Here is a 505,895-nt window from a genome sequence, read left to right on the forward strand (position 1 = left end):
ATAGCACCCCCACAACTGAAAGGGCAAGCATGTTTGGCGTGACGGGGATTCGAGCCTCCGACCACTCAGATTATGAGTGGAGCGCCCTAACTACCTGGTCTTGTCGGGTCCCCTAGGGGAGTGAATTTTCATCCGGTAACGTTTGAGTTTCGTAGATCAAAGGATTAATGAAATAATTCTGCGCATGCGCATATTCGTACTTAGTGATTGAAATCAAAATAGTCCATGTTCACCAAGAGATCCAATTTTTGTCTATATGTCAACTTTGATGGTAATTGGCCGAATAGTTTGTTCTTTTTTCTTCTTTTAAAAATATTCCTTCACATTTAGTTTGTTATAAAGTGGTGTATTTGAATAGCATAGTGAGCGTTAAACTGAACTTATCTGGCTTACGCTTAGCTTACGTTACTTTTTTCTAGAACTGACAGAATGATAAGACCCGTTTATGATACGAACGTTTTAAAGAATACAAGTTATCCCGTAGAATACGTTCCTGATATAACTAATCGTTGGGTTTTAGAAACATCGTGGTTAGGATGAGTTTACATAAAAAAAGGTCACAGATAAATTTATGTAAAAATAAAATAAATACTTTTGTAGGATAGCATATTATTCACACTAGCATACGAAACGTCATATATATACACTACCTGACCAAAACTATGTGTACACCTGACCATCACACCCGCATGTGCTTGTTGAACATCTCATTCCAAAACCATTGGCTTTAAATATGGAGTTGGTCTTCCCTGTGCTACTATAACGGCCTCCACTTTTCTGGGAAGGCTTTTTACTAGATTTTGGAATATGGCTGCGGGGATTGGCTCCCATTCAGCCACAAGTGCATTAGTGAGGTCGGGCACTGATGTGGGACGAGAAAGCCTGGCTCGCAGTCGGCGTTCCAATTCATCCCAAAGGTGTTCGATGGGGTTGAGGTCAGGGCTCTGTGCAGGCCAGTGAAGTTCTTCCACGTCATCCTCGGCAAACCATATCTTTATGGTCCTTGCTTTGTTCACGAGAGCATTGTCATGCTGAAACAAAAAGGGGCATTCCTCAAACTGTTGCCACAAAGTTGGAAGCATACATTCTCTGGAATGTCGTTGTACACTGTATCACTGGAACTAAAAAGTCTAGCCTAAACCATGAAAAACAGCCCCAGACCATTATTTCTCCTCCACAAAAACTTTACAGTTGGCATTATGCATTCAGACAGGTAGCGTTCTCCTGGACAAATTCAGATTCATCTGTGAGACTTCCAGATAGTGAAGTGTGATTCATCAGTCCAGAGTTCAATGGCTGTGTGCTTTACACCACTCCAGCCCATGCTTGGCATTGCGCATGGTGATCTTAAGCTTGTGTGCAGCTGCTCGGCCATATAAACCTATTTCTGAAGCTCCAGACGAATAGTTCTTGTGCTGACGTTGCTACCAGAGGCTGTTTGGAACTCGGTAGTGAGTGTTGCAACTGTGGACAAACAGAATCTACGCGCTTCAGCTCTCGGCGGTCCCGTTCTGTACGCTTGTGTGGCCTACCGCTTTGTGGCTGAGCTGTTGTTGCTCCTAAACGCTTTCACTTCATAATAATAGCATTTACAGTTGACCGAGACAGCTCTAGCAGGGCAGAAATTTGATGAACTGACTTGTTGGAAAAGTGGCATCCTGTGACAGTGCCACGTTGAAAGTTACTGAGCTCTTCAGTACGACCCATTCTACTGCCAGTGTTTGTCTATGGAGATTGCATGGCTGTATGCTTGATTTTATGCACCTGTTAGCAATGGATGTGACTGAAATAGCCGAACCCACCAGTTAGAAGGGGTGTCCACATACTTTTTGCCGTATAGTGTGTGTGTGTGTATATATATATATAAATATAACTAACATATTCTACAAACTGCACTAAGCCTGCATCATAGCATAATAACCTGGTTTAAAACATTATGCGGCTCTAGTTTCAGTCTTAGAAACACCTCAAGACTAAAATGTAGCAACATGTTGGCAAAACTATCTACTACTGCTCAATATATGAAACTAATCACTGACAGTCAGTACAAATTAAATTGACAAATAAGTATATTCATGTAAACTGATTTGGAAATAGAATCATATGACATGCGAAATAGGATTGCCAAGTTTTAATAAGTTATAACTACTAGCCTAATTTAAGCTGATTTTAGTTAGTTCGTATTTCTTTACTATTCATTAAACATACCAACAATTTCTTTACTGTATAAATGATGTACAAAGAAAATTCAATATTCTATTCAAAACTTTCTTTCTTGATGCTAAACTTGTATATTTATTTAGAAACCTAAATTTATGGTAAGTCCACTGGAGAAGTTTTTGAAGAGTAGTTGAGTACTTCCAATACCTTTCTCAGGCTCCTTATTCCTGTCATCTCTAAAATATTCTACTTCTTCTCAGAGTTGGTATTCTAATTCGGGGTTCGATTCCTCGTGGTGGTTAGAGCGTAAGTAGCCTGTGTATCTTTGCGCCGAAACAAAATTTAATATATTACATTAAAAATAATTATTACCATCAGCTTTAAGATATTTTATTAAATACTTCTATAGATGGATAGTGTTTTTTGTTTTTAGTCCCAAGGACAGATTTAGCTGCTGGCAGCCATCTCTTTCCTAGGATTGAAAGTCTAACTCTTTACTAACGAATAATGAGATTGCCCATCATATTATAACTCCATCACGGCTGAAAAGGCGAGCATGGTTGACAACGGGAAGATTCGAAAGTAGGACCCCAGATTGGAAGTCGAGCACTCTAACCACCAGGCCATACCACACCTTCAAATATATTTCATTAAGCCTTTCAGAGATTGATAATTCCTATCAACTGATGAAACTTTTTTTCTATCATTAAGTCCAAACTCTAAGATATGCTGTAACCTTTCCTAGAGATTTAGGACTACTTTTATATTTAAGGTACTCCATAAAATTATCCAATAAATCAATAATTATTGTGCATTTTAAAAGCATTAAAACCTCTTGCCGGTTTATGGCTGTCACCAACTAAAAATGCTTTATTAAACCATTCGTAAGATTTATAACTAATTTCAAGCTCTATGATACATAATTAAATCTCACTACACACTGATAACGATCAGTTCAAGTTTACCTTATTAATATCTCTTATATATATTTATAATTACTGACAACCCTAAGGCATTTCATTAAGTCATCACAACGATTTATAATTACTTTAAAATCCTGCATATGAATCATTACCATTATCTTGATCTTGCTGTAGAGTAATTGTCGTTTTAAATTTTCAAATGTAATCAGCTTGAAATTCCTCGAATGCAATGTACACAGTCACTTTAACAAAACGTTCCACAGAATTATGCTGTAAATTTCAAGTCACTCAGTACTGATATTCACTCCATTAAAACTCTCTGCAGTTTTATTATTGATAGTGAAATATATCTGATATAGCTCATTAGATTCTTTTGAAGATTTGATATTACAATAAGCCGAAGTATTTTAAACCCACAAGTGAAGATATAATGAACAGATTAGTATATTTTCCCTAAGTTATATTAATTTTCATATTTACAGTTACTGTGGAAGATAAGTTGCAATGTATATGTATATATGTTAAAGCACACACGCATAAAAATAAACAAACGAACAATAAATACCACTACAGACCAATAAACAAGCCTACTGTAGGAAGGTTTGATACAAAATCTATTATACACATAATATATTTAACAATTTGTAAAAATATGGTATTTGAATATACTAGGTTAGATTGAATATTAGATGATTAATAAACAAAGTATCTGTTGCTATCTGTCCTGAACTATAACTTTATATCATTAATAAACAAGGTATCTTGTTGCTATCTGTCCTGAACTAAAACTTTTGCTCATTCTAACAGTTTAGAAATAACAAAGTTTTCAACTTTCCTTGTACCTTAAAATAGTTGTAAGTCCATGGATTTACAACATTAAAATCAAGGGTTCGATTCCTCTAGGTGGACACAGCCGATAGCCCGATGTGACTTTGCTATAAGGAAAACGCACACATAAACACACATATAGCTTTAAAAAAAGGTTAAACTTTATTCAAAATCACTCAGCCGACCCTCAATGACTAGCACGTGCGCGAGCGCTATCTATTGTCATTTTTATTTGATAACATTTAAAAAAAACGTTTTATTTGAACTGAGGAATAGCAAACTGCTTAGGACAAAATTTAGTATTGAATTTCTAAAGGTTTAACATAATTACGCTTCTAATTTATTGAATGTTAAGTTTGATACATCTACGAGAATTATCATTTACTATTCTATAATTTCTGTTCAGTTTGTTTTTGGCGCCAAACATGCTCGCCCTCTCAGCCGTGGGGGCGTTATAATGTGACGGTCAATCCCACTATTCGTTGGTAAAAGAGTAGCCCAAGAGTTGGCGGTGGGTGGTGATGACTAGCTGCCTTCCCTCTAGTCTTACACTGCTAAATTAGGGACGGCTAGCACAGATAGCCCTCGAGTAGCTTTGTGCGAAATTCCAAAAAACAAACAAACAAACAGTTTGTTTTTGAATTTCGCGCAAAGCTACTCGAAGGCTATCTGCGCTAGCCGTCCCTAATTTAGCAGTTATCACCATCCACCGCCACATCTGGAGTTACTCTTTTACCATTATAACGCCCCCACGGCTGAAAGGGCAAGCATGTTAGGTTTGACGGGGATTCGAACCCAAGACCCTTAGATCACGAGCGCCTTAACCATCTGGCCATGCCGGTCCTTCTATTCAGATGTAAGTGCTATAAAAATGAGTATAAGTCGTGTGAAATGTGACATTATGCTCAGTGTCTTAAGCTGTTTTTAATAAATGTTATCTGGTACATACTATCATTGCGAGTTCATTAATTTATTTTGTACGATCATCATGTTCATTAAAATTTCGTAGACAAGGGATTTTATTGGTTGCCGCTTCTTATATATTAAAAAAGTATGTTTATTCCATTGATTAAACTGGTTGCTCTGACACTGGAAATTGGTTTGCATTTCTCTCATAACGATTGCTGTATCTCTAAGCCATTCTAAAAGCCAAGAACTGAGTTTTTAAAAAAATAGATGTTTTGGTAGAAATTTTGCCTTGAGGAATACACTAATCGATTCTATATGGAATATTTCTTTCGAATGAAAGAAGTCAGCTGGTGAATAACAAGAAATCTTCCACAGATCCAGACGTTATTGAAACGTTACGGTATCATAAAAAAGATTGGTTTCATTTTTTTTTACATGAAATAAAAATTGATAGGATAAAATAACAAATTTATCTTTTGCTTTCTCGTGATAAACGCATTTTATTTTAATAACATAATACTGGTTTGTTTGTCAAAATAATTTTAAAACTTCTTTTGAAATGTTTTCAGTTAAATAATAAAACGACTAAACGTTTCTTCATACTTTTAACTTCATTTTAAGATAATGTTTGAACCTAAAATATTATTTTTTAAATTATATTTAAAGTATAATCGCAAACCTGTCATTTATTATCACTATACCTCGTTTAATGTCAAAGTTATAATTTTAATATAGTGGTGCTACTAATGAAACTTTAAATAAAAACTGCGAAATTCATCAAACAAACACTGAGTGATTTAGAACTTAAAGCTTTAAAGAAAGCTGATATTATAGTTTTAAGGGGCCAGAGGGATTTATGAAAACCATATTATGTGATGAAAAATAACGTAACTCATGTGCATCACTTTGAGGACATTAGAGCAAGGGCTATAAACTGTCGATTTACCCGAGTAACTCATCATTTGATAAAGACCTGTGTTGGAATATCTTTCATTAGAAAGCAAGACCTGTATGACGTTCAATACAATGACAGGGTTAGTAGAAAATTCAGCGAATATTATTGTTATAAGTCACGCTTACAAGTTCGTTGTTGTTTGCTCCTGGACGTATCGAGTGAGTATAATTTTTAAAGTTCGGTTCCCCTCGGTGGGCTGAACAGATAGCCCGATGTGGCTTTGCTATAAGAAAAACACACAAAATACACTCATTATTTTAAAAATAAATAACGCATAATGAAAGCTGAAACCTTCAAGCTGTTGGATCAAAAACTACCTCTATCTTTTAATTAAGAATGATTTGTGTTTATTTGCTTTAAAGAATCGCTTAACTTACTCGAAAGAAATTAAAGCTAAAGAAAAAATAATTCAAAATTAAAATTTTCCAACTATTCGTTTTGAGTTCTTTAGCCTTTATTGTTTATGTTGTTTTGAAAAGACCGAGAAAAGTGCTCGAAAAAATTCAGATTAAACGCAGTAGAAAATATTAGACTGTGATTAACGTCTGTTGTGATAATATCAGGAAGGGTAAAAGTTTTACAGTTAATTTCAAACCGTATAATTTCTTTCTTCCATGATAATAATTTTTCTTCGTAATTTATTTTCTTCTGGCTTTCATTCCACGCTCTAATAATCCATACGGTCAATTTCGGAACTACATTTTAATTTTCCAATAACTTCATACTTTTTCCTCGGAAGACAGTTATTTCTTCTATTAATCCTTAAAGAAATTAACTCTTCTGTCTTGGAGAGAAAATACAAGCGAACTTTCTTTATTTGTATAATGTCTGGACTTTGTTTTTTATTAGTTAGTTTGGGACAAACTGTAGCCTATACATGTAATTAAACAGTTGTTATATAAGTTCCCATTAACAAATTCGAATGATTTCTCGCATTCAAAAGTGGCGTATATTATCAGAGCACGGAAAAATAAATATTAACTAAGCAGCCCCCAGTGGCACAGCGGCATGTCTGCGGACTAAGAACGCTAGAAACCGGGTTTCGATACTTGTGGTAGGTAGAGCACAGATAGCCTACTGTGTAACTTTATGCTTACTTGCAAACTTTTGAAAAGGAACAGTAACAAGGCTGAAAAACAATTACCTATAGATGTAATTTATTTTTTGTATATAAAGTTTGCTAGACGCTAGCTGGTGCATCGGCGGTAAGTTTACGGATTTAGATGCTAATATCCTGGGTTTGATTCCTTGCGATGGACAAAGTGCAAATAGCTCATTATGTAGCTCTTCGCTAGAACGAAACAAACAAACAAAAAACCGAATAAAATTTTCATAACAAATTTGATGAATTGTTAATATCTTAATATTTAAGAACTATTTTTCCAGAAAATAAAATTTTAAATAACATACGTTTTAACTGATCGGGCTGCGTTTGGTCTAGTAGTTAGCGTTACCATGATGTAAAGTTCGCGTCCTTTTGCCGTAATAACGAGCTTCGGGAACGAAAATACATTATAAGAATGATAATCAAATCCCACTATTTGGTCAGATAAGAGTAGCCCAGGAGTTTCGGTGGACGCTGTTAAACAGCTGCCTTCCCTGTTAGCTATCAGTTCATAAATGTGCATATATCCCATTGAATAACTTTGCTCAAAAACATTCCGACAAAAATAAACTGAAGTGATTATAAAGTTGTCGATTTACAACAACACGCGCACTTCTTCGTCTTCAGGTGGGATAGTGGTAAATCTTCAGATTTAAAACGCTGAAATCAGGGAATTTGAATCCCTTCGGTGGACACAGCTAATAGCCAGCCCGCTATGGTTTTACTATAAGAAAATATACAAACGCACGCGTTTTACTTCAAATGGCCCGGCATGGCCAGGTGGGTTAAAGCGTTCGAATCGAAATTTGAGGGTCGCGGGTTCGAATCTCCATCGGACCAAACATGCTCGCCCTTTCAGCCGTGGGGGTGTTATAATGTGACAGTCAATCCCACTATTCGTTGGTAAAAGAGTAGCCCAAGAGTTGGCGGTGGGTGGTGATGACTAGTTACCTTCCCTCTAGTCTTACACTGCTAAATTAGGGACGGCTAGCACAGATAGCCCTCGTGTAGCTTTGCGCGAAATTCAAAAAAACAAACATACATAAGCCAGTAGTTTTGGATACGTTCGGACAAAGGAGTATCACTCGAATGTTCTTAAAGAACGAATGTAACTTGAAGTATGAAAGTAGCTTCTCGTTGTTTATAAATTAATATTTGTTACACTTATTTTTCTATCACTTGTTTCTTTGAAGAAAAGTTCGTTTGTTTGTTTTTGAATTTCGCGCAAACCTACACGGCTTATGTAAGTAACATAAGTTTACCGTTTCTCTAGTGCTTTAAAATATGATCCACCTAATGGTTGCTCAACACATACAAGAAATGTGTGTATATTGATACTGTTAAGAAATAATTCTCCAGGCTGAAGGAATTTACAGCAAAAATGGGGTATAATCAGTGTTTAAGGAAATCAAAGTTGAGGTGGAATTGTTGGTATTTGGGGAAATGTTCTAACATCACTACTTAGAGAGACTGATCGTACGTGTTAAAATATTGCAAACTGTTTATTTTTTGAGAAAATATTTAGTATCGCCATCAAGTACCAAAGAGATAAAATTACCCATGCTTGAATAATGTCCAAACAACTGTGGTTTAACACTTTTTATCTGTTCTGTTACTCGCACCTTTGTGTACGAAAAAAAAATGTTTCAAATAACAACTCGAAAATTCGATGAAGCAACTTTTGTTTGTACATATATGAATTTGTATTTGACTTTTTTAAAGAAAGTGTAACCAATTTATATAAAATTCAATTTCGAGACTTTTTTCATAAATTGAAAAAAGTAACAATAAAAATGTGAAAAATTATTTTATTTTGTTTCTAAAAAGGACATCGCAATTGAAAACTATTCATAAAATATGAGGAATTTGAGGAATAGCTAACCAAGCTAAGAAAATTATAAACAAAATGTTTTATAACAAGTTTTTGGAACCGAAAATAAATCATAATCGCTATTCGTTTGCTACGTTGAATGGTAAGTGAAATGTCTAACAAACACTTAAGAGAACGAGAAACCAATTCCGAGAAATTCTCTTGGGATTTATAATGCTTGAGGAATCATCCATTTGAAATACTGTTGGATTTCGATTTACTTTTGGAGAAGACGTTTTGCAATTAAAACCAAGGAGTTTACAGAAATTTTCTGGGGCCGATATGCAGGAGATGAAATGTTTTCCACTGATTATAGTGGTTCATGCTATGCCTATGCATATAATATATTTACAATCAATTATTTCTAATAAAACTATAGGCAGACGTAAAAAGTTTATTTTTTTTAAAAATCACGAAATGGTGAGGAACACGTGCAAAAAAAAAAGAAGAGGAAACAGCACACGGTGAGGTGCAAACATGAAATTGCAAAAGTTGAATTTTTTACGAATTTCGCGCAAAGCTACTCGAGGGCTATCTGTGCTAGCCGTCCCTAATTTAGCAGTGTAAGTCTAAAGACTAGAGAGAAGGCAGCTAGTCATCACCAGCCAGCGCCAACTCTTGGGCTACTCTTTTACCAACGAATAGTGGGGTTGATCGTCACATTATAACGCTTTCACGGCTGAGAGGGCGAGCATGTTTGGTGCGACGGGGATTCGAGCCCGCGACCCTTAAATTACGTGTCGAGTACCTTAACCACCTAGCCATGCCGGGCCAAATTGCGAAAGAACGCACTCTGTTGTACTCGTTTTCAATAAATATTTTATAGTACATGTGTATAAATAAAAGAAAAGCGACAGTATTTTTGGATGTTCTATTAACGAACTAGCGAAAAACTCATGATCTGAATAAGATAATCCGTTAAAAATTGCATATAACTACTAATAAAATAGAAGAAACTTAAAACTACTCATACTGTTAAAAATTAAAAAAAATGAAATATTAATGTAGATAGGAACATTTATTTTAAAACTAATTTTGATAATAAAGTATATATTTAATGGTAGAATGATAGATGATTCTGATCCTTTCATTTCGATTTCATTTTCGACCAACATTAAATTCTTTTTCTTTTTTTATGAAATGCATCTTCAATACTAAAACGGAAACTTCATTAAAACTTTTAAAGGAGCAGAACGTGTTTTAACCGAGATGATCAATATTCCGTGTTCCGTGATTATAAACGTTTATTTTTTTCCGTCGTTTGCTTGACCAACAGCCATTTAATATACTTAACTAACTTGTATATCAAAGCACACGAATTAAGTTTACTCTAGGACATCTCCGAATATCACTAATCTTGTTCGTGATTTTGTAAGGACTTGAGTAAAATTTGTGTTGTGAAAACTAACCCTCCTGGCATTATTAATAGTTTAGACAATAATAATATACATACATAACGACATTAAATTATTGTTTATTACAATGTTTATTATTATCTCGCATCATTAGTTCAACATTACTCAGTCTGCTTTCTTAGCGCTAAACTACATACTGGGTTATTTGCGCTCTGTACACCAAGGGGAATCGAAACCTAGGTTCTAACGCTGTAAGTCCATAAAACTACCGCTGATTCAGAAGCAACATAAGATGAGAACTTCAGTTTTTATTACAATCTTAAACTTTTTTTTATACAAAACTGATTAAAAAATTATTCTTAGGACTGCAAATGTCGAAGATACTTAAACTTTAATCTTAAACTTTTTTTTATACAAAACTGATTAAAAAATTATTCTTAGGACTGCAAATGTCGAAGATACTTTAGATTTGTCCATGTCACGTGGCCCATTAGAGCCAGGTGATTAAAGCGATCGACTCATGTTCTTAGGGTCGCGGGCTTGAATCCCGTCACACTAAACGTGTTTGCCTTTTCAGCCGTGGGGGCGACATAAAGTAAAGATCAATTCCACTATTCATTGGTAGAAGAGTAGCCCAAGAGTTGGCGATGGGTGGCGAAGAATAAATGCCTTCCCTCTATTCTTACATTGCTAAATTAGGGATGGCTAGCGCAGATAGCTCTCTTGCAGCTTTGTGTGAAATTCACAAAACGAACAAGCAAACCATGCTACGTTTACGGGCTTCAGAAACTTTGAAAATATTAACATGTTTCTTAACATTGTAAACAGCAAGTATATTATTATTATATTATAATCTATTTTTAATTACATGGTTTACAGCTTAGAAACGAAACTGACAGTTAAATATTACGGCTTACTTACGTTTTCTGGACATTTTATAGTTTGTCCAGATTATCTTCAAAACAAACCTGCTGAGTTAATGATATCATAAATTTTTGCGTGTAATGTATTAAGGAAAATGGAAATTGCACTATATCAGATTGTGATTGAATTATACGATATTAAATATGAGATTACCCTTATAGTTCAGTCTAGTTACTTTTAGAAAGTAAAGTTGCTTAATAAACAGTACGTTACAAGATTAAATATGCAGAGAATATGGAAGTACTCGGACATACTTATTCCTAAGGGTCCGGCATGGCCAGGTGGGTTAAGGCGTTTAACTCTTAATCCGAAGGTCGCGGGTTCGAATCCCCGTCGCACCAAACATGCTCCCCTTTCAGCCGTGGAGGCGTTATAATGTGACGGTCAGTTCCACTATTCGTTGGTAAAATAGTAGCCCGAGAGTTGGTGGTGGTTGGTGATGACCTTCCCTCTAGTCTTACACTGCAAAATTAGGGTCGGCTAGCGCAGATAACTCTCGAATAGCTTTGTGCGAAATTCAAAAACCAAACCAAAACATATTCTTAAACAGTGGCGTATTTAGGTAGGAGTTAGAGGGGGCTCAGCCTCAAGATGCATGATCATAATGGGACTCATTGACAATTTTATTCTATGTAAAATCGCATGCAGGGCCCACAAAAATGATTAGCCCCTAGGGTCACACAACTTTAAATCCGCCACTGTCCTCAAATGGGTTAATGCATTACGAATTTTTAAAATAATATTAAGAACTGTAATAACTATAGCTGTCATAGTTAGTCGCATATACGATTTATTTGATTTGTTTTGAATTTTGTGCAAAGCTACACAAGGGCTATCTGCGTTAGCCGACCCTAATTTAGCAGTGTAAAGCTAGAGAGAAGAGAGCTAACTGTCACCACACACCGCCAACCCTTGGACTACTCTTCTTTCAACGGATTGACTAACACTTTATAACGCCCCCCACGGCTGAAAGGGCGAGCATGTTTGGTGTGACGGGGATTCGAATCCGCGACCGTCAGATTACAATTCGAGCGCCCTAACTACCTGTCTATGCCTACTGGATCCTCTCACTTTAATTAGTAAGTAGTAGTTATTTTTCAGATAATTTTTATTTTACCTTTCGATATCTAACAAGCTCCTGTCTTCAGGCAAATCCTAAGAGAGACTATTTCTGTGTTGATAGAAGCCGAGATTCGATCCTGGAGCTTCTTAATGGAAAGTTTGATGTGTTGTTTACTCGATTTGCGTCTTATCGATTAGAACTACAATCAACTAACTGTATTTGTGTGTTTTCAAGAAGGGATCTAGGTTTTACTGACTTCCATGCTAGACTTATCGAGTATTTTATTCGATGGTTAGAGGTACAATATTGCTTTTCTTATTCTTTTCTTCCTATTGTTTTACCACTGTTCGATTTTATTGTATGGTATACATTTCTGGCATGATGGGCTATATATTACAATATTTTTATGTTGTGGTTTCTGAACAATATTCTAATCTTATTGTTTTGTGGTTGGTTTCTGAACGTTATTCTAATCTTACTGTGTTGTGGTTTCTGAACGTTATTCTAATCTTACTTTTTGTGTTTTCTGAACAATATTCTAATTTTACTTTTTGTGTTTTCTGAACACTATTCTAATCTTACTTTTTGTGTTTTCTGAACAATATTCTAATTTTACTTTTTGTGTTTTCTGAACACTATTCTAATCTTACTTTTTGTGGTTTCTGAACACTATTCTAATCTTACTGTGTTGTAGTTTCTGAACAATATTCTAACCTCAATGCGTTATAGCTGAACATTGTTCTGACTTTATGTTGTTCCATATCTTCGGACATAAAGAACTGCGACAGGGTGTCTAATTTTCTTCGTGTTTATTCGTGATCTTCACTTTCGTTGTTTTATTTTTTATTAACTGTTCTAAGTTGTTACTGTTGTACTCATATTTTCTTCCTTCTTAGCTTTATCGGTATTATAATAATTGCTCATTATGGAAACTTGAAAGTTTATGACCCTTGTTTTTTCACTGTTGGAGTGACCTGACTTATACCCAAAGTGTATACCCGTATTAGTTGTTTTCCCTGTAAACACATGTGGTATATGTGCCCTGGTAACCATCACGTCAAAGGATGAGAATTTGTGGTCGTTTTCTATTTTCATTGTGAATTTTATGATAAGATATCTGTTCAGATGGTTCATGAATTATTAAATATCGTATGTAGTTTGTGGCCATCTTATGAATGTATTTCCAACATTTCCAAGCCAAATCATGGGGCGTAGAATGATAGTTTTGAGGGCGTTAACTTGAAAATGTCCCATGTACAGATAACTGATAACAGGGCTGAGTCTGCGTTTATGTCATGTTGTTAATAATCCTTGTATTAATGTTGTAAGAAAGTGTTGCATTGATACAAAACGTTAAGGTTTTTGTTGCTGTGTAGAATGTCCTTTGCGTGCGTTTCTTAAGAGCTACACGACTGGCAAGCTGCTGGCTGAGTATTCGTAGAGTGTGCGTAGGTTATAACAAGCTAGTGAAGAGTTGGATACAACAAAGGTAATACCGACATGTTCGGAAATTATTTTGACGTGGTTACTTTTATAATTTATGTAGAACGGAGTGAGTTCTTTCTTCTGTGTTACGTATTATAATTTATCTCGGACGAGTTTCCTGTTTATTGTGTTACATATTACGATTTCCAATAACCGGAAATTTGGATTTGAAATGGGAAGTTAATTGAATTTCGATATCAAATTTATGATATTTACCAACAAGTTTAAATCACAAAATTTTCTTTCCTAACGCAAATATATTTTAATGTACAAATGACAATATAATTTATAATAACGGTTACTACAAATAGTCATTACAAATATTGGTTTATGCAAAAATTGTACAAACAAACAAAGAGTACTGAGTCTTATATCCGGTATAGAACTGATTATTTTATCGACGGTCTAGATCCACGAAGAGCGAATTAATTCTGAGTTGATATATATATTGTTACATCTCGCTTAAGCCAGCTAGTTGTCTTTTCTTGGCTGGCCTGACACCGCTTTCAAACTGATTATTTTTAATGATGAAAATATTTAATGTTTTCGTAGAAATATTAACGTCCGAAGTTAATTCACTGAAGTTAAGCGGTTTGTAATATTGGAAATCTATAAATATTACTGGTCAAATTCTGTAGTTTTCCGATTAATAAGAGTTTATCACAATTATGGCTTCCAAGATTTATGGTATTCTATGTAACAGATGTGCTGTTGTGCATTTATTTTAATATCTGCTTTTGTTTCAGTTTTATGCATTGTTGGATGTGTATTGCCTAATTCACGACTGTTCTATAAACCTGTAGAAGATTCTCAAGTATCCCAAACATCTTTAATAACGTTCGTGCGAGTGTACGGGGTGGGTGAATGTCCTTTTCCTAATCGAAAAAAAAACTTTTAGAGGGAGAGGTGTCATTCTGTGTGAAATATTACATTTCATTAAGAATAATTTTATTAAGATCGTTTAAAATGTTCATCTCTGGGCTGTTCTGGTGGAACGTATTACTAGTAATTACATTAAAACAATGGGCGGAGCTGTAGTGAATGTATTGAGTCACGCACTTCCCGTCAGTCCCATGCTGGTGAAGTTTCCCCATGAGGTAAAGATGAGATCAGATGGTTCCGATGGGCGCTGAAATGGACATCGCAGAACAACAAAGTGTACAGGCTTGAACAACAGTCGTGTAACAAGCTTCCTAAAACGAGCAGACAACAAGAGAAGCCATATCGCTCATTAGTTTTTAATTTGCTACATATTTCAGTAATTGCTAACTCCTGCATTTTTTTCAGTGATCTCCAAGTTAATTATTTCTACATCTGTTTTAAGTTTAGATTAATGTTTTTTATTCAAGAAGAATGCCGTCCTTCAAAAAACTGAGCAGTTGTCTAAGGTACGTGACATTAACACGTACATTTTTATCACTTTTTTAAAGATAAATATCACGCGCACATGTATCACATTTTAATTAGTTAGTTTGTTTGTTTGTTTTGGAATTTCGCACAAAGATACTCGAGGGCTATCTGTGCTAGCCGTCCCTAATTTAGCAGTGTAAGACAAGAAGGAAGGCAGCTAGTCATCACCACCCACCGCCTACTCTTGGGCTACTCTTTTACCGACGAATAGTGGGATTGACCATCACATTATAACGCCCCCACGGCTGAAAGGGCGAGCATGTTTGGCGTGACGGGGATGCGAACCCGCGAGCCTCAGATTCCGAGTCTCACGCCTTAACACGCTTGGCCATGCCGGGCCTTAATTGGTTAGATAAATAAACAACGAAATTGGAAAATGAAAACAATACAGATGGTGGACGTACAAATTGGAATGTTTAGTGGTACAGAAATAAAGTGATGAACAGATGGATATAATAAAGTAAAAAAAGTTCATATATAATTATCATTTCTGTTTGACTATTAAAGAATTAACAATATCATTGTTCACAAATTGTAAACTTTCCTCTTTGAATAAACTTAAAGGTAGTACATAGTTTATCACGAACTGAAATATGTTTGTGTTATATCTATTTTGTTATTCGGTATTTCTATTTACCTCTCTACTAGACATCTTATAAAATTTAAAATTCAATTATCATAGAAAGAGTTACATAACTTCAATTTAACTCTTTCGTAGAAAGCTACCATGGGCACATATATATGGAACATACCATACAACCGTTCTTAGTCTGAAAAATCTGACATTAATCACAAGTGACTACATGGTTTCTTACCACCATTCTTTAAATCTCCAAGAGTTTACCTGTTTTAACTTCGAGATGACTAATGAAATTTTAAAACACGCCTTTTTTTTTTAATCATACGTCGAAATGTAAGCACGACAAGAAGAAACCTAGCGGGAAAATATTAAATATTTATTAAAAGATCACTTATATGTTTGTTGTTTCTCTGTTTTAAACTACAATGTTCGAGGAAGGTATGTGTTTCATAACGAGCTATTTGACACTATTAAGTAAGTGACGGCTGAGCAAGCCGTTTCTTTGTATTAGCTATAGTTATTAAATTTCCTGTAATTTCTTCTCTCTCGTAAGATATACCTGGCCAACCTTTTAGTGATCTTAACAGAATGCAGCTTTATACCAATTATTGCTTCTAAATTACGTGTAGGATTTACTACTTATGAACTCAGATGAAATCTTACGATCAATATGAAAGCACTGTTATTATTCTCCAGATAAACTGTTTAAATGTGTCGGGTCGTAATTTCTCTCAGTGTGTTCAGTACTTTAAACTTTGAAAGTGTTATGAAATACATACTCTTGTCATTAGGAAACCCCCCCTGTGACTGAGGGTACTGCAGTCTACTAGATATCACGTTTAACTCAATTAATTAACAGTTTTTGCTTGCAAAGCAGAAATGTGGATTACAAAATATCTAAGTTTAATCGGACGTGATATATTCTTGTTTTTGTAATTGTAATACTTGATGCGATGTTGTTTTTTTTTCGTTTCGTAATCAATCTCTTACGTTTTGAAAAAACAAAAAAGACGCCACAAAAGTAACCTAAAAGTTACCCCTTTTATCAACAACAATAACAAAATATATTTTTTTAAATAATCGCCCCACCAATTGAATATAATATCATTAAACTATTAATGTTAGAAAATCTTCCTCTAACATTATGCTAGTGATTCATAAGATTCATCAAATTTTAATTTTCAGATGTGTTTATTTACCAATGCATGCGGATTTTCTTGCCTATCATTCTAAAATACTTCAATACGTTAGTTTAACTGCGCGAGAAAACGCCACACTGAAGAATATTTTCAGTTAATGTGTGATACCGATTTTAAGATTCTGTTTTCAGTGTGCACTAAATGCATCAACTGTTGTATTTCTTACAGAAAAACCAAATTCAAACACCTTTTCGCAGCAGTTTTACTGCTTGAAACTATAACTAGCAAGTTTATAAATTATTTTGTTTGTATTTCGCACAAAGCTACTCGAGGGCTATCTGTGCTAGCCGTCCCTAATTTTGCAGTGTAAGACTAGAGGGAAGGCAGTTAGTCATCACCACCCACCGCCAACTCTTGGGCTACTCTTTTACCAACGAAAAGTGGGATTGACCGTCACATTATAACGCCCTCACGGCTGGGAGGGCGAGCATGTTTGGCGCGACTCGGGCGCGAACCTGCGACCCTCAGATTACGAAGCGCACGCCTTAATGCGCTAGGCCATGCCGGGCCCGTTTGTAAATTATACGAGTCTTATTACGGCTAATAACTGACCTGTATAGTACATCCCTTGAATATATAATAGTCATTTTCAACCAATTATAACTAGGTACTCAGTGGACATGAATAAAGAAACGTAGTAAACATATAGATTACGACAATGAAGTGTACCAGGTGCTAAAACAACGCGAATAACACGAGCCCCAGAGAAAAAATATAGGCAGCTAGAAGTACAGGTAGTTGGTATGTAAAAAAGCACCAATTTTTGGTCATGCGCAGTCTACTAAGATCACTCAACAGTGTTTAGAAAACACTCTTCAGGCTACCCAAAAGTGTTGTAGAAGTGCGCGAAACTCAGCGTGTTAGAATTATGAAAATATATTTGCAAAAGATTCACAGTGACTCTACGTGAGTGTGTATTTAATTTAAAAGAGATAGGATGTACTAATCCTTGTCACCCTAAGAATAATCTGCTTGGTGATATATTCCAAAAGTACCAAAACAATGACACTTAATTGACCTGGATTTCGCAGTGTAATTAAATGTGTCTAATTCAGTTTAATTTACAATAGATTCGCAGAGGAAGGAATAAGGAAATTTACTATAGATCTGGAGAGAAAAGGATGGGGAACTTGAGTAATCAGCTCAACAGTCATAATGTTGTGCTAGTTGTGAAGAATTGTCGTGAGTGGAGTGTTATGGTGTGGGTTGAACTGGTTGTGATGGTGTGGGTTGAACTGGTTGTGATGGTGTGGGTTGAACTGTGTTCACTACTCCTACGTGTGAAACGTCTGCTTCTTTAACGTGCTCAGTTCTGTAGACGAGGTAACTCGTCCAAGCCGATCGGTAACAAAGTGCCACGGGCGAGTTAGTTCGTTCTTAATAGTGTCTAACTTCAACGCTAGCTGCCAGCACCATGCATGCATTTGACCTACTTACAAAATGTTTCACTTTCGATCCAAAATGGCGTCACGAAAAAGTTAGAAAATGAAGAAGCATTAGAGTTGTATTGAAGCAGCTGAAACACTTGGCAGTCAACAGGTTAAATGCTTACATCAAAAGAGCTTAACTGGTTACGTTTCAGGAGAAATGGTTAGTAAACCTAAGAAATTACGTTTCAGGGAACATGGTAGAGTTCTTAGGATAGTAGACCAATTAACTTATGCTTCAGGAAACGCCATAGAGTTTTTAGGTTATAGACCAATGAACATATGCAGATCCAATAGAACTATGCTATGTATTAGGATGTATTCTCAGCCTTTGCTAGTTTCCGAATAACAGTTAAAAAACGTGGGAAGTTTCTTCCGCGAACTAGCAAAGGCTGATAATGTATCTTAATACAAAGCATAGTTCTTAAAAAAAAAGCTTTAGGACCATCTAGGACTGTGAATTAGAAAAACGTCGAGCAAACCTTTCAGCCATTACTAATTCGCTGAGCCTTGAAATAATATGGAGCTGTATCGTAACATATTCATGTTGAAGCTTAAATTACAAGCATATGTAATATATTAATAGTACTTATTCAGCCAAAGAACGGGCTATACTGGAGTTAGTTTTTGTATTATTTGGTTAAGTCGTATAATCGGCGACCCAGAGTTTGAACTTAACACATAATATAATTTCAGTTATAAAAACTGTTTCAAAACACTCCTGTTTTTATTACTCCAATAAAGTCATTAAAGGTGCTCGGTGGACTCAGCAGATAGCCCGATGTGGCTCTGCTGTAAGAAAAACACACACTCACACACATTAGTGGTGTCTTTGATAGAAATGTGTAATCAAAGAAAATTAGATGTCGCTACACCTAAAAATCATGTTCGAAGTAACCATCAGGTCATAAAATAATGGGTTAAATTTTTTGTGCTTCAGGAAATAATGCTTTAGGAAAAATCAATTTGCGATAATTCTTTGTCTGCAGTTATATTTCATGTCATCAATGTGTGGCCGAGTTTATCACTACACGAAGAAAAGATTTTTGTCCTTCAACTATAAAACTCATCGACCGCGCCATATTCACATGACGTCATTAATTATCAGGAGTTACAAAATGTCCGCTTGCCGACGCCTAAAGGAAAGTATATCATTGTACTTTCAGGTGGACTTCTGTCTTCTGTGCTGTTGCAAACGCACATCAGTTAATACATTACAAAGACAACACAAATAAAAATGTTTAAAGTTTGATTTCAGCTACAAATAGATTTTGAACACATCAACGAAATAAAGTCCATCATAGCAAAAGTAAAAAGGATAACATATTGGTAAATTATATCTAATAAAACAAAGAAACTCATCTTATGTGCCTTCTTTTTCTCCAAAGATGTAATGATCCAATTTTGATTAATTGAAACAAATTCCATTCAACAAGTTTTATGTTGCAAGTAATGTTCTAGTAAACATTGTTAAAGATATAAAACGTGTCAGCATTTCTGAAAAATTTCTGTAAAATAAAAAAAACTTAAACTCTAACAAGTGTACAATTTAAGTAAATACGAAAACTTGGTTGTCTCATGTTGAAACAAACAACAACAATGTTAACTAAGGTTTATTTTACAAAATTTAGAGCAGCTATAGCTTTTTAGTTAACGTGCTCGAACTCCGAATCATAGGAAAAAAGGCTCGTGACCCATTGTGATATAAAACACGCCTCACACTGTGGGTTCGTGGTTTTGTTTGTTTGTTTTTTTGTAATTTCGCGCAAAGCTACTCGAGGGCTATCTGCGCTAGCCGTCCCCAATTTAGCAGTCTAAGATCAGAGGGAAGGCAGCTAGTCATCACCACTTACCACTAACTCTTGAGCTGCTCTTTTACCAACGAATAGTGGGATTGACCGTAACATTATAACACCCCCACAGCTGAAAGGGCGAGCATGTTTGGTGCCGTGGGAGAGCATCAAATCCCACTAGTTAATTAGAGAAGAGTAGTTCAAGAGCTGGCGGAGGGCATTGCTAGCTAGCTGCCTTCTCTTTTGTTTATACATTTAAAATTAGAGACGGTTTTGGTAACCTATTGTTAACTTACGAAATTCTGAAACGAAAGAAAAAATTATGAAGTCGGTTGAAAGCTAAAAGAAATAAAGAAAATGACTGTTTTCTTTAAATATTAAAATTCAGTTTTGAAACCATAACCATTTTCAGATTACAACATGGTTGTATAATTTTTTAGTTCTTAAATGTATGTTACTTGAGAAATTTTGGTCTAAACCCAATAGTTTTGTTTTGTATAGTTTGTCAAAAAACACATTTGCTCACTTATGTATAAAATTTATCATTCAAAGTTCTAATAACCTTCTGAGTTATTGGGCAACACAATAGGTAGAGCGAACTTCATTGCTGAAAATAAAACACCAAAAAATAAGTGAATTGAAAAAACATTCAGAAGAAATAGACAAGATAATATTTGTGTATGTAGTACATAATACGTATTTTCACAGCTACAAAATATACGTTTAAAAGTTTCTTATGTTCCAAGAGGAATTGATAGAAGCAACTCTTTTTAGTTCAGGTTGGCTCTGCGGGACATGTTCTTACAATTTTATCGTCTACACTTATTAGAGATCAAAATGGTTGAATTTCAAATAATTACCTTTAAGATATTCATACCTTAGTGTTTGGTTTATCCAAAGAGTGTAAAATATTTGCTTGTATTACATATGTTTAATATACATTCAGTTTAAATTTAAATTGAATTTTTACTTAAACTCACACCTCTTGAGCTTTGGTTAAGTGTCAACATTAATATTACAGCTCTACGAAATGAAACTGAAATTAGAGGAGTCATTGTGCTGGATGTTTCAAGACTAATGTAATATGAGTTAAAATGAACGTGACTCGGATTAAAAAACAGGGTTAAACGTATTTTACTAAATATTAGATCGCTATGGCTTGGTGGTGAGGGCGCTCGAATCACAATATGCGAGTTTGAATCCCCGTCGCTAAAGATGCTCGCCTTTTTAGACATGGAGTTTCTGTAATATGACTGCCAATCCTGCTATTTATTGGTAAAAATAGTAGTCCAAAAAGTGGCTGCGGATTGTGTTGATTAGCTGCCTTCCTTTTACTACTAAGTTAGGGTCGGCTAGCCCAAATAAACTTTGAGTGGCTTTGTGCGAAGTTATAAAACAAACAAACAAAGAAATACTAAATAACATAACAACTATTGAAAGTTAATAACATTTTATAAAATCGAAGCTATAAATCTCACTCTGAGTTTTGAAGTATTTCTTTCACTGTTAATTACACTTTGGAGATAACGTATTGTTGCCCGAAATTGCAATTTCTGTTACAACAAGCTTCTGTGTAAAACGGTGAGATTGATTTAAGCCACACATTTTTTACACATTTTCTATACATCTGCAATAGTACATGGATGTCGGCTTCAAAATTCACCTTTTATCGGAACAAAATCACAAACACTAATTGCAGTTGCATCAGAGAACTTGAAAGGTCAAGTGTGATTTCAGTTTCATCTGTTGCCTTTCTAATAAAAAAACACTCATTAATTATGAGGTGTGACTGCAGTTTATGAACTTTAATTTGTAAACCTTCTCTTACAAACACTAGTTCTTCTTTCAACTAGTATCAGGATATATTATCAACTTTATCGCAATGACTTTTTGGGCTGGAAGGTCCTCTTTCGTATAGGTAGTGTAACTTTTCAGATGAAATTGTGTTGTTTCGAATTAGGTTGAAAGGTAGTTGCGGAGACCTTTACTGTGATAAACATTCAGCATTGAAGGTTTTCTTCTTCAAACGTACAGCGGTATGTCTCCGGATTTACAACGCTAAAATCAGGGGTTCGATTCCCCTCGGTGGGCTGAGCAGATAGCCCGATGTGGCTTTGCTATAAGAAAACACACAAACACACTTTCGTAGTTTTTTGGCCCGGCGTGGCCAAGCGTGTTAAGGCGTGCGACTTGTAATCTGAGGGTCGCGAGTTCGCATCCCCGTCGCGCCAAACATGCTCACCCTTTCAGCCGTGGGGGCGTTATAATGTGACGATTAATTTCACTATTCGTTGGTAAAAGAGTAGCCCAAGAGTTGGCGGTGGGTGGTGATGACTAGATGCCTTAGCTCTAGTCTTACACTGCTAAATTAGGGACGGCTAGCACAGATAGCCCTCGAGTAGCTTTGTGCGAAATTCAAAACAAACAAACAAACAAACAAACAAACCTTCAAAATGCTGTACTTTGGAACCATATTGTTGGAGATATTTATACAATGATATATATTTTCAGGAAGAACTAATGTATGTGTGTGCGTGCATAAATACAATAGTGTATAACCGGAGCGCTTTCTAAAGAAGGACATTTTGAAACCGCTGGGATTATGGAGTATCGTATTTTTCTGTTAAATTGGTTTCTTGAAACTACGTGTTTTCCTGATATCATGAACGTATATATATATATATATATATTTATATAATCACATGTCTTGCCGAGGAGGTATTTCATTCCTTTATGGTTGAGAACTTGACATGAATATATAAGTAGTAAATTCCTATCGCCTACGGTTACATGTCGTTCCACTAACTTGCCTCAACTATTTTTATACCAGGACCGGCATGGCCAGGAGGTTAGGGCTCTTGACTCGAAATTTAAGAGTCAAGGTTTCGAATCCTCGTCACACCAATATGCTCGCCCTTTGTAGCTTTGAGGGCGTTATAATGTGACTGTCAATCCCATTATTCTTTGTTAGAAGAGTAACCCAAGAGTTGTAGTTGGATGGTGATGACTTACTGCCTTACATTAGGGACGGCTAGCGCAGATAGCCTTCTTGTAGCTTGACGTGAAATTCAAAACAAACTTTTTTTTTATTAAGTGAAAGCCTTCAAGGGCTTGTAGTAAGTTAAAATCCAAAACAAATTCTGTTATGTACATGACAGATTTTATTCTAACTTTTCGTAATGAAATAAATTTTACGTAATATTTTGTGAAATGAAAATACATATTGGCTAAATCTCTCTTTCTTTTTCTTTCTTCTAGCCTCGACATGGCCAAGCGTGTTAAGGCGTTCAACTCTTAATCTAAGGGTTGCGGGATCGAATCCCCGTCGCACCAAACATGCTCGCCCTCCCAGCCGTGGGGGTGTATAATGTTACGGTCAATCCCACTATTCGTTGGTAAAAGAGTAGCCCAAGAGTTGGCGGTGGGTGGTGATGACTAGCTGCCTTCCCTCTAGTCTTACACTGCTAAATTAGGGACGGCTAGCACAGATAGCCCTCGTGTAGCTTTGCGCGAAATTCAAAACAAACAATTCTTTCTTCTACTAAGCTCTAGTTCAAGTATTTCAAAATGTACGAAAGGAGGCTTTATTCTGCTTTTGGTTTCTACAAACCTATAAAACCGAAGCCTTCAGCAAACAAAGAATAAAAAAACTAATTCAAACTGGTAAACTTGAATAGCTCATGTAAAATAGAATTTCCGAAGATATTGGAAAATATTCAAAATTAGAAATACAGACAAAACACTGTTCTTGATTGAGTCTGCCAGAAGACAATCATCATTTAAACTATACGCTTAAGAAAAGTGACTGACTAACTCGATCAACTCGAAGATAAGGATGACAAAAGTTGGCCAACGTTAGAGATGGGTGATGCAAAATAAATCTGTTCAGTTGTTTCGAAACTAACTAAAGTTAGAGGTACAAAATTAAAGTTTAGATGTTGCTAGACACCCTAAATGCCATAAAGTGTTGGCAGGTCTCAAATTAGGGGACTCTATAAGCCGATGTAGCCTAGAAGTGTAAAAACAAAACGCTGCGTTGCCAAACGCTGATAGTGGTGTACAGCATGGATAAAACTGGCCAATTACAGAAATGAATACTAATCGAACATTGAGAGAAAGGCAGTAAAAATAAACTTAAACACTGGTCGTTAAGACTAAACTGTAAATAACAAATGTTAACATGACATTTTGTACAGTATAAGCTGTTACTGTAGTAGATTTCAGCAGTAGTCGTTAAAACTAATCTTCAAATTTACTGGACACGAGAACATAAGTAAAAAAAAAACTCGACAAAATAACATTGTAAATGTGCATCTAAACATCGTATAAAGTTCAAGTATACTTAAAAATGTCATCCACTAGCATCACTGTTAGAAACAAAACTGTGACTGTTATCTTTTATGTAACCTTTAAGCTTGAGAAATAAGGAGAACATTTTTAAAAAATTGAAAACTAATTAACAAAAACGAAGCTGAAAACTATGTCACCGACCATAAACAAAACAAAGAAAAGTTTCTTGTCTTTCTCGGGTGCTTGATTCACTTGTTGGTTTCAAATTTATATCTTAACTCCTGATTGGTCCAGAAAAAAATATTCATACTTTTAAAGGATGTGTTGTACAGCACATTGGTATGTTTTTACTAGCCCTTAGCTGAGAAGTATTTTTTTTCAAAATTATTGTATTTGTTTTAATATTTCTTTGTTTGGATACATAAATTCACTCATTTAGTGCTATAATTTTTCGTGCTTTCAAATCATGCAATATATATGGGTTTGCTTACGGCAGATTAACCGGCTTTCTTGCATTGAAGATAGCATGTGAAGTACAAAAATAGAAAGCTTTCTTTTCTGATAGCTAATCGGGAAAGGGTCTTGGACAGTCACTCCTTATAATTCAACTTTCAGTGGACAGAGACCTTAAATATCTCCCAGTGGCACAGCAGCTTGTCTGCGGACTCACACAGCTAGAATCCGGGTTTCGATACTCGTGGTGGGCAGAGCACAGATAGCGCAATGTGTAACTCGATGCTTAATTCCAAACATACACATAGACCTTGAATGTTTTGTGTGTAAACTTGGCTTTATTTGTGTCTATTAGTTTTGCACAAAGAGACAGATTTATCACTAAAAAAGGTTTAATTCGTAAACTTGATTTGCTTTTTTCTTGTCTAAAAATTACTTTTTAACTTGGACTATTTTTTAAAGATAAGTGTGTAACTGCTGTAATTTTGGTAAGTGTAACCTTTGTTTGCAGTAGCTTTTGGAATAAAACTGACTCGTGAGTTTTAATTAGACTGGTTTTATTTAGATGAAATACCCCAAGCTTAATTCGAATGTTACTTTGTTTTAGTTCAACATCAATGTTTTTATTTCTATAGGGTTTAACATACACTTTAAGAAACAAAGAGCCAATAACTGATGTTATATAATTTTTTCTAATTTTTTTCCGTCTACCAAGCACCACTGAACACTAACCCTTGATTTTTTAATTGCATAGTGTTGTAATTGTATTTGCTATTATGAATACTTTTTTCTGTTCATTGTAAAATTATAATGTCTAGTCTCTCTCAATCCGGTATTTTCTAATCTTTCAGTAAGTAGGCCTAACTGACTGCTCTGCAGGAAAACAGTTTTACGGGGAATACCACAGACACAATCAACCATTTTCTTCTTTGTACGATTTATATTCATTGATTACTACTAACGGGAATCACGTAGTTTATAATAAAACAAAATGTTGTGAAACGTTAATTTTCTGATAGTTTAGCAGGGATTTCTTTGTTTGTTTTGAACTTCGCGCAATGTTACACAAGGGCTATCTGAGCTAGCCGTCCCTAATTTAGCAGTGAAAGACTAGAGGGAAAGCAGCTAGTCATCACCACCCACTGCTAACTTTTGGGCTAATATTTTACCAACGAATAGTGGGATTGGCCGTCACGGCTAAAAGAGCGATTATGTTTGATGTGACGCGGATTCGAACCCGCGATCTTTAGATCGTGAGTTGAACTCCCTAACCACCTGGTCATGCTGGGCCAATTTAACATGAAATAGAATTTTATCAATATCGCTTATAAACTAATAAATAAACAAATGAGGCACAGTTGTCAAGAAAATAATGCCGCCCTTTTTGTTCCAAGGACCGAAAAGAGGGTGGAGACCACCTGGAGGAGGTCATTTGTTTTAACCACTCGCACCACTACACAGTAGTGTTGTCTGTCAGTCAGTTAGTAGACTCTAAAATAACTAATGAACGCTTAAAGTTGCAATTTGTGCTGTCGTGGGTCCATGCCATTAATCACGAAATTAATTATGCATTTTATAGGTACAACATTGCAAGACATGTGAACTTCAAAAGCAAGAAAGAAAAAATTTTTGTTACTCTAAATTTTGGTTTTATTTACTTTTGAAATATAACATTTTCGGAGACCACACTGAAATAAATTTAGTACATATTTTAATACCAAGGTGCTTACTTGTTCGTAACATCACGAAAATGTAAAGAAATATCCATCAAGTGTAATTGCTAACCAGCAGCCAAGCAACCAGCATAATTCCAAACAACATAAACTTCATGTAGTAACTTAGAAACTATCACAATGAATTTCGGTTGAGTAAGGTTTGGCAACCACAAACTGTTGAATTCTAAATTGATCTCAGTCTTTATTTATATATTTTTATCTGTCAGTATTCAATTATTGTGTCGCTACCTGGCGGAGCTATAAACATCCTTTCAGCCTATCAAGAAATTTTTTTTTGCATCATCCACTATCTTTCTGAATATAAACACAACTTAAAATCTCATGAACTTACTATAGTTTTTTTTTCCGTGGGGAGAAAAAAGCGAGTCAGTTTTATTGTTGACTGACTTTATCTTCAGCTAGAATTTATAGCAAGAACTAAATCGTAAAATATATGTATTCTAGTTTTAGAAATACAAGTCACATATACACATGATAGAGATATGGCCGTTTGCTTCCTCTATTGGATTGCAACCACCACGAGCTTTCACACATACTCTGCCAAATACAGCAATCTTCAAATGCATTATTAAGCACGTGAAAATAGAAGTTTTTGAACAGAGAGACAGGAAAATAACTTGGTCTATAATAATAACAAAATTCTGTACTAGTTTGGTGCCATTTTAAAATTTTCGTCAGAGAGAATTATCAAACTCGCATAGCTTTATACTTGTAATCCCTGGTGTTACATTGTAGACTTACAACTGATGATGTCCTCGTCATAAAAGTAAGCTTTGAATTGCATTCTTTCTAGTTAGGTTTATTTTCACAAACACTGCTAAAACAACTTGGTACGTAGTTGTAATTATTTTTATTCACACCCGAGGAAACAAATATACATTTATGAACTTGCCAACCATTATTCAAAACGGAGAGGACTGTGGACTTTTTCTTCAAATTACGCTGTTATGTTTTTGCATTTCTGTGTGTATTCGTGCACATTTTGTGTATGCGGGGGAAGTGGTTTTTGTAATGACATCAGCACTCGCTTTTCAGTGTTGCAACATTACTACAGAGCCCAAGAGCCAACTTTTGTATCTTATTAGCTGCCTCCATTGTCACATCAGCAGCCCTGTTACGTATGAGTTAGTGAGTATAGTACATACATATTGTTTAAACCATAGCCTATAATTCTGAATTAAGTGACTTTTAAATAGTTAAATGGTAATAAAGGGCAGTAAACGTGGTCCAAATTAATTTTTCTCGGAGGATCCATGACATCCTATGTACATCATGTACATCATTGCGCTGTTAATTATAATAAAGCTGCAAATTACGTTTGTTTTCTTACTATTGGATCAATGCTCTTCAATCAAAGTTATGAAATGATGAAGCAATTCGAATGTTTTGCAGTTACTGTATATTTCAAAGTTATCTTTTCTTATTCTCACGAGCTAAAACCCGTTAAAATATCTCCTACTTTGTGCGCTACTCATATTTTGTAGTACAAGAATTTAGGATTCTCCTTTGAAGTAATTAAACCAAATTAGAAGTACAAATTAATCACAGTTATGTTTGTTTGTTTTTCATTTGTGAACCACATTTTACGATAATGCTGATTTTGTTGTTGTTGTTGAATTAAGCACAAAGCTACACAATGGGCTATCTGTGCTCTGCCCCCATGGGTATCAAAACCCGGTTTTTAGCGTTGTAAGTCCGCATACATACCGCTGAGCCACTGGGGGGGGGCAATGCTGATTTTAAATAACAACTTGTTTTTAATTCTTACTATATTGTTTGTTTGTTTTGGAATTTCGCACAAAGCTACTCGAGGGCCTGATTTTAAATAACAACTTGTTTTTAATTCTTACTATATTGTTTGTTTGTTTTGGAATTTCGCACAAAGCTACTCGAGGGCTATCTGTGCTAGCTGTCCCTAATTTAGCAGTGTAAGACTAGAGGGAAGGCAGCTAGTCATCACCACTCACCGCCAACTCTTGGGCTACTCTTTTACCAACGAATAGTGGGATTGACCGTCACATTATAACGCCCCCACGGCTGGAAGGGCGAGCATGTTTGGCGCGACTCGGGCGCGAACCCGCGACCCTCAGATTACGAGTCGCACGCCTTAACGCGCTAGGCCATGCCAGGCCCCTCTTACTATATCAATATGATCTGAAGCGAAAAAAGGCTTACTTGAGAAAAATGTGACTCCTTGATATTTGAAAAAAAACATATATATGTATACAAGTACATTCAAAAACAACGTGCAGGATTGAAAAACGCCATCTTGCTCTAATGGGTGACTGATGCACACTTATCAGTCATCTTCAGCTGCTAATCGTAGACGGTTTATTTAACAATGACTTTAACGCAATGAGCAGGCTAGAAATTTCTATTTTGATGAAGTTGACAAATATTAACAAGTTATTTTTCTTCGATTAGAAGGAAAGTTTGAAATAATCGATTCTTCCCCTTCCTCAGAAAACAATGGAAATGTCATACAGTTTACTATTGAGACAGGCTTAAGCTTACAACGAACAAGAATACCATTAAAACGGATCATATAATTCAATATGTAAATTTTCCTTTTGCATAATACATGATGCTTTTCTTAGATTAGTTTCTTCATGTTTTACATAGGAAAGTCAAAACGAACATCACTCCCATTTTTCTTATATTACATTTGTTGCCACTTATTTTTACTTCATTCCCTTTAACTGCTTACATATTCTACAACTCTACTGTAATGTTTCCGCCACACTTTGAGTTTGTATACACGTCACTGTGAACACAATAGTGAGTTCCTGATTGGTTAGTTTATTTCTTTTGTTTGAAATTTCGCGCAAATCTGACGAGGACTATCCGCGTTAGCCATCTCTAATTTAGCAGTAAAAGACTAGAGAGAAACCATCTAGTCATCACCACCCTCTAGTCTTTTACCAACGAATAGTGGGATTGATCGTGCATAATAACGTCTCCATGAATACAAAGGCGAGCATTTTTGTATTCAAACCTTGGACCCACAAACTGCGATTCGAGCACCCTAATCATTTGATCATCTGGCCATGCCAGAACTTGGTCGGTTTATCTTACTGTCATCACTGCTATTTCCAGTCTTGAAAAATATATCAGTTTTGTTATACATCTTTCAGTTCGCTAGTAAGGATTTGGTAGTTTGTTTCAGAATTTCAGCAAAGCTACACACATGAACTATCAGACCAGATTGAGAAGGAGAGAGTCAACCACACTGACCGCCAACTCTTAGGTTACTCTTGTCTTATTGAATAACGGGATTCGACTGTCGTTCTTATAGCGTTTGTACGACTTTAACGTAAGTAGCGTTTTCTTAATGACATAAAAGGCCTTGTATTTCATTGTTTTAATCAATTCAAGATCCAAAGTAACAGAAAATTTAATGAATATTTGCCAGTTCTCTGCGTGTTAACCAAGTATAACTATTGTTACTTTCTCTTCATGTGGAAACTATAATACTATACTTAGCTTATTCTTAAATGTATATTATTGTCTGAAAATGGTTCAGTCAATCTGAAAGCGATACCCATTTTAATGAGATGACCCGATTAATCATATTAACTCACTATTCTACGTTTCATATAACTTGGTCATTCGAACTTTATTTAATACTTTTGTTTGCTTATTCCACTTCGAGCAAAAATAGCAGTTCCACCTTTTGTTTGTTTTTGGAATTTCGCGCAAAGCTACATGAGGGCTATCTGCACTAGCCGTCCCTAATTTTGCAGTGCAAGACTAGAGGGAAGGCAGCTAGTCATCACCACCCATCGCCAACTCTTGGGCTACCCTTTTACCAACGAATAGTGAGATTGACCGTCACATTATAACGTCCCTACGGCTGAATGGGCGAACATGTTTGGTGCGATGGGGATTTTAAATCGCGACCCACCTGTCCATGCCGCCCCTCTCCCCTTAGAAAAGACATTTTAGTGGAAAGGCAGATATTCAAAACGACCCACCGTCATCTCTTGGGCTACCATTTACCAACAAAAAATAGGATTGACCTTCAAATAGTAACGCCCCCACGGCCAAAAGGGTAAGCATGTTCGTGTTTTATAATTAGTTTACCTTTATTTAGGGGCCTGGCATGGCCTAGCGCGTTAAGGCGTGTGCTTCGTAATCTGAGGGTCGCGGGTTCGCGTCCGAGTCGCGCCAAACATGCTCGCCCTCCCAGCCGTGGGGGCGTTATAATGTGACGGTCAAACACACTATTCTTTGGTAAAAGAGTAGCTCAAGAGTTGGCGGGGGGTGGTGATGACTAGCTGCCTTCCCTCTAGTCTTACACTGCTAAATTAGGGACGGCTAGCACAGATAGCCCTCGAATAGCTTTGTGCGAAATTCCAAAACAAACAAACAAACCTTTATTTAGGTGTCCGCCACTTAAAACATGCGTACGCGCATAGTTAGTTTTAAAGTGAAACATTACATTTTGACTTATCGAAGCCAGAGCTTTACGGAAAGTATATAAGTAAACCACTTTAACCTTCATCAGTACACTTGGGGTCCATAAGGACCCCTCATATATTTAATTATCATAATGTTGAAGCTAGGATATAGATGTTGAAAAGTTAGCATACTGGCTTCTCATAGCATTGTGCAGATAAACTGTAAGAAAGACTGAATACCATACGTATATAATACATGATTAATTATTAACAACATGAAATTTACTTATACAGTGGCACCTCGGTTCTCGGTTCTCCGTTCCAGAAGTCTGTTCGAAAAGCGATTTGTTCGAAAACCAAATCAATTTTTCCCATAAGAATTGCTGTAAATTAAATTAATCCGTTACAGATATCTTAAAATTACTCATTATGAAGCATTTTAAGTAAAAATATTGCTTATTTATACCTGTATAATAATACTTACATGCATAAAGCCAACCACAAAAACTATAAACACAACAAGAAACAATAAATGAAAATGCACTTTACCTGTGCTGAGGAGAGCTGATGGCGTAAGTGAAAGGTGGTGAGGAACGTGGAGAGTAGGAGGGTTATTATTGTTTGTAAGGGGAGTCACATTCCATAAAAACGTCAGGTAACTCTCCTTCTGGTGTTCTTTCTCTTTTCTGTCTCTTTGCACCGCTACAACCTGCTTGAAACTCACTGGACCTATTTCACACTAAAAACTTGTCTAATGAGGTTTGTTTCTGCCTGCATTTTAAAATGTTTCTGAAGTAAGACATGACATTGTCATTGAAAAGGTTTATGCTGCGGTTTGCTACAGCTTTGTCAGGGTGAAATTTTCCCACAAATCTTTGTAACTCTCCCCATTTTCCACACATTTTCTTGATTAGTGAACTAGGAACATCCTCCCTTCCCTCCTCCTCATCTGAAGACACTTCCTCAGTTGCCTTCTGTTGCTGCTCCTTCTGAAGGTCTTGAAGTTCTTCCGTGGTGATCTCAGTGTTGTGGTCTTCCACCAGCTCCTCCACATCATCACCACTCACATTCAAGCCCATGCACTTGCCTAGTGAGACAATATCCTCGACAACAGGCTCAGCCTCAAAGCCTTCAAAGTCTCTATCTGCTACTGAGTCTGGCCACAATTTTTTCCAGGCTGAGTTCATGATCCTCAAAGACACTTCCCTCCAGGCTTTGTCTATGATCCTCAAGCAATGGAGGATATTAAAGTGATTTTTCAAGAACTCTCTGAGGGTTAACTCTGTGTCAGAGATCACTTCAAAACACCTTTGAAACAGTGCTTTGGTGTAGAGTTTCTTAAAGTTCCATATGACCTGTTGGTCCATGGGCTGAATGAGAGGAGTCGTGTTAGGGGGCAAGAGCTTCACCGTAATGAAACTGTACTCCTTCACCAACTCGTCCTCCAAGCCTGGTGGGTGAGCAAGTGCATTGTCCATCACAAGAAGGGCCTTGAGTGGCGACTGTTTTTCCGTGAGGTAATTCTTTACACTTGGGGCAAACACTTCATAGACCCACTCCATAAAAAATTGCCTGGTTACCCATGCTTTACTATTAGTTCTCCACATGACATTTAGTTAACTTTTCAGGACATTATTTTTCTTAAAAACCCTCGGGTTCTTAGAATGGTACACAAGCAAAGGCTTAAGTTTTAAGTCTCCACTTGCATTACTACATAACAGTAGAGTTAGCCTGTCCTTCATTGGCTTGTGTCCCAGCAGTGACTTCTCCTCCTTGGTGATGTAGGTCCTCTTTGGCATTTTATTCCAAAAGAGGCCTGTCTTATCACAGTTGAACACATGTTGGGGAACAAAACTTTCAGCTTCTACATAGTCCTTAAATTCCCTAACAAGTTTATCAGCAGCATCTTTGTTAGAACTGGCACCCTCTCCATGTCTCACCACACTATGTATGCCACTTCTCTTCCTAAATTTTTCAAACCACCCCTACTAGCCTTAAAGGCATCACTTGTATCAGCACTCATTCCAGGGGTGTTCTTCAGGAGGTCAGCATGCAACTGCTTTCTCACAAATGATGGTCTCAGAAATGCTATCACCAGCTAACTGTTTTTCGTTTACCCAAATCAACAACAGTTTTTCTACCTCTTCCATTGTTTGTGATCTTTGTTTCGTAAACACTATCACTTCTTTTGCAACATCAGTTCCTTTGATGACCTCTTTATTTTTCAGTATGGTGCAGACTGTAGACTTCACCATACCAAACTGTGTAGTTAGGTCAGACACGCGAACACCACTCTCATACTTCGCTATGAGATCTTTTTTCACCTCTATTGTGGCTCTAACAACTTTTGTTTTTGGTTTGCTGCTTTCATTATTCTTCTTTGACCCCATGGTGGCTTATTTAATCAGAATATTTAGCAAAACAAAAAAAATCAAAAAGAAAAATGAGAACGTTCACAGCAGATTTTAGCGGGGGTGTGGAATGAGCGACAGGTGCGGGTAAAATGTTTTGGGCAAGCTTGGCGTGGGCCAAAAATGGTCAAAGGGTCATTTGGGTCATCAGTCTGGTTATGTCGGGGGTTCGGGTTACGACAGCTTGGTCCGGGAACCGAGTTTATGTTCGAAAACCGAATTGTTCGATAAGGAGCCGTTTGAGAACCGAGGTACCACTGTACATCTATTTTCTCATATTTAGACAAAAAAACTGTCATCATGGATATATATTTCGATGATATATGGCCACATCTTTTCTAATTGCTATCACACAATTAAAACTAATAAAATACTAAATGAGTGTGTGTTTTTCTTATAGCAAAGCCACATCGGGCTATCTGCTCAGCCCACCGAGGGGAATCGAACCCCTGATTTTAGCGTTGTAAGTCCGGTGACATATTGCTGTACTAGCGGGGAGCAATACTAAATGAAGAAACAGATTTCTCGAATATGTAACAAAAAGCACAAATTTGTATGAAAATATGTTTGGACTCCGAACGGACCCATGGGTGTCGAACTACATCAAACTTTGTTTCAGTGCTAAACTACTACCAAATATTGGATAACATGTAAACAAACTTTATTTTACAAACATTCATCACATCGTACACTGAGTGTGGAGTGATCAGCGCAGACATGGTTTCCATATGCTGTACAGGTTTGACGCAATTTCCTTTCTGCGATTCTTGGGCAAAGATAACATCCTGTGTCTGTTGTTGTTGCTGGAACACCTTGACCAGCATGCTGTCTTATGTCAAGTAATCCTAGATCTACGGAACACCTTAACCAGCATGCTGTCTTATGTCAAGTAATCCTAGATCTACGGAACACCTTGACCAGCATGCTGTCTTATGTCAAGTAATCCTAGATCTACGGAACACCTTGACCAGCATGCTGTCTTATGTCAAGTAATCCTAGATCTACGGAACACCTTAACCAGCATGCTGTCTTATGTCAAGTAATCCTAGATCTACGGAACACCTTGACCAGCATGCTGTCTTATGTCAAGTAATCCTAAATCTACAAAGTCAGATTTGACGCCTTTCTGCATTGTATGGGGTTTCTGAAGACGTCTCTGAAGTAGGTTGTGCGAATTACTTCACTTCAGAAGAGATCTAAATACGTAATCACCCCTTATCACAATGGATAACCTTTTTGAGTCAATACGCACAATGCCTAATGAAGACACAGAGCTCCAAATCTGTATATTATTTGGGGCCCGCACGAACCCCATGCAACTTTTTATTCACAAAAACTATTCAACTGGAAAACATGGAAAGGTTTACTGTTTTTGTGTCACAGGATGATCATGTGACAATTACATGAAAATATAACTGGTCAATGAAAAAATATTTATCGCCGGGGTCCACGTGGACCCTTGGTGTACTGACAAAGGTTAATAAGTATACGTTATCAACTGATAGTGTCTTCGTTGAAAACTTTTATTGTGAAGTACCGTGATTCTGGACTTGCTTAGTGCGGTGACAGAAACTTAAAAATATGTTGTTGTTTTTACGTATAAATACTTCTGAACGTTTTTGTAAAACTGAACCAGTCTCTGGAGTTATCTCTAGCTGACTTAGCTTCGAAACATTACATAATAAAAATTATGTACGGTTTATGACAAATGTTTAAGCGAATTGGCGATTTTTATTGACATATTTCACCGTACTAAACCCATTTGCAATTATCGAATCAAGATTATAGAAACATTTAATAACCGTATGAATTACGCTTCTGAACATCTTATAAAAGAACCATAGAGATTAAACCATACGACGACGCAAAATCTGAAACACATGATAAGATTTGGATAGCACATGTGGAATAAAAATGTAACGCCCACAATAAACAACTTTATACAGTTAAAGCCGTATGCCTTAGCAAAATAATGAAATATTTATCAAGGGCACTGTTATAATAAGTGTATTTATTAAAGAAAAAACGCCCCCTTTCGAAATTCAGGGTGCATATGCACATCCACTGTGGTGTGTAGTTTATTCTATAAATATAGCATCGAGCCTTTTTAATATTATTACTTATAAAGATGTGTATAGATATGTGGCTGTATATTATGATCCTCATTCGTGCACATGTAGTTTTCAATAATCAGTCTCAATACCAGGACTGCGCTTTCAACCTATAAATAATATAAATATCTATATATATACATTCATAGTGCACATGCAAGAAATATGCCAATAATCTTTGAGAACATAATGTTGTTGAGAGCTTAAAATACTTTGTTTCGCGTGACATTTAAAGGATATCATCAAAGTGTTACTAGGGGCCTCGAGCATAATCATTTGTCACGAGCATATATGAAGAAGAACAGTTTCAGAAGGATATCATCAGGTTCACGAGTTTAAAGGTCAATAAAGTTTAGAAGGAATTACTTCAAGCAAAACACATCATCGGTGTGTATCCTCGAATGTCGTCCAACCATCTACTAAATGTAAGAACGAGGGGAGTTTCAAAATAGAGAGAATAAAGCTAAAAGGCAACGTGTTTATTGATTATATAGCAGCAGTTAAAAATGTTCTTACTAGTCAAGTTCTCTATTACACAACTTAGGATATGTGACACTTATCTCCTGATCGACAGTTAAGTATGAAATAGAAGAAGAATGGTACATTGAACTGGAGAGGAATTCCAAAAGGCCCGACATGGCCAGTTGGTTAAGGCGATCGAGTCGTAACCATAGGGTCGCGGGTTCGAGTCTTTGTCACACCAAACATGCTCGCCCATGTAAAAGAGTTGGTGATGGGTGGTGATGACAAGCTGCCTTCTCTCTAATCTTCCACTGCTAAATTAGAGACAGCTAGCGCAAATAGCCCTTGTGTAGCTTTGCGCGAAATTCGAACCAAACTAGATTCTAAAAATCTAACTTAACAAAAATTAGTTTGAACTGTTTTCAAGAATCTAAATTATTTTTCTTCTTCTTTTTCCTAAATCTAAAAAAAAAATGCATTGTTTGTGGAAAACCGAACCACAGTGTTGCAAATCCTGATACTTATCGCTCAATCACGTGATATGTCGCTGTTAAATGTAAGCTTATTATGTCCTAGTGAAGTTTTAAAAACGCATTTAAACACTAAATAAAAACCTATAATGAGCTATAATGACTTTCCCAGATTTCAGAAAAACTGAAATTAAATAAGCGAACGAAAAAAGTTTTCGTTTACTTGTCACACATAGACATGAGAAAGTACGAGTTTAAAAGTGGCTATAATTTTACGAACGTATTCTCCTATGCATTTCAAGTTAATTATAGCACAATACAGCCTATTGATTGTTAAAAACCAATTATACATATGCCCATTTTTTAAACTAATATATGCATTAACTGATGTACCGGTTTAACGCGCAAGGATGATAGAGGGCCTCCCGAAAAGAACACTGAAGAGTCAGATTCGAACATCGCCAACCTTATGACACTCTTAGGGTATGATAACAATCGGTCCAGCGGTTTGCCAGTTATAAACGGAAACATTTTCAACTATTCATTTGCATTTTGTGTCAGTTGGCCAACATTAGTTTTACCTTAAATGTGTTTCTGGGTTTTCATTTACACAAACCAGCACCCTGAAACAATATGATCCCTTTTGTTTAAGCGTTTTAGAGGTTTATTGTAAATGGTTCTAACAGTAAGTAATTCCAGGAAATATTACTTAAAATAACAGCAACCTCACTTAGTAGTTCTACCTTCTTTATTAATGTCAGTTATACCTCCATGAAATACAATACTCTTTTAATGTATAATTTCTCTTTTTTGAAACATTTAAAGATTATTGTAGATGACTCAAACCCCGACTCTATTTATGAGATAGAAACAACAACACCTTTTGCTCATTCAATTTTATATATATAAATGTTACAGAGATAAGCAAAGGGTCGAGCAAGTTTTCGAGGCTTATCTTCAAACTTTCACTGGTTATAGTTACAGATGTTATGCGTTGGTTATCAAACTGCAAAATTTTATCCGCAAATACAAATACCAGAGCACCATTTTTGGTTAGTGTTTTTCCTGTTTCGACGTTTATGGAGAGTCTGGAACCGTAACGTCATTTTTCCATTAACCATCTTACTTTTTTCCGTCCGGTTGACACGTTTGTCATAATTGTTTCCTTTAACCTTTTCACGTTGGACAGGTCCTTCAGATGTTTAAGTAGCGAGATTCGATAAGCTGAGTCCTTTTCCTTGATGTAACACGAACTTTTGTTATACAATTGCCATGGCAGCCAATCCTACTAAGCGTAAACATCCTCACTATTTGAATTTATCTGTCTCTGTAGGGAAGAATATTCAATCACATGTAAGGTGAGAAACTTCATTTTAAAAGAAAAAAATCTTTCAATAAGTATGATTTTTAACAATTCCCTTAGAAAATTCAAATTATCCAAAGTTGATGAAACCTTAGATCTCGATTTAGCTAACACGACAACTGATTTTATCGTAAAATATAACGAAATTAACGAGTTAGAGGAAATAACAGTTTCATTGAGTATTTAAAAAAAAATAATAACAATCAAATGCTAAGAGTAAATTACTCAATATAAACCCTCGCAGTCAGACTAATGACCCACAAAAATTACGAAGATTATTCCAATCAAAGTAATCAAAAGCACAGCCAATTCATTTCATTTTATATACAAGTTTATAATATATGACTACGCATACGTGTTGATCATTACATAGTGGACGTTCTTGTATGTTGTGTTCCTCAAATCTCATACGACGTTGATCAGAAACTTCTAGTAAAGTTTTATTCTGATTTTGTTTCAAGGACGATATGGAACTTTTAGGACTCTCAGAACAAGCGAAAACAGTATCTTGTATCGCTATGTTCGGGCGATCGTTTTTAGATTCTTCAATTTGCTGACCTTCGGGCTCATTCATCGACGAATGGTTAATATCTTGAGTAGTATTCTCTTCCGAGATGTAACTGAGTTCACTACAAACATTCGACCTGGAAGGAGATCCCTCCCTCCAAGAAACATTTGGACATAGGTGGTTGGAGGAAGTTGTTGTCACCTGTACTTTTCCTGGAGCTATGATAAACTTGGAAATTTCTTGTTCCTGAGATAACGTATGGAGACGTATGCTAGGAACTGTCTACATGGAAATAAGAAACGTAAGCGTTGTTACTTGCCGTGTTATAAGATTAAACAAAATTTCGTTTCACATATTTACATACACATTATTGGAAGCAAAGAGTAACTGTTCGGTGGAGGGCTGGGAGTTAAACTTTCAGTATACGCATGTGATTCTATTGATAAATGGGTTTACAATTGATTCGACAAATTTTTATTTAACCATATTTGTGTTAGTGAGTGAATGACGTATGTGATTTATAGCTATTGGAAGTTGTGAGTGATGCTTTTGTGAAGAAAAATAATGCAAAGTTTCTTCTAATATCAAAGTAATTATCTGTTTTTAGTTCTACCTTATTTTTCATTGAAATTATTTTGCCATAGATTCATCTCAAAAGATAGTTTGATTTGTTTTGAATTTTGCGCAAAGCTACACAAGGGATATCTGCACTAGTCATGCATAATTTTGCAGTGTAAGACTAGAGGGAAGGCAGCTAGTCATCACTACACACTGCCAACTCTTGGGCTACTCTTTTATCAACGAAAATAGGGATTGACCTAAACTTATAACACCCCCACGGCTGAAAAGGCGAGCATGTTTGGTGTGATGGGGAGTCGAACCCGTGACCCTCAGATTACTAGTCGACCGCTCTAACTACTTGGCAATGCTGGGCCAAGGTGGAAGAAAACAGAGAATTCTTGATTGTGTTCGGTACTTTCTTTCTAACTTTGCTCAACCAAAATTTCCAGAAAAGTAAAACGTATTTTGTTTGTTTATTGTAGGTAAATTAAAGTTGAGTTCGCGAAGAAAAGGCCTTTCAATTTTGCTTATCATATAGATTAACTAAATGTATACTAAAACAGTTGTTATTTTACGTAAAATAATGTAAGATTGGTTTTTGCTTACCTGCGTGTGTATTATTATTATTATTATTTTCATGTTTAATTATTGTTTAGTCTTCGTGGTTTTATGACGTGTTTCTGTTATTCTTCCCTTTTCACCCCCCCCCCATGTTCTGTTTCCACCCCTTTTTGCCCTTGTATATACGCCACTCTGAACACGATTATGAGTTCCTAATTGGTCAGTTCATCTCATTGTCATGACCACAATGCTTATTCTTCCTCTTATAACATTATATAGATTTTTAAACGTTTAAAATTCATACTACTATTTGTTACGCCAAGCTCTGGGTAGTTTATATGATAAAACTGTTTTATCAGTGAAAACAGACGTAGTGCTACTGATTTGAATACATATTTGATTCACGTTTTAAAATTCTTGCATTTGTTGCAGGTACGCCATTTTGGTAGCATGTGATTTAGATGATCCCGTTGTAATAATATTTTTTTCCCATTTGTTTGTAGTCAAGCACAAAGTTGCACAATGGGCTATCTGTGCTCTGCTTTCCATGGGTATCGAAACCCAGTTTCTAGCGTTGTAAGTCCGCAGACATTTCGCTGTGATACTGGGGGGGGGCATTTTTTCTTTCATTTTCAGAACAATAAGCACGTATACACACAAATTTATAATGTATACTTTGCATTATTTCAAAGTTTATTAAAATTGTAGGAAATGATCAGAGCAAACACTATTAATCTTTAAAACTCCATGATCACCCAGAGGCCTAACTTTCCTGGATCTCCAGTAAGAGTTACTCTTCCTTTGAAACCTGAAATAGCGGTCATGATCAGTCATAATAAAAAATTCTTACCTTTGTTCTCCTTTCACCACAGAATACCTTCTGTCTTCGCATTGTTGAGTGAGTATTTGAAAAATGAAACAATTTATACAGTATATAGTAAGAGGAGTTCTGTAGTCTTTTCTGTGTATGTTTTGGTAATTAGTATTTACATACAATTGTTTTTTGTTTATACGGGTTAGAAAATTGGGTAACTTACGTATTGTTGCTTAGATTCTTCATCAATATTTAGCAAGAAATTGATCAGATATTATTAAACGTATATTATCCATATAAAGTTCTTGTTAGTTGCATTAGTTTGATGTGTTTTATCTATTCTATTTTTAGTAAACATTTCATGCTAAAAGTACCTAATTATACGTCTTTAGGCATTTGCGAAATAGTGTAGCATGTTTAATTTCAGTGAGAAAAACGTTAAATAGCATAGAATTACGGATCTAGGAAATCGTCGCTTGAAAACCCATGATCGGATACCTTCATTATATACGTACTGATGTTTACTTCCGTTTGGTTGAAAGAGTTTGAACCCTCGAAAAAACAAACTAAAAATCTCCCACTACTTGGAAAATTATTTCTAAAGTAATTTTCCAGTGATTTTAGAATAATATTCCGAAATAATTCTAACCTTATTTTAAATATAATTATTCGTAATTCATATATTCAAATAAAGGCTTACCCGACTGACTGTCGTCTGTCCAGGATTACCTCTTCCAGCCAAATATTCTTGATACTGGGACACCACACACAGAATGCAATATACCTGTTACAAGGGCTAAAATTTATTATGTATTTGAAACAAACGAATATCGAATCAAGGCATCTTATGATGTGCTATTGAAATGTGTACACCTGTTTTAGCGTTACTGCTGCATTGTAGTTTATTTTATGTTACAACTTGGGATATTCATTCCACTAACTCCCCACGATTTGTACGGTAGTAAAATCTGGTTCGTGGGTGTGAAAAATACAGATAAAGTTATGAGAAATTGAATAGTATCATTTTTTACATCTATTCATATATAGAATTTCTGTCTCTGACTAACTTTTTAACAATCTAATTAAGAAATAAGCTATTTTGCATAAGTAATGAAACACTCGTGATAAATTGACAAACAACAGTTTATAAGCATAATAAAGTAATTTATTTTTGGGGGAACATACTACGCATTTCGACGTAACAAGTTTCCTTCATAGCTGGATGCAAATCATTGTTTTATCGAAACATGTAGCATATTTCTCCCAGAATAAACTACTTCGTTATGCTTATAAAGTGTTGTTTGTCAGTTTAATGTTATATTTGCATGACATGCTTCCAATACACAAGTACTAAAACAATAGTTTTATTTGATAAAGTTTTTTTTGTAGTAGCTGATAAACATGTTTAAAATGTAAATACTCACATTTAAAGCACAGATTAAAAAGTCCATCAGCAAAAACAGTGGCAATAATGAGTGGAATTTCTGTACAAAAAGACAAATAGAAAAATAAATGAAGTTGTATTTTATTAGCTATTAGGTCTTCATATTTACCTAAGTGTCTTATTAGGAAATGGTATAGTTAACACGACGATATTTCATCTTTTGTAAACTACGAAATCAAACAATTCTTCATTTTTTTCTTTTAGAAACAAACAAAACTGTAAGTTTATCATTGTACTTACGTTAATTGTTACTTTTCATTTGTAAAATACAACATTAAAACAATTTCTTTATTTCTTAACATCTCCAATATATCGGTGTTAAATAAATGTATTGTTACTCAATATTTTAAAATACATGTTTTATAACTGAAATGAAAGGAATGTTATGCTATTAAATGGTTCAACGATAAACACCATTTTGTAACCCTTTATTGCGTGAAAATAGAGTGGAAAATGTTTTTTTCTTTGAATTTATTGTTTAAATAGATATATAATGCGTAATAACTGGTTTTCCAAATATATTTTAGTGAGTTATAAATGGTTACATTGCCTAGAAGTAATATTATATTCATTTGAGGATCCAACAGAAATAACATCTTGGTTTATTTAAGCTGTTAACTGGAAGTAAGAGCATCCATCTACAAACTGAAATATTTGTATGTGTATTAAGCAACAAAGATATATTTGTTATTTGTACGTTACAATGTGCAATAGAGGATTAAGTGATCCATCTTCTTCTTTTAATTATAAGTTACGTACTTTTAAAGCAACAAAATATTTAAAAAAAATACGTCAACCAATCTTAGGTAACAAATGATTTCGTAACATAAATACTTACAGCATCACAAAATAGATATAAAGAAATGACGGCGTGGATTAGTGTTGTTACTGTGGTGCATAGTATCCATGGTAAGAGAAGTAACCTGCTATCCTAGAAGAAAGTACTGTTGTTAGAACTTGTTCTATAACTTTTTTTGTTTAGTAAGAATTTTAGCTGTTCCTTAAAAACTTTCTTGTGTCAAGATCTTTCACAAAATGAATATTAACAATCATTTTTCCGTTTTGATAGAGACCAAACACATCAAAACCGCATTAAGTCCAAAGTGGTTGTGTAACAGTTTATGTGTGATAAATAAAATACTTACAACAATATTTATTTTTTAATCGATATCTGTAAATTGACATGTTGTTTCTAAGTATTGGAAGGCTATGCGAGTATTTCAACCGTCAAAAAAAAATTCGCTTATTATTCTCTGCAAATGTTAGACCGCGTCGAAACACTATTTTTCAGGGCTTTATCTGTATTGAAAACCACATCTTAAACCAGCAAATTCCCAAGTTCTTCCTATACGATCCTACTTGCACGACCACAAACAGCAGTTATGAACCATCATAATTACAGAGCGATTTTCAAAGCTTTTAAAATCATAACAAGATTAAGCTTAATTGTAATCGTATTCTCGTAACCCCATTAACAATTTGTAGCTTCTTGCTAGAAGATTAAGTTAGGGTATTTTAAAAAGTCATAGGGGTTTCTGACTGAACCGTAATTATCAGTAAAGAAGTAATAGCAGGAAGGGTATTTTAAGTGAATCATATTTGTAAATAAAGAAAGAATTGACCAAAAACTGTCAGTAAAAACATAATGATATGAGGCTTTGACTTCTGATTGAATTTTAATTGGACACTAGAAAGTATTAACTAAGATACTCACTTTAAAAGTTTTGCATAATCTGTTGAGTTTAACTTGATGTAAATTATTATTAAAAATATTTAATGCTGATCTCTGTCTAAAATGGTCAGTTACGTCACATATTATTCCAAACCTTATGTTCTATTAACGTGGCTCTGTATCTCACTTGTCACGATAGCATCAAGTATTGTTACTTTTACATTGGCTGCACAATGCTCTAGTCTAGTTTCTTTGTAAATTTTAAACCAATGGATTGTCTTCGTGAGTTTAAGGAGAACAAAGATGACAGTGCAAGATAAGGATTCTATTCTCTGCTTCTAAGCCTGTTTTTTCTTTAAATCTCTATTAACTTGAATTTAATCAACTATTAAGAAAATCAAAGAAGGAAGCTATGAATTATATGAGCTTCCTTTTCTCTCAGCATTCATTCCTCTTTCGCTCAGTCTATTATTCTGAAGTGTTATTCTGTTCAGCTTTTCGTTATAGTATTTGCTTAAGTGGTTGCAAATTCCAGAGTTACTGACAGGGCTATTGTGCCCATGTTTCCTGATTCTGGTAGCTAAGGCTCGAATCGTTGACCCAATATAAACAATAGCTAAAGGATACCTGAGAGTCACAAGGAGGGAATAAACTGACCTAAAGAAGATCCCATCTCACATGAAATAAGAGCTTTGATTCATTACAAGCAGAGGAGAAAGAAGGATATGAGACAAGGTATAGCTTGCTACACATGAGACAAAATATAATTAACCAGATTCTTATAAGAAAGTATAACACTATCCATATGGGAAGCAAATTTGACTCACGAGAAAAATAAAAATAGTAAACTGTCTTCTACTAAACGTAAATAATTTGGCATGAAAGAAACACGGAGGAACATAACACAGAGGAAACAGAAACGAATCTTAAGAACATGAAACAAGGAGAAACTTAGTCATGTGATAGATATCATGTACATGAAAGAGCAAGGTACTCGACTCACATAATTCAAAGGGAAACATGATAGACATAAAACAGGTACTACACCATTATCATCCAATAAGAGTAAACATATGGAACGGGAAGAAACTTGATAGACACGAAACAGGCAGTTAAGAAAAACAAACAAACGAGTCCATGAAGAAAAGATATGCAGGAAGTAAAAGGGTTAATGACGGCGAATGGAAAGTAAGAAAGAACTGCAGTTAAAGGAGGTTTGTTTTGAGAATTTCGCGCAAAACTACTCGAGGGCTATCCGCGCTAGCTGTCCCTAATTTAGTAGTGTAAGACGAGAGGGAAGACAACTGGTCATCACCACCCACCGCCAACTCTTAGGCTACTCTTTTATCAACGAATAGTAGGATTGACCGTCACATTATAATGCCCCCACGGCTGAAAGGACGAGCAGATTTGATGCGACCCAGATTCGAACCCCAAATTACGAGTCGAACGCCTTAACAAACATGGCCATGCCGGGCCTATTTAAAGTAGGATACGATGAACATTAGTAAAGAGAAAAGAGCTATACTGTATAAAAAGGAATGCTGTAATGAATAATTAAGTGGTATGGTTAGAGATGGGCAGGAAAAAGAACATACCATTTTTAGGATTAATTTTTAAAAAAATGTTTCATTATTTTATACAGTAATAAAATTCCGTTTTCATAACAAATATCTCAATCTTGATCTTAGCTATTCTTTCCTGTTATATTCTTAGGGGAATACAATTAATATACACGTTTTTACAATGACATAGAACAATCACCATTTCAAAATACATTTATATTAGCCTACAGTATGAATTATGTTCGTTCGAGTATCAAGTTCTCATTAATCATAAAATAATAATTTGTTAGTTAGCTATGAAAATACTATACTTACCACACACAATCCAATCAACAGTAACACAGATGATGGAACACAAAGCCCGGAACAAACGAGTAACATTATATTCAACCCGAACAATACTATAACGACAATATATTAATTTACGTCAAAAATATAAAAACATTTCAACAAATAATTAGTATCACGTCAGAAATAATTATTAAAATAATAAGAATATTTGGTGGCAGAAAAATAAAAAAAAATTATCGAAGGAAACTAATCTACAAAATATTGTATTTATTTGTTTTTCGAATTTTGCGCAAAGCTACACGAGAGCTATATGCATTATTCATCCCTAATTTAACAATATAAGACTAGAGGGAAGGCAGCTACTCATCACCACCCGCCACCAACTCTTTTACCAAGGAATAGTAGAATTGATCGTATCATTATAACACTCCCATAGCTGAAACATGTTTGGTGTGACGAAGATTCAAGCGTCCTAACCTTCTGGCTATGCCGAGAGGACTGTTGTACTTACAACTTTTAATCTATATAATCTGTTACTAGAATTGATATGTTTCACTGTCAAGAGAAAAATATTGTGGTTTTCATAACTACAGGTGTTATAGTTTCAACTGAGATATTAAGTTGATGCTTTATCAAAAAAAAATCATTTACGAGTTCGTTATGTAAATTAGATCATCAGCTTAAACCAAGAATTGCTTTTGAGACACGTGAAACTGGTGTTTAATGTAACTGTTGTAAATTTATCATTTCAGTTCCCGATCAGTTTAAAACGAAACGAAAATAGCTTTCGCCATACCTTGTATTTATTAACAACATCCTACCTTCGTTATTAGTTTATGCACTCGTTTTATACAAAACAGAAGAATTCTAATCAAGCTAATTACCAGGTACTAAGTAGTTGTCGTACGTGTTCAGTTGCAACACATGGTATATGTGAAATAAAAGTGTCTGTCATACTCAGACTACCTAAACGGTACTAAGTAGGTGTTGCACGTGTTCAGTTTCAGTACATGGTAAGTGTGAAAGATAAATACCTTCTGGTATACTTTACACAATTACTGAGTTGCCAATGCGTTTTTCTTTGCAAAAATAGACTCGGAGGTTTGTTTGTCTAACGTTTGTTTTCGTACCTCGACTTTCGTCACTGTGAAATGTACAGTATTACAAGTTATCGACTTATACTCACATAGGAATCAAAACTGCTCATTAATTACAACAAAATAGTAAACTGGTTATTAGTACAATACATTAATACGTTGAATACTAAAGAAAAACTACAATGTTTTGCAATTTAAAATACTTTGTACTTGCTTTAAGCAACTCAATGCATATTGAGAATCCGGCATAAGATAGTCATGTTGTGAACCTTTATACCTATAACACATTGTTTGACAAAAACGCTAAGAAACGAGACTAAATTTGAAGAAGGCGATAATTTTAAGTTCGAATTATAGACCAACAAATAAAATTAAGTTTAGAAAACCTTAATATATATTTCAACTTTATTAGAAAGAAGACTGTGAATAGTTTTCTCAATTTGTAGATACCAGCCGTTTCGGTTTTTCTACTTTTTATTACAAATCAATGATACGCAAAAAGGAAAATCTTTCATTAAAACCGTATAACAGATCTTGAAGCCTTTGTAACGTATATAAACAATTTACGTTTGAAGTGAAGAAAAATGTGATCTGTATTTGTTACCATCTCTCAACTAATAAGCCAATTTTACTTTTTCACTAATATGATTACTTCAATAATTTATCGCAGGAGGTACTGAATTCTATGACAGCTCGGCTCGGCATGGCCAGGTGCGTTAAAGTGTTCGACTCGTAACTTGAGGGTCGCAGGTTCGAATCCCCGTCACACCAAACATGCTATCCTTTCAGCCGTGGGAACGCTATACTATGACGGTCATTCTCACTATTCGTTGGTAACAGAGTAGCCCAATAGTTGGCGGGGGGTGGTGATGACTAGCTTCATTCCGTCTCGTATTACACTGCTAAATTAGAGACGGCTAGCTTAGATAGTCCTCGAGTAATTTTGCGCGAAATTCAAAAAACAAACAAAGAATCTTTGACAGCATTTTACATACGAAAAGTGCCTTCTCGAAACCTATTTTGCGTGTGGAGAGGTGGGGGGAACTGCAGTAATCCTCAGAATGTACATAACCTCATACGGTAATTTTCTACATACACTGATATGTTTATAATTATCATTTTATATTTGACACTCAAATTCAATATTATCATATTGTCTCCATGGTACTATAAACATGAGGGACTTTTCTTACTCCTGTTGTCAGCATTTCAATGATTAATGTTTTGTTTTGTACACTGCTTACACTTTGTTGTCTATAAAACTCTAGATGCTTGTTTACGATAATACACTACAATATGTTTCAAGTCTTTATACGTTAATGTGTAGTTTTGTTTAATTTTTATGTTTCCGATAAACATTTTTTATCTTTACTTAAAATTACAATTCTTACTTATGTCAAAAGTATAATGAAACATTTTTAAAAATTTTCTGTCAGATTTTCCAACCCACTGGTAACCATGGCAACATGGCTATACTCGTTTCGCATGTGAAAGACAATATTCTATAAGTAATTATACAAAACATTTCATTTACCGATCTAATCATCCGGGCATTATAAACGAACAAGACTAAATAAACACACACACATATACGGTATTAGTTTGTCCGTGAAATAAATGTTGATGCACAGCTCTAATAATTGTAATACATTATTTTTTCATTGCTTTCCAATGTTAGGCAAAGTTTATGTAACATTATTACTGCTTTACTACTCTTTTGTTTTTTAATTTTTACTTCACATATCGATAGAATACTCTAACGATTACCGTAATTAAAGCTAATAAAATTACATACTACAAGTGAGTTCAAACGAGCCCCAGGTTTAGATTAGTTTAGGAAATTGTTATACGTTCGTACAAGTTCTAGAGTTCAGCTAAGCACACTTATCTGATATTGTTAACATTAATTCTAGATTTTGAGTAAGTAGACTTACCTGGGTTACGTAAGACTAGTATTACGTGTTAACACTAATCCAAGAGTTTAGCTATTGAGATTTACATGAGTCACCTGAGACTGTTATTACGTTAGCGTTAATTCTCGATTTTATAGAAGTAGAGTTACTTGGGTCACATAAAAAAAAAAAAAAAACTGGTATTACGTGTTAACACTAATCAAAGGTTCAGCTATGGCGACTTACCTGTGTCATCCAAGACTGTTATTAGGTGGAAAGTAGCAAGGGTAATCGCAAGAGTGTATAATCCCTGGAAAGAAAAGAAGGAATATCTGTTATTTTGTCCAATAAAAATGTATATTTATTTGTTATCCATTACGGATGTTTGTACTATACTATCTCACATCTTTGCTTGTACAATACAGTTATCATACGTTATTTATAATACCCGTAATTTTGATTCGTGATGAAATTAAAAATCACCTGAAATATAAGACCTCGGGGAGAAATATCCTTAGCATATTTTTCGTACAAAGGCAATATAAACCACCGTAATTGATTTATTAAGGCATAGTTGTACTACTGAAAATGGCTCATTAGCTTTTATCATTTTTAATTTTGCGATTACGGTATATGTGAATATAATTTTACTGGTACACCCTGGTAGTGATGGTACTCCTCTTCGTAGTCGGGCGTGGTTATGAAAATAATTATAATTATAGTCTGGTGATTGAGGCACCCCAGGCATGCAAAACGCTACCTCTATATAACTGCTTTTCCTTTGTACATTAAAGCAGTGAAAACAAAATACACCAACGCCATTTTAATTGCAACCCCAAAAGAGTTGAAGAAATCGGAATAATCAGGAAATAAGATATTCTTCAAGAATTTCTCACATTTTAAAAGAATGAGTATTGCAGAACTTAAATAGATTAAAAGCTATAGAATATAAATTATAAAATATCATTTATGAAAGGATGTTGATAAGTTTGGTTAGTTTTTAATTTCGCTAGTCGTCCCTAGTTTAGCAGTGTAAGACTAGAGGAAAGGCAACTAGTCATTACCATCCACTGCCAACTATTGGGATTGACCGTAACTTTAAAAGGCCCCCACGACTGAACGGGCAAACATGTTTGGTGACAGAGCATATTTGGCGTGCATGTAAGCCTTTTGTAGAAACATAAAATGTCTTTCATTTTAAATATGAGACACTTAAGATTAAAATGATGTTTGCCAACTACAAATTTCCATGCACCTAATGAGAAGAGGAATGTGTGGGCTCTACTAGTAGGTGGCTATCGACTCGTAGAAAATAGGATATTCTAGAGAAATATGAGAATTCCTCAAACATTACGTTGATGAGAGCTGAGAGGGAAGAGCAATTAACAATTCGAGAGAATTTCCTCATTGTTGTATAAAACCAACAGAAGTCGATGACACCACTTCTTCTCCAATGTAAGCTTCAAATTATAATTTTCTCGTTAATTTTTGCTTATATTCAAGAGTTGAAACATTGCAGACGAAGTAAAGAGAAACTATACAATGAGATGAATCGTAGTACTTATGTACTCAAGTTGGTTTACATTAAAACTGTATTATATAAAACTACTTTAAAATTTCCGTAATAGCTTAGTTTGTATATTTATGCGATTCACCTATTTGTTTGTGCGTGTTTGCTTGTTATAGAATCCTGATTTATACATAACTCACATAAAAGCGACAAATATTAGAGCTCACCAATATAACATTGCTCATTTAACAAGTAATTGGGGATAAATACAGCGTCTCAACCACTGCAGTGCTTGCTGTATCCTGGGTGACCTGATGAGGTCTGATATTGGGCGAATACCTTCGTTGGCACTGGATATAGGAGACAAGTGGTAGCTGACATATTGTTATATGTTTTTCTGTATTTTCACTCAGGAGTTCTTAGCACTACTATTAGCCGAAAGCATATTAACAATGAATATTTTTATTCTTTGAGAAATCAACAGCCAAATACCACAGTTACTATATTGCAGAAGTACTAATAATACTTAATTTGCTTTAATTTGTTCTTCTAACAATATGTTTCAGATACTCAGGAGTAGTGAGATGTGTCAAAAGATGAAGAAATATTCAATATTAACTTTGCCATTTCAACCTTACAAAGTAAAAATATCTATATATTCATCTACTTATTTGTTACAGTTTTATATTTTCATCAGAATATCTAAATCATTTTTTTAATTTTACAATTTCTTCATAATTCGCTTCTTTAACAATGATTTGAATTTTTCATTCAAAAGCTACCTAATAATAGAAAATATGATAAGAAACATTTAGTAAATCTACTTTAAAGAGTTGTATTAAACATCTATTTAATAAGTTTGATCTTATTGTTTGCTATTTTAGTATTCTTTTTCATTTCCGTTAGGGCCCGGCATGACCAGGTGGTTTAAGGCGTTCAACTCGTAATCTGAGGGTCGCGGGTTCGAATCCCCGTCGCACCAAATATGCTCGCCCTTTCAGCCGTGGGGGCGTTATAATGTGACAGTCAATCCCACTATACGTTGGTAAAAGAGTAGCCCAATAGTTGGCGGTGGGTGGTGATGACTAGCTGTCGTCCCTCTAATTTTACACTGCTAAATTAGGGACGGCTAGCGCAGATAGCCCTCGAGTAGCTTTGCGCGAAATTCAATAACAAATAAACAGACAATCATTTCCGTTTGATAAAAATTTTGTTTCTTTTAAAATTTTATCCTTTATTTGGACTTATTTGTTAATCAAAACATTACACCATTGAACTGCAGAACTGTTCTGCAAACATGACTTACACGAAAAGAAGTATCGAGAAAACTCTTATTTTCTGGTAATGTTGATTACACTGGTCAGGTCATTTAACTCATAACCTGATTTGCATGTAGAAAATATGAAAACTCAAACACATTTCCATTAACTGAATGTGAGTGAATGGTACAAATGAACTTCCTTTGATAGTTAATATGTATAAATTCCATGTTAAACATACTGTTCTTAATATAAACGACATACAGCTAAATATGTTGTTATGTAGGGGAAGCACAGTCTGAAAATGAATTACTGTTCTTACCAATGATGGATTAATAATAATAATTAGTTTGGTACATTTTACGTTTCACATTATTAACCTACTTCTATTTTTTTGACCTAATGATTGATTTCCAAAATAGAAAATATTTTGACTGTGTGTGTGTTTCTGTTTCTTGTAGGAAAGCCACAGCGGGCTATTTTCTGCGTCCACCGAGGGGAATCGAACGCCTGATTTTAGAGTTGTAAATCCGAAGACTCATCGCTGTCTCAGCGGGAGACAAATATTTTGAACACATTTAATCAGCTGTTTATACACGGATTTGGAATTATTCAATTAGGGCGTGGAAAGCATTTGGTAGCCTACGAACACGACACAGTTGGATCTTGTATAAAAACGGGGTTGTATATTATTTTCTGAGTGTTTACTACAAAATTTTGGATAAATTAAGCTTTCTTGACTTTTTAGGTTTTGAATGAAGGTGGATAAGAAAATATTTTCCATTGAATTATTGTTTTGTCAACTTTACATATACTCAAGTTCTGTTCACAGTATACAGTAGGTTAAGCTAAATCTTAGTTAAATATACGTTGTTGCAACAGATATGATCGATTAGAGCGCGTCTAGACTGGATGTGACATCTTCCAAGTTATAACACGTTTCACTTTCGAGTACCTTTATGATATTTTAGTCTTATGTGATTTTATAAGTTTGTAATTTGTAAGTGTTTATATTGTAAACTTTACTTTCCTTCATTGGGCTACAAGTGGTACTATAAACCACAAAGTCGTTTCGCCTTTCATTGACGTTAAACATTATTGTTCTTATAACATTTGGAATGTTCGGTTGTGTTCTTTTAAAACTTTTTTATTAAAAACGACGTTGTTCAAAAGGTTTGTTATGTTTCTCGCAAATTCGTTACCGGTATTAAACTAACACGACTTGCTCCCAGAATTAAAACTAACTCAATGATATAGAAACACGAGCTATGATATTGTTGGTGACTGTAATTGTAGTTTGCCTACTTATAACCGCTCTAATTATGAACTGATGGACAAGAAGAAAGGCGTCTTGTCAACTGTACCCACCACTAACATTTGGCCTTCTCTTCTTTGATAGAATAGTTGGATTTGTTCTTCACTCTTCTAATGTAATTACTTGTTAAAGTACCGGCTTTATGATTTGACCCTCTGTGTACAATGAGAATCGGACATAAATATTAAGTCAATTTAGAGATAGGTCATATGTTTTACTCCTCTTACCAATGTTGTTGTTGAGAAACTAAGAATAAAGCAGAGGATAATAATGATTAGTAACTGAAACGTTTGAATTATTATAAATGTGTACTGCTACTGGAATGACATTTTATAAATAAGACATAACGACATTGAATGAAACTACACAAAATACAAGCAAAAAAAAAAAAACCCAAAATATTTTAATTTGACAAATCTTGAAAATCTACCCATTTCATTTAAACCAGAAATTATTTTTGTTCAACACCGTAGTTTATTCCTTTTCTTTATGTGCTGTTACAACGTTAAAATCTGATGTTCGATGCCTCGAGATGATCACAGTGAAAAGAGTCGCTGTGAAGCATTCTTCCATTTTCAATAAGTTTTACAAACTTAGAAAAACATTTAAGAAAATTCATTTGTTTTTAAAATTTGAAAATAAAAATAGATCCACAAAATAATATGATTATCGTTTAGTAAACTTCTTTACAAAAACAAATGTTGTGGTTCCAGACAGCTGTACGTCTGTGGACTTACAACGCTAAAAACTGGGTTCCGATACCCGTGGTGGGCAGAGCACAGATAACCTATTGTATAAACTTTGTGCTTAACTTAAAACAAGCAAACCAGACATACAATGAATATTTTTCAAGATTAAGAGTAAGGCAATTTCTTAGATAATTATTTTTAGGAAGGACTCTTTTAATGTGTCTTGTTTAATCATATAAATGTTTTAATGTGTCTTGTTTAGTAGTATAAATGTTTAATGTGTCTTGTTTAGTCGTATAATGTTTTAATGTCATACTCAATCGTATAAATGTTTTAATGTCATGCTCAATCGTATAAATGTTTTAATATGTCTTGTTTAGTCGTATAATGTTTTAATGTCTTGCTCAATCGTATAAATGTTTTAATATGTCTTGTTTAGTCTATAATGTTTTATATTTGTTTGTTTAGTAAGTATAAATTTTTCGTATAAATGTTTAATGTGTCTTGTTTAGTCGTATAATGTTTTAATGTCTTGCTCAATCGTATAAATGCCTTAATATATCTTGTTTAGTCGTATAAATGTTTTAATTTGTCTTGTTTAGTTCTATAAGTGACCATTTTGATGTTACCAAACTTCAACAATATTACGGAATTATAGCACGAAAATATGTGATGACGTGTCTTTACCTTATATTGCTTTCTCGTTTCATTATCCACAGGAAAAAAATATTAACTTCTAATCCTACAGTTAATACCGAAAACCCGACTGCGAGTTAGCCAATGATTACTCAGTCTTTAAACTACTGTAAGTATCCGTGAACACGATCTTGGATAGGAATGTTACATTTTACATTTAAGTGCATTTATTTGAATCCATTTCAAAGGTTATCCCGTTATAAATCGATTACTACATAAAAAATATACATTATCACTCTTTGCGTGGAAGAGTTCGAAGCTTCCTTCAAACATATTACTTTTGTTCTTGAGCTGGACAATTTAGTCGAAGAATTTAAGTCTTTTCGACTGTATAATGGATAATGGGTATCTCTAATGAAGTGCATCCCATCTTGGGGGCGTGTCATCATTGTGATATGCATATACAACAAAACACGAGAGTGTAGCGTTAACCTTATATGACTTTATGACTGATTAACTTGTTTCCATTGCTTTTAATTTATATATTAGCTAGACATCAAAAGCAGAAATAAAATGTCGTAGTGACGCTATCTATTAAGTTTATTATATTTGCCAAAAGTATTAATACACACAATTTTCATTCTTAACACAAATATATTTTAATATACAAACTAATGCAATTTATAATAACGGTTATTACAAACAATTATTTATATGCAAAAAATTTACAAACTTACAAACGATACTAAGTGTGTTATCTTGTCTGGAACTGAATATTTTATCGACGGTTCACGTGAAGCATATTAATTCTATGTTGATACACAGGTACACTTCACTTGACTTCTTCACACGTTAGTTTATTTTTCCTAACGAAAATATTTAATGTCCTTGTGGAAATACTAACGTTCGAAGTTAATTCACTGAAGATCAACGGTTTGTAATATTCGAAATCTGTAAACGTTTCTGGTCAAATATCTCTATTCTCCGATTAATAAGCGTTTATCACCAATACAGCTTCCAAGGTTTGTAGTATACTAACTGTAGCAAACTAATAATATTAAACTGCCTCTTGGCTTGTTGATGTATAATCTTTTAGGGTGAGGTTTTCGAAGTTCATTTGGCAACAATATTCAAAAATACGCTAGTGCTTTCGTTAAACATATATTGTTGATTCTTTAGCTTGAGAATCTTCTACAAATTTAGAGAATAGGCGGGATTTTCTCAGTAAACATTTAGCAATATAAGTTACATGTATTTTTAAATAAATATTTAACTAAAATTAGCATTAATATTAAAATAAATATATAATAATAAATCCGTTACAATTTATTTTATTACTTGTTTTGAGTTTACATTTAATTTTTATTTTATTTTATGTCAGTTAATGCTATGCAAAATGTTAGAGGTTATTCTATAGATAAATGAAATTACAATATAATCATTCATACGCTATACAGCAGCATGAGTTTTGTTTATTGATAGGTTTCCATTATTCATCTGAAAATGGGAAATTATACTTACATATGAGACTTGCTCTCGACCAGATCGATACTTTTGTGGTAATATACATGTCATGCGTGTTATTATAAATCTCACAAGCTAAAATAACGAAATTTTAGCTATTTTAAATTTAGATGTTGAAAATATTTGTTTGTTTGTTTTTGAATTTCGCTCAAAGCTACTCGAGGGCTATATGGGCTAGCCGTCACTAATTTAGCAGTTTAAGACTAGAGGAAAGGCAGCTAGTCATCACCACCCACCCACCGCCAACTCTTGGGCTACTCTTTCACCAACGAATAGTGGGATTGACCGTCACATTATAACGCCCCACGGCTGAAAGGGCGAGCATGTTGTGTGAGACTGGGATTCGAACCCGCGACCCTCGGATGAAAAGCATAGGAATGTTTGACACAATGTGTAAAACGAAATTACCTTTTATGTAGTTCATGAGCCGGTTTCAACTTCAGTTATTCTTTTCGAGAGATGTACGAAAGAGATATAATATATATATACATACATTTTTATCGACTTTAACTATACAACCATTTCTGTATTTAAGAAATAAAATTTGTTTTTTAGGACCGATATTAATTTTTGTGTTCTTTGAAGACTTATCTCAGTATATAAATATTTACATTAGACACGAGAAATAATGTAATGTTATTGAAAATACAATGAAGAGAATTGAAGAACACTGAATAAAAGCTCAGTGAAAACAAGTTTATGGTCTGGATCGCGAAAAACATTGTTAGAAATTTAATAAGGGTATCCATAGTCGAATCTTAGAATTACAGTATTTTGAGTTTAGTTATAAAAGTATCTTATATAGATTGAAAGAAATGGGATGAATTGAAAAAGAAAGAACCGTCGTAAGCTTGTTGCAGTGAAAAATATTCATTTTTAATCAAATTGTCACTAATATTATTATGCGGCATATATTTCAATTATTAGGATCTCCTAAGATATTGATAGATAATTTCCGAAATGCTTTTACACAATTTGTTTGGAGAAAAGTTTACTGTACGAAGAAGAAACGCTTTATCTTGATCTTTCGAAGAAAGTGGGTTGAATTTTATGTCTCTGAGAGATAAATAAAACATTTTTAGGTTTCGGTATTACATAACAATCTTCTTCGACCATTCGAATTACAGTCGAAAACTATTTTTATGCGAGAATATCAGCTCTTAGGATTTCTTTACAGTTCATGTAGAATCATGAAAAGATCTTGGAACACTTTATAAAAAATAACTTGAAAATCACTCAGTTTGTTTGTTATTCAGCACAAAACCAAACAAAAAGCTAACGGTGCACTCACTGCCCACCGTGGGTTTCAAAAGCAGGTTTCTAGTAGTATCAGTCTGCAGACGTACTGCTGCGCCACTAGGGGTGGGAGGGCACGCAAACCATGCACTCTCTTTTTCTAAATGTGTATATGCTATATCTTACAGGGCATCTGTTTTGTTATTTTTCGTGGTTGATAAATAATAAAATAATAGTATCCAAGTTAAGTAACTTGTAGAAAAATATTAGGTTAACCTTTCCATCGCTTACAGAATTACGAAATGAAGGACGTTTGAACCAGTTGATAGCTGTGATAATAACACAATTTAAACATATTATTAATATTGTCGTAATAATCAGTAGTAACGAAAATGTATATAAAAATGAACATATTCAGCACTAACAAGGTAGTATTCTAAAACTTTTCACAAAGAAAGAAAAGTAAACATATTTTGGATAGACTGTTGTTCTAAATTTCAAGAAAATAAAGACACATGGAAAACAATGTGTAAAGGCCTAGCCGAAAAACGTGACGTAGACAGTGAAGACTCATACGTGATGCACCACCTTTCACACTGTGATTAAAGTAAAAAAAAAAATGTAACTGAAAATCAATCGTGTTTGTAAAGCAACACAATGATTGGTAACAGATGGCATATGTATTTTTAGTTGAGTTACAAATTAACTTTTATCAAACATTCTTTAACAATTACATTTAACTACTTTACCAAGAACAGGTAAATCGTATATTATTAGTAATTATATCCATATAAGAAACGAAAATAATTTTAAATTAGTTGGCTTATCTAATAATATTATTAGCTTAGGCAAAAGTATTTTATAATGTTGTTGACTCAAAATACAAAAAGTAACAAAAGTATTGCATATTTCGCAGCTTAGAACAATTAAAGAAACAATGGTGTGTGAGTTAGCTAATAGACAAAAGTGACAGATTATATTAACATGTATGTATATATGGACTAAACAAAATAGGTGATTAGAATTTTTTAACGAAAGTTGGGGCCTGGTATGGCCGAGCGCGTTAAGGCATGCGCTCGTAAACTGAGGGTCGCGGGTTCGCATCCGAGTCGAGCTAAACATGCTCGCCCTCCCAGCCGTGGTGGCGTTATAATGTATACAGTCAATCCCTCTTTTCGTTGGTAAAAGAGTAGCCCAAGATTTGGCGGTGAGTGGTGATGACTAGCTGCCTTCCCTTTAGTCTTACACTGCTAAATTAGGGACGGCTAGGTGCAGTGGGCTAACAACCTACTCACTTAAACACCTGTTACGGAAACCGCAGTGATTGCGGCCCTATGTTCCTTAGAAAAAGGAATTGAGTGGCAAAAAAAAAGCTGGAATAAAGAATGCCGATGGTTCATCATAAATTAATATATTGTAAAATTTCAGAATTCTGTATGTGTGATATGTACACAATTTAGTTTAAAATTATTTGTCTTTTGACAAAATAAATAATGATTATGTTATTATATTGCATATGAGGAAACTGATTGCTTGAATAAAACTTGAAACAAATAGTTTCGTTGTTTTACCAAAACTATTTAAACTATTCTCCTAACAAGACGCTGGGACAGCAGTAAGTCTACAGATTTACAACGCTAAGATCAGGGGTTCGATTCACCTCGATAGACACAGCAGATTGGGTTGTGCTCTGAGAAATCACACACACATCTAACAGAGCGTTCAACTCGCAGTCTGATAGTTGTAGATTAGAATACTCGTCACCGAACATGCTCACCCTTTTAGGCATGGGAGCATTATAGTGATCGGTTAGATGCACTATTCGTTGGTAAAAGAGTAGCCCAAGAGTTAGCGATGGGTAGTGTGGACTAATTGCCTTTCCTCTATGCTAACACTGCTAAGTTATGGACGGCGAGTACAGATAATCCTCATGGAACTTTGCGTGAATTTCAAAATAAACCAAATCATCTACTATTTTGCAATTATCAGTTTGAGGTTGATGACTAGGGACAAAAGAAATATTGACTTTACTTCGTAAGAAACGCATAAAAACAGCATCTTCTGTCGTCCGTTTTTAACATGTAAGTATGTAATATTTCCTTCTAGGTATTTATTTAATGTGGGTATAATTGTCACCAGTAATAGTTTAACGATTAATAGTATTTATCTATACACCTTCTTCTGTTACAAAATGATCCCCTAATTATACAGTTGTATTTCTGAGGAATTATAATGCGAAAATTTGGGTTTTGATACCCGTGTAGCTTTGTACTTAATTACGAACAACAACAATGAAACATTTTTGAAGTTGGTATATTACTCTGATTTTATTTTCTGTACATTTTTCATTTTAAAACGAAGTCGCTACGTGTTTTTTTTTCTGTTGTTGGTTATAGCTTCAAAATATTTTATGATATTGAATAAACACTTCTGAACTTGCAGCTTAAAAAGCGAAATCGATCAAACTCGATAACAAATGCTGAGCAACAGTTAATTGGTCTGATTTAATTGTTAGGTTACATCATAAGTCACAGAAACGCCATCAGGGGACAATCATATAGATTATATGTATCTTAAATATATCGGTCCGTCAACCGGTATGTTAAAAGAAAATTCCAATGTATTGTCTGAATGTTTCACATGATAATATTTTATGATAATTTCCATCATCTACGGCGATGTTTAAAACATACATTATCATAGAAGTTTCTTTACAAATTATTTGCGTGTAAGAGTTATGGCTCGTTGTGTGTTATAGTATCAAGTTATTCATTTTGAAAGATCTTAGCCAACTGATAGCAAAAGTCTATAACGTTGTTTTTTTTCACAAATGGTCCCTGTCTCATTACTGTGATATTTGTATCATTATTATTATAACGAAAGTAATTACTGAAAATCTCATGACGTAATCAAATATCTTTAAAAGTTTATTTCGATAAATTTCGTCTCGATTTACAAAACGGCTGAACTAACAGTCATGTCTGATAAAAATCGAAATCGAAGACGTAAAGATAAGCAAGCGAAACGAATATTTCGTTTATATATTTTTATAATGTATTTCAATGTCTTTAGAATGTCAATCATTGTGAATATGCTTCAACACACATTCCATGGTTTCATTCCTAAGCTTCCACTAGTCAAAGCATTTAAAAAACTTAACAATATATAATTGATGCCATTTCACTCTTAATGTGAGCTATAATATATCGTATAGATAGGCCTTAGTTCTGGAAAATGACGTGTTAATACAAATTTAAGAATTAATAATTTAATAAGGCATTTAAAAGTTAATTAACCTTTCAGTTGTTTTGAAGTAAAATGTTAATTATGTCATACAGTATATTTAATACCAGGCATGGCCAGGTGGTTAGGGCGCTCGACTCGTAATCTGACTCGTCACACTAAACATGCTCATCCTTTCAGCCGTGGGAACGCTCTAATGTGACGGTCAATCCCATTATTCGTTGGTAAAAGAGTAGCCCAAGCGTTGGTGGTGAGTGGTGATGACTAGCTGCCTTCTCTCTGGTCTTAAACTGTTAAATTATGGATGGCTAGCGCAAATAGCCCTTGTGTAGCTTTGCGCGAAATTAAAAAACAAACAAACAATACCATGCTATCTAAATCTACTAAAACTTTGTGATATAGCCCAAAGCTAGTTAATAAAAATCTTGCTTATAATGAACCTAGTCACTGTTTTTTGTTTTGTTTTTACAACGAAAAATCGAATTTCAACTTAAATTTTACTACTTATTTATGCCCCCCTCAGTATCACAGCGGATTATCTGCGGACACACACCGTTAGAAATCGAGTTTCGATATCCATGATAGGCACAGCATAGATAGCTCATTGTGTAGCTTTGTACTTAACTGTAAACAAAAAAACTTATTTGTTATTAGATGTTTAATAAAATATATTTTGATCAGAACAATGTAAGCATATTGCATTGTTTAAGTCAAATTTTTCATTTTATGGAGATATTTTCATAAAAGAATATTTCAAAATCATTGTAAATTTACTTCCAGTAGGTGTATACGTCACTTTAAAGGAATAATAGAAAAAAAGAGTAGTTAACACAACAAGGAGTAGTGTGTATCTTCGTTTTAACACTGGAAGTGCTAAAGCTGCTTACAAGACAGTACATAAAGTCAACATATGTCGCTTCCGTTATAAATAGTCGGAAACGATGAAAGTCTGTTTTTTTCAAATTTTCGCACTAAGTTTCACTAGAGTTGCATGCTCTAGATATCCCTAATTTAGCAGAGGGAAGACACCCAGTCAACACCACCCATCGCCAAGGACACCTCTTTTACCAAAGAATAGTAGGATTGACCCTCACTTTATAACCCTCATAGCGAGAATATTCTGTGACAAGGAGTCGAACCTGCGATCCAAAGATTGTGAATCGAGCATCCTAACCACCAGGTCATGCTAAGCCTACTGCAGAGGGCTGTCTGCATATAGAAGTCCCCAGTTTTAACTTACAGACTGGACAAAAGGTAGCTTGTCAACAGCATTTACCCATAACCCATGAAACCGACCGAATAAAGGGGTTTCACCGTCACTCTCGTATCATTTTTATGGCCCTAAAGTGCGGAAGTAAGGGGACGCGAACCACGAACCTTCGGATGCAAACACCCTAACTACTAAGTCACACCAGTGTCCTTGATGAAAGTGTGTAAGCTCACGAAATTTAATTAGTTCAAGCTACAAGACGATGCAAATGTTTCTATAAAATATAAAAATCTCTATATAAATAAACATTATAACTTATCATATATTCACATTCTTCCTGGTGCCTTAACCACCTGGTCATGCCGAGCCTTAAACGTTGTTAGCTGCACTAACTGAGATAGAATTGTCAGCTAGCAACATTAATTTTGTCGGGAATTTGCTGAGTTAGACTAATCAGGTTCCCAAGTTTCATTAGGGTATGCTTCCTTAGATGAGTAGAAAATCACCTGGTGGTGGATTTTACACACCATCTTTTCCCGTAACGAACTCGTAAACAACGAATGATTGTTTGTTGGTGGGATTCATATCGTTAAAACAAGATATACTTTCCATTTAAAAAAAGTTTTTATATTAACATATGATTAGAGCCTTGCAGAAATTCTGTTCGAAAGAGGTATCGAAGAGGTATCGTGAATTTTTATCACATTAACTTGATCATAAATAAAGTCATTAAACATAAAACGCAAAAGATCAATTTATAAGAAACGTGTTTATATAACGAAAACGTTAATATATTCGAAGAAATTTCTAAGTTAAAACTGTCTTACAGAGTTTCAACATGGAAACCAGTTGTAAACACGTCGCCACGAAATTTATATATTTTAAATGTGTGACACTGAACAAATTTTATTAAGAAACCCGAAAATATGTTATTATAAATACTAACATTTGATACTACTAGCCTTGTGTGACAGCCTGATGGAAGATTGTAAACATGGTAGACATACTTCCAATATCGAGTCCAACTGAGTCAAAGTTTTCTCTGACATATTTCTATCGTTCCTGTCTGAATCTACGTTACCATATTTTAAACTTATTGTGTTTCCATTCTCTTTACTTGTACTCTATAACTTAACTAACGTAGAGGCTATTTGATGTAGAAAACTGTCAGAGTTTAAACCTGTCTCTATCTAAGTCAAGATATGTTAAAATTACTGTATTTGTCATCTAATTCTTCGTTCAGTTAGCTCATCCATTGTTTTAAGTCCATTACACTTGCTTCGCACGCGCTTTTTCATCAGCTGGTTTACAACGATCTAGTGTTTTTTTAATTAAATGAATGTCTTCACAACTGTATTTTTCTTGCATGAAATAACACAAGGACTATAAAACTGTTAATCTTAACGAACGACACTAAGTCACGTGCTAGAGTAAACTTTTCATACATTTGTTTCTTTCGTCCTCAGATCCATTTTACATTTAATATAAAAATCAACGTAGTAATAACTCCAGTACTTTTACTGTCAACCTTACAAAGTTTAATGTTCTGCCCACCATTTCTACCATACTTCACTACTGATAACGCATGACATCAGTTACAGTTGTGTAAAATCCAATCAACTAGTTTTATAGTTAGATTTTACGTTTCGACCTTTAAATGTAAAAACTGCTAACAATGGGAACTTTAGAATTTTCCATTTACACGGCATGGCCAAGTGTGTTAAGGCGTTAACTTGTAATCTGAGGGTCGAATCCCCGTCGCACTAAACATGCTCTCTCTTTCAGCCGTGGGAGCGTTATAAAGTTACGGTCAATCCCACTATTCGTTAGTAAAAGAGTAGCCCAAGAGTTGGCGGTGGGTGTTGATGACTAGCTGCCTTTCCTCTAGTCGTATACTGCTAAATTAGGGACGGCTAGCGCAGATAGCCCTCGAGTAGCTTCACGCGAAATTTAAAAACAAACAAAGAACCATGCAGCTTTATCAAGAAACTACATATTATAATGATATTTCAGATAAAAGCCTAAAGTATCGTTTTAAAATCTTACATAAACTTATGAAATTGTTATTATGTGAGTAAAAGAACAAAATCAATCACAAGAAAGTCGGCCTTTTATATGTATCTCTCCCCATCCTTGTTAAATCATTTACAGTACCTATGTATATTAGATTTTCCTAGCTTTTTTAACTCAACAGATCACAGAAATACAAGCTAAACTTTATTTTCCAGTTGAGGCTTAATGGCTATTTGTTGTTCAACACACACACACACAGATATATATATGCACACACAAAAGTTTTCCAAACGTTTGTGTAAATATACGGAAGACATAATTTAGTTTCATCTATACTGTACGTTAAACTGTATATTTTTTTCCGTCAAGCCTCCTGAAGGCTTAGCAGTAACTCTGACGGCTTGTAACGCTAAAAATTGGTTTTCCATAACCGAGGTGGGCATACAACAGATTGCCTATTGCGAAGCTTTGTGCTTGACATCAAACAAACATCTCCGACAAGTTCTACTACGAAATATATACATATAATCATTATTGTACCTTCTCAAGTGTTTTATTTCTTAAGTTACGACATAATTGAATTAGATTTACCCATGATGAATTTGTCATTGTTTACGTTTACTAAAACCGTAACAAACTCACTGTTCATAATTTCTTTCTTAGAGTGAACCGCAAAAACGATAATCTGTATTTGTTGTTGTAATTATATTCTAGAACGTTAAAACATTATCTAACTTAATTTAAGTGTGGAAGGTTAACCACAGTCATATTATTATATTTTAAGACAACTTTTTGTAACTAGGCATTCGTTGAGAACACATGCACGGAGTGGAATTCAGTTTTGTTTCTTTTAATTTTTTGCTTAAGAAGAAAAATTGATATCAACGCGTTGAAGTAATAACAAGACGCAGTTCAACATGGGAAATCTATAATTTTTTTCCAGTAGCTAGAGATTTGAGCTACACCACTATGTAAATACAACAATGTTAGAATATATGAGCGAAACTGCTTATTTAGAATAAATATTTTCATCGTTTCTTTTCTAACTTGTGACATACTACTGTGTTGAAAATAGAAGTTTTTCTACTTAACCGTATTATGAATTAATAATATATAAGTGTATAAGCTAGTTTGTCTAAGGAAACTTAAATAACCGCGTTTTTTCGTTATCATACACGACAGTACCACGTATTAGCTTATCATACACGACAGTACCATGTATTAGCTTATCATACACGACAGTACCACGTATTAGCTTATCATACACGACAGTACCATGTATTAGCTTATCATACACGACAATACCACGTATTAGCTTATTATACACGACAGTACCATGTATTAGCTTATTATACACGACAGTACCACGTATTAGCTTATCATACACGATAGTACCACGTATTAGCTTATCATACACGACAGTACCATGTATTAGCTTATCATACACGACAGTACCATGTATTAGCTTATCATACACGACAGTACCACGTATTAGCTTATCATACACGACAGTACCATGTATTAGCTTATCATACACGACAATACCACGTATTAGCTTATCATACACGACAGTACCACGTATTAGCTTATCATACACGACAATACCACGTATTAGCTTATCATACACGACAATACCACGTATTAGCTTATCATACACGACAGTACCACGTATTAGCTTATCATACACAACAGTACCATGTATTAGCTTATCATACACGACAGTACCATGTATTAGCTTATCATACACGACAGTACCACGTATTAGCTTATCATACACGACAGTACCATGTATTAGCTTATCATACACGACAATACCACGTATTAGCTTATCATACACGACAGTACCACGTATTAGCTTATCATACACGACAATACCACGTATTAGCTTATCATACACGACAGTACCACGTATTAGCTTATCATACACGACAATACCACGTATTAGCTTATCATACACGACAGTACCATGTATTAGCTTATTATACACGACAGTACCACGTATTAGCTTATCATACACGATAGTACCACGTATTAGCTTATCATACACGACAGTACCATGTATTAGCTTATCATACACGACAGTACCATGTATTAGCTTATCATACACGACAGTACCACGTATTAGCTTATCATACACGACAATACCACGTATTAGCTTATCATACACGACAGTACCATGTATTAGCTTATCATACACGACAGTACCACGTATTAGCTTATCATACACGACAATACCACGTATTAGCTTATCATACACGACAGTACCACGTATTAGCTACTTTCTCAGTAATCCGTAACTTTTTTCTAAGTTGTTCTTTCTCCCAGCTTTATTTGAAATCAGTGCGTCACTTTCATAAACTTTAGCCCAATCGAGACCTAAGTCCACTAACTGTCCATTAAGCTTGTTCTCTTCCAAAAAGGATAGCTGAGACTTGAATGTGATGTTCCAACATAGACGTTTCGGTCGTATATGATAGTAGCGTGATGTTTGTTACTTCGCTTTGTTATTATGTTTTATAGTTAAGCCGAGGTTCTACCCTTTGAAGCATCTTTCTCGACTTTTAACAAACATTTCATATTGATTTATATTGTCTAGCTTTAGGTAAGTTACTTAACTTAGAGTCTCTTTGGTTAACTTTAAAATGTTTCTTTATTTCACTTTAACTTCAAAGGTTTTTGTTTTAACATTTTCATTTAACTCTTCTTTTAGCTCACAAGGTAGAGCTCCCTCTGGACTGGTAAGAAAGATCCAATAAAGCTTTATTTTCACATCTCTCGCCAGCTCACTACATCCCTCACACAAACCCTTTGTTTTGTGACAGTATATTATGTTTTTTCTCCTGATTGTTTGTAAATAAATACTGTTGTACTGTGCATATTGTGTATTACATCTTTTATGTTGACGAAATCAGTCAGGGTTTTGAGATAGACAAAAACCCATACACTGTGAGGTGACCTCTTTCGAGCCTCCAGTTAATGTACCTTAAACCACTGTTATATACTGAACGTTATCACAATATAGAGGTCCACTGTGTACTATATTTTAATTTTTCCTCATGTTATATGACAAGTGTCATTCTAGATCATGTTGCGCAGAATATGCTCATTGTAAAATATTGTTTATACAATTAGCTCAACGACAAGTAATATAATGCAAGTTGGTTAACTTCACCTATACTTCTTATGGCTTAGGATTCGTTACGACTTTATACATAAAGATTTGGGAGCTTATACAATAGACAATTTTACCACCAGGCGTCGTCACGGACCAAAGATTACTTGAAAATACATCTTTAATGTTTACTAATGGCGTGTCGTGATTTTTTTTCTAGCAAGACATTAAACAACTTTATAGATGAAAAATAAAAAAAACATTTTATTCTAATAAGCACTTTTACATGCAACACGACGTATACACATGCCTCATTCGAGCTTTCAAGGGTAACAATGGTTGGATTAATATATTTCAGGACGGCTGGTATGGGTATTAACACTTTTATTAAAATATAGCAGAGAACAACGTTTCGACCTTCTTAGGTCATCTAGTTAACCTAAAGATGACCTACGAAGGTCGAAACGTTGTTCTCTACTTTATTTTAATAAAAGTTTTAATACCCATACCAGCCGTCCTGAGATATATTTTTACTTCAAGTGAGTTTCTCGTCATCATGAATGGTTGGATCAATACTGTTATTATAAAGTGCATCTTGATCTTGCTTCGTAATTCTTTAAAGTTAGGAGGAAAGGATACCCTCACATATACTTATGATATCATATGCTTTTTAATCATCTTTAGTTATGTGAAAGTTTGGAAATTTTAGTGCAGTTTGTTTCTACTCAGTTTTGACTTCAAAACGCAGGTACAGAACAAATCAGCTGGATGTAATCGGTTCGAGCGTGACCTTGTGACTATTCCTCGTATCATATATTATCCTCTCTATCTGCGTAAATGTACAGACATTCTTTGGTTGGCAAGTAGACGAAATTGGTATGTACCAGGTAGCATAATAAGGAAACCAAGGTTTTCAGTATTGGTACAGAGCATTTCTGAGAAGAAGTTCTCCATTGTGTCTGATTCTACAGTGATACATCTGCAGAGAAAAATAATTAAAGAAATGATCGCTGATCCAGTAGAAACAGACGTGCACACACTTTTTGATTTTGTCTATAACGTAGATTGTTTTCATTGTGCCCAGAATGTAGTTAATATGTTTATTTTTCACGCAACTTTAAAACTCAGTCTTGTTTTTAAATTCAAATAACTTAATAAATTTCCTCTTGGACACAACTGTTATTAGTAAACCCTTATTCTATAACCTCCCTAGCGTTACAGCGGTATGTCTGCGGACTTACAATGCCAGAAACCGGGTTTCGATACTCGTGGTGGGCAGACCACAGATAGTCCATTGTGTAGCTTTGTGCTTAATTTCGAACAAGCAAACAAACAAATCTATTCTACATTTTCACAGAGATCAGTTTATCTGAGAATACACATAAACTTATATAACTCCTCAAATGTTTCCCATTTTTGAGTTTAGACATTTTATTTTGAAAAAAAAAAAGGTTTGTCTTGACAGTGTTCAAATAATCTTGATTATTCTGTGTGGTCAGCGATAAGTTTATAGACTTATGATCCTAAAATACGGGGTTCGATTCAGCATGGAATACAAAGCACACATAACCTATTGAGTATCGTTGTACTAAACAAACAAATAACGCCTTAAAGCTTTTTTTTTTTCTGTCTGTAAACCACACTTGGTTCGGTTGAAACGGTGGCGTGACGTATGGTCTGCAGACAATTAGGCACAAGTTGATGTGATGTCTTTAACTGCTTTTCTTCACGAACAATTCATTTTCATAGTTGCATTCCTTAGGTGTGTTTTTTTCCACCACACGGCTGATCAGGAAGTCAGCTAACGCGTTGTCATGTTTGCTAGGTGACATGATGCAATTTGGATCATTATATGTGTTGACAAACCAAAAGACGACAAACATGGTCAGCTTTCTGTATGAAGGCCAGCGTACATTTTACATTATTAAAAAAAGACATTGTGTTTTTTGTTGTTGTTTCTGAATTGTGGGGCATGCAGCATATGCGATACACCATAGACAATGTTATAGAATCTTCGGGCAAAAGTTACACAAGGGATATGAACGCATTATCGTTTCTTTCTTTTAGAAGGTTAAATAGAGGGAAGGTAACTAGTCAACAATACTTACTCCCAACTCTTGAACTACTGTTTTGAAACTGAATAATGGTATTTCACCTCCACTCTTATAACGCACTTGCAGTCCCCAAGTGTTGAATCAGTTTTTGGGTCAACAGTACACAAACCACGAAACTTTGGTTTCACAGTCTGTATGTGCTAACTATTTGACCACGGAAGGCCCTAGACCAAGATAGAGTACAATAAAATTTGTTGTTGGCTGCAATTAACCAGGTGCCTTTCTTTTTGCCTGTCAGTTCAAAATTAGGGACTGCTTGGCACAGACAGTCCTATGTGCTGCTTTGCACGAAATTCCAAAAGCAAAGTAAATAAACTGATTTGATGTGTTGGATAACAATACTGTAAAAGAAGTATATTAAACATAGAGTATTTTTTTCTATCTTAATCTAAGCGTTTTCTAAATTATATGATAAAAAGCTTACGTCTAAGCTACCTCATGATATAATGTATAATAAAACATTCAATAGTCTTAAACAGATACGATCCTAAAAGTATTAAATTTGGTGAAAAATCGAGTATGGAAGCTGACAGAAACTTTGTGTAACAGGAAATATAGCGCTAATAAAAACTGATTTTCACGAGATTTTATTAATAGTTAAAAGATTCATTTCAACTGATTGTTATAGATCGTCATGCTGACGGTTTCATTGCGTCCCGGTGGGACATCAGATAGTCTAATGTGAATTTGCTATCAAACAAACACACACGATTTCATAAAATGAAATTTTCCTGTAGACGTTGTTGTTCTCCTAGAAATTTCATAAGTAGAAGTTCGAAATAACATCAGTTTGAATAACTTCTAATCTTAAATATGAACAAAGTTAATTGCTCGTTGTTTTGTTTGTTTTGAATTTCGCGCAGAGCTTCACGAGGGCTATCTGCGCTAGTCGTCCCTAATTTAGCAGTGTAAGACTAGAAGGAAGACAGTTAGTCACCACCACCCACCGTAAACTTTTGAGTTACTTTTTCACCAACGAATAGTGGGATTGATCGTCACATAATAACGCCCTCACGACTGAAAGGACGAGCATGTTTGGTGTGACAGGGATTTCCTCGTTGTTATACTCTATTGTAGCATAAAATTCTGAAGTTCACATTTAAGATATACTTGTGAATTCGTATCTTCATAGCTTTTCGTGTATTTTATTTTTTTAAATCGGAAAACAAAATATAATGACGAGAGGAGTTAAAGTAACTGTCGCACGAGTTAACTTCAAACAATCTAATATTTCAGAAACTAGAATGAAATACAGATATAAAAAAACAGAGGTAATACTTACTAATATACCTAAGTAAAACGAGATAAAATATCACCTAAACTGCAGATACACCTCCACACGTGCAAACATGCTTGTCCTTTTAGCTGTAGAGGCGTTATAAAGTTAAGGACAATCTCGCTACACGTTGGTGAAAGTGTAGAGTTGTTAGTTTATGTTGGTGGTAACTAGCTCTCTTCCCTCTAATCTTTCACTGCTAAATTAGGGACAGCTAGCTCAGACAGTCCTCGTACGAAATTCGAAACAAGTCTCAGCTAACTCAGACAGTCCTCGTGTGAAATTCAAAACAAGTCTCACACATTCTTCTTGTTTTGCCAGTCTCAGACAATTTACAATTTTGATTTCGAAGTCAAGATGCGCAACTGAATAGAAAAATACACTGCGGACGTTTGAAAACTGACAAATCACGAGGGCCATCTGCGTTAACCGTCCCTAATTCAGCAGTGTAATACTAGAGGGAAGGCAGCTAACCACCGCCAACTCTTGAGCTACTCTTTTACAAACGAATAGTGGGATTGACCGTCCCATTATAACGCCCCTCAGATTACGAGTCGAACACCTTAACCCACCTGGCCATGCCGGGGCCTCTTATTTAGTTAAAAGATTAATTGCCAATGTAAGGTTGTGCATGAAACAAAGAAGTTCTTAAACTGCTTGAAAGGTGAATATCAAACTTAAAGAAACACAGAAAATGTATCAAGGCTGTAGATATTCCACGTAGTTCACCCGCAATGTGGTAATGAAGTCTGTTCACGTAATATGAAGTCTTTTTTTGTTGTAAATAAGATAAAAGTTACAATAGCACACTTGCCGCGGCCCGGCACGGCCAGGTGGGTTAAGGCGTTCGGCTTGTAATCTTAAGGTCGCGGGTTCGAATCCCCGTCGCACCAAATACGCTCGTCCTTTCAGCCGTCGTTGGTAAAAGAGTAGCCCAAGAGTTGGCTGTGGATGGTGATGACTAGCTGCCTTCCCTCTAGTCTTACACTACTAAATTAGGGACGGCTAGCTCAGATAGCCCTTGAATAGCTTTGCGCGAAATTCAAAACCAAACCAAAGCCATGCTGTAAGATGATATTTATATTATTCGGTTGAGTCCGACAAAGAAAAATCTAAAAAAATTCGTACGTCGCGAGTTTCCATTTCCATTCGTTGATGTTAGATATATTTTCCTCTTTTCTGTCGTATTATTTGACTTTTTTTGTGTGTGCGAAAATAAGTTTCCGTAGTTCTGTCGTCAAGTCAGACTAGATGCTCCGCATTTCGGGCCTTATAAAACGCGCTTACTGTCAGTATCTCTTGAAACTTTAGACGTTAATACCTTGCGAGCTCAACAACAATAATAAAGTACGCTGAAGTTAATCTTTAAAATAACAATTTTAGACCCGAATTATGATTTCTTTCAAAAGTACTATATTAAATGCAGAGATTTAAAAAATGGTGAATACTTCAATCTTTTTACAGATATACTCCCGAGTAAATTGGTTATATGAAAAGTGAAATTGGTTAATAAAAAGAAATCAAAATTAATCACAAAGCTTATGGACCTGCGTTGAGCCCAATAAACTGGCTGTTGACTTATACAGTACTGTGGAAATGTGTTTGGACAAAGTCAAAAAATAGATTTCAAGCTACTTTCAGAGAACAATTGAAGTTAAATCACATCAACGTTTTATTAATCTTCATATTTAGTACAATTGTGTGTCTCCCTTTTGCTTCAATAACAACAGACAGCCTTCAGGTATTGTTGTAACATATTTAATCAAAGTGCCCTTTGGGATTTTACTCCACTAATACCCTCAAATAAAGTTTCTTTGGAAGTAACTTTTGATTTGTCAAGCTTTTCATCTGTAAAATCCCAGATCTGATCATTTGGGTTGAGATCAGGGATCTGTGGGGACCATTGGAATGATTCCAGCAGCTTCTTTCTTAACTAAGTAATTTCTGCTAAGATTGGATAAGTGTTTGTGATAATTATCTTCTTGGTAGTAGAATCCTTTATCAATAATACGCAAACCATTGGGTATACCATGACGGATCAGTATCTGATGGTAGTAGCACTAGTTCATTACTCCATCTATTTTGCAATTTTTTTGCTATCGTATCAACTGAGAAACACCATTTAATCATCAAACTGCTTTTCCCATGCTTCGTGGTAGGTGCTATTGTACTGAGGTAAGTATCTTTCAGCTTTATTCCGCCTGACTTATAACCTACACTTTGAACCAAATATTTCAAACTTGGACTCATCCGTCCATAACACCCTTTTCTAATCATCAACAGTCCAGTTTTTGCACTTTTTTAGAAAGTTTCAGTTTCTTGACGATATTTGAAGATCGAAGTAAAGGTTTCTAACTGTTAATGACTCCATTTTTTATACCGTAGATCTGGACACTTGTGTCATTTGGTACATGGTTGTTTATCTCAGTGGCAGTTTTCCTTTTGTCTTGAAGGCTGCATAAACGAAGACACTTAACATCAGTATCATTGAGTTTAAATGTTGTGTCTGTTTCTTTGCTATTTTCAAAATTACATGTCTCGGTTTCACGATCTAGAACGAACTTGACAATGTTTAGTGAGCATTTCAAGTCTGAGCAATTTGTTGGAAGGTCCAAATTGCATAACGTAAAGCTTTTATGCGAACTCTCTGTTCTACTGACAATTCTCTGTGCTCTTTTGGGTTATGGCATGACAACAACACGTACTATATATATATCTTTTATACATATACATATATATATTTAAATAATACTAATAATAAATAAATCACAATATTAATGTACTTATTACAGTTTTGTAATTATCGATGTAAATTACACTCGTTTATAACTTCTTTATTATTGATAATTACAAGAATATAAAATAATGAAATTGTAAGTGGTATTTTACTTGCTATTTAATATTATTCACAAATGTAGGTTTGGTGTAATATGCAAGTGTAAGTAAGCCGAAAACAAATGAAATATTGCTGAAGTATTAGCAAAGATAAGTTTGTTTTTTTCTGGAATATGATAAATAATGATTCACGAGGGTTGTACTTCATAGAAGTATGTTATAGTTTGGGGGAGAAAAACAGAAGCGGAGCTGTTATTTTCAAATATATATATGTATACTAGCTGCAGTACCTATCCCCTGGTCGGAAGTTATGTAAATTCGTGACTAACTAAAAGTTATCTTAAGACATGAAAAGTTGTTTCCCTTACATGTAATTGTAAAAATGCCCATAAAAACCGCAAAACACAAAATATTAAAACCGAAAATTAATACGTATATCTCCATGGACCCAACAAACTTTCATGACAAATTCGTGTAGATCCATCTACAAGGGGCGAAGTAGTGGTAAAACACGCCCACAAAAAAACACAAAACTGAAATTTTCAAAACAAAAATAAACATTGACAAGTTTGGAGGCCGCAAAAAAAATTAAAATGGATCCTAGGGTTAATAAAGTTTGATAACTGCAGGACTAGAGGGAAGACACAAGAAATAAAGGAGCTCCGAGTGCCAACTCTTGGGCTGCTCTTCTTTGAACTAATAGTGGGACATGACTGTCACTCTTATAACGTACCAAACGTTCTAAAGCGCAAAACAAGTTTTTGGTAACAACAGGGAGTGAATCTTTAACTCTCTGATTCACATTCAGAGCACATTAAACACTTGGCCACGTTATAACAGTCACGGTAATATAAAAGCCATGTACTCATATTTTACATTTCTATGACAGAAAAGCTTTGTATTATTATAGGCTACAGGGATTCTTTCACTTTTAAATTCTCCAATAAGCGAATTACCTTCATTTTTTTAATGTTTTCTGTTTTTTATAATAAATGTTACAACTGTTCAACGTTGTTATACCTCTTCAGTAGTTCTTCACTACTTTTGTGGCAATATTTTTTTTTTTGCGTTACGTATTATAATTTCCTTCGCACTAGTCTCCAATTTATTTTGTTACGTATTACAATTTCAGATAACCGGAAATTGGAAGTTAATCAAATATCAATGTGTATCAAATTTATGATATTTGATACACACATTTTCTTTCTCAACACAACTATATTTTACTATACAAACAACAATACAGTGTATAATAATGGTTATTACAAATAATAATTCATACACAGAGCTTTACAAACTTACAAACAATACTGAGTCTTATATCCGTTCTGGTATAAAACTGAATATTTTATTGACAGTCCAGGTTTACGACGAGCGAATTAATTCTGAGTTGATATTGTTACACCTCGCTTAAGCTACTTAGCTGTCTGTTCTTGGTTGGCCTTACGCCGCTTACAAGCTGACGTTTTACCGACGAAGATATTTAATGTCATCGTAGAAATAATAGCGTCCGAGTTAATTCACTGAAGTTAATCGGTTTGCAACGTTCCAGGTCAAATATCTGTAGTTTTCTGGTTAATAAGCGTTTATCACAATTATAGCTACCAAGGTTTATAGTATACTGATTATGACAAACCAACAATATTATTTAAATGTTTCACCGCTTGTTGCGATGGCTCTCTTTCATACTCATTAGGTGAGATTCTCGAAAATGCAGTTGACCCAACAATATTGGTATTTACGTAGATATATACATTGTTGATTTTTACGCTAGAGATTTTCTCTACAAATTTAGAGAAAATAAGTATACAATAAAAAATCCTTTAGAATTTATACTTCTTATACTCAGCTGTCGAGAAATTAAACAAGAGGGAGTCCTCAATCGCGGCACATAATATTTTTTAGGCAGAAATAGAGTAAATTAATCTATGAAACCTCGTTTTTTATTGTATTAGCCACATTTTCATGTGCCAGCAACATCAAGAGTAGGACAAGCATATACGCGATTCAATATTATAACTCATTCTGATCTCTACCAGCCTACTCTCAAATTGAAATTCGTTTAGGCAGGTTTAGAGTAAATTAATTTATGAGACCTTGGGTGCGGTCAAATACGGCAATTGAATGGGTTTGGCTTCCTGAGTCCAAAACTGTATTTATATCTCAAATCAGTCAACATATGACGTAACTAAAAGCTAAAGGTTTGTACTTGAAAAAAAAAAAAAACCAACACAGAGCAGTCATATGAGCCGCCATACCGCAACTAAAAATTGTATGTAATATATCTGACGATCAACAATGTTATAACCAAGTCATACTTAGTTTTGTTTCTATTCTTATAATATTGTATTTGTGTAAGTTTGTTACTAACAAACGTATCGTTCTGATTCTTGTTGAACTCTACACGTTTATCTAAACATGAAAGTCGAGTCTCTATCAAGAAGCCTCAAACTTTCACCGAGGAATGAATGAAAAAAATGGGTTATTTGTATAAAAATATTAGTGCAATTACATCTTTCATCATTAAAAAAACATTCTTCAGTGTAATACGAAAAACCACATTCTCTAGACTAACCAAATCTACTGAATTTGAAACAGTAAAGATGTAATTTGAGTAATGATATACTAATTGACCAAACATTTCTCTATGTATCTCACAGAACTAACAGTTATGCCCTTATTAATTAATATACGATCTTTTTACTCTGGGAAGGTTTAACGCCAACATTGTTCATTATTATTATATTTAGATTCAGTAATAAAAGGTGTGAAAATATCTACTTCGATACATTTAATTGTAAAATAATTAAATTCTCAAAAATTGTATACTTTTTCTTACGAGCATGCGTTTAACGTTAGTAAATCATTGTGCAATGATTAGTTAAACTGCTCTAAATGCTGTATATATGTGAAAATAAATTAATTTTCAAAGAAACTAGGTGAATGTAGTTGCGAACTGAGTGATTTTAGGATATTTTTTCAACCTTATGTACATATAGGGAAGTAATAAGGTCAGGAACTCCTTGGGCTCAGATATTGACCGTCCTAATTTGTTGAACTGCTGACCAGAGAGGAAACAGCCAGTCAGCAGTACTCGCCGCTACAAAGGTTCTTTAGACCAAATCGTGGAGGTTGATTAACCTCACTTTCGTATCTCATCCATGTGTCGCTAAAAGTGTAGACAGCCCGGCAAGACCAGGTGTTTAGGACATTCAATTCGTAATCTGAGGTTCGAATCGCTATCACACCAAACATGCTCGCCTTTTCAACCATAAGGGCATTATAATGGTACAGTCAATCCCATTATTAGTTGGTAAAAACGTTACCTAATAATTGGCGGTGAGTGGTGATGACCAGCTGCCTTCTATCTAGCCTTTCACTGCTAAATCAGGGACGACTAGCGTAAATAGCCCTTGTGTAGCTTTGCGCGAAATTTAAGACAAACAACGTTAAATATCTTTATGACTCGAAACTTTGACCATTAAATCTGCAGCCTTGAAAGTTAAATACTAAATATAGAAGATGCCAGACCTAATGCTCTAGGGAGTAACTATTTTCTACACGACGTGCACTGATGTTTTATTTACATATGTTTGGATTTTTTTAACGTCCCAACCTACTAGCAGTGTCTAAGGTGTGTTATTTATATCTTACTGTATTATATGATAAGGTTCCTCATCGCAGTATTACTTTTGAAAATTTGCTAACACAGCGTTATCTCTCAAAAATTTTGTCCTTCAATTATTTACTTTCAAGTTCTGATCCAGTCATATCAATACTAGCTATTTGTAGAACTACTTCATAGCTCTTCCGTCTTCGGTCTGCTAAAACCACACATATAAGAAACTAAATTCTTCTCAGACATCTATATTTAATTTTGTTTCAGATTTCCACAAACTACAGGTATTTTGAGAGTTTATTAAATTTTTGACATCAACAAGCTAAAACTATATGGTCAAAACCACACCATGCAACTTTCCACCGCATCTTACGGCCTTCAACAGATTTTTTTTTCCTCTTAAAGGACAAATATATTCTATTCTGTCACACAAAATTTTTTTACCTAAACGACTGTTGTCAAGGTGTAACTGTTGGCGTTCTCAAACTGAATTATAAGGTTCATGATTTGTAGATTTTTTAAAACAAAAACATGTTTTTTTAGACCTTAGGCTGATCTGTAAGGATGGAAGTCAAGTCTCACAATTCGATCAAATAAAAGTTGGTGGTGATTGCTATTTTCTCTCTCGTATATAATCTGAAGGGCAGATTTTGTTTGTTATGAAGTCGAGTCGTTAGCGAACTACAAGATTAAAAACACTATGCTTAGATATTCTAATCTGTAGCTTTGCGTGAACAAATTTGGAACAAAAGCAAGTCAAATCACAAAACATTGTCATCAATGTAAGAGTTGCTTTGTAGTTTTCAACGTGTTGTGTTCCTCATAGAAAATGCATTTGAACGCTTCGCAACTTTAGGCAAGGCATTTAACACTAGGAGGAAAAGAAATTATTTACATATCACTTTTGATTTGACTTTATAATATAAAACTTAAATATAAGCTTATGACTATTGTAGGGGTTGCGCCTGCAGGTGCTGGTCCGCCATAAGGAAGCCAGATGCTACGTCGAAGATATAGAAGATAGTTCATTTACTGATGCAACCAATGGTCTTCTAGATGTGTCCTATCCTGTTCATTCCACATCTTGTCTTATACATTTCCTATCTAAAGCATAAGGTACTTTGTTTTCCAGCAGTCTCATTTCCTCTTGATGTCTTCGAAAACCTTCCATAGCTGCCATTTTCTTCTTAGTTGTACAGAGAAGGTAGATATCATGTTATGATGTACATGATACAGGGACTAATCTTAGAAGTTTGCTAACTTCTTCTTCGTTTCTCTCTACATCTGCATGGGCACATGTTCATGTTATGGTCTTATTACGATGTTGCTTTGCTATGTGAAGCCTAAATACTTTGAATTGTACACAGTACAGACTGCAAATCAGTCTAAGTCGTAAGTATTATGTTAACGCCACTGTCTATTCCTTCCTTTAAACAGTATGATGGAGAGGTTGCTTTATGACTTCCAGCTCCAATGCTTTTTAGAACCAAGAATTCTCAATCAGTCTTTGCAGGATGTGCCCGGCATGACCAGGTTGGTTAAAGCGTTCGACTCGTAGTCCGAGGGTCGCGGGTTCGAATCCCGGTGGCACCAAACATGCTCGCCGTGGGGGCGTTATAATGGTCGGTCAATCCCACTATTCGTTGGTAAAAGAGTAGTCCAAGAGTTGGCGGTGGGTGGTGATGATTAGCTGTCTTCCCTCTAGTCTTACACTGCTAAATTAAAGAGGGCTAGCGCAGATAGCCCTCGAGTAGCTTTGCACGAAATTTAAAAACAAACAAACAAACAAAAAACCAATTTGCAGAATGTTGGTGCACTGCGAAAAGATGAATGCCCCACCGGCTCCCTCAGTGACTGTGGTTTAAGAGCAATCTGTGGCTGTGATGACAGATGATTATTCATCATCCTGTTTAATTGGGTGTTGACGAGCTTTTTCTGCTTTACCTTCTCTTCAGTCTACAGACGTGTCAAAAACATCAGATGTGCTGGTGTTTAGCAGGAACGGCACTAGTAGTTAGTTGGTGGATGTGGTGAATGAATTTACATGTATCTTCTCGACTATGTATGCTGAATTATATCAGTAACTGAAAGTTACAAATAATGCTTAAATATTACCGTATTCAGGGATTCCAAAATGTTTATTTCCTTCCCATCAAACAATGAAATCCTAGATCCGTTCCTAATATTGGGGATTATACAGGCTTGTAAGTAAAGTATTTGAAAGGAAGTTTCTAATTTGTGAGATAGAAAGTCAAAACATATTTTGCGAAGGCCAATCAACATGCAAATCATTCTGATGCTTAGGAGACCGGGAACATGCCCTCCAGAAAATTCGTAAAAGAATAGATGATATGAGATTAAATCTGGAAGTACGTTTGCGTAAAATATAGCTTAAATAAATGTATGGCTGTTCACACAAAGTCCACAAACATCCAATGAAAACTCAACAAATCAGCATTCTGTTGTTATACCGCTTGGATAGGTAGATTTAAATTACCATAAATATGTATATGTTATTATAGTAAAGTACTGTACTATTTACATACAAAGTAGTTATTAATTGTTAAAGTATATTACTTATTTAAACAACTGTGTACAACAACAGTATATCAGCTTCTTCATTATTGGCTATCATATACATACGTGTGATATGCTACTGAAATAATTTATAAGCATGCTCCATTTTTCTGGTGGTCATATTCCATAAATAACGTATATAGTATATACAGTTTGGGAGCCGCTAGGAGTGCCATAATGATTACGAATTATGCTAGACCACTCAGTCTTTGATTTGTGTACAACTCAGGTAATTATTCAACCGGCGGAGCGCAGATCCCGAACGTTCACATAAATTTAGTTGCAGTGTGGCAAAGACTTTCAGTAACATAAAGGCACAGTGTATATGGTACACTGAAACACGCTTTTAAGCAGTCAGCCAGTATGCGGGAACGGTCCTGGAAAGTAATAGAAATATATCTTGTTTTTACCGATAAAGTTTTTCATAAAAAGTATCAAGATTTCATAAAACTTTCCAGTAAAAATCTATGGCCTGTCTGATACCAGAGATATAAACTCTTGGGTGAATTTTGATGACCTAAGTTTCTCAATTGATGCCGCTTGGCTTACATGTACATTAAATCTGTAGGAAAAATGACTGATTATATGGTCAACAAGAGGAATGTTTAGTGATTTCTTCAAGTAATCTGCCGCGGAACTATATTCTGCATTTGCACTTTGGGTTTGTTGTTGACTAACTACTGACATGCTAATATTAATATTAGATTTGTTTTCAATATTTCTGCTATGCTTGAATATACGTTCTCACTTTGTGAAATCAGTGTTTTAGAGCATTGTTCTACTGGGGAAACATCAGAAACAATGGTACATGTAACTTTGTCGTCACGATCCAATCATTTTCTTTTGCTTACAAAAAATATTCATACGTTGCTGCAATCAGGCTCAGTACGCATTCCATTGTGTTCAATAAGAAGTGTCGAAAGTCTAGCTTATATATGCTGTGAAATCTAACATGACAGACTCTTTTACGTATAGCAAGTAACTTTCAAATGAGGTTAGTGCAATTCTCAGCTCCTCCTTCTACTAAAACAACAACTTTCAAAAATGCTTAAATCTCAAACCACCTTAAATTTATATTTCCGTCACATAACGAAACTTGCCTGTGCTCAAAACCACGTGTAGCTGTTAGTTATACACGACTGTTTATGTTTAATGTTAGCATTATGATTTGGATAGTTTTTATAGTGTAGGTGTCATACTTAGATACTTTTAGAAGAAGAATTTATGGTGAGTTTAAATTGTATGACGTGTAAGTTCGATTGTTATATTACTGCATCATATTACTTAAACTTTCTGAATTTTTATTGGTGTTTTAATTGAGTATTATTGCGCCAGAAATTATAGTATTTCATAGAATGTTGTAAACTTTTGTCAGGGTATAAATATGCATCGAAAGATTATTATCTAGATCTATACTGCATGACTATCCATTTAGTATAGTGATAAAGAATGTATAGTGGCGATTTTTTAAAGTGAAGTTATCACAGACTGTTTTGCAATAACAAAGAAGATAAAAATAATTCGTCTTGTGAGTTGTGTTTTAAAATAATTGAACAAGCCTGTGTGGCCTTTGACGAAAGAGAGACATTTATTTAAAGCTCTGAACACAACTGTGATAACCAAGAAGTCCACGCATATTTGTATGTACACTCAGTGGTCACTTTATTAGGTACACTTCCTCTTTAACAAAAATATCCAAACAGCGTGTCATGTATCTGCAACTCAATATATAAAGCATGCAGATATGGTCAAAAGGTTCAATTGTTTTTCGATCAAACATTAGAATAGGGAGGTGCGTTATCTAAGAGGCTTTGACCGTGGAACGATTGTTGGTACCAGACGCGATGGTTCCAGCATCTCAGAAACTACTGTCCTTCTAACTACTCTAGAGTTTACAGAGACTGGTGTGAAAAACAAAAGCAAAAAACATCCAGTGAGCGATGGTTCTATGGGCGAAAATACCTTGTTAATGAGAGATGTCAGAGGAAAATGGCCAGACTCGTTCAAACTGATAGGAAGACCACAAATGCTCAAATAACCATTCTTTATAACAGTGGTGTGCAGAAAAGCATCTCTGAACGCACAGTGCGTCGAACCTTGAAAGGGATGGGTTACAGCAGCAGAAGACCACGCCGGTTTCCTCTCCTGTCAGCTAAAAACAGGAAGATAAAGTTACAGTAGGCACAGGATCGCCAAAACTGGACGATTGAATATTAGAAAAACGTTACATGGTCTAACGAATCTCGATTTTTTTCTGCGACATACAGATAGTAGGGTCAGAATTTGCTATAAACAGCATGAATTCATCCTGTCATGTGTCAACGGTATAGGTTGGTGGTGGTAATATAATGGTGTGTAGAATGTTTTCTTGGCTTATATTAGGTCCCTTAGACATCGTTTGAATGCCATAGCCTACTTGAGCATTGTTGTTGACCATGTGCATCTCTTCATGGCTACAGACTATCCCTTTTCCAATGGCTACTTCCATCAGGATAATGCGCCATGTCATACAGCGTCATCATCTCAATCTGGTTCTACGAACATTACAGTGACTTTACTGTACTCCAATGGCCTACACTGAAGTACAATAGAGCGAGCACCTTTGGGATGAAGTGGAACGGGAGGTTCAAAGTATGAATGTGTGGCTGACAAACCTGCAGGACCTGTGTGATGCTATCGAATCAGCATGGACTAAGATCTCTAAGGAATGTTTCCAACACCTTGTTGAATCCACGCGGTGAAGAATTCAGGCTGCTCTGAAGGCAAAAGGGGGTCCTACCCGGTACTAGATAGGTATACCTAATAAAGTGGACATTGAGAGCACTTTGACGACTTTTGACATATTGTTTGAAAAATTAAATGGACTATGTTACTGTTTATATAATGTTGAAATTTATCGCCAACAAGCCACAGACATCTACTGTAAATAATCCGGCCTACAAAACTTTACAATAGCAATACGGCTTTGGACTTTCGATTACAAAGTGTCAACAAAAACTATTACATGTGACTATTTCCAGCCAAAAAATGCTAATACTTAATCAAAAGGATTTAAACGATGTGGAAAACGTTAAATACCATTAGCAGCTGCGCTATAACTATATAAACATAATTTTCACATCACAAAAATGAGAGGTTCGGCTGAATCCTTCCTCCCCCTGCGTACATATGTGTTATGGTAACTAAAACGTCTGCTTTAATACAAAACGCGTCCATTATTAGTATGCTGGAACACGTTGTCGAACAAACAGTGAACTAGAAAGTATAGAGCCAGTTTACTACGTCATTAATACAGCAAACACTATATAATAAGATATATCTCAGAATTTGAGTTATCACAGAAGTGTGTTTTGTAACACAATGAAAAATGAGCTGTTAGTTTTAAGGGGTGTAAATCAGCTTACTTGAAATTAGTGCCAGTAATATGAAACCTTACGTACATACGTATGTGTTTGCATTAGAGCACAATATAAACAAATTAATAAGAATTTGAATGGAACATTGTTCTTCTTTACAGATTTTTAGGTTTATTGGGCTACGCAGCTTTGCCAGCATCAAGTGCTCTCATAATATTTTTTTAAATTTACACAATAAATGTAATAATATTATAAATTTGGTATTTTAACTACGCTTAACAAAATTTATTTTGTTAACGTGAAAGAAATATCTTTAGCATTTCTTTTGTAGCACAAACAGAAGGAAATCAATGATGAATCTTTGGTTTGTTTGTTATTAAGTGTAAAGTTACACAACGAGATATCTATGGTGTGTCTTACACAAGTATCGAACCCAGAATTTTAGACTTATAAGTTCTCAAAGTTACTACTCGCCCACCGACAACGCGGTGAAACAACTTATATCTGTTTAATTATTTCGAATTAAAGGACTTGTTTGTTTGTTTGTTTTGAATTTCGCACAAAGTCACACGAGGGCTATCTGCGCTAGCCATCTCTAATTTAGCAGTGTAAGACTAGAGGGAAGGCAGCTGCTAGTCATCACCACCCACCGCGAGCTCTTGGGCTACTCTTTTACCAACGAATAGTGGGATTGAACGTTACATAATAACGCCCTTACGGCTGAAATGGCGGGCATGTTTGGTGTGACGGGGACTTTAACCCGCGACCCTCAGGTGCGAATTAAAGGAATGAAAAACTGTAGCACAAAAAATACTTATTCGTGACTATCTTGTTCACATTAATAATTTGTTTTAAGATTGTTAAAATAGTCGTATATAAACTGTTTCATGTAAAATTATTTTTTCGTTAATTGTTTATTTTAAGTTTTTGAGAGTAGTTTGCTATGAGCTGTTTTACGCGGAATCATTTTTTTCATTAAACTTTTATTTAATGTTTTGAGATTATTTGACTCTAAGCTTCTTCTATGGAAAATTTTATAGCGCTAAACTAAGTCTTCCTACGTTATTCAATTTTTATTACATATTTTGTTTTCAATAGGTTTTGTTTGTTGATTTGTCTTAGCGCAAAGTTAAAAAATAAGCTATCTGCCTCTATCCACCAAAGTGAATTGAACCATAGATTTTCGAAGTTTAACATCCGCAGACTTGCCCTTGATCCATTGGGGGTTCTTTTCACTTAGAGAAAGTAAATTTCTTCTTATACTGTGATAGTTCATCTGCAGAGTAAAAATACTTGAAGAACTTTATCGGAAACACGATAGCCAATTAATAAATAACAATTTCTATTGCTCTGTATTAATAAATGCTAACACTGATGAGAAATATCAAATTGTTCTGAAATATTCCATAAAGTAAACGTTCACACGTTCAAATCTCCTCACTGGTTTAAAAGATAATTTCACAAAAACAAAAACATTATTAAAAATAAAACTTATAAGTAAGAGTTACTAAGTTCTCGAGAGGGTCAGTGGTGAGTTTAAACCTGGGGCTCGATCCCAGGTTTTATGTGCATAAAACGCAAACAGTCCATTTCGTAGCAGAGAATGATGAATCGGAAGCTTAATGTAAACATAATCAAATTTATAATTGAATATACGAATTGTTGAATTTAAAGACGCAAATGAATTTTGGTGAGTTTGGGTTTTATAAACTTTCAATATAATGGGAATCCTAGAACATGTTTCTTTTTTAAGTTAAGTCTCTCTTCGGCTGAAAAGCAGTTTTCCACAAAAGTGCTCCATATTTGTTGTCAAATTTGGCTACTCTATGGTTCTGTACAAACATAAATCTATTTGATATATTTGACAAAGCAACTGTCTTTAGGTCTTTTTTTTAAGATATGTAGGACAGAAATGGAACGTGTATTGTAAAGAGTAAACAATGTTTACATCAATCAGTAATTGCTGTTATATTTGTTAGATTTTTGAAATCCTCGTGAGAACGTAAATTATATAAAAAGAAAGAGATCAAATATAGCAATAAACCGTTTATTGTCATAAGACATGTTCCTTAAACAAAGAAAAACTCCAACCAATCGCCTTCAATCATATCTTGTTTTCGAAAGACCACCTAGATATACGTAACAAACAATATTTACTTGACACCTTTGAACGTTTCAGTAATCTAATTTTAAAAAATTATCCCGCAGTGTGAAAAGTAAGAAAAAATAATAACTTAAATCCTTGAACGTGTTTTACTCGTATGAATATAAAGCTAGGGGGAATTGTTTTGTTTGTTTGTTTTTTAAATTTCGCGCAAAGCTACTCGAGGGCTATCTGCGCTAGCCGTCCCTAATTTAGCAGTGTAAGACCAGAAGGAAGACACATAGTCATCACCACCCACCGCCAACTCTTGGGCTATTCTTTTATCAATGAATAGTGGGACTGATCATCACATTATAACGCCCCCACGGCTGAAAGGTCGAGCATATTTGGTGCGATGGGAATTCGAACCCGCGACACTCAGATTACGAGTCAAACGCCTTAACCCACCTGGCCATGCCGGGCCCTCTAGAGGAAAACGAATGGTTGTTTATTTTTGAATTTCGCGCAAAGCTACTGAAGGGCTATCTACGCTAGCCCTCCCTAATTTACCAGTGTAAGACTAGAGGGAAAGCAGCTAGTCATCACCACCCACCGCAAACTCTTAGGCTACTCTTTTACTAACAAATAGTGGGAGTGACCGTCACATTATAACATCTTCACGGCTGAGAGGACGAGCATGTTTGGTGTGACGGGGATTGGAACCTGCGACCCTCGGATTACGAGTTGAGTACCTTAATCCATCTGGCCATGCCGGACAGGAGGAAAAGGGAATTTTGTACAGTATCGTGTAATTTTTTATAGTCTCGTAATGCGCTTTGAACGACAATTTCAACAAAATGCTTTTTTCGTAATTTTGTCATACAGTGATTTCATTATATTAAATAACTGTACTATAATTTTGCTGAATGTGTTAAGTTTTGATGTACTGTTTGAATATTATAAGAAATTAATAAAGCCTAATCTTCAAGATAATTGATACATAATGTCGTATAACACTATAAAACATAATTTTTTTCCTGGATAGTTTGTGTTATTTCTTAACTTCTTATGTTGTAAAAGTACAGAAAATGGCCATTATTCTCTTCAAACTTTGCTTTTGTGATCTGGATAATGAAATTTAAAAATTAACCTATTTTCTACGTAAAAACAAGCAAATTTGCACACTTTCATTTACGTAAGGTCTAAATAAAACAACATATGAATCAAGATTTACTTGTATTTATACTAAAGTTTATACAAAACTGTTTAGAAGTAAGTAGTTTTTCGAGATTTGCGACTGTAATGTAAATCACTTTCACGTATCAGCCCCCAAATATAGTCTCACATCATGTTTTTGTTATGTACTTCCAGGTTACAAAAGTAAAGTTTGAAGTCATAAGCATTTGGGAAGTAACACTTTCTGCCCGGGAACAAGAAAAGCAAACATTTTGTTGCATAGTGTAATTAGTCTTATAATGGGAACGGTTGGGTTCAGTTACTGAACAGGGGTTCACTTCCCCTGAGTGGGCTCAGCAGATAGCCCAATGTGGCTTTGCTATAAGAAAACACACATATTATATCAAGATGACCAAAACACACAGTTAGTGAATACCTTACGTAAAAGACAGTGTTTGTAAATTCAACTTGTAATTTTTTAATTTAATTCATAGTGTCTATTCTATTTTGCGCTTTTCGTGAAGTCTTTCGTGGACGGCGTTTCAGACTTTATTCTTTAGTTTAATAGAAAGCGAAACGCTACTTATCACAAGACTTGAGGCCGACGGAGTCCAATGGAGATGAATCTAGCTCAATAAAACTGCCTTGAAACAACAGTTTAGGTAGCGTTGTTATCTCTGTGGTCAACAAGGTCATTTCATCCGTGCCGAAACAAATTACTTCAGGATCACTCAAAACGTAGAAATCAGAAGAAAATCTAATAACTTACAATTTGGAAACACAGAAAGGGCAACATATACGTATTATAAATACAACTGCTTCATTCCTTGTAAGCGTTGACATCGGAAAAATCTTTCAGGAAAATAAACGGAATAATTGTCAGAAATCTATGTCAGATGCAAGTTGGCTCTGAATCAACTGCTACTATAACTCAGCTTAGGCAGTTATTGCTGGACTGATGTAAATTTAAAAATGACAACATAATTTTAGCTCTAACAAATCTTACGACCGATAATGATTTGTACAACATAATGTTTGCGGGACAGATACGGCGTAATATGTTTATTTTCGCGGAATTGCGCGAAGCTACTGAAATCGTATTTGCTCTAAACGATCCTAATTTTGCATTGATAGATAAGAGGAACTCTATCAATCAAGAACACTAACCGATAAATCTCAGGCTACTGAATAACGAAATTCGACTGTCATCTTTTTTAAAAAATCTGTGGCCTCGAGTTGCGGAGTGCTGTGTATTGTTTTATAGTAACAAAACGTGAATGTTGGACAAACAGGTTCATAACTCATCTTAATGCTGAAGTTTATGGTGAAGTATGGCTTTGTGTTAACGTCATTTTACATTTAAAATTAGATTTTAAAATCAAGTATGATATAGAATATTTTCCCATTCGTGTACGGGCTTACATAACAGCTGTTGCAGTGGAGGGCCTACTTTTAGGTTGCCAAGATATCTTTTATTGTTAACTTAATAAAGTGTGCAACAAAACTAGATCCACAACTTTGGCATAAATCCGTCAGCTTTTCAGATATTTAAACCTGGGGGGAGGGAGGTTGAGACGTGCTTCATAGTTTCAGTTGAGGGTGTGTAATAAGAGTGTCTGTCACTCTCGCTATTTCGTTAAAAGTAGTTGATTTGAACAACAGTTGCTGCCAGTTGGTTGTCTTTTTTTCGCAGTTAGAAATCAGGGAATGTTTACGCCCAAGCAACAGGGAACTCTGACCAGATAATTTAAAACACTGTGTGCATAAGATAACAAACAACCAGAAAACTGAATGGCTGATGATGTCACAAAGATTATGCTTTTATTTTCAACCAAATTACAAAGTTTGTATGGCTACACTTATATTTTAACCTTAGCTCTAAAAAACGAGAGTTCTGTGGTTCAAATACAAATTCACTTATTCTACCAATAAGTGCTGCTCTGATGTGAAGAACGTGGATCTCTTCAAATTCCTATTGATTATGAATCTTATCTGAAATGTGAATGGCTAGAAGAATTGAAATTTTGTAAATTAGAATGATAACAATGACGTCTTAAAATAATTATTTGAAATAAACAAAATGGCTATCAACACAAATTTCCAATCGTTTTAACTGTATAAAGGCTAAAGTATATTTGGTAGTAATAAAAATTTATTTTTCATTATGTTTAAACGATATGTAGATAACATATATGTAAAAATACCAAAATAATATTTAATAATTAACTCCATTTTTACAGTGCTCCACTTGAAGTCCTTAACTAAAGATATATGATACTTACAACGTGAAGTATAACTAAAAATACCACCCTAAAAATTAATAGCATTATACTACTAAACAAAACTCCATATAGCGAATGACATAGTAGTTTGACTTATAACGTGCGAATCCTCGTCACACCAAACATGCTCACCCTTTCAGCCGTGGGGGTGTTATAATGTGATTGTCAATCCCACTATTTGTTGATAAAAGAATAGCACAAGAGTTAGCGGTCGGTTGTGATGACTAGCTGCCTTCCCTCTAGTCTTACACTGGTAAATTACGGAAGACTAGCGCAGATAGCCCTCGAGTAGCTTTGGGAGAAATTCAAACCAAACCAAACAAAACTTATTACGTGATTAAGCTTTGAAAACAACAGAAGGTTATATCACAGAAAGTTTACGTATACACACTGCTGGCCAGAACCTTAAGGCCAATGAACATAAAGAAAAAATATGCATTTTGCGTTGTTAGACTCAACCACTTGTTTGAGTAGAGCTTTGAAAGATGACAATAAGAAAAGTGAAAATAAAAATAAAAACCTTTTTCAGCATTTAATAGGGAAAATGTGAACACTATGAAATTAGCCTAAATACTAGCAGGTCAAAAGTTTAAGACCATACCAAAAAGAAGTCCTAAACAGGGTAGGAAATGTCCAACAAGAGGTCTCAATAGTGAGTTGCACGGCCGTCATTACGAATAACTTCAAACATTCGCTTTGGCATGGTCGATATAAGCGTTTCTAGAAGGCTGGCTGGAATGTTATTCCAAGTGGTGAAGGTGGCTTCACGAACATAATGCACTGTTTGAATTGACGTACATTTCTGTAGTCTTTCCTTGCCATCCACTCCTAAACATTTTCAATCGGGTTCAGTTCGGGCGAACACGCTGGATGGTCCAAAAGAATCACGTTATTCGCCATGAAAAAGTCCTTTGTCCTGCGAGCATTGTGGATTGCAGGGTTTTCCTGCTGAAAGATCCAGTCATTTCCACACAAGCGAGGGCCTTCAGTCAATAAGGATGCTCTCTCCAACATACCAATGTAGCCAGCTGCTGTTTGACGCCCCTGTATAACCTGCAGCTCCATTGTTTCATGGAAGGAGAAAGCACCCCAGATCATGATGGAACCTCCTCCCCTGTGTCGTGCAGAAAATGTCTCAGGTGGGATATCCTTATCGTGCCAATAACGTTTGAAGCCATCTGGATCATGCAGGTTAAGTTTTTCTCATCAGAGAACAAAACTTTCGTTCACATTTTTTACGTGCCATGTTTGTTGCTTCTCAGCAAAGTTTAGCCGAGCTGTTTTGAGGTGTGGAAGGAGGCGTGGCCTTTGAAAACGTTTACGGTTTTTAAAGTCTTTCTCTCGTAGATGCCGCCTTATTGTTTTTAAGCTGCATTTTGCATCCGTAAGGGCCTTAATCTGGTTCGACGATCGGTTGGTGTCTTGCCGGACATACCATCGAATCTTTCTGATCAACGCCGGCAAAATTTTCTTGGACCTACCACTTGAAATTCTCGTTCCGTATCCCTCAGGGTCTTTTAAGAAATTTGCAACAGCAGTTTTACTAGACCCAATCTCACCAGCGATGGTACGTTGAGAGAGACCTTGCTTTTGCATCTCGACAATTCTGCCATGTTCAAACTCTGTCAACTTTTTAGCCTTTGCCATGTTTGTGCCCAATGTAACACAGGAGATGTTGCCAACATTAATGCTTGAACACAAATGACTAAATTTCGTTACGTGTTTACCAATTAACGTTTCGTTTCAGTATGGTCTTAAACTTTTAACCAGCTAGCATTTAGACTAATTTCATAGTATTTACATTTTTCCTATTAAATGCTAAAAGAGTTTTTTTTTTATTTTTATTTTCCCTTTTCTTATTTTCATCTTTCAAAGCTCTACTAAAATAAGTGATTGAGTCTAACAACGCAAAATGCATATTTTTTTCTTTATGTTCATTGGCCTTAAGATTTTGGGCACCAGTGTGTGTGTATATATATATATACACATTATATCTATATATATTATAGAATGTATTCTGCGATCCTGCGAATTAGTGCAGCGTTTTTATAAATATATATATAAAACTTTGTAACAAATCAATATGAATATTAAGCATTCAATGTCAGCACCATTATGAGCTTAATGATAATCAGTGATAGTTTTGTTGCTAAGCGACGAAGTATATTGTTGAGTATTGCCAAAAAAGGAGGTGGAATCGTCCTCGGTAGAGTGTCCAAGGGAATAAGCCTTTATTATTACTTCAAAGCAATATTAATGATGAAATAACTGCATGAGTAACTTGTATAAAAGTCCGTCAATGAGTGATTGCACAGTGTTATAAGTATGACAGTCAACTGATGAAATTTACAGTTATTATTCAGGGTTATTCTCTAACTAGAGCACTTTTAATTCAGTTGATTAAGCATTGCAAAATAACAAATAATATGAAGCAGCCTAGATATTTACATACACAGTGATGCGATTTATTTGGACTCATCGTGTAATATACACGTTGTGTGAGATGGTTCTTTGCCAGCTAGTAATACTCTCGGGAATTAGTATATTTCGTTCTGTTTATGGTTCGGCTCACCCGTAATATGTTATATGTTATCAGTAAACTCGGTTACCAAGGTAACTACATTTTAAAGCAGCAAGTTAATGGATAGTCAGATTTTCTGATAATCATCACATTTTTTTACTGCTCACAAAAAATGTTTTAAATGAAAATGGGAAGCTCTCATCAAAACCATTACTGATTTGTTTCTTTTTTAATTTTGCATAAACCTAAGTGGTAGCTATTTGCGCCAGCCATCCCTAATTTAGCAGTGTAAGACTAGAGGGAAAGCAGTTTGTCATCCCGACCCAAAAGTAACCCAACTCTTGGGCTACTATTTTACTCAAGAATAGTGGGATTAACCGTCACATTATAATGCTTTTGGGGCTGAAAGAGCGAGCATGTTTGATGTGACGGGGATTCGAACCCGCGACTCTCAGCTTTAGCTTGAAGCATCATAGTCACGTAACAATGCCGGACGTTTACCAATTTGTACGAAATATTCACGTATTCACTTTGCGTTATCAACGGAAAATGTGTCAAATAAATCAGTCCCTATATTGTTTAGCTAATTTGGAAAAAAAATTAGTTTATTTAATCAATATACATTGATCCTTATATGACCATTCAAATAATACTAACGGTTACTTACGTGCCAAATTGCTCGAAACTTTAAAAAAATAAGTCGACCCAAAACAGGTTGTTTGAAACGATTCAAAATGAATAAAATACAAACGAAGTTTTGATTCTGTGCATTGCACATGTACGTGTTTGTTTTCCATTTAAATAATCTCAACTATAACTTTCCACTCATATGTTTATGCCTGCGAAATATTTTGAACAATGTTACTTTATATGATTGTCAATGGCTCTGTGCGCTGTATCAATCTCACGGATAGAGCTTTGAATGTTATTGTTGAAACCTTACCTTCATAAATACTCACTTCTGATTATTGATTCTGGATAGCTTCAGAACATTTTAAGAAACCTTATGCACGTTTTTATAGTCGTAATTTCGCTTTATCGCTTTTGATCTGTTACATTTTGAGCCAGTGTGTACACCCTGTAAAAGTTGTGAAATGAGCTGTAGTGTAATAACAAAATGGATGTTCTTAAATATTTATTATAAGGTAATCTTTGAATTAAGTCTTCCACAGATCCATCAGTTAAATGAGGATAGGGGTTTCTATACTAGTTTGTTGTCTGATTCATAACATGCTTTGAAAACAGAGCAGAATTTGAAGTGTTAGATATTCAAAAGTGGTGTAAAAAGCTAGAAGTTAAATCTATCATCATAGCACATTAATACCCTACGACAAAGGAAAAGAAATGTATTTATACCTGTAACATATATACGAACTGGTGATAAAGATTTAATTGTGTTGATTTTCGTTGTGTATTTCCAAGAATTCGAGAGTGAAAGCAAAGGAAAATGTGTCATGCGTCAACCACACATACTCTGCCATACAGCTGTTCGCGCACCACGATATCCTTTGTCAGCATTTGTTACGTTACAAATGAAGAACGGGAAATTCTTTCTGTTGATATGAAAACCTACAAGGATTAATTTTATGTAAGAAGAAAGGAAATAATGGCGACAGTATTCTATAATGTTTAAGTGTGTCTCACGTATACGCAAAACAAACCTGCTAAGCCTCATCACTTTTTATTTCTATTTATGGCACTCTCATACAGTCGAAAAATTGTCTTTAATCGTCTGTTTCAGTTTTTTCCAACCAATTTGTTCTGAAACAAACCGCGCATTTTAACATATAGATGTTACTTCTGTTATATATAAGTGAAGGATTAAAAGGTGTACGTTTAACTTTTACGAAACTCTACAATCAGGTATATTAGTTTCATATAAGGTTATTTAGACAAATAATCTAGTTTGCTGCTTTTTATGTATATTTTTTGTGTGTGACAAAATGAAAAACTCAGTAATCCTAATACAACGTAATCGCGAGTTGAGAACTTGTCAGACTCACAACAGTTAAAAGCGTACACACTGTCAATTAAGGACGTTTTCGAACAGTTTGATCTTTGTTCTGTCGAGGTTAGTTCACATTAATTAACCGTTGGTCAAGTGACAGTATTCCGATTCTATCTGCAGGTCTGAGGATTCTAAGACCGTGTTGAAATTTAAACAAGTTGTTGCATTTACTCAGGTTTAAAGAACGAATAACTAGAGGAATATAGAAGGAGTTGTAATGTGGAAAGCACATGTCAAAGGGGTAGTAACGTTGAGGAGCACACGTTAAAGGGGTAGTAATGTTGGGGAGCACACTTTAAAGGAGTAGTAATGTTGAGAAGCACACGTTAAAGGGTGGTATGTTGGGGAGCACACGTTAAAGGGGTAATGATGTTCAGGAACACACGTTAAAGGGGTTGTAATCTTGAGGAACACATACCAATAACTACACGGATCAAGGAGCTTCAGTAGTCTAGTAAATACAAGCTAAAAAGCTAACGAACTTTGACAAGTACATGGTCATGACATACAAAGTCTTCAACCTTTTAACTACTGTTGAAGTGATGACAGTTTTTTCGTTGTTGTGTGGTTTATTTAGTATCTATACATGTTCACAATGTTTACCGAGAAACTTAATGGCTGGACAACTTTAGGGAAAAAGAAGTGATAAGAGTTTGTTTTTATTGTTGAGGGTAAGAGTAAAAAATCCTCACAGGAGTGATAAAGTTTAATATCTGAGGAAATTTGGAAAGTGGTAAGTGGATGAAATGTGAGAGCCACTGTACTAGTCGATAGTTTGTATGTGTGTGTTCGTGCGTGCTTGGTAAATATCAGTTTTGGTAGTAATTTAAGTACACTTAGAAATCTAAAATGTGATAAATGATGACGAATCAATAAAATTGAATCAAAATCTATCATTACATTCAGAAATACCTTCTTTATGAAACGTCATAGTAAACCAAAATGATCCATTATAAAGGTGTAGAAACAAATAAAACTATGAATCTCACACGATACCTTTCAGTTCTAAACATTTTTTTGTTTTTCAAATATATAATTTTCTTTCGTTCGTGTTTTAAGAAGCGCGATATAACGTGGGTTTAATTTCTAATGGACTACCACTACTGTTTCCAGTGGCTAAGTAAGTCTGATGACTAATAACACTAAAAGCCGAGTTTCGATACCTGTATTACGCTGAGACAGCTGTAGGTCTACGGTTTTAGAATGCTACATTCAGGTGCCCAGTTTCCCTAGGTGAACACAGCAATTAGTTCGATGTGACTTTGCTATAAGGAAAACACACAGACACACACACAGTACCTGTAGTGAGCGTAGTAGGGGTAGCCCATCGTGTAGCTTTGTGCTTAACAACAGATAAACTGCTAGCTTTTTTTCGCTGAATGGAACGACACATTTATCTACGATTAGTCCTCGCTAAGTTCAATGACTTTTATCTTTATATGGTTCTTAATAATTTCACATACATACCAATAAGATCACCTCATTACTGATCCTTTTAATTTTTCCATACAGAATGTTAAATATAAAACGTTAGAGTTATGACTATTATCTAAATGATCTGGATACTTTCCGAAAATATTTTACGCAGTGGACTGTGTACTGAAGAAAAAGTTGAGGCCATTAAAATCTAATGCTATCATACATCGCTTGAGCTATTTCTTTAATGCTTAGGCAGTCTATTGTCTATAGACAAGAGTACCTCATACTGCCTTGAATCGAATCTCCATTAAAACAGTTTTTCAGTAAGTGATCTAAAGTTATCAATTTGTGTGTGAAACGTCCATCTGAGAAGCGGAAAGTGGCATTTCTTTCTTATTATTTTCCTTATCCAGACGTGACTTGCTGCTCGGTCTCGAACAATTGTTCAATTAAATGTTTTACTTTTTCTTTTCAAATATTTGTTCGTTGTTGAGCATTGCACAATGGGCTGTTCATTCTCTGCCCAACACGAGTATCAAAACCCGATTTTTAGCCTTGTTAGCCATCAGATATATTCTAATCCACCGATATTATTCTACATTTTCATATATATTTTTTATCCTATATTGCTGTTAAATTCTATCAGCCATTTGTGTAATACATGAATGTGACTTAAAACTTAAAACCAGCATGGCCAGGTGAATAAGGCACTCGACATCCGAGGGTCGCGGGTTCGAATTTTCGTCACACCAAATATGCCTGCCCTTTCAGCCGTAGGGACGTTATAATGTGACGCTCAGTCACACTATTTGTTGCTAAAAGAGTAGCCCAAGAGTTGGTGGTGGGTGGTGATGACTAGCTGTCTTCCCTCTAATCTTACACTGCTAAATTAGGGACGGCTAGCGCAGATAGCTCTCATGTAGCTTTTCGCGAAATTCAAAACAAACTTATAACTAAAATCAATATTTTGACCAGTAATATAATATTTCTAATAACATACTTCCCTTATGAGTAACTGCAAAGTACATTACCAATAACCTAGAGATAACATGAGATAACTTTACGACGTTGAATTATCAGCGAATGCAATTTTTAAATAGAAACACTACATTAATGGTGTGAAATGTACATTTCACCTAACTATTTATGCGGATGTGCAGATGTGTTGGAAAACTTTACACTTGTTACTCGCGCTGAAAAGACATTCCCTTATTTCGAGTTCATATTTGATCATTTTTCAATTACGAGTATTATTTGTCCATAAATGCGTGAAAATGTTATTTTCTGGAGTTAGGCCTAGGTGGAAGTACAAACTGTAACCGCGGTTAAAAAGCTAGAACAAGAAAAATCTTCTGGACAGATGTCGCTAATTTTGCTGTAACCAGTTTTGTAACTGAAATATTATGGACTGTGAAAGGTCAAACATTTCATCTATTATGTTTTATATATCTTTGCCCAGTATAGCCATTATAAATCACTAATTCAAAGTCCATGAACTTCCTTATATACTTTGTAACACCACATTAAATGATTATCGGTAAGAATATTAGGAACGAACTTCATGAACCTGGCTCAAGGATTCAATGTTGATGTTCGTTAAACAACTGATCGTACTGTTCATCTGTAACTCTCCCTACATAAGCTTATCCACCACTGTTTGAAATCATGACTTAACTGTTAAGCCTAAAAATGCATAGCGATATAACTGCCAGTTCAGGTATCTAAATGAGGTGTCTTTTTGTAACGAGTCATTTACTGTACAGAATTTGTCTCATAAGGTTCTAGCAGAGTTACCCAAAAACTCTCTGCACAAAACCCTTTAAAATTTGGAAATGAAAGACTAGAAGTGAAGAAGATAGTTAACTCCACCCACATAAGTAACTCTTCGGTTACCCCTATTTAACTGAATTGTGAGGATTGATCTTCACTCTTATAGAATTTCCACACCTTCAATATGCGACCTGCGTTTTTCTGCGACATAAATATTTACACATTTTGAGCGTTTATGAGTGCATCCATTTAACGAATTGAATTACTGCGAATTATATATTTTGTTGTAATAAAAGCTACTTTTGACTGTTGTTTTAACCATTTTCCTTGTAATTGGACAATTACAATGCCACATGAAACTGCCCAGGAATCTTTTATTGCTTAACATCAGAACTTATTGGTTGGGTTGGACCAATACAACTAAATATTCATTTGAAATACTATTTGGTGAAGAAACAAGGATGTTTTATTGTAATTGATGGAAGTAAATTTTAACTGCAAATATTCCCTTTTATCAAACATTATGAATCTCAAATGAAAACTTTATAAGATAGCATTTTAAGTGGGGTTGGACTAATGCTATTCATATATCGAAAAAGAAATTACGTATTATGTAATGCATCTCAGATACCATTTAACGGCACTCTACGTACTTTATAGATAACACAAACACTATTGAAAGTTGGTGTTGAAATGAAGGACCAACCTAAGGAACTGATGATGAGACGACGTTTCGGTTCACTTCTATATAGGTTCAGTATGGTGTATTAGATCAAGACGAGAGGTATCAATTTCTACAACAGCGTAAGACTATGTACTAATTGCTAATTATAACCAAACAACAAGAAAAAGAACCCCGATTTCTATCTTCTTTTAAAGACGACCTTGTATGACCTGATAGTTAAAGCGATTGGCTTGCATATTGCTAGTTGAGAATTCGAATTCCATCACTAAACATTCTCACCTTTTAAGTCCTGTAGGCTTCATCATATGGTGGCCAATCTCACTATTCAATTAGAGTAGTTTTAGAGTTGATAGTGGGTGGTGTTATCTAGCTGTCTCCCTTCTAGTCCATGACTTCTAATCTAGAAACGTCTAGAGCGGATAGGCTTACAGTAGCTTTCCACAATATTCAACAAGAGAAATTAATAAAACTCTTGCAGGTAAAATTTAGTATGACAAATTCTTCATTACTTCAGTGATATGATAAGAAGAGGTAAATAGTTCATCATTCTCAATATTCTGTTTCAGCTATTTTCACTGATAACTAGGACTAACAAAATATAATTTAAAGTTGTTTTGTAAAGTACTTTTAGGTTTTTATCCTGTTCGTTGCTAATCTATCAAGTAGAGCGAATTAAATAAAGTTTCACCGAAAATGCACAAGAAACTAAACAAATATGATTTAGTTCTACAAGAAATATGAAGCCACAGATAAGATAGGGAAAATATAACGATTTCTTATCCACCAAATGATGTTTGTAGATGCAAGAAATTAAATAATTGTTTCCTAAAAGTCACTACCATTAACACTCTTTCACTAAACATCTTGTTACCGCACGTAACACCATGAGAAATTTCTAACACTATTTCACGCTGAGACTAGTAGATCTTTAGAACATCGTCGAAGGAAATATATGTTAATTAAATATTTTATTTTCAGTAATCAAAACTGAATTAGCACAGAGGTAGAGTGATTAAATGAATAAGAAAGAGCATTAGAATCTACTGTGCACTGTTCACATGATATACATGAAACATAATTATAGTTACAGCTGTAGTGGAGGACTGTTACATGAATTACCAGAATACTTATTTTAAAACCATGATGTGTGATATATCGGTTAGAGAGCACTTGATATTTTGAACCTAAACAGCACTTCACATGGCACATAGGCAAAACGGTCAAGTCTGAGGCCCAAGGTTCATGCATACTAACAACTAATTTAGGATTGCAGAACAAACCGCCCACCAAACATGAGGTATTCGTATTCGAATGCATTCGAATACAACTTTAGAAATATTCGTACTTGTATTTTAATACTTTCATAGGGAAAATTTAGCTATTCGCATTCTGAATGATTTAGTGAATATTTGATATCGTAAGTCAACTTTTCTCACTATTACATCCGCAGCACGTTAATTTATCTTTCAGTACAGGCTTTGTCCCCATGGGAAAGTTTCCCGTAGGGACGAAGCTTCTACAGAAATTTAAATTAATAGTTTTATATACAGAGAAGAGTATCGTACGTCATTTGATAGATGAAAAACCTTTTCTTTCTATTAGTTATAAATAATATAATTTAATGGATTTAGTATTGTATATCTATTTTGATATCTATGTTTGTTTCACTTTAATATATATTTATAAATGCATGGAATTTATATTGTTAAATGTGTATTGCGAAAGTGCCACTTGTTCTCTAAATTTGTATAAGGTGCCCGAGTATAAGAATCAACAATGTACGATGTGTGTTTATGTAAAATAACAGTATTGTTGCCTTAGCTGAAATTTCTAGAAAATCTCCTCTCAAGTTTATAAAACGTAACAAACGCAATGTAGGAAGACGGTTTAATAATATTGTTGGTCTACTACAGTCAGTATACTATAAACCTCGGAAACTATAATTGTGATAAACGCTTATTAATAGGAAAACTACAGATTTCTGACCAGGAACATTTATGGATTTCGAACATTATAAACCGTTCAACTTCAGAGAATTAACTGTGGACGTTATTATTTCTACTAGGATATTAGATATCATCCTCAGTAAAAAAGTAAGCTTATAAACCGCGTAAGGCCAGTCAAGAATAGACCTGGCTAGCCTTCCTGTCAAGAAAAGTGTATTTGTGTATCAACATAGGATTAAAATACTCTCCATGAACCGTCAATAAAAGATTCAGTTCCAAACCAGATAAAAGACTCGGTATAGTCATGAGGCAGAAATCTACATGTGGCTCTTGTACTTCGGCCCAGATGCACCAGTTTACAAAAGCAATGTACTGTATACAATCAACTGAACATAAGTCTACACACTCTTCTCAGAAGAACATCATTAACAAAACTATCAGTTTTATTGTTGGTATTTTACAATTCTTATCAATGGTGAAGTCGAAATATTTCCAAAATATAATAGCGTCCACGGTTCTCGGTATATTCTTCCCAGTGACAAGCATAACTCCACAACGGTGATCGAAAGTTTGATGAAGTACAATAAAACGATATATCCTTAATGCATCTTGTATCCAACATCAATGTCATTGTTGATATCTGGAGTAGCAGACAAATGCTCAGCTTTCTTGGAGTTACTGGTCATTTCATACTTGACTGGAAAATGCAAACAGTCATGCTGGCACCTGATAACATTGTATCTCGGTACTATAAAATAAGAACACTTTTTAACATCAGTAACAGGATGTCCTATGTGGCATCTGATAATGCATCCAACATGACCAAGGCTTTCTTCTTGCCTGGATTTGAACCACGAACACTACCTAGTAGAAGATATGGTGATAGCTCATCTACAGATAGTGACTCAAAAGATGAAAATTTTGATGAATCTAAATCAGCAGATAATTTACCCGAATTTCTTTCTAAACATGACTCCTTCTTTAACTGCACGTTATATCTTGCTCTCAGGGATGGCGTGAAAAAAGCTGAACCACTGCTGAAAGTAACTTCCAAAGCATTAGTCACGTATTCTACATTCAAAAATCAACGCAAGCAACTGACCAACTTGAGAGAAAGGCCGGAGGTCAGTCGGTAACACCAACAGGATGAAACACTGAAGTTACGATGATTAAGTCTTTATTGAAGATTTACCAGGAGAAATTGGATAATCTAGATACTGGTACATCAAAATTCACTTTTCATGATAGAACTATGTTTGCAGATTTGGTGACAATTTTGACAGCTTTTGAAGAGATAAAAGATTTCACATAGGTGCAGAACATTGCTACCACCAGCTATGTAGTGCCATATGTTTACGGGCTGATGGCTGTGATTGACAGCATGCAGTCCAGATATAATTTCAATCATGTCTCTACACTGAAGAAATCTGTTCACGTCTAGTTGAGTAGATATTATCATAACAAATGTATTGAAATGTTTTTATATGTCCAAATTTTGTTTGTTTATGTCTATAAAGTTTTTTCATAAATTTAAAATTATTGAAATCTTACCGTCTGCTGTTTATAATATCATTGCAAGTTATCTGACAAAGCATTCTTGAATACATTCCAATATATTCGTATTCGAATACTTAGTATTTTTTATTGTATTCATTTTTATAAAAATATAAAATATCCTTATTTTTATTCGACTGCTGACATTCACTATTTGCCCCGTCTCTGCTGTCAATATGACTGGTCTTAATCTAGTTGTAAGGTTTGACTGTTACGTCTCTAATACACCCATAACTACAAGTGCAGAGCATTGTCAGCGTTACATCATGTTCTGATTCTTGGATCTTCGGAGTGCAGACACTAACCACTAGGCCACGTCCAACCCGATTAAAATATATAACGCAATTGAAACAAAAACTAGCATAGAGTATACGACGTGCTAAAACTCTATTGTATTTGACTGTTCCAGAAAGAACGCGTAAGTGAAGCCAGTCAGTATCTCAAAAATTTCGTATTTAACAGGAAACGTTTTTTTTTTATTAAGTTAGTAGCGATAATATTACATTTGTCTGTTGTGGCATTTTTTTCACTGTATGTTTGTTTGTTTGTTTTTTAATTTCGCACAAAGCTACTCCAGGGCTATCTGTGCTAGCCGTCCCTAATTTAGCAGTGTAAGACTAGAGACTAGAAGGAAGGCAGCTAGTCATCACCAGCCAGCGTCAACTCTTGGGCTACTCTTTTACCAACGAATAATGGGATTGATCGTCACATTATAACGCCTCCATGGCTGAAAGGGCGAGCATGTATGGCGCGACGGGGATGCGAACCCGCGACCCTCAGATTACGAGTCGCACTCCTTAACACGCTTGGCCATGCCGGGCCTTCACTGTATGTAATGCATAAGTTCGTGTATAAGAAAGAGATGCGTAGATATATTAGACAGAGGGATTTGTTTCAGTCATCTTAAGCGAAATTTAGCCAAGCCAAGCATTTGCTATGCATCACAAGCTACGACACATTACATATATTTAAATAAATACGTTTTAGAATGGGAAGTAGGAAGCAAAGTATACATGAGTACCTCAGTTCATTATGTATTGGTTACTCCAGGGGCACCGTTTTAAACTTGCTTACCAAACTATGTATCTGATTATTATATAAAAAAATAAAATGGAAATTTTAACGTAATAATACGGAACTGGTGCCATACATATGGAACTGGTGCCATACATATGAATATCTTTTTTTAATTTTTCATAAAAATAAACTGGATCTATTTGCGGTAATATTTTATTTTTGAATATATTCAATAAGCGAACAATTTGAGGGTGAGTACAGAAACACCACTGCTTTTGATTTGCACCAAACTTTTTTATGTCCAGATAGAAACTAAAGTGTACGTTCATGTCTCTATTTTGACACTTCCAAAAATTGCAGTATTGGCAGCCAAACTGAGATAAAAAAAAAACTTCAAAATTACCTGTACCTTCAAAATTTGTCTGAAACGTGATAGTCACCGAGTAAATTACACAAAAACAACCAATGTATCAGAACCTATGACTTTAGTACTAAGTAAATACATAAAAACAACTGATGTATTAGGACTTATGGCTTTAATACTTAGTAAATTGCATGAAAACAATGTATCAGAACGTATGGCTTTAGTACTAAGTAAATACATAAAAACAACTGATGTATCAGGACTTACGGCTTTAATACTTTGTAAATTGCATCAAAACAATCAATGCGTCATAACTTATGGCTTTAATATTAACTTTTACACTATATGGTTAAATGTCTACAGATTAAAGTTGCTAATAGGGTTAGATGCTATTACTTATGGAAAGATAATTTTTGTACATACGCATCTCTCTCACACTATTTTTTGCTTGTTCTAGACATGGAAAAATACGTTCAGTTAATTAAGAGAGAACAATTAACTTTTAAGCATGTTAGATCACACTGTTGGTAATGTTATATATGACACACTTAGTTTGGATTGTGTGAGTACACACTATATTGAATAATTTGACATGTCACAAAGTGTCATTCGGTATAAATTAACACGGAATCTTTAGTTTCTATAAATAACATTTCGGCTCTATTGAACTGTTAAATCATCGTTTTGTTTTCTATCTATGAGGTAATCATTCATGGAAGAAAACAAAAAACTGGCTAACAATTAAAGGTTAGCTCACCAAGCTATAAATTCCCGCAGCGAAACAACCGTTCCTCAACGACTGACCGCAGCAACAAGAATTAACGATGGCCATGTTTTGAAGTTACCAACACCGCTCTCGTTGGACTTACTCACTTACACCCGCGAAGAGCCACGATGTTTTCATCGCTGTTGTCTGTGTGAAAGTTACCTCCGCAGGTAGCTAGCTCGGATGATAACGGTACCAAGAGCAGCTGTCGTGAGACAGACGTTTGGAAACATCAGTTTCACGCGTTCTTACTGGTCGATCACCTTCGATACTCTCGTACGCAGCTGTCGTAAAGCTTTCACCACACCGAAAAACAAAAAAAGAATATGTAAACAGACTATTCAGGATCAGAGAAGGATTAGCAGTTGATGCTGTGATCCGTCTGATGACTGTTTCACTACGTTAGATTTCAGTCAGTGTGTAGTGAAGTGGTGTTAAGAATTTGGATGTTTCTTACGTACTATGTCTCTCCCATCTTTTCCGACCAGTTACAATCAGTGATTATAAGTATACGGAAGCTTATCAGAGCTTATGTACATTCACATACATATTCAAGACTTAAAAGGCTGATGAATAATAGTTTTTGCAGCTAATATTCAGAAAGCCAGTAAAGAACAGCTATGATACCAAGGATTTGGAGAGTTAGTAAGAAACAATACATTTAAGCAGCAGTCAAAAACAAAATAAAGGAGTCGCGATACTCAGAGGTCAGAAAACTTGTAAGAATAAATTGAGATAAGCAGTCAGAAACTTAGTAAGAATAAATTAAGATAAGCAGTCAGAAACTTAGTAAGAATAAATTAAGATAAGCAGTCAGAAACTTAGTAAGAATAAATTAAGATAAGCAGTCAGAAACTTAGTAAGAATAAATTAAGATAAGCAGTCAGAAACGTAGTAAGAATAAATTAAGATAAGCAGTCAGAAACTTAATAAGAATAAATTAAGATAAGCAGTCAGAAACGTAGTAAGAATAAATTAAGATAAGCAGTCAGAAACTTAGTAAGAATAAATTAAGATAAGCAGTCAGAAACTTAGTAAGAATAAATTAAGATAAGCAGTCAGAAACTTAGTAAGAATAAATTAAGATAAGCAGTCAGAAACTTAGTAAGAATAAATTAAGATAAGCAGTCAGAAACTTAGTAAGAATAAATTAAGATAAGCAGTCAGAAACGTAGTAAGAATAAATTAAGATAAGCAGTCAGAAACTTAATAAGAATAAATTAAGATAAGCAGTCAGAAACGTAGTAAGAATAAATTAAGATAAGCAGTCAGAAACTTAGTAAGAATAAACTAAGATAAGCAGTCAGAAACTTAGTAAGAATAAATTAAGCTACGCAGTCAGAAACGTAGTAAGAATAAATTAAGATAAGCAGTCAGAAACTTAGTAAGAATAAATTAAGATAAGCAGTCAGAAACGTAGTAAGAATACATTAAGATAAGCAGTCAGAAACTTAGTAAGAATAAATTAAGATAAGCAGTCAGAAACTTAGTAAGATCAACTAAGATATCCAATAATCAGGAATCTATTAAGAAATAATAAAGATATCCAACATTCAGAAACTAAGTAAGAATAAAAATAGGAATATCCAATAGTTAGAAAACTGGAAAGGATAAATTAGGATTTTAGGAGTTAAAAATTAGAAAGAATAAATTAGAACATAAGAAAATAATCACGGAAAGGTGAGGAAGAAAAATACACAAACAATACTCATTTAGCGTTCAGGAAGTTTGAAAAGAAAATCATAGTAATCAGTATATAAAGCAACGATATCCTGTAGTTAGGGTTAGTAAAGCTCATAACAAAGGACATTTGAAATAAGCACTTTAGTCAGAAAGCTAGTAAAGAGCACTTGTGATATCCAGAAATCATTGATCAGGTTTTTTTGTTTCTTGAATTTCGCGCAAAGCTACATGAGAGCTTTCTGCGCTAACCGTTCCGAATTTAGCAGTGTAAGGCTAGAGGGAAGGCAGCTAGTCATCACCACCCACTGCCAACTCCTAGGCTACTCTTTTACCAATTAATAGTGGGATTGGTCGTCACCTTATAAGGCCTTCTCGGCTGAAAGGGCAAGCACGTTTGGTGTGATGGGGATTCGAACTCGCGACCCTCAGATTGAAAGTTAAATGCCCTAACCACCTGGCCATACCACTGATGAATCTAGTAAGGTGTATGAAAACCGTGAGTAGTCTTGCTCTGATTAAAATAGCTTGCACCTGATCTTTTTTCCTGAAGATGTTTTAAAACAGGGCTGTACTTGAAAAGTTTAAAAGATGTTACTTCTGCTTCTGGCATAAACATATAAAAATAAAATAATAGTTTATAACCACGAAATTGTTATGTGGTTATCGGTATATCTTGGAAACAGATAAAAAAACAACAACAGCGGAACCTGCTAATTCAAGGTGTGTTCCTCATTCGTGTAGTGGAACTGACAACTTCCATTTTCTTGTCAACTTGAGTTTCAGCTGATGTTAATAAGTGCAGCTCCCCAGTAGCTCAGCAGTATGTCTGTGGACTTACAACGCTAAAAACCGAGTTTCGATACCCGTGGTGGGCAGAGCACAGATAGCCTATTGTGTAGCTTTGTGCTTAATTTAAAACAACAACAACAACAATAAGTGCAATTCTTTTTGTTTCTCAATTAAATATTAGTGCTATTTTTTGCGTAAAATATATCATTTTTGTGTACCGAAGACTAAAGGAATTATGACTGTTTTGAAAATATTAAGTCTATTCTGTATGCAAAACGACTCACGTATTTGATAGGAATTGAAATGACTCCTATGAGGCCCAGCATGGCCAAGCCTGTTAAGGCGTGCGACTCGTAATCCGAGGGTCGCGGGTTCGCATCCCCGTCGCGCCAAACATGCTCGCCTTCCCAGCCGTGGGGGCGTTATAATGTGACGGTCAATCCCACTATTCGTTGGTAAAAGAAATGCCCAAGAGTTGGCGGTGGGTGGTGATGACTAGCTGCCTTCCCTCTAGTCTTACACTGCAAAATTAGGGACGGCTAGCACAGATAGCCCTCGAGTAGCTTTGTGCGAAATTAAAAAACAACAACAAACAAAACAAACAAAAAGACTCCTATGAATTTTCGTGAATATTATTGAATCCTGAAGAAACACAATATGTGTATTGTTAATATAAAATCCATGCACTTATATCTTTATTGAGGTAACTGCCAAGTTAAATACAGTTTTAAGTACATATTCAACATTTTACCATTGTTATTACTACCGATATTCTTATATGTTATAATTGTTATTGTTCAGTTTATATTTATGAAAGCTAAACTAGCGAGAAACTGGGTGATACAGTTCGCATAAAAGATCGATAGATGAGTGTTTCTTTGTTATTTACTCTTAGAAATTCAAATATTTGAACATTTATTTAAGTTCGTCTTAACTAGCTGAAAATGGACCTCTCAAACTGAAGTAAATTTCCTGATATATTGATTTATTAGTTTTAGTTCTAATTTGTAAAATAATAAAGCTTTAGCTTTATGGGATTAAATATTCTTTAAATTTTCAAAATGATCTATTATTTAATGACAGTTGTTGAGAAATACACGATTTTTTTAAAATGCGGAATACGTTAGCAAACCTGTTTTCAGTACATTATTCTTGTAAATAACTTGGACGACTGACTGAATGTACTACGTGGAAAACATTGCATAAATTAAATACAGGGACGCTCACTTGATGATATTCAGCTCTCAAGAAATATGAAAATATGTTCTTTGTTTTCAACGCACACGGACCACTTTCGGCAGGACAATGAGCAACAATATATCACGTTTCATCAAAATTTGGTCATTTTTAACTGAGCTATACAGCAAAAATAGTATAAAAATTAGTCTACATATTACATGTTAACAAATAGGGATTTTTTTTATTTTTGTGACCTTGCTGTAACCTTTACCTTTGATCTTGACCCTCCTAAGACTAACCACTTAGAAGCTGTATCCTAGTCCAAATGTATACCAACTTTCGTCCAAATCCCTGCAGCCGGTTTTTTAGAGAAATCATGCTGACAAACACGTAAACTAGCATACACACACACTAAAGAATGTAAACGTAACCTTCGTCCACTTTCGGTGACGGAGGTAATTAATAAGCACATTATAGGTCGTAAAGGTTTATTTGTAGCTAAATGAGTTGTGTTTGTTTATTTCGTTTTAGCGCAAGGCTACTCAATGAGCCACCTAAATTCTGTCCACCACTGGGAATTAAATCCCAGATTTTAATGTTACAAGTACATAATCTTTTTCCTGACTCATCAGGAAACAAAGAGATGAGAATTGTTATTTTAACGACCATTTTATTTTAGTTACTGATATATATATTTATATGTGTCTGTAAAAAATAGTGATTGGAACGTTGCTCAGTTGTTATGTGCCAGACATTTTAATCCGAAGATTTAAAGTTCGTAAACTTTTACAGCAAAAACATACTTTGCTCAGCAATTGGATCGTGGATGCATTATGGACGACTATAAGCAGATATCTCTTGTGCATAAATATACAGTTTTACCTAAATATCTGAACCAGACAAATTGTAAAAACAACAAAAACACGAAATCAAATGTAAATATTTGGGTTTAAAAATGTCATTTTCTAAAGGGTTAGAGACTGACTAATTCATAAAAAGAGGCTTTGACTGGATTCAATACTCATCGTTTATTTTAATTAAACAAAGAAGGATCAACATAAACTATTATTAAATACGGTATTATATAAACAACATATCGATCTAATAAGCTACTGCGTGTTCCACCTCATTAAATACAAGAGTACCTAATTAAATCTCTTAACTATCATTCTTTCTGTTTTGCTGGTTGTGAAAAAAGAGGTTTAAGGTTTTATCTCTATCTCCAATTTTGCATAGTTGTTTGCCATTGCATAATTAAATAAATATTGTTTGTTACATATTGTCAAAGGCCCGACATAGCCAGGTGGTTAAGACACTCGACTCGTAATCTGAGAGCCGCGGGTTCGAATCCCTCATCACACCAAACATGCTCGCCCTTTCAGCCGTGGGAGCATTATAATGTTATGGTCAATCCCATTATTCGTTGGTAAAAGAATAGCCCAAGAGTTGGCGGTGAGTGATGATGACTCGCTGCCTTCCCTCTAGTCTTACACTGCTAAATTAGGGACGGCTAGCGCAAATAGCCCTCGTGTAGTTTTGAGCGAAATTCCAAACAAACGAAACTATTTTGTCAAATAATCATAAAATTTTATATTTTTGGAGTGAAAATGTTGAATCTGCTCTGGAGGTATTATTATTGCAATTAATTGGCACCGAAAGGAAAGTGAAATAGATGTAAAATATTTGTTAATGTCTTTTTTAGCACCTGACTTTTATAAAGCAAAAGTTAAGAAGTGCTTTGAGAAAGTCTTGTCATATTAATTTTGTTACATACCGAAAGTCTGCTTAGGTTAGAAAAACGTATTATACATCTCTGAGATCAATGAAAAAAAACAACTCATTCTAATAAAAAACAACTAATGATATCATTATATAGAACTGGGAAATTTCTCTCCCTGTGGATCAGCGGTAAGCTTACATACATATAAGGCTAAAGTCCGGAGTTTGATTCCCCATGGTAGACAGAGCTATGCACTAAAATCATAAAGCGAAGAGGAAGACATGCAGTAAAATGTCTTTATTAGAAACGGTACAATGAGTATTAGTATTACAGTTTATACTAGTGAAAACACCTATTATGCATTATAATAAAACTTCGTGAAAGATAAATGAAATCGAAAGGTTTAACAAGTTACGGACTTAAAATTACTTAACTTCCTTTTGTAAGACCTATTGTTCAGGGTTATTTAATTTCAAAATGTATTAAGTTTACGAGGACAGAATGTTGAAACATCATTTCCATGTGTTCTATAATTCAATGTGGTAGAGAAACATGATTTTGTAGTCAATAACTTAATATGGTGGAGATACATACATTCTTGTACTCCGTAATACAATGCGGTAAACGTACATTAATTCTTGTATTCACTATCCTTACAAGTACTCACAAGTACGCATAGACTAATTGTTAGGGGTACTTGACTCGCAATTTGAAGGTGCGGGATCGAACCTTACTACTGAAATTGTTCGCACACCAGTACGGCCGTCATATATGGCAGTCATTACCACTATTTGTTGATGAAGAAAAGGCTACATTTTGTGGTGAGTGGTGTTGACTATTTCGCTTCCTATTAGTTTATCACTAGAAAATTAGCTACGGATAGCGTAAGTAGTCATCAATTAGCTTTCTGCGCAATTCAGCAAACAAACAAGTATTTATGCTGCTTAGAATTACACATATTCTCTGTTTACATAACCATAGACTTGGTTTATAATGGGAAAAATGTTTTAAGGCGCATTTAAAAAACGTGAATAGAGAGTTAAATGTACTTGATAAGAAAAATTTGTATGCGTTAATGCAGTGGGGTGTCGTCGCACGTGCCAGCCGTGGCGCCAAGGGCGACATGTTTAGTACCCATATATTTGGTTCATTGCGATTTCATATTTGTTATATGCAGTTCCACTTGGGAAACAGCCTCATCTTCAAGGTGAGGCCTTTTCACACAGAAACGTAGTGGTGAAGCTGGACATATCTCCTGGTAGTGTTAACGAGATATTGAAAAGTGATTCGAAGTTAAGAAAAGTTAACAGTTCTTACACTTCTGACCACATTCAGAAATCAATGAGGGAAAAGAAGGTAAAAAAAACCACGTGCTTGTAAAGTCTCCCACAATTACCTGGTGGTTAGTGTACTCGACTCATGAGCTGTGAATTGCGGGTTCAAATCCTGTTACCAAACATGCTCTTTTTTTTCAGACATGCAAGCGTTATTATGTGATGAACAATCTCACCTTTCGTTGGTAAAATATATTCCAAGAGTTAGTGGTGTTAAATAGTTGTCTTCCCTCTAATAATTCCCTCTAATATATTATATTATCTTTAAATTAGAGAAATCTAAAGAAGATAACCCTTAAGTAGCTTTACGCGAAATTTAACAAGTTTGTTGTTGTTTTTTTAATTTCGCTCAAAGCTATCTGCGCTAACCGTCCTTAATTTAGCAATGTAAGACTAGAGGGAAAGCAGCTAGTCACTACTACCCACCGCCAACTGTTGGGCTACTCTTTTACCAACGAATAGCAAGATTTACCGTCACATTATAACGCCCCGACGGTTGAAAGGGTGAGCATGTTTGGTGTGACGGGAATTCGAACCCGCGACCCTCGGATTACGAGTCGAGTGCCTTAACCAACTGGCCATGCCGGGCCGAAATTTAACAAACAAATAAATAAACAAGGGGTGTTTAAAGTAGATAGAACAACATTTTTAAGGTGTGAACTGCTTATGCTTTTGAATATTAAAATTATGAAAAAGACATTCTGTTATATAGCAGCACTAGTAAAGTGATATTGTTTTGTAGTTTAGCGCAATAACCTATTAACTTAGAACATGCATAATCCACCTATACTAGTGTTTATCAGTGGACTGTGGTATAAGCATAATAATATAACATATTAAAGTGTTTATCAATGTATGAACCAGGCGTGTCTTAATGGAAGCGTGTTGGGACTGTGAATCCGAGGGTACATAGTTTACATCCAGTTGCAACAAATAAATGATCGGAACGTTGTGGCTATTGGTGTGTTATAAGAGTGATAGTCAAATTACACTATTTGGCCAGATAAAGTATCTCAAGAGTTGGTGGTAGGTGCTGTTGACTAGCTGCTTTCCTACTAATGTATCAGCTCAAATTTTTTAGAAACAGCTATGCAGAGATAGAGTTCTGCGTAACTGTACGAGAAAGTTATGTTGTTGTTTTTTAATTTAGCGCAAAACTACACGAGAGCTATCTGCGCTAGCCGTCCCTAATTTAGCAGTGTAAGACTAGAGGGAAGGCAGCTAGTCATCACCACCCACTGCCAACTCTTGGGCTACTCTTTTACCTACGAATAATGCGAATGACAGTCACATTATAACGTCCCCACTGCTGAAAGGGCCAGCACGTTTGGTGTGACGGAGATTCGAACCTGCAACCCTGGGACATTTTAACAGAACAACAAAAAACCCTCTAACAAAAGTTGGTAGCGAAATGCATTACGAAGAAGCTTTAAACAACCAGTCATTTTATTGAGTTCATAAAAAGTGTTGTATGTATATTTATCTAGCATTGAGCGAATTTTATAGTCTTTATATTCGTATTTGAAAAAAAAAAATGCTCGAAGACTTGTTTGGTCTTCTCGACGATAAATATTTGTTGTTTTTTCATATACGAATGTGTAAGAGTCTAAGGTGCCATTATATATAAAAAATGAAATTGTCTCTGATCTTCTAAAGTGAGAAAAATGCCATAAGCTGTTTTGACAAGAACATTTTTGAGAGGTTTCGACGTGCTCGTACATGAGATCATTGACTGAAAATAAGAGATGTTTTATTTTTGTTTTAGCGTCTTTCCTTGCCAATTATTTTAGGATGTCCTGAATTGATGACCCGTAAGCCTTCTTTTATCGCTATGATGATTTTATTCAAACCAGATGCTACTTGTACAGTCTTTCAGATGATGAAGAACGAACTTCGGTTCGTTGGATAGACACGATAAACGTTGTTCAAAACAACTTCTATGAAGGTTCACGTATGTCTGTTCCTTGAATTTAGGACCTCTGGATGACAGTTATGTTTAAAGTTCCCATCACTCTAAGAAGAAGGCGTTTCAGAAGCCATAGTAGTTGATTTTTATCTGTCTATCTGTCGTATCTGTCGCTTTAGAAATTTCATGAATTCTTTCAGAACCTATAAAACAGCACCACATATGATTAAAAATTGGTCTGTTTAGTTCGTCTAACCTGTCGAAAGCTGTGTTTTTTATAGCTTTTATTCTTTCTCATATGGCTTCTCGCGCTTATTTGATGCATTGAGAAAACAAGGAAACGTTATTTTACATCTATTGAAATCATTTGTTGCGGTTTGTTGTTTTATGAGTTGGTTACGTTTGTGATCTCGAAAAAACTGGTACTAATTATGAAAACGATGACCAAACAAACTGTAGGGAAAAGACATGATTCACCGTGAATAAAAACATAAAGAAAAAATAACTTCGTTCAAGGAGAATCTCTGTGACAGTTGATCAAAATCATTTTTTTTTATTTACTTATGCCTAGCATAGGTAGAAAAGTTAACGTTTAGTCTTCACTGTAAAATATTCAGGCATAATTGTAATGTTACGTGTTTACTTCCAAAAGTATCATTAGTTACAGGGAATGCAAAAGAAAACAAAAGATTTCATTCCAATATGTTTTGTTTAAAAATTATAGATAGAAGTACTGACATTGACTTTGATATTCAAATTAATTTGTCAATCAAGTATGCTTAAAACTGATAACAGATGTATTCAAACATGTAATTAGTTTAATGGTAGATGATGTAATATAACGCATACGAATTTCGTTATTACCGAAAAGAAAAAGTTAAATGTATGTTGAAGTTAGCGCAAATCTCCACGCTAAGCTGTCTTTACTCTGACAACCGCAAGTATCGAAACTCGAAACGGGAGGACTACAGGTGATAAAGTGCAGCTTTTTGTGTTATTTGTTTAATGTTCGTGATATAAAACCGGAAACGCCCTTTCTTTGGAAAGACTATCTACACAGGATGCTAAAAGATGCTAGTAGCTGGTCACTTGTAGTTCATCATTACTCAGATATGTGTTTCATAGTATTTAGTTAGTTTTAAATAAACTCATACAGCGATTATGTTTAGCTTTATATCTCACACCAGAAACAGGAGAGAAAAAAGCTACACTGGAGTGATGGATTATTGAATTTCTTTTCAGCAAAAAAAAAAAAAAAAGACTGAAATTGACTTGATTTATGAACTTATTTTTGTCGCTGATTTTCTTGTTACCATAAATTCATATGAAAACTAAATTTTTACGCGTATACATTTAATTAATGGTCTCGCTTCTCTACATTTGTGCCAGTTAACAGCACGTAACCGTTGGGTTTCCCAGTTATCGTATTTCAAGTCAGTACGTAATAGCAATTGTTAAGAACGAACATCCACCATAAAATGGAGCTAATCTCTATGACAGTTCATCACTCGTTTTGAAATCACGTTGTTTTCTCTGAATGCTTCTCATAATGTTTAAGCATTGAGATATATGATGACCAGGATTTATTTTAACAGTAACATAGTTCGAGAACAAGCTGACCTGTTGGCTATTCCACTGTGTAACATTTCAGTATCCGTTATTAAGATTCTCAGTTTCACTGCCTTATAAGTACACATGGATACCGAGTGCGAAACATAAAACATAAAATGTATTTTAAAGAGACCCGTTATTCAATTGGATCTCCAAAATAAATGCGTCTTTACTTTTTAAGAGTGCAATATGAAGCTCGATCCTTTCATAATAGTGCCACTGGAGTGGCTCATCGGTAGGTCTGTAGGCTTAAAGTAAAAATATTGGGTTTCGATACCCGTAGTGAGTAGAGCACAAATATTCCCTCATATGGAATTTCACCTAACAACAAACAAATATACATCAATAATCGTGATTAACCTGACAGTAAAACTTTTCTATCTCTTTCTTTCTATTTACCTTCAGTATTAATCTTACTAGTACCCTACTAGTACAGCGGTATGTCTTCGGATTTACAACGCTAAAATCAGCGGTTCGATTCCCCTCGGTAAGCTCAGAAGATAGCCCGATGTAGCTTTGCTGTAAGGAAACACCCACCCACCCATATTGTTCAGCTCCAGATAGCCCTGGAGTAGCTTTGTGCGAAATTAAAAAAAAACAAATCACTCTTATTATTCGAAGTGAATTCTTATAACAAGTTCGTGTTTCTCACTGTCTATTTCGATAATTTATTATAATTTTAATATCCTAGTCGACAGAATCTAACAAATGAATTTCAAACGTTATTGTTAAACATGTTCCCTAGTGGTTCAGCGGTAAATCGGAAGGCTAATAACAAAGCATTTCGGAAATTGATACATTTGGTGGGCAGAACACAGATAGCCTATCGTGTAGTTTTGTATTAAACAACAAGGACAAGAAAAACAAATATACCCTATAAACAATAGACTAAACATACGTCAAATAACAGTAATTTACACAAACTGTATTTTTTATCAATCCTAATTTTTAAACTCGTAATATTATCGAGTCAAAATATAAATCACTCTTAATAAGTTAATTTAATGTTATGTATTTGCTAACCTATTCATGTAGTTTGCCTAGTTGTCCGTTTATGTGCCTTTATAACTATATTTTATTCTATATAACTTTTTTTCTCTCTCTATTTAGATGTATTTCTGTCCTTCTCTTTCTCTCTCTTTCGGTTAAAATGATTTTTCTTATGTCTCTTTGTTTATGTCTTCTTCTACCTATATAGATCCATGTCTGTCTATTTTAATGTGCCTTCTTTTCTCTCTTCTTATTTGTTTAAATCTTTCTGTAGTTTTCTGTCTATATATGCCTTTCAATCCATCTTTCTACCTATAAATATGCCTCCTTCTCTCTCTCTCTGTGTTTGTGTATATCTTTTATATCGTGAATTGTTTTGTACAAATAAAGTTTCAAAGTATAGTTAAATTTAGAAAATTAAAGCAAGTCCTTCCCTTGTGTTGTATTATTCATGAACTTTGTTTAGAGGCTTTTAGTGAATTAAGCATGTGGGAAACTGAAACTTTTCGTGGTTAGAAACGATCTCAGATCGTGAAAAATTGTACTTCAGAGAAGTTAAGACAAATTTCTTTTTTGTTTTTTATTCTTTTTTTCCTACAAGGAACAAGATTTGTAAGTTTCCCTTGGATCTTGGCAATAAATTTTGGACACAAATCACAGTGATGATGTATAACTGCTGTCGTCATCGTCTTCTAGTTGTCTTCGTCGTTTTTCTTATATCAGACAAAAGCAAGAAACAAAAACCTTCAGAAAAACATTTACACTTCAAAAATATTAGTTTTTATTTATCTAGTTTATGAAAATGAATTTAGAACAAGAAAATAATTTGTTGTTTTTTTTAAACTAAAATGTTTGTAAACAAAGTTATACCTAAATCTTAAAATATTGAAATGTTCTACAACGTTAGATATTTCTAATTAGTGTGAAAGAGAGAGTAATTTATATGGATATATTTTAGATAATTGAAAGTTATTTATTTGAAAGACATCAGACATTACGTTGTTTAACGTTGATAAATATTACTTCTGGGGTTTTGAAAAAAAAAATCTAAAATAATAAAAAATAATTGCTCAGAAGCTATTACTTAAATTAAAGATTCTTGGTAAAATCAATCTCAATTCCCTGGTGCTACTCCTGAATTTATCTTTCACAAATAAACGAAACTTCTTTGCGAGCAAATACATTAAAAAATTAGCATTAAAAATGAAATATGTATGACTGATAGTAGCGAATGTCTCGAGTGACATCGACGAAGCCTACTGAGCGATAATAAATATTTAACAACTTTCATGTTTTCTCTAAGGGCTTAAAGTCCGCTAAATTTTATAAGTGGATGAATGTTTTATTATCTTTTCTTGATGAAATTACACGTATTGCTTTTGGACCTAGCCTAGTGGTTAACGTGTCAGACTATATATGAAAGGTCTAAAGTTCAAACCGTGTTATGCATCCGGTAAACAATTCAAAATTATGGATGGATGAGTCTTAGGGGGTCTCGTACCTGGTCATCTAGATCATATTTTACTTAAAGTGTAGTTCAGGTACACAAAACTGTTGTTTGTTTGTTTTGAACTTCGTGAAAGCTACACGAGGGCTATCTGCACTAGCCGTCCCTAATTTTGCAGTGTAAGACTAGAGGGAAGGCAGCTAGTCATCACCACCCACCGCCAACTCTTGGGCTACTATTTTACCGAGAAATAGTGAGATTGACCACCATATAATGATGCTCCCATAGCTGAAAGGGCGAGCAAGTTTGGTGTGATGGGGATTCGAACCCGCGACCCTCAGATTACGAGTTGAATGCTCGGTTCTAACCACTTGGCCATGCCGGGCCCAAAGCTGTTGTTATCTTGCGATGGATGCGAGTTACGTATCTTAAATTGTCTTTAGGGAATTCAGTCACTGTTTATCCTCTTATAAAATATTAGATAAAAAGTCCATTTCTTTTAGTTGTTGCTCTTTAAAGTATGAATAATCATTAATGTTATTTAATTTACGTTTAATGTTGTCTTATGAATACTATGTCATAAAATACGTAAATTAATATAACGATGATTCATTATATTATTTAAGTATTTTATGGCAGATAGATACACAATATGGACTTTACAAAATTAGCCCTGTTTTTACACGTATTTATAAGTGAGGTGTTTTATATATATATAAGACTTATTCCATGTTTCACTACACTGATGGTTTGTTAGTCTAAATGTTGTAAGAGGTAATTATTAATGCGAAGTACACGCACCTAGTATTAACTTTGCTCTGTACGAGGCTACTTTTTAAAATGAAATTCAACACAGCAGGGAAGAGGAATATTTTGCATCACGTGAAGTGAAAGCAGTTCTTCCATGTAAAATGCTGAAACATTAGATTCAGACGTTTGAGTAACCAAGATTTCTTGATGTTGTTTTGGCTCGAGTTTCAACGTTTACTGAAAGAGTTTGATAAAACGGTCAAGACCCACCCTTTCTATCTTAGCAAACTCTGCTTACGTAGATGTTTATGAAACATATCCTTAGAAAGAAGGCTGATCAATTCGACTGATCACCAGTGTTTTAGGTTTTCTGGTTCATCAATGGCACAATACGTTGGCGTATGTCCGTTCGTCTGTCGACATGCGTAGGTGGCCTTCCCTTTATGATACTGCTGTTCACTGAAACATTAAAAAAAACAAGAAGCCTGGTTCAAAGAACATTATCGTCTCTTTATACTCATAATAAGTTTGTTCAACATACTTTGCTTATAGCGTCTGTATGGACTTTAATTCGATTTTGTTTACAATCTGAACACAAATGGAAGAGGTTTAACTCTGCTGTAGAGAAAACAGTGTGTTTAATTCCCTTGGTAAAATTGCACTTCAGACGGTGCTTCTGTCTTACCTCGGTTTACTTCAAGACGTAAAACAACTTAAGTAGTTTAACAAAGTACTTAGTTGAAAGGTTTGTAAAGAGTATCGTAAAGTTTCCAGAGGAAGTTTGACGAATACTTAGGTTGAACGAAGGAAACTAATGAATTTATCTCTCCAAAGCTGATGGCTTCCAACTGAGTCAATCTTACACCTAACTAGATACTGGTAGCATATACTTTAAGTATTTACATTATCCTTGTTTACTGTATGTTGGTAATACTAATAATATAAGAAAAACATAACAAATAGTCCACTGTTGTTTCTTTCCATCACCATAAAAGAGAATTGCATATGGAAGAAACGTTTCCAGTTTTGATATATGAAATACTAAAATTATTCAGAAAATCTGAGTTTTAAGGTTGCTACACAAGTAATTTTTACTCTTGTAATCGATTGTAACTATTGATGTGATTGTTTGTTATAGACTACTTTAAAAGACTTTTATGATTAGCGCCATTTGCCCCTCGCCTTCACGTGGATGTTTGGGTTCCTCTGCTTGTTCGTATAGAATCTCTGTTCGTTATTTTTTTTTTCGCCTTATTTTTCTTAACTGATAAGAAAATGATTTACTCGGGCATCCGAAATACAAGTCTTGTTATATTTAGTGCGCATTTCCAAATTAGTCTTTGTATAAAACGACAAAACATATGTTCACATTTATCACGTGTTAAAAACGTCACATCATAACACACACCTCACCACTAACTTTAGAGGTTCTTTGACACAGTAAATGATATATTGGATAATTAAAGGTCGCCATATAAAGATCGTTTAAAATAACAGTATCAACGATTTATCGAAGAGTTGGTAGAGAATTGTAAAAGTTGTTTCTTTGCATTTTACCATACAGAAATAATGTGGTAACGGACAAATGTAAACTTACACATTTTGCCGAATGGATTCGTTTTCTGACACGTGTTGAGATTTGGATAATCATAAAGGTAATAAAATTGAAAGGTGTTGAGATTTGGATAATCATAAAGGTAAGAGAATTGAAAGGTTCAGCCTGAATGGCTGAACATCTTTGGCTTTATGCGCATGACAGCCAAATGGCTGAATGAAAGATTTCTCAGATTCACATATGGCTGTGTCGTTCCTTATTTTAAACTACTAACCAGAAGAAAGGCAAGTGACCAACTCAGCCAATCAGAACAAAGGCGTGGTTTGTTCTTTTAACCGAATAACGGGGTTGACTGCCATTATTATAAGGCGACCAGATCTGAAAGTGAGAAGTGTCTTAAACAGTTCCATGAATCGACCCATTGGACCTCCAAACATTTACATCCGGACAATAACCACTTGGCTACGCCTTGCCTGGTGTTATAGAAATCAGTGTCATGAACAATTAAAAACATAATGACCCTCGTAGGCTCAAGAATTGATTTTGACTAATCACACATTAAGGACACTAAAGGGGTCTTAAAGATTAAATTTGCCAGCCTGATTTAGTACCATTCAGTACCAGTGGGATCCCTATATTGACTAAGTTTATGTGTTTCATCTTTCATACCACTCAACGCAATCAAATATCAGTTGAGCTCACTCACTCTATGTGCAAACTATACAGAAAGACTCAGTAGTAATTACTGGGATTGATTGAAATAGTGATAACACTTTTGTTTAATATTTCTATGTGGCTTATATGTTATTAAGGATTCTGTAATTACCGTGGTTCACAAGTAGTTTGGTGCGTAAACAGTTCATAAAAATGGGTTTAAAAGTAGATAGACCTCATCAGATAGAATTTGTGTGTTTGAAATAGTACAAATATTTGCCAAACCCTTCATGTGTCGTTACAACTTCTTAGTTCTTTGTATCATTCTTTGTTTAAAATTTAAAGGATTTATTGAATTAGAGAACATTATATGTACAATTTAATTTCTATGTGATTATTATTTACTTTCATAAACCTAACGTAATGCTTAGAAACGGTTTGTTAAACTCAAGTGGAATTGAAAAAAAAAAGGTAAAACCGCTTAAGTTATTTTGTGTCCCCGAATCCTGGTTCTAATCTGGTTCGCGGTAATTTAGGTTTTAAATCTCTCGAAACAACCTGAGGTGCTCAGAATCTTTTGTTTCTCTTCAACCCCGCAGACGTTTAGTGGTTGGGCGTTATGATAGTAATAATGATTTAGTTTCAGGCGAGCTTAAAGTAAGTCGTGTGGAACGGGAAGAGCCGTGAAAGCCGTGTACATGGAAGGGCAGTTTGGGTTTGACACACAAATGCTCGAATCATTCTTATAATGACACTGTGCCATAGAATCAACTTTCACTCTGTCTCATTGAGAAAAGGTTACGTATTGATTTCAAGCATGTTCGCTGTCTCAGCTTCCACGTTGTTTATAGCGTATACATAAAGCACATGCTACTATCTTTTTAGTTTGTGATTAATAGTTCTAATAAAAGGAAAATACAAAAGGGTAAGAGTTTCATTATTTCAGACCCCCTAATAATTCATCAAGCACTGAAAGTGTAAAATGAACTTTAATTAATCTGTAATTACTGTCTGTAAAGACAGGTGTGACCATGTGGATAGCGTGCCCGAACTGTAAATGCGAACATTCTTGGTCTGCGTCCCATTACCACACAAACTTGCTCTCTTCTCACTGCGGCTCGGCATGGCCAGGTGGTTTAAGGTATTCGACGGGTAATGTGAGGGTCGCGGGTTCGAATCCCTGTCACACAAAACATGCTCGTCCTTTCAGCCATCGGGGGGGGTTACAATGTGACAGTCAATCCCACTATTCGTTGGTAAAAGAGTAGCCCAAGAGTTGGCGGTGGGTGTGATGACTAGCTGCCTTCCCTCTAGTCTTACACTGCTAAATTAGGGATGGATAGTGCAGATAGCCTTGGAGTAGCTTTGCGCGAAATTAAAAAAACAAACAAACAAGACTCTTCTCACTTTGGGGTTTTGTGCACATTGTAAAAATGACAATAAAACCTCACTATTTAGTCAGACATACGTGACCCAAGAGCTGGGGTATAGGTAGTGTTGTCTAACTGCTTTCCTTGTAGTCCATCAGTTCAAAATAAAGAACAACTAGTCACACATACCCTGCGTGTATCTTTTAGCGAAAGTTTTAAAAATCAACTGTTAAGGGAAAAAATATATATAAAATTAGATGTCTTCAATTGAGTGATTCTTAGTGTAGAAGTTGGATGGCTCTTCAACTGTTGGTAATATAAGATATAACGTCTCTTCAGTCAATGTTTGTTTGTTTGTTTTTGAATTTGGCTTAAAGCTACACGAGGACTATCTGCGCTAACCATCCCTAATTCAGCAGTGTAAGACTAGAGGGAAGACAGCTAGTCATCACTATCCACCGCCAACTCTTGGGCTACTCTTTTATCAACGAATAGTGGGATTGGCTGTCAATTTATAACGCGTCCACCGCTGAAAGGGTGAGCATGTTTGGTGCGACGGGGATTTGGACCCGCGACTCTCAGATTACTATTCGAACGCCTTAAACCACCTGGCCATGCCGGGCCTTCAGTCAATGAAAACATAAGGTAGAAGTTGAAAGACTGCCTCATTGATGTAAGTATAGCATATAAATTCATAAACTTTCATCTACCAATGATAATACGAGACCGATTCTAAATTCTTCATTCTACATATAGAATATTGTCACTAATGACAGAGTCTCTCTATTCATGCTTTCTACAGTTACTTGTTTTAAATTTTCTTTTAAAAAAGTAGAGAGATAATCATTTCAGTTGTTTTCTGGACCGTGTTTATATATATTTAAATTATGGTTCAATATCTACTGTTTTATGTAGAAAATGGACTATCACATTTAAAGGTTTTGCCTTTAAGTTAAGATCATGTTAAGTTCCATTTATATACAGAAACACAGTTGTTTTTTATTCCATTGACATTTTTCTCAAGTATTTCAAACAGTAATATTATATATATACATATACATCTTAGCAAATAATGTAATTTCATTAAAGTGTCAAATACCAATGTTATCTGCAATTAACATTTACAATATCTTCTACACTAAACAGAATGTTTGTGGAATTCACAAACAGTATATACGAGGCAACATAAATAGTATTTGTGAATATCACAGACAGTATCTATAACGTTAGACGAGGAATACTTGGGTATATCACAGACAGTATCTACAACGTTACCCGAGGAATATTTGGGTATATCACAGACAGTATCTACAACGTTACCCGAGGAATATTTGGGTATATCACAGACAGTATCTACAACGTTGCACGAGAAATATTTGGGTATATCACAGACAGTATCTACAACGTTACACGAGAAATATTTGGGTATATCACAGACAGTATCTACAACGTTGCACGAGGAATATTTGTGAATATCACAGACAGTATCTACAACGTTACACGAGGAATATTTGTGAATATCACAGACAGTATCAACAACGTTATACGAGGAATATTTGGGTATATCACAGACAGTATCTACAACGTTACACGAGGAATATTTGGGTATATCACAGACAGTATCTACAACGTTATACGAGGAATATTTGGGTATATCACAGACAGTATCTACAACTTTACACGAGGAGTATTTGTGAATATCACAGACAGTATCCACAACGTTATACGAGGAATATTTGTGTATATCACAGACAGTATCCACAACGTTATACGAGGAATATTTGGATATATCACAGACAGTATCCACAACGTTATACGAGGGATATTTGGGTATATCACAGACAGTATCTACAACGTTACACGAGGAATATTTGTGAATATCACAGACAGTAATCACAACGTTATACGAGGAATATTTGTGTATATCACACACAGTATCCACAACGTTATACGAGGAATATTTGGGTATATCACAGACAGTATCTACAACGTTACACGAGGAATATTTGGGTATATCACAGACAGTATCTACAACGTTACACGAGGAATATTTGGGTATATCACAGACAGTATCTACAACGTTACACGAGGAATATTTGTGAATATCACAGACAGTAATCACAACATTATACGAGGAATATTTGTGTATATCACACACAGTATCCACAACGTTATACGAGGAATATTTGGGTATATCACAGACAGTATCCACAACGTTATACGAGGAATATTTGTGAATATCACAAACAGTATCCACAACGTTATACGAGGAATATTTGGGTATATCACAGACAGTATCTACAACGTTGCACGAGGAATATTTGGGTATATCACAGACAGTATCTAGAACGTTGCACAAGGAATATTTTGGCATATCACAGACAGTATCTAGAACGTTGCACAAGGAATATTTTGGCATATCACAGACAGTATCTACAACGAAATACAGAAAATATCTATGAAGATAAAAAATAAAGATCTACCAATATCATTCTTTTAAAACAAATATAACTTTGTGAGGTTTACAGTGCCAATATTTTTTTTAAATTTGAAATATATGAGTTGTGATAAATAAGGACCTTTTTGTTATATAAAAATCCATATATTTTTCCGAATAATTATTTATATGCTTTGAGTAACCTTTATCACATGACAAACCAACTTCTCTCTAATAATGTTAGTTTTAAATGTGAGGTCTAAAAAATAACTGTCTACATTCAGTTTGACAGCAATTATATGAGCCTAAATCCATATCTCCCTTCAGTTGTACATTTCTCTCCTCCAAGTTAATCCACATTTCCCTTCTGTTGAAAATTTCATCTATACAGCTAGATTTACACCTTGCTTCAAAAGTACACTTCTTGTCAATTAATTAAACTCACTTTTCTAATCAATTATATACATTTTATCAAATAATTAAAGTCGTTTATCGTTTAATACGTGCTCTTCCTCTAAAATAACTAAACCCTCACCTCTGTTTTTTTATGTCAAATGAACATTTCATATCTTATCGATGACGAGAAACCTATTTGAAATAAAAATGTATCTTAGAACGGTTGGTATGGGTATTAACACTTTTATTGATAAGGAGAGAACCCAGGAAGGTCGAAACGTTGTTCTTTCCTAATTAATAAAAGTGTTAATACCCATACCAGCCGTTCTCAAATACATTTCATATCTGTTGTAATGAAAGAACTAACCAAATTTTAAACTAATGATTTCACCATAGAATACAGAATTACAAACTTAAGTCATAAGTGCGTGAGAAATACAATGTCAAGTCTCGCCCTTTCTTAAAGCACTCTTTTAACGTAATAACCGAATAAAAGTAGAAACTGTAGTTTGTGTTGATTACAAAGAGCAACAAGCAACCAACTGGTTCAGCCTTTCTCTTTTCTCAGCACAAAAATTAACCTGAAATACTATTTACCCTACTTTTTTTATGAAGCTAAATATCACTCTTTAGAATAAAATGAAAACTTTTTATGATTGCACCAAGGAATCGTGTCAACAAGTAAGTGGTGTGAAAGAAACTTAATTTATTAACATTGTTAAGTTACTCTATCATTTACTTACCTTGTATTCAATGTAACTTTGACTATTTCATTTATCAACGTCTGGCTCCAGATCAGACCCTGTATATTAGGAACGATATTCACGTTCTACTTGGAGATTTGATCTACGATAGCAGTAACTGAAACCGTAACGTAGATCTAGATTAGGCTTTTGGTGGTGGGAACTGAAATTGTATTCTGGCCTTTGGTATGGCTTTTGATAGTGGCGATGTGAATCTTAGGTCTGCTGTAGAACAGAGAGATTTGTTTGTTTGCTTAGAATTAGGCACAAAGTTACACAATAGGTTATCTGTTCTCTGCCCACCACGGGTATAAAAACCCGGTATCTAGCGATGTAATTCAACAAACATACCGTTTTATCATTTAGTGGCATAGGGCAGAGGATTCATCTAGTTGAAAAGGAATCGTTTGGGCGTCATTTCTTCTGTACTCGTAGTTAGGTGGTTTCATTTTTCCTTTATGACCATAAAGTTTACTGGAACTACAATGGTTATTGTTTGAGTAACTACAATATTCTGCTAGATTTAAAATGTGAATGTTTGCCTAATTTCATTGTGCTAAATTTGGTTTTAGTGTGGTGTTGGTAGATGGTGCATCATATAATTAGTCTTGTGGGAAAAATAGTGCATAAAACTTGTAAAATCTGCACAAATTATTCACTGACTCGACAAAGAAACTAACAGACTTACTAAATAAATTCAGGTTAATATGAGGAACAAAAGTTTATAGTATAGGTATTAATGTAACTTATTTTTTCACCATTATCTTTATTAAAACAATGTATATGTATAACACAAAACTGTTATTTAAATTCATGGTTTTTCGAGATATTCAATGAATTTTCAAAATCATTCATTACTCATCTGTAAATCCTGACAATTGAATATATACATTCCGGAATTGTACAAAATCACTTCTGAAGATTGTGCTCCGAAATCTGTAGAGCACAATATTTTAGTAAAATTTGGTGTTAAAATCCATTCTATCGTACGGAAGACAACATACATAACTATAGTTACACTACATTGTATCTAGAGTAATAGAAAACAGCATATCGTACTAAATCATATCAAAGCAGTTTTGAACAAGCCAGTGCAATACGTACGTTGTTTTCTACAAAGCCAAATCGATCTGCTCACTGAGTATCACAACACTGTATCCATCGGATTTCCCGGAAGCACTAGTCTAATTCGTAGAAGTGACTTTTGAAACACCCAGAACATTATCTGTTTATTACCATATCACTTATGGTGTTACTTTGTGTTATTATTGTGTCCAGGACCCTTAATTTCTTCAAACGTTAGTTTTAGTATGTAATCGTTGTAGAATAGCCAGACGATAAGTAAGATCTTATACAGTGCTTCTCAAATTGTTTTTTTAATTAAGGGCGGATACATCAAAGGTAACCAAAATAAGTTAATTGTAGTTTTTTACCTGTACGTTTTGTCTACTTGTGTGTTCCTTTAGGTTTAAACTATCGAATCACATGAGCAAGTTCCAAGAACAAAGCAAAAAAGTACTTTTTGATAATCGTAATTAATGCCAGAAATGTGTTAATTGTTCAAAATTTGATCTAAGGGTCAATTAAGGAAAAACAATATAAAAATTCAGAAACGTATCCACTTTTTGATTACGTTTCGCTACGTGAGCTCTAAATACTTATAAGATACTGGAATGTGTTACTTATTTGGGACAGTCATCATGATTTTTTGTAAAACAATGCTAATGTTCCAAATGTTAGTCCTACGTACCTGTAAGATAGTGGAACGTGTTACTTATTTGAGACACTCATCATGACTTTTGTAAAACAATGCAAATGTTCCCAATGTTAGTCCTACGTACTACAGGTACAGATAGTGGAATGTGTTACTTATTTTAGAAAGTTATCATAACATTTTAGAGACATGACGAAGCTTGATCATTTAGGAATGTCTAATCACTGATAACAAAAATATATTATCTAATTTGTTTTTCGATGAAAAATCCTGGAACATGGTAATGGTCTGCAATAAGTACAATACATTACGAGATTAAAAATTACTTTTTTTAGTAAAAACATCGCTGATGACGTTTTATGTAAGTTTTGTTTTTGTGAACTTAAATCGTTAAAGTTTTATGATGAGTGAGTAGATTTCATGTTATGATAAATGAGTGAATTTATATAAAAAACAAACATATTTGGTTACTTACGTTGTATTTTCGCAGAGCTGAAAAAGAGCCAGTGAACATACATGGAGTTCATACAATTCCAAAGGTTCATGGTTCACGGTCTGTTGCCGTAAGCATGCGTTTCGCGCTTTGGGGCTGTGAGTGCCATATAGTGTGACGGTTCATACCATTGTTGGTTTATATGAGAGAAACCGAATCACAGCTGGCGATGGATGCTGTTAATTAATTGCGTTTTCTCTTGTCTGTCAGTCCCAAGCTAGGAAAACTCATCGACTGAAAATGTTAAGATTTGTTAGGCAAGAAGTGATAAAGACAGTGCTAATTAATTTCCTAATCATCTATCAAGTCATTGTTATTTTAAGTGTTTCAGAACCTCTTAGCCATATCTTCGGTAAAGATAGTTCTTGAGTAGCCATAAACCCACTGAGAGTTAACAAGAGATATTTTATTTCATTTTGTTGGTTAAATTATTAAATAATGTTTAAAGACTGTTGTTCATTGTACGTGTAATAATTGTAATAAATTTATATAAGTCAGTCACATAGAAATTTGGAAAAAACAATTCAAAAGTAAACGGAAGTTTTGAAGTGAGGCCACATATTTCATTCAAAAGATGTTTATAATTAAGATCATGATATTAGTCTAGCGTGCTTTCTTCACTCCATGAAAAAAATTAAATTTATAGCCTAACGTATTGTTAAAAAACAAACTTAAATCACAGTTAAATTATCCATTGTCTCCTTAAATAAAATTATTGGAGTCACTTCCAGTAAGGGGCCGGCATGACCAGATGAGTAAGGCCTCGACTCATAATATGAGGATTGCGGGTTCGATTCTTCGTCGCACCAAATATTTTCGTCCTTTCAGCCGTGAGGGCGTTATTTTGTGACGGCCAATCCCACTATTCGTTGGTTAAAGAGGATCCCAAGAGTTAGCGGTGGGTGGTGATAACTAGCTGCCTCCCCTCTTTATGAACCTGACGATGACCAAAGAAGGTCGAAACGTTGTTCGCTCCTCTACATAAAAAAATTTTCTCAACCCAAACCAGCCGTTTTTAGATGTATATTTTTCTCTTACACTATTAAATTAGGGACGGCATGCGCAGATAGCCTTCAAGCAGCTTCGTGCGAAATTCAAAACAAACCACTTTCAATATAACCTATAACTTAACCTATAGAATGAATAATTTCTTGGAGTATCCCTTAAGAGAAGAAACAGCAAACTAGATCCTAGTTAAGTTTTACGTTGGCATTTTAATTTAGATGTTATAATTTTTATAAAAACAACGTTTGGATTTTAAACTTGCCTTAATAATTATCAATATTAAATCACTATATCTTTATCCTTTGTCGAGTTTGTTCATGTATTTGCTCTATGAATAACAAGACATTCAAGGCTTAGGGATTTCTTAAGTCCTATAGAGAAACTTAATTAAACAAATAACTGAATTAACTTGTTTCTTTTTTATTAATTTGTCCGATTAGTTTTTCTCTATCTGTGTTATGTGTTCACCACCAATACAGCGAAAGAGATCTAAAAACATTAATAACTATGACTGTATATGTGACTATTTTCCACTAACTACCTGTACAACACGTGATTTATTTATTAGAAAGTTTCGAACAGGCTAAATAAATTATTTAAAAACCTAAAATGGACACTTATTAATCTATAACCATAATAAAAATGTGATCAAAGTATGTACTGAATGGTAAATTAATATTAAACGCTAGTCGAATCAAAATTTCTTCATCACAAAATACTGGTAAAAATAGTTTGTTATAAACAAAAGCAAGCCTAAACAAAAATAAAAAAACGATGTACCAATTGAAAGGATCTCCAGAGGACAGGCTACAATGTGAAATACAAAATATAGCCTAAGATTTGGAGGTGACTGCGGAAGTAGGATCCACATTGCGATGGGGATACATCGTTTAGCAGTCTTAACTTTCGTTGGCTAGTCTCACATGAAGAATAATCATATAATAATATAATTAAAGGAATATAACTAGAAATTAGGAACGAGATGTGGGCGCTCAACCCCACATCGCCCTACATTTATATCACTCTTCACTGGGAAGGTGACTGCTCTTCAAAGTAAAGAATAAGAAAGAAAACAATAAAAAATGAAGAAAAATTAACTAATAATAATAAGGTACTATTACTTGGGGTTAAGTAAGTTAAATAAATAAACTTACCTCCTGAAGTTGGTATTCCAGTCCTCTTTACGGTGGTAAGGTCCCAAGTAATAACCAAGTAGACGAATTACACTAATATGAAGGGTCTCAACCAGTTATCTAAACTAAGTAGTATAACTCTCCCAACCATCACCCATTAAGTCCACTGCAACTACTAATTTTCAGACTCTAAACAAACCTTTAAATGCGATAAGGTGTTCATCCGCATAAAAGTAGTGCCAAGTTGTTTAAATGACCTCATTAACAACTAAAGATACTTATCAGAAACTTTCAGTAACATTTATTTAATTTCTTTACTTTTCTTTATGTGCCTCTCAGTGGCACAGCGGTATGTCTGCTGACTCACACCACTAAAAACTAGGTTTCAATACCCATCGTGGGTAGAGCACAAAGAGCCCCGTGTGTAGCGTCGTGCTTGTTTTCAAAACAAACTTATTTAACGCTTATTTATTGAATCCATCAGATATTAAAACCTCTATCAATATTTCAACATTAATAATAAAATATTGTAATCCATCACAAAATTTACAAAATATGAATAACAGTGAAGTTATAACGCTTGTAGAAGAGTATGGTACATTAGTATTAAAAGAGGGTAGAAGTATTGGTAAAAAAATATAGATATATATACTTACATCATAATACATAGACATGTGTATTTGGTTGTAAAATTATATTCCATTTTGGTAATAACACCTTTAGTACTGAGATTTTTATTTTTATAAATATCCAAGTTTCTTTTGAACTGAATATAGTGGACGAGAAAAGTATATGACCACAATATTTTCCCAAATATATCTTTCGCTTTGATTGGTAAAAAAAAAAAATAATTTTAGCCAGTAAAATCTTAATACCTAATATTTTTTTATTTACCGAAGGGATTTCCGATACACAAACTAAGTTATAAGATATGCAGTCAAGAAGATACACACATACAAGCACTTAACAAAATATATATAACCAGTATGTGAATAATGTAAACAAAAATTCGTTTTCGACAAACTTGATAGTTAATCTTCTTACCTTTCTTAATAATAACCTCAAGACACCTTTTTTCATACTTTCAGTAAGTTTTCTAAGGTAAGTCACATCAACATCATTCCGTGCCTTCAAAATGGCGTTTTTGATAAATACAACATCTTGATATTGCTTCCCATTTGCATAAACATGCTAGGACATCCACCCCCAAACATTCTCAATTGGATTTAAGTCCGGAGAATTGGCAGACCAGTCCATAACGTCAACATTCCATTCTTGAAACCAACCGTTAGTTGCCTTGGAAGAATGTATAGATGCATTGTCTTGCTGAAATATGAACCCAGTCCCATAATGCAGGTGCAAAAACGGTAAGAGATAGTCCTCGAAATTCTGGTTCTCCTTCAGAAACACCAACTTGCTCTTTCCAACGTATGAGAATGTACCCCATATCATAACGGATTTTCCACCGAAACGTCTTCTTGTATAGCGCTGCCTTGCTGCACCTTTTCAATACCAATACTTCTGCAAGCCATCCAGCCCATCAAGATTCCATTTTTTCTCGTCTGAAATGATAACTGACTTTCTTTTATCTCCCAAACCGACGTTCTTGGTCGCATATTCCAACCGCTTCAACATGTGACTTTTGGAGAAGGACGGGGTACTGTCTCGTTTGATGTAGTTTAATTCTGTATCATTCTGAAGGATTTGCTGGACTCTTCTGACCGAAACATCAACATTCACGTTGTCTTTGATCTGTCTGGCCGTATATTTCCCTGAGGATGCTTCTTTGATGATGCGCCTCTTGGTTCTTCTGGTGACCGTCCAGATCTTTTCTTCGTCCCATATGATTTCATATCACTCAAAAACGCATTTATAACACCAGGAGATCGATTTAATTGGTCAGCAATCTTTCTGTTACTCATTCCTGTGCTTTTATTTGACCTTTTTTTTCTTCCTTCAGTTTTTTTACCCCAAGGTATAGCTAGACCTCCCGAAAAAGCAAAATATATCATAAATTAAGAGAGGATAAGCAATAAATAAAGCGTATAAACGTATTTAATGAGGGAAGTCAGATCAAAAATAAAAATACAGCGCCATACTTTAATTAACTTCATACTTTTTTCACTTATTCTTTGAATGAGGATGGAAATTAATGAATGATATATAAGGTAGGAAATTTGTCCTTGCGACAAAAACTACAGTCATAGAAAAACAAGTGTCGAATTTTTATTGGCTAATATTCTTAATTTCTCAACATCTAATTGGTAAATATTATAACGATTTAAGACGTGACTTTATACTTTTTTACGCGGACTGTATAAACAACGAAGTTGCAATTTAGTTTTAATATCTTAGCACATAGTAATAGCTCCATTCTAGCTTTATCATTACTATACCATAAGATATCCAACTTAAAAAGCAGCTTCAATATTCATATTCAGCTCATAGAAAAACTTAGACATTCATGAAAAAAACACAAGTCAAATACCAATGAGTAATCAATAGTAATTATCAATTACGAAAACTTAATAACATTCTGCAATGTTATAAAACAATTAATAAAGCTAGGTCTTTTGGGTTAGAAAGCGAGGTCTGCAGATGTAATGTTATTTGTATTTATTTCTCGAGTGGGTTTAACATCTTTAGGTATTCTCATACCAATGTGCATATTCTAACTACTAAAGTGTATCTTTGGAGTACCTTTTAGCTACAGTCGCTGCTTCTTTCTTTCGTGTCTGCCGATGGTAAAGCGTTAAGTCTTCGGATTTAGATAGCCTAATGTGGCTTTGCTATAAGAAAACACACAAACACACACTCTTTCTCTCGATTCCCCTCGGTGGACTTAGCAGATTACCCAATGTAACTTTGCCACACTTTTTCTCTCGTACACTCCAGCTTGTGTCTGTCTATAAACCGTGCACACACATCAATCTCTCTATTTCTCTTTGAACTATAGATGTACATGTATGTAGGAGCAGTACAGAGGTCTTGCTGAAACAGGATTAATGCGTATGTGAACAAACTTCAACGATAATATACGAATGCGTATCTCTTAGCTACCTATATGTTATAGAGTTATTTGAAGTTGCAGTTCGAGACATTTATGTATGTTTTATTCGCGTCTAAACATGCATTAGTGTGTCGCCTTATAACTCCCAAAACATGTCAATACTTTAAATAAAACTAAAGTGCAATGTGTATGTCAAAATGGCTCGTTTGGGTTGAGAAAATATTTTACGTAGAGGAGCGAACAACGTTCCTACCTTCTTCGGTCATCACTAAAATAACTAAATGAATATAGATATATACGTAACACAGGATTTCTTTAATATCCACTACAAAATATGCATGATGTCTGTTCTGGCTAAGTGATTTCTTCTAACCATAAGATTTTGTTATGTTCTGTGTTTGTCATAAGCAGTTCTTTGTATAGTTTCACCTGATATTCTGAAATAAACGAATAGACTAACTTTTCTACCAAAGCAGTCTAGTACACCATCTTTTAGGATTATTACAGAGGTCTTAACAAAACAGAACTAAAAATGCATGTATGAACAAAATTAAATGACATTAAATATCTGTTTGTTTCATAATTTTTGTCCAAAGCTAGTTACTTACGCACAGCCGCCCCTAATTTTGGGTTGATAGACGAAAGATTAGACAGTTAGGGACCAGCACTCACCGCCAACGTTTGTATTTCTCTTTTCTGACCAACTAGTGATATTTAAATGTATCTTTGAAAGCACATCCACAGCTTATAGCGCGAAACGAGCTTTGTAACAACGAAGCACGAACGATTAATAATCGTATCTACAGTCCAGCCATTATAAGCCTCTTTGTCACCTCACTCCATCATGGTAAATAAAAACGTATAACATATTCAAATCTGATACGTATAATTACTTTAAATTTGAAACTTCTTCAAATTACTTTAATAACGTTTGATCCATGCAACATTTATTAAACATGGTAATAAAACTATTGATTGTTTTCCTTTTTACGGAAGGTTTGGGTAGTTTTATTTAGTGTTAAACGTTTCGAAAGTTTCTCGGTAACCATAGAAATGAACAGTGTGATTTTTTCAAGAGTTAAATAACATATTTTAATAATATGGGAATGATTCATATATAACATCTGTGTATTTCTTTGCCTTTTTAGCTGAAATTTGTGCAAAGCTAACCGAGAAATATCTGCTCTAGACTTTCCTAATTTTGAAATGATAGTCTACAGAGAAAATAGCTATTTAAAAAAAAACTCAACAGGAAACGGAACAAAGTGTCAGAAGTCTGGTATCACACTTTTCTCTCTGACAGTTTCCCTCGCTAGTACAACGGTATGTCTCTGGATTTATAACGCTAAAATCAGCGGTTCGATTCCCCTCGGTGGGCTCAGCAGATAGCACGATGTAGCTTTGCTATGAGAAAACACACACTTTCTGACAGTTTGTTCCGCTTACGATGGTTCTTCACTAATTACTGGACACGATATTATGTTCTTTTATTATTATAGCTATTAAATTACCCATTCCAAACTCTCAAGCTTTTCAGAGAGATTAGTAGGATTTAACAGGTACTCTCATTACGCACCCATGGTTCCAAAATGCAAAGCAGATTCTTTGTTGGTAACGGGACATAATTTGACACGCTAATCACCAGGCTGCACTCAGTTCGATATTAGTGCATCATTTAAATGAGTTTGATAATTTGTTAGCTGTTATTAAAATAAAATAGTTCTGATTTTGTTTCGATGAAAATTAGGAAATATACCGAGGCTATTGAAACATAAACTTACCATGACTATTAAAGCGGGAATAATCTTGTGTTTTCCCAGTATCAGAGTCATAAATAAAAATTTTATAGTGTTTCCAGTCGAAAGTACTGACGAGTTTATATTTGGAGTTTTATGGGGATTTTTTCGAGTTTAAAGGTTAATGATTCTGATCTAAGTGTTAAAAGGTACCGATATATCATGATTTACATAGGTTCTTGATATCCCAGAGAACAGTTTTGTTTAAAACTCATATAATGATATCAACTTGTGATAACTTTTATAACAATTCATAACATATATTTTGAGCAAAATCTGAATATAAATCGTATGTGTTCCATTTACATTTCGTGGAAGTTAACTTTAACATATAACTACATTTACATTAAATGTAGTTATTCACATTTTGTTTACAAAATCTTTGATGTTCAGTATCGTTCTTGTTTAAAAAATTATATTGGCATGGTTTTCGATAACTAACGACCTCAGTGAAGATTTATTTATACGTAGGTCTCAGAATAAATAAATAGGACTTTTAGACTGTTTTGCGACACTTGTAATTTATTATTGTGGAATGTTCGTACTGCTTGAGGAAGAACTGTACGAATTGTTGTGATAAACTTTGGTTGATTACGATATATACCTAAACATGTGAGTTATGGGCTAATTACGATGCTTAATTTATTAAATATTCTTTCTTCAAAACATTACACTTGTTAAATATTTCTTCTTCAACACAGTACACCTGTTAAACGTTTCTTCTTCAAAACAGTACACCTGTTAAATGTTCTTTCTTCAACTCAGTACACCTGTTAAATGTTCTTTCTTTAACACATTACATCTTTCAAATGTTCTTTAATACCTTTCAAGAAACGTAAAACGTATTAAACATTATTTATTTCCATAATTGTTCCTTATTTCGTACTAAAGTATTAATAAACAAGTCTTATTTTGCTTATGTTTTTCATAATTTGAAAATCCATACGTAGTGAGTCCCTAATTATTCTGTCAAATAGTTTTCAAAGTATTTTCGTTTACAGAGATTAATAAAATGGATAAGATAAAACGTTGCTCTATCAGAATAATAGTTGATAAAATGTTCACACCTACAACCTAAATCCATAGTATCAACACAACTAGCAAAGTTGTTGAGAATGATTATATATTTACATTAGCAATAAAGCCTTACGTTACGTCTGAAACAAAATGATTACAAAATTTAAAAATGTTTTGTGATACTACTAAAAAATAAATAAACAAATGAAAACATGTGCTAATGATAATACGTAATATTTAAAATTCAGTTCCAGTTTTACTTAAATATTACTTTTTATGCAATTAGTCCATTATATTGAAATATAGTAATTATCTATAACGTGAGAATAGAGCATTAGGAAACAACTGTTGCTGAAATCATCACTCGTTTTAATCTTGCCTCTTACATTATAAGCTATGAGCCGTATGAAGATAATGATTTTAGAACAGCTGATCGTTAATAATTTTGCTCAACCTACGGTCAATAATTTCAAAACTGTATGAAAAAGAAAAAAAAAAATTATTTTGATATTTTTACTTGTTGCAAGCCGATCGCACAGAAAACTATAAAGATCCTTTCGTAATAAAGCAAAAAGAACGTAGACGTCGCCGAATAAATGTTTTTTATCTATTATTACAGACATGATAAATGTTTCGAGAATTGTGGTAGTGTGTTTTTATCCAATAACAAAAAGCACCAATTGCATCTGCATGAAACAGGGCAAAATATTTTTATACATTGATTTCCTCGAAAACCCCATAGAGAAGTCACCTATTTTAGCCACTCCCACCAGTAGCGTGTTGCCTGTCAGTCAGTCAGTAGACACTAAAGTTATGTCACATAATGGACGCCTAGCGTTGCAATTTGTATTGTTGTAACGTCAGCAAAACTTGCGAATGTTATGAATCACGAGAAGAATTATGCACTTTGTAAGGCAGAACACAGCACGACATATGAATTTCAAAGTAAGAAAAAATATTTATTGCTCTTAATTTAGATTTGATCCGTTCTTGAGAGCATTTTCAGGGACCTTGCGGAATTATTTGATGTTTGTATAAAAGTCAAAATCATTTCATCCAAAGTTTGAATATAAATATTTGTAATAATAAAAGTTTTATTTTAATTAACTCGCTAAATTTAGATTTACATGTATATGAAAATATCATGTAAGGTAACACAAAGAAGGAAACTATATTTCTTTAAATTTAGTGGAAGTAATGTATTTTTAGAAATTTGTTAAAATATAACATATAGTCAGAGGTTAGAGTTGTTTTTACGCTCATCGGCCAGAAGATGGCGTTAAGAGATGAAAGCTAAGTGAAAAATGTAAGCTGTCATTCGTCTTATACTAGTTCTTCGGTAGGACAGCGTAAATCTTTAGACTTAGAACTCTAAAAATAGGTGTTTCATTTCCTTGGTGGACACAACAGATAACCTGATGTGGTTTTGCTATAAGAAAATACACGCACACGTCTTCTCCCACACCACCCCCAAGAGGCACAGCGAAATGTCTGCTGACTTATTACAACACTAGAAACCGGGTTTCGATACTTATGGTGGACAGAGCAGAGTTAGTCTATTGTGTAGCTTTGTGCTTAATTACAATGATTTTTTTATCTCGTTATAAATAACACATAAAGTAACTGCTGTATTTACGAATTTCAGATGGCGCCACTCAAAAACATTTCTTAACGTACTAAAAGTGCTCTCCGTCTTGGTTGTACTTTTTTATTCCATTTTCGGTAAACCTAAAAGGCGAATAATATATTTTGATAGATGAACTGAAAGTTAACGGTAAAAATTAATAAATTAAAACAACTTCAGAATAATAGTTTGTTTGCTTGTTTTGAATTTTGCTCAAAGCTACTCGAGGGCTATCTACACTCGCCGTCCCTAATTTAGTAGTGTAAGACTAGAAGGAAGGCAGCTTGTCATCACTATTCAACACCAGCTCTTGGGCTGCTCTTTTACCAAAGGATAGTGGAATTGACCGTCACATTATAACGTCCCTACGGCTGAAAGGGAATGCATGTTTGGTGTAAAGGGGATTCGAACCTATGACCCTCAGATTGCGAGTCGAGCGCCTTAGCCACGTGGCCATCGGCATGGCCGGGTTCACATTATTTAATATTAAATATTATGTAACTGTCAAAAAGCAGGAGTACAGCACCCAGAAGCCACAAGCTGTAAAGTATTACAGCTGCGATAATAATGCCATTGTCCAAAAAGAAGTTTATTGTATATGTAAGCGACAAGTTACTGTCCACTTGCCCCTACGCCCCATACGCCCAATGAGGCAGGTAGACAGCGACGGGTCAGTGCCTGTTACCTAGGGACTGCCTGGGTTAGGCAGGCGGCGACTCACCAATGGCGCTAAATAGCACATCCATCGTCGTAGACGACCTCTGGCGAGTATCCTTACGCCGATATGGACACCCTTAAAACCGGTGACTGCTACCTACCGTGTTGTGTCTGCTGGTAGCAGCATCAGCAGCTGGAGTGTCCTCTCCAGGACTCAAGTTGAGCCGTTAGTCGTCTTGAAGACTTCTCATCCTCCTTTCTGTCAGGGCCAGTCCTCTTTAGATACAAATCCTAATCTGCAAGACAGCAAAACTATTTAACCCATAGTTGGGACTTGAATGTCGGATGTCAGGGCGTGTCCACACACCGATGGGCCATGCACATCGCACCTCTGGAGCTCAAGATGCTCCGAGATCCCTTGCAATTTAGCTTGGGGCTGTGAGGTGCCCAGCTACTGTGTGTTGCCACGGAGAGGCGCTGCAAGAGTCCTGGTGAAGAAGAGGCTCTGTACTGACAGGGGGAAACTTACAAATTTTCATCTGTAGGCTAGCCAGCGGAGGCAGCTGAAAGCGAGAATGTAGACGCACTACACTACGCCCATTACCCCACTAGTCGCATCACTACACTCTGTAGTAACACCACCAACCACATTCAGCCTCAGAACCCCTTTTGGCATCTTTCGTGACAGCCACAACAAGGGCCGAAACAGATGCCACAGGATTCAGCTAATCACGGGCAACATTAGCAGAAGTACGCGCAACCTCCTTTTGACCGGAAGGATCAAGGCGGAGAGGATTTGTGACCCGCTGGATCCACTGACCAACCAAGTAACCCAAGTCCAACAAAAAGCTACAAGAAAATAATATATTAAATCAGTGTAAATAAAATATATTGTATTGAATATAATCATGCATATAATTGTAAGTTGTTGAATAGATAAAAGCTAATATGTTAATATTACCTAGAAATCAATCACTCAACTCTCAAAGATTTTATCAGTTTGTAAAGAAAATTCTTTCAAATTAGGCTTAGATTTACCCTGTTCTAACGCTTTTCATACATTTAAAATAAAAATATTATGTAGAGATTAGACAAATACATTTGCTAATAGATAGTCGCTAAAGCTCGGCATGGCCAGATGATTGAGGCACTGACTCCTAATCTGAGGGTCGAGGGTTCGAATCGCATTCACACCGAAATTCTCTCCCTTTCAGCCGACGGGACGTTGTAATGAGACAGTCAATCCCACTATTCTTTGGTAAAGAGTAGCCCAAGAGTTCGGGGTTGGTGGTGATGACCAACTGCCTTCCTTCTAGTCTTACACTACTAAACTAGGGACGGCTAGCGTAGGTAACGTTTACATTACAGAAAATGAGTGATTCTTGACGAATGGGTGATTTTTGAGTTGAAACATATCGCCTGAAAAATATGGATTGTGGTTCTTTTTGTTTGTTTGTTTGTTTTTTCAATTTCGCGCAAAGTTGCACGAGGGCTCTGTGCGATAGCCGTCCCTAATTCAGCAGTGTAAGTCTAGAAGGTAGGCAATTCTTAGGCTACTCTTTTACTAACGAATAGTGGGATCGCCCATAACATTATAATGTCCCCACGGCTGTTTAGTGTGACGTGAATTCGAACCAGCGACCTTCAAATTACGAGTCGAACACCCTAACCACCTGGGATGACGGCCCGGATCGTATCACTTCATTCTTTAAAACATTAGTGCATTATGTTTTTCGGCAGCGTTATTACACTAAAAAAGAAAATCACAAATAGTTTTTGACATGCTGTAAACTTGCATCTATTTTCTCTGTGAAGAACACAATTCAAGGTAATTTTTGTTAGAATAATAATTGTTTACAGAGCATTATGAGAAAGAAAAACATGCATACCAGGAAAATGCATCATCAGACATAAAAACTTTTTCTGCTGTAAAATAGTTCCCCTGGTGGTTGAGCGTTAAGCCTAATAAATTTGAAAATCGAACTTCCATACTACTTATAGGTAGAGCAAAAATAGCCCAATATATAATTTTATATATATAGTTAACGAGCGAACAAACATCTCCAATTATGACGCCATCTAATAACTTGTGATTTAAATTTCCATTGTTTTTAGAAGTACTTTTTCGAGTATTCCTTTCTTACTTTTTTCCATTGTTTTTAGCGTCTCTAGAACTAACAGTATATCTGTATGATCAATGAAGGTAAAGTGTAGGTTTACAAATGTCCACTAGGAGTTTTGAAAGTCGTCTAATCCACTTTTAATAGGACGAGAAAACATCGTATTCCCCTCACTGATTGTTATATGTCTGACTTACTTTGTTTTTCATTATCTGTTCTATTTTGTGTGAAGACGAATAAAAACATTCCGTAATGTTATTTGATGTTGTCTTTATACCCTCTGTGGGTAAAAGTTCTAAGACATTGCTACTCCAGGATATCTCAGATATTGGTTCAAGCTTTTAGAAAATAGAAGTGTCTTCAAGTGTCATTTTTACATAAAGTTGTTTTGTTGGTAGAGGAAAAATAATATTTTCAGTTTATATGTTTTTAATTAAAAAGAACATTTTATCATGTTCGATAGATCAAGGGAACAAATGTGTATATATATATCAAATATCGATATAAAACGTCAACGCAATCGAAATGTTTGTTTGTTTTCAATTTCGCGCAAAGCTGCACGAGGACTATCTGCTCTAGTCGTCCCAAATTTTGGGACTGTATCGAGATGACTAATATAAAAGGAAGCCCTCTTTGGTTGTAATCTCATTTCCCTGATGAGTTTTGATATTGGGAAATAGCGTCGTCGACAGGAGCTTATAGAAAAAAAACGGGTTTGAACTTCTGTTCTATATTCTTACTGAAGGCTCGCGCTATACAACAAAGAGCGATATGAATTAGGTTGCTATCAGACGTTCTGTGATGTTACATCACATACACGTTACTACTGAAAGTTAAGGCGTTATACTCTTTAGTCTTTGTATCTCGTGAACGACCGATGTAGAAAACCTTGCATCTAAAACCTAAGCATGTATGTACATATATTAACATCCAGCCGACCTTATAAGCTATTGTCTATAATCAGTGATGACGCTATTAAAAAGCTATTGTCTATGTTTTTGCATGGTTATATTCTTTCTACTAGAAACTGAGCTAATGAACAGAAACTGTACAACTCATAGAGCCGTGATATAAAAGTTAACGTAATAGGTTAAGAGTTATAAGCTGAACCACACTGTAAATGTAATTTCAAAAGTATGGAAGATAATAAATACATAAGTAACAATCTTTCTGATTATATGTTTATTAACAGTTATAATATCTTTGATGGAGATATTTCACGTCCTTAAAAGTCATCAGTCTCAGTCTTAAATTAGAAAATAAGTATATACACACATACACACAAATATATGTATGCGAAAAACAGATAAACGAAATTTTAAATGTTCATAAACAGATAAACAACATATTAAGTGTTCATAAATAGATAAACAACACTTTAAGCGTTCATAAACAGATAAACAACATTTTAAATGTTCATTAACAGATTAACATTTTAAGTGTTTATTTTAGATTATTCAATGTTCTAGAAATGATTACTTCTGTAAAACTATTTTATTAATGTTCATACTAATATCCTTATTTACGAGTTATTTTTTTGTTACACTAATGACCGTACTTTTATTAACGGCATACAGTTTCGTCATACTTTAACCACTGGTATTTCTTGTCGTTTAAAAATACATTAGTGTGCAGGAAGGAACATTATTAAAGTAAACTGTTGTTTTAAACAGTAATAATTTATACTGTTATACTAACAGGTGTGGGAATCAAATACGTTTTTACCAGTTGTAAACAGTTATTATGACAAATCACTTTAATATAAATATTTCAAAAGCTATCCACATCATTTACAACAGTTTGAGTGCCCAACATTAAAAGGATTTTGAATATGACATTAAGTACCACAAAATACAATCACAGGAGAAAACTAATAGCCTTTGAGAAAAATATATAACAGTTCTTTCTGACGTAAAATATTCATACACTCAGGTCATAAAGACGTGTTCAAATAGGAGATCTAAAAATTTCAATGTTATCGGGAAACAAAGGAATGTGGATCAACTTTAGAAAAAAGGACGGTCCAGAGAAGAGACCTGCAAGAAGTCGTTCTATAGCTGTGACGACAAAGTTTGGCGTTTTGTAACGGAGGAAAATCTACAAACCCAATCAATTTTCAGTAACAAAACCTTGTCTACAAGTTCCGAGCAAGAGAACATAGCATAGCCAAAAGGATATCAGTTTATAAAAGCTATACAAGCCATGCGTAAACAAGTTGCTTCACTACATATCCAATTAACCGTCACATTCGTCAAGTAACTGAGACGTGGAATGCGTATTCATCGTATTAAATACACAGACTAGATATCAGGTCGAAAGACAAATCACCTATTAATTTCTGTGCAATCGGAGTGTTGAAACAGACAATATTCTAAAATGAAAGTCTCGCAGGAATCAGTGGTATTCTTTGTACATAACAGCCATACAACGGAGCGTTTCTATAACGGAACTACGTTGTAGAACTATTGTCCAGATATAAGGTTGTCAGACAGAGTATGCTGACTTTGCGACATGAATTTTTTCAACATGATGAAGATCAACATCGTTTTAATACAGTACTCAACCACGTATCGGATGATAATATCTTTATATGTTTACTAATTACACTGCACAACAATTTTTTTGAAAAGTTTTGCTTCCTAAAAAGATTTTGCTGATTGTGACAGGTACCTGGTGGGTATGTACAAATATAGTTTTGGTTTTGCTTCATCATGAAGGAACTCTGAGAAATAGACCGTTAACTGTTTACCGGAAATAACGTATTTAATTGCGTTTATGTTTCTAATACGCTATTAAGTTCAACATAATTAAAAGTGTTTTGCTCCTGATTTTCGTTTGTATTTAATGTCCGGTGCATCACGTTACAGTGTCCAACAGTAGTCAGCAAGCATTGACGGATTCCAGTTACCCTGATATCGTTTTCCCATTGTAGCAATGTCTTGGTGAAACTGGAGATTTCGGTGAAACGGTACGCGATGGGCAAATTTGGATGTGATTTTCGTAATCAGCAGCCAAAAATGTATAAGGAACACCCAACAGTGTACAAGAAGCAAAAACTTTGTTATGCAGTGTTATTGATAGTAGTAGCAGGCTATAATGCCCTAAGTATTGTTTCAGGCATTTTCAAATATTTCAAACTTTGATTAATGACAGTTTCGAAGAAATGGTTTAAAATGCGTAAATCAAATAACAGTTTTGGCAAACTTGGTAATGAAAAAACACACATTATATTATAATAAGAATATATATTATAGCACATTTTATTCATATACATTATCGGTGTATCGCACATTTTAATCAGTATGTACTGCAAAATTAGAAACGATACGATTGACGAAAGCAAACAGAAGAAACGAATATTTCCGACGCTAACTAGTCAAGATCATTTTTACGAGTAACTAAGTGAATTTAAAATTGTCCCTGTTTGTGTGATAATAAAAACGTTAGTGCAAAGTATCCCAGGTCAAGGTTGTCTGTGAAATCCGTCGTTTCGAGATGTGTAAAAATTCTCAACTTATGTGGGAAAAGATACATACAAATTATATTTTTTAAATTACTGTTTGTTGTTAAGGGGATAACTGTGCTTTTGCCCATATCGAGATATCGAAACCTGAATTCTAGCATTATAAACTCCTAGACTTACCGTTGAGCTAAAGGTTTTGTTTGTTTTTTTGAATTTCGCACAAAGCTACTCGAGGGCTATCTGTGCTAGACGTCCCTAATTTAGCAGTGTAAGACTAGAGGGAAGGCAGCTAGTCATCACCACCCACCGCCAACTCTTGGGATACTCTTTTACCAACGAATAGTGGGATTGACCGTTACTTTATAACCCCCCCCCCCCACGGCTGAAAGGGCGAGCGTGTTCAGCGCGACGGGGGATGCGAACCAGCGACCCTCAGATTACGAGTCGCACGCCTTAACACGCTTGGCCATGTCAGGCCCTGAGCTAAAGGAAGGCAAATAATGTGTTATAATATTTTTTTTAATTAACAAAATTCACATTTTAGTTTAAGAAGTTGAAAGTGAATGATCTTATATTGGTTGCGGTGTAGTTCTAAAATGTTACAAAAATAAACTAGTGGTGAAAAGATGTTGCTTGTTTAACAGTTCCAGAACTAAAGCAGATGAAAGAGAATATTGTAATTTATATTTATGTAAAACCAACAATAAATAAAAAGGTTTCTTTCAATATTTTTCATTTTTATCAACATTTATCAAAGGTATGTTAGAAATAATTGACCGAGTTCCTTGCGCGATAAAATCACGATAGGAATACTATTAATGTTAACAAACCTAATATATTTAACCAATGTCAGTTCTTACTGATAAAACTGATTGAACACACCCATAATTACTTTGTGCAGGCAGAATTTAAAGAAAATTCGTGATTACAAGAACTATTATTAGAAATCCACTTTCCAATACGTCAATAAAAATCGTAATTTAACTCGAGAGAAATCATGAATGCATATCTATTAAAAATATTGATTCCATAATTTCGAGTGAAAAGGTCATGTTTTCTCATCTAAGCGTTTTAGGCTTACAAGTTAAAGTGGTACGGCTCTTTAGGGAGTCGTTTGTCGTTGTTTTCCACGTATATGTATGGACCCTGTTGAACACTAAAAACTCTTGAAAGCTAAATATGATGATATTTTAATTTCAATTATACTTATGCTAAACATATACAGTAATTTCGGAATGCACATGAACTTTAAAAATGGCAAATGTGGACGCTTATTAAAATTTTAAAAAGCACAGTTTTCTTGACGAGTATTAACATCTTAGAAGCTTCATTTTTAGGCTTTAAAATATTTGTATTAATTTGTAATAGGTAATAATCAGTTCATATGTTAAAAGTTATAATCTTGAAAATACTGAAACTGCAAGTGGCTTATTGTTCTCAGAATACCAAAATATTATTATATGCAATAATTGTTTGTATAGTGTTGTGTGTATGGTTTTAAATCAAAACACTGTATTATGTTTACTTATAGTTTCACTGTGGGAGTAAGAAAAAGGGTATATTTTTACCAATATTGGAAATACACTAAGTGTACTTCCGCAGGGTACCAGAAAGTATTCTGTTTCAAGAGTAAATAAAACTCGCACCAATAGTAAAAAATATTTTTATTTCTTGCATATCAAATTCATATATCACGCTGTTCGATAGTTTACATAGTGCACACTTCGTCTCGTGATTCCTGGCATGCTCACGTTTTACTGACATCATAACAGTACAAATTGCAACGTTAATCATTTCTTATGTGACTTCATTTTAGTGTCTACTGATTGACAGACAGGCAACACACTAATGTATTATAGTGCGAGTGGTTAAAACAGGTGATTCCTCCGGGCATCGGTCCCCTTTCAGAGAAACTAGCTCACACTAAGCAACAATGTCCACAGCAATATTAACTGAAACGTGTAGAGCATTATTATTCTCAAATCCATAGATGGATGTATAACCTAGTATTTTACCTGAAGGTGTTAAGTATGGGTGTATAACCTAATATCTTACCTGAAGGTGTTAAGTATGGGTGTATAACCTAATATCTTACCTGAAGGTGTTAAGTATGGGTGTATAACCTAATATCTTACCTGAAAGTGTTAAGTATGGGTGTATAACCTAATATCTTACCTGAAGGTGTTATGTATGGGTGTATAACCTAATATCTTACCTGAAGGTGTTAACTATAGTTTCAGATGAGAATGTTCTCAAAACCCAGATAGGTCTATTACACTGCAAAACAAAGGTTTTGCTTCTTGAACACTGTTGGGTGTTTTTTATAGATTCTTGGCTGCTGATCACGAAAATCACATCCAAATTTGCTCATCACGTACCGTTTCATCGAAATCTTCAGTTTTACCAGGACATTGCTACAATGGAAAAACGATATCAGGGCAACTGGAATCCGTCAATGCTTGCTGACTACTGTTGGACAGTGCAACGTGATGTACCGGACATTGAATACAAACGAAAATCGGGAGCAAAACACTTTTAATTATGTTGAACTTAATAGCGTATTAGAAACATAAACGCAATTAAATACGTTATTTCCGGTAAACAGTTAACTGTCTATTTCTCAGAGTTCCTACGTGATGAAGCAAAACCAAAACTATATTTGTGCATACCCACCAGGTATCTGACACAATTAGCAAAAACTTTTTAAAAATATTGTTGTGTAGTGTTATTTGATATCTTATACGAAGGTGATAAGTGTGGTTTCAGATGGGAAAGTTAGCAATTCTAAATAAGTAAATGACTAAAACTTCTTGTATTTCAGAAACATGAATGTGTATATCTTCTTAGGACGTGTTTTTCAAAATGTGGGCGTCCCCATTTGGCGCGAGGGATTAGGGAAGAATCAGTAGTGTAATAATGTAAAATAAAGCTTTTAATATATATTTTATCAGTGAAAGTAATACTCAATTACTACAACACATATAGCATTTTAATGTGTATCCGTATATTATATGTCGTTACTTTAAGAAAAGAGGGAGAGCAGATGGCAGTAGTTTAGGGAACGTTGTCTTAGGGAATTAGTTATATTACTTTAAAACATTGAATTATAAGGTCTACCTCCATAAGACACACATACCTTTCAGTTTTTCTAAAATCGTCGTTTGTTTTTTTAATTTCGCGCAAAACTACACGAGGGCTATATGCTCTAGTCGTCCCTAATTTAGCAGTGTAAGACTAGAGGGAAGGCAGTTAGTCGTCACCACCCACAGCTAATTCTTGGACCACTCTTTCAGCGACAAATAGTGGGATTTACCGTCACATTATAACACCTCCACGGGCTGAAAGTGGGAGCATGTTTGGTGCGATGGGGATTCGAACCCGCAACTCTCGGAAAAATTGTCGTTTCATAAGGTAAATTGAAGGTGAGAAAAATGTTTTTTTTTTCTTCTTAAGGCTGTGCTGTTCATTATTTAATATTAAATAGCTGGTCGATATTGCATAGAATAATATATTAGTGTGGCAAATGTTCTGCTTTTAAGCTATCTCGTAGATTTAATTAACACAACTAATCTTAGTTTTTGAAATATTGTAACTTAGATAGCCTTTATTGAAATTGATAACTCGTAAGTCTTTAAAAGTGATACCATAAAAATGCTTCATAATAAGGATTCATGAATTCATTTAATTAACTCAAGTCAATAGTTTGTTTGCTTTTATAATGGCTATACATAGTATATTTTTAGTCTTAATGGGTTTATGGCTACTTAATATCGAGTGTTGTTGACTAGCTAGCTATACGTCTTTTATTTAGGCTTATCAGCTCGAAACTGGAGACGAGTATGCGCAGATAATAATTATTGCGTCTCTTTGCACGATCATTCTAGAAACAAATAAACGAACTTTTAATAGTACGCTAATAAATCGATATTTGTCTGTGTAAGACCGACGAGGGTTGATAATAAAAAAGTGAATAATATTATATTTTTCATGCTGCTGTTTTACCAGTTGTAAAAACAATGTGTTTTTTTTCAGTTAATCTATTAAAACGTTCTATCTAAACTTACGTTGAACAGTGAAACTTGTAAGTTCTTCTTTTTGGCGTAATTGTATTTATTGTGAAGTATGGTATTTTAAAGTCCACAATTGGATCTTTTGATACCCATAAAGTGTGTGATGCGTGATTGCTCCAAGTAAGTACATTTGTGTCCATTTATTTGACATAATTTTCACAATTTCTTTAATTACTATAGTTATAAAAGAGGAAAAAAATATATTTCCATGGGATCGTATATCGCCAATATGCTTTATACTGCTGCTCAGATAACAGTCTGTTACACAGTAAGTAATTAGCTACTAATGGTATTTGTTACTGGTTGGTTTGTAAATAAAATATACCTATCGTTGTTGTGGATATGATTGATCCGACAGGTAAGCATGACGTGTTTCTATATTCTTCCAAATTCTTTAACAAACACAACGTGGAAGCAAATTATGTGTCGTGTTTTTTTTTCTCTCTCTCTCTCGCTGTTAATTTTCATTTGTTACTAAAACATTAAGTACGTTTAAATGCAATACCTAAGTTCTTTTGTGAGTGATAACTGGACTAAAATGCATAAGACACAATACTCGTAATTTGATGTGGCCAGTATTTCAGGCGTAAATCTATCGTTCTTCCTATGTGTTTATAGCGGCATCTGTCGGTATGCTTTAGAACTATGTGGTTTATTGATACTTTCAATTACTTATCGGGCCCGGCATGGCCAGGTGGTTAAGGCACTCGACTCGTAATCCGAGGGTCGTGGGTTCGAATCCCTATCACACTAAACATGCTCGCCCTTTCAGCCGTGGGGGCGTTATAATGTGACGGTCAATCCCACTATTCGTTGGCAAAAGAGTAGCCCAAGAGGTGGCGATGGGTGGTGATGACTAGCTGCCTTCCCTCTCGTATTACACTGCTAAATTATGGATGGCTAGCGCAGATAGCCCTCGTGTAGTTTTGCGCGAAATTCAAAACAAATAAACCAAACCAATCAAATACTTATTTTGTGCATTTAAAGTAATTGTATATTACACTAGTAATTTATTACGGAGTTATAAAACGATAATAAACTTTTTTAAATAAAATTTTGATATATTCAAGTAATTTAAATGTAAGACGATAAACGATATCCAATTATTAATCTTTTTTATTAGAATTCTCAGAATTAAGCAAAAACGATATCTTACCAAACCAATCTGAGGACCAATGTTATGAAAATATTTGTAGTGGTTTTTCTGATCGGGCAAACCATCAAGTAATTTTATTTCTCAACATAATTCGATCAAATTTTAAAACTTAAAATAATCAAAACTTTTAATCTCAAGGGTGAAACACTAAAAAGCCTAATTTATATATATATAATTCCTTTATAGTAAAACTTATGTATCATGTAGTGAGATAAAGGCGAAGCTGTCCATAATAAAATGTCTAATTTTACAATTCGACGAGTTTTTCTCAAGAGCCTCCAAAAAGGAGAGAACGAATAAAAACACGTGTTTTTATCAGTTGGGGGAAAAAGAAAACTCTTGATATTAAGTGTTAACTACGAACGGTTTACTGCTTGATAAAAAAAAATGACTTATTTTTGTGTAATGAAGACATGTTGCATATTTACATTTCAACTATCACGTGAGGAAAATAAAACTTGTTTTGTTTACTGAATTGTTTGTTTGTTTTTATTTTCGTCCCTAATTTAGCAGTTTAAGATTAGAGGGCCATTCTTTCACCACCAAAAATAATCGGATTGACAGTCACATTATAACGCGTCAACAGCTGAAAGGGCTAGCATGTTTGGTGCGATGGGGGTTTGAACTTGCAACCCTCCCTTTATACTGCATTAAAAGAAAACATTCCGATCTGATCATTCATATTTTTTTAAAAGATTTATTCATTTTTTTATACAGTGCAGCCAATGGTATTGACCTAAATACGAGATGACAAGTTAAATATTTTTGTAACAATTTATTGACTCTGGCTTTCTGAACATCTTTTCAACTACTTTTCAAATCCACACCTTTGTTTGGACAATATATAAGAGGCTCGGCATGGCCAGGTGGTTAAGACATTCGACTCGTAATCTGAGGGTCGTGAGGGTGGAACACCCGTCACGCTAAACGTGTCGCCATTTCAGCCGTGGGGGAGTTATAATGTAACGGGCAATCCCACTATTCGTTGGTAAAATAGTAACCCAAGAGTTGGCGGTGGGTGGGGATGACCAGCTACCTTCCCTCTAGTCTTACACTGCAAAATTAGGGAGGACTAGCGCAGATAGCCCTCGAGTAGGTTTGCGCGAAATTCAAAACAAACAAACAAACAATACATGGTGTTTTGCTGTTTCTCCATTTTCCTATTATGTAATGTCTGTCCAGGTCCAAGTGCATAGTTCTCTTGGTTATCCAGCAACATTTAAAACATTGATGCATAGCATCATTCGATAATTGCATCATCTAAAACAGTTACATATGAATATTAGATCAGTATGAACACGTGGATCACTGCATTTTTACATTAATTTGAAGTGCAAGTTCCAACTTTACTTATTTCCTATTTCCTTTCATTCCATTCCTTGCTCATACTAATCATTATTAATTCTAAGAAGTAACTGATTTATGCGAACGAAAATGTAGTAATTTTTTAAGGTTTCCTTTCCTTCACGTCCACAAAATTTTATGCCGGGGCCTTATAAGACCTGCCCATTTAAATCACGTATAACACATGATGCTGAAATACAAAATATAAAAATAGCATACTTTGACAATTACATTTATTTAAATTGATAAACGACAACTCAGTTTTTCGACTGACATATTGGCTCAACAGCCCAATAAAGTCAACTTCCTGATCGCTAAAAGACAATAATGTAATGAAAAAATAGAGATATTAGAATTGGTTACAGCTATAAATGTATGAAATCTCTAAGTGTATCGCTGCAAGTCATTAATGGCGGACACCATCTACAAAAGCAATACTATTTCTAAAACAAACAATGAGTAAGAACAAAAGAGAATGTGTTGTGTGCCAACCACTTTACATCTATCATATCCAGTGTCGACGATGCCTTTTGCTCTTTATCAGAGCTCATTAAGACGTCTGGAATACACTGACAACATATATATATATTTCGTCATCGAACAACGTTAATTAAGCAAGTGACTTATCATAATTTTGAATCAGTTCATATACGGTATTAAACACATCAATACAATTGACAAATTTAGTGAGAAAGGATATAGAAGATACACTGGGTTAAACCATCGATAACAAGTTTAAATGAAAGAAAAAACGTTAGCCCTAATCGCATAGTGTTCAATGAGTTTTTTTCATACAGAAAATATGTCGTTTTTTCATGTGTCAATGAGATTTAAATATTGTTAAAATATCAATGAGGTAGTAATCTAATAACTACAATTAAGTTAGTTTTCAATTTAATCCAATGTTATTTACCCACTAGATACCACAACCTGTGTTAAATATGCAAGAATTTCAACTAAAAATACCCTGAAGCATAAGAAAACGATACGAAAAAAGGAAGAAACGAAAGTTTACACACAGTGCAGTCCCTGTCACAGAAAAGACATATTTTTATAAAATATAGAAATAAACATACACACACACACACAGCATGTAGTATATTTTATACCACTGACTGACAATGGTATCGTAATTTATGAAGTGCTTATTTTTAATTTATCTCTTTTTGGCTGTGATCCTGTGATATAATTGAATAATATGCACCGTTACTGGATAGTGTAAGCTTTACATGGTATTTTGGCGGGTTCGAATCCCGATCGCACCAAACATGCTCGCCCTTTCAACCGTGGTGTCGTTATAATGTGACGATCAATCCCACTATTCGTTGGTAAAAGAGTAACCCAAGAGTTGGCAGTGGGTGGTTATTACTAGCTGCCTTTCCTCTAGTCTTACACTGCTAAATTAGGGACAGCTAGCGCAGATAGCCCTGGTGTAGCTTTGTGCGAAATTCAAAATAAACCAAACCAAAGATCTTATACTGTTTGATGAGCTTTCCTACAATGTGTGGCTCAGGGTGTTTTGGACTTGAAACTATCAAGAGATTTCCTTTTTCGAGGACCAAACTGATATGTTGTTCAACAAAAGTACCAACATATTCATTAACTATTTTACCAAGCACTACTGATAAAACATTTTAGTTTATTTATTGGACAAATAAAGGAAGCTACTGAAAGTTAACTGAAATTATTCGTTAAATTATTTTAGCTTTATTTGTATTCCAAGGAGAAATAGAAATAAGTATTGATGCTAGTCGAAGCGGTGATTATTATTTTAAACTTACAAACATAATTCTTTTTTTGTGTGAAAAGAATATATATATATATATATTTCCAATTGAAATAAAGATGGACTTTTGAAAAAAGTTAGTGAACTGTCCTTAATCCAACGGTACCTCGGCGGCAACCGTGAGAGATTATAATGTTTTAATTAGAGCTCGAGTCCAACGACGAACAACACTGATAGCCCTTTGAAAAACGTTGCACTAAAAGAAACATAGGATTGTGCTTAAGTTTTTGTTGTGTTCCTTCTTTCAGTGTCGGACTGAATAAGAAAGATTTAGATAAACACCAAGAAAATTGATGGATTGTCGATTGTATGAAACGTTTACGCGTAACTACAAAAAGGCTATCTGCGCTAGTTGTTCCTAATTTTATTCTGCAGGCAGGCTGTTAGCCAATAGGAGCTACTGCAGATTTTTGGGATACTATAAGCGAATAGCGGAATTTGAGCGTCCATTTTGTAACGCAACAACCGTTTCCTTGTTTGGAGCTTAATTTTAAGGGAACAGGTTGCGAACCATGAATCACTGAGCGTACGATCCGAGCACCTTGGTTTTTCGGCCAATGTGACATGTAACGCTGTATTTATTGTAGATTTTACACCCTTTACTTTTCACAGCAAATGGTATTCAAACGAGCATTAAAATAAGGTGTAGATAATATAACTAATAACTCACTGGGTGTAAAAAATATCATGTTTTACGAAAAATTCATACAATGTACAAAGTAGTCTTGTATTAATAACTGACATGAAAATGTAACACAGAAACACAGAATGTATTTCAAAAATACTGTTATTGTTTAAAACATGTTACTCGCTTAAAGGTGCCATGACACAATATAACTTGGAAGGTAGAAGAACCTTCACAGTTCAGTTTAAAACGGTAAATTTCCTTTTTTTTACTCTTTTAAAGTTACTAAAGAAACCAAAGAAATAAAAAAATGTGTTAAACATTATTCAAGTTGTCTAATGACAGAAGATATTTTGAGAAACCAGTTCTCTTCGCTGTCGTTATGTGTGTGTGTGTTTTATAGCAAAGCCACGTCGGGCTATCTACTGACCCCACTGAGAGGAATCGAACTGCTGATTTTAGCGTTGTAAGTCCGTAGACATACCGCTGTATTAAGTGGGTGGGCTCTTCGACCTCTTGAAATAAAATTTGTTTCTCTGTTTTTGCGTAAAACTACACATTAGGGTAACTATGCTCTGTTCACAAACTACACATTAGGGTAACTATGCTCTGTTCACCAACTACACATTAGGGTAACTATGCTCTGTTCACCAACTACACATTAGGGTAACTATGCTCTGTTCAACACGGGAAATCGATTCCTAAATTTTAGCATTACAAGTCCATAATATTACCACTGACCCTCTGGAGGACTTTGAAGTAAATAAAAGTATAATATTTTTTATTTTTTGCAAAAGATTATGGAACAATTTTATTTAGTTTATCCCAACAACGATTTGAATATCTTTATTTGTTTTTCCCTCACTATTTCCCAGTTGGTCAGGAGTAAAATTTTACAGACTAAAAAGATTAAAACCTGAGGCTTGATTTCCCTCTGGCGGAAAGAGCAAATGGAAATTTATTATATAACATTGTGGTTAAGAATAAACAAACAAGAAGACCTTATTTCAGTAGCTGATTCTGGAAGAGGTGACTAGCCACTCCTTTTTATGTTGTTTAAAAATTATGTCACATTTTTTAAAACGTTAATGTGTTATTTAATAACACGTTTTCAAAAGTGTGACAATTTTTTAAGCAATACAAAAAGAGGCGTAGTCAATCACCTCCTCAATCCGCCACTGCGTTTGTATAAAGCCTCGTGTAAAAACAGACCATATACGTAGCACATATTAAAACTCCAGCTAGACATGATAGCTCAAACCAAGCTATTTCTACATTGTATGTTGCAAGCTGCTTGCAAAAATAAAACACAATAACTGGTGAAAGCTTAAAACACATTTGAAAGTAAAAAGAAACAGCTAAATATATCGTCCAAATTTAATACTTTATAATTGTTTTTAGCATAATAAAATTAGTGTATGAATGCACTGTACTCATATCCCTATAGTGTTATGAAGTACAAATCTATTTAACTTCACAATTCACTTGTTCAAAACACCAGGTAGATCCTACTTTGGCTCAAAATGGCCAAGCGTGTTAAGCCGTTCGACTCGTAATCCGAGGGTCGCGGGTTCGAATCCCGGTCGCACCAAACATGCTCGCCCTCCCAGCCGTGGGGGCGTTATAATGTGATAATGTGACGGTCAATCCCACTATTCGTTGGCAAAAGAGTATTCCAAGAGTTGGCGGTGGGTGGTGATGACTAGCTGCCTTCCCTCTATTCTTACACTGCTAAATTAGGAACGGCTAGCACAGATAGCCCTCGAGTAGCTTTGCGCGAAATTCAAAACAAACAATCAGATCCTACTTTAAATTATGGTATTGCGAACTTAAAGAGAGAGTTTTCAGTTTGAATACAAACTCAAATCTCTGATAATAATTGATCATGATAAGGACTCAAGGTTGTTTTAATATTAATAAATTTTATTCTTGTGAGAAAATTAGCCACGGTACAGGAGTTCATAGAATGTTTCCGAATTAATTAAGTACAAATTTCTAGCTCATGACTTTCTCATCTCTTGATCGATTTGATATATAATTACAGTTTTAAACTCAGGACGTCAAACCCTTTCGATTGATGTATTCGACCACACCAAGGTCTCATACATAGATTAGTTTGCTCTAATCCTGCTTAAAAGAATTCCAGTTGCAGAGTAGGCTTGTAGAGATCCTGACAAGAAATGAAATCGAATCAGGTATATGCGTATCCCACGCCTTTTATTGCTACACTCAAGAGTATAATTAATGAAAAAGAAACAAATAGCTCATAGATTAATTTACTTTAATCATTGCTTAAGAATTTCAAGTGCTGCGACTATTGAAGATTCCCTATTGTTTTTAGTGGCAGAATTTATTATCAATACTAATTGTAGATGACAACTTTTAACAGTGCTTTCACGCTTCCGCTTGTTTATTTGGTATTAAGCACAAAACTACATAATAGGCTAAATGTGCTCTGCCCATCACGTATATCGACAGCCGGTTTCTAGAGGTGTGAGTCCGCAGACACACTAGGGAACTCTTACTTCAGTGTTTTACAGATATATGGAAATTTATTTCTAACGCGCTATGGAAACTGAAAGAATTACATCTCCACTGCTGCCCAAAATCTTAAGGTCAATGAACATAAAGACAAAATATACATTTTGCGTTGTTAGACTCAACCACTTAGTGAGATTGGGCGTAGTGAAACTGCTGTTGCAAATTTCTTAAAAGACCCCCAGGGATACGGAACGAGAATTTCAAGTGGTCGGCTCAAGAAAATTTCGCCGGTGTTGAGCAGGAGGATTCCACGGGTTGTCCGGCGAGACGTCAGCCAATCGTCGAACCAGATTAAGGCCCTTAAAAAACCGCAAACGTCTTCAAAGGCCACACCTCCTTTCACACCACGAAACAGCTTGGTTAAACTCTGCTGAGAAGCACCAAACATGGAGCGTAGAAAAGTGGAAGACGGTTTCGTTCTCCGATGAGAAACAATTTAACTTGGATGGTCCAGATGGCTTCCAACGTTACTGGCACGATAAGGATATCCAACCGGAGACATTTTCTACACGACACAGTGGAGGAGGTTCCATTATGATCGGGGGTGCTTTCTCCTTCCATGGAACAATGGAGCTTCAGGTTATACAAGGGCGTCAAACAGCGGCTGGCTACATTGGCATCTACTGTGTGATGCTTGTTTTTGTTTTGAATGTCGCGCAAAGCTACACAAGAGCTATCTGCGCTAGCCGTCTCTAATTTAGCAGTCAAAGACTAGGTAGAAGGCAGCTAGACATCACCACCCTCTGCCAACTCTGGGACTACTCTTTTACCAACAAACAGTGAGATATGCTGCAACATTATAACGCCCTAAGGGCTGAATGAGCGAACATGGTTGATGGAACCGGGATTCGAACCCTCGAATCTGAGCTTTAGCGTCCTAATCACTTGGTCCTGCCCAGTGCAATTCAATTGTGAAAACAAAGTGTCGAAAATTTCCTCAATAAATAATGAATGTGAAAAGAGAGACGTCCAAAAATAAATATGCTTTTTATGTTTAATTACGGAGATTGTATCAGGAAATAAAAATTATTGTACTGTTGTAATTATGAGGAGAGGACTAATGGGTAGAATGAAAGATTATAGACAAATCTTGGCAGGACTTTTCTTACCTTTAGTACGCCACTAATGAGTACTTAAACAACCAGTTTAAAAGTGAAAGATTGTTTGTTGATAATTAACTACAAATTTACATAATGGCTTATTCTGTGCGCCGCTCACCACGGGTATTAAAACCCGGTTTCTAATGTTGTAAGTCCAAATACATACTGGGGGGGGAGCTAAAATTGAAAGATTAGCACATTAGTCAAATTCTTAATTTTGCGATTCACTTTATTCAAAATTTTCGTTCAAAACTCAAAATTCCAGTCGTTCATATTTGGTTAATATCCCCCCCTGATATTTATACAAGAGGATGACTAATAGTATCACACATGCGGGGACACTTTAAGACCCACTTTAACGTATCTGCTTCTGTTTTCCATGGGTTTTGTTGTTGTTGTTAACTTTCTAAGGGATTATATGTGTCAAATAAATGTGATATACTGAGTTCATAAGTGGTTTCATTCGAACCGTTTTAAACTGCTTATTTCAGTGAACTATCATTCTCTTCCCAAAATTATCTTCCTCTTCACGGAACTTGGATTTATTCATAGAACTTTACAGCTTGTTCCACGAACTCGTTGCTCTGTTCAACGAACTTTGTTTCCTTCTAATCGGTCAAGAGATGAGGGAGCAGTGAGCTAAAGGGGTGTACTTGAAAATAAAAACAACAAAAAATCGGAACCATTCTATGAGCCGTTATGCCGCCACTAAAAACATTATATAATCAGAGTGAGAAGTGAAAAAAAAACTTATCTTGCGATTTCCAATATATCAGTTTGGACTTTAAAACACAGATAAAATAAGCTACTTATTTAAGTAAATATGACAACTATGTAATTTTCTTTTTGTATACTCACAGTAACTGACCACGATCCTTTTCACCCCCAGAATGGCATTTCAAAAGTTTTTATGACAACTATCACTAAACATTCCATACTGTAAGATAGACCTTTGGTATGAGAGTGTATATATTATATCACAACAAAGGTTAAACTGAAAATAAAGTATAAAAAGGCTTACGAGTTTAAGTTCCTATTCTCTAAATAATAATAACGTATAAAACACATTTTGTCAAATTTGTGAAGATAATTTTGTATTATTCTTTATTCACTTAGAAATTTATATAATGTGTTTCGTTTCATAGTACAGCATCATTTTGCAGTATTCAAACTGATTACAAGGAGTGGTACAAATAAACGGAAGCTTGTTTACGGTAACCTAAATACGAGAGATTACATTCAACAATCTTCATCAAAAGCCGAATTGTCGAAGATTTTTTTATGTATTACTACGTAAACTTTTATTTCATTGATGTTAAAGTTAATACAACGTTAATACTTTATATTAATTCCAAGCATAATACTACTTTATTTGTTTTACCGTCCGATTTCTTTTAAAAATATCTATCTTCCTGTTTGTTAAAATACGTTAGTTTCTCAGATATTATTTTTAAAAGTACAATGCAGTCCTTCCACGTATCGCTTCAGTCCGACAACATGCTGGTGGAGTAACACAATCTCGATTCATTACAGCTACTTCAAGAATATCAGTTGTCTGGAAGTGTTGTCAATACGATCTTTCCTTGAGAAAAGCGAAAAAAGGGAATCAAAGGATGGAGAAATTCTGTTCTTTTTAATTCCAGTTATTATACTTTATTTCAGGTACAAAGAGTAGATATCTCTGATAAAAGCTGCATGCCCACCACCGTATGGACTCTACATCCTCAGATACGTTTCTTAATAGAGTATACTTTAACCTTTCACTTTTCAGTTTGTGCACTAGTTTTGTGTGCTTGATATTTGTATGCGACGCTGTTTGTTTGTAGCCCAGTTATGATTAAATGCACATAAAACAAACTTGCACAAATATAATTCATTTAACATAGATTATAAGACATCTTATGGAGAAAACAAAACTGTATAGCAAATAAAGCGTTAACAATTTTTATTCGATAATTTTTAATAAACAGAATTCGTGATACCAAAAAAACAAAACAACGTAGGGCCCTGAAAAAGAAATATCCACATTTCTAAAGCGCTCGTGTTATAGGATCTTTATAATGAACGGGATTTACGAATAGTGAATTCAATTTCGCGCAAACCTACACAACGGCTATTTGGGCTCTGTACACCACAGGTATCAAAATCCATTATATATCGTTGTAAGCCCGCAGACATGCTGCTGTGCTACAGGGGAGACGACTATAGGGAAGGCAGTTAGTCTTCACTACCAACGAATAGCGGGATTGAAAGGCTGAAAGGGCGATCACGTTTAGTTGGAGGAGGATTCAAACCAACGACCCTCAGATTACGAGTCAAAGCCCTAACTACCTGACCATGCCGTGGTACTTTCAAAGTTAACAAAGCTATCTACGATACCCGTCCATAATTTAGCAAAGACTAGAGGGAAGGCAGCTAGTAATCACCACCCACCGCCAACGTATAGTGGAATTGACCGTCACATTATAACGCCCCCTCGGCTGAAAGGGCGAACATGTTTGGTGTGTGACGAGGAGTCGAACCCGCGACCCTCGGATTATGAGTCGAGTGTCATAATCACCTGGCCATGCTGGGCGCACAAAATTAGAGGAACCAAGGTGTTTTAACAATGAGGAAAGACAGGCTTGTATAAATAATTCAGGCAAGACGACAAATAAGGAACATCATGTCTGAAATTAGTATGACGTGTTACCGTTGTAGTAAATATAACAACAATTAAACAGATATTAAAATATAACAAAGAAATGGAGAAATTCTGGTGATCTACATCATGTGCTATATCAGGCTTTCCTGAATATATATTTTATGATCATAGATCAAATTTAGTTCCTTCAGGACAGGTCATTTTCAATCAACTTTAAATAATGGGAATTATTTATAATTACCTTTAATAATTAATGCTAGACTATTTAATCTAAATCACTATTGATTTTTAGTTTTGTTGAGCGACAAAAGTAAAATGTTTTGTTTTATTATTAATTTTGAATACACTGACATCTCTTTAGTTGACCTTACTGGTTATTAACATGCTGTATTAGGTCGTCGTATTCGATATTACCAGTTGAAATAGCTATAAATGTTCCATTAGCCTGGTATACTCAAGGCTTTCTCTTTCACAAAATATGTCACAGGTTGCATTTCATTCAATGCTTTACGTGTACAATTTTCTATTTCAATCTGATACGAGATGGAGACTTAATAACTGAATAAATTACTTGCGATTTTAAAGATTGCTAAAGAATTTCGATCATTTTCATAGGAAAGCCAGAATGTTTAACTGTTTCACTGATTTGATTCAAAACTTTCCAGTTGAAAATGACATTTTAAATAAAGAGTCGCTTCTGGATTCGCTCTGTTACCGAAGTTTCAATTGATTGTTAAGCGCAAGTCGCATGAAAGTTATAGAGCAAGAATATTTTTCAACTATACTGTTAGAGTATCCATTACCATATAAGAATACAGCAAGACGGTTCCTAGCTTGGGCTTAGTTTAATTTGTATGCAAATATTTTCAAATCAACAAATCTTGCATATTCTTGCATTCCTTTTCATTGGAGACAAGTGATGCGACTCGTAATGCAAAAGCTCAAGTTGAAAACAAGGTGAAATGGTTAGGAGCATGCGTCGTGACGTCCGGATCTTGTGTTTGGTGGTGAAAGTGAAGCATACTCGAAGATTCTGGTGAGAGTTATTTTATTTATCGAGGGATGTATTGCAGACAAATGGCGTGTGAAACCATCTTTTTTATTTATTAACGATAGTGTACATGTTTAAAAACTTGGAGAGTGTATACGCGTATATTTATTTAGCTCTAGCCAACGATAATTGATTGAATAGAGGGCTTGGCTATATAAAAGGAATATTGTGTTGCTATCTTGATAAGTGATATGCAAATGTAAAGTTTCTTAAGATTACAGGAAATATTTTAGAATTAGAATTTCTTTTTAAAAAACAAAAAAAAACAACCACAAATAACTGTATCAATGCAAAGGAATTTCTTCTATTCGAAATATTCTTTTTATCCATACATGGCTGTCACAAAATCATGAGCAAAGAAACCTAAAACAGTTTGGAAGTTAATATTCAGTTGCTGCTTGTAAGAGTACTGTCTGATCCACATAACCTCACTCTTCAGTTGTTACTTGTAAGAGTACTGTCTAATCCATATAACCTCACTGTTCTGTTGTTACTTGTAAGAGCACTGTCTAATCCACATAACCTCACTCTTCAGTTGTTACTTGTAATATCACTGCCTAATCCACATAACCTCACTGTTTAGTTGTTACTTTTAAGAGCATTGTTTAATCCACATAACCTCACTCTTCAGTTGTTACTTGTAAGTAAGAGTACTGTCTAATCCACATAACCTCAGTGTTCAGTTGTTACTTGTAAGTAAGAGTACTGTCTAATCTACATAACCTCACTCTTCAATTGTTACTTGTAAGAGTACTGTCTAATCCATATAACCTCACTGTTCTGTTGTTACTTGTAAGAGCACTGTCTAATACACATAACCTCACTCTTCAGTTGTTACTTGTAAGAGTACTGTCTAATCCATATAACCTCACTGTTCTGTTGTTACTTGTTAAATCACTGTCTAATCCATATAACCTCACTGTTCTGTTGTTACTTGTAAGAGCATTGTTTAATCCACATAACCTCACTCTTCAGTTGTTACTTATAAGTAAGAGTACTGTCTAATCCACATAACCTCAGTGTTCAGTTGTTACTTGTAAGTAAGAGTACTGTCTAATCCACATAACCTCAGTGTTCAGTTGTTACTTGTAAGTAAGAGTACTGTCTAATCCACATAACCTCACTCTTCAATTGTTACTTGTAAGAGTACTGTCTAATCCATATAACCTCACTGTTCTGTTGTTACTTGTAAGAGTACTGTCTGATCCACATAACCTCACTCTTCAGTTGTTACTTGTAAGAGTACTGTCTAATCCATATAACCTCACTGTTCTGTTGTTACTTGTAAGAGCACTGTCTAATCCACATAACCTCACTGTTTAGTTGTTACTTGTAAGTAAGAGTACTGTCTAATCCACATAACCTCACTGTTTAGTTGTTACTTGTAAGAGTACTGTCTAATCCATATAACCTCACTGTTCTGTTGTTACTTGTAAGAGCACTGTCTAATCCACATAACCTCACTCTTCAGTTGTTACTTGTAAGATCACTGTCTAATCCACATAACCTCACTGTTTAGTTGTTATTTGTAAGTAAGAGTACTGTCTAATCCACATAACCTCACTGTTTAGTTGTTACTTGTAAGTAAGAGTACTGTCTAGTCCACATAACCTCACTGTTTAGTTGTTACTTTTAAGAGTACTGTCTGATCCACATAACCTCACTGTTCAGTTGTTACTTTTAAGAGTACTGTCTGATCCACATAACCTCACTGTTCAGTTGTTACTTTTAAGAGTACTGTCTAATCCACATAACTTCACTGTTTAGTTGTTACTTTAAGAGTACTGTCTAATACAAATAACCTCACAGTTCAGTTGTTACTTGTAAGTAAGAGTACTATCTAATCCACATAACCTCGATGTTCAGTTGTTACTTGTAAGATCACTGTCTGATCCATATAACCTCACTGTTCTGTTGTTACTTGTAAGATCACTGTCTAATCCATATAACCTCACTGTTCTGTTGTTACTTGTAAGAGTACTGTCTAATCCATATAACCTCACTGTTCTGTTGTTACTTGTAAGAGCATTGTTTAATCCACATAACCTCACTCTTCAGTTGTTACTTGTAAGTAAGAGTACTGTCTAATCCACATAACCTCAGTGTTCAGTTGTTACTTGTAAGTAAGAGTACTGTCTAATCTACATAACCTCACTCTTCAATTGTTACTTGTAAGAGTACTGTCTAATCCATATAACCTCACTGTTCTGTTGTTACTTGTAAGAGCACTGTCTAATCCACATAACCTCACTCTTCAGTTGTTACTTGTAAGAGTACTGTCTAATCCATATAACCTCACTGTTCTGTTGTTACTTGTAAGAGCATTGTTTAATCCACATAACCTCACTCTTCAGTTGTTACTTATAAGTAAGAGTACTGTCTAATCCACATAACCTCAGTGTTCAGTTGTTACTTGTAAGTAAGAGTACTGTCTAATCCACATAACCTCAGTGTTCAGTTGTTACTTGTAAGTAAGAGTACTGTCTAATCCACATAACCTCACTCTTCAATTGTTACTTGTAAGAGTACTGTCTAATCCATATAACCTCACTGTTCTGTTGTTACTTGTAAGAGTACTGTCTGATCCACATAACCTCACTCTTCAGTTGTTACTTGTAAGAGTACTGTCTAATCCATATAACCTCACTGTTCTGTTGTTACTTGTAAGAGCACTGTCTAATCCACATAACCTCACTCTTCAGTTGTTACTTGTAAGATCACTGTCTAATCCACATAACCTCACTGTTTAGTTGTTACTTGTAAGTAAGAGTACTGTCTAATCCACATAACCTCACTGTTTAATTGTTACTTGTAAGAGTACTGTCTAATCCATATAACCTCACTGTTCTGTTGTTACTTGTAAGAGCACTGTCTAATCCACATAACCTCACTCTTCAGTTGTTACTTGTAAGATCACTGTCTAATCCACATAACCTCACTGTTTAGTTGTTATTTGTAAGTAAGAGTACTGTCTAATCCACATAACCTCACTGTTTAGTTGTTACTTGTAAGTAAGAGTACTGTCTAGTCCACATAACCTCACTGTTTAGTTGTTACTTTTAAGAGTACTGTCTGATCCACATAACCTCACTGTTCAGTTGTTACTTTTAAGAGTACTGTCTGATCCACATAACCTCACAGTTCAGTTGTTACTTGTAAGTAAGAGTACTATCTAATCCACATAACCTCGATGTTCAGTTGTTACTTGTAAGATCACTGTCTAATCCATATAACCTCACAGTTCAGTTGTTACTTGTAAGTAAGAGTACTATCTAATCCACATAACCTCGATGTTCAGTTGTTACTTGTAAGATCACTGTCTAATCCATATAACCTCACTGTTCAGTTGTTACTTGTAAGATCACTGTCTGATCCATATAACCTCACTGTTCTGTTGTTACTTGTAAGAGCATTGTTTAATCCACATAACCTCACTCTTCAGTTGTTACTTGTAAGTAAGAGTACTGTCTAATCCACATAACCTCACTGTTCTGTTGTTACTTGTAAGAGCATTGTTTAATCCACATAACCTCACTCTTCAGTTGTTACTTGTAAGTAAGAGTACTGTCTAATCCACATAACCTCAGTGTTCAGTTGTTACTTGTAAGTAAGAGTACTGTCTAATCTACATAACCTCACTCTTCAATTGTTACTTGTAAGAGTACTGTCTAATCCATATAACCTCACTGTTCTGTTGTTACTTGTAAGAGCACTGTCTAATCCACATAACCTCACTCTTCAGTTGTTACTTGTAAGAGTACTGTCTAATCCATATAACCTCACTGTTCTGTTGTTACTTGTAAGAGCATTGTTTAATCCACATAACCTCACTCTTCAGTTGTTACTTATAAGTAAGAGTACTGTCTAATCCACATAACCTCAGTGTTCAGTTGTTACTTGTAAGTAAGAGTACTGTCTAATCCACATAACCTCAGTGTTCAGTTGTTACTTGTAAGTAAGAGTACTGTCTAATCCACATAACCTCACTCTTCAATTGTTACTTGTAAGAGTACTGTCTAATCCATATAACCTCACTGTTCTGTTGTTACTTGTAAGAGTACTGTCTGATCCACATAACCTCACTCTTCAGTTGTTACTTGTAAGAGTACTGTCTAATCCATATAACCTCACTGTTCTGTTGTTACTTGTAAGAGCACTGTCTAATCCACATAACCTCACTCTTCAGTTGTTACTTGTAAGATCACTGTCTAATCCACATAACCTCACTGTTTAGTTGTTACTTGTAAGTAAGAGTACTGTCTAATCCACATAACCTCACTGTTTAGTTGTTACTTGTAAGAGTACTGTCTAATCCATATAACCTCACTGTTCTGTTGTTACTTGTAAGAGCACTGTCTAATCCACATAACCTCACTCTTCAGTTGTTACTTGTAAGATCACTGTCTAATCCACATAACCTCACTGTTTAGTTGTTATTTGTAAGTAAGAGTACTGTCTAATCCACATAACCTCACTGTTTAGTTGTTACTTGTAAGTAAGAGTACTGTCTAGTCCACATAACCTCACTGTTTAGTTGTTACTTTTAAGAGTACTGTCTGATCCACATAACCTCACTGTTCAGTTGTTACTTTTAAGAGTACTGTCTGATCCACATAACCTCACTGTTCAGTTGTTACTTTTAAGAGTACTGTCTAATCCACATAACTTCACTGTTTAGTTGTTACTTTTAAGAGTACTGTCTAATACAAATAACCTCACAGTTCAGTTGTTACTTGTAAGTAAGAGTACTATCTAATCCACATAACCTCGATGTTCAGTTGTTACTTGTAAGATCACTGTCTAATCCATATAACCTCACTGTTCAGTTCTTACTTGTAAGATCACTGTCTGATCCATATAACCTCACTGTTCTGTTGTTACTTGTAAGATCACTGTCTAATCCATATAACCTCACTGTTCTGTTGTTACTTGTAAGAGTACTGTCTAATCCATATAACCTCACTGTTCTGTTGTTACTTGTAAGAGCATTGTTTAATCCACATAACCTCACTCTTCAGTTGTTACTTGTAAGTAAGAGTACTGTCTAATCCACATAACCTCAGTGTTCAGTTGTTACTTGTAAGTAAGAGTACTGTCTAATCCACATAACCTCAGTGTTCAGTTGTTACTTGTAAGTAAGAGTACTGTCTAATCCACATAACCTCACTCTTCAATTGTTACTTGTAAGAGTACTGTCTAATCCATATAACCTCACTGTTCTGTTGTTACTTGTAAGAGTACTGTCTGATCCACATAACCTCACTCTTCAGTTGTTACTTGTAAGAGTACTGTCTAATCCATATAACCTCACTGTTCTGTTGTTACTTGTAAGAGCACTGTCTAATCCACATAACCTCACTCTTCAGTTGTTACTTGTAAGATCACTGTCTAATCCACATAACCTCACTGTTTAGTTGTTACTTGTAAGTAAGAGTACTGTCTAATCCACATAACCTCACTGTTTAGTTGTTACTTGTAAGAGTACTGTCTAATCCATATAACCTCACTGTTCTGTTGTTACTTGTAAGAGCACTGTCTAATCCACATAACCTCACTCTTCAGTTGTTACTTGTAAGATCACTGTCTAATCCACATAACCTCACTGTTTAGTTGTTATTTGTAAGTAAGAGTACTGTCTAATCCACATAACCTCACTGTTTAGTTGTTACTTGTAAGTAAGAGTACTGTCTAGTCCACATAACCTCACTGTTTAGTTGTTACTTTTAAGAGTACTGTCTGATCCACATAACCTCACTGTTCAGTTGTTACTTTTAAGAGTACTGTCTGATCCACATAACCTCACTCTTCAGTTGTTACTTGTAAGAGTACTGTCTAATCCATATAACCTCACTGTTCTGTTGTTACTTGTAAGAGCACTGTCTAATCCACATAACCTCACTCTTCAGTTGTTACTTGTAAGATCACTGTCTAATCCACATAACCTCACTGTTTAGTTGTTACTTGTAAGTAAGAGTACTGTCTAATCCACATAACCTCACTGTTTAGTTGTTACTTGTAAGAGTACTGTCTAATCCATATAACCTCACTGTTCTGTTGTTACTTGTAAGAGCACTGTCTAATCCACATAACCTCACTCTTCAGTTGTTACTTGTAAGATCACTGTCTAATCCACATAACCTCACTGTTCAGTTGTTACTTTTAAGAGTACTGTCTGATCCACATAACCTCACTGTTCAGTTGTTACTTTTAAGAGTACTGTCTAATCCACATAACTTCACTGTTTAGTTGTTACTTTTAAGAGTACTGTCTAATACAAATAACCTCACAGTTCAGTTGTTACTTGTAAGTAAGAGTACTATCTAATCCACATAACCTCGATGTTCAGTTGTTACTTGTAAGATCACTGTCTAATCCATATAACCTCACTGTTCAGTTGTTACTTGTAAGATCACTGTCTGATCCATATAACCTCACTGTTCTGTTGTTACTTGTAAGATCACTGTCTAATCCATATAACCTCACTGTTCTGTTGTTACTTGTAAGAGTACTGTCTAATCCATATAACCTCACTGTTCTGTTGTTACTTGTAAGAGCATTGTTTAATCCACATAACCTCACTCTTCAGTTGTTACTTGTAAGTAAGAGTACTGTCTAATCCACATAACCTCAGTGTTCAGTTGTTACTTGTAAGTAAGAGTACTGTCTAATCTACATAACCTCACTCTTCAATTGTTACTTGTAAGAGTACTGTCTAATCCATATAACCTCACTGTTCTGTTGTTACTTGTAAGAGCACTGTCTAATCCACATAACCTCACTCTTCAGTTGTTACTTGTAAGAGTACTGTCTAATCCATATAACCTCACTGTTCTGTTGTTACTTGTAAGAGCATTGTTTAATCCACATAACCTCACTCTTCAGTTGTTACTTATAAGTAAGAGTACTGTCTAATCCACATAACCTCAGTGTTCAGTTGTTACTTGTAAGTAAGAGTACTGTCTAATCCACATAACCTCAGTGTTCAGTTGTTACTTGTAAGTAAGAGTACTGTCTAATCCACATAACCTCACTCTTCAATTGTTACTTGTAAGAGTACTGTCTAATCCATATAACCTCACTGTTCTGTTGTTACTTGTAAGAGTACTGTCTGATCCACATAACCTCACTGTTCTGTTGTTACTTGTAAGAGTACTGTCTAATCCATATAACCTCACTGTTCTGTTGTTACTTGTAAGAGCATTGTTTAATCCACATAACCTCACTCTTCAGTTGTTACTTGTAAGTAAGAGTACTGTCTAATCCACATAACCTCAGTGTTCAGTTGTTACTTGTAAGTAAGAGTACTGTCTAATCTACATAACCTCACTCTTCAATTGTTACTTGTAAGAGTACTGTCTAATCCATATAACCTCACTGTTCTGTTGTTACTTGTAAGAGCACTGTCTAATCCACATAACCTCACTCTTCAGTTGTTACTTGTAAGAGTACTGTCTAATCCATATAACCTCACTGTTCTGTTGTTACTTGTAAGAGCATTGTTTAATCCACATAACCTCACTCTTCAGTTGTTACTTATAAGTAAGAGTACTGTCTAATCCACATAACCTCAGTGTTCAGTTGTTACTTGTAAGTAAGAGTACTGTCTAATCCACATAACCTCAGTGTTCAGTTGTTACTTGTAAGTAAGAGTACTGTCTAATCCACATAACCTCACTCTTCAATTGTTACTTGTAAGAGTACTGTCTAATCCATATAACCTCACTGTTCTGTTGTTACTTGTAAGAGTACTGTCTGATCCACATAACCTCACTCTTCAGTTGTTACTTGTAAGAGTACTGTCTAATCCATATAACCTCACTGTTCTGTTGTTACTTGTAAGAGCACTGTCTAATCCACATAACCTCACTCTTCAGTTGTTACTTGTAAGATCACTGTCTAATCCACATAACCTCACTGTTTAGTTGTTACTTGTAAGTAAGAGTACTGTCTAATCCACATAACCTCACTGTTTAGTTGTTACTTGTAAGAGTACTGTCTAATCCATATAACCTCACTGTTCTGTTGTTACTTGTAAGAGCACTGTCTAATCCACATAACCTCACTCTTCAGTTGTTACTTGTAAGATCACTGTCTAATCCACATAACCTCACTGTTTAGTTGTTATTTGTAAGTAAGAGTACTGTCTAATCCACATAACCTCACTGTTTAGTTGTTACTTGTAAGTAAGAGTACTGTCTAGTCCAAATAACCTCACTGTTTAGTTGTTACTTTTAAGAGTACTGTCTGATCCACATAACCTCACTGTTCAGTTGTTACTTTTAAGAGTACTGTCTGATCCACATAACCTCACTGTTCAGTTGTTACTTTTAAGAGTACTGTCTAATCCACATAACTTCACTGTTTAGTTGTTACTTTTAAGAGTACTGTCTAATACAAATAACCTCACAGTTCAGTTGTTACTTGTAAGTAAGAGTACTATCTAATCCACATAACCTCGATGTTCAGTTGTTACTTGTAAGATCACTGTCTAATCCATATAACCTCACTGTTCAGTTGTTACTTGTAAGATCACTGTCTGATCCATATAACCTCACTGTTCTGTTGTTACTTGTAAGATCACTGTCTAATCCATATAACCTCACTGTTCTGTTGTTACTTGTAAGAGTACTGTCTAATCCATATAACCTCACTGTTCTGTTGTTACTTGTAAGAGCATTGTTTAATCCACATAACCTCACTCTTCAGTTGTTACTTGTAAGTAAGAGTACTGTCTAATCCACATAACCTCAGTGTTCAGTTGTTACTTGTAAGTAAGAGTACTGTCTAATCTACATAACCTCACTCTTCAATTGTTACTTGTAAGAGTACTGTCTAATCCATATAACCTCACTGTTCTGTTGTTACTTGTAAGAGCACTGTCTAATCCACATAACCTCACTCTTCAGTTGTTACTTGTAAGAGTACTGTCTAATCCATATAACCTCACTGTTCTGTTGTTACTTGTAAGAGCATTGTTTAATCCACATAACCTCACTCTTCAGTTGTTACTTATAAGTAAGAGTACTGTCTAATCCACATAACCTCAGTGTTCAGTTGTTACTTGTAAGTAAGAGTACTGTCTAATCCACATAACCTCAGTGTTCAGTTGTTACTTGTAAGTAAGAGTACTGTCTAATCCACATAACCTCACTCTTCAATTGTTACTTGTAAGAGTACTGTCTAATCCATATAACCTCACTGTTCTGTTGTTACTTGTAAGAGTACTGTCTGATCCACATAACCTCACTCTTCAGTTGTTACTTGTAAGAGTACTGTCTAATCCATATAACCTCACTGTTCTGTTGTTACTTGTAAGAGCACTGTCTAATCCACATAACCTCACTCTTCAGTTGTTACTTGTAAGATCACTGTCTAATCCACATAACCTCACTGTTTAGTTGTTACTTGTAAGTAAGAGTACTGTCTAATCCACATAACCTCACTGTTTAGTTGTTACTTGTAAGAGTACTGTCTAATCCATATAACCTCACTGTTCTGTTGTTACTTGTAAGAGCACTGTCTAATCCACATAACCTCACTCTTCAGTTGTTACTTGTAAGATCACTGTCTAATCCACATAACCTCACTGTTTAGTTGTTATTTGTAAGTAAGAGTACTGTCTAATCCACATAACCTCACTGTTTAGTTGTTACTTGTAAGTAAGAGTACTGTCTAGTCCACATAACCTCACTGTTTAGTTGTTACTTTTAAGAGTACTGTCTGATCCACATAACCTCACTGTTCAGTTGTTACTTTTAAGAGTACTGTCTGATCCACATAACCTCACTGTTCAGTTGTTACTTTTAAGAGTACTGTCTAATCCACATAACTTCACTGTTTAGTTGTTACTTTTAAGAGTACTGTCTAATACAAATAACCTCACAGTTCAGTTGTTACTTGTAAGTAAGAGTACTATCTAATCCACATAACCTCGATGTTCAGTTGTTACTTGTAAGATCACTGTCTAATCCATATAACCTCACTGTTCAGTTCTTACTTGTAAGATCACTGTCTGATCCATATAACCTCACTGTTCTGTTGTTACTTCTAAGATCACTGTCTAATCCATATAACCTCACTGTTCTGTTGTTACTTGTAAGAGTACTGTCTAATCCATATAACCTCACTGTTCTGTTGTTACTTGTAAGAGCATTGTTTAATCCACATAACCTCACTCTTCAGTTGTTACTTGTAAGTAAGAGTACTGTCTAATCCACATAACCTCAGTGTTCAGTTGTTACTTGTAAGTAAGAGTACTGTCTAATCCACATAACCTCAGTGTTCAGTTGTTACTTGTAGTAAGAGTACTGTCTAATCCACATAACCTCACTCTTCAATTGTTACTTGTAAGAGTACTGTCTAATCCATATAACCTCACTGTTCTGTTGTTACTTGTAAGAGTACTGTCTGATCCACATAACCTCACTCTTCAGTTGTTACTTGTAAGAGTACTGTCTAATCCATATAACCTCACTGTTCTGTTGTTACTTGTAAGAGCACTGTCTAATCCACATAACCTCACTCTTCAGTTGTTACTTGTAAGATCACTGTCTAATCCACATAACCTCACTGTTTAGTTGTTACTTGTAAGTAAGAGTACTGTCTAATCCACATAACCTCACTGTTTAGTTGTTACTTGTAAGAGTACTGTCTAATCCATATAACCTCACTGTTCTGTTGTTACTTGTAAGAGCACTGTCTAATCCACATAACCTCACTCTTCAGTTGTTACTTGTAAGATCACTGTCTAATCCACATAACCTCACTGTTTAGTTGTTATTTGTAAGTAAGAGTACTGACTAATCCACATAACCTCACTGTTTAGTTGTTACTTGTAAGTAAGAGTACTGTCTAGTCCACATAACCTCACTGTTTAGTTGTTACTTTTAAGAGTACTGTCTGATCCACATAACCTCACTGTTCAGTTGTTACTTTTAAGAGTACTGTCTGATCCACATAACCTCACTGTTCAGTTGTTACTTTTAAGAGTACTGTCTAATCCACATAACTTCACTGTTTAGTTGTTACTTTTAAGAGTACTGTCTAATACAAATAACCTCACAGTTCAGTTGTTACTTGTAAGTAAGAGTACTATCTAATCCACATAACCTCGATGTTCAGTTGTTACTTGTAAGATCACTGTCTAATCCATATAACCTCACTGTTCAGTTGTTACTTGTAAGATCACTGTCTAATCCATATAACCTCACTGTTCTGTTGTTACTTGTAAGAGTACTGTCTAATCCATATAACCTCACTGTTCTGTTGTTACTTGTAAGAGCATTGTTTAATCCACATAACCTCACTCTTCAGTTGTTACTTGTAAGTAAGAGTACTGTCTAATCCACATAACCTCAGTGTTCAGTTGTTACTTGTAAGTAAGAGTACTGTCTAATCTACATAACCTCACTCTTCAATTGTTACTTGTAAGAGTACTGTCTAATCCATATAACCTCACTGTTCTGTTGTTACTTGTAAGAGCACTGTCTAATCCACATAACCTCACTCTTCAGTTGTTACTTGTAAGAGTACTGTCTAATCCATATAACCTCACTGTTCTGTTGTTACTTGTAAGAGCACTGTCTAATCCACATAACCTCACTCTTCAGTTGTTACTTGAAAGAGTACTGTCTAATCCACATAACTTCACTGTTTAGTTGTTACTTTTAAGAGTACTATCTAATCCACATAACCTCGATGTTCAGTTGTTACTTGTAAGATCACTGTCTAATCCATATAACCTCACTGTTCAGTTGTTACTTGTAAGATCACTGTCTGATCCATATAACCTCACTGTTCTGTTGTTACTTGTAAGATCACTGTCTAATCCATATAACCTCACTGTTCTGTTGTTACTTGTAAGAGTACTGTCTAATCCACATAACCTCACTGTTCTGTTGTTACTTGTAAGAGTACTGTCTAATCCACATAACCTCACTCTTCAGTTGTTACTTGTAAGTAAGAGTACTGTCTAATCCACATAACCTCACTGTTCTGTTGTTACTTGTAAGAGCACTGTCTAATCCACATAACCTCACTCTTCAGTTGTTACTTGTAAGATCACTGTCTAATCCACATAACCTCAGTGTTCAGTTGTTACTTGTAAGAGTACTGTCTAATCCATTATATTAATTTTCTACAAATTGGTTTTGATGCATTTCATTTGCAGTGAATACGACACTAAATGAATAATAAATAACCAATTTCTATTGATTAATTCCTGATATAACACTCTTTACAATTCATATTAGAAAAGGTAATTTATTTGTAAATACAACTGGTGTTTAGAGCTTTAGTTAGAATTATTTTTTTCATTTTGCCGTTAGCTTAGTTAGTTTATAACAATGCAATGTGTTGTCAAATCTATCTTAAGTACTGAGTTAATTATAACACCCACAAGCTAACAAACACAGAAATATATTATTTCATATATTCACAACGTAAAACCTGCCTGAAAAGCAAAGATCTTACACTACAAAACATAGTAGATTAGTTATGGTTTCAGTAACTTCAGAAAATTAAATATTTAAGGTTTCAGTTGGTTAAACGAGTACATTAGACATGTTTTCAGCAGTGTTATAAAGAAGAATAGTCATAATTTCAATAACTTAACCAAATAATGTAGTCATGGTTTTATTAGCTTAAACAAGCAGAGTAGTAATATCCTCATTAGCTTTTGAAAGATGAATAGTCATGTTTCAGAAACTTGCTTAGATATATATTTAGTTACACCATTAGACAATCTAGTTTCTAAAAATTATTAAAAAGGGTGTTTCTTATGATTAATCTTATGTGTGGAATAAGTGTATAAAGAAAACCTTTGAAGTAACTTAAGGACACCTTAAAGGTGAATTTTACAGAAAAAAGAAAACTTTACAGTCAAAAGAACTACTGATACTGATTAATTTTGCAGGTTCACATTTTTGATAAAAAATATGTGCTAATAAATGAAACGTATAACTTGGTGCAGAAAGAGCCCTTTCCGAGCGGCAATCCGAAGTTTTTAGTTTTTACGTTTGCCGCTAAGAAAAGTAATGTGACGTAATAGTTGCCAAACAAACCGCCAACGCCAGTGCGTTGAATGTAAATAAACATGGCCAGTGCATACGGAGAAACAGAGACGGAGTCTGTTTTGACTTTGTTTTCTGAACAGTGTCGAGTAGCACCATGATCTACCAGCTTTTAAACTTAGAATATACTCTATTTGGGATAGATTTGTCCACTGTCTAGACTAGGAAATCAAGGTTTCACTGACTTTCATGTGCCACAAATATAAAACACGCTCATGAATGTGAATTGTGTATGTCTAGTTACATTCTACAAAAAACTTGTACTTTTTATATTATTATATTATACTAGTTATTGTTTATCGCTTTATACTGCACACATACCTTTAATTTTGTTCATTTCGTGATGGCAAGGGATAGCTTTAGAGGGGAGGAATCTGTACGCAGCAGGCTGAGATCAGTCCTCAGCCCTACACGAGGAAAGATGGTGGGGGCGATCCTGTCTACTGCTGATGGATTTTTTCAATCTTAACCTGCCTGGCTTGAAACCCACGGAATCCAAAACAGTGGAATCCGACACAAAACATGAGCGTTCAAAGTGATCTAGACAAAGCTATACATGGTGTGAAGGAGTCCAGTTCTTCCTACTGACCATCCGCACCCACTGTTGCCACCTTGCCGGTTTCTTCTCCTTGCACGGAAACGAAAAGAAACTTTTGCCCAATGCCGAACCGTTTTTACAACCATAAGCAACGCAGTAAACCATGTTATCATAAAACAAACATAAAGTAACAATATCAAGGCAAAAAAATAGTCTCACAAGGTATGTAATCCGAAAAAAGCACCAATAGATTTACATAAAACACCAGCACTGAAAGGAACAAAATGGTCGGCGCGCAAAGCGTGTTTGGCAACTATTACATCATAGTTGTAAAACGTCATGGAAACAGCCGAACGACCGAGAGGAACTTGAGTTCGCGGACCCCCGCATATTTTGTTTCATTTTTTTCCTCAAAAACTAAAGTGTTTAAAAATATAGCAAACCACACAGGAATTATACCTAACCAAAGCACAGTTTCTAAGGCAATCATTAAATTTATTGAAAATTCACTTTTAAAGTGTGGTTTTCGCGTAAAACATTTTTTCTTAAAATTGGAAGTCAATAAATTAAGAAGAAACAATTAAAACGTAACATTTATGCATATTACCAAAGGCAACACGATTTACAAGTTTAGGGTAGTCAGGTGTTTGTTTCTTTAGAGAACATTTAAACAAAAAAAAAAGAAGGTCCTGTATTACCCCTCTCTATTTATTTATTTTTTAAATAAACTAGAAACCGTTAGGATTAGCAGAAAACGACTTTAAAGTATTCTTCCGCAAAAAATAATTGAGGGGCTACTTGTTACACAATCGTAGTTTGTGGTGTAAGATGATATACGTGTGCTGAAGTTGAGGCCAATTTCTATAAGGTAAGTTGAATAGTGAGGATAGCAACAACAATAGGAACAGTTGACTTCAGTACATTGTATTAAATTAGCTGAAATTGCTCTCACTAGCAAAAATTCCTTTGCTAATAGAATCAACGATGATAAATAACAGGTATCTTGGAGTCCCCTAAAGAACAAGATATAATTAGTTCACTGGTAAATGTAACAAACAGCATTTGTTATATCATCAAACGATATCCCAGCTGTATCGAGTTGAAGTTTATTTTTAAGTAATACTTTCGAAAATTTAAAACTGTGATGTTAATTGTGTATATTTTTGGCGTAAAATATTGGTTTATTGCTAAAATGATTTCACAACTTTGTTTTAGAGTTTTAATTATTCAGATACTTATAGAATTTGGAACAATTTCAGGATCCAGCCATGGGTATGGAAAGTCCATGGTTTGGTTTCGAGCTTTTATTTTTGCACTGATTATTTTCAGTTCCGCGCAGAATCTAAAAAGAAAAAATAAATAAATGTTAGAAATTAGAAAAATATACAAAGCAGACACAGATTTAGGATCTGGGTAGAAAATGTGTAAAACAAATATATTTATTATTATATTATATGATATTTTAAGTTAGTTTTTTACCCTAACCTAAAGATAATTTCTTCTAATAAAAATATTTTATTGAGTCAAATTAAGTCTTATGAATATTTATCTATGAAAAACGATTATTCATTTATGTTCCCCTCGGTGTGCTCAGCAGATAGCTCGATGTGGCTTTGGTATAAGAAAACACTCACACACACACACACACACACTTTCATTTATGTTTCCAACTAGAAATATATTTATAACGCTAACATTCAATTCTAATTTGTATGTCCATTTAAATATTTGACAAATGCTAACACTAGTAATTCATCACGCTGTTTGGAAGTCACCAATAAGAGTTGGCTTGTTCCACTCTGTAATACCGACCAGTTTTTAGCGGGTTCCTATCTGACACATCAGTCAGGTTGGATTTTGCTTTAAATTTCTACGTCCGAAAATATTAATTTCTAACCAGTCCTGTTACTTCATATGTTCCTAATATAGCAACTAGTTGTATTATACAGAGTTAACTCGGTATTTTTGAAGAGAGCTGAACGAGCTACAGTACACTCATCTAACTGAACAGACTTTCAAGTCTACATGGAGTAACACCCTCATCAAGTTAACTTAATCTAGACACCAGTAACACAATAAAAAAATATTAACATTACGTAAATTATTTTAGGCCTTACGTGCGATATGAAACTAAAGATTTTTTTCTGTCTTTACAAAAAGGTTTAGTTTGTTTGTAGTTAAAGACAAAGCTACAAAATGCGCCATCTCTCCTTTGCCCACCACGGGTATCGAAACCTGGTTTCTAGCGTTCTAAGTCCGCAAACACGTCGCCGTTACAAAAAGGTTGGGTTAGTAATTTAAATAGCATCGTTTAATGCATTGTCGTGAGGCCATAACAGTGCTAGTGTGTTTTAAGGCATCTTTAATATCTAGCTAACTTTGAAAGCATGTTGTGAAAAACAACGTATTATGTGCCCAAGGTGAAGAGTTTCTCTATAGAGTTTCAGTTTTACTCAACTTATTGGAATAACAAGAAGTTTGTTTGCATATCAGCGTTTTACCAAAACGGACGATGTCATTCGCTTCAGGCCTACTTTATAGAGAACAAAGTAAGCGCTAGAGCGATTTCAAAATCAGAACTCTCTTAAAAGACTAGAACGAAAATACAATTCGGAAGCCATTCCTCAAAAAAATCTTCTCTTTGATTTCATTTTTACTATAATAATTTTTAAAAGGTTTTTCATAATAAATCACGAATAGTTTGCAAATATTTCACAATTATGATACTGTTTCTTAACGGCATTTTATTATGAATGCTAATTAAAGACTTTAACAAGTATAATCTATTGATATATTCAAACAAATATTTGTTTAATAAAGTAACAAGTTCAACTTGTCAACAGTAGGCCCTAAACTAAAGGAATTTCACTAAGATATATAACAAAGGTGTTGGTCCTTTGATCCTTAATTTAGTTCATAGGAGTTCGTATGTAAGATTTCCCCATATTTTACATAATTACATTTGTAATCACAAATTACACGTGTTTCCTATGTTAGAAGTATTAAGAACATCCGGGTAACTTACTCTTCTGCGGCTTTGAAACACGCTGGGTGATACAAGTACTTCACCTCAAAATCTCCGAGAGACTTCGTTCCCCGAGCACTAAGTAATTTGGTGATAACCATTATATCCAAAGTTATTTCCTTGTTTGGCAGCGTCTTCAATACATCCTTGAGAGTTCGTGGTTTCTAGAATTAGAGAATTGGCAGCAATGTTGGCAGTTTAAAATACCAGTTCATAGCCTTTTGTACTTATACTATACAGAAATCTTTAACAAGCAATGTTTGATTCATTTAAATAATATATAGCTATCTTGGTAGGTGACAGGGTATCCACACAGATACGGAAACCTAAGAATACGGTGCATGACTGTGCTGGACATGATTCAGGGATCATTTTGATTCCTTTGATCCACATTTGTAACACCTCGGACATTTTGTTCCTTTACATTTATTGATTAGCTTTGAATCCAATATCATTTCCATCTCGACAAGAACAAACAATCAGTGATTCTGATTCGTTGTCTCAACAGTTCCTCGTAGACTCACTCCACAAAGAGTTCAAGAATGGTAATTATTCCTTAGATAAAACAGTAAAATAATGCAGTGACCATTGCTTAAGTTATGATAAACAAATCATCCCAAACTCTGCAAAAAACCATTCGTATCTCCGTCGGATATCATCCTATCATAGATCGACATTCATCTCTGGATTTCTTACAAAATAATTCATGTTTATATTTTTTTTTCAGGAAGAAAAGACTAAATGCAGTAAGCATATGGTTCTTACAAAGTCTCTCACCATTTCTGATGCCACTGAATTAGAGTGTTTTTTAATTAACATGTTTAATGTGATGGGCTACTAAATGACATTAGTTTGTTTGTTTGTTTTTGAATTTCGCACAAAGCTACACGAGGGCTATCTGCGCTAGCCATCCCTAATTTAGCAGTGTAAGACTAGAGGGAAGGCAGTTAGTCGTCACCACCCACCGCCAACTCTTGGGCTACTGTTTTACCAACGAATGGTGAGATTGATCGTCACATTATAACGCCCCCACGGCTGAAAGGGCAAGCATGTTTGGCGCGACAGGGATACGAACCCGCGACCCTCAGATTATGAGTCGCACGCCTTAACACGCAAATGACATTGGGATTGCAAAATATCTTCACATAATACAATTAATCCAATATCTCAGATTCTTAAAACCCAGAACTTCAGTTATGAACATCAATATATTTCACCATTTGCTATTTTTAATCTGATTCGATTGAGTTAAAGGTTTCAAACGTAGCCATGCCCAACTTACAAGAGTGACTCGAAGGAAGGCAACTAGTAATTAGTACCTACTGCCTATATCTTAACTGCATAATTAACATAATTAATTAATTAATAAGCGTAATTAACTGTCATCGTTATAGCGCTCTCAATACATGTTTGGCGGTGTACCGTAGTTCGAGCCTTAAACTTTCTTATCTGCAAGCTACCACACTACTACCCGATCACGTTAGATCTCAATCGATTCCATATTTTAAATTTTTAATACTCTCAAACCACACTCACTGTAATTTGTTATTACTGGCTAGGAAAATAAGTATACAAATCACATGGTTTTTCAACCTTCACGTCCCCCCCCAACTGGATATGATAGTCTTAACCTAAAACATAACAAATTCAGCTTCTTCGAAATATCTGTTTAAAATTTTAAAATATTTTATGTTATAACGATGCATACCCTCCTGTCGACTATGGGCAAGAATAAAACGGCAAAACATTCAATTAATAAGTCGTCATAAATCGTAATTACTCTACATCGTACAACAATGCTTTCCTCGACCTATCTTTAAAGGTCAAAGTATTGTATTGTCATCAAACGTTGACAAGTCTCACATATGTATTATAGCATCGTTTTTAACACAAGCTATTTTGCACACAAACTTTTAGTTTGCGTTTTTTTCTCTTGTAAAAAACAAACAATATTTCACCAAGTTTTGAAATTGGTGTATTAAGATCTCAATTTATTTATATTTACTTATTGTATCGCAAGTTAACGTAATATGAATTTCACAACTAATACTCTACAGAAAAAAAAAACAATTTGTTTTTCTAAGCTGAACACTGATATTACGTGTATTAACATAACGTTGACCTGCACTATAAGCAAACGGATGAAGAACTCATACAGAGTGAATATAAACTTGCTAAAGACACTCACCTTGTCTCGAGGAATTTCCCCACATACTATTCCGGGATAATTTGGCGGGAAACCATATTCTGCATATTGCTGAAAATTTGCTGAAGCGTGGCCGATGCTGCATATTGAAATAATTACGCTCACTACATCAATAACCTGATCGACTGTAGTGAATTTTCCATTTTCACCTGGAACACCCTAATGTTAAGGTTTAATAAAACACATGTAAAAACATTAATACATAATAGCTAACAGGTGGCAGCAGCGTGAGAGATATTTTTGGAAATAATGTGTTACACAAACAGTTACTATGGCCTCTTGGAAATAATATGCTTAAAACATAAATGAACAATTACAATGATACCAACCAAAAACACCCTAAACGTACTTAAAAAAAAAAGATTCACTGTGCCACGTGAAAGAATGAAATAAAAATTGACGGCCAAAATGGTAATTATAATTGCAGCATTTATAAAAAAATTATTTGCAGCAAATATTGATTAACAGTTAGCCAGGTCGCATGTTTTTGTTTAACTTTGGGCATGATGGTGGGTAAACTAAAATACACAGCCTACTTAACTACCGTGTATCTTGGCTTTACAATGATGGGAGAGATACTCTTGGAGACAATATACTTAAAGTATAAATGAATGATTAGGATAATCTTTAATTGGTGCAAGGGATACTTATGGAGACAATATGTTTAAAAGGGATAGTTATGGAGACAATATGTTTAAAAGGGATAGTTATGGAGATAATATTTTAAAAGGGATAGTTATGGAGACAATATGTTTAACAGGGATAGTTATGGAGATAAAATGTTTAAAAGGGATAGTTATGGAGACAATATGTTTAAAAGGGATAGTTATGGAGATAATATTTTAAAAGGGATAGTTATGGAGACAATATGCTTAAAAGGGATAGTTATGGAGACAATATGTTTAACAGGGATAGTTATGGAGACAATATGTTTAAAAGGAACACTGAGATTCGATATGACCGGGTGGTTATGGCGGTCGACTCGTAATCAGAAGGTCATGGGTTCGAATTCCCATCACACCAAACATGCTCGCCCTTTCAGCAGTAGAGGCGTTATAATGTTACGGTCAATCCAACTATTCGGTGGTAAAAGAGTAGCCCAAGAGTTGGCAGTGGGTGGTGATGACTAGTTCCCTTCACTCTAACTCACACTGGCAAATTAGGGACGGCTAGCGCAGGTAACACTCGTGTAGCTTTGCGCAAAATTCAAAACAAAACAAGGTTATTTATATATTAAATATTAACTTTTAGAATATATAAATTGGAAAAGCTTTATTTTGGGAAGCCTCCTGACACCCTTCTTGGTCGTGTTCATTTATCCAATCGTAATAACCTTTTTTACATTTTCTAAGAGTATTTACCCAATAAGTTATGCAGTTATTGAATATACACTGCTTATAATAATGTTCTGAAAATTTAAAAGTCATCTCTATCGAAATGTAGTCAAAGCAAAATAGTTTGGTTTGTTTTGAATTTCGCGCATAGCTACACGTGGGCTATCTGCGCTAGCTGTCCCTAATTTAGCAGCGTAAGACTAGAGGCAAGGCAGCTACTCACCACCACCCACAGCCAACTCTTTGGCTACTCTTTCACCAACCAATAGTGGGATTGACCGTAACGTTATAACGCCCCACGGCTGAAAGAGCGAACATGTTTAGTGTGACGAGGAATCGAACTCGCGACCCTCGGATTAGGAGTAAAGTGCCTTAATCACCTGGCCATATCCCAAAATAGCCTAATATTAAAATTCCTCCTTAGAAAGTAATTATACCGTTGATTACGATATGTTAAGAAATAATTAGTTATTTTGCACGCTATGATTTAAACAGGTATTCTTATTAGCTGTATTCCCTTATTCAATCAAACAACAAAATAAAATCTAGAAACCTTCCACTTAGTTTATTAAACTTATATTTATTTTCAGCTGATCATAGTATCTGGTATTCGTCAGCTAATGTTATTTTATGGTGTCTTCCAGTGAAAATGTATTCTCAAGACCTTCTTAGATCATTTAGGTCATTTAACCTAAAGATGACCAAATATTTGTTTGTTTGTTTTTGAATTTCGCGCAAAGGTACACGAGGACTATCTGCGCTAGCCGTCCCTAATTTAGCAGTGTAAGACTAGAGGGAAGGCAACTAGTTATCATCACCCACCGCCAACTCTTGGGCTACTCTTTTACCAACGAATAGTGGGATTAACCGTAACATTATAACGCCCATACGGCTGAAAGGGCGAGCATGTTTTGGTGCGACCGGGATTCGAACCCACAACAATCAGATTACGAGTCGAACGCCTTAACACACTTGGCCATGCCGGGCTGTGACCAAAGAAGGGCGAAACGTTGTTCTGTACTTTATTTTAATTAAAGTTCCAATACCCATACCAACCGTCTTGAGAATGCATTTTTACTTCAAGTGTGTCTCTCGTAATTACGAATGTCTTCCAGTTAATAAATTTGTCTCTAAATAATCACTTATTCAACATTTTAATTAAAACCAAACCACTGAAGTTACACGTACCATTAAACCAACGCCACCCTCGTCTCTACTTAGAACTAATTCATCTCGCCAGCACTGGAGTTCTTCATCATTAATAACCTTTTCTGAACTGTCTGAAAATGATTGAAAGTATTAAAAATTGGTCAGAAATGGCTAAACGTTTAACTGTGTACAGTTATAAAACAAAAACAACATGTTATTAAGTGTAGCTTTTAAACTACGTCATGTTAATCTAATTTTAAATTTAAAATCTACAACAATATTAGTATATAAAAATATTGAATTATCAATGCACCAAACCTTCTTAAATTAAGAAAATAATTCACGATATTGTGAATTATGTTAATATAACCATAAAATTTTGCTAAGCCTACATGAACATCAACAGATCCTATTGCCATATTTTTAACGCAATCAACAATAACAATTAAGTTATACACAGCAAAGAATACATATATAAATAGTAATACAATTCTTTATATCAACTGAAGCGAAACTGTACCATAGTAAAACTGAACAACATTGGTGACATAGTTGTTGATGGCTTTGTAAATAGCAACAGCATCATCTCTGTATGGGTAGTTTGGCAGGACATTCGGATCGTCAACCTGCCAATAAAGGTAACGTTTTTAGAATCTAACTCAAGCAATGTGAAAAAAAAAAATTAAACCAGAACATGTGTCGAATACGCAACGTACGAAGTAAGAACATGTGATTTTTTTATCAACATTCACAACTTTTAGAGGAAGTTGTAGCTGCAATAAACGTCATATTTACCATGATGTAAATTATAGCTGTTCATCAAAGTAATCCCTACCTCCATCCCAATTATTGCGTAATTTACTTCTATACATAATCAGGAACACTGAATACAGGGCTATTGGAATTTTGAAATATACTAGAGGAAATATACTAAAGGAAAGCAACTAATGACAAGGGTATACACCCAACCTACGGGATGTAAAAAAGGTCACCGATATTCATATAATAATAATAATAAACTATTTTATAATACCGACAAAAGGTTTATTGAGCAAAATTATTTTAACTGGTTTAAAAACTGAGAGATTGTTTGGTTTCAGTTAAGCACAAAGCTATACAAAAGGGTATCTGTGCTCCTGCCCACCATGGATATCAAATCCCGCTTTCTAGCGTTACAGCTCTACAGACATGCCGCTGTGCCACTGTAAATTGTAAGATATTCGTAAGGAATAGTGAAGATCATAAGTTGATACTTATAACGAACTTCTAGACTATATTTAGTTATGCATATAATCTAGCACTGTAAAACACAGGGTGTATCTGTTTCTCGGTCACGCAGTGATGTCTTTGCAACTTACCAAGTTTCGTTTGTTTGTTTGTTTTTGAATTTCGCGCAAAGCTACACGGGAGCTATCTGCGCTAGCTGTCCATAATTTAGCACTGTAAGACTAGATGGAAGGCAGCTAGTCATCGCCACCCACCGTCAACTCTTGGGTTGACTATCACGTTATAACGCCCCCACGGCTGAAAGGGCGAGCATGTTTGGTGCAACTGGGATTCGCACCCGCGACCCTCAGATTACGAGTCGAACGCCTTAATCCATCTGGCCATGCCGGGCCAACTTATTAAGTAGTTTGACTTCCTGTCCATTAGAAACCAGAAGTCTACGATTGAAAAATTAAAAACATTTGGATCAAAATGCACAAAAGATTGCGACATTATGAAAACAGAAATTTTGTTATTATAACTTACGAGTGTAGTCAAACAACATTCCACAAAGACCTAACCCTTATTTTAACACCATAAGTTTTAATCTCTCCTCTGTTTTAGTTATTTTAATAATAGTGTGTTGACGAAACTACGCCACACGTGTTAACGTCCGAAATCTAATATTCGGTTACTTAATTATACTGGCAAATCGATCGATAGACACGCACTTACGTGCGCATCTTTTTAAATAAAGCATTCTAGCGAAAAAAATAAGTGGCACGTCATGTAACATCTTTTAATATACAGATTTGTTTTGCTTGGAATTAAGCACAAAGCTTCACAATGGGCTATCTGTGCTCTGCCTACCGAGGGTATTGAAACGCGGTTTCTAGCGGAGTGAGTATGCAGACACCGCTGTGCCACTGGGGGGCTAATTTATAGAAAAGCCAGTGCGTTTTGAACACAATGGGTTCCAACAATTACTTTGTTTATATATATTTGTTTAGCAGTGAAAATGGGCCCGGCATAGCCTAGCGCGATAAGGCGTGCGCTTCGTAATCTGAGGGTCGCGGGTTCGCGCCCGAATCGCGCCAAACATGCTCGCCCTCCCAGCCGTGGGGCGTTATAATGTGACGATCAATTCCACTATTCATTGGTAGAAGAGTAGCCTAAGAGTTGGCGGTGGGTGGTGATGACTAGCTGCCTTCCCTCTAGTCTTACACTGCTAAATTAGGGACGGCTAGCACAGATAGCTCTCGAGTAGCTTTGTGCGAAATTCCAAAACAAACAAACAAGCAGTGAAAATATAAGATTTAATGTATGAACATCGACAAAAATTGAAAAAAGGTAATAAAAAACGACCTTTACACCATTGATAAATATGAAAAAATATTTATTTAATCAAACGTTTCGCCTTTGCGACTTCTTCAGGGTTAATATACATATTAAGCTACACAATCGGCTATCTGCGCTCTGTCAACTACGGATTTCGAAACCTTGTTTCCAGCGTTTTAATTCCACCAACATACCACTATTCCAGTAGGAAACCTCGACAGTGACTCAAGTTTGATAATTGAGGGCTGGCTAGCTCACCGTTAAATGAACTGTACCGATAATCAACTCGAAATTAATTCACTCGTCGTGAACTCTTCGGTAAAATATCAAAGAATTTCCGGATTAGATGGAAGTCTCAGAGTTGTTTACAAGTTTGTAAATCTTATGTATATAAGTAGTTATTATTTATATTAACCGTTGTTATGAATCGTATCATTGTTTGAATATTAAAACATATTTGTTTTGAGAAAGAGAATTGTGTGTAGCGATCTTATTGGCAGACTGGTTTGGTTTACTTTAAATTTCGCGCAAAGCTATTTGAGGGCCATCTTTGCTAGCCGTCTCTAATTTCGCAGTGTAAGACTAGAGGGAAGGAAACTAGTCATCACTACCCACCGCCAACTCTTGGGCTACTTTTTTTACCAATGAATAGTGGGATTGACCACTATTGTTGGCAGATATCACAAACTTGATACACATCGAAGGTTAATTAACTTCTAAACCTAAATTACAATTTTGCTCATTTTTAGGTTATTTCAAATCGTAATACCTAACATAATACACTGGAGGTTCGTCCGAAATAAATTATAATACGTAACAGTGTAAATATTTTTTAAACTAAAAGAAAAAAATATCTTCAATAAACAGCTATTGAAATATATATTACATTCTTTTCTACACCACTACACATTAGTAAAACGTTTGATGAATGTCAACAGTAAACAAAATTGAATAAATGAAATTTATTAAAACCGATCGGCATAGCCAGTTGGGTTAAGGCGTTCGACTCCTAGTCCGAGGGTCGCGAGTTCAAATCCCAGTCGCATTAAACATGCTCGCCCTTTCAGCCGTGGGAGCATTGTATTGTGACGACCAATCACAGTATTCGTTGGTAAAAGAGCAGCCCAAGAGTTAACGGTGGGTGGTGATGACTAGCTGCCTTCCCTCTAGTCTTACACTGCTAAATTAGGGACAGCTAGCGCAGATAGCTCTCGTGTAGCTTTGCGCGAAATTTAAAAAGACATTCAAACCAGATCATTTTTCAAGTTGTTTTATTCAACGTTTCGGCTTTAAACTTTTATCAAAAGCATAAAAATTCTATAATGGACTCTCACTCAAAGTAAGTCCATTCTATTCTATCTTGCAAAGGACTCTCACTCAAAGTAAGTCTATTCTATTCTATCTTGCAAATACTTTTAAGGTTGTTGTTTTTTTTCTGGAAGAAAGATTCAGTCATTTGTGAACGTGTACCCTGTCGAAATGTTTCCAAGCGCTTGAGTTTTTTCTTGTTTAAAATTAAGCACATGGGCGTGGTTGAAGAATGTTGAGTACCGAATGGAACAACACCCTGATTTTTTGTAAGTTTTTTTTCTTAGAAATCCCATCGGTACCAGAGTTCTTGGCATTTTATATTTTTAATCAGCATTTCGATTCAACTGCTTGATGACAGAAAATATCTTCGCTATTTTTTAATTTACGAAACGCTCACTAGAGCATAGCACACGAGATTATGAATAAATAAGACGAGTGTGTTTGTTTTTGAATATCACGCAAAACTACGCGAGGGCTATCTGCGCTAGCCATTTCCAACTTAGCAGTGTAAGATTAGAGGGAAGGCAACTGGTCATCACCACCCACCGTCAACTCTTGGACTACTGTTTCACCAACGAATAGTAGGATTGACCGTAACATTATAACGCCCCCACGGCTGAAAGGGCAAGCATGCTTGATGTTACGGGGATTCGAACCCGTAATCCTCGAATTACGAGTCGAGCGCCTTAGCCACCTGGCGGTCGTGTCGGGTCTTAAGACGAGTGAGAATCCAGGGAATATTATAAATTTTTTTTTGCTCAACATTTCGGTCCTACTCCTTCATTAGGAGTATGTAACTTCTGTAATTAAGACTGAACTTCATGAATAAATGCTCCAATGCTATTTATTAACTACAGTCTGAGCAACACAAGAACATAGATGATGAATAGATCATACCAAAAAATACTAATACTAATAATCAGAATATATATACAAAGTAATTATAACAATTGTTTTTATTAAATGGCCAAACAAATATTTATGAAAAAAACAAGCAAGTAAGCGCACGTTAATGAAAATTACAAAATTAGTGGTTTGTGTGAAACGACTAAATTTGCTCTTGTCATCGAGATATAATCCAGTCTTTTTTTTCATTGAAACGACCAGTTTTGGTTAATATTAATTAACTTTTCTTTCAGTCAGATTCCCCAGTGGATCAGCGGTAAGTTTGCGTACTTACGATGCAAACTAACCTTAGTTTGAATCCCCGGTGGACAGAGTTTAGGTTGCCTTTGTGTGACTTTTAACTAAGAACAAAGCAAAAACATTTAGTTGGAGGGTTCCTTCGATCAGGAGGACATGGGGTGATTCCACCTACTTGATTTCCCCTTAGAAGGCTTAGACCATCCCTGGATAAATGTATTGGTTATCTTCAGGATAAAAACTTAACATATACATTTAGACAACTAAAAGTAATACTCAATTCAAACATATTAAAGATAAAATTTGTGTGCGTTTATTCAATTGATCTATAATATGGTATACTCCTACGATTATATTGAAATGAGTTGAAAATTTCGATAAAAACACAAAACATTGGTATTAAAATTATTGTACATCGTTCTTTAAATTGTCCTTAAAATCTTCTCATCAGAATTGAAGTTACAGGACTATTAGACAACGATATTCAAAAGTTGTGCTCATTTATACAGAGTGCTTAATAATCAGCGTGCGATAAAACATATTTTTTGTTCATTATGAACATTATGAATGATTTAAATCTGATAAATAATCCATTGGAAAGTAAGAAAATTCCTCAGAGAAATTCAAAGAACTTTGTTCCAAAACTTTGACATCTACTCCCGATGTATATGTAAAACTTAAATGATTAACATTAAATTTTGAAGTAAAATTAAACGACTGAAATTAATTATTTTGAGATTTGTCGGATAGTTTATTATTGCGTTTAAGAGTAGCATACAATAATTTTGTAATTGCATGTGTATCATTGTTCTTATTTGTTTATTGACTGATGGTCATAATGTCCGCGCACAAATACTTGTGTGCAGTAATTATACTTCAGAATGTTTTACATTTTAGTTGATGTATTTTTGTACAATAAATAAGTAATAACAAAAGAACAACAATCAAACGTAGTCATATCAAAGCTATTTAACAGAATAAATAAAAGTGCAAAATATAAGCTCGGTTGAAATCTGTTTTGTTTGTTTTTGAATTTCGCGCAAAGCTACACGAGGGTTATCTGCGCTAGCCGTCTCTAATTTAGCAGTGTAAGACTAGAGGGAAGGCAGCTAGTCATCACCACCGCCAACTCTTGGGCTACTCTTTACCAACGAATAGTGGGATTGACCGTCACATTATAACGCTCCCATGGCTGAAAGGGCAAGTATGTTTGGTGCGACGGGATGCGAACCCGCGACCCTCAGATTACGAGTCGCGTACCTTAACACACTTGGCCATGCCTAAAATATGTTTTGAACTTTTAATTGGTTTAATACTCTCACATAGTGCGCCCCCTAGTGACATAACAACATGTCTGTGGATTTACAACACTAAAAACCGGGTTTCGATACCCGTGGGCAGAACACAGATAGCCCTTTGTATGACTTTGTTCTTAATTACAAACAACAACTCAAACAATGCAACTTAGATTGGGCCATGTTTACCAGGCTTTTAGTTTAAGGTACGCAATGTTTTGTTATACGTAAATAGCTACAGTTCTCATCCAGACGATACCCAGTTGTGAACTAAGTAAGCATCCTATCCTTTCTGCAACTTTGTAGCTATTGTTCTCTAGTACTAATTTGGTAATTAGAGTTGTATCGAATTTATTAACGTAACCAAAGTTCATTGATTTGACTACTTCTAAGCTATTTAAAATATTTTACAATTAAACTCACCTCTCTCGCCTTAAAGTCGTTAGGTATTATACCATGGACATTCATTCGCCACTGCTTGAAGCTATCGAAATCAAAATTCAGATGTTTACGATCAGAAAAGATGCCATCTAATATTTCTAAGAAACTTAGATCATAATTTCTTTAAGACTTAATCTGGTTACAAAATACTGTAAGTTATTCTCGGGTTTCTTACATCATGGAAAGACAATACTTAAAGAATATCCAGTATTTCCCTTATGGTAGTTAGCCAATAATGTATAAGTTGTCAGAGTTTTAAACTTGTTAAAATACATCTTTGACTTTAAACAACCTATAAAAATATAAATTATAAGTAGTTCTAATAGCGTGTATGTTGTCATAAACACATTTTACTTCAACTTTTTATTTTTAATATTTTTTGTTTAGTTTGATGCTAGTCGAACTGAATAAGGGAAATGAATGAGCAGAATAGGTTTATAGGTTCGTCATAAATATATTTGGTTATTCACATTTTAAGACCTCAATCATTGTAAGTCGAACTGAAATAAGGGAAATGAGCGAGCAGAATAGGTTTATAGGTTCGTCATAAATATATTTGGTTATTCACATTTTAAGACCTCAATCATTGTAAGTCGAACTGAAATAAGGGAAATGAGCGAGCAGAATAGGTTTATAGGTTCGTCATAAATATATTTGACTATTCACATGTTAAAGACCTCAATCATTGTATTTAAAGTGGATTTTGTCATACACCCAGTAAGAAAATGTTCATTTTTCAACAATAATTAATATTGTTTTAATCTTTTATCATTTTCTAGCCAGTACATTTACATCTTTTACGATAATGAAGAAAAGCCCTTCCATGGGTGATAAAGGGTTAACTAAAGATCTTGGCTCGGGTGTTATAAAAATCAAATATTAAAAATCTTCCTGTTTTAGCCTTTGAATAACGATCTATATTGACACTATGTTCGAAACTGAGATGGCGCTGAAGGGTATAATAGTATGTTTATGTAAATATATTGTTTTGTATGTGATAAGTATTGCAGTTGTACTCTGATGATGGCGTCGTAATGCATAGACGAAACATGTTGACTCTTTTGGGGGACTGCTTCCCCTTTTAAAGAAATATTTCATTGTGCAATAAATCAACTTCTAGACGTTGTATGAAAATATAACATGAGTTGTGTAGGATCTGTTTCAAAGAAGTTTTTGCTTTGTATTGACATGTAAATGGAATGGACTTTGCAATTTGTGATGTAACTTACGTTTTTTGTGACCATGATAACTAAACAGTTTTATCTTTCTTGAACGTGTGCGTATTCCATATTGAGCAACAATTCATGATTTTTAAACAATGATAAAATATCATAAAGTTTGTTTTATGAACATGTCACAAAATAGTTTTAATTCAAACATATTTACACGTAAATAGGCTTAATAGCTTCATGAATTTCATTTACACGTTCGTGATTTATCTACATGTATACTTATAATGAATGAATGCCTGGCTAACCATAATTCTAAGTAAGTTCGTACAGCGTTGAAGCTCGAAAATCTTACAATTATAGGCAATAAAAATGATCTTCAACCTACGAGGTTATAGTAGTTATTAACAAACGACTGTAGATTTTTGCCTTTAGTTATCTTCATATAATTTCCATCTTAAAATCTAAGCAATTGAGTTTATAACCGTTTTTTTAGCATTGTAAAATTAATATCTTATGAGTATAAAGTTAATATGGTCTTACCCTCTTTAAACATTTTAAAACTAAGCAACTAAGTTTATAGCCTGTATTTAACATTGTAAGACTATAATTTTATGGATAAGAAGTTGATGTGGGCTCACCCTCTTTTAATAAGATCAAACATTCCACAACGACCAACAGTCATGGTGAGGTCGACCCATCCATTCTCATTAATCAGTTTCTGCAACCCTCGTCTGTATGCAGAGATAAAAATGGAAATTGAAACAGGATTGTGGTTATATGTTATGTTAATAAACTGTAATATTTTGTTTTTTAATTGTTAAAATTTAAAGCTCTTTCTTAAATCTTAAGATATCACTTAGCCCACTGGTGACATATTTTAAAACCAGTGATAAAACATTCGTTTATGTACTTTGAAAACCGGTGATAAAACATACGTCTATGTACTTTGAATATCCTAAGAGTGATTCTACTTATTTAACATTGTTCTTCTATAAAAGTTGGTGTTTTTATTAACTAAAACAAAATCAAATATTACATGTAACACTTGTATCATCAATAGAAAAACCTTGAAAATGGTTAAAATGCAAATAAATTTAATCGTTTTTGCCTTGTGTTAGCATGTTCAGACTAGAAACATTTCATAGTTTTTGCCTTGTGTTCGCATGTACAGACTAGAAACATTTCATAGTTTTTGCCTTGTGTTCGCATGTACAGACTAGAAACATTTCATAGTTTTTGCCTTGTGTTAGCATGTTCAGACTAGAAACATGTCGTAGTTTTTGCCTTGTGTTCGCATGTACAGACTAGAAAATGTTATATACGTCAATCAGGCGCATGGATCACGACTAGAGCAATATATTGAACTTGTAGACACGTGAAAGAGAGAAAGATGGCGCAAGTTTATTTAAACCTCAGATACAACTTCCTGCACCGTTGCACCAGAGTTGCATTGTCCACATGTCTCATTTTAACATTCTCTTCTTTTAAGGCAAAAGAGTGATGAAACTCAGTCTCAGGTTCAGAAAATACTAATAAATGTCTCTTATTTAACATACGGGATTTTCTTGTTACGATAAAATATACTGACATTGTTGTTTAAAAACAGGATTTTCTAGTTATGATGAAATATATTACATCCTCATTGTTGTTTAAAATACAGAACTTTATAGTGAGAACAAAGTACAACACAACCTTGTTGGTGTTATTACCACAGTCGATATAAATGTAAAACAGTAAAATAAATTTTTCAACACTGTGAATGAAAAAGAAAACCATGTGACATGTTTTAAATTGTTATTTTAGTGTTAGCGCTAAACTGAAAACACTGAGCTTTCTGAGCATCAGCTGTCTATTGTTATAACACTACGTTTGTGAGAGACATAATGAAAAATTAAATAGCTCGGACATCAGACTAAATGTTTCAAATAAACCGATTGTATTAAAATTTGTCATCATTTACCAAATCATTCAATATGAAGAAATAAAAGAAGACTAAGCATTGACCAAATGACCTAATAACCGTGGCAGAGAAATATTATCGAAATTCCTCAAAATGTTATTGCAAGAGGGCGCTGCATTCAGATATATTTAAAATTGGTTTAACACTAAAGGTATCAAATTCTACAACTTACGCATTAATAGCTAGAAGGTACAAGAAATGAGGTGCCATGAGTTTGAAAAGAGGGTGAGAGGGCGACATATTCCTGTGTGTACACACCACAACGCCCTCCATCAGCAAGTGGGTGAAACCTAAAATATTTCAACATCAGAAATGATTTACTAACTTCATATAGCGTTGAATCAGTCTCATTCATTAACATAAAGAAACTATAAATACTTTTTGATAATCGTTCCTTAAACAATTGTACAAAAACAACGATAATAAAATCGCGACTTCTGCTATAAATACAGAATATTCAATATGAAATACCATGAAACCTATACTCATAAACGACAGCTAACTGTAATAAAAATCACAAAAAGTGTATTTCATCAAAGATAGTAAAAATACATATTATTTACAGGTTTTCTGTGTTATCAAGCACAGATACAGGGATAACTACTTTTACATTTGTTAGATAATTTCGTAGCAGAGTTGAATCCAAAGAGGTTAAACGGTAATCTAGGCACAATAATGAACTAAAGGCGAAGCAACTGAGAATAAAAAACAGCAAAACAAAACAGATAATGTCCTTTATATCAATGACAATCCAGTTTTTTGTATATAAATGTTCTTACAGTCATTGTATCATGACTAACAAATACAACCAAGATAATACAAATAAGAATAACTTTTCCACTACAAAGTTTGTTCTTAATTTTAAAATAGAATAATTTTAAGCTACTGACTTGACTTTCATGGCCATTATTCACTTTATGACGAACATAAACCAATATTTAATACATATTTATCCCACCCACAAGAAAGTATTTTTTCGTAAAATACAAATAAAATAGCAAAGTAAGCTGTATTGGAATTAAAAATTAATTGTAAGCTATTTTACCAAAATAGTGATTTAAAAATTAATTTGATTAATAATTAATTTAATAATTAAAAATTAATTGTAAGATATTTTACCAAAATGTCGATTTTTCAATTTATTCTTCATAAATCTACCGAGTACGTTTTTTTTTTTTTTGTCTTGGTTCTCTGCTGGTGAGGAACAGCATGAAATGTCTGTCGTTATGAGGAATAACAGTATAAGGCACATCGACATTTGTGACTGAGTACATGAAGCTGGTGAAATTCAACGTATCAGCACTTGGTATCTGGACATGTAAGGTTATTTACTGTCGTCAAAAAGTGGCTTTGCACTTAACAAACCAGCCTTTTGTAACCTTTAGTTTCCAAAGGAGACTCATACAACTTCGTATCTTGTATCTATGTGTTTTATTTGATAATCTCACAAGATTTGTATTGCTGACATACATTCCTGTTCTTGCATATAATTCTTTTCACATTTAATACAAAAATCATCGATTTTGCTTTAAGTATTTATGTTTCGATGAATGGACAAGTCTAAATAACTTATAAAGCAACCAGTAAATTATTGATTGAAGACATGCTCATTGAATTCTAGTTACTGTACACTCTAAAATCGTTATAATATTATTTAAGACGTAATTACAAACATAAATAGAGAATATTAGAAAATAAAGAACAAAAGGACATTGAGAGATATATCCAGACTTACCTAAATGAGTGCATGACTGATGATATGTGGCATCAGCGTTATTATAGAATATCTTAGCCAACAGCCAGGTATACTGAGGGTCACTTGGTAAGAAAACCTACTCCCAAAAACGATAAAGTGTCATCTATTAAAACATTACTTATTTACAAACTACTTTTATTTGTGAATTTACAGCAATCATTGATATCAAACAGGATGTATGTCTTAGAACAACTTGAAAGTTCTGAATTCATTTTTATGTTTATTTGTACAAATGTAAGAGTATTGTCTGTTGTATGTCCATGTAATAACTTCGCAGGGTGTAAACAAATCTTCAACAAATTTGATAAGGAGGTTCATTGAGTTCATGGGAAGGTGCATACGAAGTTTCAGTTTTGCGACTTTTTTTTACCACTACCCTTTCCTCTCTTGATGAACCTTCACCGAATTTGACATGAAAGTTTGGTGTTTCATGTGGAGACACGATGAAGATTGCGGTTTCACAATTTGCGTTTTGCAAGTTTTTATGAGCGTTGTTACTTTTTTCAATAATTACGTATAAGGGAAATAAATTTTCAAGTTCTAAAATAACCTTTCATTAATTACCAATTTATATAACTTCCGACCAGGGTACGGGTACTCCACCTAGCGTTTTATAGAGAATTAAATAAAAGTAAGTTAGAATTACCGTTACTGCTATACAGTGGCACATGTTATCCCAAGAGCTTATTCCACAAATGGACAAAAATGGAGGCAATGGAAAATCATAAATTAGAAAACATTACGTTTGTTTAAACACATCCGACAAACAGTTTGATAAATATACTATAGAGTTATATAATTAACAATAAATAATACCTGTTTGTAATTACGCTCAACCATACCAACCATTTTTCATTTATAGTCCTCTTTGTTAGTCTAATATGTTGCATTATAATTTTAGTGGCCTGGCATGGCCAGGTGGGTTAAGGCACTCGACTCGTAATCTGAGGGTCACGGGTTCGAATCTCCGTCGCACCAAAAAAGTAGCCCAAGAGTTGGCGGTGGGTGGTGATGATTAGTTGCCTTCCCTCTAGTCTTACACTGCTAAATTAGGGACGGCTAGCGCAAATAGCCCTTGAGTAGCTTTGCGCGAAATTAAAAACAAACAAACAACAAATTTTAGTATTCTGAAACTCGGTGTAGTATTTATATGAAATAGCGTTTAATTATTAACCCATTCTGCGCAATATTGCGTAAGAGATTCACAAGACACCTACTAAACCTTACATGTAATAATAGCATTAAGTAAACAAATCGTTAGGTAAATTGGTTAATCAATCTTTTGATGGAGAGAAATGTTATTATAAATATATATATTGCATAAGGTTCAAGAAGTGATTCAGAAGGAACTAAATAATTTTAAGCTTACACATTAGTAATTAACCGTTGTAATATAGTTATAGAGTTTCTTCCCAAGCTTTTCCTCTTGTTGTCACCTTATACAGACTTTCTTTTTACCTTTGCGCTCTTTGGAAGAGAATAAAGATTCCATTGCCTAAGTAATATGAGCTTTATTCATCTTCGCACTGTTGAGGGCGACACAAAGTTTGGTTTGGTTTGAATTTCGCGCAAAGCAACACGAGGGTTATCTGCGTTAGCCGTCCTTAATTTAGCAGTGTAAGACTAGAGGGAAGGCAGCTAGTCATTACCATCCACCGCCAACTCTTGGGCTACTCTTTACCAACGAATAGTAGGATTGACCGTCACATTATAACGCCCCCACGACTGGAAGGGCTAGTATGTTTGGTGTGACGGGGGTTCGAATCTGCGACCCTCGGATTACGAGTCAAGGGCCTTAACAACCTGGCCATGCCGGGCCGTTTTAAGCATGGTAAAGACTCAAACTAATAAAAACAAAACTATAGAACTTTACATTATGACAAATGTATTAAACACTTCAAACCTTATAGAATAAACTGTTTGATTACCAATCTTGCCGAACGACATAAATGATTGGATAAAATGATGTTTTACAGACTTACATTAACATGGAACTATAAGTTTATAAAACAAGACTGACGCTACACACATATTATTCTACAAACTAAACGAGTAGGAGCTAAAACTCAAAAAATGTGTATCATTATTATTTTTAAATTACGTTAATACATCACAGTTTTGAAATAGTTTAAAAACTCACAGGGTTATCATTGGCCTTGTCTTGAAACAGTTGTATGGCAATGGGCATTAATTCTTTTTTCTCATTGAGGAAAAAGAGGGCGATTGGAGATACAATCTGGATAAAAAGTAGCTTGTTATTAAAATTAGAGGTAAAAAAATTGCTTCAATTCACAAAAATAATGTTTTGAAATGGCGAGTTGATAGCTTATTGAAAATGAATTTAAACAAAAAAATGTTAATTCCGAAACAAAAACTTCAGTGTCTCCCCTTTAACTGTTTTTTTAAACAGATGTGTCATATTTCTATGTATATAAAAAAAATTAATGTGTCATGTGACTATGTCTGTTAACTTTATCCATTGCTTTTATTTAGTCTCAACACATTTGTATGATGACTACCCCTGTTGTGTTATACTGCGTCATTTGTGATGGCCGCTCCTGTTGTTTTATACTGCAACATTTATGATGACTGCTCCTGTTGCGTTATACTGCAACATTTATGATGACCGTTCCTGTTGCGTTATACTGCAACATTTATGATGACCGTTCCTGTTGCGTTATACTGCAACATTTATGATGACCGCTCCTGTTGCATTATACTGCAACATTTATGATGACCGCTCCTGTTGTGTTATACTGCCACATTTATGATGACCGTTCCTGTTGTGTTATACTGCCACATTTATGATGACCGTTCCTGTTTTGTTATACTGCAACATTTATGATGACCGCTCCTGTTGCATTATACTGCAACATTTATGATGACCGTTCCTGTTGTGTTATACTGCAACATTTATGATGACCGCTCCTGTTGCATTATACTGCAACATTTATGATGACCGCCCCTGTTGCATTATACTGCAACATTTGTATGATGACCGCTCCTGTTGTGTTGTACTGCAACATTTATGATGACCGCTCCTGTTGTGTTATACTGAGACATTTAAAAAATGCCATGCTTTTTTCTTTCTATCTCTATTGGAATAGAATAGTTGTTAGATTTAGTTTATCAGACTTTAAGAACAAAGTTATACTTATAAAGCATTTAGCACATGTATTATGATTAACGGGTAGTTATATTATGGTACTTCCTGACCTTTTTCTAGAGCTAATAGCGCAACGGCACGTGCTTTTATACTCTACCATGGAACATGTCAACAGAAAGAAGGCTTGTTAATTTTAAACTTCTACACATGTAGAGTTTTAGAAATACCTGGAAGCTGAGTTTCCCTTTATTTAACTTATGAAATGACCAACAGATCCGGTGACCATGATCTGGAAAAACTAGTTTTATTATAATAAACACATGGAGATCAGTTCTCTTAGTCTAGACAAAATTTCTTCAGATCTTCCACTAGCTAGATCTTTCTCTCTCAATTTGAAATGCTGAACAGAGATTCACTACTTCAACTGAGAAAATCAGATGAATGAGTTTGAAAATGTCAAAACTCATTGACATATTCCTCGAAGAAGAGAGGATTGAACGACTGGAGTAACCAGCTGCTACTTCATTTGGATAGCAGACACTCTCTTGATACCTGAATGCTTTTAGTGTTACAAAATTGAAAAGAAATGGCATTAAATATATAATTGTAAAGCCTCTTCTACCATGTATTCATGAAAGACTGTAAGCATAATTACCAATAACTTGCATTTCAGATCACGTGATGGACCATGAGATATCTGATTTACGCATAAATGAACCCAGAGAATAATTGATATTATTTTCTAACATTAAGGTTTTCCCTAAAACATTATAAATCTATACTATTGTTTAATCCTTTTGTACAGTGTAGTAACTACAATATATGATACCATTTCCTGAATTATTCAAAGTTAATTTTAACAAGAATATCGAGTGTAGAAACAGGAGAAAAACAGATTTAAGTTAAAACATTCCTATGGGGGATCCAAACAACAGCAACATTTCCATTTAATGATTTTAAACTTCGTTTGTCAAAGTTTTTCAAAAACAACTCGCACGTTATGTAGTCTCACTAGTTTGTCAGTAGATATTCGGTAAGAATACTCTTCGTTTGTAGGTGATATCAGCCATTTTCTGTCTTGTTGAAAGTCACTCACCCTGACAAAAAAGGACTCCAACGCTAATGAACGAAGGCTGTATATATTAATTATAGGAACACATTTTATTAATACGTAGTATAATTTGTAGTATGATAAAAATATTAAAATAACACAATATATATTGTTTTAAAGTGATTCTGATTTCCTCAGAACATTGACAGGCAACACTTACTAAGCGAGTATTTTTGCAACGATTTCCTCAGACCATTGATCGAGAACACTTACCAAGCGAGCATTTTTACAATGATTTAATCAGAACACTGACTGATAACACTTACCAAGCGAGCATTTTTACAATGATTTAGTTAGAACACTGACTGATAACACTTACCAAGCGAGCATTTTTACAATGATTTAATCAGAACACTGACTGACAACACTTACCAAGCGAGCATTTTTACAATGATTTAGTCAGAACACTGACTGATAACACTTACCAAGCGAGCATTTTTACAATGATTTAATCAGAACACTGACTGATAACACTTACCAAGCGAGCATTTTTACAATGATTTAATCAGAACACTGACTGATAACACTTACCAAGCGAGTATTTTTACAATGATTTAGTCAGAACACTGACTGATAATACTTACCAAGCGAGCATTTTTACAATGATTTAATCAGAACACTGACTGACAACACTTACCAAGCGAGCATTTTTACAATGATTTAATCAGAACACTGACTGATAACACTTACCAAGCGAGCATTTTTACAATGATTTAGTCAGAACACTGACTGATAACACTTACCAAGCGAGCATTTTTACAATGATTTAATCAGAACACTGACTGATAACACTTACCAAACGAGCATTTTTACAATGATTTAATCAGAACACTGACTGATAATACTTACCGAACGAGCATTTTTACAATGATTTAATCAGAACACTGACTGATAACACTTACCCTACGAGCATTTTTGCAAGGCAAGTCTTTGAGAATCTCCAGATCAACTAAAAACACCCGTTTAGCAGCTATAGCTTCTTCTAAGGTCAAACCTTCCAGAAAAGGTTCTAGCATACCATCTTCCACACCAAGCCTATCGGTTTAGATAAACAAAAACATAGAAACAGGATTTAAATAGCGATTGCTAAATATAAATAAACATTACAGTTATATATCCCACGGGAATAGAATGTGGACAATCCAATTAAGAAAATCGACAAAACTTTAAGTTGTACTTAAAATGAAGCCATGATTTTTACCTTTAATTTTAGTAAAGGATAACAACACTTTGAGATTCTTCTTCACGAATGAACACTTATTTTTTTAATGTTTATATATTGTACAGCTTGAGGTCAAACTCACTTTATTTTTCTCTCATAGGGGATTGCTCAAATTTGGGCACAGTTTTGTAACAATTTGTAACGTCCCTTCCTATTGGTTTAAAACGATAATATAGAGCATGACGTAACTGAGGCTTATTATGTATCGTTGTTAACGTTCTCGATTAAAATAAAACAGTTACTATCTACATATGGTAGCCAACTTATTATAGTAATAATGTATCGTTCTATCTCAATGTTGCATTGGCCAAATTAATTATCTTAGAAACTGTGATATTGCTTTTAATTATATGATATCAATATAAGCTGGAAAACTCTGGAAATACTCTGGAAAACAAAACGCGTTAAGTTCTAAGCCTGATTTTTGCCATATTTTCTCATTGTTACATTTTATAGCATCCAGGAATACTTAAAGTTTATTACTTTTTCACTAAGTTTAAACTAGCTAGATCAGTTACGAAGAGTTTAATAAGATATTAGAGGTAGGGATAGTTCAAGTCAACATTGTTCAATTAAAAATTTGGAGAAACAGAAAATCATTATAAGGCAGAAAAGTTAAGTAGGTCTGTTATGAAACTAACAGTAACTATGAAAGTATGAACATTCCATTGTATTCCTTAAAATATTCAGAAACCTATCTTACTTTGAGGGAATTTCCTTGCAAAGTGAGATAAGAACAGAGTTGGCCCCTTGGACACGTTGCAAGCCAAACCACCTGTCTTCTGTCCAGTACTTCACACACTGGTCAAGGAATAACATGACGTCAAATAAATATCTCCTCACTTTAGTAGCATCATTTTAAATTTTAGAAACGCGAATACGCAATAAGTTCACGTATCTCCAAAGTATACCAATACTCAATAGTCTTGCATTTTTTTGAGATATATCAGTACTATAAGTTTTTACCTTCATACTGTCACCAACAGTCTTATTTATTGTTTTATTTTAATTTCACGCAAAGTTACACAGGAGCTATTTGCGCTAGCCATCCCTAATTAAGCAGTGTAAGACAAAAGCAAGAGAAGGCAGCTAGTCATCACCACCAACCGCCAACTCTTGGGCTACTCTTTTACCAACGAATAGTTGGATTGACCGCACGTCATAACGCCCCCATCATAACGCTGAAAGGGCAAGCATGTTTGGTATAACGGAGATTCGAACCCGCGACCCTCGGATTACGAGTCGAGTGCTTTAACCACCTGGCCATGCCGGGCCTCTAACAAAGTGTATCAACATACAATAATTAAGGCACTCACATTATATATATATATATACATTTCAGTAATGTGATAACTTTATATATCTGTGGCCTGCCATCAACAAAGTACATCAGTATACAATACTCAAAGTACTTATAAGTTTTTAGATATATATGTATGAGCGGTGTGCTGAATATTTTCAAAGTTCACTTTTTCGATTTCTTAATCTGTTTGATGGAAGTGTATTAAGTTACGAAAAAACTGTATTTGAAGTTTAAGTTAATTGGTGACGTTTCTGTTTTATATAAAAAATAACAACTCAAGTGATTTGTGAATTTTAAACAATTCTTTACTAAATACTGGATTCAGATTCCTAAACAGAATAGTTCGTTATAAATCTCTCGCTTTTCTGCGCTTACGTTTATATTAATGAGAAGCTTAATACAGTAATAGAGTAGATATTGCATTATATGGAAATGTCTTCCTAACAGAGCACTGCTTTAGCAAAACTGCTTAAGCATACAATTAATGTTGCCTGCAAATATACATTAAACCATTTCCATCCATTTATGAAGTTCAAAATTCCAGAAATAAAAATTAATTGTTTTAACAAGTTCGAATTTCGTGGCATTTAATAACATAAGACTAGAACACACATACACACACACTGTTTGGTTTACCAACTTTATGATAGAATCGTCAGATTTTTTTTCAAACCATAACTAAATTGTTTGAATTTTCACGTGATATAGCAGTGCCACCTACCTCCGGTTCTTCGAGGTTTAATCTGTATACAGTTCTAAGGTCGTCCAATGATTTCCATTTGTCTTTTGAAGACAGGTTGATGAGGCTAGTGGCTAGAAGGAGACTTCCTTTGTTCTTAATTATGTCCCACTACAATACAAAGGAACTGGTTACGATCTACTGTATATGTTTTATACCATTTGCTAGTTTACAACAGTCATAAGTGGACATAACTCGTGTTAAAGAATTAAACAGTATCGCATATTGAAACACTTGAAAAACAGGGAGACATTGATCAAAAGAGAACATATATATATATATTTGTGCTTTGGTGAAAACGTGTTACATTATGAAATATCCTTTTTAAAATGTCATTTTTTAAAATGATTCTCCTGTAGTATACGTTTGTAAAGTTCCCCTTTCTTCTGTAAATAAAACATCTCATTAAATAAGCACTCGAAAAATGGTTAAAGTCTTTAGAATAAACACAAGTGTTAATACAGTATTTTGAAACTGTAAAAGTACAGACAAAGCACCTAATGGTTACTTTATACTAGGTGAAACAGAATATCGTATTATCATTACGCTTAAGAAATATATTTTTACAAATGTACATTATAACAAAAAAATTCTGCAGAATTTATCTATAGATACAAGTTTTTTAATTAATAACTATTTAAGTGCTTAGTTTAGAACCCTCACTATTCGACCGTGTTTTTCCTAATGAAATGCATCATGTGAAGAACAGACCTTATGCTAAACATGGAATCCCCTGGTAGATCAGAAGTGGGTGTGTGGGTGTTTTTTTTCTTACGACAAAGATACATCGAGCTCTCTACTGAGTCTGTCGTAGGGAATCGAACCCCTCATTTTAGCGTTATAAATCCGTAGATTTACCGCTGTACCAGCGGGTGACGAGATCAGAAGTAGGTTGGTGGAATTAAGTTGCACAAATACATGGCTCGATTGCACGCAATAAAGTGCAAGATACAACATAAGAGTTCGAACAAATCACCAGGGAGATAATAAAACGGAACCTGCCGCCTATTATGGGATTACTCGTAGCCCAGTAACGGTAATGTTTTTTAATTGAAATATTAAATAAAAATAATACACATTATGAAATATAATCCACAATATATTGTTAATTATAACAAATGTTATCTATAATAGACAAATACAAGGTGGCCCGTAAGTCCCTACCCGTGGCCCGGCATGGCCAAGCGCGTTAAGGCGTGCGACTCGTAATCTGAGGGTCGTGGGTTCGCATCCCCGTCGCGCCAAACATGCTCGCCCTCTCAGCCGTGGGGGCATTATAATGTGACGGTCAATCCCACTATTCGTTGGTAAAAGAGTAGTCCAAGAGTTGGCGGTGGATGGTGATGACTAGCTGCCTTCCCTCTAGTCTTACACTGCTAAATTAGGGACGACTAGCACAGATAGCCCTCGAGTAGCTTTGTGCGAAATTCCAAAACAAACAAAAGTCCCTACCCATCCATATACTGTGTCTAAACAACGTTATAATACTAATGATGAGTTGAAGGCAGTTGTTACCGCGGCATTTGGAACAATAACCCCTGCTATGTTGAGGAAGATGTCTCACAGAATATGGCGTCGCATAATATTATGCAGCGTGAATGAGGGACAGCACATAGATACACTGGATACATAAAATATATGGATGGGTAGGGACTTGCGGGCTACCCTGTACATTAATAATTTTGCACAAATAAATACTGTATATACAAAACCTTGAAACACAATAACGATACAATAGCTTAGATATATTTATAATATTTTATTTCAACTTCGTATACATGTTATAAATAGCAGGAACGTAGGAGCTGGGGACACGTATCTCCCAATAATTTCTAAGGCTATGTAAAACTTATGATTACTGTGTTGGTGTTTTAAAGCCAAAAAAACATATTAGGTATTACCATCTATAGATGGTAGCGTTACATTTTGTTGGAAAAGCTTTTACTTTGACTATTATATTATTCATGTAGGCCTCATGACCGAGGAAGAAGTTAAAATACCGTAACATGTTATTTGTTGTTATTTTTTAAAATTTATACAGATAATTATATCACTTTGAAACATACATGTATAAATCCTAAGTACGTAAACTAATTTATATATTATACTAATCGCTTAGATGTTTTTACCAATATGTCAAATATAACCTATGCTTGTCACCTTCTTGGTTGCCTTCAAATATGGTGGTATAAGTATAACAAATGACGCTTTGACAACATTAACTGAAAAATGGCCTTACATGGTTGAGAAACGATAAAGTTGCAACACGTTCTCAAAAGGTTTCACTCTAACTTGCAATTCTCCACGTTCTGAAGTTTCCTGAGAATTGCAGTTAGACCGTTTTGTTCTTGGTCAGTGATATCCCTCTACCGGCTCAGGTTTAGAAAGGGTAAAATGATTTGTTTCGTTTTTACAAAAAGTGGTTTACAACAAGATAAAAACAAAGAAATTATAAAATTAATCTGTATAATACCTACTGTTTTAAGTTTATGTGAATTAGATAATACAAATAAATAAATAAACACATTTTTTCTTAGACAAATATTTAAAAAGACGGATATTTTATTGTATACTGAAGTTTTAAAAGATGTAAACATGCAATATTCTAAAGTTTAAAATGTCACAAAGTTCTACTGGACGTTCGGTAGTTTATACTGGACTAAACAAGAAATTTCATTTTTCTCAGTGTAGGAGGCCTAACGTAATGTGTTTACTTTTCCGAGCCTGAAAGTTAATAAGAAAATTTGTTTGAGTAATTTATTTAAAAATGTATAAGAAAATCAAAGTATTGAAATATAAATGACGAAATTTGGTTCGTATATTTATTTGTGTGTGTGTGTTTTCTTATAGCAAAGCCACATCGATCTTTCTGCTGAACCCACCAAGGGGAATCGAACCCCTAATTTTAACGTTGTAAAACCGTAGACATACAGCTGTACTAGCGGAGGTTGGTTTATATAAATAAACCATAATCAGTCGGAGCATTGCATTCAAACTCCAAGGCAAATTAATGGCTTACGCTCTGCGATAGCTTACCTGCCACCCTCACACACACAAACACACACACGCGCACCTGGAATTTAATTTTGGGGACGTTCGTGCTGTTTACAATTTTATAATTTGTACTTTTTTGGGCCGGCATGGTTTAGAGATTATCATAGTTGAGTTTTTATTCGAGCCGTGATACGTCTCCAAACATACTCCGCACTTTAGATATGGTGGCAATACGACTGTGGCAAGCATAAACTCATGTTAAACATAGCTTTGTAGATGACGCTCCAGTTGATTGGTTGATATTCTGTTCAGTAATTCAAAATTAGAGACAGCTAGTCTGAACCAAAGGGCTGTGCAGTTCACGTGTTGCATGAGATGCCACTTAGATAGAAAACAGATATCCTTCTGCAACTTAGTGTTAAGTTTAATGATTTTAGGTCTAGAATATTGCTTAAATTAGCTACGTTTAGTACGGGCAAATGTTTTTAATAACATTTACTATAACATTTAGTCTTATAAAATATATTAACGTAAACATAGGAGGAGACTATCGATTTAGTTACTTCTAACACTAGTAGTTAGGAAACTTTTTATTCGCTTTTGTCATCTCATCTTTTGTACATCTCTGTATTTAATGGTTTGTTTACTTTGGGTATTCGCGCAAAGCTACACAAAGGCAATCTGCGCTATCCTTTCCTATATCTTGAATTTATAAAAGGAAGACAGTCAACAGTACTCATTACCAATTCTGGCGGTAGTCTTATCTAATGAAATAGTGTGGTTTAGCCATCACACTTATAACACACCCACGACCCCATGGAATAATGTTCTTATAACACACCCACGACCCCATAGAATAATGTTCTTATAACACACCCACGACCCCATGGAATAATGTTCTTATAACACACCCACGACCCCATAGAATAATGTTCTTATAACACACCCACGACCCCATGGAATAATGTTCTTATAACACACCCACGACCCCATGGAATAATGTTCTTATAACACACCCACGACCCCATAGAATAATGTTCTTATAACACACCCACGACCCCATAGAATAATGTTTTATAACACACCCACGACCCCATAGAATAATGTTCTTATAACACACCCACGACCCCATAGAATAATGTTGTTTTTTTTGTTTTTAAAAGAAAAATGTCTATATATTTTATCTGTAGTTATATAGATGCAATGGCGAAGTTCAATACTACTACTCAAAAGTTCTAATGTATAGAATAATTTTATATTTCCAATACCATATGGCGTCTTCCATAGCACACCAAACCGAGGAAGTTTGTCATATGATTTCTTAAAAGTTTCTTGTCACTGTCGGTGTTATTACTGTTCTGTTTTACGTTTGATGGATCAAAGTTCCATGAAATAGTTATTATAAATTTAACTCAAGTATTTGAAATGTCCATAAGCAGTTTATAGATTTTTAGGACCACAATTATGTAATACTCTTCTGGAAATTACGTAAAACTGCTCAATTGTTAACAGGGATCAGTGAAGCATTACCATAATGTTTCAAGTTACATTCTGTAATGACATAGAAGAATGTAAATTTGAACACTATGGTAACGCTTCACTGTTCCCCGTTTTCAATTATTGGGCCAAGATGACAATACTTATTCTTTAGTATAACTATATACTTCTACTAAGAATATATCATAAGGGTTGTGCTTGAATAAACATACTGATCAAATTTATGGTCTGAAATAACTATCATGCGTATCTTAACTATGTAGAAAGACGTTACCATATGGTACGGGTGCATACTAGGAGATATCAATTTAATACCACTCTACAAATAAACTTTGACAAAAAACAGTGTTTACTACTATATATTAAATGTATTGGTGTTATGCAACTGCCAAAAAAAGCGCAGATAATTGTCAATAGAGCAGCAAGTTCATATAAAAGCTTCACGTGACGCTGGTTGGACTTTCCGATAAATTGCTGCACACTTGAAACGCTTTCCAAATACCGTAACCCTAAATCGTGAGACCAAGAAAGGTGAATTTGAAAATAAGAAAGGAAAAGGCAGAACACTTAAACTCAATAATACTGAATTTACATTCTATAAGGGCATGGAAGAATTAGCCCATAACATGGAAAGTATGATAAAATATTCTCCTATCTTCGTATTTTGCACAGTACAGTATTTTTTAATAATTAAACTAAAAATAAACAAATATGTTTAATCTTTTCTCTTACCTTATAATCTCCAAGGAATTTCTCGTCGCACGGCAATTTCCAGCTCTGTAAAAAATTAATAACATTTTCTTTTAAAATCTTCAACCGGATGCTTCAAATCAACCTTTGGAAGGCTACTGGTATATAGAATTAGTATCACAAAGTTATTCACACTGCGTCTCGAAACAAGATCAGATATTTATTCTACCGTTTATATGTAATATAACTGCGCAATAATATACCTCAGACTAGGAATTTAATAGTTTATTATAGAATAACGGAAATTAAGCTGGATTTTAGTTTGGACATTGAATTCTAATTGAAGTAATTATTCTGATTTAGTTTGGACACTGGACTCTAATTTAAGTAACTATTCCGTTTCACTTAGGACACCGGATTCTAATTGAAGTAATTACTCCAATTTATGATTAAAGTTGCGTAAACTGAACATTTTTTTACGTTCTATTTCTTATTTTGTTTGTTTGTTTTTTGAATTTCGCACAAAGCTACTCCAGGGCTATCTGTGCTAGCCGTCCCTAATTTAGCAGTGTTAGACTAGAGGGAAGGAGGCAACTAGTCATCACCACCCACCGCCAATTCTTGGGCCACTCTTTTACCAACGAATAGTGGGATTGACCTTCACATTATAACGCCCCCACGGCTGCAAGGGCGAACATGTTTGGCGCGACGGGGATGCAAACCCGCGACCTTCAGATTACGAGTCGCACGCCTTAACACGCTTGGCCATGCCGCGCCATTTCTTATTTTACATTTGGAATTTCAACTCATAGCTTTGTAAAAAAAATATCATTTTTTATCTATCTTTTGTCACTATTTGAAAGGTCCTTCGTTCAACACCATAACTGGTGAGTTGGGCTGCGATCAGAGACAAAAAGTTTTCTGAAACCTTAATTATTGGTGCAGTATATGACTTTAAATGTTGCAGGTGGAACCGTCATCTCTTTTTTTTTTTTCTTATGAAATTTGATGCTAAGTTTGCTTCCACAAAATATGTGATGACTCATCAAACAATAAACTGTTCTATAGTAAACAAATTATTCAGTCCTTCAAAGTTTACCTTTCTAATTTCAATATTATTCCATCTTTCAGAAAAGGGTAAACACGTATTAAGTAGGAAACATTTAGGGAAAATGTTTTTCAAATTATTAAAATAACTTAAACATTTTGGTATCTGTAGTAATAAAAGGGTTTTTCTGTGGGTCTGTGTGTGCACGACCGCCGTAACTTCAATAGATTTGATTTGATTTGTTTTTGAATTTCGCACAAAGCTACTCGAGGGCTATCTGCGCTAACCGTCCCTAATTTATCAGTGTAAGACTAGATGGAAGGCAGCTAGTCATCACCACCCACCGCCAACTCTTGGGCTACTCTTTTACCAACGAATAGTGGGATTGACCTTCACTTTATAACGCCCCCACGGCTGAAAGGGCGAGCATGTTTGATGCGATGGGGATTGGAACCCACGACCCTCAATAGAAAAGAACCTTGAAATCTGAAATTTTAAACACGTTTTCAATGAATGCTGAGGGTCTACACCTGTGTATTATTAGTTATTCATTACAAAAATAAATGAATCTAAAATGTCTTAAGAGCGAGAGGTTTTCTAAATGAACACTTGACATATTGAACTAGTTCTCTTTGAAGTCTTGTTGGTAGGGCATTAACACTATTAGCTAGATGTTTTGAGTTCAAGTAGCGGACTCCGATTCTTTCGTCCACTTATCTGTTTTTATTTATTTAAATCTGATATTAAACATTGAATTTAAGAAGTATTATATAAGAACCATTGCTTAACAATCTAAAAGCACCTTTAGAAAATATGTATATAAAACAAAGCCTAAACATCCAGTACGAAAAAAATAAATTGTATAAAACAGCTTTATTTTGTAACAGTTAAATACAATTATACATCTGTAGAAAAGCGCAAAATGTTCAATTTTCACCAACAAAGTCATCAAATGTTGACACTGCAGTTTAAATTGTATTTGCAAGAAAAATCTTTGACGCTAATTACATTTTACCTGATGTGACCCTTCAACGCACGAAAATAACAAAACAACACCGATATCCCTAGAATAGCATAGGTAGCCAGATACAACAATCACTGTGGGGGATCCCTAGAATAACATAGGTAGCCAGATACAACAATCACTGTGGAGGATCCCTAGAATAGCATAGGTAGCCAGATACAACAATCACTATGGGGATCCCTAGAATAACATAGGTAGCCAGATACAAAAATCACTGTGGGGGATCCCTAGAATAACATAGGTAGCCAGATACAACAATCACTGTGGGGGATCCCTAGAATAGCATAGGTAGCCAGATACAACAATCACTGTGGGGAAGGGGGGATAAAGATACATTCCAAGTTCAGGCTTTTGTAAAAATAATGGCTTAAACATGTTTGTGTAATAAAATAAATGAATATTATTCATGATTGTTTGTGTAATTTTAGACACAGATCTACGCAATGGGCTATTTATGCTCTGTCTACTACAAATATAGAACCTCTATTTTTAGAATTATTAGCCCTCAGATTTATCGCTGAGGTACCAGGGGGTATTTCTTCGAGTTAAGTATGTTTAACGTATAGTTATCGTGTGTAACTAAGCTTATGAATTTACTTTATAAACAATCTGCTTTACGTTGGATCATACAAATGTATAGCTACTTTTAGTATTACAAGGTCTACAGACAAACGCCATGATATCTTATATGCGTTCTTGGTTCAGTTTTTAATAAGTTCCATAATAATCCTCTATCGTTCTTTGATGTATTATCCTTACATCAAGCTTTCTGCAATACAATAAATTTACTTATTCATAATCATATCCTACGAAACAATTATCCCATTCTAATTTTTTTTTTCTGTCTTGGTATATATACGCAATATATCATCAATATTTCTGATGTTGATCTGCAAAACGGGCAGCGACTGCTTCCTCCGCTAACTGACACATAAACAAAAATATGAAAACTTAAGTTTGTGAAATATCATATTGTATGTTAATAAGGAATGTGAAAGGTGAGCCTTCAGTGTAACCATTATGAGAGACAAAACTGGCATTGTTTTCGTTCGGCTATCTTGTCTGAGAAGGCAGGCGGTTTTTGTTTTTTGCTTGGATTTTGGTTTACATAACTGAAAAATGTTCCTTTAATAAGCACTTCAAGTCTTCTCTAGTTACTGTTATATGTTTTGAAGTACTTGGACTTCAACATCGTATTCAATGTTATTTTAATTGGATATGTCTTTGTAAGAATTGAACCTATCTATCACTCAAGCCCAAAGTTCAAGGTCTGAGCATGCTAGTAAACACGTGTTTGATTTCTTACAATGAACAATTGCCATAGGCCTATACGACAGTTCAAAAGTATATTTTTGTGTTATGCAAAGTGTTTTCATAACTTTCTCTTTCTATGTTATGAATACGTTTCATGTTAGTACAGTTCAAAAGTTTATATATATACAATGTGTTTGTATTTTCTACAGTGACATTCAACTTACATTTAAAGATTTTAAGTAGCCACTTAAGATAAACTTACTGGTCAGAAAGCAATGGAAGTGACAGTTAAAGACTATAAAGAAAATTTGTTTATAGTGCAAGCTAAAATTAAGGATCAATTTGAAGATAAATATTGAAGCACACTCTTAAATATATGGGAAATATCCATTGTTTAGAATGTAGCTAATCTTAAGATAATTTGCGATTTAATTAACTCTAAAAGAAACTTTGAAATAACCTTTCTATGTCTAATACATTACGACAAAATACATTGATTCGTGTTCATGATTGATTGGACTAGTTTATATAAAATCCATGATCTGAAATGTTTCCTTATCCGAACCCACGTTCCATTATCTTAGAAAGTCCAGTCGTCCACTAATGTTCCATAAGTTCAAGCACCCAGTGTGGCATAAGATTTTGTCACATTTCCTGTATATTCATGTTGTTGCGTGATTAAACGGTTCTAACAGCTGAACCAAAATAATCTCGTTCACGCCTAAAACAATTACACGTACAGATGACATGAGATGGTTTTCACAGCAGGAATTCTGTTCTTAACCCTAAAACATTACTCTGAATTCTTAGCTGTGGTCTGAAAACAATTTTAATTTCAACCTACGGACTTCCTTGTTACCCTTCACATAGCTTTCAACAGGAAGTCGTTCTTCAGTAACCACGTGCTTTTGATAGATTGTGTAGGCGGAGTATACATGATGAAACTTGTAGAATGGACGACAACTGCCTGTTGCGGAGACACAGGTGTAGAGAATGACGTTTCGAAAGTCTTCCGCCTTTCGTCTTCAGGTGGAAGATTTTCGAAATGTCGTCTTCTACAGTTGTGTTTCTACAACAGGCAGTTGCCGTCCATTCTACAAAGTTTCAACCCTGTACCCATAATTACTATTGTCCCCAGGGCACGTGATTAATAACAGTCACATTTTCAAAATTCATTCTTAATCTAAGGAGATCGGTTCTTCTGCGCCGTTAGAAAATATATAAAATATCACGAGCTTTAGGCCTTCCATTGAACTTTTGAACACAATTCAGTATCTTTTCAGATAGGTTTATACAAATGCTAAATCCTTTAACGAAATAGCCTTACAATTTTCTCTGGAATAGTTCAATGAGTGGAACTACTTTTCGAAAACAAACAGTATCCTTGGGAATGGACATACTGAAAATATTAAGCCTTTAGCTAATTCAAAATTATGAATGACTTTATGTCGATCATGCCAGCAGGCATTAAAGTTACTCTGTCTTCGTTTGGATTTAGGCCCGGCATGGCCAAGCGTGTTCGAATCCCGGTCGCACCAAACATGCTCGTCCTTTCAGCCGTGGGGTGTTATAATGTGACGGTGAATCCCACTATTCGTTGGCAAAAGAGTAGCCCAAAAGTTGGCGGTGAGTACTGATGACTAGCTGCCTTCCCTCTAGTCGTACACTGTTAAATTAGAAACGGCTAGCGCATATAGCCCTCGAGTAGCTTTGCGCCAAATTCAAAAACAAACAATCGTTTGGTAGGATTTGTTTAATTTCTTTAATTAACTGAGTAAAACTAATTTTAACCAATTTTGTTCGAATTAAATTTATTTGTTTAAACATACTGATAATTTCGGATACTAAAACAATGGCGTTTGTAAGATTGTTTGATTTGCTTTGATTTTAACTTTCAATAATTTAATTTGAGTTTTACAAAAACTAACTTAAGCATTTTACATTGTAATGCTGAATAAAATCTTTCGGGATGAATTCCTTTTATCTCACCTTGTACAGTTCTGTGCAAAAGTGTTAGGAGAATATTTTGTAATTCTTACTATTTAATGTGGCTAATTCTTCTATGCCGCTGTAGAATTTAAATTTGAACAGTATGGTAATGCTTCACTGAACCCTGTTAACAACTGAATGAGTCATGTTGAGAATACATGTCATTATTTAGAATTCCCATATACTAGTACCAAGAGGTGCCATAAGGGTTCTGCTTGAATTAAAGTTAGGGTGAGAAGTAACTTTGGCAGCGTCTTAACTTCATGGAAAAAAAGATGCTAACAAGGAGCTAACATATGGTACTAGTAAATGCTAGAAGAAATCGGTTTAATGCTACTTCACAAATAAACCTTGATAAAAACAATGTTTAACACTATATATTATGTATTTTAGTGTTGGGCTACTGCTCACACAAATCGCAGAGAATTGTCGATAGAGCAGGGATCGCATAAAAGATTTGCGTGATGCTGATTGGACTCTCCGATAAATTGCTGCAGGCTTGAAATGCTTTCCAAATATCGACACCCTAGATCGTGAAACCGAGAAAGGTGAATTTGAAAATCGGAAAGAAAAAGGCAGAACACTTAAACTCAGTGATACTGGTGTTAAGTGTTTTGTTTATGTAGCCTTCGAGACAGAAGGAAGACTGCCACTCTTCTCAATCGTGAAATAAACAACCATGTAACACATGAAAGAAAAGTGTTAAAATCTACAGTATCAAGAGGATTCAACAAAAATGGGATATTTGATCGGGTAGCAGTTTAAAAACCTTTACTTCGATTTCCAAATATTATCAATGGATTTAAATTTGCTAAAAAGTGCAAAACTGGACTGCTGATGGTTGAAAAAGGATGTTGTAGACGGATGAGTTGAAGCTTGAAATATTTGATTCAAAGTGTAGGTTGTACGTCTAGCGGGAGAATGTCATAAAATGTTTGTCTTAATGCATAGCATCAGATATGGATCTGTTATGATATATACATTGGTTTACGTATTATTAGTAAAGGATTCTACTACCAAGAAGATAATGACTGCAAACACTCTTCCAACCAGTGCAGAAATTATTTAGCTAAGAGAGAAGCTTCTGGAGTCATTCAAATGATATAGTGATTCCCACAGAGCCCTGACCTCAATCCAATTGAGCATATCTGGGATTTGACAGATTAAAAACTTGACTAAACAAAAGTTACTTCCAAAGAAACTTTATGGAAGGATATTAAAAACATTTGGAGTAAACTATCTTGAACACTTTGATTAAACATGTCGCAACAATGCCTGAAAGACTGTCTGCAGTTATTAAAACAAGAGAGGGACACACAAAATATAAACTGTTTGTTGAACTCAAGCACTTCCACTAAGTTTCTGTTGTACTAAGTATGAAGATTAATAAAGTTTTGATGTTTTATCAGTGATTTATCTTCCATTTTTCATTAAAATTAGTCTGAAATCTAATTTCTGACTTCGTCCTAACGCTTTTCCACAATAGTGTATATACAGAATTCTATGACGTGTTTACAGTTTTATTTTGTGTTTCTAAAGTGGTAATGAGAGACGACACAAGCATTAATATTCAATAATAGCAAAGATTACCGAGTTTAGGGTAAGTTTTGTTAGATACATATATATATCACTGTGTGTTTATAATAATCTCCTTGCAGTCAATTGTGATCACACACCCTGTGATTGAGTTAAGTTACCTTCAAGTGAAACTTGTTCAAACTACTGTTTATAAAGAGTATTCCAAAAATGGACTGCCATTGTAACATTTTCCTTTTACGGAGTTTTTAATCAATGGAGTTAAGCTTTATGGAGGTGCGGAAGTAATCCAGATCGAACGTCTTCGGTATTAGCTCGATACTGACGTGTTGAGCGCATTCTTTAGACTTTTACAGATACTCTGCTTAAAGCAGCCGATCTCTGGGAAACCCTGTAAAACATGACCACAAACATGCACACGTAGATAGACAAGTATTATAAAGACATATTTAAATATTACTAACCTGTGCTGGCCCACCTGGCACGTGCACCTTAATCTGGTAATCTTTCCTGATCCGACTGAGCTCAGCCACGCGCTGTTCTTTACAGTAATCTTCATAAGGAAGAGTACAGTCAAACTCGTGAACCACATAGTGGATATTGGCGTCCACCCAACGGTGTATGGGGAAGTAGAACACCTTCCCTGAAGCTAGATCATGAACTTCAATTCTGTCTACGAACCAAGCATGGCCCACACCGAAAGAATCTCGCCAGAACTCAATCTTATGAACTTTACCGAACCCCTCTATTGGATGAATAGGGTATTTGCTCGTCGAATCTCGTTCGTGGTCATTCTTCCAAGGGTGATTCAACTTGACCACAGGAGACTTTTTACCATGCTCATCGTAAATTGTCAGCCACACATTTGCATCTGTCCCTGCTCCACGGCGATTTCCAGTCACCACATGCACCTCGAATTGTGGTGTACTGAAAAAACTGAAAGTAGAGCCCATTTCAGCCCACCTGGTTAACAATGTACCTAAATATTAGTTGTGGGAGCTTTTTAAGGACAAACAGGGGCTTCAAAACACTCAAAATCCAAGCTCAGTGTGTCAACTTTCAAGTTTAACTTTGAACAGGTAAAAACCAATCTAACAAAATCCTAACAGTTTTTTTTCGTAGAGCACTTTTATAGTGAACGAACGCGCTTTCTTATAAACGGATTTCCCCCAAGAACGGAAGCAACAGTACCCTACCCTTTAAGAACTACCGGATCTGGGACTATATCTACTTTCCACGCGTTAGTTGCACTGCACTAAATTCACCTTGCAGTTGCGCAACCTAGCTTCTCTTGGAAATACTTTTATCCACAACAGAGTTGCTGGTGTCCTGGCTCTCCTAGTAAACGGAGAAAAAGCAAGTTACGAATGTCTCTTTCTACAGTATTAAGAATCTCTGATGAATAATAACCAACAACATAACCCGCAATGCACTGACTCCAAAATTAAAGACCTGGGAAATAAATTATTGATCAATCAATTCGTAGGTGGAAAATAACCCTTCCTTCTTCATCATAATTAAATTGTTACATCCATACGTAAAGTAAAACAACTGCATACACACATTAACAATATCTTAAACATATTAGTCACAAATACAGCTAAAAAGGTAAAACTTCACTTATCTTATCGTAATAATTATAATTATTTTACTACAAGTGAAAGTGATACTTAAAAAATAAACAAAATGAAAATTTTATTAAACTATTACTATATTTTAATCCCGTTAGTGCTGACATCTATCGACATGTTTGTAAAAAGGATTTTAGAAGAATTTTGGTTTTAAAAATACTGAAGCTTTAAGTTCTGTATTATAACGAATAATTACACCATTTATTATATGAAATTGTCTTTATAAGACATAAGTAGAAAAGTTTATTTAAAGTTATTTAATAACTTGGATGCAGTAAAAGAAAAAAAAACGAGTAATGGTACTTCGCTTAGACGATTAGAATAAACAACTTAAGGTGACAAATTATAAACTTATAAATATATGTAACTTCGAAAGGACTGATAACACCAGAACCATGTTGTTTTCCAAAAGCACAAAATCGTCTCAAGTATATACATAATATTAGGCCACAGAAACTGCAAAAGCATAAAGTACCTGCTTATATTTCAAAATCTAAACGTATTTCTTAAAATTCTGTGAAACATTCTGACAATATCACAATTCTAATTTAACAATCTTATTTGCGAAATGACAATGCCAAAATATTGCATAAGTGCAGAAACGAGTTTATATACATGCTAACACACCACACAACACGTTAATGTAGAGAGAGAGAGAGAGAGCGAAGCAGGAGTTTCGGTTATCTGTCCTCGAGCCTAACACTCAGGATCAGATAAAACCGGGTGCGCTCAGATATTTCCTCTCTCTTCGCCCCGCACTTGGCAGTGGTTTTCCAGCAATTTGAATATATCGAACTCGCGACAAAAACAACAAACTAATTTGGTTAGATTACATTAAATTTAAATGTACAGGCAAGCAAGAAACAACAGAAAAACTGACTGCCAAATTAGTGTAGCCTGAAGAAAGGGTTTTACGTAGTGCAATAAACACTTCTCTAAACAACAGCTCCTGGTGACACCTAAACAGTAGTATCACACTGCAGTTTTGTGTTCCCTTGATGAAGAGGTTTGTGGTGCACGACACACTCTGTCAACTAGTAGTTACAACTGACACCTATAAATAACGTAAAAATTTATTTGTTTGATTATTAATCTTGTTTTTATAACTGTTCGTGAATGTTATGATTTCACACTGAAAGTTGGCGAAATAAGAGAATTCAATAGGCCTAAAATGTCTGATAAAAATCACATGAACTTAAGATACTGTGTTTCACGTTCCTTGAAGCTTGTCTGTTTCGAACTCAAAATCAGAAGCGCGTAAGAATAGCATTTGAAATCAGTATTTGTCTTCCACAAGTCACTTCTCAGGAGTTCTTTCATATAATGCCAGAACTCGTCAGTTATAATTTAATTTTTAAATTAAAAGTCGGTACAGCTCAGAAAGCGGTTTTTGATTATGTCGAATTATTATTGGAAAATAAAATCTGTGATTGTGCAGGTTATTAACTCATTGATTATACGTGTGTATCACGTATTGTGCTGTATCAGCGAGGGACTTCACTGATTAACATCAGAAGCACAGAATGCAATTTTTCCTTTAGGCCCTATTCTTTTCATTAACATGGATATACATTGTGGTCTAAGATCTTATAACAATTCATTAAAAAGTTTGTAACCAAACTCACAAGAGACATATGTATATAAACCGTGGTGGTCATGTACCGTTTAATATTCTGCTTATAAAAAGAATTCAAGCAGTAAGTCAAAAAATATGTTATTTTACATTAAAATTTTATTTTAAAAAACAAAGTGAGAAAATTCATAACTGTACGTCAAAACCAAAAGTTTACTTTCACATAAGTATGCGATCTACACTTTAGTATGTTAAAAAGTTCCTCCAACATCAACCCAGTCTTGGTTGTTGCATTCGTAATTGTAACAGTTTGCTCATTTAATTATTTTAATAAACATATTTTCAATGATAATGTCACATCTCACAGTGAAAACTGATATTTTATATTATTTGATAAAACATTAATAAAAACAGATATTGTCAGGTGTTGCTCAGTGTTTAGCGTGGCGGATAATGGATCCGCATCTCTCAACTGCAAAAGAAAAAAAGAGAAATCGGACTCTGTACTTTCAGCACGTGGATGTATTATAAGAGTAATGATCAAATATCACTATTCCATTAAAATAGCTCACAAGCTGGTGTTGGATATATTACACCAGCTGCATTCCCTCTAGTGAAGTTCAAACTTAAGGACAGCTAACACAGGTAATTATCCAAAACAAGCTAGGAACAAAATATAGTACTTAACTTCAGGACAACTAATCATAAATTACTTGCGAAGTTTGGTAACTAATTAATGATTAAAGTTAAGTAACCATATGACTAACCTGTGATTAGTTGTTTTGGTGATTAGTTGTTTCACTAGTCATGAAAACGGCTGCCAAGTCCTTACAGTATATTCGTAAGTTTGAATAAGTCTCAAAGAGTTTGTAACGTTATATTTCAAAAAGCTTTTCAATTGCTGACACGCGATTCAACCAATTAAGTCGCTAGTTTATAAAATGAGTCTTGATATTCAACATCTGGTTGGGTTAAATTATAAAAATGAAATAACCCTTTCCTAATGAGTATGGTGCTTGGATTAAATATGTATGTGAACAAAGATTTTTTTTTTGTAAATTCGCGCAAAGCCACACGAGGGCTATCTTCCCTAGCCGTCCCTAATTTAGCAGTGTAAGACTAGAAGGAAGGCAGCTAGTCATCACCACCCACCGCCAAATCTCGGGCTACTCTTTTACCAACAAATAGTGGGATTGACCGTCACATATAACGCTCCAACGGCTGAAAGGGCGAGCATGTTTGGTGTGACGAGTATTCGAACCCACGACCTTCGGATTACGAGTCGAACGCCTTAGCATACTTGGCCATGCCGGGCCGTGACCAAAGAAGGTCTGTCTGCATATGTAACGTGTAGTGTTTCTGACAAGCCCACACATCGACAGATTGTCCGGATATATCAGTGGTCCTTAACCTGGGGTCGTGACTCCCTGGGGGGTCGTTTGAAGTTTGGGAATTATTGGAGAAATCACTGAGCAGTTTGTAGTTTTTTGTGGCAAGTGCCTTTATCTGCTCACCAATGAGAAACACGCTAAAGTGCGGCAGTTGAATCGCGTCGAGATGCTTGTTGCGCAACCACCTGTCTAATTTTGAGTAAAAATTTTCATATATTGCAACGTTTTGAATTGCCTAAATTTTTTAACTATATAATATTAATACATCGAACTTAAAACTTAAATATCAAAGTTTCCATCGTATTTAGTATATTTTCTCATTATACATATATTAACCCTCACACTGAGTGAATATGTAGGTTTTGTATGATGTCCAGTAATTCCATGGATTTTGCATTTGTTTAGTACTTATAGCATTTCTCATGGTCATTTATTTTCAACATTTTCAATAAATTAGGATCTTTATATAGTTTTGTTTTATTCTACCTTTACGCAAAGTTCACCATTACAAAAATTATTATAGGGGTCACGGTAATATCCTGGAGAGTTTCAGGGGGTAAGACGATGAAAGAGGTTGAGAACCACTGGGATAGATAATATGAAGTGTTTTTGCAAACTCACGTTCCAGTTTACCACGAATGTGTTTTTTCGGATAATTTTTGACGTGATCTAAACCAAGCGAGTTCATGCATGTAATAAGTCTAGATGTGTCATAGGTAGATACTTTCTCTAAAATAACTTATTTTTTATTATTTTCATATGTGTTGTTTTTTTCACAATCTTAGGCATTAGATGCAATGTTCAGAATGTATCTTCACAATCTCAGGCATCAGATGTTATGTCCAGAATATATCTTCACAATCTTAGGCATCAGATGTAATGCCCAGAATATATCTTCACAATCTTAGGCATCAGATGTAATGCCCAGAATATATCTTCACAATCTTAGGCATCAGATGTAATGCCCAGAATATATCTTCACAATCTTAGGCATCAGATGTAATGTCCAGAATATAATATCTACTTTTCTTCATAATACACTTCAAAAAACAAAAACGATTAATCATAGCTTGTAACGTTTTAGTTGCAGTAAGGTAAAACCATTATTATAAAACAATGTCAATCGTATTCTTAGTTTATTGTTATGTCAGGCATCTGATGCTCTGTTCTGTTGTCTGAAGTCAAATGACTGGACATTCAATTTATACTATACGTAATTGTTCCACATAGTTTTATCTCAATTTTTCACTGTGAACGAAATAACAGAATTAAAAGTACTCCAAAATCTCTGATAAAATATTAGGATGATTTACTTATCAGACGAGTCGAAGTCAGCCAATCATAGTAGACTGTTGTGAAATGAATGCAAGCATTTATAACAGAACATGGAACTACCTCCAATCTCAAGTTGCAATTGCTTGGGCATCTGGTCAAGGCTGGTTATCATCTACAGCACAACCATAAGTTAGTATTTGTCAATTCTGGTGCATTGGAGTTGAAGAGTATCTTTTGTGAGACTAAATTATACATTCGCAGCCACAACTGGATGCCATTGCATGTATTAAACACTAAGTGAGACGTATTCTACTCAGAGTAAGGTCAAAATAGCTCGCCTGCATTGATGCTAAGAAGAGTCAAGTGGACCAAAGACGTTTGAAACAACATTCTTTTTACACTCAAGGAGAAAATATATTGAGGATATATGTTGTGGATGTTTGTTATAGGAATTTTTAAAATGTGAAATTCTGTTGTTTTATTCCAGATTATTTTAACTATTTATTCCCTAGCATAAGAATTTGAAAATTAAAATGTATATCTTTATAACTTTACTTTCAGAACTTTGGCAAAAACTTTCCACAGTCCTTATAAAAATTCACACAAGTAAAATTGGACTATTTGAAAAGTACAAAACCATGCTAGATTTTAAGTGTTTATATTTTTCCCATAATTTTGTTTTCATTGCAGCACCAATGGAACGTATAAAAATGTTGCATTTAAAAGTTCATCCTTTTTGTCTTTCGGTGATAGTTTTTAGTTTAATATCTACTTTGTTGTTGTATCTTTATGCTTTCATTCAAGTTTTAAATTTTCTACGCAAGTAATGATTGGAAATATATATATATATTTACCACTTCATTAAAATATATTCAGTTAAATTTTCGTACATACATGTGTTTTCTAAGTAGTTATGCCATTCTTGTACGTGAAACGTGGGAAGTCGTATACTTTGCATGAATCATTTATTTTAAAGATTACATATTACAAGCCTTGTTCCAAAGGTTTATAGTTTCCTGCTACGTTTCTGTGTCACACTCTTCTAGATGGGTGTCATACTCATAGAAAGGGTAGTACAGAGACTTGTACAAATTAGTAAAAGTTGGGGTCATATTTCTTTCTTAAGTAAGTGTAACGGAAATAGCTGTTGACGTAGGTAATTCAAAGACTGTGAATAGAACATTAGGACCTTAGGATTCTATTTCACTCTCTCTCTTTTAACATCTCTTATTATGGTTTTTGTTTTCATCGCATACAGACATGCATTTTTTCCCTACTCTATTTGAAGTTATATAATGAATTACAAAATAGCCAATAAGCTCAAACGTAACACTCCTTTTGGTGAAAAAATTATTTATTTGTGTTGTTTGGTTTTCTTTCTTGACCATGTCCAAAATTATGTTCTGCTTAACACTTACAAACCTACGTCTTGCAACTATTTGTACTTGAATACCATAGAAATAAGTCACAATGTCTATACATAAAACTAATACAATTAAAAATTATTAGTAAAAAATAACATGCTATCCTGTACATACGAATAAATATTAATCTATATACGAATTGCTGTATTTACTAGGTTAAATTTACTACAATAAATGAGGCTACACAATCATAATGAATTATCTGGAGAAAGATAAAGTGTCTTGGAAACAATGATATGATTCCAAGATATCTGACAATATGGTTTCTGAAAGGCTAATTCTGCAACAACTAACGATTAGTTCAAGAAAGAAAGGCACTTCTGAGCGCTCATTTATGACAGATAACAGATGAATATAATATCTACCGTTAAGCATGTGTCCATTGTCTGTTAAGCAATACGCCTGAGAGTGTGAGATATGAGCATATACAAATAAATCCTAGTCAGCTGTAATAAAAACAAGTACAAATTTAATGTAGGCTTTACGGTTGACATACCCATTTTATTATTACGTTTCTTATTTAGGTGTAACGCAATCAGTCATCAAAAAACATGTTACTTAAAGGTATTCAAGTTCAAAACCACTAGTTTATTGTGCACATGGTTTTCATACAAATAAGCAAATAAGTAGCTTTATTGTATCTAAGTTTTGTTTTTTTACAAAGACTTTCTATAAATGCTTAGCTTTAAAAACTCGCCTTTTTTTTTCAAGTCATTAATTTACATTTACAAAACAAAAAAGGAAGGGGGCAGTGCTTCAACTATCCTGTTAATGGAAGCCACAATCACCAAATCTAGTGTGCGATAAAAGTATTAACTGCTGAACTCTTGGTAGTTCAAGGATGTGAAGTACGAAACTAAATCGAAAGTGTTTAAGTTCCAAAACCTGATTAAATAGGACATTCACACATAGAAGGCAACAACCATTGATAAATTATCCACAGAAATGATACACCAATATGTTTAGTAATGGTCTGGTTAAAACAACAACAAAATTAAAACCCTCTCCAAGTTATTTATTAAATAAGTTTATTTTTCTGATGCTTTGATAAACACATAAATCTGCGTAAACTTAAGAAAAAAAATTAAAACAGGGTTTGTTTTTTTTAAGAAAACCATGTCAATTCTTGGACAATCTGCTCTCGCTCGTCACAACTTAGTTGGCATTACGAGGGGAAAAAGTTACAGTTTAACCACCAGTATAAAAAAAAACAAAACAAATAAAATAACGTTCAGTAATGTCAAAGATATTTTTCTTTCCTTGACAAGATTCATTGAAATGACAAATAGGAGACAGGAACCCGCAGCCAAAGGATTTTAATCACATACTTTAACTATTCTCTGACGTAACAACTTCGTTTTCTTAAGACTAAACATCGAGCAATTGACAGTCTTGAGGTAGAACAGCTAATATCGACTGTCACGAGTGCACAATTAGTTAAACATCACAGCTTTAGTTTAACTGAGCCTTCTGAGAGAAGAGCGGAACCACAGGCCTAGTTTTTAGTTGTGTCTTTCTCAATATAGGGTATGCTGACTCCTTTCGTAACAGACAGAACTCAATTCTGGGTCTCTCTCCCTCAATTCAAGCCCGTGGGACGGAGAAACTTATAAATAATCAAACCTGAAATACGTTCTCATCGAAACGTCAACGTCTGTTATTAAAATACAAAGATTCACCTAATATTTTAGCAAGAGTTGGAATATTAGTAAACCTTCATCTAATCATTGTCGTGATTTCACACGGATACTCCATATTAAAGTATAAATATGTTAACCTTGGGGGACTAGAAAGTTGTACATTCTCAGTTACCACTTAAAACACCGTATCATGCACATTTTTATATTAAAAAACGTATATAAACTAAATTAACCATTCTCGATAAAAGTGTGAAAAGTTGCGAGTTATTAATCATAATAACAATAAATTAATTAAAAGACAGAAATGTGGAACATTTTAATAGAAAACTCATTAAAATGCTTTATAGGAATGGGCTCTTCACGTTTAAGATAAGTCATTGTTTCTCCAATAGCAATAGATAAAGGGAAAACATGACGAAACTCTCATAATTTATTTGAATTACTCCTGTGTATTTAAAGTATTCTTTTACCTTGGGGCATTAGTAAAACAACTACAAAAATACTAAATGTACACTTTAAAACATAAACAAAGAACACAATAAAAAATCATAAACAATAATTGATCCACAAAGAAAGAAAAACTATCTACCAATCCAATAGACAGGCTGGTTACAAATCGAGTCAAGGTTTTAGTTTCTACGTCTGAAGGAACATTATCAGTTTAGTATCTTGACGTTCATTGAGTTAATGATACACTAATGTTTATCTATAAAACTATATAAAAAAATCATTGTTTAATAAAGATTGCTATAATTGATAATAATACAAAGAAAATATTTTCTGTTTCTTTTAGTTTAATAGTATAAAATTATCAAATAATTCTAATACTGTTAAGAAAAACATTCATCCGAAATAAAAAAAAACATATAAAAAAGATTACAGCAAAAACATTTAATAAAAAACAATTACCCTAATAAAGAGAGAACTACAATTTTGAGGAAAAATATTCACAAAGTTACTTTCATACACTCAATCAATATTATACAAACAATAAGTGTAACTGCAAAAAAAGGGAGTGAAATAAGTTCCTTTGCTACTTCCATCTTGTGTAACAAAATATAAAGCAAATTTTGTAATATAAGATTAGTCAGAATTCAACTATAAGATTGCATTTAGACATTGAAATGTTATCTGTTACTATATAGAAACAGATCCCTGCAAAGTATTTGGCCATTTCTGATTGCCACTGATAAAAAGTTTTATACATATATAATTTAGTCACAGACTTAAAACAAATTCAGGGATCTTAACAAAATAAGGTATAGAATAAATATTTGTTACAAAGCTTAAGAAATTCATGAAATCAAGCATGTTTCAGTTGAAAAATTAAGCCTGCAGTTTAGATCAAATTATAATGATTTCTGGTTAAAAAATTAAATATCACAGCAAACCAAACCCCTCTGCCAGAAATAATATTCTTAGATCCGTTTGAACTTTAAAACAAGGATACATTTAGGTCACTATCAAACATTGCAAGATTTAAAAAAAATGTATAAACTATATTATACTTTGTCAACTTCAAATAATTCTTGATTTCATTGTTTATTGTATCTTTATCAATTAAAATAAAAAGCCTTTAAACTATATTTTAAAGAATAATGTCAGCAACTGTTTCATTTTGTACCCAAAAATTATTTAACACTATGTACAAAAATGCTTGTTTTGAACTCAGTATGTGAAAACTGACTGACTGTTCTTTACTAACTTTTGTCCATAAAAACTCTCAAGTTTCTTTTAACTGACAGAATAAAAGAAAGAATGAACATGGTTTATTAATAACTGTAACAAAAATGTAAACAAATTAATTATAGTTAATCTACTATCACTGTGTGATTCACAGCATGGTGTGTTTGATGAACTACCCAATTTGAGTGAATTAATAACACCTTTTGGCACAGTGCAAATCTTTCTCAAATATTTTGGAAAGTTGCCCAGCAAAACTTTTCCCTTCATGTTCTTTTGGTGTTGCAGGACTTCTGCGAGAGTGTGTCTTTTTGTAACTTAATTGATAAGAAATCAAGGCTGAGGGTAATCCTTTATACAAAAAAAAACAATAAGAGTGACAGACATATAATAACATTAGATAACGGCTCCAATTGTTCGGCTTCCTGTCCCATTAGATATATTCCTGTTGCTAAAGTCCATTTCTACATCACTATTCACTTCACTGTCTTCTATCTCACACACATTAGCAGATAGGTCAGAACAGGAAGCATTTGTGGAAGTGTAGCCTCCTGCTGACATTGATAAACAGTCTAGTCTAGAGCTCTGAGGCAGATCTCCAGCTGCATCAACCATGAATCCTCTGCCTCCTTGTGGTGGAAACCCATAAGCTATGATGTCTTCTGACTGGTCACAGGTAGTTGGCCTACGATTTCTAGGCCTATTCCAAAGTTTTTCATGAATTGGCAAATATTGGTTAGGGTGACAAGTGTACTTAAATGGTGAGGAAGAAGCACATTCTTCTCCATCAACAAACTCCATATCACTTAATTCTAATATGGCCTGAAGATGACCATCATCCACTTGACTGTCATTGTACTCTGACCCACCAATAATGTCAGATATGGCAAAGTCCACATCTTCACTTTCATTAGTATCTTGAACTCTAAAAAGCCCATGTTTATTCTCACTTGGGAGTAACTCTATCTGACTATTTTGGCTATTAGTATCTGCACTCTGAACACTGGATGAATCTGGAACTTCTTTCAAAGATATTTCAGTGATGTTATCAAGAGGTTTCTGATTAGTAGCCCAATCAGAACAATCCCAGTGGTAACCTACAATAAAATAAGTATAACTGTTAACAAAATAAATGCTTATTTCAGTGGGTTTTCAGTCCAGTTCCAGCTATTGTAGTAAGGGGTTGCTTTTAAAATTTTGTTCCTATACTTAAGTCTCATGGATGGCTTCAAGTGAAAGAAATTTAACAAGCATGTAAAATTAGAATTTATATTTTAGTGAACATCAAACTAAAAAAAGTTATCTTGTTTTTTGAAAAAGTAAATTGCACAATAATGTCTTTTCCACTAATTTTTTCTAATTAAGTCAAATATTGCTTATACTAAAAAAATTAGTCTTTTGTAATAATTTTCCTTTTTATGGTAACAATTATAAATCTTACTCTTAAAAACAAGAACAACACATCAATACAAGTGCAAGAAAAATTTTTCTCTTTTGTTTCATCTTTTAAGAGTCCTTAAGAATATCATGATAATTGACGAATAATAGATAGTTACTTCAATGAATTATCAGTATAGGTTGAGTTAGAAAACCCAAAAATTAGCCACTGAAATGAAGAAATGTTTTTATTTATAAAATATGCCACTGTTGAGAAAATAAAATTCTGAGTTTGCTACTTACAATTAATAAGTAGTAATACCAAATTTGTACTCAAATATTTTTATTGAGTAAAGTAGGGCTAAAGAAATTACATGTACTGGTTTCATGGCTTATGAATTATGCAAAAAATGTTCCCAAAATTATTCTTTTTAGCCTCAATAATTAACAAAGGGTTTTGAAACTTATCTTTTCTTGGGGAGGGACTAAAACAAATGAATCCATAACATGTAGTTCTGTGTATGTTTGTTTTAAATTTTTCTTTAAAATTAAACTCAAGTTTATTTTTGTGAACTTCTTATTCCAAGGTAAATTTTTTTTAGGTGTGGCATATGAATTACTGATTAGAAATAAATAAATTGTCTAACTAAAAGATCAAAGGTCAGAAACATTTTTTTTCAATTACCTTTTGTTTAACAGGAGTCTTTTTATGGTTTTAACTTTCCTAACTAGAAACAAGTCTATATTTTACAATTGATTATTTTAAAGATGAGTATGGTTGTGACATGGGTTTTGTACTCTCGACACATTTCTGTGACATTTGAGAAAGACATCAATAAGTCACAGCTTTAGAAATGATCAAATCTGTGTATTTTTTATAACTAATATCCTTCCTGCTGGACTATTTTGTGCCAAATATAACATGTTCTTCAGGTCCGTAAAATACACTGATTGGTGCATCTTGTACAAGAAAATATGCTTTCAGGTTGACTTGAGCTAAAGTGATTTTGAAACTCCTTATCAATTTTTTAAGTTATATAAGTTTAACAATAATTACTCCTACTTAGTGCCACCATATCCACAAAGACAAAAAAATAAATGTCAGTAATGGGTCAGGTATCTTTTCTAATTAATATTAAAAAGGATCTGTTTTTCATGTAGCTCATTTTTTTCTGCAACATGCTATAAAATTTGTCAGTGATTTGGTGTTTAATTAGTGAGCTATTTTTCTGATGTTAGTCATGATTGAAAATCACTATTAATTAGCACAATTTTGTAGGTTACACTACAGCTGTTATTGCTATATGAAATTATACATGAAAAAGTGAGTTATTGTTTCAGATCATAAGGTTTATTTATAGCACACTATTATTTATAGAAATAATTATTCACAAGTTTTCTAAAGCAGATGATTAACAATAATCTAATTTTTTTATTATCAGAAAATTGCATTCTGAGGATAAATAATGCACACACATTTTAAGCCATGACATGTTTCAGCCAGTTATTTTTTTAATATCTGTAACTGTAAACAAACAAATTAACTCCCTAATTATATTCCAGCAGGCAAAGCTGATTGAAGTCAATTGGACTATTTTTAAAGATCAAGTACAATAGGTTATACTTAACACATGCAGGTAAGCATATAGGAGGAAAGGTTGAATAGAAAGAATTTTAAAATGTAACTAAGAGTTCACTTGCTTCTTTCTGAAAGGAGAAAGAAAAGATTCCAGCCTATTATCATGCAACAATAGCCACACAAACAAGACGTTCTAAAGTTGTAGCTGTTTAGGTTTAAAAGCTTTTTGAAAAACCTCTACCTTCTTTAGAATCCTTATCTTTCCTCTCCTCAGCCTGGTCTGAAGTGAATGAAAAACAGGACATAGCTAGTTAATAGTTGAAAATCAGAGTAACAACACAGAAAGAAAACGAGGATATACCATCACCAAGGTAAAAAAAAAGTTTTTAAACTGTAGATTTATTTTTATAACATACAGAACATAAAGTGATTTATCTGATAAGAGATACTATATTTGAAAGTTAATAGGTTACAAAGATTAATTTCTAAGTTTCCTTGTTGTTTAATATTTGAGTTTCATCTTAGATATTTTTCAGAAATTATTTCAAGCATCAGGTTAATTACAAAAGATACAGTATTGATTCAGTTCACTAAGTTTATGTAAAGGGAGGGTTTTTCCTATATGAAATACTCTAAAAATATTTTCTATATGTAGTCATTACTCAATTTAAAAAATCTATAAATTAACAGAAAATGTAACTCATGATTACTTTTCAAAACTTCTGTTAATCATTATATGCTAACTGTCACTCCAGTGTCCTGGTGGTTTCTTACTTTGAAAGAGTATTAAATGGAATTTGAGACAGAGAGTTAACTGCTTTGGAAGTAAAGACCAGCTAGTTAAACATGCAGAGAAACAATTAGAACTTTAGTGTGTTCCAAGAGTCTGAAATTCAAATTTTATTTTAAGTCAGATAACCTGAGCTATAAAGATAATGAAACAAACCATCTAAACACTGATTATTCATTGGTCTGGTTTCAAATAACATGGTTAAAAATATTTCTCAGTTGCTCCAAATATATTCTTAACTGCCAACAATTTTTATTTCAGGCTGTCTGAGATCAGATAACAGATGGCATACACAAATGTCTCTCACAAAATTTTGGAAGAAAAAAAAAGGCTAAATTAATTAATACCAGAATAATTCTCACATTAAAAATATAAATTCAAGAAATTTACATCTGCTTAATACATAGCCTGATTTTGTTAATATTGTTGATGAATTTACATTTAATTAATCAACTCTCAAATGTGAAATGAATAAATGTACAAATAACTAAAATGTTTAAAGTTCTGTAAGTGTTTTGAGGTAGAAGACAAAACAAATTATATTTCATCAAAGGTTGCTTTATCACATTGGGTAATTTTCTGTAAAATCACTGTCATTCCATTACAAAAAAAAATCAATTGAGTTAAGATGTTATTAGTTAATACTAGGACATATTACTGGTAAAACCATGTGCAGCTTCAACTGAAATGGTATACATCTGATCCTAAGCCTGCTTTTAAACTTCCTAATGTGATGTCTCATTACCACGGCTTATATGATTAGCAGTGTCTTCTATGCATAGCCTATTCTGATGACGAAAAAACAAAATGTTCATTAACATTTTCAATATCAGAAGGGTACATTCATGAAGTGTGTTAATATGGTAAAATTAATGACTGGTGGAGTTAAAAAAAAATTTAAATGCTTTTTAGAGATACTTCCCCTAACAGCAGTGACAGTACTTGTACAAATAAAATTCACAATTATTTAACACTGAAAAGTAAAGATATAGAAAATGTAATCTATATACCTTATACTAAATTTTATAACAGGTTTCTATATACTGTATGATTTTAAAATAATAACCAGTACTTTCTTAGGTATGTGTCTCACATTCAGTAAATGAACAATAGTTGGATCAATACTTCTAATGCATTTTTGTTATTCTCTTTTTATACAATAACACATTATCACTTACAAGTTATGTTGCTAAGTAAAATCATAATTAAATAAATTTGATTTAGAGAATAAGTCTCTAATGCAACTTAAAAACCTCAAAGAAATTTCTGAAAGGTGACTAACCAGTGAATTGGGATCAGTAATAACTTACCTAGAGTAATTCTTACTGAAGTTTTAAAAACAAAATTTGAGAAAAAGCCTTACTTCAGGATAACATTCCCTTTCTAAATCTAATTTTACTAATTTCATGGCAAGTCATTTCAAAATATAGACCCATTTTATCCATAGCTTTTATGATGTTTAATATTAAACTTACCTAACAAATCTTCCATCGAACTTGGCTCTGATGACACTCCAAGACTTGAGGGTCCCCTGGAAGGTAGAACTGGAACTACCACAGGAAGTGGAGGAAGATCTAATACTTTTTGAGATTTAAGATCTATTGAAGTAACAAAAATAAAATGTTTGTATGACTAATGTATAATCGTATTTTTTAACTTTGTTACTGGGCAGTGAATTATTCAGTTGTTTCTTGCATTAGCTATTTAACACTGCTTATTATAAAAAATAATACTTTAAAATATTATAAAATACAAAACATTTCTTTCCAATAACATAGTACATCTTTCATTGTTGATTCAAAATTACAACTAGTATATACAGTTAATGTTAACTTCTGATCAGAGCAAACTACCTATTTAAATTAAAACTAAAAACTTGTAATGAGCATAGCTAAACACATATACTTTTCTTACGTTTTTACTTATAAAGATTTGAATGTATTATTAACCTCATCATGTGAGAATATTGCAATTAAGCCCATGTGTGTATGTGTGTGTTTCCATGCACATATCTCAAAAAATAATAAACCATTGTAAGCAAACGTTTTATAGAAGATGGGAAATCAGTATGGAACAGTTCTCCCCAAATGTAGTCCACATCAAAATCCAAATCATGGATTGCTTTAAAATGTTTTTTTAATAATTGGGAGATACAGCATTTTTGTGGTTTTGGGTTAATAACTCTGTGAAGTGTGATCAGATTTGTACTAAATATCATGGGCACTTTAAGGTCGAGACTCCTCATCACACCATAAAAATTATTTGGATCACTGATAATTCTGAATCTGAGAAGAATTCTGAGCTTTCAAAGGTGACATTTTATATTATCTAATATAAATACATTCAATCTCCAAAAAGAGAGGCAGAGTGAGGGTATGCAACCTCTCTGATCACCCTTGTTTCATTAGATTGTACCTTGTTGTTAACAATATTTTGAGTCATAAACCAAGTAACAACTGTTAGGATTAACTTATCTCTTTTCTTAATCAGCTTGTAAGCAGATTAACTATGGCATATGTTAGGGGTACATGCTATTTTCCTCATGACTTCTGACACAAATAGTTATTTCTAAGTAGTCAGTCTAAAAGAATCCCAATAACCATTCCCTCAAATTGGAAACTTAAAAAACAAAGAAAGTAAAGAAACACTCATCACAGAGGTCAGTTATAAGGTAAACAAGTTGAATTTAAAAATATATTTATTACAGTGTGACAAACTTTCACCAATGTATGTTGTTGGTGACAATGGTGGCATATGCATCTCCAATGTTTTTAATGAAGTAAAGATTACTCTCTAGTTACTCAGCTTGCACTGATAAACCTTTATGAATTTATGTATAAAACAAACAAAATAAGAGTCATTAGGGGTTAGATTAAAGTTTCACCACTGCAGAATATTATAACATTTCAATAAACTGACAAACTTGTGAAAATCCTCAGAACAATTTACTACGCCTTCAACAGTGCTTGAGGATAACAGCTAGTGCTTCATTGTGTTCCATAAGTCACTTTCATTAACAGCATTATTGGTTAAAATGTTGAATGTATCTAATTCTATTATTTTTAAATTTAATCTTTATTAGCATCATTTATATCAATGCTTAATTCCAAGCTATTTCAAAAACATGAACCTACAAAAATGTATGCAAAATTTCTACTTCAATTACTTTCAGTTAAGGAAACAAAACTCTGCTAAATCCTTTGAGCTCATCTTACATTATTTCAAGTTATAACACTTAACCATGATTGGGTTACTTTCTACTTTGTTCCTTCTTATAGAAAGAAAAAAAAATTCAAAATTGACTTAAATTAGTAGTAGTAATAGTAATGCCTGAAATGCATTTTCAAAGTTAATTGGTTAAAATTATCATCATAAAGTTAAACTCTTTTTTTTTTTTATCTATAAACATGCCACACGTTTTTCTTTTTTAAGTAGGATCAATACACAAACCAGATATTATTTCTTTTTTCAATTAAATAATACTTATATACTTACCATTTTGAATCTTGTTTTCATACATAATTTCTTTTGCCTTCTCCTTCTCATGTTCCCATCCTTCTTTGACTATTGAATCAGAGTCAGATGCAGAATTGGATGGTGGAGGAGGAGGAAGATTGGGTGCAACACTCACAACTGGCTTGCTAATGTTTTGTAAGTACTCATGGCTATAACGTGGAATACTCTCAAGATCATCAGCAGCACTTCCATAGCTGCGAACCGTATCAAAATTGTTCATGACATTCAAAGCTTCCTGGGTACTGGGTGTATACGAAGCAGGGCGAGGAGGAACGGTGGGTCTTATAAAAGGCGTTACTTCCAAGTTACTCACTTTACTCATTCTGCTGAACTTGTCTTTTCCTACTGCATTTTTAAGTATCATTTCATTAGCTGAATCTTCCTGCAAGGTATTATTCTGAGGTCTTCGGTGACGTTTACGGTGATAGAAACGACAGCAAAAAACAAGTATTATAACAGTTATGATAATGAAAGCAAGCACGGCGACAATGCCAATTATTTCTTCCCTGGTAATGTTCATACTAGTTGATGTTATAGAGGTGGTATAATGAAATTCTGTGCATAAAGGTCCTGTCATATTTGGTTGGCAATGGCACTGGAAGCCTCCTTGAAAGTTAATACATGTAGAACCCACAGCACATGGATGTGTTTGGCATTCATCAATATCAAACTGACAAAATTTTCCATGAAAACCATGACACTTGCAAACAGGACCAGAAATACCTTCTTCACAAATGCCACCATTTTGACAAGGATTAGGGTTACAATAACGACCGTAGCTACACCTCTTACCAGTAAGACCTGGAGTACACTTACAATGGAAGTCATTGTTGTCATTATAACACCTTCCCCCATAGAGACAAGGATTTGAGGCACATGGATTGCTATCATACTCACATCGAGAACCAGAGAATCGATGCGGACACTGACAGGAGAATATATCTCCTAAATCCTTGCATGTTCCACCATTATGACAAGGCTGACTTCCACACACTCCTGGATCGACCAAAACACCACAAAAGAAATCCACACGAACAAATCTAGAGTAATCATGTCAATAATCAAGTTAATTAGTACTTTGTGCTCTCAACAAATGTAAAAATTAACAATTTTATAAGCACAAATTACGTAATGAAAAACAAACACTATTTCAGTAAGTACTGTTAATAATTATTCAAAATGCTTTATAAAAAAAGCAACTAAAGTGAACATATATGGAGCTCATAAAATATTACATGGAATTGAACATATTTTATAACTCATTTTAGATAAAAACTTACAAGTTACTGTTTAAAATAAAAACAAATATAGAAATTAAGCTTCACAACCACTGTCTAGTTTAATTCACAAACACAAAATTAAAGAATGTTTGATCCTGCATAACAGTATTTTGATGGTCTATAATGCACTTCATTTCAATTTACTTGGAAGACTACAAAATAACCTTCATATTTGCACATAATTTAGTACAATCAAAATTTAATATTATAACAAAGTGTGAAATTCACTCTAAGCCAATAAAGGTAATAAGCAATTTGTTTTTGAATTTCGTGCAAAGCTACTCGAGGGCTATCTGTGCTAGCTGTCCCTAATTTAGCAGTGTAAGACTAGAGGGAAGGCAGCTAGTCATCACCACCCACCGTTAACTCTTGGGCTACTCTTTTACCAATGAATAGTGGGATTGATCGTCACGTTATAATGCCCCCACGACTGAAAGAGTAGGTATGTTTGGTGCGATCGGGATTCGAACCTGCGACCCTCAGATTAAGAGTTAAACGCCTTAACACACTTCGCCATGCCGGGCTAAAAAGCAGGTAATAAAACTGTATAATTGCAATGGAATCTTAGTTTCTTTTGTAATAACTTTGCTTATTTTTTATGACAGTATCCATGCCATTCTTGAAAAATTATACAAACACAATATAATTTTATTTTATTGACGTCTTCACTCATTTCTGAAGCAAAAATAGAGAATTATAGCTAAAATATGATAAACTTAAAATTTAGCTTTACAGATACCATAATTTCTACATTGAAGATATAAATTCTACTGAGCTTCTTCATTCTAATCTAAGTAATTACACTCTGTGTGATAATCACCATACTTCAGAATTAGGAAACGATTAGTGAAATTTAATATTCAAGTTATCAAGTGATATCATAATCCTTCTATTAAAACACATGTGAATGATAGCACAAAACAAAGTACTACAATATTTAAGTATGAAATATTAGGTTCTTTGAAAAATAATGGTGGGTTTTAAATTATAACTTTAATAAGAAATAAGAAGTTCAAAAGCAACTTTATTAATTAAAATGGAAATCTAGTGAATCTACACGCTTTTGCCAACGTGAAACAAGATTATTTATGCCATGATGATAAAACTTCTAGAACAAAAATATTCTTTAAGGCCATTCTCTGGTACTGCTCTGTTGTTGAATCTTTTGTCCTGTAAAAAGTTGTTCAAGTGCTTAAAAAAGAGGCAGTCAATGGGCAACAGGTCTGGGGAGTTAGGATGAGGAGGCAATGTTTCATGGCCCAGTTCGTTAAGCTTCTGGAGCATCATTTAATCAACATGTGGCTAAGTATTATCATGAAGCAAGATTGGTCCTCTTTGATTGACTAATGCTGGCATGTTTTTATTCAACTTTATATGCATTACTTCCAATTCTTGACAGTAAACCTCTTTAGTGATATTTTGGTCCTGGTTGAGCAAGCTGTAATGGATAATACTGGTCACAGACCACCATACAATAACCATTATCTTCTGTTGGTGATACTTTAGTTTTGAGAAGTGTTTAGGAGCCTCATCACTGCTGAGCCATTGCACAGATTGCTTTCTATTGTTGTAAAGGATGCACTTTTCATTGCAAGTAACAATTCATTCAAGAAATAAATCATTTCTGTTGAGCAAAATCAGCGTAAAACACAGTTCAAAAGGGTGATTTTTCTGATTCACACTAAGTTAGTGTGGAATTCCCTTGTTGAGCTTTCTCACTTTTTAAATTTGCTTGAGATGGTCTGAAATTATGAAAATGCCAACACCCAATCCTTGTGCCATTTCTGAAACAGTTTGGCATGAGTTTCTTTCCACTAACGCTGTCAATTGGTAATATTCAACAACAGAAGGATGTCCTCTAACCGCCTTATCTTCAAGACTCACATTTCCATTATGAAACTTTAGGAACCAATGCTGCTATGTATGCTCAAACATGGTTCCTTTACACCACACTTCATTAATATTGCAAGCTGTTAGCAATGCATTAGACCAAGTTTGAATTCATGTAAAAAAATGATGTGCAACTTTTCTTCCATCAGTAATTGTAAGGGTCTGAAATACTGGAAATAAAGTTTTAGAAAAAAATAAGAGCACTAATGAGTAGAATCAATGGTATATATGAAGTAATAACTAGACAGGTTTCTTATCTGTATAAATTACTAAAATTTTAATTTAAATCTCCACCTTCCTTCAAACAACCTAATATGTAGAGTTGCTTATAAGTGAAAAATATCTACAGATAAGCCATATAAAGTACAAATAATGTTTTGAAGTTATTTATAAGTTCTTAATGAGTTGTAATTCTTCTACTCTGACAGCTTAAGTATACTAAATAGTTGAAAAAAGATTACAAATGAGTATTTGTCGGTTACTCCTACCTTCGTAGAGTAGCAACAGAGTTGCTTACTGCTGAATGCAGTGGAAGTGAAACACCTGCTACACGGATATCATCCATACACCCAATGAATCCCATTCTCACATCATCCAGAGCTATGCTTTGTACTTCAGCACCAAAAAAAATATCATTTCGCTCCAAGTTTAGGAGTTCATGAACACCTGGAGCTTTTCCTGATATCCGAAATTGTCTATCAACAACTATTTCTGCAGAATTGTCACGTCGATCTAGATTTATTTCATGCCACAGGCCATCATTCACACTTACATTTTCAACCCGAATCAGTCCTTCACCACTGCCAAAGTCGAACCGGTACTGAATAAAACCATTTACCATCTGTATGAAAACAGAATAAATAATTCAATAAAGCTTCACATTTCAATGTAAAATATTTTAAATACTAATTTCTCATTAGCATAAGTTATATTTTATCAATGCACTTCAAAACAAATACAATGCAATAATATCATTAAATAAAAGTAGATGTCAGCATGAAAGTGGCATTTGTAATCTTTAAGGTTTAAGAAAATGATTATAAAAGTGCCCAATTATTTAAAAGTATAATTTACAATTGTTAGTTCAAATTTAACATTATTTATTAAAGTAGCAAGATGATTTAATGATAACTAACAGAAGTGTTCATGGTCTCATTAGTAGGAAATTGCATGATATTTTAAACATATAGTAGGAAATTGCATGATATTTTAAACATATACAAATTAGATTTTAATTCCAAATTTTATTACAACATAAGGCACTACAAAATAAAATAATCTTTTTATAAAACTTTAGGAGATATTTCATGTTATAGATTATTTTAGTAGAAGGATAGAGCTGAGGTGAAAACACTTTTCAGTTTTATATAGTTGCACCAAGCCACACATGAGCTATCTGTGATAGTCGTCAGTAAGTGTGAACTGACAGACAAGAGAGAAAGCAACTATTCAACAGTACCCAGAACCAACTCTCTTGGGCTACTTCAGTCAGACAATGGAAATACACTTATAACTTATCCACAGACTCAAAGTGAAGAATATGATATTTTTGCAATAGGATGAGAACCATGGATTCTTGAATTGAAAAACCCACACCCTAAGCTACATCCAGCTCTAGATAATAGAAATATTTACTAGAGAATAAACTGTTACCATAAAATACAAACACCTAATAAGCAGAATTCTTACCTCTAAAATGCTATAGTCTCTCAGTCCAACAGCATACATCAAGTTTCCAGTAGCTAATTTTGTTCTGATTTGTAAAGCAACACTTAAGTGTCGATTCAAGGGGATGTTCAGCTGATATTGAGTATAACTCTTTCCATTGAAGTAAATTGGATGTTTTTCTAATGTAAAAAATTTTTCATAATTTTAAATTTTGTTAAAAGAAACAAAGAATTAAAAAAAAATTAAATTTTATTTTCTTTATTGAATAATAATCTGTATACACTTAAAGACTGGATGTACATATGCATATTTGTCAAACATTCCAGAAGAAAAGCTACTCAACCAACTAACTTGAACATTTATTGCAACAGATGCTTATTTATATGCTACATTTATCTCACACTTCCTCACAAAACAAAGAAATTACAATAGGCATTTACACATTTAAATTCATTTTTAAGCTAATTAAAATGTTTAATAAATATTTACAGTGAAATTGTTAGAATATTAAATAACTTGTAAACAACAACATCTAGAGTACATGTAATAATTAATATAATTTTGCAAATTTCAAATATAATAGAAAAATTCTTATAATTTAAGTGATACATAGGAGGTTCAAAAATATAAAACCTTGAAATATCACCTTTATTACAATAAATGATAACACTGATTAAAGGTTACAAGTGCATGAAACTTCTGAATATGCATACAAAGGTTATTAAATTGTACTTTTAAAGTTCTCAGTCCACACATAAGGTTAGATGTAGTTTAGTTACTATGAATTCTAATGTTTGCAGCTGATATTATTGGCCTTACACTTTTATGTAAGATCATTTTACCTCATTTACCACATTATGACAGTAAAATATCATCTTTAAAGTGTTTTAAAAATAAATTAAATGAAAGTGTGTCCTTCTCTCTTATATCAGATTTACACTGAAATAACTAGAAGCTAAGAGCACTACAAGTATCTATTAGGAAAATTATAAATGTGTGTTTTGTGGTATACCTTTTAAACTATTTAGCCCTTACATTATTATTCATTGCTATGTGTGAAAATTTAAAATGTCACAAAGAATTAGAAACTGATCAGAATTTCTTATAACAAAATAACCTCAAATCAAACAACTCTGTAAAATATATTACTGGTGCTATGTCTACAACCTGCATCAACAGTATACATTTTGAGTGATTCTACCAAGAGATCAATTTAACTTGTTCAAAATCTACAATGGCAATAGCCATATTTTTGCAACTGGAAAATAAAATAATTATTATTATTTTCATTCTGCAGTATTATTTCTTGTGATACTCTAGAGGAAATGCTTTATTATAATAACAAATTGACAAGGTACTGAATAAAAAAAAACTTTCATGTATCAGCTCATATTTGTAGAGGTTTCACTTGATATATTATGTACTAAAGTTCAGTCCATCAAAAGTGGTTTCTTATATTTTCTGTATTTAATAACATGGAAGACAATTTTTAGTGAAGTGGTAAATGATATCCAAAATTTTCAAATAATCTGTTTATAAAAATTAGCAATTAGTAAAACGTAACAACTGAAATAAAACTTACAGTTAAAAAGTCCTAAGAAGAAAGTATGTTCAAGTTGGGGTTTATTTTTGTAATACATATTTTAATCACAACTTAATAATCATCACAAGATATAATCCTTTCTAACTGAAGACTTATCATAGAATCAACTTCCACAAAATAATCTAAAACATGTAAACCACAACTTTTCTTGTTTATAATTTAATATATTTTAGTACTTAACAAGTGCTAATAAGCTCTCAGAGATATGTGCAACTTGTTAGTGTTTCATCAGTAAATTTAAAAGTATTGAACTTCATTTTCTATCTATGTTATGGAAAACAAACTGTGTATTTTGAAGCTAACCTTCATAACATGAAGGACCTTGACAAGGAGATCCTCTTTCTATGTCACAAAAGGTACCCGTTTTCCCACCTGGACATTTACATGTATAACCCAATAGAGACCCAAATGGAACACAGATGCGATACTGTGGACAAGGTCGGCGAGCACATTCATTCACTTCAAGGTCACAGTGGTTTCCTTGTGAGAAAAAAAAGGTTATATTCCCTTGAACTTTCAAAGCACTGCATTGTCCAGTTCATTTTTTCTTTTCAAATTAAATAATAAATATAAAAAATGTATATACTTTTTGTTTAGCATTTTTCTTTACTTTGCTAAAATATTCCTGAATCAAAATTTATATGCAATAATTGCATGTCTGGATTGAAAAGAATAATTGCTTAACATGCAACAAAAATCCATAAACGTTGAAAAAATATTCCTTCTAATAATTATTTTATAATTATTTGGGTTTTGTGTGAAATAAAATTGCAGTAAGCCTAGAATTCACAATATATTTAACATTTTAAAAAAATGTAAGTATTGATCTTGAAAAATTCAAATACAAATCCTCCTTACTAAAAGAAGTAATAAAAAGTTAGAATATTTTAATTTGTGCTTGAAAAATAAAAATTAATATTTCTGCATCCTTACATAAGTCATTTTCATCTGAAAATGAAAAGGAAGACATACCACCATAACCAGGTTCACAGAGACACTCTAAGTTCCTGTAATGTTGTGGAGAAACATAACTCAAGGAATCAGTTGTGATGCTAATAACATGGACTTTGTCTAGTATAATTCTGTCAACACATTCTCCATGGTCACAATAACGTTTAGTGCACCTGTCTTCTGTAACCTGAATAAATGCATGTTAAGCTCTGATTTCAAAATAAATTAAATAATGACTTCAAGTTAATAAATCTTTTAATATAACACTAAATAAACTAGAGGTAAAATTTGTCCATTAAATAAAACTAAATTCAACATTCTTCCTAATGTCTTTAAAATACGTCTTGTTTATTATAAACAGAAAATTGTCATACAAATTGCCTATTCTTGTATCTATTCAAATGAATGAGTATATAGCTAGGAAGGAAGAGAAAAGAAAAGTACTTGAAGTGAAAAATAAAAATGAGCAATAAAAAGCTTATGGAAAGTCTTTTGTTGTTTTTTTTACCTTTACAACCAGGAGTCCAATGGTTGACTCAAAAGATGCCTTCTCTTCTTTTAGTTTCTCTAAAATTATACTTGGTTGATAAAATCTTTGCACTCCTTTCCTTACTGCAAACAAGACATCTAAATCTTGTCTCATGCTTCTACGATGTCTGACTGATTCTTCTAAGGATGGTTGCATGCTAATAATTTCTATATCTTGGAAGCGTACATTTAAAATGTTTCTAACTGCCCTCAGAAACCTTTTCCTGTAAGAAAGCAAAAAATCCTCTGGAGTAATATCATCCAAACTTATTCCAACACTATTCTTAACAGCCTCTTCTGTGACTGCAGATACCTCCACCAATGAAGTTCCATATGTGGTAAATTTCCCATCACTGACACTTACATTAATTTTGTAGCTCCCTACATCCAATCCTTCATATGCAACTAAAGTGCCGTCTTCTGGATCAATTTTAAATAAATGTTTATGAGGTGTTACAATGTCATAAAACAGCTTATCATAGGGATCACTGTCGGTGGCATGAACTCGTCCCATCACTCCGCCAGGGAATTCATCCAAGTATGAACTGACAGCAACTTCCAAAGAACTCACCAAAGGAGGAAACTGACTTTCTTCAATTATATGGATTGTTACCCAAGTATCACTACTAAGTGGTGGTATGCCACCATCTGAAACCCTGATGCAGAGGATATATTCATTCTTGTACTTATGGTTGAACATTGTTGCAGTACGTAGGGAAGCATCTTGCTGGACTAAACGGAAGGATTTATCTGCATTTCCAGAGATAATGTCAAATGTAAATGGAGTTGTATTTGGAAGATTATCAGCATCAGTGACTGAAAACTTTAGTATGGTAAAACCACGTTGCTTTCCCTCCTGAAATAATAAAATAATTACTTCAAAATAATATTAACTCATTTCTCACAAATAAATGGATTACTAACCTCTTAAATGTATAGATACATTCATTTAATGACATAAAATCAACATATATGTGTCAATAAAAAAAAAAAAAATCAAGATCCCAGCACAATCTAGAGTCTCAGAAAAAAAAGCCATGAGTCAAGCAGCTCCTAGAATAAAAAAAAATACAAAAACAGTGTTCATAATAATAAAGTTACATACAAAGTCCACCAGCCCTTTTCACATATATTGGTATTCTAGTAGTAACAACAGATGCAACGGCTGCAACAATTACTTAAAGCTTGTAATAAAGCTAAAACACAATTTGTTTAAAAGTGTCATAATTATTGACTTTGGAAAATCCATCACAGTACTTACAAAATTACAAAACACTAAGAGGACAGTGTAGCCAATCAGGTAAGGGTAGTGCAGCCATCCCACCTAAGCCTTAATTTTTTTTTTTTTTTTGAGAAGTGTAAAACCTCCAGTTAATGGAATTAATTATAAATGCCAATATACATAAAGTACAAAGCCAATTTTTGTTGTTTCTCATCATAACACTATGGCTCTTATTAGTTATTACAATTTACATATGAACTATGATGAAACATCATAATCAATTCATATACATTGTAGAAATTAAGAATTAATCCCTCCAAAAGATTCTGCAAAATGGCATCACTTTTAAAGGAAAGACAGTGAAAATAAATATAAAATTTTATTTAATGCTGTAGTCAAATTGAGTATATAAGAGTGGAACAAAAAGGTCATCGTAATAAAAGGTAAATAAAAAATTGAATTCCAGGTTGATAAAGTAGTTCATTATTATTTGAACTGTTTTTTTAAATTTTGATTCAACGTTAAATTTTTTTCTTTCTATGAACATAGGAAAAAATAAGAAACATAATCAATCATAATGAAAGAATTGATATATAACTGAAGAAAGAAAATATTAATAAAAGATAATGATTGATATACAGCAACATTAAACAATATTATCATCATTCTAGATTCCTATTATTTTAAAGAGTTTAAAATAATCAGAATAAACAAATATTATTTATTATTTACTTTTGAATTGTGTAGTTGTAATCATTGAAATTAGAACTTGCCAAGACAAGGTTAGCCTTGAAATCTGAGGACATTAAAGATCAACAAGCATTTACAAAGAAACACCTTTAATTTTTCTTTGTTGTTATAGTTCAATTTCAAAGCAACATGTACAAAGTTGCCACACAAATGTTTATTTCTTTCATTAACTTTACCCAGCAACATTACCAAATATTTATATATGTTGTTTTCTATTTCTTCTACAAAGCCACCATTCCCTTTCCAGCATAACTAAATGATGCTTTTGTAAATTGCAAAATATTTGAATTTTCAGGATACGCTTACTTTTAAAGTGAAAACTGTAATAAATATAGTACATTTTCTAATGAGTGCTTCTTTCATGTGGTTGCAAGAAACAATTCACATCCCACAGGCCTTTCACTTCCATGCACCCTCTTGTTTCACGTAGTTTAACTGATTCTTCATGCAAATTATTATATAAAAAACATCCACCAGTAGTAGTGCTACATTCATATGACTCATGTTACTCCATTATTGTTATTCTACCTGACTACTACTTTAAGTTTAAGCAGAAATGTAAGCACTGATTGACAGCAGGAAGGATGGGTGGAAAGTGTGAGCAGGAGTAAGTACCTGTTGGAAATACATTTTCAGTGTAGAAAAAATGATAACTTCCAACAAGGTACCTTACTTCTGCTCACATACACAGCTAAAATCCCACATTGAATAGGTGGAGGTGCTGGTGTGAGGGAAAAAATAGAGGCATCTTTCAAAAAAAGGATACCCTAATGAGAGAACCCTTTAATGAGAGATACCACTTCACCATCAAAATGTGTCACAGAACTGGGTGTAAGATTGTGAGAAGCATTTACCAATAGGAGAGAAAATGGTTGGACAGTTATCCTAACCACAAAATAAATTCATTTCCACTGATGAACAAAATGTTGGTGAAATAAGTGTTCTAAAGGTTTAGAGTAGCTAGGATGTGAAGTCAACTGCATACAAAATTCAACCATCTAAAATAGATATCCATGTAGAGATAGAACATGGATTCTACCATTGGTAAGTCAACTGCAATCAAAAGTTTAATCACTGAAAACTGACATCCATGCAGGGGTAGGAAAGAAGATTATACTTTCTTCACCTTAAGTTTAGCCAGTGGAAGGAAGAAATCCCATCATTAATCTTTGAACTGGGCACATATGAGCAGAATCAAATACGAACATATTTCACACAAGTCAAAGAGACTGGAACCACTTTGGATTCAGTAATTTCTCAGCATGAAAACATAAAGGGATAATACACTGTGACCTACAGCACTGAGTGAGTACACTCAAGGCAAATTGATTGAGGGACCAAGAACACCTTGATCACATGTGTGAGGACTAATGTTGAGTAGTTCAGCTCTAAATCCAAAACTCAATAGCTAGGAGCTGATGTCCATATGGAAGCAGAATGAGGAATCCCAGTTAGAAAAACGTGAGGGTGGAGAATATATTCTTGGCAGAAGTGGGTGTTTAGAAAGACATTCTCCAAATACACAACATTTTTAGGTAGGTAACAGGAGAAAGTTATCCAACTGGAAAATTCAGTCACACAAGTTGCTTTACTAAGAAGCAGGTGATTATGTTATGATCATTCTCTATTTGTAAGGAGATAGACATCTAAGTAGTGGTGTTATTAAAATCTCCCAAAATGTGGAAGGTGGCTGAAATGCTAAAATGGCATATGAACCAAAACAAGTCTGAATGGCAAGGCTGAAACTGGTACTGAATCATGCAAGAAAAATTCTGAGATAGCATTCAGGAAATTGAGAAATATATACAAGAATATGTACTGTGGGAATTTTTAGTCCTGCACAAAATGACAATCTGACTGTAATCAAAGATGATATATTAAAATGGGGAAGAACCATGAAGTGACTGAGGTGGAACACATCAATCTGTGACCCCAATCAGCATTGAGCACACACGATGAATGGAAAAATATGCAAGTAGGAGAGGTAAACAATAGGAAGGTGCCAGATCTGGAATGTGAATAAAGATGGTAATGGTTCAAAATGAAACAAAAGAGAAATATAAAAACAAAAAAAAAACAACAAATACAGAATATAGCATTTCAGTTACCCCACATGATATTGAATGCAGATGGTCCTCAGAAAATGGTCAAGTGAAGAAAAAGATCTAACCATAGGTACCCATTAGATGTGAGTAGTAAACAAACAGTGTCTCCAGAAGTTCACACAAACAAAGTTCATATGAAGTATAAAAAAAAAACAAAAAACAACAAATATGACATAGATGTTACAATTATCTAAATATTGACAATACCATACATATGAGATGCAATGTTTTGGAGAAAAACAATATAATTAACATAATTTATGATGTACCAGTAAGATGAAGTACAGTTAATCCTAAAATAACAAAAACCCATGTTAAGTATAGCCTAATGTTATAGAACAAGGATACAACAAGCTCTAATTTCAAAGATGAACCTGGCCAGTCAAACTAAACTTGTGTTACTGAACACAAATAACTACATATAATAATATTAACAGTAAAAATAATCAAATACCATATAAAATATCATAATATCTTATCTTTACCAAATCAGTGGACCACACTTGAAAATTTGTGGCTCCCCAAACTTGGGTTGAGGCCCAAAAGAGAAGATAGTAAAGCCAACAATTCTCCAGTCATAGACTGCTACTTGAAACCTGTGTAAATGTACTGATAGAAGATATAACTTTTGAAGTAGTAACTCAGAATTTGGAATTTATAATTTAAAAAGGAATAAACAAACACAACAGTGTTTGCAGAAATAAATAAAAAGTAAAAAAAAATTGTATTGAAGTATTAAGTTCCATAAATGGCTAGAGATATAATATAATTCTACTTCAGAATAACTTACAAATATTACTATTGTATAATAAATAGTAAAGTTGTCGATAAAAATTGATGCACAAATACAAAAAAATTAAAGAGGGCAAAAATTAAATGTCTAAACACAAGCACTGCCAAACAAGAACTGATAGTCAGGTAGAATAGCATAGAGGGAGTAACATTGATGTGTAGCATTAATATTGGTGGAGGTTTGTTACATGATAATTTGCATCCAAAAAATGGTTAAATTATGTGAATTATCTTGTTGGAAAATAAATGTATAATATGAAAGCTCATACAATACCCATTTAATGATATCCAGTAGTCAAAATGTAAGTCTGTTATGACAACAGCAGTCATCAGTTAATTTTATTGCATTAACAAAACAATATGTTCATCTAAGCCTCACATGTGCAAGAAAAGAAAGACAGTATTAATACTTCACTAAACCCAGACTTATGATTGGTACTCCATTTTATATATATATATGCATGTGTGTGTGTGTGTGTGTGTGTGTGTGTGCATGTAACATCCTATACATTATGCTTTTTATGTCTGATTTCTTATCACTTTTAGTAGTACCAACCAGGAAAATCAAACTTTATTGTAATAATCATGTTTTTGTCACTTAAGAAATAATATGATTGAAACATGTTAAATTTCTTTACTTACTAATATGTCCAGTTTATCAAGGTGGTTAAAAAAATGCAGTAATAAAAGAACATGCAAAAGAATTGGTTTTCTGTAACACTTTCAGTGATTTATGCAAGGTATAAAACTTGTGTTGTTAGAGAAAAACAAAAAAGACATACTGTACGTTACAAAGATACTGTATGAAAATCATAACTTAAAGAGGCTAAAATGCATTTCTATATCTTAGTATATAAAAAATGCACTAATGTTGGTAATATATATACTTAACTTTCACACAAACCAAACACTCTTCTACTATTAGTATAATTTTAAGAACAATTTTCAAATATTATTTCATTTTTTTGCATGTTTGCATTACACACTTGAATTCTTTCCTTTGTTAATGTGGCTACACATGCTTGCACACACTTTATACAGATTAAAGAAAAATAATGAAAGTTAAATGGCTGACCCCAGAAATGCTTTTTTTAAATTTCAAAAACACCTTAAAAAATCAGTTACAGTCCATTCAATCTTAAAAATAGTTACGTTGTTTTGTCATACCTATAAAACTATTTTTTACAGATGGTCTAGAATAAAAAAATAATGATTGCTAAAATTTCATACCTGCACAATGGCTGTATAATTTGCTTGTGAAAACATAGGAGGATTATCATTGACATCAGAGACCTCAATGTTAACCAGGACAACAGAGGATAATGAAGGAGTCCCACTGTCCTTACATTCAACTTCCAAAACATAAGTTGAAATCTAGGGTGATAGAGAAAAATGAGGAAATATAGATAAACACATTTTTTAAAGAAGAAACTGCAAATATTAACCCATTGACTGTGACTAGCCTAATTATTAAGTGTACCAGCCATGTACTGTATGTGGCACACTCACATTCAACAGCCAAAGGCAGGCTGTACCTTATATGGCAAATCAGCAGTCAATGGGTTAAATCATAAATGAAAAATAATTACAAACAACAAAAGTCAAAGATTGTTTATTTTGATGTTTTGCACAATGGGCTATATGGGCTTGACCCACCACATGTATCAAAACTTGGTTTCTAGAATTGCAAGTCCATAGACATGAACTTATCACTAGGAGACAGAAGTCAAAAACGGAAATGTCCAGTATAAGAACAAATTATAACTTAATTATAACACAGAATAAGAATAAAAAAAAACACATGTGGAGACTCAGAACAGAAAAATAATATCTTAACTAGAAGTGTATAATAGAAAAATGATAGGTTAAGAAGATGTCTAGAATAATAGAATGAGACATTAAATAGACATCTAGAATAAGACATTTTATGTTAATTCACTCTCTCCAACCTTTGATTTTGATGTGTCAATGTATGCATGTCACAACCTTTAACAGTGTTGCATTCAAAACTTAAATAACTATTGCCAATGTATATCAAAACACTGCAATAAAACATAGTGCATAATTCAACTTTTTAAATTATCACAGCTTTAATTACTTAATTTCAAAACAAATATTTAAAATCATCTCAATATTCATTATTCTCCTGTCATATGATATGATATTATCAATATCACAGTTAGTTCACCTAATTAATGCTGGTGATTACTTGTCCATTTCACATACAACTGAATAAATTCACCCAGTTCTTTATTCTGAGTGTTACAGCAGGCAAAAGCAAAATCACTTAGTATAATGAAATGTGTAAAATAGAGAGTTCATAATAAATCTGAAGTAGAATAATGAAATATTTAGCAGACATTTAATAAAGTATTTTTGATTGGTAACCACCAAACTCAAAATACATAAAACCCATTAAATTTTCGATTTATGTCTACAAAATAGAAGCATGTATAACAAGGATGATTTTGAAAGGATAAAAAGTGTACTTATATTTGATAATTTTTATATTTTTTACCATTTCTCTGTCCAACAGAGAAGCCACTATGATGTAGCCATTCTCTTTGTCAATTACAAATTGTCCATGCTTGTCACCACCAATGATCGAATAGGACAATCGTGAATTTGGAGAACTGTCAATATCACTTGCTTTCACCTGAGGGTAAAAAAAGGGGAAAAAATGTAAAAATATCAAGATTTTAAGTAAAAACACAAAAGATTTAGCAAAAAACTTACTGGTGCGCATATAATGAGTTCTTAATAGATCTTACTGGCTATTTGCCAGAAATTTTTTGATAACCAAACTTACAATATCATAATTATGCCAAATCAAACAGACAAGGGAATAATGAAGTTTGAAAAAAGTGAAATAACAACAATAAAGACTCTATTGTTAGTTTGAAACATGATCCTGCAATTGTTTGTCTTTAATTCAGGAGAAAAGATGTTTTATGTGTGTTATTCAGGGTTAAGATGTTTATTTATATAAAATAATATTCTTCTTAATGTGTCATAGTACATGTATAAAATGAACCAGGGTTGTTCATTTTTTTATATTGGGTTTTGATATGATATAAAAGATTTTATGTTAATTAAATTATATATCTTGCAAGAAATTTAAAAGGTTTTATTTTTAAACTAATGAACACACCTGTATAATTTTATCACCTGGAGATGCATCTTCTCTCATAACAGCTCGGTAAGAAGGCTGGTTAAAAGCAGGGGGATTGTCATTAGCATCAATAACAGATATGTTAATAGTGGCATGATTATTAAGTGGTGGTGTTCCACCATCCTTGGCTTCAATGGTCAGGAAATATTCTTTGACTTCTTCATAATCTAATAGTTTTGCCACTGAGATGACTCCTAGAAAATCATTTTAAGTGAAAAAACACTATATACAAATTTAAAACAGTAATTATAATAAATATTACAACATATGATTCTTATAGTTCTTGCAATATTTTAATTATATATCCTTTTGTCTTTGTAGAAACAACAGAGAAAAGAAATCTAAAATATATTGCTTCAGATGTCTAAATACATGCTGAAAACTAAAAATCATTATCACAATAAGTACAATCACAAATTTCAGATAAATAAAACATTAAAAGTTTTCTTTACCTCAAATTTACAAAATGCCTATTTGTATGTTTAGTTTGTTGTTTAGCACAAAGTTACACAACAGGCTATGTGTACATGGGTATCAAAACTTGGTTTTTAGTATCATAAGCCGTCAGACCTACCTCTGGGCCACAGAGGGCTTATTGAACCCAGCAAAGGCTTGAACTTAATTTAATGCTACCATTGATTGTTCCTGCAGTGTACAGTGTTTGTAACTCATCCTTTCTAGAGATTCTCTTTTTAATCAAAGTTATATGCTAAAAGAAATTTTTATTAAATTCAAGATGTTACCTTAATTAAAAGAAACAGAACTACCATCCTCCATGAACAATGCAATGTTCATATATCATTACTACAAATCACAATAATGATAATTAGGAAGAGACCATACAGTAATTTTTGTGATACTTATCTATTTTTGATACAATTGTTAATACTCATATATCAAATTAAGTGTCATAAAACATAATATCAACCAATAACACGTCTCAACCATAAAGCTACTGCTCACAAAAGAAGAGATATCATGTGACTAATTTTTTCAGATCCTTGTCATATTTAAATTTCTTAGTAAATTAGTTGTGATCTAAGTTTTTCATATTTATATTCCTATTATACATTTACTTTTTCTTCCCTCTAAGCATTTTCACAATAAAAAATAAATTTAATATTTCAACTATTCATCAGTTGAAATGAGAAATGTTGAGCATTTATACAAAGAAAGAACTATGTACAGTATGAGATTCTGCATAGAGCTACTAAATGGAAGTTCTGAAAAGAATTGGGAAAAAAAAAAACATTTATAGGAAACACATTTAAGCAATCATAAGACATTTCCAACATTAATACAATAAAGAAAAATATCTTTGAAGAGATTTGAATCTTTCTTATGTTAATTGTTACTTTCTTAGCATATCTTTTTTGAGTTACAGAAGAATTTGCTTGCATTTTACAGGCACACCCCTTATTCAGGGTTATTATCTAATAATGCCATATATACTTTATATACGGTTCAGTGGAAACTGGGCGATAGCCAACTTGGTGACAGGACAATTCGGCAACTCAAGATTGAGAAACAGTAAATTATGTCGAAAGTTGTTGAAATACAACTCATTTGTTATTATATTTATGTTTACTTATGGGAATGCATGCATGTTTACATGTACTACATATATGAGTAATTTGTTGCATTTTGAATAGATAAATACAAAATACAGTTATTTCATACAGACAAAACACTATTATGCCAACAGAACAAAATTATACCCCATGTTCCTTATATATAAAGAAATATATATACAATATAGAGTAAAATCTGAGCATTGCCCTAGAATTCTTGATAGCATGTAACCTCAATTCCATATTCAATCATTTCTTGTCACAGCCTTTTTGCACAAGTTTTGCCAGATGTTTTGCTCTCCGGTATTTTTCTAGCAGCTTCAATGTCATGCTTCATTTAGCAATGGAAACACTGACATTTTTTTCTCTTGTTCACCATTTTCTTAAATTTGTTATGGCATCCCTCTACAACATTATTAGTCCTAATAATGGTTTATACAGTAGGAAAAGTTACAGTTTTTTCAAAATGTTGAGCTAATTATGTTACTTTGATAGCCATAAGCACTTGCTTAGAATAGTATCAGCAATTCTACTGGTACGTTTGAAATATTTGTATGTCAATGAGCCTATTGGTAAGTGATAATATTGTCAGTAAATGGGCTGTCAATGAGTTGTCTATTGACTTGTAATACTCTCGGATTGAGTGTCACCAAGTTGTCCTGTTGAGCTGTTGGCTATCGCCAAGTGATCCTGAACCTTTATATATATAGTAAAATTTCATAAAAACATATGTGCAATAATAAAAAATAAATTCTGATTAATGAATTAGCACATGGAATCATCCACAAAAGTTGTAATGTTTTCAGATGAGACTCAAAACTAGAGTGCTTTCAAATACTTGATTGTTCATCCTAAAGAGAATAAAGGGTTATGTTTAATGAGTGTAATGAAATATATAGTCACAGATGTCAGTGTCAAGTGAATTGGATGTTCAATACGAGTTGAATTGCAAAACTAGCTAATCATATCCTAGAATTATTTGTGTCAGATTTAGTTTGTGTCAAAGAAGTGTATAAAGTACATAAAAGACTTAAGTTGGATAACAGTTATAAGAACTGTAAACTGGATTTTACAAATAAAAAATACACAGACAATAAAAAATACAATAATAGCAAAAGGTGTTGAGAAATGGAGGAAATAATAATATGACAATATATACATATATATAAAATCATACCTATATGAAGACATTTATGATTTGTGATGACAAGAAATCCACTTGAAGTAAAAATGTATTCTCAAGATGGCTGGTATGGGTATTAAAACTTTAATTAAAATAAAGTACAGTTGCAAATTCACTTTGTTAACATGAAGATGCTTTATGGAGGTCAAAACATTATTTGCTACTTCATTTTAATTAAAGTTTTAATACCCATACCAGCCATCTTGAGAATACATAAAGAAATTTATGCCACATTATTATTTTCTCTATTTTCCACCACCTTTTGTTGTTCTTTTATATTCACTGTTTATTCCATTTTTTATTTTATCTTTATATAAATTAGTTAACAATTAATATAACTATTATTCCATTTAATTTTTTTTATGTACTTTATACACCACTTTAGATAATGAAATAAACCTGGCACAAACAACTGTAGGATATGACAGTTCTCAAGGTCAACTCATGTTAAACATTTGGTTTATGTTACATCAACAGCCATGCCTACGTATTTCATTACACCTGTTACATAATCCTGTATTCTCCTGATGAAGAACAGTAAACTATTCAAAAGCACTCAAATCTTGGGTCTCGTTTTGAAAACAGTAAAGAGTAAAGTTATACCTGATTTTGGATGAATGATAAAAGCACTGAAATCATTTCCACTGACAACAGAATATGTGATTTCTGCATTCACTCCAGTATCTTTACTTGTAGCAAGGACATGAATAATTTCTGTACCAACTTCATCTCTTTCAGAGATATTAGCATGATAGAACTTTTGGGCAAATTCTGGTGGATTATCATTTATATCTTGTACTCTGATTAGAATAGTAGCAACAGAAGAGAGTTGAGGAGTTCCATAGTCACTAGCTTGAACTGTCAAGTTGTAAAATGCTATCTGTTCACGATCCAAGGGTTTGTGAAGGCGAACAATTCCTGTCTGATTATCAATGGTGAAGTTACCATTGGCAGAATCAACAAAGGAATAACTTATCTTACGGTTTATTCCTGGAAATTAAATAAAACATTACATATTACATTTCAAATTTCTTCACAACATCATGACACTAACAAACATCAAACAACATTATAAAAAAAAAATTCATATGTAAACTTGCTTCACATAATATAAAATGGTATTGAATCTATAACAAGGAACATATTTTACAAATGATAAAAAAGATACAAGAATTCTTTAATTATTATATGCTTTTTTTCTTTTTAGACATATTATGCATCATTTTGCAATAGGCTCTCAACTTTTTATAAGATTAACAGATGACTTGCAGCTAATTGAGAAACAAGAACTTGAGATTTTGCAAGGTAAACTAAAAATTAAATAGTATGAAATCTCTTACTGAATGTTTCAAAATTCATAAGAAAACTTACCAAGCAAGTAATCAGTGATGTCGAGAAACCCACTTGTTGAGAAATATATATGCAAAAATGGCTCGTTTGAGTTGAGAAAATATTTTACATAGATGTGTAAAATTGTGTGTTTTTTTTCAGTGTATTTGTACTTACCTGTTACCATTATGTCTGAACTAGCAGACCATACACCACTATTAACAGTACACGCTCACACGATCGTTAAGAAACTAAGAAATTTAAACCAACGAATTATTAATAGAAGAAATGACATTTATTTTATTCAACAATGTAGAAAGGAACAACTAACCCCTAATTTTGTAAAGGTAAAACTTTCAAAAAATTTTAATACATACACAAACATTATCCAAAATTTACAGAAAAAAACTACTGAAAGCCATGTTGAACACAAAATACAAAGAACTCCATGACTTACAAAAACAAAAAATGAACCTAGACCATCAACTGGCATGCTGCATTAAACCAGAGAATTACGGACTTATACAACGAAACATAAACCAAATCAATACTAAGAACGACAGAGACAAAAAGATCTGCCACAACAAAAAACTAGAAAAACTAAGATGCAAACAACAGAAAAGACACTAAAACGACAAACCGTTGACTAACCTCATAATTAACAGATCCGACCGACAATTAAACACAGACGAGATACATCTACTTAACAAAGGACTCAACTTCGTAATAGCACCTAGGTACATTCCAACCATAGAAATCAAAACATGTTTAGAAGACCTAGCCAGGAGACTTGTGATACTTTCTACAGAGAACAACAACAAGGAAATAACAAAACAACAACAGAAAGAAGACAACTAAGATAATTTTATTGACATCCAACAGCCAAACTTCCCAGGTAAAATTACAAATTTATATTTTCCAGAAACACCTAAAAACAACATCTTAAACGATATTTTCAAAGACTTTTCTCACAAAACCATCAACATAATTTCACAAAACAGAAATCTAAAAAACAACCTTACAAAAAGAGACATTAATTCCATTAAAAACCTAAAACAAGACAAAAACATAAAAATTCTAAAACCAGATAAAAGAAACGCTATAGTCATAATGAACACGAATGAATACATCCAAAAAATGAATAACATCCTATCAGACACGAACAAATTTAAACCAATACACACAAATCCAACAAAGACACACGAGACGCAACTGAACAAATTACTACTACAAATGAAAAAAGCCAACACAATTTCACAAACACTTTATTCCTACCTACGTAAAACCGACTCACGCACACCACAAATATACGGCATCCCCAAACTTCATAAACCAGATTGTCCATTACGACCGATAATGTCAACATATGAATCGTTTAATTACAATCTTTGAAAATACATAGCATGGGCATTCTCCAAATATGTAACATCAGCCAGCTCATTCATCAAAGACTCTTTTAATTTCAAGTCTAATCTAAATCAACTTAATCATAAAGCCTTAATGGCCAGTTTCTATGTTATATCCCTCTTTACAGAAGTTCCAACCACTGAAGCCTGCAAGATAGCCTTAGAACTCTATATCCGAGACCCTAACCCAACCATAGAAATTCCCAGTAACCAGTTAGCAACCCTAATAGAATTCACCACGATAAAGACAAACTTCATGTTCAACAACCAAAACTATATACAAACAAATGGCCTAAGCATGGGCAACCCAGTATCACCAGTTCTAGCCAATATTTTTATGACACAAGTTGAAACACAAGCAATTAACACAGCATTACATCCACCACTATACTGGTACAGATATGTAGATGACACGGTTGCAGGATTCAAATCTACAGAACACATACTTAAATTTTTCAATCACATTAACTCTATACATTCCAACATTAACTTCACATGTGAACAGGAAGAAAGCAATCAAATATCATTTCTTAACCTCAAAATTACAAGAACCGACACACAATTCAAAACAGAAATCCACCGAAAAATCACCCATACTGGACTATACATTCCTTGGGACTCAGCACATGAAACAAAACAAAAACTCAACATACTAAGAAACCAAATAAACACAGCCATAAAACTATGCTCACCAGATAAAATTAACGATGAATTAGACAAAATAAAACAATACTTCATCAACATCAATAAGTTTCTCCACAAACCGTAGAAAACATTATACGCAAACACCAAGACAGAAAGCAAAATCGACTAACTAAAGTAAATATATCTACGAATTAAAAAATCACAAAATCATATACTGCTGCATACCATATATTCCCGACATCAACAGAAAAATAACCAACATTTGGCAAAAATTAGTAACAAAATATGGCATTCCAGTTAATACCACATTTATTCAAAAACCAGGCACAAAACTGAGGTCTATACTATGTAAAAACTACACTGACAAACACCACACCAACATTATTTACAAAATACAATGTGATAACTGCCACGACTTCTATATTGAGAAACAAGTAGAAAAATGGAAACCAGATTCAAAGAACATAAAAAGTCACCTTCACACGTTTTCGAACACTGCAAGTCAAATAAACACAACATAACCATAGAAAACACTAATAAAGAAACAAACATAAACAAATGCAAAATTAAAGAAGCCTTACTTATACAACAACTTAAACCCAAAATAAACCAATATAAAGGAAAGCCTTTATACCTATATTAATATAATAAAATAAATAAAATTATATATTCAAACATCTAACACCACCCTCTACATTCCGACACTCAGTTACACAACCCCTTTCAAACATGTGGTCAGCTTCCGGTCAGTTACCTCTTTCTTTGTGTACCTGACGATGACCAAAGAAGGTCGAAACGTTGTTCGCTCTTCTATGTAAAATATTTTCTCAACCCAAACGAGCCGTTTTTGCATATATATTACCAAGCAAGAAATTAAAATAGGTTATTAATCTCAAACTAACTACAATATATTTATCTACTTTCTGTTTCACATCATCTAAGTAGGTTAAACCAAAAACAACATCTAAGAATCATTAACTGAGCAGTTAGCCTACAAAGTATATGAACACTGTAAACCTATCCACACTAACTACCCACTTTAAGCATGGATAAGTTACGTTTAATTGTGAGTCGTTAAATCAATACACTTTGGTTCTAAATCATCCTGCTAACACTCTATACCACTTACATAGTTGCACAGTCTAAACTGATTATATGTAAAGTTATTCTATTATGGATTACATTTTTCAAAATCATTGTTTAATTAATGTTTCTGTAAAAAAAAAAAATCTACAAAAAGAATGTCATATTGATTAACTTTGTAACATATTTAAAATAAAAAATGAGAAATAGTTAAATTAGAGAATAACAATTTTTGTTAAAAAATACATAGCATCATGTACACAATCCATAACAACGTTTGGTGTAAAACCAAACATCAGAAGATTAATACACTTAAAAGCAATTTCCAACAACCTGATTTATCACAGACTAATCACATAGCAACCAGAATTACAGGTTCTGTATCATTCAAACAGGAAAAAAATCCCCATTAAAACACTTAAATATTTTTGAATGTCTACATAAATTAAAACTTTAGTGAACAAGCATAAGATAGATGCTTAATTACTAATCTTTTTAAAGTTTGTAGTGCAGACTGGCAAGTAGTATTTATAGTTTAAAAAATCAGCCTAACATTCCAGAAAACAGAGTCGTTTTCATTTAAATCAACATTTTGCTATTACAGCTTCATTGGTGCAAAGACATAATGGCAAAACATTGGAGTAATCGTCATGTTTTTTTTTTAAGTGATTAATTACGAAAAACGCATTATACACAAAAAATTACTATCATTTTTACCCAAGTCTTTATCCATAGCATGTACTTTTGTGACTAATGTGCCAACTTTGGAATCTTCTGGGATTGTTACAGTGTAAACTTCTGCTGCAAAGTCTGGAGGGTTATCATTCACATCACTCAGGAAAATTTCAACTGCACTAGTGCATTCCCAATCTAACTTGTTTTTGTCTTGCACATGAGCCACAAGAAAGTATCGAGGTTGATGCTCTCTGTCAAGTGGCTTATTAGTTTTCAAAATACCTAATTAGAAAGACTGTTTGATTAATCAGCTTGCTAATTAAAATAGAAATTCATTATGAGATTCATCTGTTTCAAAGGTTTAGAAAAGCAAACCTTACTTGATATCAGTAAGTTATCTGAACTAAAAATAAATAAATAAATACACTACTTGTCCCACTTGAAATTAAACATAATGTGGAATAAAATGAGAAAATGTCATACTTAATATATTTTAAGCTGATAAACAGTCACTTCCTCTACTAATTTCTACTGTTTTGAGAGCTAAACACATTATTAGGAATACAAAAGTTTTCTTGAAGTGCAATTAATGTAGTTTGAAGAAATAATTTAAAACTTTCAGTTGCCACATGGTAACTCTAGCAAAGAGGTTTTCTGTTATCATTAAAACAATTTTGCTAAAATTTCTGTTTTTCAGAATAATAACTTAAACTCTGATATACCATTCCTTTCTTAATTGAGGGAGACATCTAACATGGAAATTTCAAAACCCATTTATATTTAAGACTGTACATACAACCTTCATTGTTTTGAGTTTTTGACAAAATAAACAATTAAGATAAATGTATTATTTGATAATCTACAATGGTAAAAATTACCAACAATTTGCTACACTCACTTGCTACATTTATTAAAATTTAAATTTTGTTACATTTATTCTGACATTCATAAATATTATGTTAAAAATACACTAAAAAGTAAACAAAATACAGTATAGATAAAATCATATTTTTTTTCTTTATCAATAAAAAAAATCATTTCAGAGAGTTATCTTTGTTTAAGTAATTCCTTTAGAATAATTTCTTTCAAAATTATTTCTTTACCAGATGTTGGGTCAATAGAAAAATCCTTGCTCCCTTTCCCAGTAAGGAAATAATATAGTTGAGAGTTTCTCTCTTCATCTTTATCTGTTGCTTTCACTGTCAAGATGTAGGTCTCAGGTTCAATGCTTTCTGATACCAGTTCTGTATACTTAGACTTAACACAAAAAATAAACCTTATTTTAAATTCTTTTTTTTATATTTTAGAAGTTATAGTCTTAGTAAAAAAATTTCTAAATGTTTTAGATTAAAATAAACTTAAATACCATCATGTAGAATGAAAATTATGTACATGTTTTAAAAAAATCAGTGACAAAATTTTATACCTAAAACGTCTTTCACACATTACGAGCTCTATATTATGGATAAGAAAAATGGAAAGTGTATAAGTAAAATCTATATATTAAGAAATACTACCTGTATATAAAACTCTTGCAAAACGACTGATTAATCTTTGGGATATAATTACAATAAACTAAATAAAATAATGAAATCATTTGAAATTAATATATAATATAGAGAGGAGTAGAACTAAACAGGTATTTCTTTGGAGACTGAAAAATTATACAGCCTAGTGACCCAAAAATGAATATATAAGCTGGCCAAGCTTTTACCTAACAAAGATTTTACTTTAGTGTATTTAGTTAGACTTTTCATTTACATAATAACATATGCACAAAATTTTTCAAATTGCAATTATGAAGTCTAGTTTCAAGTAAAAAATAAGAAACTTCAATCTGATGAGTTTTTATTTCTACCTTCTTGGGTATCTGTTTGCTAATAAATGACTTAATACAACTGTTAATAAAATAATAAGTTAAATGTGGCATTTCTTTACACAAGTAACCCGAAGTTGAATTCGATATCATACAGTATAAGGTACGACAACCATAGAAATCAAGTCACTGAATAAGTAGCTTAAAAAATGAAGATTCAAAATATCCCCAAAGCTAAATGTCATAACAATGGATGTACATCAGTGGCATACCTATTGGAAGGTGGTTGCAATGTTAGTAATGAGCTACCTAGAAGAGATGCAGCTAAAGACTAAATACAGTTTACTGAGTACCATAATAACTGAAAATATGAATATAACAATGCAATGTAAAATAAACAAATGGAAACTCTAGAAAAGTTTTTATCTGAGGAATTGACTGTTAGAAAGTCAAGCATGAATGTGGAAACAAAACAGTGAAGCAAAAACGGGTGATATTGTGAAAAACAATGGTATTATGAATAAGAGTACCACAGGATCCTGGTTTATCATGCAATGACAAATGGAGAATGATGTTTAAATGTCCCTAGCTTTGAATTTCAAAGGGAAAATTATGCAAAAATATTGCCCTGCTGAATATGAGGTATGCATGAAAAGAAAGTGCTTGTAATTTAAATGTTACAAAATAACAACTCAAAGGACTCAATGTTAATTTAACCAAAGATTTATAGAATGAGCTAATATAGAAACTTTAGTAAAGTAGCAAAAAGAAGGAAATACCACTTGATAGTCTGAAAAATAACTAGTAACATTACAGTTAAAGCTAGAGATGAATCTGCTAAACATTGATTACTCAGTTTTTCATGTTCCAGACTAAACTCCTTATATCTGCTACTATAATACTGAGTATAAATATAGCACTAAGGCCAAAACAGTTTTCTTGTTGATCCCATTGATTCAAACTTATAATGGATGCTGTATTAACATTCTAAAGTTTGTGAAAAAGATTCAGCATAGAGTATATTATACATATTAGCAGTGTACAAAGGTAAGTACTTCTATCATTTCATTTTGCTTGTGATAGAGAAATTAAATTTATAACGAATTATAAAATTGAAGCTTCAATCAAACCTAAGTCTGAAATTGTTTTAAATATCATAAAATGCCATAATAAAGTAAAATGTGAAAACGTGACTGAATGTGGTTTAGCAAGCATAACACAGGTTATTGTTTTTCATTAAGGAAGTATGATAATTCTGGTACAGGACATAACATACATAAAAAGGGAATGAAGTTTGTAGATCATACAAATGATGTTTATGTAAAATCAGGATAACAGTTATGGTAGATAGATGTAAGGTGTCATTTTAATATCTAAAATAACTCATAATAAAATGAATATCTTTCACTTCTTTTCCAACAGTAAATGTACTGGAATAAATAAAAGCATTCATACTAGTTCTGCATATCATAGCTAACTAAATCAAACAAATTTCTTACATACTTTCATTAATACTTACTGTATGACAAACAGGGGGATTATCGTTGGCATCTAAAACCTCAACAGCAACAGCAGAAGTTGACACGAATCTTCCATCAGTAACAGTGACTGTTAACTTGTAGTTTGGTGTTTGTTCTCTGTCCAGAGGTTTGTTCACGTATATTTCACCAACCATACTGACTTGAAAGCAATTCTGTGGATTACCACTGGTGATATAAAACTGAAGGTCATCACTGTCTGGATCATCGACTTCTAATACAATTATAATAGTCCCTGCCAATGCATCTTCAAAGATGGAGCTTTCATAGTAGCTACGTTTAAACACTGGTGGGTTATCGTTGTAGTCTTTAACATCAATATAAACCATCGTCTGTGAAGACAGCTGTGGAGAACCATTGTCATGTACAACCACAGAAAAGTTGTACCATGGCACACTTTCATAATCCAGGGGTGCTTTAGTGGTAATCCAGCCCTCATTAGGATCCAAGTCAAAAAACTTAGTAATATCCTCAGTATTAGTACCAAATGAAAATACGATTTCAGCACTGTCAGATATATCAAGGTCATAAGCTACCACTCTAGTCACAGTATACCCTTTTTCAACATTCTCTGCAGCCATTACGTGGTAAGGACTTGACTCAAACACTGGATTGTTATCATTTTCATCCATCAAAATAATACTCACATCAGTATATGATGCCAGCTGGGGCTGAGATTTAGATTCCACTCGAATAGTTAGATTATAAGTGTCTCTATCTTCTCTGTCTAAACTTGCAACCTGCATAATATGACCTTGGTTGTCAATACTAAAACTTGATAAGTAGAGATGAGCATCTGACTCTTCATTTGTTGGTGCAAAAGAATAAGTAACCTCTTCAGGATAAGCAATACTTAGTGTTGCAATTATTTTACCAATTTCTGATTTCTCATTTAGGAAAAATTCATAGTTAAGTTCCTCAAATTGTGGAGCTTCTTGACTTGGACTTTTAATGTGAATACTAACTGGAACTTCAGTCTGTTGTTGTGGAGAACCTCTATCTTGGGCTTGGACAAAAAACTGATATACCCTGTTTTCTGTAATATTAAATAAAACAAAACGTTCATAGAGCTGAATTTTTTCTCTGAACCTCACACTAATTCAAAGAAGTTTATTTATAATTTATACTTAAAAAAACAGGACTTTATGATCAATTGTATAAAATATGCACCTTTTTCAAAGGACTATTGTATAGAGGCTCTTCTGAACAAGCCAAAAATACTTCAAGTTGTACAATCACCATTCATAAAAATAGAGACAAATATTTTCTCATTTCATCCTGAATATAGATCCATATTATTCTTAACATAGAAACATGATTGTAAATTTAAAAAAAAACAACAACAACATTAACCTCCAAACACAAGCATACAATTTAACAAATTAATTTAATTAATGAAACTGAAGAGAATTTTTAGCATTGACATGATAAAAGTTGCTTCATTGAACTTTCTTTTAACAAATAAATGTTATTTTTATGGCTATTCAAAGAAATTCCCCCAAAAAATTAGCTGTCTAATAACTCTTTGTGACAAGACCAATCTAACTTCTTGTACAATTCTCTGAGGTTTTTGCTAATTGGAAAGGAGTATTTCAACACATCTTTACTAAAACTGAAGATGTGCTATACTCTCAAGTCTTTTAGAAATTTACTAAAAAGACTATCTTTGTCATCTTACGAATGTAGTTTTTTCACATTTACTATTATAAAATTTTGTCAAGACAAAATAAGGAACCAAGTATAGCCATATGTTTTTCACCCATCACTGAGCTAGACTGAACTGAAAATATCTATACCTTGTCAGTAATTCTGGACAAAGCAAATAAACCTAAGCTACCAGGTTTCTTTGTAATGGAGAATCTACATTGATATAGTTTAATCTTGGTGAATAAAAGAAAACTTGCACACCATACCTTTGTCCTTATCACATACTTATTTCTAGTTAAATCAAACTCTTGAAAATGTTAAAAATGTTATTGAATATTCATTAAAATAAATCCTGAAAAAATTGTTAAAAAACAGGAAATCAAACTAATAATTTGGGAAAAAGTATTGTTACAAAAGATGCATAGTAATTGTTTGTTTGTTTTTTGAATTTCGCACAAAGCTACTCGAGGGCTATCTGTGCTAGCCGTCCCTAATTTTGCAGTGTAAGACTAGAGGGAAGACAGCTAGTCATCACCACCCATTGTCAACTCTTGGGCTACTCTTTTACCAACGAATAGTGGGATTGACCGTAACATTATAACGCTCCCATGGCTGAAAGGGCGAGCATGTTTGGCTCGACGGGGATGCAAACCCGCGTGCCTCGGATTACGAGTCGCACGCCTTAACGTGCTTGGCCATGCCAGGCCACTGGTAATTGTAAAGAAGCCAAAGTTTGTCTCATCAAGGATACTCAAGAATATCAAGGAATATATAAAACTCAGGATATGTTAATTATGAGACAGAAGATAATTTAGCATTGCTCTTGCCATTTACCTTCTGTGAATAAAGATGTGAATGATACTTCAATAACAGTAATGTACACATTAATATAAAGTTGTTTCAGTGGATATGCAGTTATTTGAAATTTTCCACTGAAAAGAGGTAACCAAACATTGAATAAGGCATTGAACGTAAAACAGTGAAATGACAAAAGATAAAAACACAATCTCTTTAGAGATAAAAGTAATTTTGAGTTGTTTGACAACAATCAGTAATAGAGATGTTAGCATTTTCTTAATCTGAAAATGTGTTTCTAATAGATACCTTCACACACAAGTCCTGGCATGGCCAGATGGTTAGGACAGTCAGCTTGCAATGTGAAGGTTGCAGGCTCAAATCACTGTCACACCAAATATGCTTACCTATACAGCAATGGGGTGTTATAATGTGATGGTTAATCCCACTATTTGTTGTTAAAAGAGTAGCCCAAGAGTTGGCAGTAGGTAGTGATGACTAGCTAACTTCCCTTTAGTCTTAAACTGCTAAATTAGAAATGGCTAGTGCAGGTAGCCCTTGTGTGTCTTTGCATGAAATTCAAAAACAAAACCTTCAAACACAGAAACATGTTTTTGTTTAAACACAAAACTTCACAAAGGGCTAGGTGTACAATAACCACCATGGGTAGTGAAACCCAGTTTCTAGTGTTGCAAGTCCACAGACATACTGCTGTGCCACTAAGTGGCCACACAGAAAAGACAAGAAAGGATTAACCAAGTTCTTTATTCAATTAGCATCCATAAAAAAAAATGCAGGAGTGAGAGGAGTTCTCCTGAGAAAAGATAAGTAGCTAATTATGCATAGCAATAAAAACACAATGAAAGATATAAACAGACATACGGGCCCCTACAAGGTTAGATCCACCAGGACGGTCACCAACAAGACAAGTGATGGCCTTGATACTAGAAAAGGGAGAATAGGAAGCAAATAAAAGCTGGGGAAGGTTTGTTTGTGTTTGAGCATAATGGGTATTGAAACCCAGTTTTGCTTCTAACATTGTAAACCTTTAAACTTACTGCTTTGAGCACTTGGGAAAGGAGGATGGAGATTTTGCAAGCCTAGAAACAAGAACAGAAAGGTGAAGTCATGAAGGATGAGAAATCATAATGTACAACAAGGACAGGTGTTGGACTATCTTTGTTTGGATATCCAGTGAGACAGGAACAACCCCAAAGATTTTTAAACAAAGAAACAGAGCCCACTGAAAACCATGGTTAGAAGTATGAAAAAGGCACACATTAGGAAGGAGAGCATCCTATCCAAACAGCAGAGAAACTGAGTAAGAAGTGGTAAATAAGAACTATTACTGTTCAATACAGTGAAAAGAAGGAACCTCTCCAAAAACACTTTTATGAGTAGGATCAAGTAATGAGAAATAATGTAGGAAGATGGTTAAAAAAAAAGAAAAGAGACAAAAATGTGAAAACTGAACAGCAAAAAAGGAATTAGACTCTCTTTTGCAAAGAATGGTATGCCTAGAAATAATCCCTATGGGAGAAATAGGCCCAGGAAATCATTATCATCAAGCCCAATAAGGAAGAAGGGCCATCAGCCAAATGGACAGGAGGAAAAGACCCAGCATCCATGAAGGAACCTACATGTCAAGCAATGGTCTTCATGTCTTCCAAAGACATTGAGCTCCCCAGCAGCCACAATACAGAGAGGTCCTACATTAAGTGTATAATCACTAATGCTGGACAAAGCAGAAGTTTTTATCATTTAAGAATTAAAAGTCAATTTTTATTTAGTAATAAAGGAAGTCAGTACAACTTGAATGAAATTAAAGTTTCATAAATCATCACAAATCTCCTGTAATTGATTAATACATTTTAAAGCATGTCTAGTGCTGAGGAAAAGAATCAAGTTATCTCAAGTGCCAATTGAAATGGGCTTACAAGGAAAGTGAGAGGGTTAAAAGGCAACTAAACAAATTACTTGAACTATGGGGAATATGGCAAGACATTTGAAACAATATTTTAAAATTCATACAATAATAAACTGTATGGCAGCATGAACACATGGTTTAATGCAAGGGGCTAACATAAAAATAGAAGTATAATGCACAAAGTTTATTTATTTTAATTTTACGTAACAAAGTTTTTAACGCTAATAACTTTAACATTTAGATGCCATTACTCATTATTTGCAACTCTGAATGTGTATCAGTTGTTCCTGTAATTATTTCCAGTACTATCTGTACATATAATTATTCACCAGAAAAACATTGTTTAGTCTTAGGAGATATGGTTGCACTTTACATACCAAACATATATATACCCATATATATAAAAAGTTAATATATAGAGAAGAGGAGAGAAAATAATGTTTCAAATTTACTTCCAGTGTTATAATATAAATCAATATTTATGCAAATATACAAAGCCAACTGAGAATGACAGAGGATATATACCCAGGGATATTCATAACTGTTATTTCTCTATAAACTAATGCTTGGAATATGTAAGTTGTTGAGTAATATTTTTAATAAACACCCATAGACATGCACATACAACTTTCAACTAATCAAGCATAGATATGTAAAGTGAAAATGACAATATCACAAAATGCCAACCTTGTCCTTTAGCTGAACTCTTTAAATAAATTTCTCCCTGGTCATAAGTAATGTGAAACATTTTTTGAATTTCAGAATTGTTTTTTTCATATATACTGTACTCCAAAGATGCAGCTTCCCCTAAGTCTAAGTCCAATGCATGTATCTAAGAAAATAGCAAAAAATGATATCACTAAAATATATTTAAATTTTTAAAAAGATATATATTACTTTATATATTTGTTGCTTTTTACTTGGTGAAGCAAAACATAAGAAAATGTAAGAAAGACAACACTGAACTACAAATATTTTCAGCTATCTAAATACAATGTAATTGCAGTTTTAGTAGTATACTGAAACCAGTACTTTTACATCTTTCAACTCATAAAATTACTAAGAATTAATAACATACTGAGAGTGCACTATAGCTCAGGTTTCAAGGTGATATAGCACATATTTATAATTAATGTTACTTGAAAAAAATATTAATCAAGTGATAGGAAACAACATTTGAATTAAGATAGTAATTTTAAGATAAACAATATGAACGATAAAACTGACAAACACTTCGCTTATAATTTTCCAAAACACTTTTTAAAATATTAATTAACGGATGTTCTTTTTGTGATACCAAATGTGTAAGTCTACAGACTGTTTTTTTCATTGTTCTAAATAGCAAGTAAAACAAGTTATTGATGGTACAACATATCAGAGAAGTAAAAATCAAGTGTGTGTAGAAAATAACAAATGCAAAAATCGTTTTTTGAAAACCACTCCTCAGAAATCTTCAAAAAAGATGATTCATAGTGTTTAACTTAATTTTTGTAGTTTATTCACTTTTTTTATGAATTGTGTTTTCATTGCCCATTTCTTCAAAAAAAAAAACTCAGTGTTTAACAATAATAAAATAGTATTTAATAATTATTGTGGAACTAAATAAACAGAAATATAAGAATTGTTTATAAAAAATACAACTCTAATTTTTGAAATATTTTAAACTTTCTCATGTAACCTTTGCATTTAAATAGCTATTGTTACTACTTAATAATATTTTAGGAAAGAGCCTACATGATAATGTGTAAAAGTACAAAAGATCTATGTTTTCTGAACAATACAAAGAAACTTTGTGAAATATTCAAATATGTATATTCTTGAATATTTCACAAGCCACCCTGCACATTGCTACAAATGCAACACACTATTGTACCTTTATTATTATACATTTTTTTTAAGGAGTGAGAGTGAAATTGAGCTACTCCTATACCACCAAAACAAAATTTGTTCAAACATTTGCTTTTAAGATTTTTCTGGTTAGATGATAAATTTAAGGTAATACTGTACCATATATTAAGAGCTGTACATGATTTCTATTTTAATCTATATCTCTTATTAATCCTTCAGTCTTTGGTATTATTAAAATTAAAAAAAAAAAAGACTTCTAACCAACCCAAAACAAAATAATATGATAGACATTACTTTAAAGGTTCTAATCACACTTAAAATGGATCATTCCCAAACATATTTTACATTAAATTTTACATTTTTCCAGCAAAAAAAAGTTTAGAATGTTGATTTCTACCAATTAAAATCGGAGAACGTTTTTTACCTCTAACTCAGAAGTGGTTACAAAAAATGTTCACCTTCTAAATTCCCATGTATGAAAAAAAAATTACATTTATATTATACTTGCTAAAATTTAATATTTTTAAACATGCAATTTTATTTCAAAATCAGCATATTTAAAAATAGTATAAGGTGCAAAATTAACTAAAAGTAACTTTTAAACTATTTTCAGAGTATAATTTATGTTTGTTGTAACATAATTTGTTCTTACTTTTAAAATGGTTGTGCCAACAGTCATATTTGAATGAATGCTAACTTGGTATTCTGCAACTAAAAATTGAGGAGCATTGTCATTGATATCTGTGATAGTAAGTCTAACTGTGCTGTAGCCTGAACGCCCCCCACCATCTATAGCTACTACAGGAATCTCATATAACTGTTTATTCTCTCTGTCAAATGATGTTTTGGTGTAGATCTCACCTATTGGTAAAAAAAAAAGTTAACTTTTCATGTCATAGAAATATTATACATCCATACATTTTAATAAACATGCTAAAATAACCTAACAAGTACTACAAGATTAAAAAATACATCAAAATGATAAAAATAGCAAAAAACATGATTGCACACACACTAATAAATCACCAACACAACCAAAATTCATTAACTACAGAATATGAAGCCATATTGCTTCTCAACAAAACATTTTTTTCTATCCTACTACTACTTGAAATGTTTAATTGTTTTAACGAGAAACAAGTTGTATACTAAATATACTTCTGTTAAGTCTGCTGTGAGAAATTTTAATAAATATTTTTCTTTAAAGTATAGTAGTCCAGAAGAAATTTTTCTCATTAAAAACGTGTAAGCATTTCACTACAAATCTTGTGGATTAATACACAAAAATATATAAGAATGAAACTATCACAATGTTAACAGATATTTTACTTTAGGACCCAATAAAAGATATTTGATAAACCTCAGCATTTTTCGATTTAAAAAATTATTAAAATCAAAGTGTATTAAAACACTGTACAATATGTATTTAAATAACAAGACATTCAAAACTCACACTATCATACTTAATTCAATGTTAAAGGTTACATCACAGGAACATTTATATTACCTTAATAGTTGATTTTGCTGCCAATGCAAGTAACAATATTATACATATATTAGCTTAATAACAATCTATATTATTAACTAGTGTGTTAAGTCCATCATTAGTTAATCTGTCTTAACATCACACACTTTGCTTACATTATCTTAATAATAATACATATTGTACATAATTACTATACTTAATAGTTTAAGTTGTTCTTATTATCTTGTATTTAAGTAGCCACACCATCCAAATTTATATTACCATAACAGTTTTGGTGGTCATGGTAATATTACTTTGGTAGCATTGCCTTTTATATCTATATTAATGTAAAAACATTAGTAGTAACGCTTATATTATCTTCTGTGACTGTGTTACCATAACAACATAATGCTGGTGGTTATGTTTCCATAGTAACTTTACTGTTCACACATGGTATTACTTTGGTAGAATCTCTTTTTGTGCTTATATTATTTAAAAGGGTTTTCGTTCATCTTGGATTACCTTCTCATAAATAGCAAGCATGATTTTATTACATCAACAGAACTAACAACCACTGTTAACAAAAACAAAATCACCATCTGATTTCATACCAGATGGATCACCCATTATACTGTTTACAATATTTCTACATTGCTACTGTCAATAAAAACACTACACTTCTAACACATCTACTTGAGCAAAAAACTTTGTTTTTTAAGTTAATAATTAGTATAATTAACCTGAAAAAAATTATAACTTTATTTATTTTACTTTTTTACCTGAGCTATGGTTTATGCTGAATAATTTCATACATTCTTCACTGTGTATATAATAACGAACTATTCCATAACTTCCCCTATCTTTATCTGTGGCACTAATGGTTGCTGCTTTGGTGCCTGGAGATAAATTTTCTCGCAAAGCAACTTCATACTTTGTGCGACTAAATAGAGGTGTATGCTTGTTAGCACTCACTATGTCAATCAAAGCTCGAGTATAACTGGAGTAGACACCATCAGTGACCGAGATGTTTAAGTTGTAAGTGGACTGTTTCAAAAGCTGGTGAGCATTAAATAAGGAAACAACACCTAGTAGAAATAATAGCTGTATCAACAAAGACTTTTAGTAGATCTAACAAGTTTATGAAATGATAGAAAAAGGTCTTGAAGCCACAATATATACTTTAAAAATCAAGACTATAAACAAGAAAAAATTTTAATTTTAATGGAAAAATATGGATTGTTTGTTATTTGTAAAACTTCTATAAGAAGCATCAAAGACAAAATAAGGCTACAATGAAACGTACAAAAACAAGCAATGTAATATTCATTGAATATATCTTAAACTAGAAAGGTTAGTGGCCTTTATAGCATATTATTAGTATATATGTGCATAATATACAGCAAGCAATGCTTTGAATGGTATTTTTTTTCACTTAAGAAATCAATATAGTACATTTTCAGTACGTGAATTATTTGGTAACCTTTAGAAGACAAACAAACATTAAATAATACATACTGTAACAAATTTACTGTTATATATTTAAGTTTCTTTTAATTAAATATATTGATGGTTTACTTTAATTAGCACACAATAAATCTTGGAAGTTATAACTGTGACAAACGATAATCAATTGGGAAACTACAAATATTTAATCAGAAGCATTTAGAGATTTTGTTAAGTTCAGATAATTAACTACAGATGTCAGTGTTTCTATAAGGGCATTAGATATCTTCACTGGTGAAAAGTCAGCCTGTAAATGATATGAGACAAGTGAATTGTACAGATATCAACTCGAATCTAATTCATTCATCATGAACCACTGATAAAATACTCAGTTCTAGACCAGACAGAAGACTTAATATTGTTTGTAAGTTTGTGAAACTTTTTTATGCAAATCATTATTTGTAACAACCATTATTGTAAATGGTATTGTTGTTTGTATATTAAATACATTTGTGTTAAGAAAGATAATTGTGTGTATTAATCTAGTCGACAGATATCATAAATTAGATACATACCAACATCCAATTAACTTATAAACTAAAATATCTGGCTATTTGAAAATGTAATACATAATATAATAAATCTGAGATAAATTATAATACACAATGTATGTAACATAATAAACTGGGGACTCAACCAGAACAAATTGTAGCATGTAACATAATAACATGGGGGCTTATTCAGGATAAATTATAGCACCTAACAGAGTAAATTGTGGCTCATGTCCAAGATCAGAATCAGAGATAAAATTTCTGCAAAATTGAAATTCAAATTATATTTATTGAAGCCAACAATATTTGATCATGTCTAATTATCAAAGTTTTCTTCAATTGCCCTCTCTCTCTCTCTCTCTCAAAGAACCAGAAATATATAAGAAAAGTGAATTGCTCAATATTGCCACAAATTTAGAATTAGAAATTAAAAAATCAATGAGAAAAAATGAGCTAAAAATTGTATTTTTTAAATATTACTTGATGATGATTTATTGTCTGAGGAATCACCAGAGGAATACTCTAGTGTCCCGACTATCGAATCAGCATTCTGTGATAAAGTTAGAGATTCAGCTTAAACTGAAACAAATTGAGCTTCAAAAAGCTGAACTAAAGAAAGAACAAGCTCATATTGAAGCTGAAAAAATAAATGTCTCAAGGTCAAGCAAGCTTGTATCAAAATCAAGAAAGAAATTAGGCTGAAAGAAATGGAAATTAGACTCAACTCTAATCAATCAAGACAAAATGACAACTTTGGAATTAATCAATATATTAAAGTGTCATCATTTAATTAAAATGAAGTTGATAAATATTTTCACCATTTGGAGAAGGTTGCCCAAACCATGGATTGATCTACCAAATAATGGTCGTTATTACACTATGTAACACAGGTTTTGTTCCTGGATAGTATGTATTATTTTGTAACTGCTCATGTTGTAAAAGTATAGAAATTGGCCATTATTCCCTTCAAACTTTGGTTTTGTGATCTGGAAAATGAAATTTAGAAATTAACCTATTTTTTATGTAAAAACAGGCAACATATGAATCAAGATTTACATGTATTTATACTAAAGTTATAAAAAAATGTTTAGAAGTGAGAAGTTTTTCGAGATTTGCGACTGTAATGTAAATAACTTTCATGTATGAGCCCCCAAATATAGTCTCCCATCTTGTTTTCGTTATACGCTACTTGGTAGTGGCATTCAAAGTCCAGTATATCTTGACCACATGTTCTCCTTGAATTTATCAAGATGAGCATCAAGGATATGGACTTTCAGGGACATCCTGCAGCCCATTTTCCTGTAGTTCTTCACCAGAGCCTCAATTAGCTCCATATAATTTTCGACCTTGTGATTGCCAAAGAAGCCATGTACCACTTTTTTTTTCCCTTTCCACTGAACTTCTTGGGGAATTCTGTGCACTCCAGGATCTTCTTTATTTGTGATACAATGAAGACACCAGCTTTGACCTTTGCCTCAAAAAGCTTAGGGAAGAAGTTTCAAAGGTACTTGAAGGCTGCAGACTTCTTACCAAGAGCTGTGAAACATTGTTTCATAAGACCCAATTTTATGTGCAATTGTGGGAATAACACCTTCTGGAGGCCTACTAGCAGCTCACACTTGACATTGTGCCTCTCCACAGAAAACTTGGTCTGTTGTGGCCAGTGCTTCCTGTTGTAGTGCACTGCTGTGTCCCTGCCATCCAAAAGACAAAAATAACAGGGAAACTTGGTAAAGCCTCCTTGGAGAACCATCAGGAATGCCACTATTTTGAAGTCTCCAATAACCTCCCAACCATACTCATCATACTTCAAGGCTTCGAGCAAGGTCTTGACGCTGTTGTATTCCTCTTTGAGGTGCACTAAATTTTAAAATGTCTAAAATTTGAATAATATAAAATCTTACTGTTCAAGCAAGCAAAAATTGTCCATCTCACCTTCTAGAGTTTTTTTCAGTGCTCACAGGTAAAATGAGGTGCCCAGAGTTTGTTTTGATCCCCGACAGGCATGCTGAAATATACCTTCTAGGCTTCACACATTTTAGCAGATGCTGTCACAGAGTACTTTTTTGCTCTAGTCTTGATAAATTGACGACATATGTAGCAGAATGTGTTTGGAGAATTCTCACAACTTCTTGATGCCATCTCTGATAAAATCAGATAGGTCTGTGTGTTCACTTAGGCAGCTAGAACTAAACTGAAGTGGTGAGTGGTAAGCCTCTGTATATATATTACTTTGGAAAGTTCTTGAAAATTCTCGTAAGTTCTATGACATTCTAGAAAATTCTTGAAAATTCTCATAAGTTCGAGAAAATTCTCTATCAGCTACTCAGCACTGAATCTACCTGGAATGTTCTGGACAATGAGTAAATATGAAAATTTCATTACCTGGGTCACAAAAGCAAAGTTTGAAGATAAAAATAGGTCTTTTCCATTTACTTTAGGCACAAACAATTGGAAAATAACACTTTCTGCCCAGAAACAAGAAAAGGTAAAAATTTTGTTACATAGTGTTATATGTACAAATTATGATAAATTTAAAGCAGTTATTCCCAAGGCATACAAATTAGTACTGTAGATTTATTATCAACATTTTTGAGATTATCACAAGCAAAATTATCAGACTTATATGCAATGTGCCCACAAAAAAGAAGTTTATTTTGCTTGATAGTATATTGGCAACAGTTTTGACCAACTAAGACAAAAATGTTTAATTGAAGAATTTAAACAACATACAAGTGACGACCTCAAAAATTACTTGGATGAAAACAAAGTTAAAAGACTACAGGAAGCAATGGCTCTTTCTGATAATTACATATTAACACACAAAACTACTTTTCATAAAAAGAAATTCCTGCCATCTCAGCAAAAGTGTGTATTATCTTTTCAATCCACTAGAGTTGGGGATTCTTTTAAAAAATCGTGCTCTTGTTTGAAATCTTCTAACAGTCAAGATAAACTTCATCAAAACAATCCATGACTGTCTGCTAATTTTGTAAAAAAAAACAAAAAACTTGGTAATGTTATGTCCCATTGCTGGTGTTTGAAAAGGAAAAAGAGGCAACATCCAGTGCATTTGTATCCAACATATGGATGTAGTTTTATCAGATCACCCATTGTTGGTTATTTGATCTGATAAAAAGGCTGATGTAATTAGGAAGGAATTTAGACCTTTTGTGTCTGTTAGTTCTGCTAATCCCAAACCCATACATATTCTAAGTAATAAACTGGAAGCCCATCCAGGATAAACTATAATATTACCAATACATTAAATGCAAAAATAATTTAAAATCACACAAAACATTTAATAGTGCAGTAAGACCAAATTACTTACTGTAATACTCAATGGTACCATGTTTGCTACTCCTCTAGTTGATATATAAAATTTTTCTATTTTCTTCAGTTTGGTTTCAATATAGAAAGTTAAGCAAGTGAACAGTTTCTTCTTACTCTATATGCTCATGTAGATAGAGTCACTCAGAATCCCTCGTATTGATCACTAAGCATGTTTTCGTGTGGGAAAGATAAGTTTAAATTCATTCAGAATGTTTCTTTTCTTGGCAAATCAGATAATGCTTCAAGACTTCCTTGCTCCTGTGCTAAAGTGAGAGCAGGTGTAGGTCACTTAAATGAGATGCAAGGTGTGAGCAGCCTGGTTTTGTTTTTGTATACTTTGGTTGTGTATTTAAAGACCACACTTAACCCTATTATTCTAATTATCTAAATGTTTTCTCAGAGATTTGAGACTTATGTAAACTATCCAACCTTTTGGAAATTAAGAGATACTTGCACTATATGGGTTGATATTTTAACTTTCAGTTTACTTTATTTTTAGCTTACAGGGAGATTACACTGATCTGGTCAGGGAAAACTTATTAAAGTTCCTTTCATTTCCTCTCCAGTTCCACAAACATATATTGTAAACTCTTTCACTTGTTTCATGTAACCTTTGATTACATTTATGATTAAGATTGTGATTTGTATATATTTCTTGTATACCATATTTTTCTTTGCACTGAACTCATTCATAGTTAAGGAAGTTAAGGAGAAAACAATCCACCTCCAAGATACATTATTAGTCAGATCTCCTAACTTTGTGAACACTACACATTTACTCAGTATAACTGACAATACCACACTAGCTTGTGCATTACATGCTAGACCATTATGATAACTAGCAGAAAGACCCACTCTCCCAGTAGGTATAACTGTCAGTTCCTGCATAAGGCTATTAGGCCTTTCCCCCCTCTTTCTGGAATTGTCTGATAGTTAGAGGGCAAAGGTTTTAATTTGTTGACTTAACCAATGACATTCACTCCACATCTACAAAGGAAATAAGCATGACAGCCTTATTTGCCCACTGAACCACTATGACAGTGACAACAAAAACAGTCAACTGACAGTGCATTAGATGTTGCACTGTTTGACAATGTACACATTAATTAATTATTAGTTAACTCTAGGAAGAGCAAAAAAAGCACAATATAAAATTGGCAGCCAAGACATATCAGAATGTAGAATGGTAGGCTATCCTATGATACAGGAAAATTCAAGGAACTACAAATGGAAAAAGCACATAATTTAGGAGCATGTTGTGACTACAAAGAGAAGGTGGACAAGCACAGATACTACACATGATATGTAGGAGAAGAGAAATTATATGAGTAAGGTGGGGAACTCCTTAAACCTAAAGATAACATCAGGACAGTTAACAAATTCAATCCTGGCCAAGATTTCAAATAAAGATTTAAAAAAATCATCCAAGTAGAATGGAATGCAAAAGTGAGTGAAGATGCACAGTTATATAGTTTGGAAAGAGATGATAGGAAACTACATCATGGACCAAAAAAACTAATTGTGATTATGGCTGCAGGAATTTGCAAAACAACCAGTTTGTTGTACCCTCACAAACTACTGAAAAGAATAATCTGAATTTATTTAACTGGGAGACCAAAAATTAAACTGAAAGCACTGTGATGACAATATGCTTTCAGAACAGGACAGACAAATTTAAAACCTGCACTTACCTTGTGTACATTATAACAAATGTCAAACTAAAAGTCAATAGATCAAAATAAGAATTAAACCCTGGAATAAAATATGACTCAAGTCCTCTGTGAATGTAAACCATGAACTATGACATGTGAAACAGAGAAAAGGCTGTAGTCATTTGAGAAAAGATGCTATAAAAGGTTGCATCACACCCCACACATTGCCAGGAAACAGAAGCTGCCAACAGGGACTACAAACCTCTTATTGCTATCAGGAAGAAACGAAAACGTATGTGGTGTAGCCATTTCATTCATTGCAACAGTTTGGCTAACACTACCATGAAAGTAATAGTTGAAAACAAAAGAACAAAAAGTCAGTCAAGAACAACATACAAGATAATACAAATACATGGACAGGGAGAACTAAAAAAACAACAGCAAAGTGCTGAAAATACAGAGACAGGTAGAGGAAGACAGATGTTGAGATATCCAAAGCTCTTTGGCACAAGCGAAAGGGGCAAGGATGATAATAAACACTATATATGATTAATAAGAGAATGCAAATAGACATAAAATAAAGAATACATAGAAACAATATCTAATAAACAAGACAGATAAAAATAGCTGGCATGCACAACAAATAATAAATGGACAGTCTTATAAAATGTACATGTTAAAAAGTGATAAAATATTTAGTAAACAAACAACATAGATTAAATAAGCAAACAACACCTAATTTTACGAGGACATAATATCCAACATATAAGCAAGATATAAATAGCAGAGAGATTATAAAGATGCAACATAATACTATATAAAGAGACAACTTAAAAAACAGCATGTAAAATAAGGTAATTACAGCTAATACATAAAAAGCATGTTACAAAGAAGTTGTCTTGAGAGTTGTTGGAAAAACCATTGCCTCTTACTTGACAAGTAGCCCATAAGTGAGCTTGGAAGCTTGAACTCAATAAGTGCATTACAGTCCTTGTGAAGTTAGCCTGAATATTTGTTATTTTATCTTATTCTTGATGTAAAATAATTTTTCAATGTATAATGCAATAATAAAATGAATCTTTTACTAATATATTAATTTGAAGTCCTATTAATCATTCAAATATAAAAATATATGATCTTAGATTATAATGTTAAATTTAAGAAAAGTGATATATATGTATAACTTATAATCACAGTTGCTTTTGTAATTTAAAATTAATTCTTTGGTTAAAACTAGTAGTTTAGTAGTATTGGTACATTTTATTTAATAGCACAGAAGAGTAAAAACCTATCACAGAATATACATGAAATCCCAGTAACACCCACCTGTGGTGCTGTTAACAACAAAGGCTTGATTTTCATTACCATCTACAATAGAGTAGATCAGTTTTGGTTGGTCTGTGATGTCAAGATCAGATGCCATAACCATAGTAACAAACTGGCCACGTTCAGCATGCTCACTAAGAACACACCTATAAGATGAATATCCAAAAGATGGAGGGTTGTCATTCATGTCTGAAACAATGACCCAAACGTTTGCTGTGGAGCTTAAAGATGGAGAACCTCCATCTGTTGCCATGACAACAAAATGATGAACAGGCTGAGTTTCATGATCTAATGAATGTTTGATGAAGACTATACCATCAGCAGGATCTATGTGAAAATAAGCTGTTGCATTTCCTAGGATACTATACTGAACATCCTGATTAGGCCCTGTGTCCCTGTCAGTGGCATGAACCTTCATGATGGACGTTCCAAATGGTGTAGCTTCAGAAACTGACCCATTGTAAACTGGCTGAGTAAACATAGGAGCATTGTCATTTACATCTTCTACATGGATGTCAACTAAGACATCTGCATAATCTCCAGACACAGAATCAGTGGCTCGTAGAGTGATGTGGTGTTGTTGACAAGTCTCAAAGTCAAGATCTTCCACCACAAAAATTATGCCTAGTCATTGAAAATAACAACAAAATATTTTATATATACATACAGAAAAAAAAATTCAACATCAGTAAATGTTTATTTACTAGTATTAAAAAGTTAAAAAATATTCTTATTTTTGTGAAGTATAACTAGTGTAAAATTATTAGCAAACTGAAGCATATCAACTGAGAAAACTAAATATAAATTATATTCAAAAGCTCCTTTAAAAAATAAATAAACATAAAAAATTAAAAAAAGAGCTGATAGACAACATACAGTATTTATGTGCAGTAGTTATCAGTGCATAAGGTAGGTGATACTGACAGATGCAATACAAAAATTCTAAAACCATAACTATTAACAGTGCATAGAAGTATTAAAATCATAAACATAACGTTAAGCCAAATTCACAAGTCTTTCCATCAATATTAAAATACACAACAGTACTACGGTAGCTACACTTTTCATGCATTCAGGCTTTGCAGAAGAAAGACATTAAAATAGCATACTACTACTGTCCCATAAACATGCATTTAGTATATTAACAGAAGAAATATTTCAAATAAAAAAACAGGTAATTAAAAAGAGATTTTAACAGTGGTAAAAATAAAACTTATCATCAAAACTTAATGTGGAAAACACTGAAAACAAAGTCTACTGTTAAACAGCATATTTGAAAGTAAAATCCAAACAAAGATTGAATAACAATTTGAATCACAGATGTCTCTAGAAAGCTTTGTTTCATTACACATCCATTTAAAACAGCTAAGCCTAAAACTATCACATACATTGTCTTTTACTACAATACTTGGAAAAACAATCATATTGTTTATGGAATACAATTAATAAGCTTTTTTCGTGTGCTAATATGACAAATCACATTGGCAGAAAGAATAATGAATTTCTACTTAAGAATCTCAACACATAACAAGGTTGTAGAGAAGTATAATTTTACCCATAATATCTACAAATGTTCCCTATAATGTAAGTTCAAGATTTTACAGAAAATTCTTCTATCAAGAGCTTTTGAAACAAAAAATTTAACTTTAACCTTCCTTCTAAAACTTCTTTAACAGCCAAATGGAGCTAAATAATTATTTAAATGAAAACGTTGAGAGCCTTCATTCCAATTCACCTAAAAACACAAATATTTGTGACTTAATATAAAGGAAATTAGTGAACATATTGTTTCATTCACTCTTTACTAAATATGATTTAAAATAATAAGTTTTATACTATTTCTCTTGTCAGCAACTTAACTACACTAAACGTTTACTTGCATATATATATATATTCAGGATGCTTCTGCTTCATCACAGACTAGAATGATAAGTGCATGGTATTCAAAAGCAATTTTAGTAAAAGAAAAAAGAAGAACATGCAGAAAGAAGTGGATTTTCAAAAAAAAGACAGAGAATGTTAAGTAGAACAAAAACAACACAAAAGGAAACAAAAAATTAAAACCTTGTTATATACTCACATGGACCATTATTATGCCCTGGGTCTAAAAAAAAGGGACCAAAAAAAAGAAATGTTGTAAAAAGCATAAATAAATTTAAAAAAATAAGGGTGAAATTAATAGTTTTTCAAGAAGACCTTTTTATCTAACTTGTGATTATATTGTATTGTAACACAGATTAGTAAATTAATAAAATAAATACAGATAATAACCAGTTGAAGGAACTTTTAAATGCTTTTACTTTTAGCAAATTTTTGACATATTTTAATTGTTCAAGTATGCAAGAAATAAATTTATTAAGACAAATTCACTCATCAAATTTCTCTGTCATTTGTTTCATGAGATTTACAATTTTATTAAAATGTTAGTGTATTAGTTTTCCTACAAGTTTCCAATGTTACCAAAATTGTTACTATTTACTGAAGTTAAATTTAGAAACCATTAAACCATATCTATGAGAAGATTAGTTATTTCTGAATATACATAAATATATGTTAAAGAAAAAATATAAAAACAATGTACCATGGACACTTAAAGACCCATCAGTAAGATCTTGGCTAATTTATGCTTGCTTATGTGGTATTACATTCTTAATGTACACTTACATTGGACTTATCATCATCATTATATTCCATACCCCATAACAATTCATCACTTTAAACATTACTGATAAAAATTAACTGAAAAGTTCTATATTCAATAACCTTAAGCAATTTTAATAACTATAATAATAAAATTAATAATTGGTTTAGGACCAATTTAATCTCTAGGGTGTAACTGTTCATTACACATGTAAAATGTCTGTTTCTGTTTCTAGCAAAGCTATAAGGATATCTGCCACTGTCCTAATTTTAAACTGCCACTAGAGGGAAGACACCAGCATCAACTATCAACTTATGGGCTATAAATTTACCCTCGAATTATGAAAATAACATTACTCTGCCTCCACAGGTGAAAAGGTAAGCTTGTTTGGTTTCTTCTGAATTTCATACAAAATTACGTGAAGACTATTTGCACTAGCCATCCCTTATTTAGCAGTGAAAAACTAGAGGAAAGGCAGCTACTCATTGCCAACTCTTTAGCTACTCTTTTATCAATGAATTGTTGGATTGACCATCACATTCTAAACACCCCCATAGCTGAAAGGGTAAGCATGTTTGATGGAACAGAGTTATGAGCCCATGATTCACAGATTGCGAGTCAAGTGCCCTAGCTACTTGGCCACACCATGTTCGAAAAGGTAAGCATGTTCAGTGCCAGGTTTCAATATTGCACACAGTAAGTTGAGCAACCTAAAAACTAGGTCATCAATGCATAATGGAACAGGTCTGAAGAAAGAAAAAAAACTAAGTATCAAATTAATAGATGACCACAACAGAAATATTAATAAGAGATTGCTTTTTAATTCATATGAATTTTTTTTTTAATTTTGGCACTGCTACAATGTGCATAGTCTTTGTAGCCTGATAATAACCTCTGCTTTCCTCTGTGAACTTTCCAAGTTTGTTTCAATAAGTGATGCAAAACAGTTATAAAAAAATATAAGTTTTATTTGAATAATGCACAGAAAAAAATAACTTTATAGTTAAGTTTTGGAGGTGGAAATAAGATCTTTTGTATGTGCATACAATGATTTAACTTTCAAAACTTCCTCTTCCCTCTATTATAATTTACTTTTTTTGGAGTCACAGAACTGCAATTAGTTGAGTATCAAATTTTGATGATAATCAAATTTTTGCAGATTTAAACTTGGTACCTTTCAGATGCCACAAAATGCTCTCTCTACCAAATGATGTTAATAAGGATTTTTTTTAAAATCAAAGTACATCTTTATTACAGGGAAACTGTCAACTTACACTTTTCAGACAAAAAAAATTACACATTTCAAATTGAATAAAAAAATGAAATATAGATGCCTTGTTAATAAAAATGTAATATAAAATATATATAAGGTAAATTTTATAAAAATATATAACCAAGTTGAAATGGTGAAAGACCCACTGTTTAAAATGAATATGTTTTAGAGCAATCACTTAGTAAGTCCAGATGAAACACAAAACATAAGTAGTACGTAAGTATATAAGTTGAATAAAAATTGTTAAATAATGAACAGTAATTTCCAAATACTAGTATCTACATATTATATATTATCTAAATAGGAAAACACAGTATTGAAGTATTTTTGCATTGGTGTTGTTGTTTAATCTTGTTTTTAATACAATATTTTCTTCCATAGTCATAGTTCTTGCACCTGTTTAACTTTTAAATTTGTCTAAAACTTAAATTAATTATTCTAATAATTTTTCTAGAGAAAATCCAAGAAACAGATTTTACTACCTGAAAGTGTGTTATCAGAAGTACACAAAAAGGGGTGAGCATGAGTCACACTTGAACCATCATCAATATGTTAATATAATAAAAATGTCATTTAGAAGTCTGTAATGACAGTTATGGTTACTCTATACCAAAAAGTACATAAGAGCTGGACAGTCAATGAAATTTGGCTCATTAATCAGTTACATTAACTGATTATTCTCACATGGTACTTGGACATTTGGAATAATCAAAAACAGTAATAATTTGAAACACTGATTTTGGATAGCCAATGACTTTATTACTAACCAATTACGCTGAACAATCTTTTTTATTACTTGTGTACCTGAAATAACTAAAAAACAGTAACAGTGAAAAAAAAACAATTTCTATTAGTCATTGTTTTCATGGTATTAACTGATTTAATCATAACTTCAACTAACTGATAACTTAATGGGACAATAATTAATGTTATCAATCTCATTGGTAATAAGTTATACTGGTTTATTGAATCAACCAACCATCCCTAAACCACATACAAACTGGTATTTTGTTAACTATACATCATTATATATTTTTATTATCAGACAGAATGAGTTTTAATAAACCAAATCGTTTTCAATGCAAGACAATTTTAAATTCATCAAGGTAAGAATATTATTAGTGCACAGTTTTAATCATCCACATAAGATCTGCTTCCAAAATTTATGTAACATTTCTTTTTATAAATTATGTTGCACAGATAAATATATTCATTAAAAAGATTTATAATATTAAGGTTTCCATTATCAGTCTATTTATATCCGTTTACACTTACCTAAGAAATTTTGTAAATGACATATTCTCCAATAGTAAGTATAAGAATGATACTTATATAAAAAATAAAGTTATGAGAAACATGTTAACACCTTTATGTACCTTGTTAATTGTTTACATTATTCTGCTTTTTTTAATATTTTGAAAACTGAAACTGTTTTTCAAGAATCAACAAAATGTTCTTTTATTACCAAAACTTAAACAATAATTTTTCTTAACAAGATAATTTAAATATTTGAAATATAAAAACAAATACTTATTTAACACAAGTTTTACTGACATTTTAAATTTTTGTGTTTGTATAACTGTAAAAAAACTTCTGTTTTGATAATAATATTGGAACTTTCAATCTAAATGGCACTGTAAGTACATGTGGTCTAAGTGACCACCTCAGTAATCTCAGGATTCAGGTACAGCCACCCCTACTTTTGAACTACTGACAATAATGAAGGCAATAATGTCACAATAAGGAATTTATCTGGCTCTTAGAACTGAATAATTGGATTAATTTCACATATATAATGAATTTATAACTAAAAGAATGCAAGCCTTTCAAGAGCATCACACCTCAAATGTCAAGCATTTCAATCTGCAGTTAGTTTGTTAATATTGGAACTTTCAATCTAAATGGCACTGTAAGTACATGTGGTCTAAGTAAGGTACAGCCACCCCTACTTTTGAACTACTGACAATAATGAAGGCAATAATGTCACAATAAGGAATTTATCTGGCTCTTTGAACTGAATAATTGGATTAATTTCACATATATAATGAATTTATAACTAAAAGAATGCAAGCCTTTCAACAGCATCACACCTCAAATGTCAAGCATTTCAATCTGCAGTCCAGAAAGCTAATTACTAGGTCTAATCTGATTTCTCCCCCAACTTTAAAATAAAAGAATATTAAATAATTGTTAAGTCAGTGGTTCAAAATGTCTCTCTGAAGTGTTTTGATGATTTTATAACTAAGTTTGGTTTTCTTTTCTTTCTCCTAAAACATTTGTTAACATTAATCAGCGATGTCAAGAAAACCCACTTGTAGAGAAATATATATGTAAAAATGGCTCGTTTCGGTTGAGAAACTTTGTGAACCTGATGATGACCGAAGAAGGTCGAAACGTTGTTTGCTCCTCATCATAAAATATTTTCTCAACCCAAATGAGCCGTTTTTACATATACATTTGTTAACATTTATCACAAATGCTGAAATTTACAAATGTTAATTTCTTATGTAAATAAGTATTACAAGGCTGTCTTTTCATGCCTGTTCCTCAAATAAAAATATTTTAATCTAAGTGTTGTATAGTTGCAACTAGTACCAGAAATACCCTTGCACTTAAGGGTGGTCTGAGCTAAAAGGGGTCTGAATCAGGCAGAATTGTAACTAAAATTATAGGAAAATAAACATAGGGGACAATTACTTTTTATGTTGGAATGGTATGTTTTGTAATTATCACACTGGCTAACTAGACTATTGTAAAAGTAATTAACATACTTTTATTATAATAGTTAAAGATGGAAAACCCTTGATACCTTTATAATTTATTTCCAAACCTTTCTTTCTCTTTTTATTAACATTAAACTAAATATTAAGGTATCCCTTCATTTTATATGAGTATTGAGAGAATGTTCAATGTGTGTTTTTCGAGATTGGTAAATAAAATGTTCTAAAAATAACAACATCTTGGAAAAGTCAAGATTTAATTACAGGTTGAAATTAGGCCACTTATGTAAGTTTTTTTAATTAAATGAATTTTTAAAAAGTTACTTTGTAAACATGAAATCCAGTTACTGCATGAAAGTTATGCAGTTAAAAAGTTCAATCTTTTATACACAATTACTCTTTTTTATATCTGAATGGTCAACATTTTTTGATTTTGGTTTAAAATGTAATATTTTAAATACGTTTTAGGCATAACAATGTATAGATAAAATACTTCATTGATGATCTATATTTAAAACAATATTAATCTAGTTTTTCAGTAAGTTTGTGAAATAATGCACATATTCATGTATGAAATATTTCTTCACTATTCCAGAACTAAAATCATTCTGGAAAAATATGCACAGCTAATGAACCACAACATACACATACCAGTGTTGAAATCAACTCCAAATTCTTCATCTATATTCCCCTGAACAATACTGTATATCAGCTGGCGACCTTGGGGGCTTTCAGCAGCAACAGACAAAATTGGTGATCTAGGTTGTACATTTTCAGGAACAGAAACTTTGTAGAACTGTTTTTCAAATGTTGGCATGTTTTTATTGATGACTTTAATGGGGACAGCTACCTCACTATGCAGAGAGACATTTCCTATATAATAAGCATAAGCTAAAGTACATTAGTATCAAGCCACATATCAACATAAACTTGTGTTGATCACTTAATGATGTTTTTTTTTCTATCAATTAGAACTAAAACAAAAATCTGTATCTTATGAAGTCTATCTTTAAAAAACAAGCATAATTTAACTTTTTTTAAGTACTCTAAAACAGTTTGTACACTATTTCCAAAGCTTTATTTTTTGTGGCTTTTTGAGGTAACTCTCAGCTTTATATTCATTCATTTGTATTAAATGTAAAGAAATTAAGAAACAACTGAGGATTTCTTTCAAAGTTTGACAATCAACAAATCTACAAAATGACTGAAGAAAAACAAATGCATGAATTATCTTGAAAATGAAATAGGAATTCAGGTAGGTTTGTTTTCCCATCCACAACCTCAAAAACTGTACTCTTAGAAATTATAAACTGCTAGAAATAAGAAGACTTAAAGTACAGTGGAGCGCCATTAAGCCACGGACCAGTAAACCGCGAAATCGCTTAAGCCGCTGTATCAAGTCTTGTCCCAAAATTTTTGATGTATTAAATCTACTACCTGGCTTTTTAAAGTTTCTCACACTCTCCTTGTCGTTGACACTGACATGACAAATGTGAGCGAGGATTATCGCGGCTCACCGCTAATTTAAGAACGTGTAAAAACGCGGCTTACAAATTTAATCCTGGCTTTATAACTTCAAGGGGATATTTAAAAGGATTTGCTTTAATTTGGGAAATAAATAAAATATATTACAAAAGAAATCGACCGTTAATCTACCTTATCCTCTCTCTATGTCAGCTTTATAGAGGCCGCCATTGTTACCGAATCACACCTCTCCATACATTAAAGTTAATCCGCGGTAAATTCTACAGGGAAAAGCGAACCATCGCAATGCATTGGTTGTTTGTGTTAAAACGGCACTTGTCAATTGTATCTGAAGAGTCTATACATTAATATTATAATGATCACGCAATGGCCCGGATGAGGCTCCTCGGCGGAGCTGTTGGCGACTTCGGCTTTTCAGTCACAAAGGTTTAAGCCGCGGTTAAGCAGGTTGACCCCCCAAATACCGCGGCTTAACGGCGCTCCACTGTACAAAGGAGAAACATCATACCATTATCATACGCTACAACAACAACATTGTATGCAGCTATTTGGGGTTTTAAATGATGCTGTAGCCGAACTTCTCCAGACCTACTGTCGATGCTAAACAAATCTTTTCCACCCTTCACAAGCTTATAACGTATGTATCCGTTCAAGCCCATGTCCAAGTCAATAGCTTGCACCTGTATGCAAAATAATGTTAATATTATTACCACTTGAAACCTTTTTCTCTCTTATTAACTGTTACATTATATTATGTCAAAAACTTAAACAAAGGTTCATGTTGTAATGTACAGTACCAGGATATGCTTCATATGTCAATTGTAACACTAAATACAGCTCTAAACTTTTTACTTTTTACTCTAAGAGTATTTTTTGTTGTTTTTTTCATAATAATATCCTATATTTATTAAAGTATCTCATCTAAGCAAAATATTTTACTAATAAGTATTTACTGTATTAAAAACAATTCTGTATTGTTAATTCTGCATATCTACTTCAAATTATTACCTGTTTATTAAAGCATACTGACTTATAAGCTTATTTGGTCATTAAATGAAACAAAAAATAAATATTTCAAACACTTGCATCTTTTACCTTGCAAATTAAATCCCCTGGTTGAGCTTCAATAGGTACCACAGAATAATAAGGAAGGTTAACAAAGATTGGGGCATTGTCATTTACGTCTAAAATGGTTATTTCTACAAGCACATGGGCTACACGAGGAATGCCAGTAGCTGTGCTTCGTGCTTCTACAACAAGTGTATAATGATTATCTGTCTCCCGATCAAAAGCTCTGCCTGTTGTTTCTATTATTCCAGATGTCTTCCCAATCTTAAACATGCCAGAAGGATTCAGGATGCTAAAAGTCACATGTTCATTTAAGCCACTTCCAATAACAGTAACAATAGTAACTCTCAATACATCTGTTGTGTTTTCCACAATTGAAGCCCTGTAAACGTTTTCAGAAAATCTTAACCCACTGTTCTTAGCCTTCTCCACAGTAATTTCAACTTTAGTGCTATTTTCAAACACCCCATCTTTTGCTGCTACAATCATTTTGTACTTGTTTTCTAAATCAACCGGGTCTCTTACAGAGATTTGTCCTGTGATCTGATCGATGAAAAACTTAGCACCACGATTACCAGAAACAATTGCGTATTTAATCCCAGTGTGAACATCAGCATCAAGATCAAAAGCTTTGACAGAAGTCACAGTAACACCTTTGTATGTTGGCAAAAGCAAGGTAAATTCATACATTTCTTTTTCAAACTGAGGAGAGCAATCATTTACATCCAGAATTTGGATAAAAACTTCAGCAGTTCTTTCAGCACTAAGCTGAGGTCTACCTTTATCTGAAACCTGGACATTGAAATGAAAAGATGGTATTTTCTCATAATCCAAGGCCTTAATTATGTGTAAGGAACCTGCAAAATACATAACATTTTCCAAATATATTATACCAATAAAGAAACTTAACATGCATATTGAAATACAAAACATGCAATGCATAAAGTATGGTATTTTGAAAAGAAAAATTATGATTTTGGGAATTTGTAGTTTGCTTTTTCTGGTTGAAAGTATGTAATATTTATTAGTAGGAAATATTTTCACAAAAAATAAAATCTAAAAAATCCAGTTTCAGAAAAATCTCATGTTGGTTAACATTTGCCAATTTAAAAAATTCTAATAACATTTCTATAGTTTGTCAGTATAAATAAACACAACAAAACTTTTATGACAAACATAATAAGAACAATTTACCAATGAACTTAGATTAGCTTTAGCATTTCTGACTATTTAGAAAAAGGAAATTAATTTTTTATCGAATAAATTTACAAAATGATAATGGTAAATTTCCAACACTGATTTACTTGAAGCAAATTTACCATTCAGTAGTCCAATACATATAATGCTAATGTACATACATTTCAGAATAATTCACTCAGATTAGGTGTACACTATTCAAGATAATTTATAATTAAATTTCTCAGAAAGTAAAATAAGATAGTTGTGTCAATAAAACAAAAAATTACATTTGTTTTTAAGAAAACCTAACTTTTAACAGTTTTTTAATTAAATTATACTTAATTTCCTGATTAAGAAAAAATCGATTTTGAAATGAGTTGATCAATCTTTTTTTTTTAATCAACTGATATTATAGCAATATTTTGATTGAATTATTAAACAATAGAATTTTTTTTACTCATGTTATCTTCATATTCTATTACTGTAAAAACAGAAAACAAACATAAATGCTAACCTGAATATATTTTAAGTAGAATCAAAAAGAGAGCAAACAGTGTGTCTCAAAGTAAACATAAGTTAAGATATCCAGTTAAATTATTTTTTATTTTTATCTTTTCAAATTAAAACATTATAATAAACTTAAAAAGTAACATGCATGTTTCATTACATCAACATTTCAACCATATAATACATGAGTAAACAGAAAAAAATATTTTAAATGTGTCAGAATTGATAATAATCTGTAACATGTGAAAATATTTTCTCAACAAGAGATAAGTTAACAAATGTTACAAAGCTGTAACTGTATTTTACAAAAAGTACAATTACTTTAGCTTGTTGACTTCATGATATGAAGAAATACTGCCTTATAACAACTTATTCTTAAAATCCATTTCAAGTCTATTAAAACTGAACAAAAACGAATTTTTCTTAACATTAAATGTTTATCCTATCAATAAGAGAGTGAACCTTAGCTTTCTAGCTAACAAAAATGATAATACATTAATTGGTTTATACTAAAGAAAATCTTCCTTTACACATTCTTTTTTACACCAAATGTAACAACTCTGGTATTTCAAGTATTGTAATTTACAACTTGCATTAGCAATACATATAATGAAAAAGGTAGATTTTCTGCAAAGTGCATGTGTACAAATTCTTAGAAATACAGCTTAAAGAGCTATTTCAATATTATTTTCACTTTTGGTGAGTCATTAATGTGAAGAAAATTAACCAGTACTAACACTTTAACTTAAAGAAAATTGGTGTACTTTCAAAATATTTTGAATAAGTTTTATGTATCTTATAATAATCAAAAGTTTAATATCTAATAAGATTAGTTAACTTATTCCTTCATTAGTGAACAAGAAAAAATCAAAGTTATTGAGCTAATAATACAGGTTTGTAACTGGAGTCCTCAGGAAAGAGTTTCATTATGTAATGTATTTTACTTATAATAATTTCATGAAGTGATGTGTATTGTCATAGACATTTTACTTTTGAAACTCATTTTAAAATTTAACTTTTCCTGCTTTAAAAAAATGAAAAGACGTAATATAACTCTAATTAATGTACTAAAGTGTTTTTAGAAATACTTTATAAAGAAAAAAACAGGTGAAAGTTTGACTTTTAATCATGCAGCTTACCTGTGCTTGAATCTATCTGGAAATAGGTTTGTGCCAATTTCTCTACAATCTCATACACCAAGTAAGAGTTTAAACCAGAGTCTTTATCCACAGCACTAACCACAAGGGGGACATTTTTATTGGTCAAAATTAAGGTTCCAATTTGTGCTGATTCACTTATTTCTCCATAATAGGTAGACCTAAGAAATTTGGGGGCATTATCATTTCTGTCAACTACATGAATTGTTACTACAGTACTGGCATTCATATTAATTAGATTTGTTGCATTAATAGTTAGATTGTACAGCTTTGTTTCTTCATAATCCAACCCTGTTACTGTACATAGTTCACCTGAATGAGGATTAATAGTGAATTTTGCTTCTTTGTTTCCAGAAACTATTTCATAATACACAATGGATTGACTGAAGGCTACCACAGTTGTGACAACAGCACCAGGATTTTCATTTTCAAACATTTCTGTAATATATTCCTTTTTCTCAAACTTTGGAGCAGAATTGTCGGGTATTGTCAGAACGATGTGAACAGTAGCAGTGCTGACTTTGGGAACAGTCCCCCCATCAGTGGCTTTGATGGTGAGATAATATTCTCGCATAACTTTTTGACTAAGCTCCTTGGCTACTGAAATAATGCCGATTCTGGTGTCCATGGAAAAACTATTTCCTTCATTCCCTAAAAAAAAAATAAACGGACTTAATCCACTGAAATTGTGAGTTTGAAAGGTAAACCACAGAAGCCATTAAACAAAAATAATTTTAAAGTGCACTTAATATATTCTTTATAAACAAACTTGTTTTATAAACCAAACAACAGAATGAATTAGTAAAATAATTGAAATTATGACCAGTGATATCAAGAAAGTTAAAATGATAACGGAGCATGAAATATCAAGACACTATACAAGATGATAGCTTTAGTATTAGTTAGTTAACTATCAAATGGATTTAATTACTGCATATCTTACTTAATTTTGCAGAATCATTTGTGTGACTGTATCTGGGTAAAAGAAAAACACATGCTTATAGCTATTTGAAGCACAAATTATCAATAAAGAAAAATACATTAAAGTTAATAGTTATTTATTTTCAATATTTTATTTAATACAAAAAATTGGCATAGTAATTTTACAACAGAAAATTTGTTATATTTGCGAAACTACTGAAGTGGCAACTTTACAAAGTTAATGATAGTTTTGGAAGTGTTGAAGTGTTATCATAAAAGTGGTAAAAAATTAAATTACTTAAGTCATATCTCCAGTATAAATTTATTGTTATTATATATAATAACTATCTTTCTCTCTCTCTCTATGTGTATGTATATACACACACACATACACAAACAGTGTTTTGAACATTACCTTTGACAATAGCAAAGTTGATTTGTGCATTTTTACCCTTGTCCCGATCTATAGCAAACACTTGAACTACAGAAGTGCCAACAGCAGCTGTCTCATGCACCTGCCCTTCAAACTGTGTGGACAAAAACTCAGGTGCATAATCATTATGATCCTGAACATCAATTTGCACTCGAGCAAAGTTACGATTAGCTGGAGTTCCTCGATCTTTGACCATAATGGTTAGAATGTGCTGAGGACATACTTCATGGTCAAGGGCCTTAACAACAGAGAGTATGCCTTTATTTGGATCCATATGAAAATTTTCAAGGCTTGATGGACTTGCACTACAAATTAGAGATAATACTTTACTCTGTAATAAATGTTTCTTGTCTTTTTGTTTGTCCTTTTAAACAAAGCCTCAACAAAGTAAGAATATAGCTTGACCACCACCAGTGTTTGAAAGAAAAAACTTTTTTTAAAAGTAAAAGTTTCATCACTGCTTCAATTGAAATGTAAAGTTTGATTAAAATAATTACCAAGTATTTATTTATAATTACATTTTACAAGCTAGATTACTATCTGATAGTTTTAAACTCTATTCTTCAACAATTCACCATAATGGATTTTTATAAGTTTTTACTTACTTTATTACATCATTAAAGAAATAATACAGCACAAAACAAATTAAAAGTTACTTTTTATCTTAATAAAACACAGAGCAATTAATTTTTAAATTCATCAAAATAATCTACATGGTTAAAAATGGTGTTTTTAAAAAAAAACACAATTGAGATTAACTAAATCTGAACCTTGCTTCTTCTAAATGTATGCTCGTATTTTGGTTAAATTCAATACATTACAGTTTCAATTGGTTTTATAGTATTATTTATTTGTGCAATATATAAATGTACATGCATATATAATGGCAAATTTACCTATTATAAATTGAGTAGAAAAGTTGTTCTTCTTTGTCATGGTCTTTTGCTGACACATGTAAAATTTCCATCCCTTGGGCAACACTTTCATTAACGCTTACCATATACTTGAATTCGGTAAAAACTGGTCTATGATCATTTATATCTTTCACATCCACTTTCCTCTGTAGAGATTTGTCCAAAATTTAATACATTTAAGCTTAATAGAGCCACAAACCATAACCAAAGAGATTATTTAAATAAAAATTATATCTACTAAGAGCAAAAACAATTAAATTACACTTACACTTTTAAGATGAAATTTAAATATTTTAAATTAGAATAATACAGGAAAGAAAAGGAAACAAAGGCAGAAGCTATAATTTTCTGACAAAACAATGTTGGAAACTCAGTGATGTCGAGATGTGAAAACTGTTTTATATAAACTAAGCAATACGTTTGCATGACTAATTCTAATGCATCATATCTTACATTCATCAAATTAGAATAATTAATCTATCATGTTCTAAAAAAGAAGAATTCAACACAATAGCTGTAAACGTTAGGTTATTTTAAACATAAGACTTTAGAAATTAATATAGGTTTTATTTTATTTCTTGTACTGATTATTATTCTCTGTTTATATAAAAATTAACATATATTTATTTTAGATTGAGCCTTCTATATTAGGTTAAAAGTTTCTTCTTCATAAAAAAATTACATCTTATAATGAAGGTTCTTGTTTTTTTACTCTTTTTGGATGAATGTTGTTTCTCCTTCATTGAATTTGAGCAAACTTATTCAAATAAATGTATCTTTCAAAAGTAAAGCTCTTTTAAACCATTGGTAGGTAATTTTTTCAGAAATACCTTTATTAAACAACAGTGTTTTATCTTTGACTAAAATAACAAGTTACTTCTTACAAGACATTTGCTCAAGTAACAAATAATGTACGATTGCTTTTTTACATAAAAAGTAAACACAATCTAACTTTAATTGATTATTTATTCTCTAGCATAAAATTCTGAACAAATAATTAATCATGTCTGTTAAAAATGTACAGAATATCATGAACTGAACATTACTATATATAAATATGGAATGAATTTCTAAGTTAAACACCTACTCAATTGGAAATATTATTAATTTATTTTCATTAAAATTAACTAGACCAGTGTTTTGAGATCTCAGTGTTCTTTGCATATGTTACACTTTAATTTGATTACTTTATAGTCTTCTGAGCCTCAAATTGATGTATTTATAAACATTATTACAACTAACAACTCTTAACGATGAAACCTACTTACAAGTTTTATTGTAATAATCACTATAAATATTTTATAACTGGTTAAGAACAGGTATAATAATATTTATTTACAGACAGTTTATAAGTTTCATACACGTGTAAATCAAACAGTATTGGTGTGAAATTGGTTTTTAAGTATAAAATTATTACTACAATACTCCAAAACTAAAACTGCTTGTCAAAAATCTCTAAATATATTCTAATAGATGTGCATCACATACTATTATGAAAAATATATATGAAGCATTACAATTTCAGTAGCTAAGTGTTTTTATATTAGGGTAATGGTTCCTTCTGCATAAAAATTAATTTTTTTTTTATTCTGAATTAAATATATATTATTGAGTATACAAACCATTGTGTATACAGTATAGATTCCATCTGTAACACTAATGTTCAACTCATACTGGCTGCACACTTCACCATCTACTGGCTCTGCTAGAAGAACTGCACCACCATCATTTTTCATCATAAATTTTTCATCTTTATTACCACCTACCAAAAACACAACATAAGTCTGACAGTGCTGATAATGAAACCATAATGGGATCACATACAAACTTATTATGAACACCTTTGCTTCTCAAATTCATTTAACTACTTTATAACATAATGAAATGTATAACTTACTTCAGAAAATTTAACTAAAAAAAGAATTAGAATCTTACCAACAATTGAGAACCACAGCCTGTCTCCATCTTTATCCTCTGCTTCAATTAATGTAACCATTTGTTGTACTGGATCACTTGCAGTAACCACATTGTATGATTCTGAGTTCTTAATAACAGGAGAGTGCTGAGATTTCTTAGGCCCTTTAAAAGCTTCAATTAAAACACGTACTGTTACAGTGTGTTTTGGTTCACCATGATCACTAGCCTGTACCTTAAAAAAAAGTGACATCCCATTAATTAGAAATTCAGAAACTAAATTAAATTTTTAATGCAATTAATAAACATATATAATTAATTCAGTAAATTATCACCACTAATACTAATATTCTCAATTGTTTCCTAATATTTATCACATTTTAATCACTCAATCACATTACAATAAACTATATAAACACTAAGAAAGATGGTTCATAACTTTTCAAACTAAACAATTATAGAGAAGGTTATTAAATAAGTACACCTCACTCCAAACACACATACATTTTCAATATTACAGTTGTTTTATATAGTAAATATTGTTAAATTCTATGCAGGTTGCTAATAGGTCTCTAGAATTTCAATTATAATGTTACTTAAAACTTTTAAATCCAAATAATATTACTCCTACAAGTCTTATACTTACAATAAGTTCATATTCTGCACTAGTCTTAAGGATTTTATCTGATGTGATAACTCCAGTTTTGGGATTAATATAAAAATAATTTTCAGTGCTTGATTTCAATATACTGTACTCTACATCACCATTAGGTCCATCATCATGATCAACTGCAATGACCTATGGAAATAAGTTTTCAATGAATTACAGATACCATTATGTTAAAACTTCATACTTTACTAGATAAGAACACACAACACAAGAAGTTGCAGATGCTTGAATAGCATGAGGATTTATTAAGCAAATGCTATTGATAAACAATAGCAAATAGATATAAAAGACCATCAAAACTGTGTAGTTATCTAAAAAGTTAATAAAAGTTATGTAGAAAATGACCGAAACATAATTATAATATACTTAGTACTTGATTAAAGTAAGCTAGATGTTACATTGAATTATAATTTGTAAATATATCTGTAAATAAAGAAACAAAATGTTTATATCATCCAAAGACATTCAATTTCAGTAAAGTTTTAACTACAAACACACATAATTTACAAAGTTACAACTTACTATTTATTACAAGTATGCAGTTTTATTTAAGTATTATTCACAAATTAGTTTATTATCATATACTAAAAAAGTGCAGAATCTTTTCTTGCTCACAATAAATTACATATTAATTGATTTGTGTGTGTGTAAATGCTGTAAGTTATCTACTTCTAAGTTTTACAGTTTGGTCTTTGAAAACACAGTATATCTGTAAACCTAAGCTCATAAATAATTGTATTTAAATTTTGAAATGAATACCAATTACAAAGCACAAAAATATAGCTAATGGAATAAATTTTACACATTAAGAAGATTTCATATACTTATTTATTTTCTAGTAAGTAAACTCAAAATTAATTATTAACAAAATATAAAAGATAATCCATAGACACAAATACTGCTTCTAAAATGTTTTTTTATATTATAACTAACTGGCCTTCTTTTTCCAACCTACTTTTTTAATGTCACGTTTTAAAGAACAAGAATGCACTTAAAAAGGTGTTTCTTTAAAGTAATATCAGTAGTTTTTAACCTTACCCTACAAAGAAGCTTTCCAGTCATCTCGTTGGATGCCAGAACAGGACATCGATATAGTGATTCCGTGAATCTTGGTTCATGATCATTTATGTCTTCTACAGTCACTATCACACGTGTTGTGGATGACAAGGGGGGTACACCTGAATCGCTAACTTTGACCTTATGAAACAATATTTACAACAAATAATTTTATGTGATGTTTAACATCAATCTCCCTACTATGTTGTATATTTACTAGCTCAAGATTAATAGCAGTACTATATCACTATCTTACAAAATAATCAATATTGCAGTGATTTACGTTTGATAAAATTTGCAGGTAAATTATGTTGTGTTAAATAAATATTTCTTGAAAATAATAAGAATATTCATTCATGATATTCAACATTGAGCAATTGAACTTATTTCATCAACCAAAATTTTCGTCTTCATGAACTTTGTTCTCAGTATTAAATTTGTAGTAATAACACACCATCATACATTCATTAAGGATAATTTTCCTACGCTGAAAATGTAGTTCAAACAGGTACTTACTTCTGCTCACATATACAGCTATTCTTAATCAGTACTTCCCTCTATTTGCTAAAGTTTTTTGCATGCCACAAGCCTTTCACTCCACTTTATACCCTCGATTCACAAGTTTTTACTGATTCTTGCTTGCAAATAATCATTCCACAAACATCCATCAAGTGATGTGACATAGGTCAGTATAGTTTAAAATGAGCATATTTATGAAGAAAATATATTGTGAGAATTAACCTGTGAGTGCTCTCTTGAAACACCCCTTCTCTAGTGTATGAAATAGGACAGAACAGTTTGCATTTAGACGTCATAGAAAATATGAAATGAATTCAATATGGCACTACAGAACAAATCTAAATATATGAAGTAAACCTGGTTAGGCATCACTCACCACAGAATGGGATCCAGATCACAACATGGGATAAGCCACTGTTAAAGGTATATAATGAAAAAAGGAAAAAACTTAAACAGTTGAAGCCACACTGAAGTATGAAGCATGGCAGTAGGTGGAAGAAGATAATTAGATGAGGAATAAACAGCAACATTGTACAAACAGTGAGAGATGAAAATATGTCCATATGCTCACTTGAAGAATTTCCTCCAAAATATGACGCTGATGAGACGCTATGAAAAAAATAAGATATCTAATCTAATGAGAACACACTCAGAATAATTGACAGAAAAAAGAAAACAAAGAAAAATAAGTCAATTGAATTAAAAGTTGATCTCATTTAATAAGAGTAGAAAAAGAGATATTAAACAGAAAAGAGTTGCCAAATGATGTATAGAGGGGAAGGGTTATGACAACTAAGAACACAAACAGGACATAGAAGTCTAATCAGAACAGACATGGAACAGAGGTGGGCAATGGAGGAAAGGAAAATCTGTGAGATGGAGAAATCACTATCCTCAGTTGCTGAGATGTAAGGAAGTAAAGTTCAATCTAAGTAAAGGAGAAGGCAAATGATACAGAATATGTGAAATGTCAACAGCAAACAAATCTAACCAAAGATATCCAGAGGCTAAAAGAAGGAAATATGTCCTTTTGGATAAATGAAGCATAGAACAAGCAGACAAAAGTACAGATGGAGGTAAAGTAAGGTAGTGGTTTGGTTTGTTTGTTATGAATTTTATTCAAGGCTACATGAAGGCTGCCTTGACTAGCTGTCTACAATTTAGCAGTGAAAGACTACTGCTAACTCTTGAGCTACTCTTTTACCAACAAATATATAGTAAGATTGATCATCACATTATAATTCCCACATGGCTGAAAGGGCTAGCATGTTTGGTGGGAAAAGGATACAGAACCCATGACCTTCAAGCTGTGAGATGAGTACCATAACCACATGGCCATACCAGGTCAGTAAGGCAGTGAAGCACTACATTGAGATCCCAATCTAAAAGAGTCACATATCATGGATGGCAACTAATCAGGGAAGAACATAACAAAAGTGGCAAGGCATGGGAAGCAAAAACTTTATGGCACTGGGAAAAATGAAAACTGTTGGACAAAGCTGCTTGATAATCTGTGATTGAATAGACCAGACTTTTGATCTCCATGGAAGAAGTTTGATTTGAATGTGCCAACAAATAAGCTACATGCTGCAATAAAATGGATCTCCTCACCAAGGATTTTATGATAAAACAAAACATGAGTCATGAAGAAAGGCAGGGATGGCAGGATGAATTAACTGAGACCAAGGTGACCACAGAAGGACTGGAGTACTGAAAAAGAGAAATGATGCAGCAGATTGGATCTGAAGTAGCTGTGGAAACCATAGCTGTGCTGGCCAATAGAACAATCAGAAGGACTTGACATGTAGTGGAGTAGATGATGGAAATCACCCAGAGAAGGAATATACACATAAAGGAATTTGTCTGTCCAATCCTGACTGAATTTATTAATAACTACAACAGGTGAATTAGGCACTGGAAACCAAATCTGAGGTCAGTTGGTATTGAGGATAGTGACAAATGCATCCAGGTGCAAGATACTCGCCCAATTGCATAAAAAGACAGACCCTGAAGATCTACAGACTAAATATAGGATAAATTTTGTTTGAGTGGAAAAGATGGTCAACAATAAGGTAGAAAGCACATAACATGTAAGTCGATGAATACTGTAGGAAGGGAGGGCACAAAAAAGGATTATCCAATATTCAACAAGAAAGGGAACAAGATCAGATGCCTTCCTTGTGATTCAGATACACAACTACCAAAGAATCAATTACCTACATGGATTATAAACAGATGATTGCAGGCAAGAAAGAGAAAGTGAGGAATAGGAACCTGCACTGACATGTGAGTTTCATCTAACCAATAATGCAGATTGTCAACAAGGGAAGGTGGAAAGGTAATAGGAATATCCAACTGATCCCACACAAGGTTCCATTGATCATGAAGAGTACTTTGTAAGAATTTTATATGTGTTCAAACCATGGGAATAAGGGCCATCATAGAGGACCATCTCTCCAAAAGAGATTGACCTTTACAACCAATGAGGGTGTTGATGGCTACCAGATCCATTGAACGAAGTCAAAGAGAAGCTTTGGCCCAACTGAGATGAGTGTTGAATAAACACCCAAATGGATGAGATAATGGGTAGGAGCAAGGAAGGATTTCTTCAACCAATAAACCAACTGACCTGAGCCATCTCCAAAAGAAGCAGACAAGTGTGTCAGGAGGACTCCATTTCAGAATAATCCAACAGAAGCAAGTTGTCCATATATTGGTGGAAAGCCAACCCTCAAGTGTGCATAAGTCTGACAAAAGCCTTAACCATCTGAAGAAAAGACGTATGGTGCAATTGTAAACTTAGAAGAAAGAGCACAAAATTGATAAACAACCCTTTGATGAACAAACCAAAGGTAGTGTTTTGAGTACTGAAATATGGGAATATAGAGATAAGCATTCGAGAGATTGATCTTAATCATTCATAAATCCACAGAAAAATCCTACCTGAGAGTAAGAAACAATTCCAATGTAAAAAAAAGTTAGACTGTGATAGATCTGTGACACCTCTGTCTCTTTTTGGTGCTACCTTATTTTACCACCAAGAAGTGATTGAGGCATGACAGATTAACCACAGGCCTTCAGTCTCCAGTTTTTCTCAGAGACAACAAACAGCCAAGAATAAAACCCTGAAGAAGTGTGAATTACAGGTTCGATAGGATTCTGAGAGAAATCTTGTACTGTGTAGAACAGATGCTAATATGTAGGATCTTGGGACAACAAAAATAAAACAGCTATGTGAGACAATGGAGGAGGGAAAAGGAAATTGATAATGAGTCCCAGATAAAAACCTGAAGGACCCATATATCCATGGCGAAATCTTGCCATTAATGAACAAACTGAGATAAACAAATCACCAATGGACCAGAACCCAAATGGTAGTCATTGAGACTGTTGATGGTGTGACAATTAATATCAAATAAAACTATGGGAAGAAAAACCTTGTGTGAAAGAAACAGATATAGATTAGGAAGAATTGGGATGAAGAACAGAAACGGGAGACTGTCGAGAGAAAACAATTAACTGATGAGAAGAAGTCGATTGGTACCTCACAGATTACACTCAAAATTCCAAGGCCGCTGGAATACCTCCAAACACCAACCAATGGAAAAAAGGGATGAAATGCAAGAACCAAAGATAAGTAAATGGAAATATATATGTATAACAAGACTGCATCTCTCCCCAAAAAATTCCAACAACAGAGGAAATACGTGTGTAGAAAAAAGATGAAGTCAACAAGGATGTAGCTAGAGCAAAATCCCTCGGAATTTCAATTGATTGCCTTGAAGAGGAAGTGTATGGTGGACAAGTACTGTAAAGTAGAAGTGAGGGTAAGATAAATGGAAGAAAATGGAACATGGGATGAAAGAACAAAATAATCAGGGTTTGTCCCAAACCTGTAAAATAGGTTCCAGTTGCTGAAAATTAAAGAAAGGAAAATCGGCTTGATGGCAAGCTAAAGCAAACTCATCCAAAGCCAGTAAAGAGATAGAAACATGCCCGCGCCGTCACGTAACTGAGATACAAAATGCTCAGCATGATCCCCACTATCAGGATAAAGTATAAACACAAATCACTGAGAAGGAGGGTTATCATGTAAGAAGGAAGGTAGAGCATTAGAGGAAACCAGTGAAAGAGGAATCAAACAGAAAACACCTGGGAAATCATGTCCAAAAAAGCTGCATTAGACTTAACAGAACCTACAGTAGGAACTTGGGAAGACACAGCAAATTGAGGCTGAGGAAAGAGGCTGTCAAATGCTTTGTCACACCGAACAGATTCAGCTTGTTCAGGTTGAAGTTGGGCAATATCAGGAGAAGTAGTTTGGTTCAAATAACTATCAATCTATTAACGAATAATTGCCAATAAGTCCAAAGTCGAATTTATTAAATTCCGTAACAGGGTTGAAATGAAATAATACCACTAGTAAATTAGTTTATTTTAAAAAAATAGGTAATTAAAAAATAAACGCTACGAAAATTCAAAATGTAAGGATAGCACTGAATAAAACGTCAAAACACTAGTACTGCCAAACAGTTGTTTTGTTTTTAATTTCGCGCAAAGCTACCAGACGAAAGTTTCGTCTATTTTGTATCATCAATTGAAGACCTCTGCATTAAATTACAGAAATAACTACATTGTGTAGCTTTGTGCTCAATTCCAAACAAACAAACTTGTCAAAATTAGTAGTTTGTCATGACACTAAAACAAAAACCTATTAACAAGTTAACAAACATGGAAGAAACTTTATTCCAAAGATCGCTTTAAAGTAAGAACATTATTTTCATTTAACAAAGTTTAGAATTTTATTGGACAGTCAAAATGGTTTCACTATGGGAAAATCTTATTAACAAATCTTTTGATTTATTAACGTTATATGGAAGAATTGTCATACGAGAAAATGTTAAGATCTCAGAAATTATTTTATCTTGAAAAAAGAAGATATAAAGGGGATCTGATTGATTTTTTTAAGATTGTAAAGGGAATTGATAGTGTTAATACATTCTTTCTTTTTCCAAGGACTAGGAGTCGAAAATATAAATGTTAGCAAAGTAAGAGTCATCTTCAGCTAAGGCAATTTTATTTTTATAACAGGGTGGTTGGCCTCTGGAATTAGTTGTCTTCAGATGTTATGCAGTACGTTTAAGACAAAAGCTTGATAACTATATGAATGATAGGCACTGACCTTAAGAGTTTATTTTTATTATTTACTTATTTAATAGTTTAATTATGTGGATGGGACAGCCAAAAAACCAATATATTCTTTGTTGTTCCTAAACCTTATGTTATGTTAAAAGTTTCTCATAGAATAAATACCATTAATGCTATGAATATGTAGATAATATAATGCCAATAACAACATAAGTTAACACGTGGCCTTAATATATATACAAGTTTTTAATATAAAAGTTTTTGAAAGATGAGAAGTGACCGAGGTGTAAATAAAGTTATTTTTTGCATTATTTTTAGTGTACTTAATAGTCAGCACCTCTTAAACTAAATATGAGAGCTCCCTCTATTTGGTATTATAAATTGAAGACCTCTGCATTAAATTACAGAAATAACTGCATTAACTCGTACTAATATTGTTTAATGCGAACAAAATAAACTTACATTAAATACCAAGCATGATGTTTAATAATTTTTAATATTCAAAGGTTATAAGTTTAATAAGAAGGATCTCCGCTCCACACTAATTCTACAGTAAAAGCATCAGAGTTCTAACGAATTTTTGACCCCCTCTCTACCCTGGTGGGTTAACAGTAAATTTACGGGCTTACAATATTCACATTCGGGGTTCTTCCTGGTAAGGACATACAACAGAGAGGTTATAGTTGAAATGCTATTATGCACACTTTTTGCAGAAAATCCACACTGGGTCAGTAAAAAACTATTTAAATTACAGCAATCTTAATGGCATATATCAACTGTCATGCATCGCTAACTATATTTTTCCACACACTAATATAACTAACATATGTTTTATCTCACATCATATTCATAGTATATGTATTAACTATACTTCTTATTACCACATTATTCGCATGCATTCACTACAGTATGTTTTCATAACCAATTAATAATTTTTATACATTTTTATAACTATTTGTTTGTTTTGAATTTCGCGCAAAGCTACTCGAGGGCTATCTGTGCTAGCTGTCCCTTATTTAGCAGTGTAAGACTAGAGGAAAGGCAGCTAGTCATTACCACCCACCGCCAACTCTTGGGCTACTCTTTTACCAACGAATAGTGGGATTGATCGTCGTATTATAACGTCCCCAAGGCTGAAAGGGCGAACATGTTTGGTACGATCGGGATTTGAACCCGCGACCCTCGGATTACTAGAGAAAGTTACTCGAATGCCCGGGGTCGAATAATTATCAAATATTACCCATGCATTACAGTTGAAAAATGTATTTAAAAAATCGATTCTATTCACATTACAACAGCAATCAGTTGTTCATTAAAATAGGTGAATGAAACGTGTACACGTGCAATATAGGTTGATCAGTTTGATTCATGAATATTCGTTCCTTGGGCAGTATGTCAATTTTAGTACACACATTTGCCTTCGAGGATGTTGACAAATCTACATTTAACAATAACAAAGGTCAACCACCTAACGTAATTTTATTTGTTTTACATGGTTGACTAAAAAACAATCGGTTATGTTCTTAAAGTAAGAAATGTTTAATTCTCATTAAAAGTTACACCAAAGACCACAACGTATTTCACTACCAATTATTTTACTTCACAGTTTTGACCAGTAATTTGTTGTACCAAATGGTATAAGGAATTGACACAAAAAGTGAGTGATATCCCATTAATAACTTTCTCTACAACTGTAACACAAGTTTATATTAATGTTTATTTCTTATGTACTTTCTTCGATAACTAAGCCATTAATAGTGTAAGTAAATTTATTAATACACTTTATTTTTTAATTGGAGCATACAATTCACGGGGTGTATATGGACATGGTTATTTAAAAAAAAATCATGAATAAAAACGTTTTATTTTTATTTTCTCCGTTGGCTTTTTGGTAAAGATTTCATATGCAAATAACCAGAAGAGGTACAGGATTATTCCAAGTTGAGTGAAGGAGCAGAGGTGGGTTAGACAACAAATTGAGAGACCTGCTGGGTACATACTGTCGTGTTTAGGAAATGAGCCACCTTTAGGCATTGATAATTGAATGCGGATGCTATTGGGAAAACTAAAGCCCATATCGGATAACTTTAGTTCCTACTTACCGCCGCCCTAATTACTATCAGTCATGCCCCTAATGCAATGCTATTAAATAAATATTATCATTTTACCTTAATTAACACTCCTACGAAAAGACGTTTCTAGTCCTGATTTCTCCAAGCCCGTTCCCCTGGCTGTGGTTTCGCTAGATAGTAGATAGGGACAGTGGGAATCTCGTTAATCCATTCATTAGTGGATTTAAATGGCAATTTCATTTAAATACAAAATTATTAGCCTAATATTAATAACCTTTCAAGTTGCTCTGGGGCCTATTAGGCCCCACTTTTCGTAGGAGTGTTAAGCATGGAAGCAGTTTGTTTCTGAATAATTGAGAACGTTTCGTATTATTAGCTAAATTAGGTAGAATATCCTGAACAGCATAAAAAAAAAAAAGACATTTCGTTTCCTCAGTACGTGTATAACTGTATTCTACTTACGTGCAAAATTGTATTCTAATATTTAATTACAGTGTCATTATATTCATATAACATTCATCACATTTTGCTTGTTTTATTATTATTAGTTTTTAAAAAAATAGAGTACAGGGTTGTTGTTGTTTTCCACAAGTTTCCACATAAATCAGCTACTGAAAAATTTTAATTATTAAAAAATGGTGTTCTGAAAGTAAAAAAAAAAAAAAATCATTTAACACTTTCGTTCGGTAAAAATATATTTGGTTAAATGGTGAACTTGTTTTATGTTCAAATATTTTTTCTTTAACCGAATCACAAAACTGTTTTCTAAGTTTATATTGTAACATGTTAAAACTTGCGATTCATTACTCTTCTATATCTTTTTCCATCGTAGCAAACAAAATTATCATAGATGCTGAAAATTTTCAAATTTGCATCCTTACAACTTCAATCGCTTGACTGAACTGTATGTCTAATATAGAATAAATCACGTTCCTCTATAAGTTTAAAGCCATCATAATTATGCAAAGCAATACCTACCTCAAGCACGTGCTCTGACTGGCTTTCCCGGTCCAAACGACGGGTGGTCGTATTAATAATACCTGTTAGTGTTTAAAAATGAAGAAATATATAGTAACACGCATTTTACAGTGTCAATAAAAATCTTATAACGGAACAATAAAGTCATCTCGAGCTTTTGATAACACTCTTAAAATGCATATCCAAATCACGTGAAAACCTCTCAACGCACAAAATAATTAGAACTTGTGATAACAGTTTTACAAATGATTATCCAAATCACGTGAAAACATATCAACATACAAAATAATTAGAGCTTCTGAAATCAGTCTTGAAATGGATAACCAAATCATATGATTGGAGCTTGTGATAGCAGTCTTAAAATGGATAACCAAATCATATGATTGGAGCTTGTGATAGCAGTCTTAAAATGGATAACCAAATCATATGACTGGAGCTTGTGATAGCAGTCTTAAAATGGATAACCAAATCAAATGATTGGAGCTTGTGATAGCAGTCTTAATAAATGTACTTGAAATACCGTTTACACGTTTTACAAACCAATAAAGTGACATACATCTTAAAGAAAGACTAACAGTATAGGCCTGAGATAGTTTCATTGACTTGAAATTTTTACAGGTTCTTCAAAAATTCTTCTACGCTGATTCCGAAAATCATATTCATTATTTCCATAATGTACAACTTTTTCAAAAAACATTAGGCGTACTTTTACATGAGTGAATTATTTTCACTGAAATCGGGTCATATTTGGTTATGTTTAAAATATTGACAACCACCGGCTATAGATTTCTCTAAACTAACGGCGACATGACAATCTTATTGATCGTTCTAGAACCCAAATATAATAAATGTTATGATAAAAATGTTCATTGTGGTAAATGAAATAATAAGTAAGCTTTTCTTTTCTTTCCGATTTGTAAACAATCCTTATGTGATAGAAAAAAAAGAATATAATTTTCGAAATATGTATAGCTGAATTATGGAAAATTCGTTATTAAAACTAAAACAACTTTTAAAAAGTTTAAATTTATAGGCCTTTATTGTTTAAATTATATTTGTTCGTAAAATCGTCTCTGTCAAACCTTTTATACGTGGTTTTACGAACGCTAATTGCATACTTTTAATGTTACAATGGTAAACAATAAATTGTTCTTTATTATGACATGACCGTACTGTTTTATATTACCAACCTTTCATATTATCTACCACAGACAAAATTCTGTAAAATAAAATCTAAAATATTGCTTACTTTATTTTAGTATTACAACAAAATATATTTTGAACGATAGCAAATTTTCCCACCACAACAAATTCTAATGACTTTGCTAATTAAATTCAAGTTACTTTCTACTATATCAAAAGTGAAATACAAAAGAAAAAAAACTAAAAACTGAAAAAGAAATTATAAATATATTCTTCTATAAAATAGCAGAAAAGTTATATATTTGTTTCAAACATTACTTTATACACGTTTCCTTATCGCTAATAACCTAATCACTTACGAACAATTTATTCATAAGAGATCATCAAACTGAAATGTGCGTCGTAAAATATCAAGTCTCACTGTAGCCTGCCACTTACGGACGTAATTAAATTTCTAACTAGCAAGCACTGAAACAAAGTATGAATCTACAAACTCATTACACTTATTAGGTTTGGGATTTACGGTTGGTATGCGAGATTTTCTAAAACAAAAGTTGCTTAATTGGTCAGTGATATGAACGATCACAATAACATATTGGAAAACGAGATGTAATGACTGTTGTTTACGTCAATAGCGTTCATTAATTAAACAGCTAATACAAGCTTCTTCAACAATGAAAGTCAGTACGAAAAGGAAACTAGTGTAGCCACTACTAACAAAATATGTAGGTACTGTAGTTAATGACCTCAGGTAGAGCGATTAACTCTACTAATAAATATATATTTTGCCAGCAGTACTTAACCAACTTGTCTCGCTCGTGTTAACTAGTCTAAGAAAATTGCTTGAATCTGTTGAATTATGAAATGTATTTTTCATTAGGCTTAGTTTCTAAGGCTAAACATTCTTAAATAAAATACACAATGTTTGTTTGTTTGTTTGTTTTGAATTTCGCGCAAAGCTACTCGAGGGCTATCTGCGCTAGCCATCCCTAATTTAGCAGTGTAAGACTAGAGGAAAGGCAGCTAGTCATCACCACCCACCGCCAACTCTTGGGCTACTCTTTTACTAACGAATAGTGGGATTGACCGTCACATTATAACGCCCCCACGGCTGAAAGGGCCAGCATGTTTGGTGCGACCGAGATTCGAACCCGCGACCTTCGGATTACGAGTCGAACGCCTTAACAATGATTTAACAATATATAGAATTTATTATTAGGCATTATTTGTCCTGAGATAAATACAACACCATCCATATCTTTAAAAATATTTGATTATAACTCTAATTCCTGAACAAGCCGTAAATATAAAAATTCAGTTTAACGTATTATCAACCATATATATTTTCAAAATCACATAGTTGCAGAGCCGACTATCCGTTAACTACAAAGCTTTTTTTGTATTCCGCGCCAATTTTCATCGATCCTCCAATTTTCTTAAGACACTAGAAAGATGTCATTCAGTTCTGTATACTAGCAGATTTAGGGGGGCAGTCCTCCTTTCCCATAATTTTTTTTGCGCCCTTACACTCTAAAGTTCGCTCTTTTTTTAAAATAAATAATTTCAATCACATAGTTTATTTTCTGACCCTCCAAGCTACAGGCCAATAATTTATATTATTATATTTAAGTTTGATGTATCATCTGGCTGTATCATATAAATGGTGTACGCAGAAATTACACTGCATGATCCAGTCGACTGTTCTTCCTCATAAAAATCCTGGGCCTGACATGGCCTAGCGCGTTAAGGCGTGCGCTTCGTAATCTGAGGGTCGCGGGTTCGCGCCCGAGTCGCGTCAAACATGCTCGCCCTCCCAGCCGTGGGGGCGTTATAATGTGACGGTCAATCCCACTATTCGTTGGTAAAAGAGTAGCCCGAGAGTTGGCGGTGGGTGGTGATGACTAGCTGCCTTCCCTCTAGTCTTACACTGCTAAATTAGGGACGGCTAGCACAGATAGCCCTCGAGTAGCTTTGTGCGAAATTCCAAACACCAAACCAAAACCAACCATAAAAATCCTAGATCTGCTACTGGTTATGTATTTATAGTGCTTCGTATAGTTTTGTTAACCCACATAGAAGTTGTGAGGGAATGTATGAACTTCTTACACAACGACAACGTACTTCAGTCTCAATATTTCTACAGTGTAAATTGTTGTCACATCTCAAAGTCGTCAACAAAAATACCTATGAAGGAGTTGAAATTCCGGCCAACGTTTGGCAAAGTATAAAAAAATTAATTACTCTAAGAATAAATGGTTAAACATGACGTCAGTAGTGATATCTCTTGGGACATACATTATCTTAAATAATATTCCTACGTAAGTGTCCAATGATCTCATGAATTCACTCTGAACCATTTCAGTAAAAATGTTAAATTCTATAAAATGTTTGAATAATCATTTAAAATCTCAATTTTCTTTTGTTTGTTTGTTTTTGAATTTCGCACAAAGGTACTCGAGGGCTATCTGTGCTAGCCGTCCCTAATTTAGTAGTGTAAGACTAGATGGAAGGCAGCTAGTCATCACCACCCACCGCCAACTCTTGGGCTACTCTTTTACCAACGAATAGTGGGATTGACCGTCACATTATAACGCCCCCACGGCTAAAAGTGACGAGCATGTTTGGCGCAACGGGGATGCGAACCCGAGACCCTCAGATTACGAGTCGCACGCCTTAACACGCTTGGCCATGCCGGGTCTCTTTTGTTTTAATCACCTGTCTGCATTAATACTTTTCCCCCTCTAAATAAAAATAAACAACTAAATTACCGTTAACTTTAAACTCGTTAGCTTTTTACTGGTCTCACTATCTCAGATTAATAAAACTTTATTCAATTTGTAATGTTATGCAAACTAAAATTACGCTGCGTCAATTCTAATAAATTTAGTTACTCTTATATTGTCATTGATTAAACTCTTTTCAAAAGATGGCGCTACAAAAGATACGGAAACGATCTAATTGCGTTTCAGATTTTATAAACCTAAAATCAAATAAAGGCATCAGCAGATAACATTATTTTCACTTCAATGGTAAAATAATTACCTCTCAAGTTTAGAAGGAGAAAGTTTAATTGGGTTTCTGTTAAGCACAAAGTTACACGATGTAGCATTTGAGCTCTGCCTATCACTGGTATTGAAACTCAATGTTTTAGCGTCTTAACCCTATAGGCTTCCCGTACAAAGCTACTGTATCAACTAGAAGAAACTGTTATGTGGTTTAAAACGAACTGATATAATAGTTCCTTCAAAAGTTTAACTTGTGCACACAAACAAACTATAATAACAACAAAGTATAAGCCCAAAACTACAGTTTTATCCTTATTTTTACGGGTGTCTATATCATTTTTATCTTTATTTGTTATTTCTTACATTTAAGTAACAAATATGATTTAATTTATCAAACCAGTAATTACCTTCAACAATTCTGCTTTACCTTAGTGTGATTAAAATGAATGCAGAACCTTTGTATAACCTCCAGGGTTTCCAGTATCTTTCATTATAATTCATGAATAGTCTCTAAAGGATTTTCAGTATTGTTCTATACTATTTGTAAATGGTCCCAAACATGCAGGATATATCCGTTCAACCGTGAAAGGTGTTGGCCAGCGTGACATATGCTGTCCCGGAGGATCTGCATGATTGAACTGGGACATGTGCATCGGTAGACTGAGCCTTTGCAAGAACTATTATTAACACAGATGTATACGTATCGGAAATATTATCTGATACTCCTCATATCCGATGAGCTATGCATACCAGAGATAAATAAAGTACAGGCGAGTTTACGAAAACAAGAAATTATCTCCTGCACCAGTTTTAAAGAGAAATTTGGTATCATCTAAAGTGTAGACAATACCTAAAGTGTCCTTACTCACTCACTGCTGTCACGAGCACGAAATAAACTTTTGGACACTCACGACCTTGTATTAAATTGTTTGGATTTGTGTACGTTATTTTCGTAATTACATAATCACGTGCCCCCCGATAGTACAGCGGAATGTCTCCGGATTTACAACGCTAAAATCAGGGATTCGATTCCCCTCGGTGGGCTGAGCATATAGCCCGATGTGGCTTTGCTATAAGAAAAACTCACACACACATAATCACGTTGACAATGTATAATATAATGTTATTGTCTAACAATAGATTTTATTTGATAATGCATTCTAGCTTAATCCACTTGTTTTTTCGATTACAGCGTAGTTTAACTTACAAAATTTAAAGAAGGTGAATTTCCTGGACTTCAGGAAGTAGAACAAAGCCTACCATTTTAAGCATGCGCATTGAATAATTTCCAGAAGATTGAAGGAAATCGGAAAAAAAAAAAGGGTCCGACACAAAAATGTTTGTCTACTTTTCTTTTGTGCACGTGTCTTTCTCATAGTCGTCTTCCTAGGCTTTTACTTATTTCTATGTTGTTTATTTTTTCTTCTGTGCTGGAACACTGTCGTTATGTCAAATTCTATCTAACTTTATATATTTTTTCTACTATAACCTGAGATACAATTACAGAATTTCAACTTCACCGAATTTGTCGAAGGCTAAAGTAAAATGAGAAAAAGCTGAACAAATATGTTCAAAGTCGCTAAAGCGACTGCTTTCGTTGATAAATTTTGTTTTTCATGGGAAACTTCTGAACAAAAAAAGAAACTTAAAAATATTTAATGTACATTAAAATATACATTCATTAAAGTACATTAAAATATAAATTAATAAAGAGCACCAACTAGCTAAATAAAATACATTTTACGTTAATTTGTTACTACGCCATTTGATAAAAGTAATCACGCAAAGGGATATTTAATGTTTATTGTTAAACACGAAACCACATAATGAGTATTCGTGCTTTATTCAAGGGACACTAAACCTGATTTTTAATGTTACAAGCACTCAGACACTCCATCGAGACACCAGAGGATGCCAGGTAGAAGAATGGTTATTACCTGAGGTTGTTTGTTTGTTTTCGGAATTTCACGCAAAGCTACACGAGGGGCTTTCTGCGCTAGCCGTCCCTAATTTAGCAATGTAAGATTAGAGGGAAGGCAACTAGTTATCACCACCCACCGCCAACTCTTGAGATACTCTTTTATCAACGAACAATGGGATTGGCCGTTACGTTATAACGCCCAACGGTAGAAAGGAAGAGCATATTTGATGTGATGGGGATTCGAACCCGGGGCCCTCAGATTACGACTCAAGCGCCTTAACCGCCTGGCCATGCCAGACCTTATTACTTAAGAAGCTGTTTACTATGCACGTGAAAAATAAATTGCCGGTGCTTTAAAAACAAAGTGATTTTGACGTGTATCCACTTGGCAGATCAAAAGATCAAAAATAGAGATCATTATACTTAACTGAATGAAACATAATATAAATGATACTGGTGTTTTTTAAGGCAAAGTATACTCACTACAATAGCAAAAAATTGCGCGCGCACCAATAGTTCAACGACAAGTCTGTAAGCTCGCCCGCTAAAAAATATTGTTTCTGTACTCGTGGTGGGCACAACACAGATAACTTATTGTGTTGCTTTGTACTTTACAATAAACAAACAGTTAAAACTGTAGAAAAAATAGGAATATTTTGCAATATTCGCAGTTCTGTAATTGGTGGTAAATGACTTGTTTGTTTTAAAATATTCGCACAAAATTATATAATGGTTTACCTGCATATTGCCACTTCTAATTTTGGGTAAAAGGACTAAGGAAGAGCAAGATATCTTGGACTTTTACTGTCCGATTGAATTATGAAACTTACTATCACTCTTATAACTCACTTATGGCCTTAACCTACGGAGGGCATTTTTTTTCGGCAACAAAGTCTAGAAGCGTAAATGTTCGGACTCATAGTGCGATTGCGCTGGTAGTCAATGAAGTGTTGCGTTCATGACGTAAAACATTCGAGATAACGGTATTTTTGAGTCATGTCTGCTAAGTGAAGCTCGTTTGTACCAAAAATAATAATAAGTAGAGCAATACATTTGAAAAGCAGCATAATAAAAACGTAACAAATAATATACATTACGGGGTATTTAGAATAAAATGAGGTTTGTCTATTTTTCGGTAAGCTGACCAGATCAGAATATAAGCAACAACAGTACCTTTATGGTGCTGAGGGCGTTGATGATCAGACATCACATATGAACATAGTTTCCTATCTTTACCATGAAACTTCTCCATCTCTTCCTCAGCTTCATCACGTCAGCTGGGTAACATCCAAATACGGTAATTCAAATCAAATTAAGTGCGGATGCTTAAAAGAATTATCACTTGTGCAGAAGTATTGTCTACATGCACTGTTTTTCACGGGACCAATACAATGGAAATAACAGTATGCTTAAATAACTATAATATACGTAATGGAAAAAAAAAAGTCCATTAGGAATCCTCATTAACACTGATTAAAGGACTAGACCTATGGAACCTTACCATGTCATATTGCAGGAGTACATATTATATATATATTGATATCGAAACACTTAGTATAAACACGACGAACAAACTTTGTCAGTGTTGTTGTGTAAAGTCAACAATGATAATGGTATACGAACGAAATATTTGTTATTCAAAATATAATGTCATTTGGAAATACCATTTCGGTGTTGTGCAGCCTTCCATTTATGGCAGAAGCATATAAGATGACAAGTTTGTTTGTTTGAAATTAAGCACAAAGATACACGATGGGCTATCTGTACTCTGCCCAACACTGGTATCGAAACCAGTTTCCTAGTGTTGTAACTCCGCAAATATACCATAAGATAGCAGTAGCAGTGTACGAATATTAGTTATTGGTCTACTGTAATTAACTTTCTTTCAGTCTAGGGTTTTATTTCTTTCCTTAATTATACCTATCTACCCGTTTAACTACTGAAATTGAAGTTTTTGATGTTTTGGTTATCAAAGTCAAATATGGCAAATGAGATAATAAAAAGAAAATCATAAAAGAAAGTAATTCTCGTTGCTCCTGATTCAAACTCTGAGTAAACATTTTAAGACGTGAACATTTACATTCCTGTGTTACCCAAGGAACAATGTATATTAAGATATACTTACTGTGAACTCATCAGTACGATTACCATATATGTTTCTGTGAAGAACAAACTCTTGAACAAATAGTTTAGAAAACACCTCACTGAACTAATATATCTAATTGAATTTGTTGCACGTGGACGAAGTTGCCCAAACTTTGCAGACATGGATTGCAAGAAAGATATTTTTTTTTTTGTTTGTTGAATTTCGTGCAAAGCTACACGAGGGTAATCTGTAGGACGTCCCTAATTTAACAACGTAAGAGTAGAGAGTTTCGTTTGGTTTGATTTTCGCGCTAAGCTACACGAGGGCTATCTGCGCTAGCCGTCCCTAATTTAGCAGTGTAAGACTAAAGAGAAGTCAGCTAGTAATCACCACCCACCGCTAACTCTTGGGCTACTATTTTACCAACGAATAGTGGGTTTGACCGTGACTTTATGACGTCCCTACAGCTGAAAGGGCGAACATGTTTGGTGTGATGGAGGTTCGAGCCTGCTACCCTCGAATTACGAGTCGAGTGCCTTAACCACCTGGCCTTGCCAGGCCTAGAGTAGAGGGAAGTTAGCTAGTAATCACCACCAACGAATAGTGATATTGATCGTCACATTATAACGTCCCTATGACTGAAAGGCCGGGCATGTTTGGTGTGACGGGGATTCGAACCCGCAACCCTCACATTGCGAACAGAGCGCCCTAACCATCTGACCATGCTGGGCTTCCTCGAAAAAGAGAGAGGAACATGTCTTTTTAAGTTTAATATGAATAATTTACAAAGTGGCGAAAGGAAATACTGTTGTTGTTGTTTGTTTTTTTTTGCTTATTTACGGTTTTGTTTGTATTTTAATACAAAGCTATACAATGTTTTATCTGTGCTCTCTGAAAATAAACCCAAAAATTTAGTATTGTAATTTCGTAAACATATTGCTGACCCATCGAGGAGTCTCATCGAAAAACGAAATTCGTTGAATAAATAAATCTTGACGAAACTAAATGAATTGCCTCCATATCGGAACTTTACGTAAACTATCACTTTATCTGCCGCAGTCGATGTTCGATGTACCTTTATTGAAATAATATGTGTTTTGTGTTATATCTTTCAGATTAGTTCCTTGAAGGTCGTCGTTCGCGCGTACAGTAATGTGCAAATTGGTTGCAGCACCTTATTTGTCCGGCCAGTGCGATTTACTGTGCTTATGAAATAAAACCATAGCAGTTCAAAATGTTTGAAAGGCACAAAAAAAAAAGGCAAATTGCTAATTTTCTCATTTTATACACAATATTAATGTGTTACACAATTTATTCAAGTGTTTAAGGCCAAAACAACACACCACCACAACTTACTAAGTCAAGTAGGTTTTCTAAAAGTAGCTCAAAATGTCTAAATATTTCGCGGTAAAGCAATGTGTCACATAAGTGCCTTTAGTTCCTGTAACAGTTGTTACCAACAAACAGTTCAGATCTTCGCATTATGAGCTTTCTATGACAGTAACTGTTGGTAAACAGAAGATGATTGTTTTTGTATTGTACAGCTAATATAGTGTGGCGTTGTCTTTAAAACACCAAAACAGAAAGAACTAGCATACTGTGGCAGAGTCAGAGTCAAATGTTTAGACGATGCTGGTTGTAGTTTAAGAAAAAAAAAAAAGCCTAGGATCTCCACCAGGTACTGTGGCGTGTATTGTGACTGATACAAGATTGTTGTTTTTGAATTTCGCGCAAAGCTACTAGAGGGCTATCTGCACTAGCCGTCCTAATTTAGCAGTGTAAAACTAGAGGGATGGCAGCTAGTCATCACCACCCACCGCCAACTCTTAGGCTATTCTTTTATCAACGAATAGTTGGATTGACCGTCACATTATAACGCCCCCACGGCTGAAAGGGCGAGCATGTTTGGCCCGAAGGGGATGCAAACCCGCGACCCTCAGATTACGAGTCGCACGCCTTAACACGCTTGGTCATGCCAGGCCCGAAAGCAAAAGGCCCTGTGATGGTTTGGGGTACAATATTTGGGAATGCTGTTGCCCATTGTCACACAGTTGTATATCTGTATAAGCTCCACAGTATATTAGTCCATCATTCTAACTGGACATAATTTAATATTTCAAGAAGATAGTAACCCTAAACACGCTCCAAGATACGTTGAGCTTATGTAATAAATATGAATGTTCAGATCTCCAACAAATGGAATGGCCACCAGAAAGTTCAGATCTTAACCCATTGAAAAAAAAATTGTATTTGCTTGACCCAATGCTTGACAAATAAATAAATCGTGTAAAAATGCCTCTGGATAAAGCTTTAAAAAGTAATCAAATTACATCTAAGACTGAAAAATATATATATTTATGTATGTATGTATAGACATAATGACACAAATATACCAAGCTATTATTGATGTGAAAGGTAGCAATATTAAATATCTAAATATTATAGTCAAAGAAACGTAAAGACATCTGTATATATAAAGACAAAATATGTGTTTGTTTGCATCCTAACTTCTTCTATCATACTGAGCCAATCACAACCAAAATTTGTCTGTAAACATCATGAACTATGGGAAATGCCCTAAGGGGGTCATTTGCACTTAATCGTTTTTCTATTTTGTAAACCCTATTGGTTAATTATTCCCAGTCTCATTGAGTCAATTTCAAACGTTCTTGTCGGGTTGACGCTTTAGACAATGTTGAATATTCTAAAGGGATTCAAGGTCCAAGTATATGTGAAAATTGCTGGACTGTTTTTCAAACAACCATGTATTTCTTATGGTCAGTGAGATGTAGACTGTTCAAGGATGGCATCATCTCAAAATCTTTGCTTGTTGGTAGGTGGAAAGCAAACTGAATAAATTTTATTTATGAAGATGTTTTGTTATAATTTTAAAATAACGTTTATGAACAAGTTATTACTTTGATATACATGTTTGCTATTAAACTTACGTTGTTTTAATTAAGTTTAAACATTCCTTGTCAGTTGACGGGTATTTCAGCTTATATACAAGTATATAGATTCTGTAAGTTATTCGCGATACTTACAAAATAAAGACTTTATAATAACTCAGTTATCAGTTCTTCCGCAAAGCTCATACAAATGCAAATTGCAACCCTTGAGATGTTTTTCCTCTCACCCTGTGATGAGTTTGTAAATATTCACTCTTGATTTCCGAATACGTGACTGGCTTTCAACAAACGCCGATGTTGCTAACACTAATAAAGTTCTAGAGAAATTGGTTTTGCTATCATTAACTACACCATAACTATGTTTGTACCGTGTTAATGTGGTTTTCAGTGCTTACTGGTGAAATGACCAAGTTGTGTTTCCTTAAAGCTACACGTTATGAAACTAAGCGTATTAATACGCTATACTCCTAAAATGACTCAAAATTACGTCACTAAAATATAAATGTCCAGCATAATCAGACCTTTGAAAAGTAAAAAAAAAAAAAAATGTATATAGAACACGTTTCTTGTGCTGATTTACTTTGATTTTAATGTACTTTTGATTTGTTGTGCTGCTCACGTAAAAACCTTACAGCCATTGTACTTATTTTTCAAACTCCAGGAAGAACTGTTCTAAATTTGGCAGCGAGCTAAACGATAAAAACATTCAAACCTTCCGCAAGCAAATAACCCTCAAATATTAAACACGTATCTATTCATTAATTGAAAACTTTGGTTGTGAGTGGAGTTTGGTTAAATATAGAAATAAGAGACCGAGCGCCTAGTAAAAATTGATTATTTCATATCCAATGAGATGTTTCTAACTGCGTAAGGAACTTAGCAAATAGAAGTTAAGAGTGGGCGTGAAAGCCTCTTGCTTTTCTATAGTAAGAGTATTATTCGAGTCCCCAGTCGTATTATTTACTTTGTCACCTAACCATAGCATCTGCTTGCTGGTGATATAAGGAATAACTCATGCTAAGGGAGCGTCACAGGTGAAACTGTTGTTTTTTACCTCCAAGATATCCACTCTTTATCAGACATAATTTAAAGATTTCTTTATATCTCTCTGTCTGAGGTCTTTAGTTACATGTAGTTAAATAAATACAAGTTCCATAAAAGTGAAAAATGTTGCGCGTTCTTTATTTTCTTTTGACGTACAGAAATATTTTAAAATGTAAACAAACAACAATAACAGAAAACAATATTACAATGGAATCTTACAAACATTAACTACATTTGGTTCCGGTTGCTATGAAACGTAAAATGTGAACATCTCAAGAAAAAACATTGTTTGGTTACGAGCTTTATTTTATTTTTAAAAATGGAAACAGATAACAGATCAAAAACTGAGAGGCAATGGAAAGAGTGAACCAGGGCGGGCAAACATTTGAATGTTCTAAGACCGTTCGACAAGAAATTAGATTTCTTTGTCCCTTCTATAAATTGTTTGCAAAGTTTTGTTATATGTGTGTGTATATACATACATCAATTTTTGTGTCATTTTATTTAACATTATTGTTTTTAATGTTATAATTTCTTATTTAACTTTTAGTGCATTGCATATCATTATACCCGTCTCGCAAAATTCACAGAACCAAAAACACTTCAAAACGGGCTGAAAAAACAAACAAAAACTAAAAACTTGAAGATAACATTGATGGACTTAAATTGCTCTTTTAAGTTATGAGCTTTAAACTAATTAATTTAACAATAGTCTACCAAACACTGATTTGTTTTCTTTTTTTTTTTCTAATTTTATTATATCTACCTTAAATGAGAACAGATGCTCACGAAAAAACATACAAAATTACTTCCCGAGTAAGACTTTAATGTTTTAGGTGACGCCTTTTTTGGTTTTGGTTTTGATTGTAGCACTACATATGACTATGATATACAAAAGGGTGTGGCCATACATCTCTAGTCATATTCATTGGTTTTTTTGTAGATATCTACTGATAGAATCATCAAATATTCACGGAATGGGTTGGGCTGTTATTCGTACTTTCAAAACGTTTTACACTAATCCACGAACTTCGAACACATGCAATAACGTTATTGAATTATTTGATTACGATAGACTTTATATAGGCTTTCACTGCATTTGTTTAGAAAGTCCTCTTACAGTATTTAATCGTTTAATATTTTGGTGTGGTTAAAACTTACGACTTTTAATATTTTGGTGCGGTTAAAACTCACGACACACAGTTATGTTGTTGTTTTTAAATTAAAAACCACTGTGACTTTAAACCGAAACTTCATTAGTTTGACCCCAAAGATAAAAAAGAAGGAACAGTTGTAATACAAATAGTCGTAAATAAAAACAATAGAGAATCAAAGCTGGAGAAGATATACTAAATATATTCTTAGCCTTATCACTTGAAATAGTTATTTTCGTTTAGCGGTTGTTTTCAGAAATCAAGGTTTTATACAGCTACATACAATATTCGTTTTAAGTTAGCAAACTAGTTGAAACTACTCGTTCAAAACGTAGGAAACGATATAGGTGCTTGTCGAACCAAATGTTAACCCTCTACGTCACTCTCTGTGGAGCTCTAAGAGTACATGCCAGGTCTGCTGACAATCGGTCAAGTGTTTCGTTATTAAAAGTAAAAATACAAGTGGGCTTTCATCAAATAACGATTCAGAAGTTTTTTGTATACCAAGCAACTCCTTTTTTTAATCATTGGTTTGAAACACTGAAAAAAAATTGCACGCTTTGATATCATTCATAAATTTAAAAAAATAATTACGTACTGAAACGCGTTTCCATCAAATCTGTTGAAGACTGTTGTTTCTATGTTTTTCGTATACGTATTTAGAATAAAATGAAATAAGGATAAATATGTACCCTTTAGAATTCAAAACAAAAAAGTTTAAGAGTTGCAGTGGGAGACAATGTTTCGGGGAAACATTCCTTATTTTATTTTGTGTTTTCATTTCACAGTTTTGTTTTACCCCTGCGATCCTTTTAGGGTACGCGGTACCATCAAATAGCATTAGTACTAACATATAAAAACAACATGCAAAACACCATAGGTTCGCGAAAAAAAATAACAAAACGCGGCTTAAGGCTGTTTGACGGGTAATTTAAGCAGTCTGAAGATGAAAGGGTTTCCGCTTTAATGAACTTCAACCATAAGAAATCTAAGTATGGTAGTTAAAACTTTGTCCCTCTTTAAAAAAACACAGAAAAAATCGAAATTCTGCATCTCGTGATACCTGAACATAATGTGATAATCATGCTGACAACACCCCTGAGCATGTGAACACAATGTGATAAGAACGCTAAGAACACCCCTTAACACATAAACACAATGAGATAACATCCCTAAACACGTAAACACAAAGATGACAACAATGTTGACAACAGCTGCGCAACATGATACTGCTAATACATCTTCAAGTTTGTAGATGGTATCACACCAAACCGTAGACATAATTAGAAGAATAACAAAGCAGTGTAATTGATATTCGGAAGTGGTTATGTATTCACCAGACCTCTGCTTAACTCATTAGACACAAACCTGTGCACAGAACAGTTTAACTCTTACACTAGTGTTTGATATACGTGGTAATTACTACATATTCAGAATGCTCCTAACGGAGCTTGGTTTACCTGTCTTTTCGTTGATGGTAAAAAATCCTTGAGGATCGCCACTGATGAGCTGGTAACGTACATCTTCCGGTGTTGGAGAATCCCGGTCAAATGAGTCCAGCTTGACCACAAAAGTTCCTGGCTTGGTGTTTTCCACAACCGTGGTGTAGTATGTAGGTTCATTCGTAAGAGGAATGTTATCATTTTCGTTCAATACTTCAATGTAGACATCAACTCGGCCATAAAGGGGCACTGTTCCCCAGTCTTTAGCGTATACAGACAGCCAGTAGTTTGAAGTGCTTTCATAGTCTAAGGGGACACGAGTTCGTATGATACCTAAAAGATATACAAGACAAATTTAGCGCTGACGTAAAAAGAGGATGCGAGTCCACATAATTAATTCAAAGTAACTTAGTATGGAACAAAAAATAATAATTTAAACCCAGAAGAAAACAAACAACAACTTAGCTATAATGGTATAACACAAAGATGCAATTTCAATTAAATCGTGGTTAACTTCCATGGTTCAATAAAAGTACTACATTTTAACACTTAGACAAATAATTAATCCCGATTAACAGTACCAGCAAAACTCGCACATTACATCACGATGACCTAAACAGATTGATCGTGTTTTAGCTTAGTTCATTATTATTGTGGGATAACTTGTAGCAATCTGTGATTCAAGGTAATAACAAAGCAATTTATAAAATTTTGAGGTACAATGACAAATATTTTATAAATGTATTTACGAAATTATAAAAATATATATAATATTAATCTAAAAAGCGCAATAATAATATTCGTAAATGCAACTTGATAGAGTAAAAAGTTCAGAAAAAAAAGGCATATATAATCAAAATCTTATGTAATTACATTTAAGCAAACTCCCGTTTGGTCAGCGGTAATTTTGCAGTCTTATAACCTTAAGATCCGGGTTTCAATACTCGTGATTAGCACAGCTTTGCACTTAAGAACAAAAAATAACTCTTTAAAGGAACATCACTGTTTCCAAAACTACCCGATATTTTATACAATATCATGTAATTATTCTAGCTAGTTAAAACACGCTATTTTTTACAAAAATAAACAATGATTTTTTTAACTTCTATGTAGCATTTCATCGTGTACATTTCAGTTACTTTTTTCATTTGGAAAGAGGTGAACAAAAATCCCTGAAAGACCATTAGACGTCAAGTTTCATGTGTGTGAGCGTTGATGGAAAGGGAAGAGACAAACAACTAATAATTGTTTGATTTTTGAATTTCGCGCAAAACTACACGAGGGCGATCTGTGCTCTGCCAATCACAGGTATGGTTTGTTTGGGTTTGGTTTGTTTTGAATTTCGCGCAAGGCTACTCGGGGGCTATCTGCGCTAGCCGTTCCTAATTTAGCAGTGTAAGACTAAAGGGAAGGCAGCTAGTCATCACCACTCACTGCCGACTCTTGGGCTATTCTTTTTCTAACGAATAGTGGGATTGACTGTCACAAAATAACGCCCCCACGGCTGAAAGGGCGAGTATGTTTGGTGCGATAGGGATTCGAACCCGCGACCCTAATATTACGCCTTAACCCACCTGGCCATGCTGGGCCCCTAATAATAGTAAGAATAATAATAATAGGATTGGTCGAATTTAGGGGTTTATTGTTAGGAAGAGCCCAATACATTACGTTTTCGTAAAAACGACAACTAATATTATAAAATCAAAAACTTTAGGATTTAATCCTGAAATATCATGTTATCTCTTGACCATTCTGTTGGGTCCTCACTATAGTTTTGTGCTTTAAGATTAACTTTTTTGCAATGAAAAGCAACTTAATTCCAACTATACGTACCAAATCGCTTGATTTAATACACTCTACAAAATGCCTCTTACGCTTTACTGTGTTCCTCGCTGGTACAGCGGTAAATCTAAGGATTTACAACGCTAAAATTAGGGGTTCGATTCCCTTTGGTGGACTCAACAAATAGCCCGATGTGGCTTTGCAATAAGAAAACACACACGTCTTACTACACTTCTTAAAATCATTACATAAGCAGCAAAAGATATTTTTGGATGTCAAAGTGTTAAAGGTTAATTTCAAATGTTGTTAATCACGAGGTATGGATCAGCAATTCTAATAAACGCCATTTTGTTTGTCAGTAATTTTTTTCCAACTTTGATTCACTTCGACTTTAGTTTCTGAAAGTCGTTCTTCGAGAGAATAATATCTTCCTGTTTCGATTTTCTTTTCATTTTTTAGGTAAATTCAATAATATTCTCTTAGAAAACACATATTTGCAACCTTTGCCCTTACTGTTTGTTTGTTTTTGAATTTCGCACAAAGCTACTCGAGGGCTATCTGTGCTAGCCGTCCCTAATTTAGCAGTGTAAAACTAGAGGAAAGGCAGCTAGTCATCACCACCCACCGTCAACTGTTGGGCTACTCTTTTACCAACAAATAGTGGGATTGACCGTCACATTATAACGCCCCCACGGCTGGGAGGGCGAGCATGTTTGGCGCGACTCGGGCGCGAACCCGCGACCCTCGGATTACGAAGCACACGCCTTAACGCGCTTGGCCATGCCGAGCCCTACCCTTACTGTAAGAATCCTTTAAAATCTGACACATTTCGGATGATGTCTCTCGGTCAAAGCATTAAAAACAAGGACTTGGGGTGAAACAGAAACAGCAGGCTGTTATACATTAACCCTACTGCCATCTTACTTAAAAGTGTTGTTATACAGTAATTACACAAAATAACGTAAATATTTGTAAGAATAACAATTATGACACTTGTAGAGCATGTAATATTAAAATAAACGTTGATAAATCAAATTCCTTGAAATACAATAACCTTAATGTTTTCGGAAATTAGACCTTTCCTCTTTAAAGGTGAAAGGTTTCTTGAACTGCGATAATTATAATATGTTTATCATACATTACAAATTGTTTGTATTGTCAAGCTGTGGTTGTATTAAGAGTTGTTACTTCCCGTTCTTATGCGAAGTGTGTAAATATGACATACTACAAACAAGGTCATTAGCCTCTACCCTTAATAGCATGGTATCTGTGGCAATGCAACCTTCTTATACAATATTACTACTTTGAGAGTTCGTACTCAAACTACTGAAATCAAATTACAACTACTTTTTTTTTACAGAACAATTATTAGTTTGATAATTAAAACAATCAGAAAAAAAATAATGGTTCCTAATCAGTTTTTTCCCCATAAAGTGTTAATTCGTACTCTACCCAAAACACTCCATAAATATTACTTGATTTGTAACACCCCTACACAGAGATTTTTTATTCGATGTTATTGTAGTAAATGTAGTGTCACATCTTAAAATTAGATGTTTTTATCTCAAAAGTATAGTTAATCAACTATAAACATGTTAAATTTTTTTTCGTCTCATGGTCCGTATCTGAAATGCTTCCAAACAAGCATAACAAAAATTACAACTAGCAAATTCTTAAGTAATTATGCAAATATTTGATTAAACGATTAAAAATCGCCATAAAAAATAACAATGAGACGTAACAGAAGTAATCGATCATCAGCAAAACACCTAATGACGTAAGTTGTGTGCTTCGGTTATTTTGTTCTCGTCAAGTGAAACAAAAAACAGCTAGATTACTAACACAACAATTGACTAAAACAATTAGGCTTAGTTCTAACGAAATAAATCAAGCGAAGTGAGGAATAACTTTTCTTACTTCCCACTGTATTTGAGCTCAGTCAAATGATCGGTACATAATTTAATACCCCACTTTGTGCTACAGTCTTAACAAGCTAGCTTCTTGGGTTCCGGCCACTTGGTATACACAAAACAGCCTTTCATAGCAGAATCCACAAACATGTTACTGAAGATCTAGGGAGCGCTCTTTTCTCTCTCTCGCTCATAAAGTTTAGCAAGTTAGACAGTATTGAAGCTAAACGTTCTTAACTTTATGTACTAGCCCAAAATAAACTAATTCAAATAAAGATTTTATTGCTGCTCGTGGCGGTTGTTAGAATCTTTAATTTGTTTTAGTTCTGAATTTATTTTGTTTGCACGTCTTTTAAACGTCAAATTGTATTGTAAATCATAAGCTACTCATTGTTAGATTTTGTTTGTTTTTAATTTCGCAAAGCTACTCGAGGGCTATCTGCGCTACCCGTCCATAATTTAGCGGTGTAAGATTAGAGGGAAGAGGGTGTTTGTGTTTTTCTGATGGCAAAGCCACATCGGGCTATCTGCTGAGCCCACCGAGGGGAATCGAACCCATGATTTTAGCATTGTAAATCATTAGACTTACCACTATACTAGCGGGGGGCTGAGGGTAGAGAGCTGGTGATCACCACCCACCACCAAGTCTTGGGCTACTCTTTTACCAACGAATAGCGAGATTGATCGTAACATTATAACGCCATCACGACTGAAAGGGCGACCATGTTAGGCGTGACGAGGATTTGAACCTGCGACCTTCAGTGCTTTAACCACTTGGGCATGCCTGGCCCTCATTGTTAGAAGACATTATATTTGTCCAGTGTTTATATTTAAATTAAAATTTTGTTTGATTACTTGTTTGTTTGATTCTTCTGTTACAGAATCGCATACCCATAGCGAATACATCCTCAAAAATGTCCTCCATCTATAACTGGTAAAGTCAAGATACAAACAAGAACCTAATATCCAAGAACACAAAGCGCTTTTTATTATTATTTTTCCAAAAACAGATTCTTGTCTTTCGTTAAATATAAATATTTTAAAATTTAATTCAACAACACCGGGAATATAAAGAAAACTAATAATAATAATGAAGTACTACAGATAACATTTTCTTGCGACTTCGCAGCCCCTTGTGGAGACACTATTTTTCCATGCGTGCAACTACGAACATTCATTTCCGAAACACACACACAAAACAACAACATAAAACATAAAAACATTTATGGTATTATATCAGGTACATTCGCAATGACGTTTAGGTTTCTATCAGTGATAAGTAGATTGTGATTCGTGAATTAAAATCGTTGATTTTGTTTTAAACTCTATGTAGAACGATTCGTTTATATTACCTTTCTGTTGAGGTTTGTAACAACACTATACAAATGGGCGAGTATAATGTTTTATTAAATAAATCGTGGTACTAGATTACAAGAACAATGTTTCTACAATGGCCTATGCTACTATGAAAAATCTTAGCAGTTGACGTTACACACGAAACTTGTGACAAACAATGGAATAGATCTAGATATAAGTACCACAACTCTCAAGTTAGCAGAGGTTAATTAAACGTAAATTCATGATAAGTTGCTTAAATCAAGCATTACTTAGAGCTATTTAATGTTATTGTTCTGTACAACTACACGTGGAGCAGCCTTCTGGTAAACACTCTACTGGGAGGTAGACATCAACGGGGTTATAATGGCTAGAAGACCAACAAGGTGTGGCGAATAATATATTCACTGTTAATCTTTATTTTTAAAATTCAATGGATGGTGGAAGACAGTAGGGAGCGGTTTTAGTGATCGTGAATCATTTTAAAACAAATGAACGTAAGACACAGTAACAAGTAATGTCATCAATCACCAATGTTTTTTTATAAGGCGATAAAAGACAATATTCAGAGATATAAAACAGAAAATAATGTAGAATTTTAAATCCTGCTTTCAAAGGTATGTGAGTAACATGCAACATTGTGAAACGGATACATAGTTGTATGTGAATAACATGCAACGTTATAAAACGGATACATAGTTGTATGTGAATAACATGCAACATTATAAAACGGATACATAGTTGTATGTGAGTAAAATCGCAACTATTAAGTATCACAATCTTTACAAAAACATAACCTATGTGTCATGATTAACTACGCTGTCCAACATTATACGGCAGTAAAGAATATTTAAACCTTTTGTAGGCTCTTCTCTTTTCCCCCGAAGGTGAGGGCGTAGTTCTTCCGATTGGCAACACCACAATCAGGAGTTCGATTCTCCTTAATGAACGCAGCAGGCAGTCTAATATAGCTTTGCTGTAAGAAACACATACTCCTTTGTTTGCAGTAAAGTACAAAGCTAAACAATGAAATGTCTCTGCTCTGCTCTGCTCAGTTCAGGTGTCGAAACCCGATTTCTAGAGTTGTAAGTACCGTTGGTAGGCTACGCATTCTTTAAACTCTACGCACGAAAATGTAAAACGTGCAGTACAATTGAATAACTGAACATAAGAGTTGGGTGTTTTTCGCGTTTGATGTCTACATTGAGTAGCAAACTTCATTAGGACAACAGACACACATTTCTAGAACAATCCATTTATTTACATATGCAGAATCGATTGATTAAATTATTAGTTTGCAAGGTAACAAGTAAGTGCAGTGATCTCTACGACTTTCAAAGGCGCTTAAAAGAGTCAGTTTTGCAGGAATGTCACCACCAGAAGCCGTTTTTTTTATTTGGTCTTCCTTGACATGCATCAGTCACAGTACATTAACAACGATAAATCATATTAGAAAAAGTCCGGTAATACTAACTCAGGGGAAAAGCGATATGAAAGTCTTATACACTTTAACAGACATCAGACTTTGTACCAGTTAACCTGATCAGAATTTACCTAACTGAAAATCATAACAAAAGCGCTTAAATCACAAATTATAAACAATATTCGATTAGGAGCGCATTATGTTTTCTAATGAGTCGCATTTCACCCTCTTTTAAAACTGGTGGTAGATTTAAAATGGGAATAATAACCATACGACAGATTTGCCCCCTTTTGTGTTGCTCCGATATTTAAGCTACAAGAGGTGGAATAAAGATGTAAATAACGTTCTTGTGGTCGTTCTTCTGACGGGTGAAAAACGTCTCGAATGTTGTTGTCAACTACGTCTAAATAACTACATGCTAAAGTTCCATCCTAGTAGACAAATTCGCTGCTATTCACCAAAATTGGTTCAAAGAGTATAAAAGGTACACCTCAGGTATCTCTCCTGGTCAGTACAACCGGTGGGTCTCAACATGCCCGGGTAGTGTGTTTGTAATGAATGTATGTATTTACTTATAGCAATTCCATATTGGGCTACCTGCTGAGCCCACCGAGGGGAATCGAATCCCTGATTTTAGCATTGAAAATCCGTAGACTTACCGCTGCACTAGCGGGGGGCCTAAAAGAGGGAGCATGTTTGGTGTTACGGGGATGCGAACCCGCGACCCTCGGATTACAAGTCGAGTGTCTTAACCACCTGGCCATGCAGGGCCAATAATGAATGTGAGTATTGCATTTGTTACACATATATGTGCCGAATTTTGGAAATCAAGTGCAGACTATATATACTTCAACTAAACAAAAGAACTTTCGGCATTGGATGTCGATACCACACACGTCGACTTCAAGGTGAAGATGTTCCACCCTAATAATAGCCTGGGTCATAATAAAGTAATTATTTAGTGTAAAAAATTAAATAATTTAATTTACATTTTAATTTGGTTTACTTTAAAAATTAAAAAGTAAATAGACCATCCATATAATTTTAAAACAAACAAATATTTTGCTCTATCTTATGACTAGGGCCTGGCATGGCCAGGTGGGTTAAGGCGTTCGACTCGTAATCCGAGGGTCGCGGGTTCGAATCCCCATCGCACCAAACTTGTCCGCCTTTTCACCCGTGGGAGCGTTATAATGTGACGGTCAATCCCACTATTCGTTGGTAAAAGAGTAGCCCAAGAGTTGGCGGTGGGCGGTGATGACTAGCTGCCTTCCCACTGCTAAATTAGGGACGACTAGCGCAGATAACCCTCGAGTAGCTTTGCGTAAAATAAAAAAAAAAAAATTATGATTCGTCATTTTGCCCAGTAAATTTTGTTTGAATAAATCTAAGAAGGAAGTTATAACTAGAAAAAAAACACTAAGATTTTGTAATGTAGTAACTGAAAAGTGAAAGTCAGTGACTTTATGCTAATGTAACGTTGTCAAAGATTTCATTTATAAATTTTCAAAACTTTCTGAAGACAGCAGGAGAAATGTTCATGTTTATACTCAATGAAAACCTATAGAAATGATATGGAGTAAATATAGGACATATTAGAAAAATTCAGTCTTCTCTTTTTGAACTAATGCTGTTATGCAAATATGCTGTTTACTATAAAGGCAATCCATAAATCTCATAAAGTCTCACACTGTAACACGCACTGACCGAATTTGCTGGTACAAAACAAAAGTTATACTCGCTCGTTTATCTCAACTTGTATTAACAATAAACATATCCCAATGACGTAAATGCTTTATTCTAGGAATGGAGTACTCCATAGTTTCCTACGTCACATCTCTTCTATAAAATGGTGGACTTTAAGAGTACTTGCAACCCAGTTAGATAGATAGTTATTGTTTTATTGGAATTCTCTCTTCACTCCAGAACAAGTAGAAAATCCCGATATTAAAAGATTTTACTGCATACATAAGTTTAGTTTTTACTCAACTTTTATTGCTGCAGGAAGTAATAAAGAGCCGGGTTAAGTTTCGATTTTCACTTTGATAAATGAATTCATGCAGAACTCTAACAGGGTTTCAACTGAAAGCATTTCGCTAGAGCGTAAGTTTCACCTCGGATCTGATGTATGTTACACTCTTAAAGTGATACTTTTAAATGGACCTTTTTTGCATGATCAAAATAAAAATGAAAATAATTTTATAGCAGATAAATTTCCATTCTTTTATCTCGAAAATACGTCACACTGTGATTCTCCTTGTGCACCATCTATTGCGTATACGTCAGTTAAAACTCAAGTGTAATAAATCTCCAAGAGTTTCGTGTGAATATTCAACATTTTTAGTTACATATTTCGTAAAGATCATTATTTTATTCAAATACAAATAAAAGAACGACTGTAAATATTTTTGCTTGTAAATGAAGAACGGCAAAACCTTAATATTAATTATATTAAAAAAAAACATTCAAGGAACAAGTTATACCTAAACCCCACCTGGTGTACAGATAAGTAAATTATCATCTTGACCCGAACCCCCGTCACACCAAACATGCTCGCCATTTAAACCGTGGGTGTGTTATAATGTACGATCAATCTCACTATTCGTTGGTAAAACACATCCAAAAAGTTGGCGGTGGGCGGTGACTAGTTGTGACTAGTAGATTTGATACGGCTATCGCAGATAGCTCTCGTGTAGCTTTACGTGAAATTAAACAAAAATAAATCTCAAACAATTTAAGGCTTCTTTTATCTTTTCTTCCACTTTAGGCCTTAATCCTCAGTCCCAGTTATGACCCCAAATTCTGTGGATTATCTAAAATTCATAAAACAAAATAATTCCTCAGAACAAGATTATTACAAATTTTGATTCAACAGCCAACTGCGTTGAGTACGTAACTTTGTAGCATAACTTTCCTAATCCCTCCGATCAACTGACGGTCATTAACTCAAAGAATGTGACCTCTATATTTTATATTTACTGACTTCAGGGCATCTTAAGATAATACAATGGAACAATGCTACGTTTTTCATTTTTTATTTTTCCGTAGGAATATTAAAAACATGCGACTCAAAAGCAGTGGCAACACTTTAAAAGGAAGAACAGTTTGAGAAAGGCTTTTATATGTAGACTAAAAGAATATCAATGGAACAGAATATGTCAATAACACAATCTACAGTCTCCACGCACCATATAGAAACAAAAGCCAGATTATGGAATGGATAAAACAACAATGAGAAGTCGCCCGAAGTTTTGAACAGCCTCTTATACAATACACGTGGAATCTGAAATGAAATTTTTCACGGTCTCTTGGTTTTCAGGTTTTCAGTGGAAAAGAAAAGAAAAAAAGGTCTGTTGTGAAACTCGTTCTAAATAAACTTTGCTTGTATTGAAATCAGGAAAGTAAAGACAAGATTAACAAGAAACTATCTAATCCAGTTCTGCTTCTTTTTTGCATTACAATTACCACCATATACTATGAGATAAGGAAGTTCCATATGACTTAAAACCGACGTGATGTGAAACGGTGATGATACAAAATCCTTTGATGGAACTAAAATTAAAAATAACTAGTTTAAAAACGGTTACCCTACAATCTAAAATCCTTCCGTTGATTTTATATATTATATAAATACATATTATAACCATAAATGTTTAAGCCATAAACAAAACACATTAAAATAAAACAAAATATGTTGCATATTTTTAAAAAGATCCTAAGGTACAAGCTAAAACGTGAGATTCTGAAATGTATCCTAGGTAGACGGTGTATCCCCACCGCAATGCGGGTCCTACTTCTTCAGTCACCTCAAAAACCCAGAATACATTTTATAATCCCACGTGGTAGCTTGTACCCTAAAATTCTTTTAAAAATATGTAACGCAATTTGTTTAATTTTAATGTGTTTGTTTATGGCTTAAAAATTTATGATTATAATATAATTAATCAGAGGTTGGGATTTGTTGTTTTTAACGCAGTCCTTCCTCATGATTTTGTTTACTCGTTTGGTTTCATTTGGATGTAATTATTTAATTTCACTATATATACACATTTAAACGCAAAACAGAGTTTCTGTCAGGTGCCTTGACGACACAAGTTGTTTTTGAGAAACGACTGAATAAATTTCGACGAAACATTACAAGGAATTTCACTTCCCTGAAATTAGATACACCATGAACAAAGCCTGTCTAAAATGTATTATTTTTCGAGTGAATATCGTTGCATAGAGGTAGCAGTACGTTTATAGGTGAACTGAGACGAATAATTACGCTTTAGGCTTCGGAAACTCAACTAATGGAGTGAAAATAAGTTAGAGCCTGGAGTAAAGGAAGCGAATCGTTTAAATCTGATATTTAGACCTCTAAATGATTCCACTGGTTTGCTTCAACACATTCATATGTTATTCACTCTGTTGTAACAATGATATAATTGAGGCATTGTGTCATAAGGTCGTATCGGCCACATACAACGTCACAGTGACAATGTCTTCTTTGAATTGGTGAAGGTCGACTCTTTTTTGTGAACGGAGAAATATCACATTAGAGAAAAAAAACAATCCCTGATATACCATATGATACTTTTGGTAATAATAAAACAGTATACAATTACTTACGCATAAATAAACGAAATAAATAATTCCAATAATCAAAAAACACTACACAAATCTTTATAGATAGATATAGTTAAAACCGCATAGGTGACGAAAGTATTTAAATTAAATAAAAGGTTGGTTGTTTGTGTGTTTTCTGAATTTCGCACAAGGCTATAAGAGGGCTATCTGCGCTAGTCGTTCCTAATTTAGCAGTGTTAGACTAGAGGGAAGGCAGCTAGTCATCACCACTCACCACCAACTCTTGGGCTACTCTTTTACCAACGAATAGTGGGAGTGACCATAACATTATAAATAACACCCCCACGGCTGAAAGGGCGAGCATGTTTGGTGCGACGGGGATTCGAACCTGCGACCCTCAGCTTACGAGTCGAACGCCTTAATCCACCTAGCGGACCTCTCTTGAATGAAAGGAGTACTTATGTTACAAATTACGTTTTTATGTCAAATTTTGTTTACGATATAAAAGTAATTTATAGCATGGTAGAAATGCTTATGTCAGTTGATTTGAATTTTCTCCTTCTTTCGGTGTGCGCGCGTGTGTGTGCAAATGCGCATGTGCATCAGTATACCGAGTGTTAAGTGGCAGATGTAAAAGAACAGCAAAATATAAACATCAAAAAAGAAATAATGCAAATTTTGCTGTTTGTGCTTAAGCGTGCTTATAAATGGGTGGACGAATACAACATATTAGTTGTACAATGAACATATATAAGGTAGCAAAACCCATAAAATGTCCAGCCGAGAACAGTGATTCTGAGAAAAATTATCCCTCGCAGTCTATTTACAGGTCAATAACGGTGAAACTAATGAAAATTGATACAGAATTAGATGTGGAAGATGGCTTGGCACATTTCTTGTATATACACCGATGCACCTTTATATATCAAACACATTAATAAAAATTGTTTTCGGCTCTTCTTTGCTTTTTGATAAACTGTCAAAGGTAATTACGCGAATTAACGTCACCTAGCAACAATACCAAACTAACGTTGTATAATAACAATACCCATACTGCAAATGCAGTTTCCTCCACCTGCAGTTTTTATCAGCTCATCGAAGTTGATAGTGAGGAAACTGATGGAGAACTCCGTGTGAAAGAAGGCTTAAAGTGTTTCAATCTTCCAAAAGAGAGTTTGAAGCTGTTGAGATTTGAATTTGGGTTTACCAGTTTTACCTTTGCTAATAACCTTCCGTAAAGCGAATCTCCGTCTTCACACTTAGCACTCGACCCCATACAAAGTCTTACTCGTGAATATTTGAAACACGGGCTGCGAATAGGAAGTTTTGCTTGAACTATATCAACCAACCTTTAATTCACACAATTTACAACGGTTATTATTCGGTCATTCACATGAATTAAAATAGGGTAATACGCAGTTACACAACGATTCTAAATTATTCTTAGCAATGGTTGATCGTAACATTCTCATAAACGAAACCTAATTTTGCACTTAATTGATTTATTCTCAAGTCCTATACGAACGGACGTGTACATCAAGTTAGGATTAACTGACTATAGGCCGTTATTGCAGCGAAGAAACGTAAGACGTGGGAAGAACAAACTGTCGATCTAAATCACTAACTCAAACCAAAAAGAAATCTATATCCTAACAATACAGATGTGCGTCAACTGAGACGAACTTTTAATATACTCGAGACCTACTTAGGTAATGAAGGACCTACCATCTAATCACTTCTCTCCCCTATATTTGAAGCCATATAGTAAACATGAAAGTTTCTTGTCTTATCTCTACCCTATCCTCCAAAACTTCTGACGTGAATCCTGACAGTTAAGTAGATCACATTGTATGTTCCTGTTTACGCAGAATCCAGAACAGTTATTTTAAGCCTAACCACTTGACACAAGTGGAGGTTTAAACCAGAGAAGACCGACCACAAGAAAAGATTTCCTCCAAGAATATTACGTGAGCGACAGCAGTTTATAGATAAATATATAATCATTACGTTTGCTCAGAAGTTCTAGAAAAGTAACTTGTGCGATGAAAATTGTTTTCAACCTTAAGTTGATTACGTCACAGAAAATGTTCGCAACACCATCCAATCAGAGTTAGCTTATATACATCCATTAACTCTTTTAGCTTCTACAGACTGTGTCAAACAACATTGAGAGTTACTGTCTCTACTAAGACAGCGACTGAAAAGAAAATCAATCAAATATTCATTAATACAGTATATTTTCAATGATTGCAAAGCAAGTTACTTAATACAAAGTTTTAAATGAGAAAATAATAATGCCTCTCCTACATTGAGGAAAACATATTTCTTACGTCTCTTTCTTCTTTCCAACAAAGCGCAGATAGCCCTCGTGTAGCTCTGCGCGAAATTAAAAAAACAAACAATTTGTTTTTTTTTTTTTTTTGGAATTTCGCACAAAGCTACTCGAGGGCTATCTGTGCTAGCCGTCCCTAATTTAGCAGTGTAAGACTAGAGGGAAGGCAGCTAGTCATCATCACCCACCGCCAACTCTTGGGCTACTCTTTTACCAACGAATAGTGGGATTGACCGTCACATTATAACGCCCCCACGGCTGGGAGGGCGAGCATGTTTAGCGCGACGCGGGCGCGAACCCGCGACCCTCGGATTACGAGTCGCACGCCTTACGCGCTAGGCCATGCCGGGCCTTAAACAAACAAACTTTACAACAATTTCAACAGTGCGCTTCTCTTTTGTTTCTCAGCAGATCGTTTTGGTTAAATACGTCTAGAATATTTTTTCTTTCTTTTTTTTTGTATTTAGTTACCCATGCTGACTATGTGTGGGGGCTAAAAGTTTAACATTACAAAACACATATTTTGGACCTGCAGTTCCTTTATACGTACTTCCACCAAAATGAGGTTTGAAAAAAAAAAAAAAAAAAGAATATTTGCGACAACCCCTGCAGAAGGTAGCAGGTTTAAGCTGTTACGATTTTGAAGTTGTCAAAATCAATAAATATTGCAAAGTTAGGGCTTTAAGCCTAACATTCCTTTATATCTCGGCTAATCTACATCAACGAGATGTTGCGAAAATATACCTTGTAACAAACACAACACAGGGCTAAAAGTCTGTATCTTTCTTGAAATTTTAAAGAGGTCAAAGGTAAGAAGAAAACTGCAAGGTATGTAATACAAAGATCAGAACATAAAGAAACATTGTCTGTCTATGAAAATAAACGCCACAATGGGTTGTTATTACTAGTATTTAATACAAGACACAAGATAAAAGAAATTGCACATATCGTACACAAAAAGGTTTTTACACACAATATATTTTGTCCATTATAAATACATCTATTTACGAAAAGATTGTTGTCCTACGTATAATAAGGCCATAACTGAGTGCGTTCCAATATACTTTTTTCACAGAAGACAAACTGCAAAATACATAATTCAAAGGAATAGTCACGTAACAGAGCAACAACTTGAGTCTAAGTACATTATTAAATAAGGTGGATCAAGAGAACAGACTGTGTTCGTATGAGAATGTTGTCCTATGTTTCGTTAAAAAGTGCCTGAAAACTAGAAACTCCAATCTTTTAACAAACATAATGTTGGGTTTTACAGATTCTGTAGCAATTCAAAGCGATACTATTCACATGGAAGTAAAATATAATCACAGACTTGTTACAATATTCCAAGACGACTCAGTGATTCAGTTTTTTCTCTCTCTTCTGAAAAAACAAAATAAAAAGTCTAACTCTTCACTTAATATCTTCTTCGAAAGGAACTTTAATTATTTTCAAGCTGCATCTATAAAACAATGAAATTATGAGAAGCTCGTCTTCATTAACAACGTTTTGGTTTTGTTACGCTTCGCACTACCAGACACATTCTTGGCAGCTTCGATGGTTATACTACATCGTAGACCAGGTGGTTAGGGACCTTGACTCGTAATGTAAAGGTCGCAGGTTCGAACCTCCGTAACACTAAATATGCTTGTTCTTTCAGCCCTAACGGTGTTATAATCTGACGCTCAATCCCACTACTCGTTAGTGAAAGAGTAGCTCCACAATTGGTGGTGATGACTGGCTACGTTTCTTCTAATCTTTCATTGCTAAATTAGAGACGACTAGCGCAGATAGCCCTCGTGTCGCTTTTAGCCAAATTCAAAACAAACAGAACAATTCTACGTACCATTGACTTTGACCGAGTTGTCTTATAATAATCGTGTCCAAATCCTTGTTCCGCGGAATCGCAGGCTTCTTCTAAAGGTTATCTAGGTTCCCTGAAATACTACAAGTAGTGGCGAGTTTTCTTGTTTATTTTTCTTTCATATATTGGATGTTAACCCGTCAGAGGAAACAAATATATATTTTTTTAAAATCATAAGCCAGTTGATATTCATTCCTCTTTGCTCTCTTACATAAATAGTTGGGTTTCCGTGACAGAAGGAATGATATAAGAAAGTTCCATGGATTCGTGGAGTTTGAAAACAGTTGTCTTATAACAAACACCAGATTGTTATAAGTCACCCAGAGTTACAAAGGGTATTAAAATTTTCCCATACTTCATATTCTGTGTCTAACTACATCCTCTTTTATTATTATTAATATTAAGCTATCTTCTGTTTCAAACTTATCCGAAGTCACTCCTGATTAACACCCATAACAAACACGTTTACACGCGCACACACACAGATTTATCGCAACTAATTTAGATGCAGTCACGCGTTTAATTTCCGTTTTAGAGTGACGAAATATACACACGTGTGTGAATCAGTTAATAACTGCATCTATGGTATCATCTAAAAAGAACACTTTTTTTAAAACATAGATTATAGTGAAATCACGCGTTTGCATAATGTTTGTTAACAAACGGAACTTGAAAAATGTATTACTTGGAAAATAAAATATTTTTCAGAGACAAGTAAAGAGGTATGCAGTTTTGATATACACTGCACTTTTATTTGTTCAAACAGCTTGCTCCCAAAACATCTCACGAACAGCACAAGTGACTCTCATAAAATACTTGTAATAATTAACCAATTTGTAAAACACAGCGTAAGAAATGTTTTTCATAACAATCACATTTTTTACACACAGTAGTTTGGTTTCTATGTTTTGTTTTGAATTTCACGCAGAGCTACACGAGAGGTATTTGCGCTGGCCATCCCTAATTTAGCAGTGTAAGACTAGAGGGAAGACAGCTAGTCATCACCACTCGCCGCCAACTCTTGGGCTACTCGTTTAGTGGGATTCATCGTCACATTATAACACCCCACGAGTGAAAGGGCGAGGATGTTTGGGTGTGATGGAGATTCGAACTCGACCCTCGGATTACGAGTCGAATGCCTCAACTACTTAGCCATGCCGGACCACTAGACGAGAGAGAAAGCAGCTCGAAACATCACCGACAGCTTCATATTTGATTACCCTTGTCCGAACAAAAAATTGGTATTTCACTGCCACTTCTAACACGCACCCAAAGCTCCGAGATGTAGAGCGTGTTTGTTCGACAACAGGTCGAAAATAAAGAATCCTCAGATTCGAGGCCCGAGCATGCTAACCACCAATCTCATATATTATTATTAAAGATAAAATGTAGAACTAAAAATGAGAAGAAAATAATATCGTAGATTTATTGAAGTTTCTGATCAAAGAAAGCATAAACATACACGTAGTGAATAAATGTTTCACGTATATTTATATTTAACTGTGTGATTTGCCAAACGATGTTAAAGACGTTAAAAAATTCGTGAATTTGAAGATGAGCATAGCAATATAACTTCTGTGGTTTGATAGGAATAGGATGTAAAACTGATGAAACTGCGGGGGGAGGGGGTATATTATAGTATAAATTCAGTGGAAGTGCAAGCAAAATATATGTACAGGGTGGCTCGTAAGTCCCTACCCATCCATATGTTATGTTATATTCAATTACGCATGTATTATAAATTTGTTTCTATTCTTTCAGAGAAATATGGCCGATGTAAGTCCATTTACACTTGAAGAGCATGTTTTGACAAGTACGTGGGTACATGAGCGCAAGAATACTGGTGACAGCACACAGATACACTGGATACATAAGATATATGGATGGGTAGGGACTTACGGGCCACCCTGTATAATACTACTTTTGGAGGTGAAAAAGAAAGAAATGAGAAGCGAAGTTATATATGTTTGGGGGAAATGCTTATCGAAAATTACTAAATTTGTAATTAATAACTGAAAATGGTGCATTTTAATGGTATCCGAATTTGTTTTTACATTGTTTCAATACGTTGTATACACAAGTGTGTGTTATCAAACACGAAACGCTTCCTCTACCTACGCTTTTGTACAGCACAGTATAACTTAGAATATACATATATCTTTAAACACTTGACACAAAAATCGGAAGTCATGCTGTCAAAGTTTTCTGCTTATTATTTCCTTGTTGAATACAAACATAACTGGAAAAAAATTCATTTATCTGTAATAATAATGACTGACTTCTCATAACAGCTGTATACTAACAGATGAAAAAAAATGTCGATTTGACTAGTCTGGTGGCATTTCTAAGCAAAGAACTATTTAGACAGTCGTTAACATGTCAATAAGGGTTAGCAGTATTTGTAAACACCTGATCGCGCACACACACAAACGAATAAAAATTTCTTGAAAGTTATACGTCCAACTCAATAGTTTTTTTTTTAATACAAAGCTGCACAATGGCCTATCTGTGCTTAGCCCACAACACTGGATATTTAAAACCGGTTTTTAGAGTTATAAGTCTTCAAATCTTATTACCACTTGGAGATAGAGTTGTTACAAATACCTTACGTTGTAAAAATGAAAACTGCTAACTTAGTTAAAGAATTTACGGCTACAAAATGAAAAATGGCAAAATAAGACCTCCATGTGTTGGACATATTTGTAGGAACAAAAGATCATTGTAATATACACTGAGTTTTCCCACAGAGATACATCTATGAATATCGATGAAAGAAATGTTCCTTACCCTATCCACTCAGTTTAACGTCATCTGACATAAGTCATAACGTGTAAGTTTATGTTACAATCGGATCATTTTTGTCATTTATCAGGTCCATATATCACGCATGAACCCAGTATGCAAACATCAGAAACATCTGATATTGGCCATGAACTTGTCAAGTTAAGTTAAAGCCGGATGTTTAAAGTAAGGCGATTCCAACCTGAAAACTCAACACCGATAATTCTGATTATCCTTACATGTGTATGACGTAGTCGGGGTCAGTATCCTATGATGCCTTGCATTTTGGCGTTTGTAATTCTAGATTTTCTCTCTGATTTCGTCAGTAAAAGCCCTCTTAACATCTACTATAAAATGTAACTTATTTATCGCTAACCCTATTTTCACGTCCTGTCTTGACCACTTTGCTGGTACACTAAATATATTAGTTAGTTGTTGCTGTGTGATTACCGCATAATTTACATAACATCGTTATTTCGCTGTCCAATCCTGTTTTCGACACACGTACACAATCTTATGGCCTATTGACTGACGATGTGACATTGTAGCTAATTGTATATTTGATCGTTACAATGTACATACATTTCACACACGTGTATGTTCGTATTCAGAGCCATTTTATTACCCGTTCTTGAATGTTGAATCGTTTTACTTGTCACATTATATTGCAGACTGTTGTTCATTGTTACCTCATTTCCCACAATTCCTCAGTACTAATGACCGACTAAGAATAATCATAGAGTTCACATTAACATTCACATTAAAGTCTAATTGACTGCAAGGGTAAATAGAGGTAGTGAACTAAATCATCTTGTAAAAATGTTCTTAAAATATCTTACCACAGCCCACACTTGATGCCTAAAGGATAATTTCATTATGATGATACATGGACGAAACGCAGTCTTATAAAATGAAATCTTCGAAGTTTATTGACCACATACTTAAACGGTGTTTAGGAATTCAATGTTAATTAACTGTTCAGTTGTCCGATTCATGGGCACCACAAGCTATGAGAAGATGAATTACAAACTATTGTCACACATGATTTATATCAGTGTTTCTCAATCCTTTGAAACTCATGAAAATCCTAGCAAACTGAGATATCTATATCTACGGAAACTTAACAACATTTATGTATATATTTTTTTTTTCAAAATTTGAAAACTGTAACATAAATGAAGAGAAAATGGTCAGTTTTTACAAATGTAACAATTGATAAAGCATTATCCAGTAATGTATAAAGCTAGCACTAGCAGAATAATTTTGGGCTGAAGAAATTTCAAAATACAAAACTATTTCCATTTAAACAGACATGATATCGTTAGTTTTGCCCTTTTGTTTTCTGAAAACTATAATGTGAAAACTCAATATTTATGATCACGAAATCCCTTAACGACATTCCTGGATTTGGATCAACAACTTCACTGTGCAGTTGGTCCTACCTAAACTAACTTTAAAATAATTTTCAAAATCACTTAGATACGTTCTGAAAACATCTTATTTTCTAATTCTTTCCTTCTGACCGTATCGCAAATCGAACCAGGTAATTCTCTTCCTCTAAACGATGCTCTAACATCTAAACTAGAAGAGTTACCCGTTTTCGTAATTGTAAGTAATGCGAGTGTTGTTTGTTAAAACTATTAGGCAACCATGCCTGTAGACAAAATGCGTTTACAACCAGTAAATACTTTCATAAACTGAGCACACAGTTATACACTTGTTGGTATAATTGTGCCTAATTCTAATGTTTTATTTCGACAGATATTTTGAAAACACATCTGTTGGTATGGTAAAAGCTGAAGGAACATTTCAGTCAGTACATTTGGACAAAAACACCGTTATTTTAGGCTCCCTACCAAGCATTGAGGAAACCCATAATTTTTACAAAATGATACTTCACTTTGTAAATATTGTGCATAATTACTTGTTTTTTTTACCAGTAATACTATTTATCGCTAACCCTATTTTCATAACTTGTCTTGAATACTTTGGTATTACAGTAAATACATTACATTCCTATGGTCTACGTTGCTTGTTGTTACACGATTATTGCGCCACTAATATATAGTTTACAATACATCAATACCTTGCTGTCTCATCGTTACACGCACTGTACATACACTACACACACAGAATATTCAAATTCTTGATTACTTAACTTTGTACTACTTATTTACGTTGGCAAACGCACATACATATAGAAAGGCAGTCAATCAAACACATACACACAAATATAAAAACTCAGTCAGATACACATAAAGGAAAATATCAACACACGTACATACAGATTAACGCACACACACATATCTATATAAAGACAGTCAGATATACATATAAACACAGACAGATATACATAGCCAGATACACACATACACAGATAAGAAAACAGACACACATACACTGATATAGAAAAACGTTCAAACACGCACAGACAACACGTACTATTCGTTAGTTTAATTTCGTGCAAAACTACTAGAGGCCTATCTGTATTGTCACCCCTAATTTTAAAGTAAGAGATTTGAGAGTAAGCAGCTAGTAAACACCACTTACTTCCAACTTTGATCGAATAGTTGGATTTGTCTGTCACTCTTATAACGCACCCAGAGTTCCACAGGACGTAAATCGCGAATCTCGGAGTCACATTCCGCCATACTAATCAAAGGGGCACGCTTAGCCTAACAATCAGAGTGAGCCACGTGCATTGAAACACAAGACGTACAGGTAGAGAAACGAGCACAAGTGAAATAAGTAAATATACGTCTTACATCGGAACAAAAACACAATTTTAAATTTACATGTACAAAACACGTAAAATTAAATCAGATGCTCAGTCTATAATTGCAATGCAAATATAAATGTTACATTATATGGCTGGCTTAACCTTTCCACATTCTACTGATAACTTATAATTCATGAGTACATTATGGATTATTAAAATGGACAGCCAGGCCTATGAAGCTTATCAAATGTCCGTTGTAATCATGAGTATCGTGCCTATCGAGCCTGTATGCACACTCTCTAATGGAAGTGCACTCGAGTCTTAAGCTTTTGCTAAATGCTAATGTTTCCAATGATAGAAAAGACTCCAGGTCAACAATAAGCACTATACTTGTTTCAAAATACGAGAATAAATTTCAAGTGTGTGTCTGTACAATACTTTTTGTGATCGCTTTATAATGCCCTCAACGTTCTGAAGAGTATGAATACACTTAAAGATAATTAACTAAACTGTAAAAATTTGAAAAGATTTGGTTTGAATTCCGCGCAAAGCTACACAAGAGCTGCCTTTCCTAATTTAGCAGTGATAAGCTAGGAGAAAGTGATCTAGTCAACACCACCCACCGCCAACTATTGGGATGTTTTGTTTTTTTACCAACGAACAGTGGACTGACATTTACATTAAAACTACCTCACAGCTGAAAGGTCGTCGAGCGTGTTCTATGAAGGAGATTCTAACTCATAACCCTCAAACTGCGAGTCGAGCACCTTAACCACCAGATCACGCCAGGCCACTCTGAAAAGGTAATCGGATTATATTATTTGTTCAAACAAGAAACCTTCACGTGAAAATAGTATGGCTTTCTTTTTTCTGACCAAACGTAAGATAAAAAATTACAAAAAGACTTGATTTTAGGAATATTATACTTCCTTAAAAATTGTGTTGAAAACTAGCCTTTTGCTGCTGTTCAGTGGACGCTTGATAAACAGATTATCGGTTGGTGAGTTCAAATGCCTTGTTTCATCTGTTTAGTTCTTATGAAATTCGACCTTAGTATTTGTTTGTTTATTTGTTTTGAATTTTGCGCAAAGCTACACGAGAGCTATCTGCGCTAGCCGTCCCAAATTTAGCAGTGTGAGACGAGATGAAGGTTGCTAGTCATCACCACCTATCACCAACCCTTGGGCTACTGTTTTACCAACGAATAATGGGATTGACCGTCACGTAATAACGCCCCCCACGGCTGAAAGGGCGAGCATGTTTGGTGCAAAGGGGATTCGAATCCGCGACTCTCGGATTATGAGTCGAACGCCTTAGCCCACCTGGCCATGCCGGGCCAAACTTTATAAGTCATCACACTTACTTTTCGCCGCCTGGTGGATAAGCAATCATCACACTTTCTGCTAAGCCACCAGGGGCCAAAAAGTAGAGAAAAGAAACGAAGCTTAAAACTTTTTTTTTTTCAGTCATGTTCTTAAGTGGAGATGATGAAAATATGACAATATTTATTATCTTTAATAACTGGAATAACATCCCGAGTTTCATAATATTCATATAATTATCTTTTGGAAAAAGTTAAGTTTAGGTTTTAAGCTTGAAACGTGAACACGGAGATTTATAGTTGGATGTTACACAACTTACTCGAAAACTTGTTTATTTAACTTGTTTATTGACAAAATGGACAAAAGATACAACTGAAGTACTAGTAGTATGTTATAAAAAATATGTGATTACTGATTCGAGAATGAAATCTAACATAAGAATAAAAAACAAAGAGAAGCAATACGCTTTAACATAAAACTAAACTGAAACAGTTTGTTTCAAAATATCGCACATATTTTCTCAAGGACTGCCTGAACATAACTGTCTCCAATTTCAAACGAATGGACAAATTAGAAGGCAGTGAGTCGATGCTGTTTAGCTACTTTTGTTTGATTAAATAACGAACATGGCTGTCATTCTTATAAAGCACGCATAATTTGAAGGTGCGACACTGGGTGGCGGGTTTTTTTTTTGAAATTTCGCACAAAGCTACTCGAGGGCTATCTGTGCTAGCCGTCCCTAATTTAGCAGTGTAAGACTAGAGGGAAGGCAGCTAGTCATCACCACCCACCGCCAACTGTTGGGCTACTCTTTACCAACGAATAGTGGGATTGACCGTCACATTATAACGCCCCCACGGCTGGGAGGGCGAGCATGTTTGGCGCGACTCAGGCGCAAAAACGCGACCCTCAGATTACGAAGCGCACGCCTTAACGCGCTAGGCCATGCCAGGCCCATGGGTGGCGGACCATGAACTTTCGGATTTACATTTCAATCACGACAGCCACTAAGCTACGCCTAGCCCATAAACAGAAATTCAGGTAATGTGCGAATTGGACGAACACCAGTGCCTTCAGAAATTCTCTGTAAAACATAACACAACTATAATTTTATTAAGAACTACGGCCCAGCATGGTCAGGTGGGTTGAGGCGTTCGACTCGTAATCTGAGGGTTGCGGGTTCGAATCCCGGTCGCACCAAACATGCTTGCCCTCTCAGCCGTGGGGACGTTATAAAATTACCGTCAATCCCACTATTAGTTGGTAAAAGAGTAGTCCAAGAGTTGGTGGTGGGTGGTGATGACTAGCTGCCTTCCCTCTTGTCTTACACTGTACAATTCGGGACGGCTAGCGCAGATAGCTTTTGAGGAGCTTTGCACGAAATTCAAAAAACAAACAAAACATTAAGAACTACAGCAACTGTGGGGGGGGGGGACAGAGGGAAAATGTAACAGGAATAAAAATAACAGAGAAAGAGTAACAGGAAACAGTAAAAGTTAACAGGAATTCATATCTTATTGGCTGTACAAGTTGAAACATCTGTTCCACTGAACATGGATAACAAAGTAAGATAAAATGAGGAAGTCAGATCTAAATATCTGCGTCTGTGTGTACATAAGGGTACATGCCAGTGGAAATCGGTCCCCCAGTTAGCTAGATATAAGCGAATATCCACAGAATTTTGTCGCATAATTTATTCCCTCCATTCTCGCTCAATTATCAAAACCTATTCTTCTTCCGTTATGTTATACTTAATATTCAGAATAATAAAAACTAATAAATAATGATTTTATTACGAAGAATGATCCACGTTGAAAGAACTTAAAGATTATTTGTTGTTAAGTAACTGCTACACAAATTGCAATATTATATACTGTGCCCACTACCGGTACTGAAAACAGACTTGAAACCGTTATAGCCACAATATGTGTAAAATATCCTACTAGTAGTTTACTTTTCTGAGCACGATTATGGTTCATCCGAGTTGATTAAACTATCGTTGTTGCTTTGCTAGGAGGGTACTTAGTGTCCAGCCATGTTCTTAACTGAAATAAACTTGAAGTTAGGCTTTCAAACAATGCTGAAAAAAATCTCTTCTCCAAATGTCGTCCATAATTTACTTCACCGTTCTGTTTCAGAAGGATTCTTTTGTTGTTGTCATTATCACATTCATAAGCATCACAAAGACAATATCAACCACATATACTACCCTATTCTTGATAATGTACTACAAGTATGACAATGTTCAATTCAAAGATAATATCAACCAGGTATACGACCCTATTCTTGATAATGTACTACAAGTATGACAATGTTCAATTCAAAGACAATATCAACCAGGTATACTACCCTATTCTTGATAATGTACAAGTATGACAATGTTCAATTCAAGGATAATATCAACCAGGTATACTACCCTATTCTTGATAATGTGCTACAAGTATGACAATGTTCAATTCAAAGATAATATCAACCAGGTATACTACCCTATTCTTGATAATGTACTACAAGTATGACAATGTTCAATTCAAAGACAATATCAACCAGGTATACTACCCTATTCTTGATAATGTACTACAAGTATGACAATGTTCAATTTAAGGATAATATCAATCAGGTATACTACCCTATTCTTGATAATGTACTACAAGTATGACAATGTTCAATTTAAGGATAATATCAATCAGGTATACTCCCCTATTCTTTATAAAGTACTACAAATATGACAATGTTCAATTTTTTTCTTCTCCTTACAGTTTGGCGCCATTGCGAGTTTTAGTGTTAGCTGTGACACGCTCTGGAAGCTTTACGATATAATGATTTTTGTCTAACAGCGACACTACTGTGCTTCAAGTGCCATTATACCATTCTGTATGACTGAACATGACTATTGATTTCGCTTCACTTGAATAACAGCCCAAACATTCTTCATCCTCGCTGATTTACTACTACGGAGAATTTATTATTTCTGTTAGGAATTAATCGATCAAGTCAAATGTATAAAAAATAAACTGGCATTGAGAAGTTAAACGGACAAACAGATGGATGTTTTGCCACGTTATCACGTTCATCTTTACTTTCAAGTTAGGGCGTAAAAGAAAAAGGGGAGGATCAGAAACACTTCACTCTTTCTACTATGATGTAATCACACTTACATGAATGTAATGCGTAAAATCTAAAGTAAACGGAACGTTAACGTTATAGTAAGTTCAATGAAAGCTACCACGCTACCATTATTACAAGTTCTTTATATATAAGTAGGGCTATGAAGATCGCCCATTTTCCACAATCTAACATTTGATGTTATTATGTACTATACAATAGTAGTAGTGCTCGTGCCACTTGATTTGAAAACCACACCTCTTTTCTCTCGTCACACACTTCGACTTAAATGTAACACAAAGGGTGGTTATGGCTGTCTAGCAGCACATTTTTGTCACTGTCAGTTCTCTATTACTTCACATTACTGGCTTCTATGTTACACTACCTTTTTTGTTTGTTTTTTATTTTGAATGCTTGCGCAATGCTATCTCAGAGTGGTATGCGTTACTAGTTGTAAACTGATATACTGTAGGGTAGGAAGGTAGTAACTAACACCCACCGCCAACTTTTGGTTTACTATAATTGAACAGTGGCCGAAAAGTGCAGAGCACGCTTTTGAAGCAACTGCCCGAATTCACAGTATCACACGCTAACCACTCGGTCTTCCATTATGTTTAGCTCAGGTTCGATTAATTGACTAGTAACGTGTACTATAATAGTGACATGAGTAATACTTAAAAACGTCATAAAATAATATTGATAATAATGGCACCAGTAGAGTACAAAGTAGGAAAAATCATGAATATGTAATTTTACCTCAGTTTTTTTATGTTGCGGGTAGGAAAAAAAATATCTGCCATATTTTTTTCAGTTCTATTTAATAGTGGACCCCTGGATTTTTTGCCCAAGCGACGAAGTTTTGTAAAGTCTAGTTCATGCCTACTATGATTTCTTACAAAATTACTAAAATAACAAAGCGAGTAGAAACAGCACCCTAAACACAACTGTCAGACGTTTTCATTACTTTTATAAAACGAAGGAATTACTGCGCTGTCTGTCAGTCAGTCAGTAGACATGAAAATCACGTCACAGGAACTCTCAACTTTGGAATTTTTACTGTTGTGACGTCAGTAAAACGTACACTTGCCACGAATCACAAGCAGAACTGTGCACTTTGTAGCTAGATACAACCGAGCATAATATACAAACCTGAAAAACAAAAAAAATGAGAGAAAAAAAAAACGTACGCTTGCCGCGAATCACAAGCAGAACTATGCACTCTCTAGCTACATCCGAGCATAATATACGAACCTGAAAAACAAAAAATAAAAAATGTTATTTACTCTTGAAACAGAACAACTGTCTAGTTCTCTACACCCAACAGTCATAACAACCTATAACATCATCAGCTCCAAGCTACAGAACCCCATGGGACGGTGAGGATCTTGGTTATAACAATAAGATTAAGATCTGGCTGATAGCGTAGTTCGAATTTTCTAGAAAACTACGGTGTAGATAATGGGTAGAATTGTCATATAGCCTAAAGAAATCTCGGTCTTACGAATTTGCAGAACAACTAATATATATATCAAGAAGTATACGAAATTTATTATTTCTTGTTAGTCCCTGCTGGGTAAATTCAAGTCCTAACGGATATCCTGGTTAATTAGGCGGCTGTCATGGCAACATGTCTCAAGGGATTTATCACCATTGAATATTTTCTACAAATAGGGCACAGAGTGAAAAGCTCACAAAGAGAAAAATATGGTAACTGTCCCATCTAGTGATTAGTGTGGCTCAGCTCTTTAGCGGGGGCTTTCATTTAGGTTGCAAAAGCAAGGGTAACTGAAGATACACGCGATAACGTACGAATGTTGAACTATTTTTATGTCCAAAGGCACTTCAAAACCGTAAGTGTGAGGCGTATCTATATCAAATTAACGCCCAGTGCTGTACGTTCATCAACCCACGCCTTCATTTTCGTCAACCCTATTTTTATTCTGTCTTAAGTTTTCACAAAGTCGATAGAACCCAATAGAAAGGCCTCTAAATTAAACAACATGAACGCGTGCAACATGAAAGCGTGAGGTTGGGTCATTGTACCTCAAACTCATTTATCTCTTACTGATTGTGAACAATAAATTCGCACACTAAACTTCCCGAAAGGAGACCCCATGAAAGGCTAACTTACTAAGAGATCTCTTGATGAAAATCTTCTATATTATTCTATTCCGTGACGTCAGCGAAGTGTGACCTCTAACGAACATGTACGTAATTACTACTTCAAGCTTTTGATGTTTATCCTCGCAACAAGGCAGAAAATATAGTTAACTACGGCAATGTCTTTTCACAATAGACCAACATGTAAGCTTCATAATTTAGCCCACAGGTATACTTAAATCGCGGTACACCATCAATACTATTCTTAAGAATGGTTGGTTATCTTGACTACAGATAAAGTATCTTTAATTCTATACAGTGACGGAAAGGCACGGGTATTACCAATTATAATATATTACTCTACATATAATCAATTTACATGTTATTTCATTTTCTTTCTCGTATTCATTCTTACTTACAGACACGGATAAGCCAATAAAAACCTTCAGAAAACAATAATTATTTTTACAATATAGTACGGCTAATTACGAGAAATTCTAAATTAAAATTTACGTACTTGAGAAACGTAATTTCAACGGAATGATTATTAAAAAGTAACGGACTCTTATTATCTAATAAAAGTTCAGGAAACAAGTAAGAAAATTGTTTTAAGATGTGTAATATATTTGTTTTAGGAAGTTCAATTTTTTATTTTATTTTTTATAAATTAGAGCAACACACTGAGCCCCAAAAAATATTAAAATGTTTCAACTATGCCAAACTATACGTGTTAATTTTAGTTGTTTTTATTTTTTATTTCTATTGGGAATCTTATACGCAAATAAATAAATATGTTAATTAAGCCTGAAAATCTTTTTTAGAAGTTCATTTGATAACATTTAAAATATTTTGACGTGCTCTTCTAAGTCCGTGGTAGCCCACAATTTTTCGATACATGTACAACGAAATAAAATTGTTTGTTTCTGAATTTCGCAAAAAGCTACTCGAGGGCTATCTGCGCTAGCCGTCCCTAATTTAGCAGTGTAAGACTAGAGGGAAGGCAGCTAGTCATCACCACCCACCGCCAACTCGTGGGCTACTCCTTTACCAACGAATAGTGGGATTGACCGTCACATTATAACGCTCTACGGCTGAAAGGGCGAGCATGTTTGGCGCGACAGGGATGCGAACCCGCGACCCTCAGATTACGAGTCGCACGCCTTAACGCGCTTGGCCATGCCGGGCCGTATGAAATAAAAGAACTAAGTCTTTCGAGGTGTTTTGTTAACTTTTAAACACAATAAATATCCCTTTCTAACCAGCGTGGCACGTTTATCTGAATCGTAGTTTCTGTACACTTGGATTATAACATGTTCTGTGTCTGGTACCTTTTAAATGTTTCCTTTGTTGCTTTCTAATATTTTAACATTCCAGAATCGAGGCTGGTACAGTACATGCCCAAACTACCTGATTATTAGATTGTCTTGTAAGATCTCGTGAAGTATTTTGTCAAAAGACGTGGATTTTTATGTTCTTTCATAAGCTTCTTTAGTACATTTATTCCTAACGTGATACTTATAGGATATTTCGTAGTATCTCCTCAAATAGGTTCTTACCTAATTTTTTTAAATAATTATATTGAATTATGTATTTGTGACAAAATTACAAAAGCTATCAGTCTTTGTCCATTATTTTGGACTACCATAGACAAAAATGAACTCATTGTTACTGTCACTTTTATAACGTACATAAAGCTTAGAGTTCAGTGGGGGTGGGAGAGATCTGTGGTATCGCTTGCCGAAAACCAAAGCCCAATCTAGGGCTAACCATCGCTCCTTTTCCAACTAGCATCTTATTGGTCCTTTCATAAAACTATTAAGTACGTTGTGCGTGTTTCTTCATGCTTTGTTTTTACATGAAGTACTTTAGTTTCTTTATTTCGTCAAGCACTATACTGGTTTTTAGTTCTTTTGTACAACCTCTTCGGCTGTATAGTAAGATCTTATCATATGGGTTCTTTCTCAAAGAGATATTTCAAATTCTTAAACTGTACATACAAATAGCCCTTCAAATAATAGTGATAATAAAAACTCTTTTACTAGCTCACCACAATGATCAGGTAAACAAGGGGTTGGATAAAACAATCATTCTTGTCACATTGTTTGGGATGGAAATAACAACACAGATATAGCTTTGGCGCGATCCATTCACAGAGGCAGATAAAAGTACCTCAAATATAATACAATTTCGAGCTTTGAAAAAATAAGAAAGAAATCTCATCAAGGTTTCTATTATCATTATAGGGAACATTTTATATTTTCATTTTAAACACACAGACGTAAGGCACTGTTTTGTGAAGGTAGTGTGCAAATACTGAAATTACATATGGAATTGTATTGAAAACATTCTATTGGGTTGAGGAATAATTCGTGAGCGTTTTCTCAAGTTAAAAAAATATATTCATAAATGAAACGCTTTCGCAAAATATTTAATGTCATTTTGTAGATAATTTTATGCTCTAATAGATGGTGTGTTTGATTTTCATATGTCTTTAATTTTTGCTTTCATTTTCAGCTCATTAAATGGAATGTCAAGTGGACAAAATCGAGCATTTTCGACACCATCTGCTTTTCGCATTTAATTTCTTGCAATTTCGTTTCAAACAATGCATACTATATACCTAGGTATTACATGAAATAAAGTATCATAATAAATGTTTTGGGTGTAATGTGTTCATGCATTGAAGTATTGTATAGTCTTGCATGTAATGCTTGAATGAAATTATTTAAAAACGCTCACGAATTATTTCTCAACCTAATATATAGAAGACAAAATATCTAATTACTTCCAGTAGCAGTTTTGGCGGCAAGATGAACCCTATTATAACGTGTATAACATACAGTAAGGATGTATTTCACACGCTTTTCAATTAGGTTTAAAATTCTATTTTTTTAAATGCGTTATCTAATACTAGTAAACATATTTCATACTTTAATTTCAACCTATTAGAAAACACAAACGGTTTATGAAGGAGTACTTAAGTCTATATCAAGATGTTTCCTATATCTAAATACACACCATTTGAATAATACTCTTAACCCAACCGTTGAAAGATGATATAGTTCGCAAACGATGTTCTCTGTTGTGGAATTTGTTATCCAATATGAGAAATGTTTCATATTTCAGTATTAAATGCATGTTTATTCGTTGTAAACTTTATTGTTGTTGTTGTTTTTATAAGTTATTTCTTGAAACTGCACAATTATCGTATGTATAATTTTTGAAAACATGTCGATCACAATCTGAAAGTTATCGACTCATCCGCGGTTCTCGTCTCAGAAAAACCAGTCGCAACGTGAACACTTAATGATATTAGTGAGTGGTTTCGTTAAATCTGACGTACTTTGTATCGTTGCTGTGTGTTTGTGTTATAGCAAAGCCACATGGAGCTATCTGCTGAGCCCACCGAGGGGAATCGAACCCCTGATTTTAGAGTTGTAAATCCGTAGACTAGCGGGGGCCTGTATCGTTGCTATGCTACCAAATACTCATTTGTTGATTTCGTTACTTTGCATTTTCGTAAATAAACTGTTGTTGAAATACTAGAACCAATTATACTTTGCTTGATTTTACTTTTTCAGGGTAAAGTTCTCGAATGTTAGTGATATATTTATACCCCCACCTACTCAATGCTTGAAGCTATTGTAATCTCTCTGATAATTGTGTTTCTGAAAACGCTAGGTTGGAGGTCTTAACTGTACCAATTTTATGTATAAGCTCTCAAACTGTCAAGGTCGTTATGTTTCTCAAAATGGATCCCTTTTCAAACGACACACTACTTAACACCTAGACAAATCAATGCTGTCGTAAGTTGACGAGAGTACATGAAGTCATAAAGTGAGACTGCAATGTTTAATTACCTAAATATATGTTAAGACAAGAGAGTTTCTCAATATATATGAAAATAAAATTATTAATTAATCATTTTTCTTGCAGACTTCAACATTTCTCGTTTTCTTGAATGTGCTTTGTCCTTGTAGCTCTAATAACATCATGTAACACAAATGTTGTTCCTGGATCGTATGCGTTATTTCTTAATTGCTTGTGTTGTAAAAGTACAGAAAATGGCCATTATTCCCTTCAAACTTTGCTTTTGTGACCTGAATAATGAAATTTAGAAATTAACCTATTTTCTATGTGAAAACGGACAAATTTGCACAATTTGCGTTTACATAAGGTCTGAATAAAACAACATATGAATCAAGATTTACATGTATTTATACTAAAGTTATACAAAAGTGTTTAGAAGTCAGTAGTTTTTCGAGATTTGCGACTGTAATGTAAATCACTTTCACATATCAGCCCCCAAATACAGTCTCGGCATTCGACTTTGTTAGACCAAGATCTCTGATCAAGTCATTGAGGTCTCTTTGGTTGGGATAGTATGGGTTTCTCTCACCATCTGCACCTCTGAAATTGTAATCTGGATCTTCAAAGTCTACCTCCTCTTCTGATTTGTTGTTCTCTTCTGAGGATGGCTGCTTTCTCTCTGGTGGAGTGGGTACAGGGTGCTCAGGGCAGTGTGGCACTGGGGCGATAGGTGAGAGCAGATTTACATGTATTTATACTGAAGTTATACAAAAATGAACAAAAATGTTTAGAAGTGAGTAGTTTTACGAGATTTGCGACTGTAATGTAAATCACTTTCACGTATCACCAAATATTGTCTCCCATCATATTTTCGTTATACGTTCCCACGTTACAAAAGCAAAGTTTGAAGAGAAAAATAGGTCTTTTTCCATTTACTTTAGGCATAAGTAATTGGGAAATAACACTTTCTGCCCAGCGACAAGAAAAAGTAAAAATTTTGTTACATAGCGTAATCACTTCTAATTAATTAGGACATCACACTTATAAGCTATCACATTTGTAGCTCATTTTATACGTTTTTTGGATATTAGATTGTAAATCGGCTTATTTGTCATTTAATCTTCCGACATAAATCAGAGAAAAAAATCATTTAACTGTATTTGATTAGTAAATTACTAGTGTGTTTTATTAAAATTATCCCCGAATCTAAAAAGAGAAGATTTGTTGGTTTGTTTGTTTTTTGGGATTGACTGTCACATTATAACGCTCTCTCGGCTGAAAGGGTTAGCATGTTTGCTGTGACAGGGATTTGAACCCACAACCCTCAGATTACGAGTAGAACGCCTTAACGCACCTGGCCATGCCGGGCCCCTACAAAAAGCCATCCTTAATTTTGTACTTACAGACAAGAAGGAAGACAGTTAGTGAGTTAATAACACTAACTGCCAACTCTTGTTTTACTAGATAGTGGGATTTGACCGTCACTCGTATAGCGCACCCTTGATCCCACAGACGGCGTTTTTACAAAAACGGGAGACGAGCCATGAATATGCTGAACACTAAGCCACAACCGACCAGATGTTTCGTATACCGATCAAAAATCTTTTGTAGGTCGATAACTACAACTACGAATCATTTTCCGAAGTTAATGCCCAAATATTTGTAAAAAATATATATATTTAACACTCATTTTATTAAACTACGATTAAACAATAGATGTACCCACTCCAGAGATCTGAGAACATAAAATTAGCAATAAAAGGTTAACGTCTGAATGCAATTTTGTAAGCTAGATTAAAACATTATTTTCTTCCGGACAAAGCACAAGAAGTATTACCATATAAATTTGTTTTGGAAACTTAAGGTATTGTACAATGGAGGTGTCCTTTTATTTTACCTTTTGTACATATAGGACACTGCTTCTGTATTATTCTGTGAATAATGGGATTTCGAAATACGTGATTAGGGCAATCTGTCTCACTATATATATGACGTGACTAGCTTTAACACTAGACGGTGAACTTTATAAGCTATACGTTTCTTCACGCTGTCTCTATTTTTTCACCCTAGAAAGGCTGAATCCAATCCCTTTAACAAAAGCTTCCATTTATTACAGTCGCCAGCGCTCATATGTTATAAATGCGTGGACGGAAAGACGTACAAAGAACAATGGAATTGGAACCAACCCCTCTGATTTTAGACAGCGTTTAAATGTCTTCCTCAGTTTTTCAGATTATGAAGTTTTATCTTCAACCAAACCAGCTAGCGAAATATATAGGGACATGAAACTTCTGGGTTTCTGGTATTATGATCTTCACGTGTTCGTAAACTTCACACATAATTACATCAACCAGCTTGTACAAGTGTTTCATGTCTTCTGAAAAACAACATAAGTGACAAACAGTTTTAATGTGATAAAATCTTAATATACAGTCCTAATTAATCCAGTCCACCTTCCGGGTGAAATGGTAACTACTTCATCCTTCTATTACCTAATAATTATACAAGATATATAAAAATAATATAAAACTAAGAATTAAACGGTGTTTTGTGTGGGAAAACATATTTTTGGATAGGTAGTAAAGTAACTAGTTTTTATTATTTTCGCCACACATAAATTATACTCTCTTCTCCATACCAACTATAAAATTTCCGTTTTAAATCCATTGAAAATAGTAAAATTGTTTCAATTTAACTATTAAATGTTAATAAGACGTGTTGGTGTTTAGGGCGCTCGAATCGCACGCAATCTGCTGGTTGTGAATTTGACTCCCCGTCCGCCAAGCATCCTCGCCCTTTCTGATGTGGGGGTGTTATAAAGCAACGGTCAATCTAACTATCCGTTGGTAAACGAGTAGCCCAAGAGTTGGAGTTGGGTGGTGAAGACTAACTGGCTTTCCTCTAGTCTTTTATTGCGAAATTAGGGACATCTAGCGCAAATAGCTCGTGTATCTTTACGCGAAATTCAAAATAAACCCAAAACCAAACCAATAAGACGTGTATTTGTCCGAGTTGTTAACTCACCGTTAACAACCTATCTCTGGATGCAAAAATATTCAGTTTTATATTTAATTTTGGTGACATTTAGACAGAAGAGTAATTTTCATAGCATTTTCAATTACGTCTTGAATTTAGAATTCAAATTGTCCTTAAAGACAAAGATAATGAAAACAAGCTTAATTTACTGTTTGGTCCAAAAATTAGTTACCACAGAATAGTAAAAAGCTTATTTGTAACAAATGTAATAGAACAGAACGTAGGTATAGAGAACAAATATGGCAAAACAAAGGATTAGTTTGTTCTGGTGTTTCAGTGTGAGTGTTATCCATACAGAGGAGCTTTAAGTTTGGAAAACTAACACTCCAATCACCCAGTACATCACAATTAAAATATGTGTTAAGTTTTGCAAAGTGGGAAGCAACTTAAATATATCTATAAATAAAAGTTAAGGAGATATCAGTGCAATATAAGTAATGTCATTACACAAGAGAAATCAAGTAATAAAATCTCCAGAAAAACTTCATAGCCATATAATGTTTCTGTAACGCATTTACCAAACATTTCAAGAGATGAAGATAGACACACCAGCAGAAGTAGCTGTCCTTTAGAGTTTACTTGTTCAAATCCATCAAGCAAGAACACTGACAGGAAATGAACATATGACACAGGAAGTGGTCAATGGAAGGAAATAGAACAATGGGAGCTTTTATTTGATCTCGACTAAAAGGCAAGGAATTTGTTGTCAAAGAAAGGTCCCCAACCTCAGTGATGCCCATAACAGGTTTATTTCTTACTCGCTACACATAGTAACGAGTCTTAACAACTTTCTGCAACTTTATGAAAATGGCTCGAAGTAGAAATAATCTCCTTCACTGGTAGTAAGTATAATTATTTATTCCCTCTTCTTAGAACTCTTATTAAACTATTTCACAGAAAGCAAATATTCTGACGTCAGATTTTAAATATGTTATTGAAAAGTGCAACTACTTAGACAAATCAACCATTATTCAGTTAAACATTTAGAACAAAAATGAAGAGACAGAAAAAAAAAGTATTATTTTAAAATTGTCCACGGTAATTTAGGTGGTATTTAACTTATTTTTTCTATCGAAAATGTTCTAAGTGTAACGTAACAGCACCTAAAGTAACTGTGCAAATGCTTTAAGAACCCAGTCGTTTTTGTATCTATTTTAAAATCCCATTTTCTCAAGTACTCCCAATTGTTACCCCTTCGATGCTTCTCCAAGTAATCATAATAAAGTTTTATTAGTTGTAATAAGGACAAAACCTAATATTTATTTACGAACAGATAACAAAAAGTTTTAACAGTCTTTTTTATAATAATTTAACAAACTTCCACGATTAATCTGGAAATTTTACTATGTTTACAATTAAGTTTTAAACTTTGCTTACGCATTGAAATTAAAGCACACATTTAAAATATAGTGTTCTTTGAAGAGGTGAGTGTTATTTGGTGAATTCTGTGCAAGGATACTCGAGAGCTATCTGCGTTGGCTGTCCGTAATTTAGAAACGATAAATTAGAGAGAAGGCAGCAAGCGAACACCACCCATCAGCAGCTCTTGTTCAAACTCATCGTGGGATTTGACTGCCACGCTTACAAGCCCCCACGGCCCCAAAGTGTGGTTTTATTTCTTTCTTTTTTTTTCGGTAACGGGGTTAAAGATGTGCATTTTGTTTGTAATTCATTTATATTTTGGAGACTAGAGATAAAATGAAGCTAAAATAATGGACAAGTTTCAGAGTACATAAAAAGGAAGTAGTTAAAATCATATTAGTGTCCATCCACTTTTCTCAATTGGATTCTGCTAAGTTAATAAGAATGAGAGTAACACCTGATCCAAGGAACGATCCGTTCAGGAGTCTATTATTCAATTGACAGTGAGGTTCTTTCAGCGCGTTATTAAAATAACGGGGTTTTTCTTTTCAGCAAATAAAATACTATGGGAGAGTCAAACTTATAGCACTTTTAATCAAAATGATAGAATGATCTGATATATAGTTTGATGACACATAAACGTGACAGGTCAGAGGTTACGATATCCACCGAGGGGCTGTACTACATAATACATAAGAAAATGTGATGTGTTGTTTAGTTTTTGGCCTGTACGTAGATTTAAATGTTGTTTAGTTTTTCCCCTAAATAACAGCAAAATATGCAAAATTGAGACATTCTTACATAACGAGCGTCCACATACTCAAACATAAATACGAACTCACGTAGATGTCTTTAAAAAAGAGAATACTTTTCTTTTTATGTTTCTTTTTTTTTTCTGTGAGTTTACTGGGGATTTGTTTGTGTGCGCGCTCGCGCTATGCATTTCTACCATTGTAGTGCACAATTTACCAAACACCTGCCTCTTTACATTCGGGTGTCTCACATTATAATTCACTAAGCCTACTAAATCAAAATAAAACCTTTAAATGAATGCAAAATAATTTAATTCTGCAAACTGCGTAAATGTATTTTCGGACAAACTTGAATAATTCAAAAACCAATAGTTTTTTTGTTTTTTTCTTAATTTTGCGCAAAACTACAGGAGGGCTATCAGCGCTAGCCGTCCCTAATTTAGTAGTGTAAGACTAGAGGGAAAGCAGTTAGTCATCGCCACCCACCGTCAACTCTTGGTCTACTCTTTTACTAATGAATAGTAGGATTGACCGTCACATAATAACGCCCTTATGGCTGAAAGGGCGAGTATGTTCGGTGTGATGGTGTTTCAAACCGAGACCCTCAGCTAACGAATCGAGTGCCTTTACCACTTGGCCATGCCGGGCCCTCACAAACCAACAGAAAGAAAAAAAGAAAATCCAAACATTTATTCATACACCAACCGTTAACAATAGTGGCCAAAAAAAAAAATAAAAAAATGCGACAACAAATTTTAAACACTGTTTATAATAAACCTTCAAGAATTATTTGCCAAATTGCCAATATCTATGTGTTATGGAGTGAAATAAAAGACATTTGTTGTGGCACCTAATTTTCAAAATACCTCAACCGATCTGCTAAACTTGAAATCTGATTCTTCATACAGTGCGCGCTCCCAGTGGCACAGCGGCATGTCTCCGGACTTATAACGCTAGAAACGAGCTTTCGATACCCGTGGTGGGCATAGCCCGTTGTGAAGTTTTGCGCCTCACTACAAATAAACAAAACTAAAGTAAACCTGTACAATGTAATAGAAAACTCATTAATGAATTGTCTAACAAATATTTTTACACTAAATGTTCTTTCGCAAAATCTGTTTCAAGAGTATACTAAACTAAAATTAAGAGTAACAGATATTTGTTTCTTCCTTTTCGGGGTTTATATCTTATGCTGTGTTGTAATCTACAAAACGCATAATTCTTCTCATGATTCATGGAATGCGCACGTTTTACTGATGTCATGACAGTTCAACTTGCAACGTTAAGGGTTCCTTATGTGACGTGATTTTAGTGTCTACTGAGTGACGGGCAGACAACACAATACTGTAGAGTGGTGGGAATGGTTAAAACAGGTGGCCCCCTCGGAGAAATGACTATGGATGTTCATGAAGTTTCCTCTCCCCTCCAGGATGAGTACAAATTTGCAAACCACCTTAACTCGTTAGTACTTGTCTGTAGTGTCATCAAATTTTATTTGTATTCCTTTCCATTATTGAGCAAATAAACAAAGTTTGCTGTAAAGGGAATTATGAAAAAAGAAGAATACAAACATTTGATTATAACTGATATAATACCAAAATGTACTAATATTAAAGTTGTTTATTTTTTCAACAGTCAGATGCATACAAAGTTGGTCCCCTCTCCAAAATTTACTCAACAACGAGATGAAAGCAATGGTGGCACAATGGAGTAGAAACGCAGTACTAACTACTGGCAGTATCAAAATTATTAATTTAGATTTTGTGATGTAGGGAAGAGATGTCCCCCCCCAAAAAAAAATCTAAATTTATCATTCTCACCCCTGGAGAGGGGTATTTCAGTCGGGTCCGTGTGAGTGTTTCCGTGGGGCTATCTGAAAAACTAATAGGCCAATGTACAAAATTATTTGTTGTATTTTTTACAAAAGATGGGAAGTCAGCCTGGGACAGTCCTCCTCAAAATTGGTCCACATCCAAATCTGGATCACTTTGAGCATTTTTAATGGAAAGATAGGCCATTTTGCGGTTTTGGGTTAATAACTCTGTAAAGTTTGATTGGCTTTGTATCAAATTTCATGGGCAGGTTAAAAGATGAGACTTTTCATCATACTACAAACAATGATCCAGATCCAAGAAGGATTTTTCTTTGTGTTCGGAGCTGAAATCTGACGTTATCCAATATAAACATACGTTATCTCGAAAATGAGAGTTGAGGAAACGATGTGGAATGTCACTGATTGCTCTCGTTTCCCTTCCGAAATAAATAAGTGTAAAACTAAGGACAGAACAAACGAGTACTGGTGAGGTACTAACGATATGGAATAGTTTACGAGCTGGCTTGGCGGGAGACAGCTTCAAGGACACTTATTAACAGTTGTGTCAAAGTACTGTAAAACATCAGGCAGTAAGATTTTATAGGTAATACTTATGAGTGTAAACCCGCTATACTATTATTGATAAGGAAATAATCTATACCTCAGAAGATTTGAAACAATCAATAATTTATGCTTCAAGATTTAACCAAATTTTATTCATGAGTTATTGAAACAAGAAATCCAGAAAGACCAGAAAAGTTTGATTAATGTTACGGGGTAGGGGGGGGAGTATTTAACGTTTTCGAATATCTTAACTAGTTTGGGCAATTTTACTTACGTAATAATATTTTAGTAATAATAAGATTAATTACATGACATCAAATTCTTCAGAAATTGAAGAAAATGCTTATTTTAAAGCATTGAATTATTTCGTAATCGCTTTAATACCTCTATGTACAGAATTGTTCTAGCAGGAGTCGCCCACCATCTAATCTGATGACAGTGTATAACTAAGGAGATGCTATCGTGTTCCTCTGTAGCTTTTCAGACCAATCAATTAAAATGGCGAGAGAAAACGAGATTGGTTTCTCCGATATTCATACACGAATCAAGGTGTCACCACCCGATATGATCCACCCTTTGATTAAATCCATGGCAGAAAGTTTTAGTAGCCCTTATCCACCCCTTCCAAAAGTTAACCGAAGTCAAGGATGACGCCTTTATTTTACATTTTTTGTGTATACACTCACACCTTGCACGTATACTTATCATTCAGATGAAAGGACCAACTTCTAGGTGTGTCTTTTCTCCTAGACAACCTAGAGAGTTAATCTTCGAAGTAAAATCAGGCGAGCTATACGTGTTACATCATTTTGGTTTGTTTGTTTGTTTCGAATTTCACGCAAAGCTACACGAGGGCTACCTGCGCTAGTCGTCCCTAATTTAGCAGTGCAAGACTAGAGGAAAGGCAGCTAGTCATCACCACCCACCACCAACTCTTAGGCTACTCTTTTACCAACGAATAGTGGGATTGACTGTCACATATAACGCCCCCACGGCTGAAAGGGCGAGAATATTTGATGTGACAGGGATTTGAACTCGCGACTTTTGTTTAGTACAAAAGCAGAAGTATAAGAAGGATTATTAGTGGCGTATGGAAATTCGACGAAAAACTATAAATGTCATACGTTTACATATATAAACACACATCAGTCTTACGCTTAATACTGGTAAGACATTTTGGCAGAGAATTTAACAACTTCAAAGCATTAACAGCAAACAAAAGAGGAAATCAGTAATGGAATCTAAAATCGTTTGAAGGACGAACGGGTAACATACGTACTTGCATAACAAATCATCGGATACACAGAACCAGAAATCCAGATGATATTAATCTGCTTTATTTCATTTACCATATCTTTAATCAATGCTAAGTTCTTTTCAAATAAATTGGTACAATTACAATCACTACAAAAAACAACAACAAAACATTATGATATTCAAGATATAGTTTGTTTATTTTTGTATATCGCGCAAAGCTACGCAAGAACTATTTGCGCTAACCGTCCCTAATTTCAATTAGCGGGAAGACATCATCATCCATCGCTTACTCTTTCATCAACGAATATTGGATTTACTGTAACGTTATAACGCCCCACAGCTGAAAGGGCAGGCATGTTTGGTGAGACGGGAACTCGAACCCGCAACCCTCAGACTGCAAATTGATTTGTTTGTTGTGAACTTCGCGCAAAGATACACGAAGGCTATCTGCGCTAGCTGTCAAAAATTTAGTAGTGTAATACTAGAGGGAAGAGAGCTAGTCATCATCATCCACAGCAAACTTTTGGACTAATCTTTTACTGACGAGTAGTGGGATTACCCCTCACCTTATAACGTCCCCACGGCTAAAAGGGCGAGCATATTTGGTGTGATATGGATTCGAACCCGCGACTCTCAGGTTACGGGTCGAACGCTTTAACCCATCCGGCCATGCCGGGCGTCCTAACGAAAGTCACTGCATATGTTATTTTCTGCGACACAATTTCGTTTTATGCGTTATAATTAGTTGTAAACACTTTCGTCACTTTCTTTGCCGTTTCACTTAAGTTTGCGAGAACGAAGCAATGAAGTTTCTCGCCGAATAAAAGAAAAAAAAAAACCAATTATCCGAACAATCCATCTAATCCCCAATCTCCTCATGAATCTCATGCAGCTGGCTCGGACAAGTACAAAGTAACTCTAACGAAGAAGTGTGTGCGGAATGTGACGGCTCTTAGTAAGACCCGCCTTTCTTCTCCCGGAGCTCAGGGATTTGAACTAGATCTGAGAAGCCATAAAGTAAACAAAACGTAACTGGATGACCCGATTACTTTACAGCTATCCCCGGAGACTATTCATCTGGAGATGAGAAGAAAGTAGAATGTTGTACAAGAATACTTCGACCATTATGTGTCTACATATGATCCAATAGGTAACAGGATGGGGCTAGACAGACAAATAGATAACGGACAGTTAAATCGACTACAATACATTAAAAATATGAAAACGTAGAGTAACAGTAATAATTTTTTCCTGGCATACAATTAAGAAATGTTATATCTGGGACATCAACTTTGTACTTTCATATTTAATGTCAGAGTTTTAAAAATGGTATTTGTTTCTTCCAATATATTTTCAGGATGGCCACTTATATACTTGACTTTAAGTGTACCACCTATATAACTATGGTAATTTTGCATGTCTCGGTCTTTTTTGTTTTTAAGTCTCGTGGACACTGCTGACCATCAAAGTTAAATTTATAAATTATTATGATTCGCTTTGCCAGCAGAGGTGATGATGATTCTTAAAGAAAATTGTTTGTTTGTTTGTTGGGCACAGTTTTTATGTAATCTACTCCTGCATGGACTTTTACTTTCATTTCTGGTGCTTTTTCGTCTGATACCATTTGTACTTAAGTTGTTTGTGCTGTGGATAAAGTGAAATCGGTTAAGTATCAGGTACCAGTTAGGGTTATCCCATATGTTGCTAAATACCCACAATAGCTGGTCAAGTCAACCCTCATTCACCTCGGATTTGTTCATTTGCCTCGCTAGGTTATAAAATTATACCTTGCATTTATTGTATATTGCTTCCTATAGTTATAAGCAGTTAAAGTCAATATCAACGAACCTTTCTGTGTACAATTCTCTCAGCAATCTTATATGATAACAAATTGGCCACGTGCGCTCCTACCTCCACATGGAATCGAATCCAAGATCTTAGCAATGTAAATCCCTAAGCTTACCGCTCACAGTCATGCGATTATTTAAAAAAAATGCAGCGTCTTTACATGGCTGTTTTTAAGTTGCACACAACACGAGTCTGTTAACCACGTTTAATGAATGTTCAACTTCAGAATATTAATCATTGCATCAAGAGATTACAAATCATTAAATAAAACTAGACACGTCTCAAACACTTAATGCTAAATTTTATAATCACAAAACGGTTTCTGTGCCAGAATAATAGTTTCATTAGGCTAAGCTGCTTTATTGCTTAATAACGGTTATGATAATTTCGTATTCACGTTATCATCGTCAGAAATAAAAGAAGAATATTTATTCACTACATCACGTGTAATGGTACTGCTCTTTCACAACAAGAACTTCGAAGAAATGAGGCTGGTCAATAAAACACCCATTACTACATTACATACACTATACGAGCCGAGCTGAAAAGATGAACTTACATTTTTAACAGCAGAAATTCCCTACGTACTGACCTAAAATATAACTCGTTTATAGCAGTATGAAGCTGTATTTTATTTGAGAAATAAAATACCGTTATTTGTAAAAGACTTCTTAGATATACCTTCGGTAACGCCTAAGAAAATCCACAATTTCACCTGGTTTGCTTCTTCAGTGTTTGGCTGGGTATAGCCAGATGGTTAGGAGGCTCTACGCGCACGCAATATGAGGGTTGTGGGCTGGAATCCCCGTTACGCCAAACATGCTCGCCCTTTCAGCCGTTGGCTGAATCCCACGGTATCATGGACTGTTGTTACTCCCGTTCCCCCATGTACAACAGCCAGATATGACGTAGGACAAGAACTGCTGTACTCCCATGTACAACAGCCAGGTATGACGTAGGACAAGAACTGCTGTACCCCCATCTACAACAGCCAGATGTCATGGCAGAACAGAACTGTTGTCCGCCTTAGTTACAATTAACCAGATATCATGAAGAAAAAAGGCTGTTGCTTCCCCATGTACGACAATAAAATATAATGGATGAGCAGAGCTATTTTTTTCCCACCTGACAACAACTAACAGATATCAAGGACGAACAGATTTGTTTTTCCTCCCTGTACGACAACTGGCAGACTTCAGAGACGAACAGCATTGTTGTTTTCCTTCTTTACAACAACTGACAGGTATCATGGAGAACTAAGTAACACGGTCTGCCCAGCTTATGAAGCGTCTTGACTAGAGGACCTGCCTTCAGTTGTCAAGGGTAAAACTCTAGTCAACACAAGCAACAGTATGATCGTCACTGAATTAATATTCTCTGAATATCCTATTACAATGAAGTCTGAAGAAATATCCCACACCCGAGGTCCAGTCCACGAAGTGTTACTTTAAAACGTAATAAAAACACACCAAAATCATTAAACGAAATGAATGAAAGCCTGTATCGTATCTGTTTAAATAGAGTAACACATTTATACGCTAATTATCATTTTCAATTGCGAAAGTAAACTCATTTTATTGCAAATGTTTTAACATATCAAGATGATATTAAATAATAAAAAATGACAAAATTATTGTGCTGTTGTTTTGAATTAAGCACAAAGCTACACAATGGGCTATCTGTGCTCTGCCCACCACGGGTATCGAAGCCCGATTTTTAACGTGCAAGTCCGCAGACATACCGCTGAGCCACTGGGGGGCACAAAATTATTGTGATTTATTTTAGTAGTTATGTAACAAATAAGAGAAAAAGACGTTTAAAGCAGTTTCTTCACTCCCCAACTGTTATATTTCTTTTACTAAAGTTGTTTATGTACGATACAGAGAAATAGCCAATACCCATAATTTACTGCATGCTAACACTTTAAAACAATAATCCTTTTTCCAACCATAAACTAGAAAATGTTTCCACTTTTGTGTGTAAAAGATAATAGATCTTACTTTGAAAGGTGTAAAAAAATGTTATCACCACCCACAGTGAAACCTACAACAATCAATATTAGTAAAACCTTTAACAACCAATGTTAACTCTTGCACTTAGATTCGAGCTGTGTTTTTTTTCTCATAACAAAGCTATATCTGGCTATCTGTTGTGTCCACCGAAGGGAATCAAGCTCCTGATTTTATCATTGTAAGTCCGAAGACTCACCACTGTCCTACCGAAAGACACATTTGGGAATGTTCTTCGAAATTGTGAATTACCAAGAAATCGAGTTAGTCCTAACTGACCCACGTAAAAAGAGGAGCAGTGAAATCGGCCCTGAAGAAAGAATGTGTTTCTGTAATCAGCATCACCCACATTACCAATGGGACGGAAGTGACATTGGATGTAAGTAATGAAGACAATCTCTGACAAGCACAGCTCCAACCAAACTGATACGCCAACACTATGTCAAAATGAGTTCGCTGCAACCTGAACACGTGAACGCTTGTGCGGTGCCCGCCTTAATCAATTTCATTTTATTTTTGAGATGTTTACATCGATTGTCATTGAACTTGGCAGTGGATTTGCTAGTGTCTGTGTTGTGAGTGAGTGACTGACTGAAACAGAGAGTTAAGCCTTACTTCTTAGAAGGATCCACGTATTTAATACTGCAATAGGTTAATGAAAGCTTAAAAAAATCAGAGCATACGAACACCATTTGATACTCATCTCCAGTCTTTAACCCTCATTCATCATTTGAATAAAGAAATGATAGGAAATTTGTTTTTCAAGCTTTATAGGAAACAAAAATAATTACAGAGGATGATAAACATAGTAGTAACATCTTTAAGAAAGGCTTGTATTTAGACAGAAAAAGTGCCCATACTTGGCACTGTGTATAGGTATACATAAATAAACTGAACTCGTAAATAAAGTTACAAAAATTCTAAATATTGAAACAAAAATTCAAACTTAAACTGCCTTAAGAACAAATGTATAGATCTAGTAAAAATTCGGGATCCTACGGTTTTCTATAAATCTTATGGCAATCGATGCATTTAGTAGAAAACGAAGCTTGATAATAAATGGTAGAGCAACAGAAGAACTGAAACCATCTTTAACGAAGTTTCAGTTACACGTTTTCCATCTTCTAAAGACAGAACACGTGTAATTTCTAAGCATTCGTTAAAAATTTTACAAATTTTATACTAGGTTTCTATTAATTTAAGATATATAGCTACATTATTAACAGCAAAATATGTGAAATCTCCATTTTACTGTGTGAACTAAATAAATGAGAGGTTTCACTGCCAAACATGTTATCCTTTGGTTCATTTACTTAAAGTTTAAAACTGAGAGGAACTTTTGTTTTCTGAACATAGAATATTATACTGACCATTCACTGATTTTATCTTTCCTTAATGAATCCCAGTTGAATTAATTTTTGTCTGTATAATAAAATTTATATATTCACCGAAGCCACTGAAGTATACAAGTGTATTTTGGCTGTGCTCTTCTCTACCCAGCTATACGGCTGTACGAATAAACCTGAGAGCTTTCAAACCATTACAACAGCCTGAGCGAGTCTTCTCTGATTTAAGAAAACCGTATATTTGATCATGGTTGTTTTTCACTTGATTTACTAAGTACAACACTTGTCAAAAACTATCTGAATCTCAGCCGCACTTCTATCGAACTCCATATTTATTATCAACACATTATTCAATATGGTAGCCTGGCGCCTAGGTACAAGACGTCTGTCCTAAGCTCAAGTAAACATAACGGTCCTGGATTCGTCGTTTTACTTACCAAACGAAGCTCGTGACTGTCGCAGACTAACAGATAAGAGTGAAGTATATTTGCCAGAAGAAATAAAAGTTTGGAGGAAACCTGAGATTAATTTAATATAAAAATGTGTATGTAGCAATAAAATAAAACTCTCGAGTGAAAAACATCACTACTGTGCGTATATAATATCGTGGATGATAAGTCCTAGCTTAGAATTTGTTACTGCATCAGACGTTGTGCTATAACTTAAAAACTGGTTGAAGTGCCAACTGTTAAGATTTTTATTAGATCAAGAACTTTTGAAAAGCGAAAAGATTCTTCACACAGCTGACACTAACGATCATTTTGAAGCAGAATGTAAGTCTTGAATCCAGTTCTGAAAACTACACACTCTTCAACCTTTGGATCAAGTCGTCATACACAGCGAAGAATTAAACTCCAGAGGTTGATTCTTTCAAGATATTTTAAATCGAACTTTCCAATTGCCACGAATGAACTGTTACTGTATGCTAAATTGAAACAGTAACCTGAATTTACTGAATGGGTTTACTTAATTAATCGCACGTACAGTCGATTCATGTGAAAGAATTTACTTTATTGATAAATTGTATCTTACTTTCCTTATGATGCCAAATAGCATACCGTTAACTTTTCCAGAATTTGTTTATATCTCAATAGCATAATATATATAGTAGATACATTGAAAATGTAGTTATGTTGTTCTTGTCACGCAACAAGAAACTAAAGGGTTTCCAAACTTACTACAGAACATAGAGTAAAAACCCGATTTTTTCTTATTCTCTATCATGTAGAAAATTTTTTATATTCTATTCTTCTGAAATGTTATTTATTAATACCTTTCAACCAGATTAAACTTTTTTTTTTTTTTTGGTACAACATTCAAATGAACAGAACCAAAGTCAAGTTTTTCGTTCGTATCTCTGAAATAAAAGACGAAAAAATAATACTTCTTCCTTTGTATTGTAACAACATAAAGCTAGAAAAAATTCATTCATTCTTTCTTTGAATTGTAACACTTTAAAAGACAGAGAAGTCACATTTCTTCCTTGGTATCGTATAAAACCACAGAGGTAGAAATGTCGTATTTCTTCCTTGGATTGTTTCCTTAAAGGAACTCTTAACATACCAGTATAAATTATTCGAGCAGGATTAGGCTTATATGAGGTACATTACAGCACGCCCTTTTATATTTAACTCTCAATGATTTAGTTAGAAAGTTAAATAATGAAGTTTTCCTTCAGTGTATTCTATACAAAGAGTGCATCATTAAAAAACACATTAAAAAACCATAAAATTACTCTTTTGATTCAAATGACGTGATAAATTAAGTGATATCACATACTATATGTCTAACTGAAATGGGGCTAACATACAATAAATTGTTAAACTACACCAGCGTGTATGTGTGTAACTAAAGTGAACTAATTCTCACAAAGGAGCATCCAACACTTTACTAAAATTTACCTTTTTCGTAAATATACGGAAACTCGTCGTTATTAGAGACCAAGTACGCTATTTATACGTTTCAAAGTAAAACTATGTATAAAAATCCAAATAGGTACTTTATTTCAAATATACTCCACCTTAGGAAATAGCTATCAGTTATGTCTTACTTCTACATATTTTGGGTAACCTGGCATGACCGAGTGGCTAGGGCGCTCGACTCGCAATCTGAGGATGCGGAATCGAATCCCCATCACAGCAAACATGATCGTCCTTTCAGTCGTAGGGACGTTATAATATAACGGTCATTCCCACTATTCACTGGTAAAAGAGTAGCCCAAGAGCTGGCGGTGGATTGTAATGACCAGCTGCCTTACTTCTAATCTTACATTGCTAAATTAAGGACGGCTATCGCACATAGCCCTCACGTAGCTTTGCGCGAAAAATTCAAAACAAATAAACATTAAAGTGTCACAAAAGTATGGCTCGCACTTTAGCTAGAGGCTCATAAATGAAGTCTTATTTGCACTGTTACTTAAATATATTGACAAAACATTGCACTTCACTAACTTAATTTATTTCACACAGAAACAGTTAGTCCAGCATGGTCTGAGGTTAAAGTGCTCGACTCTTATACTGCTAAATTAGGGACGGCTAGCGCAGACAGTCCTCGTGCAGCTTTGCGGGAAATTCAAACACAAACAAATGTTTTAGTTACAACAAAATGAAATTGTGTAAACCTCATGCTACAAAAATACTTCAGCTATTTGAGACAATGTAGAATTGTATGGTTACTAAATTCATATGTTGGAGCTTGTGTATCTTTTCTCTTTAGAACCCAAAGGCACCAACTCCAACATCTTCAAATTAAAAGATTAAAGTAAAAACCTATTTACACTATGTGAGAGTAGGCTCTCCTTGTAATCTTCTAACAAGTGTAGCAGCAGCTGTTTATGTGGAAGGAAATTCCCCAAAACTAAAAGCATTTTTAGTGGTTAGATACGCCAACTATCGAGAACTAAAATCGTGCCAACAACAACAAAAAATATATATCAACAAACTACAGGTGTAATTGTTTAAGAAAGTTGTATTTTAAACGTTTTTATAAAAAGCAACTTTTGAAAATATTGTTCTGTTTCGCATACAATATACGCGTTAAATTATCTATTGCAGTTCATTTTTATTTATAAAACATTTATTTTTAATAATACAGATATACGATAAGTAGTTTCTTGATGCAGTTTATAATTGCATACGGTAAATAGTTTTCATTTTTTTATTTTTATAGCCTTAACTAAAGTGCATCCTTTATTTTGTTAAAAATTTAAAAACAGTTTTTACTGTCAGGGAGGTATCTACTGTTTTTGTAAAAATCTTGATCTGTAAGGTTCAAAAAATAAGGAAAACGTCTTGATGAAAATAAAGTATTAATTTCAAGTGACTGGAAGGTAAACTACGGTGTTAAATTACAAACGTTTTCGTTCACCCATTAAAGTGAACTGCAATTCAAACTTCTGTCCATGTTCCAGGCTTTAAAATATTGCCCCTTTTAAAGGGTATGGTTTACAATGCAGGTGATTCCATAAATCTTAAAAGTTAAAATTTACTCCCATATTTTTAAGTGTGTGAAAACAGCACCGTTGCGAACAAGATTCGTATCCAATCCAAGTATTTTATGTCATACACAAACACTAATCATTTTGGTGTCTCTTACACTTCTGTATTTCAGTTGCGTTTTCTTTCTTTCTGTTCACTATCATACAGTGCTTAATACTTTAGTCAAAGCCCAGATCTTAATCCCATTGAGATGCTGTGGGGTGACTTAAAACGGGCTGTACATGCAAGAAACCCCTCAAACATCACACAGCTGACAGAATTCTGCATTGAGGAGTGATGCAAACTTTCTTCAGACCGATGTCAAAGATTGGTACAAGAAGCGTCTCATTGCAGTTATTTCAGCCAAAGGAGGTAACACTAGCTATTAGGGGTAGGGTGTCCTAACTTTTTCCTCAGTTAGAATATGTATTGTTGTAGAATTACATTTTACAGAAGATCTTGGAAAGTCTTTTCTTTAGTTTTAATTGTTTAGTTATATTCCTTTAATCTCTCAGCATTGTTAAAATTGAGATTAAATATCTATATATTCAAAAATGTTACAGAAATACACAGGTTTTCATAGGGTGTCCTAATTTCTTCACATAACTGTATGTCTATTTTACGTAAACTACGGTTCCTATATTTTGTCATATTTCCATTGTAGATCGATAATGTTGAAATTTGTAAATTCTAAAACGATCAATTTCAGAAATGTTTGTTACTATAGCCGTGATATTTTTGTTTATTAAAATCAGAGGTTCGATTACCCTCGGTGGACTCAGCAGATAGTACCTTTGCTATACGAAAAAAACACAAACAAACATTGTTGTTTATTATTAAATTTCAGAAGTATTTAGATGGTAAACGTTTTATACTCCCCCTAAAAATCAAGAGTTGAATTATTAGTTCTCTTTGTTTTTATCTTCCTCCCAACTTCAGAAATACATGCACGAGCTATTTTTAACCCTATGAATAATCTTCATGTAAACTGTGCAATAAAATAAAAATATTAAAGTGAGTACAACAAGAATTGCCTCATTCACATTCAATGTCTTCTACAAACCTTCCATTCAATTTTGGGAAATACTGAACAAAGAATAAGTAACATGATAAAACACTGAAAACAAACACTTTTGATGTGAATGCTGAACGAAGCATTTTGTTTGTCAGGGCATAAATACTAGTTGTATAGGCGATTTTTGTCCTTGTTTTAAAACTGAAATAATGTGAACCCATACCTGACTTTTAGGGAGTTGTTGTTAAAAAATAAAAGGTGTTATTGCCCTAATCAGCAGTGGCATTCTCTGTGTAATTCATGAAAAACGCCAAGACTCGCTGACTGTTAAGCTGCATTCCAAAATAGCAACTAATACAAAACTAGTAGAAGGTAGAGATTTCAATGTGAACAATTCTGGAATAAATGGTTCAAAATCCCCTTTTCACATGTATTGGTTATCATTGAACGCTACATCTAGTCGCCTATTTATCAGAGTTTTTTGCCAAGACAGCAGTAATTTTTTATACGAACCAAATTTTTGCTAGCAAAGCACAACTAATCATTTAGCTCGAGTGGAAGGTTTGGGGACCACCTCCAATCATGCTATGATTACACATTATTTACCAGATAAAACATATTACTTGTTGGAGAGTGTAGGCTATTATCTTGAATCCGCGCAATTTATCATCTACAGAGAAAATCAAAACGAAAATGACTTTGGATGTCAGCTTCCTTGGGCTAACACAAGAGGTAAATTAATTAAGATCAGGCTTTAACCTGCTGCTCCCCTGTTTCACTACATAATTTATGATTTAATGAAATTGTTACCGACGCTCAGTCGAAACTGAAGTGTTCTGCTAATATCGCTAATAAATATTCAAATAGTATTAAATGTCCTGCCTAAAATTGGATATTCCGAAAGTCATTTGGAACCTGCAGTGAAAATACTTTTCCATGTAACGCCTTGTGTTAGGTAAATTTAACGTCGTGTTAGATTAAAGACAAATTCTTTTTTTTTAACATCGTTAGGCGATGTGTGTTTTGTTTCTAGTATATTTCATTTAATCAACAATACGTTTACTTTACTTTTACAAAATCAAAGCGGACGCAAAAGTTTTACTCCTAGAAAAATGTAAATATTGATTTCGACGATTTTTTTTTCATCATCACGAGAACAGTTTTTCTTCTCACTACTAAAATTCGTCATACATCATTTCTCAAAGTGACATTTGTAACATACCCCTAACTTTTTAAAAGTTTTTTTAAGTTTGTTTTATTTGCATCTGCAAAGTGTTTCTTCTCTCTTTGCGTGTGTATTTCTACTTTACTTTTTTTATTTTATCTTTTCTACGTTTAAACGTAATTGAATTTAACAGAATTTCTACACTCATGTTTTTATTGTTACATGTTTTACGTAAGCATATCTCCGACTTCGCTGGATGTGTCACTTACAGAATTACAGTGTATGATATATTCTAACTATTTAGGTACGTATTCCACCTTTAACGAATGATACTGTTACAGTTGATAAGTATCTTTAAGAACACTAATATATCATAGAGTTTTTGTTTTAACGAAAAGCATTACAGTAGACGATACGCCATCTGTCCATCACGGTAAAGAAAACTCTACATTTTAGCATTGTAAATCCATAATTATACCGCTGCACCACTGTAGAGACCACGTAAAAAATAAAGTTAATATTAAAATATTAAAATTACTTAGGAATATTTTATCCTATATATTCTCGTCCCATTATCGCATAAAAAAAATCGAACTCTAAACATTATGGTTACAAGAGTAAAAGTAAAGTCAAAATATTTGATCACATCAGCCCACGAGTTGGAGGTCAGCACTGTTGACTAGCTTACTTCTTTCCACGTTATCAGTTTAAAGTTAAGAACTAGTATGTATGGTCTTTGACTAGTTTTGCGCCAATATCCGAAAAAAACAATCCTTTCGTAAAAAGAACATAGCATATTGTTAATGGTTTGGTTTCTGAATTTCGCGCAAAGCTACACGAGGGCAATCTGCGCTAGCCGTCCCTAATTTAGCAGTGTAAAACTAGAGAGAAGGCAACTAGTCATCACCAACCACCGCCAACTCTTGAGCTACTCTTTTACCAACGAATAGTGGGATTGGCCGTCACGTTATTACGCCCCCACGACTGATAGGGCGAGCATGTTTGGTGTGACGGGGATTCGAACCCACGACCCTCGAATTACAAGTCGAGTGCCTTAATCACCTGGCCATGCCGGACCAGCATATTGTTAATAATGTTACGTTCGAAGTTTACCAAAGCAAGTGATAAACAACGTTAGAGTATCAGATAAAGAATTATATTATTAAAGTTCTGCCGCCCTTATGACGTTCCGAAATACGCACCATTGTAATCACGATACAGTGTCACAACAGTCACTTCCACATAGCCTCATTTAAAATAAGAATAAACAGTTTGTGATAAAAAAAACACGAAACATGTTTTAGTAAAGTCAAAACGAGGGTGGAGCTTTTCAATCACTTCTTTCCGCTATACTGAAAACAACACTTTATTAAATTTGAACACATTAATTAATTCGTTAGAAATTCAATCGTAAGCACTGCAGTGAAGTTTACCGCGTTATACATTCGAAAGTGAAAGTATTTCGGATAATAGACTGTATCTATCTGGCAAACTTTTTAATTAGTCCTAACTTACTATTTAGGTAAAAATAACGTACGCTTTGAAATGAAACAAACAAGAATAACAAAAGACGATTCGGTATAAGTGCTAGAATTTCTGCATCACCCCGCCATCTTTTAGCTCTTTACCACTATTCCTAACTCTGCGCTATCTTTATCTACATAAATATGGAATAACTGAAGGAAAAAAAAAAGACAGTTTAAATCGGCAATAATGACTGTCAGTTATAGTCCTGATTATCGCTTTACGAAACAGATCTCTTGAAATCAGGAGTCTTGTATGATAGGAGGGTAAAAAGTTTTATCTGTTTCCGGTGGTCCAGCTGTCATATCAGGATAAAACATTACACGTTCGTTGCTCACTGAACTGAGGGGAGAACACTGTTATCATTTATAGAAATGGGAGACATTTTAACTCACATAAAATGAACTTACAGGAATGTTCAATTTGGAAGAGAAACGAAACAAAAACTTCTTAAGTTACAAGCTTGTATAGATATCGCTATTACTCTCCCTAACAAAACAAAGTAAAATATTATATGAAAAGCTCAGATACAAAACATTGCATTATATATCCAATATAATTACTTAGGGAAAAACAACAACAAACTTTTATTCTGTAGCTATCGTTAAAATATACTACAAAATAAAATTATTGCGTGGAAGTCTAAATATCTACTTCTATTTATATAAAATTTCACAAATCGATTTTTATGTTTGGACAAAGCATTTTGTATCCATAGGCATTTTTGTTATGAAAAATGTTGCATATCCATGAACGGAAATACAAGTTGAATTAATTTAAATATGTGAGTGTTTGTGCGACAGAGGGCCTCACGAATCAGCAACGAGATTATCTTCGTCGAAAATGAACGACATGAGGGAGTAGCAGCTTTAAAAACAAGGAAATTTATTGTGATAATAAAGAAATAGTTAAGATATTTAGAAATTTTATAATTGTAATAGGCCATATTTTAATAATTATATTTGGATCTTACTAAATAACGTCCATAAAAAAAATAACAGCCCATTGAGCAGATAACCTTTATTATTGTTATTATTGACAGACTTATTTATCACATGGATTATAATTCATCAGTACAAGACACACATGACACGGCGGAAGTAAGATACCAACACAAAATATTAAGTTTTGAATATCTTCTTTCATCTGTAATATCTCACTCCAAGTGTGCTTTACAACAATATTACGTCGTACCCTTCAACATTAGTCATTTGATGCTAGTTCTTATGAACAGTAAACCCAAGGGAGGGCAACCCATGGTTGGTAATTAAAAAGTCTAAACCCCTTAATACCCTCCCTGCGTCTAGTTCACTGTCTGTCATGGCCAGTTTCGGTTATGCTTGGGCCAGAAGCTTGAAAAAAAGATAGAGAGCAGACCAACAGACAACACCGCCTGCATTGTAATAATATTATATAAAAACTATATATAACTTGTCCTAAAAGTATATGACGAACTGCAGCCTTAAACCACGAGAAGATACTAACAGTTATGAACTTGTTTGTGGTGCATGAAAGTCACGTGTATAAAGGTTGTTGTTTTTTATATACTAACAAGAGTAATCGCGTGCAACGCATGCGTGGTCACCAAATGTGTTATTAATAAACATGGACACAGATACGATTATGTGCGTCCTGTAGCTTAAACTTCAGACTATCAGAGTTGGTTTTGCCTCTTCAAATGCTAAAACGTTATAATAATATATGAAACAGATCCACTGATTATGAATACTCTCAAGAAGTGTTTCAGACAGTTTCAAAAATAAGTGATTTTTTTACACAAAAAGAGTTGGTATGGGTTGATCCTCTGGTCATCACAGCCCTCAAACACCATTTCTCTGGGTTTACGTGAATGTCATCGTCTACAAGACAAAGGTGGCTGATCTGGGAACACTACGTGAACAAGTCGTCCATGTTATGACTACTATGACAATCGAAATTGGCCAACACATGAAACAAAATATTGAGTCAATATCGTGAAGGCCACAGAGGGAGCACATGTCGATGAAGACAAATGAATATGTGGTTAAGAAACAAAACAAAAATGGATACTGTGTTTTCGCACTTTAAGTTTGCAACATGTCACAAAATTTTTGAACAATCTATATTGTATTTTCGCGTATTCTACAGCTTTCGTAAACTGTTTTTTTTTAAAGCACCGATGACCCATGTAACTATGGAAGTTAATATTAAAGTATAATGCGAAGCCAACGACTAAAAAAATCAGGAGAAAACTTCGATTTCAGCAAACAGATGCTAACATTACAAAAGTGCAATAATTGTTTCTCACTTCTCATTGCCAGTAAATCTTAGATGAACAAATTTCCTCACAAATGTAGGACAGAAACACTCGTAATAATAACACGGTCCGATATAAAATTTGCCAATTAATTCGAATCTGAAAACTCGCCTGAGGTTTTGAGTTACATGATAAATTAACAGACTGTACACGTTTTAAAAGTAGTTGAAGCATCTTTGTCACAAACACAACAAAAAAAAAAGTGTATTCAGTGTATACAACTGGATGGTCGTATCCACTGGATTAATGACTAGTTATTTCTTCGGTTTTTCTTACCTTGCGCTGAATCTCTCTAGAACTAAAGAGAAAAGAGGCAAAACTCTTGGTTTCTTGCTCGCACGAAACTGCCAATTTCTTTGACTTTTTGGCACTATCACGTGGCCTATCACTTTCTCTTAACATTTACAACATTAGACATTCCAGGTCCTTCTTCTAAGCCAACAAACTAACGTGTCTATCTTTTTTCCAGGACAGAAGGTGACGCTTGATCCGGAAAACAGAAAGAGAAACAAAATCACGCTTGAACGGAGAAACTACAAAGGTCCTGGACCAAATGTTCTTATGATAAAGCCTGCATAAAAACAAACTATGCTCGGCATGGCCAGGTGGGTTAAGGCGTGCGACTCGTAATCTGAGGATTGCAGGTTCGAATCCCCATCACACCAAACATGCTTCCATTTCAGCGTGGGAGCGTTATAATATCATGATCAATCCCACTATTCATTGGTAAAAGAGTAGCCCAAGAGTTGGCGGTGGGTGGTGATGACTAGCTGCCTTCCCTCTAGTCTTACCCTGCTAAATTAGGGACGGCTAGCACAGATAGCCCTCGAGTAGCTTTGCGCGAAATTCAAAAACAAACAAGAAGCAAATTACACGAAGATTTCAAAAATGTTCTACATCACTCTAACATCATTCACTTGATCGATTTGAAGGTTTATTTGTTTTCGAATTTCACACAAAGCCACACGTGCTAGTTAATTTAGCAGTGAAAGACTAAAAGGTTTGGTTTGGTTTTTGAATTTCGAGCAAAGCTACACAAGGGCTAGCTGAGTTAGCCGTCCCTAATTTAGCAGTGTAAGACTAGAGGGAAGACAGCTAGTCATCACCACCCACCGCCAACTCTTAAGTTACTCTTTTACCAACGAATAGTGGGATTGACCGTCAAATTATATCTATCGCCCACACGGCTGAAAGTGCGAGCATGTTTGGTGTGATGGGGATTCGAACCCTCGACCCTCAGTTTACGAGTCAAGTGCCTTAACCACTTGATCATGCCGGGTTCATATGGAGGTCGTGTATTTTGACGCTTTTGTTTGCTCCCGTTTCTGAATATGTTAAGTATTTCAGATGTTTTTCAGTGAAAAATTTTTTGTAAAGCTAGTATTCTCTCACATGTCACGTTTTACTAAAATAACTATCCTCATGCTTCTTGTCACTTATAATTAGTGTGACTGGAGATTTATACGTTAAAGGGCTACGTTTCTGTCCCTCAGACAGTTATTCCGAGTGTCGGGCGACAACCCCGACTGATAACAACAGTAGTTTAAAGAATTTAGTTCCAGCCATAAAACCCGGATAAAGCTGGTTAACGAAGTTCATAAACCTACTTGTATTTGTACTGCTGAATTAGACTCACAGTAAGGTTTCCTTGAAACAAGAACGACGGATTTTTCATACAAAACAGTTCCGGATGTTTCGGGTTTTTTTTCTAACGTACCTAAAAGGTATTGCACTATTCAAAACACATTACTTTTTAGTGTTCGTGTGTTCGTTAACGACGAGATTTCATAAACTTGGGAGAAAACAATAGCTAATCAAATTAAAATCTCATAAGATGATTTGTAAGCACTGTTTTGAAAGCTTTAACCGATTGCATGAGAGGTTTTTAAAAAATGAACAGAAATATGTTCTTATTTTTGTCAGCAATGATTTGGTTTATGCTCTTTTGTGGGTGGATAGCCTTCGACAATCACCTACACATATATCAGTTGGCTAAAACAAATGCCTTAGCCTAAACATGCCATCCTCCGTTTTCTAAGCAGAGGTATAAATACGTAATACACGAGGTGATTTTAAATTAAATTCCCGAATATTTAACAAGTCTATTAATCTCACCGGCGTATGTTAACTTATATGGAATTATCTCTTATTAACTAACATTACACACAATCAGGCCGGTAATAATGGGGAAGCTGCTATATTTTTATTACGGCTAACCAATAACGCAATACGTGCCTGAAACAGTGTACATTACCTTAAAATAAGTAATCCCAGAAATGTGTAATAAATGGGAAAATAAAGACCGTTTTCATGAGCGTAACAGAAAGTTGGGAATAAGTAATACGGATGTTTGAGTCACAAACATGTTGTTGGAAAATATTCTGTATAAATACATTTTAATTTGACCTTAAACATGGAAAGTTTTGCAGCCTTAACTAATTCAACCTGATTATCGAATAGAAAGTAAACATCGAATATGTGTGTGCGTGTTGTTGTTGATTTTTGCGGAGAACTTTGTTTTTGCTGTTTTTTGAATTTCGCGCGAAGCTACACCAGGGCTATCTGCGCTAGCCGTTCCTAATTTCGCAGTGTTAGACTAGTCATCACTACCCACCGCCAGCTCTTGGGCTGCTCAGGGCTGCCACATTATAACGCCCCCACGGCTGAAAGGGGGAGCATGTTTGGTGCGACGGGGATTCGAACCCGCGACCCTCAGAATACGAGTCGAACGCCTTAACTCACATTTCTATGCCGGGCTTACGAGAACTTTGTAGAAGAAGAAAATATATTTATTAATGTTTTGTCGCTTAAAACACAAGAAAAGATGGAGTTACATAAAATAGCACACTGAAAAAATTCATATCCGTAATGAATTTCATGTTCATTGGTGAAATATCGGGTCAACGCTTTTCCAAGGTTAAACATCGGAAGTTCTCTGTCATTAGACATTAACATTCATTGTTATCACCCGCTATTGCCACATTCTGGAACTTGTCGTTATCATTCTATTGGAACTGGATTAGGTTTGTTTTTGTACAGCAATTAAAACACAAAACAAAAACCTAACGAAGTTTTTCGTTCTTATTTTTTTTTCCCCATTTAATAAAATGACATTTAAAAGCACCAGAGCACGCGATATCAAAATTGATAATGACTTAAACTGCATTTATCTGGACCCCCCTCTTCTTGTCAACGCCTACTTGTACTTATGTAATGGTCATACACTCCATAACAAAACGGAGACATTTCCAAACAAATTTCATACTGTATAAAAATAACACACAAAACCAGACCAATCATCGTGCAAAATCACAAAGTAAATGCTAGACATACATTCAACAGTCACAACTTAAGGTCATGATGCTTTCGCAAACTTAACTGATCATCAGGAAGAGAAAGACATTACTTAATATATTCCACTTGACAGTGAGGCCACGCCTAAATTTCATTCCACATGACAAGCAATTGACGCCAAAGAGAAATGGGTCAAGACAAACAGAACTGGTTATTTCCTTCGTAAATGATATCCAAGAAATGGCTATTTATCTTGTACCACAAACGTTGCAATCCTATAGCCAACTACCCAATGATCAATAAGCTACCATTTATGACGCACTATCAATGAGTTTTCTTGGACAACATGACTGTTAAGGGGTTAAATAATACGGTTTATATGTAATGCTACATCAGTGTTTTTGCATGTACACTAACCGACTTTTTATGAAGTAGAAATTTTTAAAAAGAGATCATGTTTTTTTCTCTTCGTGTGTTTGAATAAAAATAAAAACATGGAATTTCTCAGTCAGCAACGAATCATTTACAAGCAAGTGAAGCGTTATATTCTAATATTAACCGTGTAGTTACCAATCACCCTTATTGACATATCCTTAATAAAAACCTTATGACTCGTTAATTCCGGAGTGTGATAAAAAATATTTTGCTAGTTTTAAAGCATGTTTTAATTTTGTCTTTAGTTTTGTTTTGTTTTTACAAATGGTAAAAAATGTTTTACCGCAAATTCCCCCGAATACATGTATATGTAAAAACGACTCGTTTGGTTTGAGAAATTTTTTTACGTAGAGGAGTGAACAACGTTTCCACCTTCTTCAGTCATCGTCAGGTTCACAAAGAAAGGAAGAAGTGACTGACCGGAAGCTTACCATATATTTTATATTTAAGTAATATAAAATCATATATTCAAACATCTAAACACACCCTCTACATTCCGACACTTAGTTACACAACCCCTTTCAAACATGTGGTCAGCTTCCGATCAGTTACCTCTTCCTTTCTTTGTGAACCTGACGATGACCGAAGAAGGTCGAAACATTGTTCGCTCCTCTACGTAAAAAATTTTCTCAACCTAAACGAGCCGTTTATACATATATATTTTTCTCTACAAGTGGGTTTCCTCGACATCACTGATTATTATTTCATCCTCCAAATGCAATTCCAATTTTCAAAAATTACTTTAAGAAAGATAGAATGACCACTAACTTCGATATTTAAACCTGATATAAACACTGCAACTCGGATATGGTCCTTTTGCCAAGAATAACAGATGTAATCTTATTAAATAGCGACAGAATATCTGGCAAATATATCTTTAATCACTGCAGTACTTGAACGTTCGAACAATTTCACGTCTATTTTCAAATGATCCCTCTATGTCTAAAAAAAAAAAACGTAAAAAAGAACTGCCAGGACCAATAGCCGATTGATTTCAGTAAGTACCTACCGCCTATAAAACAAATGTGGCTACAAATGTTCGTTGTCAAACAGGTTTATCATGCAGTGGGGTCCACCCTTTTCTCAGGGTCGATCAACTCCATTAGATCGCCCGTCACATTAACCACAAGTTTTAACTGAGTTAAAACTACAGAATCTAAACATCGATCAATAGGTGATCCTTGGCACATTCCCTCAGGGCAAACAACTATTACAGACCGTTGCGAAGTTTGAATCCATGAGCGTCCGTAGGGAGGCACTTGCCCCCCCCCCTATGAAAATGAGCATTATAATTCTTTCTTTATTAGTTCAGCGTAAGTATATGAATTTTCTATTCAATTCAGAATTTCACACTACACTGCCCCCTTCCGGAAAACTTTGCCCCTCCCTGGAATTATTTCTATAGACGCCCATGTTTCAACCAAAACGCCATTGTAACTCTCCGACCGCAACATAAGTACTGTGATGTAATACCTTTTAACGTTTTAAGTACTTGTACTTTAGGGAACACCTTCATATTTTAAAACTAAAGGTAACTTTTTCTTATCATATCACTTTCTGTTAAATGTTTAATAAAGTTTAATAAAATATGTTGCACAACTTCGAGAGTGCCGAAAGGTACAGAACGTCGCGGAAGTCGTTGTTGTTGTTGTTGTTTGGAATTTCGCACAAAGCTACTCGAGGGCTATCTGTGCTAGCCGTCCCTAATTTAGCAGTGTAAGACTAGAGGGAAGGCAGCTAGTCATCACCACCCACCGCCAACTCTTGGGCTACTCTTTTACCAACGAATAGTGGGATTGACCGTCACATTATAACGCCCCCACGGCTGGGAGGGCGAGCATGTTTGGCGCGACTCGGGCGCGAACCCGCGACCCTCGTATTACGAAGCGCACGCCTTAACACGCTAGGCCATGCCAGGCCCGCGGAAGTCAGTCGCAATAAAAAAAAAAATATTTGACAATCAGTAAAAATGACCTTGAATATTACGAAACAATTTCAAGCAATAACAAGTACCATATTTTACATATGAAATACAAGTTAAACTGTTTGTTGTGTACTGCACATTCGTAATCCATATAAATCATAGTGGTATTTCAGATCATGATCAGCAAATACATTGCACAGATACATGATTTGTTATTAATAGTTTGACGTTTTAGGGTTTATCAAAAAATTGTACCTTCCATGCATTTCTGGGGGTAAAATTAGCCAACTGCAAATAAAAAGTTGTCAAAAAAGTATTGGGGGAGCAATGATATTTAAGCACTCATTTTAATTATTGGGGCATGTGTCCCCTTCCCGGTTTCGATGTCTGGGCACTTCACATATCATATGTTTAATTATATCTTACTGCACCGCCTTGTGACATGTTATAGTTACATAGCGTTTTTGCCAATATATACTAAAAACCTAACGAATAATATTTATATCACGTTTAACGATAGTCGAATTAATGGCGCCATGTCATTTATACCAGCTGTTTAATTACGGCCGAATCTTACAGCATCGTATACCACGTTTCATCAGATCTTTCGCTACAGCTTTATCAGATGTGCAACAATTAACTTGGCTTACCCGTACATTTATATCCTAACATGGTATGTTTCACATAATCTTACTGTACAGTTCCGTAACACACGTTTAAATCATGCGAATTTCGTTTCTGTTGAATTTCGAGCAAAGATACTCGAGGCCTACTGAACTGGCCGTCCCTAATTTTGAAGTCATAGGGCAGAGGGAAGGTAGATATTCAATCATATTCACCAGCATTTCTAGGGCTACTCTTTATCAACGAATAGTGGGGTTTACCGCACATAATGACGCCCCTACGGCAGTTAGGGCGAGCACGTTAGGTGATTGGCATCGTATGTGTTACGGGTCTAAGGAAAAAAAAAAAAAAGAGAGAGAGAGAGAAAGAAACCCGGTTGCTTTCGTATCATTAAAAATTGTAACTTCGTAACAAATTTTTTTGAAAGACTAGTGACGTTTCAGCGTGATAGACAGAACAAGCTTCGAAACTAATAAGCTTCCTTTAATTCTTACCTATCGGAGTTGGATTGTTTATTTGTAATGAAGCACAAAGCTAAACAATGTGCTATTTTTTGCTCTGCCTTCCACGGGTATCGAAAGCCGAGTTTTAGCGTTGTACCACTGGTGAGCTTAGTTGGACCTGATTTGTTTGTTTTAAGGTAAAATCTACACATTCGACTGTCTGTGCTGGCCACCGCAAAAAATAGAACCCTCAAATTTAAGTGTTGTAAATCCATAAACTTATAGTCGACCAACTATTTGTTAAACAACTAATTTCCGTACTTTATTTTGTTTGTTTTTCAATTTCGCGCAAAGCTTCACGAGGGCTATCTGCGCTAGCCGTCCCTAATTTAGCAGTATAAGACTACAGGGAAGGCAGCTAGTCATCACCACCCATCGCCACCTCTTGGGCTACTCTTTTACCAACGAATAATGGGATTGACAGTTACGTTATAACGCCCCCACGGTTGAAAGGGCAAGCATGTTTGGTGCGACGGGGATTCGAACCCTCGACCCTTAGCTTATGAGTCGAATGCTTTAACCCATCTGGCGATGCCAGGAACTCCGTACTTTATAATATGAATATATTTCCATAATTTTCCGTAAGCTAGTTGGTTTCATATTTCTTATAAAATACCTCTGGTATGTATATATGACCCGATCAAACATCCCTCTAGGACCAAATAGTTAATAAATCTCTGTATTATCATCATGTTCCACACTATATATCAGTATAAATCACGAGTTAAACTACTGAAGACAGAAAAACACCAAGTGCATTTATTGTGATACCATAACAGATCGTAAGACCAGAAAAAGTGAATCGTTTTCAGAAAGGAAAAAAACAAAAAAACAAACATTTTATTTAACAAGATTTCTGGGTTAATGTAATGTTTTAAATACAGATTCAAATTCCATAAATACAATTAATAAAAATTGAAAGAGGTAAAATATACTGTTCTAGCGACCTCTCGCTTCTAGGAAGTTTTTAACTTGACCTAAAAACAATGCACACGAATTTATCATATATCTTTGAATCAATAATAGGAAAGCGTAAGTGTACTTCTCTACCCACAAAACCTCCACCCATATTACTTAGCAATGAATTCATCATTCGATCAAATGGCCGAGCTCACCCACTCCTAAATAAATCATATAAACAGCTACATACTACAACTCTATCGTTATGTCCCAGAATTCAACTCAAAGGCTGTGCTGATCCCGTGTATTTGGAACAGTGCCAGTGACAACCATTAGGCTCTGGATTGCGTTTCGACTGATGAACCTCCGTAACTCCCATTACATATTATCTCCCCCCCCCCACTTCACGTATCACTGAATTCACTTTAGAAACATACGGATGTACGTGTCCCAGAAGACAGTTATTGAGGAAATGGGAAAACATATGCAAAGTATTTATTTCTCATAAGTGAAGATGATGAACTTCTAATAAATAAACAATCATTTAAGCCTAAAAATTTGTTGTCGTTTACTAAGTGTCTTTGTAACAATCGCGATTTCTGAACTTAGGTGTAAAGATTATTCATATAATTGAAACTTGTCTATCATTTATATATATTATACCTCATTATTCATTGTAAAAACAATTATACAAACCTATACACTTACAGTGTCCTCGTCCATGGCTAAAATAAAATAACAAGCACAATGTACTAGAAATTCTAGGCTTTCTGGTTGACGAGACATACCCGAATTAACGAAAACTCTAAAAGCCTAATATTCAAAACAATCGTTTCTAACGCCTCACACTAAGTTATAGGCCCGGCATAGCCAGGTGGGTTAGGGCGTTCGATTCGTAATCTGAGGGCCGCGGGTTCGAATCGCGGTCGCACCAAACATGCTCACCCTTTCAGGCGTGGAGCGTTATAATATGACGGTCAATCCCACTATTCGTTGGTAAAAGAGTAGCCCCAGAGTTGGCAGTGGGTGGTTATGACTAGCTGCCTTCCCTCTAATCTAGTCTTACACTGCTAAATTAGGGACGGCTAGCGCAGATAGCCCTCGAGTAGCTTTGCGCAAAATTAAAAAACAAACACTAAGTTAAAGGTTTTGTCTTTTTCTCACCACTCACACAGTGAACCTAGTTTTATACAGTATTTGAAAGACGTGTATTGTTTGTTTGTTTGTTTTCAATTTTGTGCAAAGCTACACGAGGGCTATCTACGCTAGCCATCCCTAATTTAGCAGTGTAAGACTAGAAGGAAGGCCACTAGTCATCACCACTCACCACCAACTCTTGGGCTACTCTTTTACCAAAGAACAGTGGGATTGACCGAATTATTATGACGCCTCCACGGCTGAAAGGGCAAGCATGTTTAATGTGACGGGAATTCGAACCTGTGACCATCGAATTACGAATAGAACGCCTTAACCCACTTGGCCATGTCGAGCCAATCGACTACGATATGTGGGTTTACCACTGAGCTAAGACCCTCATACAATATTTTCACTTTCTTGCCAGATGTTTAATAACTATAAATATTTACACGACCTCTCTCAGGAACGAAGGTTTACACCTTAGAACTGTTAGGTTTTTATTTCGGGAAACTTGAGCAAGTGCACCCACTGCACCACAATGACCACGAATTACTCTCTTGTGATTTACCAACTTTTTAATTTATTTTACATATTGTTTTAATATTACGAGAGTACAGAATGTTAATTAATTCGTGTTTAATGTAAAATGAGATTTTTAGAGCTTAGTCCTGCTGATGACATGACAAGACTTTGGTTGAAGACTGCACTTTAAATCAGTAGTTTCCCTCTTCCAACCTATATAAATGCCTTAAAATATGATTTTTCAATTTAAAACAAATACTAAAAAACTTTAATGGTATCTATGAAGTACTTTTTACATTAACATGTGTATTTGTTATTTAATGTGGTCTTTTTCTTTAACAAAGTTATAAAGTGAATTGTAACTAGACTATTAGCAATTTATTATTTTGAGGTTAAATGTTTTAAAACGTAAAATAATCATAAACTTTAATTAAATCAGCAATTTTTTATCAGCTTTTTTGTTTATTTAGAATCCAAACTAATTCAGCATCTTTGTTTTCGGCCAATGTTTTGGAAGAGCCTAGAAAAACCTTCATGTTCTCCAGGGGGTCACGGTCCCCTCTTTGGGAAACACTAACTTAGATGAAAATGATATGGAAAGTTGAGATACCAGGTGAATTTCAGGCTTCTTTTGCTCTCCGGGTGTCTGTAGATACGTCACGAATTTTTAATCCAATAGGACCGGCAGAGTGAAGTGTTTAAGGCACTCGACTCGTAATCTGAGGGTCTCGGGTTCGAATCCCCGTCGCACCAAACATGCTCGCCCTTTCAGCCATGAGGGCGTTATAATGTTACGGTCAATCCCACTATTCGTTGGTAAAAGTGTAGCCCAAGAGGTGGCGGTGGGTGGTGATGACTAGCTGCCTTCCTTCTAGTATTGCACTGCTAAATTAGGGACGGCTAGCGCAGATAGCCCTCGAGTAGCTTTGCGCGAAATTTAAAACAAACAAACCTAACTATAATCCAATAATAAATTATTTAAATTTCACACATATCCTTTAAAAGCTATGATTTTAAACCCACTTTGACGCTACAGCTAGTAATGGAAATACGCTAAGTAAATATATCTGTAAATACAGACATAAAATGTATTTTCTACCTTCTTAGTTTAGCACAGAACGTTTCATAAAATCTCATATTTTGTGTCTCACGTTCTGAAGAAAGTTGTTAAATTGATCTTCTATCCCAGTCATTACTTTCAGGTCACACCTATTCTAACCATACGTGTTCAAAAATTTTAACATTCAGTGTACCCTGGTGGTAGTCAAGATTATATCTAGAGGTTTCAACCAAGCTTATATTTGAACGAAATTATCCAATAATTTGGGTAACATTAGTATCAAAAAATAAGTTCAATTTTCCCGTAAAAAATAAGTACATTTAAATATTCATGTATAGAGTACTGAGCGAACTGAATGGAAAGAATATCTCTGGAGAAAACGCTAGTTTAACCAACTCTTGAATCCAGAGAAAGTCAACCATCCAACATCCATAAGCAAACATATAAACTGCGTTTTGGGTCTCAGATTAATAAACAGTGTTTTCATTCTTTGTTGCTCATTGTGTCTACTCTATATTTGTATAAAGCTGTTATTTTTAAATAATTTCATTGACACTCTATAACATATCCTTCCGTTATATGGCGGTTGTAAGTGGTGCTCTGTGGAAATCAACCAGCATCACCAGAAAACACTACATATTTATCTAAGCATTCAAGTTTTAGAATAAATACTAACTGAGCTTGGAGTTAATTAGTTTCACTTGGTCTTGGAAGAAGTTTTTCTTGAAGGTTAATAACTTATCGATTTATCATATATGATAAAACTGCCTGGATCACTCATGTGCTCATTTTTATTTGAGTATGGTGTACACACAGTAGAGATGCAAAGAGAATTTGAAATTTTGACTCGTCCTGAGTCATACCCCATAAAAGCCGAGGGCCATCTTATATCCTTGGAAGCCATAAGGGTCTCTGGTCTAAGCCATTTTAAAGCACTCTACTTACTGCTGAGATAACCATTAAATATTCAACTATTGCTACTTTTACTCATGCTTCAAGTGATCGGAATCACAAACTGGAATACTGAAGCAATACTTGTGTAGATTAGTTTCCACTAGGGTGAATAATTGACCAATCATTCATAAAATCGAGTCGTTTAAAAGGAAAATATGGAACATTATGTCTGTTCGTGTATCAGTCTCTGCCTATCCGATTTGGACTTTGTTATAAATTCTGAAACAAACCGATTTGTGCTGGAATTTGTATGCATTATGAGAGCTACTTGATCAGTAAAGATAATAAGAAGAGATGATAATGTAATGGCAAATTAAATTAAATCAGTTAGACTTGATAATTTAACGGCTAATGTTGCATTAGATCAACAAGATTTATAACATCATGGTAAATAATCTATTAGATCAATATAACTTGATAATGTAACTGAAAATAATCAATTTCGCACAAAGCTACAAGAAGGCAATCTGCACTAGCCGTCCCTAATTTAGCAGTGTAACACCAGAAGGAAGGCAACTAGTCATCACCACCCACCGCTAACTCTTGGGCCACTCTTTTACCAACGAATAGTGGGACTGGCCGTCACATTATAACGTTCCCGCGGCTGAAAGGATGAGTATGTTTGGTATGACAGGGAGTGGAACCCGCGACTCTCAGATTACGAGTCGAGAGTTCTAACCACCTGGCCGTCATGCTGGACTAACTGTTTCTGTGTGAAATAGATTAAGTTAGCGAAGTGCAGTGTTTTATGAATATATTTAAGTAACAATACAAATAAATCTTCATTTATGAACCTCTTGCCTATTGTAGCTATTTTTGTTAAATGTGTTTATAACAATTAAGCCGAACATTTTACTGTTACAATCTGTTGTTGCCACCAGCAACATCTAAACGACGGGAAAAATAAAACTCAATACAGCGTTTAAATTTTCTTATTGTAATTTAAAACAATAGGGATTTTCAGTACTGGGGCAAATGTCAATGCCAAGCCAAGTAGAGTAACATGCCAAAACCTGTGATTGTTTAGGTATGATGAAATTTAATTGAAAGGCAGCTTCCTATTGTAGAAATACGAGTGCAGAGGACAATGTTTCAAAAGTCTTCCGCCTTTTGTCATCAGTTCTCTTTACTTGTGTTTCTACAACCGGAAGTTGCCGTCCTTTCAACTAACATCATGTCGAAACCTGCTTCTGTTGAGCGCTGTGACAAAATAACTTTATTATTTCATAAAAATAATTTTATGAAAAATAACGTTATCAGCAGTATCCTGATAAACGCATTAGAACCCACAGGTTGTTATGGGAAAACAAAATCATTTTCATTTTTGGTCTAAACTGCGATCAGTAGTGGGATAGTTGTGTCACCTATGAACGTGTATAATTTCTACACTATTTTAAGGGCAAATGTGCATTCGTAAAAAATGACAATTAAAAAGAAATGACAAGAACAAAACAAACAAGGCAGAGCTACATGAGAAACAACGCTCAGTAAATGAGATTCCTCACAAGAGTTCACGAATTAGCACTTATACTGTTAGAACTTTAAAGACCAGCTAGGGAAATTCGTTCAAGAAAGAACGAGACACCAGTAAAATTCTATAAACATTGCTTTAACTACATCTACAGATTTTATGTTCGTATTAAAAGTGACATTTATATCTCTTGAACCTGTTTCACAAAACACTAAACAATAAAAAGAGTTGTTTCTACCAGAAAACTAAACAGCATATTTATATCGCGTCTCCTACACACATACATGACGTAGTTAAGGCAGATCAAACATCATTCCGACATTTCCTTCTACCCTAATACGAAACGGCGCTTGAAACCGTACCTTTCCCAAAGGCCAGTCAAATAGTAGTCATGGATTCCTTTCCCAAGCCTCTCAAAGCTTCAGACACGTCAATCTTTCTAATTATGGCACTTCGCCGATAATGTTAGTGACAACTCAGCACCGCGAAAGAGCCACTGGCGTAGGTCACGGTCAAAGTAATTATGGATAATGGCTTTCGTTCAGTAACCTTATTTTATAATAACTGTCTGATAATCTGTGTGAGAGAGAAAAAAGTCGGTCTGTATAACCTAACCCACGGTATCGATTTTCCTAATAAGGCATAAACCACTGTTCACTATGATCACTCTCACTAACTGGTATGGGAAACATTTTTATCTTCTGCTGACTTGCAACCTACCTTTGCAACATTATAAAAGTGGAGAAGAGAGAAATAGACAAAAGATTTGACTATACTGAAAAGCAAACATGATTATACAAGAACTTTAAACGTGGTTATGGAGACATGTGAACATAAAATGTACAGGGCGTAAAACACGCCACTTTTAATGAAGCTGTAATATATCAAATTGTTATTCCTAGTTGGCATCTGCTGTTATAACTTCAGTATGTATTTGACAAGTGTCATGTGTTGAATAAATTACCACCAATGATCCAGACGATCTGGGTAGCCGTTGCTTAGTGAACGTAAATATACTCGTAGCCACCATTTTGCAAGTTAAAAAGCTTCCACATACTGCGACACCTAAGTCTTTGGATTAACAACAATAAAATCAGGGGGTTTATTACCCTCGGTGAACAGAGAGGATAACACACACTCTGAAACTTGTAATGCTTTTCGATAATAGGCAAACTGTTTTGAAGACTACAAAATATCATAGAACTGTAGAATAGAATCAAAACTCTACCTCACTCTAATAGTTTTTTTTTTTAATTTTGCGAAACGTTACACGAGGAATATGTGCGCTAGCCGTCCCTAATCTAGCAGTGTAAGACTAGAGGGAAGACAGATAGCCATCACCACCCACCGCCAACTCTTGGGCTACTCTTTTACTAACGAATAGTGGGATTGACGGAAACATTATAACGACCCTATGCCTGAAAGGGTAAGCATGTTTGGTGTGAAGGAGATTCGAACTCGCGATCCTCAGATGACGAGTCGAGAGCCTTCATCACGTGACTATGTCGGACCGGTCACTTTAATTATATCACATGCTTGCTCAATAGTAATGGATCCCCCCTCTCACCTTACTCTCCTTCCGGTATACACTGGTATATAGATCCCCGTTTAATTGGTCAGTATAGACAGCACATGTAAAAGTTTGGGTATTCCAAATACTTGTTCATCTAAGCTGTTAACCAAATACTTTAAAAAAAGGCAGCAAAAGAATACTCAGAAACATCAGAGAACTTTTAGTACAAACTAAAAATAAAACTATGTTATAATTTATCAGATCGAAACGGCACAAACACAGTACCAAAATTACCAACGTTATTTCCACATGTTAAGGCCTCCTCATACTTGATGCTGAATAACACTACGTTAACAACGATATTAGCCTCAACGATAAGTCTCGAACTTTTATTTTAAAGACAAAACTAGATTTTATTTGGTTTTTTGAAATTTCGCGCATAGCTACTTGAGGGCTATTTGCACCAGCCGTCCCTAATTTGACAGTGTAAGACAAGAGAGAAGGCAGCTAGTCATCACCACCCACCGCCAACTCTTGGGTCACTCTTTTACCAACAAATAGTGGGATTGATCGTCACATAATAACGCTCTCGCGGCTGAAAGGGCGAGCATGTTTAATGCGACTGGGATTCGAACCCGCGACCCTCGGATTACAAGTCGAACGCCTTAACACACTTGGTCATGCCGGGCCTGAAATACGCATAGTGGGCAGAGCACAGATATCCCATCGTGTAGCTTTGTGCTTAATTCAAAAATAAACAAACAGGTTCGAAATGAAAGTATATTATCAATGGTAATTTATGAAACAATTGTATAAACATATTACGTTAGAGTAACTTTTATGTAATATAATATAATCAATGAAATTAAATGGCGAAAATGAAGTACAACTGGCAACTGGTAAACAGCTGCTCCACTCTATTAATGATTATAGCCTACACAAAGTTAGTCAACTCCTACTCTAATAACAGGTGTAAAGAACTTCAGTCACGAAAGGGTGACAGCGAACCCAGCAACATATAGTCAATTAGAAATTTCCTTACTTCACTATCTCAATGGTTATTACGCGCATAATCGTGAAAAAGGTCGTTTCCACGTGATTATTACGCAACATTCAAATACAATGATTTCATGTGACCTACATTACTAATCTACTCAAAGCTCTCAATGTGTAGAGTCCCTAACAGACCGATATATATAAACACCACTAATGTTTCTTTGTTTCTGATGTATCGTTAAATACGTTTAAGTGGAAACACATTAAGATGATATGTTCAGTTTGAATGTTTTTCGTTACACATGAGTAGCATTTAGAGCTGTTGTACATACACCGTTTTTCAGTCGACACCTACCATTAACATAAAAAATTGTTTTTATATTATATATACATACCACACACACACACACTCCAGGTGGTTAAAGCACTCGACTCGTAATCCGAGGGTCACTTGTTCGAATCTCCGTCACACCTAACATGCTCACCCTTTCAGCTGTGGGGGCATTATTTTGTGACGGTCTATCCCACTATTTGTTGGTAAAGAGTAGCCTAAGAGTTAGCAGTGGGTGATGATGACTAGCTGCCTTCCCTCTAGTCTTACGCTGCTAAATTAAGGACGGATAGCGCAGGTAGCCCTCGTATATCTTTGCGCGTAATTCAAAACAAACCGAATACAACCTACATAATATACACTTCGCCATGTAGGAAGCCTTGTTCATCCAATTTACCCTTTCTTGTTTAAGATTACCAATGAGGGATGGAGTTCCCCGAAACCGGTAATAACTCAGTTATATGTAATAAACCGCATAGTAGCTGGGCTTCACGTGTATTTTGGCATTAAAAAAATATCATACTATCTAAACAATTGATTATCGGAATATTTTTTAACTCTTGGTTGATTATTATTTGTTAACTGTGTATGGTTTACCCTTCACATCATTTTACGGAACAAAAAAATGATCATTTCGTGCAACTTTATCTAAATGAGCAAGTAACCAACACATAACACTATCAAATTTCCTCCTGCACCGCGTGAAAAACGCAGCGTCGTGCAACAAGATACTGTCGTTTACGTTTAAAGTTTAAATCCAACGTAAAGACTCAATAAACCTAGAATCTTGAGCATAACTTTGAAAGTCCCTAATTACTACTGCATTTCATAACACCACCTACCGAAAGAAATCGATACGTATCTCTCAAAAAAGTTGAGATAATCGTTTATTTTTTCGATTCATTATACGTGGTCATCAAAAAAACATTTTTCTGATAATTTGTAAGTCGTATACGCTTAGATTTCTTTTTGAGTTCGTTTTTGGAGCTTTCGCGTAGACCTACTCAAAGGTTTGTTGTTTTTTTCTGCATGGGTGTTTTATTTTTTAACTGACTGACAAGAGGTGCTGGAAGGAAGGCAACTAGTCATCACCACTCACCACCAACTCTTGGGCTACTCTTTTACCAACAAATAGTGGGACTGACCGTTACGTTATAACGTCTTTACGGCTGAAAGGACGAGCATATTTGACGGAACGGGTATTTAAACTCGCTATGCGCAAATTGCCAGTCAAACACCCTCACCGTTTATTTTACTTCTGAATAATTATCTTTGTGAATAACACACTGTACACGCTCAAGTCTGAATTCACGAGAAATATAAAAGACATGCAAAGTAAACCGTTATCAACTATGTATCCACCAGCCACTAAATATTATATATATTTAAATATAAAAAGAACGAAATCATGCAACTTTGACAACACAACACACTGATATACTGCGTCATTTTGCTTATCTACTTTGTTTGTTTTTAGAACTTCTGTCAAAACAAAGATGCATAACTGTAATTCAGGATGATTTAACCACACACACACACACACATATTTTTACTTCGCTTTTGTCAATTAACTATCACGTAAACTGCCGTTTAAGTGATCTTACATCTGCAGTTAATAAAAATAGATCCCAAATGCTAGTGACCAAACTCAGTTTTCTAGCTAATTTCAATACAGGGAAAAAATTTGTTCGTCTCAGTAAACCACATTGCGTTGAAAGTTCAAATTCAATTTACTGGCACGTTTACACGCGGGTCGCTCGAGATGCACCGAACGGCACTTCAGTCTGAATTTGCATCGCTCATTTTGATTGTTTTTGTAAAGGAAGATGCAACCCCTTCATAGCCACAACAGACAGAACGTTAAGTAGGAAGAGGTAAGAAGATAGGGTAAGCATACCTTATAAATAACAGGTCAGTCTGTAAACAACGACAAAATAATTATTCTTGACACAAACAAACTTCACGTTCAGCGGTGTTAGTAAGAAGATATCTACAATGTTTAATCTGTTGTGTTTTTTCTTTTAAAAAGACGGTTCACCGTGGGAACGTGCATACAAGCTAGAGAGACGGGGAAAGGGGGAGATATGACTGACAAGAAGTGACCTGTAAGAATTAAAGCCAGCTGGACAGCTAAGGATAATTTAAGTTTCAACTGCTCTACTGCAGCCCATTCGAGTCTTCAAGTCAATGTATTTTGCTTGATCCGAGGTCATTAATAAACAGACGTGACACTGATGCAAATTACAACAGTCAAGTTCATTAAGAAAGTTAAGTGGCTGTTGATTAGAGGTTAAAGATTAAATTGGCAGTTAAGCAACACCGTAGTGAAACTGTTAGATCACAAAACTGGACGCACGATGTAAGGAACAATGACTTTTCTAGGGAATAAAACAGTGCTAACATCGAGTTCGTACAGTAAAATCATGATTGATTTTTCCTCTTGCAGTTTTCTCGGAATCACAGACATAAAAACGTCCTTCTAAAGGTAGCATTGTTTCAGTCGTAATTTTAACACAAGTATTAACACTTGAAGATTCGAAGAGAAGCTCGTGGTAACACGTAGGAAAAAAAAACTGACATGCAATGAAAGTTGTGATAATTTACTTGTTTGTGATTAAGTACAAGGCCTCACAATGGACGGTCTGTGCTGAGCCTATTACAGGTATCGATACCAGATTTCTAGCGTTATAAGTCCATAGACTTCCCTCTGTGCCGCTTGGAGAGACTAACGAGGAGCGTTTAAAAAAAACAAAAATCACTTTGGAAACAAATTCGTTATCAAAACCTCATATAAAAGGAACTCACCGATCTTCTGTATACACCTTAGTACCCAGGAATGAAACAAAATTCCAGGTTGTCATTACATAGCATTATATTCATTATAATTAATTTCGTTGGGAAGAAACTTGAGCTCTTGGGGATTTATTTAATAACGATAAAAACATGGCGATGCAAATATAGCAGTTTAAAAAAAATCTATGGTCCTTATTATTCCTGTAAAATACGAGTATGCCTTCAGCTATGTTGATGCTCCCTAGTGGCACAGCGGGATGTCTATGAACTTGCAACGCTAGAAACCGAATTTCGATACCTGTGGTGGGCAGAGCACAGATGGCCCATCTTGTAGCTTCGTGCTTAGCTTTAAACAAACAAACAGAGCTTTGTTGACTTCAGTGTAGCAACGTTGCCATAGAATCACTTTAAAAATATATTATCGTAATCGCTCTGAAGTACACTAAGCTAGAGATCTCATCTTTTACATTATTAGTATATCAACATTTTGGAACTGGTTATTAGGTAAGGGTTGACAGAATTATTGCAAAACTAATTAATGTTATTTCTTGTTAGATTTGGATATGTTCCGTTTTACACTGGACAATTTCACTTTCTGAAAACCAATAAACTATTAAGGTGGAAGCTAGTCTTCTATTAACTTATTCAAATTCAATATCTAAAAGACATTTATAGTCTGCCCATTTTGAATCTTGTCGCTTATTAATTTCAAATAATGTGACTGATGCGATAACGATATAGGTAGAATCTTATTTCAGTCTGAAGCAACTTAGTCATTTATGTTATACTTGGTGATAAAAGGTTACTCCAGGATTCCGCGTGTTAATCAAAGATTTTGAAAGCATAATTTTTAATCTGTTTGTGAGAAATATGCTGTTAGCTAATATCTATAAATATCACGAGTTACATTTTATTCAAACAATAAAGTGAACAGTGGTGAAAATAATAATGCAGTGAACAAAAAAAAATGTTCTACTTACCACTATCATCAATTGAGAACATACCCATTCCATCATCCCCTTTAATAAAGTAAGTAACTTTGCTGTTCAGTCCTTCTGCATCCTCGTCTTGAGCACTCAGTTGGATCACAAAGGTTCCTGCTGGTTGGTTCTCTCGTACTCTTCCTTCTTCCGCAAAATTTGGAAACATTGGTGCGTGTTCGTTTTCATTGACGTCTTCTACTTCGACCAGTAACGAAACGCTAGATGACAACGGGGGATCTCCCTTGTCACGTGCTGTGACTGTTAAATTAAAAATTGGTCGGCTCTCGAAATCCAACATTCCTGCTAGTCTAACTGCGCCCATTTCTGGATCAATTTGAAAAATGCTAGTGACGTTGTCTTCTAATTCATAATGGACTTCTCCGCCCGCGTTCAGATCAGAATCATGTGCTGAAAGAATCATGACCACAGACCCCATTGGCTGGTCCTCTCTAATCTTGGCCACATACTGTCGTCGACTGAACTCTGGATAATTATCATTCACGTCCAACACCCAAATGTTAACCACAGCAGTAGACGACAGCGGTTGATCAATTCCCGAGTCAAATACGCGTACTTTGAGACGATAATGTTCAACATTTTCTCTGTCAAGTGTTCCATTTACAGTAAGGAGACCAGTGTGAGGATCAATGAGAAAGTCGTGAGTATCTGTAGCCATTGAAAAATGAAGTTTAGCATTTAAACCTTTGTCCTTATCTGATGCACGAAGCCGAACAATGCTGGTGCCGTTTTTAGAATTTTCCTTGATGTAAAAATCATACGAGGCTTTCTCAAACATTGGAACATTGTCATTAACATCTTGTACATAAATAACTAGCGTCCTAGAAGCCGTTTTTGGAGGTTGACCGAGATCAAAAACCGTAACGTTTAATACAAATTTTGACCTCCTTTCTCTGTCTATATCCCCTATTACCTCAAGATTTCCTGAATGGATATTAATTTTAAAACAGCTATCTTCATTTCCGCTTGCAATAACGTATACTAATTTTCCATTATATCCATGGTCGCCATCTTCTGCAGTTAATGTCATGACATTAGTGCCTAAAGGTATACCCTCATTTACTTCTATCTCGGTAGGTAACGCATTTGAAAACTGTGGTGTGTGTAGATTCTCTACATATCTGACAGGTGTGGGTTCGGTAACGTCATTTTCGCCTTGTTGTTTGTTATTTCGTTTTCCAAGTTCCATCTGTTTCTTCATCCTATCGATAACGTCCATGTCTCGGCATTCTACAAGAGCATCTTTATTGGCCAGTCTCAGCCCTTGAATACCTCCTATTGGATGACTGCGAGATTCGCTTATAATTTTGATATGTATAGACATAATGTCAGCAAAATGCTGTCCGTCTGTAGCTGAAACATTCACGTACTTTTCCAAAAACTTCTGTTGCGTCAGGTCACAGGTTAGAGTCAGGACTCCAGTAACAGTATTCAACTGAAAACAAGAGTTATCATCTGGATGTACCAAGCGATAGCTGACAATGCTTCCTGCATCAAAGTCCAGCGCTGAAAGTGTTAGAACCTCTGTCCCCACTGCAGCCTGCCTCGATACATACCCCTCGCAGTCAACCTTTTCAAACTGAGGCCTATGATCATTCACATCCTTCAGGCGGACCCTCACGGAAATTTCGGATTGACGTGCAAATGGGGATCCCCAATCAGATGCACGAACTTTCAATAAGTATTTCCTCCTCATCGTTTCGTAATCCAGCACATCTGAAGTCTTAATCTGGCCCGAGAAATGATCAATATTAAATGGGACTGGATTCATGTTCGCTAAACTGTAAGAAACATAACCATTATCTCCCTCATCTAAATCTAATGCATTAACGGTGTACACCACACTTCCAATAGGTCTGTTTTCATCAAAGTGAACAGTCACGACCGAAGAAGAGTTGAAGACTGGGTTGTTGTCATTATTGTCTAAAACTTTAATGTTTACCGTAGCGATTCCCTTCTTTCTGTTAATCTCCAAACCCTGTCCGTTTGCACTAACAATAAGCGAGTACTTAGACTTCTTTTCCCGATCTAATGGTTTCACAGTTGCTATCAGTCCTGTTATAGGGTTAATATTAAATACTTCTTGCTCATTTCCACTGTCAATGTTATACATAATTCTAACCGGCTTAACCACACTATTAGCTTTAACGATCAGAACTGGAGTGTTCACTGGAGCTACCTCTTCTACTTCTACATTGTAGCTGTTCTTCTCAAACACGGGAGGATAATAATTGGTGTTAGTCACCTGAACAGAAATGACCTCAGTGGATGATTTTGGAGGAGTACCCCTATCGGTGGCTTTCAGAGTTAGATTGAAATGAGTTGGGTCCCTTGATCGGTCAAAAAGTCTTGAACTCTTAATGTAGAAATCATTTGGGGCGTCCCCCCTGGTGACATGAAAATACCCATATGGATCCCCATCAGAAATTTCCAATCCTTTGATTTTTCCATGATTACCACTGTCAGTATCACTAACTCGAATAATGGCATAGATATTAGGAATGCTGTTTTCCATCACCGTAGAGAAGTGCCTTGCAAAAATCTTAGGAGCGTGATAATTTGCTGGCGTTACGGACACTTTTAACGCAGCTGAGCTAACTCCAATTATTCTTCCAGTGCGCGGCTTGGGTCCCCGATCCTGGGAAATGATGGTCAATTCATATTCCTTTTGCTTTTCATAATTTAAGGAACGGGTTAAAGACACGGTGCCCATAGTTGGATGAATTGCAAACTGAAAGGTGGGATTCTTGAAACTAAAATAAACCTCACCATTAACACCAATGTCTGAATCATAGACACTAACTTTCGCAATAGTCTGGTACAGCGCAGTGTCCTCTGAGACTGTCACGTGATACACGTCACCATCAGGAGGAAATAACGGATTTAAGTCGTTCTTATCCAATATTTTAACGTGCACTTCAGTTTTAGTTTTTCGTTTAAAATACCGAGATTTTGATTTTATCCTAATTATTGCTTTGACTTTTAGAATATAATGGTCAATGTTTTCCCTATTGAGGACGTCGCTACCAGTTCTGGTTCTAATACGTAAGAACCAAAAGTTCCCAACACGAGCTTCCTCAGCTTTAAAAAAATTCTTTTCATTTCCATCTACGATCTTGTAGTTTACAGTTAATAACGGATCCGAAATGAATAATCCCATTTTCTCGGAAGAAGTAACATAAACCTTTCCAACCACATTTTCAGGAATTGTCGCATTGTACACTAGTTGGGTAAATCTATATACATCAGTACTTTTTACAACCTCAGCACTTGTGAGTACAAAACAGAGCAACGAAAAGTAAGTGCATATGGAAAACATCATGAGAATGGACTGAAGCAGTTGTACAATGATATAGCTAAGCTAATACTGGACCAACATACGAATCATCTTCAAGCAAACCTGGAACGAAGAATGGACATTCAGATACGATGTACATCTTTAAAACTACATCGTTTAAGAGCTTAGTACTATAACTTTAATAATAATAAGAAACCAGTAACAAAATGAAAATGAAGTATTTGTAACGTTTCTATAATCTCGTTGATTTCAGAAGATATTCAAATAAAAACAATGTTATAAAAAGAAAAAAACCTAAGCTTTAGTCTGGTGGAACTGTTTTGTTTAATCTAATTTTATTTTTCCTTTCTTTATTATTTTTATATCATTCGTTTATTTATTTGTTTTTATAAAAAACATCAACTGATCACCCTACTTATTAAATTAAATCTACCTCAAAATGCTTACTATTTTTGGATAGTGTAATGTTACAGTTATGACTTACGATAAAATCTTCATTCTGGAAAATAAAGCATATATACAATTTAAAAAAAAATATATTATAATACAATAATCATACTCAAATGTATAATAGCTATAAAATCATTCAATGAAGACACCAAATTTCCCCATACATTATATTATATCTGTAATATGTTTAACGTATACAAATAACCATTATAAAAACAAAATTTCAAAGCTAATTCTGAAGTTACCTTAATGAATTATTTCTTAATGGTTGTTCTCTGTAATATTTTGAACACAAGTTTTGTTCGTATGAAAAATAAATTGGTAAAAATACGTGCAAAGAAAGATACAGGTAATGAATAATCAAAAAGTTTCATTCGTGAATAACTTAGAAAATCTATAAGAATTTCATAACAGATACTATAACGTGAGTGTTAATTATAAATCAGAATTATAAATTGTTTCTTCTTATGTAGTACATCTGCTTTCGTACATCAAGTCTGTTTAAGTGAATTTTTTCTGGGAAATAAAAGAACATTAAACAAAGCACTATAATTTTTAATTACTGTTGTTGTTTTTCATTATAAATGATAGTTCAATTATGTTTTACGTTTTTCCTTCTAAATCTATTACTTTTGTTGCCCCGACGTAGTTCTGCGACACACACACACACAATTCTGGCAGTTGTTTAGAAATAAGATTAATATTTGTAAGGAATATTAATCTCCCGGGATGCTCGAAGACTAAGCAGTCCTCCTTCAACCCCGCACTTGGTAGAAATTAAGAATTTTGAGTAAATGTTTATTAATAATTTGGGTCAAAGAGATTGATAGGTTTAAACATGGATCTAGTCTGCACGAGTCTAGTAGGCGTGGCAGCTGCCAAAGTGAAGGCGAAGTCGACGCCCGATTGAAGAAGAATTGTTTTTTGTTATTTTTTTTAATTTCACGCAAAGCTACTCGAGGGCTATCTGCGCTAGCCGTCCTTAATTTAGCAGTGTGGTGCGATCGAAATTCGAACCCGCGACACTCGGATTACGAGTCGAACTCCTTTACACACTTGGCCATGCTTGAAGAAAAAGCAAGCAGGTCTGCGACACACACCAAAATATTTATGTTAATTTTGATCTTACTAACTCATTTTTACACTTAGAAGATAGAAGTTAGTGTAATAAATAACGTCATAATTTTTTCCACCTAAGTGAATAATTCATGAACAAGGACCACTGAAACTATCACGTTTTGTAAATTATCAGGTAAAATGAAAAAATGGTTCTTTAAAAAAAACAAAGAAACAGAGGGCGATATGGAAATATTTGTTTCAAGCGTTAACATGTGCAGAAAGAAAAACCTTTTCAGAATCGATAATGAACGTACATTAACGATGTGTCTCTGCGTATTAACTAATTGGACACAGAACCATTCCGCAATGTGGTTTTACGATAACCAAACAAAACTCGAATGCCAACACAACCTGGCTTTACCTTTTCTCAAATTTTCACATTTTATCTAATGTTAACAAACAACCTTATTCAGATAAAACACAACCAAGCGGTAAATAGGTAATTTACAGATATTTTTAAAATAAAAGCAAACAAATATATAAAAACCACTCATTACACGTTGCGACCATCATAGTGACCTTCGAACCTAAAAACTGACGTGTTTTTTTGTTTTTTTTATAAAAATGCGAAATTTATCAAAAACAAAAATCATTAGCGAGAACTACTCAAAGTAGGGTTTTACATCAGAGCCCGCTATACGTTTCCTGAAAGGTCCTAAAAAGTTTAACACTTATGACTTAATGTGTCTTTAAGTAATCATTAGACAAGCTGTTGTTAGGGTGACAGGAGGGCTTTCAGTTATCATCACACTATTGCATAAACGTTGTAACTCTTACAATTTTTATGTTTGAAAACACGGACAACGAGAACTTTAATTAAACTTTTGTGATGGACGTCAAGACTTGTTCCGGTAAAATAAGATAAAAGAACGTTCACACAATCAATCAATTTCAAAATCAAGAATTATGTCTGTCAAAGAAGTCTCTCAGTTTTCACTTAAAACATTTTGGAATTTCAAGTACTATTGCCAAACTTTGTTAGTATAAACATATATAATTATTTATTCACATATTAGATAAAATGTATGATCTTCCAGAAAAATATTTTTTTAATCAGGTTTTGAACCAATATCCAACTGTACGTTTCGGCTGGACCACTGATTCGTTTATGTTAAGGTCAATATAGTCCGGTAACTCCTTACATTGAAGTACAAACCACTAAGTATTAAATATTTCATAGATCGAAACATTTATCACTCACTAAATACAAATGTTTTTTCTGACTGTATGACGTAAAGTCTAAACGCCTGTTACTTTTAGCATAGCATCATCAATATTTACCAGCTTATTAGGCTTAACTTTACATACACACACACAAGTCTATATGATAGATAGGTAGGATATATTCTTGTGTTATTTGTTATTTGGTACTGGCTAAATAATTCATCTTTTTTTATCAACATTATTATTTCTTGTTCAATCTGAACGAAAAACAAATAATATACCTGATTTAAGATATTTAAATTGATCAGAAACTAACTACTTCTCTGTTATGATCTGTTATGGAGGTTCCTTAATAAAATAACGCACCAGCTTATCGCGAATAACACGAATGAATACACGTTCTCATAGCCGAATGCGACAAATTTAATCTGGTTCTTAATGGCCTAGTCACCAACCGGTCTGAACAGAAAGTTTTTTACGTGAAGGCATGACTAATGTTCCAAGTTACCTAATGCTAGTGCTGTGACTTAATACACTTAGTTCTGGTTTGTTTGGAATTTCGCGCAAAGCTACACGAGGGCTACCTGCGCTAGCTGTCCCTAATTTAGCAGTGCAAGACTAGAGGGAAGGCAGCTAGTCTTCATCACTCACCGCAAACTCTTGGACTACTCTTTTACCGACGAATAGTGAGATTGACCGTCACATTATAACGCCCCCACGGCTGAAAGGGCAAGCATGTTTAGTTTGACAGGGATTCGAACCCGTGACCCTCAGATTACAAGTCGAGTGCCTTAAATACGTGGTCATGCCAGGCCTAATACAATTAGAAAAAGTTAAAAGAAATATCCTGCGAGATCTTTTAAAGAAACTTGCAGATTTGACCTCATCTTCTGACGTTTTTTTTTATTTATTTGCGTCACATTTTTAAACAGTTGTTACAGTAAATGTTCGTAAACTATGGCAGGAAGGATTTTGTCTTGGAGTTAATTTTTGCCATATATAATTCGAGTAATGATTTTTCAGGTCAAATATCGAGTCTCTTGTTGGGGCATCAAAGCTAAGCATCGAAGTCGACATGTTAACTACTTTCTAAAACAGAAAAGTAAATAAAAAAGCGTTAGCCAACACAAATATCAGGCTTAACGCGACTCTGTTGAGTTTACTCGTTTCACTGTTCTAGGGCCCTCAAGGTTCGTTATCATTAATGAAAAGACAAACGTGTTAGGGATTTCTGGTTCCTTGGTGATCAACAGATACGAACATTTGTTAGCTACCAAACTGCATTGTCATTATCACTAGAGATCTCCTAAACAAATTATCTGACAGACAACACATAACAACGTGACGCCAAGATAAATATGAAACGTGTTCCGTAAGACGTTTCGCGAGGCGTAATAAGTCATTAGAGCGACGTCAATGGATAAAAGAGGGTTGAAAGAACTTGATAGATTAAGACGTATATTTAGACTGATGGCCCATGTTACACATGCTACACAAACGCGTATGTTGCTGAGCGGTTATATGTACTATAGATGCAATCTGCTCATCTTAGACTTAAATAACTTTTGGATGAAAAGGCTTATTTGATGTTAATATTTTCGAATTAATTAGTTTTAAACAACAAGAAATAGAGGTATGACGATGGTGTTTTTATGATAACTTTATTTACTCAGAATATTACATTAGGTTTCATTTCTACGTTTCAATTGCTTGAAATTTTGGAAAATTAAATTTTAGAAACACTGAAGGGTTTAGTTTGCACGAGTTGAGTGTATTTGTATATAAATCATAACTTTGAAAAGGTCTTTTTTTTTCTTTCAGCCCCTGACCACAACAGGTCGAATTCAAAATTCACTACATGAGCTTCAAGAAATTGTAAGGTAGCTGACAGGTGTATCAGAAATGAAAAATAAACCCCTTACATTTCAAGTAGTTTGGGTTCAAATAGCGTGTTACGATTGTTTCTTGTTAACCACTAAGTTACACAATAGGTTATCTGAATTCTGCCCACCACTGGCATCGAAATTATATTTGCTAGCATTATAAGTATCTAGTCTTACTGTATATAGGTTAAGAAAACGTTACCATAATGCTCATATTATCACTAGCTTGGTTCTGTACTAGATTTCGTCAGAGTTTCGAGGCACAAAAATATGAGTTGTTTTCACTAATTAACGAATAATGTGGAGAGTTACGTGCTAGGTTTTCAGTTAGTGTTAGAGTATATACGGTTTAGTTTACAACCCAAAACTTAACTATAACAAGAAGTGATAAGATATATAAATTGAAGAATGAATTTGTTTTTAAAACAAAGCCACATTAAGCTACTATTTTCTGTGAAAATTTATCCCCAGATTTTAGTGTTTAAATCCGAAAACCTACCGCTGTCCCGTTGTGGACATATATAAAAAAAGTGAGCCTAATTGTGTTTTGGTTTGTTTTTTTTAATTTCGCGGAAAGCTACACGAGGGCTATCTGGGCTAGCCGTTCCTAATTTTGCAGTATAAGACTAGAGGGAAGGCAACTAGTCATCACCATCCACCGCCAACTCTTTTGCAAACGAATAGTGGGATTAACCGTCACATTATAACGCCCCTACGGCTGAAAAGGCGAGCATGTTTGGTGCGACGAGGATTCTAACCCGTAACCCTCGGATTACGAGTCGAATGTCTTAACCCACCTGGCCATGCCGGGCCGTGTGTGTACATCCATATTATTTTATACGTTTGTTTACACTGGTTAACATCGAATTGCAAATTCATCAAACAGCTATTTTAACATAATTTCAGTAAGTCTTATATTAAGAAATGACATGCGCTTCATAAAAACAGTTTACAAACAATAGGTCTATACGATTCATACAAACATCGTAGCACTATTAATAATACAATAGTATTAGTATTACCAGGTATAATATTGATATGTATTAATAACTATGAAGACTAAATGTAAGTTCTATAAAACAAAGCTAAGTTACCTTACATACAATCGTTTTGTATAATGTCCTTTTAATCTCATAATACTAAAGTTCTTCGGGTTTGTCTGTTTTAAACACACAATTCAGTAAGTTTTCCCTTAATTTGTTTAACATTCTCCTTTTACGAAAAAGAAGTGAAATTGTGCATCTACTGAACATTTCCGAATTACACTGCGGTACACAGCAATATTTATTCGAATTTCTTTGTTTGGAAATTCCATTATTAAAGAGTATAACTAATAACAATAGATCTCTCTCTCTTACTACTTTACAACAATCGAGTCTTCCCGCGTCTATCCTCTATTTCAATTACAAAATTCGCCACTAGAGCTAGTCAACTGAAATAGAATTTGTAATGGCGCCCTGCCTTCCAAACGCCAAATCTCGCATTGTTTCAACTCTGCGTCGTCAGGTGGTCCCTTGATTGATGCATCAGTTAACATCACTATCAATAGAGAAAAAAAGAAAGGGAGTAATTGTTTAGTTACAACCAATGATAAATGGTTTTCATTCCGCTAGAAAATAATTCAATACTGTCAGTAGTTTTGAACTAACATGCGCGTGAAGTTAAAAAAAAAAACACACAAAAAAACAGAATTTTCCTATAGATTAATCATTAATTTCTATTTATACGGAACTGTGAATACAAACGCCCAGCTATCGTGTGAAACAAAAGTAACTTACCCAAAATGTTTTATTTAGTATTACTATACAATGATAAATTATTAACGGTTAATCTTATTTTACTGGTAAAGATTATAATGATAAAATACGTTAATATTCATTGGGAAGCTCTTAATGGGTTAAAATAAATATTATTTCTCAAGACGGCCCGGCATGGCCAAGTGGTTAAGGCTCTCGACTCGTAATCCGAGGGTCGCGGGTTCAAATCTCTATCACACCAAACATGCTCGCCCTTTCAGCCGTAGGGGCGTTATAATGTTACGGTCAATCCCACTATTCGTTGGTAAAAGGGTAGCCCAAGAGTTGGCGATGGGTGGTGATGACTAGCTGCCTTCCCTCTAGTCTTGCACTGCAAAATTAGAGACGGCTAGCGCAGGTTGCCCTCGTGCAGCTTTGCGCGAAATTCAAAAATCAGAAACATTTCTCAAGACAGGAGGCAAGCTATTTTTGATCAGATGTTAAATCGTTATTTTAATTTTCAAATTATGAATAAGTTTTGGCTTTTAAAAATTCAGTACATTTTATACGGACTGAGAAAAATATGTATTATTAATAATGCTTAATACATTAGCAATGACGTAGCACATTTTTAAACACTATACTTTCTCCAACCCCTCAGAGTTTCGAGAATTAAAAGAGAATTAATAGCATTCCAGCCTCCCCTGCTGATGAAACGTTTCGCTCAATTTAGAGCTCTTGACATCGGTTGAAACACAACAAACACTGTTCGGGTTGGAATGTTTTTTACATAGATAGATCCGAATTGAGTGAAACGCCTCGTCAGCAATGGATATGACAAGTATGGTGTGGTTGGAATGCCATGTATTAATATACTCTTTTGGTTTTATTTGTTTTGAATTTCGCGTAAAGCTACACGAGGGCTATTCACGCTAGCTGTCCCTAATTTAGCAGTGTAAGGCTAGAGAAAAAGGCTGCTAGTCATCACCACTCACCGCCAACTCTTGTACTACTCTTTTACCAACGAATAGTGGGATTTGACCAGAACATTATGACGCCCCCACAGCTGAAAGAGCGAGCTTGTTTGGTGTGACGGGGATTCGAACCCGCGACCCCTCATATTACGAGATGATTACCTGGCCATGCCGTGTCTAAGTTAGTGTGTAACTGCATACTATATCAAGGGGTTAGCACATAGAGAAAAACAATCCCTTTAAAAGAAAGAAAGATAATTAATATTCAAACACTAAAAGATATATTATAAAAACACGTGCTTAATCACATTTATACAATAAACCTAACATTGCCATTATTGGGCGTGTCCTTCACTCATTTTCAGAATTAATTAAATATCTTTATTAATTCTCATTAAGTATCCCGGTGGGGCAGCGGAAAGTCTATGGATTTTCAACGCTGAAATAAGGGGTTCGAAATCCCTTGCTGAAAAGAGCAGATAGTCCATGTGGCTTTGCAAAAAAACAAAAACGTATACACGCAAGACAGCACTGAGTGGACCACTGTCTGTCTGATCTTATCATTTCTCGGACAACTTTATTTTTATTTGGATCATTTAACGTTTCCCAAATATTAGCCCATTAATTCATAAATTTGCATATTCTATCTGTAGCTCCCTCACCACTACATGAGAAGAAATTTCCATAAACGTCCTAAAACTATCACAGACTATTATTATCAGCCAAATACATGTCCAAATTCTGAGAACGAATGTAAGTGGAAGAGGGGAGGAGATATGGCAGAATACAAAGTAAACAGTGATAATATATCTGAAAGCTAAAGCGCTTGTACTTTTTGGTAACAAAGCTATTGCCTACAATTTGTTTCTATCTTTGCTTATCAAGAAGTTCTGTATTGTTTTTGTTGTTGTTTTGGTCTGTGTGTATCCATTACATGCAGAAGTGAGAATGAAATAAGGTTTAGCTTGTTTTGGCTGTTCTGTGAAAAACTGTTTACTTGCTTAGCTACTTACAGTTCTTCCTCGATAATTTGTTCCACTGAATTCATTTTAAACATTTTTTTAAATAAAATTATTTGTAATTCTGTAAGAAATTACAAAGTTCTTCATTTCTCTGAAAGTCAAACAATCAGCTATTTATTACAACAAACAGAATAGAGACACGTACATAAAATACTATAATACTCCCAGTAAATGCTTTGCATAACTATCGTTCACATTAGATCTCAGCCACATGTGATCTGACAAGGATAAAATACTAGATTTTAAATAAGACTTCATTCAGCAAAGTTCGTCTTTGTTAGAAGTCTCGAAGAAATATATTTAACCTTAAACCGAAATTATGATTTAATAATTCATGTTATAGGCGTGGACATGTAGATAAACCATACTTCTATATGTAAGGGCAGACTGGAGATAAACGCGAAGAGCAAGCAGATCCCCCTCACAGATTATCTTAAGATACAAACTTTATAAAATCACAAATGTACTTGATGGTTTTTATTAGAAGGTAACAAGGAAAATAAGTGAACGAAGAATCAAGTATAATAAAAGCTTTTAACTCGCAGGTACTTTTCAGTGATGAATATTAATTACGTCACACAAAACGCGCACGCGCATTACATTCCTCATTCAGGAAGCATTTTTGCGAGTACACTAAAGTTATTGCTATTTGTAATATTTAACTTCGCCAAACTCAAAGAATGTGAAAAATTAACTTCATCGCCGTAATCCCAGTATGAAAATATTAAATTTCTCATAAAAATAGTTTTGACGTAATAGAATTTCTTGTTTTAACGCAGTGTACACTGATCTATATTGAGCGTATCGAGAACAGATTTAACCATGCAGCACGAGCTTTTTATGGTTATGATATTCAAGCCCGAGATGTGTCACCCTTTTGACCATGCGCAAGAGGTCGAGATGATTAATTATCTCGTGCGTTGTTTCTTTGTTTACTTCTTCTAGGCCTGGCATGGCCGAGCGCGTAAGGCGTGCGACTCGTAATCCGAGGGTCGCGGGTTCGCGCCCGCGTCGCGCTAAACATGCTCGCCCTCCCAGCCGTGGGGGTGTATAATGTGACGGTCAATCCCACTATTCGTTGGTAAAAGAGTAGCCCAAGAGTTGGCGGTGGGTGGTGATGACTAGCTGCCTTCCCTCTAGTCTTACACTGCTAAATTAGGGACGGCTAGCACAGATAGCCCTCGAGTAGCTTTGTGCGAAATTCCAAAACAAACAAACAAAAGCTTACTTCTTCTAGAGCGACATATCAAATACTTGGGGCACCGATCATCGGAAGGTCATTAACTGGGATCAAATTCTGTAAAATGTTCCAAACAGAAACGTCCACAAAGTCACCGAGATTATTTCTATTTGTATGTGGTCACATACTGCCCATACACATGAGAGTCGTGCAGCGCCTTCCTTTAAAACACAATTTTTCACGTCACTTTCTCTCATCTTATTTTTGGAGGGTGCTCAGCTGAAACTTATAAACCAATCTATCTTCCGACATGAGAAACGGGGTTTTCCTTAGTTTCAACGACTGATTATTTGATATCACTAAATATATTTCCTTCTGTTAAAACCTGCTCATAAAAGAATGCAAACAGAAAAGTAGTAAAAACAAATTTTACTTTTGTCCAGATGTTAACACCGTTCCCTCTACAAGCTTATCTTCATTGTTCCGAGTGAAATACAGACTATGTGTATGAGGTAATGCTTTTTTTTTTGTGGGTAAGCACGAAAAGCTATCTGTTTTTGTGCCCACTACAGATATTAAAACCCAATATTTAGCGTTACAAGTCTTTAGACTTAATGTTGAGCCACTGAGGGAGGGGGCTGGATTAATGCTTTTTAAATCTTGGGTATACGCATTTTATTCGTGACCTCAGAAAGAAGCGTCTTAACTCATTCAAACAATAATGAGAGAGTAAGTGGCTAACTGAACACTTGCCAGGAAATATCAAAATGGTATGATACGAAACGCTCAGTAACGTAATATAGAATCAACATTATGAGCCCGAACACTCACTACCGATTGTTTCTTTGTTTTTAATTTCGTGCAAAGATGCACGAGAGCTATGTCCTCTGGTCGTCCCTAACTTAGTAGTGTAAGACTAGAAAGAAGGCAGCTAGTCATCACCGCCCATCGCCAGCTCTTAGGCTTCTCTTTTACCAACGAATAGTGGGATTGACCATTAGATTATGATGCCCCACGGCTGAAAGGGCGAGCACGTTTGATGGGGTGGAGAAACCCCTCACTACTCTCAAGATAATGTCCTCGTGCATACAAGAAGTTCAATTTTCATCATGTTATGCAAACGTGTTAAATTAATTATCACAAAAAAGTAAACAAAAAAACGCTGAAAATATCTAAATTGAATGTTTACGCAATGGGCACCAAAATCACGTTGACAGCTGAATCACCAAATAAGTGACGACAAAAGCTAAAGTAAATGCTAGCTCAGACTTAAACATAATTTCCTTAAGCTATAATACCCCAAAATATTAATTATCTAAGTGTTCTTTCCAATTTGGATACTTGTTGATTATGCTATCAGGTTTTCTTGTTATTACTACAATATTCCTTGTATGCTTGCAGTAAATTACACTTTAATACTTTTCATTCTGCTATTTAAATGTCTTTCGCAATGTGTACACACACACACACAAACAATCTTCATTTACTTGTTTGAAATCCTTTATCAGTTTGTTTGTTTTGTTTTTTAATTTCGCGCAAAGCAACTCAGTAAAGGAAATAAACAAACTGATTACCGAAAACTTCTCAAATACAAAGCACACGATATTAAACTACAGTTTAAACTTCACAAACAGATGGCATATGAAGCGAAACAGATATTCAGCCCATATCAAAGTTAATATAGTTAAAAAACATGAAAAAAACCCTCTAAGAATTGAAATTGACATTCGATAGAAACCTTTGCAAGTGAAACAGCAAAGAATGCTCATTGTGTAGCTTTGTAAACCAAATAAATGAAATCGACACGATATAATAATTTGAATTTTAAAAACAACATGCCTACATCGTGTAACATCTAACAACTATACAGGGTGTTCGGAAAGTCACTGTGCACTTGTATATTTATTAACGAGACATGTTTCAATATATAATACAGGAGGTAAATATGAATGACAGTTATAAACAATGTTGAAAGTGACCCCCGTTGGCATCAATACAGGCCTGGATCCTTCTTATTTTGTTTCTAAACACTGCTATCAGTTGCTGGCTTGAAATAGACTGAATAGACGTATGATTACAAAACTGCAGTGACTTTCCGAACACCCTGTACATTAATTTAACCCGACAGAGAGAAAAAGACATCAGCAATCAGAACAAAAAAGGAAAAAAAAACACACATGTATTTCGCAGTGTACACCTAGTGCCTTACGTCTTCCTATACCTAATCCTTCAATACATTATATTTACCACACGAGATTTTGTTTTTTAGTTTTTAACATAACCCTAATTTTAGTTCCACAATCCTAACCGAATCAAGAATCGAAACATTCCATTAAATCTTACAGTTTCCCATTAATCTTATCAAAATCTGGAAGTTTTATTTAAATGCATCATAATTTAACAAAAGACGTAGAAACACACTCACGACCAACATTAATTAGGACATTAAGCGTTATTCTTTTATACGATAAACACACGTTTCAAACACGAAACATTTAGTTTTTAGCGAGTATTCAAATATTGTGTATGATTATTTTTTAAATATTTATATGGGCGTGTTCACGTTCCAATTTCGTTTTGTCTTAATTGTCCAAAATACATTAGACGGTCTGCCACTGTCTTGCATGGCCAGGTGGTCAGGGCACTTGACTAACATCTGAGTGTACGAGTTCGAATCCCCATCCGCCAAACACGCTCGCCCTTTCAACCGTTGAAGCATTATAATGTGACAATTAATTCCATTATTCGTTGGTAAACTAATAGCCCAAAGAGTTGGCGGTAAGTAATGAAGACTAGCTGCCTTCCCTCTAGTCTTTTCACTGCTAAAGTAGGGATGGCTAATGCAGATAGCCCTCGTGTAGCTTTGCGCGAAATTAAAACCAAAAGAAAAACGTCCGTCAAAAATGCCCAACATTTCAGTTTAAAATAATTCTAATTTCCCACAAAAATAACTTTACTGAATCCTGCTTTCAACGACTAGAGTATTTATGGTGCAGATATATAGAAGAAAGCACAGGATATGTTGATGTTACTGCTGTTGATTCAAATCACAGTAAAACCACTCCGATTGTTTACAAAGCGTTTTTTTACATTTGCAACACTTAGTAAGGACTGGAATTTTAAGCAATTCAAGTTCTTTGGAGATATATACATATTTTATATACAGTTTATAAACGAGCAGAGACTCTGGCTTTTTCAGCGCAAAGCTTTGTATAAGTGTCCCTGACAAACAAACTGGGATAATTAAGCTGCTCTGTAGTTTTGGAAACGGTAAGTTTATAAAGTCAGACACACATAATCAAATAAAGAAGGAATCACCTTTGAAGAAAAGAAATCCATAGTAATTTGAGGTGTTTAGTTAGCTTCTATTTATCAACAGCGTGTTTGGCCTCTGGTATTTTATTTCTGGGTAAAAGTAAATCTTTAACGAAGATTAATGGTCAATAGCTTCAAGAAATATATGTTACTTCCCTCTACAAATTTCCCTCTATATCTCGGTTTTTAAAAAAAATACGATGAATAATAATTCTATAACAATGGTGGTTAGTCGCTTAACAATTAACGATTCAGTCTGAGGTACAAGAAAAATTAATTAAATATGCTTTATCAAATAGCCCGGAGTTGTATACTGCACAAGCCATCAATAAAATTTTTTTGTAATACAAAGGCAAAACGCAGCTAATTAGATAAATGAAGGTCACATGAGCAAGCGCATGGTTAAGCCTTTTCCTTTTGAACATTTTATGTATTATAGATTCTTGGTTATTTTAAAAATTCAGAAAAAGCACGAACTATATTAAGGTGAACATAGCTAGCCTGGTGCTAGGTACCCCACCCCCTTGAAATATAGTTGGCTCCCCAAGGTGATGCTGGTCATTAATGTAATTTTATTCATGGTGAAGAGAAACCCATTTGAAATAAAAATATATCTCAAGACGGCTGGTATAGGTATTAAAACCTTTATTAAAATCTTATAATTAAATCTTATTTTAATTTTGTTTTGGATGTGGCACACATTTAAAAAAGTTTGAGACAGGAATGAAGATGAACGTATGAAATTCAATAATTGATATAAGACAGCTGCCATAAAAAAAAAAAAAAATATCTGGAAAGGAGCTGACGAACTTGAACCTCGACTCTGTATATACATCATACACATGTACAGATACTGTTCTTTGTTCACGCAGGTTCATATAAAGCACACCTGGATTATGTTTACACTGTTGAAACTTCCATTCGTGGTTCACGTTGGGTGGCACCGCGAGGAGGCCTTCCACCCACGCTGTTATGATAAGCGTGATAGCAAGTTCGTATATACAAAAGAAATTATTACAACAAACAATGTCGTCAGCATCTGGAATAGTGTGCATACAATACGATCAAAATATGGTTTTTACATACAGACCTACATAGCTGTATTCCGCATGGTTGAACTTAGAAAATGATAAGTTAGTAAAAATAAATGGTTTTAATTATCGGTAGATGTGGCACGAAATTTTCTTTAAACTAGAGCAAAAACACTCAATTTTGTATTTTTGTTGTGCAAGAATAAACCTAATTTTAAAAGAATAAGTAAAAATAAAACGCACCGAAGTTCTACAGCGGCCACCAGGTTACGTTAATGTCAACAATAAAATTATAACATTGAACAATCAACGTTTGCACTCGCTATGAAAAGTACGGGATGTTCGGAAAGTCACTGTGCACTTGTATATTTATTAACAGACATGTTTCAATACAGAATACAGGAGGTAAATATGAATGATAATTATAAACAATGTTGAAAGTGACCCCCGTTGGCATCAATATAGGTCTGGATCCTTCTTATTTTGTTTCTAAACACCGCTATCAGTTGCTGGCTTGAAATAGACTGAATAAAATATGATTACAAAACTGCACGGTGACTTTCCGAACACCTTGTAGTAGGCACGGCTTCTTATTTTCTAGCCTAACTGATGTTACACCGATAAAAACCCTTTGACCTTTTGTACCATTACAACTTCTATTCACGAGAACACTGTCGACATCTTCTTCCCATTGTTCTTCATATTTGTTATAACTTTATCAGATGCTGTTATTATTCTGACTTGTGATTCTTACAACTTTTCCTCTTCTTTTTCATACGCTTCACTCGCTATTTCTACATATTTAAAACGGTCACTATATTTTATTTTGCAGACTTCAGAAAGATCGGTAAATTTTTAGAAAAAAAAAAAGGCTTGCATTTATATGTTTCTTCCTTTTAATTGATTATTTCATACCAAGTTTGTTTGGTTTGTTTCGAATTCGCGCAAAGCTACACGAGAGCTATCTCTGCTAGCCGTCCCTAATTTAGCAGTGTAAGACTAGAGGGAAGGCAGCTAGTCATCACCACCAACCGCCAACTCTTGGGCTACTATTTAACCAACGAATAGTGGAATTGAATGTAACATTATAACATCCCCACAACTGAAAGGGCGAGCATGTTTGGTGCGACGGGGATTCGAACCCGTGACCTTCAGATTACGATTCGAATCTTAACCTATCTGGCCATGCCGGGCCTATTTCATACCAATTTATTTGTTTGTTTTCGAAATAAACAGGAAGAGAGGGCCTAAAGTAATCGAGCGTTTTTCTTTATTTCTCTGTCTATTTTTAAGTTTCCCTATATCCTTCACATCAAATTTTTTTACCACTGTTTCTCTGCGTTTTTTTCTCTCTCTATGCTTCACGTTTTCTTCCTGTCTTGTTCCCCTCGGTGTGGATTCCTGTACGTGGTAAGGGGACCTCCCAGGAAGGTCTCTGGGATCTAAACATCCACCCACGTGTTTGCCGTGCGTGGCGACCCGTGAAGGGGAGGAGAAGATCCTGGTGGTTGAGGGTCCAACCCTAACACACCACTTTGGCCTCACGTTTTCTTCCATGGTGGGTGGGGTCAGTGGGTACCGAAATTTTTTCCTTTTCCTATGGATCCTCAAAAAATTTAAATAAAATTGTAAAAAAACAGTCAATGGGTAAGCGACCACGTCTTGAATACTCAGAACAGCAATCTTCAACATCAGTAACACATGTACCTCATTTTCTTATATTACATTCTCTTTTGGAAAAACCTTTAGGGCAAATGTCCTGTCTTGTTTTCCTTATGTGCTCGTTGTGGAGGCAAGGACCACGATGCCTATGACTGTGACATGAACCCACATTGCGTAAACTGCAATGGTTCTCACCCTCATACTTTCATTCTTGGGGAAAAGAGGTGCAGCGTTTGAAAACGACACATAACATTAGTTATCCTGAGGCTCGGAAATTGCTGTCCACAACTCCATCTCGGACATATGCTGCTGCACTTCATTCCACAACTACAGTGGAAGTGCAGACAGATCTCTCTGTGCCTCCAAAGAATCGTTTTCAAAACAAATGAAAAGCCTTTTGACCTCCGTGGTTAAAAGGTTGATGAATCAACTACCACACCTATCTCTGTCCCTCCCATACCTTCCAACACACCTCAAGATCCACGTCCTTCAGTTTCAAATACAGGCATTTCTTCTGATACATCTTTTCTCCCACCACAAGAGACAACACAATTATTCGTTCGCGTCCTCAGTCACTAGATTCCCCTTCTAATAACAAAACCTGCCCACCCGACACAGAGCAGGATCCATGGAGGTTGATAGACCTCTTCCAACTAAAGACAGTAAAGAAAAAGACGTGGTCGTAAACCGAAGGGTTCTCCAGCCACTTCACCTATCCGTTCTTAAAATGGCCACCTTGATACAATGGAACTGTCGAGGTTAACGTTCTAATCTGGATGATATCAAAACGCTGATTGCTTCCTACCATCCTGTTTGTCTTTCTTTACAAGAAACATTTCTCAAAACTGCTGATACTGTCTCCATTCGGCAGTTTTCTCCTAAAACCTCGACACGTTTTCCACGATATCCTCGTCCGTGGTGGAATCCTGCTTGCCACTTAGCACGGAAGGCTCAAAAGCAGGCCTGGGATACTTTTCGTAGATATCCCACACTTTCAAACCGGGTTGCTTTCCAACGGGCCCGTGCACATGCTAGGTGGGTAAGACGTCACAGCCAGAAGGAATCTTGGATTAAGTTCACAACCAGTATATCTTCTACCACCAGTTCCAAGATCATATGGGACAGCATTCGAAAGGTTAATGGACACTACAATTCTATCCCCCTCTCGATCTTACTCTCTGATGGTCAGGAGGTGACTGATGTTCGGAACATCGATAACACTCTAGGTGAAAGCTTTTGCCGGGTATCTAGCATTTCTGCTTGTTTCTCCACCTTCCTGGCCATCAAGACTCGGGCGGAGCGATCACCTCTTTCCTTTCGGACTAACTGCTTTGACTATTCTTACTTTTACCCTGGTGGAACTAAAATGGCCCTTCATCGGTCTGCCAGTACGTCTGTTGGACCTGATGATATTCATTATGACATGCTGCACCATTTATCTCCTGCTTCTCTTAATGTCCTTCTGATTGTTTTCAACCGGATCTGGCAGAAGAATGTTTTTCCTGATGCTTGGCGCCAGGCATTATTTTACCTTTCTCTAAGCCAGGGAAAGATCCCAAGATTCCTTCAAACTACCGTCCAATTGCTTTGACGAGCTGTCTCTGTAAGACATTAGAAAGGATGGTTAATGCTCGTCTTGTTTGGCTTCTTGAATCAAACAACCTCCTCTCGCCCACCCAGTGTGGGTTCCGTCGACAGCACTCCACCACAGACCACCTAATTCGTCTTGAAACATCTATCAGAGAAGCCTTTCTCAACCGCCAACATCTTGTATCAATATTCTTTGACATAGAGAAGGCTTACGACACAACATGGAGGTATGGCGTTTTGCGAGACCTCCATACATATGGGTTACGTGGCCATCTACCCATGTAAGTCTTTTATCCCAATCCTTCTTCGCTTAGCGCTTATGAAAATGTTATTTCATCGTCATTTTTAACTTAAATCTTTTCGTGCGTTTTTTTTTCATACATCGAAATTTTTCTCTGTTCTTCTAGAAACTGTCACTGTCTCCACTTTCTTTCATTATTTTGAATAAAGCCTGCTTCTAAAAAAATGTTAGAAGACAAAATACATAAAGTATCACTCAGTTCCTTTCACTGATGATCATTTTCATGTGCACTCTAAACTTGAAAGAACAATTTTTAACATAAACTTTACAAGCCTGATGAATAGAAAGAGATTCCGAGACTTGAACCTGGACCACTAGCTAACACGGCAGGTGTTCTATAATTGAATACCAGGCTTGCCTTAGTCTTAAAGTTCATTAAGAATGAATGAAAGGATAACATGTTACATAAACTTTTACATGGAAAACCTGAAAAGTCTATATTCATTCCGGGAGTAAGACTTAACCAAAAGCAAGTTTTAATATTGAGCTGTATGACATATACAAAGTCAGTAATGCTTTTATTTATTTCGCAACAAATCATATGGTTAAGAAATACAAAACAATATATAGTTATATGTTAAAAAGGATGGTTTGTACTTCTTGCGTGTCTTTTCACTTATCAGCCTTATTGCCATATACTTTATATTATTTTTAGTTCCAGCCTAAAATTTGTCGGTAACTTCCCTCACCATTAACAACATGGTAACTAAGTTTCATATCACCTACCGTTCGTTTGGAGATAATACTTTCGTTACCTTGTGGAAGGGAAGTATTTTACGGTTGCTATTCTATAGAGACTGTAGTGGCCACATCGAACCTGCCAAAACCCACATGTCGTTGTGTGCGTGTGTGTGTGTGTAGACAGACAGACAGACATTACTACACTCGTTTTTATTTCGCTTAACAGATATTTGGAAAATTCCCAACATACCCAGGTGTGTAGACAGCCTTTTCAACTGATGGTACGTAACGAAAGAAACTATAAACATTGATGAACAAAATGTCCTACATGAAGACTCATTAAAAAAAAAATAAAGAAATAAGTTTAACAAAAAATTATAAGTGAAAGAAGCGAATGGTAAAGTATAGTACAAGTATATAAAGATTTTATACGGAATAGAGGTCTCTAACAGCAATGCGAGTATAGAAGAACGAAGTAAGATACACGTTGAGGAATTACAAGTTGTGAAAAGTTTCAATGGAGTAAATCAATACGCGCTATACTGGAGAACCTTCAGGGAATCTGTTCGTCTTCTAGTGATAGAAGCCTACGTAATCATAAAGACAAGATAAGTCACAAACTTTAGGTTTCGTTTGACAATGTGATGGGGATCTGAATGTCAAAGCTGATGAGCAAAGTTCAAATCCATGCGCTACCATGAAATATTCCTTGCAATTTAAGCTGTGGGCACGTTACAGTAGTGACAATCCCTTCTCACCTAAAATAGGTAGCAGAGTGATACAAACTGGCTGCCTTCCCTGTGGTCAGTAGTTTAAAAGTATCAACGATGGCAGATAACCTTAAATATATAGTTGGTGTCGCGTAAATACGCTACACTTGTTTTGTGGTTGTCGGCGTAGCAGTGAATTACTTTTGAGCTACAACTAGGCTAACGCCGATTCGCTTTACGTTCGTCACAACTTGTTGCACAACTCACGTGCCACAGAGTGCGCAACATATGGAAAGCGCGCATCGTACCGCTGTTTGCACCTTATTGCGTAAATCAGGCACGTGATCACGCTCTTCACTATTACACATTTCACGCGTGTAGGTCAAAAGCCTGAAGCGTGCGACACATTTATCTACGACAGAGAAATATAAAAACTTGCATGGTTATAAGTTCACTTTTTTTTTTATAGCATGCAATTTATCTTATCTGCGTTTAAACGCTTAGAAAACGCGACCCTGTTATTTTTTATTTATATTTCCTAACGCGATGAATGTTGCAAACTAAAATAAAACCTTGCTTTGTTGTATATTAACATAAAATCAGTATTAATATGGAAGTACTTACAGACATTTCTTATGTTACTGTAATATTGTTATTCCCTGTTTAATCAATTTATATTACTGATTTAATGTATTACTAAAACTATTATCTTACGGAACCGAAAAATCAAACATTTTCATTACCTTTGACCTCATTGTGACCTCGTGTCATAACTACTCTTTGCCTATTTCAATGTGTGAAAAACATTATTCACTATACCTTTCTCAGTATAAGAAGATATACATTGTCCTACGGACAATAAAGATTATAACTATACGATATCGAATCTTTTTATCCAATAAATCATAGAACTAACGTAGTAGTGACAAACACACCAGAGAGAAAGTCAGATGGTTGGACATTCTATTGAACTATAGTATTATATCAGCACGGAAAAGAAGTAATTGCATCTTTAAATCTTGGTGTATACATGTATGTGTAATCTATGTGTTAAGCGCAAAGCTTCACAATGTGCTCTGTTACCCGCCGGAAATCTCACCGTGGATTTTAGTTTTGTTAGTTTAGAAACTTGTTGCTTATAGGTCGAAGTGGAATCCACAAATCCACTGCTAATTACTTCGGTACGATAGGCAAAATTTAAAATCTGCTGACCATTCCCTTTGAGATTCACTTGTGCAATAAAACCATAGAAACACATCAAAATTTTGCTTATACTAAAACCTGGGAAAAGGCACAGTAAAAATTAATATGAGAAAACCGCGACAGTTCTAAAGTTTATAAATCGTAGAAATTCTCTCTTCACTGGGGCGAAACTGCACGCTGGTTACGTCAGTGTAATTTTTGTGTAATATAATGGCCAATTTAATTGTTACCATTAGTAACAAGTCTTGTTCGTTTTTGGTTTGATTTTTATAGCATAGTCCTTAGGTGTTTGAATAGCATGCAACTTACTAGTCTTCTGCGAATCGGACAGATGATAAAGTCTCTACGTCATCGTTTCTTGACTGGAATTCAAGTTTTGCTGAGGAATAGTGTGTGTGTGTGTGTGTGTGTGTGTGTGTGTTTCCTATAGCAAAGCCACATAGGGCTATCTGCTCAGCCCACCGAGGGGAATCGAACCCCTGATTTTAGCGTTGTAAATCCGGAGACATACCGCTGTACTAGCGGAGGGCGCTGAGGAAATGAAATCCACTAATAAAAATATTATTTATGCTATGATTCACTTCAAGAGATTTTTAGTCGATTTGAGTTTGGAAAAGTTTTTCTTCTTCGTAAACGGTAATGACGATGTTCAGCAAAGTTCTTAGTGCCACGAAAATAGTGTAAAATAATTCAAATAATTTTAGTCACGCTCCGTCAGAGGATCTATAGTTCATCACATAACTGACGAGATTTAGAGATCCACGGATTATTTCAAACAAGTTCTTTTTAGCTCAGTTTCGACAACTTGGCATGTAATATAGGTAACCGAAACCTAGTTGCTGAAACCTAAAACCAATTTTAAAAAAGGAACTTTGAAATTTTGCTAGCGGTGGTCAAATGCAAATTCATCACAACTTTCCTATGAAAACTGCTTTCCTTTTCTGTGAACACATGTGCTGTTCTCGTTTTCATTTCTTTACAAGCTCTGTCGTGTGTCTACCAATGTTTTTACAAAGTCTTCACCAGTCCTTTACTGATTAAGATTTTTTATATGTTAAAATCACTACATTGTAATTGATTGTTGGATTCAACTGATCTAATACCACAAGACTAACCATGACATTGAAAATTAGAATTTTCGCAGCAATTGCTTTCGCTTAGCAACGTGACTTTATTCCATTGGGTCCTGTAAGGGTGTTTGGAAACATGCACCTGTACTTCTCAACAATTTGTTTGAGTTTGTTTTGAATTTCGAGCAAAGCTACATGAGTGCTATCTGCGCTAGCCGTCCCTAATTTAGTAAAGAAAGATTAGAAGGAAGAATAGCTAGTCATCATCACCCATCATCAACTCTTTTATCAATGAATAGTGGGATGGATCATAACATTATAACGCCGCCCCAACGGCCGAAATGGTGATCATGTTTGATGATTTCTAATTGTCGTAGACATCTCTATCTCAAGATTCGAATCCGCGATTCTGAGACTGCGAGACAAACGCTCTAATCAGATGGCCATGCTGGGCCATTTCCCAACTAGGAGCCGAGGCTGAAAAGTATATGTATATGCCTTAGTTCGACTTTAAGAACGTCAATGTTAAGGTCCAACAGGTAGGGGTGCATAGTTCAACAAGAAATTCGCTGCCTAATAAAAGAAAAACAAACACTGGATTCAAGAACCATGACTCTTATCTCTCACGTTGGCCCCCATTGGCATCCTCTTGACCTTGGAGCATCGTCTAAAGATAGCGCCATTTCCTAAAGTTTCCACTTCAGTCTTATCAGCACTACTTGTCTTAAAGCGTTATATATCCGGAAAAACGTTTGTTGATACTGATATCCTAATCTTTAGTTGCAAATGTCTCGGGTGTTCTGACAAGACATTATCACCTGCTCAGAATCACTTATGTCTGGAGTAAAGCCCTGCACAACCAAATAATATTTTTCGTTTTTAACAGCAGTCAACCTGAATAATTGCTGAAAAGCAATCAAACCTACTTACTTGTTATGAATGTCTATTCCACAGAAGGTCCCTATATTTCCATTTCAAATGTAAAGACCTCACAACTTCCACAAAGAACTGTGTTTTCCGAGTATGAATCCTTAGCCAGAAAATAAGTATTTTTAGGTGCACACTGACAATAGTCCGTTTCTTACACTAAACGGGCACAGATTTCCGCATCCATTATTTGGTTCATTTTCAATAGAGTTTCCAACTCTTTTTACTGTTAAAATCCTTCAGATAACTCATTAATTTTGAAGTTACCTTAAAAGATCTGACGAATTGCTTCAGTCCTTTGTTTCGCTTAATAACAGTAAAAGAGTAATCTCTGCCGAATCTCTGGCGGCAGAAATAAAATACTTGATTACTGTTGACCAAACATTGTAGCCACTGCTTTAGTACTTCTTCTCCATTGACAAGTGTCACGTGCAATAACTTGATGCGAATTTTTTTTCAATTGATGTCTACAAGAAAGTCAAATGTACGGGAATAATGCGATTGAAAAGAGGTCGGACCATTGAAACAATTGTTGGCCATTTGGTTGGATCGGTCATTCAAATGAAATGTATAAATATCTCCTCTCATCTGTTTTTACTCATTAGAACTGCCTTTGTCAAAAACATGTAGACTCTTATTTTCAAAAGTCATCAAGAAGTTATAACAATGCTATTCTGCACAGTTCCCGAAAAACAAAATTTTCTACTGAATGAAGAAGAGAGCCTTCCTTCCCTGCTCTCGCATTGGCTATTCACAGCAGACCGGTCAATTTGGTCGTGAAAAAGAATAAAAATGATATTATAAACATCCAGAAACCTTCACTAGTTAAATTATTTTCTATGTTCTTGTCAGAGTAAAGACTAGATTTTGCCACATTACACGTAGTTTGAAGATTCCACCACGGCCTCGAGGTATGGAATGGACAGTGGTGTCAGTGTTGTTAACAAAACAAAGTGTTGTCATGTAGATGTTATCCACTGTTATTCCATATCTGCAGATATTGATTAATTAACAATCGGCTGGTTGTGCGTATAATGAACTCGTAACCACTAGCAATTTCATTTAGGCCGTGAAGGAGTTATGAATTATCTACCAATGCCTTTAAGCGAATAGTTTCTCGTTCTCATCTATATTTAAATCAACAAAAATGCTTGCAGTTCCTGTCTGTATGTAGGTCGTGATGTATCTTGTCGCAGCCACATATGCAAACTTGCACGCCTTAGAGAGAAAGAGAAAACGTGGCAGGTATTTCGGTTTAAGATTTAACTGGCCACTAGCCGGAGCTCTGGATCCGGATCAACCGGAGGCGCTCAGAAAGTTACTTTTTTTTCACACGTCAGAACAGTATTCGATATTTTTAAATTTTGTTTAAGTGTTATCCCCTTCTCCAGCTACTACAAATACGATACACCTTAACATCTTAAACCACCTGGATACCACGCTCCTACCTTTTCACAAATAGCACTGTCCTTGGATCTGATCTCAGAGTTGTAGAACACTGGCTTCTTTGAACTAATTTACCAAATTTGGCACTATCACTTGAACTGACAGCTTTGTTTGTTTGTTTTTTTGAATTTCGCACAAAGCTACTCGAGGACTATCTGTGCTTGCCGTTCCTAATTTAGCAGTGTAAGACTAGAAGGAAGGCAGCTAGTCACTACTACCCTCCGCCAAATCTTGGGCTACTCTTTTACCAACGAATAGTGGGATTGACCGTCACATTATAACGCCCTCATGGCTGATAGGGCGAGCATGTTTGGCGCGACGGGGAAGCGAACCCGCGACCTTCAGATTACGAGTCGCACGCCTTAACACGCTTGGCCATGCCGGGCCTAACTGACAGCTAATTAACAGTGTTGTCCGGCGACTACGGTATGCTCATACTATGTCTTCTGTTATAATTCATGTAATAATTTTTTTATTTGATCGCAGGAATTGTTTCAACATTTTAAGACATTTAGTAAGAGTTAAATATATCAAAAGTGCAAATCTCACTATTTCATGAAATGTAAAACGAACGCAAGAGAAAATAGAAACTACGGTATTTTCTCATACATAATTTTAAAAATGAAATATTTCTACGAGATTTAATACCAGGAATATAACAGCCCGTGGCAATCTGTTGTACAAAAGGTGTATTTTTTTTAATCAGTGGCGCAAATATTTATGTTTTTTTTTTCCTTTTGCGTCTTTGCGATCTCTACAAATTCGTATATTTTAAGCAATAATAAAAAAAAACAACTTATCCTAATATCCCCACTGACTGTTAACGGTAATTAGAGACTTGCTTCATACTAGGAAACAAGTTTCTTTTCAGTAATCCTGTGATATTTAACACGATTTTAACATTTCATTTGTAGACGTAGTACAACGCAATAATCGGTATACAGCTGAACTCTATCTTCAAGTTAACTTACCCTCGAGGTAAGCTTAACACGTTAAAATGTTAGTGACCTAATACGACATCATGAAGGTGGACCCAAAAACAGGTAGATGGATAAGACCAACTGCTTCTTACAGCCGCCAGTCAAGTTACTGATAAAAACACGTGAAGTAACATTCGAGGGCGAGTGTTTTTACCATCTATTTATGCACTTTGTAACTCAAGACAAATTGAAGAGAATAGCAGTGTACTCTAAATACTCAAGCGGTATTTTCAGGACATATCAGCATTATTTTAGGTATATTTTTACATAAACCAAAATACTTTCAACATAGCTGTACAGAAGTAAAACACGATTAACAAGCGAGGTTTATGTTTTTATCGTGAAAAAGACGCATGAGGACACTATTATTACACTATCTGTCGTATTACTTTCATTAATAATAACATATTCAGTGCTCTCGTATTTCCACCACTGGCATTGTGGCAACGCGTCAATATTCAGGTATTCAATACACGGAGGGTAAGAAATTACTGTGCTTAACTACAAAAAATTGAAGGACTTGAGGGGTTGGCTGGAAAGTTACAACACACTACAACACAGTTTAATTTATAATAGTTCAGTTAATAAATTATTTTAATTGGTTGTCTGGACGGTTGTAATACATTACTGAACGTTTTAATTTATAATAGTTCAGTTAAGAAATTATTTTAAGGGGTTGTCTGGACAGTTGTAATACATTACAGGACGTTTTAATTTATAATAGTTCAGTTAAGAAATTATTTTAATTGGTTGTCTGGACAGTTAAAATATAGTAGAGCATGTTTTAACTTTAAATACTTCAGTCAATAATCAGCACGTACACGAATTTGTGGTTTTGTTATCGCCCGCGTCTCTAACATGTAACAAAAAATTAGATCTATTGTCTACTTCTATATTCTAAAGAAAGGCGCTCACATATAATTAAACGGCACGATTGTATGATATTAAAACGCAATAAAAAACGACACAACTTCTCATGCGATCATTAAGTTATGGCGTTAATTTGACCACTTTGATCATTACATAGTGATGGCAATATATTGACTTTCTTTAAAAGCCTCGTAACTTGTAAACACATAAAAACCGCCTTTCCGTTCACTTGTTTCTGTTCGGTCACTGTTAAATACCGTCTACAATATTAAAACAAATGTGTTCTTCACAAGCGATCTAATTTATGGAACAATGGTTAACTGAATAACGTATCTGCTTCAAGATTTATAATAATAAAAAAAATAGTCACAAAATACACAAATAACAACTTGCATGTTTAATGAAAATATTAACCATAATCAATAATACTCTATACTAAAGTAAAGCATCAGGTGGGCAAGAGAAAACTATGAATTAAAAAACAAGAAACCCGATAACCTGAGTGTTATCGGAAGGCTGAAAGAATTATTTGGGTATGAATTAGAGTTTTACACATGCGCAAAGTGCATTAACAACTGTAATCTACAAAACTCGGAATGATAAAAGTCTGGTGATTCAAAAGTTATAAGAGAACTAAGTACGTGACAAAGTGATGTCAGTTTACGCTAAATAATCAGAAAATCGTCGGTGACGTCATGACACGAACTGCACCTAGAAAATAGTTAGATTATTTTAAACACTTGTAACGAAACGTCTACTTCGTTTTCTAAGAACGAAATGTTGTTCGGAACATAAGCTAAGCTTCTGAATAAATGTGTAATCCTTTTAACTCTGATCACACACGTGACCAAACCATATTCTTCCTCAACTATCTGTCAATCAGGGGAACAGATAATTATTCTACCAATGATTAATGTACGTTATTAAAGTATTCTATTAACAATTAAGTGTATTAACGTATATATACACTGATAAACGTATTTCTGAATTATGACGAATAACGTATTTTAACTTAATACTTGTTTTCTGAACTGACGCTTCCCGTTAACTCAACAGAAAGTCTCACGGCTTACGATGCTAAAATTCGGGTTTCGATACCTGCAATAGATAAAGAACAGGTAGCTAACTGTGCAGCTTTTTGTTTAGCAAGTAACAAACAACGAAGTAATATCCGACATCAGCAACAATATGCAAGAACAATAAAAGAATAGTGAAAATAATAATGATAAACATTTCCAAGAGGATTACTTTGTTCTAAATTATTTATCACAATAATGTTAAATGCTAAGTACAGTATCTAAAATCTGTTTTAAGCTGACCAACTAATATTTCATACTTTAAGTATTTCCGGCTTGTATAAACATACCGATTCTTAAAGCTTCGCTAATACTTTTGTGACCTCGTTTAAATAAAATATTTTTAGGCTTGAATAATAAGTAGATTTAGCATGAGCGGCGTGAGAGATAATCCCAAATCAAATATAAAACGAATCAATAATCGATAATAATATTAAAAAATACATACAAGAGAAGAGGGTGATTAGCTGAACTGACACTGGTCGTAAGTAGATATTTGAGATTCTAGGTTTCCTCGACTAATACTGACTTGATTTGCAATACAAAGTCATGATAGATAGCACAATAAGTATGCAAAGCGGTTATGCGTAGAGTTTGAATAAATAAATGAAATGCATTAGCATATAATTGAATAAAACCAGCATAAGTGTAGTTAACTTAATTTTGGTTTATAAAGGACGGCCCCGTATTTAGTTGAACGTATTGAATACCTACCTTAAGACCTTGCAAGGGTTGAAATGCACATTTCTGGAATGTTATTCACCATGCACTTGAGCAGAGTCCAACACGAAACACCTTGTATCCAACGCTTTCTCCTCGTACTGAATGAAAATATTTCATTACTGTTGTCATGTTTATATCACATCTTATTAAGGTGAAGTTTGAAATGCATGTCAACTGAAAACTTTCTTCAGAGATTGTAAAGTGGCTAAAAATGTGTGACATATCGTAAAGTACGACCATATCACGCCAAGCGACATCCTATTACATGCGTGACAACAAAGTACTTTATTAAATATTTTTAATACACTGTAATTTTCCTTAACTGCTGTTTATTTATATTCATAAGACGGATCTTCAAAAATACAATTTCGGAACACCTACTATCATTTCATAATCTTAACAATCGCACTTTACATTTCAGTAAACATAGGTTCATCGAAGTGGTGAACCAGACAAAAAAAGATGGTATTCGGGTTTTTAGTTGGAAACACAACATGGCGCCGAAACAGAACAAATACGAGTCGCCTTGGATGAAGGAATCCATATGTAATATCCCCAATTAACAAATTTTGGCTTTCGTTAACTTTTTATTTATGTTGTCTTGTAACAACAACATATTTACAAAATATCCACCAATGCTATTGACTTGTTTTAGCTGTCCCTAGAACAGCTGGATATGTGACAGTTTGCTACACAAATCTTATGATTATTATTTCACAGTGTGGAGCCAAAACCAATACAGGCTCGTTATTCCTCAACCTCGGAATCTAAGCTATTACCAGTATTACAAATTTAAATAATAGCCACATAATACTTGTGGTATAAATTCAGAACAATACGAACGTGTTCGTGAAGTATTAGATACCAACTACCTTCAAAACAGTTTATGAAGCTTGTGTTTAAAGAATTGAAAACAATAACTATAAGAAACTTATACAATTTTATATATCGTAACCTAGTAGTTAGAAAGCTCGATTATCAGTCTGTGAGTCGTGGTATCGAAACCTGTCGTTAAACATGCTCGTGGGGGCGTTATAACGTTACAGTAAACCCCACTATTCGTTAATAAAGAGAACCTAAGAGTTGAATTTTGTGTTAACTAGTTGCCTTCTTTTTAATTCATCTCTCTGAGAACAACGGATGGCTGACGTTTCATGTAATCTTCTCGAACTTCATCCTAACAACATACCCCTCATAGAAGTACAATATTCAATGGAGGTTTACCAGAATGACATACTTCTTTATTATGTATGGTCTACTGCTTGATTATAGTCGTTCTTTTAGTCAGTTTTTGAATAATTATTTGGGCCGGGCATGGCCTAGCGTGTTAAAGCGTTCGACTCGTAATCCGGGAGTCGCGGGTTCGAATCCCGGTCGCACCAAACATGCCCGTCCTTTCAGCCGTGGGGTATTATATATATGTGACGGTCAATCCCACTATTCTTTGGTAAAAGAGCCGCCCAAAGTTGACGGTGGGTGGTGATGACTAGCTGCCTTTCTTCTAGTCTTACACTGCTCAATTAATTATCGGCTAGCGCAGATAGCCCTCGAGTAGTTTTACGTGAAATTAAAAAAAAAAAAGAATGATTATTTATGCCACTGCAGCATATCTCTTACGTTGGCATTAGAGGAATATCCTTCCGCTGCCATGCCAGAGATGTGTGATGACGTCATTACATTAATCTCTGCAATATACAGTGTCTTTAACGGTACACATCTTGTAATGTTTTTCATAGCTCCTCCATTGGCTGGGTAGTTTGCATTTAAACTGCTGTCCTCTAGGGACACGTTTAAGAACGAACAGTTTCTTTACCTTCTGCATCGACGCGTATAGCTTTAGAAGAAAAAAAGAAAACAAAGAAAAAAAACACACGGGACGAGGGGGGATTATTTCCACACCGTATGTTGTCATAAGGGTCCCAGTAGCTACACATACATGTGTTTCAGTGAAACAAACAAAACGCTTTTCACATGAACAAGCTCGTGATCCTACACTATTTTTGAGGTGTATCCACCCAAAGTGTATGGGCAAATACCAAAGTGTACAGGTATGTTCGTGGTGACTTGTTTGTATCACTGTTTAAACAACAAGCTCGTTTTTAGACGTTTAACCATGAACCATTACATCTAATATTTTTTTAAAACCGGGCATACTGAAATATTAAAAATAGTGACGCGAGATACTTTACTTTCAGCGTTAAGAAGAAACAGAAATACTCGTTTAAACGATAAAAACACTTTAAAACAGCAATAAAAACAAGATAACGGAAAGCAAAACACGTTTAGAATATTTAAATAATTTTAATATTTTTTGGTGGTTTCTTTATTATTGTGATAAAGTATCGCTGACTAACAATCGTATATTTTAGAAAATAGTGACAAATACAACCATTTTTCGATACTTACAAAAGGTTTTCAATGGCACTCTGTATAGTGATTTCACTAAAATGTAAGTTGTTGGCTTCTTGTCGTTACAGTAATGCACATGTCGCGTGCGAAACCTGACTTGTTTTATATATATATATATATATATATGTCACTGACTAGGGAAATCTCTTTTAAGCCTCAGAATGTAAATTGTGTGTTGCATCACTCTGCACACTCACTATTTTATCGGGCGTTTTCTTTTATCGTTGTTATACAGTTATATTGTAAAATAATTATGTCGTGACTTTTGTCTCTAGCCTTGCTAACATGGTTATCATACAGCACGTGCAATTGGACAACTATGCCCGTAACATCCAGTAATCATGTCTATGGGTTTGTACATGTTTTCTTATAGCAAAGCCACATAAGGCTATCTGCTGAGCCCACCGAGGGGAATCAAACCCCTGATTTTAGCGTTGTAAATACGTTGTACCAGCTGGGGACGTCTACGGGAGTGATTCATCAGTTTCATCCGAAACATTTGGTACTGAGAAATGCAACGCTCAGAGCCACTTTTAGAACAAACGGTAATAGAAATGTATACCTGATAAAGGGAATATAAACTGTAGACTTCGCGAAAATATTCTGGTAACACAAACGTGCTTTTGCGCACGTGCTTTCGTAAGGTCTTAACGAAATACCCCAAGGCTTGGTTTTGATTTATCTAGTGTTAAATCCAAACAAATGTCAAAAAACGAAAGAACTAAAATTTGAGAAATATTGTATACGAAACGAAATACAAACAGACGCATAAATTATGGGTTTAAACTTCGGCTGATCAGCTTAAAGAATATTCGAAAATGAGCGTAGCTATTTGAATTTTTGTTTGTTTGTTTTTGAATTTCGCAAAAAGCTACTTGAGGGCTATCTGTGCTATCCGTCCCTAATTTAGCAGTGTAAGACTAGAGGGAAGGCAGCTAGTCATCACCACCCACCGCCAACTCTTGAGCCACACTTTTATCAACGAATAGTGGGATTGACCGTAACATTATAATGCCCCCACGGCTGGGAGGGCGAGCATGTTTGACGCGACGGGAAAGCGAACCCGCGACCCTCAGATTACGAGTCGCACGCCCTAACACGCTTGGCCATGCCGGGCTTACTGATGAAAAGAAACCTAAAGTACACGTTTCACGTTAACCCACTGGGTACTTAATGTACATATTCCTTTCTAACAGCTATGCCAGGGACACGTAAATAGGCGGCATATTAATTTGAACCTTGTAGTTAACCCTGATAACGGCGAGCTTTAGTTATTAAAATGTATATATAATACGTATGTTCAACCTTTCGGTTAATAACAGGTTTGAATATTTCGCACAGAATATGCGCTACCGAACGTTCAAGAATTTATTGGAACGTTAATAAAATGATATTAACTTTTAGCATTGTTTATACAGGATTTAATTTCCGAGTTTAAGAATAAAACTGATAAAGGAGGGTTGAGTTCAAGCCACGCAACACATATAAACTCCTCTATATACTGGGTTTTTATCCCCAACACAAAAAAAATTCCCCCCTTGAACGTCCTCACAACAATCTTTGTTTGACGAGTTTTTACAAAACTGTAACGTTAGGCGTATTAATTTAGTCACGTGATTGAATAATACTATAATCTGTAAGTTTTCTTTTGTAACATATAACATACAAGCAAGTAAAATACAACTGGCATTTATAGTGATAATAGAACGAGACAGTTATTTCGTTACCCGAGTTCTTAAGTTGTAATGATACATCAATTACCGTTTTTTACATTATCGTGAATAACACATTTATCTGTATGAAACTAACATCGTTTATTTCAGATTCACGGTTTTCTGTGTATCTTCTATCAACTTCGAAACAGCTTAGAAATAAATCACCCACAAGAAAAATGCAATAATAATTATAATTACTCTAGTCACGTACGTTGTTTGATAAAAGTTGAACTCCTTCCATGTACATTTAAAGAGTACGCGATAATAAAAAGAAAGAAATGTAAAATACTAAAAGAATTAACCCTAACTTGCTTATTTAATAAATGTTAAATTTGTAAATAAACCAATATCGAATCTTCGTCACTTAGCTATAGTTGAGACCCGGCATAGCCAGGTGGGTTAAGGCGTTCGAATCGTAATCCACGGGTTCGAATCCCCGTCGCAAACATGTACGCCCTTTCAGCCGTGAGGGCGTTATAATGTGACGGTCAATCCCACTATTCGTTGGTAAAAGAGTAGCCCAAGAGTTGACGGTCGGTAGTGATGACTAGCTGTCGTCCCTCTAGTCTTATACTGCTAAATGAGGGACGGCTAGCGCAGATAACTCTCGTGTAACTTTGCGCGAAATTAAAAAAAAACAAAACAGAAGCTATAGTTGTAATATTACGACTTTGTGTCCATAAAGACACCATCATATAATTTTTAACAAAGTGAACTGACCTTTATATTTATAAACGTTAAAAGGCATTTGTATACAAGTTACATAAATATAATATTAAATTTACTCTTTCTTTGAAACCGTGTTTGTAGCATTAGGAAAATTATTAAATAAAGTACAAGTGTGAAAAATTAACACTTGATATTAAGATCTGACTGTGTCAACACCAGCGTGAAAGATTACAACCAGCATGATCGTGTAAGTATTAGGATTTGGCCTTAAGGCATGGTTGTGGCAATAATAATTCCGTCGTTGAAACCGTGACTATAAATGCAAACTTTACTTAGTTACGTTTTAATATCTAAGTTGTTGTTTTTTCACTCAAATATGGTCGTTGTTGCGTAAACGTGTGCTCTGCCACAACTGAAATCTCTTACCCATAGAGGCCTACGCTGGTACAGCGGTAAGTCTACGGAGTTGCAACGCTAAAATCAGGGGTTCGATTCCTCTCGGTGGGCTCTGCAGATAGTCCGATGTGACTTTGCTATAAGAAAACACAAACACACTTACCCATACAATAGGTAGATTTATTTTATTGGTGTCAAGCATATGTGCTTACATCTCAACATACTGAGCCCTCTTGCAGTAAAACTTGTTACTAATATTGCTTATGTATAATAATCTCAGATAGGCCTAATGGAGGTTCACATGCACTGAGATCACTTACGCAGTATTTTGAGAAGGTACGAGGGGAAAAAAAGATATTTAAAAATGAAGAATATTAAAACCAAGAATGATGTTTTAAAAATCAATATTACATTATTTATTTTATCTTGAGTTAACACTAAGACATTATAAATTAATGTTGGAGCAAGATAAAATAAATATATTTCAGAAGGCAAACTTCAAAGACATCCTAAATACTAGTCAATAAAAATATGCCAAAAGTGAAAATAACCAAGTTTAAATTTAGATGAATCTCATCCACACACAGCAGCAAATTTTTAACTTTCACATTTGCAGGTCATTTTCTAATTTAATTTTGTCAAAAACTTTCTGCTGCCTAGATATAATTTGTTTCATAATTAATAAAACTTGTCTTTTAAAAAAGTAATATTCTACCACGGTCAACACCACCGTTTAGACCTGTACTACTCAACTAGGAGCCCCTTACTGTGAAAAACCAGATCACACATACCTCATCAATACATCTCTGTAGATACAGCCCTACTACGGGATAATAAATTACTGTATGTAGAAGGATATTTCTAAGTGAGTAGTCAACTATAAAGCATCAACTACGTTTACAACTGTACGAAAACGTAGTTCTTGCAGCTTAAAACACTTTCACAACAGCTAAGAAATCACTAACGTTTACTATCAGACTCGAGATTAGTCACGCCTTATATTCGAACGTGTTACTTGCTCGAGTTCAACAAGTTCCTTGTTGTCAAAATGAACTATTCAACCATATTTTGGTTCATATTAAAGTGAACCACAAGTCATCCACGTGTAAATACTATATCATTGATAATAATCAAGATGACTCTACTAAACCTTCTCGATCACTTCCAAAAGGCCTGGTATGGGCAGGTGGTTAGTGCGCTAGACTCGTATTCTGTGGGTTCCACCAAACAGTAACCTGACAGCTGTCCTCCTGGATGACTGCTTCCTGCAGCCAGATATTACGATACTAATTTTACCGACTAAAATATGGGAGAAAACACCAGTTTCTTGTATTTCATAGTGTGTGTGTTTTTTATAGCAAAGCTACATCAAACTATCTGCTGAGTCCACCGAAGGAAATCAAACCTCTGATTTTAGCGTTGTAAATCCATAGGCTTACCGCTGTACCAGCAGGGAACTGTATTTCATAGAAGAATGAACTATCTAAAGCTGTTTACGTAGGATAAAATAACACAGATTTCATGTTAAATTTTGTTATTTATTTTGTAATAAAATAAAATTGTTAAACTATACAAACGTACATAACACAAATACACAGAACTGTAAGTTATGAGCTATTCCTGTAAATAAAAACAAATGCAACAAGTTGCGGTTTTAGAGAAAATTCAGTTTTTTTTCCTTTTTAATATTGTTGTATAAAATTAGGAACTTAACGCTTACATACTTTTAAAATATGGATTAGTTGGCTACTATTTTATACTATACTAACTGTTATAATATAAACGGGAAAGTACAATAATTAGAATATGAATGTTTGCTTGCTAGTAATTAAGCAGCAAGATATACAATGGGCTATCTGTACTCTGCCAACTACGGGTATCGAAACCGGTTTTTAGCGTTGTAAGTCCGAGGACGTGCCACTATGCAAATGGGGGGAGGTGACTAAATTTGAATGCAAGTCACTAAAACCTCGTGACATGCGCAATAAAAGGTAAACTGGTTCAATAAGGTTAAGTAGTTTTAGATAATTTGCAGAAATGTGTTATTTTCCTGTTGTAATCAGTTATACTAATAGAAGAAGATATGGCTGCGGAGGGTGGGACAGTGTCTGAGAACAGTTGTCCTATAACCCCACCAAACAAACTCGCACTTAGAGCCTTCAGGTATTTATAAAGTTACGGTTAATCACACTGTTCGTTAGTAAAAGAGTAGCCCAACTAGGTGTCATTCCTAGGTGTTTCATTCCTAAATTAGGGACGGCTAGCGCAAAATTCGAAACAAACCAAACACCCACATTTAAAACAACTGGAACTCTGCATTCTATCTCCAACAGTAGTTTTAATAAACTTTCAGTTAGTCTGTCAAACGTCTTGCGTCAAAATTCAATCAAGACAAAAATTTTGTTTTTAAAAAGTTTCTTATTTTTGTTCATTGTTTCGATTAAATTATAAACATGTTTTGTGTCAAACTTCAATAAATAATTACATTATGTTTCATAAAAACAGTATTCTTATTTCTGCTCATTGTTTGGATTTTCATTAAACTATAAACAGGAGTCTCGTGTCAAAATTCGAACAGGAGCCCAAACTGAATCAAATTTTTGGTAAAGTCGAGCCCTACATAATTATGTATAATTGCAGCATTCTTCATTAGAGATGTACAAGCATTAAACATTGTCAGACACTAGAATTGTACATCTAAGGTCTATGAGCCCAAAAAATTCCTAATTCAAGATGTTAAAGCCCAACACCCTGTACCTAAGATATATGACCTCTGAACTCTGTATCTAAGCCTACCTGGAATATATTTTTTTCTTACAATGGGACAGGCATAACAAATCGCTGTTCCTTCAACACGCCGTCGTCACAGCGCTGTAGAAAAAGTAATATTATGTTACGTAGGCTTTCTTTTCTTTTTTCAATGTCGACCGGTGTGTTAAACATAATCACGTGCTATCCGCATAAAAACACAACAGAGTTAGAGCAGCAACATGCAAGCTTCGGGCATCCTCACCTTCGTGGGCGTAACAGAATTCTGTGAATAGTTCGTTGATGTACAGAGGTCAACAGAAATTCACGTATTTGTACGTTACGATTCAAAAGCAAGTGATAATTTCGTGACCCGGACGGTGTTCGGAATGGATGGATGTACAAAGTTCATATCCCTATACGTTAAACGAGTCGATACAAAACTTAAAACAAAAAAGAAATGTCTATATCCTGAAAACACTTATAGTCCTAATAGTGCTTTTGTTTTTGCATTTCTTTATTTGGATGTAGAAAAATAGCATTTATATTAAAAGACTTATTTAAAATTAAACAGTTGTTAAAGTAAGGAGAGACATATAAAAAATTGAAATAGAATACACAACGTAAGTAGACTGAAAAAAAAACAACATAACTCTGACTGTTGAGTTTATACGTATATCCTCCCAATCTGGACTCCTTAATGGCTGCTTACAGGCCCGGCATGACCAGGTGTTTAAGGCACTCGACTCGTAATCCGAGGGTCGCGGGTTCGAATCACCGTCGAACCAAACATGCTCGCCCTTTCAGCCGTGGAAGCGTTATAATGTGACGGTCAATCCCACTATTCGTTGTCAAAAGAGTAGCCCAAGAGTTGGTGGTGGGTGGAGATGACTAGTTGTCTTCCCTCTAATCTTACATTGCTAAATTAAGGACGGCTAGTGCAGACAGCCCTCGTGTAACTTTGCGCGAAATTCAAAAAACAAACAACAACAAAAATGGTTGCTTACAAGTGAGAGTACGTACCAACAGAATACATTTCCGAATACGTCATATCCTAAATGTTTAGTAATAACAACCAAGAGCCGTATCACAGGTCCCAACATTCCACATATGTTTCTACACTCCGTACGTTATGAGCCCGTAGAGTTGTTTGATTCTCAATTTTCAGGGTTCTTGTTGCAATGATATGGCTTCAATGATAATTTTTGTTTTGCTATATGGTATCATGTGACGTAAGAAATTTCTAGGTCTTTTTTTGCTTCATATACTTAGTACCTTCAAGCCAGTTTTATTATATTATCATCTCAGTAAACTCCAACTGATCACCACATATAATAATGTCAGTAGCTCTGAAAGTTAAACTACCTTCATCATCACGATTCATAAGTCAAGTTATTGTCACAAAGTATCCACCATCCCTAATTCGATCCTAAATTCACTCAGCTCTCCAGTCTTATTTAAAATTCAAACTGAAAAGTATCCGCTGATGATGTAATTTCAGTTTCTGAGTTCCTTATCTCCATGTCTGGTGAAATTTACTCTGTTTAGTCTTTTGTTTGTTTGTTTTTTTTGTTTTTGACGGGCCTAATACTTGAAGCAAATCTGTCTTCTGGCGTCTTTCCATTAATTACTAAAATTGGTAACAGTGGTAAGTTTTACAAGATGAATAAAAACTAGTAAGTCCAACATGCGTGCTTTCTTGCTTGTGCATTTATATATAATATACACACCTTTAACAGTCAATAGTAGATATTCTCAAATATTGTTTGAACTGAATCTTTACTGTTTAAGGCCTTCTTTGCTTGTACGTTCTATCAGAATTTTGTGCATTTCTTTGCGATCCTGTTATGAACCACTATTATGGTTTATGATAACGCCAAAAATTGGGTTTTTATGTATATGGCTGGCAAAGCACAGATAACCAATTAAGTAGCTTTCCTTACCAACAATAATAACAAACATCCTATACTATTGTAATTCTTTCTGTGGGTTTATGAACTATTCATAGTTTCGGAACTAGGAGGAACAAAAGTGGCAGGCGGACTAGAGCGGCCCAGGGGCTGTACTTAAGTGTATGGCGTAACCCGTGCTAATGGGAACCAAAACACCCGGAAAGTCACTCGGGCATAATGAAGGTCCAGCAGTAGGTCTTTGGGTCGCTGAACCCGAATTTGACATTGGATTTTGTGTTCATGTCTTTCCTCGATATTCTGGATGTATCTTGTTTTAAACTGTTCTTATACTAATTTTTGAAACTAGCGGGTGCCCTAAGGAGGTATGTTAGTTTTCAGGTATGGACCATTTTGGAGTAGCTGTAAAAGTAATTGAAAATAATGGAGGACCATATTTGTTATGTTGGGGCCTCTGAGTCTCGCAGCGGAGCGAGGGTATTTTATGCTGTTTTTTTGTAGTTGTAAGCAACGTGTTGACAATTTCTTTACAACATAACCTGGAAATTTCCGTGTATTAAATTTTGCGATTCTATGACAAATCCACTTTTGTTTTTCTAATTTTTGTCGATCGCTAAAAGAACTCTAACCTAGATGTTTGTTTGTTTGTTCATTATCATTCACGATTTTCGACAATTGAGGTCTTAGATAAACGTTCAAAACTTTTCTTCGCTCTCTCTCTCTCTCTCATTTCGGTTTAACAGGAAGGACTAAACAAGGCCCGCCATGGCCAGATGGGTTAAGGCGTGCTACTCGTAATCTGAGGGTCGCGGGTTTGAATCCCCCTCGCACCAAACATGCTCATCCTTTCAGTCGTGGGGGCGTTATAATGTTATGGTCAGTCGCATTATTTGTTGATAAAAGAGTAGCCTAAGAGTTGGCGGTGGGCGGTGATGACTAGCTGCCTTCCCTCTAGTTTTACACTGCAAAATTAGGGACGGCTAGCGCAGATAGCCCTCGAGTAGCTTTGCGCAAAATTCAAAATTTCATCAGTTGTACTTTATTTGAATTTCATTTCTGGTTAACACATGCCACATATTTCTGTCAAAGCTTTACTCTCAAATTAACTTACATTATCAACTGTACTTTACCTTCAAACTGACCATCAGTGTTCCAGGGCCACGTGATCAAATGACTATGCAGACATTATAATATTTCACTGTTATGAATTAATAACTTGGTTAAACAAAACGAACCTGTTAATGACAGTTACTCACACCTTGTACAAAATTACTGTGAAACAACATTATCTGTATATTATACACCATTGATATTAATTACCACTGTAATATGACATTTTACTAATTTCCATGATGCGCGTGGCTCCTCAGGGACCTTGTAAAGTTTACCGTAACAATTTAGTTAGCATAAGCAGTTGTTTTTTTCCAACAAATCAAATTTTAGGTAAAAATAAAATAAAAATACTTATTATGTGAAACACCTTGTTTTTGACTTTGGGCATTTGTCTGTTCCATCTATAGTTCTTGAACTAGAGTTCCGTCACTACAACAAAGTTTAACCCAGGTATAACAAGCACTCTATACAAAGTACATTTTCACAACATGGAATTCATTACCGCGTCAGTGACAAAATATAAAATAAGGAAAGTGTTCATGCCCTCCGATCGCTACAACCAGGTGGGCTCTAGGCGAAGGGGAAATCAGGTCATTTCAGACGGGTAACCCAGCCAAGTAAACAGTACAAGTACAATAACATTACCGGCGGCAAAAACCTGAATACTACTGTACTCCAGACCGTTGCGTTGGTTATGTACGAATGTTAGAACGAAAAAGGGACTAGACAAATCGGCTTCACTATGTCAGGTAACGTGACAATTACTAAGACGTCTAGTTAAAAATAATAATAATCGACTCTATACAGAAATCTCGTGACAATAAAAGAAAATGACTATGACAGTTCCTGATCAATTCACTGAAACAAGACAAAAAGCTTTGAAGTATTTTATTAAAATGCATCTGTATATACAGAGCTGTGAAATATTATTCTATCACAATTTGAAATATAATAAGGACATCTGTGACAATCCAGCAGCTTGGCCTACACTTATCGAATCCAGTTAAAAAAGTCACTGGTATATTTAAAAAAGGCGGGAAATTTTGTGAAAACATTGTTATAAATTCATTTTTTTCAATTTTTTGCACACCTACAATTAATAAATTAGATCTACAATAACTGGTAACAAATGAGGTATTAAAAAACATTATATTGTTGAAGTTATGTGATAAAATAAATTATTCAAACAAGCCATTAAAATACGTTTTTTTTTAATTTTCCATTTTCTTCCACACTGGGGTATATATGATGCCATAACACATAATTTGTGTTGTTGATGTGTAGAAATCGCGTATTGTCAGTTAATAACTGATTTAAAATAGTTTATTTTGTGTTATTACTTTAATTCTTTATGGTATTTAAATAGAATGTGTTTTCTTCTTACGACCTTTTTCCTAGTCAAAATTGTGACTTTTATTTTATGTTAAATTATTATTTCATTTCGCACACTTGATCAACGCTAGCAGAATTATGAGATCACATACACCCTTCAGGCGATAGCACTGTGGTGAGTGTTTAAATGTGAACGTACTGAAATGAGCAATTAAAGTTGTTGCCGTACACATGTGCTTACGATGTGGTACGAGTGCAACAAGGATGTCAGAAGGCGTATTGCAATAGCACGCTCGTCAGAAAGAGATATTCCAGAAACACACAGACGTTTCCAAAGAAAGAAAGTATTCAAAACATTAAGAAAGAAAGAAAATATTCAATTTGAATTCCATAAAAACCAGACAGACGAATTGGATTTATAAAAGCTCATACATGCAAATAACTAGTGAATAATAGTTGGAAGTTAGAAACCTAAAATGCTATCTTTGTACACAATATGATAATTAAAGAATCCAGCAATTTTTAACCTCACCAGTAAGCTCTTGAGTAACGAACTGAAAGGATTTGTCACACCTCAAACTTAAAAACGAAAATGCAAATTAACTGAGTATGTTGAAAAATAAATAATCCTAAAGTTAGACACAATTTGTTTTTCATGATATATATCAAGTCGAGACGAAACTAGACTTTTAACGGATGAATAAGAATTGACATTCAATGGCCAGCTCTACAACGAGAAACAAAATCGTATGTAAGCATAAATCTTCAAAACACGAAAGTTTGCAAGATCTATTTAACAATTTATGTAAAAAAAATTATAATAATAAAACTGAACATCACAGAAATGTTTTGCCTGCAGTAATATGCTCTTCGTGGTAACTTTTAATTCAGGTTTTTTTGTTTGTTTTTTAATTTCGCGCAAAGCTACACGAGGGCTATCTGCGCTAGCCGTCCATAATTTAGCAGTGTAAGACTAGAGGGAAAGCAGCTAGTCATCACCACCCACCGCCAACTCTTGGGCTACTCTTTTACAAGCGAATAGTGAGATTCAACTTTACATTATAACGTCCCACGACTGAAAGAGCGAACATGTTTGATGTGACGAGGATTCGAACCCGCGACCCTCGATTACGAATCGAATGCCTTAATCACCAGGCCATGTTAGACCCTCTAATTCATGAACCTTAAACTTGTAAACCTAAATGAAACTCAATTCAATAAATTAGGGGTACTAGAAGATTTTTTTTGTAATAGGTTTGTGCATTGCATGTAGAAAAAACTTTTATTGCACTAAACCCTCGGGGTTTATTACCTATTGTTGATTAAAAAAATGCTTCATATTAATTGAAGGCTAAACAAAAAATGTGCATTTTATATTAAACATTTATATGGAACTGTTACATAGACTGCAACTATATTCGGTACATTCATTTAACAGTTGAGATAAGCACTGTCTCTGTTTAAAAATATAATAGATATGAATCAAAAAATCAAATTGCAAGATACACATTTTACAAACCTTTTTTTTCTAAACGGTTCTTAAAGCACGTGATGTTATTCAATGCTATATTACTTGCACTGCAAGCACATTCTTATCACACAAGTATATAAAAGAGATGTAACGTGAAACAATGGCAGATGTGAAGTGAAACTCACGTGGTGGTATCTTGTATCAAGTACATCACATGTACGTCTACTTTCCTCTCTTTAACCAACAGGGCGTCAGCGTTTTCTCGCCTTACCACTGCCTGCAGGTTGAAATATCCCGTCTACAGCAACAGTGGTCAGACGAGTTTGAGCCGATATAACACGGGGAAGGCACTGCATGGTGACCTTGAATACCAGCCAAACAGTACCAGTTACGCTCCAGTCGCTTCATTCACCTGAAAAATAAAACGAAGCTGTTTTCGTTCGTTCGGTATAATCCCCTTCAGTACACAATAGGTTGCCCTTGGACGGAAGCCGGTCAGTGGACATACTTTGATGTGCTTCGTTGGAGATTGTAGTCGACTAACGATAATTTACCTTTAAATCGTCGAATTAAAATTTCAAAATCATTTTCCTACTGTTTAGACTTAAAACAAAGGTGTATATTGTTTTAAAAAATATCAAGTTCCCGTGATGTTCTAAAGTAACACCCAAGACTGAAGTATTAAGAGGACATGTCATCAGGCTATTATTTCATGGACAAGGTCTGTTGAATTTACACTTTCTCTTGGGAAAGAATGTGGCTGATATATCACTTCTAAGCAGTGATATGTTCGGCAGTGATAGAGAGTACAATCAGTTAATGTAAAAAATATAATTTAAAAATTACAAAAAAACAGAAAAATTACGAAAGTTAGCAACGCTGGCCACACTGTTAGTAGATAAACCAATCACGTTTTGCATACTTTCGTACATAAACTTATGCTCTGTAATTTTCGGTTGATTGAAAATGGTTGATTTATACAAGTTAGTCTAACAAAAAAAATTCTACTTTATGTTCGTTATTAATATTATATTATTATTATATTATATTATTAATTTTTTTGGGGGGAATAGCAAGGATAGACATGCACGTATGCTACGATTAAAAAAAATGATACGTTGTGGGCAGTGTTTTAAAATTAGTAAAACAAATATTTAGAAAATAATGTAATTCACACCATACCACTTGTTCACGAAACTGACGTAAACAGCACACACAGACCACTACGTTTGTAGTATTCCGCCGGCCAGATGAGCTCCAATAATATGCGAAAGGCTTCGTCGGCACTGGATACTGGAGGTTTCGTGCGGTTAACATATTTCTTGCTTTCACTCGTAAGTTTCTTTTTTGGAATTTAATGATTAGTACATAAGTGATAAATAGATAATCCGCAATAGTCCAGTATTCAGTATGAATACAGTAATGTTTTTGTTTGTTTTTGAATTTCGCGCAAAGTTACACGAGAACTATCTGCACTAGCCGTCCCTAATTTTGCAGTGTAAAACTGAAAGGAAGGCAGCTAGTCATCAACACCAACCGCCAACTCTTGGGCTACTCTTTTACCAATGAATAGAGAGATTGACCGTAACATTATAACGCCCCCACAGCTGAAAGGGCGAGCATGTTTGGTATGACGGGGATTCGAACCCACGACCTTCAGATTTCGACTCGGGTGCCTTAACCATCTGGCCATGTCAGGCCAAATAAAACAGAAAAAGGAGCCTTCGTTGAGTCGTTATCCATTAGAGATACTACAGAGAGTTTAGAGTTTTGTATGTTTTTGTCTAATTTGTGAACAAGTAATACAAAAAATATATATCATTCTGACACATATCCAGATAATACGTCACTTCGTATATTTATGAGCCTGCGCTGGTCTTGCGCTCTATAAAAAAAAAAAAAATAAACAGGTTAACCTGTAACTTCCTGACCTCATTTTCTGAAGTCCACTGTATACCCGTGGGGTACACATAGAGCACTATATCGAATAATTGTGTTTTGCACCTGTAACAGTACAGCGTAAAGAGTACATAAAACTATAAAAAAGTAGAACTTTCCCGTGTTAAAACATCTAGGGTATCCCCAACAGCACTCAGTAGGGTTAATTGCAACATATATGGTATTTCTACTCACACTTTTTTAATGTGATCGTTTATTTATTAGTGCTTCTGCACCAAACAAAATCGTGAATCAACAAGCAATTTAAAAAACGACAATATTAAAAAATGTTCGGAGACTCTTCAGGTCGATATTATTACTAATACTGGCGGACAAACAGTGAACTAGGGCTACTTGTACTCAGAACAACTGGAAATCGATTACCTTCCTACACGATAATTCATTTTGAAAATTCTGAGAAAAAGAAAGTGTTGCTCATTTTGTTTCACTGAGGAATTTCAAATTACGTTAAAATGTAGGTAGCTAAAGACTCGAGGTAATCGAGTAATTTAGGACTTTTAAGCCCTTCAACTAGTTTACGTTATACATTATTATTGAACATAATTTGAGTTTTCGACTCTGATAAACTAGACGTTTTTTCAATCTACACTCAACATTTAATTAACCCTATATTACACACACGTGGCAAATTACTACTGGCGAATCAGCAGCTTTAAAAATATATTTATATTTTGTCAATTTCAATTAGTGTTAACTTTCACATGCTCAAAAATAGTTAAAATATTCTATTATAAAAATATAGTTCCCCCTCCCAGTAGTTCAGTGGCAAGTCTGAAGACTTAAAAGGCTAAAAACTGGTTTTTCATACTGGTAGCACAGCACAGATAGCCTATTTGGAGTTTTGGCTCAATGAGAAAGAAACAAATAAAATATAACGAAAACGTGTACAAAAGTCCTTCCTATTATAGTGAAATAGAAGATAATTTTCAGATTCAGAAAAATCCTGGAAAATCATATATCACTCAAACGACGCTCAGTTAAACCAGTTTTTGATAATAATGCAGAAAAAAACAACCAAACAATTACAGGACGAACAACCTCACATCACAGCAATATTCTCTGAATAGGTGGCCTGTCAGAAACTCAAAGTTATTGTATGCTTTCTGTCTTTTCTTATACATTTACAGAAAATAGAATATCTATGAATATACTCTATTTCATGTACTTATACTTAAATAAGCATGACCAAATATGTATTTACAAAGTGCTCGAGATCAGAATCAAATTGTTTTTATGCGAGAACAAATTCCTCGTTTTTTCAAATACCAATATGTTTCTTAACCACAGTAAAGTAGCATTTATTTAAGAAGGGCTTTAAAAACAAATATAAATGTAATTGAAAATAAAGAATAAGAGAAAATATACAGAACAAATTAATTGAATATTGATACCATCAATTCGTAAAGCATTAGAGTTATCAGTAGATCAAATCCAGAGTGACGTATCTAAAAGAGATTTTCGTTCGAAGACGTAAAACATACTTTCATGTTGTAGAACAGTGTTAAAAAAAACTGATATATAAAGGTTATTTGAATTCAATATGTTCTCATATCAATCGTTGAATTCTATCTCCTTTGTAAAAGTATCAAATACACTTACACACAGTAATTCAATATTGCATATCACGTGTAGTTAAATAAAATAGTGTACATGATTTTTTTTTTAAAATAAAAGCACCATTTTTCCTTTTACATTATTCTACAGGATGACCCAACTTATCTTTCCCATTTTATATTTTAATAAACAAATAACTAAGAAAATACAACCATGCAGTTTTAGACATCTTGTGGCCAAACTCAAGACTTTTTATTGTCTTTTTTTTCTTTAATCTAGTGAGTAGTTTTACCCTGTAAGATGGCAATCGTACAAGGAGAGTCTCGATGCACCGTTTGGCTTGTAAAGACAAAGTCAGTGAATTTGTGGTGCAGTGTAATTAGAGACGGCAATGCAGGAAACAAGTATGAGGGTATGTTAAGGATATCGTGTATCTCACACCTACAGCAAACATCGCGAAGTTAAAGGCTAGGACAACAGACGCCATCGCCACTGTAACTGTGGATATGTCGCAGAGAACGCGAACTGAAATCGAATATGGGTTAGACGAGCTCCGAGCCACTAACGGTGCACAGGTAGAAGTCTATTGGGATGTCAATAAAAACCTTTTTTTTTCCTATTTAGTAATTATTAAATTTTAAAATAGGAAAGTTAATTTTTAGACCACCCTGTACTATATGCGCTTCGTTAAATAACTCATTCAGGATTTCACTCTCCAAAGCTGGTCACTTTATCCAAAATATATACTTCAGACAATTGGGGAAGAGCGCTATAACCTTACTATCGTATTTAACAATGATAAATATATACATTGATCGAGTCATTTTTATTGTAGATTGTAGTCGTAAAGTCAGTTATTAGTCAGCCACAATAATCTCTGAAGTAGGAGTGAATTTATCTCTCCACTCTTCTTTAACACGTGTCCTTCTTCCCTATCTGGCTCAACAAAAATAAAAACACAACTACATGTACTTATGCAGGGTCCCCGAACGTGTTCTGTTACAAGAGTAAATAAAATCAAAATTAAGACTAACATAAACATACAGTTTTATTTCTTGCTTTTCAACTTCATCGTCATGCTGTGTTATAGCCTATATAGTGCATAATTCTTCTCGTGATTCATGGCATGCGCACGTTTTTCTGACATCACGACAATACAAACTGCAACTATAAATGTCCCTTATATGACGTGATTTTAGTGTACACTGACTAACAGACAACATACTACTGTATAGTGGTGCGAATAATTAGAACAGAAGAAGATAAAAAATGGTCAGACAGATGGTAAAAAAAGGTTCATCAGTTAGTTGCGTTGCATTCGTATTTCTAAATCAGTTCTTAAATTAGTAAAACAAAGTCAGCTTAGGGTCATAAGCTTTACTTAGTTCACATGCCATTACTTGGAGTGAGGACAGTAAAAATTAAACCTAAACTTTATTTAGGGTGCAATTATTTCACTAATAAATAAATTGTTAAGGTCATCTAATTTCTCTATTTTTAAAATTCAAAGTATCTTCAACATATTCATCTTTTTTTCCTCTGCCCTCTATATATTATTTAATACCACTCCTTACGCCTCGAAAATAAAGGTCTATAAATATTCACATATATTTTGTACGGTGGATTACAAACACAACAATGACGTTACGTTGTTTTCGGACAGTATACACCTCAACCTAGTTCTAAAACTTCACAGGCTAAGCTCAGCGTTTGTAATACAAACCTAGTATGTGAAGTACGTCGATATACATCTTTTAACAAAATACGACGTGACAGACATGGATGTATAATCAATTTTATATCCCAGTTTCGTAATTTTATGGTTTGTTTTTATCTATTCGTTCGACCATACAAATGTACGAATCACATACACCACCTAGTAATTTTTATTTTATTTCTCAAAACGTAACCTTGAGGGTGAAGTTCGATGCTTATCTTCGGATTCCCAATTTCACTTCCTATCTTTCCACAAACTTTATATATTCGAAATAATAAACGATAATAAAGTATAATCACAAGAGATATCCGAAAATAAAAACAAACACAGAAAACATCTAGAGAACAGATGAAGGTTGGAATCGTAACTCCCAGATTCAATCCTATAAATCAAATGGTTAACTATTATATGTCAAGAGGCTAATAAGTCTAAGAAAGCACTCTGCTTTACACAATAAGAAACAAATATTTGGTTTGTTTCGAATTTCGCGCAAAGCTACTCAAGGACTGTCTGCGCTAGCCGTCCCTAATTTAGTGGTGTAAGACTAGAGGGAAGGCAGCTAGTCATCACCACCCACCGCCAACTCTTGGGCTACTCTTTTACCAACGAATAGTGGGATTGACCGTACTTTATGACGCCCCCACGGCTGAAAGGGCGACCATGTTTGGTGTAACGGGGAGGAAACAAAGACTAAAAACAAACAAAAAGGCCCAGCATGGCTAGGTGGTTAAGGAACTCGACTCGTAACCCGCGGGTTCGATTCCCCGTCACACACACCAAACATGTTCGCCCTTTCAGCCGTGGGTACGTTATAATGTTACGGTCAATCCCACTATTCGTTGGTAAAATAGTAGCCCAAGAGTTGGCGGTGGATGGTAATGACTAGCTGCTTTCCCTCTAGTCTTACACCACTAAATTATGGACGGTTAGCGCAGACAGCCATTGTGCAGCTTTGCACGAAATTCAAAACAAAACCAAAACAAACAAAAACAAATGCTGCCAGAGTTATGTAAAATATTACGAAATGGAAGAGATGTTATAGAGTAGTTCAAATATTAAACGTCAGAAAGAGCCACAACAGGTTTGCTGTATTGTACAGGCAGAGCCGTAAGCAAGAATTAAATATTGATGAGCTATAGCATTTCAGTATCTTAGCAACAGCTGATGTTTTTTCCACAAACCAATCCTTGATCTATGATCAAACCGCAATAACAGATCTTGATAAATCATTTAACTACACAATTTATCGTGTTGCTTGTAGGCCCGGCATGGCCAAGCGTGTTAAGGCTTGCGACTCGTAATCTGAGGGTCGCGGGTTCGCATCCCTGTGCTCGCCCTTTCAGTCGTGGGGGCATTATAATGTGACGGTCAATCCCACTATTCGTTGGTAAAAGAGTAGTCCAAGAGTTGGCGGTGGATGGTGATGACTAGCTGTCTTCCCTCTAGTCTTACACTACTAAATTAGGGACGGCTAGCGCAGATAGCCCTCGCGTAGCTTTGTGCGAAATTCAAAAACAAAGATATGTTTCTTGTAAACGCGCTGGAATTATGAAACTACAATCATTCAAGATGTAATTTTGTCAAAGCACCAAGTTACTCATAAACAGGAAGTTTGTGCCATTCACACTCTAGTATTTAAGGAGAGTCAAGGGCGACGTCTCGTTTGTAATCGAAACTCTAAGTTTTTCATAAGTAAATAACGTACAATACTTGAAGCAAAATAAATTATACCCTATAGTCGTTTGTTGAATTTTGCACAAAGGTATTAAAAGGTGTCTGTGCTAGCTTCTCTAATTCTAAAGTGATAAACTAACGAGAAAACACCTGGGCAACACCACCGTGAGCTACTCTAAACGAACATTGCGCGATTTTTGTTATATTTTTTGCGGTAATGGTGCGGTGGATGCGAAATCTCAATTATACAATCCGAAACGTTGACCAAAAGTCCGCAAAGAGCTCGAGCTTCAAGTTTATGACAAATTAATTTATATTCAAGAGGAAATGATGTCATTCTTATGGTAATAAAGGAAGGTAAGTAACCAAACTCCTGTATGTCACACGAACGTTTTGATCTATACTGTTACAACTCAGAACGCAGACAGAAATAATAATAGTTTTAAAAGGTTCCTTGAAATAATGATTTATTTGTGTACATCATGTAACCAACAGCGATATTAATACGTGTGAAACTGATAGGAATCTTGCGTCACTATCTAAAAAAGATGAAATCAAAATCAATGCCAAACTTATACACGTTTGACACGACTGTTGCAATGTTTCAAATCTGCCGAGTGGATGCTTAGCCTTCAACAGTAACAAATCTGCTCGAACTACGATTCTGAGGGCACATGGTTCGAATTTCGTTTAGAGGAAATCGTGCTTTGCACTTAGGAACCACTAGTGCATTGTAAAAGTCAAATATTTCTATTCTGCTATTGTAGCTCAAGAGTGTGCGGCGAGTTCTGTTGCCTAGCTTCCTTCTCTATCAGTTCCGTGACCGTAATCGGAAATTACCGAAGCATTTCATTTTGTATGAGTCATCGCGAGGGAGTGTATAGTAACTTAGAGATAGAAAGCTTTCGCAAAATGAAGCAATTTGATTCGTTTCAGAGGTTTGCTTACTAATTACACACGTAGTCCCATGTGTTCGTTTACAAAAAACCTAACATCCATGATAAAACTAAGTGGGGCAGAATTCAGAAGTGAATGTCTCTAAATGTATTTTAGTTTTAAGCTTACTATCTTAATTTCAGGTGTAGATAAAGTAACAAATACGGTAAAATAGATTAACTTCATCTTAGCAACAACTGATACTGAGAAAAAAAAAAGCTTCTCTTGAAATTGAAGAAGAAACTCTATTTTCTGGTATACATAGATACATACTACAGGGTGTTCGGAAAGTCACTGTGCAGTTTTGTAATCATATGTTTATTCAGTCTATTTCAAGCCAGCAACTGATAGCAGTGTTTAGAAACAAAATAAGAAGGATCCAGGCCTGTATTGATGCCAACGGGGATCACTTTCAATATTGTTTATAATTATCATTCATATTTACCTCCTGTATTCTATATCGAAACATATCTGTTAATAAATATATAAAAGTGCACAGTGACTTTCCGAACATCCTGTAGTTAAAGGTTTTACATCCAGTTAACTACTATTGTCAAAATACTTCCTTAATTAACAACCATTCCACCGGATCTACACTTTGTGCTATTTCAGATATTGTATCTCAATTTTACGAAATTACCAATAATAAATAACTTATTATTAGCAACTCCCATTACAACGAACAGTAACACGTGAATCTCCAAAATCAAAACAGGTCTACGTAGGTTAATTGTTTTGGAATAAATGGATGACTCTTGTCTGTTACTGAAGTTTATTCAGTTATACCCGTGTTGAAAAGCTAAGCCCACAATTCTGTGCCCTCTAGAATGTCAGCTCTTCAATGTCGCTTGTGTTTCTCTAACTTCAATAATATTCCCTGTGGACATATGCCATCGCCTAGCCTGAAACATGTAACTTGTTATCCTTTTAAATAATTTATCGGAGAAAAGGATCTTTTAGGTATGCACAAAGCAACAGGAATAGTTACAAATAAAAGGAAACACGTGGGTCAGCTTACACTTACATCTTTCTCTATTGTATTTAGTACTTACTCCATAATTAGATCTTTGAATTTAATTAGTACTATAAAAAAATTAACTGTAAGGTATCCGACTAATCAAGTAGTCATATTAAGTTCATAAACAATTTGGCCCGGCATGGTCAAGTGAGTTAAAGGCGTTCGACTCGTAATCCGAGGGTCGCGGGTTTGAATCCCGGTCGCACCAAACATGTTCGCCCTTCCAGCCGTGGGGGTATTATAATGCGACAGTCAAACCCACTATTCGTTGGTAAAAAAGTAGCCCAAGAATTGGCGGTGGGCGGTGATGACTAGCTTCCTTCCCTCTAGTCTTACACTGCTAAATTAGGGACGGCTAGCTTTGCGCAAAATTAAAAACAAACAAACAATCGTATACAATTTGCGAAGGTATAGATGTGTCTTCAAATACAGAGTAAAGAGAAACAATAAAGTTATGTAAGTTTCCGTTAATTTTGCACAAGAAACCAGTACCAGTTTCTGAAGAAACAGCATTAAGTGAAATGAGACGGCGACGGTGGCACCACATACTCCAAAATATTCTGAGAATTCTATATTGCCTCACGACAATTCTAATTCCACTATTCAATTTTAATCATTTTGAAGTAAGTGGTTCCCACAGCGTATCGCATTCCGAGGCTATGGAACTTCTGAATACAGGATTATTAAGACCCTGGATTAATTCACTTTGAACTAGCTAATTATTTGAGTATCACGTGAAATTTCCCATTTCTGCTCGTTCACTCAACACCAAAGTAATTCGCTGACAGTATGTATTTTAACTATTGTTTGTTATTAACCCTTCTCTTTCGCAACATTCTAGTTGCCAGATGTAACAGTTTCCCATTCCAAACGAAGTTCAATAAAAAATAACCATAAACCAGTGTGCGCTTCATTTAATTTGTATATGTTTACGTAAAGTAGCAACAAACTACACTGCTTACTAAAGTAAACATGATTCATACGTTGTACTGTTTCATAGCTTCTACATTTGCAATATAGTCAAAAATCTAAAAAAAAAAAGAACACTTCACTTAAACTTCTGTGTTGTTGTTAAAAAACCGAGTATCAAAACAATTTTGTTCCGATAGAAAAATTACTAGCTATCTTGAAACGCACTCTTATAAGAGCATACTTCTGTTCTGAAAAATAGAATACTAGCTATCTTGAAACATACTCTTAGAGACACTGAGGTATCAATGAAGAGAGATACAAAACACATTGGAACAAATATTAGATTCTTGTTTGAGTGAGTCGTAGATAGATACAGAGATGATGAATTCTGTCAACCATTCATTCACAAGGCAATGATTAACTCTGATCACATACGAAGTTCTTGCAAAGGTAACAATGTTGATTTTGTTAGGTAACCACCCACAGAACTGGCCAATTGCCTGGGACAACTTATCTTCGTAGAATATAATTGAACTTTCACACTTAGCCCGGATGCACTCAAAAGTCTCGTTTACGTAATGCAGATTGCTATTACAAGTACGGATAACTAATTTAATTAACCACATGGAAGAGTTTTACAGAACTAAAGTTATTGGATCACGCCGAATTAATTAAAACAAGTGGAATGTACGACATTAGGCACTAACATAGGTCTCCAAGCGTCGATAAAGTCGTTTGCAATCAACGTCACGAACCGAATCTATTTGTATCTAATAACGTTTAATAATTTAATGTGTTTAAGAGGCAATTAAAGTAAATAACTTTAATCAACAGTAACTTGTATTTTATTTTCAAAACAATATTGAATCAAAGAGTTGTATAGAAAGAATTTAACAAACTTTAAATTTTTCTCAGTTTTCATTTTTATGCAAAAAATATGCTAGTTATTCATTACAGTTAAAAGTTGCATTTCTGTGATTTTATGGCAAGAAATGCATTTGCTATAGTTATGGAAATACAAAATCTGAATCTTAAAATATCTAATTACAGACATGACTTACTTTTGTGATCACAATTCATGAGTTGCATGGTATTCGGTAAAGAAGGTACGTAATAAAAAGAAAATTATAAACATAGTTCCATTAAAAAAAATCCTGTAATACCCCTCTCCCCACGACAAAGCTTTATTCAAAAATTAATATTTATGCTTTTTATTAATTATTGGTTCACGAACTTGTCACCCGGTGAAACATAGGTAAGTTTATGAACTCAAAACGCTAAACTTCGATGTTCGATTCCCAGCAGCGGACACAGCAAATAACTCAGTGTAGGCTTTGCTCTCAAACAATCAAAAATCAATTTTTGATAGTGTTTTAATCTTCACCGTACTATACGGAAAATAGCGGTAACAGCAAGACTACCCAACTGATAAATCGATATAAGTACGGTAGTTTGAACAGTATATGCATTTGATATCTCATTACTGGGGTATATGTACGACAGTAAAATATGAAGGTTACTTTTATCTGAAGTTACTACAGTGCATTAATATGAAAGCAATGATTTTTTTTATAAATGTCTGAATCTATAAAATAAAACAATTTTTTCACGTCATAATATAATTAAAACGTCAATAATGGATGTTGGCTTGTGTGCTCTATTACTTCAGCAGCGTAATAATACACTTGATTGGGAAGTTATTTGTGTATAATTTTATCATTGCAGTATATTTAACATGGAGTAAACCTTTCGTAAGTTTTCGAAAACTCAACTGAAAGGGTTCTGAGAATGATTACTCGAATAGAGGAATTGTTATACGAGGTGAGGCTGAAATCTCACAAATCGTTTTCTCTTGAAAAAAATCGTGCCCATGTATCATCATTTTGTTTTCTCATATTTTACAGTGAGAAAAGTAGGACTATGAGACACAAGTATAAAAACTTTATCAGGGTATGACTCATCTTCAGCCAAGACCGTTTTATTTCTCTAACAGGGTGGTTGGCCTTTGGAATGGGTTGCCTTCGGATATTGTAGAGGTAATAAATTTAACCGGGTTTAGAAAAAAACTTGATAAGAACATAAATGATTAGGGCTCGCTTTAAGGGCTTGTTGTCTTCTTGTTGTTGTTTTTAAGTAAATTTAGTTTAGAGTGTGGAACACGCGAAATGGACCAATACTTCTAATGTTGTCCCATAACGTTATGGTATTTCATGTTAAATTCAGGCAAAGTATTTACACTGTTCACGGGTAAAAATACTAAACAGGACATTACTGGAAGTAATAAATTCCTCTAATTAATACAATTCCCTCCTTGAATAATCCCCGGAAATTACAGAATTTCCCAAACAGGATCGTTTTAAATCCCAAATCGAGTTGCAATACTAACTAGAGTGTGTAAAAGTATTATGGGGCAAAAAAAAACTGTAACCATCAACATTTTGTAAAGACTTCGATTTTTAAAAATTAAAAACACATAACTGACCTGATATGTCATGAAAGTTAAAGTATACCTATTTTCCGTGTCTATTGTGATGGATCTACTATTATGCTTTTTTTTAAAAATATCGATATTTGTTTAGGTTTAATATATATATTTAAAAATACATGTAACTTATATCGTTATATGTGTATTGCAAAAGTCCCTCCTGTTCTTTAACTTTGTAGAATGTCGAGTGTAAGAATTAAAGATGTAGTGTGTGTGTGTGTGTGTGTGTGTGTGTGTGTGTGTGTGTGTGTGTAATACTAGTGATTGCTGGCATTGTTGCCAAACGAACTTTTGAGAACCTCGTTTTAAAGTCTATAAAAAGGTAACACCAACCAAACGGAGAGAGACAGTTTTATATATATAGTGCTGGCTTGCTAAGTCAGTATACTATAAACCTCGGAACCTATAATTGTGGCAAACGCTTATTAATCGAAAGACTACAAATATTTTACCATGAACGTTTATTGATTTTGAACATTACAAACCATTTAACTTCAAAGAATTAACTTTGGGCGTTAGTATATCTACGAGAAGTTTAGATCTTCCTCGATGAAAATTCAGCTTATAAACCGTGTGATGCCAGCCAAGAGTAAAGCTAGCTGGTATTCCCGTGAAGTGTATCTGTGTATCAACATAAAATTAATTCGCTCATCGTGAACCATCGATAAAAGATTCAGTTCCATCCCGGCTTGACAGACGTCTCAGTACTTTTTGCAAGTTTGTAAAACTGTTGCATATAAATTATTATTTGTAATAGCCGTTATTATAAATTGTATTATTGTTCATACTATTAAAATATATTTGCGTTAAGAAAGAAAATTCTGTGTATCAATATTGTTGGCAAATATAACAAGTTTGATACATATTGACATTCAATTAACGTTTAAATTAAAATTAAAATTTCCAGCTACTTGAAAGGGTAATACATAACATAATAAATCAGAAACTCGTCCGAGATAAATTATAATACGTAACACTAGAAACTTTTCAACTCGATTATTTACTGCAAAGATAATCAAAAACTTGTAGAAAATTGACAAAATCTAGGCTAAACAATTCCTTACTCAAACGCGTAACTACAAAGGCGGGAAATTTCGGTGATAAATACTACTTTAAACGAATAACCGTGACAATGGAGAGACGTGGACTTTCATTAATTTAAATATCTTACAGTCTACTTAAAAATAAAATATTTTAATTAATTTCCACCGCACAGATTAATTTATTTTCAAATGAAATGGATCAGGAAATTGCTTGTCGATCACGTGTTCTAAACTCGGGTGACTAATAGAGAAACTTTGTTTTGAGGCGTTAAGCAGAGAAGTTTTTCACTTTTGCTTCTCAGAAATACATTAGCAATAGCTCCTGTTTTGTAACAAAATGGTTGTATTTCAGAATGATAAAAGTACAAGTTACACAGTTCATAAGTATTCTTATTTTTATATATATTCCTGAAAACTTTATTCGTATTTTAACGTTATAAAGAATTCCATTGATTCACCAGTTTTTATTTTCAGAAAATATCAAAAAATCTGTAGTATATCAATATGAAGGTTATGTTTTCTAATTTTATATCAGACACAACAGGCCCAACTGGCGGCCTTCTCTAGAGCACAAGAGACACAACAGGCCCAACTGGAGGCTTTCTCTACGGCACAAGAGACACAACAGGCCCAACTGGCGGCTTTCCCTGCGGCACAAAAGACACAACAGGCCTAACTGGCGGCTTTCACAGGCCCAACTGGAGGCTTTCTCTACGGCACAAGAGACACAACAGGCCCAACTGGCGGCTTTCCCTGCGGCACAAAAGACACAACAGGCCTAACTGGCGGCTTTCCCTGCGGCACAAAAGACACAACAGGCCTAACTGGCGGCTTTCCCTGCGGCACAAGATACATAACAGGCCCAACTGGAGGCTTTCTCTACGGCACAAGAGACACAACAGGCCCAACTGGCGGCTTTCCCTGCGGCACAAGAGACACAACAGGCCTAACTGGCGGCTTTCCCTGCGGCACAAGAGACATAACAGGCCCAACTGGCGGCTTTCCCTGCGGCACAAGAGAAACAACAGGCCCAACTGGCGGCTTTCAATACGGCATAAGAGACACAACAGGCTCAACTGACGGCCTTTCCTACACACGTTACAAATACAGTAGGGACGTTAACAGCCTTCCCATGACACTAAAGACACTACAGGCACTTTGCTAGCCTTCCTTACCGCACTTAGACACAACGAGCAATTTTGTCAGCCTTTTCTACGGTACCACGTACGCAACAGGCCCGTTATCTTTCCTATGTACGATAAGGATTCCGTCACAAACCGTCCTAATACGATAATAGTATTAACATAACAAGCTTGTAAGACAGCCCATCCAAGCAGAAAAACAAATTACGAGTTTGTTTATTGACAAAGTACACTTCTGAACATACCAGCATACGAAATGAACTATATTATCGATCAAGCTAATTAGTAATGGTGATATATGCCTTTTGGAGGTAGTTTCCGCGCTTTAAGCAACAGGCCTGTCGTGGGTCTTCCTAAAAGTAATACAAATACCCCAGGCTTGGGCATGAAAGCGATTCTCTTTGCATCATACATAGATTTCTATAACAACCTTGTATTTTTAACCACACAGAGTCACAAGAAATACTACAGAAAATACAAAACTTTATTTCGAGAACTTTTCTGAAGTATTTTCTTAACATCATAACAAATTACAAGTTAATACTTAACTTATTATCTATACGGGTAAAAACTGTCTACTGTTAATCACCAAGTCATTTGGACATTAATTTCCCGACTATTGAATAAGACCATTTTTTTTAATGAGCGCAAACTTTAACTTTCAAGGTTTTTAAGAGACATCACGAACTATTTGTGCTTGACTTACGACCTTAGTCGTAAAAGACAGGAAAGACAACGTTGTGATAACAAATATATCTAAATTCGGAGATTTACATTTAAATGAGATATCTGTTACGTACATCATTAAAAAAAACAAGTTTTTACCTAAATAATTTGCGCTTATGCAAACCGCCATCTTTCTTAAAACTGAAGTGTTATGAAAAAGAGAATACAGGTAAAGGTAATATACCTGAGTTCCACTTCTTGGTACATACCGTACTCGAGCTTCTGACGAAATGCTGAATTGACACACAAACTAAAACCGTAGAAATAGTCAAATCTCACTTCAAAACTCCGATTCAAACCGTAATATTTTGGTCTAAAATAAATTCGAACTTCGTTTGGCAGAACAATGGTGCACGTCACGAAGGCTCGCCAAGTGTTCAAGGACAAATACACGCGCTTAATTCATTCCAAGCTTGGACGAGCCAGCACTCGTCACATTGGAAATCCGCGAACACTGTCTTACAGGCCGAGAATGATTAGGGGTAGTACGGGACTACCACGTTAAGTCTTGTCTGTTGACCGCAATGCATCATGGGAAATGTAGAGTTTGGGCACGCTGTTGACTGGACGAGTTCATCAAGAGTGCAATTCGAGGGACAAGGAAGTGAAAGAACTTATTGCTGTTAATTAAGTGCCTTAATTTAAGAGCATAACTGGGAACTTAAATCAACGAGTAACAAAAATATTCGTTGTGTAATACCACAGTGAAACCAGATTCTGGTACCCACATGCTGTACATAGTGCCAATAGGATCGAGAAGTCGACCAAAAGGGTAATTCAACATGTGTTTATCTTATGCAGCCTGTTGCCGTTTCCTTATTAAATGCCTGGAATACAGATTGTTCAACATATGAAATTAAATGTAAAACTATGCATAAGTTAATACAATTATTCCTAATAACAGATTTCAAACAAATAATCAAATGGACTTGTCTGGGTTTAATCGTATATACTGTGTATTGTTTTACTTAACTAGTGCTCAGACGTTATTTGAATTTAATGTATAATATATATATGTATATGAATTACTGCAAAAAGTGAATTGTTTCATCCAAAGACACCAGTATTTTTGTTTGGAGTGAATGGGTTAAGTTATTAGAATAATAAAACAGTCAGACTATTGTTTTAATTATTATAAAAATAGGTTAGTTTGTGTAAAAATTAGTCTAGAAGATTCGTAAGCTACTCTAGGAATTAAAATGAAACACAACTTAAATAAGGTACCCCCCAGCAGCTCAGCAATAAACTTAGAGACTTATTACGTCAAAAATCGGATTTCATTGCCACTGGTGGGCAGAGCACAAATAGCCCCTCCTTGCAGCTTTATGCTTAACGGCAACCAAACTTAAACATTACCACCTAGTGACTCTCTGGTAAGTAGTCTATGGTTGTTTTATTCGGACATTCACGTAAAACTCACACAAGGAACGAAAGTACTGAGGTCTATACTATGTAAAAACTGCACTGACAAACATCACACCAACATTATTTACAAAATACAATGTGATAACTGCCACGACTTCTATGTTGGAGAAACAAGTAGAAAAATGGAAACCAGATTTAAAAAACATAAAAAGTCACCTTCACACGTTTGCGAACACTGCAAGTAAAATAAACACAACATAACCATAGAATACACTCAAATACTAAATAAAGAAACAAACATCAACAAACGCAAAATTAAAGAAGCCTTACTTATACAACAACTTAAGCCCAAAATAAACCAATACAAAGGAACACCTTTATATCTATATTAAAAAATAATATAATAAATGATAAAAATTATATATTCAAACATCTAATACCGCCCTCTACATTCCGACACTCAGTTACACAACCCTCACAAACTTGTGGTCAGCTTCCGGTCAGTTACCTCTCTCTTTCTTTGTGAACCTGACGATGTCCGAAGAATGTCGAAACGTTGTTCACTCCTCTACGTAAAAAAATTTTCTCAACCCAAACGAGCCGTTTTTACATATATATTCCTTTACAAGTGGGTTTTCTCGACATCACTAGCATGCTGAACATTGGCCTTCGCTCAGTCGTCATGATATTACTTAATCATTTATCTATGTGGTTTGTAAGTAAGGTAAAATTGAAAATACTGTTATAAACCATGTTTCAATTCTTTAGTTCAAATATTAGTTAGAGGGTACAAAACTTTTTTTTTTAAGATCGATGTTGTTTTGTATTTAAGCACAAAGCTACACTATGGGCTATTTGTGCTATGCCCACTACGGGTATCGAAACCCAAATTCTAGCGTTGTAAGTCAGTAGACATACCGCTGTGTCACTTGGGGGCTTTTTAGATCGACAAGTTTATTACACTAGGTCTAGAATAACTGGAATGTTCTAACGATGATATTAAAAATTTATTAACTTCGACAAATATTTGGAAGTAAGACATTAAATACAAATACTACCGAGGCAGTCAGAAAGCTATTGGTGAATCAGTAAGAGTTGTTTCCAATTGGTAGAGTGCCGGCCATTCAGTGAAACCTTTAGTGTCAGAGAAATATTTAAATCAATGTCACGTACTTTTAGTGTGAACTTGTGCTAAAGAGTTTACTTTTACGTTAGTCTTAGTACCGTTAAGAAGGTATTTCGATTTGATTGCTGTTTGTAAACTTAGGCCTACAAGTTACAATAATGTAAGAATATTAAGGAAGAAACAAACTAATTTGCTGTCATTACTAGCTGGAGTATCAGTCCCTTGGATGGAAGTTATGTAAATTCATGATTAATGAAAGGTTATCTTAAGACATGAAAAATTGTTTTATATATATATATATATATATAATTTAAAAAAAAGAAACGCACGAAAAAACAGAAAAACACAAAATGTGAAACCCATAAATTTGCATGTGTCCCCTCATGGACCCAACAAACCTTCATGCCATCAACAGGGACAAAGTAGCGGTAAAAAACTCCCCCAAAACATTTATAAAAATCACAAAATGCAAAATTGAAATTTTTTGTGTTATTTCCCATGCACCAATTGAACCACATTACCAAGTTTGGTGAAGATCCTTCCACATCCTGCTAAGAATTTACTTGGACATACAACAGACAGTACTATTATATTCATATAGGTGTCGCCAGTGTATTTGATCCCCGTGTGACGAGCTAATGATGTCATATATGCACCGTGAGAATGGAGAAAAATAAAGTTATCCGTGACGTGAAACACAGGCAAAACGGAAAAATCGTAACCCCTATTACATATCTACATGTACAGATGATAAAAATGTCCGACGTTGGGGGTTGCACATGGTGTAATAAGAAAAATGTTTGCAGTATCATATAAGCTAGAGTTCCATTATATCTTAACGTGTACTGGGCTTCGAATTATTGTCACCAAATGACTTAAAAGAATAAGAGAACAATATTACATCAATCTTTTTTAATAGAAACAGGCTTTTTCTTTTCATATTTCAAAATATTAATTTTTACACCGATATCAAATCAAAGGTACATAAAATAAATCGAAACAAACACACCTATAGGTAATGACTGTAGAAATTTATCCTCAGAGACAACCATAACCATGCATATTAGCCTTATAGGACAATATCCCCATGCTTAAAGTGCTTGATGGTACATTATTCTCAAGTTAAAAGGTTTTATAACTGTTATTTAGTTTTGCTTTTTATAGTGTTTGTTTGTTTAGAATTAAGCACAAAGCTACACAATGACTATGTGTGTTCTGCCCACCACGGGAATCAAAACCCAGTTTTTAGTGGTGAGAGTCCACAGACATGCCGCTGTGCCACTGTGCCGCTGGGCATGGCCAGGTGGGTCCAGGCCTGGACTGCAGGATACGAGGCTTTGTACCTTACCTTATTTGGGCTCAGCTTGATTTGTGGTCCCTGCTTTGTCCTGTGTTCCTTATTTTTTTAGATTTCAATAAACCTTATTTTCATACTTTCATAACTTTCTGTTGCAGTACCTTGGAGATCTCATTATACAAGAAAATGGAACACAAACCACGGTGTTCGCACGCGGAGTATATTGCAGAGATGTTCACCCCTACGAATAATATCACATTTTGATGAAATACAAATAATGTGAAAAAAAATTAATGAACTTGTTTTTGTGCAAAACTTTAATGATGTTTTTGTTTTTTATAATTTCGCGCAAAGCTACTCGATGGCTATCTGCACTAGCTGTCCCTAATTTTGCAGTGTAGGACTAGAGAGAAGGCTGCTAGTCATCACCATCCACCGCTAACTCTTGGGCTACTCTCTTACCAACGAATAGTGGGATTGACCGTCACATTATAACACCCCCCACGGCTGAAAGGGCGAGCATGTTTGGTGCGACGGGGATGCGAACCCGCGACCCTCAGATTAGGAGTCGCACACCTTAACCCACCTGGCCATGCCGGGCCACAACTTTAATGATCAAATTTAACACTTTTAGTATGCGAAGGAGGTTGAAAGTCGGCAAAATCTGCAAAGAAAATATATACATTGGATTTTTCTGATTGCGTAAGTATTCATCCTCCTAAGTCAGTACTTGATTGAAGCATCTTTGAAAGCAATTATTGCTGTGAATCATTTTAGATAGGTCTCTACTAGCTTTTCATAATGGGATGGTGTAGCGTTTGTCCATTTTTCCAGCAAAATTTCTCTAATTCTGACAATTTCGTTGGGGATCTTTAATAGACTGCAATTTTTTATTGAATCCAACTCAGAACTTTGACTGGACCAGTCTTGAACATTTACTTTCTTCTTTGAAAACCAGTCCAGTGTGGCTTTGGCATTTTGTTTTGGGTCATTGTCTTGTTTAAATGTAAATTTTTTGACTCAGTTTTAGATTCTTGGCTGACTCAAGTAGGTTTTCCTCTCGAATACGTCTATATTTTGTAAAATCCATCTTCCTCTCTGTCCTGACAAGCTTGCTAGTCCCTGATGATGAGAAGAACTCCCATAACATGATGCTACCACCAACTTCCTTCATAGTTGGGATGGTGTTGACTGGGTGATATGTTGTGTTAGGCTTGTCTCCAGGAGTAACGCTTTAAACAAAAAATATCTCAGTTTTTAATGCGTCTGGCCACAAAACCTTCTGTCTCATGTCTGCAGTATAACTTTGTCGCAAATTACATACTAGTTTTAAGATTATTTTTTTTCAAGTAATAGCTTCTTACTTACCACTCGGCCAGCCCTGTTTAGGAATTGGGATGTTGTTGATGTATAAACACTGACTTCCATATCAGACCTGGAAATTTGCAAATATTTCAAAGTCACTGTCGGCTTTAAAGTGGCGTCTCTAACCAGTTTTGCTGCTTGCCCAGCTTTTTAATTTAGAATATTAGCCTGATATGGGTAGTGATTGGCTGGTATGAAGCACATTCCACTTCTTAATGATAGACTTCAACTTATTCAAAGAGATAATCAGCGACTTTAAAATTTTATTTTAACCTTTGTCTGATTTGTGCTTATCTACCAGTTTATCTTTGACTTGCTCGCAAAGTTCCTTGGTCGTCATGGTTGGTTTGTAGTATCACTATGTGAGTTGTGGCTTGAACAGATGCATTTACTCTAAAGTCAAGTTAAACCTTTTTCTGAGTGTAATCCTAAATCAATTCAGGTTAGTTTGAATACTTGAGAATATTCTAACTTTCTTTGAAAATCTAACTTGCTCACATAATATAATCGTTCATAGCATTCGTAATTTGGAGTAGATTGTATAGGCTCTACAAATAAATTCCTATTTGTAGGTTTCATAATTGCAACTCACGTGTTGGCGGTGGGTGATGATGACTAGCTGCCTTCCCTCTAGTCTTACACTGCTAAATCAGGGACGGCTAGGGCAGATAGCCCTTGTGTAGCTTTGCGTGAAATTAAAAACAGTCAAACAAACATCAAAGGATGGTCTACGTACTTGGCCCGCCATGGCCAGGTGGTTAAGACGCTCAACTCGTAATCCGAGAGTCGTGGGTTCAAAACCCCCTCACGCCAAACACGCTCGCCCTTTCAGTTGTGTGGGTGTTATAATGTAACAGTCAGTTCCACTGTTTGTTAGTAAAAGAGCAGCCTAACAGTTGGCGGTGGGTGGCGATAACTAGCTGCCTTCCCTTTAGTCTTACACTACTAAATTAGGGACGGCTAGTGCAGATAGCCCTCGTGTAGCTTTGCGCGAAATTCAAAACAAACCGAGCCAAATATCGTACGTCTTTCAGGTTTCAGGTAGCCCATTGAAAGGTTCCATGGCCTCTGGTGGCTTAGCAGCAAATCTGAGGGCTTATAGCACCAAGAAATGGATTTTCATATTTGCGGTAGGCACAGCACATTTAGTGTTGTACGTGGCTTTGTGCTTGATAACAAACAAAAAGTTACTAATTACTGAACGAAAGATGCAGCCAAGCGTGTAAGTCCTACTGTAGTTCACGCGAAAAAAAATTTTGAGAACCATCACTACCGTGTTGTGGCTGTAGTTTTAACTATTGTAACGGATAACGATTGCATGTCTATTTTCTTTTTTTTTTGTTCAAAATTAATACTAGTCATCATATTATTTCAAGAACTTGAAAATTAAGTTGTATTTCTACAGGGGCTTACAGCAAAATCACAATAAAACGATCTGAAAGAAAACGTAAACCTACTAATAAATAATATTAAAATTTAAACACTTGGATGATAAAACATATTTGCGACAGCTTGTTTATTTTTCAACTTTGCCCAAAGCTACTCGAGGGCTATCTGCGATAGTCGTCCTAATTTAGCAGTGTAAGACTAGAGGGAAGGCAGCTAGCCATCACCAGCCACCGCTAATTCTTGGGCCCCCTTGTTACCAACGCATAGTTGGATTGCCCGTAACATTGTAACGCCACCACGGTTAAAAGGGCGAGTATGTTTGGTGTGACGGGGATTCGAATCCGTATACTTCAGATTATGAGTCGAGCGCTCTAACCCCTTGGCCATGCCTTATGAGAGCCCCTAACATCCTGAAACAAAACAGTTTGTTATATAGAGAACAGATTTAAATTCAGAACATTTCAGTGTAATTATTTGATTCATTGGAACTAAAAAAATCATTCTACCGAAAGTACATGTTTATCATCAAATAGGAATATTATTGTAATAATGATTTCAACGGGTAAGTTATGACACATATCCAAAGGCATTAATATTTATAATAGAGTCATAAAAATACACAGTATATGATCTGAAGACGTGTCGTGTTGCTTTTTATTTCTATTATAATTATTTCAACATTTGACAGTAAAATTGTTAGTTTCAGTTAAGATATTTTCCAAAGTAACAAAACTATCACCTCATTTAGAATGATCTATTACATTATAGAGAAGAAAATAAATTAGCTGAATCATACCTAAGAATCTTTTTTAATTACTCTTCACAAATATTATGTTTTCGAATAGATTCACTGAATTAACACGTTTTGCTAAGCACCAGCACGACAGAAGTAACGTAATTGATATTTTCGCAATCTCTTGAACATTTTGCAACTATTATTTGTTTGTTTGTTTGTTTGTTTTGGAATTTCGCACAAAGCTACTCGAGGGCTATCTGTGCTAGCCGTCCCTAATTTAGCAGTGTAAGACTAGAGGGAAGGCAGCTAGTCATCACCACCCACCGCCAACCCTTGTGCTATTCTTTTACCAACGAATAGTGGGATTGACCGTCACATTATAACGCCCCCCACGGCTGGGAGGGCGAGCATGTTTAGCGCGACCCTCGGATTACGAGTCGCACGCCTTACGCGCTAGGCCATGCCGGGCCGGCAACTATTAAATCATCCTGTGACCGTTAGAGTTGGATAATGTTTTTGATACGCGAAGTTTGACGTTTTATTTTACCTTGTTTGCTTGCTTTTTAATTTTGCGCAAAGCTACACGAGAGCTATCTGCGAGAGCCGTCCTTAATTTAGCAGTGCAAAACTAGAAGGAAGGCAGCTAGTCATCACCACCCACCGCCAACTCTTGAGCAACTCTTTTACCAACGAATAGTAGAATTGATCGTTACATAATAACGTTAAAAACGGGGTTCGTTTTCCTTGATGTGGTTTTCCTGAAAAAACAAGCAAACAAAAAAACAAACAGGTGATTCTTGGAGCATTTTAGTAGTATAACACGTACATTATATATACCAAACACGTTTCAATAACGTAAACAGAAATAAGCACATACACAAACCTCATTAAATTGAACGATTCCTCACCCACTTACAGGGAATATTTTATGGTATAAAACACATTCCAATTAAGTATTCATCTAATTAAAATACTTGTACAAATAAACACATAATTCAAACAAAGCAAGAGTCTCTAGCAGTATTTTCATACACAAATAATAACACATCAGGAATGGTATTTCTGTTGGATAAAGTAGTATCGTAACTTGTTTATTTATTTAATATTCTGCTTCAATTATTCGAAGATAGGGTAATGTTTAGATTATGTGAGTTTTCTTATTGCAAAGCCACATCGGGCTATCTGCTGAGATCACTGAGGGCTGATTTTAATGTTGTAAATCCCTAGACTTACCGCTGTACTAGGAGGGAGCTGAGGTTATCCGCGTTTATTTCCTTGCGTCATCTATAAAGGGAATGTATTTATATAAAATGCGAAAGGTTAACTTTAAAAATAATGATAATAATAATAAAACACGAGGAATGAATTAAAATAAAAACAACTCGTGATTTGTAGATTTACCATCTCACACAAACAGATGCTTGTTTATTAAACCTAGATGGCGATCAATGTCTGTTTTAATTTCCAGATATTTAAAATAAGTTATGAAAAATATATTCAATCTTTAGAAAGGGTAAGGCTAGAAGTTTTCACCACTATAAATTGTTCATTAAATGCATAGTTATTAAAATACCTTTAGCTAACCGAAATATTAGCCACACCTTATGGTGAAGCAGGTTCTAATACTTAACTTTTTAGATCTTAAAATTTCAAACTACGACTTTGAAGGATTATGATTTTGAAAAATTAGGTCATGCATTGTTAAATATTTGCATTTTAAAACGAAATAACCAGCTTGGTGTTATTTAATAAAAAATAAATATATTTAACCTATACGATGAAATCTTATGTGTTTTGTGGATCGTTCGTTTCGAAACAACAATATCCTTTAATTTGTGAACTTAAGATTCAGAACCTTATCAAGCGATTTTTTAGTAACTACACATTCACAGCTTATATAATAAGACTGTTTTTACGTTAACAAACACTTTACTTATGTTTCAGAGACAGAAAACTCAACGTTGTGCGATGGTGGCTTTCAGAATTTTTTTGGACCATTTGGTTTGTTACAAATTTCGCGTAAAACTGGACAAGGGCTATCTGCGCTAGCAGTTCCTAATTTAGCAGTGAAAGACTAAAGGAAAAGCATTTGGCATCACTACTCATTGTCCACTCTTGGGCTACTCTTTTTACCAATGAATAGTGAGATTGACCGACACATATAATGCTTTTACGGCTGAAGGGCGAGCATGTTTGGTGGGACGGGGATTCGAACCTACAACCTTCAGATTACAAGTCACGCACTTTTACTAGCTAACCATGCCGGACCACCTGGAATTTATGAAGAGAAATTTTGCTACTATGGTGAATAGTTGTTGCTCAAACATGTACTGCACCACCTCCTGTGTGTTCCAGTCTTCTTTCACCTGTTATCCAAGCAAACAACGAACAGGAATCCTACCTTCAGCTTTAGGATGGGCTGGGAATTCGAATCTACGACCAGCAGATTGCGAGGCAATCGCCCTAAAGGCCTGGCCATGCCAAGCCTTCCTTTAGACCAAGGGAATAAGACTACTGTAAATATATGATATCACGCTATTAAAGGTATTCTGAAATAAATGTTAGTAAACACGTTAACATAATTTTCAGACACCCCGTACATTGATTTATTAATAAATTATACTTTAGGCGATGAAAAGTTAAGACTATTAAAATTTACTGCATGAGGACGAAAGCCTACAAATGAACGTCATTTTCTACAATAATTTCCTTAATGGAAATACAAAGGGGTTTTTGAAATTCGACGTATATTTTGTTTACTTCTTGGCTTTGCTAACCTAACTACAAGCTTTTAGCAAAGAGGAAGAAAGGGCCACAATTACTTTACCTTCATTCGTCGTTTTTCTCCAAAGGCAGAAAGAAAAAAAACCAAAAACCTTTGCGATCGAAATTTCTAACTTATGATATACTTCTAAACATGCTTCACAGTTTTATTTGTGAACGCGTAATAAAGTGCTAGTTACTCCTATTCGGTTAAGAGTGACCGTGTTAGCGTCCATTGCTTTCGCTAGTTGTTCCTCTCTTTGCAGAAATTTTAAATTATAGATGGCTATGTCTGAGTTTTATAATCTTTGACCTGGCCATTCACCTGATGTTTTTGCAAAAACTATCTTTCAGGTTATATATACCAAATACTAACATCTAATCCAGTCCAGTGAAACATATAACACTAAAAACCGGGTTTCGGTACTCCTGGTGGACACAGCGTAGATAGCCCACTGTGTAGCTTTGTGCTTAACGAAAGATAAATAAATAATAAATAAACCAATATTTAATTATTGATTCGCAATGATTATTTTTAGATCGTTTAGGTTATTGACGGTTCTGTCGTACATTGATCGCGAAATTTAAATATGTATATTGATGCTTCGCTAACAATTGTGTAGAAGAAAAGGTTGAATTTACACCTGATTTTCCATGGTCACTTCAACTTCGACGGAAACAACGACATAAAGAAGCATACAATGCTATATAACTAAGCCATGACATAGTGGAATTTCAGCGAACTTGCAACACTGAAAAGCGGGTTTCAATACCCGGGTTGAGCAGAGCACAGATAGCCTTGTTTGTAGCTATGTGCTCAACTTCAAACAAACAACTGTACATAACTAAGTTGTTCAAATCTGGGTTTTATACATTTTTTTCATCTATAACTTATGCCTGACCCTTGGACTGCATTCAAACCACTATATGACTCACTACTGACACAAAGTTAAGATAGAAAAGAACCACATATACTACACTTTATTATTTAAGTTGTAGTATATGACAATTTTGAAATCTTATTTCTGGATTAGGAATTCTATTGTAACGTAATGTACGAATACATCATGCGTTCTGTTTATTATACACTTTTCCATCACTATTGGTGATACAGAACTATTTAAAATACTCGTGTAGGTTGTTTTAATGCGATTTTGACATGAAAACATTTTTCAGAGAACCGTTGGATATTTTTTTTTTATTTTTTTGGTTCGAGCGTGACCTTTGTCCTCTCCATTTTTATCAGGTGCTATTTCCTCTACCTATGAAAAAACATCCTTTCATTTTCTGTGGAGACGTCACTGGTTTGTCTAAAACTGTGAATAATAAAAGGGAAAATGGTGACTAGTCACGTGGTGAAGTAATCACGAACTTCCCCCAAAAAGCAATGATTTATTGCAAGCATGAAACCTAGTTTTGTTTCGTTTTTCTACTTGGCTTTCATCATGACCGGTGCTGCAGAAGTTCAAGTAGATAGAATAAAAGCTGAAGATCCGATGTCCAGTTGCTTATGTAGGTAGGCACCCTTGTTTTTTGTTCAATTTATAATAACGATTATATTTAGGACGTGTCCAAACTGTTTATTTCTCTCTTAACTTAAAACCCCAGTTATTAGCGGTTCTCTCCGATACTTATAATGAAAACAATTTATCTGAGAAGACCACAAGTGGAGAACCAGGAGAAATTTTCTCAGTAAATCATGTGTTAAATTTAATCCAAGATGTTAGCCTCTATAGTAGAAGTTAATTAAAGTTCGTCCACTGTCTCGTGAGGTGGTTGGTCCCCGTTGTGTGAGACATTATGACTATCACGCAGGGCATATTTCTAGAATTGAACGTGTAATTGGGAGACTATAGAAAGGACTGGGGCTGTAAAGACTGGTTTGATCTAGTTCAAAGTACTGTAGAGGAGAGCAGAGATATCACATTTGGAAGAAATAGGTAAAAAAGTAAGTTGAAAATGACAGGATTTGTCTGGTGTTTGAATGGCTACAACACAAGTTCAAATTAAAATAATGATATAGCTGCAGGCTTACAGAACAGAACACACATGTGTTGGATGATGCACATCCTTCGTGTTGAATTTTATACATGTATATACAATTTTCAATTGAAAATCGCGCATGTCTCAAAGACGAAAAGAATAGATTTACATTGTTAAGAAGGGTACAATAATAACGAGTCTCAAAATTAAAAAATGGCCCGGCATGGCTAGGTGGTTAAGGCGTTCGACTCGTAATCCGAGGGTCGCGGGTTCGAGTCCCCGTCGCACCAAACATGCTCGCCCTTTCAGTCGTGCGAGCGTTATAATGTGACGGTCAATCCCACTATTCGTTGGTAACAAAGTAGCCCAAGAGCTGGTGGTGGGTGATGATGACTAGCAGCCTGCTCTCTATTCTTACACTGCTAAATTAGGGACGGCTAGCGCAGTTAGCCCTCGTGTAGCTTTGCGCGAAATTAAAAACAACAAAAATAAGAAACGCAGTGGTTGTGAAAATTAATTTTTCGTTTGATGTCAATAATAACTAGTAATTGTACTCAATTTCAGAAATGTACATATATATTTTTTTTACATTGACTATTTTGCGTTATGTAAGCAGAATTAAGTTATTTCAAAACACATTCTTCGTAATGTACGCTTCAATACGCATGCGTAGAAAAGTGATAATAGGCAGGTTCTTATTTTTTAATTTGGTTTGGTTTGTTTTGAATTTCGCACAAAGCTACACGAGGGCTATCTGCGCTAGCCGTACCTAATTTAGCAGTGTAAGACTAGAGGGAAGGCAGCTAGTCATCATCATCCACCGCCAACTCTTGGGCTACTCTTTACCAACAAAGAGTGGTATTGGCAACTACAATATAACGCCCTCACAGCTGAAAGGACGATCATGTTTAGTGTGATTGGAATATAAGCGTCTGATGAGTGATTGTTACCAAACAAGGAAAACGCATAAGAATAAATAAATTATTTTGGTTATACATGAGTATAATTATTGCATTTTCATTAATAGTGCCTATACAAAGTCTATTCATTTCATAACCGTGTATTTAATATTTCTTTGTTTATATTGCTATAACAAACAGAAAGCTGTTAGAGGAACACGATTTTTGTCGTATAAAAATAACATAATGTTTATGCTAACGTACAACACGACCTTTTCCACTGTATAGCAGAGTCTTATGTCGTTTTCTATTCATTTTTGGTTTCAGCTAACTGGCAACCATGTACGATATTGATTTTATTGATTTCAATTTACTTATAGTAAACTTTCGACATGAATTTTGCTACAGTTTGATATATTTTCATTTTTCAGTTCCTTCTTATGTTGCCCCTTCAGTGACACAGCGGTATATCTAAGAACATACAACGCTATAAACTGGGTTTCGATACTCGTAATGTGTAAAGCACAGATAGCCTATTGTGTAGCTTTGTGTGTAATTACAAACAAGCATACTTTTTATATTGGGCGCCACGTTGACTCTATGGCAAAGCTGTGGATTTTTGAGCTCGGAAGCCGAATTAGAATCCATGAAATAATATAAAATGCTCTCTGCACTTTAACCTGTTGACTGCCAAGTATTTCAGCTGCTACGGCAACTCCGAACCACGTTCAAAATACAACTCTAATGCTTCTTCATTTTGTAACCTTTTTCGTCACGCCATTTTGGATCGAAAGTGAAACAATATGTAAGTAGGTCAAATGCATTTATGGTGCTGAAATCTATCGTTGAAGTTAGGTATTATTGAGAGAAAATTAACTCGTCCGTGGCACTGTATTACCGATCGGCTTGGACGAGTTATCTCGTCTACGGCACTGAAAAGGTTAAACTGGGGGTGCGTTATAAGGTATGCTGACTGGCTGCCTTCCCTCTGTTCTGTATAACTAGGGCTGGCGAATAGTTTTGCCATAATTACAAAATATCAATACATTTGTATATCAATCAATTCAGTTTCCTTTAACTTCCTTGAAAAATTACTTTACACTATTCTCTTAATATTCAAAACCATTGTTTATTGTAACCTCACCTAGCCTGCCCACTAGTAGCTTGAAACCGAGTTTTTATACCCATGGTGAGCAGAGCTATTGTGTTTCTTTGTGATGAATTTCAAACAAATCCACTTTACCTATTAGGAAAGCGTATTTTGGTGTTTTCTTTATAATAGAGTTTATGATAACACATTAATCTTTTGTCAATCTAAGCCCAGCTCCGTTTGTGAGTATATAAGTTTGTTTGTTTGATTTGAATTTCATGCAAAATTAAATGAGGGCTATCTGCGCTGAGTATGTAAGTGTCCTGACTTCAGTAATACAAAAACATATGTGTTCTGCTCTGTTCTTTAAATAACTTTGCCAAAAGCTTTTATACTAATACCAGATGCTATAACATCAAAACAATGAAACGAAACCCAGAGATGTATCTTTTTCTTTAGAAAGTTGAACATTTTATTTACACTAAAATAAAATATTTTCTCGCACCTCACGTGATCAGCACAAACTTAATGTTCAGCAGTTGCTTGTATTAGTCATACGAGGTCATCTCACCGTTTTTTTTCCTGCGGTAGGTAGCGCTAGGAGCTTTAAGACCTGTATTAATGTTTTCTATTAACATCAGTCCTGATTAAGTGTGTAAATACCCGAAAGTACCACAAGTATTCACACCGCTAGAAACCGGCTTTCGATACGTATATTTAAGCTCCCTAGTGACACAGTGGTATGTCTGTGGATTCACACCGCTAGAAACCGGCTTTCGATACGTGTATTTAAGCTCCCTGGTGACACAGTGTTATGTCTGTGGATTTGCACCACTAGAAACCGATTTTCGATACGTATATTTAAGCTCCCTAGTGACACAGCGGTATGTCTGTGGATTCACACCGCTAGAAACCGGCTTTCGATACGCATATTTAAGCTTTCTAGTGACACAGTGTTATGTCTGTGGATTTGCACCACTAGAAACCGGTTTTCGATACGTATATTTAAGCTCCCTAGTGACACAGTGGTATGTCTGTGGATTCACACCGCTAGAAACCGGCTTTCGATACGTATATTTAAGCTTCCTAGTGACACAGTGTTATGTCTGTGGATTTGCACCACTAGAAACCGATTTTCGATACGTATATTTAAGCTCCCTAGTGACACAGCGGGATGTCTGTGGATTCACACCGCTAGAAACCGGCTTTCGATACGTATATTTAAGCTTTCTAGTGACACAGTGTTATGTCTGTGGATTTGCACCACTAGAAACCGGTTTTCGATACGTATATTTAAGCTCTCTAGTGACACAGTGGTATGTCTATGGATTCAAACCGCTAGAAACCGATTTTCGATACGTATATTTAAGCTCCCTAGTAACATAGTGGTATTTCTGTGGATTCACACCACTAGAAACCGGCTTTCGATACGTATATTTAAGCTCCCTAGTAACACAGCGGTATGTCTGTGGATTCACACCGCTAGAAACTGGCTTTCGATACGTATATTTAAGCTTTGTAGTGACACAGTGGTATTTCTGTGGATTCACACCACTAGAAACCGGCTTTCGATACCCATAGTGGGCAGAGCTTTGTGCCTAATTCCAAGCAATCAATCGTGTTTTTTTTTTGCCATATTAATAGATAGCTTACTCTATCTGTAGTTAATACCAGTTACCTAATGGGATAGCTAGATAGCGTGGATGAAAAATCTACTCTCGGATAACATATCCTATTTCAGAAATGTGATTGTGTTGTCTGTCTCGTTGTTATGTTATGGAAATAAACAGTTTCTGTTCTACTGTAAAACTTGTTTCCTCAGTTCACTCGGATTAGGATTAATATTAACTCTGAAATACCGTTGATGTTAAACCTTTTGTTATTGCAGCTATTATTCTTATGAGTAGAAAAACAGTGTACCTGAGAATACCATATGTTGTTTTTGTCCTCTGTTTTGATAATGCACTTATTTGTATGGTAATACTTAAGGTAAATAATTATCCATTTTATTCAAACAAATTGTACTTCAGTCATCGTAGCTTTAAAGCTATATAAAGCAGTAGAAAGACACGGTGACAAACAGGTAAATAAGTTTGATCAGCAGAAGTACACCACTTTAAAAGTTTTTATTGTCACATAAAGTATAGTCTAGACAATATTTGTTTCTAGTAAAGATCAGACATCTTATTTTCTTTACTCCATAGAACAATTTTTTGATTACTTTATTACTCTTTGCTTATTTGACAAAGCTTAGCGTGGCCATTAGTGTACCTAGACGTCGAATCCAAAGATTTCTGTTCTGCGTCATGTTTCCGTACTTTGGAGTTGTGGTTGCGCTATAGGAGTGACGGTCAAAGCTCACTATTCAGTTGGAGAAGAGTAGCCCAAGAGCTGGCGTTTGATACCGTTGAATATCTGTCTTCGCTCTAGTATATCAGTCCAAAATTAGAGAGGCCTAGCATGGCCAGATGGTTAAGGCGCTCGACACTTAATCTGAGGGTCGAGGGTTCGAATCCTCGTCACATCAATTATTGTCGCCGTTTCATCCGTTGGGGCGTTATTATGTTACAATCAATCCCACTATTTGTTGGTAAAAGAGTAGCCCAACAGTAGGCGGTGGGTGGTGATGACATGCTGCTAAATTAGGGACGGCTAGCGCGGATAGCCCTCGTGTAGCTATGCGCGAAATTCAAAAAAACAAACTTTGTATGAATTTTCTGAAAACAACAACTCTCAAAGGATTACGTTAATCACACATACACGCATACATACATTATGCATTATGCATTTTTATTTCGAGAATTAAATTTTACGAGTCAGACACAAAAGAGACTTGGAAAACTCAATAAACTACTATTCAATAAGTTCTCTGAATCTGTGAACACTAAAATATATGAGCGATTTTTCACGTCATATTATAATTAAAACTGCAATAATGGATGTTCCATGACTTCAGCAGTGTAATAATAAGCTTTATTGGGAAAATTATTTCTGTATAATTTTATTATTTCAGTATATTTAACATTCAGTATCTTTCGATTGTAGTCTTCTGGAACTTCACACCTGTTTTATATTGAGTTTGAATACTTTATGAAGTGTTCTGGTTCCAGACGTAGCTGTAAGTTGTCTTTCACTATTTTCAAAGTCGGTTGGATCATAGAATAACTTATTGAATATTACCTTCAATTACTTCAAAGTATTCTGTCACGAAAGCCTTTTTCCCAAAGATCATTATTATGTTGCTTTGCCTAATAAAATAAATCGTAGCCGGAACCATCTAAGTCACTAAAGAAACTACCATGGAAAAATACTGGTTGTAAAATAAAATAATCAGGAATAATTGGTCACTTAATAATCAATCCCTAAATGTTGTTGTTTGTAAAATGTCATTTAGATTTCTAGGCAGAACGAAGATCTCACGTATATTTAAATGAGCGCTGGTACTGAACGAAAGCTCTTGTCGGCACTAGATGTAGCATATACGGTGTATTTGAGAAACTGCTATACGTTATTATTTTCTTTACTTCTTAAATTCTTAGAATTATATGTTGCGATGGCTCTAGTTACGGACTATTGCTCTGCATAGCAATTTCCACTAGCTTTTGGATAACACACTCAGCAGTTCAAGATTTATATATTGTTACAAAGACAATATATAAAAACCTTTAATTGCTTAGTACTGATAAAACTTTAAGACAGTTCAGTCTTCTGTAGAAGCTACTACGTTATACAAGTACATTGAAGTTAATCTTTTTCCTTTCTTCTTTACATGCTTTACAAAGATCAACAACAACACGTTGATATGACTTCCAAGAGCCACATTTGAACAGATCAAAGACATTGAAGTCCGTGAAAGATATCTCCAAATGGTATAACATGAACTTTCGTTTTCTCTTGTGTCTTACGGAAGTACTGGTATGTTGACTTGGACGTGTGGCTGGATGCTGGTATGTTGACTTGGACGCGTGTCTGGATGCTGGTATGTTGATTTGGACGTGTGGCTGGATGCTGGTATGTTGACTTGGACGTGTGGCTGGATGCTGGTATGTTGACTTGGACGCGTGTCTGGATGCTGGTGTGTTGACTTGGACGTGTGACTGGATGCTGGTATGTTGATGGAGCCATATTTTTTGCCATCAAATCCATATAATTTTGTTGTTTTCATGTTGATGTAGTGGTGTGACTGTGTTGGTCTGAGAGTATGGGGAGTTTCTATCGATATTTTTCTCGAATGTTTATCAACTATATTGATACTTTACAGATACCATTCACATTTACAGATAAACGCTAAGGTTTCGTGCCTTGAATATTTTTTTATAATAACAGAACAACAAAATGTGATTCAGTTCGTTCATTCGTTTTGAATTAAGTACAAAGCTACAAAATGGACTATCTGTGCTCTGCCCACCACGGGTATCGAAACCTGGTTTTTAGCAGTGTGAGTACATACTACTGTAACGCTGGAGGGCCAGTTTGATTCAGAAGACCAAGTATAAGCATTGTCCATATTTGCAACTCTCCACGCATTAAATGAATTACAATAAACGGACTTGAATCTTTAATCTGTGTAGTTAAAGGACACTGAATGATCAGGAATAAGGTGATTGACTACGTAGAATGTTATTGTATTTCAGAAACAAAACTTTTTGTTTTAGATCAACTACACAATGATGGAGAGAGAGAGATAAGATAAGAGAAAATTCTAAATTGTTGAGTAGTTGTTGCTGTTTGAAGTTAAGCACAACGTTAAATAATAGACTCTTTGTGCTGTGTTCACCACGGGTGTTGTTCGCTAAAGTAACGTCGAGTCACTGGAGGGCATTAAATATAGTTGGTTTGTTTATAATAAATAACTGATAAGCACCGACTTACCTTTTCTGTTGTTTCTTCAGAATGTTATTTTGCACGAAATCATTTTCGTTTAGGTTTATTTGTTTTGAATTTCGCGCAAAGCTACATGAGGGCTATCTGTGCTAGCCGTCCCTAATTTAGCAGTGTAAGACTAGAGGGAGAGGCGACTAGTCATCACCACCCACCGCTAACGCTTGGACTACCCTTTTATCAAGGAATAGTGAAATTGGCTGTAATATTCTAACGCCCTCACGGCTGAAAGGGCAACCATGTTTGGTGTGACGGGGACTCGAACACATAACCTCAAATTGCGAATCAAGCGTCCTAACCACTTGGTCCTGCCGGGCCTCTCGTTTAGGTATGATTGAAGTAAAACACGGCTATTTTTCTTACCAGTAATATGTTCTTCCCGATGTTTTTACAAGACGACAGAGCGAGAACTTCCCATTCTAATTCTTTAACATGTTCCATTTGTTTCTTTTCTACGTTACCACACTCTAAACTTTCCTATCGTTTATTTGTTCTGTTCACGATTCAATTTCACCATTTTTCAACAAGCTTGAAGCATATGAACAATTACTCATTACATACTCTTGGATTTATGCCAAAATTTCAAAACTGTTTCTCCCTGTGTTGCTCTTCTAAAAGCACATGCTTAATATTCGTTAATAAGTATAATACAGCATATAGCTATTTACACTTTTTGTGGATTCATGAAACAAACTTTCATACATCGTGGAAGGACCATCACGAACTCGGAAGAAACTGAATAAGTTTTAGAATGTGCAAAAATGATCATTAATATGTAATAAAGCTTATGAAACGTTCTTTCTCAAAGTGAATATCTGCGACCCCATCGGTAGTGTCATATAAGAACAGCTGTTATGAAATATGTTGGAAAGTAACAAAGGTGAATAAATTTTAATTACATATAATACAGATAAAGATCGTAAATCTAAAATGACATTAAAAAATATAATTAATTAATAATTAATAAAATAATTCAAGCAAAATGTGGAGTTTGCAGAAAAGGAAAGCTGCTCTACACAAACAAAAAGAGATCAGAGTTCTGTAAAGACCGAATGTGGTGATATATCATTTTCTGCCACTTTCAATTCGGGATGACTCTTTGTCGTGTGCACGTGCAATCAATGGTACGTAGAGATAAATGTTTTCGATCAAGAACTCTTTCTCGAAAGCTTCCACCTTGGAAACTGTGTCACTACATTACTCATAAGTCAAAATTAATGTTAAGTGAAACGTCTTGTTGGATCTTCTCAGAACACGCAGCGAGGGAAAACGTGAAGTTGAGTGAAAGCCAGTAACTGTCAGTTTGTTTTATTGAATTTCATACGAAGCTACTCAAGGGCTATCGGTGCTAGCCTCACATTATTTTAAGGTTATAGAGTACCGGGAAGAGGGCAGATAGTCGACACCGCCCACTGTCAATTCTTGGCTTACTTACTCTTTATCGACTTATAGTGGAATTAACCGTACAATTAAAACGCCCTCACGGTTGAAAATACGGGCATGTTCGGTAACGATTACCAGACCCGCAGCGTGCGAGTTGATCGTCCTAGCCACCAGTATTGACAAAAAAAAAACACTTGTGATTACAGATTACAGCCTAAACTAAGAAAGTGTTCGAACAAGATCTTCGACTATCCATAACCAGATGCGTAAATGTAGATAGGTCAAGAGATTCAGTAAATCTGGGTCCAGGACATAATGGACCAAAACAAACACAAAACCGAATTGGTTTTCACAGAAGTATTTCTATTAAGGTCGGTATATATAAGATTTAATACATACGAATTTAACCCTTCTCCGATCTTTAATTTTTCCCTTTCCGTATTTTCAACATTGTGTTTCACTAATCATTGCAGGCCTGGCATAGCCAGGTGGGTTAAGGCGTTCGACTCGTAATATGAGGGTCGCGGGTTCGAATCCCGGTCGCACCAAACATGCTCGCCCTTTCAGCCGTGGGGGCGTTATAATATGACAGTCATCCCACTATTCGTTGGTAAAAGAGTAGCTCAAGAGTTGGCGGTGGGTGGTGATGACTAGCTGCCTTCCCTCTAGTCTTACACTACTAAATTAAAGACGGCTAACACAGATAGCCCTTGAGTAGCTTTGTGCGAAATTCAAAAACAAACAAACAACAAATCCATTCGTTGACTGTAATATTCAAACATTGTCAAATTATTCAGTAAAGGTAACTTTTAACAAGCCCGGCATGGCCAGGCGTGTAAAGGCGTTCAACTCGTAATTTGAGGGTCGCGGGTTCGAATCCCCGTCACATAAAACATGCTCGCCCTTTCAGCCGCGGGGACGTTATAATGTGACGGTCAATCCTATTATTCGATGGTAAAAGAGTAGCCCAAGAGTTGGCGACGGGTGGTGATGACTAGCTGCTTTCCCTCTAGTCTTACACTGCTAAATTAGGGACGGCTAGCGCAGATAGACCTCGTGTAGCTTTGCGCGAAGTTCAAAATAAACAAACAAACTTTCCGGAAAATTGCGCCCCCTACATTTAACGTGAAACATTTTTTTTTTTATTTTCTCCCAACACCTTCTGTTGAATATATCTGAGCGAAAAAAACCTGACATGATAGACGAGTGCCTTTTTATCATCCTCGTTACTTTGTCTCATTATAGCAACAACATAAAAAAGAGAGACTTGTAAATTAATGTTCATTATTTTCATTTTAAAAATCTCTAGCAGAACTTCTTTATACTCTATTGCATTTAACGATTCTCGCGAACTTAAGGTGAAGATTAATTTATGAAAAGGCTTATCATAACAATTGATGCCCTCTTTATTCTCTATCAATTACCTGAATACTCAGTTAACAGCATATTATCGCGTAGTGAAGATAAGTGTCCCTAACTAAACACCCATATAATACACTTTAAAATAATTACAATAGCTGCCTATAGAATGAGGTTTTTACTCTATAGATATTTTTTTCTAAACTTGTCTTTAAAAAAATCTAATCATAAATATGTTATTCGATTAAGTTGCATTACTGGGTTCCGATTGCAGTATTATGTGTTTAGAGCGAGCGGCAGGTTTTCGGATTTACAACGCTAAAATCAGGGATTCGATTCCTGGATACAGCAGATAACCTGATGTGGTTTTGCTATAAGAAAACATACACACTCAGTAACGATAAACGTTACAATATTTAGGTCTAGTTTCGACCTTTAAGATAGAAAGAGACAATAAATGGTATTCAAGAAAACTTTAACAGATACCACCTGTAGAAGGTTTTAGGATAAAAAAGTTGAGTCAGATTATAGTTTTCTTAATTATATTAGCATTGTATCTAGTGTTTTTTTGTTTTTTCATAAACCTTGTTTTGCATTTCGCGCAGAGCTACACGAGGGCTATCTGCGCTATCCATCCCTAATTTAGTAGTGTAAGACTAGAGGGAAAGAGAGAAGGCAGCTAGTCATCACCACCCACCGTCAACTCTTGGGCTACTCTTTTACCAACGAATAGTGGGATTGACCGTCATATTATAACGCCCCCAGGGCTGAAAGGGCGAACACGTTTGGTGCGACGGGGATTCGAACCCGCGACCCTCAGATTATGAGTCAAACGCCTTAACCCACCCTGCCATGCCGGGCCCACATTGACTACAAGATGAGCGTTTGGAAATTTGTCATTTTTGCTTCGCGTTAGTATTAGTATGTCAGTGATTTTTTTTTAAAGGGGAAGTTGTGGTGTCTTTATTTTTCCCAAATTTGTTTTGATAAAATCATAAATTTAAACACAATTTATTTATAGCGACTCCATCGATTCTGTGCCTAACTTGACCGTGGTGAAAAGCTTCAAAGAAAATTCTTGATTTTGTTTTGAAAATATATTAAGTCATTGCAAATAATCAAACAAAGCACGAGATTTTCTTACAAATATTTGGATAACAGTTTCTTTACATGTTAAATCTCTGATGAGCAAGATTTTGAATGAATATATGAAGGATAAGGTTATTTCATTACGAAAGGCCAACAAACTGTTTTTGCTACGAAAGTTCCTGAAAGTAAATATTTTCTACGTACATCTTACACATGTGATTGACGTTTAATAATTAGAAACTTCACATTTTTGACCAGAAACGATTATAACTTTCGAACGTTACAAACCATTTAACTTCAGCAAATTAACATTAGCCGTTAGTATTTTTATAAAGACATTATATAACTTCAGCTGTGAAAAACTCAGTTGTGATCAACGAATAACGTGGAGGTAGCTAGCTCCATATTAAGTGAAGTTCATATACATCAACTCAAAATTAATTTGCTCGGTATTGCTTCTAAGTTTGTAAAACTTTAGTACATAGATCATTGTCTGTAATAACCATTATTGTAAATAGTATTTTTGTTTGTATATCACAATATATTTGTATTAAAAAGAAACTGTGTGTATCAATCTTATAGGCAAGTATCATAAATTGAATACATATCGAAATTTATTTAACTTTTGAAAATAAGTTACAATTTAACTCAGTTTCAGGCGATTTGAAATTGTAATAGATAATAAACGCAACCAAACTTTATAAAAATTTATTACAGTAAAATTGTATTACATATACACATAATAAAAATGTAACACTCATGACTTTTTGAATATTTAGCGCGACCTCTATCAGACTTAAAACAGTAGACAAATATTAGAAGAATGACCAATTTTGAGTTTCAAAGTGAAAAAGCTGATTTAATTGGTTTAACACAATATTCAGATCGCAAATTATAGAGTTTTGCGAATTTATATTTGCTCTACTCAGATTTACTTCAAAATGTTAAAGTTGCAAGACTTAAAACGAAACATTAAATTTAGATATTTTTATTGTGTGCTGCACTGGATATCTTACAAACTGTTATTCTCTTCCAGGGGGGTGTGGGGGAGGGGTAGGCACATAAAGGTAAATTCATATATATTTCTATGCTCATCGACAAAGGAGTGCATATCCTTACACTGAAGAACATTTTAAACCCAGAACTATTGACAATTCACATGAATAAAAGAACATTACACAACCGTGCTTCTATAAATCCTGATTGATTGTGGAATATCTACCTAATTTACATACCTTCAACTCTGTAACCTAGGCTGGGAATGATACAGTACAGTGACGATCCTTTAGTTTTATAATGCCATTCTAAAATATGCTTTGAGTTAACTCGGTTGTCATTTTGTTACTTCAGAATTAAACTTGTAACATTTCTCCAACTTTAATGTACATGTATAAGCTTTGCGTGATATATCAAGTAATCCAACCAGTGATAAAGAATTATACTTAATAAGACGTCAGTTATTTATTATTTCAAACACAAAACAAAAAATAACTAGAGCTGCAGTATGTACAACATTTTTAATTAAGCGAGCATTGCGGTTAACAATGAAGCTTAAACTCTGCAGTATACAGGTTTGTTTTATTGGCTGTTACATTTGCATTGGATATGTATGTTTGTGTACGTATGTTTTCTTATAGCAAAGCCACAACAGGATATCTGCTGAGTCCACCGAGAGGAATCGAACCCCTGATTTTAGTGTTGTAATATTAGATATTGTTCGCCATTTTGTTGCAATACGCATTTTCTGTGTTCAAAGTTTCGAAGAAAATTATGATTTTTCTAATTCTTTTTTCAGTTCTAGCATACAACTTTATGTTTTCTGACTGTTGTACACATTTCAAAAATATTTTTATGTTTTTTTTAACTAAATGGCAATTTTATTTTTAAAGCCTGGACGTACTTATTCATTCCCAGCTACAAAATTATCTAGTATCTATAATAATGAAAGAACATGTCTCTCTACGTTGCTGCAGGAGAAAAGAACCTAAAAATTTGAGATTTTGCACCTATACAAAGTGAACTTTGAATTCTATGCACCTGCATATTATTACTTATCTTTTCAATGAGGTAAGCTAGCGAAATACCACACACAAAACAAGTGGTTCCCTTTACGATAATTTCTAATATACAGAAAATCCAGTGAATTTTAGTAACAATGCGTTCCAACAATGGTTTTTACATCACGTTGCTATAATTATCTACATAAGTTTACTATTATCGTACCTTTACGAATTTTCTGTTTCTGAGAAATAAAAATGTGTTTAAAATATTTTTGACTCTTCTTCTATGGTAAATAGGTTCAAAATACACACACTGATATAGTCATTTAGAACATATCAACCTAATAATCAAAGTGAAGCTGAATATTTTCGCTACTATTTTAATAATAATAATAAAACCAGCATTAGATCATGATTGAAAATGTTTAAGTTTCAGTTATGTGGCATATTACTGAAATAGTTAGTATTGTTTGTTTGTTTGTTTTTTGGAATTTCGCACAAAGCTACTCGAGGGCTATCTGTGCTAGCCGTCCCTAATTTAGCAGTGTAAGACTAGAGGGAAGGCAGCTAGTCATCACCACCCACCGCCAACTCTTGGGCTACTCTTTTACCAACGAATAGTGGGATTGACCGTCACATTATAACGCCCCCACGGCTGGGAGGGCGAGCATGTTTGGCGCGACGCGGGCACGAACCCATGACCCTCTGATTACGAGTCGCACGCCTTACGCGCTAGGCAATGCCAGGCCAAAATAGTTAGTAGAATTGACAAAGAAAAATTAATTTTTGATTTGTTTGAATTTCGCGCAAAGCTACACAAGGGTTATCTGCGCTAGCCGACCGTAATTTTAACAGTGTAAGACTAGAGGAAAAGCAGCTAGTCATCACCACCCGTCGCTAACTCTTGGACTACCCTTTTACCAACAAATAGTGGAGTTGACTGTTATATTATAATGCCCCCACGGGTAAAAGGGGGAGCACATTTGATGTGACGAGGATTCGAACCCGCGACCCGCAGGTTACGAGTCAAACGCCTCAACCCACCTGGCCATGCCGGACCGTCTTTTACTTTATTTTTTTATTCGAAGCTCTTAGATTTTAAAACACATGAGATATTCTAATGTAACCTAACATGTATCCACAGACAACCGTGAACCCTGGTGAAATTAGGTAAAGAATATCTTTATACGTTTTCTGACATATTCAAACATCTTAATATAATATTAGAATTCTTATATTATTATTTCGTACAACATGAGAAACCCTCAGAGTAGTAAAAAGCTATTGGCCCTGATTTTAGGTGTAAGAAATTACGTACAAATAAAAAAGTGTTAATTATAAAGTCACCCGTTGGTATGTGGTAAGTCTACGGGTTTAAAACACTAAAATCAGGGGTTCGTTCCCCTCGGTGGATTCAGCAGATGTGGCTTTGCTATGAGGATATACACACGTATTAATTACACAATTCTGAATGCTGGTTGAATTAAAAGTTCATTTCTGCACGATAACAGTTTTAATATAATCTAGGACCAAAACAAGAAGACAGTATACAAATATAAGGCCCGGCATGGCCAGGTGGGTTAAGGCGTTCGACTCGTAATCTGAGAGTCGTGGGTTCGAATCCTGGTAGCACCGAACGTGCTCGTCCTTTCGGCCGTGGGGGTGTTATAATGTGACGGTCAATCCCACTATTCGTTGGTAAAAAAAAGGTAGCCCAAGAGTTGGCGGTGGGTGGTGATGACTAGCTGCCTTCCCTCTAGTCTTACACTGCTAAATTAGGAACGGCTAGTACAGATAGCCATCGAATAGCTTTGTGCGAAATCCCAAAAAACAAACAAATAATGCAAAAATAAATAGTTATTATTACTAAATTGACCGTGTAATTGATAATTTATTTTTCTAATATTCAAACAAAAATTCTCTATATTTGAGCAGCTTTAATTATCTCACTTAATCTATTAAAGATAAACTTCTAAGAGCAGACCAATTACTTTCGCATCGTTTTTCTTTGTCAAAATTGCTCTTCAAGAATGAGTAGGCATATTATATTAGTTCACATGACCATCGAATATTTACTCACAATCGCAGTAAGATTATCTAGTCCATTTCCTGCCTTACGGTTGATCGTTACGAATTCTTAAGCGTGAGTTGTTTCCATTTTCGACATTACAAAGAGTATGGAATGCTCGTCGTAAGTAGCCTATTAGTTGCAAATGACGACATAAGAGCGTCTTGAAGCTAAGCTCTGGAATGACATGTTTTCTCACGATTTTAAACATATCTACGATTTCTGCAAATCCACAACCAGTAGCAATTATCAAAATCAGTTCGCACAAACCTTATCAAGAACAAGTTTCTGAAATGGACTCGAACGGCATGATGAGGTTCAAAATCACTTTTAATATAACCTACCCAACCACTGCATATACCAAATATGTGTTACTTGAACTTTCATAGCTAGAAAAAAATGGTTGCATAAACAAACACAGTGTGTGGTGCATTTGACTTTTGCGACGTAAGTTTTTAAATGAGAAACCTACATCTATATAATTCTTCCCCCTTTATTAATAATTTACTTGTGGAGTAAATAATTTAGTTTGGAAATTTATAATCACACCTGAAATTAACATAATGCTACGTAATTCCTTAAGTGTTTTGTACTGTGTGTAAACAAGATTTTGTTTGGCATATGGTGACGTGGCATGTGGAGTATAACCAATCAAATACAAGTTTACAATTTGTCTTTAATGCTAAGTGTTCCATCGTTTTCCAATACACGAGACCTGGTGGTTAGAGCATTTGTATCACAGTTTGCCATCTACGGGCTGGAAACCAGGCGTCTAGCATGACCGACCTTTCAGCTGTTATTTTTGATGACGAGAAATCCTATTGAGATAAAAATATATCTCAAAACGGCTGGTATGGGTATTAACACTTTTACTGATAAAGTAGAGAACAACGTTTCGACCGTCCTAGGTTATCTCCAGATTAACAAAGTTGTTCTCTGTTTTATTAGTAAAAGTGTTAATATCCATACCACCCGTTCTGAGATGTACTTTCATATTGGAGTGCGTTATGTAGTAATAATTGATTCCTATATTAATTGGTAAAGAGATGGAGGTAGGGGTTGCAGCTGGGTCGCCATCACTATTATGAGCAGCTCAAAATTTAGAACGTGCAAAGATAGTGTTATTGGCTTTGCATAAATAAATAAAAACTTAGGCTGATTGGGAGGTCAGCTGCACGCGGCGTCATGTTGTCTATGCAGAGTAATAAAACGTGAATTTTTGCCTGTATTTATAAACAGGAAGACAGTTGACGTGACCACATTTTCTGCATGTAGTCCTATGTATATTGCATATTCGCAAAAATATTGTATATATATATTTTTTTCGAATTTAGAGCTATGCAATGCACACACACTATATAGTCGGCGTACTATTGTTATAAACAAATATTTTTATTCCAATGGCATCCATTATATCAGAGGTTTCCAGACAGTTTAGCGTCAGTCCCCACAAAACCTTATGTGTTTTGGCTGACGTTCAGCATATATTTAATAATTTAATAGATATTTAAAATTTGCTTGTTTGTTTGTTAAATTTTAAAATTATTTGCTTAATATTTTACGTTCCAAATTTTTACGTCCATTTTACCACTGATCAAATACAATTTAAACTTTAAGAAACAAAACATATAAAGAGTATGAAGTTAGTTCATTTATTTTCAACTCTCGAAAGGGCAAAACGTTTAATTTATACAGTCTTAACCAAAATGATTGCTTACTCTGTAAGAAATACGATCATTATAATTAAGATGGAATACAAATACCTAGTCCTGTCAAACTGAGAAATGCATGTTATATTAAACATTTACATATGTAATTTGTATAATTAGACAGGATCTATAGAAATCATAAACGATCTATTAGAACAACAAAAATTTTTATCAGACACCTGTAGAATGGTGAATATTTGCCCAAACATGTACTGCACCACCTCCTGTGTTCCTGTGGGAAACACAGTTTTTGTTCATCTGTTATCCAGGCAAACAACAAACACGAATCCTACCATCAGCTTTAATAAGCCGGAGAAAGGATTCATTTTGAAAAATGGCATGTCCCCAGTGTTCTAAATGTAAGTTGCCATGCTGTCTTGCCCAAGTAACATGGTGTCGGTAATGAATTTTGGTCAATATCAGTTTATACATAGTCCTTCTTGCAAAATAGCCTTGTTTGATCAGTCTTCTATTCACTGTTCTTCTCGATATCCTGGAATGAATATGTTAATGAGGTCAGAAAAAAGTAGGTGCAGAAAGACGTGATAAAAATCCTATAACCCGAACGCTTTCGAAAGGTGGACCTTTCTTTTTCAGGGGCAAACAGTTAGCCCCAAAATAAGAAAAGTATGCCTTTCAAAAGAGCTAGGATTATAATGTGTTTATCATTTTGTACCTGGAATGAATGTGTTCATGCCATCCCTATCGTAAAATGTTCTTTTAACCTAGGGGTCGGGCATGGGCAGGTGCTTAAGGCACTCAACTCGTAATCCGAGGGTCGCGGGTTCGAATCCCCGTCACACTATACATGTTCGCTCATTTAGCTGTTGTGGCGTTATAATGTTCGGTCAATCCCACTATTCATTGATAAAAGAGTGGCCCAAGAGTTGACGGTGGGTGGTGATGACTAGCTGCCTTACACTGCTAAATTAGGGACGGCTAGCGCAGATAGCCCTCGTGTAGCTTTGCGCGGAATTCCCAAAAACCAAACCAAACTTTCAACCTCAGTGTGTTAATCTGATTAAAACACAGTCATTTCATGCAAGAGTTCTTCAACGTCTACAAGTAAACTTTTCTGGATTAACATTTCCAGTATGTAGTCTAATGGCATTTGGGAAATCTAGATACTCTATAGTGGGAGTACCCTACTATTCTGGCAATGTCCGTTTGCTTCATACCATTTCTGAACAGTAAAAGGATTTGGCGCCTTATAACTTCTGGGAAGTGACGAGACGTGACTCAAAGCCAACTACAGAGAAACTGTCTGAACAAAGAGTTGATCTGTTTCGAAAAAGATTATATCAAAAAGCACACCTTTTTATACAAAACAGATGTGTATGTGTGTTTTAACCAAAATATACTCAACATAACTTACACTGACCAGAACAACAACTCGTACGCGTTTGTCCGATGACTCTACCTTCTCTATTATTTCTCGGGCATTTACTCAATAATCATTTCATACATGCAGACAATAACATCAGTATAAAACAGTATGCAAATATTTTGACCAAGACTGTAGATCGCATACATGACGAACAGGAATTAGTAAGATTTTACGCTCATGTGTTCACGAACACGGTTTAAGGTACAATTATGAGAGGATATTGTTTTGTCGGATATTGTAAAGCATATTTTTACCTCACTTTAATGTCTAGTGCAATAGTGCACTGAGACATTATTCTTTGTCGTAAATAAGGTTTATTTACATAAATTCGACTCTAAAAATGAATAGAACAACGCTGAAACAGGCGTGTAGTACACGTGCTGTTTTTTTTCATATTTAATTATACACATATTAATGGATGAACATTTTTTGGTTTCGTTCACGCTGAAAATTTAAATTACTTCTACTTGACTACTTGTCTGGAATTATTCTGTACATGAGTAGCTTTTGATCCTAAAATTAAATGTTTCGTATACAGGTACAGCAGAGTTTACAGTACGCTAATTTTATTTTGATTTTTATTCTCTCAGAATTTGCCCACCCGCTAACACAGCGGTATGTCTACGGATTTACAACGCTAAAATCAGGGGTTCGATTCTCTTCGGTGGGCTTAACAGATAGCCCGAGGTGGCTTTGCTTTAAGAAAAACACACACACACGCCCAGAATTCGATATTTAAAAGGCTCAGATAGAATTAATGTTTACTTCTGTATTCATGATGATACTACTTATTGTAGAATAGATTCAGAAGAATCGAATACAAAACATAAATAGCCGATGTTGTTAATTAGAAGTTTTGCATTCAAAAACTAGTTTTGTCTTACGTGTTAATTGCAGCATAATCCAGCTCTAAATATATTGTAGGAACTCTACAAATCAACGTGACGAGGTTAATTTTCAAATGTTACTCGAATAAAACAATGTGATCACGGTCTAAGACATTTGTTATCAGTGTAGTATACTCATAATCCCTAGAAAGCGTTTTGTGAGAGGGCTGAAAAAATGGAGTAATTTAATATAACACATATAAACGGTATATTATATAAAATAATCTATGTTGTCTTTTCACGTAACGTTTCATTCTGTAGAGAGAGAATTTTGGGCGTTTCGATGCTAGGTCTACTCTATGTCATTCTTGCTTATTACGAACTTTAACAATTAATTAGTTTCTGACTTATTGATCACGTTTTTGTTGGTTACAGTAATGATGAGACACGGATAGGGAGTGACAGCAAAGTGCTGAGACAAGGTTTTAAACGATGCAATATGTGAATGTCTTCCGTTGCTAATGTAATTCCAAGTTGATTGATACAAAAATCCCGGACAATGATGTCGAAGTTTAAATTTTAAAAAGCAGAAACGAAAACCGAGATTTAATCTAGGCAGCTAGGACTTTGACAGCTAATATGTTTAAGGATAAAAAAAAAAATGTATCTGAACTTCAGTCGAAGAATCTTCTTACAAACGAAGTCTCAGTGTAAATCGTATTTTTCCTAATATTCCCAAAAATCTTTTGATGAAACCGCATTTTCTGTTTTGAAAGCAAGAAGTTTGGCGGCGTTCAGAACTTTGTTCTTTAAGTTATCGAAGAGACAAAGTGAACAAATGTAGCACACACATACACACAAAATTCCTTTTTATGCTGCATTATTGATGGCTACCTTTTTATTTTGAACCTTTGCCTGCACAAAAGTTCCTGTTGAATATCTTATTTAACGTAATACGTTCAAAAATTTATGAAAGACTTTGAAACAGAATATACTCTGATGGCACGATCGCTAGAGGGAGTTAATTGTGAAAAAATATTGGAAATCCATCCATTTTATAAGTTAGTGTGTGTGTGTGTTTTCCTTAGAGCAAAACCATATCAGGCTATCTGCTGAGTCCACCGATAGGAATCGAACCTCCTGATTTTAGCATTGTAATTTCCTAGACTTACCGCTGTACTAGCGCGGGACTTTTTAAGTTGGAAGGACGGTCATAATATGAATAGCTAGCTGAAATTGTTTCAAAGAAATGCCTCTCTTGAGAGCTTATGTCGCTAAAATTCAGGGTTCGCTACCTTCGGTTAGCAATCAGATAACCCTTTGTGCAACTTTATGCTTAATCACAAACAAACAAACGATAACAGAGAGTACAATAAATAGTTATTAATAACATTTAATCAAATATAGTAATTGCATCAGTAAGATGTAACAAAAAGCGTAAGAATAATGTATCTATTTTTAGATATTAGTTTGGAAGCTGTTGTACACGAGAATTTCGTTAAATTCATAATAGAATAAATTTAAGTGAAGCTGTATTTCCTGTAAGAAATTACGACACGTGTGTGTGTGTCTTCTTATAACAAAGCCACATAGAGTTATCAGCTGAGTTTACCGAGGGGAATCGAACCCCCTGATATTAGCGTTGTAAATCCGTAGACTTACCACTGTACTAGCGGTGTACCCAGGTAGACGGGAAATAGAGTATAACAAAAAATCGTAGTACAAATTAAATAAAATTTGAATATTGTTTGATTGTTTGTTTTTTTCATTTCGCACAAAGCTACTCGAGGTTCATCTGCTCTAGCCGTCCGTAATTTACCATTGTAAGACTAGAGGGAAGGCAGCTAGTCATCACCACCCACCGCCAACTCTTGGGCTACTCTTTTACCAACGAATAGTGGGATTGACCGTCACATTACAACGCCCCGCGGCTGAAAGGGCGAGCATGTTTGGTGTGACGGGGATTCGAACCCGCGACCCTCGGATTACGAGTCGAACGCCTTAACCCACCTGGCCATGCCGGGCCGTATATTGTTTGATAATACGAAGTTCAGAAAAAATACCAGCATTCTTTACGATCATCCACGAATGGGGAAGATTAAACTTAGCATAATTACATGACGTTTTTTTTGTTTTTTACGTACGGAAGAGAAGCGAGATTTTCATTTAATAATAATATACGTCTAATATAGAAAATAACGTAGGTAAATTAATTTTCATGAAACTTTTGTTCAAATGTTCAATGCTATTTGAACTTTTTTTGAGACAGTGAAATTAAAATGGATACAGTCATCTTTGTGAAAAATAAATAGTTAGATATAAATATATACATATCACACAGTTTTAAAATAGTTCGTCTGAGAAATTCCATTTCCCTCGGTGGGCTCAGCAGACAGCCCGATGTGGCTTTGCTATAAGAGAACACACACACACACACACACTCGTTGGAAGAAAAAAGTATAAAACTAATTATTTTTAATACTAGTGAAAAATTTCTATGTAAATGGAATTACCCACCGTAGGTGCATCACGTATTTAGGCGTTTCAATAACTTCTACGTGTTTTCTAACACAACGTTTTCTTAATCTAAGAAAGGGATGACAAGAGGTAGCGGACATTTTGAAAGAGTAATTATTTTATTCGATTCTCAAGTGTTTATCCGAGTTTACCTAAAATATCATAAAATCTCTCACAGGCTTCAAAATATGATCAACTAACGCTATCAACAACAAATTAATACAGCCCTGAACTTGACATACGATCCTCCTGTAAACCGGCCTGGCATGGCCAAGCGTGTTAAGGCGTTCGTCTCGTAATCCGAGGAGTGCGGGTTCGAATCCCGGTCACACCAAAACATGCTCGCCATTTCAGCCGTGGGGGCGTTATAATGTGACATTCAATCCCACTATTCGTTCGTAAAAAAGTAGCCCAAGAGTTGGCGGTGGGTGGTGATGACTAGCTGCCTTCCCTGTTGTCGTACACTGCTAAATTAGGGACGGTTCGCGTAGATAGCCATCGAGTAACTTTGCGCGAAAATTCAAAACAAACAAACAAACCTCCTGTCAACATTTGTACATTTATCATAAGAAGGAATTTTAACTATCATTTTGATGACTGGCAAATGGAGGACATATCTCGTTCATATTACGTTTCATTTTTAAACTATTAAAAAACGACATTCTTCTTATGGTTATTAGAAAATGAACGCTATATTTTGTTTATGAATTAATGAAATTGATATTGACATTAACTAGTGGCAAATAGTTATTCACATTCTACAATAGAATCAAAAGTTCTTGTATCACATTTCAAGATCAATTACACGCCACCCTACACACGGAAGGATATCGCATGCTCTTTATTTTCTTACCTAAGCCATTAATGAGGAATATTTGAGTAAATGAGCTTGGAAACATATATTGCTCATAAAACTAGACTCTGGAGTTTGTCGTTTAGCATCGTTAACTCTGTGATAAGTTGCAAAGAGTGAACCAGCTGCACCGTTCGCATACGATGGATTAGATATTTAAAGTTTGTTCTTTAGATACATTCTCTCGGGGTGGAGGGGGGGGTGAGAAGAAGGAAAGAAGCACAGTTTGCATAAAAGAACTATACGAGGCAAAATAAGTTATGGCCATGTTATGGAGGCTAGTACCTGTGACAGGTGACCAATGGTGCCTATTTGTTAGCATGTAATATTGCCCACGTGGTTGTAACTCAGAGACTGGTGGAAAAAACGTACTTATGAGATATATATGTAAAAACAGTTGGTGTGGGTTGAGAAAATTCTATGTAGAGTAGCGAACAACGTTTCGACCTTCTTCGGTCAGGCCCGGCATGGCCAAGCGTGTTAAGGCGTGCGACTCGTAATCTGAGGGTCGCGAATTCGCATCCCCGTCGCGCCAAACATGCTCGCCCTTTCAGCCGTGGGGGCGTTATAATGTGACGGTCAATCCCACTATTCGTTGATAAAAGAGTAGCCCAAGAGTTGGCGGTGGGTAGTGATGACTAGCTGCCTTCCCTCTAGACTTACACTACTAAATTAGGGACGGCTAGCACAGATAGTCCTCGAATAGCTTTGTGCGAAATTCAAAAACAAACAAACAAACAAACAATTCTTCGGTCATCGTCAGGTTCTGACAAAGAACGTTGTTCGCTCCTTTACATAGAATTTTCTCAATCCATACCAGCCGTTTTTTACATATATATTTTTCTCTACAAGTGGGTTTTCTCGTCATCACGGTACTTATGAGATGTTTTAGAAACCAAAATTTTAAATGCATGAATTTCAAGATAAATTAATAGCAATAAGAAGGAGTGGAATAATGATATATATATATACATGTAATCAAAGAGATTATCTCTGATATTCATCATATCTAAAATCGATTTCATACACATTTTGGAAATTGAGTGGTTTATTACAATAGTAAATAAAAAGATATATTTATATATCATCAGAAAGAGTAATTCAGAACTTACTCATTAAAAATATTCTTTCTTTATAGGCTTAACGTAGTCTTTATGGTAAGAACCAACTGTATTTATAGAACTTCTTAAACATGATTACAATCGATTCTATCACAGATAATAACAGATTTCAGTTTAATAGCACTTGGAAAACGTAACTGTAAATGATGTCAGAATCTTTTATAGTAAATTGTAAAGAACAAAATATATGTCACCAAACGTATAATCCTTAAATATAACGTAAAACACTACATATAAACACGTAACCACAGTCGACTGGTGCGTGGATTTCCCAAGCTAACAATGTTTTCCTGTACAATTTAAAACATTGCTGACTTTGCACACACGAATTGTTACGTTTCTGTGACTTATCACACCGAGGAAAAAAAATGTATTTGCTATAAATTTGAAACGTACTAAGTACTGCATTTTTTTTTTTATGAAGTCAGGCCTGGCGAAATGGTTAAGACACTCAACACCTAATCTGAAGGTCGCCGGTTCCAATCCCCGTCACACCAAATATGCTCGTCCTTTCAAACGTAGGGGCGTTATAATGTTCAGCCAGTCCCATTATTCGTTGGTAAAAGGGTAGCCCAAGAGTTGGCGGTGGGTGGTGATGACTAGCTGCTTTCCCTCTAATCTTAAACTGCTTAAATTAGGGGCGGCTTGCGCATATATTCATGATGTAGCCTTGCCCAAAATTCGAATCAAACCTAATTACGTCATGGTTACAAAAATACTATCTTTCAGAAAGACACAAAATTTTATTCAAACGTTGAGGAAAACAGGATTCATTTGATATTCCCCGAGAGAAAGAAACCAAACCTGTCAAGGTTACAGAAACTTATACAGCTTTGTTGACATATAAGCAGATGTGCAAAAAACTGTTATTAAATGCTCACTTGTGGACACACCATTACATAATTGTTTGTTTCCACTCGGAACATTTTCCCCGCTTCCCGTAGCCTTTACCTTTTATGTATATGATGTAGGGTACCAGAATCCACATAAGATTTTCTGTTGTGATTGTCTCATTACTGTTTGTATGAAGTTAGGCACAATGCTACACAATGGGTATCTGTACTCTCCTCACCACAGGTATCGAAACCCATTTTCCAGCATTGTCAGTACGCAGACGTAACCCTGTGCTTCTGAAAGGGGCTCATTACTGAATCGCACAATTAGTCAAATTTAGGATCTGTGTTTGTGCACAAGTTAATTATAATGTGTTTATACGCAATAGCCGTAGGGGCGTTATGATTTTATGGTAAATCCCACTATTCGTTGGTAAAAGCGTAGCACAAGAATTGGCGGTGGGTAGTGATGACTAGCTGCTTTCTTTCTAGTCTTACACTACTAAATTAGGGATGGCTAGCGCAGATAGCCCTGGTGTAGTTTTGCGCGAAATTCAAAACAAACAAACAAATTGTCAGACTTCCCTAGTAATCTTTGAGATCAGTCTTAAAAAATCAGTGCTTCTGAAAATACCACAAACTCGAATCTGTTTTTATTGATCACATTGTTAAATTAATACTGCATTTTTTTGGAAAACATATACTGTTGCATAAAATTCTAAATTATATCACAATAATTAAACACACGATGACTTGAAAATTATTTCTTTGCTAGCTAGAATCTTTACAACTTTGAAAAAAAAAGATTACACTTTAAAACAAAAAGATTACTGCATAAAAAACGAAATGTTTTTCGTTTTGTGATACTCTAACAGGAATTAAAATTCTAGTGCTATATTTTTCCAATAATATATAAAACTTTCACGTCTTATCGCGATTCTAAATCCAGGTAATTCGAGTAGAAAGCGTCACCTGTCTTAAAAGAAAACTAATTGTCAACACAACATAAATTAAAAGGTTTCTAGGGGACCTGAAATTGAACGTTAAGAATACCAAATTCATGTTCGTCTATTAACTTTGGACTGTTTTAATACGCATCTGAGAATACAATCGCACCTGTTTCGCTGATAGAACACTAGTCTAAGCGTGGTTCTTACCGAAATCTGTTCTTATGGTCGGTAGTTTTTGTTGTTGTTGAGTACAAAGCTATACAATGGATTAATTGTTCTAAGCATCGAAACCCGGTTTTGCACTACGCTTTCTGTTTCTTGAACTATTTTTATACTGTACTAACATATGGATTTGTGTTTGTGTTGCTATTCAATAGGTGGAGACATATTGTATTTATATATTATTTCAGTGACATACATAGCTAGATACATATATACACGTTATGTTCATTACACTTTCTAAAACAAATTTTGTTCCTGGGTAGTATGTATTATTTCTTAATTTCTTATGTATACAAGTACAGAAAATGGCCATTATTTCCTTCAAACTTTGCTTTTGTGACCTGGATAATGAAATTTAGAAATTAACCTATTTTCTATGTAAAAAACGGGCAAATTTGCACATTTTCATTTACATAAGGTATGAATAAAACAACATATGAATCAAGATTTACATATATTTATACTAAAGTTATACCAAAATGAACAAAAATGTTTAGAAGTGAGTAGTTTTTCAAGATTTGCGACTGTAATGTAATTCACTTTCACATACCAGCCTCCAAATACAGTTTCCCGTCATGTTTTCGTTATACGCTCTCAGGTCACAGTAGCAAAGTTTGAATAGAAAAATAGGTCTTTTCCATTTACTTTAGGCATAAGCAACTGGGAAATAACACTTTCTGCCCAGGAGCAAGAAAACGTAAAAATTTTGTTTCATAATTATAGCAGCCTTCTAGTGGCACGGCCTGGCATGGCCAAGCGCGTAAGGCGTGCGACTCGTAATCCGAGGGTCGCGGGTTCGCGCCCGCGTCGCGCTAAACATGCTCGCCCTCCCAGCCGTGGGGGTGCATAATGTGACGGTCAATCCCACTATTCGTTGGTAAAAGAGTAGCCCAAGAGTTGGCGGTGGGTGGTGATGACTAGCTGCCTTCCCTCTAGTCTTACACTGCTAAATTAAGGACGGCTAGCACAGATAGCCCTCGAGTAGCTTTGTGCGAAATTCCAAAAACAAACAAACATCTAGTGGCACAGCGGCACGTATGCAGACTTAGAACGCTAGAAACCGATATAACTGGTGGGCAGACTACAGATAGCCCTTTGTGTAGCTTTGTGCTTTACTACAAAGTAACAAACCACTACAGTAAGACGTTTTCATCACAGCTACTTTCCGTTTTGGAACGTTGGCTTCTCACACAATATTCACCTTCAGTGATACGTACCAGATCGATGACTTGTATGTTAGCTTCTAACACGCAGCCCCGGTATGGCCATGCGGGTTAAGGCATTCGACTCCTAATCCGGGGGGCGCGGGTTCGAATCCCCGTCGCATCAAACATGCTCGCCCTTTCAGCCGTGGGGGGCGTTATAATGTTATGGTCAATCCTACTATTCGTTGGTAAAAGAGTAGCCCAAGAGTAGGTGGTGACCCAAGAGAAGTGGTGATGACAAACTGATTTCTCTTGTCCTGCAGTGCTAAATTAGAGACGGCTAACTCATATAGCCCTCGTGTAGCTTTGCGTGAAATTAAAAAAAACAACAGACAATATTTTCTGATATGTAAGAACAGTTTATACTAATATTTAACTTTGTTAATCATGACGTAGTTTACTTATTTTAAGTAAACGGTTTTGCAATAAATTTCTTTTTTTTGTCTTCTATTTTTTTGTTGCAATCACTTAATTTCTTTCTTTTTGCGGGAATTTTTGTCTCACACACAATCTCCACCTACAGGGATTTCCTGGAACTATTATTTCTGAGTACATAATTCTTTGTCTGTCTTTTTATTTTATCGGATAGGGAGTAACAACGCTGAATGGAATGATACTATAAAGACTAAATGCTAAAATAATGTTGAGTGACAAATAACACAGAAACAACTAAAACCAAAAAGAAGTAACGTCGAGCACGTTTAGACGAACTCGCCATATGAGTCAGTAATAAAAACTCGTGAGGATTAATTCTCAAACGGTTGTAACAGAAAAAAAAATCAAAACGCCTGTTAAAATACAAATAGTCTCGAGAGAACTGACATCGAACCAGAAATAATCAACGTCGAAAGGAATGACTTTAAAATTACAGACATCAAATTTATCCAAAAGAACTGATATCTAAAGAACTCTTTGTTGAATGGTAGGTTTGCTTGTTTTCACACAAAGCTAAACAACAGCGTGTCTGTGCTCTGACAACGAAGTGAATCGAACCCTGTATTTTATAGTTGTAAATACATAAACTTATTGATGATCCGCCAGAGGACCTCTCGAAAGGGATTCATATGGTAAACAAATACCACATATATCATCCTCAGTACTATAAATTTCATAGCCACGAAAGTAAAACCGTTATGAGGTGGAACATTATAAATCCGGCAGAGGGCGAGTATTAAATTCATCCCTAGGAGAATTTTCTGCAGCAGGAAATCATCACGGAAGCTATCTACTGTTTTTGGAGTAACTGTCTTGTATCTTATTTTACTCTGTATAAGTGGCGTCACTTTTGTAATTCATGCTTCCTTGTAAATAAAATAGTCATTATATTATTCCTAAGTAAATCTAATTATAAATTTATTAATTATTTCTAGTTTTCACGCTACGCCAGTCAAATACTGTTGGCACGGCACACCTACGTGGATAAGGAACTCGACTCGCAATTTGAGAGTCGCGGGTTCGAGTTCCTGTCACACTAAACATTCTCGCCCTTTCAACCCTGGGGGCATTATAATGTGACAGTCAATCCCACTATTCATTGGTAAAAGAGTAGCCCAAGAGTTGTCGGTGGGTTGTGATGACTAGTTGCCTTCCCTCTAGTCTTACACTGCTAAATTAGGGACGGCTAGCGCAGATAGCCCTCGTGTAGCTTTGCGTGAAATTCAAAACAAGTCAAACTAGATACTGTTTTAATGTCAGCTGATAAGTGTAAATAGATGATGTTTGTGAACATGGATGCGTGAAAACCAAGCCGATAAAAACCTAACCAGGTTTATAAGGCATACCTATAATTAGGAACTCTGTAAAACAGAAAGCAATACATGAATTATGTTGGTCAAAGTCAGAACGTATAATATTAAAATTTTATTTGTACAAAGTCATAGTTTTAAAGTTGTCAGGCAAAACATTTAAAACCAAAATGTTCAGTTTTCTAGTTTTTTTATTGTCCAGTTAAATAAAGCATCTATGTGAAAATATATTAGTAATGAATGAGGGCTTATAACGTTAATGTCTGGGCTCAACACCTACACTAGTCTCTGAGAGCGGATCCTATTAATTAGCGTTACGTTTGAACACGAAGAAACAACGGCATCTTACTAATTTAATAAATCCTAAAATATGTTCAAAGACTTGATAGGTATATGATAATATGACATATATTTTGTATGTATATAACACAACAGCCATGAAATAACTTATAGAATTCATTCACAATAACCACTATATACGTGTGTGTATGTGTGTATAATGGTTCTGATTTTTAACCTTCCAGTAAAACTGTGTAAATATATACATTTACATTCCGAAAATTTCTGTACACTCGAAGATAACTGATTTTAGTTATGTTTTTTTTTTTCTTGTGTTTAATAACGCAAGATGAAGTTTTTCCACAATGCCCCCTTAGACTTGTGCTGAAATTGACAAGTAGAATAGTGTGGAGTTTGTCGAAGACGGCACCTATTGAGCAAATATAGAAATATGTGCTTTTTATTTCTTCTTTCGGCTATATTTCCTTTTGAGAAAGATTCCATACATTCAGTTTTATTTGTTTGACGCTAACATCCACCTCTTTCAGTTTTCCATGACCAAATACATTAAACTGCACTTCTGAATCCTACATATTTTAAGTAGTGAATAGAGCTAATTTTCAAATTAGTAATATCTGAAACATCCTTTAAACAGATCTCGTTTTCAGAGTAATAAATCTACCACTTTATTTGAATAGAACTAATATTAAAACTGATGAATGTGAATATTTCTTTAAACACAACTCATTTTCAGACAAGAAAGTCTACATCTTTCATTAAACACAACTCATTTTCAGACAAGAAACTCTACACCTTTTTTTAAACAGAACTCATTTTCAGACAAGAAAGTCTACATCTTTCATTAAACACAACTCATTTTCAGACAAGAAACTCTACACCTTTTTTTAAACTCTACACCTTTTTTTCAGACAAGAAAGTCTACACCTTTTTTTAAACAGAACTCATTTTCAGACAAGAAAGTCTACATCTTTCATTAAACACAACTCATTTTCAGACAAGAAACTCTACACCTTTTTTTAAACAGAACTCATTTTCAGAGTAGAAAGTCTACATCTTTCATTAAACACAACTCATTTTCAGACAAGAAAGTCTACACCTTTTTTTAAACAGAACTCATTTTCAGAGTAGAAAGTCTACATCTTTCATTAAACAAAACTCATTTTGTTTCAAGAAAGTCTACACCTTTTTTTAAACAGAACTCATTTTCAGACAAGAAAGTCTACATCTTTCATTAAACACAACTCATTTTCAGACAAGAAAGTCTACACCTTTTTTTAAACAGAACTCATTTTCAGACAAGAAAGTCTACATCTTTCATTAAACAGAACTCATTTTCAGACAAGAAAGTCTACACCTTTTTTTAAACAGAACTCATTTTCAGACAAGAAAGTCTACACCTTTTTTTAAACAGAACTCATTTTGTTTCAAGAAAGTCTACACCTTTTTTTAAACAGAACTCATTTTCAGACAAGAAAGTCTACATCTTTCATTAAACACAACTCATTTTCAGACAAGAAAGTCTACACCTTTTTTTAAACAGAACTCATTTTCAGACAAGAAAGTCTACATCTTTCATTAAACACAACTCATTTTCAGACAAGAAAGTCTACACCTTTTTTTAAACAGAACTCATTTTCAGACAAGAAAGTCTACACCTTTTTTTAAACAGAACTCATTTTCAGACAAGAAAGTCTACATCTTTCATTAAACACAACTCATTTTCAGACAAGAAACTCTACACCTTTTTTTAAACAGAACTCATTTTCAGAGTAGAAAGTCTACATCTTTCATTAAAGAGAACTCATCTTCAGACTAGAAAGTATACACCTTTTTATAAATAGAAATCATTTTCAAACTATTAAATCTGTAAGTTCTTTAAACAGAACTCATTATCAGTCTAGTAAGTCCACATCTTTCTTTAGATGGAACTCATTTACAGACTAGTGAATTTGCAACTTTCTTTAATATGCAGTAAAAAATTCCCTACTTAAATGCCCATTAGTTTTCTATCAGTCCTTTTGCTCATGATGTGAATGAAGCTATTTTGAACCATATAAAGTTGGTGATCCTTTTAAACTATTGTGTACCCTTGCACCATCAAACAATTTTAAACTTATCTCATTAAAGTAGTTTCCGTTTTAACACCTTAGTCTACGATCAAAACGAAATGAGTTTCATTTAAAAAAAATAAAAAGAACTAGGAAAACAAACTAACAAACTATTACTCGGAGGAAGTTTCGTTCATAATTTTAACTTTTACATTGTTACCGCTTTTGTGGCACTACAGCTAAACTTTAGATACAAGTTTGAAGGTGAAACTTCCAGACACATTCATTTTGTATACGTCTATGTGCAAGTTACATGACAGTACCTTGGTTTCTCTCATCTAAGTTTCAATACCTCTCTTCCTGTGGAAACAAAACACGATAAAAATCCAAAGTATAAAACGCTTGAAATAATTGTAACATGTGGAAAAATAATATGTACATTGAGTATTGTGTCAATTTATCAAAGGAGATAGAAAATAAAACTGCCCCCTATTACAGTTTGTTTCTTCATTACCGACCGTCGGCCCGGCAAGGCCAGGTGGTTAAGGCGCTCGACTCATAATCCGAGGGTCGCAGATTCGAATCCCCGTCACACCAAATATGCTCGCCCTTTTAGCCGTGGGGGCGTTATAATGTGACGGTCAATCCCATTATTCGTTGGTAAAAAAGTAGCTCAAGAGTTGGCGGTGGGTGGTGATGACTAGCTACCTCCTTTCTAGTCTTACACTGCTAAATTGCGGACGGATAGCGCAGATAGCCTTCGTGTAGTTTTGCGAGAAATTCAAAACAAGCATAGCAAACATTACTGACCATTGTAGCCAAATCTTCCCTTACATTATAGGATGTGTTTGTAAATTAGTACAAAATCGGTGGTGAAAATTAGTTACCGTTATACACTTAACTCATTTTGATACTTGACCCCCGCTAGTACAGCGGTATGTCTCCGGATTTACAACGCTAAAATCAGGGGTTCGATTCCCCTCGGTGGGCTCAGCAGATAGCCCAATGTGGCTTTGCTATAGACAAACACAAACAAACACATTTTGATACTTAAGTGGTGAAAAAAAGGATTTTGTTTTAATTGATATATCTTGATGAGAAACAGTTTTTTTTCTTTGAAGCCGTTGGCTAAATTCATCTTTGTATGTAACTTATCGCTTTCTGAATTTCTTTTGTAATCCCAAACTGTAGCTTTTCTAAACTTGTTACGTTTACTCTTTTGGAGTAACATCGAAACGAGATTCGACTTCAAAGACAGCGCGAGATGCTTGTTATTACAGTAAGTAGCCAAAAATGCCCACGAAAAATTCTTAGACTCCGATGAGTCAGTGGTCAGTTTAAAAAAAAACTATAGTTCTTGATTTCCTGCGGTGGACCTAGTCCCCGATATCCAATTGTTTGGCTTTCTGCTAAAACAGACTAGAACTCGCAGGTATAAATCGTTAAGGTATAAAACATAAATATGCTTTCTGGTTTCCACAACCTAGTCAGACGAATAAACAAACTGTTATAACAGCCATCAGGTTGTTGACATAGTTTAAAGCGTATGCTATCAATCCATGTAATTATAGAAAAATACATGAATATCTGTCGTGATTAATATGCTGCAAAAGTATGTAGATAACTTTTAACGAGTAAATAGAAATTAGCGAACCAATTAAGGTCACAAGATGTTATTTTCTACGAACAAACCAGTCGGAAAAATTATCGATTTCTGGAAAATAAGAGACACCGTTAGCTTGTTTGGAAACATTTCGTTTAATTCAGACAAGTTAAGGAAAGGTATGAGGCGCTTGTATGGAATATTTCTTTCGAATTTCACTACATTTAAAGAGATGTGAGCTTGGCATGGCCAGATGGGTTAAGGCGTTCGACTCGTAATCCGAGGGTCGCGGGTTCAAATCCCCGTCGCACATAATATGCTCGCTCTTTCAGCCGTGGGGGCGTTATAATGTGACGGTCAATCCCACTGTTCGTTGGAAAAAGAGTAGCCCAAGAGTTGGCGGTGGGTGGTGGTGACTAGCTGCCTTGCCTTCCCTCTAGTCTTACACTGCTATATTAGGGACGGCTAGCGCAGATAGCCCTCGTGTAACTTTGCGCAAAATTAAAAAACAAACAAACAATAAAGAAATGTAACCTTAATCTTAATCAGGCGTACTGAAATTATTATGATTCGGTTACTTTTCTCAATCCATATCAAATGGAAAAAATATTACTTAATTTGTTCACTGTTTATCTAATCGATTACTTATTCATCATCGTAAAATACTGAGAAACTAAAGTTAATCAGCTCATGATACTGGCCTGAATTTTGAAGAGTGACAGTTTTTCTAAGTAATTTCAAGCAGAAAGCCACACATTAGACTATCTGCGCTATGTCCACCACGAGTATCGAACTAGATTTTTAGAGTATATATTCTTAAGTTTATCGCTGAGGCGGTGGGGACAAACGGTGTAAGAAAGCATTATATGTAATTGTTCGTTTTGTGACTGTGGTTTTTATTTAGCGTAAAAAGACGTGCGCGTTTTTCACGACGTGTAAGTTTCTCTCTGCTTTATGTTTTTCTGTATTGACCTTAAATGGCCTAGTGTTAGGACGCTCGACTCGCGATCTGTGAACCAGGGAATCGAGCCCCGCCTCGCCGTTTCAGCCCTGCAAATGTTATAATGTTAGAGTCAGTTTCACTATTCGTTAGTAAAAAGCAGCCAAAAAGTTAGCGATGGGCTGATGTTACTATATACTTTTCCTCTAGTCTAGTCTATCACTCTAAAATTAAGACCAGCTGGTTCAACTAGCCCTTGCGTAGCTTTGAGCGAAGCAAGATCAAAAGTATAATAACTAGAAATTAGATAGCGCTGCTATTGAACAACTGTAAGTACGTCTTGTAAGCATTACTAAAGTATTAATATTTTATGTTCTTCTACAAAGGAGTAGAAAATAATGAAGCAGGATATTTTAACCTCATACTCTCTAATTTTATTTCTAATAATTTCGCTCAATAACGGTTTACTTATGTAATTATTATATTTATGGCCTGTGAAGTCTGCGTGCCGTCACGTGATGATCAGTGTCTTTTTTTTCGCGTGCTTGACACGACTATATTAACCAGAGGTCCATCCAATCGTACTTGATATTTCATTAACTGTGTGGCAAAGGAAGATTTCAAAACACGATAAAATTCGATTTATTTGTTTCACAAACATTGAACTGTTATACAACCATCTGTCCTTTATCCTAATTAAGAATGTCATTCCCTATTACAAATCTTTGAATCTATTGAGAATGTTGAAGCAAAGTGTTATTGATTTTAATAAAACTCTCTTACCTTGCTTGGATTACATTTTTGATGATTTGCTGATGACGCAACGTGTGCTTCACACACGATTTCCTTCTTTAGAAACAGAGCAATCATTGCTAATTATATTTAATTAAAAATCGATCTAATGAACCAGATTAATTAAGAATATTTCGGAACTCACTTGCACATTAAATTCGCAACAATAATTAGTAAAAATAAACATTTATTTTTACCCACAGCAGTAAACATCCGTGAGAAGTACATATATTTTTCAAAATGTGCTAGCAGATTATCATAATTTATTTAATTTGTTAAGTATGGTTAACGCGTAGCTTTCTAAGACTTGGCATCTATTTCTCTAGAAGGGTGATATGTATATATATTTCCTATCTTTGAACAAACTCATTTGTATTATTTGTATACGATTTACTAAATTAATTATGCATGTGGAAAATATACTGATTACTGCGTACTTTTGTTATGAATTCGACTGATCCTGTTGGTAGATTGCAGTTCGATCTTGAAAGAAAAGTTAACTGATTCATTTCATCTCTGTCTTTTCATGCCCCCCCAGTGGCTCAGCGGTATGTCTACAGACTTACAACGCTAAAAACCGGGTTTTGATACCCGTGGTGGGCAGAGCACAGATAGCTCATGTGTAGCTTTGTGCTTAATTCGAAACAACAACTGTCTTTTCATAGTCACTTTTGCCATTGTCTTTCCGTAATAGCATATCCTGCCTGAAATGTCTTGTAAATGGTGGATTGTTGTACAGGGTGTTCGAAAAGTCACTGTGCAGTTTTATAATCATACGTCTATTCAGTCTATTTCAAGCCAGCAACTGATACCGGTGTTTAGAAACAAAATAAGAAGGATCCAAGCCTGTATTGATGCCAACGGGGGTCACTTTCAACATTGTTTATAATTGTCATTCATATTTACCTCCTGTATTCTATATTGAAACATGTCTGTTAACAAATATATAAGTGCACAGTGACTTTCCGAACACCCTGTATAATCGCATTTCGATTACCTTTAATTTAACACTTGAAGTCATGTATTATGTTGTACTAAGGGTTGTAAAAATTGTCGCTCTAGAGGCGTAAGTGAGTTGAAATCATGACCTAACATCTGACTTCTCATTTGCACTTTGAAGTTGATGTCGCACAACCAAAAGCAAACAAATAATGGTACGGTCAATGAATCAGAAACAAGTGATTAACAGGGCATTAAATCAGTCTGTTTACAAGTACACCAAGAGTACAAAATAAACTGAGCTAATGTCACGGTCATTTTGCTTACAGATCAAATTTAGCTCTTGGCAGTCATTGTACGGACAGACTAAACTTAGCTGCTCTCTAACCCCACAAATAGAGTGAAAACTATATTTATACAATATTTTAAGAGTCAGCTACACATTGGCACAGTCACTTTCTGACCAAATTTAAGTTTAGCAACATGTCCAATGCACTGATATGATCAGTGTGTTTGGAGAAATCGGTCAGTAACTGTCATATTAGTATTTTCTAATAGTGCACACCTGCAGAATTAATGGATGTGAATGGAAGGACAAAATAGTCTTTTTTTTTTTTTCAAATAAAGATGTAAACAAAGATGTACAACTATCCTTGTCAGTTCAGCTAAAATGTAAGCAAATCGCTTTAATATTCGATTTCTACGTTTGTATTATTTTATAGCAAAACCATACTGGGCAATTTGCTGTGTTTATTGCGAGGAATCGAACCCCAGATTTTAGCATTGTAAATTCCTAAGAGAACTTTTGTCCCACCAGAGAATTCTACGTATAATATTCACAGTGGTAGAAAAATCAGTTAAGAAGGCCTGGCATGACCAGATGGTGTCGTAATCCGAAGGCCAAGGGTTCGAATCCCCGTTACACTAAATATGCTCGCCCTTTCAGCCGTGTGGGCGTTATAATGTGACGGTCGCTCTCACTATTAGTTGATAAAAGAGTAATCCAAGTGTTGGCGGTGGGTGGTGATGACTAGCTACCTTCTCTCTAGTCTTACATTGCTAAATTAAGAATAGCTAGCGCGAAATTCAAAACAAACCAAACTAGTTAAGAAACTTCTGGACTTACAGTCCATATACACTTCACGATTATTCCAGACTAAAGACTACGCAAGTGTTATTAAACTTTCAAAAGAGTTACTTGTTGAATGACAAAACGAGATATGTAAATTTTCCATAAATCGTAAAGTAACCAGTAAGTCATAATACATGAGTAGAATTTTTGAAATACTTCATGTAAGTTGAAGAAGTAAATTATCATTTCAAATCGATCTTTTGAATTACAAACTATACGTTTGAAGAAGGAAAAAATACACACACTTGCATTTTGTACTACATGACGAAGTAAAATATACACCAAAAAGAAACGTATAGAACACTGTTAGTTTTCAGTTTCGGGATACGACCATTTCTGGATTAATCGATCAAATATCCATCTGTGAAACGTGTTAAAGTTTAAGGAAAAAGAATTGAAGTAATATTTTTGAGAACACAAAATAATTTATCTGTTTAACTTTTAAGCAAACTGAGATCTTTCTTTTCCTAGTGAGTATTAGAAATCCTGACTGAAATTCTATAGCTATATGCGGATTTTTTCTCGTCAGCATTCCTGTCTGCTTCACCCAGAAAATCAATAAAAAAACATGCTTATTCCAGTTAATGTTTTAAACATTGCTGAGTAGGTATAAAGAAACAAATAGATTAGCATTATTTTGCAGTCAAGTAACACTACGATAATAAAAGTATTTCTGTATATCTATAAATGTTAATGTATACAGCTTTACTGTTGGTTGTCACAGTGTTATTATTCACGTATGCAGCTTTATGATTGGTTGGAACGGCGATCAGGTTCAGATTTTGTCTACCTGGTCATCAAGCGAGTATTACTTCCTTTTTATATATTTAATTATTTTTCACTTTATTTTATATCCCATCAAGGATATATTAGAGGAAATGTACAGCCACTGTGACAGTCAATTTAGATTAGGCTCTTACATTTCAGACGAGTAATAATAAATAACTGAGTAGGTATATAAAAAATAAAAAGCACATTTTAATCCATAAACGAAAGGTCGAGCAAGTGAACTCGAAAGAGAACAGGGTGAAAATTATCACAAAAGAATCAGCTGAAAATACCATTAACAGTGAGAGTACCCAACTGATTATTCAGTGTATTCTAATCAGAAGAGCTTTTATTTTTTCTGCCAAATTGGTTAATGTATTATGTGCCTACTATTCTTTAAATAGACATATACAGAGGTTGGATACCTTATATTAAAATGATATCAGACTCTCACAACGCACGTCGTTACAGTTCATGTAGCTACATCTAGTCATGGTCTATATAACTAGTCATGCACTGTAATTTCCATTGTAAAAGGATGTCATGTCCAAAGTACATCATTCCCCCTGCTGTAAAAATCTTAAAATACAAAGCTCTTCACTACTTGTGAATCAAGTAGGTTCAAATCTCTCTTTTCTGATGAACCATGAAATAAAGATATTCTTGGAAGCGAATGTTTATAGAGGGTTTCATAATCAGGTAGAAGAACGCTCCCATCTCCAAAATTATGAAAAACTTTGAGCGACCTCTCACTAAAGCAAAAGAGCTGTTAAATGAATTCAGATGATGTATCAGCTGAATTGAAAGTACCATTTCCTTTTATAAAATTGAATTTAGTATTTTTGTCGTTGTACTATATATTTATAGCAATGCTACAGAGGCTGCTTACCGTTGTCCCTAATTTGAACTAATGACCAAAAAGAAAGCAACCAGTAAGTAACACCCTACTACCATGTTAAGAGATAACGCAAACGAACTTGCAGGGGCTAGTTTAGAGAGAGAGAAATCTGAAGAATTCTCTCTCCAACTGGGGTGGTCAGGAACTTTGTGGTTCCTCTTCATCCCCTCACGTGAAAAATTATTTAAATCTACATGTGGTTTTTTTGCTTTTATTTTAGTTTGATTTTTTTTAAGGTGAAGAAGTGAGGTTGGTCATAATATAATTAACTGGTGAGCGAAACAAAGGTAGCACCGTAGAGGCCAGCCAGGCCAGAACCCAACCACCAGACGTCAAAGTAAATATGAATGCAAAGAGATTGACTGCCGCTTATATTGTACCCACAGTTTAAAGTTTGTGGAATACTTTGCGGCATCGACCAGTTCCAAAACCTAGAGCTCTACCGCAAGGCTGCGCTCAAATTAAATTTAAGATTGCTAAGATAGTTAGCAAAGAAACTTTATTAAACCTCATGGACAATTACATAATGGGTAACGTGGTAGTTATATTCGCGTTATATCTGACTACCGAGTTCTATGGAACATAAAGTTGTATAGGACCACTTTAGAAATATTCTCAACGACATTCCACAGAAGTGTTACAGAGAATTTCCTGTCTGTGGAATAAAAATAAGCCGCTGTAAAAAGCTCTATAGGATTTCTGCTCTAGCAAAGGTAGTATATAGAAAAAGAACTTATGAGCTGTATGAAGCATAACATTTGTATTTTATCTTTAATGGCCTTGTTTGGTTTGTTTTGTTTGTTTGTTTTGGAATTTCGCACAAAGCTACTCGAAGGCTATCTGTGCTAGCCGACCCTAATTTAGCAGTGTAAGACTAGAGGGTAGGTAGCTAGTCATCACCACCCACCGCCAACTTTTGGGCTACTCTTTACCAACGAATAGTGGGATTGATCGTAATATTATAACGACCCCACGGATAAAAGAGCAACCATGTTTAGTACGACCGGGATTCGAACCCGCGACCTTCAGATTACGAGTAGAACGTCTTAACCCACCTGGCCATGCCGGGCCTTTTAATGGCCTTATTCATCACCTTTCTATGAACTTTCTGCTTTATCCAGCTTAAATGCACCAGTTACAATTATATAAATTTACTTATTGAATTACCATATGCTAGCAGTCCATAACATGAAGTCCATCTCTTTAAAATATACTCCTTTATCATAAAGAGAAATGAAATTTCTCTACCAGGAAACTGTGCAGCGTGAAAACGCTGTGATGCCTTACTTAGTGCTTCAGGTGACAAAGTATGTGTGCATGTGTGTTTTCTTATAGCAAAACCACATCGGGCTATCAACTGAGTCCACCGAGGGGAATTGGACCCCTGATTTTAACGTTGTAAATCCGTAGATTTACCACTGTACTAACGGGGGACGTGACAAAGAAACGGATAAAATTAGCAAAAAAGGCTGGGACATAAATTGCCAGTGAGGTAGGTTCTGTTGGTAAGATCGGGAAAAATAAGTTAAGAAATTTAAAACAAATTAATAGATTTTACATTCTAAACAAGAAATAAAAATAAACTTTTCTTAGAGGGTCTGTTGTAGACCATTTCCATCACTAATGAATTGGCTGAATTGATAAATAATCTTCAACGGGAATTTTGGGTGGAAATGAGGCTTTCCTTGTGATTTGAGTTCTGATGCATAAGGTACGTTCAGAAAGCCTTTCCAGGATATTCTGGAAAAGAGGAGGCGAGGGATTCGTTTCTGTTCACGGTGGTTTATCTTCAATACGTATAGATTTATACACATATGACCACGTTCTATGACTATATCTCAATAATGATAAAATGATATTAAAATAACTATTCAAGCAAATTGTAAAAATATTATTGGATACTATCTACTCATTGCTTAATTAAAATTTATCCGCACATCACAATTATATCTATAGAAAGGTATTTCAGTAATTAATTTCAACCTTACTACATGGCTAAAAGGTAATTATGTACAAAACAAGGAAGACCACTTGAACCTGTAAATAGGCCCGGCATGGCCAGGTGAGTTAAAGCGTTCGAGTCGCAACGCGAGGGTCACGAGTCGAAACCCCGTCGCACCAAACATGCTCGCCCTTTCAGCAGTTGGGTCGTTATAATGTGACGGTTAATCCAACTATTCGTTGGTAAAAGAGTAGCCAAAGCATTGGCGGTGGGTGGTGATGACTAGCTGCCTTCCCTTTAGTCTTACAGTGCTAAATTACGGACGGCTAGCGCAGATAGCCCTCGTGTAGCTTTGCGCGAAATTAAAAAAAAACACACTAAAAAAAACTTGTATATAAAATCCAATTTTACTAATAAAGTATCCATTTTTAATGCCGTTTTTTAATTAATTAATTTACAATACTTAATACTTGTTTTTCAGTTAGGGCCTGGCATGGCCTAGCGCGTTAAGGCGTGCGCTTCGTAATCTGAGGGTCGCGGGTTCGCGCCCGAGTCGCGCCAAAATGCTCGCTCTCGCAGCCGTTGGGGGCGTTATAATTTGACGGTCAATCCCACTATTCGTTGGTAAAAGAGTAGCCCAAGAGTTGGCGGTGGGTGTTGATGACGAGCTGCCTTACACCACTAAATTAGGGACGGCTAGCACAGATACCCCTCGAGTAGCTTTGTGCGAAATTCCAAAACAAACGTTTTTCAGTTTTTAATTCCCTTCTTAAGTTTAGGCTCTTTTCTGACTTACTGAACTGAACGTTTGTTTCGCTGTCATATTGATTTACGTATAAATTCGTAGATATTTACATTACTTCGAGCCGCGATTGTCTCAGCTGTCTTAAGAAAGACTCGGAAGAATTATGACTAAGCTTAAGACGTATATTTTTATTTTCTATAACATTTTAATAGTAAAGCCGAACTTACGACTTTCGCAAGAACGTGTGATAAACACGTAAATAAGCGTACGAAATATCTTAATTTTTGATCGTACAGACACTCCCAAAGCCAATGATAAAAACAGGACCACAGGTATAAGTTCAAAGCTTTCATCGTATACCACCGAAGTAAATGCGAGAAGTTATATAATTTTCTCTGTAATCACCTTCTTTATACATGTATAAACATACTAGTGTAAACACCCGTCAAAAATGACCGGAAACCACTGAAGACCAAGAATGTTCCGTACAAAACTGGCAATACACAAAACAGATAAATAAAAGAAGTGTAACACTGCCTTTCCCGGTAACATGCTTCCTATTGCTTCTGAATCCACTACATACAACTGAGAAAACATGCTATATATTACTTCTGAATCCACTACATGTAACTGAGAAAACATCTTACATATTACTTCTGAATCCACTATATATAACTGAGCAAACATGTTACATATTAGCGCCTTTGGAAAAAAAAATAAAATTTCCGTACCATGTGATTGCATACACATCTCTTCTTCTTCTGAAGATAAGGCGTCCTGTTTCTTGCAGGTAATTGGTACCTTCAACCTGTTTTAAGAGAGGCTTTTTAAAATAGTTTCAAAGTATATATTTGCGTTAATATTTGATTTATTTTTCACAAGCGTTGATAGGATGCGAGTGCTTTTCAATGTCTTCGATCATGAGAGTCTTCCCGCCTTTCCTCTTTTGATTCTACCTAGCTTTACGTCATAATGATGTGGAGTCACAAACATAATTCCATGCCTGATCTGGTCCTGGGAACTCCGTCCTTACAGGCTTTTATACAATAGAAAAAGTGCGAAATGTAAGAGATATTTACGCTTATGTTAATGATTAAATTCAAATGATATGGAAACGACAATCAAAACAGAACGTATTATAGGTGAATAAATAGTTTGTTTTTTGTTTTGATTTCGCACAAAGCTACTCGAGGGCTATCTGCGCTAGCCATCCCTAATTTAGCAGTGTAAGACTAGAGGAAAGGCAGCTAGTCATCACCACCCACCGCCAACTCTTAGGTTACTCTTTTACCAACGAATAGTGGGATTGACCGTAACATTATAACGTCCCCACGGCTGAAAGGGCGAGCATGTTTGGTGCGATCGAGATTCGAACCCGCGACCCTCGGATTACGAGTAGCACGCGTTATGCGCTTGGCCATGCCAGGCCTGCTCGTCATCAAGATCTTGTGTAGCTCTGCGCTTATTTCCGAAACAAAGAAAGTGTTTTTTTTTTTATAGCAAAGCCACAGCGGGCTATCCGCTGAGCCCACCAAGGGGAATCGAACCCCTGATTTGAGCATTGTAAATCCGTAGACATACCGCTGCACCAGCGGGGGTCGAAAGAGAAGAAAGAAAAAAATATTTAAAATTAAATCCTATTAGTCACAAGTAACATCATAAACCACGAACAAACTGATGCATGTAGTCAAGTATATGATGTTTGGAAACTAATCATGTTCACCGTAGTGTTCTGTTCTGTAATTAAAAAAACGCAAGTAATTTAAAATGACAATCCTACGGCGTCATCTGGAAACTATCAGTGAAACTTCATAACTTCAGAGTGAAAACAAAAGTGTTTTGGTTCTTCCGGGTTCCAGTTTTCGACATAAAATAATCATTACAGTATTTTCCGAATATTTTTTTAAACTACTTAAGAAAACAGTTTTATTTATCATTGTATGTTGAAAGAGGAACCTAAATTAAAACAAAGTACGGCTACAATATCCAGGAAGTAGGTGGATATACCGACATTCCTTTCTTAAGAACATCATTATACTATTTTTTAAAATAAGTACTTAGCGCTGTCCCACCAGGGAAACTTTTAAATCACCTGAAAAAATAGTTTAATATGAATGTTATTCAACATATAAATGAAGCTAAGATACAGCAAATATGTCACCCAACATATAAAACAACCACCGCGTAGTTTTTTGTTTCCAATTTAGCGCAAAGCTACACGAAGGGCTATCTCCGCCAGCCGTCCCTAATTTAACAATATAAGATTAAAGAGAAGGCAACCAGTTACACTACCCACCGCTAACTCTTAGACTACTCTTTTACCCACGAATAGTGTGATTTACCATCACATAATAACGCTTCCACTTCTGAAAGAGCAAACACCTTTGGCGTGACGGAAATTCGAACCCACGACCCTCAGATTACGAGTTGAGCGCCTTAACAACCTCGCAATGCCGGGCCCAACTCGACAGTGAAAATGGCCATTAACTTCTAAGTGAATTTCAACTTCTTTCGGGAAACTGAAAATTACTCCTGTACTAATACGCTTCATTTTTCCGCAGAAGCTTTTTAAATTCATAAGAATATGTCACGTCGCACCAAACATGTTCACCCTTTCAGTAGTGAGGGCGTTATAATGTTACGGTCAATTCCACTATTCGTTGGTAAAAGAGTAGCCCAAGAGTTGGCGGTGGGTGGTGATGACTAGCTGCTTTCCATCTCGTCTTACACTGCTAAATTTGGGACGGCTATTGCAGATAGCCCTGATGTAGCTTTGCGCGAAATTTAAAACAAACCAATCATACTGTAGGTTGTCACGGTTTGTATCCTACATTATATTGTTTTCATTAGTAATTGACTAGTTTACCAGATCTTTATACGTACTTAAGCTTACAACGTGAAATGAAACCTGAATATTTCATTTTATTACTGTTCTCTCTATTTAGTGTGTATGCATGTTTCTGACTGGGTCTCGAATTCGAAATTAGATCTTAGAGTTATTTGTGGACTTAATCGGAATATTTAAAATTATATATGGTCTCCTAAATATAATTCCCAAAAATGAATATGTTTCATTTCTTTAATATTTGATGTTCCTTACCATAAAACCATCAAAATGTAAGAAGTAAAAAAACAAAAGAAAAAAAAAGTGAAGCGTATTGGAGAAAACAAACACCAATAATATGTTAATAGCTTAGAGTTCAGTTTTGCTACTCTCATATTTTAGGATACCAGGTGAAGATTTACATTAAATACGAATTCTATTGTTGTATTTATATTTGAAATTTATACTGCGACAGCCACGGATATTCTCCTGAATATAAAAAAATGAAATACAATTTTATACGTTTACTTCGTGTAAGGCGTGTTTTAATGGTTAGCGTTGGTCCTAGTCGATCTGCAACTGTGGGTGTGTTGTAAGAGTGACGGTCACATAACTTTATTTGATTACAGCAACCTAACATTGAGTGTTCCTGAATAGATGCTTCCATTCTAGTCCATAACTTCCAAATTAGGAATGGTCAGTGTAGATATCCCTTGTGTAGCTTTGCGCGAATTTCCATATTAATTGTTTGTTTTTGCTAATTTAGAATTAAGCACAAAGCTGCACAATGGGTTTTCAGTGCTCTGCCCACAACGGGTATCGAAAGCCAGATTCTCAGGGTTTGTCACTGGGGGGCTTCCGAATTAAACACAATATATTGAATTATAAGTAACAGTGACATTGAACTACAAAGTAGAAAAAAATACACATATTTTGTAAACGTAACTACAGGAAATGAAAATACGTTGTTGCTGTGACAACAAATTATTATATTTTGGCCTAGAATCAGCTGGTTAAAGCACTGACCACATCTGTTGGCTGCTCTTTTCCCAACACGTTATTGGTCCATAAATATTTATAATCTAGAAAAATATTTTTGACATCTAAACTTGCAGCTTTCTGTTTATTTTCAGAGTCAATCCTTTGAGAGGGTTGCATCAGCCTCTTCTTTGGTGTACGTTGTAAACAAAAAGCACCTGTTAGAATCTTTTTTTCTTCGACACTGAGACCATGTTGTTTGCTAGCATTCTAAGGTAAGATTATGAAGGTAATAACTAGCTGATATGGTATATTAAACTGTAAACTGTTTTTTACTAAGAGATGTCTAAGGAGAGAAACAACTTTAAGTAATCTTAATAAATTTTATGTAGACCTCTGAAGTAACTCATAATTGTTGACATATTTTTAAGTAGCTCGATAGCTTCTAAAAGTTTGTAGGAAGTTACATGCTATGTATGATTTCTTTTTGTTTCTTCTCTCCTGCAAGTTGACAAGCTTTGATTAAGGTCATCAATTTGCAGTCAGTTTGTATTAAGCCATTTTAAATAATCGTATATGAAATTATCTATTCAAACAGGGCCCGGTATGGCCAGGTGGGTTAAGGTGTTCGACTCGTAATCTGAGGGTCGCGGGTTCGAATCCCCGTCGCACCAAACATACTAACCCTTTCAGCTGTAGGGGCGTTATAACGTGACGCTCAATTCGTTGGTAAAAGAGTAGCCCAACAGTTGGCGGTAGATGGTGATTACTAGCTGCCTTCCCTTCAGTCTTACACTGCTAAATTAGGGACGGCTAACGCAAATAGCCCTTGTGTAGCTTTGCGCAAAATTCAGAAAAACAAACAAACTATTCAAACAAAATATTTCCTGCGAGCTGTTAAAGGTAATTCAGTTTATAAGATAACTGATATTTACATGTTATAACATATCTGATACGTTAAGGAGCTAGAATTAAAGAATGACTGACTGACATAGTCTGACTGACTGAAGAGGACTTCAGTAGTCATACATTGCTCACATAATAAAGTGTTATCTACTAGCATAAATGACGGGCAACCACTTGATACCAAAACTATTCGTATAAACCTGGCAACACAAACAGAAATATAAAATCTCTTTTGACAGGAACATGCTACATAGTAGTGCCCTTGGATAAATGTTTAAAATATACAATAAGCATACGTACACACCTCTTCTTCTTCTAAGGAAAAGCCATCCTATTGACTTGATAATTGATATCTTCAGTCTGTCTTAACAAAGACCTTTTCATAATAATTCCGAAGCATAAATTTGCGGTAATTCTATGTTTAGTTTTTACAGGATTCTTCTCGGCTTTTCTATTCGGATCCTTGACGTCGTAATGATGTGGATGTTGTGGTGTCACACACATAACACCATGCCTGCCTAGTCTTGGAAACTCCTTCCATGACAGGATTTTATAAAGCAGAAAAAGTGCCGAAATGTAAGAGATATTTACGCCTATGCTAGCAATTAATTCAACTAAAATAGAAACTCGCAATCAAAAGAGGAAGTATTATAAGAAAAGAAGTGGAACTGGACTAGTGTTACTATCAAAATTCGAAGAGATCGAGTGCGACCGACCGACCAATAATTGGCTTTTATATCCTGAATATGATTTGTGAGATTTGCTAAACAGTAGTTAACCCTTAAACAGCAGGAATGTTGTAGATAACAGCATCAATTGATGATGGCCACCGTTTTAAGGTTAAACTGGAAGCCACTAGATCAAAGGCTTTTTGTTGTTTTTACACAATGGGTTATCTATGCTGTGTCCACCACGAGTATTTTACTGTAATAAGCGTGCTAACTTATCACTGAGCCACATGGGGGCTTACACTGAAAGAAAACTAATTACGTATATTTTCCAAGAAGACAATTAAAAATATAGAACATCATAAACTAATAACATACAACTTATGAAAACGATTTTTAACTAACAGTATAAAGGTAATGAGAAACGTCAGCTACCTTTCATTAAAATAAAAATAAATTGTACATGTCAACAATAAGTGGCACTTTCGACTTTTTATATGAAGTATGATATTTTCTTAATAAATAACCCGTTATTTAGAGTTTGAACCACCTCCTCACGATTCAAGCTCTGAAATTCAGTAATATGTTTTTTAAGATTCTACTTTAAAAACTAATTATTTCCTTCAATATTTGTCTGTACAAATGAATTAATATAATGGAAATATACAACAGTAGAGGAGAATTTACCCTTATATTTAATTAATAACCAACTTATTATTTTTTTTAATTTTTCCTTTTACGTTTGTTTTGGAATTTCGCACAAAGCTACTCGAGGGCTATCTCTGCTAGCCGTCCCTAATTTAGCAGTGTAAGACTAGAGGGAAGGCAGCTAGTCATCACCACCCACCGCCAACTCTTGGGCAACTCTTTTACCAACGAATAGTAGGATTGACCGTTACATTATAACGCCCCCACGGCTAAAAGGGCAAGCATGTTTGGTGCGACGGGGATGCGAACCCGCGACCCTCAGATTACAAGTCGCACGCCTTAACCCACCTGGCCATGTCGGGCCTTTCATGAAATAAAGAACACCGTGTGATTAATTTCGCATAAAAGTAAATCATAAAGTGTCTTGATTATTTAAGTAACAAATGGGCGTTTGTAATTCAAAAACGACAAGTGGAGAATCCTCTAGGTCAACACGGATTGAAATAAAATAAATATTGGTCAGTTAGGACGAGCTGGCCGATGTGGACTGAGATCTTTGTCGTAAAAGTAACAAGTCACAAAAATAACGGAGTCAACACACGGCGATGAAGAGATTACATATGGTTTGACGTGATATTCTGGATAAATACTTGTTCATTTTTGAGCATGGCGACAATTAGCATAGAAAGCCATACATAAATACGTTTGTTTGTTTTTTTAAAGCATTGTTTCCCAGTGTCTCGTTCACCCTTGGTTATTCCTTCGACCTGTTTAGGCTTAAAGGCTCAACTTTGGGATTTTGTCTTCTTGGCGCACAAGCAAATGTTTATCCCTCAAGTCTTGGATAGAACTGCAAATTACTTAGACGCACCACAGTTCTCTCTTTATTGTATCCTTTGGGAATACTACTTTTTATATAATAAGCTTTTGTCTGCGGTTCCCGGCAATATTTCTTTTCAAGTTACACTTGAAACACCTATAGTATTATGGTTTATTTCCACCATTCAGCGTAGGCCTGGCATTGCAAGGCGGTTAGAACGTTTGACTCGCAATTCGAATCCCCGTTACATCAAACATGATGGCCCTTTCAGCTGTGGGATGTTATAATATTATGATCAATCCAACTATTCGTTGGTAAAATAACAGCCCGAAACTTGGCGGTGGGTGGTAATAACTACCTGCCCTCCCTCTAGTCTTACACTATTAAGTTTGGGACGACTAGCAGAGATAGCCCTTGTAAAGATCTTCGTGAATTTAAAAACAAACGAAACCAATCTAAAGGTATTCGTTACGTGTTACGATTTCAAATAACTGGAAATTTTTATCTGAATTTAGAAAATATGTATCAATTTTTGAAATATTTGCCAACAAAATTGGCACATACAATTAATTGTTTTTCTTAACACAAATGTATTTTAACATGCATACAGCAATACAATTCATAATAACGGTTATTACAAATAATTATTAAAAATAAAGAATTATATACAAAAATTTTACAAGCTCACAAACAAGATTCGGTCTTATATGTGGTCTGGAACAAAATATTGTATTTATGATCCAGGTTTACGAGGCACAAATTACTTTATGTTGATACACAGATACTCTTCAGGTGAAGGTAGTGCTAGCTAGTTCTATTCTTATTTGACATAACATGATTTACAAGCTCACTTTTTGTTTGTTTGGAATTAAACACGAAGCTACACAATAAATTGTCTGCGCTCTGCCTATCAATAGTATCGAAACCCAGTTTCCAGCGGTGTAAGTCTGCAAACAAACTGCTATGCCACTAGAAAACAGATCACTTTGTACCGATGAATATATCTAATGTCCTTGTAGAAGTACGAACATCCGAAGTAAATGTTCGAAATCTACAAATATTTCTTGTCAAATTTCTGTAGTTTTCTACTTAATAAGCATTAATCACAGTAAGAGCTATCGAAGTTTATTGTATATTGATTGTGGTTAACCAACAATATTATATTCTGTCTCCTGGCGCCTCGGTTTATATAGTCATTCAGCGAGATTCTCGAATGATCAAGAATATTCGAAGAAATGCGAGTATTTTCGCAAAACATATATTGTTGATTCTTGCACTCGAGGGCCCGGCATGGCCAAGCGTGTTAAAGCGTTCGATTCGTAATCCGAGGGTCGCGGGTTCGATTCCCGGTCGCATTACACATACTCGCCCTTTCAACCGTGAGGGCGTTATAATGTTACGGTCAATTCCACTATTCGTTGGTAAAAGAGTAACCTAAGAGTTGGCGGTGGGTGGTGATGACTAGCTGCCTTCCCTCTAGTCTTACACTGCTAAATTAGGGACGGCTAGCGCAGATAGCCCTCGAATAGCTTTGTGCGAAATTCAAAACAAACAAACTTGCACTCGAGAATCTTCTACAAATTGAAAGAACAGGCGAGACTTGCATAATAGACATCCAACAAATATACGTCACATGCATCAAACTCAAACTAACGTAGGTATTAAAATAAATGTATAGAAGTAAATCATTTACATATTACACAAGTGATCTATTAGATTTATGCATTAGTACCATAGAACTAGATAATAAATGTTCAAATTTTTAGGTTGGAAATAATGTAGACAGTGGTCACGTACCAATAACTTAACGCTTCGATATCGCACCTCATCATAATCAACCAAAAATAAAAACATAAATTTGATTATGGGAAAGCTAACTGGTCTAAATATACAAATAAATTAAATAAATTACTACTAAATATAATAGTTGGTATTGCACAAGAATCATCACATATTGATTTATATTGTTGAATAATCTCTGAGTGCCTGATAAATGTCGCTGAAAGAAAAACAATACTGTAACATCAATCATACAGTTCTGGAAATCACATGCACATATAATACACATGATGAAGAGAAGAAGAATATTTAGAAGACAATACATGGATACAAGAGATCCAAATATTAAAAATATGAGATTAAGTTGAGTAATGAAAACTAAATAGTTGATTGGTTTTGTTTTGAATTTCGCGCAAGGCTACACAAGGGCTATCTGCGCTAGCCGTCCCTAGTTTAGCAGTGTAAGACTAGAGGGAAGGCAGCTAGTAATCACCACCCACCACCAACTCTTGGGCTACTCTTTTACCAACCACTAGTGGGATTAATCGTCATATTATAACGTCCCCACGGCTGAAAGGGCGAGCATGTTCGGTGTGACGGGGATCAAAATAGTTGAAACAGTTAATTTGTTAAGCTAAGTGAATATACTGACTCTAAAAACGTTTGGGCACATTTAAAAGATGAGTGGAAAC

The 505,895-nt window shown here is 34.6% G+C and overlaps 3 protein-coding genes and 1 long non-coding RNA gene across 10 annotated transcripts; 1 reads left to right on the forward strand and 3 right to left on the reverse strand.

Moving 5' to 3' along the window:
* Window positions 1–37,049: 37,049 nt before the first annotated feature.
* LOC143252177 (uncharacterized) lies at window positions 37,050–101,485 on the reverse strand. The gene is made up of 8 exons (XM_076503918.1): window positions 101,194–101,485; window positions 48,334–48,397; window positions 45,123–45,208; window positions 42,409–42,501; window positions 41,551–41,610; window positions 40,827–40,910; window positions 38,038–38,472; window positions 37,050–37,646 (listed from the first exon to the last, which is right to left on the reverse strand). The coding sequence occupies exons 1-8, from the start codon at window positions 101,266–101,268 to the stop codon at window positions 37,608–37,610; spliced, it is 936 nt and encodes a 311-aa protein (XP_076360033.1). The 5' UTR covers window positions 101,269–101,485; the 3' UTR covers window positions 37,050–37,607.
* Window positions 101,486–170,813: 69,328 nt separating this feature from the next.
* Window positions 170,814–212,625, reverse strand: LOC143252178 (allene oxide synthase-lipoxygenase protein-like). Of its 2 annotated transcripts, XM_076503919.1 has the most exons (16): window positions 212,544–212,625; window positions 209,037–209,910; window positions 201,764–201,808; window positions 196,523–196,651; window positions 195,202–195,299; window positions 194,179–194,311; window positions 191,200–191,295; window positions 189,039–189,135; window positions 187,476–187,593; window positions 185,982–186,074; window positions 184,154–184,214; window positions 177,958–178,063; window positions 177,477–177,568; window positions 174,937–175,113; window positions 172,749–172,912; window positions 170,814–171,065 (listed from the first exon to the last, which is right to left on the reverse strand). In XM_076503919.1, the coding sequence occupies exons 2-16, from the start codon at window positions 209,523–209,525 to the stop codon at window positions 170,951–170,953; spliced, it is 2,013 nt and encodes a 670-aa protein (XP_076360034.1). In that variant the 5' UTR covers window positions 209,526–209,910; window positions 212,544–212,625; the 3' UTR covers window positions 170,814–170,950. The 2 variants fall into 2 exon arrangements, with proteins under 2 accessions (XP_076360034.1, XP_076360035.1); XM_076503920.1 differs by lacking the exon at window positions 191,200–191,295.
* Window positions 212,626–215,778: 3,153 nt separating this feature from the next.
* On the reverse strand, window positions 215,779–444,773 carry LOC143252179 (fat-like cadherin-related tumor suppressor homolog). 6 transcript variants are annotated; one of them, XM_076503923.1, is made up of 36 exons: window positions 444,496–444,773; window positions 394,244–394,424; window positions 384,951–388,371; window positions 311,023–311,337; window positions 296,301–296,362; window positions 287,566–287,724; window positions 286,504–286,656; window positions 285,879–286,092; window positions 285,566–285,705; window positions 283,926–284,089; window positions 283,012–283,334; window positions 281,658–282,326; window positions 278,860–279,689; window positions 278,273–278,444; window positions 276,931–277,152; window positions 271,726–271,749; window positions 269,646–270,269; window positions 262,120–262,425; window positions 260,528–260,736; window positions 258,715–258,859; window positions 253,640–254,694; window positions 251,408–251,561; window positions 250,347–250,586; window positions 245,770–246,156; window positions 242,392–242,606; window positions 241,759–241,896; window positions 240,471–240,614; window positions 234,352–235,227; window positions 233,865–234,030; window positions 233,196–233,372; window positions 231,311–231,468; window positions 230,110–230,462; window positions 226,431–227,491; window positions 224,411–224,533; window positions 222,387–222,425; window positions 215,779–220,286 (listed from the first exon to the last, which is right to left on the reverse strand). In XM_076503923.1, exons 3-36 carry the CDS (start codon window positions 388,291–388,293, stop codon window positions 219,586–219,588), a joined length of 14,061 nt encoding a protein of 4,686 aa, XP_076360038.1. In that variant the 5' UTR covers window positions 388,294–388,371; window positions 394,244–394,424; window positions 444,496–444,773; the 3' UTR covers window positions 215,779–219,585. The 6 variants fall into 6 exon arrangements, with proteins under 6 accessions (XP_076360038.1, XP_076360039.1, XP_076360037.1 ...); XM_076503924.1 differs by lacking the exon at window positions 394,244–394,424 and having other exon boundaries at window positions 224,411–224,515; XM_076503922.1 differs by lacking the exon at window positions 394,244–394,424.
* Window positions 278,271–284,744, forward strand: LOC143252180 (uncharacterized). Its single transcript, XR_013028868.1, has 3 exons — window positions 278,271–278,401; window positions 282,030–282,229; window positions 283,066–284,744. It is a non-coding gene; the product is annotated as an uncharacterized LOC143252180 (long non-coding RNA).
* Window positions 444,774–505,895: the final 61,122 nt, after the last annotated feature.

Source organism: Tachypleus tridentatus, chromosome 6 (assembly GCF_004210375.1).
Source record: "Tachypleus tridentatus isolate NWPU-2018 chromosome 6, ASM421037v1, whole genome shotgun sequence".
In the NCBI taxonomy this organism is placed as follows: domain Eukaryota; kingdom Metazoa; phylum Arthropoda; class Merostomata; order Xiphosura; family Limulidae; genus Tachypleus; species Tachypleus tridentatus.

Coding starts and splice junctions, on each gene's coding strand:
- LOC143252177 (XM_076503918.1), bottom strand. CDS start 101,268: ATGGCCATCGTTAATTCTTGTTGCTGCGGTCAGTCGTTGAGGAACGGT. Junction 41,611..42,408: donor TATATCTATTTTGTGATGCT/GTAAGTATTTAT, acceptor CTTTTTGTACAG/AAATTCCACTCATTATTGCC. Junction 37,647..38,037: donor CACTATGTAATGATCAACAC/GTATGCGTAGTC, acceptor TCTTCCCTACAG/AGACAGATAAATTCAAATAG.
- LOC143252178 (XM_076503919.1), bottom strand. CDS start 209,525: ATGGGCTCTACTTTCAGTTTTTTCAGTACACCACAATTCGAGGTGCAT. Junction 186,075..187,475: donor TACCTTCTAGCTATTAATGC/GTAAGTTGTAGA, acceptor CTCTGCATACAG/ACGAGGGTTGCAGAAACTGA. Junction 177,569..177,957: donor TGTTGTTCAGTTTTACTATG/GTACAGTTTCGC, acceptor AATCATTTTCAG/ACAGTTCAGAAAAGGTTATT.
- LOC143252179 (XM_076503922.1), bottom strand. CDS start 388,293: ATGATGTTTTCCATATGCACTTACTTTTCGTTGCTCTGTTTTGTACTC. Junction 234,031..234,351: donor TTGGACTCCTGGTTGTAAAG/GTAAAAAAAACA, acceptor GCATTTATTCAG/GTTACAGAAGACAGGTGCAC. Junction 224,534..226,430: donor TGAAAACAAGATTCAAAATG/GTAAGTATATAA, acceptor TTACTTCAATAG/ATCTTAAATCTCAAAAAGTA.